The following is a 576,716-nucleotide window of genomic DNA, read 5'->3' on the forward strand; positions in this document are numbered from 1 at the left end:
ATATAGATAAGTCAAAAAGGGCAGACACATTTCTTCAGGTCCACTCTATACCAGTAATAGGGCCCAACATTCATCCTAGTCTCCACAGTTCGGGATACAAGAAGCCTAAGATGTGTGAAACAGCTAGACCAGGTCTGATAATGTGGGAGAGAAACCCTTTAAGGCTAGGGGTAAACATGTATGCTTACCTATCTGTCATCCATTATAGACGTATAGTCCAACAGCGCGTAGTCAAAGATTAAATTATATAGGTTTGATGCCCCAATCTCTCAGATACAAAGAGACATAAGAGATATAAGCTATGTTCCCAAGAAACTCAAAAAAGTGGGAGCCTAATAATCAGAGAGAGAGAGACAACTGAGCGTCACCATTCACAGGATACAGCTAAGAGTACCTACACCCCTGCGTCCCTGAGCCTAACATAATGCGTTGCCAAAGGGTAAACAAGTGGTGCAGGTTGAATGCGCCCAAATCTCAAGTACTAGAGGGCAATAACTGTCCTAAGCAGTACCCCGCATCTATCCCCCAAGGTTTGTAATACAGAATACATAATACAAAATATTGTCACACCTAAGCCTCTGAGCGTCACATTGTACACTACCATAGGGTAGGTCCGTGGTGCTAGTTGAATACGCCTGTATCCAAAATACTGGAGGACAATATATGTTTTAAACAGCACCCCGCATCTATCCCCCAAAAGCGCAATACATAAATGCAAAGGTGTGTGCCCATCCTCTCACCCAGAGCAAAAGCAATTCAACATAAGTTGCATGCGAGACCATCCATAGAAACTGAACCCATAAGAAAAGTAGGTAACCAAGAAATCCCCACCCCACATTGAAACACAAGGTCCCAATTGTGCGTCTTACCGGTATCTGATAAAACTGATCGGCAACTTCAAGTATTCACCCAGTGGTAACCGCGGTGCGTCCTCCGGCAGTAAATGATCTCTAGAGTTACTGACTTCTTTTAAACTACGCCCTGCAGCGAGTAAATGGAAACACCTGTGATCTGCGAGCTAGGGGAAGTCCTAGCAGGTCACATGATAATACGAGTGCAAGTGGCGGCCACATTAACACGTATAAGTGTATATGGCTGGAGTATAATGGAATAGCAAAGTAAGATGTAAAAAACGTACTTAGGCAATTTGCAGCATTGTTATAAATGAAACCTGGTGAGAAACCATTGATAACTGTAATCCATGCTAAATATGCATAATACTTGATGTGTGGTATCCGAAAGTAGAATTCAATTTAATTGTTTAACAAGTTGCCCGGAGGCATAATAGAATAATATCCAGCGCTAAGATTTTGGAAAATAAAAGCGCAGCAGTAATCTGTACATGGTAGAAAAACAGGCAGCTGTGACAATGCTGCAAAGTTCAGATGGTAAATAGTAATGTAGGTCATGTGGTTTTTATAAACGCCAGTAACGGTCATCTTGAAATGGTATATATGAGCAATATAACGGAGAGGGGCAAGGGAAATATGTAAAATGTAAAATGCTAAACTTGTGAGGTATGATTATTGGTACTACTCCATAGACAAATAGCGGTGGCCCACACTAATAGCCGGGAAGATCAATTAGGTTGCCTACAGTGATAAGGAGTTAATTAATTAAATAGTGCGTCTAAAGACTTAACACGTGATATAAACGCACTGAGGTATATGGATACCTTCAAAACAGATAACTTAATATTTCGAAAGAGCAAAAGAATAACAAACAGGGGCTGAAGAGTACAAATAAAAAGAATGCATCTTCCAGTGTAAAAAACACAAGCAAACTGGGAGAGGCTCCAAAACAACCAAGAGGCCACCCCTTCACGGCTGAGCCTAACCAAAGATCCACCACATGGAAATGGTGATACATCCGTGTCATATGGTATAGGACATGCGCCTTAGATAAGCCAACCTAGCCTAATCAAGGTCAATATCATAATAATCCCTAGGAGAATAGAGAGTCTAGAAAAACAAAGACAGATTAATTAGTTAAAGGGAGACTAGAGTACAGATAGAAGATATATATAATACAATACAACCAAATCATGCGGACAGTCACATATGAAATTCAAACAATGACTAGAACAGCATGTCTCTCATGGAGGAACGGAGACAAGATTAAAGCAATAGCAGACATATACAAGAATATGCCCCCATTTGTCCATCTTGTAAGCTAGTGAACATATACAGTTCTAAATCAAACGTGAGAAAAACTCCTTATTCATTTGTTTTTAAATGTTTTTAAATGTTTTTTTTTAAAAGATACAGATGATAAACATGATCCCATATTTGTATTCAGAAAGAAAAGGATATATAAAATTACAGAGCAGGATAGCAAATGGGCGAGTGCATATGAATAGTAACTAACTTGTAATGCTACGAATTGATCACAATTGTTGACCTATCATTAGCTGCACCCTTGTCATTCCCTACATACTTTCAAGCATATCCAGTTAGTCAATCAATCTTATAGAATGCTAAATGATCTCTTGTTCAGTAAGTGACCCAAGCTGGCCAGAAATATGAGGAGAGGCCGTAGTTCCCTGTTGGTCAAATTATTCCAAGAAATAGTGAAGTTCATCCTCAGTGTTATGACCCAGTTCAACACAGCGCAATCTACACATCCAACCCGCCTCCTTTCTTCTCAGGGCCAGTTTCCTGTTGCCACCCCTGGGATGCACAGGTTCATTATCAATGCCGATAAACCAAAACTTCTCTTCTGCTGTGTGGTTTTCCTGCATATGGTATGTTAGTGGGTATCTGTGATCCCCATTGCGCCTTGCCCGGACATGCTCCTGCATATGTATTTTTAGAACCATTTTGGTGCTCCCTCGGTCTTAAGTAGGGGGCTGGGATTCTGTCCTAATCAATCAAGATGTGATGTTGACTTATTTGTTGACCTGATGAAATTCACAAGATTGTTAAAACTAAAGGATCATTTTTTACGCAATCCATCAATTTGTAACAAACCTAAAATTGTAATATCCTCTACTGCACACACTGTAAATGAAATAAACACAATTCAAGCAATGATGTCTGTAGAGTTGGAAACATCTGTTGAAATTGAGCTGATCAGAAAAGAAGTGGACATTGTGGAAAATGTTTTGGTTGAAAGTGGCTTGAAACCTAAATCTAAATTTACCCCTATTGGCACACATCCCAACATAGATACATTTAGAGATGGAGTAACACAGGGATTTTACCAACTCTTAGAACATCCTATTCGGTCAGGCTTGCACAATTACAATCTCACTGCTAATGAAGCTTCAGCACTAAAAAATCTACAATCTGATTCCACCATTGTCATACGTGAGGCTGAAAAAGAAGGGAACGTAGTCCTAATGGACAAGGAAAGCTGCATGGGGGAAAATAGACCATCAATTATCAGATACATCTTGTTACACCAGACTAGCCGGTAATCCAATTGAGGCTCTTAGTGCTCACATCAACATGAGACTTGTTGAATGGCGGGAGGTCGGTCTTTTGAGTGATGAGGAATGTAGATATCTGACAGTGGTGGCCCCATCATTTCCTTGCATTTACGTGCTGCCAAAAATTCACAAGGGCGGCCCCTTTCCACCTGGCCGCCCAATCAACTCTGGGGTTAATTCACCTACGGAAAGACTTTCCGGATATGTTGACCTTTTCATACAGCCCTTGGTACAAAACCTTTCGGCCTACATAAAGGATACAAAGGACATCTTAAGCAAATTTGAAGGCTTCACTAGGTCCGAGACCCTGACCTTTGTAACATTAGACGTCATCAGCCTTTACACCTGCATTAAAAAAGAGTTCAGAGTGAAGGCACTAGAATTCTATTTGGGCAAAAGGACTACAGATCACCTGTCACATAATGAGGTCGTACTCGAAATGACAGAGATTATTCTATCAAAAAACTTCTTCCTCCATGATTCCAACTGGTACCATCAAATACAGGGAACAGCAATGGGCCCCAGGTTTGCTCCCGCTTATGCCGGCTTATTTATGGGCTGGTTTGAGCGGGAGCATACCTGGGGACGACACGCAGCAAGGTGGATGGAACATGTCATATTTTGGGGCAGGTACATCGATGATGTTATTATGTTCTGGGATGGACCTGCCCCAGACCTGATGTCCTACTTTGCTTACTTGAATGACAACCCATTTAATGTCCGTTTTACGATTGATCATAATAAACAGTCAATTGACTTTCTGGACGTCACATTTTTCATTCAGGATAACTGTATACACAGTCGCACCCACCGAAAGATCACTGCATGCAACAGCACTTTACATTATGAAAGCTCTCATCCCCAACATGTCATTGACAACATTCCCTATGGGGAAATGATCCACATGCGACAGAATTGTAGTACAGAGGAGACTTTCCTCTCTAACGTGAGGGAAACTGAGGAGCACTTTCTGGATAGAAGATATCCCAAGGATACCCTAAAGAAAGCACACCGAAAGGTGATGAAAGTACCGAGAAAAACGACCCTAGCTCCTGTATCACGTAAAGGCTCTACAAACATGTCAATTGCCTTTAGTACTCAGTTCAATGACCACAGCAGTAGGGTGTATAATGTCTTGAGAAAGCATTGGCATCTACTCCTGGACATACCTAGCTTACAGGGCACTCTTGCGACAAAACCAAAAGTGTGCTACAGAAGAGGCAAAAACCTACGAAACATAATATGCCCCAGGTACATTAGGACCCCTAAATAATCAAGCTGGCTAACTCAGACAACGAAAGGCTTTTACACATGCAAAGATTGCAATGTGAGTAAACTAAGAAAAAACAGAACCAAAGACTTCTGTTTTAATACCAAAAAGAAGCACACGATAGAACATCTGATTAACTGCAATTCTAAATATGTAACATATATATTGGGCTGCCAGTGTGGCAAGATTTACATAGGGAGCACCAAAAGGGTTCTAAAAATACATATGCAGGAGCATGTCCGGGCAAGGCGCAATGGGGATCACAGATACCCACTAACATACCATATGCAGGAAAACCACACAGCAGAAGAGAACTTTTGGTTTATCGGCATTGATCATGAACCTGTGCACCTCAGGGGTGGCAACAGGAAACTGGCCCTGAGAAGAAAGGAGGTGGGTTGGATAGGTATATTGCGCTGTGTTGAACTGGGTCATAACACTGAGGATGAACTTCACTATTTCTTGGAATAATTTGACCAACAGGGAACTATGGCCTCTCCTCATAATTTTGGCCAGCTTGCGTCACTTACTGAAGAAGAGATCCTTTAGCATTCTACAAGCTTGATTGACTAACTGGATATGCTTGAAAATGTGTAGGGAATGGCAAGGGTGCAGCCAACGATAGGCCAACGATTGTGATCAATTCGTAGCATTACAAGTTAGGTACTATTCATTTGCACGCGCCCATTTGCTATCCTGCACTGTAATTTTATATATCCTTTTCTTTCTGAATACAAATATGGGATCATGTTTGTCATCTGTATCTTTTTAAAAAAAACATTTAAAAACAAATGAACATTTAGTTTTTCTCACGTTTGATTTAGAACTGTATATGTTCACTAGCTTACAAGATGGACAAATGTGGGCATATTCTTGTATATTTCTGCTATTGCTTTAATCTTGTCTCCGTTCCCCCATGAGAGACATGCTGTTCCAGTCATTGTGTGAATTTCGTATGTGACTGTCCGCATGATTTGAAAGTATTGTATCATATCTATCTTCTATTTGTACTATAGTCTCCCTTTAACTAATTAATCTGTCTTTGCTTTTCTAGACTCTCTATTCTCTAAGGGATTATTATGATATTGACCTTGATTAGACTAGGTTGGCTTATCTAAGGCTCATGTCCTATACCATATGACACAGATATATCACCATTTCCATGTGGTGGATCTTTGGTTAGGCTCAGCCGTGAAGGGGTGGCCTCTTGGTTGTTTTGGAGCCTCTCCCAGTTTGCTTGTGTTTTTTACACTGGAAGATGCATTCTTTTCATTTGTACTCTGCGGCCCCTGTTTGTTATTCTTTTGCTCTTTCGAATTATTAAGTTATCTGTTCTGAAGGTATCCATATACCTCAGTGCGTTTATATCACGTGTTAAGTCTTTAGACGCACTATTTAATTAATTAACTCCTTATCACTGGAGGCAACTTAATTGATCTTCCCGGCTATTAGTATGGGCCACCGCTATTTGTCTATGGAGTAGTACCAATATTCATACCTCACAAGTTTATTATTTTACAGTTACAAATTTTCCTTTGACCCTCTCCGTTATATTGCTCATATATATTAAGCCATTTCAAGATGGCCGTCACTGGCGTTTACATAAACCGCATGACCTAAATTACTATTTACCATCTGAACTTTGCAGCATTGCCACAGCTGCCTGTTTCTCTACTATTTACAGATTACTGCTGCGCCTTTATTTTTCAAAATCTTAGCGCTGGATATTATTCTATTATGCCTCCGGGCGACTTGTTAAACAATTACATTGAATTCTACTTTCGGATACCACACATCAAGTATTATGCATATTTAGCATGGATTACGGTTATCGATAGTTTCTCACCCGGTTTCATTTATAACAATGCGGCAAATTGCCTAATCACGTTTTTTACATCTTACTTTGCTATACCATTATACTCCAGCCATATACACTTATACGTGCTAAGATGGCCGCCACTTGCGCTCGTATTATCATGTGACCTGCTAGGACTTCCCCAAGCTTGCATATCACAGGTGTTTCCATTTACTTGCTGCAGGGCATAGTTTAAAAGAAGCCAGTAACTCAAGACTTCATTCGCTGCAGGAGGACGCACAGCGGTTACCACTGGGTGAATACTTGAAGTTGCTGATCGGTTTTATCAGCTACCAGTAAGACGCACAATTGGGACCTTGTTTTTAAATGTGGGGTGGGAATTTCTTGGTTACCTACTTGTATTATGGGTTCAGGTTCTATGGATGGTCTCGCATGCAACTTATGTTGAATTGCTTTTGCGCTGGGTGAGAGGATGGGCACACACCTTTGCATTTTTGTATTGCGCTTTTGGGGGATAGATGCGGGGTGCTGTTTAAAACATATATTGTCCTCCAGTATTTGGGATACGGGCGTATTCAACTAGCACCACGGACCTACCCTATGGTAGTGTAGTATGTGACACTCAGAGGCTTAGGTGTGACAATATTTTGTATTACAAACCTTGGGGGATAGATGCGGGGTACTACTTAGGACAGTTATTGCCCTCTTGTACTTGAGATACGGGTGCATTCAACCTGCACAACTTGTTTACCCTTTGGCAGCGCATTATGTTACGCTCAGAGGCGTAGGGGTGTAGGAACTCTTAGCTATATCCTGTGAATGGCGATGCTCAGTTGTCTCTCTCTCTGATTATTAGGCTCCCACTTTTTTGAGATCCTACGGCACATAGCTTATATCTCTTATGTCTCTTTGTATCTGACAGATTGGGGCATCAAACCTATATAATTTATTTTTTGACTACGCGCTGTTGGATATACGTCTATAATGGATGACAGATAGGTAAGCATGCATGTTTACCCCTAGCCTTAAAGGGTTTCTCTCCCACATTATTAGACCTGGTCTAGCTGTTTCACACATCTTAGGCTTCTTGTATTCCGAACTTTGGAGACTAGGATGAATGTGGGGCCCTATTACTGGTATAGAGTGGACCTGAAGGAATGTGTCTGCCCTTTTTGACTTATCTATATCGGACTAGATGGAGAGATCAGACTCCTTTAGGGGGATATTATTAATGATTCTACTCTTATTCTTACAGACCTTTTACCAGACACAGTTTTATTTGACCCCTGGTCCAACAGATACCATATAAAATTCTTGAACTACAGTGGATACATCGACTAGAAATTTTTGGACCGCTTGTCCTCAGTAAGTGGTATTATGCCCTTTTTCCTTTTGTTTTATTCCTCACAGTTAATTAACCTATCTTACTCTGTGTTGCATATACAGAGGTATACTGATCATTATTTTTATCTAACCTCTAGATCTGATGAGACAAGCCTTTTCGTCCGTTACGGTGCTACTCCTTTTGATCTTCATTTACCATCTCTACTTGAAGTCTCTCTCTATTAGCAGAAGATACATTTTAGACTGGATTGCCCAGACTTCTCTTTTTTCTTACTTTCTTTTTGAATAGATAAAACAATCTTTGCTTTTATTGTTGAGCTAGAATTTTCATCAATATTAGGTCAATGGTGCCCAGGTGTGCCCTGTGGTTACTTGACCTTCGCACAGGGCAGAGGGCAACTTTTGCTGAATGAGGGGGGATTAAGGCTGTGAAGGCTGTGACATCTGTCTCCAATGGTCGCTTGTATTCATGAGCTGCACTAATCTCTTATTTGAAACGATGCCCCTCAATCCTCAAAGTACATCATCTATGGTGTTCACACCTTTCTATATTTCTCTCTTGACTTCTTCCCTCTGGTACTTTCAAATCCTATATTCTCTCTCTCTCTTTGACTTTCTATTATTAATTCTATGCACTCTTAATGCCTTAGAAGACGCCTCTAGAATAATGGGTATGGTGTAACCCAATACAAAGATGTTGGATGGAAATATACCATATTTCTCCATATATTATTGTTGTTCATGCTGTGTGCCTATGCTTGCATATATGTGCAGCAAATTTAACTAGATTTACACAACAGTAATTGGAACAGAAGAAATCATGTTGTTGTGTCTTGTTTTACCCTGTGACGGTTTTTATGTATATATATATTCACAGAAAAAAACATAGGTTTCACACCAGTTATAGTTAGCTGGAAATTTTACTGACATAAAACCATTGAAATTCCCACGTGATAGTTCGTTGGACTCACTATAACTTGCGCGTGTAATGCACTGCTGATGACGTCACATATTACATCACTCATGACATGGTCAGTGACACCACTCATGACATCACTGATGACACCATCCAGTGAATGTGTGTCTTTCTGAAAAATAAATATGTTTTATATATGTATATGTAAAGGTCGATGGAAGAATACATGTTTAAATAAGTCTTTTAATGAATGTTTAAAAAAAAAAGATTGGTTAACTGGCTTAATAAGTGTATCTTAGTGAATACATATATTAGCGAGTAATGTTTAAATATTTAAATATATGTATCAGTGTTTCACTTTGTGTATAATTGGCTGCATGGGTTGGTGAGTAGCTACATGTGTGTGTATATGGGTTATTAGATGTTTTTTTAGTATCAGTATGAGTCTCTATGGTTTAGTGGGGGTATTACTTAGCACATAGATGCATCAATGACTGACTCACTGTTTGTATGTGTTTTGAAGACAGCATATGTGCAGGACTGTATGGGTGGATGAGTGTGTATATGTGTGTGTTAGTGAGTGAATGACTGTCTCACTAGTGTCTTTATCAGTAACAACATATGTTTTAATCTAGTATATGTGAGTATTGATGTTTATAAGTGAGTATATGTGAGATTGTAAGAGTTCCTGTTTAAATAAGTATGTTTTTCTATAAGTGAATGTTTAAGAGAGTAAGTATGTGTAAGTTTTCTTAGAAGTAAGATGGTAGTGTGTGTATAGTTGTATATGCAAATAAATGAATGTTCAATAGTTTTTTGCATGTGTGAGTATGTGTGTGAGTAACTTTTGGATGACTGTCGGTGTGAAACAAGATGTATAGGTGTATCACTACATATGATGAGTGAGTATATGTATGAGTGACTATATAGAACTGTTGGTGAATGAGTGGATGTATATATAGATGGTGGTATTACTGAATTGGTTGTTGTAACTGGTATGGATATCTCCATTTTTTTGAAAATGTTAATTTCTATTTTCGAATATGTGTTTTAAGGGTTACATTACACTGAAAGGAGGTCTGTCACTCTGTCACAAAGATGGTGTCATCCGTGATGTCATGAGTGATGTCACTGACCATGTCATGAGTGATGTAATATGTGACGTCATCAGCAGTGCATTACACGCGCAAGTTATAGTGAGTCCAACTAACTATAACGTGGGAATTTCAATGGTTTTATGTCAGTAAAATGTCCAGCTAACTATAACTGGTGTGAAACCTATGGTTTTTTCTGTGAATTTAATAGGTTTTTTAAATGCTAATTCCTAACTATAACTGGTGTGAAACCTATGGTTTTTTCAGTGAATTTCATAGGTTTTTTAAATGCTAATTCCTAACTATATATAAGGCCCCAAACCTATGTTTTTTCTTTGAATTTCAAAATTTGGTTAATAGCAAATGTCTATAGCTATGAAATGTAATATTTTTGAAAATGATTGAATCCTATATTTTATTTGTATTTTAAACAATTTTTTATTTTTTTATTTTTTTTTATTTTTGACCCTGGAGCGCTCCCGGGGCGCGCCCCGGTGAGCGCCCCGGAGAGCGTAGTCATTTGAAGCGCCCCGGTGCGCGAACCGGGAAGCGTCCCGTTAGCGCCAATGTCGCGAACGAAAACATGATCGTGACGTATCGCGTAGCCGCGTCCGCGTGATACGCACGGCGTAAGCGCACCCGGAAGCACTCGAGCGAATACGCTCGCGCAACGTAAACATCCGACGCGCTTACGCGACGCGACCCGGGGCGCGCCGGGGGGCGCGTCGCGTAAGCGCGTCGGTAATGTGACCTGAAAATAACACTTTTAATTGGTGCAGAACAGTTTTAGTTTCATAATGATAAAATCCCTGGTCTTGGGACCTGAAAATAACACTTCTCATTGGTTCAGGCCTTTTTTTTTCCAAATGATGAAAGACCCCACCTTTTTTCCTTATTCTGACTTTGTCCTTTGACTGAGGAAGACCTGATTGTACCTCTCTGTACCTTTTTGATCTATATAATGGCTTCAGTAGCAGCAGCAGCTGGTGCATCTGCACCACCACCACAACCACCAAGAGGACCACCTCAAGATTACATTAGTGGTCAACAAGAGGAGGAAGAGGAGGAGGAGGAGGAGGAGGGGAGGAGAAGATGGCTTGAAGAACACAATACCCCATACCAGCCAAGACCACACATTATATGGGAGTTTTTTTCGATCCCAGAGGGGAAGAAAAAAGTAAATGCAGCCAAGGTGACTTGCCTAATCTGTGGCATGGAATTTTCTAGGGGGAACCCGAATAAAAAATATTCATTCGGAAACAACACAATGATTAGACACATGCAGCGCAAGCATCCAATAAACTATTCTGCTGCAGAGATGAAGGAACTGGCCAGAAACCCTCCCCAAACTACAAGCACCACCTCGAAAAGAAAGCAACGCACTCCGTCGGGACAAGAGGCAAGAGAGACGATGCCTTGCATTCAGCCACGGTTTGCGGATTTCCGTATAACCTGTAAATATTGTGGGAAGACCATCTCCTACGGAGAACAGAGCGTAAAGCTCATCGTCCTTGCTGGGGACAACCACAAATGCCCCAATAAACCCTAATTATTTCTTTTCTTTTTTTTTTTGCTCCAGTTGAGCCATTTTCAATTCCCTGTTTTTTTGTTTCTCCCCATGAAAAATACAAAAAAAAATAAAACTGTTCAGAAAACCCCCAAAAAGTTAAAAATGTTCAAAAAAACTATAAAAAAAATATAAAACAACAAAAAGAAGAAAAAAACAGTTCTTTTTAGAACTACCTCCAATTTATAAAAAAAGGCTACATTTTTAAAAACTCTGTCATTCTTTTTTCCCCATGGTCCGCTCCCCGGTGCGCGTACCGGGCGCTCCCCCGCGCAAATTATAAAAAAAACATTGTTTTGCCCCTCTGGGCCCTTTTATGGCCCCCACATCAAACCTAGGGGGTCAGGGGGGGTCTATCCCTGCCCCCTTATGGTCATTTTCCCCTTTTTTTCCACCTCTTGTGTCTCGATCCTACCGAGACACAAGATGGCGGCCGCTCCGGACTGTTTTGAATGTTTACAGACACCCGAGAGCCAATCAGCTTTCCGTGCGCACCTCGCGTGGCGCGCCCGGAGCGCTCCCTGTTGCCCGTACCGGGGCGCTGCCATAGATATATATATATTTTTGAACCTAAATCACTCAAAATCCACTGGAGCACATATCTTGAGACATAGCAAAGGCACATCGGGCTACCAGTCCCTACAATTTTGCCAAGTTTGGTGGTAATCCATTCAGCCGTTCGGGCTAAAAGTGAGTTCGACCGCCCTATGGAAATTAACATTGGGAAAACACGTTTTGGGACCCCCCCCTTTTATCTCGGCCTCCACTTGACGAATCCCCCCGAAACTTTCAAGGAAGGACCGGAGCTCCGCGAGGCAAATTTGAGGACGTTTTCAGGCAGATTCGTCAACCGGCGCCAAAGTTATTCCAAATAGAATTTTGAGATTTTGCATTGAAAAAAATCCTAACTATAACTACCTACTGGTGACTGCCAAGAGGTAATATATATATATATATATATATATATATATATATATATATATATATATATATATATATATATATATATATATATATATATATATATATATATATATATATATATATATATATATATATATTATATAAATTGTTCTATACATATATTTTTATATATGTGTTTTTATATGTGTCTTATATATGTTTGTTTATATGTTTGTATTTAACAGCCCTGAAGAAGTCCCTCTTTGGGACGAAATGCGGCGGCTGTACGGTGCTTCACTTTTTTTGAAATAAAGAAATCAAATAGAGGAACTTCATTCTCTGTGATTTATTGAAATTGTATATCAAAAATCAAATGTTGCTTGATGAGGGCCCTCCTCCGCTTACTTTCTTTCTCTATCTTTCTATATTTCGGGTCTCTATTAGGGCGACAGGCACGCTGCTGTGGGGGTAGGCCATGGCCTTCTGCGGGTGTGCAGGGTGGTGGTTGTGGGGTGGGGTCTCGATCGATATTTGTTTCTATGGCCCTTTAGTCTTTTTTTCCTTTTCAGTGTCGTCGTCACTCATGCTCTTTGCGATCTGTTTGGTGTTGAGGGGTGGGGGTTAGACTTGTTGCCCGATGGGGCTGTATTTACCTTTCTCCTGTTTTGTATATCTTACCCCCCCGATGACTCCTTCATATCACTACTGTTTGCAGATATCCTGTTTTGCGCATTATTGGGGACTGAGTACGATTGTGCGACGCTTCTTTAGTTTCCTATTTGAAAAATGAACCTCTCGAATCCTGATTTTCAACTGTTGTGTATGATTGCAAGCTCCGTACTGTTATTTTCTTATCCCGATTTTCGAACTACTATAATTACGTATAGTGCTGGCTCTACTCCAGCTATGTTTAGCGGCCGGCCGGGATTGTTGTAGGCCCACACCTGTAACTACATGTGCTACAAATAAAGGTTAAAAAAAAAAAAAATCGAATGTTGTGGTGCACCTGTGCTGTTGTGATTAATTAGCCTTCTCTGATGCTGTTGTTCTCTCAATCAATTTAGGTAAGGTCTTTGATACATTGCAATGGTGATAAATGTGTGCAGTGATGCGACTCATGAACCCAGGACCAGATTGGTACAAATGTATAGAGCTATTGTACACCGGAGCACAGGCTAGGGTGGCAAACAGGGCAGGATATTTCAGAACCCTTTGTGATATGAACAGGCATTAGAGAAGGATGTCCTCTTCTGTTGGTTGTGGTAGCCATCAAATCCTTTGCTAGTATTATTCGGGAAGGCAGAAGTAAATGCATGCCACAACAAGACAGGGAACATAACATCTCCTTCCACGCAGATGATACGCCTTTATGTTTACAAGATTCAGAGATAAGAATATCCTTGGGTACCTATCTGCTGTGTCTTTTGGGAGAAGCCACAGGCCTACACATGAACTGGGAGAAGAAATGCACTTTTCCGGTATGTGTGTGGAGACAATAGAGATATCCCACAAGAGGTAGAAACCCAGGGTATCCCATGGGAGCCCAAGTGCTCTAATACCTCGGGTCAAAATTTACAACCAGGATGTAGATAGTTGGGAGGTGTTAGACTTGGCATCTTTAGTATGGTTCCCCTGACTTTTTGCCTCTACCTCCTGTATTTTTTATGCTATGCTGGATTATGTTTTTGCTGGCCTAGATGCTTTGGGCACTTTGCACTGCTGATCAGTGTCAAAGTGCAAGTGCTCTCTGTGTAAATTACTATTGTAATTGGTTATCTATGATTGGTATATTTGATTTACTGCTAAGCCCCTAGTAAAGTGCACTGAGTGTGCCAGAACCTGTAAATCAAATGCTACTAGTGGGCCTGCAGCACTGTTTGTGATATCCACATGAGTCGCCCTTAAAAGGTATCTTAGACCTGCCACTCCAGTGTCTGTGAACAGTTTTAAACTGCCATGTCGACCCGGCAAGTGCACCCACTTACCAGGCCCGAACCTTACGTTTTCTTAAATGAGAAACACCCCTCAGGTAGGCCCAAGGTACCCCCAAGGGCAGGGTACAGTGAATGTGAAAGGTAGGACATGTATTGGTGTGTGTGACATGTCCTGATAGTGAAATACTACCAATTTCATTTTTCACTATTGAAAGGCTATCTGTCCCATAGGATAGCATGTGAGGTACTCTGCAACATCTTACAAGTATAACTTCCCATTGGGACAAGATAGAGGAATAAAGTTTAGGCTCTCTGAACTCAGAATTTAATAACACATTTTTTAGTAAAGATGGTTTTTAAATTGCGTGTTTGAAAATGCCACTTTTAGAAAGGAGCCATTTTCTTGTATAACCATTCTGTGGGCCTCTGCCTGGTTGTGGTCTGGCTGTCTGGTTTTGGAGAGACAGGGGCTGGGGATGTGCATTCACTCCAGGCAGCCACTGGGAGGGGAGGGGCTAGAGGTGCTTGTCCCTTCCTGGATGACTCAAAGCAGAGCTGAATAGACTTTGGCTGCAGTTAGAGTAGTGGGAGGAGTTTTCCGTAGTGGGAGGAGTTTTCCTCGCATCTGAATGGGGTCTGTCTCCCTTGCACAATGCTGCCTCCACCCCCTGTGGCCATCCTGCACCAGTGAGGACAGAACTTGTTTGGACAGGGCTCAGAGACCCTTGCACAAAGAAGAACAAAGACAACATGGAATATATGTAGTGGGCCTTTACCACCAGAACTTTAGATCACTTCTGGATGCAAGAGGAACCTTTGTCAAGGAGAAGAGCTAGAGAGCTGTGAGAGGAGTACTGCCCCTTTGCTGTGTGCTGTGTGGGGTTGGCCTGCAGTTGCTGCTTCTGCCAAGGAAAAGGACAAAGACTGGAACTTTGATGGGAGACCTGCAGAAGAAGAAGCTCCAAGGGCCTGTGGGTGCTGGCCTCCTATTCTGAAGTCTCAGGGACACAAAGAATTTCATTCCCAGCTCCCCTGAACTCTTTTCGTGAGTTCTGACCTGCCAGGAGGTGCCTGTTCCAGTTTTGGGCCTCTGGAGGTTGTTCCTGATGTTGGGAGATAGAAGAAACCTAGGAGAAGCAAGAAAAGCTATCTCTGAGAACGTCAATGCCACCGCTGTGATGCCGCGACCTGCACTGAGGCCAGGGGCACCGCTTATGAAGTATATGACCACCGCCCGGCCTACACCACAGCTCCAACACACTTCGATGCCTGCAGTTATAGGCCTTCCCAACACCAGCACTTGCACCGACTCTGTCATCGCCAGCACCTGTATCCTGTTATCGGGACGCCGATAACCGCGACTACCCGAACTCGCTGACTTTGCAAAGCCTCACCAGAACCAACTCCTCACTGCCAATTTCCCCTGCCCAGGATTCAACATGTCATCTACTCATGGAGACGAGGCCTCGCCTCCTTCGTGGCGGCCAGGGAGCCAGCCTTAACTTAGGCACAGACGCCTAACCTCCACAACGCTGTGCATCATCATAGACTTCATTTTCCAAGGTACTGTTTGTTTAGGAGTCTGTGTGACTCCATGCCCAACGCCGTACTTTGGATTTATTGCTGTCACAACATCGTAATAGCCCCAGGTAGAGCTATTTGTTTTCTACAAGTGTTATTTTGGAAATAACTGTTTTTAAGTGCTATTTCACCATATGTATGTTGATATTTGTCGTTTTGTTAAGTTTAGATCACAATACTTTATTTTTTCTAAACTGGTGTTTTGAGGACAAATACTTTACACATTGCTTTTGGGATAACCCTGTCTGCCCATGCCAAGCTACCAAGTGGGTGAGCAGGGGTTATCTAAAGTGTGTATCCCCTTACCATGATTAGAAGCAATTGACCCTATTTGGACATACCTCTGCCAACTAGAGACCCCCTGTTCTAACAGTAGGGTAACCTTGCTGGGGTACTTTGCTTGCTGAGAAGTAGCACTGAATTTGAGCTCACATTGAAACTAACTGTAATGGGGAGAATAGCACTCACAAAATGATCATATTGCAGAGAGTGCTATACTTTTTATAAATCCCCCACTCTGGATATCCAGATCCTGGTTCGGGACTCTAAGATCCTGGTTCTGGACTCTAGACACTATGGTTCACAAATTAATATAGGAAGGGGGCAGATGTAAGACCTCCTTACGCATCTGTGGCGCGGTGGAGAAGCAGACCAGGACAACTACGTGGTTTTCAGGGGTTTTATTGGTATGTTTTAACAAAAATAAAGTTCTGGGGCAGATAGTCCTTAGCGCCAGGAATTCTGGAACTTGTAGTCTGTTCCGCTTTTCTCCTCTTGTGGTGTTGGCTGTTAGTCAGGAGCTTGAACCCTTGTGTGGTGACTGGAAGGATCTAGACCAGGTGCTTGTTGGTGGAGCAAGGGGGGGCGGGATAACAAAGGAAAAAAAAGAACGTAAGGAAGGTGTTTTCAACTCTATCAGTTGTCACAGGGAGCCAGGGGTGAACCTCTACCGCCACCAGTGATGTGTTGTGCCTTTAGCCTAATTGTGGAGGTTGAGCTCTCCCTCTCCCGTTTCACCCCCACCCCTGGGTTTTTCAGTTGCGCGGCCCCACGCAAACCCAAATCGCCCCCGTACCTTGTGAAGCCACAACCCTCCTCCTGGGCCATGGCAGGAAATTCTGCGTTGCCAGGTAGGGTCTGCCTGCCCATCCGGTTCGCCTTCTGAAGCTGTTCCTCTGTCGTACTCTTCTCAGGACAACGCGACATCCAGCTCGTCCCTCGCAGTTCTTCCTCCGTCCGATGGGGGTATGTGAAAGGTTTTCACCAGCGTCTCTTCCTGACCCGTCTCGTGGATCGGTCCTAACGAACGCCGGACTCCTCTCGCGTCTTCCGTCTTGAAGCCGCCGCAGAGACCACGTGACTCCGTCACCTGGTGTGGGAAGTCCGGTGCCTTAAAGGGCCAGTCCTCTTGCTGAACGTTCTGAAAATATAGAAGGGGAGACGGGGATAGAGAATGTGGAAAGTGCCCCGCTGCGCTGTCCTTAGATTGCACATCCTCACAGCATCCTTCAAAGCCCAACGGGAAATAGTCCTATAGGTCCAAAACTTAGAATTATCTCACACTACGGCTCAGACACAGTGGTTTGCCAAGAACAACACACTGGGATGTTACGTTACTCCACAAAAGGAGGGAGAAATTGGTATCCCTCCTACTGCGAGCATGTCTCTCCTTGGGCCCACTCCCTAAACTACTAGGTATGGCCCTGCATAGCTGGAGGAAATTCACAAAGCTCATAGGATGCTCCTCTACTTATATCACAGCTATCCCATTGGTAAGCCACCCCACATTGGAGGCCAGACTCAGACAAATCTGTTCCCGCTCCGACATAAGTGGGAAGCTGTAATACCCTCGAACCTTAATGACAAAGAATGGAGCAGAGTATTAGAACATGTCCATACAGTATCGCGTAACACTAGATTCTGCTATACCCAGTTGAACTATTTTCATATGATATACTTTACTCCACACAAGCTCAACACAATATTTGGGATTAGCCCTAGTTCTCACCAGGTGGACCCTTGCCATGCACCCGAGATCACCAGAGGGACCCACCCCACCCCCTGTCCTCACCCCTTTGTAGGTGGAACAGGAAGGTCGAGCCTTGGGCACTAGCAGAGGAATCCGCCCTGAGGGACGAGAAAAGGAGAGGTCCGTGGCGCCAACCACTCGCAGACAACTGGGGACCGCCCTGACAGCAATTGAGGGGGTGGGATAAGGTTGGAAGAAATGCCTGTAGTTATTTACTCAGTGATATGATGGGTCTGTTGACGGACGCTGTTGGCCATACTCCAGATGCTGGCGGAATGCTAACATGACCGGAGAAAATATACTGGATATACTGGATGACCTTTGAATATACTCCCAAGGTTAAATTACTGTTATGAGTTGAATTGTTTACAAAATGGCACCGCACCAATTGATATCTGTTTTAATAAATATTTTGTTCGATCGCTTCCAGGTACACCTTCCCTGATGCATGCCCCTAATGATGCTTGTAGCCGTGTAGGTGTTCCATGAAAACTGGGAAACGTCATGGAGAACACTGCATGCACAAACTTATCCAGAGAAGAGACAATTTGCAATCTGGTGGGTGTTTTAGTCCGATACTAATACGTATACTGTTCGGATATGCCTGAAATGTTATATATACATCAGGCATCAGCTGCTGAGAAATACAAATTACAATAAACACACACAAAAAACACAAGTGCCCTGAAACGTTTGAGAAAGAAATCAAGAACAAGCTCTTAAACGTAAATACACCAAATACATCACTGATCTGGAGGCCACGGGTCCACTGAGGTGGAACACAGGAGAGGAACTGAGGGTTCACCCAGGTGATGATTAAATCTCATTTTCATACTGTTTGTATTCCTCACCCTTTTTGTTCCTCTTGGATGTGTTTAACCTTTGTGTTATTTTATTTTGTTAAAGTAGGAAAGACAGAGATGTGGTTGAGCCGGTTAGTCTGTGCCCTCTACCCTTTTCTTCTGTAACGCACCTAGGTGAAGAAGTGCTTCCTCAAATAAGATTATTTTCACTTTGTTTTATGATTTTTTTTATTAGTGCACCTGGACTCATGTATTTGTACAATGATTTACTGTTGTATTGTGTATACAATGCCTTTAATTTTGGCACTGTGCCCAGTGTTGTTTCATGTTCTGTCACCCTGTATACCCTCCTGGGCCACGATGCTGTAGTTATTTTCTTTTCTTGCACACTTTATTCAATGCTGGCAATTTGATCTTTTCATCTGCGACCATGACTTGTTTCTAACATCCACCTATGGCATTTGGGGCAACTTCCAGCATGTTATATGTATGCCCTGTTACTTCCTGGATGGTTATGTACTTGGACATACTTTCTGCATTCACCTGGTACAATTCAGTACCTTTCGACCAAGATCAACATTTTCGTTGAAAATTCAGATTCAGACTATATAAACGCTCACCTCATCGTCCCACTGGGGCTCTGTTTTCCTTGACACCTCAGAGTAAGTGTTTATTACCCTAACAGTAGCTTCGCTGCCCTTCTACACAGCAAGCTACTTGTGTTAAATTCACAATGCATGTTAGAGCTTCCAATTGATCCTTGTGATGTGCATTGACATGTCGCCCATTTTTTAATACACTGGGTTTTACAGTTTTTGTTATAGGTGTTTGTTCTTTTTGAGCCAATTGAGATTTGGTCTTGCTTATTTTATTTTGTTTATTTTGATTGGGAACCATGTGAGCAATACTTTGCTCTTCGTCTGTGCTCTTTAAGCTTCTCACTTCAGCCCATTCAAAGATGGTGCTCATTTTCACAGTCTGCTTTCTATGTTGATACGCTATTTGTTAGTGCTAGGGGGAACAGTGGTCTTGAGATCAAGGCAGAAGGGCCGAAACAGATCGGAGTTTGTACCACGATAAACTTACTACTCTGCATCAACCCTCCTGAGTGAGCGTTTCCATTTGGATGAACTTTGGATATATACATATATTATTACAAAGTGCCGGTAGCCACTCTGAAGTTATCGTTAGGATTCCGAGCTATAAGAATTGCTCAGATGTTTGATTGGTAATAACTTTGCCACTGTTTGATGAATCTCCACAAAACGTTGCAGACCTTTTCCTTTTTCTACATAGGCTGATGATGCAAAGTGGCATGGTGATTAGTTAAGGAAGTGCAAAGAAAAGGGGGGGGGGGTCCCAAAACACGTTTTTCCACCAATGCATCTTCCATAGACTTTTTAAACAGACATAGTGGAAAAAATGGCTGAATGTATTTTCATGAAATGTGACAGGAATATGGATTAGGTTCAGGAACAGCTCCTTTTGGCATTTTTTAGGATAATACTTTATTTGATTTAAAAAAATCATAAAAGGGTGGGCTTACCACCATGCAAACAGCGTATACATCATAAAAAAAACACACAAATTCAGCTTTAAATGTTGTTAAAAACTGGTATCATAAAATATGCAAATGTATCGGGGAACACAATGTTTTTAACTCATGATGAAAGGAGAGAAGTAAAGGTGTGGTAAAATATCAGTAGTTCAAATGGGGGGCACGTTATTTTTAACTCATTGTGCAAAAAGACTTCTGTTTGGAAAGGAGGAAAAGGGAGAGAATAGTCCGTAGCCGGCCGAGGCCTGGCCTATTGTCCAGAGACCTCTTTGGTTGCCGTCCTGTTTTCCAACTCTATGGCGGCGAAGTTCAAAAATGTTATGGTTTTGCATGAAAGTTCTATCCAAGATCCACTTAGGCATCTTATCACCGCCGCTCTGCAAGTTCTCACCTGAGCTTCTCTTAGAAGTGGTCGAAGAAGCATTTTTCTAAGATTCTGAAGTGCCGGGCATATGCATATAAGGTGCAGCAAAGATTCCGCACCGTTGCCACAGAGACGGCACTCGGGAGTTGCCCACGACCATAGCCATTTAGGAGTAAGCTCTTTGGAAGAGAAGCAGCCCAGCCTTAAGAGACTAAGTTTCCTTTTGTGATGGTCCCTGAAGCATTCTTTCAAGTATTCCTGAGGTTTTAAGTTGGTATATGATGGCAAAACGATCCAGGCATGGTTTTTGCCGGCCACTGCTGCTTTGTCCATGAGTAATGATGCTTGTTTGACTGCTTTCTTGGTTATCAGCTTGAAAGCGGAGTAAGTCATGGGCAAAAGCCAGGATTCTTCCAGTTTTAGTGCCTCTAGAGCTTGCCTCAAGGTCTTATATGTTGAGTTTGGTAGACCGGCTTGTTTTTCAACTTCTGACCAGCAAAGGTGGGCCAGGGATTCGTCTGCAGCATCCCTCATGCGCCAATAATATTTGGCGAGTGCTCCTTGTCTAGCCGGGAGCTGGTTGGTAAGACCGAACTCCAAGCGAATTTGAGCTTGAGAGATATGGCGCGGAATTAGGAAAAGGTTTTTAAACAGCCTGGATTGGGCGAGGTTTAAAGCTGTGGAGTCCCGGGTTGCCAGTAATTCTGAGCCGTATGTTAGTGATGGCAGAAATTTAGCGGCTACAATCTTGAGAATGTGGCCGGTGGAATGTCCGTTTAGTTGCTTTTGAACAGTTTTGAAAGCAAATTGAAGCTGCTTGGCTTTGGTTTTCCCCTGTTCCAGGTGCTGTTTAAACTTTTGTCGATGGTCCAATAAGATTCCTAGGTATTTATATTTGTCTACCTGGGTTAAAGAAGTAGAATTTATCTTCCAGACAAAATTTTGTTTTTTCTTTCTAGAGCCGCAGAAGCATAGAGTGTTTTTTTTTTTTAAGTTTATAGTCAGCTGTGCTTTCGCGAGATACTGCGACAGTTTGGAGATCAAGCGTTGTAAGCCGATGGGGGTTTTTGACAGGAGCACTATGTCGTCTGCATATTGAAGAGATATTATAGATGAATTAGCCAGTTTTGGAGGATCACCCTGAGTGGTACGTAGGTCGCTTTCTAGATCCGCGGTGTAGATATTAAAGAGGCTGGGGGCCAGTACACAGCCTTGTTTTAAGCCATTGGTTGTGTGGAATTTCCTTGTCAGGCGTCGACCATCTCCTTTTTTAACTTGGACCCAAGTGTCTGAGTAAAGCTCGATAATTGCTCCCAGCAACTTTGGCGGCACGCCCCAAGCTTTCATTTTGGCCCAAAGAATGGATCTGGGCACTTTGTCAAAAGCCGCCTTTAGGTCCAAGAAGCAAGTGTACAGCGGGGTGGAATTTTGAATTGCTCTGTTAACAAGGAGGGTTAAGGCGGATAAGTTGGTCAAGGTGCCCAGTCCTGGCCGAAAGCCTGTTTGTGTCCGGGGAATTATCCCTGTACTGCTCACCCAAGAATACAGTTCTACCAGCAGATTGGAGGCATAGATCTTGGCCTCCACATCTATTAAGGCTATTAGCCTATAATTGTTAGGGTCTGAGCGGGACCCGGATTTGTGGATTGGATGAAGAATACTGCCTCTCCATGATTCGGGAATATTCCCGGTTTTTAAACTGTGACCAAATAAGGGTGTTAGTTGGCTGGCCTTTTGGCATTTGATCCACATTGGTATAGTAGTTTTTAAGAAATAAGAGACAAAAACGTAGCAATATTTTGGGCTGTGATATATCACATTACCATCGCGGCATACTGCATTATCTGGCGATGATTAAACACAATATGATTGGTTAATGAAAGCTCCTGCAAAAAGATAAGACAACCATATTGTTTAGACTTCACTTTGGCTTTGTTTGTTCTGTATTTTTAACATGAAAAAAAAAGTCATTACTCTTGTTTTAATATAGAGGAAGAAATGCAGCAATTTAGGAAAATCTGTATAGGTAATGAAAAGTATTTTCATTGAGTTTTATATTGTTAAAAAGTTAATGACGTACCGCTGTACTTTCGCGAAAGTATCTAGAAAGTGTTGTGTACCCATTGAAAGGAAAAATAAATTATATACAGCAAAAAGCACTGCATGATACGTCACTCCACTCTACAACACGCCACTTCACTCTACGAGATGCCACTCCACTCTACAACATGCCTTTCCACACTTTGACATGCCATGTCATTTTATGCCACTCCAGTCCACAACACGTCACTCCACTCAACTCTACAACATTCTGCTTCACTCTGTGCCTTTCCACTCTATGACACTTTATTCCACTCTATACTAAGCCTCTCCACTGCGCGCCAATCCACACGACACGCCACTCCACAACATGCCACTCCTCTGTATGCCACTCAACTCTAAGACAATCTATGACATGCCAAGCATTTCTATGACACTCCACTCTATGACATGCCATTCCACTCTACAACACACCACACCACTCTACAATATTCTACTACACTTTGTGCCCTTCATTCATCACTATACTCTATGACACTTTACTCCACTCTGTGCTACGTCAATCTACTCTATTGTACACACTTTACTCCGCTCTACAACACTCTACTCTATGATACTCTACAATACTCTACACTGACACACTAATCCACTATAGGCTACTCAACTATAAGACACTGTGCGACAAGCCACTCTATGACACGCCACGTCACTTTACTCCATGATACATCACTCAACAACACTCCTATGCTCCTCCACTCTACGACACGTCATGCCACTCCACTGTTCGACATGCCACAAAACACCAGTCCATTGATATAACACACCACTCCACAAGACACCACTCCACGACATGCCAATCCACAACATTCTACTCCACTCTATGTCCCTCCACTCTACGCCACTGTACGACACCCCACTCTACTCTATGGCACTCCACTCTATGCCGTACCACTCTGACATTCTACTCCACTCTATGCTTTGCTATAACACTCTACTCTACTCTGTGTTACTCTACAAAATGGTACTCAACTCTAAGACACTACTAAACCACCTCTACACCACTCCATGGCACTTTATTCCACTCTGTGACACACTACTCCACTCTATGACACGCAACTCCACAAGATGTTGCTCCAATCCATTCCACTCCACACCCGTCCTTTGTAAGACACACTACGACATGCCTCTCTATGAACCGGCACTCCACTTTGCGAAACGCCACTCCACTCTATGCCACTCCACTCTACAACACTCCATTCTACGACACCCTGCTCTATGGCCCTCCACTCCACAACATTCTCCACTCTATTCTAATAAACTAACAGCATTTGAAACAACTTTGTAAAAAAAATCTAATTCAATACAAAAACAAAGGTTTAAGATTAGATATAACTGGGAAAATGTAATTATTTCTATACAAAACGAACTTGAAGTACACAAACTATGCTGTCCACAGTATGGCCAACTTACTAGCCACAGTAAGTGAAAAATAACTAATGCCTTTCCAATGTACTGCTAATACGTTTTCATAATACATCAAACCTAGCATGTTAAATAATAGCACTCACAACAAGACTCATGCCATCTGAAATTACATAATTTATGAGAAAACTGTGCATGGTAGAGGGGTGAGTTATTGTTCATTTATTAGTTATGCAATGCTTGAGAAGTATTCAACAACTTCTTCCATCTCACTAATAGCCCAGGTCATCTGAAAATGAAAGAAACAATAATTATTGACTGTTCTGAGACCCTGTCCTAGTTAGGTCCTGGTTTGAGAAAGGTCGGTGTTGCTACAATAAAGGATTACTTTGTTTGCATTCTGCTGGAGTGCCGACTATTTCTGCATCTCAAGGAAACAGAATCTGTTGGATGAATGGACAATTGCCTGATCATCATTATGAACTGGGAATGCTAGGGCATAGAGGTTTCTCTTCAGGAAGCACTGTGGTTATTATGAATAGTGTACAGTAATGTGTGCTTAAAGTTAAGACCTAGTTACCGTAGGAATTTAATCTTTTGTTTTCCTAATAATGTTGGCACCGTTTTACGAATCTTTACAAAACGTTCCACAAAATCCACCTCAGCTCCTCTTTGGAAATGGTTCAGTGGATCTTTCAAGCATAGCCAAAGGGGCCGCAAAATGCAATTTCCTTAATGATGTTTGAACTGCCTTATACCATATTTAGCAGAAAGCTAGATCTTTACCCAGAAAGCCTGCTTTTATTGATGAAGTGTAAATCTGTTCAGCAGTTTTTGAGAAATTAAGATAAAAAATGTACAGATATCTGGACAATTGGGCCCGCATGAGTCCCTCAGGTACGCAACTTCAAATGAATGAAATGAAATTAAATGAAATGATCATTTGTATAGCGAGATAGCTACCCTGAGGCGTCCTAGCACTGCAGACAAACGCGTGTGGAGGAGAGGTAGGGGCCTAGTCTGAGTTGGTGAACAACAGGGTTTTTAGCTTTTTGCGGAAGGTCAGTAAATTAGGTTCAGATCGCAGGTGGGGTTGAAGGGAGTTCCAGAGTTTGGCAGAGTTAAAGGAGAATGAGCGGCCCCCACATCTGGCTCTCTTGATCCTGGGTACTGTGACAAGGAAGGAGGAAGCTGATCCGAGCTGTCCGTCGGGGTGGTATGGGGTAATCAGGGGGTAATTGAGGGTGGCACCTGTTTTCCAGAAGGCTCGGTGGGAGATACACAAGCCCTTGAATTTAATTCTTTCCCTAACTGGGAGACAATGAAGATTCTTAAGTTCGGTTTTAACAGGAAGGCAACGGGGGATCTGCAGGAGGGTTCGTGCTGCACAGTTCTGGGTGGCCTGGAGCTTGTTTAGGGTAGCTTGGGGGGCCCCTAGATAAAGGGCAGTCCCAAAGTCTAAGCAAAACAGAATGAGGCCCTGAATCAAAATCTGCCTGGCCTTGAAGGGTAGTAAAGGAAGGATTTTCCGGATAAGCCTAAGTATACCGAAGCAGGTGGCGGAGAGTTTAGTTGCTTGGTAGTTAAAATTAAAAGACTTATCCAGCCAGATGCCCAGGTTCTTAATTGTGTCCTTGGGTATGGGGGTGGGTCCACGACACAAAGGCCACAAGGAGTCAATAGAGGGACCGGGGGGGTTCCCTAAGAGCATGAGCTCGGTCTTGTCTCCGTTTAGTTTGAGACAAGACGATGTCATCCATGAGGTCTTAGATTCTAAGCAGACCCTCAGATTGTTGGGCTCAGTGTGAGGTTGATTTAGTGCCACCACTAGCTGAGTATCGACCGCGTAATTATTTTTATCCTCTAGCTTAGCTAGAGGGCTCTTGAAAATATTAAAGAGCGTAGGGCTCAGAGAGGAGCCCTGTGGCACACCGCAGCCAAGATGTTTGCTGGGGGAGGTGATTTCGCCCTCAAAGACTTCGAAGGAGCGATCCGACAAGAAGGACTCAAACCATGTGATTGCTTTCGTTGAGACTCCTAGATTGGTAAGTCTGTGTAGTAAGATGTTATGATTTACGGTGTTGAAGGCAGCACTTAGGTCAAGGAGGATAATAGCTGCGGTACCTCCTTGATCTATGATCTTCCTTGCCTCCTCTGTCACAGCAACAAGGGAGTCTCAGTCCCATGCATGGGTCGGAACCCTGTCTGGGAGCGGTCGAGCAGGTGGTTGCTCTCTAGGAACTCCATCAGTGTCTTATTGAAGTGTTTCTCAGCGATCTTGCTTAGCCAGGGTAGTAGGGAGATTGGTCGGAAGTTCCCTGGGTAGTTTGGATCAAAGTTGGGTTTTTTAAGGAGGGCTTTGACCATGGCTCGTTTCAAGGCGGGCGGGACGGTCCCAGTGGCAAGAGAGGCATTGACCAGATCGAGAATGGTGGGTAGGATGTGTGTGGTGACTGTCAGCAAAGTGCGCGGGGGTGCTGGGTCGTTAGGGGATCCGAATTTCACCTGAAGCATAATGGATTGTAGCGTGGTATAGCCAAGAGGGGGTAGATTTTCGAGTTTTGCAGGGGGGTTGGGCCCCAGCTCAGGAGGTTTGATGGGTGAGGTGGGAATTTGAGTGTGGAAAAGGAGGAATAGATGGTTTGTATCTTATTGTAAAAGAACTTTGATAGGTCATTCCAGCGGGGTTGGGCGTTAAGGGGATTTTGAGGTTTTTCTGGGAGTTTAAGAAGGGTTTTTGCAATTTGATACATTTCCTTGGGCATGGAAGCAGCTGCATTGACCTTATTTTCGAAAAAGGCTGCTTTGGCGGTTTTAATTTCATTTTTATAGGTTTTTATCGCGGCTCTATATGTGAATTTTCTGAGGGGTGAGTAGCCCAGGCGCCACTTCCTCTCCAGTTTAGCATTGGCATTTCTTTTCTCGTAAGTCCTGGGAGTACCAGGGGGCCGTCTTGGTGCTGCGCTTGGATTCAGTGCGTTTTCTAGGAAGTACAAGGTCTAGTGAGTTTGAGATCCATCTATTACAGTTTTCATTGGCTAGGATGGGGTCAGGGTTACATGGTGGTCTAGACGTTTCAAGAGTCGCTGCCCATTCAACCTGGGAGAGTTTTGACCAGTTGCGTTCCCTCCGAGTGACTATGGTGGAAGAGGGGTGGGTAAGTGGGGTAGCCCAGGAAACAGGGATTAAGAGGTGGTCTGTCGAAGAAAGGGGGGAGGGGTTTCCCACTAGGAGGTCTGCAAAATTGCTGAAAATGGGATCAAGATGATGACCCTTAGACTGGGTTGGTTTCAGCACTAGTTGCTGAAATTGTAGCGCGGCGAGGCTAGTATTATTTCTAGGGCAGTGTGGTCTGTGGTGTCATCAAAATGGATGTTAAAATCCCCTAGAAGTGTGAAATATGATGAGCTGCATGCTAGGTTGGCTATAGTGGAAGGCAGAGAGTTGAGAAATTGTCCTAAGGTCCCGGGTGGGAGATATATAAGCAAACCTGAGAAGGTGCAAGTGGGGGAAAAGTCTATGGAGAATGAGAGGCTTTCACAGTTAGGTATTGGGTTGGGGAGCTGCGGCAACCATAGCAGTCTTTGTAAATGACTGCTAGGCCAACTCCTCTTCCTGTTTGGCGATCTTCGCGTAAGATTTGGTATCTTCCAGGTAGGGCCTGGATAACATCAGGTTCAGAATCAGAATGGAGCCAGGTTTCTGTCAGAAACAGCACATCTGGGTTTAATTCATCTAAAAGCAGGGAGATGGTGTGTTTGGAGAGGGATCTGCAGTTCAGGAGATACATACTGCGCTGTGTGTTTTTGATTGTGAGGTCTGGAATGGGCTGAAATCCGCAGTGTGGGCAGATTGTGCCTTGCTCTGCTGGGCTCCAAGTGGAGATACAAGGGGCTGAGGCCTTTCCTCTTAATTTAAATAGGGAGTTAGGGTTGTAGCTCCTGACTTGGGTGGTAACTCGAGAAGGGGTCGTGGCCCCTGGCCCCGACCGGGCGCAGATGGGCTTGCCTTTGGCGCGCCTAGTGCGCGCGTCCGCTGCGCGCAATTAGAGGCTTTGGTATTTAGGCGGTGCGGTCGATCAGCTGAGAGCTGCTGATTGGAGGAAAGAAGCGGAAGTAGTAATCACTTCCGGTGGCACGTTCTGGTCTCTCCACACAATCCGAAAAATCGGCGGTGGACCGGGGACCTAGTGCGCGAGATGTGGTGAGTGGCAATTATATGACTGAGACAGTTTTAAAATAGGTCAAGCATACAAGATTTTAAAAGCGTAGCGTTTACACAAGTGAAGTAAATTTTAAAAATGGCGAGGTAACAATGGAGGGAGCCCTTTGCCAGGTGCTCCTCCAACAAACTGTCTGCCTCTGTCTCTTGACCGGCGCGTCTGCTGCGCGGAAGGTGAGGCACCGGTATTTAGGCGGTGCTGGCGATCAGCTGGGAGCAGCTGATTGGAGGAAAGTAGCAGAAGTAGTAATCACTTCCCGTGGCATGTTCCGGTCTTTCCACGTATCCGAAAAATCGGCGGTGGACCGGGGACCTAGTGCGCGAGATGTGGTGAGTGGCAATTATGTGACTGTGACAGTTTTAAAATAGGTCAAGCTAATAAGATTTTAAAAGTGTAGCGTTTACACAAGTGAAGTTAATTTTAAAAATGGGGACGTAACAATGGAGGGCGCCCTTTGCCAAGCGCTCCTCCAACAAACTGTCTGCCTCTGTCTCTTGTCCGGCGCGTCAAATAATAGAGCAATGTCATTACCTGTTGATTTGCTCTTGCAGGAGCAAGAAGCTCCTGTGACTCAATAGTCAGTCCAAAATGTATGTTAAAATGTAACATTTTAAACTAAATATACTCTGACATTTACAGTTACAGTCACATGAAGTAATGTGCATGGCAAGTGTGTAAGTTATAGTTATTTCGTTTAACTATAACTGGCTAATTCCAGTGTTTGTTATAGTTTAAAATGTTACATTTTAACTTAACATTGTATTATGCAGATAATTACGTAACAATGTATTGCTTGTGTTTTACCTATTATGTTAATATATTCCTATATTCGTATATAGTATAAGGCTTTAGTTGGGCCTGGTGGTCTGTCATGTATCTCTGTCATGTATCGTCTGTTCTCAGAATGAATGGTTAAGTCACTGAATCTCAGTATTTAGTTGCTGACAGTCTCACTATTTCAGAACTTCCTTCTAACAAATAACTTGCCCACTCATAGATTCTTACAGAAACAATAAAAGCAGACAGGGGCCGAAAGGTGCTTAAACCGAATATCAACTCACCTGATGCAGAGAGTATGGCGAGCCGCATCATCTCACCTGATGCTGAGAGTATGGAGCGATACCAAAGGCGATAATGGACGGAGTGTTTGTGCAAATCAAACTCTCACCCCCTGACAACTGATCTGGGTTTAATCCATCACCATTCTTTAGCTCACTCCACCACCCCAGTTCAGACATGGCCATATGCAAATCAGTCTGATCCTGTGCCTCAAGGGAACAGTCCAGCCCGAACTGCCAAGCCATGTCTTCCCTGGACCGGATAGAAGCATCCTGGGACTGGTTGTGGATTCATAATCCTCATCAGTCAGGCTATCTTGAATCCAGTGGTAGAGTGAGCACGGGACCCACGTCTGGGCATACCCTGCCAACTTAGGGCGAACAAAGCGATACCAAAGGGGATGATGGACGGAGCGTTTGAGCAAATCAAACACTCACTCCCGGGTATGGAGAGCCGCATCAACTCACTAAATGCAAAGAGTATGTAGAACCACATAAACTCACCTGATGCAGAGAGCATGGAGAGCAGCATCAACTCACTTCATGCAAAGAGTATTGAGAGCTGCATCAACTCACTTCATAAAGAGAGCATGGAGAGCCAAATCAACTCACCTCATACAAAGAGCATGGGCGCCGCATCAACTCACTTCATGCAGAGAGCATGGAGAGCCGCATCAACTCACTTCATACAGAGAGCATAGAGAGCTGCGTTCACTCACTTCATGCAGAGAGCATGGAGAGCCACATCAACTCACCTGATGCAGAGAGCATGGCGGGCCGCATCAATTCACATAATGCAAAGAGTATGGAGAGCCGCATTAACTCAATTTATGGTGAGAGCATGGAGAGACGCATCAGCTCACCTCATACAGAGAGTATGGAATGTCACATAAACTTACCTCATGCAGAGAGTATGAAGAGCCACATCGACTCACCTCATGCATAAAGTATGGAGAGCCACAACAACTCACCTTGTGCAGGGGGGATGGAGAGCCACGTTCTTCTCCAAATTATCCAACTATTCTCCACATTCTTCAATCACATCAGCTGATCAGATTACAGATTTTTACTTTACCCAGACAGAAATCTTGTGTCGGCACCAGTGGCGGCTCCTCCACTAAGGCATAGGAGCATCACACGACTGCTCTGAGAAGTAGTTAACGAAAACTAAAATGATAATAACTCCCTATATTATCTTTTACTTTTCCTTTCCCGTGCAGGGAGGGGCTGGACTGCAAGAGCAGGGGAGGAGTGGTTTGCCCACTCCAAGGTGCGCAATGACACTTTGACCAGCCCTCTCGGGCCGGCCAAACCATCATGTGCACTTTGCATGTTCTGCACCCATGGTGCATTACAATCAGGGTGCAGAAAATGCCCCAGGCTCACATTTCCTGCCTGAGTGCTGATCCACGGCTCTTTGACACATCACAGTGCTGCATTGCAGTGTTGTGATTGGCTAGGAGAGTCAGGAGCCTGGGTGCTTCCTGTTCCTGCTTCCAGGAGTGAGAGGCAGCAGCGGCGAGTGGATCAAGAGGCGGCTGTCGGCTTTGTGCCGGCCTGAAGGTAAGTGTTTTTTGTTGTTGTGGTATTTTCTCATTAACACCCCTCCCTGTACACCCACCTGCCCCGCAACACCTGTAAATAGTGGCCCTCACTCGTAGGCACCCCAGGATGTTTTGAGGGACCCCAATCTGAGTCCAAAGGTTTTTTTAGTGAGTCAATGAACATTCACTTTACAATAACCCCTGACCACAGGAAAAAAATCAGTACACTAATTAACTGCACTGGCACACCACACATGCCGAATACCTAAAAAACTAAATAAAGGCATATTTATTACCAGAACACTCGTGAGCCATCAGAATGACAGTATACAAGCATGAGGTATGTAGAAAATGTTCAGTATCTCTGCATCGAAGGGATTATTTCCCATTTGGTGAAGTGTACGTAGATGCTGTATCCATTATTTAGTAAAAGAATAATCAGAATCACATGAAAGGCTAGCGTTTTGTCAAAGTGTGTTGCTCGGCTGCTGACGCAATAACTTTGAGCCCTCGAGACATTGCTATACATGGTCACTGCTTTCTCTGGGCACAAACGTTGGAATAGCAAAATCTTCCCATGCGCATGACTTATTATTATGATAGGCCTGAACTATCCCACTATTTACACTCAGTTTTTATTTGTGGCAAAAAGGGCACTGTTTATTTATCTCCTTAAAATAACAGCAAGGCTCACATTTAAAGACTTCTTGAATAATTACTTAGGTACACCTCCTTCCCAAACATTTATTTAAGTTAATCAGTCTCCAGCTAAGAAGCTTGTAAAAATATTTAATAAGACATTATTACCAGATTCATCACAATGAAGCTGTAAATTACCATCACAAATTGCTGCAAATTGTTTAACAGGTGTGGCATGCCTCTTAGATTTAATCAGTGCAACCGTATTATAATATCCTAATGACAATGGAGAAGAAAGTCACATCGTTTATCCACTTCACGATTTGCTTCAGATCAGCAGCCACTGCCATTCAGTGAAAGAACCCGCCAAAAAAAGCTTTTAATACGTCAAATTGAATCGTTGTAGATAAGGAATGGAAGTGGAGAAAGAAAAGGATAAAAGAGAGGAGAGAAGAGAGAAGAGAGGTGAGGTGAGGTTAGGTGTACGAGAGGGTGAAGGGAAGAGAGAGAAGAGGAAATAAGTCAAGATAGGGTAGTCTAGGACAGAGTAGAGGAAGTGTGAAGAAGGGATATAGAGCGGTGGGAGGGGAGAAAAGAAGAAAGAAGTGTAAAGCCAGGGGAGGAGAAGAGAGGTTGAGAGAGGGAATGAGAGTGCAGAACCTACGAGAGGTTAGGAGAATTACAGTGAAAGTAAGTCAAGGGACACAGGGCCTCTCCCTGACTGTGAGAAAAATCAAGGACACAGTTATTGTTAACAATGACTAAAATTAATAAAATCGTTCAATAGTTCCAAAACATTACTTATACACACACTCTATATACATAATTGTATTTCTTAGACACCACTGCTACTACTAAGGATAAGTGTTACTGTCTAGGTTTCCATTCTTCAGCCTCTACTTGCCAAGCAAACCTTTCACACACCCTGGTGGCAGAGATCTCTCTGTGGTAAATTATATGGAAAAGTAAAAAAGATTATTACACTTGAAAAAAATAGTGAAAATATGTGTTTGCGAAATATTCATATAAATTAATTTCATATATTTATTTCAAATGAAGAATGACATTTTACAGCACTACTAACGTAATTTTAATGAAACATTTACTTATTTTGAATATATTAAATTTAAATGTTTTCTGAAGTTCAAATTAAAAAAATCTAAAGATAAACATGTCTTATTATGCACTAAAATAATCAAAACTGATCTATAGAATTATTTAACAATAATTTACTATATTTCAATAAAAATTCATGCTACATAAATTTTTTACAATCAAAAACGTTCTTGAAGAAGGCTTCCCCACCTCCTCTCTTGGGGGTTTGAGAGAAAAGGGTAGACTTTTGCATAGGCATGGAAATTCCTATTTTTAAGGCCAGGGGGTGTCCACAAAACACCCTAACATCTGGCAGAGATGGGCAAACTATTGCGGCCTACACCTGGAGCCCCCTTACCTAGGGAACAATAGATGTGTAAAATGTGAGATCACGATGGTGAGGATAGAGATACTGTTAGGTGATTTAGCATCATAAGGTTCATGGGGATGCGAGAGGGCTTACACTGGAGAGTGGGGAAAGGATACAGCACACAATGACATAAGTTGGAACAATCTTCTTTTTCTCTTCTTTGGTTTGTTTCGTTATTTCTATTTCCAAAATACGGATGTCGATATTACGGCTGATGAAATTGCTATATCATGCTGCATATACCTGAAATCTCGGCCAGATAGGCCATGCACAGATGTCGACACCAATAAAATTTGTTGTGAAAAAAAAGTTTTTGAAATAATTTAAAATAAATAGAATTCATTTTTTAATACATTTTTTAACAGCAAATAAATTAAATGCACATATGTATGTTTAACTAGTTTAAATAATTTCATACAATGTAGCATTATTTCTTATGAGGTTTTATTTTAAGTCCTTATCTCCATTATTTTCTATGGGAGGGTGTTGCAGTACCAGTCATTGGCCATGTCTGGTGCTGGACATACTCCAGCTTCGAGGTGGCATACCTTTAGTACGGTTTTGGATACTTTTTAGGTGCATTAACTTTAGAAGTGGAGTTTGTGAATAACAATGAGCTTACTCTTTTGTAGTTGGGTGAATACCCCATGTAAACCTCTCCTTAAGTCTCTCCAACCCCCTCATTAGTCCTCTCTAAACTACTCCCATTTATTAGTAAGTAAGCCCTTTTCCAGCCACTCTCCCTGGCCCCTCCTCCATTGATTACTACGTAGTAAACTTACACATGCAAGAATTTTCCCATTGAAAAGACAGGAGAGGAGGTGGTGGAGAGTTAAACTCATAGTTTGAGAATTGCATTTTGTAATAAGTAAATAGTTTTACTGAAGTACTCATTTACATTCTACAAAATTCCTACATGTATTAATTTTAAAGTCAATTTTAAAGAGTTGCAGTGTGATCTAAGGCGCAGGCCATTGGATTACTGTTGCCTTCATAACCCTAGACGCTCAATCAATACTTCCACCTGCCACTGTTATGGTTTGATTGCATGTCTTTATTTTGTCATCTGACAGAAAATAAAAAGTTTACAAAAATATGTTAGCCAAAAGGGCCCATATCTAAGCAGAAGACAAGTAGCCTAAGGCTGCTATAATTACGTCCAAACTAATAACTTGTTGATGATATTGTGGCGACATCTGGTGAGCAGCTGGATCATTAATGTGACACCCAGGATGAGATTCAGCCATTCAGGCTTTGTGGGAGAACAGTGGCTTGTTATATAAGGTGCTGAAGGTTATGTAGACTATTACGGATATTCACATGTGTGAACCTAGAAGGGAGGCATCGTATTGAGTCTGTGATCGTCATGCTACCAACTGATCCAATAGGGCAACTGAAATAAAAAGGCTTTATTTCAGGTTTTTGAAATACAATATTTGTATCCAAGCCAATTCAATACCATTTACATTGTTAATAGATAAAACCTAGAATGGGAATGAAGCTCTATTGCGGACTCAGTTTCTGCATATGATTAAAAGACAGCAGTTGTGCCCAATCTGCTCAGTGTGTAACAGTGTGCAGCACCACAAATTTGATCTATGGGGGAATTCCACAGCCACATCACTTAAACAGCAAATACTCTGCCTTCAGTCTGGGCAAATTTAGGCACTGAAAATGCTCTTTTCGTTTGGTCCTCAAATTACTCTTAGCTTAATATATGTTGTCCATCTTCCCAATGTAGATCATGGTTGAGCTATACATTGCTTAGAATTTCCTTCCTGATTTCATTTTTTACATGACTCATGTTTTTCCTGTGCTTGTTTTTATTTCCCTCTTTTACTGGTCCATTTCTGCTGTTAATTCTACGTTTCTTCAAGCCTGCTTCTAACTCCCTTCGTTGTACCATTTCCTTAAATTTTCTCTTTCATTACTTTTCCGACCTCATGCTCGTTTCATTTACCATCACTCAGACTTCTTTCTAGCAGTCCAGTCCTACCCAGTGTTAAGGAAGTTCCCATGAGGCACAGGGTCAGGCTGATTTGCATATGGCCATGTCTGAACTGGGGTGGTGGAGTGAGCTAAAGAATGATGATGGATTAAACCCAGATCAGTTGACTGGGGGTGAGTGTTTGATTTGCTCAAACGCTTCGTCCACCACCCCCTTTGGTATCTGTTTATATTGTAACTCAAGCACCTGAATTTTACGTTCCAATGTGGGCATGTGGATTCTTAATATTTTTGGGATAGCGTTCTGCTTCGCAATATAAATACCTCTTATAATCACTTTGAAGGTATCCCATATGCTGTCCATGAGATCTACAGAGCCTTCATTATTCCTAAAGTACTCTAGGATTTCTTATTTTATTTCCCTGAGGAATATTACATCAGTTAATAAATTGGGTTCCAGTTTCCATGAAAAAGGGTAGTGGTGTCTACTCAGGAGCTGAAGATGCAGCTTAACAGGCAAGTGATCTTACAGGATTTTAGGTAAATGCTGCATTGTTTGTGTCCATGTGCCAACATCTCTAGTGGATAACGGAAGTCCAGGCGCAATGATGAGGCGTGTGCAGAGGATGTAAAAGTATTCTCTCACCTCTCTGGATATCTGATCTTCCAGATGTTTACTAGATCATGTGCGGCCATCAGATCAGCAATTGTAGCAGGCGTTGCTTTGTTTCTGATAGCTGTGATATATGACATGTCAAAGGTAGTGTTCAATGTAATATTGAAACCACTCCCCACAGTAGTGTCTGAGGGACCAGTGTCACTATCCTGTTTTATACTTCTCTGAAAAGAACTGGGTCATCTACATTCGTACCATATGTGTTTACTAGAGAAATTTTCACCCACCCCCAGTAACCGATACCACAATAAAAAATTGCGCTCATCATCTACCTTTGTGAGTATGAGATGAAAGGGAGTGCCTATTTTGGTGAGTATAGCCACTCCCTAGAGTAAGAGAAGCACTAGGAAGTGAAGCAGTAAGCAGCCCACTTCCTAGCATGTGCTGCCCTAAATGTTGGGGATAGGTGAATTTTCTGCAGCCGAGAAACTTTAACTCCACATCCATCCAGGTATGCGAAGACCTGATGCACCTTGCAAATGTTATTTAGGCCTCTAATGTTGTAGGATATTAACCGTGTAGGCCTAGTTGATATGCTCGTTAGATGGTGCAATGTTACCTCCAGATGCAGGATGTGCGGATCCGCAAGGGGTGCTTATTGTGTTAAGTATGTTGTGATGGAGGATGCATCAGTGTTCGCTGCCCTCCCTTTTTCAAAAATGGTGACGTCATTTGCGGACCAGAAAACATGAGGCATTCGCCTTGTAGTATTAGTCTCAGCCAGGCTGGATACAGCATGGGGTATTTAAAGTCAACTTGCTGTCATTTCCTTTTGAGTGAAAGATATTTACATCCCACCTCTTATACAGTCATTGTGAAGTCCGGGTGTGGAAACTGAGTTACCATCATGTGAAAGATCTTTCTTTTCCCATGCTAAATGAAGTACTTTGTCTCTGTCGCTATAGTTTAGGAGACATGCATTTATAGGACGTCAGGTTCTGGGTCAAGAAGGTGATGTGCCCAACCTGGTGTGAGGAGTAGATCCTGCTATCTCGCTGTGAGTTCTCATGGGGATTATGAGCAGATCTACAGGCAAGCATGCAGTGTGTACAGTTATTTATGCTTGTAATCCCAGGTGTTCTGTTTGCTCCCCAGGAGAAATCGATAGACACTGGCAAGTGTATGGTTCCACTTACAGAAGGTTATCAGATCTCACATGCCCACAGTGCCACATGAGGTTAGGGTATGGTCAAGGAGGGCCCTGAATACATTCAGTTGGCTGCACCCGTAGTCGACATTGTACCCTCACTGCCCTGCCACATAAGGGAGCACACATTATTAGGGTGCGCTTCAGTGTCACTGCCCATCCTGGGCCAATCACATGTCTCAGGTCCACGGATGTAACAAGCGGCAACAGCTTAACCGCTCAATTTCGCTATGCCACAGTGAAAGTGGACAGGCCCAGGTACCTGCTTGTCCTCACCCTGCGGTCTAGGCCCCCACAAATACGTCTTAGGTTCTGATACAATTTTGTCTGCAGGTACAGCAGGTTGTGGCAGTGGTCAGCTTCCTTGCCTCACTTCGTTGTCTCACCGCACTGTGTCAGCCCGTAAGGTTCAAATGAATTGATGCATATGCTGGATTATTTTGCATTAGTCCTTATGACCTCTAGAGCCTGGACATAGCATGACCATATTAAAGGTTTGCTATCTGGTCCGTCTTACCCCCCAACTGCAGTGCTTGCTGCAGATAAAACAAGGAGGTATGTGTAAGTTGATGGCCTCAAACCTGCTTAGTCAGTCGGCCAAATGCACCATCTACCATTCGATCACTGATGTTTTACTGGGGTGAATAAGGTAAGTGTACAAGTGTGTTGGAATACACACCCGAATGCAGCCGATACCTGCAACTTTTGAGTGAGTTTACAACTCAAAGTATGGTTTCCAATGGACACTTAGCCAGAACCTAAGTCACGGCTACTTATGACTGTCACTTGACCAGTATTTGTTGCACTGTCAGTTGCAGCACACACAGATTGTAACGTTGACACTGTGCACTGGTTTATATACAGGTTGTCACTAATTGTGCAGCAGTTGATTGGTCTCCCTGCTGGCTTTCGCATGGTCTGTATACTTTGCCAATAAACTTAAGCGCTGAGTCTACACGGAGTACATTGTGTTTCTTCACTGGCGACAATGATTGGAAAAATCGTACACAGTTTGCTTGAGTTTCAGCGGCTTCTCTGTAGGTGTCTTCTTGCTGCTGTTTTAAGAATGCACATACAGACAACGATCCTGCAGTGCCAACATCTCCACACTCCACAACTTTTGTGACTTGCTACACATAGAACAGTTAGCAGCCCACTAACGTATGAGAGATGGCGTTCGGTTACATATCAATTATGTTACGGTGTGAGCCGGACAACAAGTTGAGGCAGACATCTTATAAGATGAAATTGGGTTAGCTAACAACACTCAGCTATTGAACAATCCACATGCATTCTGCAAAGCGTACACACTACAAAGGTCATCATTAACTGTTACTAGGAAGGATGCATGTGTCAGTTACAGTTTCAACATATTTGGCATGATACACCTTTATTGTTTTAAAAGTACAGTCATCTCCCCCAAAAAGGCTTTCTACTTGTGTTTCTGCTTTTTTCCCACACCTATGTTCAAGTATGTATGCTGTACCATAGGGCTGGCTGCTGCACCATGGGACATATGAAGACAAAATTGGAGCAGAACATCACTTATTGGCATTCAGCTATTTTACTGTATTTTCTAAAGCTTTCTGAATAAAACTAGTAACACATTTTAGATTCTCTAAATCAACATAGAAAACATATAGGGTTTTATACCACCTCCATGCTTTCTTCAAACACCTGGTAAACCTAAAAGAAAGAGGAAGAATTAGCATACATTATTTAGCAGTAATCATACAACAATTAAAGGAGATCACTCACCTGAATGTAAATTTGCAATTGTTTTTCGAATGTGGGCTTGCGATAAAGTTTTGCGTATATGGTGCCAGTGTCGTGCCTGACCAACATGTCAAGAAAACTAACCTCTCTGGTACTATGGATCCTACTGAACTGAAGGTGGGGATTTAGTCCATTGAGCCATTGGTGAAAATTGTTAAGTTCATTTTCAGATCCTGTTTAAATCATAAATACCACCGACAGGGATACCTCTGTTCTAATTACTGACTTGTCATCGGCTGGCCTGAATCTATTGAGCAAAGTTCGCACCCACCAAGCAGGCCATACCCTTGACGGCATATTCTCTAATGATCCGAATATTCTGCCATCACTAGTAGAACCATTAACGTGGACCGATCATGCTGTAGTACTATTTACTATTAAAACTATAAAGGATAAAAATCTACATACTGTACACCGCTCGCAGGTCCACTTCCGAGACTGGAAGAATTTGAACGTGACCAACCTACAAACAATTTTAAGTGCCACCCAATCAGATAACACAACACACCCTTACATGGCTGCTGAAAACTACAACAATGCCTTTACCCAACTAGTTCCCCCAAAAAGGATGATGCCCAATCGAAATAAACCGTCCGCCCCTTGGTTTTCTGAATTGTTAAGACTCGAAAGGCAGCGTTGCAGAAACCTAGAAAGGAGGTGGCGTAAAGACTACGATAACAATTCTAAAGAAATATATAAAGAAGCATTGGCTGCTTACAGAAAATTGCTAGCTGTAGAAAAACAGAGATTCTATCTTGAGCAAATAAAGTCAGCCAAAAATTCAACCAAACAACTCTATCAGGTAGTCTCAAAATTATCCACCCCACCAGTCTGTTCTACTGCTGAACCATCTCAAAATTTGTGCAATAATCTAGCGGCATTTTTTGAGCACAAAGTTAATGATATCTTTTTTAATTTTTCAGCCCAAACCAACCTGGACTCTTTTAGTTCCAATGAGGATGTTACCCCTATTTCTACCACCTTTGAAAATTTCTGTTCAACATCTCTTAATCAAATAACAAACCTCATTACAATAACTAAATCAGGGTCACGTTAGACCCATGTCCTCCTCAGATACTTAAGCCAGTTTCTAATTTAATAGCACCTGTGCTTACAGAAATTTGTAACAATATGTTTTCTTCGGGACACTACCCCTCAATCTGGAAGAAGGCCATAATTAAACCCCTTATAAAAAAACCCAACCTGAACCCGGCCGAGCCGAAAAGTTATCGACCAATTGCAGCGCTCCCCTTCCCTACTAAAATAATTGAAAAGATCATGAATAGCCAATTAACTAATTACATTGAACAGAACAATCTTCTCAATGATACGCAATTTGGCTTTAGAAAGGGCCATGGGACGGAGACAGCATTAATAAAAGCGGCAGATGAAGTCAGAGAGATTATGGACCAGGGAGGTGCAGCAGTGCTCATCCTGCTGGACTTATCTGCTGCCTTCGACACGGTTGATCATAACATCTTGATCAACCGAGTAGGCAAACTGGGAATCATAAACAAAGCCAAATCTCTTCTGGCTTCTTTTCTGTCAGACCGCTCCCAAATTGTTAAATTGGGTGACTTCTATTCTCCTGTCTTCTCGCTACCGCGCGGTGTTCCCCAGGGCTCCTCGCTGAGTCCGACACTATTTAACATCTATGTGTCGGACTTGGCGAGGGTAATCAAGTCTTATGGAATAGAGTTAACATCGTACGCTGATGACACACAGTTGATATTAGCCATCCATAACAATGGAGAAGCAGTAGCAGCAAATTTTCAAGATGGAATGATGGCAATCAGTACTTGGATGGACCACAATTGTTTAAAGTTGAATTCGGAAAAGACTGAGGTCCTGATCTTTGGCCGGTTGACTCCATCTTGGTCTCCCACTTGCAGGCCGTTAGATCTGGGTTCTCCCCCAATCCCAGTAAAAAAGGTCAGAAATTTAGGGGTTCTATTTGATGAGAAGCTGTCGTTCATGAGTCACGCAAACGCAGTGGTCTTGTCATCCTTCTATACCCTCCGAATGATCAGGAAACTTCTGCCGTTTCTCTCGCTTTATGCAGGCAAGACCCTTATGTGCACGTTAGTACTATCTAAAATGGATTACTGCAACGGACTATTGCTAAACGATCAGGAGTGAGTCATGAGTAAGATGCAGTTAATCCAAAACGAAGCTGCTAGAATTCTGACCCGGACACCTAAATTTGCATCAATTTCCCCCATTGTTCGACAACTACACTGGCTTCCATTTCGAAGCCGTACAAAATTTAAGGCTCTGTGCATCACCTATAAGGCTATGAATATTATAGGGCCGCAATACCTGAAAAAAGCCTTATGCACATACATGCCAACTAGAACTCTACGTTCTTCTTCAGCTCATCTACTGCCAGTCCCCCGTATGAAAAAGGCAAACTGGGGAGACAGACGCTTCACTGTCGCCGTCTCTAGACTGTGGAACACACTTCCTTTCCACATAAAAAAGAGACCTTCACTGTTGACATTTCATAAGCATCTAAAGACTTGGCTTTTTGATCAAGCTTAGGCTACCTTTCTCTCAGCACGGATCTCTCCTCAATAGCGCAGAGACACCTTAGGGTAGTTGTGCGCTCAATAAATTGCAAAAAATAAATAAATAAATAAAATAAAATAAATAAACACGTCATCAATGTAACATTGCCATAAAGTCATGGTATAATAGATTCAAACTATTGGACAGGATCTGAACATGGACTTAGCAATTTCCACCAATGGGTCTATGGACTGAATCTCTATAATCAGTTCACCATGACCCCCAGCACCACAGAGGTAGGTTTTCTTGACCTGTTGACCAGACAAGACCCTTGCACCATCTACACAATGCTAAATTCTCCATTATCGTCCTCCAGCTTTCATGCACATAGTTTGTGTGATAACTGGCCCTTTGGTTAGTTTTTACAGATTTGCCATAACTGTACCCATAAAGAGGACTACTTTAAAGAGACTGACTCCTGGAGTGGGGATATCCTAAATGCCTTGTGATTCAAGCACAAAAGGAGCTTGGTTCTGTCATTTTGAAAACTTACTCTCTTCCTGTGAGAGACCAACTACCCAACCAAGACTGATTTTTGTCACCCAATTTACAACATTGAGGAATAATGTCAAGAAAGGTGTGCTAACTGGCAAATTCTTCAATCTCTAGATGATAATCTCGAGCCTCCACTCTTTTCTTTCAAAAGAGGAAAGAATATTCGTGACCACCTAGGGAAGGCTGACAATCGAGGTGATATTATTCCAGCTGCTCATACCCAAATTTCTCAAATATGGGGTCTGGCGTCACTGGTGGGTCACTACAAATGAAGTTCATGTAGTATATGTGGTGATACTTTCAACACCAAGATTTTCCAACATGCAAATGTGCAATTTTCCTTCACCTGTCATACATTTTGTAATTCTTCAACATGATCTATGCCATCTAGTCCCCTGTCGCAAAATGTATGTAGGAATGACCACGCAAGGGATTCGCTGCAGGACTCTTCAACATAAGTGTAGAAAACACTATGGAACTATGACTGCTCCGTTAGTTGAACATTATCTGCAAATGGGCAACACTGCACAAGATATTAAATAGCAAGTAATCAAACAAGTACAGAAGAGCTCCAAGGTCACTAATGTTTCTTGAACTCTTATGACAATGGAATACATACAGACTGAATATCTCATCATTGATATTAAGGCCTGTAGAAGCAGATTGTAGACAATTTAGACACGATCTACCTTTAGGCAGTGCTGTTGGAACTTTTCCATAAGGATTGTGATTTCATCCTTTTTGCTGTTTACCTTTAGGGACCTGGCTAATTTATAATTTGAGTCTCCTTTAATATAAGTGTACCTTATTGAGCGATGTCATGTCACTTTTTCATTACATAATTTTGCTGTCCTCTCCTACATTGATTAATGGTTACCACGATTATGTGATTTCTTTTCCCTTTTATTTGTATTTATTACACACACAAATCTTTTTGTACATTATTTAGTATTAAGCAACAATTATTCTGCTTTTTTCTGTCTTTCTCTTTCCTTCACTATGGTATTACTCAATTTCTTAGTCCTTGTTGTTGTTTCTGTTATTCTTTTTGTGGCTCTTACTTGGTGTTAGGTTGAGGACTTCCTGTTAGAAATCGGGCCTCTAGTTGGCAGTGGTATGCACCCTGTCCAAGTAGGGACCTCAAATCAAGTCAGGGTAAGTCAGACACACACTTAAACCAGCCTGTGTTCACCCTCTAGTAGCTTGGCAAAGAGCAGTGAGCTTAACATAAGAAGCAATGTGTAAAGTAGATGGACATACATGAATACAGTAACACAGTGAAAACACTAGTAAAATGACTCCACAATGAGGTATGAAATAGTATCACTTTTTCTCTTCAAAACAAGATAAAAATGACAAGAATCCAATAAACGCATCTCAAGTTACCAATACTTCAAGAATGTACAATGTCAAAAGAGTCCTTGCACTTTCAGTAGGTTGGGGAAATGACAGCGATCCACTCTGTGGGTCAGAAATAGACTTTCTCCCCAAGTCAGCGCAAAGCAAGGCTTCCAAAGTTAGCAACTGATCTACTTGCTCTGTTCGGAGCTGCACCTGAGAGAGCTGGTGGGTGGCAGGGACCTTGTAAGTCCTGGAGTACACAGTACCTTTTCGGTGCTGGCAGCCTTGGGGTTGGGACTGCTTTCCTGGAGTCTCCCTTTGCTGAATATGATGCAGTAATTGGAGTCACTGAGGGCAGATACTCGTCTTTCCGTGCAGAGTTTGCCAGGTCATGCTGGACTGCCTTCAGGCACTTCGGTGAAGTTGGCAAACACGATAGTCTGCGCTCAAGCAGGCAGACATGGTGGTTCTTGATTGGTGCACCGTGTTGATGCGTGTGGATGCCCTAAAGAGGCGGCCAACACTCTACGAAAGGCCAGGACTGGTTGAGGGCAAGCCAGATAGACTCAGACTTCGGATTGGCAGAGCCTGGCAGCAGATGTTTGTGCGAATGAAATCTCTTATGGCACTGAGATTTCCTGAACAGGGGACCAGCCAACAAGCGCTTGGATTTAAGTAAGTTACAAAGGGCTGTAGGGAACAGACAAAGTCCTTATTGCCCAGGTTAGAGGCAGCACAGGTATCAAAGGGGCAGTCCCTGCTGCAGCCCAGTAATCAGCAGGTCAACCAACAGAGCTGGTAGCAAAGTGGCAATCCCTCCTGTAGACCGACAATCAGCAGGACAACACAGCAAAGCAGTTAGCAAAAGAGGTAGTCCTTTCTGTATCACAGCTTCTCTTCTTGGCAGAGTCTGAATAGGACCCAAAAGTGAATTAGTGAGAGGGGAGGTCATAGACCAAATTCTTATACCCAAATGTGTCCTTGAAGTGGAAGTGACTACAAAGAAAAGCCTTTGTGGTGCACACATTTCCTTTCAGCCCAGGTCTGTTTGCCAGCCTATCTGTGGGGGGTAAATCACTATGGTGTCAGGCCCGGCCACTACCTATTCAGGTTACATATCAGCTCCTCCTCTCCCTCTTGCCCAGGAATACCAATCAGTTTGCAGATATAGCAGAGTGTCCTTTGCTTGTGGCTGCCTAGAAGGAATGCACAAAGTATAGCTATCCCTCCACCCCAGAGGTGTATTGTAAACAGGCTGTAGGCACCCAAGAGACCTAAGTGCACAGAAATGCCCACTTTCTAGAAGTCAATCAATCAGGGAATTGTATAGCACGGCTACTCACCCATGAGAGTTTCAAGGCGGTGCTAAGGGGGGGAGGGCTGCTGACCCATCTGGGTGTGGAGGTTCAGTCAAAGAGCCAGGTCTTGAGGTCCTTCCTGAATTGGGTCAACAGGGCAAATTGCCTGAGGAGGGGCAGGGTGTTCCAGGTCTTGGCGATGAGGTAGAATGATCTTCCCACAGATCTGGTCTGGTTTTGGGACAGTGCAACCAGTATAGAGGAAAACCCTAAACCTCTTGAAGAACCAAGGAAGAGAAACCTTGGCACCAGGAAAACGTATAGCAGTTACTGGGCACACGTATAATACAAAGTTTTGATACTCGAAGAGTTTACAACAAAGTAAGTCGACACCGGTGGTGTGATAAAACACGTTGTTTTATGTTGATCTTTTCTTCAGATTTGTACAACGCCAGCCGACACGTGTTTCGTCAAACAGGGCGATACCTGTGACTCATCAGTGCTGCACTTGGCGTTAATCATTAAAGCAGGGAACCGGTGATACGTGTGCCCAGTAACTGCTATATGATGCAGAGGTTATGTGTGTGTGGTCTGTAGGAGTGGGAGGGGTTCCTAGTGGGGCGGGTCACCAGGAGTCGCCCAAGCTGAGGGGGTGGGTCCCAGGCTGAGTAATTCGGTCTTGTCCAAATTGAGCTTGAGGCAGCTGTCTTTCTTCCAAGTGACAACGGCCTTCATTCCGCTGAGTAAGTTGATTCTGGTGGCTGTGGGTTCGTTGGTGAGGGTGACAATCAGCTGGGTGTCGTCAGCGTAGGAGAGGATGTTGAGTCTGTGGCGTCTGACGATGGCTGTGAGGGGTGCCATGTAGACGTTAAAGAGGGTGGGGCTCAGGGAGAAGCCCTAGGGCTCTCTGTGGATCATCTCTGTAGGTTCAGAGAGGAACGGGTTAGTTTGGCCGGTAAGGTAGGTGTGGATCTAGTCCAGTTCCTTATGGCGGATGCCAGCGTCGGGAGTCTCGTGATTAGGGTGAGGTGGGAGATGGTTTAAAAGGCGGCCGAGAAGTCCAGTAGGATGAGGGCTGCAGTTACACCCCAGTCAAGGAGGGAGCGGATGTCATCAGTGGTGATGAGGAGTGCGGTGTGAGTGCTGTTGCTGCTTTGGAAACCGTATTGGGAGGTGTCCGGGTCATGGTTCTCTTCAATGAACTTAGAGAGTTGGGCATTGATAGCCTTCTCAATGACCTTGGCAGAGGAGGGAGATGGATCTGAAGTTTTTGAGGTCAGTCAGGTTGGTGGATGGCTTCTTCAGCAAGGGGTTGATCTCTGCATGTTTTCTGTCATTGGGGAAGGTGTTGGTTTTGATGGAGTAGCTGATGGTGCGGCGAAGTTGGGGGCGATGGAGGTGGCTGCTCTATGGAAGATGTGGTACAAGCAGGTATCCGATGGGGCTCCTGAGTGAATGCTCTTTGGGGTCTTGAGTGTGTCATCTGTGGGGAGCGGAGTCCAGTTGAGCACGATCTGTTGGGATGTGGAGGGGTTGCGTGCTGTGCTGGTAGATATAGCAGCAGCAAATAGGGTGTTGAAGCGGTCATTGATCTGCCTGATCTTGTGGTGGAAAAAGGTGCTGAGTTTGTTGCAGAGGTCTTGGGCGGGTAGGACATCTGTGGTCTTGCTGTTGGGCCTGGCAAATTCCTTGATGATGGCAAAGAGTTCTTTGCTGTTGTGAGCGTTAGCATTGATTCTGTTTTTGACGGCCATTTTATTTGTGGTTTTGAGGAGAAGGTGGTGTGCCTAGATAGTGGATTTTAAGGTTGTGGGAGTTTACTGGGTTTTGCTGTTCCTCCATCTCTTCCAGAGTTGTCTGTAAATGTGTCTGGACCCATGGGGGGCGGGAGTGAACCAGCTGGCTTTCTTGAAGTGTTGCTTGCCTAGTATCTTCTTGAGGGGTGCCAGAGTGTTAGAGCAGTGGAGATCCATCGGTGAAGGTTGTGCGCTGCGGAAAGTGGCATGTCCCTGCACTTGGTTGTGACACTCACTCACTTGTGGCCAGAACACTCTCTTTGGCGCAGAGCAGGCACACACCCCTATTACTGTGACACTCCTGCACATACAATGCCATGGCCATGAGTAAATGGAAGAAGGATCACTCCATAAAGGAGATGTTTCTCAAGACTGTAGCTCTCACTCAGATGATCCTCATGGGCTTCGGAGGCAGCAACAACGTTGGATGCCGACAACCCAGAGGCCCCTCTGACACACTTATTCATAGAGGCCCTGTTTGCATCTTTGCAGGACGACCTTCAGACTATGAAAAATGAGATCTCCATTGAACTTTAAAGAGAAGCAACGGGATTTGGACGTCCTTGGCGACAGAGTGGATATGCCTGAAGTGCACAAATCGAGCAGAGATGAAGAGATTGAAAAACTCCAACAAGAGCTGCTGCATCTACATGATCAACACTTAAGATTGGCAGGCCCACACCTAAGATTTAGGAAATCGCTTGGGCCGCAATAACATGCACATCAGAGGGGTTCTGACCGGAACAGAGGGTTCGGTTATCACTTTGTCCTTCGTCATGGTCCTTTTTCACACAATCCTAGAAGCATCTCTGGATTTTGAAATTAAACTGGATCGTACTCATCAAGTGGAACCTAGGAAATCTGCACCTGCACCCCAGCGGGCATCCTTATGTGCATCCATGATTTCCCACTGATGAAGCACATCCTTCAACTAGCAAGGGACAAAGGCCCAATCCAGTTTCGTGGACATAAACCAACTTTATACCAGACATGGCCATATCGACTCTTCAAAAGCGAAGAGCATTCCGATCAATTACCGGCCATCTTCGATTCATTGAGGTGTCCTATTAATGGGGTCACCCCTTTTGCCTGATCTTCCGTGTGAATGGGGAACTCCATCAAATCCAGTCGCTCAAGGTGAAATGCCAGCTGCTAGACATAGAAGTGGACTCCACAGAGCCGTCTCCATCAGCCCGACTGGAACGAGCGAACCGCAAAGCTTGAAAATGGAGACCCATCAAGCATTCACCCACAAAGCTATGAGCAGACCCAGAGACAATGGCCTAGGAACGGCAGGCGGTTCTGGCATCTCTCACTGAAGAATTAGTGGATCCAGAGCAAACCTAATGCATGCCACACTCCTTTGCCTTTGCTTCTCTACTCTTCCCTCTCTTACCTTGAGGGGTAGGCGGTGGGCCTGGGGGGATGCAGAGTGCGATGACCACTGTTTCCTCCTATCTCTATTCTCTCTATAGGACATTTTGCTAAGGACATTGACATTGTGAGTCATGGGTTGTTATTTTGGTTTCTATTGGGGCGTTTAACTTCCTCCTACTCCAGGGTCCCTTCTAGCAGTGATGCCTCCACCAAGGGCTCGTTAGATGGCAACCTCTCTCTTGTTGCTGATGGCATCTCATGCAACCAATCCCCAGCTTTCCCAAGCAACCTCAATGATTGGCCTACCCTACTGTTCACATGGTGGCAACCGATCTTAAGATTATAACCCTCAATGCGAAGGGTCTCAGTAACTCAATTGAGACATGCCATTCTCTCATACTTGGAACACTCGGGCCAAAACATGTCATTTGCAGCAGAGACGACCAACAAAAGTCACAGAAAAAAGAGAGAAAGAGAAAAAAATTATTCAGTTCCTCTCCCCATGGGTAGCAGTTCACAGTGCTCCCCTTCCTTCCCGTGATTCCCTTAGGGTAAGCAGCATCAGGCATACCACGCCGTCGCAGCCACACCCTAGTTTATACCCCTACTAGATATCCCTGTGCATAAGCCCACCAAATATCCCACCACAAAGCCCCCTGTGGTACTTGCTTGAGGCCGTGACTCTGTCCTTGAGGCTCAGCAGTCTCATCCACGTTGCCTTTCCCTAGGATTCTCTGTACGTCATTGGCCTCTCGCGTTGCAGGTGGTTGCTTCTGCCAGTGCCGTGTACTATCATCCTACTTTGGGGTCTTCCAGTCGTTTGGCGGCCTGTTTTGGTTTCCCTGGTCAGTCTCTCCTGCTACCAGTTTCTTCACACCACTTTGCAATCTTCCCTTCTCGCTACGACGTTCACCATCCTGTGATTGTAGGCAAATCACTTAATCTCCCAGTGCCTAACAAAAATGAATGTGTCCATCTGCAACAAAACTGGTGCTCATGTAAAGCGCTTTGATACCCGATATCTTCAGGTCTAGTTTGCGATAAATAAAACTCACCCCCCAAAAAAAAATATGTTTAAAGTAGTAATGCATATAGACACATTGTTTGTCTCTTGTACCCTCCTACTTACTCTTCTAGGAAGAACCTTACTCAGCAGACATAGACAGTGGCATTCCAGAGGCACCTGTGTGGGACATTGTTTTATTTCTCTTCCCATCCCTGCTTCCCCTTCGGGCTTGAAAAACTTTGACTATTGTTGAGTTTCCTAGCAGGAGGGTGAAGTTGGTAATTAACTTCATAGCACCGCCGGAAATACAAGGTGAGAACCTGACAGTAGGCAGAGCAGGCAGAAAAGTGGCAGTCCCTCTTGTAGACCAGCAATCAGCATGTCAACACAGCAAAGCAGTTAGCAAAGTGGCAGTCCCTTCTGTAGCACAGTTCCTCTTCTTGGCAGGGTCTCCTTGGAATTGCAACGTGAAATAATGAGAGGGGAGGTCATAGACCCAATACTTATACCCAAATGTGTCCTTGAAGTGGAGACTACTAAGCAAAGCCTTTGTGGTGCACAAGTCTCCTTTCAGCCCAGCTCCATTTGCCAGCCTATCTGTGGGGGGTCAATCAGTGTGTTGTGCAAGGCCAGGCCACTACCTATTCAAGTGTACGCGGCAGCTTACCCCCTCCCTTTTGCCCAGGAAGACCCATTGGTAGGCAGAAGAATGCAGATGCAGCCAAGTGTCCTGTGCTTGTGGCTGTCTAGAGGGAAACAAAGTGTATCATTCAGCGCACCCAAGAAGTGCATTGGAGACAGACTGTCAGGCACACGAGAGAGCTAAGAGCAGAGAAATGTTCACCTTCTAAAAGTGGCATTTCTAGATTGGTAATACCCAATCCAACTTTACCACTAAAGAGGATTTGTCATTACCAATCCAATTATGTAAAACATAAAGCAGCTACTCCCCTGCAATAAGGAATTACACTTAAAAAGGGTATTTAAGGAATTCCCAATGGTGATTTATGAGCGGAGTAGGCCTCACAGTAGTGAAAACAAACTTAGGTGGTTGTCGCTACCAGGCCAGGTACAACAAAAAGGTACACACCCTTTTATTTACACAGCACTTTTCCCTTAGGGCTACCAAAGGCCTTAGGGGTGACTGATATGTTATAAAAAGTGGAGTTTAAGGCTTTGCAAGTAGTTGGAAATGCCAGGTCGAGGTGACAGTGAACTGCACCCACAAGTCCAGCATGTGGAAGGCCTGAGTCAGGTTTAAAAGGCTACTTTTGTGGGTGGCACAATCAGTGCTGCAGGTCCACTAGTACCTCTTGGTTTACAGGTCTGGATAAGTGGTATAACACTTTACTAGGGACTTATAAGTGAACCAAACATACCCATCATAGATAAACCAATTGTCATCACATTTTAGATAAGAGCACATGCACTTTAGCACTGGTCAGCAGTAGTAAAGTGTTCAGAGTCCTAAAGCCAGCAACTATGAAGTCAAATACAGGAGGTCAGAAAGCAAAAAGTTCGGGGAAAACAGGCCAAAAGATGCCTTCCCTCCCCAGTTTTCCCATGTCCCTAGCGGTATGTAACATTTTACATGCACGTATATTTCCTTAGGCTCGTCCCATGCAGTGTTACCCCCTGGGTGGTTGTTATGATCCTGGGTCTAATGCCCCGGCCAACGCTTGCATTCCACTGTTGCAGCGTCCCTGCTCACAATTTGATATTTCACCTAGTTAGTTCCTAACCTCTCATAGCCCCATGAACAGCCTTTTCAGGCAAACTGCTGCTTTAAACGTTTCCGTCTGGGATATTCTGCATTTTCCTATGCGCGGTCGTCTTTTGGAGTTTTCCGAGTTGTGCTGCTGTGTGCATTTTGAGCCGGCACTTTATAGCGATGCTAGGCCTGTCAGTTGCTGCAACCATATTTTGTAAAAATGTTCCCTCTTAGTTTTTAACATTTTGGCTATGATGATTGTGGTTCATGTAATTCATTAGTTTTGTGGTGTTTTCTCAGATATGTGAATCCTTGTGCCCAACGTGTAGCCTTATGCTGGAATTCTTCACTTACTGTTTGAGGCAGTCATATTAACAGGTCTGTCTCTCAGACTCTCAGTTTTTTTTGTATAATCTGTTTATTAAGCATATCAAGAAAACAATGCAGCAGCGATACATTACCCAGTTTCAGTAGGCATAGCAGACTGTTACAATTACTAAGACTTCTTGTGTACTCCAGCATTTTATCCACCTCACATGTCTTCCTCTGAAGTCCCTACTCTATTGCTTGCTCCATCTGTATGTAATCCCCGGGCATGAGGAGGACTGCAAATGTTCCCTCTGAGCGAATTCCATTTTCCCCAAACCCTACACCATTTCCGAGGGCATCCTCTGTTCTTATAGAGCTTGACTTAAGCAATCATGCACCAGTCCATGTCTCGATCCCAATCCAACAGGGTTGGCGGCTTCTCTGCTCCCCACCTCCAGGCAATATTAGGTTTTACAATCATGAGGCCTATAGTAGTTCACAGCTGTTCAGTCAGATTCATATCAGTTACATCCCATATATTCAGTAAGCACAGTTTCGGGGACCCCGCTACAAGCGTCTTTCATAGGCGTAATTATTACTTCCCAGTATGAATGAATCAAGGGACACTCCCAGAAAATATGAAAGAAAGTGCCGGCCCTCCCACATAGCCTTTTGCACCCAGTCTCATCAGTTTTGACCAATGTGGTGCATGTGATGTATGATCTGTGGAGTGTTTTAGCTGAATAAGATGCAATCGGGATGATATTGCCACTTGCTTGGCGATGCAAGTGCCTCCCGCAATTCCTCCTCCTCTAGGAGCCCGATGTCAGTCTGCCAGCGTTCACAGAAAGTAAGGAGCGGGTCGCGTAAGTGGTTGATAATTTTTCTATAGGTCAGGGATATGGCTTTGCATATGCTCGGCTATGAGGCTGTGTTCTAATGGTGAAGCCTCCGGTATGTCCTCCCTGCCTGGGACCACCCCACTGAGAGCATGCCGTACTTGGGACTATCTGAAGAGTTCCTTCTCGGAGAGCTCCTTTTCTTCCTGCAGTTCCGTAAATGGGATTATTTCGCCCCTTGCCCACAGATCATTCACCCTTGAGATGCCAATGATGTCCCATTTATTAAAGCCTTGGTAGCGGCCCAACTTTCCCAGGTGCTCTTCCCACCAGAGGGGTGTGGCTAGTGTCACCCTATTCCCCCAACCAAGATGTTTAGTTACTTTGTGCCAGATGGTGACCACTTGGGCCATGTGCCCAGTTAGCTTCTGCTTTTTCGGATTGGTATATGGTACAAAAGGGGTGGTGATGGACGGAACATCTGAACCAATCAAACACTCACACCCAGTCAACAGATCTGGGTTTAATTCATCACCGTTCTTTAGCCCACCCTGCCACCCCAGTACAGACATAGCCATATGCAAATCAGTCTGACCCTGTGCCTCATGGGAACAGTCCAGCCCGAACTGCCAAGCCATGCCTTCCCTGGACCGGATTCAAGCTTCCTAGGATCGGTTTCTGGCATTACAGCCGTCTTCAGCCAGGTTTGCTTGAATCCAGTGGCAAAGTGAGCAAGGGACTCACATCTGAGCATACCCTGCCAACTTATGGCGAACAAAGCGGTACAAAAGGGGGTGGTGATGGACGGAGCATCTGAACCAATCAAACACTCACACCCAGTCAACAGATCTGGGTTTAATCCATCACCGTTCTTTAGCCCACTCTGCCACCCCAGTTCAGACATGGCCGTATGCAAATCAGTCTGACCCAGTCTCAACCGTCAAGCCTGGACCGTGCCCAGAATTTTGACCGACACCAGTCTCTGATCGCTGGGTAATACACCTGCCTGTCTACTTTCCTTATACATGTTGAGGCTGTGATGTGCTACCTTAGTGGCAGTTCACTTAAGGAGCTTGATTGGGACACCCTTAGGTCCCATGGCTTTACCAGATTTTATGGTATGTATGGCTGCAGTTATTTCCTCCACCGTGAGATCTTTCTCAAGTGATTCCCTATCTTCCTTTGAGAGTGCCCAGAATTGTGATGTCTGCCAACAATCATCTTGATTCCTCAATCGTGTCTGGTGCTTCCGGGGAGTAAAGATGCATATAGTGGGCCGCCAAGGCCTCCGCAATTTCTTGCGGGTTGCGCAGCCACTCCCCCTCTGCTCCCCTGATTGTCATGGCCCATCTATCTGCCTTTTCCCTTTTATCCAGCGAGGCCAGCAACCTACTCGCTTTATCTCAAAGCTTGTAGACTCTGTGCTGTATCGCCCAGAGCCTGCCTCTAGCTGTTTCCATCACTAAGTTTATGTATTCTTGCCGCTTTACCTATAATGTATGCTGTGTCTTCGTCTGAGGTCGGGGACTGGTCAATGGCCATCAGGTCTCGCTCCAGTGCCTCTAGCTTAGCCTTCTTCTATTTCCCGTGTCCAACCAAAAGGGAGAGAGCTTATCCCTTTAAAACCACCTTGTATGCCTCCCAAGCAGTCCAAGAAGACTGGACCGATTCCACATTTTCTTTGAAGTAGTCATCTGTGGCTTTTACGATGTCGGTTTTTATATGACATACAGTGAGGAACCAGGGACTGATCGATATGGACCTAAGCATGGATCTGATACCTAAGCTATATTTTGCCCACAGTAGTGCATGATCTGAAAATCCCCTAGCCAAGTGTTTGATTTCTGTGAAGTATTGTTTGCCTTCTGCAACCCTGAGGTTGTGTGCCCTCGAGTGGAACGTGAACTGTCTAATGCTTCGAGTGGGCTTCTTGCCACACGTCTACCAGGCCGAGGGCGGCCAGGAATTCCCGCATTGTGTTGCGGGAACGTGTTTCGGTTCTTGGCAGGAACCTAGCTATCTGATTATCAATTGTTATGTTGAGGTCACCACCTATCACCAGTGCCCCTTCAGGGAAGTCCAGTAAAATTTTGTTTAGGTCGGGTAGTGCCACATGGTGTAGTGCAGGTGGTACGTATGCCGACAATATATTAATCCTTCTGCCCTCCAAGAAACCAGTCGCTGACGCAAGTCTGCCTTGTTTGTGCATTTGTATATTAGCCACTGTGAAGGGGAATAACTTGTGCACCAGGACCCCGTCCCCTTGGAGCCCAAGGTAAACCCTGAATAGGTGATAGGTTTATAGCCCCATCTGCTAAGTGCTTCACAAGTATTCCTAAACAGGTGGTTCTCCTGGAGCAGCACCACATCTGGAGCTTGTCTTTTGATATATTGAAGCACAAATGCTCTTTTCAGTTTATCCCCTAGGCCATTAATGTTCCAAGAGAGCATTCAAAATGATGTTTCTGCCCTCCCATCCATTACGGGCACGCCAGTCTCTTGTGTTCATTTACGTGGTCATTGCGTATGGAGCGATAGGTTGATCGGCGCAGTATGTGCGGTCGGCTGAAGTGTGTTTTATGTCTTATGCTGCCTAAGTGATTCGTTAGTCTGCTGTAAAAGGCGTCATTTCGGGAGTCCACTCATTGAACTTTAGTGTTGTTGCAAATAAACAGTGTGTAACAAAATGAACAACAACCTTTACGACAAATCCCCCCCTTGAACCAGCCCCCCCCCTCCCTGCATGACTGTTTCAAAAATGCCTTCCTCCCCAACTTTTCAGAGTGCTGGTCGCCCACCCATCCCTGTGTCGGAGGAGCCATCTGCCAGTCCACGCCTCCACCAGCCCCTCAACTCTAACTGGAAGATTTGGTAGAATAAATGCATGAATGCAGCTAATATACTCAGCTGTCTCTTATTCTGTATAGTTTCAGTGGCTGTCTCAGTCCTTGGCGCTGTACCAGACAGCCAGTCACGGGCCCCTACTGTGAATTCGGCAGCTCTGGTATTATCAGAGACTGTGTAACCTTGTCTCTGTGTTTTCCCCTGTTGCCACTCTCGCTGATCTGGATCGACCAATCAGCAACTCTGCGTCATCCCTCCAGCCAGACCCAAACATATCCTGTCTCAGTGAAGAACCAGCTTTTGCCCTCCGCCTCGACCCGTACCTTTGCTGGAAACATGATTGCGTACTTAAGCTCCTTTTTTCTGGGCGCTTTTTTTACTTCTAGAAAATTATGCCTCTGTTTCTGTACCTTCATAATGAGATCAGGAAAGAAAGTTATTGTACTATTTTCGTACTTGAGAGGCGGTGCGTTGCGGGCAGTCTGGAGAATAATGTCTAAGTCCCTGTAACTGAACACTCACGCCAGGATGGACCGGGGGTGCCCCCGGCCTGGGCCTGTCCCCCGGTACCGGATGCGCCCGTTGTATAGAAAAGTAGTTGGAGAGATAGATGAACCACAAATGTTTCGTGACTAGGTCCTCCACAAACAGATCCACAGCTCGGCTCGCTCAGGCACTCCCAGAATTCTAATGTTGTTTCTCCTAGATCTTCCTTCATAATCATCCAGTTGTGTTGCTAATGCTTCGCTGGTGGCTTGCAGGTCCAGGACTTGTTTCTTCAAGGCTGCTGTATTAGAGGCCAGACCGTGGGTCACATCTTCCACTTCTTTGACCCGTGTGTCCATTTTGCTCAAGTCCACCCGTAGCAGGAAGATATCCATGGACACTGAATTCAAGTGCCCCTGGAGGGAGGTGCGCACACTGGTGATGGCTACCATTATATCCCGGAGCTTGGGGGATTCCTTTTCAACCTGTTTCTGTTGAATCTCTTGCTCTGGATCTGGCTGTCCAGTCGCACCATCCTGCACTTTTTGCCATGAGAATTTATCCAACTTAGATTGATGAGAGCGACGTCCGCCTCTATTGCCTGACATTGTTGCATTAATGTGGCACTCTTGCTGAAGTAGCGTGAGTGTTCTCCGGGTACTCGCCGCCACCAGCCAGAGATCCCCCCTTGTTAACTTACACGCCTTTGTAATATGTGTCTGCACTGCTGAAATAATGTGTAATTTCACCTTTGGACTGTGGCTGGGCGGTAATTAGTAGCTGCTGCGTGCCTCGGCAGCGGTCAGGCCGGCCGTCAACTCCTGCTGCTTTGTTTCCTGTGCACGTCTGACCCTCAGTATTCAGGGCCTGCGATGCCTTTAGATGGTAGCGTGGCTCACCGTTGCCTGCCAGGGATCTCTGCATACTATGCTCTGGAGGGTTCTCTGATCAGGAGTGTGCTTTTGCCAAATTGGTGGTGCACTTTTCCCTTAGTAGGGAGCGGCTGCAGGACAAGTTATGGAGCTACTGCACATTAGCGCTTACACTGCGGTCTTACCTGTCACAAATGGTGCAGGCCACTCAGTATATCTGTAGCGCTTCCAATGCGCTCTTAGTTTGTGCTGCTAGCAATCTGCCTGCCCTTAATTGTGAAAGCAGACTTTCATCGCATGCACCGGGAATCCGGCGTGCTCCTCATCATCCCAGATGAGTTGTTCTTGTCGGACTGGGCTCCGGCAGCTTCCCGCTGGATCTCAGCTGGCCCAGAGCGCTGCCCCGACCTCCTCGCCGATTTGCCACCAGGCTCAGAGTTTAGGTGATCCTTCAGTGAGGTGGTCCCCCTCTGACACTGTGCATGCCGCAACTGTACCTTCAGGTCCAATGAAACCATGCCGGGCTCGCGCCCGCATCACACCGCAGCTCTCTGGCTTCCACAAGCCTCAGCTTTCACTGGCTTAAGGCGGCCTCGCCTGCCATCGATCGCCGTCCGGATCGTTGATCTACCGCACCAGATATTTCTGTCCATTAATAGACGTCAAGTAGGATTGGAGATATTTTTAGGTAAACAGCGGAGAAGGCCGGAGCCGCGCTAGTGTGAGGCCATCTTCTCTGGCTGTTGGCCACCACCCCAGTTTGGGTTTTTTAATTGGCTTGCTCAACCGTCCTTCAACATATTTTGGGGGTGAAATTGGTCTTTTTTTTGGGCTGTGAAATACATATTTCTTCTTTTAACAAACTTTGGTGTTTCTTTAGCTGAAGTTTTTTGGTAAGCCTAGCAGTCTTGAGATTTTTCTCTTTTATTATATTATAACTGGCTTCTCAGAGCATGTGTTTCCTTTAAAATATAAGCAACAATTGTAGCACTTATTCGAGTGTGCTGGTCAGTGAATGTGATGTATTTTGTCTCACAACCACAGGTGTATAGGTACACTGTTTTTGTGCAGGAGAGAGTTGGAGAAGGATGGATTCCATTTGCACAACCTGACAGTGCTCTGCAGTACTAAAGGAGTAGGAGAGGGTTAAAGTCTCCTTCCTAGGGGGTCCTGGGAGGAGATATGAGGGGAATGAGGAATATGATCTGGACCAACTCCTTCAGTGAAATTGTCAAAAGAATAACAAGGATAAAGGGCAGCCCCATTTTTTTTATGTTACTAGTGACACCTTATGAAAGTTTTGAAATTACCACAAAATCAGGAGGACCTTTGCTGTAAAGATCAGGGTGTCATAGATTGTGGGAAATTAGAATAAGGTCCTTGCCGAGACTCAGAGCCCAAGCTTGTGAGATCCCATGGGAGAAAAACAGACAGGCCCACATAGGTTTCTGTGGTGCAGAACTTTGAAGTTGACTGAGACTGCTGAACTGTGGCTGGGAGTGTGTGTCACCCTAAGACTTGTGTGTTTTTAGTTTTTATATAAAGGTTGGTATTGGCTGACCCCAAGTTAGCTCTTCCTTGCCATCCAAAAGCACCAGAGGATTCTTCTTGTGACACAGACCCGGACATTGTGTAAATGTGTTTTTTTACTTGAAATGGGAGTGGCAAAGCAAACCTACATTCACTGTGAACTGGTATCCAGAATGAGGACTTGACAGAAGAAGACAAGGACTTTGGAGTCCACACCAAGGACTGTACTGGTAGCTGACTACCTCCATAGGGACCTGGGAGCTTTACTGAGTGATGTGTTGGTCCAAGTGTTGTCCTGGGACTTCTAACCCTTAAGACCCATTCTCTGAATCTGCCTTCCATCTCAGCCATACTGCACTTAAAGGGTAGACAAGGTTGATTTAGAGAAACAGTGTTTGCCCAACGAGGAGCTAAAGAAGGTAGGAGAATTTGCCCCACTAAGCACATTGAGCAACCAAGCTTCCTACAGCTGGGTAGGCAAAATATTATCACCTTTGATGGAGTGCTAAAGGACTAGGTTCTCTTTTAGTGCACATATAGTGGAGCTGTGCTGACTAATTTCTTTGCTTCCATGAGTTGGAGAGCAGCAGAACTCTACTATTCCGTGATTTGAGAAAGAGGCTCTGGCAGTTAGTTGGGCCATTTTTAAGTTTAGGAAGAAGCTTTCTATGGGGTGGAAATATCTGGGTAAGGACTGACCATAAACTGTCGAAGGAGAGGTTGGAGAAAAAAGGCTTTAATGCAATGTCAGCTCAGAAATGTAAGTGGGTTAGTGGACTGCAGGAGTACACTTTTGTTGTATTCCAGGTATACTGAATTGTGCTGCAGACGGTCACAGCGTGTAGCAGATGAACGTGATGGCCTAGTGAGTGAGGATGAACAACAGGTACAGGAGAATATTTGTTTCGTCTCAGGGGGTGACATTTTGGAGGAGGTGTGGAAAAGGGAAACAGCCCAAGATAGCATTCTGCAGTTAGGGATTACTGCCCTGGCTGGGCAGTCATAGAATAAGTCACATATGCCTATGGAGTTTATGGCTTTTTGGATGGTGAGAGATGAACTGGATGCTAAAGATTATTTACTTTAAAGAGCAATGAGGTGAATTCCAGCTCTACAGCTATCTCAAGAAGGGCATTAGGGTGTGGTAAAAATGACAGAAAGATCAATGCCAGACTTTGGTGGGTGGGTCCAGATTTCGAGGTAGAGTGGGTTATGCAAGAATGTAGTAAGTGAGGTCATCAAGACATTCACACAGCCAATGACGAAAGAGTAGCAATGTAAATTTCTTCTGGCTCGATACTAGACCCTATACCATATAAACTCTGGAAAGAAAGGGGGAATTAATTATTCCCGCCTTACGGAAAATATACAACCAATCACTTGTGACAGGCTTTGTCCCAGCAGGGTGGAAGAAAGCCATAGTCAATCCTTTGTTTAAAGAAACACTATGCTGACTTACGAGATCCTAGCATCTTTTGCCCCATCTCGCAGCTTCCCTACACAGTCAAGATTATAAGGAGGAACATCAGTAAAGTATTATCAACATTTCTAGAATCTAATCCCCTACTCGAACCCGAACAGATGGGCTTTAGACCAGCCCATGGCACACAATCCGCCCTAATATTAGCAACAGATGGGTTAAGGAGGCGAGTAGACGAGGGAAAATCAATAGTTGTAATCTTATTCGATCTATTGGCGGTGTTCAACTCAGCCAACTGATGAATTCCATTCGACAAACGAAAAGAGATTTGGGTGGAAGGCACTTTCCTAAAATGGATTGAATCCCATTTATCAAAGAGATGGCAGGCTCCTCCCTTTCAGATCAGTGTTCAAAGAGCTGATGCATGGGAGTGCCATGGGGTCATCATTGAGCCCATTTTTATTTAATGTGTATTTACGTCCTTTACTAACCCCAATTACATTCTTTGAGTTAACTTTTATAAACTATGCAGACGAAACCCAGTTGATCATATCCCTGGATAAGGAGGACCCAAACCACCTGAATAACTTCCATGAGTGGCTTGCTGAAATGGCAAATTGGCCAGTAACAATACATTAAAGTTTAAAGGGGACAAAACAGAGTTCCTGCGCTGCTCCACTACAAAGCAGCCGCATTCCCAGATGATTCCGCCAAAGTGGCTTTCATCACTTTCTACCTTGCGGGAAATGCAGCAGAATGGGCTGTTCCAATGGTACAAAATAATGATCCATTGTGATACGATCTCTCCTTGTTCCAAGAAAAGATGAGAAGCCTCTTCGCTAAAAATACTTATATGCAAGCTAGCGATACAGTGGCTAGATTGGGGGTGGAAAATCAAAGACTTCAGGCAGAGGTTCACCAGTTAAGATCAATTGATAGAGATCCAGGAGCCATCCCTATATCTCGTAAGAGCTACATACAACCCGCCAGATTCACTCTGGGGTCCACAGAACCTGAGAAAGGGGCTAGCGGGGATTCCACCCTATCTCCTGTCCAAGTCACAGTACATACTCCCAGTCCGGTTCCTCTAGCCATGCCCGAAAGATTCACAGGAGATAGCACCAAATATAATGTGTTTATGAACCAATGCCAGCTAGAATTTTTATGCAAAGCAGCCGCATTCCCAGATGATTCCGCCAAAGTGGCTTTCATCATTTCCTACCTTGCGGGGAATGCAGTGGAATGGGCTGTTCCAATGGTACAAAATAATGATCCATTGTTATAAGATCTCTCCTTGTTCCAAGAAAAGATGAGAAGCCTCTTCGCTAAAAATACTTATATGCAAGCTAGCGATACAGCATGTCTATTCTTTTAGACTCCGGAGCTACCGGAAACTTTTTTGACATCAAACTCGCTAAACAACTGGGTCTATCTTTTGTTGCTAAACAACAACCTGAATCCATCTGGGCTGTAGATGGGTCTGAGTTATCCTCGGTGTTAATAAGTTATCAAACAGCGTCTATGGTCATAGTCTTTAACAATGGGCATTCCGAAAGTATGGTCTTTGATTTAATAGACGCCCCAAATTTCGGTGCCATCTTGGGGGTTCCATGGTTACAGGTACACAACCCCTCAATAGACTGGGAAAAGAGGACAGTCACATTGATATCCCCATATTGTAAAGCTCATTGTTATCATTGAACCAGAATTCCCTTTATATTGTGCTGTTCAAACAGGGACTGACTTACAAGTACCTGAACAGTATCTGGAGTATAGGGCGTTTTTTGTGAACAAGAAGCCACTAAGCTGCCTCCGCACAGGAGTTACGATTGTCGCATCAACTTAATACCCGGTGCAGACCTGCCCTGCAGTCGCATTTACGCTTTGACGCCTTCAGAAACTGAGTATCTGAAGGATTATCTGGATGACATGCAAAACAAGGGTTTTATCAGGCCATCTACTTCACCTGTTTCATCCCCTCTGTTTTTTATAGATAAAAAGGAAGGAGGGCTCCGGGCGTGCCTGGATTACAGAGCATTGAATAAAATCACCATAAAAAATAAATACCCTCTTCCTCTTATTCCTGTTCTCCTTGACCAAATTAAAGGAGCCTAGATCTTCACAAATATCGATCTCAGAGGTGCTTACCATTTGATCCGCGTCAAGCAGGGTGATGAATGGAAAACACCCTTTCGCACCAAATTCGGTCTTTATGAATATTGTGTCTTGCCGTTTGGTCTCTGTAACGCGCCTGCGGCCTTTCAATATTTCATAATTGACATTTTACGGGAATATATTGACATCTTTGTCATGGTTTACATCGACGACATTCTTATATTCTCACAAAATGAAACTGATCATGTAGAACATGTCCGGAAAATCTTGAGTAAATTGCAGGAAAATCACTTGTTCGCCAAATTGGATAAAACTGTGTTTCACACTACAGAGGTAGACTTCCTAGGCTTCCTAATCAAACCTGAGGGCATTCAGATGGATCCCAAGAAGGTGGAGGCATTGGTCAAGTGGACAAGTCCTTCCTCCATCAAAGAAATACAGTCTTTTTTAGGCTTCGCCAATTTTTATCGGCGATTTATCGATCGCTTTTCTGAGTCTGTTTCCCCAATGACCAAACTATTGAAAAAAGGGGTGCCTTTTGTATGGTCGGACGAAGCAGAACGAGCTTTCTGTGACTTAAAAGACAAGTTCATCACGGCGCCCATTCTTCACCACGCAGACAACACACAACCATTTTTTGTGGAGGCTGATGCCTCTCAATATGCTGTAGGTGGGATTCTTTCACAGAGAGACTCTGAAACAGGACAAATGCATCCTATAGCATATTTCTCAAAAACATTATTACCTACGAAGAGAAATTATACTAAAGGAGAAATAGAACTGCTGGCCATCAAGCTATCCTTTCAAGATTGGAGACATCATTTGTTAGGATCCCCTCATGTAGTCACCATCAATTCTGACCACAAAAACTTGCAGTTCTTTAAATCCGCAAGAACACTCATGCCCAGGCAAATGAGGTGGCTGTTATTCTTTAGTGAATACGATTTTCTTATCACCTATCGACCGGGGGCACAGCAGGGAAAGGCTGATGCTTTGTCGCGTTTGGGACATGACAAAAACACAGACAAAGAACAACCTCTTCCTATTATTCCTGCGAACAAGATACTTGGGGTGGGTGAAAAAGACTCCACACTCCTTGACGATATCAAGGAACAGCATCTTACCATATCAACAGAAGGCTGGTTGCACAATTCTTTGCATACCGTCAGAGAAGGGTTGTATTATCATGAAGACAAACTGTATGTCCCTACTCCCGCTCTTCAACAAAGGATCATAGAGTGGTGTCATAGTAGCACCTTGGCAGGACATCCTGTGTAGTCATAAAACAAATGAATTGTGTCACCGATGGTTTTGGTTGGAATCCATGTCCAAAGATGTGTTAGCCTATGTACAATCTTGCGCCACCTGTGCACGTCAAAAAGCATCACATTGTGCTCCTACAGGGCTATTAAGACAACTAGCCATTCCTCCATCACCCTGGCACACCATAAGCATGGATTTTATGATGGATCTGCCCTCTTGTCAAGGTTACACCACTATTTATGTGGTAGTGGATTTGTTGTCCAAGATGAGTCATTTTATTCCTCTGAAAAAAAAGTCCCTTTCTCTAAAGAACTAGCATCTGTCTTCTTGGACAATATCGTAAAATTGCATGGATTACCCACAGTCATAATCTCCGATAGAGGTCCCTAGTTTGTCTCTAAATTCTGGCGGGGGTTGTGTTCCATTGTGGGTATTGATCACAGACTTACCACCGCATATCACCCTCAAACCGATGGGCAAACAGAACGAACCAATCAGACCCTAGAGCAGTTCCTACGGTGTCTATTGACATCCATCCCCTCTACTTGGGTTCAAGCTCTTCCGTTGGCAGAGTTTGCTTACAACAATTCTAGTCACTCTGCTACAGACGTGTCCCCTTTTTTCTTCATGCATGCGCAACACCTTAGAATGATTCCTATTGTGTTACAGCAGAAGGAGATATCTGTACCTGCACTAAAAGAGCACCATGCACACATTCAGGAAGTGTAGGAATCAGCCAAAGCAGAACTAGGCAAAGCAAAAGAAGCCATGAAACAACAAGCTGATAAACACAGAAGAACAGAGCCCATGTACACTGTAGGGGAGAAGGTGTGGTTGTCCACTAGAAACCTTAAGATGGAAGGTTCGAAAAAATTCCAACTCAGATTTGTAGGACCCTTTCCTTTTGAAAAAATCATATCCCCTGTCACCTTGAAACTTCAATTACCCCCATGCATCAAAATACACCCTGTCTTTTACTGTTCTATGATCAAAAAATACCTACCCTCCGTTGTTCCTGAGATCCCTCCTCCACCTGTACAAATCAATGGAGAAGCTGAATACGAAGTACATAAAATTTTAGATTCCAGGAAATCTAGAGGCAAACTCCAATACCTCATAGATTGGGTAGGGTACCCCCCGGAAGACAGGTCTTGGGAGCCTGCTGAAAACATCCATGCCGCTAGATTAATCAGACAATTTCACAGACTCCATCCTTCCAAGCCTGGTCCTGGGAATAGGCCTTTGAGGAGGGGTACTGTTAGGTTTTAGCAAACAGTGACATGTGAGATTGCTACGATTCCGGTATTTCGCCCATAACCCTAACCAGAATCGGGTACTTGCAATTTGTTGACACTCCCTAATGCGTTTAAGGAGAGGCATCGGAACGTAGCCGTTGCTTGGCTTACTGTTCCAGTTCCACGCCCCCTTCTCCTCTTCCTGGTTCCTGTCGGCGTCCTCCGTGGCGTGCTGTAATTCCCGCTGGGCGTTTGTGTAGAATTACCTGTCTGCTGCTGTTCTCCTACCTTTTCCCACAGTACCTCACCTTCCTTGAACTCTGTGAGGTATTCTTGCCGGTCTTCGGCATTCCTTCGATATCGCTCGAGAGTGCATGGTTTGTTTCCCTACCTTTCCCACGCATTTTGCGGGCGTCTTGCTCGCCTCCTTCCCCTACCATTCCTCACGCATTTTGCGGGCATTCTGCTCGTAACTTCTATTTCCTTCCTGTCCTATTACGCTAGTATCCTTTGATTGTATTCCGTTGTGTTTGATACCCTTTTGAGAGAGAGCGCTCCGCTCTGGGATCATCTGAGGGCCGGGTGTCTCTCCTCCTGAGAGTGTTACTGCTCCGCTGTTCTGACCCCCATACAGCCGGGGGGTGCACCTCATTCCCTCTATTGTTTTCCTTGGAGTGTTTGGTGTGTGAGTCATTCGTGAGTTCTAACTGTGCTGGCCTGTCCATTGGATCTTCTGAGTCCCACTTCCCTGAACTCATCGATAAGGAGATCTCGACTTTCAATTGGGGTAAGAATACCTGGTGCAACCACACATGTCAATGTTTTTACTATTTACTGCATTAATTAGTCAGAGTGTGTATTACAAAGTGTGACCTGGTTTTGTTTTCCTAGCCTGGACCACCACCTGAGACTCTTCCTACTACAAGCTGACCTCCCTCATATGAGGTGGACACTCCTTGGGTTATTCCCTCATACTTTTAGGGGACAGTAGACAGGAGTGTGTTTTTCATACCGCATTCTTGCTTCTGTGTCCTGGAGGTGGAGGGATCCTTCTTCGTTCCCGTGGAAATTGGTCTCTTTGCTAACAGAAAGCCAAGCCCACGAAATATCTTTCCCCCGAACGAAGATGGATCCTGACCCTTCGTTAGTTGACCTTAACCTCCAGGCCCATACCATGGAGGACGTCACTGCTACTTCAGTGGCCCTACATTCAGAGGTGGCTAGATTGGGGGTGGAAAATCAAAGACTTCAGGCAGAGGTTCACCAGTTAAGATCAATTGATAGAGATCCAGGAGCCATCCCTAAATCTCGTAAGAGCTACATACAACCCGCCAGATTCACTCTGGGGTCCACCGAACCTGAGAAAGGGGCTAGCGGGGATTCCACCCTATCTCCTGTCCAAGTCACAGTACATACTCCCTGTCCGGTTCCTCTAGCCATGCCCGAAAGATTCACAGGAGATAGCACCAAATATAATGTGTTTATGAACCAATGCCAGCTACAATTTTTATGCAAAGCAGCCGCATTCCCAGATGATTCCGCCAAAGTGGCTTTCATCATTTCCTACCTTGCGGGGAATGCAGCGGAATGGGCTGTTCCAATGGTACAAAATAATGATCCATTGTTATAAGATCTCTCCTTGTTCCAAGAAAAGATGAGAAGCCTCTTCGCTAAAAATACTTATATGCAAGCTAGCGATACAGCGTTACTGAACATTAAACAGGGATCCAAAGGCCTCCTTTCCTATATTACTGATTTCAATCAGCTGGTCTCTGAAACTCATTGGCCAGAAGATAAAAGAACCTCCTTGTTTTACCGTGGGTTATGTGATGAGTTAAAAGACTTACTCTCACAAATAGTTAACCCACCAGAAGACTGTGCCTCATTTATTGATTTAGTGGTGAAGCTCGATCATAGATTGCACGAGAGGAAAGGGGAAAAGAATCGTAGTAGTGTCCCGAGATATGTATTACCCAGACTCGAAAAACCTCCATTAAAAGATACTCCAGAACCCATGCAAATAGGAGGAATAAGAGGACCCTTATCCACAGATGAAAAGAAGAAGAGAAGAAAGATGAACTTATGCCTGTATTGCGGAAAAGGGGGTCATTATGCAAAAGATTGCCCTGTACGTCCCAAGACATCCAGACTAGCAGTTAATTGCCTTTCTTGTTCGTAAAACTAGAATGCTTGAGGAACAGAGAGATCAATTCCTCAAGCGACAAACACCAGCAGATCTCTATCAATAAACTACCAACACATCGAGTCATAAAACACTTCTATCTATCAACTGAGAATCTCTCCCTTATTCTTGAACAATCAGTCCCCCCATCTGGATGCGATCCTCTGGTAGCCGATGTTGCATTCCATGACTGGCTCCGCCAAGCATTAGATATGGAACTACCTCTCAAAGCCATCTCAAATAAAAGGAGCGGCCCCAAGTCCTCCTGGTACACCCCTGAACTGGGATGTATGAGAAAGAAATGTAAAAAGCTGGAGCGAGAATGGCGGAAGAACTGGGCGACCACCAAAAAAGACAACTATCGTGAAGCCATGAGAGCATACAAGGTGGCTCGCAATTTGACCAAAGCCGCCCATTTTGAGGAAAAAATCAGAATGGCAGGTAACTCTTCTAGAGAAACTTATCAGATCCTTAAAGAGCTTCTCACTGTCCCCACTCCCCCGGTAACTCATGAAGTAAATTCGGATAAATGCAATCAACTGGCCCAGTTTTTTGATGTCAAAATACGGAACATCTTAGCCAGCCTTCCTCTGAGTACCGGTAGGGTAGACAAAGCAGCTCCGGAGGCCGCATTGGATGAAAAGGTGTTTGATAGCTTCCCCCCCATCTCAAAGGAGGCTTTTTGTGAGGAGCTTTCAGCCCTGAAGAGCGGCTCCCCTTCGGACCCCATGCCCATTCGGATCCTCAAGCAATTTACGAACATCATTGCAGGCCCAGCAATCGACCTGCTGGATGCCTCATTCACCCATGGCATTGTTCCACCTAGTTGGAAGCAAGCCATTGTCAAGGCCCTTCTAAAAAAGCCAGGCCTTGACCCGGCCGATTTGGCGAATTACCGTCCTATCTCGCTTCTGCCCGGGCTGAATAAGATCGCCGAGAAGTTTGCCAATCGCCAGCTTTTGCACTTCCTGGAATCTAATGATCTACTGGGTCGTACTCAGACGGGCTTTCGGCCTGGCCAGGGAACCGACTCGGCCTTGATTTCAATGGTGGAGGAAGGCAGATGCATCTTGGATTCGGGAGGATCCGCTGCGGTGGTCCTCCTGGATCTAAGCGCTGCATTTGATACGGTTGATCATAATATCCTGATCAACCGTTTGGGGAAGATTGGAGTGAGAGGGTCGGCCCTCAAATGGCTCGCGTCGTACTTGAGTGGCCGGACTTATCAGGTCTGCGAAGGCAATCTTCGATCTCTGCCTACCCCCCTTCAGTGTGGAGTACCGCAGGGCTCTTCATTGAGCCCTACGCTTTTTAACATCTACATGGCCCCACTGGAGGCGGTGGTTTCACCCTTCGGGGTGAAAATCGCAACCTACGCAGACGACACTCAATTGATCGTCTCGCTGTCCCTCTCGGAAAGCCAGGGGGAAAAGTTCGCATCATGTTTAGTTAACATCATGTCATGGATGTCGGATTCCCGGCTCAAACTAAATGGGACGAAAACGGAGCTGATGCTTCTTGGCAATCTGTGTACAACACTTCCCAAATCCATGTGGCCGGATAGTCTAGGTGCCCCCCCAGTTCCCAAAGAAGCAATAAAAAGTCTAGGGGTCTGGCTAGAACCTGAACTGTCAATGACCACTCAAGCTAAACGAGTGGCAGGGACTTGCTATGGACTGCTTAGGTCAGTACGGAAGATCCTCCCGCTACTCCCTGAAAACTCCCGGAAATTACTGGTGCAAGGATTAGTCATGTCAAGGCTGGATTATAGCAATGCCTTATTCCTTGGCTCACCAGAATCCACTCTGAATGTGCTCCAAAGAGCTCAGAATGCGGCTGCACGAATGCTCACTGGTACTGCCAAAAGATCTTCAGCTAAGCCTGCTCTCAAGGCCTTGCATTGGCTTCCAATCCGTGCTCGCATAAAATTTAAATCCCTCTGCATCGTGTTTAAAGCTTTGCAAGGATCAGGCCCTCCAATCCTTAGAGACCTGGTGCGCCCTTACAAACCTACGCGAGCCCTTCGCTCGGATGATGGTAATTTTGTGGTGATACCCAGAGCCAAAAAGGTGAAGTCCGGCGGTCGCCGGTTCTCTATTAATGCAGGCCAATTATGGAATGCTCTGCCGATGGCCCTGCGGAAAGAATCCAATCTAGTGCGTTTCCGCAAGGCATTGAAAACTTATCTTTTCCCCCTTTAGGCTCTCTCTTCAGTTGTATTTGGGTGGTGGTCCTGTGTTTTGTTTCAGCGCTGGGACGCTCAAGGGCAGCCATGCGCTTTATAAATCTCTTTTCATTTCATTTCATTTCATTTCACTTCACCTTACCCATCACCCTCACTTACAGGAAGCAAAAACAGTACAGCATGTCTATTCTTTTAGACTCCGGAGCTACCAGAAACCATCTGGGCTGTAGATGGGTCTGAGTTAACCTCGGGGTTAATAAGTTATCAAACAGCGCCTATGGTCATAGTCTTTAACAATGGGCATTCCGAAAGTATGGTCTTTGATTTAATAGACGCCCCAAATTTCGGTGCCATCTTGGGGGTTCCATGGTTACAGGTACACAACCCCTCAATAGACTGGGAAAAGAGGACAGTCACATTGATATCCCCATATTGTAAAGCTCATTGTTATCAAGAAGCCATTAAACCAGAATTCCCTTTATATTGCGCTGTTCAAACAGGGACTGACTTACAAGTACCTGAACAGTATCATGAGTATAGGGGCGTTTTTTGTGAACAAGAAGCCACTAAGCTGCCTCTGCACAGGAGTTACGATTGTCGCATCGACTTAATACCCGGTGCAGACCTGCCCTGCAGTCGCATTTACGCTTTGACGCCTTCAGAAACTGAGTATCTGAAGGATTATCTGGATGACGTGCAAAACAAGGGTTTTATCAGGCCATCTACTTCACCTGTTTCATCCCCTCTGTTTTTTATAGATAAGAAGGAAGGAGGGCTCCGGGCGTGCCTGGATTACAGAGCATTGAATAAAATCACCATAAAAAATAAATACCCTCTTCCTCTTATTCCTGTTCTCCTTGACCAAATTAAAGGAGCCAAGATCTTCATAAATATTGATCTCAGAGGTGCTTACCATTTGATCGGCGTCAAGCAGGGTGATGAATGGAAAACACCCTTTTGCACCAAATTCGGTCTTTATGAATATTGTGTCATGCCGTTTGGTCTCTGTAACGCTCCTGCGGCCTTTCAATATTTCATAAATGACATTTTACGGGAATATATTGACATCTTTGTCATCGTTTACATCGACGACATTCTTATATTCTCACAAAATGAAACTGATCATGTAGAACATGTCCGGAAAATCTTGAGTAAATTGCAGGAAAATCACTTGTTCGCCAAATTGGATACAACTGTGTTTCACACTACAGAGGTAGACTTCCTTGGCTTCCTAATCAAACCTGAGGGCATTCAGATGGATCCCAAGAAGGTGGAGGCATTGGTCAAGTGGACAAGTCCTTCCTCCATCAAAGAAATACAGTCTTTTTTAGGCTTCGCCAATTTTTATCGGAGATTTATCGATCGCTTTTCTGAGTCTGTTTCCCCAATGACCAAACTATTGAAAAAAGGGGTGCCTTTTGTATGGTCGGACGAAGCAGAACGAGCTTTCTGTGACTTAAAAGACAAGTTCATCACGGCGCCCATTCTTCACCACGCAGACAGCACACAACCATTTTTTGTGGAGGCTGATGCCTCTCAATATGCTGTAGGTGGGATTCTTTCACAGAGAGACTCTGAAACAGGACAAATGCATCCTATAGCATATTTCTCAAAAACATTATTACCTACGAAGAGAAATTATACTAAAGGAGAAAGAGAACTGCTGGCCATCAAGCTATCCTTTCAAGATTGGAGACATCATTTGTTAGGATCCCCTCATGTAGTCACCATCTATTCTGACCACAAAAACTTGCAGTTCTTTAAATCCGCAAGAGCACTCACGCCCAGGGAAATGAGGTGGCTGTTATTCTTTAGTGAATACGATTTTCTTATCACCTATCGACCGGGGGCACAGCAGGGAAAGGCTGATGCTTTGTCGCGTTTGGGACATGACAAAAACACAGACAAAGAACAACCTCTTCCTATTATTCCTGCGAACTAGATACTTGGGGTGGGTGAAAAAGACTCCACACTCCTTGACGATATCAAGGAACAGCATCTTACCATATCAACAGAAGACTGGTTGCACAATCCTTTGCATACCGTCAGAGAAGGGTTGCATTATCATGAAGACAAACTGTATGTCCCTACTCCCGCTCTTCAACAAAAGATCATAGAGTGGTGTCATAGTAGCACCTTGGCAGGACATCCTGGTAGTCATAAAACAAATGAATTGTGTCACCGATGGTTTTGGTGGGAATCCATGTCCAAAGATGTGTTAGCCTATGTACAATCTTGCGCCACCTGTGCACATCAAAAAGCATCACATTGTGCTCCTACAGGGCTATTAAGACAACTAGCCATTCCTCCATCACCCTGGCACACCATAAGCATGGATTTTATGACGGATCTGCCCTCCTGTCAAGGTTACACCACTATTTATGTGGTAGTGGATTTGTTGTCCAAGATGAGTCATTTTATTCCTCTGAAAAAAGTGCCTTTCTCTAAAGAACGAGCATCTGTCTTCTTGGACAATATCGTAAAATTGCATGGATTACCCACAGTCATAATCTCCGATAGAGGTCCCCAGTTTGTCTCTAAATTCTGGTGGGGGTTGTGTTCCATTTTGGGTATTGATCACAGACTTTCCACCGCATATCACCCTCAAACCGATGGGCAAACAGAACGAACCAATCAGACCCTAGAGCAGTTCCTACGGTGTCTATTGACATCCATTCCCTCTACTTGGGTTCAAGCTCTTCCGTTGGCAGAGTTTGCTTACAACAATTCTAGTCACTCTGCTACAGACGTATCCCCTTTTTTCTTCATGCATGCGCAACACCCTAGAATGATTCCTATTGTGTTACAGCAGAAGAAGATATCTGTACCGGCACTAAAAGAGCACCATGCACACATTCAGGAAGTGTGGGAATCAGCCAAAGCAGAACTAGGCAAAGCAAAAGAAGCCATAAAAAAACAAGCTGATAAACACAGAAGAACAGAGCCCATGTACACTGTAGGGGAGAAGGTGTGGTTGTCCACTAGAAACCTTAGGATGGAAGGTTCGAAAAAATTCCAACCCAGATTTGTTGGACCCTTTCCTATTGAAAAAATCATATCCCATGTCACCTTGAAACTTCAATTACCCCCATGCATGAAAATACACCCTGTCTTTCACTGTTCTCTGATCAAAAAATACCTACCCTCCGTTGTTCCTGAGATCCCTCCTCCACCTGTACAAATCAATGGAGAAGCTGAATACGAAGTACATAAAATTTTAGATTTCAGGAAATCCAGAGGCAAACTCCAATACCTCATAGATTGGGTAGGGTACCCCCCGGAAGACAGGTCTTGGGAGCCTGCTGAAAACATCCATGCCGCTAGATTAATCAGACAATTTCACAGACTCTATCCTTCCAAGCCTGGTCCTGGGAATAGGCCTTTGAGGAGGGGTACTGTTAGGTTTTAGCAAACAGTGACATGTGAGATTGCTACGATTCCGGTATTTCGCCCATAACCCTAACCAGAATCTGGTTCTTGCAATTTGTTGACACTCCCTAACGCGTTTAAGGAGACGCGTCTGAACGTAGCCGTTGCTTGGCTTACTGTTCCAGTTCCACGCCCCCTTCTCCTCTTCCTGGTTCCTGTCGGCGTCCTCCATGGCGTGCTGTAATTCCCGCTGGGCGTTTGTGGAGAATTACCTGTCTGCTGCTGTTCTCATATCCTTTTCACACAGTACCTCACCTTCCTTGAACTCTGTGAGGTATTCTTGCCGGTCTTCGGCATTCCTTCGATATCGCTCGAGAGTGCATGGTTTGTTTCCCTACCTTTTCCCACGCATTTTGCGGGCGTCTTGCTCGCCTCCTTCCCCTACCATTCCTCATGCATTTTGCGGGCGTTCTGCTCGTAACTATTCTATTTCCTTCCTGTCCTATTACGCTAGTATCCTTGGTTTGTATTCTGTTGTGTTTGATACCCTTTTAAGAGAGAGCGCTCCGCCCTGGGATCATCTGAGGGCCCGATGTCTCTCCTCCTGAGAGTGTTACTGCTCTGCTGTTCTGACCCCCATACAGCCGGGGGGTGCACCTCATTCCCTCTATTGTTTTCCTTGGAGTGTTTGTTGTTTGAGTCCTTCGTGAGTTCTAACTGTGCTGGCCTGTCCATTGGATCTTCTGAGTCCCTCTTCCCTGAACTCATCGATAAGGAGATCTCGACTTTCAATTGGGGTAAGAATACCTGGTGCAACCACACATGTCAATGTTTTAACTAGTTACTGCATTATTTAGTCAGAGTGTGTATTACAAAGTGTGACCTGGTTTTGTTTCCTAGCCTGGACCACCACCTGAGACTCTTCCTACTACAAGCTGACCCCCTCGTATGAGGAGAGTGGTGGACACTCCTTGGGTTCTTCCCTCATACTTTTAGGGGACAGTAGACAGGAGTGTGTTTTTCATACCGCATTCTTGCTTCTGTGTCCTGGAGGTGGAGGGATCCTTCTTCGTTCCCGTGGAAATTGGTCTCTTTGCTAACAGCTCACGCATAGGGCCAATAAAATCCAAACTTCATGCATGCCTGGGTTTGCCAGGATCAAATATTTGACCCAAGTCAAATTTCACTCCTACTTTTAATCTCTTTTCTCCTTCCTTGCACACTTCACAGTTCTCAACCCAGGTATCCACTTGTTCATCCATCCCATACCAACACCAATTTCACTTAACCTCTTCTTGGTACGTACATTTCCAAGCACCTTCCTCCAAGGCGCTGTTACTGCGGTACACAAATGACCAGGTGCTTCCTCCTAGCTCAAACTCCTTTCGCCCAACTGACTCCAGTGCTCAGCTTGCGCAGAGATGGGTTTTGTCCTCCAAAATTGGCCAAAAAGACCAGCCGATCCTTTTATTTTTATTTTATGTATTTAAACTGTTTTATATAGCGCTGGCTAGACCCAAAGGTATCAGAGCGCTTTACGGGGGTTGGAAGTGGAAACAAATTTCAATATAACATTTGTACAACAAGCATTGGCGATGCAATAGGTCTCGCATTTGCGAGAGTTTGAGCTTTTGGCATTGTAAATGATAATGCCTTTTATATATGTGTTTACAAAACCTGCAAGCGGTGCATGAACCCGCACTTTGTACTTATAGTCCTTGCTTACAAGAAGCAAAGCAGTATAAGAGATGCAGTTACTGCCAGCCTTGCTTCTCATAAATACCCACTATAAATACAAAGTACAGGTTTACGCAGCACTTGCAGGTTTTCCAAACACATAAATAAAAGGCATTGTCATTTACAATGCCAATAGCTCAAACTCTCGCAAATCGAGACCTATGCATTGCAAATGCTTGTTATCGCATTCCAACAATTGCGTCGCCTCTCGCCACTCTCACACAATGGCCTGTGTATTTGTTGGGAGCTGTTTCTCACTGATCTTCCAATAGAGCGCTGCAGGATAGTCTGTCGCTCCCATGGCGTACCGGTGCGACTGATATGCCGGCTCAGTGGTGTCCATAAACAACCAGTAGTTCTTTGTGACCCTTCTTGACAGTGTTTAAGAGTAAATATTAATAGCCGACCCTCCAGCATTTCGCCATTGACGGAAAAAAAAATAGCAAAATCAGCTGGCAAGCGCGACGGGCGCGATATTTACCAAACTGCCCGCGAAAAAAAACTGTCCCGGTAGGCATGAAAAAATGATGCCATTTTATTGGCTGTGCGCCCATACATCACCCCATGAAACGGCGCTGTACAGCCGTATTTCCTGCCTGCTCCCTCGATTATTTACAATAGTTATGAAAGTGGAGCGAGAAAAGGAAAGTATCGCTTCTCTTCTCTCCAGCTTGCAGGCTCGACTGGAAAGAATGTCACAAAAGCATTTGCAATGCAATAGGTCTCGCAATCGCGAGATATTGAGCTATTGGCATTGTAAATGACAATGCCTTCTATTTATGTTTAAAAAACCTGCATTAATAAAAAGTCCTTGTCATTTACAATACCAATAGGTTAAAGTTTCGAAAATGCGAGACCTACTGCATTGCAAATGCTTGTTTCATCTCTTCCATCTAAAAAAGTCAGTGTGTGCCAAATGAGCAAACCTTGTCCTTGAAACCCTAAATGCCCTGTGCTTGAACTTTCAAAGTTTACTGGGTGGGAGAACCGAGGCAGGGGTGACTGGGTGGCAATCATTAACTGCCCGCAAAAGGCTGCTGACAGGGGAGACATCCTGTGTTGGAATAAGAGGCTCTTCCCAGTGCGTACTGAGACATGCTGCCTGTGACTGTCCCAGAAGAGACCCCTCAGCAAGAGAGAAGACAGACGGAGGCCACACTGTGACTGTCTGCTTGGAGAGACTCCCGCCACTGGAGAAGGCTGAAAGACATCCAGCCTGTGACTTTCCCAGAAGAGATCCCATAGCGACAGACAGGACAAACAGAGTACACATTGTGACTGTCTACCAGAGACTTCCGCCAGTGGAGAAGGCTGAGAGACATCAGCCTGTGAATGTCCCAGAAGTGACCTCTCAGCAAGGGAGAAGATAGACAGAGTTCACAAGTTGAATGCCAACTGCGAAAGATTCCGGATATTAGAGTATATCTTCTACTCTGTGATGACCAAAAAAAACAAGGTATAATGATAGCAGGAACCCGATTAGCTCCACAAAAAGGTCACAGATCAAAGTAGTATGCATTTCATGAGTCCGCAATCACTGCATGCAATCTGCGGACGGGGAGAGGTAAACTGGGAGTCAGGACCCTTGACTCTATGATTCTTCTCAACTCATGCTCCGCCCTCTGCATCCGCCAAAGGCAGTTGCGGGGTGGGGGGGTTAGAGGGGGCGGCGGTTCGCAGACACTTTTCTCTATGTCTGGTGCACGTGTGCGCGGAATCAGGCACCGCCCACTGGAGCAGGACAGTACATGGAGGGAGGTGTTGCTCAAGTTCTAACTGGAAGATACAAAATGCTCCGGACCGTTGCCCATACAAACGTGAGAGACTAGGCCAAGAAATGTTCACAATCTCACTCGAACCCCCTACACCGCTCTCCATTCACTCCTCGCCATCCTTGCCTTCATCACGACCGCACTCTCTTTCTCTCGATATCCCCTCCACCTTGCCTGTCCACTGCGTCACCCCCACCAAGAGCCCCAACTTGTCCCCGACCCCCCTGGGCTATGACAGCCGAGTCTGGACCTGAGCAGCTTGGCAGGGCCTTCCTCACAGCATCGAACACAGACAGTGGGCGGGCGGGAGGGATGTGGCACGGACAGTGGGCGGGAGGGAGAAGGCAGGACAACAGGAGGGAGGGCTGGGGATCACAGCATCGAACACAGTCAGTGGGCGGGCGGGAGGGAGTAGGCACGGACAGTGGGCGGGAGGGAGAAGGCAGGACAACAGGAGGGAGGGGGATAAAGAAGATGTTAAGAAACCAGGTTGGACAGCATCGAACACGGACAGTGGGCAGGCGGGAGGGAGGAGGCACGGACAGTGGGCGGGCGGGAGAGAGAACTTCGAGAAGGCACGGACAACGGGATGACGAGAGGGAGGGTGTGGGGGGCGGGACTTAAAAAAATAGTCAGAAACGCCCACGATTCGCGTTCTGAACGGGAAAAAGTGATTAACAACTACGTCTTCCAATGGCTAGCCTCCATTTATGGAGCTAGCCAATGGAAGAAGGGGCGGGTTCAAGTCCCCCATACTGTTATAACATTAGATTTCACCTGGGTGAAACGCTGCTTGCGCAGCTTTCGCCAGGCTAAACCTAAAAAGGAAAAGCGTAGGAAAATATTACCGAAATGTAAAGAACAATAAATACATGGACAAGAAAAATAAGAAGTACATTTAGTCCTTAACCAGGATTGGATAGTAGTGAAAGCGTGGGTGGCCAGGGATGGTGGGGGGAAAGTATGGAGGTAGGGTGGAACGGAGGAGGGTGATAGGAGAGGGGATAGTATGTAGGAGTAGGCAGTGATTATATGAGAACTAGTATAAGAAGGGTGGAAGTATATGTGAGAATGAGAGGAAGGGGGTAGTAAGTCAGATATAATGTGGTGAGAAACATAGCACCATCATGGTAAGGTTGTGAGACCCTGTTAGGTGGCAGGATTAAGGACCCCAGAATTTGTTGAGAAGGTGTCGCGGGAGATCTTTTTTGAAGCTGAAGTAGGAGGTGTTGCAACGTAGATCTTTCAGGAGTAAGTTCCAGATAGTAGGGGCATTTCCGGAGAAAGAGCGTGACTGGGTAGATTTCTTGCTTACCAAGGGAGGTACCAGTATGAGAGGATTTGTGCTCTCATTTCTGTAGAGCAGCCCGCTTTGTGAAGTTTTTGTGAGAGATACAGTGGGGTATGAAGTTGCAAGGCTTTATGCGTAATGCACGCATTCTTGTAGGTGGAATTGCCTTCGATGGGAAGCCATTCGAGATCTTTGAAGATGGGAGAGATATGATCAAACCTCTCGCAGTCTGAAATAAGTCTGGCCGCGAGGTTAAGGACTGACCTGATTGGGGCTAGGTGGACTTTCGGTGTTCCGGTGAGAATGGCGTTACCATAGTCCAATCTTGAAAGTACTAATGATTGAACAATAGATGTAAAGTCATCAATAGGAATGAAGGGTTTAATTTTCTTGAGGTCATGTAGGGAGAATAGAGCGCCTTTGGCTGCGTTTTTAATGTGGGGAGAAAGGCTGATGTTTTGGTCAATGCATATTCCGAGAGATTTAACTGAGCTAGTGGTGGAAAAGGAGCAGTTGAGAGTTTTAAGGTCAGAGATCCAATGCTGAATGGGGAGCTGGTTGTTTTCAGGAGCAAACAGAATGACTTCCGTTTTTTTAGGGTTGAGTTTAAGGTGATTGTGATGGAACCATTGTTGAATCTTAGTCAGGGCATCATTGAGGTACAGAATGTCTGCATGGGATTTGATTTTATAGAAAAGCTGGGTATCATCCGCATAGAGGTGATAGTTGATTCCTACTTGCTTTAGAATGAGGGTGAGGGGTTCCATAAAGAGGTTAAATAGAGAAGGAGAGAGAATGGAACCCTGTAGAACACCCAAGGAGACAGGCTGAGGTTTAGAGAGGGAGTTGCTGATTTGTTGGGTTCTGTACTGAAAGAAGGAGGTGAACCATTCGAGAACAGGACCATTAAAGCCGAACCGATCTTTGAGGGTGTTGAGTAAGGCAGAGTGGTTGACAGTAACGAAAGCAGCAGAGAGGTCAAGAAGAATGAGAAGGGTGACCTCCCCCTTGTTGAGGGAGTGATGGATATCATCAACAATGTTGAGAATCGCAGTTTCAGTACTGCAGCCTTTTCGAAAGCCTGACTGTAATGTTTCAAAATGGCTAAATGAGTCAATGTGTTTGTCCAGTTGGAGCAAGGTGCATTTTTCGAGGGCCTTGGATAGAAGAGGAAGATTAGAGATAGGGCGTAAATTGTTACGTCCGTTGGGGTCAGCAGTAGCATTTTTGAGGGTGGGAGAGATTTGGCCAAGCTGGAGGGAAACAGGGACACACCCTGTGGCCAAGGAGGAGTTGATGATGGCAGTCCAATAAGGTGCAATGATATGCTTTAAATCTTGAATGAGGTGGGCGGGGAGAGGGTCAAAAGGTATGAGAGTAGGGTTTAAGCTTAGTGATGATGTTGAGGACTTCTCACTCGGTAACTGGGCTAAATTAAAGCCAAGATGCTTTTTTTGCTGTGGACTGGTGAGGAAATGTTCCAGGTGGGCGACGGTGTGAGGGAGAAGAACCGAGTCAGGAGGGGGCGAAGGTGTAAAAGGAGACTTGGATGGGAGGACATAGAGGGGTGATAAGCACTGTGAAGGGGGGTGTATGGCAAAGGATAGATCAATCTTGGCGATTTTCTCAGAAAAGAAGTTCACAATTTGTTCACATCTATCGGTAGAGGCCATCAATTTAGGGAGGGACAGAAGCTGTTTGATTTTTGATAATGCTGAATAGTTCCCTAGGTCTTTTCTTAGCTCGGTCGAGTTGTGAGCGGAAGAAAGAGGTCTTTTCATTGAGGATGTGTTTTTTTATAATTAGCCCTAGTGATTCTGAGGACGGCAAGATTTGGGGGGAACGGATGTTGTCTCCACGTGTGTTTGGCCATCTTAAGCACGCGTCTCTCATTGTAGAGATCAGCATTAAACCAGGATTTAGCTGGGATTTTTTTGTGGTTTAAATTTGGCTGGGGCAATTTGGTCAAGGGCCTCAATGATGGATTTGTTGTAGTGTTCAGTAAGATCATTAGCATTTTGTGAGGGAGGTGGAAGTTGAAGTTTTGCTTTGATCTTAGTCTCCAGTTCACCAGGAGGAATAAGGTGAAGATTTCTGGTTAATTTCTTATGTTTAATGTTTTTAGGGGAAGGGGAGGTGCAGCGCAGTTGATCGTGAAGAGGATAAGGTGATGGTCCGACCAGTCAATGGGGACAATGTTAGAAAGGGAAGGCAGATCTTTGCTAGTAATGATAGCGTCAAGAGTAGCCTCTTTGGAATGTGTTGGTGAATGGCAAAGTTGATTCAAGTCAGTAACTTCAAGGAGGTCATAGAGGATGTTACCTGAGGAATCAGCCTTACTCTTCCAGTGAATATTGAAGTCTCCGAGGAAGATGGTTTTGGAGTTGGAAATCGAGGCTTGGGAACGTAGGTCAGACAATTCCTCCACAAAAGGCAAAGGGTCACCAGGGGGATGGTAGATATTATGTAGCTGAATAGAAGGGGCCCCCTGAACTTTAAGTACGGCTTCCAAGTATTCGAAGGTGGCTTGATTGGAATTCTTAACAAGGGAGAGCCGGAGTTCATCTTTATAGATTATGGCTAGGCCTCCCCCAACTTTGTCAAGCCTATCTTTTCTGAGGATGGAGTAACCCGGGGGAGAGAGCAAGTCAAGGATAGATGAAGAGGGAGCCTTGAGCAAGGTTTCAGTAAGAAAAGCAATGTCAATGGCTTCACTAAGGATGGTTTCAGAGATTTCTGTTGCATGTAGTGCAGCCGATCAACAGTTGACCAGCATGCAGTTGAGGGGTTTATGGTTGTTTTCGGGAGAGCAGCCAGAATGGATAAAGGTACACTGCGGGGGAGGTTTGGGAGAGCCAGTGGAGGTAGGAATACGGCTTCTCCCCAGGATAACCGGAATGGTGGAGTGAGGCGTAAGAGAGTCAACAGTCATGGAGTTGGAGGGGGGTAGGTATTATTTAAGTCCCAGGGGTCCGGGGAGGAGTGATGGGTTGGGATGGTATAAGGGGACAATTACCAGGAAGTCCGTCGGCTGAATTGCTGTGAGGAGTAGTACATCCTTGTAGAGGGAAAGAAGTGTTAGTATGTACACCGCCCACGGTGAAGGGATGATTCGGAGGTTTAGTATCAGAGAGGGAGTTAAAGTCTTTCCTGAGAGATGAAAGTTCCAACATCAAGATAGAGAGGTGGAGTTCAATTTTAAAAAGCGATTGGCTTAAAAGCGTGGAAGGTAAGGAGTAAAGGAAGTCGGTGGGAAGAGGGGCGTGTTCCAAATTAGCCAGGGAGAGAGGAATGGGAAGTGGAACCAGAAGGAGATAAGTGAGGGGTGTTCCGGATGGTACTCTGAGGATGAATTGTAATGTGAACGCCCACATACCCACGGGGCCTGATGGGTGCTAATTGAAGATGAGGGGGAAAGGGGCAGAGAGGAGAGATGCTATCATGTCTTTGGGGGTGGGAATCATTAAGGTTGGATCGATTGGTGTTCATAGAGGAGCAGTAGGGGGAACAGTGTGAGGGGATGCCATGTGTAGGGAGATCGGAGAAGGGGGATCAGTCTGAGGGGGCTGGGAGAAATGAGAGGTAAGAAGGGAGTGATTGGGGTTGAGTGTGAAAGTGTCCGGAAGAGGGGAGAGGGTTTGGGTGGCCGAGAGGGATGACGTAATATCAGGAGAAAGTGGAGAGGCCCACGAGGCTTGGGGGGAGAGGGTTTGAGTGGCTAAGTAAGATGTGGAAATGTCAAGCGAGGGAGAGGATGCTAGGGGAGCGGTGGGATCAAAGGACTGGGACTGGGAGACTTCATGGATAGTTGCAGGTAGTGGTGGGGTTGTCGTCAGAAGGGGCGAAGCCAGGAGGACTTCGTGTGATTGAGAGTCTGTAGAGATATGAGAAGGAGAGGATAGTAGATCATATAAGGTGTTGAAGTGGTGCTCAAAGATGGTGAAGTGGTTTTCGGAGGCTTGTATGAGGATATTTCCGTATTTAAAAATAGAGAAGTCAATTTCGCCTAAGAAAGTGGAGGAAGGGGTGGTGGACAGCTTTAAGCCATATGGGATTTAGCAAGATTTCTTTATGGGGAGGTAGCGGAGGAAGATACATTTGCATTTAGAGGGGCATCTGGAGTAAAAGATGTAGTTAGTTTTCATAATGGAGGTGAGGCTTAGATAATTGTCAACAAGTAAGGTTTCTTGGTGACGTATTAATAGCTTGTGTTTCAAATTCTTCTTGGCATTTTTAGAGAAGATGGGAGGGTAAAGGATGGTCCAAGAGTTGGGGCCAAACCTAGTGATGTGTGTATCTGGTGCAGTATGGGTATGATTGAGTGGAGGCACGGTAATTCAACTAGTATGATCAAATGTGTAAGTAGTAGATCTTTATTGTTTGATTAATTAAAATCTTTACAAAAAGTCAAATTTATGAATAATCCATTGTATGCATTTTAAATAGCAGTAAATCCTTAACATTTTATACATCTTTAATAAAAAATGTTATAATAAAATTCATATGTTTAAACCTTAACAAATATATATATATTATTATTAGTTTCCAATTTCATGCTGTTCTAATTTTTTCCATACATTTGTCAAGAATTTTGTCAAAGCAGAATTAATGAGTATATTATCTGACAAAGACATCGGATCAATGCCTGTGTACAAGTCCTTATCCCTCTTTCGTTAAATAGTCTTTTTAATATAGTTAATCTTTCATTTTTTAGTTCTGGACAAAGACACAAGAGATGGATCATGTTTTCTTCTCCAGATTTACACAGCCTACACAATATGTTGATTTCTAGTTTTTTCCTAGGTGGTGCATGAGATTCACCCCACCATACTCCAAATCGTGCTTTAATGAAATTCTGTTTACTTTTCAATGACCATGCCGTGTCCAGATATTGCTGTACCATCTTTTTTTAAAACCCTTTTATTATGGACCATGCATGTTTTCTTTTAACTAAGGTGGCCTTGTCGCTTATCAACGATAGATAGTCTGTTGTTTTAATAACAACTTTTTTAAATGATTCCTGGGTTAAGGTGGAGTCCCAAATCTCCCTAACCTCAAATTCGTCCTGAGCAATGTCCAGATATTTCCAGGCAGTTGATTTATTATTTCCTTTCATTTCTTTCCACAGTAACTGCGACATTAAATTCTCCTTATCATTTTTTACTGTATTCCATACTTTGATTGCATGACCCTTTCTGCGTACAGCTGATTGTTCAAACCGAATTCCAGGCTAACCTGAGCTTGCGATGCATTATTAGGAAGGTGGAAAAGAGATCTAAACATTTTTGAGATAGCATTGTTGAGGATAACTGCATCTTTTCCGTTTAAGGCCTTACTGCCGTACGTTAGAGAGGGTAATAATTTGGCAGATATCACCTTAAGGAAAGGTCGATAAGTTAGGTCACTCTTGATTTTTGTATAATCCTAAATGCAGTTGTTAAAGCATTTGCTTTCCTATTGATATCGAGTTTCTGAGGGGTATAATTTCCATTGTCATTAAATATGACACCCAGATATCTATAGGTTTCAACTTGTTCCAAGTGCTGCTTTCCCAAAAACCATTTGGACTTATATTTCCGTCTTAAGTTTATGATCAAATGTGCGGGCAGGAGATTGGCGGGAGGAGCAAGGATGGGGGAGAGTGGAAGGGGGGGGTCGGGGAGGGGGGCCGTGGGGGGGAAAAAGTCTGTGAATAGGAAATTAGTCCCAAAACTGGGGCGAGGGCCTTGTATTAAGGTGGCTTGAGACAGGGAGGTGTTGGAATAAGGAGGGATATCCAGAGGTTGCGGCTGTGGTCTGAGTCAGCACAATAGAGAAGGAGAGGGGGTCATAGTGGTCTATCGGGTGGGGAGACCGCACAATAGAGATAGATGGGTGGAAGAAGTGAAAAGTAAGAGAGAGATTAGAATAATACTAAGGGGCAAAGTGCTATGAGCAATTGTGTGGCTAAATAAGGAGCCGACATGTAAATTGTCGAGCAGCCGAGAGTGAAGCCATTAAACATTAAAATAAAATAGAATGAAAAACTTTTTGGGGGGCAAATTAGTCCAAAGGGTAGTGTATGGGTATGGGTATCATGACCATCAAAATACACTGTACACCGGGAGAAGTGGGATAGCTGGAGCGGCATTTATATCCTCCATATAAATACAGCAGTATGTCTGCTGCGATGTGTGCCTTCAGCAAATCACCATCACGGTCTACTACACCACTGCCAATTACGTTGCACCACACTGCTGAGTCCAAAGCAATATCACAACATTGCAGGGAATGGCTGGCTTCCTCATCACCAATTCTTGCAACCCCAAAATTACAGCAATTCAGATCAGGGTAAGTTAAATGGTTTATTAAGCAAAGTATTTCCCTACAACAGGAGCGCAATTATCCCTCGACCAGCCCAATAGTAACTGACTTCAGTGGACTTGGAAAATTGCAAGCCTGTGCTGCCTACCGCTTAAGTTTCAGTGCTTGCGGTGATTTTAAAATTACTTTTCTGTGTGCACTACTGCGTGTTGAAGGGTGCACAGTGAGGGGTGTGGGACTGCCCTAGTTTTTAACTGCTTTAATAGCATCTGTGTTATTAGCCTGATACCACGCTTTAAGACATTTTACTCATATTTGTATGTTTAAATTACCTCTGCCGTGGCTGACCCGACTGCGGGTGCTCCTTTGGTGAGGACACGCCCTGTTTGGAGCGCCATTTTTCCTTTGCTCATTTAGGACATTCTCCTACGCCATTTTGGGAGGGTTAGCAGTCCAGTCCCCCTCCTGGCTGCTATATCTAGAACATGGCAAAGCAGTCATGGCGTGCCAAAGGCAAGCACGTCTGTGCCTGTCCACGTCCGGATGGCAGCCAGCGTCGGCCAAGCTGCCCAAAAAGACAGCATCAGGATATATAGATGGGGGAGCGATGCGCTAATCGCTTTAGGAAGGGAAACATGTTCAGGTATGCCACTAGCCGACGTTGGTGGGGAGGGAGGCATGGAATTCGGTTGCGTGGCCTATGACTTTACACTTAACATTAGGCCAGAACCCAAGGCAACAGAAGTAGTAAATGGCTCTTTCCAGCCCACCAGACCTATTGAGATAAAGGCATGCCTTATCAATGGCAGATCTCTTCCTCAGCACGATTACAATGCCTGCCAATCCCTAGAGGATAACAATTGGATATAATGTTCGTCACTGAGACTTGGTTAAGGGATGAAACGAACCCCGATGTGGCTCTGGCGATTCCCTCAGGCTATCGGATAGCGTGTGCTAACAGAGTGGGAGATAGATATGGGGGAGGGGTGGCCATTGTCTACAAGGATTCTTGGGAGATTGCCACATCCTATCTGGGCCAGATAGCCAACGTCAAAAGAATCATCTTTTGCATTAAAATATCCCCCTCCTTCTACTTTTCGGGGCTACTATATGCCTCCAGACTGTCCACACAGCCATACGCCAAAACTAGCAGATTGTATTGCCCAGATATCCACACCATATGCAATTTCACATTGTTGGGGGATTTTAACCTCCACGTCGACGACCCCCAGTGCCCACACAGTGCGCATTTTACAGCTGCACTCACCGGTTCAGCCGGAGACTTCCCCTACGCAAAAGGCTATACTAGACCTCATCTGCTCTAATACGCAGGAGCTGAGGGTTGATAAACTGCTGCGCTTGACCTGGACGGACCAATGTTTGGTCCCTTTTCAGTTTTTCCTTAGAACCAAAGAGGCGGCCACCGTAATACCTTGCAAAGTTAAACGGAACTGGAGCAAAGTCACCACTGAGACCCTGGGCCTAATTCTTGAAAGATCAAGGCCGCAATTAACTGACAACCTCGACCAAGACGCTGTCTGTTTTAATGAGTGGCTGACATCTGTGCTTAACAAAACTGTCCCTTTGAGATCTGCCACCTCATCCAGACCGGCCCCATCTGCCCCGTGGTTTGTGGAGGAAGTTAGACTGGAAAAAAGTATGTGTAAAAGGCTGGAATGTGAGTGGAGAAAGGTATACTTGCTCGACACAAAGAGTGCGTACAAAATAGCCTAGAGACCCTCACGGGTGAGTAGTGCACTTTACAAATAATATGATTGATTGATTGAAGAAATACCATAAATTACTTGATTCTAACAGGAGGGAATACCTGGCTGACCATATCGCTAGCTCTGGAAACTCCTCAAAGGAAGTTTTTAGGATTGTGAAATCCTTTACAAAACCCACAGTGTTAGAATGCGGCTACCGCCCCTCTCAGGCCCTATGTGCAAGCCTATCGGATTTTTCGAAGATAAGATAACGCAGCTCTGCTCCTCTTTTACTTCGGTAACAGAATCCAGAGTAGGTGAAGATGCCCTTGTCTCCCTTAACAATCTGCATGTATTTACAGCATTTAGCCCGAGTGCAGAGGTGTCTGCGGCTGAACTTAGGAAATGTAAATCAGGTTCACCAGGGGATCCCTGCCCGGCACGTTGGTTCGGAATGCTGACCCAGTCCTTAACCATATTTGGAATGCTTCACTTCGGACTGGAATCTTCACAGCCACTCGGAAGCAAGCCTATTTTCTACCACTTCTGAAGAAATCTAATGCCATCCCGGAGGTCCTCAGCAATTGTAGATCTATCTCCCTGCTATCGGCATCAGCTAAAGTGCTAGAGAAAATGGCTCATCAACAATTAGCCTACTGTGTGTAAACCAACTATCTAATACAAGATTCTCAATCTGGCTTCCGCGCAGGTTACAGCACTGAGACTGCGCTGATAGAAGTAGCCTACTGAGCCTGAATGTCAGTGGATGGCGGCTCCGCAGTAATGCTAGTGCTATTAGATCTTTCAGCAGTATTTGACGCAGTGTCACATGCAATCCTGCTGGAAAGATTAAAACATATAGGAGTTTAGAGGGTGGCACTTGAGTGGATTTCTTCCTACCTTACAGGATGCGGTCAGCAAGTTTTTTCTCTGCCCTTACACCTCATCAGTTAAAGAACTTAGATGTGGAGTGCCCCAAAGCTATGCCTTAAGCCTGTTGATTTTTAATATCTACCTGGCTCCACTGTCGGCCCTCATTCTGAGGAGGAGGGTCAAGGTGGTCCCTTACGCAGATCACACCAAGCTGGTGTTTTCCCTCAAAGAACATTCTACGGCAGCCTTTGCCTCTTTCAAAGACTGCCTGAAAGACATTGCAGGATGGGTGAATTAAAATTGCTTGAAATTGAATGTCGATAAGACGGAGGTCTCATTTTTTAATCAAGCATCACATCCACCACCATGTCTACGGTGGCCTATGGAGCTGGGTATCCTGTCCCCCCCAAGGTATCGGTAAAAACCTTGGAGTCAGATGGGAAAAGGACTTGGTCCTCGCTGGTCAAGACCCGGCAAATTTCAGCAGCTTGCTTTGGCAAAATCAGATCTATCAGAAAATGTCTAGGCCTCCTGCCAGAAGAGAGGCGCAGGATCACGGTCCATGCCCTTGTGACATCCAATCTTGACAATGTCAACTGTCTTAATCTGGGGAAGCCAGGGTACCTGATCAAAAGGCTTCAAACAGTGCAGAATGCAGCTGTAAGGCTCATTCACAAGGTTTCTATGGGTCTACACATTTCCCCAACCTTAAACAGCTCCACTGGCTCCCGGTAGCCAGTAGGATCGAATTCAAAGCCCTCACCCTCGCTTTCCGTGCCATCTAGGGTAACAGCCCGACTACCTCAGGCAGTGGCTTAGCCTGTACTGCCAGGAGGGGAAACTAAGATCCAACCATCAGCGTTACCTTCATGTCCCTCACTTTTCTAAAAAAAGCATTTGGCTTTGTAAATGACAATGCCTTTTATTTATGTTTTAAACCCTTCGCTGCGGGGGTAATTCCCCCGCAGTGCTGGGGGGGGGAGGGGGGCGCACACAGCGCCCGCATGCTCATGATGAGCTACAGTGCTCCTGTGCTCATGACTAGCTCAGCTCGTCACAGGTGCATTGGCTGCCGTGGAACGCTTAGCACAGCAGGGGAATTCTCCCCGCACCTGAGCGTTCCACGGCCCATGACGAGCTGAGCTCGTCATGAGCACTGGAGCACCGTGCCTCATGACGAGCTCAGCTCGTCATGAGCAGGCAAGGTGCTAAAAACCAATATGTAAATAAAAGGCATTGCCATTTACAATAGCTCAAATTCTCACAACTGCGAGACCTATTGCATGGCAAATGCTTTTTTTCTTTTTTTTTTTTAACTATCTGCTTCTCTGATAGGGGCTACTTTCATTTTGGTGGCCAAAACTATTTTTTGTCCCAATCCGACCCAGGACAGAAGTCACTACCACGAACATCCCCTTTGCTCAGCTGATGCAAGCAAGCGGACGCCTCGTGGACTGGTGATGACGCAATTATGTTTGAATCGGGATAATCACGCGACCTGTACAGAAGGTCTGGTCTTCAAAATATGTGGACCAGGCTCCAAATCGCAGTGCACTTTACATCTCATTGTTTAAAAAAAAAACAGCATACTAGGAAAAGATATAGAGCAAAGTGTGTTTACTGTTATGTTAACTCATGAGACTTGAACCTACATCACTCGTAAATGTGGGCCTTGCTGAAGCACTGTGCTATGAGGCCTACTGGCCATAGGGAGAGTACCAGAAGGTATGAGCTTAGTCTGTGTGTGTGTGTGTGTGTGTATGCCTTGTTTTTGATATGCTAGAGTCATAATCACGTGTCTCATATTTCACTCAACCAGGCCAGTCCACTCAAAAAACACGCCAGCCATGGCTTTTGATCACACTTTTAAATATGTTGCATCTCGTAAAAAATTGATATTTTAGAGGAAGAGAATGGGCCAAAAGCAGAGCAGCCACTTTGTACAAAAAATCCGCTACCTCTTGTGACGTTTGCCGTGCGCTTAGCTTTCAAAATAATGTGGTGGTATGGGAGTGATGGGCAACCCTGCACGGAGCTGGGAAATCAGGGATTTGTGCAGAGAACAAAAACAAAACTAAACTAAACCCCCACAGAAGAGGGCGCCTCTGACGAACAGCGCGAAACACATTTATTTTGAGGACAGATGTTGTTCGTCAGCTAACGATATATTGAAAGGGGTGGGGGGCTGATGACGCAAGCGCCTGCGGGGTGTACGCTGAGGCACTATGGCTCTGAGCTTAGTTGGTAACGGGACAATCGATTCTAAAAAAGCAAGAGTTTGTAGCACCATATCATGCCAGGCCAGCCTCGAGGCTCTCTCCAGAGCAGTGCTTGCAGAAGCAGAAAAACATTTGGACATGCTTGATAGCAGCAGCTACCTTTAACTAGCGTTGCGAAGCCAGAGACTGTCTAAACAAGCTGTTGCCATTGCGCGAATTAAAAACAAGCATTTACAATGCAATGGTTTCGCCTTTGGAAAAGTTAGAGCTATTGGCATTGCTCATGACATTTCTTTTTTTTTTACTTATAAATAAATGGCATTGTTATTTACATTGCCAACCTCAATGAAGGTCAAAGTCTCACAATGCCTGTCTCACAAGGCACACAGATACACAGCAGTCACCACCTTCACAAGGCATAACATACACTCAACTTCCGGCATCACAAGATACAAAATGCACTGCAGTACCTTATGCAAAATGCACAAAGTTAAAGGCACGGACAGCGGGAGGGGGGCGGGCAGGCACACGGACAGCGGGAGGGGGGAGGAAACGGCAAGGAGGGCAGGCAGGCACAGGGACAGCGGGAGGGGGCGGGCAGGCACACGGACAGCAGGAGGGGGGCGGGCAGGCACACGGACAGCGGGGGGCGGGAAGGCAAGGAAAACAAGCATTTACAATGCAATGGTCTCTGCATTATTAAAGGTAGAGCTACTGGCATTGCTTATTATTTTTTTTAATCATAAATAAATGGCATTGTCATTTACATTGCCAATAGCTTAATCGATTGCATATGCAAGACCTATTGCATTAGCACCCACACACAGTCACACACACAAAGCCACCCACACACACAGGCAGAGCCGCGCGCACACACACACACACACACACAGAGCCGCTCACACACACACACACACAGCCGCGCGCACACACACACACACACACAGAGCCGCGCACACACACACACAGAGCCGCGCACACACACACAGACAGAGCCACACACACACACACAGACAGAGCCACGCACAAACACACACACACACACAGACAGAGCCACGCACACACACACAGAGCCACGCACACACACACAGAGCCACGCACACACACACAGAGCCACGCACACACACACAGAGCCACGCACACACACATACAGAGCATCGCACACACACAGACATAGCCACGCACACACACACACAGAGCCACACACACAGACAGAGCCATGCACAAACACACACACAGACAGAGCCACACACACACACACACAGACAGAGCCACGCACACACAGACAGAGCCACGCACACACACAGACAGAGCCACGCACAGAGAGAGCCTCGCGCACACACACACACACACACAGAGCCACGCACACATACACAGAGCCACGCACACACACACAGACAGAGCCACACACACACACAGACAGCCACGCACACACACACACACACACACACAGAGCCACGCACACACACACACACACACACACACAGAGCCACGCACGCACACACACACACACACAGAGCCACGCACACACACACACACACACGGGAAGTCTTTTCCGGGTGGGTTGTTCTTGTAACCAATCGCTGGGCTTGTAAGGTTGTGAGCCTTTCCTCGTACCGCCCCTTAGCCTTTCCATCACTGTAGTTTTCTCGCTGGCTGTTTACGATCTGCTCTCAGGTGGCGTTAGATAAGGCCTCAATGGCGAGGGTTGGTATGTATGCTCACGGCGTGTCGCACCATCCCCTGCCCCGTAGCGTGCTATCACATGCATTTTGCTAAACTGACCGACTGTGGTCGCATTAATCTTTTGACTGACTACAGCCTGCATACTAACAACTGTAAAGTCGTTTCTAGTCTGGGTGAACTCTGCGAAATTTTGTGCCACTGCGTCAAATCCTGTTCCTGTGATTGCTCTGACGCCCCTTGGTGTCCTACCGTCTGCTGTGACTGTTGTGGTGCCTCTTAATTATGTTGTTTGGGACGCTTTGCCTGCACCACTGGCTGTTGTGGAGTCACTGCCTATTTTTACTGTTGTGATGGCCTGCCTCAGGAACAAGTCCGAAGTCCCAGCTATAACATCATTTGCTCAATGTCTGGCGTACAAGAGACTGTAACAGCATTTACACAGTGCATCTGTGGTGTCATATTGATCGCCAGTGTCCAAGTGACATTTGTAACAATACAGCTGACTTCACCACTTTTCACACCCCATAATCTGAAGATTGAAACTATAGTGTGGGGGGGGCAGATATAAGACTGTGGTTCAGCTAGAGCTTGTATATGAATAAAGGGACACAGAGGAATTGAAGCAGTGTCCCGCGGTCTCCGTTTTTCAAATGAAAGAAAAACAATAAACACATACAGTACGAGAAAGTGAAGTAATGTTTTGCTTCTCAGCTGAATTTCTTGAGGAAGCGTAACCTGAATCTGACCATGCTTTTCATCAGTACCTCGTTGTCATATTAACTCAGCGGGAGGGGGGCGCCATCACCGGAAAAAATAGCTCGCAGTTCCGCAAGATTGCAAACTTACTATCACCACTGAATGATTTATTTAGCGGGAGGGGGGCGGGAAGAAAGACGGACAGCGGGAGGGGGGTGGAAAAAAGAATACAACAGCACAGTAATGCTGAAACTGCGCGTTTATCTGGGGCAAATTAGAGTTGCGGGCGCCCAAGTCAGCCGGTGCTCGGTAGCGCAGCATCCTAAGGTAATTGCTGGTGCGCTATTGCAGCGTTACTGTGCCTCGGCTGGTGGCCGATCGGTGTAGCGGAGTAGGTCTGATGTTTGTAGTGGCCGGGTGGCTCACTACAGTGATCACTAGTAAAGTGTCACCCGTCTCACTCGGGTATGCACTAGTGCAGCACGGCTCTACTTTGAGCGGTGGACGCTTCATGTTATCTGGGGCTCACCGTGCAGCTGGGCTCGGTACTTCCGAAATGCTCCAGCGAACGCCGAGGACTCATCCGTGCAGGGATTATCGGGTAGTTTGGGGCTCTGGGTGAGTCAGTGGGTCTAGAACGTGCTTTGGTAACTCAGGTGGTTGAGCAGTGCAGCGAGGCTGTTCTCACTAGTGCAGTCTGGCTCTAATATAACTTAGCGATGGCTCGTTAGTGAACAGAACTCAGCGATGGGTGTAGGATCGGCAGGGCAGAGCTCGGGGTGGGTGTAGGATCGGCAGGGCAGAGCTCGGGGTGGGTGTAGGATCGGCAGGGCAGAGCTCGGGGTGGGTGTAGGATCGGCAGGGCAGAGCTCTAAACAGCAAGCACTCACCTGGACTTCCTCCGGCGCTCCAGCCGACTCCTGCAAAAGCCAATTCCAAATAAAGAAAAACATGGCGCCCAATACAGCTGACTTCACCACTTTTCACACCCCATAATCTGAAGATTCAAACTATAGTGTGGGGGGGGGGGCAGATATATGGCTGTGGTTCAGCTAGAGCTTGTATATGAATAAAGGGACACAAAGGAATTGAAGCAGTGTCCCGTGGTCTCCGTTTTTCAAATGAAAGAAAAACAATAAACACATACAGTACGAGAAAGTGAAGTAATGTTTTGCTTCTCAGCTGAATTTCTTGAGGAAGCGTAACCTGAATCTGACCATGCTTTTCATCAGTACCTCGTTGTCATATTAATTCCTTTAGCTCGCAGTTCCGCAAGATTGCAAACTTACTATCACCACTGAATGATTTATTTAGCGTGAGGGGGGCGGGAAGAAAGACGGACAGCGGGAGGGGGGTGGGAAAAAGAATACAACAGCAAAGCGGCCGACCTAATCAGCGGGAGGAGGGCGGGAACAAACACGGACAGCGGGAGGGGGCGGGAAAAAGACCACAGCAGGGAAAGAATACAACGGCCGACTTAATCAGCGGGAGGAGGGCGGAAACAGAGACGGACAGCGGGAGGGGGGCGCCATTAACTCAGGTGGTTGAGCAGTGCAGCAAGGCTGTTCCTACTAGTGCAGTCTGGCTCTAATATAACTTAGCGATGGCTCGTTAGTGAACAGAACTCAGAGATGGGTGTAGGATCGGCAGGGCAGAGCTCGGGGTGGGTGTAGGATCGGCAGGGCAGAGCTCGGGGTGGGTGTAGGATCGGCAGGGCAGAGCTCGGGGTGGGTGTAGGATCGGCAGGGCAGAGCTCTAAACAGCAAGCACTCACCTGGACTTCCTCCGGCACTCCAGCCGACTCCTGCAAAAGCCAATTACAAATAAAGAAAAAACATGGCGACCCAAAAAAAAGGAAACGCCCACCGCCGCGATGCCGACATCGCAGAGGCGGAGAGGGAAAAAATAGCGGGAAAGCCCACGAATCTGGTCCGGCCATGACGGAAAGATCTCTGTTCCAATGGCTAGCCTCCATTTATGGAGCTAGCCAATGGAACAGAGGGCGTAATCCCAAGCCCACTCTGTTCTAACATAAGATTTCGCCTACGCCGAAAAGCTGCGCAGTGCGCAGCCTTCGGCCAGGCGAAACCTAAAAAAGTGCTTACCCACTTAATGAAGGAGACCGGATAACGCCGCAAGCAAACGATTGAATCCGGGTGGAATGGCCAAGAAGGAGACAGGACGGTAACAAAAAAGCCTTGATTTCAATCGGAGGCCAACGTTCAGAATAAATGATAATGACAGCCAATGGGCGGGGCTTCAAGTCCCCTTCTGAAATCTTGATGATCAGAATAGGCCTCACAGAGGTGCAGCTCTAGCTCTGCGAGACCTAATGAGACAGGGTGGGGTCTTTCATGATAAGGACAGGCAAACTTTGGAATGCCCTACATAACATAACATGTGCATGTTCACCCCAGCAACGGGGCATCTTGGCTCGCGCTGCAGTGGATGCATTAATTCAGTGAGCCACCAGAACCGGCCTGACCCTACCTCACCACTTACGCATGCTGAACTCAGAGCAAAATTTTAGACGGGCACTCAAAACCTGTCTCTGTAAGTAATGGTAATATCTACTCGAGCAGTAAATCTCTGTGGTCTGCTTCGTTAGCGTCCGAAACCTCACAGGGGGTAGCCGTGCGCTTTAAAGTGTCCCTTGGTTGATTGACTTGACTGAACGCTCGCTAGTCACTTGGAACGCAGAATGCAGGCTAATCCCACGCTCCATGTTCTTATAGAAGGTTCTAGCACATAATATTTCTGGGCACAATAGTTTTAGACAATCCTTATCTTTCTGGAAGCACCTGTACTTTCTTCTCCACCGACCTGTCTGTCTAAAAATTGTACTGACCAGCGTTTTATTAGAAGGTACAAAGAAGCATAAAAAAAATCTGCAAAAGGCTAATTAACAACCAACCGCCGTCCTTGACAGCGTTACCCGGGAGTTGGATAGCGCAAGTTCAATCAGCTCCTGCCAAACATGTTTTGCTCCTCCCAGCATATGCGAAGCATTGAAGGCACGCACATCGACGGCACGGCGTTGACGCGGAAGCCATGTTAGTGTCAGGCAGACCGATCGTTCTCTGCTGATTCCTTGTACTGAGAACGGCCTGGCTTTAAGGTGGCAACTCTAGTGACGCTGCTACGCCCATGCTCAGACGCTGGTGCGCGTTGAGATACTTTCGCTATTCCACGTTGTGTGCACTCATCTACCTTCCTGCAGTACGGTCCGCTTCTTCAAACCTTCATTCCACACAGAAATGGCAGACCCGCGCGTCAGACAGATTAAGATCAAGACCGGTGTAGTAAAAAGGTGAGTGCATGGCTAGTGTGCTATTAAAGCTCTTTGCCATCTCCACACCAAGAAGCTGAGTCACTCAGGGCTGAGGGTTCACGGCCTGGACCCTCTTGTTCTGTATGCATGTCGTAGTACAGCATCCCCACAGAGTATCACTGTAGCCAATCGCGGGCAGATGTATTCCTAAAAGGTTCCTACTCCCCCATATACCCCCATCATCCCCAAATCGTGGAAGCTCGTCCATGCTGCCACTTGTCCCAAGGAAGGACTAACATGCCCCATAAGTGCCCCATCAAACAACAGTTGTACCCAGATCAGGTCCTTGCTATGCTTTTTAGGTTCGCTAGCACACCCGACTCTGACAAACTGTAACTAAAAAAAAAACTGTTGTACCTGTGTGATTGCACTGCCACACCCTGGGCGTGTGGCTTTCCTAACCTCAGCTGTACTGAACGTAACTCATCCTTAGCTTAAGTGATGGTACTGTCACGCACTGAACTGTGGCCATATGAGGATACTACCATACATCAAATTGTGTTACAATGCTATATGTTATCTGTATAGCTCACTACTTTGCGTTGTTGCTTTTTAATGAAGCAGGTACAGTTTAGTGTCTAAATAAGTGTTAGGGGAAGTGTTTGGTATGAATTGATCGTGTTTGTGCCGACTGTAGAGTACTCGATACTTTTGAAGCACCCGAAGCGAAGCAGATGTTCTGTGTGGGACAAGCATGTTGTGATCCACATGGACAGAAGATGTGATCTGATTGTGTCGTCTGTGGTAAGTTACTACAGCTAAAGCTGTTTGTGTGGTGAAAGAGATGCTTGAGTGGTAAGGGTGGAAAGAACTGCCCTAGTGCCCAGAAAGGCGTGCAGGTGGAGTTGGCCTCTGCGGGATAAAGTTGAGCGTAATGCTCAAAGGTCAGAGACGTGTACCAGCTGTGTAGCAGCGGGCTCGTTGATGCACTTGAGCATGCCAGTGTTGTGAGAGGTTTAAGTGACCTAGCGCACACCTTCATACATAGCGGAAATATGGGTGCATTCTAAGTGTAATGCTAGTGAGACAACTTTACAGTTCATGCTTCTTTTGTAGCACTGCACCAGAGTTGGGTGCAAGTAGCACACTGGAAAACCGTGACATCTAGTACCCTCATAGGAATTTGCCTTTTTTTGTTTTCCAAAATTAAGTGGAGTTGAACATCCAGGTTTCCAGAGCTCTCTGAGAAGGGTGATGGCACTTCCCCACGTTATGTTAATGAGTATTCTACAGCGCGCATCTACTCAAAGAGTGTCTGGGCGATAAACAGACATAATGGTTCCCACAGGGTTAGGCCTATAAAGATTGTTGAAAGAGCTGTGTCTTTAAGATTTTCTTAAACGTAGGAAGATAGAACGTAGCTCATAAAGAAGTTTGTTCCATGTAACCGGACCAAGATGAGAGAAGAATTTACCAAGAAGGTACTCTGGGACACCTAAGTAGAGGCATTCCCGTAATCAGTTTAGGAGTTATTAATGCCTGGATTACAGTTCTTTTGGAACACACTAACAAAATGGTCAGCATTTGTTTCAGCATCTGTAGCAGCCCGAAGCAGGAAACTGTCAGTCCCATCATTTGTAGTTGGAAGGGGCGGACACTTGAACTTAATGCCTAAGTTCTTTATTGTGTCCTGTTGAGAGCCAGGGCGGGGAACATCCTTTGGCCAGAAAGATCTCTAAAGTTCAGGTGCAGAGGACCCAAAGATCATCATCTCAGTCATATCCGGATGATATTTTAACTGATTAATGGCCAGCCTCTGAAACACCTTAGAGAGGAAGTTTTTGATAGCCTCCCCAGCAAACTTTTCTCCCTTCCCACAGGAGAAGAGAAGCTAGGAGATTACTTTAACACCTAGGGACTCCGCTAATACTGCAAATGGAGTGAGGTAAATGTTGAACAAGGTAGGGCTCAGAGCAGAGACCTGAGGACCCCCTAACCATCAGTTCTTTCGCTTTAAAAGAAAAGGAAGGCATCCAAACCTCTTGACTTATTTCATTCAGAAAAGGGGTGAGCCAGTTCAGAGTTATGTTCTTAATCCTGATTGCCTGGGGGCGATCAAGGAGTCTTCGATAATGGACAGTATTGAAGGCCGCTGACTAGTCCAACATGATCAAGATGACTTTGCCTCCTTTGTCCATGGTTCTTCTTACATATTCTACCACTTCTAGCAAAGCAGTTTTAGTGCTAAGTTGGGGTGCAGAGCCTGACTGACTAGGGTGTAAGAGATTGTTCCACTCCCAAAATTGTGAAAGTTGCGAGTTGGCAAATTTTCCCCAAATTTTTGAGAAAGGAGATAGGTCTATAATTACCCTGAAGTTTGGGATCCGCTGTGGGTTTTTTAACTAATGATAGGATTTTTGCACCTTTCCAATTTGCATTAATCTTGTCCGATTGTAAAGCGGTGTTCAACACTCTAATTATGATGGGATTAATGACCTGGGCTACATTGGGCAATATTATGGGAAGGAAGGAGATCCTAACTTCAAACTCTTGATCACTTCCAAGGAATCCTTCAAGGACATAAGACTAAAATTAACGAGGCTTGGCCTCCCCTTGACAAGTGTGGAGACCTATACCTACAGAGTGCGCATCCACAAGTAGATTTGCTTGGATAGTGGAAATTTTGTCATCAAAAAACAAATCCAGTTGGTCACACCATTCTGCTGAAGGTTGGCAGTCTCTAGAGATGACCTCTAGATTCAAAACGGTTTCACAATTTTAAAGATCTCTTTGTATTTATCACCAGCTTCCGCAATCTTGTTATCAAAGAAAACATTTTTGGCTTGATGCACCTCTGAATAATGGTTCTTCAGTGCTTGTTTGTAAGCAGTTTTGGTGTCTAAACTGTAACTGTAATCTTGTCTCCATTTCCTCTCCAGATATTTATATTGTTTTTTGCCTAATCTAAGGTCCTCATTAAATGTATGCTACGACTTAATCAAGGGGAGCGTGTCATATGGCCGTTGGGGTCATTGTCGACATTGCTAAGTGAACATGACCTCTGCTGCCATGATGCTGCTTTTGCACGCTCTACTACATAACTTTATTTTGCAAGACTCTGTTTGTGCCTTTCACATGAGAACTGTCTGCTTTCTGCATTCTCTGCCTGTTATAGGAGTTTAGTCTGGACACCGAGTGCAAGGTCAATAAACAATGCCCCTTGTTGTTCTGGGCAGTCCCTAGCACTTAGACAAAACATGCTACACAGCTGCAGCTGCTGGAAACTCGTGCTATGACATTACAGGGTTGCATGTAGGTTTAACACACAGTTGGAGAGGGACCTTTCCAGGGAGAAGAGCTGTGCTGTTTCTATGATGTAAAACACCATTTAGGCACTAAGGTATGGGGTCTGCTGACAAAGCCCAGAGATCTTCCTTAATATAATAAATCTTCTTCTTTCCAAGGGGAGGGTGGTTGGGCCTTATAGTCCTTTATCCTCTGTCTGTATACAATGACATTCCCTTTTATAGTCTATGGACTTGCTACAATGCAAACTGTTTTGGGTTTATGCATTTTGCTGCTAAAAGTGGCTCATATACTGCATTATAGAGCACTATAGTTAAAAAATACAATTTTAACTTTAACAGTGACTCTGTCTATTCTTATTGTGTACGAGTGAGCGAGCGAATGGGTACGTCTTGCTACTGCGATTCCTGAAAGAGTCAGGAGTGTTGTATTTTGGGTTGTCTAATCATTTGTGGCTTTGTGATTATGTAGGAGAACTAATGAGACACTATAGCTAGTCGATTTTGGGTACTCAGGCGATAGGAAGGTTTAGCCCCTACACACAGAGGTCTTGTTTTCCTGCGCACAGTTCTGTGTATGTGCAGAATCCCCGCAACAATAGTTAATGATTCTAACGTGTGGGACTCACTGTAAATCATCTGATGCTTGGAATAATTTAATTAGTAAGGCACAAACAGCAATTGCACCCTTCTTTGATCTGATCACACACACACACAAAATCTTAGGGATTCTGCTTTCTTCGTGTGGAAGCTTTGACTGGAGCCCTCAAGGTCTGCAAAATATGGCTGGTCAAGCCGTATTTTGCCGACACTGAGGACACCTGTGTGGTTATCTTTTAGAAGGGTGTAATTGCTGTTTCCACTCTGCTAACTGAATGGAACTAAGCATCAAATGATTTGAGGGTTGGAACGTTTGTGGTGATTTAATGGTCACCCCAAGTGGACCATATCAGATTGCGTGTCAATGTAAAAAAATTCAGTAATACAGCTGTAGTCTATATGATAATAGACCTAGAAATTCCCCTGTGTGTTGTATTGGGTTAATTAAGAAGTTCAAGAGTATTAGGTCCTGAAGAGGGTGGTTGAAAGTACCTGCATTCCACCGAAACCTGCGTTGACCAATCTTTCTAACAAACCCAGGTCAAGACGCATCAGTGAAAGGCTAAAAAAGAATGGCCTCCTTTGTTAAAGATTTGTGTTCTGGGAATAGAAAGGACTTGTGTATATGAAGTGCATGGCAGTGGTATATGAGTGAGAGATAGGAATTGAGTGGGGAGATATAGTATCATATTAATATGTACTTTATTGTCATGGTTTTGTATTTATGGTGGTATTGTCTGTAAATCAATGTATGTGTTTTAAGCATTGTATTTATGAGAAAGTTCATGTAATAATGAAAAGAAGAACATTTTTCGAAAAAAGTAGTCTTGCAAAATGAAATAAAAATGCAAACAAATTATTTTGGGGTCTCACAACATGGGATTAAGTTCATTGATGAATGTAGATCGGTTAAGCGAGAAGTGTTATTAATGGTTGTTGTTTTTCTTCCCCCTTTCCCGAACCTTGATTTGTTTGTCTGGGGTAACCTTTTGTTGATAACTGAGACTTATTGGCTTTGCCAATGCATGTTTATTTTGATGATGGGACTACACGCATCCTGACGCTGTACAGCACCGTCAAAAACAATTGGCAAGCCAAGAAGCCCAAACGCAAAACCTTTTGGCTTTGCCAGTGCATGTTTTTGCATAGGCATTGCACCTGATTTAAAAAAATATATTGCATAACAACATTTTCAAATACTACCCGTTCATGGGAATCCATGCTGCAGTAGTGGATTTCATTATGTATTGGCAGTTTTCGAGGTACAGCTGCAAATAGTGCTCTCTGTTTTAGATCATCTTTTAAGCATTATCATTACTGTTCTTCTCCTTTAAGCTAGGGAAGTGTTTGGCCTCCTAAGTTTTTGTTACATTTATTTGGAGTAGTGGTACATTGTTAGTTTGCTATGTAGACCTTTTTTTTTGGAAAGCAAATTTATATAAAATCGAACACTGTCAAGCATATATTTATACTCCCTATTACAATTACAGATGTTTCTGCAGACCGCCTTCGTACTGTTTGTTTCCATCTTTCTTCATATTGTTAGTTTGCATCTTTCTTGTTCTCATCATTTGACATTTGTGTCAGATGAACCCATAATGTATTCATGGAAGTGTTTGTGGTGTATTTGTACAAAATGTGTAGTTTTAGGTAGGGATTCTCTCTTTGACGGGGCAAATCTTCCCGCATGTTTGCCTTTGTTAGGTTTCACCGGAGACTTCGCATGCGCTATCGCTAGCCAGAATTCATCTATTCCATCCCGAAGCGATGGTAGCCGAGATTTATAGTAAGGAGACCAAAAAAGTCTACCCACTGCGGATCGCGTACAGTTCATGTGAGCCAGGCGCGTGCATAGGACTTGCTCCCCCTACTCCTACCACAAAGCAAGACAAGACGAGAACATCAAAGCGACCGCGGCCGCTTTGATTCCATTTGCCACCAGCCACTTCACGTGCTCCGCAGGTCATAAACAGGACCATCTTCTCGTGAATCGGAATGCTGGCATGGTTGCCCGGCCCCCCTCCCAGCGCTGCCTTTCCTCTGCTCAGCTTCAACCGGTGCCCGACATCGCACCCCAGTTCAAATTGTGTGTGCCCTCTGTTTGTATTGCAGGTCCTAAACATAAAAATAATCCTGTCTTTCACCCAACAAAAATGCAAGCATTTTTCGAAATTGCACCCTCTAACTGCATTCAAACTTGTTTCAATTTATTTTAAATATTTTTCATTTCACCATCGAAGCTCCTCTGTTACCCCCCCCTACTGATCCCATTGCTCATTACATCCATTCCACTGTTGCTCATCTTTCGCTTTCTCATTTTTTGACAACTTTTTTTGGAGCCAGCTGTTTTTTCGTGGGCTGCACCGTTCTAGCAAAAATGCTTTTTTCATGTTTTTTCTTGTTCACAGTTTCAAAATAAGTGTGCCATTTTGGAATGGTAAACAAAAAAGAAAGTGGCTACTTTATCAAGATATATGGTTGATAATGCTGGGCTCGCCCGACCAACATGAGGCATGCATGCGTGGTGACACGTGCGCATATGCACCATTGCACTTTTTCAAATTTGCAAACACTGTTCAGCATCGGCAATAACCATTTTTTGGTATTGCTGATGCTGAATGGCATTGTCAAAAAAAGACATTGGAAAAGCTAATACGTTTGCAAAGCTAAAGGTGAACCCTACAAGCTTTGCCAATGCGTGTTATTTCCTGTTCTTATTGTTTGTTGTCAAAATAAAGGAAAAGAGGCTCCAATGTTCTTTGTACGGGTTTGCAATCTTAGAAACTGTTCTCTCCTCATCGATACATCTGGTGATACATGGGTCGTCCGGTCAGGAAGGCCGATACCGAGATTGCTTCCAACTTGCTTAGCTCCCAAACCCCTGTGCCATTCTCATCTTGAGCAATGTGGAGCTCTGCTGCTTAAATGGCGCCAAGAGTTTAAAAAAGACCCAAAAGTGTGATACATTAGCCTGTCCTCTGCTTGAAAAGTAACTAGGGCCTTGCTGTCCAATCAAAATGGGGTTGTCTGAAGTTCAAAAGAAATTATGAGTCGGCAGTAAAAACTGCAAGATAGAACTTCTACACCTAATATTTAGTATTTCTAATTTTCCACCAAAACGTCTGAGTTCAGTGATTTGCCTTGAGCTCTTAGGTGCTTAAGAATTAAGGGACCTATTTTGTGACTGTGTGAGCCCGAAGAAATAGAAACTAATGAGATGTAAATCAATTTCTGTTGTAAAAGGATGTGCTCAATGGCAGTTCTTGTGAGCCTGAGTATGTTTCCAAATGCACCATGAGTGGGTCTCAGTACTAAAAGAGCATGACCCACACTGCCCCAAACCAGTGTCCTTCACTGCCCCGTGCCTGCTCCTCTCAGTGCTTGTGTCCCTCAATGTCCAATGCCTGTCCCTCACCCTCCCTCACCCCCACGCCCCCTCACCCTCACACACCCTCTCACCCTCACCCTCACCTTCACACACCCTCACCCACCGCTTCACCCTCACACCCCTCACCCTCACACACCCTCTCACCCTCACACCCCCTCACCCACCCTCACTCTCCATCACTCCCTCACCCTCACACCCCGTCACCCTCATACCCTCACACACCCTCACCTTCACACACCCCCTCACCCTCACACATCCCCTCACTCACACATCCCCTCACTCACACATCCCCTCACTCACACACCCCCTCACTCACACACCCCCTCACTCACACACCCCCTCACTCACACACCCCCTCACTCACACACCCCCTCACTCACACACCCCCTCACTCACACACCCCCTCACTCACACACCCCCTCACTCACACACCCCCTCACTCTCAGACCCCCTCACCCTTACACCCCCTCACCCTCCCTCACACCACCTCGCCCTCACACACCCTCACCCGCCCTCTCACCCGCCCTCTCACCCTCACTCACCCTCTCACCCACCCCCTCACACCCCCTCACACACCCCCTCATACACACCCTCACCCTCACACCCCCTCGTCACCCTCACCCCTGTCACCCTCACCCCTGTCACCCTCACCCCTGTCACCCTCACCCCTGTCACCCTCACCCCTGTCACCCTCACCCGTCACCCTCACCCCTGTCACCCTCACCCTAACACCCCCTCGCACTCTCACCCTCACCCTCGCACCCCCTCACCCTCGCACCCCCTCACCCTCACATCCCCTCACACCCCCTCACCCTCACACCCCCTCATCCCCTCACCCTCACACCCCCTCACCCTCACACCCCCTCATCCCCTCACCCTCACACCCCCTCACCCTCACACCCCCTCACCCTCACACCCCCTCTCCCTCACACCCCTCACTCCCCCTCACTCCCCCTCACTCCCCCTCACTCCCCCTCACTCCGCCTCACTCCCCCTCACTCCCCCTCACTCCCCCTCACTCCCCCTCACTCTCCTCTCACTCCCCTCTCACTCCCCTCTCACTCCCCTCTCACTCCCCTCTCACTCCCCTCTCACTCCCCTCTCACTCCCCTCTCACTCCCCTCTCACTCCTCCCTCACCCTCACCTTTACACCCCTCACCTTTACACCCCTCACCTTTACACCCCTCACCTTTACACCCCTCACCTTTACACCCCTCACCTTTACACCCCCTCACCTTTACACCCTCACACCCCCTCACCCTCACACCCCCTCACCCTCACACCCCCTCACCCTCACACCCTCTCACCCTCACACCCCCTCACCCTCACACCCCCTCACCCCCCCTCACCCTCACACCCCCTCACCCTCACACCCCCTCAACCCCCCTCTCCCTCACACCCCCTCTCCCACCCCCTCACCCTCACACCCCCTCAACCCCCCCTCTCCCTCACACCCCCTCTCCCTCACACCCCCTCTCCCTCACAACCCCCACCCCCTCACACCCTCACACCCTCACACACACTCACCCTCGCACACACTCACCCTCGCAACTCTCGCCCTCGCACACTCTCGCCCTCGCACACTCTCGCCCTCGCACACTCTCGCCCTCGCACACTCTCGCCCTCGCACACTCTCGCCCTCGCACACTCTCGCCCTCGCACACTCTCGCCCTCGCACACTCTCGCCCTCGCACACTCTCGCCCTCGCACACTCTCACCCTCGCACACTCTCACCCTCGCACACTCTCACCCTCGCACACTCTCACCCTCGCACCTTCATACCCCCTCACCTTCATACCCCCTCACCTTCACACCCCCTCACCTTCACACCCCCTCACCTTCACACACCCCCTCACCTTCACACACCCCCTCACCTTCACACACCCCCTCACCTTCACACACCCCCTCACCTTCACACTCCCCCTCACCTTCACACTCCCCCTCACCTTCACACTCCCCCTCACCTTCACACTCCCCCTCACCTTCACACTCCCCCTCACCTTCACACACCCCCTCACCTTCACACTCCCCCTCACCTTCACACTCCCCCTCACCTTCACACTCCCCCTCACCTTCACACTCCCCCTCACCTTCACACTCCCCCTCACCTTCACACTCCCCCTCACCTTCACACTCCCCCTCACCTTCACACTCCCCCTCACCTTCACACTCCCCCTCACCTTCACACTCCCCCTCACACTCCCCCTCACCTTCACACTCCCCCTCACCTTCACACTCCCCCTCACCTTCACACTCCCCCTGACCCTCACACTCCCCCTGACCCTCACACACCCCCTGACCCTCACACACCCCCTGACCCTCACACACCCCCTGACCCTCACACACCCCCTGACCCTCACACACCCCCTGACCCTCACACACCCCCTGACCCTCACACACCCCCTGACCCTCACACACCCCCTGACCCTCACACACCCCCTGACCCTCACACACCCCCTGACCCTCACACACACCCTGACCCTCACACACACCCTGACCCTCACACACCCCCTGACCCTCACACACCCTCTGACCCTCACACACCCCCTGACCCTCACTCACCCTCACACACCCTCACACACCCTCACACACCCTCACACACCCTCACACACCCTCACTCACCCTCACACACCCTCACTCACCCTCACACACCCTCACTCACCCTCACACACCCTCACTCACCCTCACACACCCTCACTCACCCTCACACACCCTCACTCACCCTTACTCACCCTCACATCCCCTTACTCACCCTCACACACCCTCACTCACCCTCACACACCCTCACCCTAACACACACCCTCACACCCCTCAACCTTTAACGGTTTGCAAATGAGGCAAAATCTTCAAGATACGATTCCACTTTCACTTTCTTTCGGCACAGCACTAAGTCAGTTCCCTGAATACTGGCACTGTAACTGCAGACACAAAAATGTATACAGTACGACAGTACCGGTATCCCACTAGTACTTGTAGGTACCCTACTTGTGCAATGAACTGAAGCTTTGGTAGTTTGTGTCATTAGTAATTTAAAAAAATGAAAAAAACTGCTCCCCTTCATGTGGAACGCAAAGTTGTAAATCCTTTGTGATGAAAAACTGTTCCCAAAACGGTGACACGTTCCAACGAAAGGATTGAAGTGTTAAACTGATACGCTTTGCTTGATTTTCTTTCTGCTGTACATAGCGAACGTCCCACGTTGATAGCTATGAACACATCTACTATGCCTCAACTCGTGGATCCTTATAACTGCACTCATAATGTCGGCTCGCTGCTTAAAGACATCATGCATGAAGGTCTACTTAGAGGTCACGCTCTTCATCTAGAACTCAGCAGGTTGATTCGTTATGGACCACGTCACTTCCTTCTCCACAAACAACTATCTTGTGCATTCCACCGCAGCCTCTAGCCAGGCAGTACTTAAACATAATACCAGCCAATTTCCATGCACCGTCTTCTTAACATGGCACTTACCACTTGCAGCAGCACTTGAGTTGGCCCCCACTCTCTGCCAAAATAGTAAAACTTGCTTCCGAAAGCAACTACAGTTCCTTGCGAAAGTATGCCGTAAGAGTAGTTTGGCACCTTGTGGTTCCTCCTAAATCGTCACCAAAATTTGTTGAGTTGAAGAGTCAGAAAACTGGAATTTACTTCTGTTTTCAAGTATAAACGAAGTTAGGGCCAACATGTCCAATCTCCTCAGAAGTCAGCAGGTAGCTGCCAATAGTAGAACACAGAAACGTAAACCCAACAATAATCCAACACATTTAGTACAACATCTTAACCTCATCGAGACCATGAGAATCAAGTAAACAAAACCCCTGCCCTGCCAGTCAGGAAAAAAAGTGCTGGGATGCAGCCAACGCTGGCCACGTCAAAGCGCTTTTTTAAAAATATGATAGTAAAATATTTGTTTTGATGGTACATATGAAGGCAGAGGTGTTGACTAAAGGGTATATGTGTAAGATTCCATGCCAGTCTGTTTAGCTCAGAGCTGTAGTTGATGTCAGTCAGCCTGTTAGATATACACAATAAGGCAATACGTTTGACTCTTTTCTGTTGGCCATTCATGAGATACCATTCTTAGTATAGAAATATATGTAATTATATTTTAAGTTGTGAGATTCTGCACTACATGTATCAAAACCTATCTCTGATTTCTTTATAACAGGTGACTTGTGACACATCCAGTCACTTATTCTATAGAAATGATTTAGCCACTGAACTGTAATAACTTATTACAGTTGAGTTCTTATGTCACAGTGCCTGTTGCCAAAGCCAGCAGTCGAGGGGTAAAGTCAGGTCAGGCTACAGAGCCTAATCAAAAGTAGCTGTTGAAAGAACAAAAATTAAATGTTTCTTTTCTTCCTTCTCATTTTTTTTTTAGCTGCCCAATGAGAAGCAGAAAGAAGATATTCATAGCAACATGTGTGTTTTTTGCACTTGTTAGGTAATTACCGAAATGTTAAGAAACGTTTTGCAGGTTTCTATACACGGTGAGCTTACTGTGCCCTTTTTTCCTTTTTTTTTTATAAACAAACTGACTATTATTAAACTGATTCTAATATCTTTTTTCAACAAATATCTAACGGCTTTATTGATGTTTTTATTCGTGCACTAGATATTCTTTTTAGGTCGAGCAGACCTTACTCTCAATGCGTGAGCATTGAGAGTGTCTGCTTCAGACCTTTTGTGGCCCGTCGGCCCGTGTTATTGGGAATGAGGACACCAATCTGTCACGAGCGTTTTTCCTCGCAGTTTTCACCGCGGGAGCGCGCGTCTGACCTGCGCATGCGCAGAGTAACTCACAGCCCTTGCTCACACAGACGCAGGCAGGCAGCCCCCACCCCTCTGCATGCACGCACGCACACACACACACACACACATAGGCGCGCGCATGCACACGCAGGCATACGGCACACATACAGGCACACTATCCCCTACCTCGCATTCTTTCTCAATCACACACAGTCACGCATGCGCAAACACATTCCCTCGCGCACGCACGCACACACTGCCCCCCCCCCCCCCGGCATACACACAGGCAGCACGCACTTCACAACAGCCCTGGGCCCCACTCACCGACTGCGCTCTTCCGGCGGGTCTCCTCACGGCGCGGCGCGTCTCCTCATCTGAATCGGGGCTCCCTCAGGTCAGAGGAGCCCCGCAACAGGCGCCACACTCCTCCTTCTCCCTGGCCCCCTCCTGGGGACCCGGGCTACACCGGACGGCAGGGCGCTCCATGCTTCGGAGCTCGCGGACTTCGGGAGGCGGGACTTCCGGTCGGCCGCGAGCGGATTGGCCGGCCGGGCAGGAGCTTCCGGGTCGCCGTGGGCAGCGCGGCGGCGCCCTTTAACATTTTTGTCTTGTTGCTGGCTTGTTTTATGTGCTGGTGAAAGTGCCTGGGTCACCTATCTTTTCCCAACCCGTGCTGGATTCAGCAGTGTCTTTGTGTACAGTTATCGTTTCGAAGCATGCTGTCGAATTTTGGTGAATGTGCTTATTACAGGATGAGAATCCCAAAGTGCGTTCCCCACTTTATTTATACTCAAATGTCCCAGCTCCCTTCGGACTTAACATTATTTAAATGCAGCTTTTCTCCAAACTCTATTCCCAGTTCGGAAGAAACGTCTGCCACGCTTCTGTTGTGACCCTTTTGATGCCTGGCGTTGGAGGAAAACATGGGCATTTTGTTCTTCTAGGACTGTACGTTTTAACAGACACTCTTCGAGACTGTTCTTGGCATCATGTCTACGTGCCCCTCATTAAACTTCCAAAAGTTAACATTTGGTAGCTTTGCAAGGAAAGTTATATTATCAAAGGAATCTACAAATATACATTGGCACGGGAGTTGGGTGATAGCCACTGTACACATATCCCGGAGAAGATGCGTCAGATTCTGCGACATGAACCATGCAGACCTTTGTAGGTATTACTGTCCGCTTTATTTAGTTTACCAAGTCCGCGTTAAGACGAATGAAACCTTTGTGAAGTTAATTTACATACCGTAGTTACACGAGACCGGGGCATGATATTCCCGACCTTGTACTGCGTTGTTTTGCCATACTGTAATGAAATTTCAATTACATAGCGTTTCCAACCCCTGAAGAGTGACGAGGCGTTGAAGCGCTTTACGACGAATAGCTCCATCCTCGGAGCCCAAAGTTCGTGGTCAATCCTTTGGTTATTAGAATTAGACTTGTGCTCTCAAAGAAACAATTACACGAATCTACTCAGGTTTCTTTGTTGTACATTAAAGACTTCGGTGTGATCACTGGAGGAAGTTATGTAACAATCAAAAGGTTGATGGAATGAATAGAGATATTGTTGGTTTGTAGGGATATGGCTTCAAAGAGAGATTAAGATAGGCAGGCGATTTAGAGTACTCTATTAATAGAGGCGCGCAAAATGTTGAAAGTAAGGAGGGGGCATTCAAAATAAATATGGGAGGCAAATGTAATGTAAGGTAATTGTTTAGTGCAACGTTTTAGGAATATAGTAGTGACATGTTTGCATAGCATGCAGTCTATGGGTATACACCTGTATTGAGGGACACTGGAGTGAGGTACGAATGTGCTGCACACACTGGTGCACACTCCCGCCCTCCTTCGCTGCAGATGAGCCGAGCCTGTCTTCCTCCAGAGGCAAACACCTGCCTGACTTACGAGCCCCGCAGGCGATTTAGAGTACTCTATTAATAGAGGCGCGCAAAATGTTGAAAGTAAGGAGGGGGCATTCAAAATAAATATGGGAGGCAAATGTAATGTAAGGTAATTGTTTAGTGCAACGTTTTAGGAATATAGTAGTGACATGTTTGCATAGCATGCAGTCTATGGGTATACACCTGTATTGAGGGACACTGGAGTGAGGTACGAATGTGCTGCACACACTGGTGCACACTCCCGCCCTCCTTCGCTGCAGATGAGCCGAGCCTGTCTTCCTCCAGAGGCAAACACCTGCCTGACTTACGAGCCCCGCAGGCGATTTAGAGTACTCTATTAATAGAGGCGCGCAAAATGTTGAAAGTAAGGAGGGGGCATTCAAAATAAATATGGGAGGCAAATGTAATGTAAGGTAATTGTTTAGTGCAACGTTTTAGGAATATAGTAGTGACATGTTTGCATAGCATGCAGTCTATGGGTATACACCTGTATTGAGGGACACTGGAGTGAGGTACGAATGTGCTGCACACACTGGTGCACACAGTGAGCCTGCAAACTCCCGCCCTCCTTCGCTGCAGATGAGCCGAGCCTGTCTTCCTCCAGAGGCAAACACCTGCCTGACTTACGAGCCCCGCAGGCTCCGCATTGTGTGATGGCAGAGCGCTCTCTCCCAGATGCTGGGGTCAGATTGTGCTAAAGTCGTACGTGTGTCCTCGCCGATGCTGTGCAGATTGTGATTTAATTGGACTTGGGTAGGCAGGGGACAAAGAGAGAAAGGAAGGCACAGACCAAGGCACAAACACTTACTGAAAGGCAGATGGGAAGATAGATTGCGAATGATCCAAAGGCAATAAAGATACATGGACATACAATCTGGTAATAATGGATAGTTCATAATTAGATGTATTAAAACGTCCTTAGAAGTCCAGTGTGTGCCCATCTCTCCATGTCTTTCCTTTGCTCTACCTGTCTTTGTAGTGTCCATCGCTGCTCCTCACTCTTCTTTCTCAGTCTGTCCTTCTTGCTCTGTGTTTTCTTCCTGTAGCACTCTTGTTGGCTCTTAGTATGTCTCTCCCTGTCTCTTTCTCCGTATTTCTCCCGTCTTGGCTCTGTCTTTCTTAGTATCTGTCTTTCTTTTGCATTCTCTTTCTATGCTTCTCTGCCTCCCTTTCTCTCCTCATCTTTCTCTAGCCATCTGTCATTCTGACGCTCTCTCCTTGTCTCTCCGCCTGTCGTTCTCTGCCACTTCCTGTCTGTCTCTTTTTTCCGTCTCTGTATCTTTGTGTATCCTCGTCTCTGACTTTCTATTTTCTCCCTATCTTTGACTTTCGTCCTGCTCTGCCTGTCTCTTATTACCTCTCTCTCTGTCCTTATCTGGAATTCCTAATTTATGTCCCTGATTTTCTTTCTTTCTACATCTCCCTCCTCCTCCTGTTTATTTCTTTCTTCCAAGCACCGAGCTATGGGTGTTCTTAATGTCCAGGACAAACTACAATGTTTGGTGCTAAGTGTTATTTTTATGGTGCATGTATAATAAACAAGAATTTGCAATGCAATAGGTCTCGCATTTGCGAGAGTTGAAGCTATTAGCATTGTAAATTGCAATGCCTTTTATTAATTTGTTTTGAAAACCTGCAAGCCGTGCATAAGCACGCACTTTGTACCTATAATCCTTGATTACGAGAAGCAAAGCTGTAAGTAAAAGACTGCCAGCTTTGCTTCTCATAAGCAAGGACTATAAGTACAAAGTGCTTGTTTACGCACAGCTTGTTCTATTTTTTCGCAATTTACCACAAAGTCAGACTTCGTGGTAAATAGCGACCAAATATTGAGAATTCGCAATTTCAAATTGGTTGATGAATTGCATTCAAGCAATCTCTATTCGAGATGCCTTAAATCCAATTCCTCGCAAATATGCGATTTCGCTAATAGCGATTTTTGCATTTGGGATGATGAATCCCAAATGCAAAAATTGCACTCGCAAAGGGCCAGAATCTCAGAATCTAGCCCTTTGCGAGCGCAATTACGCTTGATGAATGGGGCTGATAATCTTCACAAAAGTTATTTACAAAAGTTTAAGCTATTGCCATTATAAATTACAATAACTTTTATTTAAGTATTAATTATAAAAAAAATTAAAAGCAATTATTATTTGTAATATCAATACATCTATGTCACGTAAATACAACACATATTGCATTACAAATGCTATAGGTGTCACATTTGCGAAAGTTAAAAGTATTGGCATTGTAAATGACAAAGCTATTAATTTCGCTATTTTCAAAACCAACTCATAAATAAAAAAAAAATCATTTACAATACCAATAGCTCAAACTTTCCTAATGCGAGACCTATTGCATTGCAAATGCTTGTTTTATTATGTTTGCAAACATGCTCCCTTTCCCTTGAAAGAGCTACGTGCCAAAGACTTAAGTGGTTTGTGAGAAAGGTGATGGTGTGACCATGTATTCTAAGAAATAAAGTACCCAGTCGTACATTTTAATGATATTTCAAGTCACATTGGAGTTCCTAACCCATATAAATGAACCTTTGTCCTCGTTCCTCTATATGGTCATGGAACTCATTTACGACTTGCAGTATCCTTATGATGTACCACAAGGTGTACTTTATCCAATATATAAATTAGAGCACTACAGTTGAGTCGACCATGATAGCAAAATGTTGCTGAGAGTCTTCGAGCAGATTCTTTAATGGTATTCTGTAACATCTATTTGTTTAAAAAGTAGAATGAAATTCAAGCCATGCCAGGGACATAAAACAGTGCTCCTTACTTGTATGGTAAATATGAGGGGTGTTAAGTACTCAGGACACACATTTGAAGCTCAGTCCTAGTAGTACTGAGGTTTGACCGATTGCAACCCCACCTCATTCTACTGTCTGTGACTATCTTCAGTGAAAGACTGTTCCACCTAATTCCTGTGATAGTAACCGGGTTTCGTGTAGAAATGAATACACCTATATAGTGCACTAAACTGACCTAACACTCACTAGGTGCAGTTTAAGTCTCACCAGAACCCTAAATGGGATGTTTATAGGTGCCACTTTTCCTCATAAAGTTACAGCAGTAGTCACTTGCTTGTCTACCATACTATGTACCCACACACACACTAGTTCTTGTGATGCAGTTTTTCCTGTATTTCTAATCTCACTTTAAAAGTGAATACTTACTCTGCGTCGGTGGGCCAAATATACAGTGCTGCGCTATTCCTCATACTGCCATGGACAGCCATCTTAATTTTTGCATCCCAGGCAGCTTTTGTTTCCTGTGTGTTTTGGTATAAATCTGCTATACAAATGCCAAGCATGCTCTTTTAAAATTCTCCTGACAAAAATTATGTGGAGATAGTTTTTGCTACCATGCCATTCACTTTCTTTTATGATATCCTAACATCTTAATAGTCCTGTCTTTGCTCCAGGCTCTGATGGCCACTCCCTGCTACCAGAGGCCACGGATATGATTTATTTACAAATCAGTTACAACACCAACCACTGCAGTTGCAGTTGAACCATTGTTTACATTCCTTTCCAAATCACAAAAAAGAATGGGGACACCCCTTTAACGCCTACCCATGTTTGCAATTTGGACAGGGTTGCAGAAGACCTTTCAAAAGGGCTTTTATACTTTAAGAAAATCACTGTTATGGGTACAAACTCTGTGATTAGCCACATTGCATGGCTTACAACAGCAAATGGGCTTTGTACTCTGGCCTCCGTGCCCAGTAATATATTGCACCATGTAGTAATTTGGTGCAAGCAACATATTATTGTTTTCTTCCAACAGATCCTATGCCAAGGAATTTTTACAGCTGCAAATGTTATGTCTCAGGAGTAGACTGTACTGAATCACCCCCGTAAACACACCCTACCAGTGGCGGCTGGTATGGCTTGACGGTGGTGCAATGGTGAGAAAAAAAAAACACCTCTTCACAGCTGACATGTCTCCTCTGCTGTCTCGTCTCCACTTCTCTTCCTGACTCCCGGAAGCAGGAAGCACATGGGCTGCCCTAAGCCAATCATGATGCTACTGTCACCACCATGGCAGCAGCGTCGTAATTAGTCTGAGTGGCCTGGTTTGGCACTCAGACAGGGAGTGGTAGCCTGTCCATATTCTCCACCCTGCCAGGTGGATAACATGCTAAGTGTGCATGATGGTTTGACCTGCCCAAGACCGCTTGGCAAACCATCATGTGCACTTAAGTGCACATATGTCCTCCTCACACTGCTCTGACAGCCCAGTTCACCCCAACCTGGCTCACACTAAAAAATAAAATATCGCCTTAGTGGAGGAGCCACTGCTGTACCTTACCACCCATTGCTACCGGGTAGAGGGGATATATGGCTCAAAGTCAGAGGCACCCAAATCACATTCCTTGATAGGAAAATGCAGAATAACAAGAACCACCCTGCTCTTGCCAGCTGCCAATATCAGGTCAATTAGTATAGAATTGAATTCCTAAAGAAGTGCGTCTAGAACGCTGAAATGTTCACAAAGTAAAACAATATTCTGGGTAAGATCCCCATTTTAGTTAAAGCCTCATTTCCCACCATGGATAGGGGCTGTCCTCTCCAAAAGTAGACCATGCCTCTTGTGGATATCAGGGCCTGGGTAACATTAACTACAGTCAAATCTTCATCACTATTGTAGATTTGTCTTCCAATGTATCAGAAGGTGTTAAGATGACCTTGCCAGATTTTGGGAGGGACACGAAAAGGCATGATTATTCCTTGTGGATGAAGAGCCTTAAGATTTCTCAATGTGTACAGTTTATCATGGAACCTAATCCATTGTCAACTTTATACATGTATAATAAAATGTCATCTGCATAACGTAAAATAATATGTGAATCCGTGACTATTTATCCAGTATTTGATTCCCTACAGCTTTTGCATGTTCCTCTAACAGCTGCCTCACTATTGAGCACAATAAGTGCAAAAGTGGGCATCCCTTTTCGGTAACTTTTTCCACTTCTAGGACCCTGAAATTATTGCTTTTGTCTCAACTTGGCTGTAGGTCTGCTGAATAAAAGTCTGATCCAGGCAACTGTATATTTTTTTCTAGTTCTAGTTATTTCTATCAAGCTCACTGCAGTAGGACTTACATCAGGGCATGTCGAATATCATATATAATATTGCAGAAGACCACATCGCAGAGCATCAATCCGAACTGTAAGTGAGTTTTTACGGCCCATCAGCGAGATCCAAACCCCTCACTACCCCCCCTCCTCCCCCCCAATGAAATCAGGGTCCCTTCCTCACCGAAATGGACCCGGTCAATACCCACTGTAGACCTGCCATGCTCACCATATTTTTTTACTCTTCATTGGCCAGACCCGACTTTGATAGACCTCTCACACACCAGTCAGGTCTATTTTCCAGTCATTTAGCCTGGGAGAATCTTCCGAACCCCATTCTCTCACTATGTTCCGTTTGGCTACCCCCGCTGCCAACGCCAGCCAGATTTTTTGATATTTAGGCCATGTTTCCTTCATCGAGATCATTAGCAAGTGTTGAGGTCTAAATGCCTCCAATTCTATTAGTATGCCACCTGTAGAGTTGGTATTATCTCAAAAATATAAATTGAGTCTTTAATAAGCCCCTTGAATCCCAAAACGTTACAGTGTACGCTAACTATGTATAACAGTCTGCCGTCTTACCCAACTCAGGGATACCTTTAGACTCATGATCTGAAATGTTTCTGCTAAGATGGCGAGTGTGCAATAGTATGCCCTGTAAACTTATGGAGGAAAGAACATGTCCAGCCTTATGGGTAAATCATAAATGTGAAAGTAGTAAGAATATTCTGTTTGATGTTTCTGTCCAAAGCATGACTCATTAGTCAAATTGCCAACCAAAGAGAAATCCTGGTCTGTCCCACATTAGTGCATCTCTAGCTTCGGCCAAATATGTTGTTCAGGTAAGCTGTTCCCTTCCACCTCTTCCTTACGCTCTGCTGATATTCATCTCTTGCAATAAGGTAAAATGGATGCTATGCCTCTTTAAATATGTATAAATCTTGTGTCTCTTAATTATACATCTCTTGTCTCTACCATTCCGGGACAAAAAGTTGCATTCACTTAAAGTGCCATGTCTCAATAGAACTTGCAAAGGGTCTCTAGGAATAGTCCTCATCCCTTGTTTCTCACCCCAGTTCCCACTGTGCTGCTTGTGATTCCGCCTCTGCGTCAAAAGTTGATATTTTCCTACTATGTTAGTCAATTACTTCTATTGGCACTCACCAACAACCCCTTAAAACATAACCTTCCATGGGTTATGTTGGAATATGACTAATCTAATCCCAAATGTGACCACAGAGAAAGTGTGAAAAACAGCAAATGGTCCCTAACATTTTATTCCGGTTACAGTGAGGCAGGGATGAACATAAACCACCCATTTGCCAGCCTTTTCTGACATCCGAAGGCATAACATCTTGTTGTGCTGTATTCCCATGAATAAGTTATTCAATCTGTATACATATCTAATATGTAGATATTTTCGGAAGGAACCTGATACATTTATATGCTTCCTCAAGTAGGAGCATCTCCAGCTGATTACAATGTAATTGGAAGTCCTGTGAGTGAGATGGGACTGCCAGTATCACAATGGCAGGAATTTGTCGTCTCTGTGCCTTATGCCAATGCATAGGTGTACCTTAGTGCAGCAGCTCTTGCATGTATTCTCATTCAATTGAATAAACTATATAAAATGCATTGCTGCCCCAAGGGCCGTCCTGGTACAGTACAGGGCAGAAAAAACTCTTCAGGCTGATTCAAGATATTTCTGGAAGATGAAAATGCAGGATTGTCCATGAAGAAAGTCTAGGATGGGCGGAGCCTCCAGATTTTGTTTCTTGGATCTTATGTAAAAAATAATAAAATGAGCAGAGGAAGAGTGAAGTATACAAGCCGGTGATGAAGCCTGAAATTTTGATTAAAAAAATAGGTGCACTGACTGAAAAAAACTTAGGTAGGAGTGCCTGTCAGAAGCTGGACAACAGAGTTTCGAGTCATATAAAACTGCTGCAGCGAGTATTTGGAAAGACCTGGGTAACGTTACAGTAATCCAGGCTGAGATGAGGGCTGAATAACAGTTTTCCTACAATTAGTAGGAAGAAACAGTCATGTATACTCAATAAAATATTTGGTATGAATGAGCAGCATTCAGATTCTACAGTAGCACAAACTTCACCATTGGCAGCCAGAGTTAAATATAAAGCCATTCATTTGTGCAAAATGAGTCTTTGTGCTTGTATTTAATTAGAAATGAATCCTTACACTATGGTGGTGGAATTTGCAACTTCTTCTCAAACCTTAGCCACAATTTGAATTTGATGGGTTACTAGTCCTATCTCATACACGGGGAACAAAGTAGAATACCATGGACAGGCTCAGATATTTTTGTGGACAGTCTTTTTGGATGTGGAAACTTCACAAGAGCATGCAAAATGGCAGGGATGGTGTAAGCATGATAACAAGATCCAGATCAGTGCTTGGGCAGCCGTGTGTAGTCTCAAGTTGATACAAACAAAGCAAGTGCCAGACAGCTGCAGGTCCATGAGGTAAGTTCAAAATGATAAGGATCAAGTTTGTAATCTGATTGGGCTTCAAGAAATACATTTCAGTCATGGTGGCCCGTGTAGTTGCTGCCATTTTTCAAATGTCACAAGCTATTCCACTGGCAGTGTCAGCAAGACTTGGTTTTGAAAACTGGAGTCCTCTACCGTGGAGGGGGTATGGATAAATACAATTTTCACATTCCAATCACAAGTGCCCACGCAAATATAATTCAAGACCTAGTTCTTCATCAAAAGAAATAGGGACTTTTGGCAGGGCCACCCAAGCATCTGCAAATGGGCACAAACCACCAAGAGAAAAGATTGAGGCTCTCTAGATATTGCTGTAAAAATGGAAAAAAGGTGTTCACACTGTTCAAAGATCACCAGTCTCGAGGAAAGGTGGCACACACTGTGCTGCTGATCTCTGGTGCCCCCCAGCTGGCCCTTTTAAGCAGAACCACACAGAGCCAAATAAGTCTTCTGGCAAGAAAGGCTGGCCAGACCCATTAATGAATCAAGTGGCTTGATAACTTCCTACTACTGAGATATATCGGGGGTAAGGAGAAAGGGATGCATCCTGGTGAGAGCAAGGTTGAGAGAAGTCTGCAGCAGAAGATCCTTCCTGAGTTGATGATGAACAGTGCTTAATTGGAACATGAGTAGTATATGTTTTCGAGGCTTGGCTCGTAGTTGCTGAGGCAACAGTGTGCTTTCAGGCTGGTATTCTTTGGTACTTTACAGCAGTGTTTATGGTGAGCATGGTTTGGAAAGGCCTATGCCCTAAGGGCGGGATGATGGATTTCTGTTCATGGGTTTACAGGTTGACCCAATCCCCTGGTTGCAGATTGTGACAGGCATTGGTCTGACAGATGGGTAATACAGTTCAGACCTGAGAATGGAACATTTAGAGACAGTGAATAATTCCAATACTGGAGTTTGATATTGTTTATAAGCATGTCGAGGGATGCTGGGGGGCCATTACATTTTCGCATGTAATTAGCTGCTAACATAACTATGAATAAGCGCAGTCTGCTGAACAAGTCTGTTACAAATAAGAAAACTACATTCAAAATGGGGCATTAATGGAGAATTGCATATCAGTATGTCTTATATGTCTAACAAGGCTAGTCCATTATCAACGGAGACTCCGCCGTTTCAGCGTATGCCTACACAAAATTCATTGATGCCTTATGTCTTTTAGTCCTATGCGTCTTATAAATGTTGGGTCCTAAACACAAAGATAAAATTGGCAGTACGCTATGATTCACAAATGAGAGCATGGTACCTATATGTCTGTCAGTCATGTATGACTCATTAATGTTGGGTCCTCAATGCAGAGAAGAGACTGGCAGTACGCTATGATTATTATGGGAAATATTTTGCTACAAGAACAACTGAATAATTGATTATAAAAATATGAGATTGGCACACCACTAAATCTTGGACAAGGGAGGTTCCCCCCCACAATGATTCCAAGGTTTACCACTGCCTATATCTTTGTTTCTCACTAAGGTAATTGTGCCTTTACTTCTTTTCACAGAAATGAATGCGACACAGTGAAACTTCAGTGGGTTTTAGGCACAATCCATAAAATAGCTAAACGCTTTAGCGTGCTTATCAGCTAATTTTTTGGTCCTGATGAAAGCCATTTGACCCTGTTGGGCACATAGGAATATGGCTGAAACATGTAGACCCTACACAATATTTCTCGAATTGCCAATGATGAAGCAAGCAACTTCTGTGTGAGCCAGGGCTTTCATCCCACCCTGCATCCCTCCATTCTCCCTTTGAGTAATATGCCCCACCTCCTGTCCCATTGATATTCGTGCTAACCGATCTCCCCTAACAACCTGCAAATCCCCCTCATTACCTCTCTTGGGCTTGTACATATATTCTGGTTACAAAGGCCTGTGACTACAGGCCTATTACCAATCCCATCTCCATTAACTTCGATCATATCACAGAACCACACGCCTGTCTTCTGTGTGAGACCTATCGTGTGAATCTAATGGGAAGAGACCTATTGTGTAAAGTGAACTGTATGAAAGGGTTATTACTGGATGCACAGCTATGCAAACATTTTCATGCACAGATTCGAAGAAGCCCATATCTTCAACAAGACCACATGGATCGATCATCTTAGAATGTTTGTAAGATTCATAGATGACATTTTCTTAATCTGGCAGGGCCCACAAAACATTTTGCAAGAAGAACTGTCTCAACTCAATACCATCGATCAACGAATCCAATTCACTCATGAAATTCAAACAGAGTCTATAACCTTTCTTGATGTCAGGATCACCAACACCACCACAGGATTCAAAACCAGTTTATTCTGGAAAAAAACAGACAGAAATAATACTTTACATTACTCGAGCTTCCATCCACAACCTTTGAAAAACCATTTGCCATACAGTCAATTGATCAGGGCCAAAAGGATAACATCAGATATTGACCACTTCGAGGAAGAGGTTCAAACTATGACATTGAGATTCAAAACCCGAGGGTACCCAGACCAGATCCTCGAGCAGGCCAAACAACGGTGTGCAACCAAATCCAGAAATGACTTACTGTCGAACATAACAACACCTAAAAGAGATTCAATTACTGTCGTCTCCAAATATTCTACAGTCAGTAACAAATTCAAGCAGATCATTAAAAAACACTGGGAGATTCTCAGGATCAAACCCGATTTCAACAAGATTTTTGACAATGATCCAATCTTTGCCTATACTCGAGCTAAAAACCTAGGAGAACTCATCAAAACCTCCAATCGCACTATCACTGAATTCAAAGGAACAATTCCATGCAGGAATTGCAATCACTGCAACAGCGTTATTCAGGGAACGACTATCAATCACCCTATGAAAGGACACAAGATTAAGATCAGAGCCACGGCGACCTGCGATACCTCTAACGCAGTTTATATGTTGAAATGTCCTTGCAGCAAAATCTATGTCGGACAGACGGAGAGAAAACTAAAAATACGACTTAATGAACATAAGTCCAACATTAGAACCAAACAAGCCAAACCATCTGTCGCTCAGCATTTCCTAGAAGCAGGTCACGGCATTAGTCAAATACGATATTGCGCTTTGGAAACAGTTATCAAACAAGAAGGCAAAGATAATCATATTGAACTGCTAAGGAGAGAGAACTATTGGATTTTCACACTGTCCAGCATGAAGCCACATGGTCTTAATGATCGCGTGGAATACTTATGTTATTTGTAAAACGCTGTGTTCAAGTTAACAGCTCCCAGAATGCGAGTAGTGACTAGCTCTCTTACTCTATGGTTATACTTTATCCTGTTGGCTATGATGAGAAATAGCAATGTTGATTTTATGTTATATTATTTGTTATACAATGTGGCAATTCATCAGCAGATCCGAGAATATTCGGTACTGTTCAGTAAACCACCTAACTGTCTAGAGTTTGTTACATTTTGCTTAATCCAACATATCCAGTTATATTTATGACATCACCTGCACTTCCTTTCGTTATTTTTACCTTTTATCTCTTCTCATTACACTCTTCGAGTTTTTTCAGTTATTCACGAGCGTTACACAATAGACACCCTGTACCTTTAACTAGGCGCCAGACGTTGCCCCGCAACCTCTTGGGTTTTAACTACATCCGGGGATCAGTCACGCCCAAACCCGGTCGAGAACAGTAACATCCGCGATTAAACCCGTCCATGCACGCCACGGTAAGCCACACTTGTTTTCGTGTAATTATTACTTTCTCTTGAGATTAATCAGCATGCGCCTGCATTCACCTTTGTTTATACTTTCACCAGAGCACTTTGGGTTCATTGTAAATTATTCTACACTAGGCTTTTCGCTCCAAACAGCCATTTTTTATCGTATATTACACGCCGCCTTTGCAAAGTTCCACGGGGCTGAGCACCGATAAGAGCCACACTTTCTCACCAATCGTCCACCAGCATGATTTTCTTTTCACGGAGTCTCGCATTTAACTAGTTTGTTTTAGCCATTCAGTACCCCTAGTACATCAATGTTTCTCTTTGCTGACAGAATATATATCCCCAGAAGAAGGCATGTGTGAAATGCCGAAATGCATTGGGATGGTTTGAGTGCATTTTTCCAACTTGGATGTTACCATTGAATATACACTTGTGAATACAACAAGATGCATTAAGAATACAACATTAAAAATACGAGCATTACAAAATATGAACTTTTTTGTTTACTTTATGTGAATCATGAATGAAACCTTTTATATAAGGACATTTGAGGAGCCCGGAGGACATTTCTCAATTTTGAGAATGCTACCCTATTGTAAAGTGAACTGTGACATCCGTTTTACCAGTGGTGTCAATTTGTATTGTTTTCCGCACATTGAATTAAAGTTCTAGCTGCCTTCTATGAAACCACTGATTGTACAGAGTATATTAAATGTAAAACTAAGGTACTGAAATCCATCTCTGACATACTTGATCAAGAGTATGTACCATCTGCATAGCAGGTAATGATTAAGGGAAATTCATTGAAGAAACTGTCCCGCATTTCCTAATGTCCATTATGCCCTGAAGGTGAAGCAGCAGTCTGACCAGTTAAAAGCACTCTACACAAATAAGGAGTCCTACTACATACTACAATTGTGAATCATATGCCAATTTCGCCGCTCAAAACATCTGGTAAAGACATGTCAAAAGTTGTGAAAGACCTGCGAGCTATTAATACAGAGGTGATACCTAGATTTACTGTTGTTACTAACCCTAATTCTGCTTCAGTATGGTCTACCATTCCAACCACTGCCAAATGGGATGCAGTAGTAGATCTCTATTTAATTTTCTCAATTCCTACACACTCTGAGAGTTTGTATATTTTTATACATTCATTCCAGGGGGGCAGTTGTTGTGGCATTGACTCCCTCAAGGGTTTACGGAATCTCCATCTATTTTTTTTGAAGAAAGATCTGAACTCCCTGCACCAATAAAATCCAACATTTGTGTAGGTCAAGACTATCACAGTACAAATGTATTTTCTTGTCTGCTTCTCACATTACCCTAGACGGAGGTCCGGCCCTGAACGCCGTCTCCATGCTGCTTACTGATCAGGATGGTGAGCCTCATGACCGTCTCATTGTAACTGCTCATCTGATTAAGCAATTTTTTTTAAACATCTTTTTATTAAACAATAATAAAAACATTACACAACTTGAAACTGACCAGAGCGGATTGAGTGACTGCAAATGTATACAGTGAGAACATAGACCTCCATAGAGATAGATAAATAGAAACAAAGATTATGAAGAACAGACTTAGGTGTCTTCCGGTTCCTCACTATCAGGATCTACCTCAGGTGGCGTGCAGATATCACCCCGGTAGGCGTTCCAGCCACCCCAGACCCTGCCCCACTTGCGGGGTCGCCCCCTCGACACATACACAGACCTCTCCCGAAACATACACCAGTCGAGGTCCTCCATCCACTTCCCAACCCGAGGCGCACGAGAAGCACCTCAGAGCTGTGCAATATTACGTTTGGCTATCGCGCAAGCCAATGTGACCCAGACCCTGCCATGAATCAAGAGGTCAGTGGGCTCCCAAACATTCAACAGACAGCGGCGCGCCTCCAACTCAATCCGCATTCCCCAAACGTCACTCATCTTCAAATGTATTCTGTTCCAAAACTCATGGATCTTCTCGCACTCCCATAGGATATGAAGGAATGAACCTGGCGCTCCACACCCTCGTCGACAATCCCCGGATAGGGCCAACCCCATCTGATTAAGCAATTTATTGCCATTTCTGATACACCAACATCCAGTTGTGACCTGTGTATTACGGTGATGGATCACGTCTCAGAAACGGCTGTAGGTTATTAGTGGACGGTTATGTCATGTACACTGTATGAAGTTGCTACAAGCTGATGCTCACAAATTCTACTGAAGTTACTAACTCGGCTGCTCTTACGTGTACTTGTATACTTGCTGCACAAACAATCGTTACTATATTCACTAACTGAAACTATGCCTTAGGAGTAAATGGCCCTAATTTTGAGCTCCTCTGGATGAAATTGGGTTTCCTCACTTCAGCCGATTAAAAATGGGAGCTATGTTAAAGGATTGCACGATGCACTTAGGCTACCTTCTAAACTTGTATTGTAAAGTGTACCACTCAGTAGTCCTCTCAAGATGAAGTATCGAGTGTAAACACTTTTAATGTTCCAACTGCGAGAACGTCTACTTTGTCTCCAAATTCCGAAGTCACCTTGTATGTTACTCTGACTGTTGAGTCTCGTGTGCCAAATCTCCAAAAATGTCTGAATTGCAGGAATGTGCCTGTGATGCTGTGAAATAGGCTTGGATGAAATGTAATGGCTAAAGGGATTCTGATGGAGTGTGGAGGAACAGCCCAGGAAAGAGTGGTCTCAAACCTTCTCATCCATCGTCTCTCCCAATTATACCATGGTATCACCCATGTCAACTGAGATCGCATTTTCAGTGCTGCCAGTACCCACTAATTTGCTTGATTCTTTTCTGCTGCCCTAAAATATTGTCACTTCTGTGCACTTGCTAATTTGCCCATCGACCTCTCCGTTGGGCCCCTTCGTCCACATCTAGATGGATTTTATCCTAATGCCTGAATGTTGGCATGAAACTCATCTTGCACCCAGGCTAACGTTACAGTTGTGAAAACGATGATTTGAGATTTTATTCCTAGATTTGGGATTTGGGTGATAGAAGTGACAATGGCACTCATTTCGGTCTATTGTAGTACAAGAGTTGTGCAAGACCTTACAAACCAAACAACACTTTTGCTGTGTTTACCCCCCACACTCTTCATGGAAAGTACAGCATTTCAAGTCCATGTCAAAAAACAAAACAGCCTGAGATTAGTGGCAAACAATTCTCAAGTGACCCAGAGCTCATTTCTTTGGCACTGATCCAAGCCATCTCTAACCTAAAGGTTAAGCCAGGGGTCTCCAACCTTTTCTGCAATAAGAGCTACTAATGTTCAATATAAATCATCCTGAGCTACTAATCTTAGTGATGTAACAGTGGCCACCCCATCCAAGATTGTTAGCAGTGATCACATTGGTGCATGAGGCAGGGTCTCCAGCACTAATGTAAAACAAGCATTTTCAATGCAGTAGGTCTCACATTTGCGTTAGTTTAGGCTATTGGCATTGTAAATCACTATGCCTTTTGTTTATTTGTCTAGAAAACGAACACATTAATAAAAGGCATAGTCATTTACAATGCCAATACTTAAAACTTTTAGACCTCGGAGGGGTGGTGGGCAAGTGGGAGGCGTGAGATGGTGTTAGGCAAGGCACGAGAGTTCCTGGAGTATTAGCCAACGGCGGCCGCACGCCTTTATGTGCAAAATGCACATCTCCCCACTCCAGGCGTGTGGCCCCGGTTGGCTAGTGCTCCCATTTAAAAAAAAAAAAAAAAATTAAATAAAAAAAGATGGCAACCGCTATAGTTAATATGATCCATCCGCCAATACAAAAAAAATATAAAAGCAGGCGTCATGCTGCGTTACAGGAAAACATGTTGTTAGTGGAATAGGATAAATCGATCATGAAAATAGTTCTCACAGACTAAATAAAACATACCGAGTAACAACACAAGTAAAAAGGAGGGACTACTAAGCCTATTCATGAATAAAAACAACCATTTAGAAAAGACCGTAACAGCAGCCAATTGAAAAGATGGGCAGAAAATGGGCAGAGCTTCAAGTCCATACCGGAATACAGCATACCTTGCAGAGCAGTGCATGCGCTTCCCAGACTCGACTTAAAAATCCTTTTAAACCATTTTGAAAACACAACTATTTTTTGCCAAATATCAGCTATGAGTTCTGAAAATAGACACATTTTCATCTTGAGGATACACAATTGTAGTATAGTTTAAATAATTAATCCAAGCAAAAGCTTCTATATTAGTAGATTAGGCTGCACACAGGAGAGATACTCCAAGGTAGTTGGAGAGGTAGCTCATAAGCTACTCGTTGGAGGCACCTGCTCGTGACCCATAAACTGGTTTCAAATTATGTCTATAGGCGAATATTTTTTTTCACTGAGCCGCCATTTTCTTATTTATCACATATGAGTGCACCTTCACTTTTAATAAATACATACCTGAAGCATGAAGTGGTAGCACACTCATTTGCAGTCAGCAGATTTTCCATTGACACAAAACGTCCCGCTGACATGCTGCCTACTGAAAACTATACAGTGTACAATGAAATCGAGTTTCTGCAAATATTTGTCACTTTCACATCACCAGGTAAAGTGTTTGGATTTGTTTTGCTCCTATTTACAGTTTTATTTACCTCACACTTCTGAATTACAAAAAAAGATTGCCTTCGGAATTCCTGATATATTTTGAAATTATTCTACTATTCATTTACAAGCGATTTGAATGTTAGAAAAAAACTGACCTCTTACATCCTTTTGTTTCACAATGATGGTCAGAAAGATTACTTGACTAAATACTCTTAACTGTTGTAAGCGAAAGGAAAGTGAACACTATTTTCCAGGATAATATAAACAGCAGTTAGTAAAAAGACAAACTGACATTTGACTTCTGTCCTTGAACAGTCTTCAAATGAGTCAAGATATAAACCAGAATTAAAGGAGTCTACATTGTTCATTCATTTTCTGAATGAACAGAACACGTGTTCCTTTGCAGTTTAAGTTCACTTACCAGAACTGACGAGAAGGTCCTATAAATAGCTCAACCTGATAAAATCTGACTCGCCATAGCGAGAGGACTAGTATAATTTTAGAGGCCTGATTAGACCCTTCCTCACATTGGTAAAGATACTCTAGCAATGGTGGCTGCAACTCTGGTGGATACAGGAGCTCTTGAGGTAGAAATATCAGCCACTGTGGTGGTGTTGGGGGGGAGGGCGGGGGTGGGGCGTGCTGACTCTTCTTGTGTGGGAATAAGCTTAATATGAGATGCACACAGGAAAACACTGTTAAACCGACCTACTGGTGTACTAAAACCTTTAACTAGGGTCTCTTGTGAGTACAATTAAAATGAAGGGGAATTAGTTTACCCTTCTGGTGCAGTTGACCTGTTTCTGCCCATCTAAACGCCCTAAATAGGTGCCAGGGGCTTTCTTCAGCACCGAACCCCTCTGAATGCAACACCGTTAAGTAAAAGAAACAAAGTAATTAAGGTGCTGTTGCAAAGCCTAAGCATCAATCAGTGGAACATTGTTTCCCTTCTTGTATAGGCCTAGTAGAGACAATTTACATAAAGGCAAGAGACAACAAAAATCAAAAATGCTTTTGCAGGTGGTACTGTTTAGGGCCTTCACAAATAAGGGACATTGCACACACACAATGTCTGCTTGCGCACACAATATGCAAGGGGTAACCAAATAAGAATAAAGAAATGTTAAAAAATAAGTTACTATCTGAATTACCCTAATGAGAATTACAGCCCTTCTTCCACTCTTGTGTGTCAGAAGGGAGGGGACCATGCTGGAAATATGATCAACTTTACATATCACCAATCAAAACTGCTTAGTACCAATGACACAATCTAGTGACAAATGTTGGAGCTATCAGCAGTGTTGGCAATAATTTTACCTCTAATGACACACAATGACGTTGCTGCTCTACAGGATCAAGGTGTTTATGGGGCAGCCGGACCCTCTCGGGCTGTCCTAAAAGGCAGGGTAACCCTTCTGAGAGCCTTGATTAATTTTGGGTAGTTTGGGTTGGAGGGGTGCATTAGAAGTTAGATTGGGATACTCCCTTTTTCAGTGACTCATTTCCAACAACTGAAACGTTAAGAAAGATGAGGTAGGCAGCTTCTCCTTAGGCTTTTTCCTGTCTTTGTCATCCTCCCTCATACCCTTGTCTCACGGATCTGTTTTCCTCACATGTTCTAAAGTACCCAGCTTTGTGGATTTCGCCCGTAGGGAATTGAGAAAATATCAGAAATATAGCAACGTTTTGTTTTCATTCTGTTTGCAAAGAAAGTACTTGTTTTTCTTCTACAAATGTTGTGAACAAACAGTTTGCTGTGCTAAAAGTGTATTATTTTTTTAAGTTTTCAAAGAATATTTATTGATAGAAATAAGGGTGTCAATACAAGATACAAAACATTAATACATTTCGTATAAAAATAAGAAAAATCAGTCAGGAAATTACTACAATATTATTAAATGAATTGGGCTTAAAAGTAAAACAAGTAAAGTGATATAGCGCAATCATGAAAAAACAATAGAATACTGAAGAATGAGAGAACGTTTAGAGGGTTCAAGGAGGTTTTGAAACCTCCTGTTGAGTAGGCTGCAGTCGAAAGGAACATCTAGTACAAACATCAAGATCATGTGTAGGATTTATAAAGGAGGTATCTAATCTGTGATTATGGCAAACGTTATACCACCATGCTCTAAAAGAAATTCTTGAAAAGTCTTTCCAATTAGCTGTAATTTGCTGAAACTCAACAGCTAGTAACAGATCTATGATTTTAACATTGAGCCTAACATTTTCCCAACAGGAAGAAAGGCTTCCCAGAAAAACATGAGTGAAAGAGAACGAAATTTTAGTTTGGAAAATCAAGTTGAGTTGGAACCATACCGGTTTCCAAAAGTTAGGCACATTTGGACAAGCAAATAACAGATAATAGCAAATAACATGTGAAACAAGTCTGCATTCGGGGAAGAACATATCCAACAAACATCTGGTGATGTGTCAAATTTCTTGTTGAAATCATGCGGTGTAAAGAGAAATCTGTTATATAAGAAAAACAATGTCTGCGTTATATTAGCTGCTCTGGATGATTTACGAATTTTAACCCATATATTATTCCATAAGGACACTGGTCAGGACGTAGCAAAATCACGTTCCCACAACTCTTCCACTTTGGATTTTGGCCGTACAATGTCAGTGCTATGTAGATACCTGTATATGACGGAAGCCTTTGATGTGATCTTTAAGAAGTTGTGAGGCAGAGTAATAAGAGAGGTATGTGTGGTAGGCAGCGGGGTATAGATAGCCATCACTGCTTCTTTAAGCAAAAGGTATTTGTGAATAAAGGAGGTGTGTAAACTAAATAATTGACTGAGTGATGAAAAAGATATGAAATGCGACTGTGAAAATAGCTGATGTATCCAAATTAAACCCTTCTGATGCCAAGTCCTCCAATTAAATGGTTTGTTCTTAATGAGTACATTTTTGTTGTGCCAAATGGTGGATTTGACAAAGTCGCCAACAGTCCTAGGAGGAGAGATAATAGAAGATAAAAGTAAGTTGGATGATAATTTGAATATAGGAGTAGATAATGCTTGTGGCTTGCGTGAAAAGTAAAGGTATTCAGTGAAGGAAAAAGGGGACAGGAAGAGACGTTCAATTGTCGTCCATAGAGAGCAGTCTTCTGTAGGGTCTCGTAACCAAAATGAGGCTTGACGTAAAAGGAATGCTTTTTGATAAGCTGGAAAATCAGGAGACTTAACTCCACCATCCTATTTAGGACGTATTAGTTGAAGAAGGGACATGCAAGTCTTTTTATTATTCCATAAGAAAGAGGAGAGGGTAGAGTTAATCCTCTTTAAAAATTAGTGGGAATAGGAACTGGGATATTAGAAATGGTGTACATAATTATAGGAGATAGCATCATCTTTATGGTGTCAAAGCGGCCCCACCAAGATAAAGAAAGAGGGTGCCATCTGGCGGACAAGTCCAAAATCTTTTGAATGCATTTATTTATACAAAGTGATACTGTATGTGAGATTGAGGAGGTAACATGCAGACCCAAATACTTAATGTGAGTAGGACTCCAAGTTAAAAAGGAAGGGGGATAGAGGGCATCCTTGTCGTACACCTCTTCCCAAATCAAAAAATGGAGACACTAAACCAATGGCACAACCCGCCGCACGGGGAGTGGAGTAAAGAAGGGAAATTAAAGAAATACATTTAGGGCCAAAACCAAACCATTTGAGGGTATAGAACAAATACGTCCATTCAACTCTTTCAAACGCCTTTTCAGCGTCCAGTGCAATTGCTACAAGGGGTTGTTTTAAGTGTGAGGATTTGGATAGAATGTTAAAAAGGAGTCTTGTATTATCAGTTATAAATCGCCAGACTGTTCTTTGCCCAACAAGTTTGGTAAATAGGAGTCCAATCGTATCGCCAATGCCTTGGCAAAAATGTTATAATCAATGTTGACCAAGGAGATGGGCCTATAATTTTTGCAGTGCTTTGTATCCTTTCCTTCTTTGGGTACAAGGCATATGTGTGCTTCAGAGAAGGAGCCTGAGGAATTGCCTAATGTGGTGAAGAGTCTATAAGGGAATACAACTTGGGAAGTACAAGTTTAGAGAAATGAAGGTAAAATTTGCCTGTGAAACCGTCTGGTCCTGGCACTTTGTCCTTCTGAACAGGTTGGAGGGCTGTAAATAATTCCTGCTGTGTTAAGTCTAATTCTAGAGAAGAGAGATCGGGTGAGAAATGTTTAGGTTTATGGATGCTAGAGAAAAAATGCAAAAGGGATTGAGTAGTAGGTTGAGTTTCAGAGGTGTATAGTGTTTAATAGAAGAGAGAAAATTAGTTCAAAATATCAACATCCTTATGTTTCAAATCAGAATTTGCATCATAAATAGACTCAATATTTAGCTTATTATGTTTGACTTTTAAATAATTGGCCAAAATTTTCCCTGCTTTGTTTTTGCCCCATAAAATTTCGCACTGGATTTTAACAGAAATAAAGAAGCATCATCTGTAGATTTTTTGGTTGAATTGCATCTTGGCATTAATGAGGGCTGTTAGGCAATCATTAGAATGCCCCATTGTCCGGTCAAAGAACAGACAGAACGGATGAATTACCGTTTTAAATATTTTATCGTGCGAATTTCGGCAGAAGTCGTGAGGGTGCCATAGAGGGAACAAAAAAGACACTCAGATCCATCGCAAATTAGGATACACACATCGATAAATCCTTAAGCAGTGTGAAAAAGAGATGAAATAAGGATTCTCATGTACAAGGCAACCACTCAGTGCCGCACAATAAGAGAGACTTAATTTTCAGTCTGGAGAAAGATGGCATATTATTGAAAAAAAGCCATCGAAACGCGTCGACGCCCAAAAAACTGCATAATCGAGCAACCAAGCTCATCCTGTGAACAACACGAATTAAGCGACTCTAGGATTGAGCTTTGAAGAATAGTCTTGATGTGCAAACCTTTATGACAAAGTGTACTGTCTATGTTTGTCTCTCCCCCCTTTTTTCAAATCAATAATTTTTACATGGTATTGTTTTAATCTAGTTGATATTTTGTGTATGAACAATAGGTGTAGCATGAGAACTTGTGAATTGTAGAATAATTTTAGATGAACTATGACTGTGATGATATTGTATAAGATGTCTATGGAATGATAATTTGTTTTTAATGTGTTGTTGGTCTTGTTTTTAATATACAAATACATTTCAAATATTTTTTATATACAAATGTTTTGTTCATGATTGATTAACAGCAGTGTCCAATACTAACATTTGGCCTGTATTTCTTAGCAATCTCGCCAAGGGAATTTTCTAATTTCACTGTCTAAAAGTACCCTATTCCCCTGGTTTAAGGGGTCTCTCTCTAAAACTTTTTGCGGGTTACAAAGGCGCCAGGCATCAAGAAGTTTATGTTGCCTGATCGCCTGAACAAAGGACTCAGGTTTGTTAGGTATAAATGTGACTTTGGATATCCTGTCAATGAAGTGATCAAAAGATTGATTGCAGTCTCCTTCTAGGATAAAATTGTCGTCCATAAAGCTGGTGATATATTTGGCAAACTAGGGCCAAAAAGAAGGTTCACCGCATGTAGGGCGTATACATTCAGAAAAGAGATTGGAACACCCTTGAGAGATAATTTACATTTAACCATCTACCATTCGCGACAGACTCTTGAGAAAGCAAAGAGTATGTGAGGGACTTGCGACACAATAACATCACTCCGTTATGTGTGCCATCACCTGGAGAATAGAAAACATCACATACCCAACCTCTCTTCAATTTTAAAGATTCAAATCAGAAAGGTGAGTTTCTTGTAGGAAACCAAAATCAACATTTAGTTTGGCTAAATGAAAGAGAATTCTTTGCCTCTTAATGGGAGAATTTAAACCCTTAACGTTCCAAGTAATGACTCTTAATAACATGGAATATTAGAAACACGTCGATCCAGAAAAATGAGAGAAAAAGAAAGGAGGAAAGCCCAAATCATCCAGGAGACAGTGATAAATAAAAAGCAAGGAAAGAAGAAAAGTAGTAGCAAGGTGAAAGTCAGACTGAAGATGAGAATGCTGACCAAAGAAGACCGCAACGTGAGAAAAGTCATCGAAAGGCAGGAAAAAAGTGACACCCAAAAATCGAATAAAAAATGAAGATAATAAGGGAAGTAGGAGAATATTTTTAAAAAGGAATAAAGGAGGGGCAATAGGACAACATGTTGGAACACAAACATGTTAAGCAAACAGAAGGAAAACATACCTACAAAAGGGAAAATCAAGGAAACACGATCCGGAAAACACGAGGAGGGAGGTGGAACCACATGGAGAAGGCGTTATGCCCAAGGTCAGCCGAACAGGGAGCTGGGAAGACGCCACGGAAACAAAGATATAAAATCTGTGAAGACAAAAAATAATGATTAGAAGAAATATTGGAAAGGACAGTAACAAAACGAACCAACATGAGCAATAATCATATGTGCAATAAAATATTTGACTTCATAATAACAATAAATTTGGCAGTTGTTTGGAAAACTGGGCGCTTCAGAACTTGGAATAAGAACCATTAGGAAAAGGAACAGAGCTTAGAAAAATCCATTCAGAGGAAAATACAATCTCCAGTAGAGAATGAGGAGGAAGGTCTCGTAGAGTCCATAGTATTTGTTTGACAAGAATTTATGAAGCTTTGAAGACGTGCAGGATCTTTGTATGTCGTTGTTCTGTTGTAAGTAACTTTGAAGAGGCAAGGGTGAAAAAGACTGAATCTGTCCCCAATTAACCGCAAATCAGCTCTCATGTTTAGAAATGCCTTGCGTCGATTTGCAGTGGCCTTGGCATAGTCCTGTGCGAAGAACAGAGAGTAGCCCGACTGAGCGATTCGTGTAGAAGCTTTGACCGCTGACAACACCTTCATTAAATCTGTATATTCTAAAAAGTATAAAATGACTCCTCTTGGAACTTGTGAAGTTGAGGAATGAGAAGGAAGTCTGCCTAATCGATGTGCGCGTTGGATGTTGAGCATCGTGCCTTCTGGTAACTGTAATAATTTAGGAAGCAAAGAGACTTGTGAATGCAGATGAGACACGTTGACACAGGTTTCTTGTAGAGAAGAGACACTTTGTTCCATTGAAGAGACCCTTGTTTCCAGTTGAGACCAGGTGTCTGTTAAAGCCTGCAGTTTTGCGTTGGCTTCTTCCATGAAGGGTCTGAAAGCTGGGATTTCCTCCAGCAAGAGTTCCATAGAAACTGGCGAGGTTGACTTAGGTGGCTAGTGAGGATATTTTTTTAGCCGGTTGGTGTTAGATTTCCCCGAGACAACATAGGAGGAATCCATTGCAGTCTCCAAGCACTGAGAGGAAGATGTCGGAGAGTCTTCTAATCTAGCGAATTCAGAAAAAATCCTTGAATTTTTAATAAGTACGTGTTTTGGTTTACAAGAGGAGGAATGCACTGTTTTTAGTCTGCCCATGAGTCGCACTCATAACATCTCCTGATGACCAGATATATAGAAGTCACAACACCATGAGACATAGGTTACATGTAAATGAACAGCTATGGATAAGAGAGTCAAACCAGCATCAAGCAAATGGGGCACTGTGTGCGAAGATGAAACTGTCAGTATTTATTTGAGTAAAACAAGGAGCGAGGCATTACAGAAACTCCTTCAAATGAAAATGCGGATGAAGATGAGGCTGCACGGTCTGAGAATCTGTCCCAAGACACGCAATGAGTGATGCAGTACATTTGAAGGTATGAGTTCTCCATGCCTGGAACCATTGGGACAGGAAGAAGAAGGAATTAAATTGCTGGGACTAGGAAAAAGGCAATATGAGGAAAAATTGCCAGGACACACAGTAACCACAAAATGGCTGCCATTCGTAATGCAGAGTACTTGCCTCAGTAAACGACATACATTACTAAAGTTCTTCAGGACATGTCATTATCAATAAGAAGACTCATCCTTTGGGTACCTGCAAAAGGAAAACGAATGAAATAGAAGGTCTGATATACCTTTGCTAGAATTAGTGCGACGAGATGAGGAAATGCGCAATCGCGTGAAAAAACAAAATGGAGGCCGCGGTAAAAACAGAGCCGCGGCCGCACTTACTTTGTCAAATAAGGCTCCGTGAACCCTGTATGTAAGGTCGCTGATGTTAGCAAGGCATGCTCACGTCCTCCCCATATATAAATCCGTCTTCTACATAGCAGCAGATGGTCCGGAACCGCGGAGGAATCTACCCAGCACGCCGAGGAGCTCTACCTGTGCGCCGCCATACTCTCCAGGCGCCAAGCCACGTCCCCCCCCCCCTCCTAAAAGTTTATTATTAAACTTGCTTTCAGGAACAAGCAGAGTCAAGAGACAAACAAACTAATTTTCTAACACAGTTGTTACATATTCCTAAGTGGTAATCTATTTTCCTATTGCTGATATCTGCTACTTGAATCAATCAAGGATTTGTAAAGCGCAGCAAATCACCCATGATGGTCTCAAGACACTGGAGTTGCTGCTTGTATTGTGATGATATGTTATTGAAGTTTATGGTTTGAACAGGTGTAAATCCTGTGTGTAAACCCAGAAAGCCATATATTTCTGAAAAGTAGATAACATTACAATTTCAGCAAAGGGATCATTTGGGTAGATGGTTTTCATAAATAAACTAATTGTTTCAATAAAAATATATAATTAAAATAAACAGGAAACAAATAGCATTAGGTGACTGTTTTCCCTGGTGGCCAGTTTACAAAAGTAATATTCAATTTTGTCCGCCCGATTGCTGGAATATACAGTGTTTAGTTGTTCTGAAGCAGACAACGCACAACAACTGAGCTGCAGCTCATAATGTTCTTTCATTGTGTACCAACCATGAATCCATTCATAGTGTAAATTGTAATGAATGAAGAATAGGTATGACGGAAACCGAGGCATTTCTGAAATGTGCTCATGCCACAGATTTTAGAAACGTTGGTTATTTTACCACTCTGAATTTGTGGTTACCCGTAGTATCATGTGATTCAGAGGGCATTGAGCAAAATGTGTTTGTTCTTTACACTGAGTTCCAAGTCAAAAATGGGGAGAAATGCTATTGATCAGAATAAATGTTCTTTTATTATGTGTTCCCACACTTCTGATAAAAATTATAACCTACTTGTGTGATTGGGTCTGCCCTTAATTGCACGATAGATGAAACCGGAGCACATTAGAACTGTGACCATAAGATGTCAGTGTGAACTTCACATGGTCCCAAGATTGGTCTGTTCTTGCCTCGGGTAATCTGCTGAACTACACAAGTGGCTACTGAAATATCTGTCTTAAATAACATGGTACTCTGGTATAGTCTAGTTGATATCCTTAGTTTTGTTTGAATTGTGTATGCCGGAGGCTAAAAAGATAACAATACTAGCGAAGCTTGATGGTAGTCCTCTGAACAGAGGAAATTACTTTTCAAACATCAGATACAAAGGGTGCCAGGTGGATAAAGAACATTTACTTGATGCAGAGTACAATTTTGTAGTCCTAAATATGCTCTTTAAGAGCATTCACTGTTGTCGCAATACAACAAAGTATAAATATATTTATTAGGCTTACACTGAACATAACTATGAATTCATTCCCTTGACTGGTGATAGGGGAATATTGCCCCACCTCACTGAGGAGGGTGAATATAAACTGGACTGTTGGCTTTAGGAGAATACCTGGAAACAATGGTATTTTAGGATGAATAATGATGTGACCCACACCAAGTCATTTTAGACTATTCAATTTTTTTGAGATGGAACATACAAAGTTCTACATTGCATTCTTTAATGCTGTTGGCGAGGTGATGAAAATATAGTTTTGCTGAATTGCAGATGTTTTAGCTGCCAAATTGTTAATCACCATGGGGTCGAATAAACGATGTATGTTTTTAATGCAAAAAGGTTAACAGAATATTTTCAGAGATCAGTTGTTGTGCAGCAAATTGCAGGCGCATGCATGTAGGTTTCACAAACCTTGGCCTGCAGTACTAGATGGTCATCTAATTAAACAGACCATACAGTTGTGTAATAAAAATCGCGGTCTGTCATAGGATCCAAAGGTGGACCGATGACTCGAAGACCAGGAGTACTGCTGGGGTTAATAGTGATCAATCTTACTTTAAAAAAAGGTTGTGTTCTTCAGGGCACATCATGAGGGATTTCTTGTTTCAAGCACAGAGTAATTTTTGAATCTGGAGTGCTATAGCTGTCTTACAGTTAGAGATTACAACATGAGACTTAAGGTTCAATATAAATCTGGATAAATTGTTTTTTTCCGTGTAAACACCAGCAAATGCTAGACATATAAATCATAAACATGAGAACAGAAAATGGATGACATTCTGAAGAAATTTTCGCAAATCGTATTTGATTCCATGGTGTTTGAATATTGATTATTTAGAGTGTTGAGCAAACGGTATTCAAATTCACCATTTGCTGCTGAGTAATTTACAGCTGCCTTGTTCCATGTTTACAAAGTCCATTTTATCGTTTTTAAAGTTCCTTGGCACATAATTTTAAACTTTTGCCACTTCAGACAAAATTATATTCTCCATTAGAACTCTTTCACAACATTATTTTTAAGGGGGCTGAAGAAGAGCAAGGTTTGCGGATCTGCTCTTCCTTCAAGGAACCAGTGTTAAGGGTCCTTTGATAAGTAAATGTCTGGCAACAATCTAATGTTTTTATTTAAGAGTAAAATTCTAGGGTGGGCAAGTCTGGGCTTAAGGTAACATACGTGTTTAAGTACCACCACCAACGGTCTTTACTTTTCTTTGACCAGGAGATTAGTAAGGCACAAATGGATGGTTTAGCTTTCTTTCGGATCCTAGCACTGTATTGTCAGAAGTGCTGTCCTTAGGCCCAATCAGCAAAGCCTTGTTGGTTAAGTCTTATCAGTAATCATTAGAGCTACAAACATTGTTGGTTGTTTTGTACAGAAATGAACATTAAAACCTAGCCCTGGGTTTTCAAGTATGTCACTCTGAGTGAAAAGCAAATAACAAAGCAATGACAGTTACCCCTGTGTAAAACGTCATCATTTGATCAAAACAAGAGCTTGTATTATTCAACCCTGAAATATCTATCATCAAGAAAAGAAGCCTGGGTATGTCTTTCATGCCTCACCATGAGTTCCAGTCATATTAACAGCTGGTTAGCCAATGGTAGGTCACAGTTCCAAGAATATACCAACATGTTCACCACAGCTGATACCTCCTTAAAACTTAATTTGTGATGCCTACTAGTGTTATAATTGGTCTCCAAATTGTTTTGGATTGTGAGTCGACCACAAACTTGATCTCCACTCTGAAAATTAACCCAGTAATGCAATGCTTATAATTGATAAGGGAGAAAAAAAGATGTCTTCCAACTCTTATCAACTTGGAAGAGGACAAACAAAATCATCTGCTTAGGGGTCTGAATGTAGAAGATACTGCATATTGTTAACTAGGGAAGTACGCAGAACTGATGCAGAAAGCGGACCACTGGAGAAATAGAAACAAGAAAGAGCAAGACTTTGGGGCCGATTAGGATGGCGGACGGATCGCCACCGCCATGCAGGCGGTGGCGATCCGTCCGCCATCCTTGCCCGTCCGCCACCTATTTCCCCCCCGCCATATTACAATGGCAGAGGGGGTCCATGGCGGACGGGAAGATCGTCCGCCGCTTTTCTGCCACGGTCGCCTTGCGAAAAAGGAAAAGGTTTAATATGGTGGCGGTGTCTATCAGACACCGCCAGCCATATTCGGATGGGCTGAGGGAAATACTTTACGTGGCGGCGAAAAGGCATACGGTTCTTTTTTTGGGGGCCCGTTGCTGGTCCCCAGGGTGATGGGGTGGGGGTGATAGTGGGGGGGCACATGGGGGGGTACCACGTTTCAGAATACAACAGGTCATGTTGTGCTTTGAAACGCACAACATACATTTTTAACATTGCGGCAAACGGTGCTTTCAGCACCGTCGGCCGCGATGTTAAAAATGCGGGATGCACCCGCCACTGTGGCGGGTGCATCCTAATTCAGGGCACGGTACCTCCGCCCTTGTGGCGGACGGTCCCTGCCTCCCAGTCGGGAGGAAGTTCGTAAGCTTTGTTACTAGTTTAAATTGTTTTAGTTTACACATATTTTGGTACATCAGACTACCAGAACCTTGGGCATAGAGGCTGCTGTCATTGAATATAACTGAATTTCCTTTATGCAACCTCCAGGCAGCGAGCAAAGAACAGACATTTGCTGGTATTGTTTGGTAATCTAATTTTAAGATTTTCAAAGGAAGTCATTCAGTAAAGCAAGGATTTTTGTGGCTGGTACAAGCAGTATCTGTTGCTTAATTTTATTCAGATGGACCAAATTGTGGTCTGATCAAGAAGGTACAAGATGGCACTAGAGAATTTAGACAACCTGAAAAACCTTGTGCACTCACATTCTTTATGTGGATAAAATATTATCTGATTTAGTAGGTGACTTTGTTGAGAAAGCAGAAGGCGTGTGAAAACATTTCTCACGAAGGACCTACTCAATAATAGATTGTAGTGTCAATCAACAAAGTGATGGGAAAGTTAGTGTGTTTGTCATTGTCTCCAGCAGGCTTGCTGAATTCACCCAAACCCAACCCGAAATACATTGATAACTTATGGAAATAGCTTACCTCATCGCCCCATACATCCAAGAATAACATCCTCTTCACAGTCTTGATTATGTGCTGACACGCTAGAAGTAAAAGCTATAAAAATTCATGTAGGCTGAGCATTGAAACTAGGTATTGGCAGCCAGATTGTGTGACCTAGAGTGAGTGTCCTGACCGATAGACTCCTGATGTGGGATAACACGATTGTAAATTCAATGAATTCATGTTGGTTATTGAATTCGGAGTTCACAACAATCTTTACATGAAGACTCAGATTGTTGCAGTTGTGTGCCAAGGCTTCTTTACTGAAGTGGGTGTTTTCACTTTTGCTATTTACTCCATTATGCTCAAGCTACTTTCACAGCGAAATTTAGACCATGAAAAAAGTGTATGTTTGGGACTTCCAAAGTGTTTTATCTACAGACTCTGATAAATACCAGACGGTGTGCATGGCTCATACTGGGCTATGACATTCGAATCATGCAAGACTTTATTATTTGAAACAATCTGGCCCTGAAGCTAAAAGAAGCGAGTGACTTCCAGTGTTTTAAAAGGGATTAAAGCCTATATTTTTACAGGAATTAGAATGCTTCTTCTGAGGAAAGTTGGGCACTACAAGATAAGAACAGAGTATGAAAACTCGGAAATATTTTCACTGTTAGTTACATATATGTTTGTTTTAATTGCAATTATGGAAGCCCCTTGACTAGAATTACGAAAGCTAAAATAGTTCATTGCGACATGTTTTCCTTCTTGTCTTTTCACTAAAGAGGGCAAAAAGGCAGCATAGCTTTTAGCTGGCTTGCACAGTTGGGAAAATCCATGTTTCTGGCTAAGACATTGAGTGTAAATGTACTTGAAGCATTCCGCTACTGCTTTAATCGTTACTCTGAACACGATAGTTGTCCGCTGAATCTTGAAAGGGTGCACTACCTGCCTGAACTAACTTTCAATCGTGATTTAACAATGTCTGATTGCGGGCGAATTAATAATTACTTAAAGCATGCTAAAATATGTCTTTTTAAACCTCTTTTAAATTGGTAATGATTTAAACCCTAAAGTGAGCAGAACGTGTTCAGGGCATGTGAAAATCCTGACACTGGCCCATGGCTTCCCTTAGCTTAAGTGAAAGTGACATCAGTAGATTAGAATGAGACTAAGACAATTCACATTGCAATTGTGTTAGTTTAACTTTAACATTCTTTTAACGCTCTTGTTTAAATGTAGCTGACATACCATAATTACAAATCTGCAAGCCTTGATTATAGAATTTTACATCTTGCACCTATGGGGGAAGCGTATTGATTTTTGGCTGGAAACGTTTTAGAAGCTACCTTTCCCAAGCAGTGATCTTAAATGCGGTCAGTTATGGGTAATCTTAACATAGTAAAGATCTTGTCTCAGGATACACTCGAAATCAGTCTTGCATTTTAGGTTACTTTTTTTAAATAGCGGAGTCAAAAATATTAGCTTCACTTGGTAACATCTGGCAGTTCTTTCCACTATTGTTAACTTCGGTGAAATTGTTATTTTTCTGAGTCTGATGGTTTGCTAGTTTTATGCTGGATATTTTACAGTATTGCATGTAGTGTTCTGTCTCCCTGTCTGTAAGATTGTCCGGCTGGGGTAGAGTCAATGGTTAATTTGTGGATTGGGGGTTGCAAGTCCGACAGGAGTTTAGGGCTGGGAGAGAGAGGCAAAGGTGTAAACTTGTGTGTCAAAAGCCATGTCATTGAAGAAGCCGTCATAGATGTTGCTCCTGAGCTGGCTGTTCATTCTGGAGTGCTATCCTTTTAGGCTGACCCTGAGGTCTCTGGCTTTAACAGCCATTTATGTGTGTTCCAAATCACCTCATATGGCTTTAGAACTACAGATTAAATGGTGGGCCTTGTGTGAACTACTTGGATTGCAACATATGGCAGCATTGATATATAGAGTTAAATCTCCGAGTGGAAATGAAGATGTACTCGTAGGACTCTAAGAAAGTCAAAAGTAAATGTATTGAAAAGGAGTTCTGTTACTTTGAGCACCCTTTAGAATGGTGTGAACAGATGTTCATAAATCCGGACCATCACGCAGAGCAGTGGTAGTTGAACATACCTGTGAGACTCAAACATATCTCGAATCTAACAGCAAAAGACATCCATCTAGGTTAATATTATTCCTTTCTTGTACTACCCGTCAGTGGTTAGCAACAGACACCACCTCCAATAAACCCTCAGCCCCACCCATACAAATTGTATGGGGTTGTTCCTGTGTCTTTGGCAATAGACTTTAAACAAAAGCGGCACCAACAGGTTACTGCAGGTTAAAAAAAAAACGTACTATTGTTCAAGCACATCTTTCAAACAAACTAGTTATCTGCAGGAAATTCACCCTTATTCTGCTTACAGGTTGAAGTGTTAGTGCAGACTGTCTTGGCTAGACATACTTTCCGCATAGCATTTAGTAACTCCTACTGGATTGGTGTCAGTACAACGCGATGTATTACAACGCGTTCCGTTACAACGCGATTTTTACATCGCAAATACCATTACAATGCATGCCATTAAAACGCATGGCATTACATAGCAGATACTTTTACAACGCATGGCATTACATCGTAAGTATAGGTAAGTATATCTTTTTAAAAAAAAATGTAATAAAGTTAATTAAATTAATTTAAAATAATAAAAATAATATAACATTTTTAAAACAGTAATTAATTTAATTATAGTAATTTAATTAATATTAAAATTGATATTAATTTAATATATTTAAAATAATATAATTAATGATATATAAAAAATTTATAAATAGAAAATAATATAATGTAATTAATAACAATAAATATAATTATAATTTAATTAAGTTATAAATAATACATAATATAATTATATTTAATAAAATTAAAAGAATTTAATTAATTAAACATTTTTAAATAATATAATTTAATTATAATCGTTTATAAATACAATTAAATTAATAATTGTAAATATAGTTATTATTTTAATTAAATTAAATAAAATTAATTTAATTAATTTAATTTATATAAAGTCGTAATACCCCTGTACCCCAAAAAACAAACCCAGCCCTAAAACCTAAAAACACCCCTGTACCCCAAAACCCAAACACTGCCCTAAAACCTAAAAACACCCCTGTACCCCAAAACCCAAACACTGCCCTAAAACCTAAAAACACCCCTGTACCCCAAAACCCAAACCCAGCCCTAAAACCTAAAAACACCCCTGTACCCCAAAACCCAAACCCTGCCCTAAAACCTAAAAACACCCCTGTACCCCAAAACCCAAACCCTGCCCTAAAACCTAAAAACACCCCTGTACCCCAAAACCCAAACCCTGCCCTAAAACCTAAAAACACCCCTGTACCCCAAAACCCAAACCCTGCCCTAAAACCTAAAAACACCCCTGTACCCCAAAACCCAAACCCTGCCCTAAAACCTAAAAACACCCCTGTACCCCAAAACCCAAACCCTGCCCTAAAACCTAAAAACACCCCTGTACCCCAAAACCCAAACCCTGCCCTAAAACCTAAAAACACCCCTGTACCCCAAAACCCAAACCCTGCCCTAAAACCTAAAAACACCCCTGTACCCCAAAACAACCCAAACACTGCCCTAAAACCTAAAAACACCCCTGTACCCCAAAACCCAAACACTGCCCTAAAACCTAAAAACACCCCTGTACCCCAAAACCCAAACACTGCCCTAAAACCTAAAAATACGCAAACACCCCAAAACATATACATCAGTACCCCAAAACATATACTCCTATACTCATACTTATTTTAAAAAATACTTAAATTAATATATTTAATTTATAATATTTAAAAACGAAATAAATATTTTTAAATAATTAATAATAATTAAATCAATTATAAAATATTAAATAAAATAAAAAAAAAAATTAAATACTTACGATGTAATGCCATGCGTTGTAATAGCATCTGCTATGTAATGCCATGCGTTGTAATGGCATGCATTGTAATGGTATTTGCGATGTAAAAAACGTGTTGTAACGGAACGCGTTGTAAAAGATGCGTTGTAGCGGTAACACACCCTCCTACTTCATAGCCACTGGGTGCCTATTGAGGCCAACTATTCTTTTTCATTAAACCACTTTTAACTTCATTTGTTATGAAAAAAATCGAACAGTTGGTTTGCATTTGCCCAGTTGGGTTTATAGCCTTCAAAATCGTCCTGTAGCTCCTTTGGAATTTCATGGGATTTCACAAATATTAGGAAATTTGTTCCTAGTGTTAATTAGGTCTAGAGGGAAAGCACAATAGAAACAAAAATAGATGCAGTAACCATTGGCACAAACTTTCTGAGAGAAGCTTATCAGAAAATGAAAGCGAAGCTGATAAAGATTTAAGGAACATTACTGGAAGCCTCGCTGACCTTTGCTAATTTACAAAAGAACGATGGGGAGCAGCAGAAAGAGACCCTATGTCTTCAGGTCAGACTTTAGGATGCAGTAAAGTCGCTCGTGACTCAACAATATTCTCGTCACTGGTCTTCAAGAGGGAACAGATGAGGCTGTGTCTGGAGCTCTTTCTGGAAGACTGGTTGATCACTAACATTTATGATGGCCACCCCTCCAAGATTTTTCCCATGGATCATTCTCAGAGTTCCAGGTCAGGAGCTGTGTCTAGCGACCCTACCAAGGAACATGGTTGCCTGCCTACTCAACCTTAGAGATTGAATATTGCAAACTGCCTGGAAACACGGACATTGGATGATTGAGGGGAACGACGTAGACATTTTTCCTGACTTTATCCGAAGGAATTCATAAGCAAGCTGAGTTATAATCTCAGTTGATATGGGGTGAGGCGAGTGGCTTTAGGAAAGCGTACACAGTCACTTGTGGAAAGATGAAGGGGTACCAGAATTATGCAGTTTATTACTTGACTGCCCAGCTACCGTGGCCTGCAAGATGGTTGTCGACCTTATCTCCTCGTAACATGATCAGCTTGGAGCTTTAGGGAACGTTCCCCTAAGTTGAATAATATTGATGAGTGCTTCTGTAACCAAAGATTACCCAAGGTACCATAAAATGGCAATACAGTGTTGGAAGCCATTACTCAATGCCTTGATTTCCTAATAACCTATGCCCGGGAGACTCCTGAATAGTGTCTACTGGAATATAAGCATTAATGAAGAATCATAATAGTCCGCTATGGACAGAAGCAGGCATACTGACAGTGGGGTATTTATACACTAATGGCACATTATGGCCATATTACTTACTGAGCGACACACCAACACCTATGGGTTGGGAGTGGGTCACTTTCTCACATACAAAGCAATGAATAGAGCTGCCTGGCTTACATGGGGTAGAAAATGAGCCCCCTAGAACTGCTACTTACTTTTGTTTAACTAAGGTCATGCAATACGTACCCCATGTAGTAGTTTATCTAGCAAATTTTTTCCCGATTTAGATAGTATTAAAGTTGGATGTCCATTAAGCGAAAAGGAGTGGTTAGACATTTGGCGATGCACAAAGACGGTCAGAATAAATCCTCGATTTTAAATGTACTCAGTTTAACTACCTGCACCACACTTACTTGACACCTAAAATGATAGAAAAAAGGTCTCCTGGTGCCACCGACAATTGCCCATCAAGGCTCGCCCCACAGGCAGATTTTTACCATACGTTGTGGAATTGCGGGTTAAATGTACAATTTTAGAATGAGTTAGTGTGGCTCCTGATGGAATTAATGGGTAGGAGGATGGAGTGGATATCTTTATCTATTTGCTTGGAAAGATGCACAGACCTAAAGACTCCAGCAATACACGCAGGTTTATTCATTTAGTATAAATACTTGCTAAGAGGAATTCTAGCCATGGCAATGGAACCATTGCAAAGAAGGCCAGACTCTTCCATAGCAGTAAAGCTTTGCTAGCGACAATTAGGAACTGGATGAGTGCAGATATAGCAGCCACTGTGGAGCAGCAAAGGCTATAAGGTAGAGGAATGATTATTAAGGAATGGGACACCATGTTATTAGCAATAGAAGCTAAAACTGATGACAGGCCCTATGAGGAATGTGAAATATTATACATACGCACAATGGAAATTGGATGATACAAACATGCAATAGGTATGTGCTGTAGATGCATATTTTAGGCTTTCACACTCTCATTACATGGCTGCATGGGGCTTATTTGGTATTCCTTTTAAAACACATAAATATATTTTTTGGTTTTATATTATTTATAACGTAACTACTTCGCACATTAGATGGACAATTCAGTTGTAGTTATTCCAATCTATTTGTGGTACATGTACACTCCACAATCGCCCAAGTAGAGCAGATCTCCTCCTGCTTGAGTCTTATTCCATTGAGCCCCATCTCTTTCTGCATTACCCAGGTTGTCTTGTAGCCTTCCCCATTTGTGACTTGATGTGGGTGTTAATAGTGATGCATCCAGCCACCCTAAATCTCACGGAACCTTCTGGGGCACCCTCTCCTCTTGTATGATACCTATTCTGCGGCCATGTATTGGTCCATTCATGTCTTCTCATATAATGTCGGCGCCACCTGTGCTCCCCAGTGTCTTGCTATATCTCTTTTGGCTACCACTAGACCTAGGGCGCTGGACAGCAGTTGTGGTCATGTAACATCAACTTCGCTAATTATCCCTAGAAGGGTAAATTTCTGTCCTAGGGGAAGGGTGACATGCAGCACCTCGTTGAGTTCCTGTATAACCCCCACACCAAAGGTATGTATAATGGGACAGTCCCATATCGTGTGATAAGTCTCCTTTTTCGTAGTGGCATCTCAGGCCGCTTGGGCTGTCCGCTCGACCCATATTGTTGAGCCTGTCCCTATCATAAAGGTGTGATGGAGTATTTTGTGTTAGATAAGTTGTAGGCGCGCCCTGATCGCCACCTCTCTGGTGTGCATCAGGACAGCCTCCCAGTCAATATTTTCCAGCGTTTCAACCTCACCCTCCCATTTGTCTCAAAGGATATCTAAGTTCTCGGGCATATTGTTGTTCAGTGTCTTGTATGTTAGTGAGACTGCTTTCGTTGTAAGTGGTTCCTGTAGTAGCTGGCCTTCCAGTGGTGCACACTCCTGGAGGTCGTCCCCCGTCAGACCTTCCACCAACCATGCGTGTCGCAATTGTGCACATTTTTGGAACTGGGATTTGTGGAGTTGGGAGTCTGCGAAGAAGGTTCTTATATCCCCCTTGTCAGTGGTGTCCCCCACCGTAGTGATTTCCAGAGTGTCCCAGAAGCCAAGTCCTGTTAATTTACTTTATTCCTTCAGCCAATTCCCTTCCCACAGCGGCGCTGCCCTAGTGGTCATACGGTCCCATCCTAGTGCCCTGGTAGCTCTTTCCCAGACCTCGAGGGTGGTTCGGGTAGCAGGGAGTAACCTGTTTTTTCCTTTCCCTCCATATAGATAGTGGGTAAATGTACATGGCGTCAGTATTCCTCTTTCCAGTCTGTATGTGGGATGGTTGCCCTCCACATGTATCCACTCATTCATTTATAGGGGTTAAGTGTTCTTCCCAGTAGTATGCTTCAATGTCCGGTACTGCCATCACCCCATTGTGTTGATTTCATTGGGGTGTACGTAGTGTAATCCGTGGGTGTTTCCCCAACCACAGTAAGGACCGCAACAAGGCGTTGATTGCTCAGAATATTGTACGTGGGAGGAGGTTGTAAGTGTTCTGTAGTGCATATAAGAGCTGGGGTAGAGTAATCATTTTAAACATTGTGGCGCGGCCCATGATCGTGAGGTATATGCCTAGATATTTAAAGCCTTCCTCTACTACCCTCAGGTCTTTGGGGAGGGGAGGGCATTATCTCAGTAATCTGGGGCTGTATGCCATTGACTTATGCCAATTTACTTTATAGCCTGAATGTCGTCCATATTCCTCAATGGTCTGGAAGAGGATGGGAATTGTGTTGTCGGGTTCTGTTATGAACAGTGGAATATTGTCTAAGTAGAGGGATATTTTCTCCTCATTGCTGTATTTCTGTGTGAACCTAAAGCCCTGTATCTCCGGACGCTGAATAACTTGGCAAAGTAGCTCTCTCCACCGTCAACGCAAACAGCAGTGGGGTTAGGGGACAACCTTGTCTTGTACCTCTGCCTATTGGGAAGTCTCAAGATGTTCTGCCATCAACCCGTACAGTCGCCCTAAGGAGAATTGTATAGCAGTGCCACCACTTTCTAAACTTTGGTACGAATCCAAACGAAACTTGGTCAGGGTAGCTTCAAAGAAGGGCCAGTGTACCGCATCATATGCTTTCTCTGCATTAAGGGGCAAGAATATATGTGGGGTGTCTGGATCGCTGGTTGCTATTAGCGACTTGTGGGTTCTGCGGAGGTTCTACCTGGTCGCCCTACCAAGCCTCATGCTTGACTGATTACAGTGTATCAATGTCGTTATGGTACTCCACATTCTTGTGGCCATAATGGGCGCGAGGACCTTCCCCTCCATGTTCAGGAGGGGTATCCTGCGGCATGACTCTCATCTATCCCTTGGCTTGCCCTCTTTGTGTTTGGTTACTATTGTGGTTATACGTAGGTCTGGCAGGAGGAACCCCTTGTCTTACGCACCCTGGAAGAGGCTGTGCAGGTGGGTACTCGGGAGATCTGTACATCTTTTATAGAACTCAGTTGGTAAGCCGTTTGGTCCAGGGGTCTTGCTTTGGTGCAGTATTGATATTGTTGCTTGTACTTTATTTAGTGTCCGGTCGTCATGTAACTCCTGCTTATCAGTCTCCTCCAGGGTCGAGTCTGTATTTCTGCTAGGTAGTCTTCTGTCTCAGGGATGTCACAGAGGAGTTTAACATCGTAGAGTAGAAACCTCTATAATATGTGGCAGATGGTGTCACTATCTGTTCGTCAGTGGTGTATGTCTCTCCCTTGGCGTCCACTATGGACCGAACCCACCTGCTCTCCATTTTTTTTATTACTTAGCCAAGCTAATAGTTTTTCAGCCTTATCGTTTGTATCGTATAATTGGTGTAGGGTGACTATATGTTGGGCTGTAGCTGCATCACGTGCCAGGTCTTTGTATTCCTGCCTTAAAGCGTCCAGCTGTCGTTTGAGCAGTGGGTCTGTCCAAGTGATAGCCTGTTCCTCTGTTGCTAATGAGGTTCCGTGACAATTGTAAGTGGTGTTTTCGACTCGCACGCATATGGTCGAGTCTGGTATCTATGAACCGCAAATGACGAGTTTAGTAAGTGTGCGCAGTTTCGCTGTGCTAACTTAAACCGTTCGTTTGTTATGTGGGTTTTTCATCTGTACCCACGGGTTCCATCTTAGATACGGCATCCATTTTGTCTCTTGCCCTCAAGTAGCCAGCGAACGGACGTTGTACGCTTCGCGACCCTGGGACTCCCAAGATATTTGTGGAAGACACATGTTCTTTGTGAGTGTCTTTATGACGAGGGGGTTGCTACTGTAAGGCAGATGGCGCCGCTCGAGGCTCATCTTGCCGCACGGACTTATTGTCTCAGCCGTACATCTCATTAGGCACGTCCCTTTGATGCCTGTATCTCATGTTTCCTGATACCTCCCCTTTTACACCCTTTCCGATCTCCCCACTGTCTCCGTCTTCCTCTACACCTGTCCTTGTTCCTATTTCGATCTGTTTTACTGCTGATTGGAATTTGCTAATGGTGGGAAGATGGGTTTTTACAGTTGGGAACCGCCAAATGTTTCCGCACTTATGTTCCGGACCTCATGTGTTCCAAAGTGACCAAAGCGACCCCTCTGGGGGATAATGATGGGAACCGGGTTGTAAACTTTTGTGTTCAATGTTATCCTATGGGTAAAAACTGTATAAAAGGAGCGATCCACAGAACCAATTTGAAGCAGTCTCCCCAAGTTGCACGTGGTGTACTTGTCGTGATCTCTGTGTTCCCTGCAGCAAATAAACCTTGAATCTTTGACGTCGAAGGAAGTGTCCCGTGTCTCTGTGATTCGTACGCCGGAGCAGGTTACCCACGAAGGTTTCAGGTGTTGTGCCCTGGCACCGCTGGGTCTTAAAGAACCCAGTCCTTCAGTTGGCGCCCAACGTGGGGCTGCATCAGTGGTACCGGTCCAAGCCCGACGATTGTGAGGAACTTCGTGTGAAATCTCCGAGGGAAGGTGCACTCCGCTTCATCGATCCTGTTGTCGAAATAAGTGGCCCGAAGACTTTTCCCGCGAAGATTCCCGCCTCCGGACGGCTGCGACGGACTGCTGCCCTGACTGTAGACCTGTTTTGGCGCCTGGCGTAGACCTTGGTATAGCGAGACGATTGACGGGCCTTCCTGGTGACGCCATCGATTTTTGAGTTAAGTATTTGTGGGTCGCTCCCATAGTTCTTGGTTGTTGACACTTTAGCGAGTGTTTTTGTTGTTAGCGCTGTGTGAGTGTTTTTGTCGGTGACACTTTGCTAGCGTACTTTGTTGTGTTGTTTGACGACTGCAGCCGCCAAAAACCGAGGGTTTTGTTCTTTGCTGGGACTTGGTAAATCCCGTAACCCTTGAAGTTTGTGAAACTGGGCTAGTGTGCAAGATGCCTGGTCGCAGTACTTTGTTTAGTTGTTTCAGACCTTGTGGTACGGATTCCCGACTGGAGGACTCGTGTCCGATACCTCCGGTTGGAACTCCCACGTATGAGCTCTATAGCAAGCATGGGCTAGGCCCAGTTACCTTTAACGATTACTGGATTAAATACACGAAAAAGGACGGTGACCTTCGTTGGCCACCTCATGGTAGCTTCGAGGCTCCGATCTTAGATAATCTAGAGATTAAATTGTTCGAAAGAAAGTCAAGGCCGGCCATGTTTGATGCCTTTCGGTTGTGGCGCAAAGAAGCCCGACAGAAAGAAATCAGACAGACTAAACGTAATCAGCGAGATAATGTTGCTACCATAGTGAAGAAAGCAGAGCAATTTCAGCATGATAAGGAGGTTAAGGATAAGGAAGTGTTTGACCGATTACAGCGTATGACTGTAGATAAATGTTACCCCGCTTTGCCTACGGAGTCGGAAAAGAAGGAAGAGTCAGTTGAGGATCCCTTAATGTCTTATCTTATGAAGTCGCCACCTCCGTACGTACAGGGTACCGCAGCTCCTGTGGTCCCTGCCGTACCTATTCTTCCACCTATTCCTCCTCCGCCTGTTCCTCAACCTGCACCCGCCCTTCCGACTGTTCCTGCTCCTTTGTCTGTTTCTATCCCTACTGCTCCTCCGCTTCCACATACTACTGCTCCTGCTACTGCTCCTGTTTTGTTAACCCCTGCTGTTGCTACTGTTTCTACCCCTTCTCTTGTTAGTCCTGTATCGTATGCTTCTCCCTCTACTCGTAGTCGCAATTCTCCTCTTGCGGCTAGCTTCTTTCATTCGCTTGGACCTGTTCATGGGTCCGCTGGTTCTGATGGTCCTCAGAGACGTAGTCAGCTTCCTGGAAACAGAGAACGCGTTGCGTTATATAATATGGCGATGGGTTGGATGGTAAATCCTCTTAGGTGTCCACCCCGTGTTGTCCTCGATACATTTTGTCAATTCAATGTACCAACCCAGAGATATGTGTTTAATGAAATGTGCAAGTTCCTTTATGATCAAATAGCGGCCGATGCGCCTGACGAGGTGCTGACCGCCCTGTCTGATCTTCAGCTTCAGTTCGCAAATGGACTGATAGTGGATACTAATGTTCGACGTGCTGTTGAGCGGTTGCTATCTCTTCGTCCCGCTCCGATACCTTATGCATTGTTTGTTGAGGATATTGAAAAACAACCAGATGAGTCTGGCCAATATCCTATGCGTGAAGTTCCACCGGTTTGGATGCCAGGTAACCCCGCAGCTGCCCCTCCGGTCCCGCCGTATTTCCAGAGAGTATGGATACATCTCCCATGGAAAAGATCGGAAGTGTTGCAGGTGAAGCAATCTTTGCCTGACCCCCGCAAAAATCCTGCAGGGTATTACAAAGAATTATCGCAGCTCGTAGATGCTACGGTAATGAATCTTGCCGATATCGACATGTTGTTTGGCAATGTCGTACCGCAACCGGTATGGGCTAAGATTCGTCAGGAAAATCACACAAATGAACTAGGTGGTGATTGGGCGGCCATTGTAGCGGCAGATGGGTTGCAAGTTGGTGGCGCTAAGCCTGAACAGTTGATTGCTGCTCTCCCTCAAAGAATAATAACATTAATGAAAACACTTATGCCAGCTATGAGAGTGAATTGGGACAAATTGTCAGCTTGCAGGCAGAAGAAGGATGAGAGTGTTTCCGACTTCTTTACGAGGTTCGAGGAAGCATTCATTGACCATAGTGGACAGGATATGGGTACCGAGGGTGGTCAGAGATTGTTTATGGATAAATTTGTTTCGAATTTATTGCCCGATTTGAGCAATAAATTAAAGAATTCGGAAAGTGCATGGGCCGTTTCTACTTCGGCTCAGATATTGGCTACGGCACAATACTATGAGAATAGAGAGAAAAAAGAGAACGACTGTGCTGATAAAAAGACGAAAGAGCTCAAAACTAAAGTGTTGTTGCAACAAGCGTATCCTCCGCGGTCAAATCAGAATAATTCGCAACAGAATAGGTCACAGCCACAATCGAACAGATCCCAAACTCATAATGATTCCTCCTCCCAAAGATCTTCGTTAGGGTACAATCAATGTGCTTATTGTAGACAGGAGGGACACATTAAATTCAATTGCCCCGTTTTGAATGAACGTAATAGTGGTAACTCATCTAGAGGAGGTCGTGGTGGTTCGCAGCAAACATCACGTGGTAGAGGTCGTGGTGCTCAGAATGATCGCTCAGACAACTCGTCTAATTCTAATAATTGTTTCGATCAACGTGGATCATCGCAAGGACGATCTGCGCAGTACAATGTAGACGATTATTACGTCGATCAGGGAACTGACGACAGTAATTACTAGGACAGCCATAGACAAGGAGAGGGAGTGGTATCAGTTCCGGTTGATCAGAGAGGGCCTTACGTCGCAGTTGCTACATCGGGCGTCGTTGAGCCTTTTCTGTTGGACACTGGTGCAGCGAAAAGTTCTATCATGCATTCGAAACTCCCTGGCGCACCTTTGTCTGGCTTAACAAATGTTTCCGTTGGATTCTCTGGCGCCCCCGTTAGCAATCCAGTTTCGCGCCCTTTGCCCCTTAAACTTGGGCCCCGTGAGCTAGAAGCTCCGTTGATTTTGACTACGGGTTGTGGTGAAAATCTTTTGGGCCTGGATTTGCTTAAACGTTTGTACGCAACTTTGTATTGTTCTCCTGCGGGTGTAAAGCTTACGTTAGGAGAGAGGGTTGTCTCTCCTATGTATTTGTCCCTCGATAAGCTCCCACCGGAATTGAGTTCTCTTCCTGCGTCCTTGTGGGCAACAGGTCCAAATGACGTGGGCCTACTTGATATCTCCCCTTATGTTGTACAGCTGAAATCTAATGTGCGACTGCCACGTATTCCCCAATATCGTATCTCCCTTGATGGTGAACGAGCACTGTTGGCGATCATCTATGATTTGATCGAGAAAGATGTTATTGAAGAGACTCGGGGAAACGTGTGCAACAGCCCTGTGCTGCCCATCCTTAAACGTACTGATCCTTCAAAACCGCCTGTTTATCGCTTTGTTATCGATTTACGGGAGGTAAATAAAATTGTGGTTCCTCAATTTCCCGTTGTGCCTGACATCACGGCGCTACTGACTCTGATTCCAGCTTCTGCATCATGGTTTTCGGTGATTGACTTGAAAAATGCGTTTTTCAGCATCCCGATTGCCGAGGAGAGCAGGGACCTTTTCGGTTTCTCTCTCGGTGGACGTAGCTTCCGGTTCAAACGCGCTCCTCAGGGCTACTGTGAAAGTCCATCTATTTACAGCCAAGCCTTGAAGGGTCAACTGGATGCGTTTAGGTTGCCGGTCGGTGCGGCTTTGATCCAATACGTCGACGACTTATTGGTGGCTGCCGATACTCAGGACATTTGCAAAATTGCTACGGTGTCGTTGCTGCAACATCTCTGTGAGTTAAATCACAAGGTGTCACCTTCTAAACTCCAATATTGTTGTCAAGAAGTAACCTATCTAGGTCACTTATTGTCAAAGGAGGGAAGGAGATTGACCCCAGAGAGGATTGCAGCGATTGCGCGAATGGCTGTGCCAAAAACCCAAAGAGATGTGCGTGCCTTTCTAGGTATTACGTCGTACTGCAGGCAATGGATTCCTAATTTTTCATTGCTAGCGAAGCCATTGGTGGCTCTTACGTGCAAGGATGTTTCAACTCCTTTACCATGGACGGAAGAATGTCAGAAAAGTTTTTCTGAATTGCGTGATTCATTGTGTTCGGCTCCTGTGTTAGGTACTCCTGACTATAGCAAGCCGTTTACATTATATGTTCACGAGCGAGAAGGTTGTGCTTTGAGTGTTCTAACGCAACCTTTTGGTGGTAAGCAACGTCCATGTGCATATTTTTCCTCGACCTTGGACCCAGTAGCTAGAGCATTGCCGAGTTGTTTACGAGCAACAGCGGCAGCTGCGGTCTCCATCCGACAATCAGCAGGATTGGTCATGGATAATATGCTTACGGTGATGGTTCCGCATGCAGTTGATACTCTTTTGAATCGAACGAAAACTCAGCACTTGACGAGTGCGAGGTTGTCTGGGTACGAATTGACGCTCTTGGCAAGCCACATTCAGATAAAACGTTGTAACGTTCTGAACCCGGCAACTTTGTTACCAATTAGCACAGAGTCCGATGAAGTAGCAGAACATGACTGCTACTTGAGGACTGAAGAGGAAACAAAAGGTAGAGTGGACCTTAAAAACACCCCATTGGAAGATCCGGATGGTACTTTGTATGTGGATGGGTCATGTTTTAAGTTGCCGAATGGCGATGTGACTACTGCTTATGCTGTTGTAACATTGAATACTGTTGTTGAGACTGCAAGGTTGAATCAGAATTCTGCCCAAGCTGCGGAGCTGATTGCTCTTACTAGAGCGTGTGTGTTAGCGAAAGGGAAACGTGTGAATGTGTTTACCGATAGCCAATACGCGTTTGGTGTCGCTCACAGTTTTGGACGATTGTGGAGAGAGAGAGGTTTCTTGACGTCGCACGGTACGAAGATACAGCATGGCCAGCTTGTGAATGATCTTTTGGACGCATTGACTTTGCCTACGCAAGTTGCGATTGTTAAATGTAGTGCGCATCGTAAGGTGACGGATGATGTTGGTCGTGGTAATGCGTTCGCGGATGAGATTGCTAAGGAGACTGCCCGGAACCTTAGCACTCGAATGTATGTGACGAGTTCGGTTAGGTGGCCTACAGAATCGAGTATGTGTGAAGACACTATCGAAAGTGTGAAAGCAATTCAGAATGAGGCTACCGAGACTGAAAAGATGAAGTGGAAAGAAAGTACGGGAAAGTTGGATGCGAATGGTTGTTGGATTGATTTGTCGGATCAGAAAAGATGGTTGTTGCCTGATGCGTATGTGCTGGCTGTTGTGACAATGGCACATGGGTCAGCACATATCAGCGCGAAAGGTATTTGCAAGTTGCTATCTCCTGTGTGGAAGAATGATGGTATTACGAAATGTGCTGAACGTCTGGTGAAGAATTGTATGGTGTGTATAATACAATCCTGGCAAAGGAACCCCAACTCCTCCTGGCAGTTTTGCTCCCCCTTCGTATCCCTTTGAGGTGATTCAACTGGACTTCATCCATATGGAGCGATGCAATAACCTGAAATACGTTTTAGTTGTGGTTTGCGCATTCTCCCGATGGATTGAGGCCTATCCTCTCAAAGACAACACTGCTTTGTCTACTGCGAAAATCCTACTGAAGGAATACTTTCCTCGGTATGGAATGCCTAGAGTCGTGTGGTCAGATAACGGAAGTGAGTTCGTTGGAAGTGTGATGAAGAATGTGTGTAAGGGCCTTGGAATTAATCAGAAATTCCACAGCGCCAATCATCCTCAGTCAGCTGGATTGGTTGAAGGGTACAATGGCACCCTTAAACTAAAGTTAGCGAAGATTCAGGCTACGACTGGTCTTTCGTGGCCTGACGCTTTACCTTTAGCATTACTGTCAACTAGGGCGACTGTACACTCCCGAGTAGGGCTTAGTCCCTATGAAATAGTGTTCGGCCGTCCTGCGAATGTGTGGGGGGTTCCTAGGCCAGGAATGTTTTCTGATCTTGAGTACCCAATGTTGATTGATTATCTACATGACTTGACTGCTAAACTGAGGTTAATTCACCAACAGGTTTACGACGCATTGCCGACGCAGACGGAGGGTCCAGGCCACCAGCTCCAGCCCGGAGACTGGGTGGTGACAAGGAACTTTTCACGCAAAAATAACCTGGACCCGAGGTTCACCGGACCCTACCAAGTGCTCCTGGCCACGAGGACTGCCGTTCGTCTTGAGGGACGTAAGAATTGGGTGCATGCCACGCACACCAAAAGAGTCCCCATCCCTTTGCCGGCAGACCCGTGGGTAAGGAGAGGCATTGCGTCATCTGAAACAGAAACATTGCCGGCGTTTGTGCCTTTTAGCGACGCACAGCTTGTTGAAGAACACTCAGCGCAGCAGAAAGACACTATTGAACAATTAGCATCAAAAGACTCAAGACCAGAACACTCAACTGATCAGCAGGACGCTGTCTCTTCAACGGATCCTTTGTTTGACGAGCAGACACGTCCTGGGAAAACCCAATACTTTTTGCGATCTCGCACTAAGGACAAATAAAAAGATCTTGCTTTTCTGTATTGACAAGTGCATTATCCCGTTTCCGTGATCAGTTTTGAACATTTATATTACTGTAATTATTTTGTATATATATTGAGCTTCATTCTTTGTATTTTTGCTTTTACAGCTGAGAGACTTTTTGTTTTTGCATACATACATATTGTGCATTGAAGGCCGTAGGGCCGCGCGCGTACTTCCTTCTGGACAGTAGGTCTTGACGCTAGGTTAAAGGCCGTCGGTTCCTGGGAACTCCTAGGGATTGACTATTGCTGCACAGAACGAAGTGCGTCAAGAAACGTTGCGGACGGTCGTAGGGAATGGCATTCTCGAAGCTGAATGATTTGGAGGGAGCTCAAGTCCACAGATTCAAGCTGCAGCAACTCAGTCGTACCAAATGTTTCATATTCCAACTGTTTGTATTGTTCTTGACTGCTTCTGCATTATTGGCGGGTGGGGTGTATTACACGATGTTTTACTTCTTACCTGCTACACCTACTCCTACTTCTTACCCTAATCTTACCTCCACTGTTTCTCCTCATTCCTTTCACATGTTACCGGAACACGAGCAGGCTAGACGTGTAGAATTCCGCAACAATTCCTTTATTCAGCTCCTTCATCAGCATCAGTTAGTGGTTAACACTACCAATTGTTGGGTGTGTGGGTTGATGCCACATACTACGGATAAGGGAATTCCATATCTGGTGTTACCGTATAGTTCCCAAGGGTCAGCTCGAGCATTTCAAACAATGTTTCGAGGCGCACTGGGTTTCCACCCCATTCGAGAACCACGTTCCCCCTACTCTGGTCCTACCTCGTATCAAAAACCTTTGTCGATAGCAATAGAGGATTTAGATAGTGAGATCTATGATTCTTCGCTTATTCCCGAAGAAGAGGTACAAGCTTATAGAGTCCTAAGTAGAGGTGAATATAGTGCGTTCACTAGTGAAAAGCAGCTTAAAAGCTCGCCTCCGATATGGGTCGTACCCCACACTGGTAATTTTTGTCTTATGGGTCGTGGTCGAAGATCGCAAGCCCGACTTGGAGCAAGTGCTTGCACTGAAAATTACATTCTGCCGATGTTCTCGTCCCCTGTGTTTCTGGCTGCCGAGGGTACATACTTTATCTGCTATGATCGTGCATACACATGGTTGCCCGCTGACTTCATGGGCTCATGTTTCATTGCAAATCTGTTGCCTCCGACGTTTACTGTAGATGCCGATTATCATAAGACTAGAGTTATACGAGGCGTAATTAGCGAAGAGGATACTGCCGGTCAAGAGGCAGGAGACTTTTTCAAGGGTTTCCTCCCGTTTTGGGGACCTATGGTTAATAGTAGGAACCTGAGACAGTTGACTCGGGTGGTAGAATCGACAGCTAATATTACTGCCAGTGCCCTTGGTAATATCACCACAGAACTTCAGGCGGAGAGACTTATGACGTTACAAAACCGTATGGTTTTAGATGTCATCTTAGCAGATCGAGGTGGGGTATGTAAGGTGATCCATTCGAGCTGCTGCATTTTCATTCCAGATAATGCTCCTACTGTCTATCAAGCCATCTCGAGGTTGCATAAAATCTCCGAATCCATACACGTGGATGTAGGGGATTGGACGCTACTTGGGTGGTTTTGGGGCCTGATGTCGACTTGGGGTTGGAAGATTCTGATGATCATCGGAGTCGTTGTAGTGTTCCTGTTCACGTGTTGCCTTTGTGTGCAGTGTGGTCCTGCCTTATGTGGCCTCTGTGCTACAACGTGTATGAGACAACCACCTGTTACCAGGGGGACTCGGTTGGACAGAGCTATGCTGCAGCAACATCTCGATGGTCTGATGAATATCGAATATGATTCTGACTAGTGCTTGCCTACATGAGGGCAAAAGGAGCGTCTGAGGTTCCGTGACAATTGTAAGTGGTGTTTTCGACTCGCACGCATATGGTCGAGTCTGGTATCTATGAACCGCAAATGACGAGTTTAGTAAGTGTGCGCAGTTTCGCTGTGCTAACTTAAACCGTTCGTTTGTTATGTGGGTTTTTCATCTGTACCCACGGGTTCCATCTTAGATACGGCATCCATTTTGTCTCTTGCCCTCAAGTAGCCAGCGAACGGACGTTGTACGCTTCGCGACCCTGGGACTCCCAAGATATTTGTGGAAGACACATGTTCTTTGTGAGTGTCTTTATGACGAGGGGGTTGCTACTGTAAGGCAGATGGCGCCGCTCGAGGCTCATCTTGCCGCACGGACTTATTGTCTCAGCCGTACATCTCATTAGGCACGTCCCTTTGATGCCTGTATCTCATGTTTCCTGATACCTCCCCTTTTACACCCTTTCCGATCTCCCCACTGTCTCCGTCTTCCTCTACACCTGTCCTTGTTCCTATTTCGATCTGTTTTACTGCTGATTGGAATTTGCTAATGGTGGGAAGATGGGTTTTTACAGTTGGGAACCGCCAAATGTTTCCGCACTTATGTTCCGGACCTCATGTGTTCCAAAGTGACCAAAGCGACCCCTCTGGGGGATAATGATGGGAACCGGGTTGTAAACTTTTGTGTTCAATGTTATCCTATGGGTAAAAACTGTATAAAAGGAGCGATCCACAGAACCAATTTGAAGCAGTCTCCCCAAGTTGCACGTGGTGTACTTGTCGTGATCTCTGTGTTCCCTGCAGCAAATAAACCTTGAATCTTTGACGTCGAAGGAAGTGTCCCGTGTCTCTGTGATTCGTACGCCGGAGCAGGTTACCCACGAAGGTTTCAGGTGTTGTGCCCTGGCACCGCTGGGTCTTAAAGAACCCAGTCCTTCACTAAGATCTGGCGTTCCAATTTCTCTATCTGTTCTGTCTCTTTTTTTCCTTTTCCCACACCATACGGTTTGGTGCCCTGTCTCTCAGCACCGCTCTGTATGCCTACCAAAGTGTAACTCCGGACCTGACCAGTCCCTTGTTTTCCCTAAATAAGATCTCTGTGTCTGTCCTTATTCCCCGGATAATATTTTCCTTTTGTAAGTCCCAGGCTGCGAGCCTCCATTGAGGTTGTGTCTCCCTATCCCTGCCTCCCACCTTTATCCGCACCGATGAGTGACCGGACAGTCCCCTTGCTAGATAGTCTGTTTCTCTGACCCCTCCCAGTTCTCCTGCCAGGATGAAAATGTAGACAAGTCTCGAATAGTCCCTGTATGCCCTGGAGAAGTAGGAGTATTGTTTAGTCTGCTGCTTCTCTGCCTTCCATACATCCACCAGACTCACTGTGTCCGCAAATCGCGCCTGTGGGGTAGTGGCGGATGACCGGCCCTGGCCTCCAGTGTGATCTATGGACGCTCCATTACATCGTTAAAGAACTTGCAGGATAGCATTCCTAAATTCCCCACAACCAACATCCCACATCCTTCTCACAACACTTGACCTCCAAACCATCGGATTACTTTGTATGAAAGAGGATAAGGAGAGGTCTGTAGCCATCTCCCCAACTAATGAACGTTATGCTATAAGTTCAAACTCTCACAGCATGCAAACAGTTCAGTTTTTCAGGAAGCCTGTCGCCTTAGTAGTCCCTTTGTTCTAGGAATTTCAGTGACTGATAGAAGGCGGTCGACGTGCTGTTTATATTGCTGTTTGCCCCGTGGCCGGAGCGTTTGTTGCAGCTCATTCGCCTGAATGGGTTGGTCCTATGATTTGTTTCTTTTTGTGACTGGTGGTCTGGTTCCAGGCTATGCTCCATTGTTATTATTTCTGTGACTAGAGTGTGTGGAGATTTATTTTCCGAGGACAACTCAGGATTGTCGGATTCCGATATAGTCTCTCAAAGTGGAGTCATCGGATGCTCTTGTTTTCGTCCGTGTGGGAGATTTCTCCTTTATTTTGAGTTTTCTTCTACTCCGTCCGTTTCACTGCAGAGCGTATCAGGTGCTCCCCATATTTTGGCCTCTCTGGTGTTCCATTTTGCGTTGTCTGTGCAGTTTCTCATTAGTCCCAGAAATGATTCTGCCTGATGCTCGTATTCCGTATTTCCTCTCTCCGGAAGGATGTAGGGCAGGTCTCTCTTCCACCCGTGTCCAGGCCTCTTGCGGGGATTGGAAGAAGTGGGTTTTACCCATAAAGATGACTTTGAGCTTTGCAGGGAATAAGAGCTTGTACTGTATTTGGTGAGACCTGAGTTTGGCTTTCACAGAGTCGAAGGTTCGCCGTTGAACTTCGTGGCTATAGTCCGGAAAGATAATTATTTTGGAGTTTTCGGGTCTTATTTCTCCCAGGTGTCTGGCTTCTCACAGGATCATGTTTTTGAGAAATATAAGAAATCTTGCTGTTATTGGCCGGGGCGCTGCTCCTGATGAGGGTCATGCGTTCAGTGCCCGATGTGCTCTTTCAATCACATAACATGCAGAGAATTTGTCCGGATGTATGATGTGTTTCAGCCAAGTGGACTGGAAGATTGGCACACCCTCCTCTTTGACTCCTTCTGGGAGGCCCACAAAGCGTAGGTTGTTTCGCCGGGCCCTGATTTCTGTGTCTTCAATTTGCCAGAAAAAATTATGGCTAGTTTCGTGCAGCTCCTCCACCCCAGTACGTAGTTCTTAGTGCCTCCTCTGCTTCCGTGACTCATTTTTCAGTCGTGGTAACCCACTTGTCGTCCGTGTCCCAGCTTAACTGGTTTGTGTTTTACTTGTTCCTTCTGATTTGTTTTAGCCTGTCCCTTTCCATTGGGCGTATATTCCTCTGTGCCTCTGCTATTTAGAGCTTTGCAAGACCCTTCTGCAGAGCCTCCCCCCCCCCCCCCCCGAGTCTGATATCGACCCTGCTTCTGGGGATGCCGGAAGAGCTCCTGGTCTCGTATAATAACTAGGGTGCATGTTCAGTGTGTGTTCGGTTGCCTCTTCTTACGCATGCGAGGTCCCAGACTATTTCACCCTTCTTTCGATGCTGTGGACTGCCGGTCTGGTACTTTTCATGGTTTGTTGCCTTGGAGCTCAGGAGCAAAAGGTCTGAAAAAGTTTGTAAACTTATTTTAGTGGGCTAACAACCATAGGAGTGCATTTTCCAGGACCTCAGTGGGCCAACTCTCTCAGGATGTCAGGCAGTGGGCAACTGCAAAGTTCTGTCCAGGTCCAGTTGCCACTGGTCAACTGTGATTTTTTTCACTAGAAAGTTCATGTCAGCCTTTTTATGTTCAGGAAGCCGCACAGTGAATTGGCTTTGTGATTCTTATAGTTCTTTCTGTCCTTGGATTTGAAGTGAAATTGGATCCAACCTCCTCAGGTCTTTTTCAAAGGTCACAGATGTGCAGTGAAGCATGTTCATTCCATCTGGTATCCATTCACAAGTCCATCAGTGTTTTGATGGTGTGCCTTGCGGTGCCACCTTTATGCCTGGCACTAGCTAGTGGGTGGAGTTGACTCTTGGGCACTCACTAATCACAGGGGTAAACGTTCCCTACTCACTTTGTCAGTAGTTCCTATTTGCCTTACTGCAAATTTTCCCAAAATGCCATGTGCCAATGCATTTTCAATTTTGCAACCGTACTAGTGTGGATTTTAGACTCACTAAACTTTGGCTGTATGTGTGGGAATGTCAACAGGAAATCACCATTGTCCTTCCACATCTAACACTAAAATCTAGTTTGAAGCAAATAAGCTCTGTAACCAGAACAAATCCAGAGAGAGAAGTCTGGTATGACAAAAGCTGGCCCTTTCAAGTGTGCCCCAAGTGTTACATGTTGTTCTACCGATCAGTTCAACCGGAATTGACAGTGTTGTGTCACAGCCCCTCTAGAGTTCAGAGGAGTCATTCCTGCCCATTTAGGTCAGCCTATTCCGGGGCTTGAGCATAGTCTTATGCTAATTAGCCATATGACAATTGAGGGAGGAAAAGGGTAACTCTTTCTAAGTTACTTTTCCTTTACATTTATTTAAAATTCAACTTCACCATGGAATTGGATTTTTAATATCTATTAAAATAGTGGTGTAATTATTTTGTTCGCAGGTCCCACTCCCGAGATATAGTGTTCATTTTTTAATCTGTACTCCGGTTTTCTACATACGAAGGGTAGGCCTGCCACTGTGAAAATAGCTTTTATGGCCTTGTCTCTTTAGGGAAATGGTAAGATTGAATTTCTACATGTCTCCCTTTTAAATACCATGCACCCTTCGTTGTATGCTTCAAGGCCTGCATGGGGTGGATTTTTAGTATTTAAAAAACGGGGGGGTTACCTTTCAAAAGAGTTTTCTTTTTAGGTGTCGCCTACGCAGTGCTTGCGCTGCATAAGAGAGACCTTTTGGAATCGATTTAGCTTTTGCTCTAAAAACGTGCATGAGTTGCATTGCTTTCAATGGCAACGCGTGCACATTTGGCTATTCCCTTGCGGGAGTGAGCTTTAAAACCATCTGGTTCCTGCTTGCTCCCCCAAGGGAAACGGGTGCAGGCCCCCTCCTCTCTCCTCTCCCCCTGCTGCCTCCTCCTCCTCTCCTCTCCAGCGCGAGGCGCGCACTTGTCTTTTTTGGATCCATTTCACAGGGAAGCAACTAAATGAAAGAAGGAAAGCGAGGTTGTAAACAGTTTCTTCAAGTCACGTTTTCAGTACACCTTAGGATAAACTTTGCAATATACTCCGTCCTTTTAATGATGCATTAAGCTTACTTCAATGATAGGAACGAGCTGAACAGTCGTTTGTTTATAATCGCAACACTGACACTGACAAAATTTATAAGCTCAGAACTGTGACGCTCACGCCTTAGAAACCATACCGAAATACTCAATTTCAAATAAACCTACATTTTTGTTTTACATTAAAAAGACTTGCCCTAAGTCACTCGGTCACCTCTACCAAAGTAACGTTGACACCCCCTGCATAGAAATAACAAAAATAAAAAATAACTATTTCTTCCAACAGCAAGAGCTGTTCAGGTTTGCATTAACTCAACACAGGCGATAAAATGCCGAGCCTGACCATCCTGAAAGGGGGCGTGTGGAAAGCCAGGTTGAGGCCAGCTGCAGGAAGACCAGCAGCGTACAAAACAAGGATTGCACCTCGTTAATGGCAGTTTAATAACAATATACAAAAATAAGCTACAAAGATGATCAGTTAAACTTTTTGGGAAGGGCCCTTCTCTGCGTGCAAACGGGTCACCATGTTTGTTGTAAATTTTGATGTTTGAGCTACGTTTTTTTTAAAGTGTGCAGTTTATGTGGCAGGTGATGTAATGTGTGGCAAATTTTTAATTATGCAAAAAAAGCCACAATGCAGAATAGAATAATTCCAGTGGTCCTGAGTAAACTTTAAACTTTCTTGATACACAAGTGAATACGTCTCCATAGGTTAGTCGGTGGGCGTGGTTTCGGGCGTGAAAGTAATCTATTTTTGTTTGGCGCTTGCTTCTGTAGTTTTGGTGCTTCATGGCGCTGTAATGATGGGTATTGCTATTGCTCTGCCTTAATAGGAGTCCTTGTATCCAACTTAAACCCTGCTCACAGGGTTGCACATCACACAAACTTATCTAGACGCATTCTAACTTCACAAGGCCTGTGGCCAGCCTCTGGCTTAAAGTGGTCTTATGTTGAACTCTACCTCGAACAATGTAGAGCTGACGTCACATTGAGCGTTGAGAATGGCTGCCCAATTTAGATTTGAACCTATGTAGCTAGATGTGGAAGGCTGAACTAATAACTGCAACCCACACCACTTACAACTCCGACCTCGGCATGAGGGGAGAAAGCTAACCCTCTGTGGAAGAAGGGCGGATGGTTTCTCTGTCAGACGGACAGTCCCATGAGCCATGCGAGCACCATGTCATCACGAGTCTGCGCGTTGCATGGTGTGAGAGTTGTGCTGTTGAAGTGTATACTTGCCTGCCCTCCCTATGTGTCCGGACCATACCTTGATGCATATGTCAGTCTTGCAGGGATTGTCTGTACTATCCCGCTGACCAGTACATTACTGCTAATTCTGACCATGGCTTTAATTGTAAAATTTGAAAGCAGCGAAATTACACGATATATCAGAGTACCTGCTTCCTCTTGAAAAGTGCTGGTACTCTCCCATTTAATGTATTGCAGCAGGCCTGAGAAGTAAGTGTGGGTACTCCCCCATACAAATGAAAGAAGTACCTACCAGGCAGTAGCTACCCAGATCGTGCACTGGTTCTGACAATGATTTGTGCAGCAGCACCCCTGCTTACTGCAGTACTGTACGCATCAATAACTGGGAAGGTGCTTCTCGTCCTTTCATAGTGATATGTTCACAGCCACTTAAGGCAAGTGTCGGTACCATCCATTACCGTGTATCAATTGTCACTGGATATGGCAGTAATCCCCCACAGAGGGGAGTAAAAGCACTTCTGGAAGGGGTCCATTTTAGTGATGGGTGCGAAAGTGCCCTTTAAACACGTCAGCCTAGATCGTTAGTGGGATGTCTACAGAAAAGTGTGGAAACTACCACTCTGAAACGTGCAGCATTACGGCTTCACCTCTAAAATGCACGAAATACCCGTAGTGCAGCCTGCTAGCGTCTGCTCATGTAAAGCCATTGGTGTCCTGACCTGTGCTTAGCTCGCGCTGTAACTGGAGCGGCTTCTGGTCAGCCAGGCCAACCTGCGGTCATCGTGAGGTCAGTGTGGCTCCTGATCTGAGATCAGCTGCCCCCTCCCTCAGATGGCTCTGCTGCGTGAATCCTGGTCACTCTTATGTCCTTCTTTCATTTATGAATCTTTTTGGTGTCTCCTGGTAGAATCTCCGTCATCTCATAAGAAGGCCTGTTGCATGCACTCTGTTGCGCTGAGAAGCAGTGGCCTGGCCTTCCCTTCTGCACACAGTTGAGGACGGTGTCCTGTGTGCTTGGTTGTGGTCTAATCAATGCTCCCACCGGGTGTTGAGGAGATGACTGATAACGCTGTTGTGGGACTTTGTATAACTTGCTATTGGTCACATTGTCGGTCTTTGGAGATGCCAACAGGCCTCAAAGTCAACCCAAATAGTCAATGGAGGATTGACAAGATAAGTTAACCTTCATTCCAGACGGTGTTTGTTTACCTCCTGAATGGCCATCACTCCGGTATTTGACCTGAAGCCGTTGGAAGAGACCAGCTGGAGATCTCCACTTAGAGCCTTCCGAGAACAACTCGAGAGCAGCCTGTTCAAGACTCAGAGTGGGATCATCCCCGCAGGCTCCTGCCTGCTAAGTGACATTACCCAGCTAGGGCAGCCCCTCTGGATGGGAGGGGACCATCACACCAGACCTTTTGCGTCATGTGAGGATGGTGCTGATGTGCTCCTTGTTCTCCCTGTGCTGTTGCTGATAGTGATGCAGAAGGTGAAGGCCTTTCCAGCACCCATTCCATTTGTGGTTCTGGTTCATAATTTCAAGCCAACAGGGATGACCCAGTAAACATTGGTGCCTGCTTTAAGGCTATCCTACTCTCTAGTCTAGAATGACAGGGCCCTATGGATGCAACAGCATTTCTCTGGAGATTGGTATAGAGGAGGATTGTCCAATGGCTGTTAGGTGGATACAATTGGCTGAACGCAGTGGTATTTGGGGCTGTGATCTCGGTACCTGTGGCAGAACATTTTTGCTAGACGAGCATCTGATGAGTTGTGTGTACATGAAGAGCGATTCTCTGCCTCTCACTTGGGATCATCATTTGGGATAGATATGTGCGAAAATCAAATTCCATCACATTACAGTAGCATACAACTCTCCCCAGAAGGTACCTGAGGCGTGTGTGAGGTGTGGGTCAAGGAACCAGCATCCAGACGTGGGGTTTTAACTTCTGGTACACGACCTGCGAATGGTGAACGACGTTATGTAAGGACGTTATGTAACTTAGATCCTACATTAATTACAGAAATATTGAGGAATGTCTGGTACCTTTATCATGTGTTTTTTTCTTTTTTTTTATAAAGTCTATTCTACTTGGCTCTATGTAGTGGCACGACCCTGAGCAGGCACTGAAGCGCATTAGCAGGCTGCTGGGAACCCTGCACTGTAGGTGTGCTCGGCTGGTAAAATGTTGCACAGCAGTATGGCATGTGTCGGAAGTATGTTTTTGTGTGTAATGCCCACAGAGGTGCATCTTATTCTGACATGCGCCTCTTACCCGAAGCGATTATTGGAGCCAAGAGGAGCGAGGGAGAGAACATAAGCTCTATAGTAGCCCAGCGAATACAGTTTAAGGTTTTATGTATCTCTTTTCAAATTAAAAAACTGTCGACCCCTAAAATGCTAAAACCTTTGCTGAAGATGTATGTGCCTACGCGGGCCCTACGCTCAGCTGGCCAGAATCTGGTTGAGATCCCCCGGGTTAAGCGGAGCAGAGCCGGTGGACGCTCCTTCCGGTTTTTAGCAGCAAAGCTATGGAACACTTTACCAGGCCATATTCGAGACATAAATGAGCTGTACCAATTTAGGAAAGCCATTAAAACTCATCTATTCCCTTAAAATGTGGGTGTCCTCTCCGTTCTCTGTTGTGTTTTGCTCAGGATTAGCGCCGGGACGCCCCTTTGCTGGGTCAGCTGCGCGCTTTATAAATTCTCATAACATAACATAACATACCATGAATGTATTGTAGGTGTGCTGGCTTAGGAAGGGTGATGGAGTGTTCATTGCCATTACTCAGTTTATTTCAGTGGTGGTCTTTCTGTTCAGCAGTGGTGCTCTGCACCAGTTGTGAGGCAGCGAGTACTGTCCTTTCTACAAGGCTGCAGTTCCGGTGCCCTCGACCAAGGTGCTTTCGTTTCTTCTGGAAGCACAAGCCCCGAGAAGCAGCTTGTGGAGTGGATGGATGTTCTCTTAAATCTAGTCTGCCCAGCTGTATATGGGGGTGGAGTTGTGCTTTCTGACCCATGGGAACCACATGTGTGTAAGGGTCCTCTCAGTGCCACAGAGGAACCTGTCTTTGGGAAGTGTTCTAGGAAAGATATTTTTATGGATTTATTCAGTGCCTGGAGGAAATAGTTGAAGGATTGAAATTTGCCACATGTACTTGCGTAATAGTAGTTCCATTGACATTATCGGTAGTACAATGAGTGGAACATTTTCAGTGTCGTAAAGGGAGTTAATATCAAATAATAAAGCCAGGCGCTGTCCTATGCTGACTCATCCTGTCTGTATGCAGGGAGTTGGCAGTGTTCGTCAGTAATGCCACCGTCCGGTGCTTCAAGAAGACTCCTGTAAAGCTGTGCTTTTCTGTGGCACTTTGAAGATGGATGTTTGGTGCTGAAGTAAGATGGACCCTGTTGTATGTGAGACTGGCCAACGTCTTTCACAACACTGTGACAGAAGGGCTACAAGGAAGAGTGCTAACCAAAATCTGTCTTGCTACATTATTAGCACTAAACAAGCATTGGTAAAGTCAATATGCTCCAGCCTTTGGGACCTATTAGCTTGGCCTATGTGTTTAGGTAATGCTGTACAGCATGACTAAAACAGAAAAACAATGCGAAGAAAAAGTATACAGTGGAATAATATGGCTGCTTCCTTTTGTAGGCACCCACATCAGCGATGACCTGCACAGGCATGCGTCAATACTAGTACACCGCCTACATTCCAACAAAATCACGCCATCACCATTTTTTGTGTGCAATTCCGTGAACCAATGTGGATCTGTGTTAAAAAGAAAGTATGAAAGCACTTTTTAGGTGGATGGCAGGTAGCTATTTGCTCCCTTTTTCATACCCCAAAATAAATGAAACAAAATTAAAAAAGATTGTGCTGGGCAAGAGAGGAGTGGATAAGAGGAAGCAACCGGGCGAGTTTAGGAGGAGGGGGGCAAGCAGCACATGAGGGAGAGCAATGGGGAGGGTTGGGGGAGAAGCATAGGAGTGAATAAGCAACACTTGGCAGGAGGAGGGAGTTTTTTTGAGGGTCAACCACATGAGTGAGCTAACAATACCAGGGTGCATTTGGATGGGAAAAGGGAGAAGCACATGAGAGAGAACTGTAAAACCCTTGCTTGAGCAAAAAGAAACAAGCAATGGCAAGGCCAATAGGTCTTGCCAATAGACCTATAGGCTTTACTAATATTTTTTCAGCCCTGCTGTACAGCATTGTGACTGGTATGCATTATGAGTATTAAAAAAAAAAGGAAGACCCCAAGGTTTTTTTTTTTTCGCTTGTACATTTGTTCAACATGCGTGTGTGCTCCTACAAAAGGACTTTAAAAACATGTTAATTTATTGGTCCAAGATGACTGTTTAACAAGTTATCCTGGCTGAAGACGGCTGATAGCCAGAAACCGGTCCTAGGATGCTTGATTCTGGTCCAGGGAAGACATGGGTTGGTAGTTCGGGCTGGACTGTTCCCATTTAACCATGCATACTTATGAAATGGGATTGAATATATGTTTTCAACAAAAACTTTATTGATTATTGGATACAATGTGATTACATTCAACAAGAAGATAATAAACTCTTCAAAACTTCCTAAGTTTGTTTCTTGAATAACAGAGGAGGATTACACCACCTACCAGTGTGCCCTAAGGGGCATATTAGGTACCCCAGGGCTTCCCTAGGTGTCTCAGTGGTGGAGGCTCAGGTATTTATAAGGAGGACCCTTATAAAATAGGTTTAATATGCCTTGGGTTTGGTGAAATTGCACTTTTCACTCCCTCCCCCCATTGCAGTAAAATGCTCCCCAAAATCAACGTTTGTGCTGGGAGCACTGTGGAGTGAGACTCTGCAATATTTTTACATATTCAGAACCCCTAAAGTCCTGGAGATATAGGCAAGGTCCTTATAAAATATGTTTTATAAGTCCTGGTGTTGGAAAATTGCCCAGTTCATTTTCCCCATTGCAGATCCCCAGCCACAAAGATTAACATGGCAATACGTTATTAATTAATAGTTCCCGTCAGGAAACATAAAAAAATATAATTCAAGGACTTTAGTAGAATAGTATTGATAAATCCAAGAATATGCTATTGTTGAATTTATCCTAAAATGCACAGACAAGAAGTTATAAGACGTTCTTGTCTGTAAGCCAACCAGTGATCTGCCCTGATTGGTCAAACTTAAGTGGATTAGTAGCCCCTGAGGTGCAAGAACCATTCTGGGTGGAGAGGGTTCCGCTGCATAAGAATGCTTGTTCAAGAGGGGTGGGGTGGGGTGGGGGGGTTGTAAACAATGATCTTCAAAAGGAGGTCACAGGCAGAAGAAACCTGTTTCAGTTACACCCCTACCCTTTGAACCCAGCCGATTGGCGGGCTTTAAGAAGGAATGTTCAGATGCCAGGGGGAGGGAGTCTATGGAGATGAAGCATCCTGGAGGTTGGTTTAGCTAGCTCTTGCCTCTCTGCTGAGACTTTAGTCATGTTGAATTTTGGAGAAATAGTGCTTTCTGGGAGACCATTGTGCCATGCTTTGGAGTAAATGGTTATGCTTTTAAGTGTTATCCTGTGCCTCCTTGGACAGGAGTGCCCACCTGTGTGACACCAGAGAGCACTGAATAAGTATCTGAGAGGGAGAGTGCCTCTCAGATCTGTTGCTTGAAACTAAAGGAAGAAGAGGGGTCCATGCTGGAAGTTTGATTTGCACCAACCAGGCCCTACATTCGAACTGACTGCACCTGCTGCACAATCTGGAACTGCAGCCCTGTGGATCAAACCTGCTTCAAAAGAACTAAAGAGCTGACTCCTTGCAACAGAGCTCACCTGGACCATCACCACCAAGAATATTATCAGCCTGGAGTACTACCAGTGGATTGTGGGAATTATAGTCCCAAACTTTCAAGGACGATCGTGGAGCTTCCAGACTCTTGGAGTAAGTTTTGGACACTTTGGAACCCTCCGATGAACTTCCGGAAGAAGTTCCAGAAGTTTGGAGAACTTTGGAGCAACTTTGAAAAAAAAAGCTCTATAAGTGGAACGACTCGACCTGGCCTGCCAAGCTGGCAACCCTCATCCGCAAACCAGCCTGTCGTCCAGTTTTGTCCTGCTGACAAGCTTCGGAGTTCCGACTTCCAGAGTTTGACTGGTAGTTGGTCAAAACCCAACCTGGCAAACCCTCACCGAAACCAGACTGGCTAAGAGCTTCGACAGGTCCCCGGTAGGCCTGGGTGGTAAATTGCGTTCCGTTCGCGGAATTTGGGTGATTTCGTGTTCTGCAGAGAACGCAAAATTGCCCAAAATTCTGCGTTACGCGACTTCGCGAAATGTTTTTCTTTTTCACATTCTCAAAGTGCGTGTTTGCGAGATATTTTCTCCCGAGCACGCAAACAATGATTACGAACAGGAAAAAAGCATTGGGAACAAGCAATTTCGCATGTTCGCTGAATTTCTGCTTGTCCGCGGATCTTTTTTGCCATTTTGCGGAGATTTGCGTAACGTAATTACACAAATTCCGCCCACCCCTAGTCCCCGGGAAGAAAAACTCCAGAAAAGATTCCAAGTCAGATGGTAAAAACTTTAATCTAGACCTACCGTGAGGGTAGCCGCACAGGGCTCCATCGCCATCAGCCTGAAACTTTGACTTTGTCCCGGTCTAGCGCGACCAGATGTCCCATTAGGCGCTATAGATTGTATGTGCTATTTAGTGCTGTATCTTAAAAAAAAATGCATATCTCCTGTTCCCTACATTAGATTTTTTTCATTTTGTGTGTCATTTTATAGATAAAAATATTTCATATTTTAAAAATTATTGTTGAATTTTTATTGTATTCTATGTCTTAAATATTTACTGAATTTGTGTTTTGAAATACTCTAAATACCTGTCTTTGAAGTTAAACCTGCCTGCTCGGATCCAAACTACCAAGAATAAGCATGGAAATACATTTTCTGAGACCTATTCTGAGCCCTATTTTGTGTTAGTTCCATAAATGCCAGTAGTAGATTCATATTTACCACTAATAATAATCCACATTCCAACAGCATCTTTTAAAGGCGATAGGCGTTTAAGTGTGGATTGGTATTACACTATATTAGAACATTGAAATGTTGGGAGCTCCATTGAAAACAATGGAGTGCTCTGGGCTTATAATGGCTGGTATAAGCCTGGAGCTCCAACATTCCAATGCTTCTTTGTTCACAGCTCTGGCTGTAAACAAAGGCTTCAGGGAATCTGAGGGGATTCCAATCTCCTCACGCTCCCAAAAGGCTTTGTTTTTTTGTTAGAACATTCTGTCCTCTAGTGACAGAATGTGCTTTCTCCCTTAAATTGTTACGTTCAGTACTTGGGTACATCCCAGATTGGATACTGCGGTACCCTTATCAGTCCCTAGTATATGGTACTAAGGTACTGGGGGCATAGGCACCCCAGAGGTCCCCCATTAGCTGAAGCACACATTATGCCACCCATGGGAGACCATTCAAAATGGAACAACAGGCCTATCATAGCAGCCTGAGTAAGCTGGTGCTAGCACCACTTACTAAAGATATAGATTTCCTATATCTAGGGTCACTGCACTTAAAACCTATAAGTTCATAACAACAGAGCATAGAAGGTCCAAGGATTCCAGAAACTATATCTGTTTTCACAGGGGTTTTTATAAAGACAGAGGAAACATACTCAAAAACTCTGGACCTTTTAGAGTTTTGAAAAATGAACAGTTTTTTTTTTTAAAAAGGAGAGTATGTTTTCCAGGTTTGTATACATAGTATTTTTAGGTTGAATCCTGTGATCATTGATTCCAATTTCCACTCAAAAAATATCCAATTTTAGAAAAAGTATAGAATTTTATTGGTGCAGAATTGAACGTTAACAGCCGACACATGTTTCGCCCTCTATGGCGAATTGCGCCAGGGCTTTCTCAAGGCTGTAAAGATAAAAGACGATGTGTTTAGTTGCGAGGTAATGGTCAAAAAGATGAAGACCCCAGCCAAAGGAGTGTGTTGGAAAAAAAAAAAAAGTGCAGGAGAAAAAAATCTTTTGAAAGGTAGAACCAACAAAGAGGTGTTCTCTTTTGGTCATGATATTAATTATACTAAAAGTTCAAGGACAGGGTGCAAGTAATTAACTCAGGAAGTGAAATATAAATAAGCAAACATATTTACAGAAGATTGGTCATGCAGGGGTAACATGTTTATTGATCTTTAAGGAAATCAGAAAGAAGTTACTGAAAAAAGTAAGTTCAAGCAAACCTATAAGTCACCCCCATAGCAGGCCTTTGCAATCCTGAAGGCAGAGTGCCTGGTTCTAAGTGTGAGGGTGCCCCTGCATGAGCAGGACACCCTTACATCCTACAGACTCCATTCTGCCGAGTTATAAGTGAAGCAGCCATAAACTATATAGAGGAGCACCGCGTAACTATGCGATGACCATCAAGAAAATGGTATCAAACATGTTGGAATCATACCTCCCACACCGTAAATGGTGTGTGATGTATGATTCCAAGCACTGGAAGAGCCCTCCGTTATTCTCTGTGTTCTCGGTTCCAGCCTTCTTGACCCAGACAACACAAAATGGTTGCTGCCAACCATAGACCCGATTCTGCCCTCCTGCTGCTGAGTCGAGCCCGAGAAGGGGGAGGCAGGACAATAGGCATCCTGTCACAGGGAAGTATGACAACCTCCGAGACAGGATTTAGGGTATTGGGGCAGGGTGGGTGTGCTTGCCAGCACCACTCCGTCTGCATGAGAGGCACATTTGGTGTCCCCATGCATAGTCCAGTTCAAACCAGCTCTGGGAGCCGTTGGCTCCCGCTCTAGCGCGAAACTGGACAAAGGACATGATAGTAACCTACCCCCTGTCCAGGCCCTTCCCTGGGAGGGTCCCTTGAATCTTTCCAATCCTTTCCTTAGGGTACTCATGGGCTCACCTGTGGGTGGGTCCCGAGATTCGTCATGGGACAAGATTCAGATTAGAGACCACTTCTTCTCTCGTCTGGGCACTCTGCACTATGCTGGACTTCGTTTGGGCTCAACTTCGTCTCCCTTTCAGTCTGCTGCATCATCTGTGCCTGTGCACCATACAGGAACCTTCCAAGGCGTGTGGGCATCAAAGACACCTGAAGGAATCTCCCTTGGCGTAAAGAAGCCACTCCCCTGCATTCGCAGGCACCGCTACTAAGTCGACCGGTCTGCTGAACCTGAGCTCCTCCGGACTATGTAAGGTTCTGCAACACAGGTGGTGGTTCTCAACAGCTCCTGAGGCCTACCCTACGCTCTCACCAAGTTTGAGGCCAGTATCATTTGTGGGGTTGTAATAACCGAACCTCTGTGCAGCACGTCAACTTGCAGTTGCAGACGCTTATTGAAGAAGATATTCTGGCTCCAAGTAGCCCCAACGTCGAGCATCTCCAGTGACCAGAATCTTTGACCACACTGCATCGTTTGGATTGTAGCCTGCATCTTTGGTGAGCTGCTCGAGGTCCTTTCGTGACCCCAGTGACTCCGGCCAGTGGGTCCATTTGAGGGTCACTTTTGTTTCTTTTGAGCTCCCCTGGTTGCTTGGGTCCTGTCATGACTCCCCTGCTTGTGGTGAGTCCCCTGAACCTTGCTGGTCCCGACATTGCACCTTCTTCGACTTCTGTGTTGATTGCATTTTCCAAGGCTTGTTTGTGCTCCCGCCGGACATTGACCCCTCAGCACTCGACATCCGATGTGGGACAGCTCGTGCACATCGGATGTCGTGCTCCTGGTCGCTCCTGAGTGACAGAGACTCTTCCCCTCTGCTTGCAGGTACCTCTCATCTAGAATCCACCTTTGAATTCCACCTGACATTTTCTCCTTCGTCTGCAGTTTCCTGAAGTCCTCCATTGGTTCGACGGCGGTTTCCGACACCACTTCACACCTATGCATCTGGCTTCCCTGGTGTAGGTAATGTGGCTACGAGGGTATCCACTTGTGGGGTGGCTCTCCTACTTTCTGTCTTCCACAGGGTTTTTTCAGATTCCACTGGGAAGAGTCCTTAATCTTTAAAATTCCAACTGCGACTTACACGTAGAGTTGTACAGAGCACGCGGTCGTGTTCCCACACTGTACACGCTCTCCTTGGGGTTCCTAGTCACTCACCTTGAGCGGTTCCTAGGGTCCCCAGAGCTTCTTCGTCCTCTTGACATTGTCTTGTCCTGAGTCGTGGTTCTTATGCTACTTTCTTAGTATTTGGTTTGGTTGCCCCCTGTGCTATTTACTGTATTTCTCTGCAAAGTATTGTGTGCATTGTGCTTATCTCTGGGTAGGCGATGTCTTAACGCGTTAGAGAGTATTATATAATAAACACATCTTTTTATAAATACGTTGTGTGATTCTTTTTTTCCTAATCTATACTAGAAGATTACATTCTGGTAAAACAAGCTGCTTTACACTCCTTTTGTACTAAGCCTGAAGGCTGCTCTCCACAGCAACCACTAAGCTTTCTAAGGTTGTCTAAGACCTCTTAAATCACTATAAGAGTTGTCTGGACTGGTGCGAGGTGCCCTCTTACATTAGTGGACATCATATGCCAGGCCAACTTCTCACAGATAAGGATTACTCCCAGCAAAAAGGTTTGGTTGTTAAGAGGTGTTTATCTTGCTTGAGCAGGATGGCCTGGGGGTGGCACCTAGCCTCTTGCTGACCTTCAAAGTGTGCCTACCCACTCACTGGCATGATGTAGCTTACACCTATTGACTTGCGTGTCATCTTGGCTGCAAACCTGATTGGGGGAAGGGGGGAGGAGCTGCCCCATAACTGGTTGTAGTGACCGCAAGGGAGGGTTTGGCCCTTATAAAAGCTGTAGCTCTCGATGGGCACATGAAGCGCTGATCGGGGGAAGAAAGGTTCTGCCCTGTTGCGTTTGGTAGAGAAGGGCTCTGTGGAATAGTTTACTGTAAAGCGCACAGGAAATGTTGCAAACATGGGGAGGGTCATGCCTGGGAACTTTTATCCCATTTACTAGTGAGTGGCCTGAAGTTTTTCCCACCCGGCCACAGTGTGAATGGGCCCATAAATGTGTCACAGAAGAATGACTGCCCTACTGTCTTGTCACCTGAGAATAGCCCTGAAGACTGGACCTGCTCTTCCTCTTGTACCTGGGACAAACATGTAGACTCCAAGAACCACAATACTGACCTCCTGTTACAGGGACACAATAATCTTCAAGATACCTTTCCTACAACTGCCCAGCTGATCCGCCCTGGACCCTGCTGTGGCCTCTATCTGCCACCCTGTAAGTGTCTCCCTTGAGGTCCTGAGAGGCTTTAGGTGTGTACTTCTGTATTAAATTGGGGCTTAAATGACTTAAGTCAGAAGGTAAAAAAAAAGGGGGAGGGGACCGGGAGCCGTTATTTAAACCAGGTCCTGCACACAAGGCTCCTAATTAACTGAGCTACAGAGGGGTATGCAGTTCCTAAAGGGGACAAGGGAATGGCACGTCTTTCTAGGTGATGCCCTCACACACTCCGAAGGATGTCATGCTTCATCATTGGCTTGCGCTCGAAGGATGTCATGCTTCATCATTGGCTTGCGCTCCTCGTCGGGCCAGCGCTGTTTAACTTAGTACAGCATTTTGATGAAAGCTCTTTATAAATGAAGTCCAATGTGTTATGGGACACAAGTACAGAGGTTGCAGGAGACTTTAAGGTATTAGATTTCTGATATAATTGTGGTAGCTAGGACCATAGGACATAAACCATTAAATCGCTTGAGTATCCTTTACATTTTTTCCTCTTATAATGTGGTTTTAATTAAAAGAACTACAGACCAACACAATCGAAATGCAATCATCATAGTTTTAATCTATCAGCTACATTACTTCTCGTTCCTTCTTAACCAATAAGGCTCCCTTGCCACAGATAGACACCTCCCTTTACTAAATAAAAACACACCCTCCTCCCCCTCTTTGCCCTGTTCTCCTTTTTTTTTTTTTTTGTCCCTCAGGCGACTTAGTCCGGCGGTCCTCCAGGGGCTGAGCTTCTAGGACAGCACCTCTGCATGGCAGGGCGCTTAATCGGAGGTATCTTTTTACTGGGAAAGGGGAACCGGTGTGAGCCAGTTTTTATTTACTACTTTGGGGGAAATTGTTTATTCTGTGATAGGACCATGGTTTGGCTCTACTGGCATCCAGTCCCTAATGGTTTATGCTGGGGTTTGTTTCCCTTCTTTAAGGAGCCCTGGTGGGTTGTGTGACATTTATGTATAGTCATGGAGAAGAAGAGAGGTAACAAACGAAAGCATGTACTATCAACTATGTCCTCCTCAAAGGAGACTGTTCTGCCCAGATGATGGGAGTGCGCCTCTTGTATCTAGAGAAGAGGTGCAAAATATGAATGAGGTGGCAATGGCAAGAGCCCTGCAGGCTCGACCTGCAAAGACCATCAAGCCAACTAACTGTAAGACTTTGGTGGTGGCTGATGATTTTTCAGCCTCTGAGTTGGATACTTCTTCTTCTTTCTCTGGAGGAAAGTATGTTTCCAGAGAAGAGATGTGGGGCATTCTGGCCCAGGTGAGGGAAAACCTGGGATTTCAGCCCTTTCACACAGCGTACCTGGGAATGCTCAGTTTCCTCAATATGTTTCGCCCTGTAGGTTTGCCATGCCATTTCAAGGTCCTGTTAGGGATATGGTAATGATGGAATGAAAGGATGTGGCTGAGATTTAGGTCCCCCGATTTCTACAAAAGTTAAACTTGTTGGAAGGGGAGGATGCTCTCCCTCATTTAGTTCATCTGTATTCGTTTCTGGCAAGACGGATTTGGAAGATTGGCCAGACGGCCATTAATCCAGTGGACTGTACTCCTACTGTTGCCACGGATAGTAAGATGGCGTTTACGGCTGAGAAATTGGTTTTAATAATAAGTCTTTTCTTTGCATTTTCAGCTCTATCTCTGATGCAGGATTTCAGTAAGCTGGCTGTGGCCGTTCAGAAGGGGGCAGCATGTTCTGATCTGTTGGCAGCTATGGAACAGCAAGCGAGGTTGCTTGCAGACATTTCATTGGATGTTATACGCACATCCGTTATGTTCACTTGGGCTTTCATTGCGGCCAGACGATCTCTATGGCTGATGCAGTGGAAGGCAGACCTGGGGGAAAAGGCCGCCCTGATGAAAATCCCTCTTGAGGGTCAGGCACTCTTTGGAGAGCAGTTACCTGCCATAATCTCCAAGGCAGTTAAAAAGACAAAACATACCTCACCATATTACGGGGATTGCTCTGCTTGAAAGGGGTGAAGGAAAACCTATAAATCCTTTCCAAAGCAGAATTCACGTCAATTTTCTTTTCGGAGCAGATGGTTTCAGCCCTGTTTTTTTCGAAACACATTGTTCCTGCTCAGAAGGGGGCCTCTAGGAAAGGCACCTGAAAATCACTGTCACAGTGCGGCATTGCCAGTAGTGGGCAGGCTCCGGCATTTTCTGTCCCGTTGGCGGCAGGATGTGTAAGACTGATGGGTACTAGACATTGTGGCCAATGGCTATACTATAGTATTTGCTCACGTTCCCCCAGATACTGGCGTCCTGCTGACTCTGGTTCCTGTGCAAAGAGGAAGAGTTTGGCCCTTCTGGATGTGGTCAGTGACTTGGTGGCTAAAGGGGCCATCTGCAGGGTACCAGTGGCAGAGCAAGGTAAAGGGGCCTATTCCATTTTGTTTCTGATTTAAAAGGAGGCAGGGGCATTTTGGCCAGTTCTGGATCTCAAATGGATCAATTCATGGATTGAAAGGATTCAGTTCTGAATATTGACTGTTACGGCGATTATCCCTCTGATGGGTCCAGGAGATTTTTTGGAATCAATGGATCTGGAGGATGCCTACCTGCACATGCCTGTCTCAGTTCCCTCTCAGCAGTTTCTGTGCTTTGCGATGGGGGGGGTGAACATTTCCAGTTGTGCATTCTTCCTTTTGGGCTCAAGTACTCACCCCGGGTGTTTACAAAGATCCTGGCCCCATTGATGGCTATTCTTCATTCAGAGGGAATGTTCATGAATCCCTATTTGGACGGTCTTTTGGTATAGTCCTCAAGTGAGGCACGTTCATGTGGCAAGAGTGCTGCAGGTCATACAAGGGCATGGATATTTGATAAATTGAGAAAAGGCATCTTTGGATCAGTCCCAGGACATGGTATTCATTGGAGCACATTTTCTGATTCTAAGGCGGTTATTGACATTGTCAGAGAGGAGGATGGTCAGCTTGCAGGAACAGGGTCTGTCTATGTTGGCTCGGGAAGCACCAGGGGCAGGGGCGTGGTTGTAGGTGCAGGGTCACTTTGCATACACTGTGATCCTGGTCCATGGGGCCATGTTTGACCTGCACATTCTAGTCCACAGGGTTCTCTCAGTGGGTCCCCAGGGGCTCGCAATCTTCAGGTCACTTTCCAGGTAGCAGCTCTGGTCTGCAGGAAATGGTTGTGGTTGCTGAAACAGGAGCATCTGGTTATGGAGATCTTCCTGTCTCCTCCTCCGTTGCCAGTGGTTGTAACAACAGATGCCAGTCTCTTCGGTTGGAGGGCTTGGCTAGAATTGGAGCAGGTTCAAGGGTTCTGGTTACTTCAGGAATCTTTGAGGTATTTGAATTGGAGGGAGTTGAAGACTATTCTTCTGGCTCTGGTGCATTTTCCGGTGATCCTGAAGTGGAAAGTGGTACTGGTCAAAATAGGCAATCTGGTGGCAAAGAAAGACAGGGGTATCCGGTCCAGGGACCTGAACTTGATTGCACGTGTGTTGGATAACGACGCAGTATCTGTGAGGCCTGCACAAATAACATGTCACATTTGTCCTTCACTGGGAACCAAACACCCTATTGTATCGCTTGACTTTCAGAGGGTAGCGTTGTAGAGCAGTCTAAGTTACTCAAGGGAGGTGGTGTGGGCTAGTAATCGCCTTTACCAGTGCGCAGAAATAACACTCAATAATTGATTGTCCAGTCTGTAATTTGCTTTATAAAAGTCAGATTACATTTATTAAACACACACACCACTTAATACTATGCACCAATTTACAAATATACGTAAGCTGTTGGAATTATTTTGTGACATTGCATAACACCTCCACCCCTCCCACAGTGGGGGTGGGGTCTAGTACCACCACTTCCATGTACGCACATCATCTTGCCCCCTAATACAGTGGGTTGGCACAACCTGGAGCGAGGGCCTTGCCAACTGGCACCATCCCAGTGACGACCCACCCCATCATCTCAACAAGCATTAAAAATAGGTACACCTGCCCTGGGGACTCATAACCCTGACTGAGCATACAGTATGCACCTCTACAACTTGTGGCTAACAGTCTGGGTTGTTCCTCCCCTAACGCAGTAGCAAGAATACATGTTTGGGCATCACTTTAAATGAGTTACTTATCATAGATTATAACAATTCTAATGCAGTGCAATTAAGCCCCTAAAAGGCATCACAGTGAAAATCACAGGATTACGCAAATACAGCCAGACACCCTAGCAGGACTGTCCAGCAACATAACCTCACTTTGTTTATGACATCGCATTACACAGGTACTTCACATTACACATGTGACTTTCAGTCCCTGTAAAAGAAATAACATTGATAAATGCACTTCTCGTACAGTTGCACCTCTTCACCTCCAGGGAATGCCCTTCTTTAGACATCCCCAGCACAGCCTTCCACACATTGATGCAATCGTTAAAGCACCCCCCAGCTATAGAACAAAAGTTTCAGCGCAGGGGAAAGTTGATTGCTGACTGAGCCCTTGAGGGGTTGTTTCTTTTAAGTCCCCATGAGACTTGGGGAGGGATCTCTTCGTGCTGGGGAGGCTGCGTTGCTCCTGCAGCTCCCCCTGCACCTTTGCACACCAACAGCGGTGGCCCCATCTTCCTTGTGCCACCACACACCGAAATCGCTAGATTTCCTTGCAGGCTTCTGTATGCCTGGCAAGGGATTATGGGGCGTGCTTTCCTTTGCCGTGCATATTACAGCAGCGGCTCTCCCGCTGATCCCGGGAGAGCCATGCTGCCCCATGCGGCCTCACGCCTCTTCTCCCGACTTCAGTGGGGGCCTGGTCCAACCCGGACCCCCAGGTGAGTCCTGCAGCTCGGGGAGCCCACGCCCAGCTGCTCTGGCTGTTTTCTGTGGTCCGGTCCCACCCGGGCCCCTCGCACCTCCTCACTCCTCTGCGGGGTCCCGGTCCCACCAGGGAACCCTGTGTGGCTCAATTGTTGGAGGGCAGCCCGGGGGGGGGCAGCCCACCCAGGCTGCCACCGCTGGCTCCCTGACCAGCCAGCACCCTTGCGTGCTGCCGCGGGAGCCGGCACCGCGGTTCTGGTCTGCCCGAAGCCTTCCACCGGACCTCAAGGGGGGTACAACTATACTCCGCCCTCACTTTTCTTTACTTCGGGGCCTCAGGGATGGGGTCCCAGGCCCCTCACCCTCTTCACCGAGAGTGCGCCGGAGCTCCAAGACTTAGATTCGGTGAATCGGGACCTGGAGCTCGGATCCCAGGCCCTAGGGCATCTTCACATGGGAGCGCGATGGTGCCCCCCGACTTGACTTCTTGTGGGGGCAGTCCCCGGGACCTGACCCATCCCGAGGGCACATCCAAGACTAGCGGCGGAGCCCTAGGCGCTTTGTTGTTGGTCTTCCCTGAGTTCAAAGGTCGCCTACCTTCTGGGGGGCATCTCTCAGCCCCCAGGGGACCGATGTTCATGATCTTGGCTTCTTCCTGCTCCTGGTGGCGCACCCCAGCCACTGGGAGCACTTTCCTTCGCCCTCCTGGTCTCACAGAGAGTGGCTTCAGCAGGGAGCTATCTTCACGGGCTCCCTGTGCCAGCCTTTCGCTTGGCTCTTCTCATGGGCCTCTCTTGTCCTTGCACAGAGGCCCAGACTTCTGCTCACTGGTTCTGGACTCCCCTCCTGGCGCAATTCTGCATCCAGGGACAGTGAGGGGGTTCTTCCTTCCAACTGGCCATGGCGCTAGGCTCCAGCACCAGTCTTCCTCAGCAGACCACATCCCAGAGAGAGTTCCTCTTCCTGTGCAAACTCTTTTTAAAGAATGGGGAAAGAGCTGGCAGAGAGTCTCTGTTTGCCCTATCAAACAGTGACACATCACTCCTCTGCCCCTGCTCCCTCCTTCCTGCCCATGCCTCTGGGTTTGTTCAAAATGGTTCATCCAGGGGTCTCGTGCCACATGGTCTCTGAGAGCCCCCTCGCTGCCTTCTCTCCACAGCAGCTTGGTGCCTGGCACCAGGTGTCTGCTGCTGATGGATGAATCTGTAGCTCCACCCATCTTCTCTTCTTGGAGTGGAGGCCTTCGCTTTTGGAATGCTTGTTGGGCTGGGCCTCTGATGCCACAGCTTGGGGAGGAAGGTCATTAATTCAGCCTGGCAGGGTCAGCCCCAGCCAGGCCCTGGCTATGAACTGACTCAGAGAAATATGACATTTCTGGATGACCCAAAAGCAGTACAAATATGACTTAAGACTCTGTAGAATTCTTCTTCTCACATAAGTTACAGTGTACTTTGGTGCGTGTCTGGAATTTCTAGGCCCTAGGAAAGGAAAACTAGCTCATGTGTTCTCCATCGTCATTGGAGAATAATGGAATAAAAACAGTAAAGCACACTGACTTTACCTCAAATGTTTCTTCCCATTGTAGAAAGCCTATTTCATGTCACCACCCAGTTCTGCATAAGTCCTGCTACACCATTCAATTTGTAGCTATTCTTGGGCTGCGCACGCCATGAATTCCCCCTGCGCAGCCCTTACACTTGTGCACATGCCTGTACATGTGTCTGCCTGTAACCAGCCCAGTGCCCCTCACTCTGGCTCCAGCACAGAAGCCTACTCGGGCCAGGGGGACACTGGTAAAATACACATGCAGACCCTTTCATAATGAGTTGACTGTGGGGGAGTCCCAACTTATGAGGCTCTCCCACAGTAAAAGCTCCACAAATAGGTGTTCAAAAAGCGAAAAATCCTGCTGGGTCAGAACTGCCTTCTAACAACGTGACATGGGCACAGGTTTATATTCTGTCACTGAATGCTATGTACTTTCGGTGGGAGAAGAATGTCCAGGCCTATCTGTTGAGCTGAGAAATTCTGTCCACCAAGGATTTCTCCCTACACCTGTGTCTTTGTGAGCCACTTGTGCTGAGGTGAGGTCTTCCAGTTGTAGACCTGTTTGCTTCCACAGAGAATGCAAAAAAGCTGAGATTTTGTTTGAGGGGAAGATGTCCTCTGGCTTGGGCAGTGGACAGGTTGACGTGTTGGTCAGGACGTTTCTGTTAAGGGTCAGGAAGGAGAGGGTGCAGATGATTTTGGTGGCGCCGCAGTGGCCTTGAGCGAATTGGTTCCCTATACTGGAGTTTTTGAGGAGCGGCCAGGAGTGGGATCTTCTGGTTGTTCTGTCTCTGCTTATCTTTCCGGCGCTTCCTCTGGGGTTGTTGAGGAAGTTATTTTTGACGGTAGAAATGTTGAATGGAAAGGCTTAGCTGATCTGGAGGTTCCTGAGCAGCTAGCAGTGGCCTTTCAGGCTCTTCTAGGAGATTATCCACTCTGCATTCTAATGCCAGGCGTTGGAGGGCCTTTTCTAATTGGTGTTTGATAAAGCAAGTAGATCCTACGGTCGCCAGTCTACTTCTAATTAAGCACTTTTTAGGTCTCGCCTCTCAATGCGCTAGGGGCTTAAACAGAGGTTTAACTAAACTGGCGATTTGATGCTGTGCCCGTGCGCTTGCGCATTGACCTAAAATGCGCGTGCACAGCATCAAATCGCCAGCCATCTGTTCCCCAGCAGCTCTTCCCGCTCCGCCCCACAAGCTTTCCCCAGCGTACGCTCTGCCTCAGCCGCACTCCTCCCACACCTTTGAAGTGAAGCTTAGCTTCACTTCAAAGGCCCCTGCTGCTTCACACTATTCACGGCCGCCAGGCCGTGTCTCTCCCTCATCGCCGCTCTCCCCGCTCCGCCCCCTGCTGCGGCCGTGTCGCATTTCTCATCCCCCCTCCCCACAGCAATGCCCTCCGTCTTGTTGTATTAAATGTTGTTTGTATCTTACACTTGCTCTTGCTCTGGATACAAATGTATTCAGTAATTTCAAATCTACTGACTTGGTCTAACGTGTAAATACTCTACAACCCTGCATCAGGATGATATTATGTAGATCTCAATCTGTTAATAATGCCTGTCGTGCGTGTCTATAAAACTTGGATTTAGACGAGTTTAATCCAAAAACTTGCAGACAAAACTTGTTTTTGGGTGGCATATTTTGTGGAAGTGGTGCTTGTGGCGTGTTTTTCAAAACTGTAGAATGTGTTTTGTTTTTATAATTTTCTGGTTGCTGCTTCACTTCGTGTTTAACTTTCGATACCGGTTAAAAGCGTCGCCCTACATACCGCCGCGAGTGTGCAGCATGCCTTGGCCCGACCTTCCAAGCTGGTGCTGCCATTGGTCGCCGCTCATCTGAGGAATGTTTCCTGCCTGCCCAAGAGTTGCAGGCAGTGGGTGTTCTTGATGTGTAAGCGTGAGCGGCTCATTTGTCAGCGATCACTCGCTATGGTAATGCTGCACGGGCCCTCACACAGCCGTGCACGGTAGTCTGTATTTAAGAATGTGTCGACATCTGAAATTTTGCTAATTAATTGACCCGTAGTCGGGTTAATTGAGTTTTCTGCAGTGATGAACATGTTAACACAGCAGCAGGTATATCATTTCATTCGGATCCTAATGTAAACGAAGCAGTTCGGAAGACTTGTATGTACTATTTTAGTACCCCAAGCTAGCCGCACAGATCTATTTCTGTTGCATTGTGCTGTTTGAATCTTTAGATGGTTTTTTGTATTTATTTATTATATAACATTCTTACCAGCATCTCGGTGTTCACGTGTTACTACGCAGAGTTGCGGGCTATGATGCATTGTGTTTTTATTATTACGAGGAGTAATTGTTTTTTTTTTTTTACTTTATCATTTTAACATGTAAGTGCAGTACAAATATAAGGGTTCACTGTCATTACAGGCATCGAAATGAGGAATATAAAATGAGGTAATCCTATCAGCACCACAGTGTCAGGATATAAAGAAAAAGTCAGTGGATTCAGCCTCCCCTTTTTTTAGTCCCTGTTGTGCCGCCCGACTTGTTTCTGTTTGTTTTCTTCCTGTTGTGCAGGATGTGGCCCCTCTCTCAGCCGTTTAGCTTCTGCCTTTGCCAGTGCTTTTTGAATTGTGTTGTAAGCACAGTCCATTGCAACCGCGGAGCCCAGCCATTTGAGGTGTTATTTTTTTTTCATACAGGCATACAGCCAAAGAGACCTAGATGTTGCTTCACACAGTACCAAGGCCATTTCACCCCCTCACCCACTCATCCTCACACACCCTCACTCTCCCTCACACCCTCAACCCCCCTCACAACCCTCTCACCCTCACTCACCCTGACACACCCTGACCCTCACACACCCTCACCCTCACACACCCTTACCCTCACCCCCTCACCCTGACCCACCCTGTCACCCTCATACCCTCACCCTCACACCCCCTCACCCTCACACCCCCTCACCCTCACACCCCTCACCCTCACACCCCTCACCCTCACACCCCTCACTCACCCCCCTCACTCACCCTCACACCCCCTCACTCACCCTCACACTCCTCACCCACCCTCACACTCCTCACCCACCCTCACACACCCACTCACCCTCACACACCCTTACCCTCACCCCCTCACCTTCACACACCCTCAGTCACCCTCACACTTCCTCACCATCACACACCCTCACATCCTCTCACCCTCACAAACCCTCACCCACCCTCACCCACCCTCACACCCCCTCACCCTCACACCCTCACTCATCCTCATCCTCACACACCCTCACCCCCTCACAACCCTCTCACCCTCACAACCCTCTCACCCTCACTCACCCTCACACACATTCACCCTCACCCTCAAACACCCTCACACACCCTCACCCTCACACACCCTCACCCTCACACACCCTTACCCTCACCCCCTCACCCTGACCCACCCTGTCACCCTCATACCCTCACCCTCACACCCCCTCACCCTCACACCCCTCACCCTCACACCCCTCACCCTCACACCCCTCACCCTCACACCCCTCACTCACCCCCCTCACTCACCCTCACACCCCCTCACTCACCCTCACACTCCTCACCCACCCTCACACTCCTCACCCACCCTCACACACCCACTCACCCTCACACACCCTTACCCTCACCCCCTCACCTTCACACACCCTCAGTCACCCTCACACTTCCTCACCATCACACACCCTCACATCCTCTCACCCTCACAAACCCTCACCCACCCTCACCCACCCTCACACCCCCTCACCCTCACACCCTCACTCATCCTCATCCTCACACACCCTCACCCCCTCACAACCCTCTCACCCTCACAACCCTCTCACCCTCACTCACCCTCACACACATTCACCCTCACCCTCAAACACCCTCACACACCCTCACCCTCACACACCCTCACCCTCACACACCCTCACCCTCACACACCCTCACCCTCACACCCCCTCACTCACCCTCTCACACCCACTCACCCTCACCCTCACACCCCCTCACCCTCACACCCCCTCACCCTCACACCCTCACACCACTCAGTGCTACAACACATATTGTGTTACAATAGGTGTCACATTTGCAAAAAATAAAACTATTGGCATTGTAAATAACAACGCTATTAATTTTGCTATTTTCAAAACAAGCACATAAATAAAAAATGTGTCCTTTACAATACCAATAGCTCAAACTTTCCTAATGCGAGACCTATTGCATTGCTGTGCTTCTCTCCCCTGCTGCACGCTCCTGCTCTCTAAAGATGTGGCCTAACGACCAGAGCTGCCATCTAAGTCACGTAAATACAAAACATGTTGCATGCCTAATGCTATAGGTGTCACATTCGCGAAAGTTATAACTATTGGCATTGTAAATGACAAAGCTATCAATTTAGCTATTTTAAAAACCAACAAATAAATAAAATATTTGTCATTTACAAGACCAATATCTCAAACCTTTCTAATGCGAGACCTATTGCATTTCCAATGCTTGTTACAGGATGGTGCTAACTTGGGTCTGTTGGTTTCCGCTTTGAGGGTTCAGTGGGTGGTGATTCAGGCAGTTCATGGCTGCCAAGGAAGCATCCTCTTGTTCCTGTGCTCTGAAGCTGCACCACCTCGCTGCACGTGAGCTCGAGACGGAACGAAGAGCCAATTTTGACCCACCCACCAGCCCCTGAGGACAGCAAGTGGTTTTGAATAAAGTTTGATATGGTAACTCTAATTTTGTTTGCAGGTTCGGATTATTATCGTGATAACTTTGAATATGCAATAAAGAATGGTCAATCTGTGGTATGTTTTGCAAATAAAGTAATCCTGCTCTAGTGTTGATCAGTAAGCATGCTTTTAATAAAGTTGTTTTTTACTGTCTTTTAAGTAAATTAGTCATTTAGTTTAAAATTGTCGTATTTATTTTGGTCGGGCGGTAAGGTCATGATCGGTGAGCACTAATTGGAAGATCCCTATGAGTGGGCGTCACCCATTACGGATGGGAGCGCTCGAGGGAGGTGGCCATTGGCCCCTCAACGGGGAGGCGGTCCCTTCTAAGGATGGGCCGCCGAAAGGAAAGGAAAGGCGGTCAAGGCCCCTTCCTGGGTAGGAGGGGCTACAGCCCCCTCCTGGAGAATTTCCCGGGGCCAGGACATCTGCGACGGCAGATGTGGTAAGTTGTGTGGGGTTTGGGGGGGGGTCTACGCTACCTTCTAGATACCTCACACGAGTCCTCGGACGACCTTTAAGTGGCGTCGAGTTTATTGGGGCCCCCGTCAAGTCAAGGGAAATTGGTAGTTGCACTCGAGGTACACCTCTGTGCGGTCGCCCCTCACAAGTGAGGGGGATATTTCTGGTTTAGGGATCTTGACACCGGTTACGACCTTGCCGTTGGCCCTTAAACGTTAGGATGTACAATTTCAAAATTTCAAGTTAAATGTTTTGTAGGATGTTAGTTCGGCTAGGAGAACATTTGTATTAGAGAATATGTTAAGGTTAGCCAAACATCGCAATGTGGTAATGAAATTGTACATAATATGAAACTGTTATTTTAATGTTTTAATTTTGTTTCATATTTTAATAAATACGGCCGGGAGGGTCACTCCCTCCCGTCTTCCAAAAGTTCAGAACTGTTTCCGGTTTCCCATCCTTGGGGATTGTGTTGAGAGGGGGTGGCGGGTATCTCAGCCATATGGCTCTTGGCAGAATCTAAAGGATGATTGGGCTGATGCCTAGGTTTTTTCTGGGGCAGTTGAACTTGTTTTCTAGAACAGATCGTTCGTTCTTTAAGTTGGATTCTGCAGTTTGTATAGGATGCCTTGACTGGGCCTCTTTTTGAACCCCTTGAAGGGAGTGGATTTGAAAGTTTTAACATTTAAAACTTGTTTTCTAGTGGCCATTACTTCCTCCAGGCGCTTTGGGCAGATGGGGGCCTTACCCTGTAAGTTTCCTTTCTGTAAGGTGTTTCTGGACAGGATTGTTCTGGTTCCTTCATTCCTACCGAAAGTCAATTCTGCTTTTCAGGTGAGAACGAAGGTTATCCTGCCTGTGTTTTTGTCCAGAACCATCAAATTGCACCCTTTGGACTGGAGGCAATCCTTACCGTGGTATTTGTATGTGTTAAAGTTGTTCTGTAAAGGGGACTTCTTCTTAGTGAATTTTGGGCCTGTTGAGAAAGGGGAAAATCCATCTACTTGTACCTTGAGTAGGTGGCTTTGTTCTTTGCTCTTGTTGGCTTACGAGGTGATGGGTGTGGTTTCTCCCCTTGGTGTACAGGGTCAGTCCATGTGCAGTATGTCAGCGACAGTGGCTGAATTAGAGGGAACTTCGATATTGGAAATTTGTAGGGCGGCGATTTCGTCCACTCCCTCCACGTTTCTTCAACACTAAAGGATTGCTGATCTGGAATGTTTGGATACTTTGCTAGATCAAAGTTTTGTCCTCTATGAGGAAGCAGAGGTATTTCCTTATATGTTTTGGGCACTATATGCAAGTTGAGTGTTGATGACTCGGTTGGCTGTGGTTATTTTACTTGCTATGTCTCGTTAGTTAGGAAGGAAGGCGAGGGAGTGACAGGAGGTAATGTGTCCATTACGTACTGATAGTGGCATTACTCCTAGTCCTACTTCCTCACCTTTCTTTGAGGCCCATCCTACCCTCCTGGTACGGAACACCTTAGTCTGGTTTGGTTTGTTTACGTACAGGGCGAAGAGAGGGCATTTTTATTTAATAGGGGCTTAAGAGAGGCAATGGAGCCTCATTAGTTTAGAGGGAAGGCGAGGAAGTAGTACTAGGAGTAATGCCATTACCAGTAAGTAATGGACGCATAAACCATCAACCTCCTCCAGAACCATTTACATAACTGAGCCATTAAATATTTTTAGTGATTCACCATATTTGGACAGTTACTTCAGCAAAATGGTTAGACGGAAGGGAATAGAAAAAAAAGTAGTTAAACACAAAATTACACTTGTGGTAACCAAGGGCTTGATTTAATAAAATAGGTTGTATGTTTTTGTCTTTGTCCGCTGGCCTACGGAATTAGGGTTTTTTCTTTTCAGCACGAGCTACGCTAATTTGTAGAAATGTGTGATCCTGCCGACCAAATACCACAATGAAGAGTAAGTATACGGTCATGTAATCCTCTCTGCCAGGGCTGCTTTGTAAACACTCAAACTTGGCATGCCAAGTAGTAGGACACGGAGCTGGGACTGAGGTTTTTCATTTGTCGGTGAATAAAGTAAAAAAGCTAAAATTAATAGGAATTATATTAATTTGACAGTATGTCATTTACTAAACTGGCGTTAGTATAGACTTTCATGTCCAGTACATGGATGTGAAAAACTTGCCTCCACTACTTTTATTCTGTAACCTTCAGCAGGGAAGTGACCCCCCTGCTCTCCATCACTTTGCCTTGCTTTCTTCTGCTTCCTTCCCCTTATCCATTTCGATTAACAAGAAACCCCCTTGAAGTGAGTCACTGTACGAGCTATTGAATGCTTGTTTTTTTGACTGAGGTTCAAGTATAGTCCTTCTCGGCAGAACAAAGGCTATCCGGCTGGTAAGTGGGATGAGAACAATAAATTAATAAAATATGTAGATTGCAATAGACAAGATGCCATAGCCTTTAGGAGGTGATCAATGCAGAATGCCCAGGCCTGCTGCTTTTCTCCTGCAGTATTCTCATGGGTCTTGCCCTAGATGTTCTGAAGAATTTCGAGAGCGTAAAGCTATTCACACAGAAATGTAGCTGGCTTTAAAGAGTGCATTATTTTAATCCCTCGTATTTCTCAAATCAGAGTTCTGTTTATGATACTCTCTTCGATATATAACCCCTTGACATTAATTGAGTAATACATGTCCTAAAATGTGTTAATTGTAATATTTAACAACACTGGTTGCAAGAACTCGTGCATTAATGCAATGTTAAGAGTTAATTTAATCTTGTCACTTAATGTGTGAATTTTACTGGGACTTTTCCGTTGATTGAAGGAAGCTATTCTCGCTTGTCAAAGGAAAATGTCTGCAATTCCACCATTCATGAGAATCGACATTTGCCGATCCAGTATCACCACACAACAGGGCCACAGTCTCCTACAAAACTCATGAATTATTGGGAATATGCAGCAAATGGGTTGATTGTTTGCCAATTTCATTAGCAATTTTAGAAGTTCGGCTGCTTCAGTCAATGGGGTCACCATTCTCAAGATAGTTCATGGTCCCTTTTACTGAAACAACACTGAGAAATGGATTCTATTCATATAATGATCCTGCATTGTTGTGTCTTGTAGACTATCTGGTTTATGGACTTCAGCCATGAGTGGGTCTCATTACCTGTCTCACTGTAAATTCTTTTGTAATGGAGTGGGAGTTTTAACCGCCAGTGTCTGCCTTTAACTAAAATGTCCACTGCTGCACAGCTAGAGTAAGAGGCTTTGGGCAGGTTGCATGTGAACACTTACTTATTCACATATGCACACTTGTATGGGCTGAGCATGTGAGACTACCGTCCAGCTGCAGCCGCTGCAGGTAAGAGCAGTGGGGCAAGGTGAGGGGGTATTTCGAGAAACGACCACGAGGGAAAATGTAATTATTTATTTAATTTTCCCTCTTGGTCATTTCTCGAAATCCCCCCCTCACCTGGCCCCACCGCTCCTACCTGCAGCGGCTGCGGCTGCTACCGTCTAACTCAGCCCGGTGTCTGAGCACAAGTAGAATGTCACAGAAGGGACCCTTCATAGATTTGCAACAACCTTGCCTGGCCTTATAATGTGAGTAGGCATCAATACAATAGTCTTCGTATGCACATCTAAAGTGATAACTGAAAGGTTTGTGTGCTTCAGTGCGTTATATATGCATTGTGGGCGAAATTTACACCAAACTAAAGTTTCTCCATAGTCGGGGTTATAGACTCAGTTGACACACCAATATTATGGTAAATCTCAATTCCAACTTCAGATTTGACATTAATTTCCAATTATTTTCATTCCTTGTGACCTTGACAGAATTATTATATTTCTCTGGTTCTGCTTCTAGTTACTTTCCAGACTTTTGTTTGGCTGGGGGTGAGCAATAGCGGAGGAAATTCCCAGTTAGAAGAGAGGGACACCTGACCCACTTTGCAATGATGGATCCAAGGACTTCTGACTTCATGTGGTTCTTAGGGACTCGGATTGGTTTCTCCAGGGCCACTGGTGCTAACCTCCTACACCTGCTGGCGGACAGTAGAGGAATGGACCTGCTGGCGAGGAACCCTTGAGAGTTATCTAAATCTTCAGTGGACCGGTCCTTTAGATGTATGACCTCTAAAAGGAGTCGTCCACTGATTTCTGCTAATTTTAATAAAAAAAGAATTGTTTTTATGGTAGGAAAAAGGGATGGCAAAAAGAATGAAAAGAAATAGCACCCGCGAACACAACATTAAAAGAAAGTTGGGATACAGCACTATTTTGTTTCATCAACACAGTTAAAGACTAAACCTAAACAAAATGGCATCTAAAACAAAGCATAATAAAATAGTCGTGGTGCAGGTGGCTAAGAAGCCATAGACCCTGGGAAGCCCAGGCAGGTAGGGGAACCTACCTTGGGGGGGATAGGTGGGTGCTGCTGAAGAGCAACCTGTACCCAAGAGAGGTGGTAGGTGCTCAGACAGGAAATGGGTAATGTGCAAGTAGGGAGCCCAGAAGGAGCAAGCTCCTACAGAAATACAAAAATGTAGGAAGAAAGAAAGAGAAAGCCCTGAAGAAGCCCCTTCTGGTGGCTAACACTGGCATTCTGGACTTAAACGACACAAAGATTGTCAAGCGGTCTAACTGCGCCTGAGGAAACAAAAGAGGGGGGGGAGTGAGTCTCGCGATATTCAAGTAGTGTCTCCTTGCAGCATTTGAAGAACACGCCCAGGGTATTTCTGTGGGTTAAGGCTGCTACTTAAATATTCAGGCTTCCAGGTTTGGAGTGCCCCATGGTTTATGCGAGAGCCTAAAAATGTGCATATTTTCTCTCAGTGGTGTACCAGGAAGGGCAAACCACATGTTATGGGTTTGCCAGGAGTGCAGTTGTCCCCAAAGGAGTCCCTACATTGATGTTGCAATAGTTGCCCACAAGTCTTTCAGGAGGCTATATTCAAGACCCCAGGAGAGGTTTCCTTTGTTTTCCAGTGCAACTGGAGTTTGGGCTTTTGCCTAAAGGCTATGCAGTGTGTGCCCATTATTGGGGGTTCTTAAGGCTCTAAGGCTGTGTTTGTAGCAGATTAAAAGAAGAAAAAAGCTTGCACACAAACTTTCTTGAAATGGAAATGCTTTATTGACCTTGACCGTTACTAGTGACCGGTTTTAATGAAGGTAAATGATGTGCTTTATTGACAATCGCAAACACAAGGAGATGATGGACGGAGCGGTGCAACTTTTTAGACGCTCACCCCCAGTCACACATCTGGGTTGAATCCATCATCGTTCTTTAGCTCACTTTGCCACCCCAGTTTAGACACAGCTGTATGCAAATCAGTCTTGACCCAGTTCCTCATGGAAACAGGCCAACCCGGGCTGCCCAGACATGTCTTCCCTGGACTGGAAACAAGCATCCTGGGACCGGTTTCGGGCTAACATCCCTCATCAGCCAGGCTAGGTTGAATCCAGGGTTTTCTCTGTTCACCCGCTGTTGGCATGGTGTGCCCAGACGTGGATCCCTTGCTCACTGACACTAGATTCAAGCTAGCCTGGCTGATAAGGGCTGTTAGCCCGAAACTCGTCCCAGGGTGCTTGTTTCCGGGCAGGGAAGACATGGCTTGGCAGTTCGGGCTGGACAGATCCCATGAGGCACAGGGTCAAGACTGATTTGCATATAGCTGTATCTGAACTAAGTGAGCTAATGAACGATGATGGGTTCAAGACAGATCCGTGACTAGGGGTGAGTGTCTGAAAAGTTTCAGCTCTCCGTCCATCATCTCCTTGTGTTTGCTTTATTGACAATCACCAGGTCAACAGTGAGTCATTACTTGCTGCAATGAATGTCATTGTAAGGTGGTACCACCCATAGAAGCTTGAGTAGTGATGCATTACTTTTATATGATATATTTCTGCTTTGCTTAATGTAGTGACACCCTGACAGTTAGAGGCCTGCCTTCTGAGGTATGCAGCTCTTTATATGGTGTCTAGTATATCTGTGGCGGTTCTCTAGTTATCGGGTTCAGGGCTCACTAGGGGTCTGAACTGTTAAGAGGGTGTCTTCATAGGAATCTACTTGGCATGATATGTATATTTGTAAATGTATGCATCGTACTGAGTAGTATGTTAGTAATTAAGCTCTTTTTTTTAATAAATAATGACAATGAATGGACAATGATTTATTGGGTGTTTGGTGAGTGCCTGCAGCTGGGGTACTAGTCCATGCCACCTCCCCTGAATAGTCCTTGGGCAGCGCACCTCTGTATCCTGAGAGTTTCAAGTGCTACAAGAGGAAACATGGCGCCCAGTACACAGAAGGTTGCAGGCTTCTTGCTTGTGAAGGACCATAGACTTCCCAACTAATAACCCACTTATTTAATTTTCTTTACACCTGTGCTGACCTTGGGCGGGCCACCTAGCCCCCCCACCACAAATTAAATCATTACATGAAAAGTCCCAGTTGTGAAAGTGTTCAAGTGCTACAGCATGTTCTGAAATCTGTGTCAACGGCAGCAATTGGCACACTTTGAATCATTGCATACCCAAACTACGAATAGATAATGCCAGTGCACGCACTTCTGTTATTTGCTGCGTGTTTAGCTGTTCTGAAGTCCCCTGTAAACCTTATTCAGCTACTATGGAAATTACCAGCCGATTCAGAATCATAAGATTCACTGTAAATCTTTGGATCTATCTTTTCACAGCTAAAAGCAGAGTGTCAAGGTGAAATACTAGGGGAAAATGAACAGGGGACTTGAAACCAGAATTGCCAATCTCCTGGTAATTATTAATTTCTAATTTCCACTTGTGACCCCTAGAAAGTCCATGCTTCTTTAGTAACTGATGCCTTTAGTATTGACAATTCCAAGGGAAGGAGTTAGTGGGGAAACAGTGGTGCTTTGTAAAGAGGCAGCAGTATAGTCCGTATATTTGTCGTGCAGTCAGAGTAAAATTCTATCACATAGATGTTTGTATGATCTACACCAATGATCATTACTAGACCTCCGGAATTTGTCCATTATATAATCGACTTGTCCTAGTGATATAACCTATCTCAAATTTGTAGATTTTTCGATTATTTTTGTTGCTTGCTTTCTTATTTGTTCTCTTTTTTTTTGTCCCGATGTTCTGTAAAGTGCTTGAATACCCTCATGGGTCATGTTTGCGCTATATAAAACTTTATAAATATGGAATACATCCTTTGCAATGTGGTTTGGTAACAGATGTCTTACCACTGCAGTTTGTACTGTGTGCTCGAAGAGGGCTGCAAGTCGGAACCTCTACCCCCACCCGTTGTTCCTCCCATATTGGGCTGTGGGACAATGCTGTTGGTACCTTTCATAAATAGTACATTAATGCCCATTCAATCATAGACTTGCTATGTTATGGAATCCCATTTTCGGTTCCATTTATACATAGATTTATGTAGTGAATTAAACATGCCTTAATTTTTTAAGCATTTTCTGATTCCGTGCTTGTATAATGTGAATAATCCTTATCGCTTTTACATTCTTTCAGATTCTCTTGTAGGAGCTGAGAATTCTCCAAACTTTCTATACATTAAGAACGTATTTCACAGAAAGAGATGTATCCGATTATCATTTTATCTAAAGGAAGAAAGTCCTGCAAGGGCAAAAAAGTTTTAAGCAAGGGCAACTTTTACAGCACTCACTATGGAAATCACTTCTGGCCTAGGATCCCATTGATCGTCACCTTGCCTCGTTTAAGGAGATAAATTGTAGACTTATTAAGACAGTTGATCAACCACTCTAGCAGAGGTGTGGCTGTGATCCACAATTAAAATACTTTGCTTCGATTTTGTTGAAGTGGATGGTTGTACTAGACACTAGGGTCTTAAACTGAAAAGCAGTACGCTTTAATAAGTTGTTAGAACATAAATCTGCGAGCTTAAGTTGTTCAGCCAGAAGGCACACAGCAGTGGTGTGCCAAATATCCTGAAACGAGGATGGTGTACGCCACTTGTTAACTTTCAGTCATAGTCGGTGGCACTAGAATTATGCTGCAGTGAAGTGCCAAATTATGTGGCAAGGTTGATCTACTATGCAGTAAGGAAAGGCAAATTAATATGCGTAATGCAGCACATTTTGTGACCGTATTACTTCATATTTTTTTCATTTTTATTTACACTTTTTAACAATGTTTGTGCGTTGGTTTCGCCTCAGTAGTACCAGGATAACACACAAATATAGCAATAAGTAACAGAAAGGTGGCCAGCCAACCTTCTCAAAGGGCCTTCCGCTGCGCAACAACAAATGTTGCTGCCTCTTTAGTAACTCTTTAATCATTTGAGCCACAAACAATTGTTTTGCTGTTAAAATCTGAAAATTATGCAGAAGATGATGGGATTGTGTGACAACTCTATAATAATGGAAAAAATTCCCCAGCTGCACAATCTCATGATTCTTGTCACCCTGGTTATAGTGTTGGACATTTAGTGCCCTATTACGACTTTTGGTTAGAGCGGTGGTGCAGTGGTGCTAACCGCTGCACTATCACTTTGCCGAAGGTTGCCGCTGCCCGTCTGCCAGATTATAACTTTTTAGTAGTCTGGCAGGCGGGCGGCGTGGGGGTCCTTTGGTAGTGCCCCTTTTAAAGGCTGTGGTACCTTTGAAAAAGGAACCACAATGGGACCACACTACAAGGTTCCTGCATGGCATGGACTCGAAGTTCCATGACGTGCAGGAACCTCTGTGCATGCTCAGAAGTTCGGGGATCATGTTATGCACTCCTACGTGCATCCATATGTATTTGAGGCACAGGTAGACCCTGTAGGGTCCCTTTTGTTTCCTCTCCTCCAAGATTTACATGGAGGAATAACCTCACTGTAAACCCTGTAGGAGAGTAAACTCCTAATATGTTTGGCGGGACTGCGGCGGTCCCGCCAAGCATATTGCGGACGCTGATTGCCGCTTTCAACGCCAGGGAACAGTATTTCTCTTGCAGAGCTGGCGGTCCCAGGGTGGTCTGACCGGCCAACACCTAATGGGGTCGTCGGATTGCCAGTGCGGAGATGGCTGGATCTGCCACCGCTGTGCCATCACAAGTCTGGCGGTCCTCTGCCTGCCAGACTCATAATAGGGCCCTTAAAGTCCAAGCAATGCAAGGATAGAGAGTGGAATGGTAACAGTGAAGTAACTGTTATGTTTTGCTTCTATCGTAATCCGTAACCGCAGCATTTTACTTTATGATCGCACAGTTATTCGCTGGAGTGTATTTGTTAGGCTACATTTTAAGATGCAAGCTATTAGCTGGGTTGATCTAAAGATACTCTGTTTTCTGATCCGTATGTTTAAACACCTTCACTGACCTGCTAAATGCCTAACTAGCAAAATATTCATGCTTGGTTAGCTCCGGTTTAACTTTAATTGATTCAATTCTATATCCTGCTGCAGTATTGTTCCTCCTTGACATTGTGGAGAGAGGGAATATCTGTGTTTACCTCCAGTGATGCAGCTTACCGAGTTTCTTCTGCCCCCTAGTGAATATATAGGTTCTCAAATGTGCCATTTAAAGTTTTTGCATTGCATCAGCATCAAAGCACTTTAGAATGAATATGTCCAGGCGTTCTCTAAAATTGCTTAGACAGCCCAAGGTCTGATTAAACTTCATTACTGGTACTGCTTTTCCAGAATCCCATAGGGACCAAAGTTCAGATCAGTACCTATGCGGCATCCAAGATCATTAGTGCCATTTCAGGATATTGACACCTAGGCAGCATCATAGATCATTAGTACCGTTTCAGGATATTGACATGTAATACTATCTGTTTACACTTTCTTTGGAAGATCAACAATAACAAGCATTTACAATGCAATGGTTTCGCCTTTGGAAAAGTTAGAGCTATTGGCATTGTAAATGACAACATTTGTATTTATGTGTTGGTTTTGAAAACAGATAAATTACATTTTCATTTACATTGCCATTAGCTTAATCTCTCGCAAATGTGAGACCTATTGTACCCTACGGACGAGCTCAGCAGACAGCAATTACTACCACACCCAGAGCCGCATACACACACACCCAGAGCCAGCCACACACACTCCGAGCCAGCCACACACACACACCCAGAGCCACACATACACACACCCAGAGCCACACACCCAGAGCCACACACACACACACACACCCAGAGCCCCCCCCACACACACACACACACTCTGCTCAGTAAATGCGGATCTTTTTATTTACAAAATACGTGCAGCAGATACGGAACAGATCGCACTCTCACAAACGAAATATACATCATAAAATGTCTACTCGTGCCCAGCTTTAATCGATTAACGCAGAAGCCATGGCTACAATGTACAATAAATGTGAGCCAAGCTCGCATTTTTTCATTGAATTGGACCCCATTGTGTAGTCAGATACATTGACATTCGTAGAGTTTAAATGTGTATATATATTTCAAAATCAAATCCCTGTTTTAAGCTTTTGGGGCCCATGTGGCTGCTGCAACTGGTGTCACGTTAACTATAAAACTGCAGGAATAGCATGCTTCCGAACCAGACCCTTCCCCCCACTTTTGCTGGTGTCTGCGGCCTGCTAGCGTATGCAGTTCTGTTAAAATAACCCTCCTGAAATCGCGCAAAAAGGGCCGTTTTATCGGGTAGGTACCATTCAACCTTTCACCGAGGAGTTCCTTCACAAACGCACTCAAAGCCCCGAAATGCTTCCTCGTTCAGTCAGAATGGAACCAGTAGACCTCTGTAGTGCACCTCAGTCATGGCCTGGTGATTTCAGTTTTTTTTTCGCTTCTGTAGGTATCATACAACTTACAAGCCTGACTTTAGCAGTTTACCCTGCACCGTTCTTTACCTGGCAGCTATTTCAGTGCTTCAAAACTATTTGTAAACTGAAATATTCATCAAGAAGTAATGTATGCCAATTGTATTCTCAAAAAACCAATTTACTATTCATTTGATACAACCTTTTTTCGAGGTAATAAGTAATAAAACTAGGAAGATTTGCAAAAAACAAAAGTATACTTTTATATATGTAGGTTGATTATCAGTTAAGCAGAAGGTACCAGGAGGAAGCACGCAAAGAAACTATGGCTGAACATTTAATAAAAGCATTAGACAACAAACATTGGCAAAGCAAATAGTTCTGGCCCTGCCAGTCTGTATTTTAAATTAAAAGTAAAACAAAGTAAAAATGCCACTGTCTAAATGAGGTGGTCATATGCTCGGAAAGGAAAAAAACGAAATGGTTACACTTAAAGTGAAATAAAGGAAAAAGTTAAAGGAAAAGGGGCAGCAGTATCTTTTGTGTTCTGCTCTTGTGAAAGCTGGCAGGTCCTATCAGGGTATATATGACCAATATCCCACCAGAAGCAACAGCAATCATGTGGCTGGGTCTTGCAAGAGTTTGAAAAGTGCTACACAGCTGCCAGTATTGCACTCCACTGTGACAAGAAAAATAAGTGCATGACCAGGTTCTCTTGTGGTGGCGCTGTTCTGTAAATAAGCGGGGTCACAGGTGAAAAAGAATTGTGAGGACATCCCCGTAACACAGCCCTGCACCATACAGTGCCCAAATCTCAAATGGCAGGTTACATATGTTCTGCTGTGTAGTCTGCCCGGATGTTGACCTCGGAGCACTGCCAGTCTAACCATAGTGTCAAAAGGAGTTTGAAAAGCAGTCATTTGTATGCCAGTCTTGATGGTGATGATTTTACCTACGCGGGTGGGCTGTTGGGAAAAATAAAGGGCATTGGGCGTCCTCAGAATGCAGCAAAACATCAGAGTATGCAAGATGACCAGTTGAATGGTTGGAAATGCCATGACATGGGAGCTACAATGATTTCTAATATTTACATCAGAAAAGGCAGATGACACATGGCATCTGAGGGCCTCTAAAATGCCATGCTGGAGCCAAGCACAAGAATTTATTCATTTTCTTAGTATATGTTTTCTTAGGGGTAAGTTACCAGGCAATGGCTGTGTGACATGCTGTGTGTTGGAAGTAGCAGCGTGGAAAGCGAGTGGCCTGGTAGCACTGCGTAAGGGGTCCTCCAAAAACGCATTGTTAATGGCAAAAAAATGTTTTAATAAATAAAAGAAATGAAAGGAGACCATTCGAAAATAAAAGCTTCCCCCAGGCCCTGGCAGTAAAACTTGCCATTTTTGGGGCAGATGTGTACATGTAATGGTGCAAAAGGCCATCACTCGATAAAGCCTATGTCTTAAGAGGGATGACCCACTGCCCCATACTGTATGCTGTTGTGGATGGAAGCAAAATGTGAATAATTGGTGACTACATCAATGGGTTGAGGAGAGCTGACCCAAAGTCCATTCAATGTATGTGGGGCAAGGCTACTTGGCCTTTCTCGTGAGGGGTTACGCTCATTTGCTTCTGATGTGCCAGGATCTATCTTAGTATTGCTTACAAACTTTAAAGATCCACCCCTACAACTCTTGACTGTATGGTAGTGATGCTGAGAGTGATGCTGAGCAGTCCTAAGCTTCTCAGGGAGGTATGGTGGGGATGCTAATCTGACACCCTACTGTGAAGAAGTGCCAAAGATTAAACCACTCAAGTAACGTTGATTAAAATTCTTAGACCGTGTTAGTTGCATGCATGCATATGATATAAGCAGGCTTATATGTTAACACGTGTTAACATATGAGCCTGGCTATCAAAGACTTAGTTTCTGTTGCCAACTGGAACGTCGCAACGATAGACACCAATGATACACATCAACAATACCAGAACCCTAGTTCATATCCCCAAACATGGTTGTACCACCATTCATCCACTCAGATATCTGGCTATACACTCTGGAAGAGCATTATTTCACACAATTTCTATTTCTTCGTTTTTGATAGTGCCAGGTTTCTCAATTTAAGGGTGAGCACTTGAGCAGACAATTATACTCACCACACGGGATGGAGCCCAGCCAGGACTTCCTCAACTCCGTCTTATGGGTCCAGGGTTGACCAGACACAGATGGAATTCATTTTTATTGAAGTGCAGGAACCTTGTCTCCAGAATATGCTGCAGTCTCCATACATTGGAGAATGTTCAGATGATCAGTTCGTCACAGGTGTCTTTTCATGACTCTCCACCAACTTTCCTGGTTCTAGGAGATTGTCCAGGTCAGAACAAGGTGGGCAGTCATGTGGATCCTATTTGCATGATCTTGTCCTGTCTTTTTATCTGAACTACAGCATCTTCGTCAGTGGACAGGCATTTGCCGCAATCTGAGAAAAGACTTCTTAGTGGTGAACGAGTGCAGGATACTCCAACCCTCCTTGCAATCACTCCGCTTCAGTGCCTGATTTCTGAGGAACTGGGGTTCGCACCCCTAAACATTCCTCATGCATAATGTATTTCTTTCTTCAGTTACCAGGAGGAACAGTATGTACAGGTAAAAATCTGTAAAACTTATTGTTGAGGATTTGCACCTTCTGTAACAAGCCTTGGTAAGCCGTTTGCGCCCAAAAATAAAGCCGAAAATGCCACATCCAGCCTTTTTTATTTGTTGCATCACAGTCAAAAGACCTCGATATACAAGAGTTATGTACCTAGTGCGCCAACATCTCATGCTCAAGCAATGTGATCCATTCGTTTCAGGTTACCTCATCCTCCTTTCTTCTAAAACAGTTTTCTTGGACATTAGCTCTGTAAGACAAATGGTGAGTTGCAGGACATTGTGCATTTCAAAACTGTACACAAACTACCATCACACCTATATATTCTATAGCTCAAATATGTCATAATCCCTTAAATGAAGAGATTTTTCTCTGAATTTTCTAATTTAGTTTGCATGTATTTTGTTCTGCATTTTTGTTAAGCGCTTTTCAACCAGAAAAGTCTCCAGGTGCTTTTCACAGAAACCTGGTGAAGCATAGCAGTCTGTTAGCGAGCCATCACATAATATTGTGGAAGAAACAAACAACAGTTTGGGGAAAGCAACCTCTTCAAACCAATTTCGTTTATCACAAGGTTTAGTCATAACACCGAGTTAGATAACGACCCTAGGATAGACCTGCTGTGGCCCTCATGCCTGACTATGCCAAGTCTTTTTTCTGATCTGGGCTTAATGAGGAGAAAATCAAAGACTAAAAAGAGGTAGGTAGGTAGAAGGGAACAAATGGGTAACCGCAGAAAGGGGTGAACATAACAAGGTTGGGGAAACATTATGTTGGAAGGTGAGGCAGAATCGGTGAGATGTGTGGTAAAGAACCTAGCATGGACATTTGTTTAGGTGAGCCACAAGAGCTCCTTGAGAGAGAAAAGCACATTGTCTTAATGGAGAGAAGATCACAATATTGAATAGTCTGAACAAGTCCTGTTTTAATATGTGCATAAAGATCCTCTGAGTGCGTCAGGCCATCTAGGAGAGTTGCGTGGTGAGCAGGGATGCTCCAGAGAGTGATCGTGGAGCGGAAAAGGGAGAATCTCCACACTTATTTTTTTTTCTTTCGTGGTTTCAAGTGATGAGCAGTTGCCGCTCACTGGTTTTAGGAAAGAACAAGTTGCAGTTGATGATGGATGTTTTAGACGTTTGTACTGATTGATTAGAGTATGCGATCAACTCTAGTCCTATAATCTTCAAAGATTTAACTATACTCTGCTGGTCAGAGATGGCATTGATTTATTGGCTGCTTTTTTTTAAAGTTCTTTTTACAAACCATTGTTATTTGTAAAAGGCATGGTGCAAATGAGTGGGTGTGCCTGAAACGTTGGATTGTTTCCCAGGTAATTGAGGCTGTGTGACCAAATCCTTCTTTGCCTTTTTTACATTCAAGAGTACAGGTTTCATATTTCTTTGTTTACAGTGTGTGAAGTAGGTGTTAATACACGGAGGGGGTATAGTCGTGTATGCATTTGCAGACTAAATCTTGCATCCCTGATCTATTTTTTCACGCCGGTGACCAGTCTGTGCATACCGCTGTCAATTTATTTTTTGCTCGCATCCCCAGTGTGAAAAGCCCTTCGAAGGATGTCATGCCAGCCCCGGTCAGCTCATTGCTTTCAGATACTGATGTGCTTGGACCTAAAAAAACGGAAGTAATTTCCTTTTATGTTAATTTCCCATAATTCACCGACAGCTGTGCATTATTTCATTCATATTGGCAGCACATTCCATAGTAAATTGTTGCCGATATAAGTTAGAGGGAACACTTGAGGTATGGAAGGGGCCAAAAGACATTTTTATAGAACAGTGACTCTGACTCCCCTATCCGGATAATGTTTCTTGACTCCGCTTTGCCGCTACCTTTATCAGGGTATGTTAATCTTATACCCACTGCACTTAGCATTTGGATGTTAAGAAGGGAAACATTAGAGGTCCTCTTCCAGCCTTCTCCTGGTGTCCCATATGTGCCTTTGATCCCCTGTCATGCTAGCGCCTCACATTTCTCTTGGAAGTCAACAATGCCTCTGTATTTCACCATTGTGAATTTTGTACTTGTGTTTTTGATGATAATGGTAAATAAATAGCATACTAAATTAGTAACAGATAGTTGAATTTACTGTTAACTCCTTTTGCGCAAATGCTAAGAAGAGATCCCACAAGTGCTTAGAAGAGATCCGGCTAAAACATAGGCGAGGGACATGTCGCAGGTACATATAACCGCCTTCCATTGGTCTGAGATGGGTACATTTACAACAATGTAATTGAGTGGATGTAACATCTGGTATTTACAGCACTTCCAAATGGCAGAAGTGCGGTCAGAAACGCCCAAAGAAAACATGTCGTTGTTTTTGTTATAGCGGTATTAAGGTGTGTTAAACGCATTTGCCTAACACAGGCCTACAGTTGGATGGTTGGGATCACTTCTGAAATCTGACCATCCTTTGTCTCATTGGCCTGATTCAGGGTCGTCTCGTGTCTTCGTCTTTTTTGTAGTAAAATGTGGGCGTTAGCGCTTGTCGAGAACCAGCTGCTTGGTTAAGTATATGAATGGTGGTTAATGAACGCCTAATTTAGGTTTTTTAGCACATCAGATATACTGTCTGAAACAAAATACAAGACCTGTTTTGACAGCGTAGTTCTTACCACGCATACCAAGAGTGTCGTTAGATTCTGTTTTTGCAATTCATGTGAGAGCTTAATATTCTTTATTTTTAAAGGTTTGCATTCCTAAACAGTATGATGAGAAAGGCGTTACTTAGAGCGACACATTGCAGAATGAGCTCCGAGCATTGGCTTTGATTTACTAGTTTAAGTGTCAGTTTGCAGGCTGGAAGCGGCATTTAAAGAAGAAACATGGAGCAGGCCATGCGGTGCCCCATGCACTGGCACAAGAGTATATCATGATTTTCGGTGTCAGCGATGATGCTGGAGAATTAATGAGACTTGCATATGGCGAGTTTCTGTTTTGTTAGGGAGCTAAGTGGGGACGAGTTTGTGTTTCCTGTTGATGAGAAATAATGGCTGTCTCTCCCTCCTAAGTGCTTGGAAAGGGAAACAGCCAGATTTAGTTGCCTGGGTCCTGCATCATTGCCCGCTGCAATAACAACTACTGATTTAGTGCACTGCGAGAAATTCAAGTTAACAGAAGCAGTGCACGGGCCCATGGAGCTACTGTGTGTTTTGATGATGCAAAGGTTAATTAATCTCTTTCTCAGTCTAACCAGGAAAGTTGTATAATTGCAGTTTTCATGTGTTAATGCTGGATTATTCAATTCATGTTAATATTCTGGACAAAGACTCGTTTTGTTGAAGTTGTACCTGGCTGTGTTATAGTGCAATGATGACTCTCAGACTCCGTCCTTTCCAAGTGGTTTTATTTGTAATATACCTCCTCGTTCATATACTCATTTAGTAAGTTGTTTTCAGGTTACATTACTGAAATATTGGGGGCTCTTGAGTCACACCAGTATTGCATTAGAGTTGCCACAGATACTGCAGACTTGTGCCTAACGATCTCTGGGAATGCAGGGTTGTCTGAAGGATTTCCTGGGGAGGCTGAGGATGTGTGTGTTGAATTAGTAGCACAGACCCCTGCTGCACAGAATGTGAAGGAGTTACCGACGCTTGTGCGGTGTGTCTGGTATAAAATTCATCCGCCTCCATTTTAAATAACACTAAATGCAAACAAACCCCAAACTAATGGGCGAATCAAACTATTCGACATGTTTGTGTATGACCGTGGAATTGGATTCATAGGGCAAACAAGTTCTTACCAAGTACTCATGCAGCGCATAATTCATGGTTACTACCTCATAGTTATAATTAACTAATAAACTTTTTATTCATTCATTCCGTCATGATTACTACCTCCTTGAGGCGACAGTTTTGGTGGTGAGTTATGTATGTCGCATGCGTATTTTGTGATGCTTTCATTTGATGTTGACTGATAATTAGTACTGGTGCAGTCCCCCTGAAAGTCCAGCAGTGTTTTTGAGCTTTGTAGTAGTCCTGGTCCCTTGATATACAGTCACAAATTGTTGTCCAGAGATTTTCATTTTTGTTTTTGTATCATTAGAGAAGCAATTTAGCTTGGGTAGACCTTGCTAATCCGGGCCGAATTTTTCTGGACAACATTTTTAAAAATGGCAGATGTGTTGGAGTGATGATGTAATATTCAAGAACCATGAAAACTATATACTTAATTTTGGTGTCAAAACATAGGTTTTGGGGGTTAACTAGTCTTATAGCGACAGAAAATAAATCCACAGAGCAACCCTTCTGCCATTTTTCAAAATGGCGGCTCTATAATAATTTGTTTTAGCTATCATATTGGTAATTAATTTTAATATTGTTTTGTTTCATGTTTTCCATTGATTCAAATTCTCAAACATGAGCAAAGCAGGTGGTAGCAGAGGATCTTATCACCTGACAGAGTGTTGCTAACTACAAAATCTGTGGACTCCAACAAAGAAAATTTTTTCATATGCCAAACTGGTGGTGAGGTGTGGTGCAGCGGCCAGGTCTGCTGCCTCTGGAGTACAAGGCTTATGGTTCGATCGCCGGCAGGAGCTCCGCTCAACACCATGTGACTCTGGGCAGTAGCTCACTTTAATGTACCTGACGGTCCCCAGTGCTGTGAGACCCTTAGGGGTGAGTAGTTTTCGCTTTACAAATACCGGATTTGGATTTAGATTTAAACTAATCCGAAAGAAAAGCCAACATCAACTGCGGCTGGACAGAAGAGAGTTTGAGATGCTGCAAAAATAGGGCAAGATGAAGTTCACAAAAGATTGAAACGGATGGGTGAAGAGGATCAAAAATGTTATCATTCTAACAAATGCTACAATTCGTACACTGTGGAAAAAATTAGTAAAAAAAATAGCAGGAACCAGTGAATCTCAACAAGAATCTGAGTCTTCTGAGACGACAACCAAACCCAATGGCTATCCCCTCAGAATTTTGATGGCGATCCCTCGTCCACCTCCAACAATTGATCAAAAAGCAGAGGATCTTCAATGTGTTATCTGTGGTTTAGCCAAATGAATTGGTGATAGAACAAAGTACAGAGTATGTGAGTCTCAAAGATTAAACGTGTTATCTGCAGCTAGTTTCTTCCAAAATGAAGTTTTCAGCCAATCAGTTGGTCTAAGCAGCGAGGTGAATGTATTTGCAGTTGGTTTGCTTTCCCACCTGAACCGCATGCCTGCATATATTAAAAAATATGAGTTTACAATTGGCTCTCAGCAGCAACGTTACTGCCATTCTTCAGTTAAGTTTGCACTCTTTGAAAAAGCAAATGAAGTTTTAAAGTCACTCTTGAGTGCTGGCTATGGGTTTACACTCCGTGAGATCAGAGAAATAATGGTGAACTTTAAATAAAACTGTATTGATCCATAATAATGAAATTATTTTTCTGGTGAGAATGTACAATGACCCATCTAACAAAAAGAATGGACTACTTGTGGTTTTCTCAGCTGATTCGACTCCTGAAGTTCTTGCTGCCAAAATAACATCACAGGATGTAGTAAATCAGCAGGAACCATTTTAAGAAACACCCTGAAAGATTTAGATTTTGGACATAATGACAAATTTTGTGATGCCCCAGAGCTCTGCAAATCACGGGAATCAACAAGAATGCCTGATGTTGTCTTATCATTTTTTTTCATCATTGTTTAATATCAGGAAAGCAAAACTGTTGCAAGCTAAAGTTCTTTAGTTCGGAACAGAGGCCAAAAACGTTGATGCTTTGAAGCTATAAGTGAAAAAAAAATGGAAGACAATCGCATAAACTGACCGGCTTATGGTTTGCAAATGTACTGTCTTTTCCAAATCCTGTTTTATGAATTACATCACAGCAAAAAACTCTGCTACACATGATAACTGCCTATGCAATCTATGACAAGTGAAAAAGTAGAGAGCTAATTACTTAAGTGAGTTGGATTTGTGAATCAACAAGATATAATGACATAGTATGGAGCAGGAAATTGTTAGCAGCTCATGCTGTAAAATCTTGTGAGTGAGACTTCCAAGTCACTTTACCAGAAAAGGATTCACAATTGCTGCTCTTGAGAATTTTGATTTTGAAGAGAACTCTTCTTTGTCTTGAACATCCAGTACATATGATACTGCCATGGGGCTTTTTCAAGACTCTGCCAATCAAGTAGCTGCTGGAAAACACGCTGCATCAACTCTAGGCATAAGCAAATGAAGATGCAAACTTATAACCCAAATACCTTGCCAATGTGTGCTAAATCACTGCAAGCCAGCAACACATCCCAGTCTTCCGGAAAGTTTCAAAGTGACTGAGGATATAGAACTTCTACCTGATGCTGCCGTCTGCAAAGCTGATTTAACTGAATTTATCATGTCGCTTATTCAGTACGAAATAAAGGATGAAGAAAAGCCTTTTCCTCCGTGGACTGGCATTCATGCTCTGATCTCCCAGAATTCCGTCTCACTGTAGAAGGTTGGGTTTTTACCAGTAATACCATCCCCAGTCACAAACTATGCAACAGTATATACAGCTATAACAAAAAAAAATCCAAAATGTGCGTGCTCATCTTCAAGACCAGCCTATCCTGCCAATTTTCTGTGATGGCGTTTTTGGTATTGTAGCTGATATTTATATGAGCAATCCAGTAGAATCTGATGATCTGTATCCAATGATGGGTGTTTTCCACATGGCCAAAGGTGTTTTGTGGTGTGCAGGAAGTTCTCAGTGGATGTGGCATAGACAAAGCACTTATTGAGGCTCCAGTCTTTAGAAGCAAAATTTTCCAGTCAGTATTGAGCGGAACTCATTATGTTATCCTTACCTCAGAAGTGAAGAAGGCACAGGGTGCACTTTATTCAAAAGACCTAATGCAAAGACAGGCAAATAATGTGAAGAAAATCAGTACTTTGCAAGTACTGGGGAAATGTTTTACTCTGGTGAAAAACTTGGTACATGCTGATAGGAACAGTGATTGGGAGCTGCATGTGAAGACTGTGGAGTCCTTGAATACTGTGTTTTGCGAATTCGATTGCCTAAACTACCTGAGATATGGGTCCTGGTATTTGGAAAGAGTAAAGAAACTAGAGGTGGAAAATCAATACCTCTGCAGAAAATTCATTCAGACATTTTGTGGTGAAAGACAGAGAGGGAAGATTCAATGCTGTGGCTCCAGATATGGATCTGGAACAGATGATCCAAAGATCAGGGAAAAGCTCCAAGGGAATTTTGATGATCAGACACGTAAAAGTGAATTACTCAACGGCAGCTATTATTATAAAGTCCTTTATATTTGTAATGTTTTCAGAGAGAATGAATTCAAAATTAATGGACCATTGTGAAACTTTTCCTCACCACAAACTTGTGAGAAAGAGAGGTGAATGGTTTAATAAACACATCGACAGCCACCTTCATTTCATGTAGCAGCAAGGAAACCCCTTTGGAATGACTGAGCCTGTGCGACTACACAACTTTATGACCAAATAATATGTGGGTAACGATATAAAGACACCTCTACTAGATGTCCTAGAACATAGATCGAAACCATACGCAGGAGAGATTTATTTTGAAAAGAGAAAAAGCTGTTTGGCATAATCACTAAAACTAAATTTCCACACTTTTAATTGCCATAGTAAGAGTTTCGTCCAACCAGCCACTACAATACAGGTTGCAAAAAAATAATAATTTGCAAGCACATAGTGTGATGGATGTAGCAATCATCCGACTTTGGTGCTAAGAGCCTCTCAGCTTTTCGGCAGGACTTGTTGAGGCGTCGGGTCATCCGCTGTTGGTTCTGAGAGGCTTGCAGCCGTGCGGCGGGACATGGCGAGGCTTCGCGTCGTCCTGTGTCGGTTTGAAGAGGCTTTGCAAGGTTTTGCGATGCTTCTCACAGGTTCTTGCAGAGTTCAGCAGTAAAACCCTCTTCTGAGGCCTTGTAACTGGAGGGAGGCACCTCTGGCAAGGATAGGACTCACAGATAGCAGAGTCGAGCAGCACCAGCAGAGTTGCAGGAAGTCGTTTTTGTCCCTGAGACCTCTTAACAGAAGCAAGCCCACACAAGCCCTTGGGGAAACTTCACAACCAAGATACACCCCAAACATCCAGCCCTTTGTCCTCTCCTTGGCAGAAGCAGAAATTGCAGGCCAACCCAGCAAAGCAAACACAGCAAAGGGGCAGTACTCCTCCTCACAGCTCTCCAGCTCTTCTCCTTGGTAGAGGTTCCTCTTGATTCCAGAAGTATTCTAATTCTCTGGGGTTTAACTTCCAATACTTATACCCCATTTTCTCTTTGTGGCATGGGTCTCCTGCCCCAGTCAAACCATTTCTGTCCTCTCTAGCCCAGCTTCACTACAGGAAGTGGAGTCAGCATTGTGCAAAGGAGACATAGCCTATTCGCGTGGTAGTGAAACTCTTCCCAGCACTCTAAATGCAGGGAAGGTCTATTAAGGCTGGCCATGAGTTACCCAGGAAAGGCAGGACACACCTCAACCCCCCTTGTGACTGTGTACAGTGAATGCACATCCCTAGCTCCTGTCACTCCAAACCCAGACAGTCAATACACAAACTAGCAGAGGCACACAGAATGGATAAACAAGAAAATGACACTTTCTAAAAGTGGCATTTTCAAACACAAAATTTAAAAACTATCTTTACCTAAAGATGTTTTATTAAATACTGAGTCCAGAGAGCCTAAACTCCATTTCTCCATATTGCCCCAATCGAAAGTTCTACTTGTAAGGTGTTAAAAAGCAACTCCTTTGTTAGCCTATGGGGCAGATAGCCTTTCAATAGTGAAAAGCAAAATTGGCAGTATTTCACTATCAGGACATGTAGAATGCACCAGCACATGTCCTACCTGTCCTACCTTTCACATACACTGCACCCTGCCCATGGGGGTACCTTGGGTCTACCTGAGGGCTGCCTTACATGTAAGAAAAGGGAAGGTAGGGTCCTGGCAAATGGGTGCACTTGGCAGGTAAACAGGGCAGTTAACAACAGTGCTCACAGACACTACAGTGGTAGGTCTGAGACATTCACAGGGCTTCTCATGTGGGTGACACAACCATTGCTCCAAGCCCACTAGTAGCATTTGATTTACAAGCCCTGGCACACTCAGTGCACTTTACTATGGACTTACCGTTAAATGAAATATGCCAATCAGGGACACCCAATCATAATAATAATTTACAGAGCGAGCAAATGCACTTTAGCACTGATCAGCAGCAGCAAAGCACCCAGAGTCGCAAAGCCAACAAAAACAGGTCAGGAAAATTAGGAGGAAGATGCAAAAAAACCTGGGAATAAACCTGCAAAAAGGCTATTTCCAACAGAGATTGTTCAGACTGCACATGGTCTTTGACATTTATCTTGAACTATCTGTCAAAGATTGTGAGATATTCAAATGAATGTCTGCAAGTGGAACAATTCACCTTGCCTGCATCAAACTTTCACCACTATACCCGTGAAACTTGATACATTTTGGTCATCAACAAGATGCCTGAAAGCTAGAGGGCTGGCCTACAACTTCTTGACCGGAAGTGAGGGTGGAATGAGGTTTTGCCTGTGAAATGAAGTCCTGCCCTCCTTTCAAACGGCACAGCAGCCGCGGCGGACCAAGACAAGGACTGCAGGTAAATGCGCAACAGTTCAGTGCTCACAATCTGTTTCCCCCAACATTAGCCCTGTTTAAAAGATGACTAAACCAAAGCAAGCTTCTACACAAAATGAAAGACAGCATAAATGCAGTTGGAGCGTTGCGAGCGTGAGATTACTAAAAGCATTTTTAAGACCGTTAAAATCAGTACAGTGAGTTTTTTAGGATATTCGTATAAGAATAAAATGACAGCAGCCGACCTCCTGAAGTAGGAGTCTGGTGTTTAGTGGTTTGCTCAGAGATCCCTCCGGTGTCTCTGCTGACTAGTGCGAGGAGAAAGTACAAAACTGCTCCTGGAAGTTGCAGAGCGAAAAGTTGGAAGCTGACCTTTGGTCAGCAGAAGGCAAATATAGTGAGGCCGTGCCCTTAGGCTTCGTAGGGATATAAAGTCCCTTAAGCAATAACTTAACCTTTTAGCCACAGAAAAATCAGAGAAATCTCTCCTGTGTTTGAAACGTATGCATTATGACAGGGCCAATAAAACTGACTCGCTTTTAGCGGGGCGGCTTGGAATGCTAACCCCCACAAAAAGAATACCTAATATAGTGGATTCTAGCGGAACACTTTGTGTAAGGGAGGATACTACAAGAGTAGCATTTGGGAAATATTTTCAAAATCTCTATGCAGAAGAACATGTAGCCTTGAGACGGGTAGAAGTGTTTTTGAATTTGATTATGTAGCCCAAGGTACATGAAAACAATAGACAACGGTAAGACAATGAGACCCGGATGGTCTGACAAGCATTTTCTATGTGCTGAATACCATTTGGCAGAGAGTGATATGAGGATCATTTGTTTACAGATGATATATATGTTGAATCTGGAGAGGTTATTAGTTGTGAGTCTGACCAAAGACACACAAACTCAGATTTCCAAGATCTGTTGCTTCCACAGGGCAAGGGAGAAAATGAAATACTTGGGAATTTAGATCAGTTCCACTTAAAAAAAAAGCTTTATGCTGCAAACTACCAGAGACTCCTTATCGCTGTCAAAGGTGACCTCTGCGGTTGGCAACCTTTGTGGTTGGATAGAGTTCCTACTCTTATTTGTTTCAGGCTCTTTCGGTGTTGACTCCCAAGAAAGACATGAATGACCTTCAAAAGACGCTTTACACTTGTATTTGGACAGATAAGAGACCTTGTATAGCTAGATCAGTTTTAATGTGGTGGAAAGGAAATCTAGATAGCCAAGCATACCTAGTATTAACATTCATTATCTGCATATTGTTTGATGGGTGTCTCTATGAAACATAAAGGATCTGGACATACATGGAGAAGCCCATTTTGGGCCTTCCTCCATGGGATGTGGTCTGACTTCCAAAATGTTCAGTGGGTTATTGCTTGGAGGTTTTGCACCCTACACTTGAAGTCTGGGACTCATTCTAAAAAAATCTTGATTTCACATCCTTCCAATCTGTCTAAGTTTGTACCAGATATTCTCATCGGGCCTAGTAAGGACAATTCGGTCAGTGGTTGTTGGGAGAGGGGGCTGTAAAAGGCTTGGAGATGTTCCAGTGGGAGGAGATCACATCATTTGATGCCTGTAAAAAATTTCTACCTGAAAGAGTATGAACGCATGCATTATTTCCAGTTGCATCACTTGGTCAAGTTTTCTTGGGAATAAGCTTGAAACAAGTGGAATCGCCACTGTGGGCCTGGATCTATGCACCTGCAACAACCAGGCTGTTCTTGCATAGCATTTCCCAGTGATCCGAACTAATAGAGATTCCTCTTTAGATAGAATTTAGCAGTAACGTTCGGTCTACGACAAGTGACGAGCAATTCTCCCATGAAGAAAATTAAACAGTGTTTCAAAACACAAGCATACCCCGCCTATATGCACACATACAAAATCATAATTTATATGTTTATCAGCATTTGTATATGGCATTTCTAAAATTTGTATGTATGACACAGAACCTTTCATAAGTTTCTGGGATTTACATAGTTTGGTTGTATATGGGTGACTTGCTCCTGATGTCCCGGTCATGTTTGGACTGCCCCAGCAACTAGAAATGGAGAGTGAAATATTACACTTCCTACAATCCAATGACTCCTTAATACCGCTTTCTGCTTTTTTTGCTCCAGGCGGGCCTCTAATAAAGACAAGCTACTCCAATAAGGGGGCACGCTCACCTCATTACTACCAGCAAGCAGGCTCATATTTCCTAGGCCCAGTTCCCATGATGTTATACTCTCATGTGGTTAGCGACTACCTGCTGCTTAAGTGAGAATACCATACATAGACACATTTGCCTTGAAAAAGCTTTATGCCTGTGTGCCAAAGAAGGGGCGAAACAATTTGCTTGTTCTCTTTTGGGATTGGGATACAGCTCTGGCCCTTCTCTCCTCCTTTCTAGCCTCAAGGGAGCAGAATATACACTGGGAAAATCTACAATCAGACACATGTCTTCTTCCATGCGGAGTGCAGCTGGGATCAGCCTAGTCACAGACCCTGTTTAATATTTATGTCACTCCACTGGCCAGACACATCAGAGAGCAGGGCTTTACTTTGGTCTCGCATGCGGACGATTTGCAGCTTGTCATATCCTTATCTAAACAGCCAGAGACCACTGCCATTAGCTTTCATGCCTGCCTGACGGAAATCATGAGCTGGATGAGTCAAAGTTTTCTTAAGAGCAACACCGATGAAACAGAAGTAGTGGAGTTTGGCAAGGGCCAATCCCTGTGGAATCAAACTTGGTGGCTTATTGAGGCTGGTGAATGTCCCCGTCCAACAGCTAAGGCCAAGAATCTAAGAGTGATCTTTGATGATCAGCTTAATTTTGCAGCTCAGATTACCCGTGTAACTTCTTCCTGCTTCTTATTACTGAAGATCTTACGGAAGATTTTTCCCTTCATTCCTCAGGAACTCAGGAAAACGGTGGTAGTAGCTCTTATTCTCTCGAAAATAGACTACTGCAATTCACTTTTTATGGGCCTTGACAAGGCGAAAACGATTAAATTACAATCGTTACAAAATGCTGCTGCACGATAGTTATTAAAAATTCCTAAAGGCCATCCCAACTCTGCTGGCATAAGGTCACTACATTGGCTCCCTATCCAGCATCGAGTAGAATTTAAGGCACTCTGTTTGGTTCATAAGGTACTATATGGAGGTAGTTCGGTTGAAATTCATAAATAGTTTTCATGGTACACTCCCACGAGAAATCATAGATCCACAAATGCGGGTCTCATTCATATCTCCATAAATCGCAGAGCAAGATGGGGAGGTAGGAGTCTATCACACTGTGCAGCCAAACTGTGGAATCAGATGCCTATTGCTATGAGACTACAATCCAACAGACAGCATTTTAGGAAATCGCTAAAATCCTGGTTGTTCCCCCCTAACTAAGTCGCCGGATCCAATGGTGTAGTCCCTCTTCACACTTTTCAGCACCAAGACGCCGCGGCATTCGAGCGCTTTACAAACTTATCTTATCTTTTACTTATCCATTCTTTTTGGTTTATCAGTTGTAAATTAAAGCATGTAATAGTGCAATAAATTGCAGCTGTAGCAAACTCTGAAAGACACACCCTTTTCATGTACCTGATTCACCCTTATTCTTCTAAACCGTATTACAGCTATGGCCTAGGTCACTTTGTCTTCATGCCAGGTAAAACTTGTTTATCTTTTGTGACGGTTTCCTTAAGCAAAACTTACTGTAAGTCATGTACATTTTCTGTTTTCTCCTGTTCGTAGAACCTTTTTATTTTATATTCTGACTTTCTCAATCTACAAAGTACGTATGTGTTTCTTTCCGATCGGCAGTTGTCAACTGTTAAACTTTCAGCCGACGCTGATCATAGACACGTTGCCAGGCTACCCTTTGTTTACGGCAACACGTTTTCTGCTGGCAAACTAACTAGGCCTATCAGCTTTCAACAATCCAAAGTCTTATTTGACACACCAAAAATGCATTCCATTTTCTTTAAAAAAAACAAAAGAAACATACATGCTGACCCGATCGTACTCATTTAACCCCTCCCATGCTGGTGACGAACCCCAGCCGTCACGCCCCGCGGTGGTCGTGTGCTGATGAGGGCTGGGGTTCGTCACGGCCCCGCCCTGTTCTTTTGTTTACCGCACAGCTGTAAAATCACGACAGCAGCAAAGGGGTTAATCTGCTTGCGCGGCCATAATCCCCACACAGAGAATAAACAAGCAGTCATGTGTATCGTCATGTCCCGGAATATTAGAAAAACTCCGCTCGTGACCTTCAATAGACGAAGGCCTGTTTACTCTGCTGCTTTATACTTTTTGTCCCTAAATAAAATGTAATCTCCATAACAAACTACCAATACTTTGCTTACTTTAAAAATCCTAAAATATAAAAACAAATTTGCGCAATTTATATTACCCGAAAATTGGGTATATTTCTAAAACAAACAACTTGTACCACACTATAAACACCAAACTGAGTTAAACACATCATAAACATTCATTCATTATATAAAACCGCTCATTTACACATCTATCACATATTCACACAGGTAATCAAAAACCTACTCATCTGCTCAGAAGCAGCAAACAAAAGAGGATGAGATTGGAATGTTGGGGAATTATGTTCATGATGAATGCGTACTGTTTAATGACGATGTTCTATTTGAAGCTTTTAAGTGCTGCTCAGAAGTGGTGAATAAAAGATTATGCATAATTCTAGCCTGTCTTGACATGAAATTACTCTTACTTTTATTGATGGCGCTGGGGAATGGATAGCTCCTTAGAAAGAAATACAAAATGTGGGTGCTGATGACTAAGTCTGCGCTTCGCAAGGAGCCCTGAGTAAGTCTCTAGGTGCATGCACAGCACTTAATAGTATTGAAGTGAAGGGTGGAAATGAACTCAAAATCCCCTAGTCATGGACTTTCTTCTCCAGTTTATCTCTACTTTACTAAGAAAGCTATGAATTCAGAAGCTATTTACGGTAGTAACTTAAAAGACTTGTGCACAAGTGTATTCAGTTTGCAAATATTAAGATTGTGTTTTGAACGCAGTGAAGACGCCATAGATAACTGTAAATCTGTTGCTGTTACATTATAATTCTAGTCTGGTAAATAACAATGCATTTCCAGGCTCATTTTCTGCTGCTGCGGTTGACAGCATCACGGTCACACTAAGTTGGAGGAGTTTTTCATATGGAATGCTGTAATAATATTTAACATGCATATTGACGTAGTACGTTCTAAAATTGATTAATTCTTTTTTTGTGTTAATGCAATAAAGATTTCTTTTCCACTGCTATTGTGTGACAAGTTAATGAGCTTGTAAACCTGTCTTGGGTTAGAAATGTGTAAATGCCGGATAACGGATTAGTCAATTTTGACTGCCTTAATAGACTCTTGATTTTAATTTCCCTGCACCTCACTCAATTGGGTACCCATCAGCCTTTCCCAACTGATTGCTATTTGTTTTAGGCAATTCCTTTGTAACTCAGTGGATGTGTAGACTTCACTGAGCCAAGGGATACTTGCTAACCATTGCACAGTGTTAAGCAGTTTGTTGAAAATGTAACTTAAGTGTAGCTATGATGAACTCTTAATTTTACAGCTACCAACTTTCCAATGTACATTTAGAAAAGGACATTGAAAATATAGATGTCACCCAAATATTACTCCGTGATGTTTCATTTGCTGTGTCTTGAACAGCATGAAACACATGATCAACTGCAACAACGCAGGATTGATTCTTCTTTTTAGCAGGTGCGGTGACACTCACACCTACAAATGGATACATACTCCAATAAATACACAATAACTATATTTTGGCAGTCTTTTTCTTGGAGGGGTGGTCGTGGTGTATGTACACCAACTCAAGAAACTGTTCACACTTCAGGCATCAGCGTGGTGACGCACTCACCTAAGTTTGGACGCTAAGCTATTTTTTTATTATGAATTCTGCGTACTCCACTTTGCATGCCCCAAAATGGTACGCTCAGTGGCAGTAGGTTAAGGAACTTGTGCTCTCAAACTCGTTTTTACTGCAGATTTGTATATCTAAATATTTGTTTCCCTCTTCCAATAGTTATGATCAAGTTTAGTCTACCTTGCTCACTTTACACTATTCAGTAAGTTAATCCACCACTACCATTTTTGGAAACTCCAGATGATTTGCCTATTGCATGGAGGTAGAGGTTTGAAGCCTTCAAAGCATCCCGCAGATCAGGTACATCCAGTGCATTTTCTTAAGTTTCAAGGAAGAGCCACATTCAAATATCTGCCAGATTTAGTTATTAATGTGAGAATAGATGATTAACAAGGAGTTGTTAAAAACTCTAGATTATTTTTGATATTAGGCTAAGTCTAGTTGTATACATGCAACCATTTTTAAAGAGGGTACAATAAATAAGGGAGGACGTTGATACCTATATTGCTTCTCTTCGCAAACGAGTTGATGAATGTCTATTGGACGCCTGCAGGGTTCAATTAGTCCATGGCCGGTTCCTCAGTCATTGTGGTGACAACTGTATTCGCCTAAAACTACTCTGTGGGTAACCCCTCACTAAATGAAACAATCAGGACAGCCAATAGCATTGAAATTAAAAACTATCTGGCAAAAATCCGATGGCAAAATGGTTGAAGTTGTAGGTATGGGCGTTGCCCTCATGAACCACGGACAAAAAAAACTTTCTTTCGACAAAATAATATTTTAGATCTAGGAAACAGACACATGGGAAAAGTGGAAATCCTTGTCCCTTCAACAGTGTTTGCAGGATTTGCAATAGGTTGGGACATTTCATGGTCCTAAACGTATTGGTGGGAAAAATGTAAATGTATCTAAAAACAAGGATAGTTTATCTGAGTAAGAATTTATGCAAGATGATGTGTGACATGGTGCTGGGATGACGAAATGAAGAGGGGAGATCCCTCTGTATGCGTGGACTCATACGTTGATGTTTTTGTGGGGGACAAGTCTCTACATTTATTGTAAGACTGTTGCAAGGATCACTACAATCTCGGAGAAGCTCTTCACAAATACTCGGAGTAACAAACATTTAGGATCATCAGATCGTTCTCCAGTGTCCTAAGAAGGATGCAAGAATGAGTTGTTTATTTCAAAGACACTGAAATTCAAAGCGAGACTCATCCAAAGCAAGTAGTATGTGGTTGTCAAGGGTCTCAACCTATTTGGCTGGTTTATCAAGACTTATTTGGGATAGTTTTGAGACTTGGTGCTAAAGAACATGTATTAGTCATAAGATATAATGGTTTGTTGGAAGAAACTGTAAACAAGTAAGCCAATGCTTTTTATGTAGGTTTGGGCAAGATAAAAGATTTCAGGCATAAAAAACAAAATGGTGTAATTCCTGTGAAACCCACATTGAGAGGGGTAAATTTCAGTGTAAAGGAAGATTTAGAAAACGAACTGATATCAGTCTGTGAAAGAGGGATCATTGAACCAGTAAAATATTCTCTTTCATTATCATCCTTGGTGGTAGGACATAGGCGTAATGGTGAATTAAGTTTGTGTGGACCGTTGCAGCCTTAATAAAGAGATTTGGATTGACTCAAACTCTCTGCCAATAAGTAAAAAAATGTTAGCCATGGTTGCAGGTGCTAAGTGGATCACCAAACTAGACATTGCATCTGCCCCCTGCGATGTTTAACTTGACCCAGAGTCCAGACATGTATCTGCATTTGTTTCCCCAGTAGGACATTCCAATATGGCCAGATGACATTCCCATTAGCCTCAAAATCGTCCATATGTTAGTGTATAATTTGTCACATGCTCAAAGATATCAGAAATGTGGAATTCTTTCAAGTTGTTGTTTTAATTTATGCATCTGACTGGGGTGTGCATAAATGTATATTTGACAAGTCTTAACTTGTCTGGTTTTGAAGTGCCAGAAGGGTTAATTTTTGAAAGACCCAGTAGTGACTGAATTCTGCTGAGGCCTGGTTATGTCTATGGTATTCTTGATGCACCACACGCTGACAAGTTTGGTGTGAAGAATTTTCTTGGGTTAAATACGTATTATTCTCTTTTTATCCCCGATTATGTGTCCAGGTTTAGACCCGTCACTAATCCCTTAAATTAAAGAAAACACATTTGCATGAGAGGTAAAAAGTCAAGAAACCTTTGATTTTTATAAAATTACACCTTGTTGGGGTACAAGCATTGACACCGTACAGTCCTTCATTGAGAGGTTGTTTGACAGTTAATGGCAGTAGCTGGGGGTTCAGATTTGTTCTAACCCAGAGGAAAGGGAATGAGGAACTGATAATTGGTTTTACTTCAAACAAAAAAGAACTGTTACCCTGTGGGTGGCCATTGAAAGGGTGCACAGTTATGTATGGGGCAAACATTTCCTCATTAAAAGGGATCATAAGCCATTGACTTTTATTGTAGTAGGCTATATGCGAAAGGAAGTACACCAAGGATGGCAAGGTTATTTACCAAACTTCTGCAATAACAATTTTATATTGTACACTTACATGGAGGGAAAATGGTAGAGCAGATTACCTATCCAGATTTCCCGCAAAGGATGATAAGCTACTGGATGATGGCAGTGGTGTTGATACTGATGATAGTCTTGAAGGCAATCTTGTAACTGCTGCTGACATTGAATGACTGTGTGCTTTTTGTAAAGGAGATTGGTGAAGTGTTACATTCGAAGATAGAATTTTGAAGCTGGCAACTCTGGTGATGAATGGGTGGCCCAAAGAAAGGAATTTAGAGATGGGGTTACAACTGTTTGCTAAGGTATCTATTCTAGATAAATGTATTAAAGAAAAATCTCTTTGTATTTAGGAGCCAATGACATTCTTCGCTGCTCTCAGACAGGTTTCAGACCCAAGAGTAGAACTGAAACTGCCCTATTAGTAGCCACGGAGGAACTAAAAGCCATTCTAGTTCAGGGAGGAACTCTGACTCTGATCCAGTTGGATCTGAGCACAGCATTTGATACAGTCTCTCACACTTTGCTAGTAAGAAGACTGGAGGAAGTAGGAACAGCTGGATCTGCACTCAATTGACTGACCACGCTTCAAGAAATATATCCCCTAAACTGCAGGGTCCCTCAAGGTTCCTCTCTAAGTCTGACTCGGTTTAATTTGTATGTAACCTCATTAACTGAGATCATAAAAGACTATGTTTTTTCCTTCATATCCTATGCAGATGATTCGTAGATCTTCATCTCGCGCTCCTCCTAATCAGAAGAGTCCTCCATTCAACTCAATCAATGTCTCAAACATGTGAAATAGTGGATTGCAGCTATCAGCCTAAAATTAAGCAGATGGATGGTAGTCAGTTGGCCTAAATGTCTGGGCGATCTTCCAATGCCAAAACGAGAAGTCAAGTGTCTGGGTTTTTGGCTCGACGATAAGCTTTCATTGACTACCAAAGCAAAAACACTAGCAGCAGTCTGCTTTGGGCTACTCAGAACATTGTGAAAGCTTCTGAAATGGCTACCTAAATGCTCATGTAGAATTGGAATGCAAGAGTTATCATCTCACGTCTGGACTACAGAAACTGTCTTTATTTGAGTAGCTCCAAAACTGTCATCAAAAGACAACAAGTAGTCTCAAGTGCCACTGCATGCATACTACTCAAAATCCCTAAATTCCACTCTGCCAAGGTGGCTTTGGCCAGACTACACTGGCTGCCGGACACCAAATATTTTCAGTTCAAGGCCAGGTGCCTTGCGCATAGGGTCATGTGCAAAGGAGGCCCAATGGTAATTCTAAAACTTCATACCCCATATGACACCACAAGGATACAACACTCTACCAGCCAGCAGTTATTTGCTGTGCCCAGAGTAAAACGTACCAGAAGGGGAGTATGCTGTGTTGCATTTTTAGCTCCCAAGCTTTGGAATACACTTCCACTACATCAGGAAAACTGAGTCTGAACTCAAATTCAAGAAACAGCTTATACACAACCTCTTTAAATAATGTCTACCTTCAGTCTCATCTGTTGCTAAATTAGCTATGGGAAGCTCTTCTTGGGTAGCTGCATGGTCTATAAAACCCTATGAATAGAATTGTTAAGTATTGTGCACAAAGGGTATTTGGTATTTAACCTGATAATGTGGAAAGTTTGGTCAGCATTCTGGTGGACACAAATTGATGAGGATATTAAGCAACTGGTGAAGGGGTGTGTGACCTGTTGTAGTAGTGATACAAATTTGAATTCTCATCCCCTTCTTTCCTACCAATTGAATTACCTTCTGGACCATAGAAGAAGATTGGTATCAACCTAATGGGGCATTTCAACTCTTTGCCTCATCACTCCTGTTTTGCTTTGGGCTGTGTCGACTATTATTCAAAGTGGCCTGAAGTCAGGTTTATTGCCAAACTTAATAACCTAATTCTAAAGACTTTAAATTTTTGAAGTTTGTTTTCTTGAGGAAAGAGTTCCCTCAGACAATAGTTGTTGACAGTGGTGTTCGGTTTGTGTGTATGGAAGGTATTTCCTTAAAAGAAGTGGGATAGAACCTCTCAGAAGCTCTCTAAATCATCCCCAAATCAATGGTCTTGAAGAGTGCAGGATAAGGGTGTTTGGGGCAATGTATGCATGCAATGGGTATTACTTCACAAGTGTGTGGTGCCTGTTGCTGTGAGAACTATGCTTTAGTTTTACCCAAATACTGCCAATTCATCTACTAATTTATTGAATTGTTGAGATGCAGGAAGTGGGCAACTGGATTGTGGCTGGTCCTGATGTCCAATGGCTTAAACAAGGTATGTCGGACAAACTCTTGGTAAAGGGTGATTTGGTAGGTGTCAGCAAAGTGTAATACAAAGGAAGTTAAAAGCAGGTTTGATGAGCCAGTTGTCAATAACATTTGTGGGAATGCTGTCTGAGTTGGTGACTGTCACTGGTGGAACATAGTGAAGGTGCTGAAGATTGTCCCTGGAAACTTTCAGCATGAGGATAATATACCTTTCAGGACAAAGCATGGATCAAAACTAAATGCAAGTTACTTCCAAAGGAAGAGAATGTGCTTACCAAAATAAAAGGTTCTCAGCTTCTTTGTGGGAGTATTCACCAAGGAAGCCTGCTACTTGGAATAAGATCATGTTTGTGCTTTTATTTTGACATTAACAGGGTTTTTGTATTGGATAAGCAGTTTTGTTTTTTGGCATGTTTTTTAAAATTTTGTTTTAGGAGAAGAGCTTTGTAGTATCTAGCACTATGTATGCACTGCCGTGTTGGAAGTTTGATGTTGCCTGTATTCCATTTAATGTTATTGTTTGAATTGTGATTTGAGATGGGAAATCAGTTGCAAGTTGACCTCCTGTCTGCTCGCCTATGTCTGGATCTAACTGAATAAACAACCCTTGTTTGCGGTAGATGTCCATACATTACATTTATTTAAAAAAAATATTGTTTTCTGATGAAGTTATCAAGCCACATTCTGCTGTTTGTAAATGTTAAATTCTGATCCCAAGTGTTTTGTTCTGATGCTCCCTCACATGAGGTTCTTTAGTGGCCCAACTACTGGTTACGACATGAACATTACCAGATTTGAGATCCTTATCTAGATCTTCTTGAAGTTTCACTGCAGTTATTTTTATTACACTGTTTCAGTGTCCTTTGGCTGTGACTTTATTTTTACCAATCCACACACACTTCCCTCGCCCAACCTTAGATTGACTTTACTTCTTCATGCTACTTGGATCTTACTTTACTTTTTGTATAGTTTGTAGAGACTCCCTTAATGGTTTGGGTTACTTTCCTGCACAGTTCAGCAGAATAAATTGTCTTTTTCCATAGAGCTGTACTGATATATTGCAACTGACTCAGTATTTCTAAGGTATATTCATAATTTCAGAACTGAGATGCATATGATGGAATGGCGCACAACCTGCGCAGTTGTGACAGGAGTTGGGCTGAGCGTCCTAGAAGTCTATAGGTTTTTGTGCATGGACTTAATATCTCATTGTTATTAGTTAACTCAAACAATACAAGCCACTGAATTCAGATTCCTAGTTGACAGTACACCTCATGGTTCACATTCTAAAATGTTGTTTAGGTATGGGATTTGTGTGGTAGATGTGGGTGCTTTCATCTAGGATTTGCAGGAAGATTGGCAAGTCGGTCGATTTACAGAGCAACAATGTAGGGGTAAAGATTTTGCGTATTGTTTGACATGATCAGTGTCTCTGCATGATGCATGTTCTATAGCATTCGTAGCTCCATATCTGCTGGTGTATACAAACAACTTAACTGCGCCAAATGTTCTGAAGAATCTACTGAGAACTAGGATGTACATAATAGTAACTACACAACACCTAATAAACTGTTGCAGACCTGGCCTCTGTGTTAGGAGTGTGTACAGGGAGGGGTCTTTGGCGGGGTTGTGCTCTCATGTGCATTGCGGTGTGTGCATTACGTGGAGGCCAAGGTCTGGAACTATTCAGCGGGGATCAGTTTATCGTTGTCAGTGGTCATATGGTTTGGTCACGTATGTGTATACCTAAGGTGGCTGGCTGTCGTCCTTGACGCGGTCTTTAAAGAAAAGAAGTATATCAACTTACTGTGTAGCGATTGGGCATCTGCGGAGACCTCTGTCCTCTTTGTGCCTGAGCACCACTGCCTCTAATTTAGCACTGTGGATTACAGTGGTAAGTTAGTGGGTCACAGTTGAAGACCTCTCCTTCCACTAAATTGTGGTGGATCTTTTTGCAAGGGGTAGGGCAAGATCCAAAGTCAGTTCACTAGCCTGCTGGCTTTTGGGAACTTGTACAGTTCCAGGTTGCAACCTTCCAATGTGTCTAGTGCATTGCAGCTTCTAACGGCTGACAGTGTGGCACATATTGCGTCACATCAGTGTTGTGCAGTGGGGCACTCTCAGAGCATGTGTTTGTTACCTGGTTTTGGAGTGGCACATCTGATACAATCTGAGAAGGCTGTTGGTTAAATCCTGTGTAGGAGAGCACTTTGTTTGGTATGATGTTATATATGTTGGAATCATGCATTCCTGCAGATTTTTCGTGGAAGAGAAATGACTTGCTCCCATTCCTTTGGTATTAAAGGAAGCCTGACATATTGATCCCATGTAGTGCAAAGTTCAGCCAGTGAGGCAATGTAATATGCGTGATCGCCTCAAGATACGTTTTTTACCTGCCCCTAATGTGTTCATGGTGCATGTTAATGGATACCAGGTTGGTTCCTTGGTGGTGATGCCCCAGGTGTGTTCTAGTTGAGCAGTGAGATGTCTGTGGGTTAGGAATTGTCCTACTTGGAGGACAGTCTACTCCGTTAGTGTTTTGAAGTGGATCAGAGCCCCATCCTCAAACAGATCACCCAAGCAGGTGATCCTTGTGTTGGCCCATGAAGTCGCCTTGCATCTTCTGAGACAGCCATTCTGTATCTGCTCATTCCTCCTAGCGGGATACCTGGTTTTAAGTTGGGAGTACCTATCAGGGCTCAGCGATAGCTGTTGTAAGCTATCCGCACCAACTTGTTAGAGACTGCGGGGAGGGGCATGTGGTGTAGAGCTCTTGTACTGCGTTGTGGGAGAACCAACCCTGAATTTGTCCCGCTTCCAATAGGCAGCGTTCTGACAGCCAGCGTGCAGGCGATTGAAGCTGTACTTCTAGCTAGTAAAGGTCAAAGTCTGGGGTACACAATCCACCCTTGTTGATGCCAAATTAGGTCTCCTAACATTGTGTTGAGGATGCGAAAGTAACTCTTTGGCACTGCTATCGGTAAATTGGAAAAATTGTGATGCTGCTTTGGCAGCATCACCATTCTGGCAAGCTCCACTCAACCCTGCGCTGACAGTGATTGGGATCATCAGAATGTGATTTGGGCTTGCAGACTGGTCACTGTCCTCATAAGGTTTGTGTCTACTTTTTTGAATTGTTAACATGTATTTACAGTAAAAGAAAGTAGTAGATAACTTCTGCTTTTAGCGTGTGGTTACCTACTTCAGAATATTTTATTTCTTGCTGTGCCAGTTACATATCCTTGCATACAGTGAGATAAATTAAAGCATAGATTATCTTCCACCCGAGTTAAACAAAGACTTCAGCCACTGCAAAGAGGCAGCCTTCCTACAACTTCACTTAAAGATCTGGACATTCAATCCATGCACTCTGAAGATCTACAATAACCAACCTAGTTAAGAGTATTCTCCTGAGGTCAGAGTATTTGATATTATGTGCCCATTGATTGGAAAACGTTGTTACTTACAATTAAAGTATTGACCTCTGCTATATTTTGTCTCTCCCGTATATTGCAGGTCTCAAATCCTCTTAATATTTCAAAGCTTTCACATGAAGCCTAAAGGTACACCGAGGTCTGTGTGGGAAGGCATTGCATAGAATAGTGATGCTGATTTTCTTCATGTAAATTGAACCCCACCAGCTCCAGGATCATCATCTTTGATCCTCACACAAACTGCTGGACTAAGACCTTTTGGCTCACAGCGTGGTAATTTTTAAAGAATTTGGCACCTCCCCTGCAGATTGACTCTTTGGTCAAGCCCTTCTAGATTGATTTTATAATTTTGGGAACTACTTGCACTTTTCCAACTGCTCTTTCTAGTTAAAGGCATGCATTTCCAAGGTTTCTCGTTTTTCTTTAGGGCTAGTCCATGAATGGATAGCGATTTGTATTAAGGGAAAAGGCATAACCAGCAACCACATTAGATCATGATTCAAGAAAAGCGAAATAATGGAATGTATATCACCTGGTTAAGATTATGTTGGGTACGGCTCTGAAAAAATGTTTTGCTAATAACCCTGTTAGTTGAACATGCTTAAAATATTCCAAAAACTTAGTTGAACGTGCTTAAAATATTCTGGAAATGTAACTCATTTTTAGTTGAAACTGGAAAGCTTCATACGGATTAAAGGAAGGACGAGCTGCATGTCGAGCTTCAAAACATATGTTTTAATTTCAGTTCATATAAAGAGATTTAGACACTGCCACAGAAAGTAGTACCTGGCAGATCAGCAGCGTTGACTTGAAAATGGAAGTCACTGCCTCCTGTTTGCTTCACATGATTTGCTGTAATCTGGACAGTGTTTTTTAGGAAAATCGGAAAGGAATTATGTGAGAAATATCTACGGTTAAAGTCTTCTGAAGTTTACAGATGTCCATAGATCTGTGTTGTTCCTAGGGAGGGATGAGGTGATGAGCTATAAATAAATGGCTATGGGCTAAGCAGGTGGCTCAAACTGATAAGGAAATTCTTTCCATCGTTGCCAATCTTGGGGTGAGATAATATTATCTAATCACCCTACAGCCTGCACTGGATCCCTGCTATGTAATGCTCGCACTGCATGTCGGAGGTCCATTTTATGCCCTCAGTACAGTTTGGTGCTTGTACATTGTGCTACTGTAAAAACAGCACTTTTGGATTATGTATAACCCATGTGCAAAAATCTGCATAAAACTTTCCAGGAGTAAAATTAAACAGCCAGAGATTGATCTTGCAGGCAGATTGTCTAAAGAAAAGAAGCTTCTGGGCTGTACAGAAAGTTGCTTTTTCGATTTATAGTCTACTTAGTTTTTGAAAAGTAAAATTAAATAATGCTACTTGAAGGACAATCTCCTAGGAGTGGAGGGCACCTGAAAAGGGCACAGGACAATGCCTTGCTCCAAGTGGACTTGGAAGCCAGGAAAGAGGACGTAGAAGGCTATTCTTGTCTGTTGACTCCTGTGCCTGTTGGCCATCTCCACAGGTCATATCCAGCAGGCATTCCGGCGGAGGTATGGATAGGTCATGGCAGGTGTCTTTTAGTCTATCCAAAGACCTGCAGCCAAGATCATTGAGACAGCAGGCAGAGGGGCAAAGTATATCATTACTAAACACAATACATTCTGACCACTAAGATCACAAACTGCTGTTCATTTTAAACAAATATGTTTAAAGAACTGTGGATTGAGGGTATATTGTAATTATAAAGAAAAAAACTTGAATACAACTGGACGGATATTGCGGCTATTAATAGTGGGTACATATCTTTGCTATGCCCACCCAGTACTTATGAAAGGAGTACTGAATAGTGGCCATGTCCTGTACCCATACTTGCTGGGCTCAGCCATGAGCTGAATCCAGCTGGCACTGGAGTGAGAGGCTGTGGTAAGGGACAAATAATAATATTATTCAAGGTAAAAGCCTGTGCCCATTTGACACTACTGCAGAGTGGGTATTGAGGTGCTAGTCACAGGGCTTGGCCGATGGTTGCATCCTATGCCCAGTGCCAGTTAGTTATGGCTACAAGCTGTTCCCAACATGTAATGGAGGGAGAGTGTCTATCGAGTACTGGGGTATTGGTAGCTGAACCTGTGATGCGCCAGTTATGTACGATAGGGGAATTTCTGTGGTTTTTTTTTGTATTTAAGACTGTATTTTGTTTATTATTAGAAGACCTACGTATAACTCCTCTTTAACCTTTGAGTTTTTTTCCAGTGAATTTCTATTTTTTTTAATGTTATGTTAAAATCTTACTACCTTTCCTACGTATAACTCCACCTCAACCTTTTTTCAGTGAATAAATATGTATGCTACACAGTGGTGGCTGCTACTGAGTAGTTATAGTTAGCATCTAGTTACAATAGGGAGAGTATATTTTGGTTTGCTTATAACTTTGGCCCTGTCAGATGAATCTTCCCAAAACTTTGCCCCGAAATAAGTTCATCCACCTTAGCGCCTTCATGGAAAGTTTCAAGGTAATCCGTCAACTGGGCCGAGAAAAAAAGGGGTCCCCAAAAGCAATTTCTCCATGCAATTGCTATTGGAATTTTGAATTGCGCCACAACTCAAATGGCTTAACTGAATTACACTAAATTTGGCAGAGAGCTCGATCTTTACACAGAAGTTGTGCTTTTTGTGATTTTGTGTAAATCTGTTCAGTAGTTTTTAAGAAACTAAGGTTCAAAATGCATGTCTATCTGGAAAGTGAGGTTCATGGAACTTTCACAAGAGTCCCGCAGGCATGTAACTTCAAATGATAGACCAAGGTTTTTTCCCCCAGTCGGTCCTCTCTCTCTCCTGCGGGAGCTTGTGCTCTGATTGGCTGGCCATAACTTGAGGAGAAATGTTGCGGCTTCTATTTCTGTGCACATCTACTTGGTTCCCGTGTCCTGAAAACAAAGTAAAGTCTATAAGGCAGGGGTACCCTGACCCCCAGGACTTTGGGTGAGGGGGTCCCAGAGTGGCCGCCTGAGGCCAAATTAAAAAAGAATTGGAGTTGCCGCAATCCCACTGGTGTCCGCTGGCAAGCAGGAGCCCTGCTAATTCCTGCAAGAGTCTTGGGAGATCGGAGAAAAAGTGGGGGCATGAGCGTTTGGTGTGTGTGTGTGTGTGGTGGATTGGCAGTGTATGGCGGGTTGGCCCTGTGGTTTACCTATGCTGTGCACTGCCAAAGGCCATGTACAGCGCAAGGAATTGATTGCCCGCTGGTTGTTGGGCCCAGGGCCTGGCCACCAGCCAGGCCATTTGACTAATCCAACACCACGCACAATGATGGACATCTTAGCTTATGTTATAAAAAAACAAAGAAATTCCCTGAACCATCCGAAGGTAAAAGTGACATTATAGTTAGGAATTTTAAGAATCTTACTTTACATAATAAAACAACTTAGATATTCATTGAAAAAAATAAAAACAAGGGTGTAAGGGCCGGTATAGTTAGGTGAACATTACAGCTAAAACATAACATTTTAAACTGACAAAACCACTGAAATTCACCAGTATAGTTCTCAACTCGTGCCATAATGCAACTTTAATTTGCGCTCTTGCCATGCACTGCTTATACCTCCCATATTACATCATTCATGACATGTTTAATGACTGCATTGATAACATCCCTAACAACATTTGAAATGACATCTTTGATGACCACAACACTGTGCATGGTGGGGGTGCTAGTTCTAGTTACTGTAGGGTATGAGATAACTAACTGCCGCATTTCAGTGTTTTTATTAGTTTAAAACAGTATCTGAAACTTTTACCTAAATAGAACGTCCCTTTAACCTTTGTTTTCTGTCAGTGAATATATATATATATATATATATGCATGTATTTATATTCTCTGTATTTTCCAATGTTACACACCATAAAAAAAAGCAACTGCACTTGGGTGTAGATTCCAATTTTGAATTAGTTCTCTTACAACACATTTGAGGGGTTATTTAAAGTCTGAGTTTATCAAACCACTTTTGGCTTTTCGTACATCAAAGCAACTAAAGTTTTATGATAGAGCAGGTAAAAACATTCCTTAGAAGAATAGATACCAATGATTATCAAATAGCGAAAACCATGAATGAATAGGGTTATATTCAAAGACGCTACAGCTACCCCAAGCTAACATGTCTTTGATAAACTCATACTAGAACTTACACTTGCTTACTGGCTTACATAAAGGAAGTGGTTGAGGAAACAGCATTGTTACAATGATAGTCATATAATCTCGCTTTGGTATACTTTCTCCATTTTTGGCTTCCCGCTATGGAAAATGAATTATTCTTTTACTCTTAAAGTCTCTTTGCCAGACAAGGTCCGGCAGGGCTTTAGATTTCTTACATGCAATCATCTTATTCTGTTTGGCCTCCTATGGTTAATGCCTTGTATGTCTGCACCTCTTGTGGGCTTTGATGTGAAAGCAACTTTGTGTTTTGAACCTGTCTTTCTCAATTTTAAATTTTACCAAGTATAGTTTTGTTTTTCCTTTATTATCATTTTGTCACATGGTTTGGCAAGATAAGGTGATGGAAACACTTATGCATTAGCATTATCCCAGGATGGATTTGTAGAAAGGGGTGGAGGGAAATGTAGAATTTATGAAATGCATTGGATATTCAGTTTTCAGGTAGTAAGGGAGTAGCTGAATGGCCAAAGAATCTGAAAAACAAGAAAACTGATGGAATCTCTTGATCTGACTGTTAAGATGCCTACTGTTTGTCATTGTGGCATTTTATCACATGGAGCTGGATTTGTTTTTATTCTCTTTAAAGTGGTTTAGATCTGTCAGCTTTTAACAATGCTCCCTTCTCTGTATGACCTATTGCAATATAATATTCATAGTTCATTATGTTGCATTTTTTTATCTGATACTCCTTGCCTCAATCAGAAAGATGGACAACACACTACAGTAATACTAGTTTCTCCCCAGAAAATACTCAAGCACCATAAAATCATTCTTCAGATAAGGTTATTTCTGCTTCCCTATCCAATCTACTTCTTTTTAAGTCAGTAAGTTAAGTGGCTAAAACCTCCAAAGAAACACATACATTTCTAATAACATGCAAGGTATTCTACTCCTTCTTCCCTGACAAAATAACTGCCCTAGGAAACAAACTTAGATCCGCTACCTACTCCCAACCCCCTCCGGACCTGCCTCATCTCTCCCTGCTGCCCCCCCAGATATCGCCTAAAAACCAAGCGCACTGGTCCAACTTCAAAATTTATGACGACCATTCCGTCTCGGAAATTCTATTCTCCTTAAACCCAAACAAACACTTTAATGACCCACTCCCCTTCAACTGTTTGGCTGCTGCCTTCCAATCTATTATTCCTATTTGGACTGCAATAATCAACACCTCCCTTCTTCAGGGGTCGATACCTGACTTTCTAAAAGCCGGTCAAGTCATCCACATCTTAAAAAAGCCTACGTTGAATCCTGTATCTCTAGACAACTTTAGACCTATATCCAATATCCCACTCCTAGCTAAAGTTCTGGAGAAATGTGTGCAACTACAATTGAGCCAACACATCACCAACTTCAACCTGCAAAACGATTTCCAATCCGGGTTCAGGCCTGGGCACATCACTGAAACCACCATTCTCCACATCATGGATGATGCCCTCCAAGCCCTTGACCAAGGCAAAACCTGTCTCCTAATCCTTTTAGATCTATCCTTGGCTTTTGATACGGTCAACCACGAAAAACTTCTCAAACGCCTCAAACTCTGGATGGGACTGGATGGCTCTGTACTCTAATGGTTTAGGTCCTTCCTCCAGAACCACTCCCAGAGATTCTTAATCAGCGGTAACCTGTCCGCTTCCTCTCAGATCACAGTCGGAGTCCCCCGAGGTTCAACCCTGTCCCCTACACTCCTCAATCGTTACCTCGAACCGCTTGTAGAAGTACTACGCTCCGCCAATATCTCCTACCACATATATGCCGATGACACCCAGATCTACATCAAAATCTCCTCTCCTGATGAGATTTTTCCCCAGAATGAAGCCTTGAAGTTGACTGTCTAATGGATCACCTCTCACCAGCTCAAACTAAACGCACAAAAAACTGAATTTCTGCTAATCTCCCCACCCAAAGCCATCCCTGACATACGAGAATGGATTAAGTCTATCACAGCCCTAAACTTCCCACCGACCAAAGTGGACTCTGCCAAATCCCTTGGAATAACCCTAGACTGCAGCCTGAATATGCGTGACCACATTAACTTGATAGCCAAAACCGCCAGGTTTCACCTGAGTGATCTAAGAAAACTAAAACCTTCCCTTGACACTTCCGACTTAAAAATGGCAGTTCAGGCACTAGTTATCTCCAGACTTGAATATGGATGCTCTACACTCTCTGGCCTACCCAAGATCTCGCTGGCCACCTTAAAAGCCTGTCTCAACGCTGCCGCCAGACTACTAACAGGATAAAAAAAATTCAACCACATCTCACCACATCTGAAAGCTCTGAACTGGCTTCCTCTTGAGGCCAGAATTAACTTAAACTGGCATGAATCACTCACAAGGCTCTATACTCTGAATCCTCTGCATTTCTCGCCCAGAAACTTGTGGTATCTTACAATCGTGCATTCTCTGGGGCCACACCAAGAATATGGAACTCATTCCCGCCCGCCATTAGAAAAATCCCATCTCTGGCACACTTTAAAAAGGAAGCCAAAACCATCCTAATGGGCAAATTCCTCTCCTAATTCTTGCATTGCACTCACCTTCGCGACCTTGTTTCTATTATATTACTACCACACCTTGGAATGTCTTGATGCTATCCACCCGGCACCTCCGGGCACTCCGTCCTTAGACTCTCGGACCTTCGTTCTTGTTAAATGTATGTACCTTTTTTTTGTCCCAAATGTTCCACCCCCCTACCCAAGTTTTTTGTATCCAACCTGTTAACCCTGTAATGCGCCCTGATACCATAACGGGTCAAGTCTGCGCTCTATAAAACACATATAAATAAATATTTAAAAAAATAAAGTAAGACACAGTTAAGGGAATATTGAGGCTTGGGATGTGTTTCCACTTCAAATGTCCAGGCTCAGGTCATTGAGCCTGTTTTAAATTAGTTGTTCCTTTTTTGTTTTAAATAGGCATCATTCTGGTTTGGTGGGGTCAAGCTTCAGGTGCTGGACATCCAGATCTGGATGAGTTGCAGGCAGTGTTTGAGATGTATATCTGGAGCAGAGAAGACTTCCAACTTTAGTGTGTGCCTGCGGCGTATTAGTCCATTCTGATTTTAAGTAAAGCCCCAAGGGGCTGAATGTAGAGGTTTAAGAAAGTGGAGTACTAGATGGAACTTTGGCAACTCTGAAGGTGCTTTGGATCTTCTGTGACCTGGGAGCGCCAATGTGAATGAACTGGGGTTGATTGGATAGATAAGACGAGAAACAAGAGGCTTTTTCAAGTGGATCCCATTTGAAAATGTATGATGTGGCTAAAGGTCAGGTGGCTGAAAGTGTCGATCCCAGCCAAGATGTTCTGTAATATCCACAGACGGGGTTCACCTTCATCTGTGGCCAGGGGGTGATGAATATGATTTGTATTTTTACTTTCTCAGTGCTGCAGTGTGATCTAAATAAGGATTGATAGTCATGTAGGAAATGACTGGAGTTAAACTGATCTTAAAGTTGGACACAAACTTATTTTTCGATGAATTTGCACATGAAGGGTTGATGAGTAACGGGTGAGTATTTGGTCGTCGGGGCATAGTGTGGGTTACTTCATTCAGGGGAGGATCTCACCTGTTTTGAAAGCATCAGTGAAGATTGAAGTTGATGTTGACAGTGATGCGAGAGCGGCTCCAGAGAGAGGTTGTATGACGAATGAGGGTAAGACATCATCTTAATAGGTTGGGGCTGTGAGGGACCTGAGAATATATCATGGTCTTTGTGAGACAGATATTTTCAAGGATGGTTTTGTTTTGTTAATGTGCTTTTGTATCCTCAATCTCTTTTAATTGAAGAATTGGTTGATGAAGTGTGGAATAAGAGGATCAGGCAGATTGTTGATGCAATGCTTGATCATTTTGAAGAGGGTCAATACTAGATTTGTCTGCCCCAGCCACGGATTTGGACTCTTTGTGCCCAAAGATTCACTCTGTGTTGCGCTACACCGTCACTAAAGCATAGCTGTTTAAAAGATGACTCTCCTGCTCTCCGACTTCTTTGATATCAATATTTCAAGAGTACTGAAGCTATTTTCGTCTCCGATTCTGATGCCATTCAAATGCCTGATTCAGTCCAGTACATGGCTATATTGTGGAGGCTGACCCCATTCTCCCTTCACATTTTACTGATGCTGGTCTTTATTTGGATTTACAGAATGGCAGGGGCCTTGATAGTTTGACTGATGTGGTTCCTGATCCGCCCATGGCCTTTTACCTAGTCCCTCTTGGATGAAAATGGCACTCCATGTGTGGTAGTCCTTAGGAGAGCTGTGACCGTGTTAGAGCGATCTCTCCCAACTAAAAGGTTACACTAACCTACTAACAGAATTATTTTATTCAGGACCTTTGACTTCTGAGCCCCTTCTGCCTTTCAATGATACTTTGGTTGGCTCCTGACAGCCTTGTCTAAGCCATTCCTGCTTTGGCTGTTAGTCACCCTATTGCTAGATGTCACATACAGGCACCTGGCCATCCGGAATTCTTGACACACCACCCATCGCCTGAACGCCTTGTGGTGAAGTCTCAACTTCTTAAAATGTAAAAGTTTAAAGTTGAAATTGAAACATTTTCCTTTTAGTTGTAATAATTCTTTCTAGGAACAAATGGCAAACCTTGACAATTTATGTTAATACAGAAATGTGTTGGCAGCATTTCCTCCAGGATCTTTAGGTGGATCACACGGTTAAAATAGAAAAGTTATGATGCATCAAATGGATAGATTGGATAGCAGCAGCTTCTTATGGAGGTCCGCTCAGAGTGGCTATGTCTTGAGGTGAAGGATAGAAAGGTCTGGTGGCAGGTGTCAATGGAACTGCAAGAATGGCAGGATGTCCTAGAGAAGGATGGAATGTTATTGCAGCTAAAGGAATGCTTGAAAGATGATTGGGCCTGACAAGCTGCTCCCGTTGGAGGTAAGAGGTTTTTGGTAAGTTATGCCTGGTGTGTTTTCTTTGGTCAGTAGTAGTTTGTTAGGAGACCAGATTGTTCAATCAGAATTAGGGAAAGGCTGGCAAACGAGGTACTTGACAGAATCTTGCTAAGCTGTGCACTACACAACGGATAAGAGTGGATTATTTGTCAAATAATCCACTCTTATCCGTTGTGTTTGTGGCCATGGTTGGATTAGTATTTAGACTGTTCAGTCAGGGATAGTGTTGAGCGTGCATGAACCAAGAAAGTGATGGGCTTTGAAGTAGCTGTTAAAGAGTTTGGAGACACCAATGGTGCAATTAGAATATAATATGTAGTAGTGTTTAGAGGCTAATAGTATAGTTCTCATAAGGTTTTGGGATATCATTCTGAGACTAATGGAATGATGGTGCGCTTTAAAGAACACTTATGGAAGTCATCTTGGGTTGAACAAAAGTACTTACAAATTGAGATACAAAATGTGGTAAAATCACATTGATTGAGACCTCATGCAGTCATGGGGAGCCTCCTAGGTGTTCTATTATGGAATGGATGAATACCCGAAAATAGGCAAGACTGTCTAAGGGTGGGGTGGAGAAGAGAAAAGAGAAGATGAGACTGAGAAATGTGTCAATATATAACTCGAGAAAAGCAGTGAACAAATTGAAGGTACAAGTGGAGAAATGATGAGGATAACATTTTCAGAAGTGAAGAGAAAGGACACATGAATGTGTTTTAAACCTGACAAAGTGCTAAGCATTTCATATGGGGCAGTAATTGCATGTGATGGCTGATTTGAATTTAGAATCGTGTTTACATATATGGGGAAGAGAAGACTGCTGGAGTAAAAGAGATAGACGTTTTGAATCATTGTAACAAGTTGGGGCAAGTGGGTGTGTGGGGAAATTCTTTTTTTAGGAATGTCTCTGTCCCTTTTAAGGAATGTGTGTAAGCATTTCTACCTGGTGTTTTAATGAGCATGCTGAACTTCTTAGGTGGTTGTGGCTTGTTGAATGCTTGAAAAGGGTCAGTGTACAGTACCCTGAGCATTTGTAGTGTGAAATTGAGTGTATGTTCAATGTTTGGGTGTTGTAATGTTTTTGTGGATGGGTTCGGTTGAAGGACTGAGCTTGTACCTATTCTTTCGTAATGAAACTTGTTTGCTCTATATTTCTTAATAAAGTACTAGTTATTCTTTAAATATGTCCTTCCAACTGCTTTTTATTGCAGCCTTCTTGTGTTTGTCTCTATCATGTCGAGGTCTATGGCTCGATATGTTCTTGCTATTGCATATCGTTTAATTAGTGTGCATTGCTTTAGACACTGCCCTTTATAAATTTAGTAAACAAAGTAAACTCTTAAAGCAATGTAAATGCAAGATGCACATTTTCCTATTATGTGATGGTATTTCATCTTTATTTTGCTTGTGATATACTTGCGTGAATGGTAATAGAGCTGTCTCTCCAGCCTGCTTAACTAGCATGAATGCAAGAGAACACCACAAACTGATAACATCAATTAAGCCATAACTTCAAAAATTCAAGTGTTGAATGTAATCCACTTCATCATCCATTGTGCTTGTAATTCAAAAATGTTTGAAGACGGCGAAAGAATTATTCTTAAAATATGTATCACATGGTATTGATGGCCGCTCCACATGTTGTGGAATACAGGGTTATTAGAAAGGGATTAATGGGATGCTGCACATTTAAAAAATAATCACAATTACGCAATAGCTTGTGTTTGAAATGTCTGGTAGAAACTTTATCCAGGCTAGAACGATCAGTGACTTTGAGGATTTAAAAGCATTTATCAGTGTACAACTTAAGCTAGAAATCAGCATGGATTCATATTGGAAAGACCATGCTTGTCCGTTTCCTGGCATTCTTTGCGTATATTAGCAAATTTATACATTAAAGAAAGATGGTAAACTTGCAGTGAAGCAGCATGTTTCTATCAAGCCAAGGTTGATTCATGTCTGGTTCGCAAACCGATTCGCTCTGAATGGCTTGGAATTTCACATTAAGAAGCTGGGTGTTTTTAAACTAATTTTAACAAATCGAAATAAAATATGCACATGCTTGTTGTCCAATGATGTCCTGCAGGTGATAATTGCCACCAATTTATTATAGGACTGTAACTCATTTACATCACGTAATAGTCTGTAGAACAGCGTTCATACATTTTAAACTAATCTGCATCATTTACAGTGGAACTCTTAATTAGCATCTCAAATCGCTGAACTGGCCACCTGCATAGATTCACCGAACTATACATTTGTGAGTGATCCATTTCCAGACCCCTGATGTGGAGGACCCAGTGATGTACTGATGTGCTCATTGCATTTTCAAGGCTTTGCTTTCAGACTTTTGTATGAGTTGCTATCCCTGCATATGGGAGGCTTTGCAAGTGTCTCAACTTATTTTACTACATGCGGTATGTACATTCATAGAAACGTGAATCAGAAGCCCATTATTAAAACCCAAATAATTGAAACCGCTTAAGTGGATGGCAAATTAATAGAAATACATTTTGGTCAAATACATTAAAACAGTTAAGAGACAATATATATTAATTTACTAAAAACAAAATAAACGATCGACCTTGTTGTGAATCCCAGTTCTAGAACAGCAATTAAAAGTGAGGATTGGCAAATCCACTAGGTCTGGCTTAAATGTTAAGTGTTCACTAAAACGTTTAAAAAATAGTATGCTGTTGTGAATGAACAAAACATGTTTTCTGCATATAGTGCATCTCTGATGATTTAGATGTAAGTGTAGAAGCACTCTGTAGAAGATGTAATGATACACCAATAGATAAAGCCAAAGCCCACTCTAGGTATATTTTAAATAAGTGTTGGCAGTAAGCATGCAGACCGGAGTCTGTCAATCCAAACCTAAAAATGATGAAACGTCACCAAGTGATAGGACATGGAAAGAGGATGAAAGGAAAAGGGGTGTTTGCAAGCCATGCAGTAAAACCAATGCAGAGACTCTATTTTCATGTTAACTGTCTATTGCACCCGAAAAGTCAATTTCAAGAAGACATGGTATAAATTGATCTTTACCAAAGTTGAAAATGCCATTGAAAAATGTGTTAAAAATACCTTGCATACTAGTATTCGCTACATTAAAAAAGGGGTTTCCATTCTTGTTTAGTGTCACTCCGTAAAACTGTAAATCTGTATTGCTTTAATCTCCTCCTTTATACTTCCGTTAAGGTATGTGTCTTTTATGCATTTATTTTAAAAGTATTTCAGTTTTTCTTCCCAAAAACATTCTGATAGTTTGGCGCACAAATTAGGAATGTTGATGCAAGGCGGCGCCTTGCTAGTCTGGTACAGTCAAACTTCCTGTTGATGATTTCAAATTAATAACTTTTGCTTGCCTTTAATATTCACAAACTGTTTGTAATTGCACTTAAATAGTGACCTGCTTTTCTCATCAGCGTCTTGGAGGAACATATTCATCAGCTGAAAAGGTCAAATGAAATTGCTTTCAGAGAATGTACACAAAGACATGTATGCCACCAACTCACGTAGTTTTTCGAACTAATTTATGCATGTTGCTCCCATTATGCTTAGGCGAGCCTTTCTCAAAGTATGTTTTTTGATTGAGCAATATCAGCCCCACGAGTAACAAAGGGCTCCTGTACTGGAATGGATTGTATACTTGCTAACATTTGGAAATACTGTTTTGTACAGAAGTGTAACTTGAATGCCAGCAATGATGGCTTCTTATCATTTATTATTGTTTCCTACTTGCTTCTTAAGATATGCATTCAATGGGGTACAGAATGTTCTCTTATAGCACAAGTGTTTTGTAGACCTCGAAGTATGCATATGGAGTTTGCAAAGCTGTTTGACATGTTGGTAACAGTCACACAATCTTTTATTGAGTCTGCTGGATTTGATGAAGCCCGGCCACCCATTTTGTGTATGGAACATGATTAGCACTCAGTCCTTTACCGCTGGCAAATTCATTTATCAAATTGTTCATAAATAGTTTGTTTACTTTCATCCTGCAAAAGAATAATTTGCTCTGCATAAGAATAATGTTCTTTCTTGAAACTTAATTATGGCTTTATTATTAAGCTCTCACTTGTGTTTTGCTTAAACTAGTGGAGAGATCTCTTATGACACGTCACTTTCTTCAGACGTATTAATATATTGTGACATGTACTAAACCTAATCTCTCATATGAACTGTAACCATCATTTGTTTATCTTTGTGTGTGAGCTTCCTTACTAAATAGTAAGTGAAAATTGAGCTTTGGCATTGCTCTGTTGCCGGGTCTTTGAAAAGCCCTAGGCCATGCACAGACTCTGATACTACTTCTTGGGTTGGCGGTTTGGCGATAGTGAAGAGAAATTTAAAAGAAATTCAATGAAAGTGCAGGTAATCAAAAATTTTTGTTTCTATGTTCCATAATTGTTGCTCATATGTTTATATTTACTTTTAATATTCAGTAAACCATAGTGAGCAGTTATTCTGAACCTGTAGAATGCAAGGAAAAAAAGAGAGTCAAGGCTAAAGAAGATACAGATATGAGTTTCATTCTGAACCTGTATCTTAGTAAGTATAGCTTCATTATAACATCTTTTTGAAAATCCTGAAGTGGAATTAAATTTCTCTTGGACCACCATCGTCCATCCACCAACTGTACAGATGTACCGAACAACCATACTCGCATTAAAAGGACCATTATAATGAAATTCCACTTTAGATTTTTTAGATCCCATATATTTTAGCATGACTTAAGTTCCTACAACAATCTTTCTTACCTAAACATCGAGTCTTATCCTAGTATTTTTTCATTAAGTTAATCTTCTACTTTCAACTTGAGTTTATCTAAATCTACTTACTTTTGTATGCTTGTAGAGGTGCTTTTCCATCCAACCAAGTAGGCCATAAACTTCTTTGAGCAATCTATTAATCCTTTTCACAGCTCAGTTTTAATTAGGACTGTATTGTCCCACTATGTAATGTTTTATAACGTTGTCTCTCTGAAAAGATTACTTTTTTTCAGAAATCAATTGTACCCTGTTATCAGTCACCAACTCTAGAGGATAACCCTCCAAAACAAAAGAGTTTGCTTAAAAATTCAGTAGCTACTTGAGCGCTAATTTCATGTGCAAACTCATATTAGACCCATTTGGTAAAATAATCAACCAGCACTATCATATACTTAAACCCCTCTGATAACTTTGAGATGGGTCCAGAGAAATCCAATGCCAATTTACTCCATGGTCAGTCTGGAAAAGGAGTAGGCACCAATGGAGTTTCTTTAGTCTTCCAATGTTTGTTGGAAAGCTAATATTCTTTACACCTATTAACAAAATCACCCACATGCTTATCCATTTAGGGCAACCAAAAATGACACCTGAAAATCTTTTTTGTGGATCTAGTTCCTAGATGTCCAGAATTTGCTAACTTTATAATTTTCGTTTTCAAGTTATCCAGAAGAACAAATTTGTCAGCTCTTAATAAAATACCTGATTCTATCAAGAGTTGAGAAGCCATTTGACAGTAACAATGTAAATCTCATTGTAAATGCTTGAGTGGTGGCCATCCCTGGCTGACGTAATCGGACACTTTCAACAATATCCTCCGTATATGCATTGTTCCATTCCTCATTATTTATGGTTCCCTGACACACATCTACAACGTCAATTCTAGCTACCACGCATTCAGAATCTAAATTCATAGACCGGTCCATATCTTCCTTTAGGGGTAACCAGGACAAACAATCTGCACAAAAATGTGTTCCCCATGGTATATTCTTATCTCAAAGTTGTATTCTTCTCTTGCGATTTTGACAGAATACGAATCAGTCTGGAAGAGGCTGCAGCCTATTCTTTGTCTCCTAGTAGATACATCAATGGCTTAGGATCTGTATGTAAAATAAATCTAGTTTCTCAAACATATGTCTAATATTTTTCAATCAACCATGTACTTGCTTATGCTTGCCTCTCTATTGTACTGTATTTTTTTTTACCTCCGAGTCTCCTGAAGCAAAAGCTATGATATTTATTTATAAAGTTTTATATAGCGCGAACATGACCCACAAGGGTATCCGAGCCCTTTACAATATGGTTTACAGCATGCGTTTTGCACTTCTGCATGTATATGTAGCATACGAATCTCGTAAAACTATAGGACGGGTTAACCAACAGTTGCAGATCAGAAACTCTTCATTTACAAAAGTCTCAGAAGGTGATGAAATACATATATTGCACATCAAGTTTATGCTCGACATTTCAAAAGAGCGAGCACTGCCTTCTTAATGTTTGCAGCTACCGCTCTTCTGTACTAATAGTTTAACATAGAACACCGAATTCTTATGTGAGGATTTCATATTCTTATGTGAGGATTTCATATTTTTAGGTTATTGCCTAGTACTAAGTTGTTTTGGCATTCGTACACCATTGTTTTTGAGCCTAAAGCTGTTCCTCTGTACTCACCCCCTGGCAAAGAACTGCACCCAGTCCTACAGCAGTAGCATCTGATGAAATGATGCACATAGATCCTCTGATAAAAGTTGCCAAAGCAGGTACACCTTCAAGGTCTCTTTTGATATCATCAAATACTTTTTTTTAATCTTCTTCCCAAATAAATTTTTCTTTTAAAAACAAAACTTTTTAAAATGCTCCATGAGAGTTGCATAACCACTTACAAATCTAGCGTAATAATCCCTAAGTCCTATAAACTCATCCTTATTTTGTGGCACAGGACATTCTTCAAGGCTTTGATGAAATCATCCTTGGGTTTCACACCTTTATGTATACAGTGACCTAAATGTTCAACAAAATTTGTTAAAAACCTACATTTGTCATGTGATAGTGTCATACAGTGGTCACTTAGGATGGACAATACCTTATTTAGAATACAATTATGATGATTAATAGTTTTAGCAAAAATTAAAATGTCATCCTGAAAGGCTTTTACCCCAGGAACACCCTTAAACAAGCACTACATCAACCTTTGAAAGACGCTAGCAACGGATGCTAGGCCCAATGGTAAACGCAAATACTTAAAAGTTCCGAAGACATTAATAAATATAATCTGCAGTTGAAAATCTATCTTCAAAAGCACCTGATGATATGCTGCTTTGAGGTCGATATTACTAAAGTAATTTGCACCACCTAAAGTTGCCAAAACATTGTGTATTTTAGGTAGTTGATGACAGTCCGCAATTATGATTTTATTTAACCGCATGCGCGCTAGCGCAATTCCGCTCCTGTGCTGAGTTTTTTAAAACCGCACTTTACGTGACGAGCTGGGCTCGTCATCAGCGTGCGAGGAGGCTACGCCATGACGAGCCCAGCTGGTCATGAGCGTGGAAGGGGTTAATGAGTGTAAATCAGCACATAAACGAAGATTGCCTTTTTTTCGCTATTACTACAGCACTTACCCATTTAGCTGCATTCATATGCTCTATGATCTTGTCCGAACACGATTGATCCAAATACTTTCTCAACTCCTCCCTAACAGATAAGGGTACATCCCATACTTTGTACACTCCAGGTGTAACATTCTGCTTCAGAATGGTATTTTGCTCAAATCCCTTAACAGCACCTATTTATCCGTAAAAACTTGGGGACATTTGTTCAGTATAACACACATATATCACTTACATCTTCATTTTCTCTTTCCGCAAATATAATGAGAACACTCGTACTGGGTCTTAACACCATACCCAATCTTCTTTGATCAATCCACCCCAAAATATCCTGTTCGAGGCATGTGTGCTGTAGATACATATGCTTTGCATGCTTCTGCCATCTAGTGTTGGGTCCGGATGATTGCATGTTGTTTTTCTTCGAAGAAGTCTTTCCAGTCACAAGGTATGGTGAGCCCTCCTTTCGGTGATAGTGCGCATCAACTCCATTGTTTGATTGTTTGTTTCTGCCATCTGGTTCAGAATTGTATTGCTGCGCTCCGGTTCTAGACTGTTCTTTGTGTTCCCCTCTATTTCCAATTCTCTCTACCCTTTACGGTATTGTTATTGTACGCGTTCCCCTATTCTCCGGATATCGAGTCGCTTGGGAAACACTTTATCTGTGGACGGCAACATCGGGGTGGCACCTCTGTCCTAGCTGCGTCGGTCCACCCTACCGCCAATAGAAGGAACTCTGTTCCAGTTCTGTCCTCGGTGCCACGCCAAGTACCCTCGCATCGACCTACATCAAGTTTGTAACTTGTGGCTGTTACCAGAGCACAAGGAGGAAGACGGCGACGACTGTAGGTCTTTTTGGTGGAAGAAAACTCTGTTATCGTTGGGCTTGATGATGTGAAATGCAACACCAAAGCATTGAACACACTCCGGACATCTTCAGCGAAGAATCTGCTCTTGAAGACATTGAAGCATCGGCGGCAGAAGAAGAGGCCATCTTTGTTCCAGAGTTGGATTCTGAACTTGAGATCACGAGTAGTCTGAAGATATGCCTCCGGGACAGGGAGCCGTGAATACCAAAGACCCTTTGCCCCACTAAATTGAAATATAGCCTCGACGATCCTCCCGAATCCATTTTAGACCTTTTGAAAGCTAAATTTTATTACAAACAAAAGATTTATATTAATCCTGATACGGGACACATTTCTGCTAAAACACCAGCCAAATGCAAACATCCTTCAGAGGACCCTCCGTATAAAATCCCTCTGAAGAAGAAAAAAAATATCGCTACCAGCCCTGCATTTCCTACTCAGCAATCCCCTCCACCTCATTCTCCACGTTCACCAATTTTTGATCCTTTACATATAACACCTCAGAGATCTCTACATACACAGCCGGAAGGGGATGATATGATGAAGAAGACACTAATTTTGCTGTAGACCCATGGAATGATTACCCATTGACCCTCCATTTGATACTCACCCAGACCTTTACCCTGCAAAGCCATCACCACCGGATAATATGGATTATCAGGAACTTTTTGCTAGAGCAGCAGAGCACCACGGGGTGGCCTTACATAAAGAGTCCTTAGAGGAAGACTTTTTATTTGAAACTCTTGGGTCCACACACAGGTCAAGTCAAACACTCCCTATGCTAAAGGGCATGATGAGGCATTAAGATGACATCTTCAAAGACACTGTGCGAGCACTTATTTTAACTCCCAGAGTCGATAAAAAATATAAACATGGTCCATCTGATCCTGTGTTCATCAAAGGACAATTATCTCTTGATTCCCTAGTGCTGCCCAATGCTCGCAAAAGGGCTCATTCACAAACATCTGGTGATGCACCTCCTCCAGACAAGGAAGCTTATAGGTGCCTCTGGGCAATGAGTGGCTGCTCAAGACGCTAACCACTGGCGTATCGCAAACAGACAGGGCTAGGTATGACAGGGCACACTGGGATGAAATGGAGCAACTGCTCCAATATCTCCCAGAAAAACACAAAAGCAAGGCACAAAAGTTCGTTCAGGAGGGTAGACTCATTTCTAACTTCTCTGTCAGATCTGCTCTAAATGCTGCTGACACTGCGGCTAGGGAGATGAATAACAGCATTCTCCTCAGGAGGCATGCATGGCCTAGGATTTCTGGGTTTAAACCTGAGGTTCAGCAATCCATTTTTATAAAAACCCCTTTCGACAAGCAACACCTGTTAGGTCCTGAAGCCGATCAGGCTTTACAGAAACTGAAGGAGGACACAGAGGTAGCAAAATCCAAGGGAGCTCTCCAGTCTCCATGAAATAGAGGCTCCTTTCACTGCTCCTTTTACGGAGGAGGGTCCAAAACCACCTCTACAGACCCAAAAGCTTCCTCCTATAAAGGTAACACTCAATCCTCTCCCTCTAAAGGTTTTTGTAGAGGAGGATATAGAGGAAACAATTCCAAAGGTAGTGGTAGAGGTGCCACGGCACATATCTCCCCTTCTCCCAACAAACAGTGACTTTACAATGCTCTCTCCCCCTCCCACCCCCCCCCCCCCCGATTATTTAACACCTGTCGGGGGAAGACTTCAACAGTTTGCAATCCATAACATCTGACAAATGGTTGATCGATCTTATCTGACAGTTATTGCCTCAAGCTTACCACCAATCCTCAAAATATTCCCCACCGCACTCACAAACTGTCATCAGACCACTTGCAGCCACTCAAACAGGAAGTGAAATCTCTCTTAGAAAAGGGAGCCATAGAACCTGTACATACTACCAGAACACTTGCATATGGTAACGCTCCAACAGGTGCTTCCACTTTTACAACAAGGCGATTTTATGTCCACACTAGACCTAAAAGACGCATACTTTCACGTTGCGGTCCATCCAGCTCATCTCAAATAGTTCAAATTTCAGATAGCAGGCAAACACTATCAGTTCAAAGTACTCCCATTCGGAGTAACTACTGCTCCCAAAGTGTTTACCAATTGTCCAGCAGTAGTGGCAACTTATCTCAGAAGGCAACAAAAATTCATGTCTTCCCCTACTTAGACGACTGGCTCATCAAAGTCAGCACACACCAGAAGTCTCTAAAACACACTCGGACCACTCTAAACTTACTTGGGCTTCACAGTCTATGTGCAAATGTCTTGTCTACAGCCTTTACAAATACAATCCTATCTGGGAGTCACTCAACACTCACACCACTCTAGCCTCTCCCCGTGCAGCCAGAATTTGCGATATTCAAACTCTGTTACAGTTTCAAGCCAATCAAACCTTAACAGCCAAAACTTTTATGCAACTGTTAGACTGATGGCGTCATGCATCGCAATAGTGCATCATGCAAGACTACACAAGCGTCCTCTACAGGAATGCTTAGCACGTCAGTGGAATCAGTCACAGGGTCCATTAACGGTTCTGGTGTTGGTAGACAGCCGCACACCTTGCTCTTTGCAGTGGTGGACCCACAAAATTTATCAAAAGGGCAGCCCTTCATCCACCCTGTTTCACAGATCTAGCTAACAGGTTGGGGTGCCCGTCTCCACAATTACACAATTCAGGGTCTCTGGGACAACAAGCACAAACGTGTCCACATCAACTGTTTACAGCTTCTAGTAGTATTTCTACACTGAAAGCTTTTCAGCCGCATCTTATAGGCAAAGTTGTCCTAGTCCGCACTGACAACATGACAGCCATGTACTATATACAAAAACAAGGGAAGGACACATTCTCTCCAGCTGTCACGCCTCTCCCAGCCCATATTGAACTGGGTAATTCATCACAAAATTCATCTTCTGGCAGAACACCTTCCAGAAGTCAACTATCAAATTGCCGACCTTCTCAGCAGGAGAAGGCAGCAAATACATGAGTGGGAACTTCATCCCCAAGTCCTCCTTCCATACTTTCAACAATGGGGATTCCCACAAATAGATTTGTTTGCCACAGCGGACAACGCAAAATGCCCAAACTTCACCTCCAGGTTTCCACACCCTCGCTCCAAAGGCAATGCCATATGGAAGAATTGTTCAAAGATAGTTGCCTATGCATTTCCTCCTCTCTCACTCCTTCCGTTTCTGGTTCAAAAGCTCAAGCAAACATCGCGCACACAGATTTTGGCAGCTCCGACATGGGCTCGTCAACCATGGTACACCACACTTTTGGAACTCTCAGTAGTTATGCATCAAAAGCTGTACCTCAATTCCATCCTTCTCACTCAGAACTGTGGAGAAATCAGACACCCAAACCCCAAAGAGCTCAATTTAGCGATTTGACACCTGAAGTCATACAGTTTGGATACTTACATTTGCCACCAAAGTGTATGACCATTCTAAAAAAACAAGAAAGTCCAATACCAGAGCTTGTTATGCAGCAAAATGGAAACTATTTGTTATCTATTGTAATAACACCAAAATTCATCCTCGAGATGCTTCTGTCCAAAACATTTTGTTACCTTCCGCACCTACAGCAAGATAATCTAGCTTACACATCTATTCTATTGCAACTTGCAGCAGCAGTTATATACTTGCAAAATAGACCGAATTTATCTGTTTTCAAAGTCGCCGTGATTAAAGCCTTTATGGAAGGCTTAAAAAGAGTAATACCACCCATAAAACCTTTGGCAGTGGTATGGAATCTCAGCATTGTACTTAAAAGGCTTATGGGTCTATCCTTTGAACCATTACACAATTCTCCTTTACAGTTCCTTTCATGGAAGGTTGCCTTCCTCATTGCAGTCACTTCATTTAGGAAAGTTGGTGAGCTACAGGCATTAACCTAAGAAAATCCCTTCTTTTAGCTTCATAAAGATAGAGTAATTCTTTGCACCAACCCAAAATTCATACCTAAAGTACTTTCTGTTTTTCATCTCAACCAATCAGTTGAGCTACCTGTGTTCTTCCCTCAACCTGATTCTGTAGCAGAACAAGCTCTTCACACACAATGTCAGAAGAGCGTTATTATATTATATCGAAAGATCAAAAGATTTTCGTAAAACAAAGCAACTGTTTCTCACATTTGCACCACCTCGCAAGGGCAATCCTATCTCTAAATCTGAAATTTCAAGATGGATTGTTAAATACATTAAATTTGCTATGCAAAAGCTAAAAGAACTTTATACCCCCTAGAGCGCATTCCACTCGCAAAATAGGGGCATCTATGGTCTTTTTAGGTTACATTCCTATGGCTGACATCTGTAAAGCAGCAACATGGTCTACACCACAAACACTATTTTGTGGCTGTACTAGCACACCAACAAGCCAATGTAGGGCAAGCAGTGCTAAAGACACTTTTTCAGACAACTGCAACATCTGGTTAGCCACCGTTTTGCGAGAACAATGCTATATAGTCTATCCAATTACTTACCCAGTAAGCATCTGTTCTTGGCTTTTAGAGCTGTAGATTCACATGCGCCCTCACACCTCTCCAGATAACTGTAGTTGTTGCAGTTCTCATTAATTACATTAAATATGCACGATCATCTCTTTACTACACTCTCTCCATTCTCACCCTCTTACCGGAAAACAATCAAACAAGGGTGTCAATGCCTATGTGCACTATCACCGAAAGGAGGAGCCACCATACCTCGTGCCCGGAAAGACTTCTTTGAAGAAAAACAACTTGCAAATACCCGATCCTACAGTAGATGGCAGGAGTATGCAAAGCATGTGAATCTTCAGCTCTAAATGCCAAGAACAGATGCTTATTGGGTAATGTAATCCTTCCTTTCACAACATAAATTTTTGTGTGAATCCTTCTGTCGCGAAAATGCAATTATTTCTCGAAAAATTGCATTGTCTCAATTTTTGTGTCCCGATAAGCCTCAGCTCTAATGTTCGCTTCCTTGAGTTGCATATTTTTCCCCGAAGATCTAAAAGTTATTTCAGACAACATTGTCACGGGTGAACCAGAATCCACCATAATATACACATCAACATTACCAATTATCACAATACAATACAGCTCTTTCTTACAACCAATTTCACCGGTGTAGATGTTCACATCAATCATCAAAATAGTAGTTGTAGCATTATTACCAAATTCCTGTTGCTCAATATTTCCAACATCTTGTTGTTCGAACTCCGAAATACAACTTACTTTCACATCACTTTGCATACACTTACACACTTTAATAAAGTGACCCACTTTATTACATTTATTGCACCTTTTTCCCTTGTGCTGGACACCTTACTCTAGTACCCAAATGATGATACAAGCCACATCTAAAACATACTCCCCTGCATAACATTAAATTACTGTTTTACCTGTATCATGTGTCTTTTTATCCACACTTACATTAACACTTTCTGATTTTTCAGACTGACCAGCATTTTTTCATCTAGAGTGGCATTAGTACAGCATAATAAATGCTCTTGTACCTTCTTTATATGACAATTCAAAACAATTTGATCCCTAATGTATTGGTCCACTTAATTTTCAAATTTGCAAATGCTAGCAAGAATTCTTAGGGCAGCAACATACTAATCAAAGGATTCGGCAAAGTCTTGTTTACGAGAATTTAAATTGAAATGTTATAGTAGAATACAGGGTTCTTCTGAAATGTTGTGATAGTCTCTTCTCATGCTTTGATGAACACATTCCAATCACCTCAATCCCCTGAATCTTCACTAGGTGATTGAATTTCCGGTAGAGGTTTGAATATTATCTGATATTCTTTCCCTAAACAGTCGAACAGCAGGGGTAATTTCCTAACTGGTGAGTAACTACCCTCATCTGTGGGGGTTAAATAATTTTTTAAGAGCCCGGAACCATCTTTTCCACTCCAACTATGCAGGGTCCACAACGTCCACGCAGCCAATAATGCAGTAATGTACAGACGTACAGTTAGTCTGTACTGGGGAAATAACCGTACAGGAGATTTGATTTATATTACCGCAGAAGCTTTGCTTTCTCTTACTGCTAAAGTATGCACCACTGTAAAAATCAGAGCACGTAATCACTCTCACACACAAGTATGATGTTTGCTCCTAATATTTCAAAAGCGTGTTCACTTGATGTTGATGTTGCTAGTATTAATTCAGCAAACAAGCGTGCACAAGAAGTGAGGCCGTCCAACCTCCCAAAATGTTACGCATGCAGCGCTACAGCGGCCATGTCATGCGAGCACTGGCCCGTTGCTGAAAGTAGGCGGAACTCCTGCACTTAAGATGGCCACTGCGATAAAGACGTTGCATAAAGTTTCCCAGCTGTCGGATGCCTGTCTTGTGGCGGGAGTAGACATGGCCGATACATCATGGCAAGGCCAGAAGCAGCCCAAAACCACTGCAAATCGGGTAAATGCTTCTCCCTAAAGACTGCAGGAACACCGCAGGCACTCCTTGTATATATTCAAACAAGTTATAAGGAGAATTGACTCGTCAACTTCACTGCGCCCTTGACTCCTAATACTGCATGCACACCAATAAGCCAAATGAGCCGCTTTGACCGCTGCCCACAAAAATCACGGATATGTTTTAGTAATGACACGCCATGACAAACAGGTGAGTATATGAAGTGTCATTTATTTGACACATAAGCGACTGAAGCTGGCCCATCAGCTTGTATTCAGGCAGTCCAGCTCCAACTGTCAACTGCTGTTTGGCAGAATGTCGAGTTAGAATGCATTATGCAATCCAATGCAGGAACGCTAACAACACAACATTCTTATGCAACAATAGTTAAAGCCTTAATGCATTTAAGGTAATAGCAGACTCCTTGTCTAAATCTATATGCTTCTAAACATTTCTCTCCCCGTCAGGCTTCTGTTCTTTATACCTTAAAGTGAGGTATGGCAGGAAAAAAAGGATTGTGCCCAGAAATTGCAAGTGAAAAACCACTATTTTTCAATGTACCAAGAAATCAGATTTGTGTACTGCATACAGCTGAAAGAGCACAACATAAGGTACATCTGCTAGCAGTAACGTATTTCTTGTGAAATTTGTCATGGCTTCTGGTTTTTTAAATGAGTTTGTTTCAAGTGATTGTGTCAGTGCTCTGTACCGTGCTCGCCATTGTTAGCTTTGCTGTCATGAAAAGTGCTTTACTGTATAAATATCCACCCTGCATTGTACTCACATCTGTGCAGCTAGGCTGATCCAGGTTGTGCCTCTGCATGACGCGGGTAGTCTAATGTAAGACTGCCTAAACCTTGTTGGCTACAATACATATTCGAGGGCGTTCTTCTCTTAATTTAACAGTACACTTACAACATTTTTTATATACACTCAATCGTAGCCCTCTTCAGGGGAGTCAGTTCAGGATTCTATTTACGCACTAGACGAGCGATATGCTGACTAAAAAAATTAACAACATCCTAGAAAAAGCAAACACTCCTAGGGAATGCAAGATTAAGTAAAGCATGTGAGTGGTTGCACCTGATGCATGCGCCTTCGCGCTATATAAAACTTTATAAATAAAATTTTAAAAATTGCCCCCCAGACAGGAGGCAGACTTTGTTGAGAAATTGATGTATTTTTTTTGTGAGCTCCTTGTTCAAGTATTGGCTGAAATATGCTTACAACAAAATAAATGTAAAATACTTTTTATGAACATGAGAACAGACATGCTCCTCATAGTGGTGATCGGAGTACCTGCCAAGGGTTATGATCTAGAGCAGCGGTTCATCACATGTTGACGTCTATGTACCTCCATTCAAGCACTACTGGAAGCTGTGGACCCCGGCTTAACCACTTTCTACGATTTGAACCTCAAAACAATACACCAAAAAAGATAACGAACATACAAATTATGAACTATTTTATTTAATTCACAAGCAAAAAATATACAAACATCTACATTTTTATTTTAGTGGGAAGGTTGGAGCTTTATGCTATTACTGTTTCTCCAAATGCATGCTGTCTTTTTGTTGCAGCATGTCCTGTCTGTTGAACGGTCTTAAATTGAGGCCATCAATTGGCCATACTGTATTTTTTAGGTCTCGTCTGGTGTTGCAGCGCGCATGCACTGATCGCTCTGCGAGTGCCTTTTGGAAACAATAAGGTTTCAGAATGGGGCTTTAAGCCACGCCCTTCTTTTCAATTGGCTTGCGTCATCGTTTATGTTAAACGACGGCGCGTGATTGGCAATTGGGCTTTTTGGTTCCGACCTTGTCCTATTTTATGACTGTCGATTTCGACTGGACGACACCATCTTGTTCCTGTGACGTAGGAGTATGTGATTCTACATTTTTTACTCGCTTCTAATTGGTAATTACTTTGGTTGCTGTTTACTGGCTTGTTATTTTTGTTTGCTGCTTGTGCCTTTAATAACAGTTTTTTTATAGGGCATTTATGAACTGTGTGCAGCTGCGGCGCTGCAGGGGCTGTGTATGCAGGAGCACTGGTCTTTTAAGGTCTGTGAATTGTGGCAAATTCACTAAATGCACTGCGTGTGGCTGCTGCGCTGTGTATGCGGACTCGCCGGGCTTTTAAAGGGGCACGCCTGCATATGTAATGTTTAACTATGGCTTTGTGCTGTTGCATTCTTGTTCAGCTGTGGCTGCGGCACTGCAGGGGCCATGTATGCAGGTGTTGGATAAATTGGAGTTTTGGTACATTTCATTTGCTTACTTTTAAATATTTGTGGCACATTCACTAACCGTGCCGCATGTAGCTGGCGCGCTATGTATGTGTACTCACTGGGCTTGAAAGGGGCTCACCTACGTATGTAATGTTTAACAAAGGCTTCCTGCTGCTGCATTCCGAGTGGAGTGCTTTGAAGCTGGCACAGCTGCAGTGGAGCACTGACCTTTTAAGGTATGCTCACCCATTGTATAAAGTGTGCGTTGGTATGTTTTGTTCGTTGTCAGACTAGGGGATTGTAGTTCCACCAGGCGGATTATTGGAAGTGGAGGCCAACTGTGCCCATGCTTTCCACAGCTGACAAGGCAGCGAGCTCGGGCTGTTTTCAGGAAGAGAACGAAGCATAACTCTTGTGATTCTCACATACCTCCCTCCCTTCTCACAGACTGCAATAAATTGACTCTCTCTCCTAGAGTCTACTCGCTCGTCACGTCCCTGATCAGAGGTTTATGTGTAGCACCCTGTTCGGTCAAGGGCTGCACATGTGTCCACACCTAACCACTCCTGTTTCAAGCACTTGGCCATGGGTTATGCACGCTTCTTGTTTTTGCTATAACTCTCAGCATAGAAAACGTAAACACCACACTTAATTTTCTCTTTTCTCATTTAAGTCTGTGTTGTAGATATATCCTCAAACCTTTATATGGAGTTGGACCTCCCACTGGCCCAAGCAAATCCTCGCAAGGACCCCTCTTAAGGGTTTTTGTTCATTTATCAAGTGTCAAATCAGATTACTGAGTGCCTTCGCTTTCAAATACTGCATAGAATCACTTATAAAAAAGAACAGGAATCTATATAGACGTCTTTGTTACCCACAGCGGTTAAAAGAGTGTGTAATGAGATCAAAATCAGTTTAGTGACGGTAATACTGCTTGTGAGCAATTACTTTTGCCCAATTATCTTCCATAAATTGAAGTTTAAAATGTACCATTATTGGAATATCTAGAGCAGATATAATTCACGCTGTACATCTACTACAGTTTAAAATTGTAATAAGTTTGTTGAAGTTTGTAATGTAAAATATTAATGCTTTCATGCAAATGTGAATGGTTTATTTTCTTAGCAAGCAAAATGAATGTTCCTCAAAACAAAAAAATATTTGATTAATTCTATTGATTTAACCATTTACTCAATGTAAAAACACACCTCTTAGCTATCCATTAGGTAATTGTGTCCCAGATGAAATTAACATTAAATAAACAGTTACAAATATAATGGCTTAAATCAAATCAATTTATTTAGGGTGATGTGAACGTCAAGTAACATTACAAAATGGATTGTTAAAAGCGAATGACGCGGCTGATCATGGTTAGGCACCTCAATTTCAAAGGAAATCTGTGAGTCCTTAGTTTGTGCAAACACATGCGGAGCTTGCCGCACTTTTGCTCCTCTGAGAAACAGATTCCAAAGTTTGTGAAGAAAAGGACGGTGCACCAAATGATAGTCCAAAAAACTTCCAATTTGTCCAAATGAGTCCTTTATTCTTTTCAATCTTTTAAACCTGCAGCCAATGCGTTTTGTTCCATTGGAACTTCGTCAGGGCTCAATAGTCTTTTGTAGGTCCAAAGAGGATCCTGAACCAAGGAGTCTGAATGTTATTAGGCCTCGTTTTCTAAAACAACCTTGAAGTTTAGGGTTGCTTAAAAAATTCTCAATAGTCCAAGGCGTTTCTAGTGGCCCAAAGTCTCTGCGCACATTCCTCAGTATAAAATTGTCGAACAGAAATGTAATACAGTTAAAATTCAACGAGCCGATACGAAAAAAATTCTCGTTAGGCTTAAAGTAATCCAAGTGTCTAAAATATAAGCCCATAGTCCTCCGTGTTAGCAGGACATGAATAACCCCCGGTAGGAAATGTAGCGACGACCAAACAGTATAGCGGCCGGCGGTCCTTTTTGCGAATCATGCGTCCTTCGTATCCCGGACCCAAAAAAGGTTTTACAAAATGGCTTCTCGCTCCCTCCATTCACTAACTCAAACATGTTCAAGTATAATTTGTGCAGTGTCAGAAAACAACAATATTGCACACTATTAAGGTTTGGCTTGGTTAACCTATCCCCACTCAGTCCCAGTTTCTTTTCCCCTCCCACCAGCCTTCCCGTCCCGCTTTCTTCTTCAAAACCAGCCGCCTGTGCCTCTGTGTCTTTGCATAAGGCTGCTGTCAGAATGAGAGAATGTTTCGGAATTGCTTTGTTTAATTCCACACTCCAATGCTACACCTCAGCATCACTCATCACCACCACAATCTGCCCTCGGAATCTGCTGATTCTCCCCTAGTGTCCAACCGCTGCTTGTGTTGTAATTTAAGTACTATTTCCCAACCTCCATCCTCCTATTGTTTTTGTTCCCCATACCAACAAAAAAAAAGCTATAACAGACCTGCATTAGAACAGACAGGAAGAAGTTGCCAGCATTGCAAGGACAGACAACTAACATACATGTGTTATGTTAATTGTTTTTTTTATTGGGGTGTTCAGGTGTAGATAATGTCTTCTTGGTTACATATAAGGTGACAAAAATGCTTATGAAACTTTTTTTAATCTAACTTTTCAACATGCTCCACATTAGTCGCACTGTTCTAAAACATAGCTTAAAACATTGGCAAAGCCAATAGCTCTGGCTAAACACTTACATGGTCCCAAAGGCGATACCTATTAGCTAAGTCAATGCTTGTTTGAGCTTACACTGCTCTAATGTATCATGCTAAGAACATCAACTTCGTTTTTAACGTCCAATTTCGAATTCTTCAGATTTACAAAATGTTTAAGATTAAGTATACAGTTTGCTCTATTTTTTATATACAGTTTATTAATCTGCTAATATTACATTTTCTAAATCGTCGTAGACCTCTTGAAGGAGATGCTGTGAACCTCAGGTTAAGATCCACTCGCTGCAGCAGAAATAAGCCAATTCTTGTATCTCTTCGAGACCTGGAAGATTGTGCTGCCTCTCTTGACCTTGCGGACGGTGCATGTAGTTTTCAGACTACACTGAAGTTCGCATATCAAGCAGACGCCTGCGCCAGATTTCTGGTGGGAGGGAATGGGAGGATGTGCGGCTCCCGTTCTGTTTTCCCATTAGAAACCTGCCACAGTCTTGCCTTCCTCCAGTGGAGCCTTTTTGAAACATGCCAAGAGAGGAAATTGCCTTTCCTCTATCGCCAGAGTGGTGTGCCTGTGCTAATATGATGTGAACTTGAAATCAGGACCATTTTGTTTTCTGCTGAAACCAGTTTAATGCAGAGTAGATTTTTTTGTAAGAAAAAAGCGTAATGTGAGCCTTGGTTCGCACCCTTCCTCACCGGCCGCCATATTCCTTCGTTTGGCTTTGAAACCAAACGTCATATGCGCTTTATAAAAAGGCCGAGTTTCACTAACCCTTAATGCTTAGGATCATTATTTAATCCGTGATTCAGTGTTTGAAAACTTAATTTATTTTGCTTTAACGAAGGTTCTCATATATAAAACTGTTTTTCTGTCACAAAGACTCTGATTATCGTGCGTCATCATAAATAATCTACCAACACATTGCGCGTCGGAAAGTCTTTGCTGTTCAAGAAGTGACCTTCGCAGTTCGTAGCGCCTCGTGGCGTTTAGCGTCCGCCTCTCCTCTAAGGCTCTTTCCGCAGTCTATCATGCGTTCGTAGTACATTGATCAGGTACAGTTTGTGCCTTTTCCTGAAGGCCAGCTTATATCCTTGAAACCAGCTTTCGCTCCTACAAATCACAATGCTAGCTTTTGGAAGGAATGTTTTCATTCAGGGAATGTGGGGATGAAGTCCTCCATCCCTGCGTTGCAGCCATCAGACGGGGATTGGAAAAGGGCTTGTGCCTCGTGCACATTAAGGAGGCGACAGTTTTTGCACACTTCTGATTTAGCAGTCACGGGTTAGTTCTTCAGGTGCCGAGCGAAATGTCGGTTTACAACGCAGTCAGCGTGCATGAAACGACGACTGGATTAAGATATGACCTTGGTGTCTCAGTCCTAAAGTTTCTCCAGTTTAGAGCTGTGACTTTACTTCGCACACACTGGAGTTGCACGTGTAGAATACAGGACTGAGAACGTTTCCTCAATGGAGTGGGATTGAGAAGAGAGAATGTTTGATTTGTACAAGTTACATTTGTAAGAAACATAAAAAAATGAGTCTGTCTGTTAATAAAGTGCTAAATGACGACTTAATTTATAAATATTTGCCATGTCCTTAATTCAAAGTTGCAATTGTTAGCGTGTGGTAGCGACCATTTGAGCAACAAATAAATTCAGACACTTGCAACTGTTGCAGCACTGTCATTCTTCTCCTTGACCTACTATACATCAATGGTGCACAGCAACTAAAAGAAAACAATGGAGAATCGAGAGGCACAAGCAGTGACCCAAGATAAGCATGCATGTGATATTAAAAGCAGTTAATGGCAGGGGAGTGGAGGAAATCGTGCATTGAATTCTCTAAACTATCCGGTGTTTAGTGCTGTTCAACTAGTGTTAGTCCGTCTCCTTCAATTCAGAAATTGGCAGGCCGCAGCTTTGTGAATAACTAGGACAAAATTACGGGTTAGTCTCTTTTTAGGATAGCAATCCATAATAGATTGTGAAAGTGTTCTGATCACCCGAGTATTTTGCCTGTTATTGGTGTAGTTGATGAAAATACATCTAAAAGAGTAGATTTGGTAGCCCAAATAGTAAAGATAGGACAGAAAGTAACAGAAAGAAACGTAGTTCCTGAAGGGACTCTGCATATCAGTTTGTGAGGTTTAAAATTGAATGATAGGAGGGAAAGTATCTGCTTTCATTGATACCCCTAAGTACAGAGTTCTCACCTTTAGGATGCTTCCCAAGGCACTAGACTCAATCCGATAGTATTTTGAGCAATATTCCCATGCACCACTAGTGGCGCCTTTAAGATGCGCATTTACTCCCTAGAATTCTGGCTAGATCCTTTTGCCTGAGTTGAGAACACTCTGTGTCCAAAGTTTTGCACATTAGCATTTCTGCAAGGACGTTCGCTAGGAGATAAATTCTGGCTAGACTAGAACACAGGACTCCTATAACCTTCCGAAAGAAAGACTATCTTCCACATTGTGATCACTTCATCTCACCCAATAAGTAAACTTCAGGCACTATCAGCAGACCCTCTTTCTGGTCAAATTGTTGTTGAGGACTCAAGCAGCTTTCTTACCAAAAGTCATGTCTCCTTTCCCGGTTGGGCAGTCCGTCACTCTTCCAGGGTTATTTGCCCTTCCTCACCCCTCAAAAGAGGCCTTTTTTCGTTGGGTCCCTAAAAGGACTTTGAGCTTTTAGATTGATTGTACCTAGGGAAATTAAGTGTACGATTATAGTACCAAAATCATATTCTTACCATATAGTGCACGAACATCCTGCTCACCCAGTCTTCTCATCATGAAGATTCACAGTAGTCTACTGTCAACTGTATCCATATGGACCCTGTAGTAGCTGTACTTCTAGTGAAGTGTACTTCCTGTCTCACTCATACTTCTCCTGATTTACCTACTTCTACCAATGAAATTGGCGACTGACCAACTAGCCCCGGAATCCCTCTTCCCCAGATCTTCTCATATTTTTTTTCACAGTCTGTCCCTATATATCACTTTTTCAATGATTTTGCACTGCGCCATGCTCCTCGCCCAGCTTTTGAAGGATGGTGGCGATTCACTTCCCTATTATTCTGTGATATATCTCTTTTTGTTACCTTAAAGCCAATATTGACTAATATCTTCTGGTATTTGGTAAGGTCTGAAGATTCCCACATGCCCAGCAGAGTCCTCCATGGGTGTGGACCAAGGGACTCCCCCACTGCCTCCGTCAGTGATTTGGAAACCCGTTTCCAGAACGGGTGCCTCACTGGACAGTCTCACTAGGTATGAAAAATGGTGCCCTCAGTGCCACATTTTCTATGGCATGGGAGAGGGGTGGTTGTAGCTTTCTAGAATTATGAAGTAATGTCCTGGTGTAGTACGTCCTATGTAGTACTTTGAATGGAATCAATGTAAAGCTGGCCTTGACTGGCCTTGACAGCCCCTTTGGCTACAAAGTTAAGCGCCTTCTACCATTCCTAGTCATCTATTTCTCCCCTAGATCACCTTCCCAGTTAGGTTTGAGGCATGACGATGGGCCCTGGGTATTACACATCAATGTGCCGTATGACAGGGATATCAACCTGTGTTATAGATGCCCACCTAGTAATCTCCGTTCCAATGGGGATTCTTTGTTCTCCTCATCCTGGTGGACACTGTAAGAGAGGGCATGTCTACGTTGTTTGTATTTTAACCATTACTTTGGATTCATCTCTTATTCCTTTGAAGATGCTCAAATGGAACCACCTCATTGGCATTCCATACATCGGCCAGCTTGCTGAGACCTATCCTGTCCCACCCCAAGAAACCCTAAAGAGCTGCCACCTGTTTTAATCTGGTACCTTCCTTTTGTCCCATCTCATCTCTTTTAAGAGGCAATTCCATTTGTCCCTCACAGTGACACACAGATACCTACAGTGGTTTTAGTTTCCTTGTCTGAGGGATGCGCTGTTTGTCATTTGTAGGGCGGTACAGAGCAAGTGCAGAGCCACACGGCACTACATATTACCACCTAACGGCATGCAGGAGTTTTGCAGGGAAAGTTTCCGGATCCGTTCTGGCACCAGGGGGAGTATTTTAAAGGTGCGGGATCTGTGGTTAGATGGAGTAGCCATAAGGAGGAGCATTACTGACAGTAAGTAACTTGTTTGTGTGGCCAGACAGGAAGGAAACAGTTTATTGCAATTTTCTATCTTAAATGCCTATCTTTTGCGGCTTGGACAGTAGCATAGCATGATTGACACATTTATAGAGTGCAGTCAGGTTCAGTAGGGGTGGTGCCTCAAAAAAAGTAGTTTTTGGTCTGTTTGTGCTGGATAACCTAATCAAAGAGATACTCACTTATTATTCTTGCGTGGTTGAAATCCTGCCTGAAAAGGATATAGCAATTCATGAGCCGTGCTAAATAGTTGCTGTATGGCCTCGCTCTAAAAGTAACTAGGATGGAATTGGGCTATTAACATTGACTGTTAGTCTACGGGGGTCTGGACAATCAATGGTTGGCTTCCTCAATATCAGAGTCTCAACAACTGTTAGAATTCTCCATACTAGGTCTGTGGAACTCCTTACTGGGTAGTCAAGTTAGAGCGTGCTGATGTTGTGCACTATCCGCGCAGGTGTCGGTCACTTCTGGATCTGGTGTGTTCCTTGTATATGCAGGGGTCCAGAGGGCTACTTTTGTCACCCTGGTAGCGTCTTTCTTTGAATGCCTTCAGTCTTGCAGGAAGGGTTGCTGCTCCATATTGGTTTGGACCTATGCTTCTCTAACCATCATGGCCACCGTACTCCATTGTTGGATATTTTTCCCCAGTTAAACATGGCGGTTTTCACCTTTTCTGGCCACAGTTTCCCACCCAGGTCAGGGCTATCTATTTAAACTCAATAGTCCGTCTCCTGAATGTGTTTTAATGCTCTCATGTTTAGGTTTGTTCTTCTGTCCAATTTCCACCTTATTCCTTCTTTCTTGTTCCTGTTTGTACACTATTGTCAACTGCATACTCTGGAGTTCATTTTTCTACTGCTGACGTTTTCATCCTAGGTGTTTTCTTGAAACTGCACTGCTACAGCTTGGTGTTACCCTTTCACTGTCTGGCTTCTTGAGGAGTTCTTCCCTGATTCAAGTCCAGAAGATTTCAGCCAGAGAAGCGCTCCACCCTACCAGCACTTGAAAACAACAGCTTTATTATTTCCAAAGAATAGAGCAAGAAAGCTGGTGCACTCCAGCTTACCATGGTTGATTCCTCTGCCGCTTCACTTCTCATTACCCACATCTGGGAATCTTCCAAGCTCACGCCTAGAATCCCACCCATGGAACTGCAAGAGAGTAAAGGAAGCAGCACTGCCTAAAACATTACCCCGAAACTGAAAATTAAAGCCCACCAGGAAATGATTGATCTTAGTAAGGGATTGCAAGCAAAATTAACCACCAGAACTTGACCATTCTTATCGTGTGTCTAAAATGAGCACCACTTTATATGTAGCAATTGTTACAGATAGGACAATACACAATGCCCAAGAGGCAGTAAAAACAATGTTAATGAAGCAAAACGCGGTTATCAAGAGCAACATAGAGAACAAACTCTCCAGTGACAAAGAAAGGGAAGCAATAAATAAAATGTACACCTAACGAATAACAACGCACACAAACAGCTGCAATGTATTTTGAGTTGAAGAAGCATGTGAATTCAACAAGACCGGAAACATGTAAATCACGATATGAAGCGCGATAGATGAAGAATACAAAAATCAAGGATAATTTCAGGGGCTAACTAGAAGCTAACTAGAGCACTATTGCTTCTCACTGCTCAGTTTTCATTCTGTGGTAATACAGGATACCCAGACACTACATTATCAAAAATCTTTAGGATAGATTTAAGTATGGCACCTTAAAAGACACATTCAAATCTTCCTAGCAGACTTGTTCCAAAGTGCTAAAAGGGGCATAACCGTGGCAGACCTTGTATTTTACTTGCCCAGCACATCAGCCTTGAAAAGACTTGCAATTACAAAAACAAATGTAATTTCTTAAGAAATGTATCAGCCTGGACTGCACGTAATATCTGTAGACACCTAAACCCTTAACAGGTGATATGGTAGTATACATAGTTCTCACGCCAGTTGCAATCACCAAGAAATCATCCTGCCAAGGAACCCCGTCAATATTGGGTATCTAAGATGTTAACATCCGCTTATAAGGAGACATGAAATGATCAGTGTATTGTGATGATACTTCAAGTAAAGTACCGTTAGAAAATAGGGTAAGTCTGCCTGGTGGTTAGGAGATACTGTTTTGGATTTTTGGCTGTTCCTTTAAAAAAAAAAAAAAAAGTTAATTGCCCTAATCCCAATACCTATCTATATAACATTATGATTTTTTGTGTGTGCCTATTTTAAAAAAAAAAATATTCTGATATCATGTTTTATGTTTGTTTACTGATGTTACTATCAACATCTCTTTAATTATTATAATTTTTTTATTTGCGGGTTTATATATGCTTGTGTGTGTATACGCACACACACACGCATTGTCAGCCATCACTGTGCAACATAGGCTCAGTTACACTTTACATTGCAAAGCCATTTTTTGACTAACCTATAACTTTTGCCCTATGTGGCTGAATCTACAGGCAGTCTCTTCGCATACTTATCTGAGATCCGAAATGCCAATTGTGTTGCAGTTCCACGTATGGGAAAGAGTTAATAAGGGGAAGGGATCTGAAGAGCCAATCTTCTTGCCATTTATAGCTCCTGTATTAGGATTTTGCTCCTTTTTTTTTTTTTTTTTGAAGACCTTTATTTAGCAGAGCACAACATACAATATTCCCTCCTACAACCCAGCGGGCCGGCCAAACAATCAGAGCATCGTTATTACCAGAACATGAAAGACACAGCCCCTGTGCCGTCAACTCGGGAGTACGGCGGCGTTTTAAAGTGCTTGTGCTTGCAATCATGAGGTATTAGGCAGGATGATGAAGGTCCATTTTTAGTTTAGTGCATAGGATAACGACAACAGTTTCTAAATTTCTTTTTTATAAAAAGGGGGAAACAAACAAAGAACAAGCTCCCCCTTAACTTGGTCGTTAAGTTACTTCACAGTTAGGTACAGTGCAGTTCCGGTGCTTGAGCAATGTCCAATCTCATTTAAGTGCTTAGAGTCAGTGAGTAATAAGATGCATTACATGTCCAGCGAGCTAGTCTGCGTGGTCGGAGGAGGCTCGCAGATGTTACCCCTGTAGTCGTTCCACCTGGACCAGACTTCCACCCATTTACGGGGACAACCTCTAGTTACATACACGGTCTTCTCCTGTAACATACACCAGTCCATGTCGCATTGCCAATCTCTCAGCCTCGGTGGGTTAGGATCACCCCACAATCTAGCAATATTTCTTTTTGCCACCATTTACCCAAGCGTTACCCAGAGTTTCCCTTTAGGCGATAAGCCAGTGGGTTTCCAGATGTTAAGAAGACATCTCTTGGCCTCTAGACGAATTTCCACCTCCCACACCTCTTGCATGCAGTGCACCACCCTCCTTCAGTACTTTTGCACTTTTTGACATCCCCACAGTATATGAAAAAAGGTACCTGTTGCCCCACATCCCCTCCTGCATAGCCCGTCCCCCCCTCTTCCCATAAGTTGCAGCCTCGTACAAGAAATATAAATTCTATGCAGTATTTTCAGTTGAATTAGGCGCATTCGGGCTGATATCGCCACCTCGCAAGGCGAGGCAAGAGCATACATCCATTCTTCCTCGTCAATTTCCAACCCATCCGCCATCCATTTCTCTTTCAAGGGTAGGAGCAGGTCGGGGGGATTATTAATCAATTTTTTGTACGTGAGAGATATGGCGTGTTCTGGCATATGGCCATCTAGTAGTCTATCTTCAAGAGGGGAGATTTGTGGCAGTTTAGTGTGGGGTGGAATGTTCGTCTGAAGGGAGTGCCTCACCTGCAGATATCTGAAGTGTTCGGTGGGTTCCAGCTCGTACGTGTCCTGCAGATGAGCAAATGTGTGAATACCTTCAGGACCCCAGATGTCTTTTATTTGCGAGATCCCAATCAGGTCCCATTCCCGGAACCCTTTTGAACGGCCCAAGTTGCCTAGTTTTTCAGAGGCCCAGAGAGGTGTAGCCATGGTGAGGACCCCGGACCATCCCCGTTTTTTTTGAGCTATGTGCCAAATCTGTACTGAGTGTTGTGTAGGCCCAGTGAGGTGATGTTTGCCCACCTTAGAGTAGAGTGCAGTCTCATAGTTCCCCCCAGGGAGCAGCCATCTGTCCATCCCGTAGGCCGGATCATTCCCATCCCCGTATGTCCCTTGATTAATGGCTGCGAGATGGGCCGCCCAGTAGTACTTACGGATGTCGGGGAGGGCTATGCCACCGTCATACCATCCCAGTGTGAGTTTGGATAATGCAATGCGTGGGGCGCCTGCCCACAGGAGGTCACGTTGAGCCGCCTCGATTGCTGTGAAGTAGGCATTGGGCACCAGGTCAGGGTAGTTTTGGAGAGCGTAAAGGAACCTTGGCAGATTTTGCTCATTCTTACAGCAAAAAACGCTGAACGGATTCACACCAAACATGGTATGCAAGTAGAACTTCTCTCACAAAGAGTGCCTCTTGTTTGTTGGGTGTAAATCTGCTCCATAGTTTTTCGGAAAGTAACATTAAAAAAGTTGCAGAGTAGGCTTGAGAGCGCTGACGCTTTGTTTGGCTTTTCAGTTTTATTCCCGGGAGGGTGAAAGAAGGTCCAAAAAAGGTCTGCGGACTAAAAGTAAAAAAATAAAGGCTTCCCATTAGTACAGGAAGCTTTTTACGGTACAGGCACCCAAACTTTAGGTCAGGTCAGGCTGGGACCCCACAACACAGGTCCGCCATCGTTGGATGGTTTGCTGCATGCAAAAAAACGAAATTACAAAAACTATATTTGAGGGCACTGTAAGCATATAGTCACTACAATGTCACAGGAGGGACCCTCCAGGCTCACCCACAAGTTAAAAAAAAATCAAAGAAATGTTCTGTGCCCAGCAGTCCAGAGACTTTTTTTCGAGGCAGTGGGCTAAATGTACTTAAAATGGTGCCTTGACAACTGGACCATGGACTATTGGCGCCATCTCAAGTGTATTTGATTGTGGGATAGCTGTTGAGGCCATGGGCTAGCGTTGTCATTTTGGGTTTATAGACCCTGTGACTCTGAAAACAAGTCAGTGGACCACCTATACATTTGAGGGATTTTAACAATTTAAATTGTAAGTACATCAAAAGTCCCCTAACGCATGCCTTGACTGCATGTTCCAAAGGTAGGGGATCATTCATTCCCAATGCAACTTTTAATTTTTTCATGTGCTGAATCAGTGGTTCTTTGCATGAGACTGCGAACCCTGCAGGCCTAGCAATGAGGGCTAAACTTCATGTGGACTCTGCAAACTATTTCACATTTTAAAGAGCATTCTGAGCTTCTTATTAGGTGTTAGGGCTGATATACATCAACCGCATCAAAAATGCTTTTTCTTTGGCAATAGGTGGCACATGCACCATTTTGGAAGGAGGTGGGCACCTGAACTGTTGTTTGGTAATGACTGCACTTAGTCAAGCTCAAACCATTGCGTACATCACTAGCAAGGCACTGCAGGGCCATCAGCTGCTGCCCGTGAGGAGTTAATCGACACTAGAGAGACGGTAAAAGTATAAAAGAGTAAAGGTCTCCATAATTTTTCAGCTATCCCTCAGTCAAGACGAAACAAAATGCCTGGATCCTGACCTGCAGGTTATGCAAGCAGAAACTGAGCAGAGGACACAAAGGATTGTGTTCCGCCAGAACACCAAAAGTACAATGATTCCTGAGATCGAACCATGAAATGGAGTGCATGTGAGGCCCATTGAAGAGGCAGAGAGTGGCACTCTGCCCAGCATGCCAGAAGACCTACTATCCTGATTAGAGGAGATGGGTGAACACATACCTGATGGTTTTTGCCCTTTATTTCCTGGAATGCAAAGTCCAACTAGGAGGATATGTAAGAGCATTGCCAATAAATCCATCACTAAAGAAGAAAACTTTTGAAGTCTGCTGTTTGCCAAGTTGGCCAAGTTGTGTGTTTTTGTTTTAGAGTTTTATATAGGGCAAACTAGACCCGGGACATCCGGTAGCGGAGCGCTTTACATGAGCACCAGTTTCGTTACAGATTTTTTAGACTCGGGGAGATTAAGTGATTTGCCCAGAATCACAGGATGTTACGCATCCTTGCCAAGACTCTAACCCGGTTCCCCTGCTTCGAGTTCGACCGCTCTTAACCATAAGGCTACATCCTCTCCTAGTTCTTTTGAGAACAATCTGCAAAATACATTTTGACACAATTAATTATGTTGTTTGGCCAGACTGTTGGGTTGCTAGCAGAGGGCTGAATGCAGTGCTTGTTTGGACTTCCTGCGCAAAGGTCATGGGAATGAAGTACATCAGTAAATAAAATTAGTGATTCAGTGAAGAAAACACAAATCAAACCTAAGTTATGGCTCTGGATGAAGGGCACAATGCCACTGAAATTTGAAAGCTCATGTTATGCAAAGCACACCACAAACGGCATAATTCACGTTGCCCGCCATGTTTAACTTTTGCTAGACTGATTTTTTTTCCGTCTTTGTCATTAACCAATGAGTGTTTACTGCATGACATCAAAACCATGATTCGCACACCAAATACAGTACTCGTTACCTCATTCTTAAACGTATGCCATTGTAAATGTAAATCATTTTACAGATGAGACTGGATATAACATTACCCTTACCGCTTGATTACTATGCAGTTTCATTCATTGGTTTCACTATGCTCTTTAATTAGATTTTGCTTTCAGGTGTTATTTATTGATATAAATTGGAATAAATATTTGTGAAGTCATAAGTATTGCTTTTGGTGTGCACATTTTTATTTGTTTGGCTGTTGTGCGAGTTTTGGTTGGAAGCACGATCCATTATTTGAGAATTTGTTTCTGTTCTCAATTTATAACCATAACCTAACTTTAACTGTGGTCTTTTTACATTAATTTATTAAATTGTGTTAAACGTACATTGAGGTGTTGTTACAAGAAAAGGTCCCCACAGTATCATACACCAAATTCAAGTGTTTCTTGTGCCCAGACCTCTCTGGGCAGGTAACCCAGCTGTTCATGGCCTTTGGCTGTTCGCTATTGGGGATTCCGCTGGGCTTGTTAATGTAATGTAATGTTTTTACTTGTGAAGCGCACTGTTGCATGTCTGCATCCTGGCGCTGTATACCGCTGGGGAACCCATCCTGTCTCCCTGTGGGATGGTCCCTACTGGGAGTCCCCAAGGTGGAGCCAGGCAGCCCCGGCGTTGATGGGGCCGTTGTGGAGATTAGGCAAGCTAATGCCCAGAGTTGCCGAGTGGGACCCCTGGTTAGAGTAGGCACCGAGGCGAGAATTATCGAGTCTGCTGTTCTCAGTGATGTTATCAACAATGGCATTTAATATGTCATTAATTATGTAATATAGCATGTCCTAACCTGTGCAAGTTATAGTTAGTCCAGAAAAGTATAACTTGTGAATTTCAGTGTTTTATTTTTTAAACGTTTGTTTTTACTTCATTGTAACATCTAACTTTTATTTTATTTAGTGAATTTCTGATTTAAAAACCCCTCGGACAACCTACAGCTCATCTCCTACCTGTGCATGGCATTAGGCAGTGGGGGTTAAATACAGAATCTCCCCCAATGTCCATAACCACATTATAACAAATATTAAATATTTTGCCAGATTTGCACATTAAAGAGTATGCAGTACATTTTTCAGCATGCATACCTTATTCCTGAAACATGCCCAGTCTAGGTTCCCTGGGTGAGACACAGAACAGAGGTAGGGTATTTAGATACATGACCAACTAATTGCCTCATTTTTCACATGGAATGCTTGTTGGTTGCTGCATTGCAGTGATTGAGTGGTGTTGAGTGATTAATTGAAATTAACATTGTCTATAGACTGTAGCCTGAGACACCAGTGTTACAGTACCATGATGCCACATCCAAGCTATCAATTCTGAGTGTAATATGCACCTTCTAACATCACACCATTACTAATTCATTATTAGATTACATGTTATGACTATTTACGTCATTCACACGCAATAATATTTTCAAGTCACACCCTAACACCCCACACGTAGTATAGGTATTTAAAATTACGGTACACGTTAAGTAGTAGTATAGATGCATATCTTCATAAAGACATGCATGCACTTCTAAATGTATTTTTTAATTGTCCTACAACCCTAGGGATACTTTCAAATCCACAGAGTTTTCCTCTCTGCAAAGTAGGCAGAAAACTGCATAGTGTAGGCAGTGCTGTCCATACTCTAGTCTCAGTTGGCTATAACATACAGGAACAGAAGGCAGGCCTTTCTTGAGCCATCCAAAGACCACCTAACAATTAATTTCTACCCTGACACCATGATCCATATTCCATGTCAAATATTGTTGAGTTTTTTCAAAATGAAGGAATTCTTTACCATCTCAAGTTCTTCTTTTTTACGACAAACCTGTGTCCAGATGAAATCTAACTTAGAGGTCAGGTTGAGATGTGCTTTTAATTGTGTTATAGACCTAGATGATAACTGAATCAGGTCTATGTTAAACAAGTATAAAGCTTAAGAGAAATTCCTAAAAAAGTATTTTTTTTAATCGCAAAAATCTCTTTACATGCCTAATTTCTAAATAAGTTAGAATCTCTTCTCAATGACTCTAACAAACCGCTCTCGCCAGACCGTGCACAAATGAACTTTTTAATCCAAGTTCAAGGCCGCAACTGTTGCTAGTGTATTAAGCCCGCACAAGTTCCTCAAAATTTGCCCTTCAGTTTTGTCTAGGAAACCCTATTTCACAACATCAATTATTTCCACTTCATGTAATAAAGTAGCCAGAAATTTGGATTTAAATATAGTAAGTAGGTGGGAACAATGCCTCTGCCCCATTGCTCTGTAAAACTCACCCAACCCCTTTGCCCTGGATTTAGCCTTACAGATGCTGTTTGAAATATGATCTGAATCATATAACGTGCTACACACAATTTTCCCTAAAATGTTATAAGAATTCACCATCTAAAATGTATCCCTGCCAAGCTACCAGGAGTAATTTAAGTAGTTACGCTGACTTTTCCCCCGAAAACATAAGACTTTGCCTTTTTCAATGTTATTTTTTAGAAAATTCGACTCTGCGTACTGCTGTAGAGAAGCAAAGGGGTTATTTAAACCTTTAGGCGTAAGAAGAAGAACTATTCTATCATTCATGTATAGCAGAAAGGCCACTGAGCGTCTCTCAATACTCTGAGGATATCACGAACCTAGTGCAACTTGTAAATGGGAAATATAAAGAGAAAATACCAACTTGGCCAACAAGCAACCCTGCTTCAAGCCATTTTTGTTGGGATTACAGCAGAATGGCCCGACCTGCCCCCACACAGCAGTCCACAATAATCTCCCAGAATGTTTTCATACCTAGAGTATACTACCTCTCTTAAATCAATCTTTTTCGAATCTGATTCTTGTTTTTTTTGTCCAACTTTCAGACGTTATCTTCTCCTTTTCAAGTGTCATTCATTTATCTGTACCACGAGAGAAGGAGATGAATTGCGTACTAATCAGCCTATTTATTTCTTTGTTCAAGATAAGGATAGGTAATAGTGAGGGGTTTCAAGATGACCTATTATAAGCCAGGAAGGACCTAGTAAGTGGGTTATGGGATGACCTGGTATAAGCGCAATAGTCCCTACTTGCAATATGTTTCATAAAATGACAAAAGAAACCGATAACCTCAGGTAGCCAGAAACCTACATTACTGGCCGTCCTCTCGAGAAGGCCTTTTATCTTGCGAATAGTGACAGGAAACCAGTGGGATCTGCCAGAGTTCTTATTAAAACTAGTGGTGACCCCCTTTTTTTGTTGACATTTTTTTTATTAAACTTTATGCACAGTACAATAGAGGCATACAATTGGTGTGTTGTAGCACAATGAGGTTAGCAGTATACATTTATGATGGCAGCATAGCACAGTGATGCAGCAACAGGTCCTGCAATAATCTATGTGGACGTGATTGGGGCATATCTGGGGTATATAGTATAGGGCACCAGGGGTAAGGCCGTCTGAATGAGCATCCACTGTGTCTCTATGCGGGGTCTTGATGTGGTGTGCGTTGTGAGTTCTCATTTAGAGACCTTAGGTTTTCGTCTATGCCATCTAATCGGCTGAGGTATCTTACCAGTGGGACAAGATATCGCGTGGGCAGTTTGCAAGAGGAACGAGGTTCCAGTACTCAGTCAGGTGTGTCTGGCAGTGTGCTGTTTTGGCAAGCCATGTCTTAGTAGTGAAGACCCTATTAAGTTTCCACAGCCCCGCTAGTGCCATACTGACCTCTATAGAGAAGACAAGAGCTTTATGGTCAAACTATGGGGCCACCAGTTGATATTTTATAAGTGAAGGGAGCAGGAGAATTGTGATCAAACCTACCATTAGCTATCACACAGTCATTGTTCTTAGTAGATCCAGAAATACCAGTCTTCAAGTTGATGGAAAACTGAGTGGTGGAATTTGTAATCCTCATCCTCTTTCTACATCCGTAAATAGGCAAATCGAATGACTTTCCAATTCAAATTTCCAACTAAAATGACCCGGTTATCCACCCCATGATCTGTGGCTACTTTTATGAAGGAAAATAGTGCCGTAGTCATTTTATCATGAAGAGGATCCTGAGTTGGAATAATGTTTACAGCCTGGAAAAAAATGAACCAGTCAGAAGTACTATAGTTATTCAAGTAGAGACAATTATTTAATAAAATAACTATACCAACTCTAGCGCGTCCTCTTTTTGAGGGAGGAGCATTACAATTAAGGACATAAAAACATAATAACCATCTACAATACAAAATTCGAAATACACTAGGTTTCCTGGATGCAAGTCACATCAGCTTTCAGAGTGTTTAAAAATCTATTTAATCAGAGATATTCAGTGAACTGGCTGCATTCCAGGAAACCGTTTTAAAACTATTATTATCAATAGGGTTTGAACATCTGACCCAAAGCACAAGTACATTTAACGGTACTGGCCAACCAATTTTATTTGAACAAATCATTCTCTGTTGATGAAGAGGGTCTTAACTCTGAAGTATCACGCTTATTAACATGCATCCCTCCATTCACGACCAAGACATGTAGGAGCGTTGGATTACCACCTACTATCTTTTTCGCCGGCGGGAGCAACACTCATTAGGGATGCAATATGGATTATCACCTCGTGCCTTGTATCTCTTGTTTTTCAATAAGGCTGGTTTGACAACAATCCCTCTTCAGTGGCTACTGCCATGGATTGAAAATGAACTCTTGCCTTGTTTGCCTTGGTTGAATTAGATACCTTTACAAGAGACATATCATTACTTTGAGCCATTTTAGGAATCTCATTGTCAGAAAAACATGATAATAATAATGTCCTAATCAAACATTGCCACAAAGCCAAGCATAGAGGTTGCTACAGTGTTGGAAAGTGGAATATTAGTAGTGGTAAATAAACACTTACACTGCCAATAAGACCACCAACCCAGTATATGGTCCAGTAAAGGTCTTAATAAATTAGTCTCTTGCTCAACCCTCGATAGCGGTCACCAAGCAGTCAGGCCTAACTTAGGAGACATGTATGTAAAGCATTTAAACACCCCATCATTAAATAAGAAAGATACAACACCCACTAAAAAATCCCACACCCATTTATATAAATAGGAACATTTTTATCTTTAAAATGACACCAAAATTACAAAAATCCAATATAGGGAGTCGGCGAAATGACGTTTTAAAGAATAAACACTTTCTAATGCTTAGAAATCAATATTGCCAATTTGGGACATCTGGTTGCGCCTGACCGGGACAAAGTCTAACTTTGAGGTCCCCGTGATGGAGCTTAGGCCGGCTACAGAAACCACGCAGATCCCGCTGAGCAAATACCTTAAATTCACTGCAGCGTTGCTTTGCATCGCCTGGCAGAGCTGCGCAGCTGTGCGAGGTCTTGTGTTGCCCGGTGCTGGATCTGAGAAGATGGGAGCTGTGCAGCGAGACATTGCGTGGCTTCGCGTGGCCTTTCGTCGTCCGATCTGAGAAGATGTGCAGTGAGACTTTGCAACTCTTCTGCCAGACAGTTTCCTTGTAGGTTCCCAGAGTCCAAAACACCAATCCAAAGGTCTGCAATCTCCTAGATGGTCTCTAGGATGTCTGGATTACGGTTCCCACAGTGCACCTGACCACAGTCTACTGGACACACTTCAGGATGCAGGTTCTTGGGGGAGATGATGAACTTGGGCTCTGTTAACCATAGCTGCAGGGTGTCCACTCTTTAATCCTTTTTCAAGCAAGGTACAATCCCCAGGGCTGTAGTGCCAGATTGTGCAGCGGGTACAGTGCTTCAGAATGCAGGCCTTTGGGTGCAGATCCAGATTCCAGCAGGGCAGTCATTCTCCTTGTTTCAGGTAGCAGATCTGAGAGGCTGTGCACCTCTAACATATTCTAAGCATCAAGAGGGGGTGCAACCCTGACAAATGGGATGCATGTTTCCACCCAGGAGCATGCCCACTTCCTCTAAAGTGTGGCAACTTCTTTTCCCAGAAAACACTATTCCTCTGCAATCCATCATGGCTGAAATTTCAGCAGAGCAGTAAGAGTTAGCTCAACCAACTCTGTGTCGCACATTTTTATAAGCTCCCCCTCCCCACAACTGAAAATTCCTCTCCTAAGCCTACCATCTGGCAGGAAGAGAGGATGTACCTAGCTATCATTCTACCCTGTCCTGTTCATCTTTGAAGCTCATGCTTTATGGCCCATCTCCACTGCTTGGGCATTCCTTTGCAGCCGCAGATCTCCCTTTATCAGATAACCTCTGCTCAGCCAAGGCACTTATCACCCAATCAAGGCTGCATGGCTAATTTTGTTGGAGCTGACCAATCAGGGAAGACTGTAGAAAGGCTGCATTTTGGCTTCTAGAAAAGAAAGTCTTATAGCTTCTTTTCTGTAGAAGTTATGATGACACAACAAGGGCAATCTGTTGGATTGATCAATACCATTCTTTTAAGTCTTTGAATGATATCTATACCTTTCCTAGCAATAATTATACGTGTATAAAATATTGCATTGTTAGCCTATGGGCTAAGTATCTACAATGGGGCAAAAAATAAAATGGGCAGAGTTCCCTCACAAGGTTTATAAAACATCTTTTATAAGAACCTTGCTTTTAGTTACACAATCCCCCACCCATGGGACACATAGGGGAGACCTGGGGGTACCAAATATGTAAAGATAATGTAGATTGTCACTTCTAAAGTGCTCATGGCACCAAAGTCGAGTTTGCAGTGAATTTACTTTTAAAAGCAGTGTTGCAGAGCAGGGCTGCTTTTAAAATTACCTCAGGCACTCCGCAGTGCATGCATGCAAGTGCAAAAAAGGCTGCTTGCCTCTAAACTTCAATGCCCTATTATATACTTGGGTCTTGTAGGTAGTTTCAATCCCCCTGCCCAAATATCTACTAGGGACTTATTGGGTAGGTCATGCTAATTGTGAGGATTTACTTTTAAAGCCAGTCTGCTAGGCAAAGCTGCATTTAAAATGACAGAGTGTCAGCAGTGCACAGTGAATACAATCTGCTGGGCTTCTAAACCTCCATGCCCTATTATCTACCAGGGGCTTGTAGGTAGATTAATCACCCTTGCCCTATTACCTACTAGGGACTTGTAGGACCTGTCAGGCCAATTGCAAGTGTGCCCTAATACATAGTGTACACTATACATTTAGTGTGTTTTTAAACATAGCACTGGTCTGGGCCTGCCAACAGAGAGTCAGTTACCACCAGGAGCATTCTGCCAAAAATGGGGGTGAACAGGGCAAAAGGAAGACTTACTAACATACAGTCAACGGGTAAGATTGTACACCATTTCCCCTGGCCTTGATAACGTTAGTAATGCTTTTTCGAGTCACAGTAGAAGGGTTTTGCAGAGGGATTGGGTGTGATTGACAATTGTCTAAAAGCAGGATGTTGATTATCAGGATCTAAGATCTCAGCTCCTATTTCTAGAGGGTAAGTGGTAATTGACTTACAAGAATGAGCTTCAGTAGGTTCAAATAATTTTAAATTCCATATTTAATGGTAGAAACCTGCTTCTCCTCTGGAAACACTTCTACTTTTTCCTAAAAAATGAGTTTTCTTGGGCGTTTCTTTTAACTTCTCCCTTTGTTTTTTCTTTTTTTGAATTAAGCAGTTTTTTTTCTTGTCTCCAAGCTGAGGACTATCTGGGCATCTACGATATTTGCTTTATCAGATTTTTTAAACTTAAAAGTAGGAAAGGTGCCCATCCTAGAGCGGGGGTGTATTCCACAGAACTTATCACTTCTGGATTAATTATTTAACAGAACTGTCCTCATTCTGCTGTTTTTTAATAGGACTTCATAACATCTTGAATGGAGATTTGCCAGCTTGGAATCCAATATCCTTAAAAAAGAAATGGTTACACCCTTCCCATTGCCTCACAAAGCAGTCAGGTCGTGCAGGAGTTAAATACTGAGTTAAATACTGATCTAACTCTAACTACAGTTCAGGGTGCTGAGGGTGGGGCATCATTCTGTGGGAAAATGGATAATGCAATGTGAGGGCGGGAGATAACCTTGGCCACATGGAACATCGCGGGCCTCAGGAGTAAAATGGATGACCCCTTCTGGAGGGATCTTATAGGCACCATGGACATAATAGCTATACAGGAGACTTGGGCCACTCAAAACATGCTTACAGTTGATGGCTTTACCACTTTTTTTCTCCCAGCAATCAGCTCAATGCGGGGGCGGGCCAGAGGCGGTCTGGTTACTTTGATATCCGCCAAAATCCCGGGCACTTATAAAGAAATAGCAACTGGTAGCCCCTACTGTCTTGCAGTTCTAATTACCCATAGGGGTTCCCATACCGTATTGGTGGTGAACTTCTACAATTCCTTCGATAGAGACCAGCCAGTTGGCAACCTGATGAGGTTAAACTCTTTCTTGGCCAACTTCAAGGAGTCCATAGAGTCTGAATGCATTATCATCTTAATGGGAGACTTTAATGTCCATGGCTGCCAGGATAAATGTCCCCCCAATTTTCTATTTGGTCCACCGGAAGAGGAGAATATTCACTTTGAGCACTCAGAACAGGGTATTTTTTTGGAATCCCTGTTGGCTGAAAACGGGTTAATGTTACCAACTAGGTGTGATGAGGATATCCCCACCTTCACAGGTCATTGTAGTGGGTCTATAATTGATTACATCTTTTTGAGTAGCAGCTGTGGAAGCCAAATCATTAGTTATTCAGTTGTACGGTCTCATTTTAGTGACCACAATCTGGTTGTATTAAAAGTTAAGAATGTACTTGTTATCAAGGAATGTATCTTGAATCTAGTAGATAAATGTGATATGCGATTGACTGACCAGGCACGTAGAATTAAGTGGTGTAGAATAATTCCTGAGGATTTCTTTTGTAATCTTTGTAATAGTAGCCAGGAGGGTCTAAAGCTCTGTATGGATGATCAGGCGGGGGACAACGAGGTAATAGAGGCGTATAAAAGGGTTTGTGCCGACATTCTGTCCAACCTGACGCGACAGGGCAAAAGTAAAACACAAGGGAAGGAAGGCTGGTTTGACAAGAAATGCTCTGCTGCTAACCATAAACTTAAAGTAGCACTTAAATCTAAACCAGTAGATAGAATGCTCGTGGCTAGCCTCAGGAAAGAATACAAGATTACCATTGAAAAAAGGCAGCGCGAGATCAGAGAGGATGCCTGGGCTGATTTGACCTCAATCGATGTCTTGAAAAGCAGCGCCAAGTTTTGGGCCGTGGTCAACCAACCCTTTTTCTCAGATTCAAGTAATAATGAACTGGATTGTGGAATCCAAGCAGATAAATGGCACTTGCACTATAAATCTGTTTATGAACAGGAAACTTTAGGGGCTGAGGGCACAACCAGCTTTTCCCAACTTCCTTATAGTTTAAAAGTGGACGAGGAAGAGGTGGCCGTGGCCGTGGCCATTGGAAAAATGACCAGCAATAGGGTTCCCGCTGACCTTTTTAAAGTTGACATTTTATGTTGGTCCAAAATTTTAGCTAGAGTTTTTAATAGAATTTTCAAAGCAGGTATTCCAGAATCATGGACCCAATCAGTGATTGTCCCTATTTACAAAAAAGGGGATAGGGGTGACCCTGGAAATTACCGCCCCATATCCCTTATCGATTCCGCAGTTAAGGTCCTAGGGAGAGTGGTCCTATGTAAACTTACTGAATGGTTAGAGGAGACTAACACCCTCTCCCCTCTACAGTATGGCTTCAGAAAGGGGTGCAGTACCATTGATCAAAGTTTAAACCCTACAACTGCTCATAGGGAAATACACACAAGTGAAACAAGGATTTCTGTACATTGCCTTCATGGATCTGTCCTCGGCATTCGACCGAGTTAACAGATCCAAGTTGTGGGGCCAGCTTCTCAGTATTGGAGTAGATCCAAATATTGTGTATTTTTTATCAGACCTCCATAGGGACCTTACTGCCACGGTTCGTTACGATAGAAAAGGGAACTGTACGGGGAAAATTAGTATTACCAATGGTGTAAGGCAGGGATGCATTCTTGCTCCCCTGCTCTTTACACTATATATAAATGATCTGGGCGGAACTTTGGGCACAGCGTGTAAGGACATTCCCAGGGCAGGGAAATATCTACTGCCCGCCCTATTATATGCGGACGACGCTGCTCTTATAGCCAGAACTGCAGTGGGTCTACAAAGCCTGTTGAATTCTTTTTATGTTTTTATGACAAACCTTGATTTAAGTATTAACTTTGGTAAGTCCCACGTTATGGTGGTAGGCCACAAAGTAAAGGCCAAAAAAAATGCGATGATGCTGCACTGTAACGGCCACAAGCTGACAAGAGTTTCCAGATTCCCTTATCTCGGGGTTGTTTTTGATGACCGTTCCACATGGCACCCCCAAATGCTGGAGAAAAGAAAGTTTTGGCACGCTCCATCTCCGCGGTGCTGGGTTTTTCACGCAAATTGGGGGTGAAGCCCATTGAGGCAGTTTTAAAAGTGTATGCTGCTAAATGTATTGCCATCGCTATGTATGGTGCAGACCTGTGGGGCTTTAGGCCAATTAAATCGCTCCAAGTCATAAAGATAATTTTTTTAAATCAATTCTTTCCCTGCCAGATCCACGGCCACCAGGAATGCGGCGTGGATTATTTGGAGGATCGAATCGCCATGGTCCCCCTTTTAAAATGGATATCAGTATGGCTCAATCCAGAGCTTGATGTCAACCATGAAATCTTGAATGACTGCCTAATGTAAGATCACTGGAACAAGATTCCCTGGCTGAAATACGTAGAACAAATGTGTGTAAAGTTGGGACGGCCCGAACTGTTCCACAAACCATCCGCCCTGGTGAAAGCCGATCTGAAGTGGACAAAGAACACTTTTTTGTTGCATAGTGGAATGGACAGAGAAGGCAGGGAGCTGTTAAAGCCCTCTGTCAGGTCTTACCAATTGATTGCCTCTCCTGACCACGATTTGGAACTCTACCTGAAGGTTGTTAACAACACAAACCACAGGTATCTTTTAACCAAGTTCCGATTGAACAAATTCCACCTATTAATCTCAGGCCGCCCCGGCTGGACCAGGGATTTGGATTTGAATCTATGTAACTGTGACGGCTGTTCAATTATGGATACTGTCCACTTCTTGTTTTTTTGTGATCACTTCAAAGACATTAGGAAAAAATTCATCATACCCTTGTTAAAGGGGAAAGGGTTTAGGCAGGTCAAACCAGCTTTATTGTACCTCCAATTGTTAGCAGAAATATGGGAAATTTATAATGTGGCTAAGTTTTTAACCATTGCGGTGAGATTGGGCAAAAAGATCAATTGGTCTTAGAACATCTACCACTAACATTGTCCATTGTAACTTGAATCAAGTTTTTTACTTTGTAAATTCTTATTGATGCATCTTTTAAATATAGAATGTTGTATATAGCGTTGTTTTTTATCCTTGAAACCATGTGCTGCATGTTTTAAATGGGTATTCTCCCCCTTTTTCCATGCTGTATTTTCTTATTGTCATGCTGCCTGGTGATTCGTGGACCACTTTTATGTGTCTTGTACTTTTATGGTTTTTGTAAATTGAACCGAATAAAGTATTTCTTGACTTGACTTGATTTGCCAGCTTGGAATCCAATATCTTTAAAAAAGAAATGGTTATAACCTGGGGGTACTGAGAGGAGGCATCCATCCCTAGACACTCTGGCTTACCAACTGGTAGCCCACCATCCATAGGCTTCGCCAGAAGAACATGGCGAGGGACATCTAAAACCAAATTAGAGGGATTGCCTTTCCCCCTCACTTTTTTTTATCAATGCAGAACCCAGCTCTGGGAGTCTTCTTCCTTTACCACCACCAAAACCTTTAGGATTCCAAAAAGAGTATCTTGGATATGATCAGAACTATTAACAGATTTTTCTAGTAAAGTGAGAAAAGATGACCCAATTCTTTCCAGGCATTTGAGAGATTCTGAATATAGAGCATAATGCTGAGGAAGGTTACTGGAAGGGCTCCCACGTAGTTCAAAGTCATGTGAGTTAGTGCTTCACCGACTTCCAAAGCCAGTGTCTGCTTAGGTGACGGAGGGCTTCACAGAACTTGACATTCTCCTACAGTTGATCTTGCCTGCTCTGGTTATTCCTTAGAATTTCACACTCTGCATATGTTTATCTTGTCTGCTTGGGTGCTACCTTAACAGAGTTCTACACTTATCTGAATAGCTGAGTCTTTCACATTTTGTCTACTTTGGTGAGCCCTTCACATCTGGTCGGCTTCTGTGAGTCCATCTCTTTGACAGTTACCAAGTTGGAACTGTAGTCACTGCCTGACTTGCATGTCAGCCAGTACTTAATTTGAGCCTGGGGTTGCTGGTGGAGCCCACTGACACTCATTTTTGGTGACCCACACTTTTTTCTTCTACTGACTTTGATCTGGAGCAAGCGAGTGAAAAAACACAACAGAGGAAAAGGAGGAGCAATAGATGGGCATAAAACTTTGATAAACAGAAAAGGCAGGGATGAAAAAGAATCTACCTGCAAGAGTGAGATCAAAAGTGAGGAAGAGCGTCTGGTGGTAGATTAAAGAGGTGTGTGAGGAATGAAACATTTCCTAGCTATCGTAAAGGAATTTTTCAATTCTATTAAGGACTCGGAGGCGAGGGTTAGGCTGTAACTTTCTTCATTTATTGTGTCCAGCAGCCATTAAAAGCTTAGAAAAAGTCAACATTACTAGATTTCCCAGGATGCTTCAGGAAATAGATCCAACGGTCCAACAGCCAATCAGTGCAGATCCACTTCTACACCTTGTCCGCTCTATCCTCTCTTTCATCATGCAAACACAGCCGGGGATTGTCTTTTTCAGTCTCGCTTGCCTGGTTCAGTCCTGTAGAAAAAATATAGAGTACTTTAACCCCACGAAAGAAGAACATCACTTCAAAATCATTTGTTCTATTGGATTAAACTCATCAATACTTCTACAGAGAACAAAGCATAGATTTCTTTAACACCATTCAAAGAAAGATGTGTTACTTTCAGTCTTAACATAGACAGTTTGGGAGGGGGTAGTTCCCAAACTAGGGTGGGCTAATCCTTGCCTCTGCTTACTTAATAGAATTGAAACTGTCTTTTACCATAGTTAGGACGTGTATCATTCTATGTCAGGACCGGAGGTGAGGATAAGGCTAGTTTAAAGCTTATCCACCACTAGTGAAGCCAGATTTAGAACTGGCTTAAAGTAAAACCTCATAAAAGTGGAGTCTGATGACCGATCCGCCGTGTTCAAAAGGTCTTCTAAAAAAGCTCTCAACGTAAAGGATTTAGAGGCTATTGCCCCCGTACTGAATGAGCCCCAGATGTGGAAAAAACCCTGCTTCCTGCATAACACAGCGGGAGCCAGCTGGCTATAGTAGGTGAAGACACTGCCCTGTGCGGGTTTGTAAGAGCAATGAAAACTTGTCTTTCGCCTTGTGGCCGTATATCATATGTCATAGCCTCATGAACCTTAAGAGCTCTTACCACACAAAGTTTTGGAACATCTGGAAAAGATGGGTAAGACACTGCCCTTAAATTAGATTTCATTCTTTTAGAAGTCCGATAAGTAACTCCTTTAGGAGTAAATACTATACCTGTCAAATCCAGTTCTCTGATGTCCGATACTCTACGGCAGGAGATCAAGCGCCGAGCACAATCAAGGAGACAGTTTGGCCGACATCTGCTTCCTAGACAGGTACTTATTAGATGGCCAAGATTTAAACAATTGTAAGGCCATATTCATGTCCCACAATACTGAGTATCGTCCTTGGGGGGGACAAGAGAGCCAAATACCTCTAACAAGTTTGCTCACTAGGGGATGGTCACCTATTGGGTGCCTTTCCACGGGCGTATGCCCTGCCAATATCGCGAGCGAAACATATTGATCAATCTGTAAGCTAAACCCTCTGATGCTAAGAACGCCCTAAAATCCAAGATTTGAACAACTCCTGCCCCCAGGGGGATCCATTTGTTGTTGATAACAACTATTCACACATCTGGACCAGGCTGACCAATATGTCTTGTTGGTACTCTCTGCTCAAGCCTTTGGAAGTAAGACAGCATCCTCTGTTGAAAGTCCTGGCACCACCAAACATTGCATGTTACCCGCAATGCCATGAGACCGAGGCAGTTCGTTAGCAGAAGGCGATCGGGATTCCCTTGGGGATTCTGAAGGAGATCCAGAAACCGGGGTAGAGGCATTGGAAAATCCCATTTAAGTTCCATCAGAACCGGTAACCAGACTTGCAATCTCCAGATCTGGGTGATGACTCCCAGATCTGCCTTCTGGCGCTGCAGTTGGGCAGAGACCCTCATGATCAACGCAAATGGAGGGAACGCATAACCTCTTCCCATGCTCCAGTCCTAAAGGAATGCATCCGCTACCAAAGCCCCGGGATCCGGACGCCAACTGCAATATCTCTTCAGTTGATTGTCCAGATGAGAGGCAAAGAGGTCGATTGAGAATGGGCCCTAATGACTCTGGAGTCCTTGAAACACTCTCAGATGAAGTTTCCAGAGACTTTAATCGTACCAGTGACGGGAGTGCTAATCCGCCACCTGATTTGAAACTCCTGGAAGATGTTCTGCTGACAAAGCAATCTAGTTGGTCAGGCAGTATTCCCTAAGATTCTGAGCCAGATGTGACAACTTTTGAGACCATGTCCTGCCGAGGGGATTGACCTAGCGGACCACCAGCACGTTGTTCATTTTGAGAAGTACACAGCTCTGAGCCTTGTCCTTGGTCCAGCATTTTATTGCCAACGACCCTACCAAGAGCTCAAAGTAGCCCTGACCGAATCCTCCATGAAACCAAGAAATTGGATATGCTCATTGATCACAAAGCACAGAGATTGTAGCAAGTTCATTGGCCACTGGAACTGGGCAAGCAGGTGCTGTGGACACTGATTAAGGATCAAGATGTTGTCCAGGTAGCCTATCATCAGTTCCCTCAGTGAGCGTGTTTGCTCCACCACAGGCTTCATCATCTTGGTAAAGCACCAAGGAGCGGAAGAAAGACCGAAAGGGAGGGATGCAAACTAAAAAACCTGAGACCACCACTAGAATTGGAGGAAACCCTGATGTGGCGGGAAAGTGGGGATCGTGAGGTACCGATCGTGAAGGTCCACCTGACCATCCAGTCCTCAATCTGTAAGAGATCCCTAAGGTGATTCATCCCTTCCATTATAAAGTGGAAGTATACCACCCACTCATTGAATTCCTGTAGATTCATGACCAGGCGATACCCCAAGAATAGATTGCTGAGAAAAACATGGAGATTAAAGGAGGAATGCAGGAAAGCCCCTTTCTCTAACAGACTGGAGATTTCCTTGTCCACCAACACAAATTATCTCCCGGGAAGCATTGGAGTTTGGGGACGGGAGGGTTGAAATAGAGAATCGTGGAATTCTATTTGGAATCCACTGATAGTCTGAGGCACCCAAGCATCTGACGTTGGGGTCTCCCAGGCCTACGGGAACAGAGACATTATGCTCTTGTTGGATAGAAGTTTTCGAAATTGGGCTGGTCCTGCCACTGTCCTCAGAAGGATTCCCTACCTTTGTAGGAGGCTTAGTGGTAAGGGCGGCCGGTTGAGCGCCCCCTGCCACTACTGGCTTCGGAAAAAGCACGAGGTGTAAATATCTTTCTGATGGAGGATTGGGCCTTATCTAATGAGTTGAAAGTACTCGCAAACTTTCCTAGTTCTTTGACGAAGGGATTGCCGAAAGATCCCAATCCACAGTGGGATTCGCCTCTGTGGTAGGGAGTTCGCCTAACTTCGGGTCAATTTTTATTAGTAAGGACGTATGCCTCTCCATGTATATAGAGCAGTTCTCATTAACTAGGAAATTGATAGCCCTCTGTGCCCAGTTTGACAAAATGTCAGGGGATATCAAGGATCTAGAAGCCTTGGCGTCCTGACCCATGTCCTCAATTTTGGCTAACAGGCCTGTTATGTCCAGCAATTTATCCTGGCACAATCGCCAGGAGTGATCTATGCCTTTTTTCGGGTCCAAAAATTGTGGCCATCTACACGTCTACTGCCAGCGTGAGTGCCACTTTCCCGTCCAAAGCTGGTCTGGGGCTCTCTGCCTACAGGCTGCTCCTACCCTCCTTATTGAGGGTTTTTCACAACTGGGCCGCTACATAGGACGCCACCATGAGGGCCAGAGCCGTTTCAGCTGATCTAGGGTGCAACCGGTCATCTGGGTTTAATCTTGGGTATCCCCGGGGTCAACTGCAGCATCTGCTGGAGTGGATCCAGTCAGCTGCCAAGGTCTGGTGGGTTCACCTTCTGATGTCTGGGGTGACTCCGCCAAGGTGGCTGGATTCCCTGGGAAGTCAGGCGAGTCAGAGGGGGCCCTTGGAGTAGAAGAGAGTTTAGATTTCATGGAAGTCTTTTTCAGGGAGTCAAAAGTATCCCGATCTACCCTGGACTGCTCCTCTTACTTGCGTTTGGACTCTGAGGAGACTGTGGAATGCTGCCCCGGAGATAACTGGGCCAAAGGCCCTGACAAGCCTTCCCTCTGCCCGAGGGGTCATTGGCATTTGACCTGTAATTGCACTATTTTGCTCACCAGAGGAGACACCACGTGAGACACAGCCTTAAAGATGGACACGTCCATCATCTGGCAGAAATGATCATTTATAGGGAGGTAAGTAATCTCCTTCTCCTAGTAGTCATCATACTCTTCCATATTTGAATTAGATCAGTTACTAGCGTAAGACGTAGGGGTTCTCAAGTCAGGGGACTCACTGTAAGTTGTAGTATACTCCACGAAGGGTTAATGGAAAAGGCTCACAGCTTGGGACTACTCCTTCCCTCTGTTTTATTTAGGAAAACTAAACTGCCTGGGCGTGTCCCTTATTTTATTGTTTAAGTAAGTGCGTCTTACCTGTTAAGATGGGAGTTTTGGGCCAGGCAGCGTCTCTGATAATTACAGGGATTTTCTCGAGCACACGCTTAAACAAGCACCTTCCACCGACCAGAGCTTGAGACCGTACGCGCCTCACCAAGCCTTAGCAACGATGATTGATACGTTGGATGTGTGAGTGCCTTTGCCCTCATCGGGTTTTCAGTTCGCAGCTCCCCATGCCTCTGAAGACCGCACCGCTTAGAGCCTCATGGGGATTAGAAGCGGCCAGGAAGGACATTCCCAGAGCTGTGCTGAAAATTAAAGACAGTTAATTAAACACTGGGCGTTAAAGAATGTAAAGCATACCAGAATACACAGATATCACGTCCGAAAACACTCAAGGGGACAAGAATTGAAAGGCATAAACACTTATCTTGATGCAGCTGGAGCAGCGAAGAAAGAGGAGGATAAAGGGTACTTGGGGGACGGTGTAGGAGTGGAACTGCACTGATTGGCTGTTGGACCTTGTTCTATTTCCTGAAGCATCATGGGAGATGAAGTTTTGTTGACTTTTTCTAAGCTTTTAATGTCTGCTGGATGCAATAAATGAAGAAAGGTAAACGCCTAATCATTGCCTCCGGACATAGAATCAAGACTACACAGTCTTGGGTTTAGGCAACCCCGATATTCTATAGCACCAACCGCAGACTTCTAAGCAAAAGATTCGGCCCAGCACGTATTCTTTTACAAATTAAGGATGGTTGGCAAGACGTGAACTAATGCAGATTATCCCTGTCAGATTTTTTAGTGCATTTTAAAATAAGAGGAACGGTAGTTGAAAGGTTATGGAAGTAATCTGAGGGTCAAAGACCATGTGGAGGTCTTATATTTCAGAGAATGAATTTATCTTGTTGAGTCTTAGCTCTTTGATGATTTTGCAAATTGCATAATATTATTTTTTTTAATTTGTATATTAGTATTGTGATCATAAGTAATTGATCAATGGTGCACAGAAATCGAAGAATTTATTGAGGAGTTCTTTTCACGCAATAGAGGTACAGCCCCATTAAACACGACTTGGGATGCATTTAAGGCCACTTTACGGGGGTTCATCACATCTAAAGATATACCAAAATATAAAGCAAGAAAAGAGGAGAAGAACAGATTACAAACAGATCTTATAGAGGCAACCTAAGTACACTACAGGACCAAAACAACACAATCTCTGAGGCTAAGAGTAGGATGAGGGATTTCTATTATGCCCTGGGCGAAACCCACTCTAATTTCTACGCCCAGAGTATGTATGAAGATAGCGAGTATACAGGGAAGCTCCTGGCTTGGCAAACTAAAGAAAAACAGGCTTGCAACAGAATTGATCAACTAACTGACCCAATCACTAAAATACAAGCTAAGACCACAGCCTCAATTGGTGATTGGTTCCTGAAACATTATGAGGGAATCTATCAATCAACAGAAGAGGCCTCATCTGATTTAATAGGGGAGTTTTTATCTCAACTTACAATCCCCAAATTAAACGATGAAGAGAAGGAATGTCTCATCGAGTCCTTCTCAGAATCTGAGTTAGACGAAGCAACTGGCTCCCTCCCTATTGGAAAGGCCAACGGTGACGATGGTCTTCCAATCGAATTTTTTTAAAATTTGAAGGAACTCTTCGTAAAGAACTTTTAATTTTAGTAAATGATTTACTTCAAGGAGGACCCCCCCCCCCGGATTCTTTCCGCTCAGCTGTGGTAGTCAGTATTTTAAAAAAGGGAAAGAATAGTGAGAACATACACTCGTACCGACCTATAAGTCTATTAAATACAGACTATAAAATGTTTACCAAGCTTTTAGCAAATCGATTGAATAAAATAGTGGGAAGTCTGGTAGCCAACGATCAGTGCGGTTTTATTGCAGGTAGGCAGCTCCATACAAATACAAAGTTTGTATAAAGGCACTAGACTTTTTTAAACTAATAAAGTGAAGGCCCAAATCTGGTTTATAGATGCTGAGAAAGCCTTTGATCTAGTGTCCTGGAACTGCCTATTTTCTATTTTACACAGTTTTAATTTCCCGAATGTGTTTATCTCTCTTTTAAAACGACTATATCTGAACTCCAGGGCACAGATTATCATCAATAATTCCAACATCGGTACATGCAAGGTAACTAGAGGCACCTGTCAAGGAATCCCCTGTCTCCAATATTATTCGCATTATTTATTGAACCTCTAGCGATTGCGATTAGAAATATACGAACTGATACAGTCCCGGTAGCTGCTATGACTAATATAAAATTATACGCCGATGATATTGCATTGTTTTTAGATTCCAACCCCCTAAGTCAAGCGAAAATTTTAAAAATATTTTCCGACTTTCAAAAACTAGGGGGATATAAAATTAATGTTAACAAGACTGAAATTATTTTACTAAACTGCACTGTAGACACTTTAATACCAGAATTTAGGCAAATTTATAACCCTTCGCCGAAGAGATATTTGGGAATATTTATTTCGGATAACTTAGACGAGTTGTTCTCACTTAATTATTCACCGTTGCTAAAAAAGGTTGAGTCTCTTCTAGACGCTGGAATCTATTACCCCTGTCCATAATGGGCCGAGCAGCACTGATACGCATGTCGATCCTACCTCTTTTTAATTTCTTGTTTAATGCAGCACCCTGCGTTATTCAGGTCTCCTTCTTTAAAAAGATAGATTCCCTAATATCTTCATTTCTTTGGGCTAAAAAGTCTCCTGACTCGCACTTAGCACTTTATATTTTTCATTTGCACAAGGAGGGCTATCCCTCCCAAACATAAGGGAATACTATTCTGCGTCTTTTGCACACCATAGTTTTAGCTTTTTCTTTCTAGACCCGAACGAGGCAGACAATTTTTTTATTAAGAAGATGCTGTCAGAAGTAAAGATAATTGATCCGATTAGAGTTACCAAAGATCCAAAGAAAATCCGCTACAAGTCCCTCCAATGGATTTTTAGACAGAAAACCCAGTTTTTGAAATCCCATTCAATTCCTAGGATAAGTAACACAACTGATTTGAACAACTTTAACCAGGCGAAGAGGGTTGTATGGCTATAAAAATAATAAATCTTTGGAAAGAAAATGGTTTTGATGAAATAGAAGACTTCCTGGCCGGTAACAGTTGGAAGACATGGGATCAAATTGCCAGCCAGGTGAGCCATTCTCATTCCGTTTTGAAATGGTCCTTTTTTAAGTTGAATCCAATACTCGTAGAGCTGGATATAGGAAATCTTTATTTGAAGGAAAATATCTCTACAGCACTGAACAACAGAACTCAAAAAAAGATGAGCATTTGGATTAAAATATTAAAAGAGGACAGAAGCAGGAATCCTCGAATAAGATTATCGAGAGGGGAAAAAAAGGAGGATATTGAAATTAATCAACAAATTTGTGACAAAATAAATAAATTTAATAAAACAATTTTCTGCGGCGCTAATTTTAAACGCATGCAATTTTATAATAAATGGTTGATTTACAGAACTCCCTCTTATCTCCACAATATCTTTCCTATAGTAGACGATAAATGCTTCCGATATGAGGAAAAAGGGGCCTGGAAACACATAGTCTGGGAATGTCCTAAAATCCAACCACTATGGAGGGAAATTGAAAAACACCTCTCTTTTGAGCTTAAAACTCCCATAATATTCGATGATCTAGTCACTGTTCTAGGCTGCTCAGCGATTAACACCAAATATGACAATTTTTTTTTCATAGCTTCTCTAATAGCTAAATCACTCATATTACAGCTCTGGAAAACCAATCAAGTACCGTCCTTTCAGAAGGCTAAATTAACACGAACACAGGGCAGGGAAAGAAAATACGCGCTTAGATCAGGGGCGCTCAAAAAATATGAAAAGTTCTGGAGTGTTTTTGAACTGTGAAAGATACCTTCATAATCACTGGTCTGCCTATTTGCACTTTTAAGCACTTATGCACTAGACAATTATTTATTGCACTTCATATTTGTGTCATGGATACTTGAACGTTGATTATTTATGTATAAACATATGCCATGTATTGTACTAAAGCTTTTTACCAACTTATTCTGTAATTTTGATCTTGTTTTTATGAACTCTCAATAAAATTAATAAAAAAAAAACAAAAGTAATTGATCAGCTGTATGAATGTAAATCATGATAAGGGAAATCTGGCATTCCAACATGTTTTTCATATTATATTGCACTGAGTAACCTATTCTCACAAAAGTTGTATTTACCAAACATCAGTACAAACAGCTCAGGATTGTGTATACAATCGTGCTCGGGTCCGGAGCAGGAGATATTGACGCTCTGAGGTGTAAGCAAACAATTATGCCCCAGTTGTAGGCACACTGCTTCTGTTTTTGTAAAAATTGTAGCTATATAAGGAAATCTGTGCACGAAAAGCCTGCCTTCCACCATCCTGTGGCTGCTCGGGTCCTGCCTGCCTGCCTGTGCGCGCGGGCCTGAAAAGGCAGATTATGATTAATTCCTTGCTTCTAATAAAGGAATCCGTTTCGGACGGGGATATGCTGCTTCTGAAATGGGATTCAGTGGACGTTGGCCTGTATTCCAGACCGTTTATAATTCTACAGTGATGCCTGGCGCCATTTACTGGAGCGTGACCTTGGGCCGGACCTGCAGTCACCGCCTGGAGTAAAATGAAGCATCGCCGCTGCCTCCCTTCTCCGGTGCAAGTTAAAAATACCGCGCATGGCTTCTCCGCACTTTTGCACATTTGAGCCGGCTTCTTACCCAGCGGATACCCTTAATAAAATGACAACAGTAATTTGGTTTTGTCATTTGAACTGGCACTGGCTACATGGCTCAAAACTACAGTATTAAGGCAGTTGAATGTGTGTCGGGTCTAATTCTTTTTTCCATTTTCCAGAGAACTGCTTTTCCATTAACTTTGGGAAAACACGCTAGCAGATTCATTTAAAATAGTTTCAACTCCACCCTTCGAATAAGAGACTTGGCCCCTGCAGTAAGAAATTAAGATCAAGGGGCGTTTTTTTCATTAGCCTGTCGTTTTGTTATTTGCATTCCGAAGACTGCATTAGGAAACACACCCGTCGCTGCAAGATAACTCATCTCAAGGAGCCTTAAGACACTTAATGCAGCATATGTTAACTATTACAAGATGCCTTGATGGAAGGGTATTAACATTACCGGTAATTGACATAAATATGACAAAGTGTTTTAGGCTTTCTGAGCAAAGCAACACACATTATGTAGGAGAGGCCCCATAATGTAACTGATTAATGAAGGATTGCAGGGCCATCCGCAGCTGATGTTATGAAAAATGAATTCTTTGTTGTCTGCCGACAACCCAGCAACTGCAGCCGGAAGAAACTATTAGCAGGAATCATTATCAATAGCAATATTTTCAAACTCTATTATAGCAATCAGGCAAGAATTTATTCAATAGATTTAGTTCATTTGGTGGTAATTGATAAATAATCAGAATTTATCAATGTGCTTGCACACATTTCACTAACAATCAAGTGAAAGTGGTCCATTTACCACCTGACTTGGTCCAAATTAGGATTAAATTGATGATCAATTAATCTTAGAAGGGGCAGTGTTGTAGGTTTTGCAGGAGCTGCAGTAAAAGTGGCAAATAAATGGAGTAAAGACAGGAGATTAGTGGAATGAACAGAAATGAGCTGAACCGCTACGGTTCGTGGCTAATGAGCGTGCAGCCGGATTGCAAATGGCTGCACTTATAGTGTTGGGATAAAAATAAGGAACGCCGCGATTTACATTACCGGCTTGGGTAAAGGCAAAAATTGGATTATGGCTGACAACAGTCTCCTACAAATAGAAGCATGAAGGATGGGTGTCTGCTGCCAACTCTGGGCGACAGAGCAGCACGGGCATCAGGTGCAAAGTTCTCTAATCCAGAAGAGTGCAGTTTAAGAGAAAATCTCAACTCCAAGGTATTCTCTGAAATGTCATATCTCTGTTTGGCGCTGTTCTTGTACTGTTTATTTAAAAACTGTTCTAATTTGGCTGTGTGAGTTGTGTTATTCAGCATCCGTTTAATTCTTAAAATTGTGGTTTTTAATCGTTCAACTCTTATCAAGTTCAGTATTCCTCACATAGGTACTACCTGTAGCTAGTCTTTACTTACCACAGAAACCTTTGTTATATGTGTAAGTTTCCTTTAATAAACTCGCTCCGGAACTGATTCTTACAATAGTTCGAACAAATGTGTGCCATTGAGGAGATTTTAGTTTTGTACACATGGTGCTTGTGTTTCACTATTTGTTTTATCAATCCGTTTTGAACGGCAATTAAAATATATTCCTGAAAAACTGTACTTATCAGTTAACGTTTTAGAATTTCCATATTTCAAATATCCATTAGTAGGGGAAAAGCGGTAAATGGGGGAGGGGGATTTGATTATTTGCGGGTTGCGGTACTTTCACTGGTTGGAGTCATGGCAGGTAGAGTCAACCATTGATCGTTTGACAGTCACGTCAGCATGTGCTATTCAGTTTTGCTGTTTATGTTGATTTGTATAGCGCACTTATCACCAAGAGGGTATCCAGGCGCTTGATGAAGGTGTGTAGGTTTGTGGTCCCAGGGCTCTGATATGCAGAGCCGGGTCTTCAGCTTCTTGCGGAACTCAAGAAGTGAGGAAGAGGCTTGAATTGTTGAGGGAGGTCGTTCATGCAGTATCTGTAACGCGCCTTTTACTTGCCCCACTCCGATAGCAAGTACTGCATATCAATTAATGGCTACTTATGTTTACAGCGAGGATGTTGTTGTAGATAAATAGTCCAAGGGTAAGCCGAGTGGTAGTTCCAAGTAGTTCCTTTATTAGTTTCAGTTACAGTTGTAGAAGATGAAGGTAGAATGGTAAATAGGATAGAAGTAAAGATGTACAGCAGCCCCACCAGGAGCAGTCTCCCTCTGCTCAGCCTCTCATCCTCCAACTGACGCTCTCCACTAGTCCACACACCAACATTCCATGACATCATACATTAATCTCCTGTCATGCAGGCTGAACAGAGAGAGCATTGATGTGAAGAAAAAAGAGGGGAATTAACCATTACAACAGATGTGTATTAATCTTTCAGTCTTTTTAAATCGCTATAGAAGATCTGAGTGGCAATAATATCAATGGATTTTTTTCTGATGTGGTTTTAAATGTAATGTACAAGCAGCAGCTTGGGATATAATTTAAAGTCATCATATGCCAGACCTGTGTTAGTGTGATTAGCAGTTCGACTAATATATTGTATACCAGTAACAGAAATGGCTCCTCAGCAGAAGGTAATGCTGGGAAGCACGACTTTGTCTCAGTGACAGTGAATAAAGATTCAAACTTCTTATCTGAATGTGTAGCGGGTAATCCTTAAATCTGTTGCTCCTAAACCTTATAAAGGATAACTGACACGGGAAACCTAAAACATCGGTGAACGGGTGTGTGTAATAAGGCCAGCTACTGATGCCTAGTTTAAGAATTGTACTTTAAAGTGTTTGAAAAACCTTTTTTTCCTAACTAGTCAACCTAATTAATGTGAAGGGCTAAAGTAAAGTTTAATGGCAGAAGTCTGTTTGCCTTTGGCAGGATGGTGGGACCATGAAGAGCCTTGTAAACTGTAAATCCCTAGTACAGCACTTACTGTACCAGCTGTGTATGAAGGATTGTGGTAGGACTCTCAAGATAAGATTTGTTTGGGTGTAGGCTTTAAATACGTTCTTGCAACACATTCATTATTAGAAAACGTGCAGCTAGTACCTCATTTGAGATTGTCTAATAAGCCATAAAAGTGTACTAGTTAACCACGTTTTCTTCATGTGCAGCATACCTCAAAGGGCGTCATCACGAGCTACAGTAGACTGTCCTGAGTCTAGATCAGTAACGTTCAGATCACAATTAAGTCAATTAGACATCTTTTCTAACTTGTCAGTGACTCCTTGTGTAAATATTGACAATGTGCTTAGATAAGAGGATGTGAAGAGGAAATTCTGGCAGTTGTCTAATGTATTAAATTTTACGGTTCTGTCGGAATGGGAACGGAGGTGGTCTAGGAAGGGCAGTCTTAGAGCACAGGGTACATGAGCAGAGACTAGCCAATGAAATGAATGGCATTGCCTAATCTCATTATGTATACAATTGTATACACTTAACAATTGGTTAAACCGTCTTCACTCCTCTCTTACCTGCAGTTATTCCCAATTTATATTTGCAGTGGGTCCAATCATTTTGTGAACCTTGCTCCCATGACTGGATACACTAAAAAGGGGTTTCTGATGAAGTCCTTTGAAAATAATGAATGTGTCTCAAAATGGCGGTATGTGGAGTACACATGCATAGCCTTATGATGTATTTCAGTTTATCTTGGTCAGAGGACCCTCCTAGGTCAATGGGATTCTCCAGATGTTCATCAGTAATGTCTCTAAATCCCACCCATTACAACGTCACTTCAAAATAGACCCTGCTTGTATTATTTTGCTCTTTGAGGTGGCTTTCTAGTAGTGTGGGCCTGAAACAGAAGCACAAAATGTTGCTTAAAGTCTTGATGCGATTTTTAGGTTGAAAATAGACACTCGGATAAAAAAATTTAGTACCGTAGAACATTCCTAACGAAATTTAAAATGTGAACATATAAAAATAACCCTGACTATTTCGAAATACACTCTGAATGTAGGTTATGTTACATCCATTTCCAATGTTTTTTTTTATCATTGGCAGATTGGTGAAAGAAAAGGCAATGTATGAAAAAGAAGCAAAACAACAAGAAGAAAAAGTTGAAAAACTGAAAGCTGATGGCGGGGATGAGTACGTCATAAAAAAACAGGTACTATGTATGTAAAGCTGGGTTCAGTGGAAGTGCCTCAAGCATTTTCATCCAGTTCTTTAGATACCCCACAGGTTTGCATGCTAGTCGCCCAACCTCATTTATTTTCAGCGTTTGGGAGTAAATGGGCAGTTTTTGAGTTTTTTGGGAGTTCTACAATAACATTAGTCAGTTTTTAGTCCGCCACTGCTTTTGCAGATCAATATCCCTCTCTGTTTTCGGCAGAGGCCTTCTTTTTGCATCAGGGTTATAATCTCTTCCTGTCCCCCTGCTTCCATTGTCACAGTCCATCTATTCCAGGAGAGGGAGACAAGGTTCGTAAAAGTAGAGCTTGGGAAGATCTGCAGTCCTCCACAGGTAATAACAACTGTCATACTTCAGGACCCATAGTAGGATGGGCCCCGGGACATCAGGAGTGAAATGCTTCAACCATCATGTTTGGGTCCAGTATTTCCACCTTGCCCCGTGGCCCACTGAAAGGGATTCTGACAGCTACTCAGTACATCTAGCAATAGGGCTTAATCTCAACATACCTGGAACTGGCAAAGCCACTAACCAACAGATTGCATTCGTGCATACTATTGTTTGCATGTTTTAACATATTAAAGCCAGACCTGTAGGCCTGGAGAATACTTATTCTTTTTCTTTTTAGGAAGAGAGATTAAGAATAATGTCCCATGTATCCTTATTAGACAGGCTGTATTGTTTTCTGCTTGTTTAATTAGAATGTGCGCCTTTCGGTAGGAGTGTGTTTGTTTCTCTTGCTAAAGCGCACAGAAAACGCACTTGCAAGGAGGATATATTCAGAAATTATTAATTCAAAGAAGAGACTCTTAGAGTAGACCTATAATTAAAGCAATATTACCTTTGGTTTTCCCATTCTTGCTATATTATATGAATGCGTTATTTTTGTGATAGACAAAGCCACTAAATTGAAGGAGTTAAGACCGTGCCAAAGATGCACATCATATGAACCTTCAGAAATATCTAATTATGTTGGGAATCGACAGTAAACATGCTACATTGGTATTTATAGTATCAAATGAAAATCGGAACCATTTGTATTTTTGGATGCATTTTTTTCTTATTCCATGTGTGAGAAAACGACTCCCATAGTGGTTTTTAGCAGGGTTGGACTATTGGGCTACGTATCCTTCTGAATCTGTGACTTCCACTTACATGTAGGTGGATGCCCGAAAGACCTTTGAAGTTGATAGCTGTATTGATGTCCCGAACGCAACTGGGGCTCCTATGGGTAGTGACAAGTTTTTCTACGCTCGTGCTTAACTTGGGCCGTACAGTGAACACCTCTAAAACTTTTATTATAAAATGTGGGGCAGGTCGTACAAAATATAGAGACATATTTAATGATAATAAGGTCGAATTCACCAAAAGGATGTCTTATCCAGGCATTCTTTTTGACCTAAAGGGGACATGGACCAGGCTGTCCAAGCTAGGAAACTACTATTTATGAAAGATACCGCTGCAATAGCTAATTTCTCTAGAAAACTTGGAAGACGACCCTCTGTAGGATTGCTACATATTTACCAGGCAAAATGCGTCTCCACGGCTATGTATGTTGCAGGCTTCTGGGGCTATGCAGATCTTCAGCCCCTACAGTTAGTTCAGAATGCCTTTTTTTAATTTTTGTTGCCAGTCCCAGGCAGTACATCGAAATACATATGCCACGCCGAGCTAGGGATGCCGCTCATATCCGAGTTTATAAAAATACAACCCATCTTATGTGGCACAGGATATGGGCTACTACAAAAACATTTTTAATACGTACATCTTAAATGTCAGCCGCAAGCTACAGCAGGCCTCTAGTATCCCATGGTTAAAATATGTCAAAGATTTTATGAAAGACCTTGGGCACCCTGAATATAATGATGACCCTACTACCATAATCTCGGTTACGGGAAAAACATCTAAAACGTAATTATTTGATGCTCCTTGGGGCAAACCGACTTTCTGCCGAAATACTGAAGTCAACGGTACAGGCAAATCAAATGATGTTAACTACTCATAGCATCGAGCCGTATCTTAAAAACATTCTAGGTGGATACGATAGGATGGTATTGACCCACTTTAAATTGGGGATCTTCCACAGGGTAATTAGTTTTCCTACCATGAACCATTCGTCTAGAACCATGAGTAAGTGCCCATGTGATGATGTCTTGGCAAACAACAATGCATGTTCTTTTAATTTGTAAATTTCCTTCTGTACAAAGAAGGGGGTTGATTTTACCAATTTTACGTTCACTTGGCCTCAGACAATGCCGTCCTCAGTTTTTAGTACTGAAATCTTTGGAGAATGAACATTTTACAAGGTACTTTTCCTCATTTAAAATTATTTTTTGTTAATTAAATGCAGAATTTTTTTTAATATGAATTTCTTATAATATTTTATCTCCTTTGATCAAGCTTGAAGGAAGTTACAGTAGGGCTTTTATTATATTCTATCTTGGATGGTATTTTTTATGATGATTTTAAAGCCGTTTTGATTATAATGCTGTATGACATCTTGTGCTTTTATGATATTCTTGCAAAAATCGAATAAAGCTTTATTGAATTGAAATTGATATGGGCTTAATCACGTGAAATAGCGTGTTCTGGGTGTGTCCCTTACTCTTCCATAAAATATTTTATTTGTGTTTATTTGTAAATAAAACTTTTGTTTAAAACATGCTGCGTGTGGTGCGCTGTTAGTTTGTTAGTGGTGTAATGGTTCCATAGAGAGAGATGAAGGTAGTTTTTGATAAATGTGACAATTCATTAACAGTACACTAATAGTACACTTCATGGAACAATGAGGCAAAGTTATTTGGCTACAATTACTTAACTGTTCAAGTGCCAAAGATAAGCCTAGATGTCCCATCTGGGTGCCAAGAACAGCAGTTTAGCAACAAAACACATCTCATCACCCTTCAATTTATGCATCAAGCAGCTGTATCACCATATCCTCTAAAATCTGCATGCATCCAGAGCAGAAACAGTGCCACAATGTAGCAAAAGCTTGGATGTAGGAAAAGCTTTAGGATTTCTTACATCTAGCACTGGGGGTTGTTAAAATGAGGTTTAAGGGCTTTGGTCGTAGTGCTTTAGAATCCTTCACATTCAGCACACTGTCCGTCTAAGCGCATACTCTGACAGAAAGTAAATGCTGCTACTTTGGAAGTGGTGAGGTTCATTTGTCATTTTCAGGGGCTCATCAACAGCCCTCCAAAACATGATTGCTATTGCTCCCTTAAATCTTCCTTAGATTCATACTTTTTAATCGGACCACATGGCAATTCTAGGGTCTGGCTGCAAGGTAGACTAGGATAAGAGGAAGAGCAAGATATTCCACTTGGGTAGTATCAGGTCTACTATTTGTGCAACATTTCCTCCAGTCACAGTGACTTGCACCTATCTGCACATGGTTCGAGCATAGCCAATATGTTGGACTTGTAGAGCTGCTGGTGTTTGAAAATTGAGTGGTGAGGCATGCAGGGAGCTCGTTAGCACATAGGATGACTAACCGAGGACAAGGACACAGCAACCTTTGGTCTCTCACTGTTGGTCAAATCCCCCACACATGAGGGGGGCCATATTTTGGATGGCATCTTCACTAATTTACCGGAACTACATGTTGACCAAATCCTCCCCATCACATGGTCAGATCATCATGTCATCCTGGCATCGCCGGCGATTCACGATTCTGCCTCTCCCAAACTATTCTCCAACATTCCACGGCAGTCTTTTCCGGCTTGGAGTGATATTGACGCCGCCAGCTTGAAAACTCTTCTGTCCAACTCCACCCCCTCTTTCTCAGCTGATCCCAACACTGCCACTCTACAATTCAATGAGTGGGTGGGTTCCGCAGCTATTTCTCTGGCCCCTCTGAAACAACGATCCTGTAACAGATCCGTGCCGTCTGCCCCTTGGTATTCAGAGGCGCTAAGAATTCAGAAACAGCAGTGCAGGAACAAAGAGAGGCACTGGCGGAAAGATTACTCCGCTGAGGCCAAAATTAAGTATAAAGAAACGCTGGTCAGATATAAATCTATGATTTACGAGGCTAAGAAAAAGTTCTTTAGCGACAAAATTGAACTAGCAAAAAACTCCAGCAAGGCACTGTACGAAACTACCAAACAGTTAGCCGGTTGCTCTCCAAATCTAATCCCCCCACCCTCTCAGTCGCTATGCGACGCCTTAGCCAAATTCTTTTACAGCAAAGTTAATGACATCTATTCTGCCTTTGCAAATAACACCAACTCCCCCTTCAATTCATCGACTATCCCTCGGACTGGACCTATTCTATCTCAGTTCAAAGATATTTCCAGCTCTCAGGTTGCGGATCTTATATCCACCATAAAATCAGGTTCATCTCTGGATCCATGTCCTCTTAAAGTGTTACTTCCTGTAATTGAAGTGGTGCTGCCTGTCATCACTTCCATTTGTAAAGAACTAGTTACTTACCTGTACACTATGGTTCTCCAGTATTATCTTTCATAGATTCACATGCTTGTATCTTCCCCGTCGTCATGGTGGGAGTCTCCCGGTAAATAATAATCATAGCAGTAGAAGAAAAAACTGCCTGAGACCATAGAGTAGAGAAACCAGAGGGTAACCTCTCCTCCTCATTATGTGGCCCAAACTACAGCCAATCAGCAACCAGCCCCAGCCTACACCATTCCCAGCAGAGCCACCATACCTCAGATTTCCTACCGCCCAAGAGTGAGCTATACAGGAAAACCAGAGATAAAAGGCGGTCTACCTAGAGGAAACGGGGAGGCGGGCGGGCGCATGTGAATCTATGAAAGATAATACTGGAGAACCATAGTGTACAGGTAAGTAACTAGTTCTTTCTCCAGTATTCAATCTTTCATAGATTCACATGCTTGTATCAGATTAGATAGCAGTTCCTGTAGTTAGAGCGTTTCCAGGCTAGACCCCTTTCCTATCTCGGGGTTGTGTGCCATAAATTGCTTCTATTACAAAAGAACTTTCCACAATACCAAGGCATGATCAATTAAACAGTGACATCATAATTATTTGCGTAAAGAGAAAAGCATATTATACAGTAAACAGAAAGTTGCAGAATACAAGTCATAAACATGTACCTTATTTAAAGAGATGTCGCAGGACTGCCTGTCCCACTGCTGCATCTGCTTTCCATTCCGTGTCCAGACAGTAATGCTTGGTGAATGTATGAGCAGTCGACCAGGTTGCTGCTCTACATATGTCTGGAAGGGGTACTCCTGCCAGCAATGCAGAAGACGTCGCCATTTTCCGTGTATCATGGGCACGGACCTTCCTGTCGAGAGGTCTTCCTGCTTTCTCATGACAGAAGCAAATAGCGGAAGCAATCCATCTGGATATGGAGGAACGTGAAAGGGCCAGCCCTTTTCTGACCCCTGAGTAAGCAACGAACAGTTGGTTTGATTTGCGAAAGCTTTTAGTCTTTTCAATGTAAAATTTTAGGCATCTGCCGATGTCCAAAGTATGCAAAGCTTTTTCAGCCGCCGTGGATGGGTTCTTAAAATATGTCGGCAGAATGACAGGTTCATTTAGATGAAAATAAGAGGGTATTTTAGGCACAAATTTAGGGTTGGTTCTTAGCATCACCTTATCCGGCTTGAATTGAATGAAGGGATCCAATATAGAAAAAGCTTGTATCTCGCTCACTCTTCTTGCAGACGTGAGCGCCAACAGCAAAGCCACCTTCCATGACAAAAATTGTAATTCTGATTTGTGTATGGGTTCGAAGGGAGCTTTCATCAACTGCGACAATACTGTGTTAAGCTGCCATGAAGGTGGAGGACGCTTGACAGGAGGAAACTTCCTGAACAGCCCTTTCAAGAATTCCTTGATTAGCCTATTAGACCACAAGGAAGGGCACCCTGGTGATCTTCTATACCTTGAAATTGCAGCTAGATGGACTTTTATAGATGAGTGAGCCAGTCCTGATCTGGCTAAATGTAGTAAATACGGAAGGATTTGCTCAGCCGAGGACGTTAAGGGATGCAGTGCCTTAGTCATGCACCAACTACAGAATCGCTTCCATTTTGCTACATATGTCCTGTTGGTAGACAGGGCCGCAGAACTTTGCAGTATTTCACGACATTCTGGGGTGATATCTAGGGACCGGAATTCGTGCTCAAAAGGTTCCAAGCAGACAATCTTAGCGAGGTCAGTTGCGGATGAAGTACTTGGCCTCTGTTCATGGAAATCAGATCTCTGGTTATCGGGAGCTGTATTCTCGGTTCTACCGACAACTGCAGAAGCTCCGTATACCAGAACTGCCTCGGCCATGCCGGGGCTATCAGTATTATCTGGCAAGGTTCTGCTCTCATTTTCCTTAGTAGTCTGGGAATTAAGGGAAAAGGAGGGAAGGCATATGCGAACATCCCTGTCCATCTGAGGTGAAGAGCGTTCCCCCTCGAATCTTGTTGAGGGAATCTGCTGGCATAATGACTGCATTTTTTGTTGTTCTGAGTCGCAAACAGGTCCAGGCCTGGTTTGCCCCACACCTTGAAAATCCGATTCAGCTGGATCTGGTTGATTTCCCACTCGTGGCAAATGTCGGATGACCTGCTTAACCGATCCGCTTTTGTGTTGTCCACTCCCGGAACATGTTCTACTTGCAGCGATATTTTCTGACACAATAGCCATTTCCAGATTCTTTGTGCCAGAATCGACAAGGGTTTTGATCTCGTTCCACCCTGTTTGCGCAGGTAAAACATTGTTGTTGTGCTGTCTGTCCGCACCAAAACCGCTGAGCCTTGGATCCTGGGAAGGAAAGCCTGGAGGCCCAGAAAGACTGCTTCCAATTCCAATAGGTTGATGTGACGTTTCGCCTCTTGAGGAGACCAAAGGCCCTGAATTTCTAGGTCTTGCAGATGAGCCCCCCAACCTCGCAATGAAGCGTCTGACGTCATGACGTAGCTTGGTGATTGTGGTTCGAAAGTGAGGCCCTTTGTTAGGTTGCTCCTGATACCCCACCATGACATTGCCCGCTTGATCTGCTTTGTTATGACCAGCTTGTCGTCGAAGGAACCCTGGGCTTGGACCCACTGCTTGTCCAGTGCTTCCTGTAACGGTCTCATTTGCAACCGGCAGTTGGGGATCAGCGGAATGCAAGAGGACATCATTCCCAGTAATGATTTGAATATCCTGATGGAAGTGAACTTTTTTGCTGCTAGGGATGCAGTCAGATTTAAGATTTTTATTATCCTTTCCTCTGAAGGGTAAGCTTTCAATTCTTGTGTTTTCAAGATTGCTCCCAAGAACTGTAGAACGCAAGTCGAGACAAAGGATGACTTTTCCTTGTTTATCCGAAGACCTAGACTTTGGAAGAGATCCATGCTCATTTGTAGAGATCTTCGCGTTGCTTGGAACGATGGTCCTTTTATCAACCAGTCGTCCAAGTATGGGAACACCTGTAGACCTTGTTTTCTTAAGTGCGCCGCTATAGGGGCCATGCATTTCGTGAAAACTCTGGGGGCGGATTTCAGTCCGAAAGGTAAAACTCTGAACTGGTAATGGCGCCCCTCCACCATGAATCGAAGATATTTTTTGTGCTTTTCGTGAATCGGAATGTGGAAGTATGCTTCCAGCAGGTCTAGAGAGACCATGTAGTCTCCTTTGCGAAGCAGTAGCAGAATTTCCTGCAAGGATAGCATACGGAAAGAAATCTTTTTTATGTATGTGTTCAGATCTCTGAGGTCCAGCACCTGTCTCCATTTCGATGACTGCTTTTTCCTTATAAGGAAAAAGTGCGAATAAAAACCTGTTCCCCGCTGGTTTGGTGGTACCTCCTCTATTGCTCCTTTCAGAATGAGCGATAAGACCTCTGCTTTGAGAGCCGTTAGGTGTTGATGAACTCTGCAAAGGGGTGGACGATTTGGAGGTTTTTGCGAGAATTCCAGGGTGTGACCCTGTGTAATAATGTCCAATACCCATCTGTCCGATGTTATGGACTGCCAATACGGGAGAAACTGAGAGAGGTAGTGGAACTGGTTGATCTGAAGCGGCAATAGAGGCGCCTGCGGAACATCACTGTCTGCGCCCGGAGTCCTGCTTTCCCCTGGCTGCGGACTTTCTCCTTCCCTGCTGCTGGAAGGAAGTGTTTGAGGACCGATATTGTTGGTTGGAGGGGTACTGACGGTAGCCCTGCTGGTTATACGGTTGGTACCGATTAGATTGGTAAGAGGAACGTTGTTGCTGAAAGTGTCCTCTGGAACCTCGACCTCGAAAGGACTGAAAACGTCCCTGTTGCAATGATCCCAAGGATCTAGCAGTGTCGGTATCTGCTTTTATCCCCTGCAACGCCTCATCAATCTGTTTTCCAAAGAGACTTTCTCCATCGAATGGCATATCCAATATCTTAGACTGGACTTCCGGCCGAAAAGACGTAGCCTTGAGCCATCCCTGCCTCCGTAGGGTTATCGCCCCGGCCATTTGGCGAAAAGCTAAAGATGATATGTCCATTGCCACATCTATGGACTCCGACGCTGCTCTGGCTCCATCTTGAAGAATGGTAGTTGCCTCCTCTTTCTTATCTTCCGGAAGGTGCGACAGGAAAGGCGCGATGTCCGACCACATCTGTCTATTGAACCGACTCAACAGAGCCATTGCGTTGGTAGCTTTGATGGAAGCCGCTGCCATCACCGCAAAGCGTTTTCCTATGCCATCCATCTTCTTGCCCTCCTTATCTGGGGGCGCCACACATGTGGCCATCGGGTTCTTGGAGCGCTTCTGGGCTGCTTGAGTCACCACCGAGTCTGGACGAGGGTGTCCGATAAGGCATGCTGGAGCCTTCTCTACAGCGCGATACTTCTTGTCCAGCCTGGGTATGGACGCTGGGACTGAAGCTGGATTCTTCATCAATTTGAGTCCTTCCTCCCAGATATGCTCAATGATAGGAATAGCTCTTACCGACTTCCTGGAGGACTCCTTAAAGTCGTAAAGGAAACAATCGTTTTCCTTTACTGGCATAGAAAGCTTGAACCTTGTAGCCGCTTTCTCCATCAGGTCATGAAAGCTGGCTATATCCGCTGGAGGAGAACTTGATTGAGGCAAGGGTGACGCCGGAGACGTTGGAGCAATATATTGGTTCCATTCGTCTCCCACTTCCTCGTCCTGAGCAATTTCTCCTTCTTCCTCCTCATGATCCGACTCATTCAGGTCATCACGAATTGTAATTACGTTTTGAACCTCCTTCCGAGGAGGGGGAGGTGGTTGAGTTATAGGCGCCTCTTTAACAGGTTGAGAGCTTTTCTCAGAGGCCGCCGTAGCATTATCTTCTGGAAAACGACGATAATAGTTGTCTATCATACTCCTTAAGTCGGATATTAAAGAGATTGGTACCGACATTGACTCATCTCGTGCAGGCGTATCCACTTCCTCCTCATCATCATCATAGTGATAGGCCTGGTGGAAAGACTCATATCGCATTTGGCCCCTGACCGACCGGTCTGTGAAGGCATAGTCCTCCTGTTGATCTTCCTCATCAGTGTCCTGATGCTTAATATGGAGCTGTGAAGGACTGTACGCCGCTCCAAAAGATCCTTCCTCCTCCGATTCCTGGCCATCTAGAATGGTGGAAGGTAGCAGAGGCGATATCTTTGGCGTTGAAAACTCTCCTTTTCTGCTCGTCAACCCCCCCGTCGACGGAGCAATCCTTTTAACAGAAATGTAAGTTGACGTTATTTTTGTTGGAGAAGACATCTTCAATGATTTATCCGCCGTCGACGGGGTCGTCGACGGGGCCGTCGACGGGGTCGTCGACGGGATGCTCGTCGACGGGGTCGTCGACGGGATGCTCGTCGACGAAGATCTTGCCGTCGACGAAGACTTAACTCTCACCGTCGACGGAGTCGTCGTTGTCATCGTCGTCGACGAAGCTGTCGACATCGAGACTGTCGTCGTCGTCGACGGACTGGTCCTGGTCGTCGACGGAACGGCCGTCGCCGCCATCGTCGACGGAACGGTCTTCGCCGCCGTCGTCGACGATCTCGTCGTCGATCTGACTGGATTTTTGACAGATCTCGTTGACGGAAGCAACGACGGAGCCCTCTTTTCTGAGGAAGGCTTGAGAGGAGTTGGAGGGAGTGAAGTAGAAGGTTCACCTTCTTTAGATTTTCCTGCTTTATGCCTCACATCTCCCTTTTCCTCAGAGGACCCTCTTAACTTCTTAGAGGAGTGTCCCATGGCTTCTCCTTCAGATTCGGAGTCATGAACCTTCCTTTTCTGAAGCCATATAAGGAGGCGCCCTTCCCTATCCCTCAGAGTTTTGGGAGGGAAGTTCTGGCAGTACTTGCAGTCCTTAGGGATATGCTTGGGGTACAGGCAGTACAAGCATTCCTTGTGAGGATCCTCAGAAAAAAGCCTGGCCTTGCCACAGGATCTGCAAGCTCTGAAAAGACTCTTCTTAGAGCTTTCAGACATCGTGACTGAAGTAATTCCAACAAGAAAAAACAGTACCTGAATCCAGCTGACAAAGGTCAAAAGTTCAGTGAAGAGAGAGAAAAAACTGAGCAGAGCTCAGGGAGACTCCTTCTCACACGAAGGCGGTTAGAAATCGGAGGTATGGTGGCTCTGCTGGGAATGGTGTAGGCTGGGGCTGGTTGCTGATTGGCTGTAGTTTGGGCCACATAATGAGGAGGAGAGGTTACCCTCTGGTTTCTCTACTCTATGGTCTCAGGCAGTTTTTTCTTCTACTGCTATGATTATTATTTACCGGGAGACTCCCACCATGACGACGGGGAAGATACAAGCATGTGAATCTATGAAAGATTGAATACTGGAGAACTCTATGTTCACCTCAGGTATTTGCCCAGTCACTTTAAAACAGACCTGTTAAAAAAAAACTCATCTTGACATGGAGGACTTAAAGAGCTACCGACCGATCGCCAATCTTGCAATCTTGGCAAAAATAGCCGAAAAGGCCTTGAACTTACAACTGTCGGCCTTTATAGAGGAACACCATCTTCTCGACGATTCCCAGTTTGGCTTTCGCCAATATCATGGGACGGAGACGGCTCTGATTAAAGCCGCGGATGATATTAGATCCATCCGGGATGCTGGGGGGACTGCAGTCCTAATACTGCTTGACCTGTCGGCGGCTTTCGACACGGTCGATCATGTTACCTTGATCGGCCGTGTCGAAAAAATTGGTGTCCAACATAACGCCAAGAAACTGCTGGCTTCCTTTTTGGCCAATAGAACTCAGATGGTTACAATGGGCTCGTTCCATTCCCCCACTTTGTCGCTGCCATGTGGAGTTCCTCAAGGCTCATCCCTTAGTCCGACACTTTTTAACATTTATGTGTCGGACCTTGCCAACACCATTCGCGCACACGGGATGAGCCTGACCTCCTATGCGGACGACACTCAGTTGGTTCTTGCCATTAAGAAGGATGGCCACAAAAAAGCAGTTGACCTTAATCAAGGCATGTTGGCAATTGGAAATTGGATGGCTTCCAATTGCCTAAAATTAAATTCCGACAAGACGGAAGTAGTCATTTTTGGTCATCTGACACCGGAATGGTCCTCTTGTTGGTGGCCCGCGTCATTGGGCCTCCCCCCTGAGCCTGTTAGCAAGGTGAGGAATCTCGGAGTCATTTTTGACGACCGTCTTACCTTTCTCCCTCATGCTAACCAGATCACTTCTGCCGCTTTTCATAAACTGAGATTAATCAAGAAAATCCTTCCTTTTCTCCCAGATTCTGCTGGCAAAACGTTGGTCACCTCTCTGGTATTGTCGACCCTGGATTATTGCAATGCCCTGTTCTTGAATGCTCAAGAAGGAGTTTTGAACAAAATGCAATTAATCCAGAACTCAGCAGCTAGGCTCCTGGGCAGAATCCTCAAATTTCACTCCGCCTCTGCAACTATCAGAGAACTACATTGGCTACCCATAAGGAACAGAATAAAATTTAAAGTTCTCTGTATAGTGTTTAACGCCATGCATAACATGGGACCTGCTTTTTTTACTCAAAATTTGATCCCTTACTGTCCGTCCAGAACCCTACGCTCCTCCAGCCTGAATGATATGGTGGTCCCACACAGCAAATCTGTCTCATGGGGAGACAGAAGATTTCTTGTCTCAGCCCCCAGACTTTGGAATACTCTGCCTTCCTTCGATTAAATCAAGCCACTCACTGTGGTCATTTCGTAAACAACTTATTACATGGCTTTTTAATCAGTAGACTCACTTCTCCCCTCCTTGGTTGAATTCTGCAGACGTCCTAGCGCCGAGACTCCCACGGGCCATTGTTCGCGCTCTAAAAATGTCATAAATAAATAAATAAACAATGCACTGTCGTCCGCAAGATACCACGTACATCTTTGGCTTCATCCTGCTGTAGATTTGGATTTGTTGGCACTGTGCACTAGTTTCATATGTGTTATTACTGAAGGGAGCAAATAAATAAGCATGCATTAGTTACTAGATAAAAGGTGTAGCAGATAAATAACTGTCGGAGATCAGAAACATCCAACCGAGGCCATTTCCGGTACCAGCTTCTTAATTTCTTCTCCCGCAAGTTACTAGATAAAAGGTGTAGCTTGACCTGTAACCATTGGCTCCTGCCATACAGAGCTGCATCTAAAATAATTTTGATGTCAGAATACGGTCTCCTTTAAATGGAAAGCTTGAAATGACATGACTCGCCACTCATTTGCCGCTAGTTTAGTCAACCTCCCACTGCCTACTTTGTATGGTAAAGACTGTCATCAGGGGCATATTAAAACTAAAGGTTTAGAGTTCTTTGAGGGAAGATGTTCACTGGGTTGTCGATTGTTGTCTGCGTATTTGTCACGGACGTCATTTTGACAAATTATCCTGTACCACTTTTTAAGGTTTTTCGTTCAATGTTTTCATATATTTTCAGCAAGGCCCATTGATAACTCAAAAATCTTGTAGAAGAACACAAGTTTAATAACCTGATTCTCTATCCTAGAATGTTCCAAACCGCCATTAAAGCAAGCTGTTTCAAAAGTGCTAAAAGCTGCTTCTTAAAATGCCTAATGTCCAAACGGATGCATTGCTGCCCAGGAACAACAGATGAATGGAAGAGATTATAGGAGAAGTAGTTATATGAATGTAAACATTGTGGAAAAGTGTAGTTAAACCTATAGAAGTCTGAGGCTGCCATTAATGGACATGCAAAAGAACGGTTGATGGACAGAATTCTGAACAACATCATACATTCACCCCAATACACAGAATTGGGCCTAAATCCATTATTTTTTTGCTTCCCATGCCATTCCAGTTTAGAACCAGCCATATGCAAGTTAGTCTTGACCCTGTTCCCCATGGGAACAGTCCAGTACACAAGCACAAGGAGATCATGTACGAGCCCTGAAACTTTTCAGACACAGCCAGTCACAGATCTGGGTTGAATCCATCATCGTTCTTAAGCTCACTCCACCACCCCAGTTGAGACCCATCTGTATGCAAATCAGTCTTGACCCTGTGCCTCATGGGTACAGTCCAGCCCGACCTGCCAAGCGAGGTCTTCCCTGGACCGGAAGCAAGCATCATGGGACCGGTTTTGGGGTAACACCCCTCATCAGCCACGCTAGCTTGAATCCAGTGCCAAAGTGGGCAAGGGACCCACGTCTGGGCGTACCCTGCCAACTCAGGGTGACAAAGGCAAAAAGAACAGAATGCGCCAAAGATCAGAGATCTGGGCCTAAATCTATTGTTTTTTTGCTCTCCATGCCATTCCAGTTTAGACCCAGCCATATGCCGTTCCATTGCAACAGCTTGATTTGACAGATTAAGTCATAAAAGCATTTTCAAAAATTCAGGTAAAAATTAGTTAAGTAAAACATCTGCGATAGTAAATCGTAAAAACTGGATGGAAGGGCATGCAAAGGTAGCCTTTAGAAAATAAAATATGTACACTCGTCATAATAATTAGTAAAATCTTATTACAAAAGACATAATATAAAACATTTAGGGTATTTACAATTCACATCACATTTTTGGGCAAATTTAACACTTGATTCGAGCTACCTTCTGCAATAATAACTATTGGATATAGTTAATCAATTTCTCACATATTTATCCTGGCCTATTCATAGGTAATCAATCTAGCATCTACTAAGGAAAATCTATTGGCTGTAATTAATCACTTCATCATTTATCCTTTCCTAAGCGTATGGAGTTGGACCTTAATGACCATGACCACCCTAAGAATTTTGCCATGGCGTTGACAATTGTTGCTGAAGTGTCAAACCGCAGGATTCTTTCAGCTTCGCTAGCCCTTCTTGCACCCAAAAGCTTGCAAATTGGGAACAGCCAAACACGACGCAGGACAACATATCCAGCACAAACAAAGAGTAAGTGAGCCAAAGATTAATTGCTAGACTTGCATACCGGGCATACATCAACATTAGGTTTGTTCTATCTAGCAGTGAATGCTCTTTATGGCAGTGTGCCTATCCTAAACTGGAAATACAGGATCTTGATATCTGCGAAAGGAGAAGCTCAAGATGCTGATTGTGGCGCAGGTTTTGCTCACCCTGAAAGTGGAAGACTGGGTGATGCCTGTCAACCTAAAGAACATGAATTTTTTGCATGCCAATTCAGCGGTTTCTACACTTCACAGTAGGGTCAATACATTACCAATTCACATTCCTTCTATTGGGTTTGACTTCAGCTGCGTGTGTCTTCATGAAGGTGATAGCAGTATTTGCTGCCCTTCTCAAACACTCAGGAAACCCAGTGTATCCACTCCTGGAGGACTGGCACCTCAAGGCCAAGTCACCGGAGATTGTGTTGCACCCCCGGAAGTGGCAGCATCTCTGCTGTTCAATCTGGGATTTCTCAACAAGAAGCTCAAATCTCACCTTGTGCTCTTTGTCATCCTGTTTATAGTGGCAGTACTGGACACCACATTGAACTTAGCCCCCTCATCAGATGATAACGATATTCAGGTTATGATTCTCTTGTTGCAGAAAAGAGCTCAGGTTCCAGTCCTGGTGGTCTTATGCCTGCTAGATCTGCTAGCTTCCTCCATTTTCCTCATCACTCAGTGGTTCGACTGTGAGTGCTTTCCAGTGATGCTTTGACAGGCAGTGCCCCAACATGGGAGAGATCTGTTGTATTCTGTAACTATCTCAAAGCACAGTGCGCCAGACCTGATGTGGTGGAAAATGGAGGGCTACCTGGTGCAAGGCGGCATTGCATCTTCCACCAGAATGCTTCCGTTTTAGGGTGGGGAGCACATATGGAGAACGTGGAGATCAGAGGTCCTTGGTCCCCAGAGGAGCTGATATTGCTTATCCATCTGCTGGAGTTGTTGGCATTTTGGCTGATGATCAAGCCCTCCTTGCCATCCATTCACATCCAGTCCATCCAGATCTTGACAAACAACGCAACTGCAATGTGGCACATCATCAAGCAGGGGAGAGTAGGGTTGCACCTTCTCTATTAAGAAGCAATGCGACTCTGGTCCTGGCACAAGAGCACCAAATCTGGTTGATTGTCAGTCATGTGGCTGGATGTCTGAATGTTCAAGCAGATGGCAACTTCGTCGACCACAAGTGGATGATTCACCTAGTAGTGGTTTGCTGTATCTTTGATGTTTCAGGCCCACCTCAGGTGGACCTATTTGCCACTCACTACAATGCAAGTCATTCTGTTCCCTCCAATATCCACTGCAGGGATCTTTTGGGGATGTATCCAGTTGAAGTGGAACTTTCTGCTTTACTGCGCATTTCCCCCAATCTCTCATACCCTTGATTCTTTTGGTGCTGAAGAAGTTTCTCCTTAACAGTCTGTCATCTTAATTGCACCGAACTGGCCAAGAAGGGCATGGCATACATGCCTGATACACCCTTCCCTGCGCCCTCTGCTCCATCTCGTTCACAGGGTAGGCCAACTCTCGTAATCGCAGAAGAGGGTATTGCACCTCCGTCTCCAGAACCTGCACATTCATGGCTGGAAATTGGGCAGGTACACCTGAATACTTTTTCTCTACCTCCTGAAGTGGTGGATATTTTCCTGCGGCCTACAGACATCCCACCAAAACAGTACGTTCGAGGCATGTGGGCTGCTGAATTCATATCTGTGCATAGATCGCCGCCTAGTGTTGGGTCCGGATGATCGCACATTGTTGTCCTGGAAGAGTCTTCGAAGTATCACAAGATAGGTGGCTCCTCCCCTGGACTACATTGCGCATGGGCATCGACTCCATCCCCAGATTGTTTTTTTCCGCCATTGGGTTCGGATGCATATTAGTTCGCTCAAGTTCGGAATCGATATAAAACTTTCTTTTGGCCAAAAGGCCTTTAGTTTATTGTCGGTATTGTCTTGCGATCGGTGCCCAGTTCTGTTCCAGCTCAGTTCCCGAGCCGGACATCCAGAGGAGCCACGTGGCTTTTCGGCACTGAAGGCCCGGTCGACGCCAGAGGCCTTATCGACAAACCATCATGGAACGGAGCCCGTTCAAGAGATGTCCCGTGTGCAACTCGAAATATCCTCACATCGACGTCCACCCGGTGTGCAACAAGTGCCTGTCGCCCGATCACGATGAAGCCAGCTGTATGGCTTGTTCCCGTTTCCGATCCAAGAAGACGATTAGACTTCGACGCGCAGCGCGCAAGGAAGCCCAGCAGACGGCACCTGACCCGGTGAACATCTTCGATGCCGAGGATGATGAGGGAGCAGAGCGGGAGGTTCGAGAGAACCTGTCTGATCCCGCATCGGAGATCGACTCCAGCTACGACGCGGATGTCGAGATACTCGATGCTGAAGACGTCGTCGACGAGGTAGGAGACGACGATGGGGCCTTTGGGGCCATGGAAGATGGCTCAAGCGAGGAGCTAGGCCCACAAACTGATACTGGGGCCGAGACACTTCATAAGGCTCAGGTTGACGGATCGCCACATGGCCTTACCCAAGAACTTCCACTGGGTTCTACAGCCCCGGCTTCGGACATTTCTAAAGAGCCGCAAGTTGCCAAATCGAAACCGAAAGCGAAAGCTTCGGTGTCTACGCAACCCAAAGCACTAGAGGCGAAATCAAAACCGAAAGTGCTTATTGCTTTGGTCGGCTCGAAGTCCTCTGAACTATCGGCACTGACGAAGCATAAAGATGTTATCGACCCGAAGAGGCCGTTAAAGGGCATCGAGCCAAAGACTGGCACACCGAAAGCACCGGTCAAGGGCGTCGACCCGAAAAAATTGGCGCCGAAGACCGTCAACACTGACAAAGGACTCAAAGCTCAGAAGGTTCTCGAGCCTACGCCTCGCCCGGACAAGGCTAAAAGTGGTACAGCCCTCGAGTCCACGCCTGGCGGTGGCTCGAAGGATTCTGTCGGATCAACGCAGCCGTCCGCTTCCTTCTCGAAGCAGGTAGCGGATCGCTGAAGCGCATTAAGGAGAAGGCTTCGGCTGTCGGACCAAAGGATACTCCACCTCCAAAGCCTGCCGGTAAACCTCAAAAGTCGTCGACGCCCATCCACTTTGCGCTGCCGCCGAAAGTGGTACCGAAGGCCTTCGTCCCTAAGATGGCAGTCGAAGCGCCCAAGAAGGTGTCAACGGAGCCAAAGCCCACAACTGTGGTACTGGCCACAAAGCATCGACAACCCTCGCTTGAAGAGCAACAGGAACAATTCATCGATGCCGACACAGGCAGACTTTCTATTTATAAACGAAAGATCGCCCCGGAACAACCTATGGAGTCGTATAGAATCCCATTGAAAAAGAAGAAGGATTCTACTACAACTCCAGTTCTTGTAGAACCTATCTCTCCACGTGGCCAAGATGTCTCTCCCACTTATTCAGATGTGGAAACAGGAGAAGGTGACGATGAGGAGTACAACTACCCTGTGGACACTGATCCAGAAGATCATAATGAACCCTGGGCTGATGCTGCTGACCCAGGGGATCCACACACTGCCCCAGACACTCATGTGTATGCTGTAAAGACATCGCCTACTAAGGATTCAGCGGCGTTTAATGCACTTATTGAAAGGGCAGCCAAAAATCATGATGTCCAGCTTCATGCTGACCCTATTGAAGTGGATTTTTTGTTTGACACCTTTTCCACCTCAGAGAGGACTGTCAAGACTCTGCCTATGCTGAAGGGTGTCTTGAAACATGCTGGGGAGATATTTAAGGAGCCTACAAGGGCCAGGGTGATTAACCCCAGAATTGAAAAAAGTACAAACCGGCGCCTGGGGACCCTACCTACATTAAGGGGCAGTTGCCGTTGGACTCTCTAGTTGTTTCTAATGCCCGGAAGAGAGCTAACTCCCAAACAACGGGTGATGCTCCTCCCCCTGATAAAGAATCTAAGGTGCTAGAGGCATCGGGGAAAAGGGTGGCAGCTCAAGCAGCCAATATCTGGTGCATTTCAAACATTCAGGCACTCTTAGCCAGGTATGACAGGCTCATTATGACACACTGGAGACCCTGTTACAACACCTGCCAGATGAATATAAGGAGGCAGCAGAGATGCCCATACAGGAAGGGAAGCTCATATCAAATGCTTCTATCAAGTGTGCACTCTACGCAGCAGACACCGCGGCCAGAGCCGTTAACACAAGTGTCATGTTGAGGCGACATGCCTGGCTCAGAATCTCCTGGTTCAAGCCAGAGATACAGACAACCATTCTAAATCAGCCAGTAAACCCTGATCATTTATTTGGCCCCGAGGTGGACACCACCTTGGAGAAAATCAAGAAGGACACTGAGACTGCAAAGTCTATGGGGGCTCTCCAGTCGCAGCAGTTCAGGGGTGGTTCTTTTCGTCGCTCTAACAATAGAAGTGTTTCCAGAGGCCCCAGCAAACACAGTACAATACAGGTGGCGCGCAAACCACATACACCAAACAAAGTAGAGGTGGCTATTGTGGAAACAGCGCCAAGGGCAGAGGTCGTGGAAACAACAGCTCCAGATCCTCCGCCACTAATAAACAGTGACGCCTTGTCACTGCCCCCGACCATACAACTCCGGTCGGGGGGAGACTCCAACAGTTCCTGCCGGTCTGGAAGTCCATCACCACAGACAGGTGGGTCACAAAGATTATCCAGTACGGTTATTGTCTGGAGTTAACATCCACTCCACCCAACGTACCCCCAAGACACCGTCCTATGTCCACAGAGCATTTGCACTTATTGCAGCAGGAGGTACTCGTCATGCTGCAAAAAGGTGCAATCGAGCTCGTTCCTGTGGAAGAAAGAGGCACAGGAGTGTACTCACTGTACTTCTTGATCCCAAAAAAGGACGGGTCCCTCAGACCCATACTGGACCTCGGACCCCTCAATCAGTACATTCTATCAGAACACTTTCACATGCTAACATTGCAGCAGGTTCTACCGTTGCTCAGTCAGGGAGATTTCCTCGCAACATTAGATCTGAAGGATGCATACTTTCATATTCCGCTACACCCGTCACACAGAAAATACCTCAGATTCACTATTCAAAATCAGCATTACCAATTCAAGGTCCTCCCTTTCGGAGTAACGACGGCGCCCAGGGTGTTTACAAAGTGCCTGGCGACAGTGGCTGCACACCTACGGAGACGGAACATTCACGTCTACCCTTATCTGGACGACTGGCTTATCCAGGCAAAGTCGGCCCAGCAATGTGCCGCCCACATGTCCCACACCATTCACCTTCTTCACGATCTGGGATTCTCACTGAATTATCCGAAGTCCCACCTTCAACCCGCCCATATACGGCAGTATCTGGGCGCAACAATAGACACTCTGGCAGCCAAAGCACAGCCAAATTCAGTGAGGATCAGCAGCATTCAATCGCTGATACAGAAATTCAGACCTCAACACTCGCTTCAGGCACGAGTGTTCATGCAGTTGATAGGCATAATGGCCTCCTGCATCTTCATAGTCCCGCACGCGAGACTACATATGCGTCCGCTTCAGGAGTGCTTAGCACGTCAGTGGAATCAGGCTCACGGACAGTTGAAAGACCTAGTGTTGGTAACCGGTCGTGCATACAACTCTCTGCATTGGTGGAATCCACAAAACCTTTGCAAGGGACGACCGTTCCAGGAGCCTGTGCCACAGATCATTCTGACGACGAACGCATCTCTCCAGGGTTGGGGAGCTCATGTACTCCACTACACTGTGCAGGGACTATGGACAACGCAGCAAAAGAAGATGCACATCAACCTTCTAGAGCTGATGGCTATCTTCATGGCGATGAAGGCATTCAAGGTACATCTGTGCAACAAGGTCGTGTTGATCCGGACAGACAACATGACAGCCATGTACTACATTCAGAAACAGGGAGGAATACACTCTCCACAGTTGTCTCATCTGGCTCAGACCATGTGGAAGTGGGCCATTCAGAGGAACATCTTCCTCATGGCGGAACAACTCCCAGGCAAGGACAATCAGATGGCGGACCTGCTCAGCAGGTACAGCCACCAAATGCACGAGTGGGAGATAAATCCATCAGTACTCCACCCGTACTTCCAGCGGTGGGGTCATCCAGAGATAGACCTGTTCGCCACAAAGGAAAACACCAAATGCCAAAGCTTTGCCGCCAGGTTCCCACACCCACACCCACAGTCGCAGGGCAATGCGGTATGGATGAACTGGTCAGGCATATTTGCGTACGCTTTTCCCCCAGCACCTCTAATACTGCTGGTGGCTCGCAAGCTGAAGCAACACTCGATGACGCTCATCCTGGTTGCTCCGACGTGGGCACGCCAACCATGGTACACCACGTTTCTAGAACTCTCCGTGGTACCGCATCAAAGGCTGCACCTCACACCCAGGCTTTTGACGCAGAGCCATGGCGACATTCAGCACCCAGATCCGAAACAGCTCAACCTGGCGATCTGGCTCCTGAGGTCTTAGAATTTGGCTACCTCAATTTGCCTCCAGACTGTATGGATATCATAAGGGAGGCAAGAAAGCCCACCACCAGAGCATGCTATGCGGCGAAATGGAAGCGGTTTGCCATTTACTGTGCAGACCACAATATCAACCCGCTGGACGGTTCTACTCACAACATCATTTGTTATCTGTTACATCTCTACAAATGCAATCTGGCATATGCTTCCATTCGCATACATTTGTCCGCAATAGCTGCTTATCTACAAAACAGGCAGCATATCTCACTTTTCAGAGTGCCGGCCATTAAAGCTTTTTTGGAGGGACTCAAACGAGTCATTCCTCCCTGGACCCCGCCAGCTCCTGAATGGAACCTAAATGTGGTCCTCACCAGACTGATGGGTCCACCCTTTGAGCCTCTACATTCCTGCGAGATTCAGTTCTTGACGTGGAAAGAGGCTTTCCTCATAGCAATTACTTCACTGCGACGGGTTAGTGAACTCCAGGCACTAACTATCCAAGAGCCATTTATACAAATTTACGCCAACAGGGTGGTGCTGCGAACTAACCCAAAATTTCTTCCTAAGGTAGTTAAGCAGTTCCACATCAATCAGACTATTGAACTGCCTGTGTTCTTCCAAAATCCTGAGTCAGTGGCGAAGAGGATGCTCCACACACTAGACGTCAAGAGAGCCTTAATGTACTACATTGATAGGACCAAAGATTTTCGAAAAACAAAACAACTGTTTGTTGCCTTTTCGCCACAACACAAAGGCAACCCCATTTCCAAAGCAGGTATAGCCAGGTGGATCGTTAAGTGCATTCAAATTTGCTATGAAAAGGCCAAGCGCACTTTAACGATCCCCCCACGGGCCCACTCCACCCGCAAGTTGGGGGCCTCCATGGCTTTCCTTGGAAATATTCCTTTAGAAGACATATGTAGAGCAGCCACATGGTCTACCACACACACATTTACGAAACACTACTGTGTAGATGTGCACTCCAGACAGCAGGCAGCTGTAGGGCAGGCTGTTCTAAAAACACTTTTCAAGCTGCTGCATCTGGAACAGGCGCCCGCCGCTAATGGAGGGACTGCTATGTATTCTATGCACAGATATGAGTTCAGCAGCCCACATGCCTCGAACCGAATATGATACTTACCAGTATGCATCTGTTCTTGGCATGAAGGGCTGCTGACATTCATATCGCCCGCCCTCCTCCCCGGCGCCTGTTGCGGCTGCAGCTCTCAGAAATACTCTTAGCATGGTCATCACTCACGGTGTTACACTCCATCTTTGCCACAATGGCTAAAAGCAATCTGGGGATGGAGTCGATGCCTATGCGCACTATAGTCCAGGGGAGGAGCCACCTATCTCGTGATACTTCGAAGACTCTTCCAGGACAACACTGTGCGATCATCCGGACCCAACACTAGGCGGCGATCTATGCACAAATATGAATGTCAGCAGCCCTACATGCCAAGAACAGATGCATACTGGTAAGTAGCATATTCGTTTTCATCAAATGTTGTGCAGATAATCCAGTAAACTCTCTTAAGGGGCACTTGACGGGCATATTACGCTTCGGACTGTCAACAGGTTGCGAAGTGGGTATGATAAAGAGCTACATATCCACTTTGTCAGCCTTTCTGTCTTCCAGACCAACCATCAGAAACAGTCATGAGGTTTCTGAAGGGCCTCACAAATTCCCTCCTCCTCCTTTCATAATGCCTCAGTGGGATTTTAATCTCGTTCTCACATTTTTAATGTGTTTTCTTTTGCACCCTTGCAGAGTTGTAACTGCTTACTTTTATGACAGTTTTTTTCTAGTAGCAATTGTGTTAGCGAGACGGGTCAGTGAGTTGCATGTTCGGAGTGACAAACCCTTTCTTCACCTCCTTTTTCCCCAACAGGTTGGTTCTTAGACTCAGCGCTGCTTTCCTGCCCAAAGTGGTCACTCCGATTCATATGAGGCAGTCTATCACCATACCTGCTTTCTTTCCCCCTCCTCATTCCACTAAAAATGGAAGAGCGGCTTCTTGCACTGAATTCCAAGAGATAGGTCCGTTCTTTTATTGATTCTACTAAGAACTTTCAAATTGGCGATCATCTTGTTATGACGAGAGGAAGGGCAAAGCCATCCAGAAAAGGACATTGTCAAGGTAGATCATTGTATGCACCAAGCTATGTTACACCTTTGCTTTCAATGAGTCCCAGAGGGCCTCAGAGATCACTCCATAAAAGCAAAATCTTCTGTTTCAGCTCTGGCAAAAGGAATCCCTAGTGCAAAAAAGTAGTGTCAACTTGGGGTTCCCTCCTGACCTTTGCCAAGAAGTACTGTTTGGAATCAGCTGTGCGGAGGGAAGGTCACTTTGAATGCTCAGTCCTTTATGAACTCTTAGTTCAATCATCCTTTCAAATTCACCTCCTAGTTGTATACTGCTTGGGCAATCTGTTCAAAAGGTGAAGAATTTATAGGTAGAAATATCCATCAAAATAAAGTGACTTGCATTAGATGATCTTTCTGGTAGATACTTTATCTACCTGCAGATTACTCTTCTACACCACCCTCTTACCCATTTCGAAGGCTGGTTTGCTAATGTAGTTATCTCAATGAAGCGCCAATCTGTATGTTGTACTGTAGCCTGTCAGTCAGATGTCATTCTCACTTGAGTCGCCTTAAAAGGCATTTAGAAAATGGATGGGAAACTGATTATTGAGCTTTATAGCTCTTGTTACATCAAAATGGTGGTGTAGATGTAGAATCTAGCCAACATCTCCTACTAGTGTAAAGAGCTATTGAAAAGTTTACGGATTAAGTCTGACGCCTGGAATATTCAAAAGGAGAGGAGTCTATAGATAGAGGTGCCTCCAGAAAGATCATTACTGAATGCAAGTCATTTTTTCTTCTCCTATAATTTTGGAAAATGATGGTGAATGGTGTGAGTATATATTATGCCAAGGTTTTCAATTTTCATTGATAAGTATATGGAGGAATAAGTGTACTCTCTGTTGTAACATTGCAACTTTGAAACCTCTAGTAAACAGCATGTTGCTTATTCAGTTTAAGACTAATGTCTATCATTTCTAAAACAATTTGTTTGCCCCAACTAAAGCACGTTTCACTAGATCACCACATTGAATGATATCTTTTTTGAGTATTAAAAAATAACAATCCTATGTGCAACACAGAAGAGATACATATATACATAAAGGTAAAATCCAGATTCATAAATAAATCATTTGCTTTAAGAGAGTATGGGTTAAATGCAGTGTATATAAATAGAAAAAATATTAATTTAAACATTACATTCCTTTATTTTAAAACTCACTCTATTTTAAAAAGATACACTAAAAGCTCATTGTGTTCCACTAATGCAAGGAAATCTTTTTAAAAAAAACCCTACTGCATAACAGACAACAGGCTCTAACAACATTTGAAGGAAATAAAACGCTTTTCTGAATTGGCAGAAACTAACATGTGTAAGACTAAGCAGCAAGGGCCTTCTTAGTATCTTCAGAAAAGGGTAACATGCTCAAGTGTCTGTAGGGAGGCATTACAAGGGCAAATCAGTATAGAACTTGGGTCAAACTGTCCTGCCAGGAAGCAAAGGTGGGTTCTAATCAGGCCTATTCAAAATATAGTTGAGGCCTTTCTTACAGGTTTTTCTAGATTGCAAGATATGGCTTGGGCCCATCATTTGTTTTTATAATTAGGTAATCTCTCAATGTCGGTTTGCCCAAAGCCAGACTCTCTTTTACATCTGAGGTGTGCCTAATAAATTGTTCCTTTACCTTCGCACGCTCACCCTTACCCATCATATGTGGGAAGCCGTTCAGGCCAGGCCTACCCTGCCACTCTGCGGTTCTCCTTACATAATCTAACCATGGGACTTTTATGGCCATGATCACAGTCCAAGCAGGCTGAGATCACATCACGATTAAAGGTGGTATGCTGGTTTCTCCAAACCGCCATCCATAAGAGGAGCGGGCAAGTTTTATATGATCATCTATGTAGGCTAAATTCAATTTCTCATGGGCAAAAATGTGAACTATGTGATCCTATGCCTAGTGGCCTCCTACTGAGTCACATTTATATATTTCTAGCATGGCCAACACTGCTGGCAAGCCTGAGCAATACTCCACTTGATTGGTTAAAGTGTATGGAATGGTTTGAAAGACATGCTGAGCAATAATTTTGTTAATCAAAGGTAATCCCCAAATAAGGAAACTTGCAAACTTGTGCAGCGTTTTAGCCCTTGATAGGAATTGGCCTAATTTTGTAGGTCTGTCTCTAACACACCATATATAGCGTCTTAGCAATGTTTAGTATCTAGAACTAAATTGTCGATAAATTAGACAAAGGCATCGATAAGGCCCTTAAGACTGTTGTGTGTGCGTGAGAGCAGAACTGCATTGTTGGCATAAAGAAGGGCCGGGATGAATGTGGATTTCCCCTCGAGCATATCCTTACCATTGGAAGCCAAAAAGGAATTTCAACTATTTATATGTAGCAGAAATAAAATAGTGGCCAGGGCTTGTCGAACTCCCCAAAACAAACCAACAGGTTCAGTTCATTCTACCCCAGTGCCATATCTATCAAAGGCACTAACCCTCGTGTGTAAAGCCCATAAATATTTCAGCAAGGTTGAAGGCATACTAGTACCAGATAAAATGCCCCTTAGCTTGGACCGATTAACATGGTCAAATGAACTGCTTAAATCCATAAATGCTGTAAAGAGTGAATCTTTGTTTGCAGATACGTATTTCCCTATGATGAGATTTAGGTTTAAACACTCTGCCAGGGTCCCCAAACCTTCCCTGAAGCCACATGGTAGCCCGCAGAGAATAGAGTAATGCTGGGCCCATTCCCCGATTCGATGCAGGACAACATGTCCCACAACCTTACTACAGAATCCAGCAACGTTATTGGTCTGTAGCAACAGGGGTTCTGCATGTTGCCCCTCTTAAGCACAAGCCCAATAGTTGTAATATTCTACATGGTGGGAATTTTAAGTGTTGCAGCAGTTAAAACGTTGGTAATTGCGGAGGCCCAAAGCTGGGTGTTTGCCTCATTAAGGTCCATAGGGACCATGTGTGTTCCTGGAGCCTTGTTTGACTGGCTTGCCAATATGGCAGCAGTAACTTCTTCAAACTAAAAAAAACTCTTCAGGGGAAACTGTGGAGTCTCTTCTACAGGATCTGCCCTGGCAATATATACATATGAGTACATTTGTTTGAAATGGACCACCTATTTCTCTCGACTAATATTAGAGTCTAACCCATCAGCCGGGGGTATGGGTGCCTGTTTATCATTTACAATCTCCTAAAACCCCCTTGTGTCCCTAGCTTTACATGTACAAACTAAATGTTCCCATGTTTCCTCTTTGATGACTTGTTTCCGGTTCTTGATAGCCTCTGTGTGGTAGGCTTTCTGGGTTGAACAATGACTGTTTAAAGTCTGTGATTTGCAATTCTGCACCCTTTATTGACATACAGATTTACAGACCCCCTGGACTCTGAGAGTTCTAACATAATGTTTCTAGTGGATTGATTTAAGATCTGCAAGGCATCTAAAAGATCAGTAGGCAAAGGATTGGGGATTAGGAGACAATCAACTAGCAGGTTCAGATTCGACCTAATTAATAAAATCATGAAATTAAGAACATGACTAGCTCTTCATTTTAGCATAAAGCCAATATCTTTCTGGGGCAAACCGGTTGTACTAACGGAAGAAACAGTGCAGGAACAGTTAGGTAAATTAAGGGCGGCAAGCTCAATGGGGTTAGGGTCACTTTAACAATTTTCAGTCTCCTGCCACCCCTGCTCAAATAAGCAAGCCATTCCATATTTTTAAAGATAAAAACATAATCTATGGTTGAACCTTGACCCCAGCCAACAAAAATAATAGGCTGGTTATGAGGATCTCCCACATTATCCACCACACTGGATAATTCCGAATTACATAGGGCCTTGTAAAGCCTTGAACCCCTATAATCAGATGGTTTAGTGTATATTGACAGATCACTCAGAAAAAGACACTGTAGAATTGGAGCCCAATTTAGCATTAAAGTCTCCACCTAATATCACATAGCAATTTTTACAAAGACTGAAGGACTTGTAGTTCAAGATTGACAGCGCATGGAAGAGTGTCTCTATCTGACAGCCTAAAACCTAAACAGAAGTAAAAAAAAAAATAATAAGAAAATCAAACTTATTGGCTACAACAATCCGCAAAATCTGGATCCCATTTTGATTAAGGACAATCAGAACAATCTTTAAGAGCTTGGAGATATGGATCATAATAGCGAGACTACCCAGTGCTCTCTGCCCAATGAGGGGATGGCTGGTACAGTAAAGCTCTCATAGTCATGACTTGTGATGTCCCCAAGGGACCAAGTTTCTTGCAGCATAACTATATCAAATTGGTTGTTAAAATTAAACCAGATTGGGTCCCACTGTTTGGTCCGGATACCAGCAATGTCCCAACAAACAAGCCTTAAGACAGAGCATTGTTCAGACACCAGGTGTCTTGTGGGGGTCAACCCATGGGCATCTTATCCCTATCTTTAGGCACCGTAAGATCCTCTAAATGTCTTTCTTTTCACTCTAGGTTTGATAGAGGGAGGAATCTGTTTTATATCGGGACAGATAAACGGACAGACTCACAAACAGTTTGTGAAGGTCTCTGGTGTCCTATGTATGTCACAGTTTGCAAATCTTTGTAGAGAAAAACCTAAAAGGAGGATATTGATGTCAGCATAAAATGGATGCTTTCTAGCATTACTTAAGGTCTAGTGACCGGGCAAGCTCAGGTGCCTACAGTTGATAATTATTTAACACCCCCCCCCCCTCAAGTGCTTGGTGGTAGGGCAACCCACCCCACCCTACCCTGCCCTCCTCACAAATATGATGCCATTATATTCCCTTATGTTAAATTTCGAATTGTTAGCCAGCCAATGGCACACCATGTTCCTGAGTTGGAGGGTAGATGCCAATATGGAGAGGGTTAAGGACGGTCGCACATGATGGTAACATACAGATCGCTTTCTGGAGGGAGATTTAGACATGACTGGTTAAAATTGTCAGGTTGGGTATGAGCACCAATCTCCTGGTTGGGGAGTCATTTAGTCCTTATGCCCTCAATGTCTGCCTCTCCCTCCTCTCATGGGCTCTGATATGCCACCAGATGAGCCTGGATTCGGCACAACCACAAACTCTGCCTCTACTTAAGCTAAAGGTTAACCAAGCCAGAAACACTAGCAATGGGAATCTTTGAACCCATAGCCCTGGCTGACTATATGACCAGCTTCGGGGAGAGCCTTTTCACTTACATGTGCCTTAGTTAAATCCTGAACAGCTACCTAGCCACCAGTAGCATCACGCAAACAGCAGCACTAGAGTTAGACTTATTCAAAATCTGAGCCTAGTCAATGGTTATATCTCCAATTGCAGGAGGTTGAGATGGACCAGGCTGCTGTGCAACAGCCATAAAATTTTTGGCTGGGTTCCTATATACATGACATTTCTAGTTACCAACACACTTAGGCTGTCGCTTCCTCTTAGTAGACAGCCCACAGTCACTGGTATGTGAGATAACTGAGTCGTTGTGGCCTTCACTTGATAGCAAATGGACTCGCTAGATAAAGGGCTGAGTGTAATTAAGGAGTCTCTGATCCCAGAGCATGATTGGAATTCTTGCTGGCCCAATGGCGGACAGTTTATACCCTCCCCTATGGAACTTAACGTGGTGCAGAGAGGGAGGGGGTTAGCATTGTTGTTATTTTTAGCACCAGGCAATATCCGTTTCCCCATGTTCTTCAAGGCTGAACTACAGAAATATTTTTTTGTTTTTTTAATATTGTTCAAGGGGGTCAATTGGAACCTTTTGATCGTTACCACGCATCCCAGAAAACCCTCTACTACTAGGGGTAGGTGCAGACTCACCGTTTTGTGAAGATTGGGGCGAAGATGGATGGCCCAGCCCAGCCTTAAACGTCGATGCCGGTTTTCTTGTGGGCTGCGACCAGCCGTCTGCCTTCCCCCGCTCCAAAGTGCAGAGCTCTCTGGGGATTGTGGTCCTGGCCCTGGCCCCTTGCTCAAAATGTCCCACGCTGTGAGGTATGCAAAGTCCTTTTATAGCACCAGCTGGGTGCGCTCGCAGGTTCCCCTTCTCCAAGATGCAGGGCTTTCTTGGGCTTGTAGTCCTGTCCCCTCATTCACATCATCCCGCCCTGCAGGGTACCCAAAGTCCTTTTGTAGCGCCCAACCTGAGAACTGGCAGGTTCCCCGCTTCCAAAGTGCATGGCTTTCTGGAGCTTGTGGTCCTGGCCCCTCGCTCAAAGTCTACACATTTTGCGGATACTGTATGTCAGACCCCAGATCCTGCCTCTGACGTCTGCTGTTTTCCAGATCCTGCTGTTCTTCCAGGGTCAGGTCACTAGGGGCCTGCTCCTGTTCGGACTAATATCTACAAAGAGGCTTGTAGTGTAGTTCCTATATTCCCAATAGGCTCTGCGTATTTGAATAACATATCCTATAACTGTGACGTAGGACTGAGGTCTACTAGCTCTCTATCGAATATATTAGACTTAATTGTGAGTGCCAGCTAGCTCAGAGGTCACTAGAAACTTTCTTGAATTCACAAGAAGGGATTCGTTTCTGACAACCGCATAAACATGACCACTTTGTTTCCCCAAGGTAAAACTGATCTTCAGAGTCGTGGAAACAATAGATAGATATTTCACTCAGTCAATCGTGCATGCTTCGTTTCACTAGAGGTGCAGAGAAATAGATAGACTGCTGTTTTCAATAAAAAGGTTTTATTGAACAGTCTTCTTTCTCAAGCATAAGAAATGAACTGCTACAATCATAAGACTGGTTACAAAATATAATGCATACAGTAAAAAGAGTAGAATAAAATAATACTGTAAGAGCATTGTATGGTTCCTAAACCATAGATAAATACATACATAAATAACAGAGGCTAAAAGTACTCAACTGGTGCTTCTAAAATACGCCTACCCCGATGTACCTAACCTAAGCTTAGTACGAGGGAAGAAGTAAGTGAGGTGTAGCATAAATATAGTATTCTTTTGCCAAGAATCTGTCCAAGATTTCTCTTGGGGTCTAATCAGCTCCGTACCTTACTTTGGAATGAAGGTCAGTCTCGGGACTCGATTTCCCAACGACCCGCAAGGGTAGCTTGGAAGCACCGGAGCTGGATTTCTCGGCAGGAGAAAAGACAGCGTCTCTCTCAGTGAGTCTACTGGAGGGTCGGCTTCCTTCTGCACTTGCAGTAGCAGGTTGCATCGGGCAAGTAGATAGTCGAACTGCTCCAAACCACCGTGTGTTTGCTAAGGCAAGTGTGGCCATATTTATACCTTGAAGTTGCCGAGTTTGAGTAAAGGTGGACATAACAACGTCATTATAGACTCTCAGCACTTTGAAAACTCCATGAGTTCTTGGACAAGTCAGTTCTCGAGCAAGGGAAAGTCCCTAGCTGCTGAAGCCGAGTTTTCCAGGAAATCATTGTAGATTTTTTCGGAACTAGTGGAAGTAGCCCTGCCGTATTTGGACTGCATGAGCTATGTCTAAATACGGTTATGATTCTTATGCCTATATAAGGACATCGTTATTTATACCTATGTAAGGGCAAGAATCAGGAAATTTACGATAGTGTCCTAAAATGGTTTACTACACCCACTCCACACTATTATGTTAATCTAAGAGTAAATACTAAAACATAGAAGCCAAAGTATGTGTTTTTACAATCCCACCCAAAAAATACATTAAATGTAAATTTTAAAAATGGTCATACACAAAATGAGCATTTGTACATTATGCATCTAAAAGTAATGATTTCATTGTAAGCATATGATATGATGTTAGAAATGCTAACCAAATGAATCACGAAATTTACATTTATGAAATTGCTCTAGATACAGAAGAGAAAGTCGAGACCATCCTATAGCAGAATATACAAGCTAGTTTGATTTGTGCATTAGGTCAATATTGTTTCTAGGACGTAGTCAAAGAATTCTTGTCCTCTAAGAATGGTTCTACTTTAAGCAGATTACTTAGAGCCAAAGTTCAGTCTGTTTTGGAAATTAGTCAAATTAAATTGTAGTGAAATAGAGTTCCAAACTTGGAAGATTTTATTTTGAAAAAAGTGAAGGTCGGATTTCAGAGTTCGAAAGAACGCTGTGTGCTAATTTCAAAAGTTATTCTCGGTGTCGGGAGAAAACATTAAGTCGTCAAGGCTGGCAAAGAAGTAGTCTACCACAGTAGATGAAAGTTCAACAACTTCCTTAAGAAGGTCAATTGTGGAGGAGGAGCTACGCGGGCATCCAAGATGGTCGCGTGAGCAGAGGGCTCCCGAGACCTGCGTCGCCCTCTTGCATCTATTTTTTAATATCCTGATTATTTCGATGGGCTTTTGAAGTTCTACTCCTGCTGATCCCGGCACACTTTCCAGGGCTGAGATCAGACTTCGGGAACCATTTCTACATCTTCATTTATTTTCTGGCCTTACCCCGGACGGGACCGGGGTCTCCCCTGCCCTGGCTGGCCGAGACATAATTCAACAACAGCGGTCACAGGACATCTTCTCCACTGGTGTCATTGTCACTTTCAGTTTCGGTTTCCCTTCTACCTCCTAAGTGACTGTTCTGGAAGAACTCCTCACTTCGGACCACGGTGGCCTGACCCGCTGTGCATTCCGGCCATAACCCTGGTCTCACAGGCTACGATTTTGGACAGGAGTACTGCTTTGGCAACCTAAAGATCACTGCCATTTACACCAGGTCCAGAGAGGCCCTTCGGGGCGCGGCTTCTAATATGGCGACTAAACCTGAAATTGGAAGCGCAAGACGAAGGTGCCGACCCATGGTGGTTCAGTCCAGACTAATGTTATGGACCGCTATACACAACCGAAAGGTTCCCCCAGTGCTGCTGGCCGTAGTCTTGAGGACCTGAAGAAGGACCTGGCGGCGACATAGGAGGTCTCCCTCCAAGATCTCATGCGCGCCATTGCTGGGATCAAGACTGATATGGGGCTACAATATGAGGCCATCGTCTCGAAGATAGACACGGTGGCGGTTGATGTTACCCTCATTAGAGCGGACTTGGCTAAGACCAATGAGAGGGTCAAAGCCTTGGACCTTAAGGCCTCCAGTCTTGTCACTGATATGGCGGACGCGCAGTCGGAGATCGGCAACCTGCGGTCATCGCATGATCTGATGGATAGGCGTCTGGATGAGTACGAAAATAGGGCCCGACGTAACAACATCCGCTTAGTCGGGGTACCTGAGAACAGTGGTGACACTACCGTTGACCTACTAGTGGAGGACTTAATTGTGACTCATCTTGCTCCCGCAGGCCTCAGTAAGTTTTTTGTGGTCGAGCGTGCGTACCGCTTCCCGGGTGGACAGACCAAGCCGGGGGCTCCCCCGAGGCCTATTATCGCTAGGCTTTTCCACTTTCGGGATAGGGACGCTATCCTCCAGGCCTCGCGTAGACATGGCCCACTGAAATACGAGAACAGTTCAATTTCTATATATCCTGATTTCACTCCTCAAGTGCAACGGCAACGGATGGGATTCCAGGGAGTGAAACGTCGATTGCGGGACTTGGGACTTAAGTATGCGATGCTGTTTCCAGCTCGACTTCGCATAGAGTATCAAGAACGCACTTTCTTTTTTGATCGACCGGACAGTGTTGGCGACTGGTTGGACTCGCTGCCGAAGATGGATTCTGGGAGTGGGGGCACCGGCGGTGCGGACGGAGGTGCATCGGCACGGTAATGACATTTTGGTTCTCGGTGTCTGGTTTTGGTTCGCATTTACCGGCTGAGTTTTGCTTTTATTTCCTTATTATTGCTTTAGGCCCGAGGGTGGTGCGGGGTGGGACTGTCTCTCTTTCCTCCTCTGGGGGTGATTTGAAACTGTTGTCTTGGAACGTTAATGGTCTGGGTGACAAGATCAAACGTGGTGTTGTACTCCAATTTATTAGACGTCATTCCCCTGATACAGTCCTGTTGCAGGAGACCCATCTAATAGGGAATGCTTGTAAGGCTCTTGATCGACGAGGTTATCGGTTGGTAGCGCACGCTGGATTCACATCTGGCTCCAGAGGAGTCGGCATAATGGTTAAATCCTCTCTACCCCTTGAAATTGATGAGGTTGCCCTCGACGATAGGGGCCGCTATGCTGCTGTTTCTGGGCGATGGGAGGGGAAGATGCTCACAATTGTTACTGTCTATATTCCCCCGGGGCTTCAGGCTACCACCTACGCTGATCTTGGAAGAACTCTTCTAGGACTTCCGGGTGGTATTCTTCTACTGGGTGGGGCTTTCAATTCGGTGGTATCGGGTGAGTGTGACCGGCTACCCCCCAGGGTCCTGCCGGCGTCTCAGTTGTGGCTACCTGAGTTGCTTGAGACTCTCGGGTTGGTGGATGTCTGGCGGATGATGAACCCCACGCAAACGCAATACACGTTCCACTCTGGAGCTCACGGCAGCCTCTCGAGGATTGACTATTTTCTGATGTTGGCTGCCCATACCCCCTTGGTGCGTGGGGTTCGTCATCTTCCCAGGGGCATCTCTGGCCATTCACCCTTAATGCTTGAGGTTGCGGTGGGATACTTCTGTGGGAGTAGGATTCCCCCTATTCACCCCTGGCATTTTAGAAATCCCAGGCTCCACTCTGACCTTCTCAAAGCTATTGACTGTTATTTTAATGAGAATGAGGGGTCCGTCTCTTCCCCTATTTCCTTGTGGGAGGCCTTCAAGACTGTGCTAAGGGGCTCTGCGCTGTCCCTCATTGCTGCTGATAAGAGGGCCAAAAGGGAAAACTTGTTGCTCCTTGAGGCCGACATTACCTCGCTTGAGAGTGACTTGGGTGGTGATGATACCCCTGCAGTCTTGCACTCCTTGGGGTTGAAGCAGGCTGATTATAGGGCACTGGTGACTGATGCTTCTAAGGTTATGCACAGGAATCAACTGGGCAGACTCTATGATGTGGGAGATAAGGCTAGTAAGCTACTGGCATGGTTGGATAAGTCTGAGAGAATGAGTCGTGTGATGCCAGTGATCACCCGTGTGACTGGGGAATGCGTGTCTGACCCAGGAGAGATTGTGGAATGCTTTGTGGATCATTTTCAGACGGTATACCGATCGGTGAGTGATAGAGACGAGTTTGATTCCCGCCTGCTCTTGCGTGATATTGCGCTGCCCTGTGTTTCGGACGAGGATAGGTCCGCTTTGGATGCGCCTATAACGATAGATGAGGTTGCTATCACTATACGGTCCCTTCGTTCGGGTAAGGCTATGAAGCTGAATGGTTTACCCATCGAGCTCTATAAGCTACGGCCTGATAAGATGGCGACCCATTTGCGCAATATGTTCATTGATGCCTATGAGGCGGGTCTCCTCCCCCTTGATCAGCGTTTGGCCACTATAGTTGTCATCTACAAGGATGGCAAGCCTCGTGACCAATGCACTTCTTATCGCCCTATTTCTTTGCTCAATGCTGAGCCTAAGATCCTGGCTAAAGTACTAGCGAATCGCTTGCTAACGGTGATCTGTGACCTGATCCATCCGGATCAGTCCGGTTTCATTCCTCATCGGAATACCGCGCTTAATCTTCGCAGACTCCACGGTGTTCTCGCGAGAGCTGGGACGCTGACCGAACCCGCCATCTTGGCCTCGCTCGACGCCACTATGGCCTTCGACACCATTGAGTGGCCCTATCTATGGTCGGCTCTTTCGAAGTTTGGTTTTGGCCCTAACTTTATTGCGTGGGTGCAGCTCCTGTATGAACGTCCATTGGCCCAGGTGGTTGTTAATGGCAGAGTCTCTGGATCGTTCCCACTTGGGCGTGGCACCCGACAGGGGTGCCCGCTCTCTCCCCTCCTTTTTGCATAGGCATTGGAGCCGTTGGCGGCGAGGCTCCGGTGGGAGCCCTCGATCAGGGGGATCCGGTGGGCCTCGGATTTTGAGGATCGCGTCTCGTTATACGCTGACGATATTCTCCTTTACTTTACTTCACCTCAGAAGTCCCTTAACGTGCTCTTTGATGTCCTCACCTCCTTTGGGCAGAACTCGGGTCTCGTCATTAACTGGAATAAATCATGTATTTATGTTATAGAGGGGGTGCTGCCTCCGCTGCCCCGTAGATTCCCGATCCAGGTGGCGGAGACTGGGTTCAAGTACCTGGGAATTTTCATCTCCCTGGATCCCTCTGTACGTTACGACCGCAATTTATATGCTCCCCTTCGGCGCCTTAAACTGGACGTCCAGCGGTGGCGCGGCTTGCCCTTGTCCCCATTGGGGCGTGCAGCTCTTTTTAAAATGATGTCCCTCCCTAGATTTTTGTATGCCCTGCAGAATTTTTTTGACCCTGTTCCCTCTAGTTATTTTCGTGAGGTTGAGGGGCTCCAGAGGCAACTGATTTGGGACGGACGGGCTCGTATCTCCTTACCTAAACTTACTTTGCCATGGTTTGACGGCGGTATAGCCCTCCCGGACATCAAACGCTACTACTGGCCCTCTCAGTTGAGCGCGGTCAATCATGTAATGTACTCCCCGGGTCCTGTCCCAGCCTTCGCAATGGACAAGTTTCTATTGCCGAGCGGTAATTTCAACAGGGCTTTGTACTCGAGGGAGCCATTCCGACTTCTGACTGGACCTACAAAATGTGCTGTACGTGCGTGGAGAGACGCGAATGTGGCTACGGGCTGGAGTGATAAGATGACACGACTGACTCCATTATACGACTCTGAGAGGCTGGGCAGCCTGTGGCGGACGAAAGGGTTTGATAAATGGGATACGATCGGTATTAGCAAGGTGGAGGATCTTTGGTCTAAGGGCACAGTTAAGTCCTTTGATGCCCTTAAGGTGGAGTACCAGCTTGACGACAAGGAGTATTTTCGATACCTTCAGGTGCGCCATGCTCTGATCTCGGTGTTCCCTCCCGGGACGGAGATCCCCCAGTCGTCACCACTCGAGGACCGTATTCTGGATGGCCACGTGCCTGACAGTACCATATCCTTGATTTTTAAAAAGCTCAACAACACCGGGGCTGATCTTGTTGTGCGGCTTCGGGCCTCTTGGATCGCGGATGGCCTGGAATTAGACGACGAGGATTGGCAGATAGCGATCGCCTCCCCTAAAGAGGTGGCTATTCCAGCTCGCCTTCGTTTTGTGCAACTGAAGATCCTCCATCGAGTGTACATGACTGGTACGCGGTATGGGGTATTCGACTGATGGGCTGTGTAAGCGTGGTTGTGGCATGAGTGGTACCTTTCTACACATCATCTGGGAATGTCCGGTGGTATCCGCTTTTTGGTCCAGAGTGCATGACATTATGGGGTGGGTCACCGGGGTCTCTCTTTTGCCTGAGGCTTGTCGTTGCCTGCTTAATGTCTGGGAGCCTACGGACTGCACGGCCGCTCAGACCTTCTGGGTAACTCTTGGCAACATGGTTGCCAAGAGGGACATAGCGCAACTCTGGGGTTCTCTTGGCCTCCTGGGATAACAGCCTGGAAGGAAAACATGGACTGGTGCATGTTTCGGGAGAAGACAGTCTATGGGGCTCGGGGCTCGGGCCGTCCCAGGAAGTGGGGCAGGATTTGGTTACAGTGGAATGAGTATCGTGGAGATATCTGCACCCCTCCACTCGATTATACCATTGATGTTCTCTCATCCCCGTAATTGACGTTCCTGAAGACTGGTAAATAAAACCTCTTTGTAATCCTTTTCACCATTCCCCGGCCCCTAGATATGAGTCGCTAAATTCTTTAGAGTCTGACTTCCTCCTCCTCTCCACCCCGAACCCTAGGTATTACTCCTACCATGTGAGTGTGTGTGATGTTTGTTATTCGTTTTCACCAAAATTATAAAAACGAAACCTGGTTTATCCTTTCTTTATTGGGTTTTGATGCCGGTGCACCAATACGTTGCTACTTATGGTTTCACTGTAATGTCTCGCTGTCTGGTATCCAGATGTTTCTTGTCATAGCGGCCGGCCCAATTGGGTTGTAGGCAGACGCTGTGTACTGTGCAATCTGGAAATAAAGGTTTTAAAAAAAAAAGTTAATTGTACACAGATGTGAAGCATCAGCGTCAGCCGCATTAGCAATGTTCATAGCAGATGGTACCTGTGTGCCTGTTGGTCAGCGTATCTCACCCTCAGTTGGATTTGCCGGTGAGATCTCAATGAATGATGTCATCAGGATTGGTAGCCATTGGTGGCAACACAACACATGAGCCGTTACCGGACCCAGTAATGCGTCAACATCCGTTGGCATAGCCGATGGTAGTGTCAGACATATATCTAACACGCATTCTTCTCCACAAAGCAGACATCGTAGAACAGGTAAGATGCAATCTTGCCAGATTGGTCTGAATGACAGGAACCATGTGGTATTCAGATCTCTCAAACGAGCCAAGCCAAGGATCTGTGTTATTCTGTCACGATACCTCATGGCCTGGAGCGCATTCTCCATGCTGACTTGGGCATCGCTGGTGGCCGGATTTGCCATAACGGAGCAGGAGGAATAGAAATAGGATCTCTGCTACGAGTCCCAAAATGAGAGGCAGGCCGCCGAACACAGAGTGTACGAAGTTCGGAAAAATGCCCAGGACTGCTTCAAAGGGTGCTAACAGTCCCTAAAAAATCATCTTAAATACATGTGCAATACCGCTGGTATCAGACATGTTAAAGACACGACCTAACATTTCTGCTAAATGTATTGGGCAGTTTGTTAATAATAATAATGAATGTATCTCTGCAGAAGTCCTTACAACTTGCAGATCATACGTCTCTCTGGACGAAGACAGTGGCACAGTTTTTTTGCAAAAGAATGGCTTTCATTCTGCTTAAAGTATCAATTCTTATAGAAGAGATGTTCAGTGAAGGCCATAGTGGTGACTTCCCGTCTGTCTTGGTTTTAGGAAAAGCCCTCTCTTGCGTGATGGGGCCTACCTCTGAGATGGCCTAGTCCCCCCAACTTCGAGTAAATCTTAATAAACAGTTACCTGCACCGCGGCTTCTTCCACCATATCAAGGATTCTTATTAGGGCCTGGATTTTTCAAGAGGTTTGTCCGGTCAGGCCCGCCAGGATCTATCTAGGCTCTTCATAGGGTCTCTAATATACTTGGCCAGAAAGGTGGCCATGCGGGTATCAATATCAGGGGTTAGTGCTACCTTGTCATCCAGAGAATGACGGGGGCTCTAACGCCATTAGGCAACTAAGAACCTCCTTGTCAAGGGGTTTGCGAAGCCTCCCAGCAACATAAGTGGTTACGTTTTAGGCTGGAGATCACTCTGCGTTGCAGGGGGTGCTGAAGCTCAACGGGGTCAAACATGTCCGAGGGTATCTCATAGGACGTGTTCTCCAAAGGAGCATCGCTGTCAGGTGTTTCAGAGGTGAGCTAAGGTCACCATGGTCTACTACCCAAGTCATGCTGTGCTTCAGAGGGGGTGTCTGCCCCATCCAGGGGGCTGGGGAGGGGGGAAAAGGCCCTGCATTAGCAGGTTGACTGCCTGCGGGTCCTGACATGGGTATGGGTGAGGGGTCAGACCCCAGAGGTTTGGCATGGTCCGTAAAGGCCAGTGTTAGTCTAGCAAAAGCATTCAGGTTGACACTCGACTAATGGTACCATTTGCGCTTCATGTCTGCAGTCAGCTGGTAGGCGGTACCAGAGGTAGAGGAACCTGGGTCCCAAAAAGAACTTCTCTCAGTTGAAGGAGGGGCATTTAAAGCAGCATTCTGCAATCTACAGCAGTTTCTGTCCAGGGGCGCCACCACCCGTGACACTGCCTTAAGGATAGAGGAATTGATCACCTTGCATAGGTTATTATCAATGGGGAGATGGGTAATACTGTCCTGCTCCATATAATTTTCCTCAGTGTCACTCATAATGATGGGTAATTAAAAGTTTGGGGATCTCACAACTTATTGCATGGACAAATCTAAATTTGCAGGTCTCCCAATTTATTTTAGTAGTCCACAGGGCCAATTGGGGAGTCAAAGCCGAGGACACCACCCACCCACCTTGTTTGTTTGGGGTCATATAGTTCACCTGGGTTGGTGTCCCACCATACGAACTTTGAACACAAGCTCTTATTCTTAGAAAAATTACAGACCCCAGCGGGGCATTATACTCCAGGAGTTTGTTGCAAAGTGTATGTTAGGCAATTCCCGGGCTCTGGCCGGCCAGGCTTCTTGTTTGAAGTTCCGAGTGAGCACGCATGTCATGGAACTGACGCCATGAAGGGAGGTAAAACAGTATGCGGCACCCTGTTGACGGATCGCACCATACGTGCCCCTCACACCTCAGCAGGCGCATGAAAGTAAACAGGTGTTATGCACACTACTTGGCATTTAAACATTAAAAACCTTAACAAAGCATTAAAAAAGCACTAAACTCATGAATAAAGGCGACAAGTGACTATGCTGGCACAGAAACTTTTTAATTTAACCAATCCAACCCGTATTTTGCAATAAGGGTATTCAGCTTCACACCAACATCCTCTTTCTGCAATGGATCGTTACCATTATTTTAGAATAGAGCATCAATTGAAAACATATCAATAAACATCATCAATTTAGTCATTTAGTTTAGTCGATTATGAGAGTTTTGGATGACTTTAAAACCATTATTTTTCTGTAACTGTTTAGTACATAATTTTGGTCTTTTTGTTCAAATTAGTAAATCAGACAAATCTGTTTACAGAAATATCAAGAAAATCAAGGTTAGTCAATCAAGTAAATTACAGGGTGTTCCGTAAAGGACATTTAATTCCTACTCTACTCTAAGCGGATTCTACCCTACCAGAGCCCATAGGGAGTCCTTTTGGAAAAGAGCAAGATTTCAAGGAGCATTGAAATAGAATCAGATTGAAGTTGAACTCCTCATGAAGAGTAGTTCCAGAAACTCATCTGAGTCTCTTCTCTCAATATCAGCAAACAGTTGTACTAACAACAGTTCAAAGTTAAACTAATAAATTAGTCACAGCAGTAGCAATAACCGTATAAGAAGCTATACACTCATAAAGTAGTAGGGGACAGAAACTACCTTTTAGCAGTAATTCACTGCGAATAGGCCATAAGTGCTACTAGTAAAAAAGGATGATCGCAGAAGAATTGCCTGAACCAGTCTCGGTAGCACTGACTTAATTCTTACTAGGATCACGTATATTATTAAACACAAAAACATATGTAACAATCTATGCTGCTGTTAGGTCATCTTAAGACAGTGAGGAAGGATCGTCCAATGGTCTGCTGTTTCTGCCTTCATTCCCACAGTAAATGTACGAAAAGTGTCAACTTAGTTGCTAAACATTTGTTAAACAGTGTTGTAACCTATGATATTAAGTCATGAGATTCACGTCTTCATACAAGCATTATTGTTTTTAATGGACTATCCAGCATTGTGAATATGTGGCAGCTAGAAATTAACTAAATGTGATGAGAACATGGAGCTTAGGAAACGAAGAAATACATTTTAAAGTCAGCACATGCTACAGAGATGGCAAGTCAAGTGTGATTCATTTATTAAATAATGCATATTTCGCATTTCCTAAAAGCCTTTATTTATTCGAGAAGAAAATTAACTGGAAGATAGAAAATGTTAGCGCTCTAGTCTGGACTAGTAGTGTAATTACAATAGGAATGGGTGCTTACTGCAAAAATGATGCTACACATTAATTTTGCACATGAAAGAAAAGGCGCATTTTCCCATGTTTCATTTCTATTAAGCATTTTTGTGTTAATGTCTAGTGTACATTATGGCATTTACTTAATCTAAATTATTCTACTCTATCAATCCCCTGTACCTGATGGTTATCTTAACCATCACACAAATTAATTTCAAATATGAGCCAGTTTCAGAGTGCGCACTCATGATCCGTTGAGTCTGGTCTCTTTTTTTTCTGACTTCTTAATTTCAGTGACTTAATATAATCATCATTTATGATTCCTCTCAAACCAAAATCCTTTTCATATAACTTTATTTGCATCCTTTCCTGAAAATATTAGACAAATATCAGACAAAACCCTATAAATTGTTACCATTACAATAGCTTTCAAAATACCCTTTCCAGCTGTTGAGAACCAATTTCCAATTGTATGCACTCCTTTCCCAAAGTTTTCAAAAACAGTTATTTCCTATGTATAAACAGCAGTTAGATAATTTAAGCATTTTGCAGACTCCTCCTCCTCTGTTTCTCTCCTTCGTCTTTAAATTAATGAATGCAGGATGCTGCATGGAATGGCATAAGATAAAGGCATGTGGTAGTATGTTACTTCTTCTGAAACAGACGTTGGTAAGTGTGCGCGGACATAAGTCCTTTGCGTCCATAGCATTAGTGTATTCTTGTACTAACCTAGAGTAAACATTAGTAGAAAAATCATCTTACTTATACCTCATAAAAGAATATTACAATTGATCTTCTCTAAGGTACATATGTGGTTTAGTAGAATTCTTTGTTTTGTATTCTTTCTCTGTAAAGTCCTATTAGTACTATAGAAATCATCATCACTATTATTATGAAAAGAGAACACATGATATTTACTTATTTCCAATGCCACACATTTCTCGCTGAGTTAGTTCTGTGCTTCTTAGATTCAGAAGTTCTATTTTTGTTTCTTTGGTTACTTTGACGATATTAGTCTTTAACTTTCAGTTACTAATTCGACAATCCTTAACCCTACTCTGTGTTCTTCTAAAATGTTATCTCTATTCTTCTACTGCTCATTCAAGCCAAGGTTGATCTTCTGAAAGGAACAAAAAAAAGGCCTAAGCACAATTTGTTTCAATGGGTTCTATATCATTTGTTCTTTTGGTTCTTTCAGATCTTTTCCCCATAAGTTTTCAGATGGCTTTGAAGGGTTCTAGAACTTCAGGATTCACTTAGCACAAGTCTTCCAAAGTGACATTCAATGCTGTGTTCGCTTAGCATGACCACTCAGGTGCTGAGTATCTGCGACAGGCACCCTCTCTCTTTTGGATCTTTTCAGAGTTTGTTGATTTGGTTCTATACCACTTTTATCACTCGACTCCGTTTTTTCAGGTATATAGTCTCTGGTATTCATGCTATTGACAAGCTTTTCCTCAAGTTTCTGTTTTCATAGCTTTGTGACTATTTAGCTTGTCAATTTACTCTCCTTGATACCATACTCGTTTCTTCACCTGGATCTTCTGTTTGTACGGGCATGATTTTTGTAGCACTTCCGTTCTGAAGATCAGTCTCTGCTTCTTTTTCGTTAGGGACATCGATTCCACTCTGTAACTTTAGGTGCTTGAATTTCTTGTTCACCTTGTTGATATTCACCCCTCTTTCTCTCTTGCTGTTTTACAGGCAACGGTGCTTCTGGTCTGGGTGGTATCTCGGGTGGTGCAGTCACCAATGTTTCTTCATTCAGGATCATAGACCACTATTGCTTCCTCTGGATTTCTCACTTTCTAGCTGTGTGATGCATGAATCCAGTTCGGAATGCCAGCACACTTAACAGCAGTATTTGTCATCAAAATGACCCATAAGGGGCATTTCCATCTGGGATGGATCTCTTCAAGTCTTCCAAACATACTTCTTGATCATGGCTCAATCACCACGACTGAGGTCGTAGCACTTTTCTAGGTGTGGATCTTGTGTTGTCGCTGAAACCTGATAAAATAATATCATCGGTGATATTCAAGAGAGCATTTGCTTGGACAGTTGGTAATCTCGAGGCCCTTCCCATGAGAATTTCGTGTGGCGACAAACCAGTCTTCCTGTCTAGAGGACTTTGAAAGGCTCATTAACACCAAGGGTAGTGCATCTGGCCAATACTTTGGCCAATTGAGACTTAATAGTCACGTTCACCTGTTAGACTATTTCGGAAGCCTCAGCTTTGTAACTGCAGTGCATTCTTTGCTCAGTCTACAATGCTGTGCAAATCATTTTCATAGAACCTTGTTATTAAAATGAGTTCCTTTATCTGGCTCAAGAGAAGTCGACATTTCGTGCCTGGGTATCAACTCACGCAATACCAGTTTTGCTACTGTGAGAATATCATTTCTCTGGATTGGGTAGGCTTCCACCCATCTTGAGAAAATACACAAAATGACCAAGCCGTTTCTCAGCCTGTTATAAACCGGACTCCCAAAGTCAATTTCCATCCTGTTGAAGGGACCACCTGATCTCCCTATGTGTGTCAGTGTAACATGTTCTCTTTCCTGCATTCATTTGTTAACATATTACACATCTGTGGCAAATTTCTTCAGTCCGCATTTGAAATCGGGAATTGTACCAGCTTTGCCTACAGAGTCTCACCATGGACTTCATACCTAAATGTGTGTATCTATGACAATAGCATATTCTTGCAAACTGCAAGCTAATAAGCAACGCTGGGCTTCCATCAACAGACACTCAAATGTCGTTTGCATTTTTCTCACAACCTTCTTTTATCCAACCGCTCTATTGTGCATCTGAAATATTTTCCTGAACTCTTTAATTCATCCCATGTATCATTGAATTTCATCAACGTCATGAATGGCCTCTCTATCTCAGACTCACATGTGATATTTCCATTAAATGTGCAGGCCAATAAAGTAAAATACTGTGCCACTGAATACACATCTGTTACCCTCAGCAATGTAACCATTACCACTTAGATGAGCTGCATGTTTTACCACTGCAATATCCCTGTGCAACTGCAAAGCCTCCAACAGTCAAAAAATCTTGTTGTAACCACAATTGCCCAAAGATGTGGACAACACGAAACCCATACTGGCTATTTGTAAGAATGGCGACTCTCATGTGTGCAGTTTAACTGATTGCTCTGGTTAGGGCAATCAATTCTGCAACTTGTGCTGAGAGTAACTTTTTGAAACCAGGAAGCTTCGATAACATCATTTATTGTGCACACAACATATGCTGCTCTTAATGTAGCATTGTTACCTCTTAAAAATGAGCCATCTACAAACAGTACATGATCGGTCTCCATTAGCGGTTCATTCCTAATATCTGGTCTTCGTTTGATGCATAAATCTGTGACATCTAGGCAATCATGTTCAATTTCATCACAATCTACATCATTCACCGGCAACAAAGTTGAAGGGTAAGCACATCACTCTTTTTGAGAACTACATTATCATAGGACAGAATGGTGTCAAGCAATTATGTGTTAGGTACTGTGTTTTCATTCTTATCAACAATAGCTCTACAGACTGTTGAAGAATAACATTAAAGGGGTAACCCATCACTGTGTTCTTGCTCTTTTCCGGACTAGTGCTCACCACTGCAGCTGCTTTTAGGCACCCAGAAAGACCTGCAGCTATGGGATCTAGTGCAGTAAAGATGTATGCCACTGGCTTGTGGGCATCTCCGTGCATTTGTGACAATGCTGAGAGAATGTACCCATCTCTACCGCTGCAAAATAGTGTGAATTATTTTGAATAATCAAACCTTCATAGTGCCGGGGCATGACACAATTTGTTTTCAACTCTAGGAACACTTTTGTGCAGTCGTTGTCCCATGGAAGCAGATCTGGCACGTCCATGACTGCCAACCTTAGTAAAGATAGGCCATTTAAGAAAAGTTTGGTATCCACTGTCTACGGTAGCCAACCATTCACAAAAACATCCTGACTTAATTTTGAGTTTGTGGTGGATTAATCTGCAAGATTGCTTCCACTCATTCTGGTGACACCTATCTAGCTCCTTTCACAATGAGGTGTCTCAGATATTGAGCTTCTTTCTGACAGAACTGCAGCTTTCCTGGAGACACTTTGTGTGCATTCTCAGCCAGATAATTCTGTAAGGCAATGGTGTCTTGTGTACAAGCTTCTCTTGTCTCTGATGCCACAAGCAAGTCATCAATATATTGCACAATAGTTGATTTACTTACCATTGATAAGGTCTCCAGATTTCTTTTCAGAATCTGGAAAAAAAGGAATGGACTCTGTAAACTCTTCTGGGGCACAAAACCATGCTAATACTTTCTGTTGGAATAGGAAGGAAGAAGCATATTGACTTTCTTCATGCAATGACTCGGAGAAAGCTAACGCATTCTGCAGTACATGGGATCTGAAACAATATTAAAGCTGGATTCTGTACCACAGGACAACCGCAAACCATGATTTTCTTCATTTTCTGCAGGTCCTGCACTATTCTGTGCTTTCCATTGGCCTTCTGCTAACCCGTAATTGGAGAGTTACATGGATGTCGAATCAATTCCCTCAAAATTCCTTTCTGTAACATGTCTTCTATGACTTGTGTTATTCCTGCAATAGCCTTTGGCATCAAATAGTATGGGGGGTTCTGGGAAACACTGGGTTTGACCTTACAGTAATTCAGACTGGTTCTACACCTTTCATAAGTCTGATATCGTTCCCTGTGAGATCCCAAACTTCAGCACTCACTGTCTTTCAAATCATCAGGTAACTCTTCGGTGGTAAACAAAGGCAACATTCCTGTCTCGTTTTGCTGTCTAACCATTTTAAAATGCACATTCCCATCATAGGTCTGGAAAGCAACACCATCCGGTGTGCAGTAAATGTTGCACTTTAACTTGCACAAGAAATCTCTCCATAGTAGATTTATAGAGCTAGAGTCACAGACAACAAACTGGTGTATTCCTTCATATGAACCTATCTTTACAGGAACTTTCCTCTAAAATGGGATTAATTTGCAGTTTTTTTGTACCTTCTACAACTTGGATAGTTTTCCTTGAGAGTCGTAGGTTTTGGAACTTCCACTGTTCTAACTGTGGATCTGGAAGCCCCTGTATCAATCAAAAATGATAACGGTGGCCATATACTTCAGCATCCACTTATAGACTACTCTGATCTTCTAAGACTGCACCAAGTACACAACCATCCTCCCCTCTTAGGCATCTTCATTAGGAATGATCAGAACCTGAACCTTCAATTCTGAAAAAGTTATATTGCTGTAAAACGTTTTGGTTTTGAAATTGTGGCATGGAATTTTTGAAAGAGTTTATTTTTGACATTTTTTTTAATCTAACCAAGAATTCTCCATATTTTAGGAGTTCATCTAGACCAGTGGGGTGGATATGATTGAGACCTGACCTTGCATAGGCATTTGCATCTGCTGTGTAGACACATTTTGCATTTGCATTCCTTTTGGCATCTGTACATTTTCACCATTATTCTTTGGATTATATCTACAGTCTCTTTTCCAGTGTCCAATTTTATGACAGATATGACAGGCAGTAATCCTTTTCATAGCAGCAACATCCGTTCCAGAACCTTTACCCACAGGATCACCTCTGACGCTACCTTGAGATGCATTGAATTCTTCATGATTTTCCTGAAAAACAACCTGTGGAACTGCAACTTCTTGCATATTCCCTTAATATCCTGCAAAAGAAGGATTCTGAAAACCTTTCTAAACCTTCCTCGTTCGTGCCAACATAAACCTCTCTTTAATCTTCTGCTTCATATCTAACTCATCACTAGAGTACTTAGCATACCTCAAGATTTAATTGAGCAATTTATTCTGCCAACAAATCATGATTTCAGTTATGGGCATACCGATCACTGGCTTCAGTCCTAAAAACAAACTGCGACACAAAAATTTCCCTTATGATTTTCCTCTGAATACTCTTGTCCACTGTGCTGCTGAAATACCTCTAACAATTGTTCATAATATACTTGCACTGTAGTTCTTTTAATTTTAATCCAGTCCAAATCTCTTGGTGGCACTCTGCCTTTCAAAAAAGTAATCACTGCTTTATATTTCTCCATCACTATAGGAGATGGTGCATTTGTCCTTGTCTCCCTCACAGTTTCCTCTTTTTGCCATTGTACTGCAGTCTTACATTCATTCCATAAATGAGCATGTACTACAAAGTTAGAATATGTATTCAAATCTGTCCACAACACCTTTGAAATCTTTATTAATTGTTCCACTTGTTCATACCATTGCACTGGTTTGTCTCTCAATTTCAGGAAATTGTTCCTGAATGCTGCCACGTCACCTCTACTCAAACGAACTTATGCATACATTCCTCCTGTTATTTCTCTGAGTGGATATACTGTAATTTCCCTTCCCTTCCCTTATCTTGCTTCCTTGCTATAGCTGCTTCTCGTTTTTTCTTTTAATGCTTCTCCATCATTTAATTTCTAGTTGCTCAGTTTCACTCAATTCGTGAATGCATTTGACTAATTCCATAATATGTAAACGCATGTCGGAATCTCATGTTCTCCAATGCTGGATCATCTAATTGGACCCTATAGCTTCTCTGCAAGTGAAACTTTTTTTAGCAACATCAATTTTGTATTTCTAAGCCAATTCTGCCAATTTCTCGTGCACTAAAGCTGCTTTTTGTGTAATCTCCTTACACAGGCAAATGAACTCCTTTTTGGGGCATTGCTCAATATGTCAAATTTTAAACATTCTCTCATTGTTCCTTCTAATTTCACCTTCAATTGAGCAACATTTAAAGGTGTTTCCCTTTCCGTAACTGGCCTCGCTTGCACCTCTGTGCTTTCTGTCTTCCTAATTCCCACTGCTTCTTCTAACCAAGCCGGCATATAACACTTTTCATTAGCATTTATGTAGCTAGGAGTAATGGGGACTGTGAAGACTAATGTCCCACCATCGATTGGTGTTTGCACTGTCTGTGGGGTCTCCACACTACAATCTGAGAATTTTGTGAAAATGAAACCAATCCTGTTGTAGGTTCATCTCCGGCAGCTTGATGAACTTCTGGCCTTAACTTCATATTTGGAGGAGCATTTGCAATGACTCTGAGCAATATTGAGGCATTTACAGGTGTTATTTGGGCTGTGGTACGCACTCCAGTTACATTATTCACAGCTGGAACTGCAACCTGTGGTCAAGCCACAACTGGTGGGATAATTTGGAGTATCTGTACGGGTCTTTCAATCTGTGCTAAATCTGGATCTACATGAACAGTTGCCATTCTGGCAATCAATTCCCCACTTGATTCTCTGTGATCAGCAGGATTTGTATATGGCGGAGGTCTTGAAGCTAGCATGTGCTCTAAAATCTCTTCCCCTGAACCAGAATTCGACTCATCCCCATCTTTCTTTTGGTGATAGTTTCCACTTCCCTTCTTTAGCTGCTTCCATAGTAATAGCTGAATATAATCTCTTTCCCTCCATAATAGCCTTTCTCCACCTACGTTGTTCTTTATCCCATAGAACATCTGCATAGTTCTGCACTGCTCTTTTTGTCCTTCTCTGGTATTTTCCCCTCTCCTCCCTTGCAACCTTTTCCCACACACTCAGAGCTTGATATTGAGGGTGGTCTAGGTGGTGGCTTCATCTCATACAATCTTCCTTTCAAATTATCAAGCATTCTGGTGCTAAATATCCCGTATCTAGGAAAGCTCAGTGTAACTTCTTTTTCATTAATTCTACTCCATTGGCAAAGCCACGAACAAGAATGTAACCCATGCTCAGTTTTCATAAAATGTGCTGGCGTACCTTAGGAAGGTGTCACTTCATCTTTCCATACCGGAATAGTATTAACCCCTCGTACTAAACTCTTACATTCTTTAACACATTTAATTTTTGCAATGCAATGAGAGGCAATGCAAATTTCAATCAAATGTTATTGTTTTGTTTTGTATGTCAAATTTGAATAAACCAATCCAATTAAGACTACTAGCTTACTAGTTTTCTCAATTTTATTAACAAATCCAAATACTATATTAATTTCTTGTAATCCAGTCCCAGCGCGACACCCTGATGTCACCAACCAATTGCAGCGCGAAAGCACATCAACCAACTAATCTCAGTGCAAAATTATACGACGTATGATCTCATTCCTTGAATCAGTTCATCCTCCTTTACAACTTCTTTTGCATTCACATAACTTCAACAATAAGCTATAAACTCCTTCTTTGTATCTACAAAAGTGACAACCGTATTCCAATCACTCAAGGGTATTTTTCACAACCGCAAGTGAAATATCGACCAGCGTGAAATCACCCAAATCAATTCAGCTTCACCCATTTGCACAATTAGGTTAATTTCTCTATGTCAATGATATAGGTGATGATACCTCGTACACTACACAGTACAGGCGTGCGCCTGTACTGTGTAAACACAGAGCAGCTGCCAGCAGCCTCTCCATGTTTTCACACTGGTTTGCGGCTGCCCTGGGGGCAGCACATACATTGTAATAGGACGCATTGTCATTGCTTGTGCCTGGTGCACCCTTTAAAAGGTATCCCCAGCGCAAACAATGACCGTGCATAATGCGGCCCTCAATCTATTATCCTGAATTTGACAGCTGCTTTCAGTGTTAACATATTTTTGAATTTGTAGATTGGAACCAGAGTTGGATTAATCTTTTCTACCAGCCTCATGTAATTAGAAAACATAATAAATTAAAAATGCATACTTCTTATTATTGGTATTGTTATGCATATTGTAAAGCGCATGGCTACCTAAAAGAAGGTTTCCCAGTGCTCAGCTCAATACGGAAAGCTGGTCAAGCCAAAGATCAATCTCAGAAAGCATTAAAACATTTAGGTAGAATCAGAGGATGAGAAGAGCCAAGCTTTTAACAACTTGTGAAACTGAGAGAGTGAATGGCATTTTCTTAGTGGCAGAGGCAGACCATTCCAGAGTGTCTTTTCCAGAAAGGAAAACGCTCAGCCTCCTTTTTGGGATTACCTTATTTCAGGAATTGCAGCCGGACTGAGGTAACTGGAACACAACGAAAAGCCGATACCAAAGATCTAAGGTAATAGGGTCCGGTGTTTGCCAGGTATTTGTGCATGTAGCACAACACCTTGAATTGCACTAACCATTCAATGGACAACCTACGTAAGTTCCTTACATTGATACATAAACAGCATCTGGGTTAGACCACTGTCATCCTTTTCAGTGTTATTCCCATTTGCTCTGGCCGATAACACACCACTGAGAGCAGTGGTTCAGCGTACTTGAGCAGTTGGCCTTTTTGCACTGTGCGTGATGGTATAGTGCTTGATCATATATCCTCTTTACCTAACAAGCATTTGCAATGCAATAGGTCTTGCATTAGTAAAGTTTGAGCTATTGGTATTGTAAATGACAATTTTTTTGTGTTGGTTTTGAAAAGAGTGAAATTAATAGCTTTGGCATTTACAATGCCAATAGTTTTAACTTTCGGAAATGTGACACCTATAGCATTTGTAATGCAATATGTGTTGCATGTACGTGACTTACATGTATTGATATTACAAATAACAATGGCTTTTACTTTTTTAAATAGTTAATACTTTAATAAATGAAATATTAACATCTTTTTGTGACATTTGTAATAAAGCTTGAAACATTGAGGGAAAATATTTGAACCAGTTTTTGAATGGTTGCACAGATTAATTTTGTGGTGGCGACGAGTGATGCTAAGGTGGTAGCGCATAGTGATGTTGTGGTGCTCCTGAGTGATGCTGTAGTAGCGTATAGTAATGTTGTGGTGCCCCCGAGTGATGTTGTGGTGCCCCCGAGTGATGCTGTGCCCCTGAGTGTCAATCAGTCAGTAGTGTCAGTCAGTGTCAATCAGGGTCAGTCAATGTCAGTCAGTCAGTGACATAGCCAATAGGTCTCGTTTTTGGGAACTTGGAAGTGTTTAGCCATGCAACAGTTGATGTTGTTGCACCAAGGATATTATGCTGCATAACTAAATACTTATAAGGTCCAAAAGCGAGACCTATTGGCTATGCCAATGCTTGTTGTGTTTGGCAACCAGTTTGATACTGGTTACCTTCTCACAAAGCTTCATACATCTGGCCTCTAGTCTCTAAAGGCTCCCTAACACCGAGAGGCGGTGCTATACCAAGGTCATTGTACACAGCTGCTTCACAGTGCCACAGCAGGTGGGCTCAAGGAAGGCCCTGATTACAACTAAAGGTTTAAAAATTGCCTTGTTCCTAAGCGAAAGGGAGTGCCAAAATATCAAAATACAATTTATCTGAGTTTCTGAAAACACTTCTACAAGATCTATAAACACCATGGGGCTTATTTGCAAACCCCTTGCGCTACTTCTGTGTCACTTTTAACATGGGAAAAGTGATGGAAAAGTATCTTAAGGGGCTTGTAAATCTGCCCCCATGTTGTTCCGTTTAGCGCACCTTAGATTTGTGATGTTTATGCAGTAAGATTATTCTCTGACAGCCTCTCTGCTGCCTCTTGAGGCAGGTATGTACTAATTCAAATAGCTGAAAGTAAAATGAATTAATTGACCTTATATGCAGGAGTGAGCCCAGAAGTTGCGTGTGTCTAACAGATTGCCTAACTTGTGCCTGAGATACCGATAGGGGAAGTTTGACTGACTGATTATTTGTTTTTTTTCTAATAGAATGTATGATGCGTTCTCCTCAAAAAGGGTTTCACAGCTCCCCTTCCAAACACAGTAGCAGGTCGGAGAGTCATTTTTTTAAAGAACATGAGCAAAGTGTAGCCCACAAGCAGGGATCCCCGAAACTGGCTACCAAGCATGTAGTGGGTGTAAACTTTGTTTTCAGTTGGTAGGGAGAACTGAAAGTGCAGCTTTCTATTGCCTACGGATCCATGACAGAAAATACAAGCCAGGATCCGTTCACAAGTGGAGCGTGTTCTTCTGATAGTGGTGTCAGAAAAACCACTAAAGGGCTTCTGTGCCTGGATCCGAGGAAGTGCAGTTTAAAATAGTGCAGAAAGCTATTTCGGTGCCCGAGGACTCCTGCCGATAATGCTCCATCACCAGCAGGGGGTGCAGTTTCACCCGCAGTTACGTGCCTTGATCTTGGTTTGAATGGTTCTATATGTTTGCTCTTTCAAGTGCTTTCTTGCAAGGCTAACGCCCTTTTAAATAACCACGCAAACAGTATTAATCGCTGGCTGATGCAAAGATCAGCAGACAGTCTGAAGGAAGAAAACCGGTTCCGATTGCGGCAGGGCCTACTTGGGATTTCATCATTCTAAAATAGATGAAATCTGGAACTGTCTTTATCTACACTAGACGTTTCTACATCTTTTGAAAAGTAGGTGACACTGGCTGACCTTAGGGTTTCCATGTTCAGCAGACTGACTGCTCAGGCGAACTTGAGAGGGCGCATTCATTATTGGGAGGATGCTCATGCGGCAGAGAGTGCACAGTCGGTGTGAGGAGGGTGCAAACTCTTCCTGAAGAGTGTACTCACTCTGGGACGATACACGTGCTCTGTGGAGACGGCGCATACATACATTTGCTAGAGCCAGCCAGCTGTCTCGGGAAGGTTGGCAGTGCGCGCAGTCTGGGCCGAGGGCACATGGTTGGTGCCGGTTGGTTATGGGCTGTGGTGAAGATGAATGGATGTTGAAATTCTGAACGTCCCTCCCCCGGTCTCAGAACCCAATAAAATACCACTAGCCGTTTTACCCCTCCGCTTGGACCACAGAGCACGCAAGTTCAGATTAGTGCTGCTTCTGTTATGTGGCTACATGAAAGTCGGGAGCAGTCGGACCCCGCTGAAAAAGTATAGGTGGTGAGACCCGTACTAGGGGATGGCAAATGCGTTTGCGCCCTCTTTAAGCATCATGTGCAACGTGCTGCGATGGTCACGCATTTTGTTATTAATTGTAATATTCATAGAAACAATAACAAAAAAACAAATCAAATAGAATTATATTATTAATAACTGCAGCGAAAATGTATTCCTTTCTTACCGATTAGAAGCATTTCGGGAGCCCGATTAGTGGGTGAAATCCATTCTCCCCCCTCACTCGGCAGAGTAAGGAGAAACTCTCAAATCCAATTAATGAAAAGGAGCATGCAGCAAGTTTCTCTTTTCATAATAGCGCAGAGAAGCACTGTCAGCACTTAGAGGCAGACGAGGCCCTACTCTACCCAGAGCACGCTCAGCCTTCTCATAGCTGCAGCTTATTTACATGCGATTATTGTCAGTGCTGTTAAAGGCAGGTAATCTACTGGAAATACCACTGGGAGAAAGATAATAAGGTGCTGTACTGAGCCCAATGAGAAGGCAAACAATGTCACGGAAATAGAGCGACAGACGTGATGTAGGCAGAGAGTCCAGGCAGGCCCTACCACAGATCACTGGCACTCTATAGCTGATTAAGCGACATGGTTATCTGTCTCCCCTGAGCCACCGCAAGAAAGTGCTATTTGACGGGACCACCGTAAAGCCTGACAGGCCAGTTAAAAGTACCGAATGTGGCCAGCGTAAAACCACAGCCTAGGATTTAAATGACTGAGCTAGGTTGTGAGCAATTGGACGAAAAGGGAGATTGGAGAAAGAAAATAAAGCGGGCACATTCTGGGGGTAGAGAGAGTGGAGAAACAGAGGTGTAGGTAAAAGAGCGTGATAGAGAAAAGAAAATAGCAGAGAGGTGCTTAAAATAAAGAGACATGGCCTGGCGGCCGTGAATAATTAGTGGGGAGGAGAAATTTGAGACACGGCCTGGCAGCCGTGAAAGTACGGGGGGGCGGGGACTTCAGAAGCCTGTGGGAGGGAGGCTGATTGCTTTGATGTGGACTTGAGGAGAAGAAATGCTGAGGCCGAGCAAGCTCATGCTGGGGGAAGCAACAGATGGCTGGCTTTGATGTGGTGATGCGAGGCAGGCAGGCGGATAGAAGCTCGTGCACGGGACACATGCACTTCTGGAAATCCTCATTTTTTGAGAGCCTAGTTTAGCTCTTAGTTTATCCCCAATAGGTTTCGAGTTATAAATAACTCGACCTAAAAAGTGCTCCTAACGCCAGGGCTGGTGTTTTTGCTTTCCATTCTTTTCCCATTATTATTTTTTTACAACATTCTTATCTTATTTTTTACATGAAGGCTTCGAGTTGAAGTAATTCAAAGTTAGAAGTACTTTTTCTTTATGCCAATTATAATAATTTTCCTTTCATGTACATTACAACTAAAAATGGTTCTCTGACTGTACACCTGCATGCTGGTAAGCACCCCTGTTCTTCTATTAAAATTATGTGCTTGGTTCATTTTTTATTTTTTTTATTTTACATATTATGGAAATCATATTGCTGTCTCATTTAGACAGCCTCATGTTATCTTTTACATTTTTATCTGTGTGACATGCTTGTGGAAAAAACTAAAAAAGTAACTGTCATTCGAGAGTGTCAAGAACGTATCTATTGGCTTTTCCAACTCGTGTTATTAGTTAATGCTGACATTAACTGCACAAGAAAAGATTAGTTAGCAACTTGGTCTGAAAATATCAATAATTGTTCTCTCTGATGTCACTGTTCACTGAAAAGATGCTTCTGTTTTTCACAATTTGTCAGATGTTTGTGTTGAGATTTGATAAGTGGTTCTTTCCATGTTCCACCAGACGAGCCGCGCCCAAATTATAGACCTTGTCACAAGTAACTATTAAGACCTGTTGTTATTCATTTCTGAGTGCACACGTGTTTCTGCACTGTAAATGGGGGTGATAACGAGATGAAAAGTTTTGTCCATGTTAAACTGTGAAATCCGAATATTCAGTGATTGTCTATCTTGAAAGATTTGAGAAACTCCTTTAGTATATCTGGAAGTCTGCATTTGTTAAAGTAGATGTGTGGCTATTGTCTCTCTTGATGCTGGCGTATGATCCTATGTAAATAGCACTTGTTTACAAAAATGGCAAATACATTTTTCAGAAGACTGCTGGCAGTCCCACAAACACATACACACACCCCACCGACACACACCCGCACCCCCCAATTATTTGCCATGAAGAAGCTGGGCTTGCAATTTTGGAAGAGTACGTTAAATTAACACCCTTCTCCTCTGGCTAAGTCGGGACAAAACCCATGGCTCGGTTTCACAGGACAATTGTGGCTGACTGTATGGCCTCTGACAACTCATTAGACCTCCCCCGGCTGCGATATATAAAGTGGAGTTTCAATGAGTTTGGTCTTCCAAAGTATTTTACCCATCCGTCTGACTCCGCCAGCTGGTCACCGCAAAAAGTAAAAGAGCTCTTTATTAGATGCACTAAAATCTTACGCACAGCGGGTAGGAATGAATAGATGGCTAGCCAGAAAACAACCCCTCCCTAAACGTAGCCCCTGCGTTTTATCTTCCAGTAACTTAAAAAGAGAACTATAAATACTTATTGACCGGATTTTGCCTTAATTCCATCCATTTTCTGTTGCCTTTTCCCACTCAAGGTTCATTGTTTTCTTCACTTCCACCCAGTCCCTGTGATGGCGCCACTGAGCAAAAAGTGCAGTGCACTTTACCCTTTTCTTTTCTCTTTACACCCTGCAGAGAAGACTGCTCCTTTGTCCATTGCTCAGATAATCTGACGTGAGGTCTTACGAGCTGGCATTTCGATAGCTACAAAATATGGGAAGTTTAGACATTATCCACATTGTTCTAGACTGTATTACAAGTACTGCCTGGGAAGAGTGTGATCAGTTGGGGCCCGCACTTCTGGCCGGCGGATATGGGCCACCCCCCACACCCCCACCCCCGCCCCACCGCTTCCCCTTCGGTCAATAGCTTTAGGGTCATCCTAAATGCTGACTTGTCACTTAAAGGACAGGTGGGAGCTGTTGTCTCCTCTAGTTTCTTCCAACTTCGGAAAATTGCCCACCTGCTAACACACTCCGCACTCATACAGGTAGTGATAGAGCTGGTACTTTCGCGTCTCGATTTTTCAAATGCTGTATATCTCGGCCTGCCATCGGGTCTGCTAAAACGACTTCAGATAGTCCAAAACCAGGCGGCAAGACTCATCTGGAAACAACCCAAATGGCAGTCTGCCAGGCTGGGACTGTCAAAACTACACTGGCTACCGATGGCCCAAAGGGTCGCTGGCCCACAGGGTCGCTTTCAAGACAGGCTGCATAGTTTTTAAAGCACTGCAGGGAAATGGCCCTAAATTTGTCAAAAATATGATTAATAACTATAAACCTCAGTGCAACTTACGCTCTGCTCATCTTCACTTAGTAACTACCCCATTGTTTAAACGGAAACGGCAAGGAGGTAGCTTGTTGTAAATGGGATGGTAAGTGATGACAGGATACTTCTAGTTGATTACATGTAGATTTATTGTTGGACACAGCTGAGCACACAAACTCGCTAGCTGACCAGACCACCAACTGACACTAGTGGAATTCTCCAGGTAGAAGTCAGAACATACATGGGCATTGTAGTAGCCAGAGAACAAGAAAACACAAAGAAAGAACTAAGACAAAATACAACCATATTACATGAAGAATCAATGTACAACATAGCTCTTTCTCCTATTTGGCTGTCACTTTTTGGAACACCCTCCCCTTGTCACTCAGGAGTTTCAACTATCTTTTAGTCTTCAGGAAGGCCTTGAAGACGTGACTGTTTGAGCAAACATATGTCTAGGGATTTTGGTGTAAATTTCTCTGTATTAGCGCCATGAAGCCTACGGGTGTACGTGTGCTCTATAAATAGTTATTAACATAACATAACATAACAAGTACAATGAACATTTGCAGGAAATACAGAGCACCTGACCCGTTTCATCGTTTCTTTTATAATCTGCTGCTACCTTTCAATGTATTTACCTATGATATTAATTCCACTATGCATTTTAAAGTTTTCTTACATAGACCCGGGGCACCTCAAACATTTGTCACAACCCTAGATTCTCCAGATGGCATAACTAACCCTTTTTATAGCCTATTTCTTTAGGACTTTCTTTGAGGTTTTTGGTTTTTGTCTTAGAAGGAAGGTGCTTTATTGCCAAAAGATGTATTATGATGTATATATAGAACAACAATGCCCCTGCACTATACAAGTATGTAGAACATTAGAGTAATGACATCTGTAGCAAGTAACGATCAGTTAGTATACATCCACACTTTCGGAGTGACTTTAAGAGAATCAATTATCCAGGTTCAGGTACAAGAGTTCCAAAAAGAGAGAAATGTTCTGTTCTTGGTGTTAAATAAATGGTTTATTGTTCCTTTGATAATGCCAACACGTGTTTCATCGCAGGGAACCTACTGCGAATCTTCAGGGCTGAACGGAAAACATAAAAAGGTGCATTTGCATTTGGATAATTGATTCTCTTAAAGTCACTCCGAAGGTGTGGATTGTTGTTCTATTGTTACTTGTGTGGATCTTCTTGGTCCAACTTTGAGCGGTTGTGTGAGATTACCGCTCGCCCTTTTGCCTGTACCAACCACTTCACCGTGCTCTCTACCTTGCGGATATACAGGTGTGCGCCCAATTTCCCTGGTAAATGATAAAAATCTCCTTGTCGTATAACTAACATGTATTATGATGTAAACTCATTTTATTCTATTGAATCGCCGTGATTTTTTTTAAGGAGCCTTCTATGCGTGTTTTAATGTATTTTAATACTTGTGCACTTATATGGTTCAACAAACTGAAATAAAGTTATTTGATGATGATATTTAGAAGAGTGCTAGCGGAATGTGTTTTTGCTTCAGTAAATAATTGCGCTTACGCCTTCTGTGGAAGCTGTGACTGTTCTTAAAGCTAAAAGCCTAAATTTGATAATGACTTTGGAAATCACTTTTAGATTACAATTTTCCAGATTTCCAGTGCTGTTCCCGTACATCCCTATGCTGAAGATGAAGAAGTAGTAAATCGTGAAATCGATGATTCCCATAGGTCCATTTGTTCAATATTTTGCGCCTAGAGTAAAAAAAAAAAGTGTTTCCTCCGTTGTAGCCCAGATGCCTCCTTCGCGGAGACCTATTAATGTAGGTAACGGAGCTGGCGTTCCCTGGTTGGACTTGTTTTTCATTTCTCCTTGTTGACATGCTCTGTACTAGGCTCAGTGCATGGAGTATGTGTGAAGCCCAGGGCGAGCCGTACCCCCTGGATCTGTAATTCATATTTGTCCCTGATCGGTTTCAGCTCCTCATTATACCATCTCGTATGGATGAAGGGGAAGCTGCTCCTGTTGCCAAGATCACGCTGTTCCCAGTTAAGGAGGCGGGTGATGTGGAGGAAACACAGGTGCTGCCTTCTCCGAGAGCAGAATTGATCACAATTTCGGTGTACGTGCAGAATTCTTAAAAACATTTGTAGTGACTCCACTCCTGAAGCTGAATAAAACATTCCCTGCTTGTCAACCTTTAGGGGGTTAAAAGTTTCTAATAGTGTGCTAACATATTTAAAATATTAGCACATAATTGCGTCGCCAGCTCTATATGGCAGCATAAGACTTTGATTTTTATGTGGCACTGGGGATGGAGTTTTTATTCTTACGGGCAAATAATCATTTTTTGCTGTGCTCTTAAGAGAATGTGTTCAATTTATCGAGTTCTATTCCCACAGATATGGCCACGCATTATCCATTTATTATCTCTGGAAAATAATAATTTTCTCTTTCCCACCTTTGGAGACCTAAAGTGTTTGTCAAAACAAACGTGTCCCTAATTTCGGGAGGACTCTTTGAACTGCGCCCTTGCTCTCTTTCCGTGGGGAGCCCGTTTAGCAATTCCACTCAAAGTTCCTGGTGAGAATAACCCGTCTCCTAAAACGAAGTGCAAAGATAAGTAATAACTTGTTATGCATGATGGGCATCAGAGATGAACCTGCTGGTCTTCGCTTTTCATCTGGTGTTACCTTTCTCTCTCAGGCAGAGCCTCCTGCAGTGCACACACAGTGGGATCAATAACTCAATAACTTTTTTCATGCAGTAATTATCTTGGTGATGTTTCCAGAGCCCAGCATTGCTTTATTACCCAAAGATGCAGGCGATATTTATATAACCAGCTGATCCCTTTTGGATGAAGCTACTTCATGACAGCAGGAGAAATTGTTTATTTTAAGTAGCCTTTTTAGCATGCTTGGTCGAGAAAGCTGGGTTTACTGACCACTTGCAATTTTAGTGGAAAATGTGTAATATTGAAAACATCCAGCAGTTTCAAAAATATGGTCTACGATATAAGCGTACATTTGTTTTTAAAGTCCACTCGCATGGTGACATTGCATTAGGAGATATTCGTGGTGGCAAATCGTGAGATTGTTATTATTAAGTAGTAAAAAAAAGATAAATGAAAAAGCTTGAATCCAGACTATGCAACATTATTACACTGACCACTTTCGATCTGTAATTTTTAGCTTGTCTGTGACAGTTTGAAAAGAGAGCAATTATAAGCAAATCAATTTGGCTCTGCCACCTACGAAATAGTCAATCCCAAACCGCTAGGCTAGTTACTCTTGTGAAATACCACACACAACCCCAGACCCATTATGGCTATTTTAGACCTCATCAGTGGGGTACCTGTTTGTATTGCACAGTGAATTACCGGACTCGCGTCTGAATAAATCCCTGGCGTTGGTTGCCTTCATAAGTCAAACCTGATGTATGGAAATGCTTGATTTAATCCGAATGACTGGTAGTTTCTATGGATAAGTATTCCCAAAAGGATGGTATTATGGAGAGTTAGTTGTGAAAGGGTGGGGCAAAGATTAAGGAAGCACTGGCAACACAATGAGAAGCACATTAAAATGTAGATGTTGGGTCTCAGGAAAGTAAGAGTAAGACAAAATTAATGATGTAGAGTAGTAAGTGATACTCCCTACCTTGGCTAAAAGGAATGTATGTACTCCTTAGCAAAAAGGACAGAACGTGTTTGAAAGCTTTGGTTGCTTCTCCAGGATGTCTTGGTGGAACAAGTCAGATTTGTAGTGAAAAGATGAAGTCAGAGAAAGTTGATATGGATGAAGGAATTGTGATAAAGTGAAGGTCCATGAAATGATCCAGAATCTAATGAAGATCCCATGATGGCAACCTTGTGTTACAAGACTCCATCATGTGTTCTTCGTTAATATTAATCATCAGCACTGAAATGAATAGCAAGAGGTGGTGGGAGAATCAAAGGGAATGAAAACAGAGGAGATTTAGAGAATAGAGGGAAATGAAAGCAGAGGCTTTTTCTCCAGGTTGATATGAAATACTGGAGATGTGTGTTTAAAAAGCAATCTGAGCTCCCATTTTTAAATGCATGACAATAGCAAGAAACACATGGTTATAATCCACAGTGCTGCACCATTACGTCATTGAGGTCACACACTTTGCTTCAAATATCCCTCCTCAAAAGCACATCAAAAGAGATCCTTCTCCACTGTGAGAAGAAATGTGTTTGCTGCTAAGCAAGTGTGCATCGGAGCAAGTACTGTTGTATCCGAGATTCTTCCCTGCTCTCATAGATGGCAGACAAAGTGCATTCTCCCCCCACCACACTGCATGCTTTACAAGGACCCAATCCCACATCAAACTCTGGAGTCGTACTTGATTTTCTGCAGTGTGCTTGTTTATTAAGATTAAGTTCACAGGTCAATTACCTCATTGACCCACCAATCTCTTTATTTATTCGTACATATTCCAACACAGTATTTAAGAGTAAACTTGCACTTATATACAATATATACATTCACCGCCCATTCCCAATGGGCCTTTTATTTGACTTCAGGGTTGCGCCAGCAGGCCACAATCCAGATCACCTGCTCCCTTAACGTTAACCCCCTTCTGGTCAACAGAGCCGCAGGTGAGGAAAGCGCCCACTTGGGCAACCATAGGCCTCCGGGGTAGGGCTGAAAAGCCAAGGCCACCAGCAGGTCGGCCCCAACTCTCCCGCCAGCCCAGAGTCCCTACTGATTTAGCAAACCTGTTCAGAGTTAACTGTCTCTAGACAAGAAGTTCCCGTGGTATTCTTGTCTGGAACCCCGCCACAGGACGAGGAGCTTACTGGCGGACTCGACCTCCCCCCCCTGCGCTCAAGAGCTTCGGAGACGGCCCCTAGGACTGTTTCTATGAATATCTCCATACCCGCCTCCGACAGGTGGACTCCGTCCTCCGCGTATAGCTCCGGCCTGTCTGCCTGTATTAATTTGTGACGAATCGCTTTAATACTAGATTTCTGCAGGATTTCCGCCACCGACTGGTTCAGCCGTTTAACAGATCTGTTTATTGCTTTCATAGGTGCGCCCCGAGCCCACACGAGTCTCGGGATGACTTCCGACCATAGTACTATAGCTTCTGGGAAAATGTTTTTGATTGCTGCTAGGGTAGAGAACAGGGACTCCTTCACTTCTCTCCTTCTGCCCGGAATCATATCGTTGCCTCCGCAGTGCAACACGAATACATCTGGCAAAGGCATGCCTCTGGCCAAAGCCGCTTTTACATCCCTCGGGACGTCCACCAGGCGCTGCCCGCCTATCCCCACCCAATGATGGTCACAACCTCGCATCATGGTCACCCTGTCCCTGAGTGTCTTTTCGAAGTGCGCCCCGGCCCTGCGAATGAAGGAGTGGCCACACCAACAGATTTGGGTTCTCTTAGGGGAGGTACCTAAAGTAAATATGAAGAGTAAATGTGAAGAGATACAGTCAGCCGATTCTAACAACGGGGATGAAAGCTAAAGACATGTCAGACTAATTGCGGGTGGATATAACGTTCGTAACAAGCTGATTTCCAGCGACCCAACCTCTTGATTACCTGTTCGGGTAGGCCTAAGCCAGCAGCCGTTGTCGCTGCTCCAATTCTAAAAGAATGTGATGTAAAATCGGCCGGATCAACTCCGATCCGTGCCAGGGTCATTTTTACTACTCGAGTGAACTGGAACCTGGTAAGGGGTAACCCACTCTCATGAATCAAGAGTCTATCGTCCGCTCCCTGGGGCCTGGCTTGGAGGAATACCCTCAGCAAGTTGACCGGACAGAAGGGCTCACCCTCTACTCTACCCAATTGTAACCAGGTACCTTTACCCAACGGATCCGTTTTCGATCTCCGCACCCTAAGCCGCAAGACACCTTTGGACTCGATTATATCCGAGCACTTCAGACCCCCTTCCCTATCCGATTTGGACGCCGGAAGTAATTCTGAAATTCGCAGCGCCCCACAAAAGGCTAAGGTATAGGCCACCCGGAACAGTTGCGTCTCATACTGGGAGTAACAAACGAACGGTAGAGCTCCTAAGATTTTAATCAATTTTTCTACGTCTATCAGCCTCCTAGAATCTTTCTCCCCGGGTGCCAGGCGATCCCAACCTCTCATTGCTCTTCTAACTCTCTGATCTTTTGTCGGATCAGACACCCCCGTAGACCCGCATAAAATGCTAACGCCGACAACTGTCTTTTCATGAATGCTACCGACTTCTCTTGCTCTTTCTGTTGTACAATGAAGCCTAGTACACTCTGGGGGGCAAAGATGTCCGCTACACCCACACCCCTCAGGTATGCCATATACGAATCCCATGACCTCTGATACATACTCTTAGTCCTTGGGGCCAAGGATGCAGATATCAACTCGGCGGCTGTGGGGCACCAAACTTCCATAGCTCCGCTGGGAAGGCTGACATTGACGTCTCCGCCTGGGGCCAATGCTCCCGGAATTCTGTTAACTTAAAACGAGACAATGCATCAGCCGCTTTGTTTTCTACACCTGGAACATGTTTAGCAGTGAATTGGACATTATGGCTCAGGCACTGCAAAACCAATTCTTTCAACAACCTGAGTACCCAAGTACAGGTAGCCCTCTGGGTATTAATCACCATGACTACGGACATGTTGTCCGACCAGAATACTATACTCTTGTTTGCCAGCAGATCTCCCCACAAATGCAAAGCAACCACTATGGGGAAAAGTTCAAGGAAGGAAATGTTAGTAGTCAGGCCTCGCTCGATCCAGTCATCTGGCCAGCACTGCATACACCATTTTTGACCGAATATAGCTCCGAAGCCAGTACTACCTGCAGCATCGGTGAAAAGCTCCAGATCCGTATTAGAAGAACAGGCTGCTCGCCACAACACCGTGCCATTGAAATCCCTCAAAAAGCTTCTCCAAATCAGAAGATCCTCTCTAACTTCGGCTGAAAGCCTCACCCTGTGGTGTTTGGCCCGCAGCCCAGACATTGCCCTCGCTATACTCCTGGAGAAGGCCCTGCCCATAGGAATGACCCGCAGAGCAAAGTTCAGTTGACCCAAGAGAACTTGTAGCTGGTGTAAGGTTACCTTCCTTGCCCCCAGGCAGCTATCAATAGCGGCCCTAAAGGCATCGACCTTGACTTTTGGCAGCCTGCACACCCCTGCCGTTGTATCAATCTCTATGCCCAGGAAGGTCAAACACGTGGTCGGGCCTTCGGTTTTTTCCGCCGCCAAAGGTACTCCGAGCGCCTCAGCCAAGCGCTGGAAGCCCAGCAGGGCCTTCCTGCACGACTGGGAACCCTCGGGACCCATGAACAGAAAATCGTCCAGGTAGTGGACTACTGAATGTGTGTTGTCCGAGGCCAGAAACTGCTCGACCGCCCATTCTAGGAACCTTGCGAAAGTCTCAAACTGCACAGGCAATAGAACACCCCATGGGCATGCACAAATCCAAAAAATAGTTACCGTCAAATGTGAAGCCCAAGAACCTGGTATCGTCCGGGTGAACGGGCAGTAACCTAAAGGCTGATTCAATATCAGCTTTAGCCATTAAGGCTCCTTCTCCAAATGCCTGCAATTTCTCAATAGCCGTGTCAAATTTGGTATACTTCACCGAGCACAGATCTGGGTCTAACTTGTCGTTGACTGAAAGCCCTGGGGGACTTGATAGATTATGGATCAGACGGAATTTACCTTCCTCTTTTTTCGGAACTAGCCCCAATGGGGAGCAAACCAGATTATGGGCAGGTGGTTCTTTGAAGGGGCCCCCAACCCGCCCCAATGATACCTCCTTCATGATCTTCTCTCGAGCTGCCTCCATATTTCGCAACACTGAGCTCTGATTACGAGGTGGGACATTGGAAGGGGGGGCTGAAGACGGGATACGGAAGCCACTTGTAAAACCATGCAGTATGAATTGAGCCTCCTCAAGATTATCGTACTTACTGAGGAGGTGTGTCAGGACATGCCGTTTAATTGGAGTTGGTAGCTTTGTCGGGAGTCTTAGTTGGCTTTCCTTTTGGGGCACTGTGGCTGGCCTGTTCTTTGGGGTTACCAGTTTTCTTAAAACACCTAATCTCGGGATGAGAGGTACCCCCGCAGTAGGAACAGCAGTGTTTGAATTTACACGAGACCCCCCTGGTACACTCATTTCTATTAAACTGCCAGCAGGCCTGTTTTTTCTCACCGACCCCTTTGTCAGTCCGAAAGGACTGGCTCTGAGCTGAGGGGACCGGGGTAGGCGTTGAAGGGGTAGAATAAAAGACTGTATGCCATAAATTAATCTCCCGCTGGTCCCATGCAATACCCGGGTGAACTGCCTTCATCTGTCTGAACATTTTATCGTATTTCAGCCACCCCTGGCCTGGAAACTCTGTTGCCGCTCCATGTATCAAGGATATATAGCTCATCATTTGTGGGCCTAAAACCGGATACTTCTCGAGCATAACAGCGGCATATTTTGCAAATCCCGTGATCCAATTCTTCATGGACCATTCTACCCACGATTTCTTCTGATTGTAATCTCCCTCTTTCCCGCCCTTGGGTTTTCCGGCCGCCACCCCTGCATTGATAAGGTCGAACACTTCTACGTATTCGCCTCTGAGTATCCTGTCCTTCATATCTGCTGGCACATGCCAAGTGATCCCCGCGGATGGCGATAAGGTCATTGAGGACGAACCGAACATTAACGGGCTGAATGCTAGTAACGGGGAACCGGCTGGTTGCCCCCCCAACCCCCCATGCATCTGGCCATTAGAGGGACCCGCCACATCAACTACTGCGTTCGCCATTGAGCCCTGACTTGGACCCCCTAGATTAGAGTAAGCAGTCATCGCTAAGGGGGACCCGTGAGCCGTGTAGGCAGGAAACATTGAGCTTACAGGGCTGCTACCTATCGCTTGACCATGCGACCCATATAATTGCATCCCTGGTAACTGGGCGACCCCCCCGGGTTGAACCCAAACTTGCGACACTCCGCTACCCGGCTGTGCCACTACTGGCGGTAACATACCGTGCGGACCGGACCCCCCCACAGAAGTGACGGGGAACCCTCCTATCTGCGTGGGCCTAGTTGTATCATACTGCCCATCGGCGTCATCTGGGTCGTTATCTGCGCCTGAGTTCGAATCAATTGTCTCTGGCACCTCCTCCTCACCTGGTGATACTGGTCGTGAATCCGTCGGCCTAGACCGCTTGCCTCTTGCCGAGCTTCTAAGCTTTTCTGGGGTATGCTTCGCTCTTTTGCCTCTCCCCCTCTCCTCCTGAGAGTTCGCATCTGCTCTAGCCCCGTCTCTCATATTCTTTAGTACCCAATCCATGCCTTTTTCCCTTGTGAATTCCAGCAGTTCCGTAAAGGCAAGGTATTCCTCATTCTTGGCTGTGGGTTGTTTACCCTTCGGCACCTTCTTCGACGGCATCCTGCACTTAAAGAAAACAACGTTAAAAACTTATCGAGAAACCCAAACGACTTTTAGGCCCACCGCGCCGCGGATGGGCCCGGACCCAGGGAATCAGATGATCGAACGCCAGCGCTCGCCCTCCCCCTGGACATGAGGATTTCACCACGGCAATCCCCCCCTGCAATCAATATTTAAATCAAGAGAAATAAACACGAAAGCTGTAAAGAAAACCAGAACACACTGCAAGGCCCGCTAACCTAAACCACGAGTCGGATTAACTCTCGCTGTATACTCCTACGCTATGTTCCCACGATGTCTTCTCTTGGAGACGTCCGACTCCTGGGCGATCAGCGGACAAAGAGGGGGCCTCTAGGCTGGTCGCGGGCTTTTAAGCCTCGCGCCCTACTATCACTTCCGGGGCGTACCTCGACTTTTGTTCCCATTGGTCCTGGCGCCGCGCTCACTTCCGGGTCACGTAACCCGGAAGCGATCCTACTCCGGGTCGGCCCTTTGGCTGCCACTAACGACGCCATTCCCCGAGGGGGTTGGCGCCTTCCATAATACTAATAATGCAGGTGCAAATACGTTCTTGCAGACAATTGGAAAACATAATGGTCGAGAGGTTTCCTGGTGCATGAGTCAATCTACAAGCAGTAATGGAAGACCAGTTATATATAACCAGAAGTTTTTAAAGTTTCCCAAAATGCCTAAAGTTTGACTTAGCTCAGAGGAACTCCAAGTTATGGCCACTTCAACAGAAAGGCTCTTTCTCCAAATCTGACAGGTCTGCTTTTAGGAGTAGTGGGTAGATTTTGAAAATTTGATTGTAGTTTTCAGCAAGGCAGATAACCGAAAACGTTTTTCTGAGCAAGGAATTTGTTGAATCGCTATTGCTAAATGCATTAGAATTAAGTCCTTAAAGTTGAATCTTTGCTTTGTTAGATATCAATGTGGTTGTCGTAGTAATAAAGTGCACTACAGCATTTTACATTTGTTGTAGTATGCTTTCAGGATAGGCTGAATGCACGGCATTCCATGATCTAGTCTGCATTCGGTGAGAGTATTCATCCGAGGGTTGTGGAGTTTATGTTCGCGGTAAGAAAGAAGGGTTCTCATGATTTTTAGCTGCTAAATAACATGTTTTGGCAACTCTTTGAGGGAGAGGCCATCGAGTTATCCTGCCATGGAGAAACTCCTGTGGCTGCCAAGTGCCATAGAGGACTCCAGTTTACTGCATCTAACGATATAGGCATACATATATGACTGAATAGTAATTGCAGAACATGGGCCAGGGTTTGTGAACTTATGAGTGAGACCAGAGGTTTGCATACACTTCTCCTGAGCCCGAAGCCCCCAAACAAAGGCTCTTGGATCTTTGTTAGTTCTTGCAAACAGAATGCAGACTTTAGTACACATCCGTCCAGGGATAAAAATCTAACGGAAGGAGTGAAAAAAGGAGTGCTTTCATTGTAGCTCCCATGGGAATGTTTACTCTATGCAGCAGCAAAACAAAGTTTAATGCAGTTTCAGCAAGTGGTGTTTTAAGGCACTCCGTTAATTGAGTCGCAGCAACTACTTACCATGTGAGCCCATGCAAAGGATCTAATGTGAATGTAATACTGGGCAATCACCTTTCCTCAGGCTTAGCTTTGCATTCTGTAATGTTGAATTGAATACTCAACTTATGTTCTAATTTTGACTCAACTGATTGTCTCGAGCAGCCAATATAAACCGCATCAGTAGCAATAACTAAAAGTATGCTGTATAGCATTCAGCCTTTATGAAACAAAAATGAGTTGTTTGGAATTTCCCCAGCCACACACCTAGATCAAACAGAAGTACCTTACTGAAACATAAAGGCTATACTTAAGAAGTGAAGATCTGGTTACCACCAAATTTGTGACCTCCAAATCATGCAACAAGACATAGGGGCACATGCAGCAAGCATTTTTGTCTTCGCAAAATTGGCCTGTTTGCGAATGCAAAAAAATGCTTTTCAGCTGCAGCAAACCCCATTTTGCGATTCGGTAACCTACTACCGAATCGCAAAATGGGTTTGTGATTCGCTATTAGGAAGGGGCGTGTTTAGGGCGTCCCTTCCTAATACCGAATTGCATCTTTATGTAGGAATGTTTTGTGACCGAAATTCGGTCTCAAAACATTCACATTTTGCCACCTACTTTAAATAGGTGGTAATTCTAGTAAGAAGGTGGTAACCCCTTCGCAAATGGGAAGGGATCCCCAAGGGACACCTTCCCCTTTGTGCAGGTTTGTTACAGCATTGTAAGAGCAGGCAGTGGTTCCACGGACCACTCCCTACTCTTAAAAAATGAAAAGAAAACTTTTCATTTTTGTTTTAGAATTCCTAAGGGGTTGCAAACTGTGACCTACCTCATTAATATTCGAGGTAGGTCATTTGCGATCCACTGGGAATCGCAATAAGTGTTCAAGACACTTTACTGTATGCCGTTGACACAATGGTCACAAATTCCAGGTTGTGCTCGATGGCAAGGAGCACAACCTGGAATTTGTGACCATCGCGTCAACTGCCTAAAAAGACTCATCGGAGCTCCGCTAGGAACCCCACCGTGGGTCGAAGCGCTAATTCGCCAATTCTTGGGTTAATCCTTACCCTGGGCAAGCACACCCCCCCAAACTGAACCTGCATTCATTACTATATGCAGGCACTATTAACAGCACCCGACTCCGAGACCTTAAATACGTGGCTATTGAGACTGCGCCACTTTAAGGCGTTATTATTCATACAACCAGGCAATTATCATTGGTCCTGATGATGATCCCGCTAGTATAGGGGCATGGGATCGAAATGTCAACTTTTCACATACAGTATCGCAATTGTACCATTGTGTTTATATATTGCTGTCACTGACGTCTTGAGCTTGCGATACTATGTATTAAGATACAAGCCACGTTCTGCTCCAAAAAGTTATTGCCTGAAAATCTAATTTGTTTTCTACCTTTCCCTTCAATTTTTTCTTTCCCTCATACTGGGTACAGGACTGTGCCCTCTTTATTTGTGTGTGTTTTAATTTAAAAAATGTCTTCTACATTGATCAAATAAATATTCCATGTCCGGCTGGACATTGGAATTGAACTTATAGCACTTATTTTGGTCTATAATTGAATCTGTTTGAATACCTTTTTCTAAGCTTAGGACCACTGTTCCTTATAAAAATTAATTACCCGCGGTCCGAAGCGATCCTATCGGGTCCCCTTGTTTTGTTTAATTTCACTACAGCGGTAGACACTAATATTTCAGGGTAGAGGTAAGAACTCACCTCTAGTAAATGTCCTCTCCACTGTTCTTCTCTGGATAGACTGTACTATGATATCTGTGACATCATAGAATGCCTGGGTGTCTCTCTGGCTATGCTAATATCAGCTCAGGTTGTACATTTTTACTTTTGGTTCATCTCAATTGTGTACTTCCCTGCTGATGTTGCATTTAAGGTATTTTGCCGATTGTTTCCTTATTCTGTTCCTACTCCGTAAGGGAAGAGGATGTGTAGTAAATGTCCTCTCCACTCTTCTTCTCTGGATAGACAGTACTATGATATCTGTGACATCATAGAATGCCTGGGTGTCTCTCTGGCTCACAGTGTCTCTCTCTAACTTACTGTGGCAGTTGGTCATCTCAGGCTGAGCTGCTAACAGCTGGCTCCTGGTGGGGTTTTACTTATGATCTTAACCTGTCTACCTTACTTGGAAGGAACTTGCAATAAAGGATCTGAACTTAAATAGTGGACTGTGCATCATTCATTTACCACATCACCTTTTGTAATATTCCTGCAACTTGGTCGCAGGTGTGGTCATAGGTATTACGGAGCTAGAGCCTTCATGACCCTAACAAGTTTCTTTCTTTTGCTATTAAAATGCCATTCTGATGCTGTTGGTAAAGGTTTTGAGGAAAGATAGTGCTGCGTCATCACAAAATATCACAAATTACAATTGCGTCTATGAAAGATATTTGAACTCAATACGGTTTATTAAGCAGTGAGTCTACCATTGCAGGGATCATGTCCATCAAACAAATATGGTGCTAATTTCACTAAGGCAGTACCAATGTTTGTAACAGATATGTAATAAATATGCTGACTACATTGGAAAGTCAAAGTATGCATTTTGTATTTCTGTTAGTCATTGTAGAAAGTAGACAAACTGACCTGCCCCTTGTAGCTCTTGCATGCACCGTTGCTTTGAACTGAACAAGGATGTTGAGTTGCGATTTTTGTCGGTCTTGAACAGAACAAACAATTCTTTCCCACAGTAAGTAATATCTTGAAACTGTGTAAAGTTTGGTTTGCCAGCAGTGCTTCTAAACGGAAATAACAACTTTTAAGCAAATTTCGTCCTCAAGGATGGTCAAAACACTGGCTTTATAGCTATAAGCCTAAGTATTCTGTGGTGCCTTGCTTCTTTAATGTCCTTCTCTGTTAATCAATCAATCATATCATTTGTAAAGCGCACTACTCACCGGTGAGGGTCTCAAGGTGCTGGGGTGGGCAATGCTGCTACTGCTCGAAAAGCCAGGTCTTGAGGAGTTTTCTGAAGGTCAGCAGGTCTTGGGTCTGCCGTAGGTAGATGGGGAGGGTGTTCCGGGTCTTGGCGGCGAGGTGGGAGAATGATCTGCCGCCAGAGGTCCCTCTTCGGAAGCGGGGGACTGTTGCGAAGGCGAGGTCGGCGGAGTGGAGCTGGCGAGTGGGGGTGTAGAAGCGGAGTCATTGTTGAGGTACGTTGGTCCGGTGTTGTGGAGTGCCTTGTGTACGTGGGTCAGGAGCTTGAAGGTTATCCTCTTGTTGACCGGGAGCCAGTGCAGGTCTCTCAGGTGGGGTGTGATGTGGCTGCGGCGAGGGATGTCAAGGATCAGGCATGCAGAGGTGTTCTGGATGCTTTGGAGCCGTCTCAGGAGTTTGGCCGAGGCTCCTGCGTAACAGGCATTTCCGTAGTCCAACGTGCTGCTGACGAGGGCCTGTGTGACCGTTCTTCTTGCTTCAGTGGGGATCCACTTATAGATCCTGCGGAGCAGGCGGAGACTATTGAAGTAGGAGGACGAGATGGCGTTGACCTGTTTAGTCATGGAGAGGGTGGATTCGAGGATGACCCCTAGGTTGCGTGCGTGGTCAGTGGTTGTTGGAGCGGTTCCCAGGGCAGTCGGCCACCAGGAGTCGTCCCAGGCCGAAAGGGTGGATCCGAGGATGAGGACCTCCGTCTTGTCCGAGTTCAGCTTCAGTCGGCTGTTCCTCATCCTTCGTGAAGGTTGGTTTTGGTGGTGTGGTGGTCCTTGGTGAGGGAGAGGATCAGCTGGGTGTCATCGGCATAGGAGATGATGTTGAGGTCGTGCCGACGGGCGACGTGGGCGATCAGTGCCATGTAGATGTTAAACAGAGTTGGGATGAGCCCTGGGTTACGCCGCAGATAATCTCTGTGGCCTCGGAGCGGAAGGGGGGAAGGCGGATGCTCTGTGTTCTGCCGGAGAGGAAGGAGGTGGTCCAGTCCAGGTCCTTCTCTTGGATCCCAGCGTTGTAGAGGCGTGTTCGTAGTGTGTGGTGGCAGACCGTGTCAAGGGGGCTGACAGGTCCAGGAGGATGAGGGCCGCCGTTTCTCTGTTGTCCAGCAGGGACTTGATGTCATCTGTGGCGGCGATGAGGGCAGTCTCTGTGCTATGGTTGCTGTGGAACCCGGACTGGGAAGGGTCCAGGATGTTGTTCTCCTCGAGGTAGCGGGTCAGTTGTTCGTTGATGGTCTTCTCGATGACCTTTGCCGGGAACAGGAGCAGGGAGATGGGCCGGATGTTCTTGAGGTCCTTTGGGTCCGCCTTGGGTTTCTTGAGTAAGGCGTTGATCTCGATGTGCTTCCAGCTCTCCGGGAAGATTGCTGTCTCGAAGGAGGTGTTGATGACTTTCCGGAGAGGAGGTGCGATGACTGTGCTGGCTTTGTTGAAGATGTGGTGTGGGCATGGGTCTGACGGAGATCCGGAGTGGATGGTGTTCATACTCTTGATGGTGTCGTTGTCATTGATGTTAGTCCGGGAGAGCAGGCAGTTGGTGCGGTTGGTGGTCGTGGGGTGGGAGGTCTTAGTGGTGTCGGAGTGGTCATGGCATTGAAATTGTCAAGGATGTCTGCGATCTTGCGGTGGAAGAAGGTGCCAGCAAGTCGCACAGGTCTTGCGAGGGTGGGACGGTGTTGGAGCTGGGGTTGCAGAGTTCCTTCACGATGTTGAAGAGCTCTTTGCTGTTGTGCGCGTTGTTGTCTAGGCGTTTTTTGAAGGAGGCCCTTTTGGCGGATCTGATGAGGTGATGTTGTCTGTGGGTGGCGTTGTTGTGGGCTGCGTGGCTGTCCGGTGTTCATTCACGGAGCCAGATCTTCTCTAGCTTTCGGCAGGTTTGCTTGGAGGCCCGGAGGTCTTCAGTGAATCAGCTGGCTTTCTTGTTGGTGTGACTGTTGGAGGGTTTCTTGATCGGGCGAGGGTGTTGGTGCAGTCGTTGATCCACTGTCTGAGGTTGGCGGTGTCTGGGTTGGTGGGGTCGGCGGGTGGGCTCTGGGCGAGAGTAGTGGTTAGCTGGTCTTCTGTGACGTTGCTCTAGCAGCAGCGAGGCATCTGTTGGGTGCGGTGGTGCGTGCTGCTTTTCTTAAGGGTGAAGTTGATGCAGTGATGGGCGGTCCAGTGGAGTTCGGTGGTGTGGTTGAAGGAGACGTGGGGGCTTGCGGAGTATATGGGGTCAAGCGTGTGACCGGCAGAGTGGATGGGTGTTGTGTCGAGTTGTCAATCAGGGTGGTGGAGTTGGTGTCGTCGTTGTTCTCGAGGTGGAAGTTCCGGTCCCCGAGGAGGATGTAGTCCGTTGAGGCGAAGGTGTGTGTGTTGACTAAGTTGGCGACGTAGTCGCTGAACTGTGGTCGGGGTCCAGGGGGTCTGTAGATAAGGGTTCCACTGAGGGTGGTGTTTGGGTCGGTGTAAATTTGGAAGTGCAGGTGTTCGGCGGAGCTGAGGGTGTCGTCGGTGTTGGTCGAGACTCTGAGAGTGTTCATGTGGATGATGGCAATTGCTCCTCCTGCTCTGTTGGTGCGGTGCCTGCGGGTGATCTCGTAACCTTCCGGGGCGGCTATGGCTATATCGGGTGCCAATGCGGGGTTCAGCCAGGTCTCCGTCAGGAAGGCGACGTCTGGTGAGGTTGAGCCGAGTAGGTCCCAGCGTTCAACCGTGTGTTTGTGGGCGGAGCGAGTGTTGAGAAGGATGCATCTGAGGTGGTTGGGTCGGCAACATTGTGGGGCGGATGCTTGTGAAGCTGCAGTTCGGGCGGGTGAAAGCTCTGTGGGTGCGCTTCGGGGCGGCCAGGAAGCAGGTGTGTGATTGTCCGGTGTTGAGTGCGTGGAGGGTTCTGGCATCGTAGCGGTGTCAGGCTTCGTGGCGTTTGCGGGGTACAGGGGTCCTGGCACTGGGCACGGACGGGCGGAGGCGGGCTTGCCTCGGGTGCGCCAGAGGCGTGACCGCTGGCGGTGAGGCGGGAGCGGGCAGTGAATGGGATTGCAGGGGGCAGGGACGTAGCGGCGGGAAAAATGGGCGGGGCCGCGGGAGAACTGGGCACAGGAAGGAAAAACAAGTTTAGGCAAGAAAACAAGTGCAGGCACAGAGGAATAAAACAAGTTTGGGCAAGAAAGCAAGTACAGGCACAGGGGAATAAAAACAAGTCTGGGCAAGAAAGCAAGTACAGGCACAGGGGAATAAAAACAAGTCTGGGCAAGAAAACAAGTACAGGCACAGGGGAAAAATATAAGATTAGGCAAAAACAATGCAAGGAGAGCCGTGCAGCAGCGTGGTGAGCGACCTCCCTGCGAGCAGGGTCAGAGGTAAGCAATACACCAATTTTTGATTAAGGTGTTTACTCAGTCTTTTAACTGTGACAACCCAATAGTTAAAGCTTTCCTGTGCATGGAATAGACAATTTGGATTTCGTCTGACCAACAATCCCTCCTTGTGTGACCTTTGCACAGTTCACCTGGCTAGGTTGGATTTCAACTCAAGAAAGGTGATCCTAGGTAAATGAACAAAACCAAATTCCTCAGCTTGCAGTTATTCAAGTAACTGATGAATGCTGTTTCACCTTCCAGCTTCCCAATCACTGTGAATGTTTCAAGGAACAATAGGCCTAGTTATTCATGGTTAGGGATGTTGGTAGTAGTAGACCATATCAGGAGATACCTTTTTTTATCAGGAGAATGGTGATCACGTTTGGTGATAGGTATTTTGCGAATCCCCACAGATTCTGGAACCTTCCTTCACAGAAATGTGAGGAAAATCTTGATTTCAGCCAATGGTCAATCTTTGCAGGGTTTTCTAGGTAGAAAAATGTAGTGAGGTCCAGGGAAGTCGCATCATTCTGGACTCCATGGGTGAGTCTGCGTTTGGTAGTTTTGACTGGGTGTTCTGGCCCAATGGCTCCAGTCACAATCTATGTGAAGTCACCATTTCCTGCATTTTAGGTGAAGTATAATACCTTTTGTCTCACATAGAGAAGGCACATAAATACCTGCCAGAATAATTGTAGGCTGGAGAATTTGATAACCTGAACAGCAAGTCAAGTCATTTGTCATGTAAGGTATGTGTGTGTGCATAGTCATTTAAAGTGCTACACAAACAAATGATGGACATACTGCTGAATTAACCATACACTCACCCCATGTCAAGAGATCTGGGTTAAATCCATCGTTCTTTTGCTCACTATGCCACCCCAGCTTAGACCCAGCCATATGCAAATCAGTCTTGATCCTGTGCCTCATAGGAACAGCCCAGACCGAACTGCCAATGGCAATGACCACACTGGAATGGCATGTCGTGCAAAACAACGATGGATTTTGGCCCAGATCTCTGTACTGGGCTGAATGTATCTCATTGTTATGCATTCTGTCCATCAATTGTTTTTTTTGCATTTGTCACCCCGGGTGGAATGGGTTTGCCCAGATGTGGGATGTCCCATGCTCTCCATGCCACTGTAGTCAAGCTCTCCTTCTTTGTGCCTTTTGTTTTAGGTTCTACTGAGAGGGAGCTTCTAACACTGTTCAAGCCACAGTCATTGTCTGGGGGGGTGAGGGGACTGGACAAAAAGTTAGGAACTGCTTGAAATCAGTCCCTCAGCTGGAATACACAAACTCCGTTTGCAAATTTGTGATATGTTTCCCAGGGACAAACACCAGTGGAGACCAGGAATAACCTTTGAGGGGTTCGCTGACTGCCAAGTCCTCTTTGCAAGATTTGGGAAAAGGAAACTAGTAGTTCTGTAGTAGGGGATCTCTGTGTATAGTCATAATCTAGTGAATAGTCCCGCCCATGTGCGTGGACCCCGGAGCAATCAAAAATAATCTCTAAAGTGTCGCAAAAAATGCAGAACTGCATAGACACTGAAGAGAGAATTTAAAGACATATAATGCAGCCCATAACAGGCTACACTGTCCAGTACTTCAGCTAGAAATTCCACCAAAAAATCCACAAAACAGCAAAGCCTGTCCAGATTTTCATTGTCTTCAGTACAAACCCCTCTGGGAGATAAAGAGGAAGACCTGGACAGACAAGCCCCATAGGCTGCCATTATGTGTCTCAGAATAGGGTACTGTGCCTTTAAGAGAACTTTCCAGAACTTCACAGTATCCTAGAATGCCTTGCAGGTCTCTCTTACTTTCAGTTCTTTTTTCCGGCTCCTGCTAGCAGGACCCTGGAGCATTGAGCTCTCCCCTTTCAAGGGTTTTGTGGGTGTTTTTTGCACTAAATTCGATTTTGTGTACTTTTTCAGTACTTTAAAGCTTTCTTCTTGGTTTCTTGCACCCCTTGGCAGTCCATGATGCCTGCATTATTCGACAAATGCCCGGAGTGCTCCAGGAAGAAGGCCAAGACAGACCCCCATGAGGTCTGTATCCTCTGCCTTCCCTCTTCCCACATTCCTGAGGAGTGTGAGATCTGCCAAGGTTTCTCTAGCAGGACCCTGAAGGACAGATTGAAAATCAGACTTCAGGGACTTGACGAAAGAAGACAGAAGACGCAAGGTGGGTCTGGAGGGGCTTCATCTGCCCATGCTGAGGCCCCTGGGGGGCTCCCCGGGGGCAGGAAGCCCAGCACACGTCCCCATTCTCCGTCTGGGTCGGTGGCCCCCACCAAGACGTCGAGGGGGAAGTCCAAGGCCGGCTCCCCATCTCCCCAGGGCTCTGGGTCGAGAAAACGTCGCCCGTCGACGTCGAGGGACCTGCATAGGCCGCCGTCGGACACAGAGACGCTGTCTTCGTCGCTGTCATCGGCATCGACGTCGAGCTCTCGGCGTCGACCGCATCGGCGTCGACGCTCGCCTCCCAGGCGACACCGTCGTTCGCCTTCAAGGCGCAAGACTTCATCGTCGTCGAGGGGATCCTCGTCGTCGAGCCCGCCGTCGACGCGAAAGCACTCGCCGGCGAAACGGAGGCGTTCGCCGTCGAGGCGTAGGAGGTCAAGGTCGACGTCGAGATGCTCCAAGGCGCCGTCGAGGCGGTCGCCGTCGAGGCGCAAGAGATCGCCGTCAAGACGCAAGAGATCGCCGTCAAGACACCGAGGGTCGTCGTCAAGATGGTCCGGGTCGACGTCGAGACACGGCAGTCGTTCGACGCCGAAGAGGAAGAGACGGTCGACGCCGAGGGGTCGCTCGACGTCGAGAGGTCGGCGGTTGATGACTGAACACCAGCCAGCGGCGTCGAAGGATAGTATTACGCGGCCTAGGGCTGTGGGGGGCTCCCCTCAGCCCAGGAAGGATGGTGGGTCACCGGAATCGGTGTACTCGGAGGTATACACTCCAAAGAAGTCAGTTCCACCTCCTCCTCCGCTACCTAGAGGCCCGCGTCCGAGGACTCCTACTCCTCCTTCTTTGCCTCCTCTGCCCGTCAAGCCTCCTCCGGTTCCGCCGAGGTCGGCCTCGTTGCCCGATCTCCCGACCCCTCCCAAGAAGACTCCTAAATCCAAGGAACCGCGTAAGCCCAAGTCGGCCACCCCGGAGATGCCGGTGGACCGGCCGAGGCCCAGGAGATCGAAGTCTCGCTCCAGACGGAGGGAACGTTCGAGGAGCAGGCACAGGTCCTCCACCCGTTCCAGACGGCGCCATAGGAGACAAAGGTCCAGGACCGATACATCTTCCAGGACCCGCTCCTATTCCCCTACGTTGTCCGATTCCCCGGAGACTAGGGTGTCTCCTATCGATGACATTGGTACATTCCAGGAGGTTCTCCTGAGGGGGGCCGTGAAGTTGGGTATCACGGTGACGGCTCCTACACCTACGACGTCCGTGATATTCGAGACTTTGCACAAGAAGCACCTGTCTCGCCCTCTGCTGCCCTTGGTTCCGGGACTGGTGGAACCGGCGCAGGAACTATTCCTTACACCTGCGGTGGTGAAGGCCGCCCCGTCTAGACTGTTGAAAAAATACAGGGCACCGGACTCAGATCCTGCCTTCCTGAGGATGGACCCAGTCCCCGACTCAGTGATAGTTACGGCGGCCAGAAAGCAACATTCCACCTCCCCGTCCTCCACCGTGCCTCCGGACAAGGAGAGCCGCTGGATTGATTCGGCTGGAAGGAAGGCGTGTGGGAATTCTTCCACCACGATGAAGGCTTCCAGCGACTCGGCATTGCTAGGGCGATATGACCGTGCGCTTTGGGATTCCATGGAGCAGTTCGCGGACCTTGTGCCGCGGGACAGGCGGGAAGACTTCATGGAGATCGTCAAGGAGGGTATGCTGGTCTGGAACCAGGCCATCAGTGCCGCGGCGGATATCTCCTTGTTAGCTGCTCATGGCTATTGCCACGGTATCAACCAGCGCCGCCATGCATGGCTCAGGCTTACGTCTCTCAAGCCTGAAGCGCAACAGCGAGTGGCCAACCTGCCGCTTTCCGGGGACACGCTCTTCGGAAAACACGCAGATGACGAGATGGCCAGGATGAAGGCCGAGGCAGAAACCCTGACGGCGGTGGGCTTGGAGAAGCCCAAGGACAAGAAACCCTACCGCCAGTTCCAATGGCGGTTCGGCTCGCAAGGGAAAGGAAGAGGACAATCTTCGGGACAACAGCAGCAGCAACAACAGCAGCAGTTCCGGAGACCTTTCCAAAAACGTCAGAGGGGTAGAGGTGGGCAGCAGCCCTCTACCGCGAACAAGGGCCCGGCCGGGTCTCGACCCTGAGCGGTTACTTCCCCGTCATCCGTTACCCGCTCCGGTGGGGGGAAGCGTTCAATTTTTTCTGGCAGAGTGGAGAAAAATTACTCAGGACAAGTGGGTGCTGAATATTGTTTGCAATGGATACAGTCTTCGGTTCATCAGCCCTCCTCCAGCGATCCCTCCGGTCGGCTCGCAGTACCAACTGCGCGAGCTCCAGGCGGAGGCCGATATCCTGTTAAGGAAAAGGGCGATAGAAGACGTACCTCTGTCTCAAAGAGGAAGAGGTCTGTACTCCCGGTTCTTTCTGGTTCGCAAGAAGGACAAGAACGAGTTCAGGCCCATTCTGGACTTGCGACAGGCAAACAAGTGGATTCGCAGAGAAAAGTTTTGCATGCGGTCGTTGCATCAGATCTATCCTCAGTTGCAACAGGGGGATTGGCTTTGCGCCATAGACCTACAGGATGCGTACTTCCACGTGCCCATAGCACACAAGCACAGGAAGTTTCTGCGTTTTCAAGTCGGCACCAATCATTACCAATACACGGTGCTACCTTTCGGACTGAAATCTGCACCCAGGACATTCTCGAAGTGCATGGCAGTGGTGGCGGCACACCTAAGGAAAGACAGGGTGTTTGTCTACCCGTACCTGGACGATTGGTTGATCAAGGCCTCCTCCTTCTCAGAAGCTCAAGCAGACTTCCGGAAGACGTGCGTTCTCTTGAACAAGCTGGGGTTGCACATCAACATGTCCAAGTCTGTCCCGATCCCGGTCCAATGTATTCAATACTTGGGAGCCACCATCAATACGCTGTCAGCAAGCGTGTCTCCTTTGGAGGAGCGACGGAAATCGATCCTTCGGAAGGCTCAGGCTCTTATGACCGCTCCATCTACAACAGTGAGGACGGTGTCTTCTCTACTGGGGTCGATGGCCTCTTGTATCTTCCTCACTCCTCATGCGCGACTACACATGAGGCCTCTGCAGGAGTGCTTGGAGGATCAGTGGGACCAGAGGAGAGGATCTTGGTACGACAAGATACGATTGACTCTGCATGCTCTTCAGTCTCTGAAGTGGTGGTGTTCAGCGGAGAATCTCCTCAGAGGGGTTCCCTTCCACAAGGACATTCCTACTCAGACGATTGTGACGGATGCTTCTCTCCAGGGCTGGGGAGCGTATTCGGGAGACTTACAGATCCAAGGCATGTGGTCTCAGACGGAGTCCACGTATCACATCAATTTCCTGGAACTCAGAGCTGTTCACTTGGCGCTGAAGGCCTTTCATCCGTCCTTCCGGACCAACTCTCTGCTTGTACAGACGGACAATACGACCACAATGTATTACCTCAACAAGCAGGGGGGGTCGAGATCGCGCACTCTGTCTCGGGAGGCGCAGACGATCTGGCGCTGGCTTCTGGCCAGAGGATTGACGATAACGGCGACACATCTGCCAGGTGTGCAGAATGTTCAGGCGGACGCACTGAGCAGACTGATTCAGGAAAACCACGAGTGGGTCATAAACGACGACGTACTAGGAGAAGTCTTCGCAAGGTGGGGGACTCCAGACGTAGATCTGTTCGCCACCGCCGAAAACAGCAAATGCCGAGACTTCGCCTCCAGGTACTACCAGCAAGGGACGCTGGGGAATGCACTCTGGATCAACTGGTCGAACAGCTTTGTTTACGCTTTTCCACCCATCCCTCTGATTCCGGCAGTGCTCATCAAGCTGTCCAGGTCCAGGGCGCGGATGATCCTGATTGCCCCGGAATGGCCCAGACAGTGGTGGTTCACGGATCTCCTACACCGGTCCCTCCTTCCACACATACGGTTGCCGTGCAGGCCGGACCTTCTCACGAAGTTCGGGGGGCAGATGGTGCACCCCAACCTCTCATCCTTGAGTTTGGCGGCATGGCTCCTGAGGTAGTGCAATATGGTCATCTGAATCTACCAGAAGATTGCATGGACATACTGAAGGAGTCTAAGAGGCCCTCCACTCGGACGTCCTACGCTTACAAGTGGAAGAGATTTTGTATCTGGTGTGTGTCCAGGAACTGTGATCCTACGACGTGCAAGGAAGATGTCATCCTTCCCTACCTTCTACATTTGGCGCGATCTGACCTTAATGTTCACTCTATTAGGGTTCATCTCGCTGCATTGACTGCCTACAGGAAAAGCCCTTCACAGACTTCCTTCTTTCAGATCCCTGTGATCAAAGATTTTTTGGAAGGCTTGAAGAAAGTGTTCCCTCCTGTCAGGCTCCCTTCGCCTTCCTGGGAATTGAATGTGGTGCTGTCCAGTTTGATGAAGGAGCCTTTTGAACCCATTCATAAGGCTTCGTTGCAGCACCTGTCCTGGAAGGCGGCGTTCCTCGTGGCCATTACATCGGCCCGCAGGGTGAGTGAAATTCAGGCGTTGTGTTGTAATGAACCTTATACTGTATTTCATGCTGCTAAGGTTGTTATGCGTACTCACCCTAAATTTCTTCCCAAGGTTATTTCTGACTTTCATGTCAATCAGACCATAACTTTACCTACGTTTTTTCAGAATCCTTCATCTCCAGCGGAAAGGTCTTTACATTCCCTGGATGTTAGGAGGGTGTTGAAATTTTACCTGGATAAGACCAAAGGTATTCGTAGGTCAGACCAATTGTTTATCAATTATGGATCGGTCAGGACGGGTCTTGCGACCTCTAAGCAGTCCATCTCTAGGTAGATTGTGTCCTGCATACAACTATGTTACCAGAAAGCTAATAAGACCTTAGGAGGTAAGCCTAAGGCTCATTCCACCAGGGGAAAAGCTGCCACAACAGCCTTGCTCCGTAATGTGCCGATTGCAGAAATTTGCAAGGCTGCCACTTGGAAGTCAGTTCATACCTTTGCTAAGCATTACTGTCTGGACGCTGATGCCAGAGCAGATGCTCAGGTGGGACAGGCTTCGCTGCAGAATTTGTTCGCACGATAGTGGTGTTGGTTCTCTTTTCTCCACCGCCGCTTTGGTGTGGGGATGGGCTTGCCATTCTATTCACTAGATTATGACTATACACAGAGATCCCCTACTACAGAAGGAGTAGTTTCTTTTCTGTAACTCCAGTTCTGTAGTAGGGGTATCTCTGTTATAGTCATAAGCGCCCGCCCTCCTCCCCGGTGGAGAGAGATATTCATGTAAGAAATGCTACAGGTCTGGCGTGTTACGCCTTCAAAAAGAACTGAAAGTAAGAGAGACCTGCAAGGCATTCTGGGATACTGTGAAGTTCTGGAAAGTTCTCTTAAAGGCACAGTACCCTATTCTGAGACACATAATGGCAGCCTATGGGGCTTGTCTGTCCAGGTCTTCCTCTCTATCTCCCAGAGGGGTTTGTACTGAAGACAATGAAAATCTGGACAGGCTTTGCTGTTTTGTGGATTTTTTGGTGGAATTTCTAGCTGAAGTACTGGACAGTGTAGCCTGTTATGGGCTGCATTATATGTCTTTAAATTCTCTCTTCAGTGTCTATGCAGTTCTGCATTTTTTGCGACACTTTAGAGATTATTTTTGATTGCTCCGGGGTCCACGCACATGGGCGGGACTATTCACTAGATAATGACTATAACAGAGATACCCCTACTACAGAACTGGAGTTACAGAAAAGAAACTACTCCTTCTGCATATGCCAGGAAAGCTTCCTTGAACTTGATTGAAGAGAGGGGCCAAATGAATGCTATAGAAGTTTATTGGAGGATAGACAAGTTTGCCAAGAAGAGCAAGGAAACGAGTGGCTCAGCAGGAGCAACTGTCTAGTTGTAGCCCAGGGAAAGATGCGCACCGCCAGACTATGCAGTGAAACCTTGTGATCATAGTCATTTCTGCAAGTGCCAATGAGCAAAGCCGCTAGCTCCAGAACCTGTATTTGCGTGAGGATTGTTACTCAATCATGATTGATCTACAGAGAGTGGTGAAAGGTGGCCAGAGGTAAGGGAAATGACAAAGGGCAGATTACTGGAAGAATGGCATGTCGGCCTAGTGTTAACACTGCAACACTGTGCAACACTGTGCACTTTGTTTTTAGACTAAACTCGCCATTTGGATATTGGATTCCATATGAATGCTATATAACAAGAAACTGAATTTTGAACTACTCATTGTGAGGATTTTGTGGACATAGCGAACAGCATTAAGCAAACTTCTGCGAGGTAGGACTAGTTTTTATACACTTATGTTTCTTTTGTTGTTAAGCAGTATATAATAATAATTATGAAGCCTTGCCTCGCGTGATCTGTAAGCACTAAGAAATTCTCCTATACCCCATCAGGAATCAATACCAGAGAGAAAATAGAGGTACTGTATCAACCCGGATGCACATTTACAGACCACTTTCACATGGGTTGTGTAAACATAAAAACACATTGGTTAACCAAGGGTCCAGTAGTTGAAGGATCACGTTGTCACAATTGAACTAGATGTTAAAGGACCACATGTTCTGCTTTTGCATCTTAAACTATTTACTCATGCTCGGTAGTGTATGTTGTTTGGAAGTCCGAAATAGGACTGCTGCGTAATGGCACTTACACTGAATATTTGATTAGTTCCTTTGCAATTGGTTGCAATATTGTGGGCTCTATTGGCACTGACTCACAGTGCCCTTGTGTGTAACTAAAAGTGTATAATCTGTATTATTTCCAGCCCTGACAAAGCCGTAGGTAAACCCTACCTCGGCGAAACGCGGTGGCACTAAGGCATTGGATTGTGGTGAAAATAAAGAAAAGATCAACAAGAGCCCCGCTGATATGCGGATTTCTTCCTAGATCAATGAACTAAGACTTTGACTGTTTTTTTTTGTGTACTCCAAGGAGAATTGTGCAATTGTTTTCAATCCCTGATTGAATTTTGGGATGAAGGATGTTCTCTTCCCTGTGTTTTTTTGGATGTTTTTCTAGAATTATATTCAGTGATACCGAGTATATGAGCGCCCTTGTATCCCATACACCCAAAAGTTTTGTACTGTTTGCAAGTCGAGCTGGAGTTTAAAGGTTGATGCAAAGCTGATAAGGCATCAGAAGCAGATCATTTATAGCCAATCTACAAACCATTTTCAGTGCTACTTGAATTATCTCATAGGTCACAGGCTTGTCTGATCTTAAGTAGCACAGTGTTGTCATGCAAAGAGTGGCAAACATTGATTTTTACCCTGGTGGTAAAACATTTATTGTGGGACTGTCCCTCATGTGTAAAATTGTATACAGTTCTGGTGAGTGCGGTACTCTCCAGTGTCAAGCCTAGAAGTTGTCAGAAGAGACAGAATTTAGTTTGTGTTCATGTCCATAGTGCCTGAGGCTCTTTGACTATTTTTTAATCAGTTTAAAACATTGTGGTTGCACTGGCGGTGATTAGACATTCCACCTGTCTCTGACACAGGTGTGGGTAACAATTATAGGACCAGTTTTGTGACCTATGTTCCAAAGCACTTATGGGTTTCTTGGAATCCACCTAGTGACACTTAGTAATCAGATTATTGAGATATGGTTCCGTCCTGTGTCTTTCACCAATGTGATAATGTGGTGTAGTGGCTGCCAAGGTACTTATGTCATAATACTAATAAGAATCGTTAGGATACTCCATCAGTGTAGAAACTATATCAATGACCATTGCATCAAGTATTGTTAGTAAGACATTTAAATTAAGGGAATATTAAAATTAATTGCAGCACAAAAATGGCTATAGATCTCATATTTAATTAGAATTAAATACAAAAAGGAAGGGGGTCGGAGAAGGTGTATCTTCTCAAGATAAAGTATTTCCACTTACAAAACAACATTTATGGGATCATTTACTTAGTCACATTCATCTGCAAACTGCACAGAGTTACTGGGGGGAGGTGCCCTTGCAGGCTGGGTCGCTTCTGGCTTTATTTTCTGTTGTCAGCTAATTTGGGTGTTCTTCTCACTGGGAACACGTTGGTCTCATCCTTCTGGTCAGTCTCTCCTCCTGCGGGGACAGGCAATCTCCTTTCCTCTCTTTTAGCAAACAGACCGGCTTCTGCGCTCTAAACAGACCTTCATCTCATCACTGGCTGATGAGGGTTGAAAGCCCCAAACCGGTCCTAGAATGCTTGTTTCCAGTCCAGGGAGGACCTGACTTAGCAGTTCAGGCTGGACTGTTCCCATGGGGCACAGGGTCCAGACTGATTTGCATATGGCTAGGTTCAAACTGGAATGGCATGGTGAGCAAAAAAACAATGGATTTAGGCCCAGATCTCTGTACTGGGGTGAATGTATGACATTGTTCTGCATTCTGTTCATCAACTGTTGTTTTTGCCTTCTCCCTCCAGCAGAAAGTGCAGACTACAGGTGTTTCCTCCTCACCTCTGAAAAACTGACCATCCGGCATAAATCAGCCCTGGTCACACAACAGCTTTGAGTACTCCGTGGAGCTCCTCGTTGCTTGACAAAGAACAACTTGAAATTCAGTCAGAGTGGAAACAATCCCACTTTCAAAGATGGGATGTGGTTGCCCTGTCTAAGACTTGATAACCAATTTGGGTAGGTGTTTCAGTTGTTATTTGCTTCCCGTTTCCCCACACTCAGCTTTTGTGCAGGGTGATGGCTCTGACAGCATGTAGCAATCGTGCTGGCTCAAGTATCCTTAATCAAGGGCACAATGGAGTGTGAGATCTCTGCACCAGACTGTCATCAGACTTTCTGAAGCAACATTGAGAGGCAGACAAAAGACCAGACCCTGCCTAGAAACTACCTCACCTTGAAAAACAGAATCAAGGAAGAAAGCAGAAAAATGAAATGCCTCCGACTTTGATGTATATGGCTGCCAATGAGGGAGAGAGTAAAGTGTATGATCCCAACACTTTCAAAGGAAGGTCCCCAGGACCTGTTTCCCTAGTGCTACGATGCCAGCACCCTCCACGCACTCAACCCCGGACGAGAACACACTGTAGTGTAGTTCCTAGTTTCCCACTAGGCCCTGCGCATTGGAATAACATAAACAGTAGTATCGACGTGGAACTGCTTATATTCCAGGCCTCCACTGACTATGCTAAACTTAATTGGGTTGTGTTACCAACTAGCTCAGAGGTCACTGGAAACTTTCTTCTCTGCATAGGAAGTGATCAGCTTCCTTGGCACAGACAAGAAGGGATTCAGTTTTCCAACAACCGTGCAACATGACAACTTTGCTCCTCGGATCAAGAGTCGATCTCTAGGGTCGTGTGAAACAATAGACACAGATTTCACTCAGTCAGTCTAGTGCAGTTTACTTTCACAGTATGTAGAGAATAGAGAGACGGGCGTGTATCAATAAAGGGTTAACATTTATTGAACAGTCTTTCTTCTCGTACAAGAGAAATGTATTGCCACAATTGCAATAATTGTTATTATAAAAAGTACATACCGTAAGATAAGTATTGCGAAATAGAACTGTAAAAGCATTGATATGGTTTCTTAGCCATACAATGGTTTAAAAGTAATAAAACATATATACAGTCATATATACATTAGGCTAACATACTCAACTGGTGCTTCTAACTAAGCCTACCCCAGTGTGCCTGACCTAAGCCTAACACGTGAGAAGGGGAGTAAGTAAGTAGCTTTAAGTTAAGTTGGTTTTGCCAAGGTTTGTTTCAAGAATTCTCGTCTAAGGGTTTAGTCAACACCATACCTCTGAATAGAATGATGGAGGATTGGTATCTCCTTCAGGGGTCTCTCTCGATATCCCAGTCACCCGCGAGGGTAAACCGGAAGCGCCGGGACTGGATTTCTCTGCACGAGAAATGCAGCGGCTTCTCTCAGCGCGTCGAGGAAGGAGGGGTGACAGCGTCCGCGGGCAGCTGGGCTGGATGTCTTCGCAGAGGATGGCTGTTTCAGCTCCTTAAGCGTACTGCACCATAGTTCGCGCTGTAGCGGCGATAATGGTAATCAGCAGCTTCACCACCACAGGATAGCAGGCTGCAGCGACAGAGTGCTAGTTTTTACCAACACAGGGTCATGCAGGCAGCTGGCATCAGCAACAGGCAACGAACTCGCAGCTCGTATCTCTCATTGCTTAAGGCAACGTTGGTAATATTTATACCTGACAGGTGCCGGGTTTGACGCAAGTTTGCTGGACATAAGACGTCAATTAAAGATGTCACTAGGAAGTGACAGTTATCAGTTGCTCATTAGAGTTCCATTACTAATCAAAACATAGCAAGCGGGGATTTCCAGGTTTGCTAAGTTTTTATCTTGTTGAAGAACTCGGAGTGTTATCTAGGAATATCAGATAGTGACTGCTGCTTTGTCATTGCACTAATTGGTCGCAAAGGAAGTAGCAGAGAGTCATGCTGGAATGTGGCTCTGTTCGTGTGAGGCCAGAGATGACTTTTCAGAAAATCGCACTTGAACGGTTATGCCAATATAGGGAATAAATGGATTTATAGCCGAATAGGGGCATAAGGTCACAGTATCGATCAGGAACCTAGATAAGCACGCAACACCCACTCCACGTTTTCATGTCCATCAAAATTACTAAAACTAAGCAATTAGATGCATGTGTAACATTGCCCACCACAAAATACATAAATGCATTCGAAATAGGCGTACTTGTAATACATGGAATTTAGGTACTGTACGTTTTTTAAAGCATAGTAATCATTCAAAAATTATTGCATATGAAGTCAATGAACGATTATGCAAAAAGAATTACACATGAAGTATCTCTGACAGAAGAAATGCGAGATAAATCATCACATAAAAATGCATTGTAATAACATGTGTGCTAGAGGCTGGTGTTATGTTGTTATGTCTCTAGATGTGCTTAGAAATAGAACTGTGAAGCTTCTGTTCTCTAAGAATAGTTTTTACGTTAAGCAAAGAATTATTCGTGCCAAAAAAGGTGAATTTATTAAAAATGTCCAATTCAAAAAAAAAAAATTTTAATGCTTGAACGGGGAAACATAGAGTTCCAAAGCTTATTGCAGTCTTTGTTGATCAAAACTGAAGGCCGAATTCAGAGTTCATGGGAACACTGTGTGTCGGAAAGCTTCTCAAAAAGTTATTGTTTCTCTGTGGGCGAGAACATCGTATCAGACAGGCTCGCAAAGAATTGGTCTACAAATTCAGGTGATAGTTCAACCAAATTAGATAGCGCTGTAACTTGGCAGGTGTGAGAATGATTGCTGTCATCGAAGGCAGGACCAGCAATGCTCACAGAACGTTGTACCTGGATGATGTTGCTTTTGTCACTCGCTCCACTGTTACCACTTGGCTGTAGTACAGGAGTCTCCACCAATGCCGTTATCAGGATTGGTAGCCGCTGGGGACAACACAATGCGTGAGCCGTTATTGGACTGAGCAAAGTATCGACGTCCATTGGTACTGCTGATGGAAGTGAAAGACAGATGTCCAACACGCATTCATCGCCGCAAAGCATACACCGTAGCACAGGTAAAATGCAATTTTGCCATATCGGTCTGAATGAAAGGAACCAGGTCATGTTTAGATCTCTCAGCCTGGCCAATCCGAGGACGTTAGTTATCCTGTCCCTGTAGCGCATTGCTAGGATTGTCTCTTCCATTCCCATGGGAGCTATGTCTGAGCCGAGGCTTGCCATATCGTAGCAGGAGGGTCAAAAATAGAATCCCTGCGATGAGTCCCAAAAATAGTGGTATGCCGCCAAAGATGGAGTGCACAAAATTAGGAAAGATTCCCAAAATTGCCTCGAAGGGTGTTAGCAGTCCCGTAAAGACTGTCTTAAATATGCCTGGGATGCTTGTTGCACTAGACATGTTAAGGAGTTGGCTGAACATTTCTACGAAATGCATGGGGCAATTTGTTGATAAAAGGTCATGGACTTCAATAGACGTCCTTGCGACTAGAAGATCATACGTCTCCTTAGATGACGTTATAGGCACTGTTGTCTGTAAAAGCACAGATTTCATTTTGCTTAATGTATCAATTCGTATAGAATAGAGATTCAGACGAGGCCAGAGATGAGTCACTATGTCTGGAGGCCCGCTCGGAAACAATGCTTGCATACAGCATTTGACCATGGACGTTACTTGTACTAGATAACTTTTCCCTGGCGCGAGACCACAACACCTGTGATCCGTTCTAAGAATGTAACTCCCGTTTGCGAGTTGCATAAAGAAGGGCTCTATCTGAGTTGCAGGTGTGACTAGCTGGTGGCATGAAAGGTTGTTTGAATTTCCATCACATGCTCCGTGTAAATTAATACCCTGACACAAAAGTATACCGCTTAGTGAGTGTTTACAGTTGTTACCTCTAAGAAATACATTTTTGTCGCTGTCACTATAGCAAGAATGAGTGTATGGTAATTTCCATTCGGATTTAACATATCCCTTACCCAATTGTTCATATTGGCCAGCAGGTATGTACTCAAGGCACTTTTTAAATCGGAAAGTTGTTATCGGAATTGTGATAATTCCGTGTATTATCCATTCAATGACAGGACTCTCTGACATTGTCAATGGTAATCTCTCGAGTTTTTCGATGCTCAGGATTGTATAGTCTGCTCCTTTCTGTGCCAAACTGATCTGTTTATCAGTAAGGTTAAAACTGGAAAATAATGACGTTGTGTTGATTAAACGCCAAGGCACATAGCCTGAACGAAGATTTTGCAGCGTCCAGCCTAATTCTATAATAGAGCGTAATTGAGACTGGCCATGTTGTAACATTAGCAAATCTCTGTCTATCACATCAAAGGCAGAGGATACAATATTGTCCAAAGAATATATTCTGGAAGACAGTCGTTAACCCATTGTCTACCACAGAAAGTGATTTCTCCAAATTAATACGATCAATTTCTCGTATTTTTTCAGCAGTTTCAATTTGCTTTACTTTCCAAGCCTCGTTGTAAGCAGCGTAGATGCTGGTCGCTATGAAACGCTTTTGACGCTGTTTGCGTGGTCCAAGAATGAAATCGCGCAAATCAGCACCATCTTTTAATAAAGACAAGTGTTGCTTAATTTCAGCCAGTGTGGATGTAGTTAGCCATTCTAGGCAGAGTTTCCCTACACTGTATGTTGTTATAATCCCTGGATGTTGTCTCTGGGAATATCTAGGGTCTAATCTGGTCATTTTTAACCCCTGTGTTTTATTCAGGAACCTATCTTGACAGCTATTTGTGTCTGTAGGCCAGATTAGACAAAAACAGCAGGTTCCCTTTTCATGTGGTCTAGGGGGAGAGAACTTACGTCTCTAGTTATAGAAGGGGTTTGGAGTGAGCCAAAAACACGTAGTTAAAGTTGTTCAAAGATCCACAAATTCACAATCAATTACAATCTACATTGCTAAACATCATTCTGCTTCTCTTTTTGCATCACATAGAGTAATAAGGATGTAAACACTATTTTTATAAAAAAGCTTCTTTATTAACTGATTCTGTTCATACCATTTTCTGGCGTAGTACATAGATTTTAAAATTAGTTAAAACAGCTACTGTGGAGTTATACTCACAAACATCAAATATCTAAGTCACAATTTAAAATAATTATTTCAAAGCAACACATTTATCGTATAAAACAAAAAAATTCAATTTTTATTACAAAAAACACAAAATGTCGACGCGGCGTTTCGGTGATTCTATATCTTCACCTTCTTCAGGACAGTGTGTCAGTATTAAAAACTCTATAAATTTAAAACACAGAAAACATTTAATGTATTTGGTCTGTGGTAGAACAGAGTTTTTTTATCATCTGTACATTCTTATTCAGTGTACATCCTATGTTTACATCAAACAGTATTTTAAACATTGCAAGTGGTGTCATTTATGCTCTCTTTGTTGCAGATAAAAAAGAAACAAGCCTATTCGTTATTTGTGGATCCCACAGCTTTAGTTTTGGTCACACCTCCTGACTTGCATCCCTTCATGCCTACATGCATTGAGCATTAATACCTGTCTATCTTAGGTATTACTTATTTGGTCATCACTTTTTTATAAAAGGAATTTTTTAGATTACATTACTTTTCACAGTTTCATGATATGGGGTGTGTTAGGTTTATACGTACCTCCATATTAGGTTGTTATTTGGTCTGTCGCTTTGTAAGGGGAAATTAGCGAATTATGACCTTGTCGGATGTCTCGACTTCTGTAAGGATGAGTAAAACACACCGGGTCGTTAGATCACCTCTGAGTGTTGTTTATATTTTACACTAGCTATATTTTACTTGTAACTAGTTGTACCTTACTCTACAAGGGATTTCCTCTTTAGTAGAATGGTGTTAATCCGCCTTTCCGGTAATGTTTAGAAGGCAGTGCCTGTCAAGACAAGATGGAATACTGACACTTATTTTAGCTTATTACATCCATTTAGTTAGCATTAGTTAGCGGTGTCCTATCATTGCTTTTAACCATTAAGATTGGAAAAGCGAATTATTTATAGTACCTGTGTATTTCCACGGACTGGTCTTTATACTGGGATGGTATCAATTCTCCTTCATCCGATCTATTTGGTGAGGTATTTTATCTTTACAGACAGCTGGGGAACACCAATTAATAGATGTTACCTCAGGGTCACAGTGTAGGATTCTCACATTATTCATAAACCTCATTCTACTCTTTTATTAATTTCTCTAATGTAAAGGGCGGGATTAGAAGTACCTGAGAGTCTTCCCATAAGGTTCTTATGCAGAGGACGGCCTTCCTTGTCTTTGCCCGGTATTGATCAGAGTATTATTTCTGGCCTTTAGAGAAACCGGAGAGAACATATATAACCTTAGTTTAAGGACAACATGGAGCTATCTGTCCGTTGTAATACACTATTTCTATGTCTAAATCCCTTACCTCTGGTTACCTTTTTTACAGCTTGCATTTGCTTTTGTAGCGAAGCTTGTACAAAACGGGGGTAATTCTTACTTTGTCTAGGAAAAACAAACAGGGGGAGCCATTAATTTAAATTTAAATGTGGGGATTAGCTCTGTATAGGGGCTCAAATTGGGTTAGTACTTACTCGAATTTTCTCCCTCCGCGTTTTCCGGGTATACACCTTAGCCGTCATGCAGATAATGGTTGCTGGCCATTGCTGGTTCTCCAGCCTTTATACTTCTCCTAATTGATAAATTATACTCAAACTCTTACACCTGGTATTCACTTTACAGGCGAGCTCGACTTTCCGGTTTCATGTGGCGGCCATTTTAGCGCTATGGCACATTCATTGCGCCTTCATTTGTTTGCGTTATATTAATCTCTTTTATATTTGTTAGCGCTGTCCTTCCTTATTTCAAATTTGTTAATAACACCTGATACTTCCCAGCGTTCCCGGGGTTCGTATTTGTACCCGTTTCGGGGAGTCACACTTGCAGTGCATTCGCGCTAATTAAAACTCTATGCGCATGTATGGCGGCCATCTTAGAACAGGTTCAGGCCCGCCTTTTTACATCGCGCTGATGGAAACTCTATGCGCATGTGCGGCGGCCATCTTAGGACAGGTTCAGGCCTGCCGTTTTGCATCGCGCTGGTTGGGGCTCTATGCGCATGTGCGGCGGCCATCTTAGAGTGGATTCAGACCCGCCGTTTGTTCGGTGTCTGAATCCACTCTGGCGCACTAGACAAAGTAAGAATTACCCCCGTTTTGTACAAGCTTCGCTACAAAAGCAAATGCAAGCTGTAAAAAAGGTAACCAGAGGTAAGGGATTTAGACATAGAAATAGTGTATTACAACGGACAGATAGCTCCATGTTGTCCTTAAACTAAGGTTATATATGTTCTCTCCGGTTTCTCTAAAGGCCAGAAATAATACTCTGATCAATACCGGGCAAAGACAAGGAAGGCCGTCCTCTGCATAAGAACCTTATGGGAAGACTCTCAGGTACTTCTAATCCCGCCCTTTACATTAGAGAAATTAATAAAAGAGTAGAATGAGGTTTATGAATAATGTGAGAATCCTACACTGTGACCCTGAGGTAACATCTATTAATTGGTGTTCCCCAGCTGTCTGTAAAGATAAAATACCTCACCAAATAGATCGGATGAAGGAGAATTGATACCATCCCAGTATAAAGACCAGTCCGTGGAAATACACAGGTACTATAAATAATTCGCTTTTCCAATCTTAATGGTTAAAAGCAATGATAGGACACCGCTAACTAATGCTAACTAAATGGATGTAATAAGCTAAAATAAGTGTCAGTATTCCATCTTGTCTTGACAGGCACTGCCTTCTAAACATTACCGGAAAGGCGGATTAACACCATTCTACTAAAGAGGAAATCCCTTGTAGAGTAAGGTACAACTAGTTACAAGTAAAATATAGCTAGTGTAAAATATAAACAACACTCAGAGGTGATCTAACGACCCGGTGTGTTTTACTCATCCTTACAGAAGTCGAGACATCCGACAAGGTCATAATTCGCTAATTTCCCCTTACAAAGCGACAGACCAAATAACAACCTAATATGGAGGTACGTATAAACCTAACACACCCCATATCATGAAACTGTGAAAAGTAATGTAATCTAAAAAATTCCTTTTATAAAAAAGTGATGACCAAATAAGTAATACCTAAGATAGACAGGTATTAATGCTCAATGCATGTAGGCATGAAGGGATGCAAGTCAGGAGGTGTGACCAAAACTAAAGCTGTGGGATCCACAAATAACGAATAGGCTTGTTTCTTTTTTATCTGCAACAAAGAGAGCATAAATGACACCACTTGCAATGTTTAAAATACTGTTTGATGTAAACATAGGATGTACACTGAATAAGAATGTACAGATGATAAAAAAACTCTGTTCTACCACAGACCAAATACATTAAATGTTTTCTGTGTTTTAAATTTATAGAGTTTTTAATACTGACACACTGTCCTGAAGAAGGTGAAGATATAGAATCACCGAAACGCCGCGTCGACATTTTGTGTTTTTTGTAATAAAAATTGAATTTTTTTGTTTTATACGATAAATGTGTTGCTTTGAAATAATTATTTTAAATTGTGACTTAGATATTTGATGTTTGTGAGTATAACTCCACAGTAGCTGTTTTAACTAATTTTAAAATCTATGTACTACGCCAGAAAATGGTATGAACAGAATCAGTTAATAAAGAAGCTTTTTTATAAAAATAGTGTTTACATCCTTATTACTCTATGTGATGCAAAAAGAGAAGCAGAATGATGTTTAGCAATGTAGATTGTAATTGATTGTGAATTTGTGGATCTTTGAACAACTTTAACTACGTGTTTTTGGCTCACTCCAAACCCCTTCTATAACTAGAGACGTAAGTTCTCTCCCCCTAGACCACATGAAAAGGGAACCTGCTGTTTTTGTCTGTTCTAAAAAAACCCCTCCCTTTTCAATTAAGGGTTTCTCCTTCCAAGTTTTTGTAGGCCAGATTAACCACTTTTTCCAATCAGGATGTGTTCTGTTGAAATTTAAAATGTGTGACCCGTCTAACTCAATATCAGCTGTTGCATTTTCAGGTATTGGCTTCGGTGTAGACGGTGATTTCATTTCTTTGATCTTAGCTAGGTCAAGACAAGATGTTTGGTGTATTGTGTCATTTAAAAACAACATTTGTTCTGGTATCATGCAGGTTCTAAATAGTGCTTCTATGCCTTGCACCTGCCAATCTTTTGTACCCCAAATTGTTTTCGTTTCAATATTATTTTTCCAATAATCAAAACCAAATGTCATCATTTTGTCATAAAATGCTTCTGAATATATCAATTTAGAATTTGTCAGCATTGTTTTCATCCCTGTTTTATCTAACAGTTTATAATAAAACTTTTCTGCATCACTGGTGTTAAAACCTGAAAAGTATTTGAATTTCTCAAAAAATGCTTTCGAACTGCTTTTAGGTGGTGTAGAACAATGTTCCCATTGATTATACATAAAAACATTTCTAGGCTGTGCAGATTTATGCAAGTAATGATCCCCATAGTGGGTGTAACAGAATAACTGCTCATAACTAGATGAACCTTGTAAATAATCATGATCTGTGAATCTAGCTGACATTACTAAATCAGACATCATGTCATTAATACTGTTAAAGTCCCAATCATCAGAGAATGTACTTGGTGTCACAAAGTCACTTAAGGAAACCTTTAGTTGATGAGGATACTTCAGGATTTCGACCGGACCATATATCTCATAGTCTGTTTTCTCCCATACTACCCCACCAGGTATTGGAATTGCTGTGACGTTTACTGTTGACAGTTCTCTTTTCTTTACGTGGGATGATCTGTGTGGTTTCAGGACTAGGTTGATGTTCTGACTTGCTGTGTCCATTCAATTGTAATGAACTTTCCTAAAATTAAAACTAAAATTAGGCATAGTAGGAGTATGAATACCCCTGAGATGATCCAATGCTCAATCAACGGTGAATCCAGATATAGTTCTTTGTATTGTTGAAGGAGTCCTGTTGTATTTTCTTTAGAATACTTTTTTGTTTCTGGCATCACTTCGGGGTCGTTTAAATCTTCAGAGAAGTTGTCGAAGTTGATGAAATAACCAGAGGCAGTTCTGTCAATTGATGGGATTGTTCTTTCAATCTGTCTCTCGGTAGCACTTTCTGATGCCACATTAGTGTAGACTGGTGTTGTTTCTTGACGAACTGTTTCAATCTGTGTTTCAAGAGGCACGAGTTCCATGGCATTATTGCATAGTCCTTCATTTTGCACTGCAGGCTGATCGAATGTGATTAGTCTTTCAGTTTGAACCTCTTGGATTGTTGCAAGTTTGGGTATTCTGTTGTTTCTTGGGAGTCCACTGGGCCTACTGTTGATTATAGGCCACATGCTTGTGGTTTTACCAGATCGATAGACACGACTCTGTTCTCCTTTTTACCAGCAAGGGGCGGTAGCACAACTGATCTTGTTCCGGTGACTGCCAAGACAGGTACTGCTTTTCTGTAAGAAGGCCCAAATTCCTTCTTAACCGCGATCTTTTCTCTGACTAGATCCCCAATCTTTGGAATCCAGACAGGCCTTGCTGGGGCTGTTGCGGGTGGTGCCTCGTCAGTGGTACTTGGCTGTTGCTTTAACTTTATGTTGCTTAATGATTTTCTTGTTTCATTCAGTTCCTGTAAAACAGCCAAACGGTCTTTTACATCAAACTGCGTTGTTTCTTCTTGTACCACTGACATCTGACTATCGAGGTCCTGAACGTTCATTCTAATTCCGAACAATAGTTCGTATGGGCTGAAACCTTTTAGAGAATTTCTTGGCATGTTGTTAAGACTAGTCTGGACACTTATTAAATGTTTGACCCACCCAGCGCCTGAACCTAATACCTTCGCTGTTATAGATTGCTTTATGTCCCGGTTTTTTCTTTCTAGCACACTATTCCCTTCGGGGTGCGACGGACAAGAATACCGCAACCCAATTCCCATGCTGGCCATGGCCTCCTTATAGGCTCGAGAGCTGAAAGCAGGACCCTGGTCAGAATGGAACGTGGTAATTGCGTATGTGCCGATAAAGACTCGCAAATCTTTTATAACCGTTCTAGCGTCAGCCGAGTGCTGGAGGCCTCATTTTTTGAGTGCTTTTCATCTTAACTGTTAATAGGACGCAGGATGGGGTGTAGGCAGCGTTATGCTCTTTCTGACTGGTAGCCGGTAGCAAGGTTCGCTACTGCGATCCCTATTACAGTTTTCACAGTTGTTTGCATATATTTGGTGTTCTACACTCATTCCCGGCCACCAGAATACTGATTGTAATTCAGTCAGTGATTCCTTGATCTCTCTGTGCCGTAGACCCAAACCCATGTGTGCGTCTGCTATTAAAAATATTCTCCTGTTCATGTTTGGAATTACTCTATCCCCCACTCCAGGGATTCGAGCAAAAGGAACGGAGTTTGCATCGATTATGTATGCATAATTGAGTGGATAGTTTACGGGTAGTGCTGCACAGTCGCCTTTTACGGTCGTTTTTACTGCCAGCATGGTTTCCTCGTCTATGTACTTATCTGTACGCTTTTTTGTGGCTACGGAAGCCGGTTTAGTTGCTTCCGCTTTGGCTGTATTAGCCAATGAATTCCCTGCAACGTGAACGCCATCACGTTGAAGACTCTGTGCGTGAATCACGTGAGTCTTTTGTAGTTCTTTACTTAAAAGAGCTACCTCGTTCCAGAGCTTTTTATGCTTTATTGTGGCACCTGTGTCATCTTTGTAGTCGTTTTCGATCCAACTCTGCAGTTTATTGTTGTAAGAATTGACGCAAAAATGAGAATCGCACACTATAAGTGTGGGGAATTCGCGTTCTGCATTTTCGAGCGCCATCTTTAAAGATCTGATTCCAGTTCTTTGACGTGTATCAATACTTTGATATCTATCAGGTTTTTTTATATTATCCCTATTTCTAAGGTTATATCTTTTCTCAGAGGGCTCCCGTTGGGGAGACTGGCGTTCTCGAGTCGGAGTTCTTTCCCTCCGTCGAGGAGACCTTCCTCTGGACTGGAAAACTTTTTCCTTGGGAGTGGATTGTTTATTTCCATCCCAGCTCTTTTTAGGAGTGTTTAAATTATTTTTAATAAATAATTTTTCAGGATTTTCGAGCAGTTGGGGCTTAACTGGTTTTCCACCCAAGCTGTCTCTACCTAATTCTTCATAGCATTTTTCTATGATTTTTGCAAGCTCAACAGGATCTTTTATATCTGTTTCCTTCAACTTCTGGCGAATCGCCACAGATGCTGCTTCTCCCTTTATGTTGGCTAATAATATAGCCGTGACCTGCTTGAAGTCTTTCAGTAATTTCATACCTAGATTTAAAGCGGGCTCTGGACCGAATTCATTTTGAATCTGTTTTAGCACTTCTGGTATTACCGCCATAGACGGAACACCGTGTGTTTTTGTGTAAATGGAAGCAAAGACTGTACCCCAAGTGTCGCAGTCCTCCACGTGTGGTGCGATTCCCATAGGAAGGCAGATGGTCAAGATTCTGTGTTTCTCAATAGGGGTAGTATCAGGAAATACTGCCTCTATTTGAGTGATTTTCTGGGCTAACCAGAAAGGAATTTGTTCCTGTTTTACGGGTGTTTTACCAAGACATGACTGTATGTTCTGTGGTGTAATTTTGTTTGTGTTCCCCTGATGAGGGGTCAGCTGGTGTGAATTAACAGCTGGCTGGACTGTTGCAGTCCGCATTACATATTGGACTAATTGCCTATGTATTTTTATTAATGTGTTGAGCTGTGCTAACAGCTCTTCTTTAGACATTTTTGCAATGTCAGGATGTGGTGTGTAGCTGGCTAGAACCGGCCACGTGGCTCCTGGTCTACCTAGTGGACCGAGCCTAGTTATGTGATCATTGTGTTTTAGGGCGCCATTAAACCAGAGCAGGTGCTCTTGAAATTTAAGTGGAATTTCAATCTCCTCGAAAGGAGCGTACTCTTCCGGAGGTTTCTCTATTTTGTAATAGTGAAACTCTTGTGTTATAGCGTTTACCGCTGGGAAGTTTATCCATGAATAGAATACCTCTGTCTGCCGATACTCGTGAGCCTCTATCACGAAAATTACTGTACCACCTTGAGGTGTCAGTCCGTTTTCTATAAGTTTTAAAGTTATAGATCTTCTTAACTGGACCGGGATGATAATAGCACCCGGGTCTGTGTCTAGGAGACTCGTGTCTTCCTCTATTAGTTGGGCTGCCAGTCTAACTGCTTCCCTTTCTTCTTCACTGTCTGTCATTTTTTTAGAAATGCAGGCTTTGCAGAGTAGGTCTCCAAGGAGACAAAGATTAGATGCACAATATTTTGGAACACTGTATCCTTCAACGTTGAATAAACCAGAGCTTTACATAGGAATCTCTTCCTACTAAGGTCGGGCGGATTTTAACCTTTCACCCACTCCAGACGTCTATTGGAGTATTTACGGGAGAAAGGGGTGTGAAATATGCACGACTGAGTTACTCTACAAGTCTTGCGTTAGTTTATCGGCTTACCAAACGTTGGGCGCCATGTAGTGTAGTTCCTAGTTTCCCACTAGGCCCTGCACATTGGAATAACATAAACAGTAGTATCGACGTGGAACTGCTTATATTCCAGGCCTCCACTGACTATGCTAAACTTAATTGGGTTGTGTTACCAACTAGCTCAGAGGTCACTGGAAACTTTCTTCTCTGCATAGGAAGTGATCAGCTTCCTTGGCACAGACAAGAAGGGATTCAGTTTTCCAACAACCGTGCAACATGACAACTTTGCTCCTCAGATCAAGAGTCGATCTCTAGGGTCGTGTGAAACAATAGACACAGATTTCACTCAGTCAGTCTAGTGCAGTTTACTTTCACAGTATGTAGAGAATAGAGAGACGGGCGTGTATCAATAAAGGGTTAACATTTATTGAACAGTCTTTCTTCTCGTACAAGAGAAATGTATTGCCACAATTGCAATAATTGTTATTATAAAAAGTACATACCGTAAGATAAGTATTGCGAAATAGAACTGTAAAAGCATTGATATGGTTTCTTAGCCATACAATGGTTTAAAAGTAATAAAACATATATACAGTCATATATACATTAGGCTAACATACTCAACTGGTGCTTCTAACTAAGCCTACCCCAGTGTGCCTGACCTAAGCCTAACACGTGAGAAGGGGAGTAAGTAAGTAGCTTTAAGTTAAGTTGGTTTTGCCAAGGTTTGTTTCAAGAATTCTCGTCTAAGGGTTTAGTCAACACCATACCTCTGAATAGAATGATGGAGGATTGGTATCTCCTTCAGGGGTCTCTCTCGATATCCCAGTCACCCGCGAGGGTAAACCGGAAGCGCCGGGACTGGATTTCTCTGCACGAGAAATGCAGCGGCTTCTCTCAGCGCGTCGAGGAAGGAGGGGTGACAGCGTCCGCGGGCAGCTGGGCTGGATGTCTTCGCAGAGGACGGCTGTTTCAGCTCCTTAAGCGTACTGCACCATAGTTCGCGCTGTAGCGGCGATAATGGTAATCAGCAGCTTCACCACCACAGGATAGCAGGCTGCAGCGACAGAGTGCTAGTTTTTACCAACACAGGGTCATGCAGGCAGCTGGCATCAGCAACAGGCAACGAACTCGCAGCTCGTATCTCTCATTGCTTAAGGCAACGTTGGTAATATTTATACCTGACAGGTGCCGGGTTTGACGCAAGTTTGCTGGACATAAGACGTCAATTAAAGATGTCACTAGGAAGTGACAGTTATCAGTTGCTCATTAGAGTTCCATTACTAATCAAAACATAGCAAGCGGGGATTTCCAGGTTTGCTAAGTTTTTATCTTGTTGAAGAACTCGGAGTGTTATCTAGGAATATCAGATAGTGACTGCTGCTTTGTCATTGCACTAATTGGTCGCAAAGGAAGTAGCAGAGAGTCATGCTGGAATGTGGCTCTGTTCGTGTGAGGCCAGAGATGACTTTTCAGAAAATCGCACTTGAACGGTTATGCCAATATAGGGAATAAATGGATTTATAGCCGAATAGGGGCATAAGGTCACAGTATCGATCAGGAACCTAGATAAGCACGCAACAACACCTGTCATTTTCGAGCGCCATCTTTAAAGATCTGATTCCAGTTCTTTGACGTGTATCAATACTTTGATATCTATCAGGTTTTTTTATATTATCCCTATTTCTAAGGTTATATCTTTTCTCAGAGGGCTCCCGTTGGGGAGACTGGCGTTCTCGAGTCGGAGTTCTTTCCCTCCGTCGAGGAGACCTTCCTCTGGACTGGAAAACTTTTTCCTTGGGAGTGGATTGTTTATTTCCATCCCAGCTCTTTTTAGGAGTGTTTAAATTATTTTTAATAAATAATTTTTCAGGATTTTCGAGCAGTTGGGGCTTAACTGGTTTTCCACCCAAGCTGTCTCTACCTAATTCTTCATAGCATTTTTCTATGATTTTTGCAAGCTCAACAGGATCTTTTATATCTGTTTCCTTCAACTTCTGGCGAATCGCCACAGATGCTGCTTCTCCCTTTATGTTGGCTAATAATATAGCCGTGACCTGCTTGAAGTCTTTCAGTAATTTCATACCTAGATTTAAAGCGGGCTCTGGACCGAATTCATTTTGAATCTGTTTTAGCACTTCTGGTATTACCGCCATAGACGGAACACCGTGTGTTTTTGTGTAAATGGAAGCAAAGACTGTACCCCAAGTGTCGCAGTCCTCCACGTGTGGTGCGATTCCCATAGGAAGGCAGATGGTCAAGATTCTGTGTTTCTCAATAGGGGTAGTATCAGGAAATACTGCCTCTATTTGAGTGATTTTCTGGGCTAACCAGAAAGGAATTTGTTCCTGTTTTACGGGTGTTTTACCAAGACATGACTGTATGTTCTGTGGTGTAATTTTGTTTGTGTTCCCCTGATGAGGGGTCAGCTGGTGTGAATTAACAGCTGGCTGGACTGTTGCAGTCCGCATTACATATTGGACTAATTGCCTATGTATTTTTATTAATGTGTTGAGCTGTGCTAACAGCTCTTCTTTAGACATTTTTGCAATGTCAGGATGTGGTGTGTAGCTGGCTAGAACCGGCCACGTGGCTCCTGGTCTACCTAGTGGACCGAGCCTAGTTATGTGATCATTGTGTTTTAGGGCGCCATTAAACCAGAGCAGGTGCTCTTGAAATTTAAGTGGAATTTCAATCTCCTCGAAAGGAGCGTACTCTTCCGGAGGTTTCTCTATTTTGTAATAGTGAAACTCTTGTGTTATAGCGTTTACCGCTGGGAAGTTTATCCATGAATAGAATACCTCTGTCTGCCGATACTCGTGAGCCTCTATCACGAAAATTACTGTACCACCTTGAGGTGTCAGTCCGTTTTCTATAAGTTTTAAAGTTATAGATCTTCTTAACTGGACCGGGATGATAATAGCACCCGGGTCTGTGTCTAGGAGACTCGTGTCTTCCTCTATTAGTTGGGCTGCCAGTCTAACTGCTTCCCTTTCTTCTTCACTGTCTGTCATTTTTTTAGAAATGCAGGCTTTGCAGAGTAGGTCTCCAAGGAGACAAAGATTAGATGCACAATATTTTGGAACACTGTATCCTTCAACGTTGAATAAACCAGAGCTTTACATAGGAATCTCTTCCTACTAAGGTCGGGCGGATTTTAACCTTTCACCCACTCCAGACGTCTATTGGAGTATTTACGGGAGAAAGGGGTGTGAAATATGCACGACTGAGTTACTCTACAAGTCTTGCGTTAGTTTATCGGCTTACCAAACGTTGGGCGCCATGTAGTGTAGTTCCTAGTTTCCCACTAGGCCCTGCACATTGGAATAACATAAACAGTAGTATCGACGTGGAACTGCTTATATTCCAGGCCTCCACTGACTATGCTAAACTTAATTGGGTTGTGTTACCAACTAGCTCAGAGGTCACTGGAAACTTTCTTCTCTGCATAGGAAGTGATCAGCTTCCTTGGCACAGACAAGAAGGGATTCAGTTTTCCAACAACCGTGCAACATGACAACTTTGCTCCTCAGATCAAGAGTCGATCTCTAGGGTCGTGTGAAACAATAGACACAGATTTCACTCAGTCAGTCTAGTGCAGTTTACTTTCACAGTATGTAGAGAATAGAGAGACGGGCGTGTATCAATAAAGGGTTAACATTTATTGAACAGTCTTTCTTCTCGTACAAGAGAAATGTATTGCCACAATTGCAATAATTGTTATTATAAAAAGTACATACCGTAAGATAAGTATTGCGAAATAGAACTGTAAAAGCATTGATATGGTTTCTTAGCCATACAATGGTTTAAAAGTAATAAAACATATATACAGTCATATATACATTAGGCTAACATACTCAACTGGTGCTTCTAACTAAGCCTACCCCAGTGTGCCTGACCTAAGCCTAACACGTGAGAAGGGGAGTAAGTAAGTAGCTTTAAGTTAAGTTGGTTTTGCCAAGGTTTGTTTCAAGAATTCTCGTCTAAGGGTTTAGTCAACACCATACCTCTGAATAGAATGATGGAGGATTGGTATCTCCTTCAGGGGTCTCTCTCGATATCCCAGTCACCCGCGAGGGTAAACCGGAAGCGCCGGGACTGGATTTCTCTGCACGAGAAATGCAGCGGCTTCTCTCAGCGCGTCGAGGAAGGAGGGGTGACAGCGTCCGCGGGCAGCTGGGCTGGATGTCTTCGCAGAGGACGGCTGTTTCAGCTCCTTAAGCGTACTGCACCATAGTTCGCGCTGTAGCGGCGATAATGGTAATCAGCAGCTTCACCACCACAGGATAGCAGGCTGCAGCGACAGAGTGCTAGTTTTTACCAACACAGGGTCATGCAGGCAGCTGGCATCAGCAACAGGCAACGAACTCGCAGCTCGTATCTCTCATTGCTTAAGGCAACGTTGGTAATATTTATACCTGACAGGTGCCGGGTTTGACGCAAGTTTGCTGGACATAAGACGTCAATTAAAGATGTCACTAGGAAGTGACAGTTATCAGTTGCTCATTAGAGTTCCATTACTAATCAAAACATAGCAAGCGGGGATTTCCAGGTTTGCTAAGTTTTTATCTTGTTGAAGAACTCGGAGTGTTATCTAGGAATATCAGATAGTGACTGCTGCTTTGTCATTGCACTAATTGGTCGCAAAGGAAGTAGCAGAGAGTCATGCTGGAATGTGGCTCTGTTCGTGTGAGGCCAGAGATGACTTTTCAGAAAATCGCACTTGAACGGTTATGCCAATATAGGGAATAAATGGATTTATAGCCGAATAGGGGCATAAGGTCACAGTATCGATCAGGAACCTAGATAAGCACGCAACAACACCTGTCACCAGGCCTCCCCGAAGCGCACCCAAGGACACTTCACCTGCCGAAACTGCAGCTTCACAGCCTTCCTGCCTACCAAACCGCCAACCAAAGAACTCAACTACCTCAGATGCATCCTCCTCAACACCAGCACCGCCCGCAAACACGCAGTCAAACTCTGGGACCTTTTCGACTGTACCTCCCCAGACGTCGCCTTCCTGACTGAGACCTGGTTGAACCCCACCTCAGCTCCCAACATCTCCATAGCCATCCCGGAAGTCTACAAGATCACCCGCAGGGACCGTACCAACGGCATTGGAGGAGGAATCGCCGTTGTCCACAGGAACACCCTCGCTGAGTCTCGACTAACACCGACAACAACCTCAGCACTGCCGAACACATGCACTTCCAGATCCACACAAACCCCAACACCACCCTCAGAGGAACCCTCATCTACAGACCCCATGGACCCCGACCACAGTTCAGTGACTCCATCGCAGACTTAATCAGCACACACGCCCTCACCTCCATGGACTACATCCTCCTCGGGAACCTGAACTTCCACCTCGAGAACAACAATGACACCAACTCCAACACCCTGATGACAACCTCGGACTCAGACAGCTCATGACAACACCCACCCACGTCGCCGGCCACACGCTCGACCCCGTTTTGACCGAAAGCCCCCACGTCACCTTCAATCACACCACCGAACCCCACTGGACCGACCACCACTGCATCCACTTCACCTTCAGGAAGACCACCATGCACCACCGTACCCAACAGATACCCCGGCGCGGCTGGAGCAAAGTCATCGAAGATCCGGTAACCACCACTCTCGCGCAGAGCCCACCCGCTGACTCCACCGACCCGGACACCGCCGCCCGCAACTTCAGACAGTGGATCGACAACTGCGCCAACACCCTCGCCCTGCTCAAGACACCCTCCAACAGCCACACCAGCAAGAAAGCCACCTTGGTCCCCGAAGACATCCAGGCCTCCAAACAAACATGCCGAAAACTGGAGAAGAACTGGCTACACGAACGAACACCGGACAGCTACGCATCCCACAAGAACGCCACTCGCAGACAAAATCAACTCATCCGAGCCGCCAAGAGGGCCTAATTCAAAGACCGCCTAGATAACAATGCACACAACAGCAAAGAGCTCTTCAATATCTTGAAGGAACTCTCCAACCCGAGCTCCAACACCAATGACATCCCGCCTTCGCAAGACCTGTGCGACTCGCTGGCCACCTTCTTCGACCGCAAGATCGCCGACATCCACGACCGCTTCAACGCCACGACCTCCCTGACAACCACCGCCCCCACAACCACCACCTGCACCAACCGCCTACTCTCCTGGACCAGCATCAACGACAAGGACACCAGCGAGATCATGAACACCATCCACTACGGATCACCATGCCCTCACCACATCTTCAACAAAGCCCGCACAGCCATCGCACCCCATCTCCGGAAAGTAATCCACATCTCCTTCGAGACAGCAACCTTCCCGGAGAGCTGGAAGCACGCCAATATTGACGCCTTACTCAAGAAACCTAAGGCGGACCCCAAAGACCTCAAGAACGTACGACCCATTTCCCTGCTCCCGGCGAAAGGCACCAAGAAAATGGTCAACAAACAACTGACCCGCTACCTCGGGGAGAACAGCATCCTGGACCTGTCCCAGTCCGGGTTCCGCAGCAACCACAGCACCGAAACCGCCTTCATTGCCACCACCGATGACATCAGGACCCTGCTTGACAACAGGGAAACAGCGGCCCTCATCCTCCTGGACCTGTCAACATTTCTACCACTGCACACTATGAACACGCCTATACGACGCCAGAATCCAAGAGAAGGCCCTGGAGTGCACAACATCCTTCCTCGCCGGCAGAACTCAAAGCGTCCGCCTCTCCCCTTCTGCTCCAGTACCACCGAGATCATCTCTGGCGTACCCCAGGGCACCTCCCTCAGGCCGACGCTGTTCAAGATCTACATGGCACCCCTCGCCCGACAGCACAACCTCAACATCATCTCCTATGATGACGACACCCAGCTGATCCTCTCCCTCACCAAAGACCCTCACACCTCAAAACCAACCTCCACGAAGGCATGAAGGCCGTCGCCGAATGGACGAGGAACTGCCGACTGAAGCTGAACTCAGACAAGACGGAGGTCCTCATCCTCTGCTCCACCCCTTCAACCTGGGACGACTCCTGGTGGCCGACAACACTACGAACAGCCCTGACACCCACCGACCACGCATGCAACCTAGGGGTCATCCTCGACTCCACTCTCTCCATGACTAAACAGGTCAACGCTGTCTCCTCATCCTGCTTCAACACCCTCAGAATGCTCCGCAGGATCTTCAAGTAGATCCCCACTGAAACTAGAAGAACAGTCACCCAGGCCCTCGTCACCAGCAGGCTGGACTACGGAAACGCTCTCTATGCAGGAACGTCTGCCAACCTCCTGAGACGACTGCAACGCATCCAGAACACCTCGGCACATCTGATCCTCGAAATCCCCCGCCGCAGCCACATCACACCCCACCTGAGAGACCTGCATTGGCTCCCTGTCAACAAGAGGATAACCTTCAAGCTCCCCACCACGCACACAAAGCTCTCCACAACATTTTCCAGCATACCTCAACAGACGACTCAGCTTCTACACCCCCATAACCACCCCCCCCCCCCCCAGCGCCTGTAGTGCGCTTTATAAGTGTCTTCATTGGTTGATTCCTTTCTTCTTCCTTTTATTTTCTTCTCTTTTCTGATATTCATTTTTCATCTTCTGATTTTTTTGTTCATTTTAACCTTCTTTCCATCCTACTTTCTTCCTTTCATCTTTATTTGTGTTCTTCCTTTGTGTTGTAACTCAATTTGCCTCTCACATTTCAATATTTCATCTATCCTCCATCTGTCTGTAATATGGTTCTTGCTTTTCTCGCTGCTTCTTTTGTCACGCATTAGCATCCGCTCAAAGCTGTCTTGTGCTGCCTTTATTCTGTTTTTTATTAGTTTCTTCCTTCATCTTGCAACCTTGGAATCGCATTTAAAAAGAGCTAAAAAACATTTTAATCTGGCCAATTACACCCCCATGCAAGCTGGGATAGTGATTCTTCACTACACCCTTGACTGCAGTTTCACCCCTGGGCTTCCAAAATGTAGCCCACAGGTATCCATGGTATATACCATGCACAGGCATACATACTTTCCAACACACAAGCAAAAGTACCATGTTTTCCAGTGCTACACACATTTACCATGTCGGCTTAGGTTGAGTTAAGCCCACAGCAGTGGAACTTTTTGCATGACTGGACCAGTAGGCCCAACTGCCACAAGTAAGAACAACTCTATTTTAGGTGGATTTCCCTTGGATTGCTTGGATTTTGGATATGTATTGTTCTCACTACCGAATTGAAGGTTTTCGGGCAACCCAGAGTGATTCACAGTTGGTATTAGAACTCTGCTTCAATCTAGTTCTGTTGTACGCATAAGCGGAATTATCTTTGGACATAGTATATATCCGTCTCCCAATTGGATCGTTCGATCATTGGATGAACATTGCCTATATAAACATATGAATTTTGAGTTGGACAACCTGGAGTCTATGGATCTCCAGTGGGACCTAACTGCAGCAGGTCTCGGAGGCGTTTGCCACAGTACTTGATCACTTATGGGACTTTAAGATTTATGTGCTTAACTTAGTCAGCTGTAGGATCTATAGCTTTTCATAAGGTGCTTAATTTGTTTCTAAATCAACAGGTTGGTGAATTCATCCCGTTTGTGACCAGGGCTTAATCGGTGTCAATGAGATCAAACTACAGCTACCCTCTGTAAAATTTCACCTCTTTACTTTTTTGTTCTATACAGTGCACTTTCTAGGTGCTCATTTTAATTGTGCTTTCTGTATTTTCTATTTTTTCCTGGTTTGATCGTATTAAGTTTGTGGGTAGTGGCAATTTATCATGGAATTTTTGTACATCTGGATGTGCCGCACTTCTAGTCCGAGCTTCTTGTCATTTGTCAGTGCAAATTAAATCAGCATTTCCTTAATCTGACCCCCGCCCCCGTTCCCCCGTCCCCCCGTCCCCCCGTCCCCCCTTCCCCCCTTCGCTCATAAGGTTTTTAATGGTATGGAAGTTGGAGTGAATACGGATAATGAAAACCAGCACTCCCCATGGATGTTGGCTGGAATGTGAGCATGTTACTGCGCAGAGTAGCATACCACCATGTCATCCCCATGCACTCTGTCAACTTGAAGGCACTGTCTTGGCAAACCTGTACTACAGTACTGATCGGAAAAACATTGTGACTTTTAGAAAGGGTTCCTTGAACGTGAAGATGCAAATTAAATGTCTGTGGTTCCTACAATGTACACTGTTTTGTTGTTGGAGTGGGTACAATTGCAAAACATGTTAGCTGCCATTCACTTGTACGAGGCGTGCACATTAAGTCGTGTGTATCACAAGTACTTCATCTTGTAACATTTCCTTGATACCGCAACTATCACAATTTTTCCCTTGTGCCTAATAAATCTGGGTGTGCAAGAAACCTATTTATGGCACATCAGTGCTTTAATGCCATTATATTGTATGCAGAATTAAGGGTATGTTTGTGGAAACAATTTGTGTGGGGTGCTATCTTCAGGTGATCCATGGGTGATCCATGAGACGTTAAAGGGACAGGATGTGTTTCATAATAAAAGTGCGTGCATTGGTACCAACTGCATATTTAATTGCATTTCTCTTTCTTCAGATTGAAGTGTTGCAAGAATCCCGAATGATGATACCCGATTGCCAGCGCAGATTAGAAGCTGCACATGGAGATCTCACACAGCTTTTAGTAAGTTCCCCTTTGGCATTTCTAGGGCAGATCAGATCACAGCAGTAGTTTTTCGTCAAAGTTGTAAAAATAAAATGAATAAGAACTTTTGTGATAAAACTAAAGCGTCAGGCTGTAAATGTGATGTTTGTAAATTGTACTATAATGCTGTCCTGGGGACCGAAGGTGCTTTACATTAGAAAGAAAAATGTTACAGTGGAGCTAATAAACTAAACTTGAATTGTGTTTATTTAATTGTATGCCTTGGGCAAAATTTAAATTACGCCACTTTGAGTAGTTGCACGGCATTGGCCTTACCTAGAACGCTTAGGAAAACACAAGTGGGGGTTGATGTTCACAGTGCTTTGGGTTTTGTTGCACCTCTTGTCAAAAATTGACGGAAGTGCACATTTTACGTAAAATATAGCGAGAGATGACTGATTCGCATTTTGTGTTATTGTAACGTAATTACACTAACGCTAATAACGCAAATTTTGCACCCTTATTTAATTGGTGGGCATTGAGCCTTTACGTTCTCCATGAAAAACCTGCTTTTTGCATCGCATTGTATGATGGTGAAGAGAGTTAGTTGTTGGTGGTGGAACTTGCCCCTGAACCTTCCTCAGTTTGGCCCTGAATTTCTCGAAAACCAGTGTCATGTACCATAGTAGCAAGAAGCAGGAAAGACATTTTTGTGGCACTAATGTGCGTTACCTCTGTTTGTTGTAAGTTTGCAGAGGGCCTTTAGGCTGTGTGCTCTTCTCTCCCTGAGAAGTACAACACTGCCTGGGTTTTTGTTGGCACGCTGAAGTACTTGAAGTTCTCTTTTTGTTTTCAATACAAGCTCATAACATATCATATCAAGAAGTGAATCAATGAGAAGGTTGACTTTCAGTGGGATTGGTAAGGTTGATTTGTCCAAACCCTCCAATACCCCTTACAATACATCTTCCCTCATTTCTTATTTCCACTTTTCATCTGCACTTGGGAGCACTAACTAGATTTTAAAAAGATAGTGTGGTGGAAATGAATGTTGCCATGGTGATTTCTCAAGTCTAAGCAGAGGTGCATCATGCACTGGCCCAATTTTTAAGAACTGGTATGTGACCCAGTAACTCTATCATCTTCACCTGTTTCCAGGCTCTTGTCAGAATCCAGTAAGTCACCAGAGCTTAAATTAACCCTTCGCCAGGATGGTCTTTGCTTATCTGCACTTCCTGAGGAGCCATCCTCTGGCACCACCAGAGTTCGAAAATACATCAAGAAGGCTGTTCCTGCTTTGATTTCCTTGATTATACGCTTGCAGGGATCTGCATTGGAAATGCTGTCGTGATGGTTTTCTCTTTAAGATGCAGATTTGAGACCACAAATGCAGAATTAACTTGGCAATTAGACAGATGAGAGATTCAGATTATCTTCTTGCAAAGGCTCTTTTGTTCCATCCATTGATAACAGTCTGGTTAATCTCTGTGCACTCTCAAATACAACTAAAGACAAATCTAAAATAACAGCTCGTATTTGCTCTTTCCAGCCAATTGTTGGCAAACTTGCCTTTCTCCTGTATTGGAAGAAATGGTGAATGATCTTGAGGCTAAGATTCACACGGGTACAAGAATTCTTGGTAACTATTTTGAGTACAAACTTCATGGTCCTTTTGCTTCTGCAATTCATCCCAAGCAACTCACTCAGGTTAACCGATCTAATCACCCTGATATAGGGCGATGGTAGGGACAAACCTGATACGACAAAGCATAAGTTAGTTGAGCAATTGCCCCCTGCCCCCTGACACTGACGTACGATTGCACACCTCCACCTTGCCTAGCAATCACAATGTGGTCAAAGTTATCAGTGGATGTACTGCTCCCAGTCCAAAACAGATCACCCTTTTAGTCAATCTGCCCAGCTGAAATCCTACAATTTCACATTGTTTCACATTCAACTGGTTGGAGGACTCTAAGCCTGTCCACTTATATTTGTAATTTTATCAGATGCAGACGTAGCTCCAGATGAAGCAGGAGCAACTAGACCCCGTAACTCCCAAGGCACCTGCTGTTTTAAAAAAATGAGCTCTACATTGTGGGACCCAGGGGTTTTTGATTAGAAATCTAATGTTCAGAAGGTCCGGTCTATCAATGAGGAACCTATTGCTCGTACAGAATGTCTTGACCCTTACCCATTTTAGGAGATGCCCCATCTACTGTTGCCTGCTTCTCCTAGTAACAAGGATAGTTTGAAAGTGGGTCAAGAGGGGGCTGACATTATGTAACCCAGAATATGTTTCTAGAGGTCTGCACAATGTTTTCAATAGGGGTAATACTCTTGTTATTCCAAGAGGTCTCTTCAGTGCCCATTTAACTTCTAAACACATTGAGCGACTCTAGTTTTTCCCCCAGTTCTGTTATTCCACAAGAGAAATACCTAAGCTCTTACTTGCCTCTAAAGATGTGTTTGATTGTATTTGAGGTAAAATAAATGTATATGTGCGTCGTAGTGAATAAAGTCTCTTTTCCCCACAAAACAAACTCTGTTGAAACCTGCCCACAACCCTTCCCCTACATTAATCTCTTCACATCAAAACATACCAATTAGTACAGAATGATTACTAAAGATATGTTTACCCCCCTTGAATGTGCATTGGTCTGCTTATCCAAGCTTGAAAGGTTTGTATTGGTCCAGGTTAACTGTTTTGCTCAATTGTCCTGAAAACTAGCACTTCTTAAATTCCTTTAGCTTCTTTCTGAAAGCCGTTGGTCAGTTTATGCAAGAGTAAATTTAGCATGGAAGTTAGCTGGTTGGAGAAGGATGATTTTGGGCCCTTAACAATGGGATTTTGGCCCAGTCACTACATCACTTGTATCTTGGTTTCTTATTCCACTTCTTTCATCTTGACACCTGACTGCTGAGCTGTTCTGGTTCCTGACTTTCGTAACAAAGCAAATGCGCGCCACAAGGGAGTACTGTTCGCTAGATAGTCAATTACTTGTTTGATCCAGCTACAATGGTTGCCATTCAGAGTGATCACATGTAAACAGTTTAGGTGGAGTAATTCTTCTAATTTTTATCAACCAACAACTCTACTTGTGGATGTTTATTTACATCCAAATTCTAAACCAAAGTACAGGATTATTGATAATTTTATTTTTCTTCATCCAACACAGATTTTTCTTATACATCATACTTACGGGGGATCTAAATTGAATTTTCATCGTTTAGGAATGTGGTCTTGGATTGCACATTAATTTCTGCCTCATCCTATGTGCCGGTAATTTAAGGATTGCACCCAAAATTGAGCGTGATTATGCAACAGAAAGCATGTCATTTGGTGGCTACCTATTTATTTATTTATTTTTAGAATTTATTAAGCGCGAACAATTGCCCGCAGGCGTCTCGGCGCTGTATTGTATTACTCACTTGTTGGATACTGAGGATGTTTTTCAGAGGTTAAACAGCCAGGTTTTCAGTTTCTTCCTGAAGGACATTAGGTTCGGACATAATCTTATGATTTGTGGGAGAGAATTCCACAATCTTGGGGCGGCAACTAGGAAACGTCTGTCTCCCCAGTTGACCAGCCTAGTCCGAGGCACTGCCAGGTCATTCTGTCCTGCTGATCGTAGCATTCGAGTGGGAATGTATGGGACAAGATGGTCGCGCAGGAATTGAGGTGCTTGTTGATGTAAGGCCTTGTAGACGATACAAAGTGTTTTAAATTTAATTCGGTTCCTGACCGGGAGCCAATGAAGACTCCTCAAGGATTCTTGTATTGGCTTAAATTTAGGAATGTTCAGGAGAAGTCTGGCTGCCGCATTCTGGATTGTTTGCAATTTCTTTATTATCCTGACTTGTGCGTTTGCAAACAAGCCATTGCAATAGTCCAGTGCTGACAATACCAGAGCGCTGACCAGTGTCTTTCCCACATTGGTAGGAAGAAAAGGAAGAATCTTCCTAACCAGACGTAGTTTGTAAAACGCCGTAGAGGCCGTCTGATTAGCATGAGCCAGAAAATTTAGCTTGTCATCGAAGATGACACCCAAATTTCTTACTTTCGTAACTGGTTTGGGTACGGCTCCAAAAGATGATGGCCACCAGGTTGGGGACCAGCTAGGACTGAGGTGGCCAAAGGTGACCACCTCAGTTTTATCAGAATTTAATTTCAGACAGTTTGCTGACATCCATTTTCCAATGGCCAGCATACCTGTCTTGAAATTTTCCGCCACTGTTTCCCCATTGTTCCTGACAGCCAGTATTAGCTGTGTATCATCCGCATATGAGGTAAGGTTCATCCCGTGCGCTTTGATGGTATTAGCGAGGTCCGACACATATATATTGAATAGTGTCGGACTAAGGGATGAACCTTGAGGCACCCCACATGGCAGCGCTAACTCAGCGGATTCAAACTGGCCCTATATGCCGGGATGCCCGTCACCCCCTCCCAACACAATCCCCAATGATGGGAGACGGACGTCGTTCTGAACTTTTGGAAGGCGGGAGGGAGTTACCCTCCCGGCCGTATTTATTAAAATATGAAACAAAATTAAAACATTAAATAAAAGTTTCATATCATGTACAATTTTCATTTATCACATTTCGATGAAGACATGTTCATTGGCTAACCTTAACAAATCTCTAATACAAAGGTTTTCCTAGCCGAGTCTAACATCCTGCAAATGCATACTTTCTAAATTAAAATTGTACATCCTAGCATTACGGGCCAACGGCAAGGTCGCAACCGGTGTCAGATCCCTACTACCAAAACTCTCGCCCTCACGGTGTGAGTGGCGCATGCGCAGAGGACTGTACCCTCTGTGCCAACTCCAATTTCCCTTGTCTTGTTGGGGGCCCCCCATCTAAACTCGACGCCATCTTAAAGGTCGTCCGAGGACCCGTGTGAGGTGTCTGTAAGAAGGCAGCGTGGACTCCCCCTCCCACCACACACTGTCTATCACATCCGCCGTCGTGGATATCCGGGCCCCGGGAAATTCGTAGGAGGGGCATATAACCGCCTCCTCCCCTGGAAGGGGTCTATGGCCGTCTTCCCCTAGGCGACCCATACTTAGTGGGTGCCGCCTCCCCGTGGGAGGGGCCAATGGCCGCCTCCCCCCAGGCGCTCCCATCCATAGTGGGTGGCGCCCCCCTCTAGGGACCTTGAAATTACTGCTCACCGATCATGACCTTACCGCCCGACCAAAAAAATATAAATACGACATTTATTACCTACCAAGAGAAAAAAACATCATCTTATCTACTTGCATGTTTGCCTATGCCACAAGAAAACAGTACCTCAGACAGAAATCATATCATTAAACTAGACCTTCATACATCGCAACACCTGAGGGAAGAAGATGTTTATCAAAGACAAAAGACTTTATTGCAGAAAAACATTGCCATAAGGGGCTGGTGGGTGGGTCAAAATTGCTCCTTGTTCCGTCGAGGGCTCACGTGCAACGAGTGGGTGCAGCTTCCAAGGACAGGAACAAGAGGATGCTTCTTCGGATTCCCGCTCTCTTTATTCTTCTCCGGGAGGGCGTGTACCCTCCGCCGGTACGCCTACTGGGCGTGGCCATCGGTGTAGGTGTCTAGGACAACCCCTCTTGGGCGGGAAAAGGCGCGCCCCAGCTACGCCGCTTTGGGCATACCAGCCGTGACACGCCCCCCGCCCAAAATGGTTTCCCGGGAGGATCTGGGCCCCCAACCATACGTTCGGGGGGACCGAGTGGTCGCCCCTTTCCATATGGCCGGGATGCCCGTCACCCCCTCCCAACACAATCCCCAATGATGGGAGACGGACGTCGTTCTGAACTTTTGGAAGGCGGGAGGGAGTTACCCTCCCGGCCGTATTTATTAAAATATGAAACAAAATTAAAACATTAAATAAAAGTTTCATATCATGTACAATTTTCATTTATCACATTTTGATGAAGACATGTTCATTGGCTAAACTTAACAAATATCTAATACAAAGGTTTTCCTAGCCGAGTTTAACATCCTGCAAATGCATACTTTCTAAATTAAAATTGTACATCCTAGCATTACGGGCCAACGGCAAGGTCGCAACCGGTGTCAGATCCCTACTACCAAAACTCTCGCCCTCACGGTGTGAGTGGCGCATGCGCAGAGGACTGTACCCTCTGTGCCAACTCTAATTTCCCTTGTCTTGTTGGGGGCCCCCCATCTAAACTCGACGCCATCTTAAAGGTCGTCCAAGGACCCGTGTGAGGAGTCTGTAAGAAGGCAGCGTGGACTCCCCCTCCCACCCCACACTGTCTATCACATCCGCCGTCGCGGATATCCGGGCCCCGGGAAATTCGTAGGAGGGGCATATAACCGCCTCCTCCCCTGGAAGGGGTCTATGGCCGTCTTCCCCTAGGCGACCCATACTTAGTGGGTGCCGCCTCCCCGTGGGAGGGGCCAATGGCCGCCTCCCCCCCAGGCGCTCCCATCCATAGTGGGTGGCGCCCCCCTATAGGGACCTTGAAATTACTGCTCACCGATCATGACCTTACCGCCACAGGCCGGATAGTTGACCGGCTATCCGGCCCCCCCACAAACTCCTCCTAAAGGTCATGCTTTCTTAAACCCCTTAACCATGCTATGAAGTCTCCTATGAGTAAGACATTCCCCTCCCGGGACAAGTGAACCCCATCCTCGAGATACATGTGATCGCCCCGAATACACCCATGCGGAATACTGTGCAACTGCGCTGAGCGAAACAACCTACCAATTTTGTTGTTGACCTTCTTTACTGAATGGTTCAGTGCTGACACCGAAAGGCCCCCTCGCCATACTTTCCTGGGAATCATGTGGGACCATGTAATCGTGCACCCCGGGATCCTTTTCGCCAGCCAGCTAACGGTAGACAAAACTCCCTCGAGTAATACTCGCCTACCGAGTGTCACCATGTCGTTGCCCCCCAGGTGTACTATGATTACAGATGGCGGTGACCTCTGCCGCCCTAAGAGTCCCTCGATAAAAGATTCAAACTGGTCAATACAGAGCCCGCCCCTTCCATGGAAGGTCACTCTGTACCCGTATTCCCCAGCTGCGTGAGTCGTGTCACCTGCTTTGAATACGTCCCCGGCCCGCCTCACGTATGAGTGGCCCACGACCCATACCACTCTCTCCTCAGCCGGTGATCTCTGACCGCTGGTCCCCAGGAGCCGGGTCGACTGCAAATTCCGCCCCGCATAACATGCTCGCGAAACTGTAAATCAAACAGAAGACAAGAAGCGTGAGTGCATGTAACTTGACTTCACAACATGTGCAACCGCACATACCTTTTAAAACAATTCGAGGACCATCGTCCCAACAGTTTCACCTCTTCGGCACTCTGACCCCTGGCTGTAGCCTCAGTAGCAGCCCCTATCCTGAAGGAGTGGGTCCCAAAATCGCCCGGGTCTAAGCCCGCCGCTGCGACTGCCAATGTTAGCACCCTCTGAAACTGAAACCTCGTCAGTGGGGTGGCATCGATGTGCCTCAGCAGACTCCCACCCCATGTATCCGCCCTCAGCGCCAGATATTCTTCAATGCACTTTACCGGGCACATGGGGGACCCTTGTATGCGCTGGACCACAACACTGTCTCCCATAGCTGTCTGGTCGGTCTTGGACTTAGCTATCGTAACCAGCATTGAATCACCCCTAATCAGGACGTGATTCCTACACAGATCTCCCTCCACATCGTTCTTATTCTTTGCTACCAGTTCACTCACCCGCATAGCCCCATGGAATGCTAATGCAAATGCGGCCCGGAACAGAACTGCCTCGAATTGGGAGGAACATGTCGTGGGTAGTATCGCCATGAGCAGGGACAAACTCTAACCCAATCGGGCGCCTCTCGTCTAGTCTCCGACCCTCAAGGCGCTGCCAGCCACGAAGAGCTTTCTTCGCCAAAAAGGAAGATGTCGGGTCCTTAACGCCATGCACCTGCGCCATGAATGAAATGGCCGCCCGGTGCCTATTGGCCGTTGCCACTGATCGGCCTTCCCTATGTAATGCTACCAGAAACCTCAGGAAGCAATCCTCCTGACCCCATGTCTGATCCCCTGCCGGACCCAAAAATGCACAATAGGAACGAAACGCTCCTTCGTATGCTTTCCTTGTCCTGGGGGCTAAGCTTGCTGCCACGAGGTCTTGTAATCCGGGGCACCGAGTAGCCAAAGTACTTTGGGGAATGGTGCCGCCGCTAGGTCCGCAGTCGGTAGATAACCCCTAAACGCCTGCATATGTGAACGAGAGAGTGCATCAGCAGCATGATTCAGTACCCCCGGAACATGCTTTGCCCTGAATTGTACATTTAGTCTCATGCATATTAGTACAATTTCTTTCAGCAATCTCAATATCCACTTGCAGCGTGCTGCCTGATTATTTATACATTCAACAACAGTCATATTGTCTGACCAAAATACCACTGAGCGATTTCTGAACTCGTCCGGCCATGCCCTCAGAGCCACCAATATAGGGAATAGCTCGAGGAAACCAATGTTACCTGTGAGACCGCTGGTGTGCCACCATGTCGGCCATGTTTGCGCCGACCATCGATTGCCGAAAATGGCGCCAAACCCCACGCTCCCCGCCGAGTCAGTCCACAAACCTAGCTTGTCCGAAGACGCTGGCGGCTTGTTCCACACCACTAGACCGTTGAAGTCTCCCTGTGCCCCCGGGGCACTGTGCAGACTCGTTTTAGTGCTCTTCTGTGCTTATAATTGTTTTTCCGCCGTATTGCCTGTTGACCTTTTTTTTTTTTTTTTGTGATCATTGTTGTTGTTCCGCCGTATCGACTGTCTTTTTTCCCGCCTGTTGACGCCCTCCCCGCTCCCCGCTTCCCGCCTCCACCGCAGACCCCGCCCCTCTTTTCCTTCTGTTCCCTCCCCGCTCCCGCCTCCCAGCTGCTCCGCCCACCCGCGCACTTGGCCTTATATGGCGACCGTGCGACGCAGGTGAGTGTGTCCTAGTTTTGGGACACCCCCGCGCCGCACGGCCACCAGCTGCTGCGTGTGCCCCCTTCCTTGTGCCTCGCTGCCCGACTGCCGGCTCGTGACCACGCCCCCTCCTTCGAGCGGCGTGGTCCGTGTTCAGCGCTCCTCTCCCTGTGCCCCCGGGGCACTGTGCAGACTCGTTTTAGTGCTCTTCTGTGCTTATAATTGTTTGTCCGCCGTATTGCCTGTTGACCTGTTTTTTTGTGTTTTTTGTGATCATTGTTGTTGTTCCGCCGTATCGACTGTCTTTTTTCCCGCCTGTTGACGCCGTCCCCGCTCCCCGCTTCCCGCCTCCACCGCAGACCCCGCCCCTTTTTTCCTTCTGTTCCCTCCCCGCTCCCGCCTCCCAGCTGCTCCGCCCACCCGCGCACTTCGCCTTATATGGCGGCCGTGCGAACGCGCAGCGGTCACGCGCAGCGGGCGCGCCGATTGTGCGCCGAAGGCGCGCCAAAGGTAAGCCCGTCTACGCCCGTCCGTGCCTGGACCGCGCCCAGTGCCAGGACCCCTGGCCCACGAAGACCCCGACCGACCCGCCTGACGTACACCGCCGCCACCCTCATCGCACTCAACACCGGCCGACTCCCAGGATGCCACCAAGCCACACCACGACGCACCCACGGACCCTTCAGCTGCCACGCCTGCAAGTTCACCTGCATCCGGACCTGCCTCGCACCAGCACCCGCCAAGTCGAAAACCAGCAGCACCCACCTCAAGTGCATCCTGCTCAACACCCGCTCCGTCCACAGACACGCCATCGAACTCTGGAACCTCCTAGACGCCACAGCCCCTGACGTTGCCTTCCTCAAGGAGACCTGGATGAACGCCTCTTCAGCTCCCGACATCGCCATCGCCATCCCAGAGGGCTACAAGATCACCCGGAGGGATCGCACCGCCAACCAGATGGGAGGAGGCATCGCCATCGTCCACAAGAACACCATCCGTCTCACGACCAGCACCGACAACACCCTGACCACCGCCGAACACCTGCATTTCCAGATCCACACCGACCCGAACATCACCCTCAGAGGCACCCTGATCTACCGACCCCCGGGACCACGCACACAATTCAGCGAGGACATCGCCGACTTCGTCAGCCCGCATGCCCTCCCCTCCGCTGACTACATCCTCTTGGGGGACCTCAACTTCCACCTGGAGAACAACAACGACCGCAACACCAGCACCCTGCTCGGCAACCTCGCCAATCTTGGACTCAAGCAGCAGGTGTCCACCCCCACCCACCTCGCCGGACACACACTCGACGCAGTCTTCTCATCCAGCACAGACATCGACTTCAGCCACGCCACAGAGCTTCAATGGACGGACCACAGCTGCGTCCACTTCACCTTCAAAAGAACGACGACCCACCACCACCAACAACAGGCTGCCCGCAGAAGCTGGAACAAGATCACAGCAGACCAGCTCGCCACCTCCTTGAGCCAGCACCCTCCTGCCAGCTCAGCGAACCCCAACCAGGCCGCCGACAACCTCACGAAGTGGATCAGCAACTGCGCGGACGAGCTCGCCCCGCTGAGGACCCCGCCCAGCAGACCCGGCAGCAAGAAAGCCCCATGGTTCACCGACGAACTCAAGAGCTCCAAGAAGAACTGCCGAGCCCTCGAGAAAGTCTGGAGAAGGGAACCTACACCGGACAACAGGACCACCTTCAAGCTGGCCACCCGGAAGCACCACCAGCTGATCCGCGCCGCCAAGAAAACTGCATTCAAGGACCGGCTGGACAACAACGCACACAACTGCAAGGAACTCTTCAACATCGTGAAAGAGCTATCCAACCCCAGCGCAGGAAACAACGACATCACCCCATCGCAAGACCTCTGCAACTCCCTCGCCTCATACTTCCACATCAAGATCGCGGACATACACAACAGCTTCAACAACCAACCAACGCACACCACGACCGAACAACCACCCCCCACCACCACCCTCCACGCCTGGACCCCGATCAGCACCGAAGACACCATCCGCACGATGAACTCCATCCACTCCGGATCGCCGACCGACTCCTGCCCTCACCACGTCTTCAACAAGGCCGACGCTGTCATCGCACCCCACCTACGAGACATCATCAACACATCCTTCGACACGTCCACCTTTCCTGAGAGCTGGAAGCACGCCGAACTCAGCGCTCTACTCAAGAAACCCACAGCGGACCCCACCGAACTCAAGAATTACCGCCCCATCTCGCTCCTCCCGTTTCCAGCCAAAGTCATCGAAAAGACCGTCAACAAGCAGATGGCCGCCTTCCTCGAGACGAATGGATCCCTCGACCCCTCACAGTCTGGCTTCCGAGCCAACCACAGCACCGAGACCGCCCTCATCGCCGCCACCGATGACATCCGAGCCCTGATGGACAACGGAGAAAGAGCGGCCCTCATCCTCCTAGACCTCTCCGCGGCATTCGACACTGTCTGCCACCGCACCCTAGTACAGCGCCTCAGCAACATCGGAATCCAGGACAAGGCACTGGAATGGATCATCTCCTTCCTCGACGGAAGAACACAGAGAGTCCGCCTACCACCGTACAAGTCAGAGGCCACCGAAGTCATCTGCTGCGTCCCTCAAGGATCCTCGCTGAGCCCTACTCTCTTCAACGCCTACATGAGCCCCCTCGCGGCCATCGCACGCCAACACAACCTCAGCATAATCTCCTACGCCGACGACACCCAGCTGATCCTCTCCCTGACCAACGACCCCGCCGCCGCCAGAGCCAACCTGCACGAAGGGATGAAAGAGGTAGCCGAGTGGATGACGACCAGCCGCCTGAAACTGAACTCAGACAAGACGGAGGTCCTCATCCTGGGCTCTTCACCCTCCGCCTGGGACGACTCCTGGTGGCCTCCCGCCCTGGGCACCGCACCCAAACCGACAGACCATGCACGCAACCTGGGCTTCATCCTGGACTCCTCCCTCTCCATGACCAGGCAAGTCAACAACGTCTCCTCGGCGTGCTTCAACATCCTACGCATGCTACGGAAGATCTTCCGGTGGATCCCCACCGAGACCAGGAAGACCGTCACCCAGGCCCTCGTCACCAGTCGACTGGACTACGGCAACGCCCTCTACGCCGGTACCACCGCCAAGCTCCAGAAGAGACTCCAGCGGATCCAGAACGCCTCAGCCAGACTCATCCTCGACATCCTACGAACCAGCCACATCTCCGGACATCTGAGAGACCTACACTGGCTCCCCGTCAACAAAAGAATCACCTTCCGCCTCCTCACCCACGCACACAAAGCCTTACACGACCAAGGCCCAAGCTACCTCAACAGCCGAATCAACTTCTACGCTCCCAAACGCCACCTCCGATCAGCCAACCACGCCCTCGCCGCCGTCCCCCGCATCCGAAGAGCGACTACAGGAGGAAGGTCCTTCTCCTACCTGGCCGCCAAGACCTGGAACTCCCTCCCGACCGACCTGCGCCTGACCCAAGACCACCTCTCCTTCAGGAAGAAGCTGAAGACCTGGCTGTTCGAGCAGTAGCGGCACCCCCCCTCCACCCCCAGCGCCTTGAGACCCAACGGGTATGTAGTGCGCTCTATAAATGTCTTTGATTGATTGATTGATTGATTGATTGATTGATTGAAGTCCGCCAGGAATGCTAACCAAATACGCATGTCCTGGCGAACCTCTGCCGACAGTCTCGTGCGGTGGTGCCCTTCTTTTAGACCGACCATAGCCTGTGCAATAGAGCGTGAAAAGGGGCGGGCCATTGGTATCACCCTTAGGGCAAAGTTAAGCTGACCCACTGCCTGTTGTAACTGATGCAGGGTCACTTTCTCCTTACTAAGGCACAGTTCCAGGGAAGCCCTAAATTTTGCTATCTTTTCCACCGGCAAACGGAAACATCCCTCCACAGAATCGAGCTCAATTCCCAGAAACTCGAGTGAAGTAGATGGTCCCACCGTCTTACCTGGTGCCAATGGCACCCCGAATTCCCTCATGAGGATACAAAACTCCTGTAGAGCCTGCGCACATGTTGTGTCGCCGGCTGCCCCCAAGAACAGAAAATCATCTAAGTAATGCATAACATGGCTATGCCCAGTGGCCTCAGTGAATGCCCACTCCAAAAAACAGCTGAATTTCTCAAAATAGGCACAAGATATGGAGCAACCCATTGGCATGCATCTATCCATGTAGTAACGTCCTTGAAACACAAAGCCTAACAGACGCTGGTCCTGTGGGTGTACCGGGAGCAACCGGAACGCCGACTCGATATCTGACTTCGCTATCAGCGCTCCGGGCCCCAGGCGATTCAACATGGTGACGGCATCATCGAAGGATGCGTACCGCACCAAACAAACTCCTGGGTCAATCGCTTCGTTCACCGAGAGACCCTTCGGTGCCGATAAGTTATGGATCATCCTAAACTCCCCTGGGTCTTTTTTGGGGACTACTCCCAACGGGGAACAGACAAAATTTGCCACTGGAGGGTGCTGGTATGGGCCCCCCACCCGGCCTAAAAAAACTTCTTTTTCAATTTTCTTCTCTACCACCGCCGGATTATGCCGGGCCGATAATTGATTTCTACAAAGTGATTCCCCACGAAAATCCCCCGCCGGTATGCGGAAACCATATAAGAATCCGTTCCTCAGCACTCCAGCGGAGACATGATCAGGGTATTCGTTTAGCCAGGGGGTTATTGCCATGATATCAACGGGGGTAGGTAACGGTACACAGTCACCCTCCTCAGTCTTGTTTGGCCCCCCCCTTACCTCCCGACCCGCCATATTTGGATCTGCACAAAATTTCCGGGTGCAAGGAATTCCCACAACCCGCATATGCATGCCTGAACTTACATGCCCCTTGCGGCCTGGAGCAGTTGCCTCTATTAAAGCTCCAACAGACCCCCCGCTTTCCCCCATTCCCCCCGGGCCTTGCTTGGTGATCGCCACCGGAGCCCGCTCGAAAGGGCACCACGGGCTGTTGGCGGGAAAACCCCGACCCATTCCCGCCAGGCGAGGACGCCTTCGTCGCGCCCGGCAGGAGCTGCTTCTGCCAGGAGATCGAGTCGAGACAATCCCACGTCAGAGATGAATCGTACTCCTTGGCCTTACGGAACTTCATGTCGTAACCCATCCATTCATTACCCTCATATGTTTCGTAAAAATCCATTATTCGTGCCTGATAGCAAGACAATTCAGGCAAAACTTCAGGCTTACGTTCCCCAATAATGGCAGTAAATATCGCAAAGGCCTTGGCCCAATTTGTTATTGTCTCATCCACCCTGAAACCCGCCATCTTGGCTCGCCATACACTCGGGTGCCACAAATCCTTCTGCGTTTTAGCATACACCATCTCTTGATGGTCAGTTAACAAAGAGAACATATTAACATACTTGTCAGCCCAAATTAACTCTTTCGTGGCCAACGGGATATGTTGAACCACTTTCTCCCGCCTTGAGGGCAATAAGCCCCCCCCGCCATTGGCAATGCCTGCTTACCCGGCAAGGTTGACGTTCCCGCTGTTTTTTCCACGCCAGCTACCGGTCCTTCCGTGGTTACCTGTGGGGGGAGAAGAGGGAGATTCGCCTTTGCGGCATCTCGCGACTGCTGCATTAGTAACCTGGCCTCTTCGGCCGTGTCTCCAGGTGCCGTAGCACCCCCTGTTTTCTTGCCGAGCCATGCAGCCAACTGGGCGGCCAATTCAGGTGGCATGTCCTCCTCGCTAGCGGGCGTAATCACAACCGGTATCGGCTGACCCGCGTCTGGGAGTATAGGGGCCTCGACCGGAATGGCAGGGCTCGCCGGGGGTACCTCAGGGACGGGGACCTCCCCCCCCCCCCCTGGGGCCCTATTCCTGACCCGCTTCCCCCTACCATCCTGGGCAACACCCGGCAATGCTGGGCCTATTACCTTCTTTGGTTTACCCGGATTGTTCATCGCAGCCATCTGCTTCTTCATGGTCGCCATATCGCGTCCAACGGTTCGTTCCATTTTCGTCATTCTACCAACCAACATCCGGAGCATCTGTTCGGTCTCGGACTTCTTTCCTGCCTTTTTGCCCGGCATTCCTTTCAAGTAGTCACTCTAAGACGATCAGAAACGGTCCCCGGTCGTTTTAGCCTCGAAGTCGCTGAAAGAGAAACACAAGAATTATAAAATTCTCAAAATTGCTCCTTGTTCCGTCGAGGGCTCACGTGCAACGAGTGGGTGCAGCTTCCAAGCACAGGAACAAGAGGATGCTTCTTCGGATTCCCGCTCTCTTTATTCTTCTCCGGGAGGGCGTGTAACCTCCGCCGGTACGCCTACTGGGCGTGGCCATCGGTGTAGGTGTCTAGGACAACCCCTCTTGGGCGGGAAAAGGCGCGGCCCGGCTACGCCGCTTTGGGCATACCAGCCGTGACACGCCCCCCGCCCAAAATGGTTTCCCGGGAGGATCTGGGCCCCCAACCATACGTTCGGGGGGACCGAGTGGTCGCCCCTTTCCACTATTTCCTCAAGTTTACAAGCAGTTTTGTGATGACAGAATCATGGAAGTCCAATAGTGTGTGATTTGTGTATGGCTTATTCGGCTTTTGTTGCCTCATCTTCCTGGTGTATTTATCTATCAAGTGTCCCCCACTGCCCTGCGAATGTTTGCTCTTGGATATAGCTTTCTGTTAACTGGGTGGAGTAGCTAGCTGTCAGCTGAAAATATTAAATTGGAGGACTTTCATGACCGGTCAAACTGGGTTTATGTTTTTTCAGACTTGTGTTGGTCCAGGACCACCTTGAACAGGGGAATTAGGAAATCTTGCCTCTGCGGTGCTTAGCCTTCTGACAAACTGACAATAAAGGCTCTCAAGCCTTGATTTGGGTTCCAGATCCTGATATCAAATGTTAATCATTTAGTTGTGCTCACTGGTGTTTCCACGGTCATGGGAATCCTAATTTTTTAAACATAATTTATTGGCATTTTCGTAACAGTTCTGCACAGTAATAGTGGCATTGGTGATATCATAATGACCCTTCAGGATATACAACAATGGCATACATTGGAGATTTACATCACCCACCGTTACTGCCCCTTTCCCAAGGGAGGCTAACGATTTGGTCATCTTGCCAGAACATCCCCCCCCCCCCCCCCCCCCCCCCCCCAACAACGCATGGCCATGGGAATCCTGTTGAGCAATAAGGCCTACTCCATATACATTTACGCAGAGGACCCCAGTTACAGCATCTGTGTCCATGAAACACACTAAATAACCTGGCAAAAGACCCTAACGTATGTTTAAAGAGGGTTGACAATGGAGATGCTTGTAATCATTGCCACAGAATTTTACAGAAGCAATTTTAAAAAACATCTAAATGATGTCAATACATATTCGTAGCTACGAGGAGAGCCTACGGCTTCAAAGCTATGCAAATAATTTCAAGTCCAGATTTGAAGACCATGATTGGATTAAAAACCCTAAGCTGCACTTCAGATTCTTTGAAGACGTTTTTATGTTCTGGTCTTGAACACAAGAAAGTTCATGTTAAAGAGTCTCTGGTATGAACACAAAAAATCTTACAGTGCAGTTCACAGACACCATCTGTAAAAATAGTAGCCATAATTTGGATTTCACGTAACTAATTAATAAGCGATTCCACACCACAATGCACAGAAAAGCATGGTTGCTTTTGTACTACAGAAACGTTTTGCACTATGAAATATTTCACAGATCCTCATGAAGATCAAAAGTATATTGGAGCCTAATGAGCACAGACAACAAGAAATCAACAGGTGTAAAAGATTTAAAGCAAGAGGGTACATGAATGAAACAGTCAAGCAGGCTAACCAGAAGACATCTTTGATTGATAGAGAACTGCTCTTTGAGCTGAAAACGAAAATGAAAAACAAGAGGCAAGTCTTTGCTTTCAGACAGGACTGCTGGCAAGGATTGTATGATGAGTCTTATTGATAGCCAAAGAAAATATTTACCCTATGGGTTTAAAGCAAAAATGCTTAAAGGTCGACTGATCTTCTAGTCTAACCCCTAAATGAAAAGACTTGAAGGCAATAGCACCCTTCACTGATTGAGCCCTGACATCAGATACTCTGAGGTAGGAAATCAAACAAAGCAACATATTTAATTTAGTGCTGAACTGGTTCCTTGTAAAGGTCACTTTGTCAGGCCAGGATTGCAAAATAAAATCGCATTCACATCCCATCCCAGAGGACAGATGCCTAGGACTTGAAGGTATAGACAGACAGATGCCCTTAATAACCATGCATAGGGGGCGTGTCCAAAATGGCGTCCAGGATGGTCACCTGAATGCGAGCGGACTCACCACATTGTTATCCTGTGGCCATCCCCTCATGAACCTGGCATACGGCGGAACAGGAGTGCGGAGTAAGTCCCCAGACACTGATGCACCCCACCTTCCCTCCCTGTGATCTACAGACTGCTGCAGAGGGCCCCGGTGACAGGCGCGGCCTACCTGCCGAAAGCCGCGGCTGTTGGTGAACATATGGCCTGTGATGCTGCTCCCTCCCTCTGCCTGCCAGGCGGTTTTGAGGAAGCCCACATTGGGTCCCGCAGGGGTGCGCCCCTAGAAGGGGGTGTGAGTGAAGTGCATGCATGCATGCCTGTCCGCCAAGGGAGCTGATGAGAAGAATGGAGATGTTTGTTGGCGGGGGCTGCCGTAGCGGGCTGAACTGAGCTACGAGGTGCGGCACACACTCGAGGTGTGGCAAATCAGAGGTCCGGCTCCTGCCACGATCCCCAAACCGATGTGTGAGGCATGGAACGAGGCATCAATGCTGTGAGAGCGTGTTCGTCCCCGCGGTCATCAAGAGACAGGCCGAAGGAGGGGGGGCCTGCCGGGGACCACTTGACCACAACTCCGTCGGGGTGCCTAGCGGGCTGGGGCCCACATGAGACAAGCGGCCTGCCTCCCGCTGACTGTATAACTGCACTGCGCAGCTACAGATAGAGCTAGGGGCAACACACACCAACCCCAACTGCAGATCAGTGCGGCAGCTGTAAGCTGCTCTCTTGGTCATGGACTGGGGGGCCTGGAGGTGAGACTCCCCCCAGTTTGGACGCAGTGCATGAGGTGTGCTATTCCTGACACCTATTTGGACATGAGTGGCAGGAGATCTAGATCCCCTGCATATCTGGACCAGGTGACTGCTAACGTCAAGAAAGATTTCCATCACTACGGTACGTTCTCCCCTGCTTAACTGTTTTGCAAACCTCATCGTCCTTCCTCCCACTTCTAGCACAGGGAGGTCTTCCCTGCTGCTTCTGTGCTTGGCTTCAGTAGCCTGATAACTAGAGATTCTGTAAGGGACCACCAGTAACATTCCCAGCCTAGTACCAGGCGGGCTCACATACGACTACCGTTGACCACTAAGACGCCATCACGGCCAAAGTGAAGGCTGGCCAGGAGCCACAAATGACATTAAGTCCTGCAGTGGATCACAGATATCCGCCCCAAACGTCGACCATTGAGCGTCTTCTACAGCCCCGCATGGAGACATTTGCAGAACTCCTGACTGCTGTAATTGTCTTAAAACTTTTCTGGAGCCCAATTTGGACACATTGATGATAGAAGTGAGGTTCCTGCAGAAAGACACCAAAAAACTCAAGAACAGGGTGAAGGATATGGAGACAGAGTTAGCAACTGTGCACTCCTTGGTGGCGAACCATCACAAGCAGATAGTTGCTCCAGAAAGAGGTGGCAGGGGTACCTGCCAGGGTAGGTGATTCGGAGGGCTGCTCCAGGATGAACAATATCATGGTGGTGAGGCTGCCTAGGGGGTGGAGGGGCAGAGTATTGATTTGTCCCTGGAGATCTGGTTGACAGAACACGTGCTGAGGGGTAGGACCTCCACTTCTCGTGGAAAGGATTCATAGTTTGCCTGGTCGACCACCTAATCTGGGAGCTCTTCCAGGCCAGTGGTGGTGAGACTGTACAATTGTAGGAAAATAGTCAAAATCCTGCAGAGCTAGGGGTCCATGGACTGTGAACAGCAATACTGTCACGATTTTCACTGACTACACGATGTATGTTCGGAGGCAGCGGGAGTCGTTTCATGATGTGAAGCAGCATCTCTGCATTTTGGGGATCAAGTATGCCCTGTTATATTCAGCGAAACTGAAGGTCATTTCAGACAATGAGACACATTTGTGTGGGCCTGGCTAGAAACAAAGGGTGAATTCCTTTTTCTTCTTTTTTTTTTATTGAAATCGAAGAGGTCATACAGATCTTATCACATTGTAACATACAATTAGCGTTTTCCAGAGTGCTATACTGGCTGGAATAACATAATATAATTTTTGCTGTTTCCATTTACATACATCATTGCTACTAGACAGCCAGATCATATTTCTTCTATAATTATATATATCTACCCCGATCCCTTGTCGCTCCTTTTTCCTTCCATGTTGTAAGGGGTTCCCATATATTCTTGCCTTTCGTGATGGCCTTTGCCCCTTTACATTTATACAGAGCAATTTCTTGACGGCCTACATATAATAGCCTATACAACCTTTGAGAATATGTAGGTGGCTCACTGTCCTTCCATACCGTCGCAATCAATAAACGTGCTATCACCATTGTTAAAAACCCAAAATCCCGCTCCCTCATAATTAAAATTAATCGAGCATCAAAGCCTAAAAGCATTAGTGTTGGAGTAATTTTGATCTCTTTGTTTACTAGCTGGAACCAACATTTTTCAATACCCTGTTTTAACAAGTGCAGCTTTTCACAGGAATAGAACATATGTATACTATCTTCCGGGCCCATCTGCACCTCGGGCATTTATCAGTCTGCCTCTTTCCCAGCTCAAATATTTTGGTGGGTGCATAATAAAGATTATAGACAGTTTTATATTGCTGGGCTTTGAGGTTGGCTGACATAAGAACTTTTGACCAAATCTCTAATACCATGTCTATATAGTTTTCCCCATCCTCCAGCTTACGAGCCCACTTAGATTCTATTTTAGTAATGTCATCACGTGTCTTTGCCAATAAATCTAGATAAATGTCCTTAATTTTGCTTTCTGGGTTTCTCATAATTTTTAATACAGGGAGCGGATCCATAGTGATAACCCCTATAGGGAGCCCTTTAATTCGATTTTTAATTTGTAGATATTTAAAACATGAGTTTTTTTGTATACCAAACCATTGAACTAGTTTAAAAAAAGATTTTCTTTCCGCATTAGAATAGAGATCTGCCACTGCTGTAATATCCGCCTGTTCCCATTTTTTAGCCATTCCATCATACAGTGCTGATGTAAAAAGATCAGCGTGCCAGAGTGATGTATACTTATTGTACCTAATGCTTTGACAGTTCTTTTCCACTTTTTTCCAGATCTTTAGCGCACCCTGCATATGTTTATATTGAGGTTTTTTATATCATGGGTCTTTTTGTCGTGGCATTAATCCCACAGCATCACCCCCCATGGCAAGTTGATATATAGTAGGTATTCGAGATCGCTCTGTCTCGCTCGTTTGAAAATGATAAAGGGTTCCAAATTGTTGCAGGGCCGTAGCCCAGTAGTAAAGCTGTATACTGGGTGCTCCCCAACTTCCCCGTTCTCTGGGTAGTGTCAGATATGTATAGGCTTGACGTACCTTTTGGTATCCCCAGATGAATTTAGAGAGCATTGCCTCAATTCTGTGTATTTTAGTAGTGGTAAGTGCCAATGGTATTGCACGTATCAAATACAGAATATTAGGGAATATCGATTAAAATTAGTTGCTCCGTTTAAATCAGAGCGTGTCCTCCCGTTAACAGCTCTTAAGCCATATTCCAGATTGAGGGCGTTAATTTGGATAGCATGCTGGGACCACTTTTTATTGGGATCCAAACTAAGATGTGGAATGGCCCATTTTGCATCCTCTTCAGCAATTCCTAAGGGGTCACCCACACTCAGCGGTTCGAAGGTGACGTTAAAATCCCCAGCTAATATAATATTAGAATGGGGTGAGATAGTTGCTAACATACTCTCTAATTAATATCTTCTTCTTGATTACATTTATTCTACCAGTTATTGTGAGATGTAGATTATTAATACGTCTAAACTCGCTGGATATTATTTGCAGCACTGAGTTCATGTTAATCGCCCAAAGTTTGTTCGTTTCTGCTGTTATTTTGACCCCTAAATACGTAGCTGTCTTAACTACTCGAGGATCTTGGAGTCGACATTTCGAAGAACAGATCATTTGTGTTTGTTTTATTTAAAAGATAACCAGATTTCTCCCCAAATTTTACTGCCATATTTTTAATTTCTTTGATGGCCGTTAGAGGTTCTGCCATAATTATCACAATATCATCTGCGTATGCTAACATTTTTATCTCATAATCCTGTATTATAAGTGGTTTAATCAACTGATTATGTAAAATACGAATAATAAAGGGATCCAAATAAAATGCAAACAAAATAGGAGAACATTGACAGGCTTGGCGCGTACCTCTGGCAATCTCCACCCTCCTAGAAGTATGCCCCATAATTTGAATCTGAGCATGCGGTCTGAAGTACATAGCCTGGAGTGCCCTTATAATTCCTGAGGGAAATCCTCTTTCTACCAGATTCCTCCATAAATATTGCCAAGCCACTCGATCAAAGACTTTTTCCGCGTCCAGGAGGAACACATCCATTTCTACCTCATCTGCCTCTATGATATCAAAGATTGAGATACCCCGTCTTGTATGGTCTGTGGTCCCCCTGCCGGGAACAAAGCCATGTTGCCATGGTGATATAAGTGCAAAAATGGTCTTCTGTAATCGAGTGGCCATTATTTTCTAACAGACTTTCCCATCTGCATTCATAAGCGATATTGGGCGATATGATGATGGCACTTCTTGATTTTTTTTTTTTTAAGAAAGACAACCACATCCGTATACTGCCATGAGACAAGTGGGATCCCTCTCCATTGTATGCCCACAAATAGATCTTGCATATTAGGAAGTATTTGAGGCAGTAATAATCTGTAAATTTCGAAAGGAATTTTATCAGGGCCTGTAGCTTTTCCCTGTGAAATGGATTCTAACGCTTCTTGTACTTCCTCTATAGTTATTTCTTTTTCTAGTTCTATAGCAGCCTCAGGTTCCAGTCTTGGTAGGAGAGGGTACTCTGCTCTTTCGTTGTATTCAAGCGAGCATTCCTCTGATTGATATAGATTAGTATAAAATTCCTCGAATATCCCAGTGATTTCTTGTGGTCCAGATACTAGATTCCTATTTCTATCCCTAATTTTGGCTATGTTCTTTCAAGCGGCTTTCTGCCTTATTCTTAAGGCAAGGAGTCGCCCCGTAGCCTCCCCATATTCATATAGTTCCCCTTGAAACATCTGGGCCACTTTGGTCTGAAAGTGTGCATTTATTTCTGATTTAGCTATAGCTAATTGAGTCATATGTTCGGCTACTAATCTCTCAGGACCCCCTTTCTGAATATGTTCTGCCTCTAATTTAGACAGTTTGCTAATTAGTAGATCAATTTGTATCTTATGTTGTTTCTGGGTGCGAGTTACAAACCCTATTACCTGACCTCTTAAGGCGGCTTTCACTGACTACACAATTTCTGTTTGGTGGCAGCGGGAGTCATTTCATGATGTGAAGCAGCACCTCTACATTTTGGGCATCAAGTATGCCCTGTTATATTGAGCAAAACTGAAGGTCATTTCAGACAATGAGAGCCTGGCTAGAAACCAAGGGTGAATTCCAACGCACTCCTCCAACAGTCTGGGTACGATTGGAAGACACAAAGGAACAGAAGGCGCTACTCAGGAAACATCCAAGGCAAACGTCGAGGGCGCAGCCTACTTTCGACGTGACAGAGGTGCCAAAACAATCAGTTCTGGTTGGCTCAGACCGCCGAGACTCTGATGGGGACGCGGTGGGGTCCATAGAAGCATTATATGTGGAAGGGATGCCAGAGGAACTGCGAAGTGGACCTCTGATTATGCCAGTGACGCGCGGAAATGGTGATGCGTCCTTAACTTGCTGAGTATCCTTTTCTTTGTAGTTGTGTTTGCAGGATGGTCCGACTGGGAGGGAGATCACATACATTTGAGCTGTTTTTTTGGAGGGGAGGCTTGTGCAGTGATATCAGTGAGGGACCGGAATTACCCTGTGATCCGGGTTTGTTTGGACCAAAGACTCTGGATTCCATGCCGAATCATTGGAGGCAATTCTTGGCTGTGTTTGATTGATGGCGTGGCCAGGGATGAGGGATTGTTGGGGTTGTTTATAATGTTTTCATGATTGGTTACTTACTGCTGTAAATAAATACAACAAAGGGGGGAGAGGAGAGATTAAATTGGGTGGATTCGGTCTCCCCGAACTTAATTTCATAAACAGAAAGAGTCCACACCTTGGTGTTTCTAGAGTAAGCCCCACAGTGGTGGAGAGCACTCAGTGTTCTTTTGATACCCCTCACACACCAAAAGGACCCTTGGTGTCATGCTTCATCATCGGGGTCTTCGCACCCCTCTACGGGGTGCGGCGTGCTACTAACCAACGAACTACGTGGGAGCACTTAATGAGATGACTATGTGTGGTGTGTGAAGGGGTTATGTTATTCAGTGAGTGGTGGGTTTGGGATGAAAATAGTGAGAAAAATTTAAAAGAGCCTGGCGCGTGAAGTCTAATAAATTTGAATATATTTCCGTGCTGGTCCTGTTAAAAGGTTTGTGTCTAGGTGTATGTGTATATTAAAGTACAACACCTCATTGCTGCGTCAACATGTTTCGATGCAAAGCATCTTCTTCAGGACGGGAGTGCACAATCCCCACCTTACTCACAACTAAATGTCGAAAAGACAACAATATTTAAACAAAATCAGTTTAATTCGGATTCCCGAGGCTATTATGTGCCTACTTTTAAATTATAGTAGATACCATCAATGTTTACCTGTAGAAAAAAAGGAAACAAGAAGAACACACAAACAAATGGTATTATATTGATTGAATATCCAAATGCTGGTTCAGTGACCTGAAAAATAGTGGGGGCATCATTAGCTAGACACATTTTGTCATACTAGTTCAGTGAAGTGCCCTGAAAAGGAAAAATACTGACATAAGACAGACACACACATAACATAAAGCACACGCTCGATTGAAATATCCATAGGGTTAGAGGATTGTAACCAGAGTTGTATGTTCCCTAGAAGGAAAATAGAGCATACTTGCTGCCAAACGAATTGTTTGCACCATGAGCCTGTAAAACGGGAGGGGCTTTGTGCTAGATAGCAAACTAAATGGTAAAAAACAAAAAGACACATCGCAAAAAGTCACGAACTTCATGGTCTTTCAATGACTTCCTTGGAAAATTTGTTGTGAAAGAAACCTCTCTCGTGTGGATCGGCTGTGCCGTACTCACAAAGTGCATGAGATACTCTGTCCTTTTCATCCCTGGCCAGCGGCTCCGCCGATAATGGGAAACTAGCTGCCGTAGTGTTTATATACGGAACCCTAATGCCTGTTAAGTGCCGCTTCCGCCGGGCATAGACCATGTATGGTCATACCGGTTTCTGTGTCTGTTATCTGTTTATTTTTAGGGTTATGCCGGGATGCCTCGTCTAACAGGTTAGTGTTCCTGTAACGCACATGCGCAGTACCGCTCTCTCCCTTTGTCTTAGTTTGGTTTGAGAGGCGTCATGCGCTATCTTCGTAGTGGTGCGGAGGTGCGCATGCGTCCAAAGCTGACAACTTATTTGCTGGTTTTAGACAAAAGGCGAGTAATTCTGCTTGTGGCTCCGCTTTCTTAGAAACAGCACATTTTCGCCTGTTCAAAGAGGAGTCAGCACGGGTGGTGTCACAGTGTCCCATAAATGTACAGTGGTGGCCAAAGATGGAAATAAACCAATACAGTGGTGGCCAATGATAAAAATAATGAGCTAAATGAAAATGCCAAAGTTTAGAAATACGGGGGTTGTTCAATGTGACAGTTGTCCCCAGGGGATGTTATCATTAAGCCCATTTGTTTGGGTACCCAGTCTAAAAACCCAACGTTGCTCCTTTTCAAAAAGGTCCTTCTCCGGACTCAATTGTTAGATGATTGTCCATTGTATATCATTGACACAGTGTGATTCTGTCAGAAAGTGAGATGCCATTTTGGTCGTGGATTTTTTGCACCTGACATTGCTTTTGTGTTTGTTTATCCTGATTTTGGCAGGCCTAGTTGTCATTCCTATGTACACGAGTCTGCAAGGACACGTGATCATGTGTTTGCTGTTACAGTTGGTGAACTTTCTTTGTTCCCAAGTGCTTCCATTCGGCAGCAGGTTCAATTTCCACATGGATGGTGGCCTTGCACCCACTGAAGTGACGGTTGCAGTGGTTCCACCTCACAAGGGCGTGTGTGGTCCAGGATATCTTTCAGATTCCGGCTCCGTCTATGGGCAAACAGGGGTTTTTCAAATTTGAGGTTCCCACATACCAGGGTTCGCCAGTGTTTAACAATTTTTGTGATTTCATTAGAATGTGTGTTATATGTTGTGACGCAAATGTGTCTTTTGTTTGGCTCCTTTTGTTCGTTCAATTCTCTTTCTTCAAGCAAAGCTTCCCTATGGCTGTTGCGGGCCCTTTTCATGGCTTTGTCAATAATAGGCTTGGGGTATTGACGGTTCAGAAGTTTGTTACTGAGGTCTGCTGCCTGTGTCTTATAGTCACCCACGTTGGAACAGTTTCGTCTAAGACTGAGGAACTGTCCGTATGGGAGGTTATCCCGAAGGTGTCGCGGATGGAAACTGTCGTACCTCAATAGCCAGTTTCTGGCGGTAGGTTTGAAATGAGTTGTTGTTCTCAAAAAACCTGCCTCAGGATAAATGTTTAGATCCAGAAAGACCATCATTTCGTTATATACTGTAATCGTGAATTTAAAAAAATTGTTTTGTTTGTTGAGCCACTCCATGAATCTCTCAACTGACTGTAAATCCCCTTCCCAGACAACCAGGACATAGTCAATATAACGCTTCCATGTTGTTATATTTCGTCTGAAGGGATTGTTTGGATTAAGAATTGTTTGTGTCTCCATGTGATGGACGTAGAACCCCGCCAGGCTAAGGGCAAAGGTGCTCCCCATGCTGGTCCCGTGGGTTTGCATGTATATGTTCTCTTCATATTAGAAAAAGTTCCTAGTGAGGGCTAGAGAGATACACTCCATCACTACATTTCTAGGTGTTTGGTATTTCCAAGGTGTTGAGAAAAGGACTTCTTCAATAATATTGAGAGTTTCGTCATGGGGTAAGCTGGTGTACAGGCTCTCTACGTCCAGGCTTAACAATAGTTGTGTGTTGGGATTGAAGGGTGGGTCCTGTAAGAGCTGGAGTACTGCTTTGGTATCCTTAAGGTATGTTTCTGTACCCTGTACTAGTGGCCACAAAAATGCATTGGTAATGCAGGGGTTCGAGAATGGAACCAATCCCGGAGACGAAAGGTCTTCCAGGGGGGTTGTTCAGACAGACAGAGAACGGTTCTCAATAAAGATCAAGACTTCGTCCCTACCAACAGACTTGATTCTTTCAAAATTCACAGCGAATTGCAGGGTTTCATACGCAATTTGAAATTAAGAGCAAGGTAGTCATTTCAAACAGATCAGACACGGGGCTGAAACCTAAATCAACTTTTACCTCACCTGATACATGATACCGCCCTACCAGTAGAACTACTGGCTTTTGAAAAAGCAGTGATGACAGATTTAGGCAGCCTGACCAAAAAAGACAAGAACTTGTTTCACAACACTAGCGGAGTAGAACAAGAAGCAATCAAACAACTTGCAGCCAATAAAGGGATTATTATCAAGCCAGCGGACAAAGAAGGGGGAGCCATCGTGATTCAGACGACCGCAGCCTACGACCAGGAATTTCGGAGACTCCTAATCAATAGTAGGAACTACAATGTCCTACATGAGGATCCCACAGAAACATTGAGGATTAAGATACAGGGAATGGTAAAAGAAGCTTTGGTCGATGACTGGCTATCCAAGAAAGAGGCAGAGTTCCTTGTTCAAAAATCGCCCAAAATGCCTTACTTCTATACCATCCCTAAAATACATAAAGATCTAAACAACCCCCCTGGAAGACCTATCGTCTCCAGGATTGGGTCCATTCTCGAACCCCTGTCTAGGTTTGCCGATGCATTTTTGTGTCCACTAATACAGGGTACAGACACATACCCTAAGGATACCAAAGCAGTACTCCAGCTCTTACAGCTCCTACCCTTCAATCCCAACACACAGCTATTGTTAAGCCTGGACGTAGAGAGCCTGTACACAAGCTTACCCCACGACGAAACTCTCAATATTATTGAAGAAGTCCTTTTCTCAACACCTTGGAAATACCAAACCCCTAGAAATGTAGTGATGGAGTGTATCTCTCGAGCCCTCACTAAGAACTGTTTGCAATATGAAGAGAACATATACTTGCGAACCCACGGGACCAGCATGGAGAGCCCCTTTGCCCCTAGCCTGGCGGGGGTCTACGTCCATCACCTGGAGACGCAAAAAATTCTTAATCCCAACAATCCCTTGATTGAATATAACAACATGGAAGCGTTATATTGACGATGTCCTTTTTGTCTGGGAAGGGGATTTACAGTCAGTTGAGATATTCATGGAGTGGCTCAACAAACAAAACAATTTTTTGAAATTCACGAGTACATTATCAAACGAAATGATGGTCTTTCTGAATCTAAACATTTATCCTGAGGCAGGTTTTTTGAGAACAACAACTCATTTCAAACCGACCGCCAGAAACTGCCTATTGAGGTACGACAGTTTCCATCTGCGACATTTTCGGGATAACCTCCCATATGGACTGTTCCTCCGTCTTAGACGAAACTGTTCCAACGTGGGTGACTATAAGACACAGACAGCAGACCTCAGTAATAAATTTCTGAACTATCAATACCCCAAGCCTATTATTGACAAAGCCATGAAAAGGGCTTGCAACAACCATAGGGAAGCTTTGCTTGAAGAAAGAGAATTGAATGAACAAAAGGAGCCAAACAAAAGACCCATTTGCATCACAACATATAACACACATTCTAAAGAAATCACAAAAATTGTTAACAAACACTGGCGAACCCTGTTATGTGGGAACCTCAAATTTGAAAACCCCCTATTTGCCCATAGACGGAGCCGGAATCTAAAAGATATCGTGGTCCACACACGCCCTCGTGAAATGGAACCACTGCAACAGTCACTTCAGTGGGTACAAGGCAACCATCCATGTGGAAATTACAACTGCTGCCACCTGACCAAAAAAAGTAGACCCCTAACCTTCAAGAATGGAAGCACTTGGGAACAAAGAAAGTTCACCAACTGTAACAGCAAACACGTGATCTACATGATCACATGTCCTTGCGGACACTATTACATAGGACTGACAACCAGGCCTGCGAAAATCAGGATAAACGAACACAAAAGCAATGTCAGGTGCAAAAAATCCACGACCAAAATGGCATCTCACTTTCTGACGGAATCACACTGTGTCAATGATATACAATGGACAATCATCGAACAATTGAATCCGGAGAAAGACCTTTTTGAAAAGGAGCCACGTTGGGTTTTTAGACTGGGTACCCAAACAAATTGGCCTAATGATAACATCCACTGGGGAAAACTGTCACATTGAACAACCCCCGATTTTCTAAACTTTGGTATTTTCATTGTAGCTTATTTTCATTGTAGCTTATTATTTTTATCATTGGCCACCACTGTATTGGTTTATTTCTATCTTAGCCACCACTGTACATTCATGGGACACTGTGACACCACCCGTGCTGACTCCTCTTTGAACAGGCGATAATGTGCTGTTCCTAAGAAAGCGAAGCCACAAGCAGAATTATTCGCCTTTTGTCTAAAACCAGCAAATAAGTTGTGTTAGCTTTGGACGCATGTGCACCTCTGCACCCCTACGAAGATAGCGCATGACGCCTCTCAAACCAACACGAAGCGAGAGAGCGGCAATGCGCATTAGCGCTACAGGAACACTAACCTGTTAGACGAGGCATCCCGGCATGCCCCTAAAATTAAACAGGTAACAGACACAGAAACCGGTATGACAATACATGGTCTATGCCCGGTGGAAGCGGTACTTGCGGGGATTTGGGTTCTGTATATAAACACTACAGCGGCTCATTTCCCAATATCGACGGAGCCGTGAGCCAGGGATGACACGGACAGAGTGTTTCATGCACTTTTGAGCACTCCTGGAGCAGTTTGACTCATCACGTGCCAGAGGTGGAGGTGGGGCTAGAGAGTAGCCGGTGGAAAAGGCGAAGGTGAAAGAAAGGCGGAGGCGGACTTGCGTTCCCAGTGTCTTCAGCTTCCAGCGTTTGTTGCCGAGGGGGAGAGGTTGCACCCCCTCGCGGGTCACACATCCAGCGGCTCGGCCAAAAGAGGTGAGGCCCCAAAATTAGCACAAGGCGCAGGAACCAGGACGCGAGTGCGACTGCCGGTAGAGGCAGCCGCTAAGTAAGAGCCCAGGGAGCTGACCGGGAAGGCAATCTGACTAGGTCTGACTTGCCTGCGGTCTCCCTCGTGTGCTCCGCTCGCAGGTCAGGACCCTCGTAAGCTGCTCCGCCTTGCTGCTGCTGCCGTGGCTCCGGCTGCTGCTGTCTCATCTGGCTCATAACTCAGCCTCAGCTCCAGAGAGACAGAGAGACATAGAGACACCTACGTGCATGACTCATCCCGCCCCATCGGATACTTACACTTGCAATTCGCTGAATTTACAGTATGCAGTGAGAATTATAGAATACTCTCAGAAAAAAAAAACTGCAGTCACATAAATTAGTCAAAACAGAGAAAATCTCCTGCCTTAGATTATAGGTTACAGAAGCCAGTAACCAGGGCTCAGGTGTTCCAGGAGCCTTACTGCAGAGCCCAACAAGCCTCCTAGTTATAATCCTACCAGCTACGAGCTTGCTAGTTTCTCACACTCCCTAACTGCCAGCGCAAAATAGCAAATAGCTGGCGGTGCAGTAATGAGAACAAGAAATTCGACGCTCCTACAGCGCCAAGAGGTACCCCGCCCTCATAAGACAGCAAAGCGCCTTAAAGAAAAAATGCTGTACCCCTTTGGTGGAGGGGCCTCTAACTTGGGATTGGATTATAGAGAAGAAGCAGAAGCTGAGGCGGTGGCATCAGTAATCTATAACGGAGACATTTCACCAACAACTCCACAGGGAAACAAGCTCCAACAGTGTCAGCTTGCGCCCTCATGCGGTCAATGCCAGGACTAGACAAGGGCTCACTGCCAAGTAGTCACAGAAAAATAATCGTCAATACTGCTAATAACAACAGAGACATACGGGACTTTTTTCCTCACAAAACTTCTAAATGTACATATCTGTACGTAGACCAAGACAATGACGCAACAAATCCGGACACAGCCGCTAATTCACCAGGAAACAACATTCTTTTGTGCCCAGCAATCCCGCTATCTCCACAAATAACCATAACACCGGGCGGTCTACTAGTACAAATAAAATCTGCATTGACCTTGCCTAATAACGCCGGTTTAGCTAGTCCCCACATAATAGTAGCTCAACAGACCTGGGACAACCAAAAGGTCTGTTCAGCTGACGGCGCAATCAATGTACAGCTGGCAGCAGGTCTGTCCCATAATAAGGGGCCGGGCGAAACTCGCGTCTCAGCACTCAGTGCACTCCGTGCACATGCAGAGCCTTTCCAAAATTCTACAACACTCCTAGTTAGCCCTGGACCTGATCATAATGGCATTAGTCATAGTCAGCAAGCCCAGGGGGACCATATATCGGACGATACATCGGAGAAGCAGCCGGCTAAACTGGACCATCATCTTGTACTGATCAATGACGTTTTGGCCTCGATGGTAAACGCAGCCATAATGCATGCCGACAAGTTAGACGTCCAGATAAGCCTACTGCACACAGTTGCCGGCCTGATATCATTCATAGATTTAAAACTAGAAGCCTTGAACTCTTTAATACAACGCGCCCAGGCAACTACCACAACCACATTTAAACCACAGGACTGTGGATGTAGCCCGGTGCTGCTCTGCTTGGAAAAACTGCCGGCAATAATGAATACACTGGTTGAAGATCTAAAAGCAGAAACGAGCAGGTATAGGAGCTATGAAAAGACGAAGTCGGCAAATACAGACAACAGTCCACCTAGGACACAGACGATTATCAACTTTAACGGCAAAGAACCCCAGCAGGACGTCCCAAAAACGTCGGCAGCTGAACTGAGTAGGGCTGCAAGTAGGTCATTCCAAACCACCTTAGGCGAATACAGCACAGCTGTTAAAGAACAAGCAAACTTAATCAGCTTGAAGGCGACAAGCCCTGAAACCGGCCACCTATCCCGGAAAAATAAGAAAACATTAAAAAAGTTAAACAAACAAAGAAGAAGCAATCAGACTCAAAATGGTTCAATTAGGTTGTGGTTGCAGTCGGAAACTAACGAAAACCCTGTGGTTAGCATAACCAATGCCGCGCCTACCACACAGCAAAATCCCCCCACTCCAGACGGGAAAGATATTTGGCCGGACAACTCAACTAAAATGAGCCTAGCGGGCGGGCATCTCGAACTCCATGAGGAGCAATCTACCCGTGCAGGCAGCCAGGGACCGTCTGCATTCCTGGCACCTCATCGAGACAGCCCAACGCCGATTAACGCAACGGACAATGTTTTACACAGCAAAACCAGAAGTCCAGCAAAGGAAAACAACCAGAGAACACACAGGAAGGTCTTCAATGACTCAAGTAAGATAGCGTCAAACAAAACAAGCGAAGCCTTGCCGCTGATAACAAAAATGGGTCCCACAAACCACACAAACGATGACATAACTGCTGGACCACGGCAAACCCGTCAGGATATAATTTGCCAAGACCCTCCCATAAAAGGGACACATAAGCGACAAATCCCATATACACAGGATGATCTGAAACTATGCCTCCAGCCAGAGTATGCCTCACAGGGCAAGTGGGACATACTCAATCGTAGCAATCTATTAAAACTCTTTGCGAACATCCCAGGCCTGGAAAATATAACGTCAACTGACATTTCCTTTTTCACGCAAGGTTCAGGTGACACCAACGAATCTACATAATTGCTTTTCTCAAACCCAGACATAATCTATACACTAAAAAGAAATCACCAAATACTAGAAGATTGGGGCATAAAGATCACGAGTCGGCCGACAATAAAATACCCTATGCCTTTGAAACACGCCCACCTGCAGAACCAAATTGACCCCAGAACATTGGATAAACAAAGAGAGAACCCGAAGGTAGAGTTGTCACTCCCACCCTTAAAAACACTCTCTATACTCCATGGGAGCGAAATGGAACAAATATAAAATTGACAAGCGACGGGCTGCTTTAGGTCACTACAAACATTAGTAAAGGCACCCGGAGCTGTTCAATTCAGAACATCTCACATGAAGACTGGTCTTGGGTGCCTCGTGCCCTAACTTGTAATTCCTGAACTCTGCACTGTTGTAACTAAGACCACACTACCACACTGGCAGGTAGACTTACCAGTTATAGAACAGAAAAGGGAGATAACTGGGGAACAACATTTATCCATCATGTCCTGGAATGTAGCTGGGATACTAAAACTAACACAAAATCCCGCTACATCCCAACTCTTCACTGACATAGACATAATCTGCATGCAAGAAACGTGGGCTATTAAACCTGTTTCAATCAGGGGATTTGCGGACTATCATAAACCGGCTGTTAAAGAGAATATCTTCGGCAGACCATCTGGAGGTATTTCCACTTATATTAGGCTTTCAAGGAAGTTACAATTTAGGGAAATCCCAACAACGTCAAACTTGTACATGGCCGGCATCTTGAAATGCCTCTCATCAAGTAAGGGCACATTGTCTATATTATTGATTAACGTTTATTATAACCCTAACGGACAGGAAAAAAAAGAAAAACTCTCTGAGTAACTAGAAGACATTGAAAATCTTCTCCTACAATTTGCCCAGATGGACTCAATAATACTCGGGGATTTCAACACACACAATATTGGAGACCAATTAGTAAAAAGCCACACTTCCCCCGCGACGGAAGCATTTAACGCCCTCTTGCACGCCTACCAGTTGGCATCAGCCCATTCCCTATCCTTAAAGGCTTTCCCAGGAAACCTCTGCCCGCCAACGTACAACAATCTTACCACAATTGACTATATACTTTTAAGTTCTCGGTTACAGAGCCTGATGACAGGGTACAAAGTTGTGCAACGGAAGAAAAGTGATCATGCGGCTCGATTAACAACTTTAAATCTGACAGCGGATAACCACTAATATACTATATAATATACTAATATACCTAATCTACTGGGATCAACAACCGGCATTGAACAGCACGCATTGGCAAGAAGGATTAAATGGGACGCAGGCCCTATACATAAGTTTGAGGAATGGAAAAAAGTTTGGGTGGACGGTACTTTAGAGGAATCAAGCAGGGGCACAATTAAAGACTGGGACCAGCTTGCCCACAATCTGGTTACACACCTACAAGAAGGGAAAATAAGAACGACCAAACTATCACCCGAGACAAAACCTCGGTGACATATCTGCAATCCGAAAAAGCGTAAAACTAGTGCGCAACATCCGAAAGACTTATCTGAAAACCGGTTCATTTAAAGATAAACAACTCCTGCAGGAAACAGCGAAACTACATTCAAAGCAAGTTTGGGCGGAAAAACGGAAACAAATTGAAGCAAAATGGCTAAAAATCTTCGGACTGCTGAGTCCCAGCAAAACGCAGGAGTTCTGGCAATACCTCAACACTCTAAATCAAGGGAATACGCAGAGAGAAAACTCAATTGACTCCAACACCTGGATAGCCCACGTGACGTCTTTATATAAGGAGGAAGGCATCCAAAACCAATCAAAAACAGAATTAGACTACGTAACACTACTGTCTAACCCTAAAAATTCATACATAGTGGAAAAAAAGCTAGTTAACACAATACTAAAAAAAATCAGACCCAACGGAGCGCCAGGACTCAACGGTTTGCCGGGCTCCCTCTTTAGACAAGACACAGACTTTTGGTCCGACAAACTGTCCGTGTTATATGCGGAATGTCAATTAGTAGGCAATGTACCAGATTCTTGGCGCGTGTCGCTCCTACATCCCATCTATAAGAAAGGGTCGAAATCAAATCCACAAAATTACCGGATGATTGCACTCCTTGACATCGAGGGAAAAGCCTACGCCAATACCCTATTAATAGAACTTTCAACTTGGGTCAGTGAGGAAGGCCTCCTGCCATTCTATCAAACAGAGTTCAGACCAGGTGCTTCAACAGTGAACAACATCATAGCCCTCTCATACCTAACACATAAGGCAGTGGCACGAAAATCTCTCCCCATCTTTGCATGCTTTATCGACTATACTGCGGCCTTTGATGGTGTTGACCGCTCTATTCTTTGGCAAAAACTTGCTACCTGGAATATCGACCCACAATTTCTTAAAGCAATTATATATTTATATTCAAACACATGGGTCAGAATCAAACTGTCAACCACCTCAACCTCAGAGAAAATTGACACCAATCGTGGCCTGAAGCAAGGATGCGTACTTGCCCCAATGTTATTCAATTTATACACCGCAGACAAGGCTAAAGCCTTGATGGGAGCATCACTAGCAACTCCCCGCCTTGGGCATACCAAGATTCAATTACTGCAGTACGCTGATGATCTGGTATTACTAGACCACACTAAAATTGGGCTTCAAAAAGCATTAATGGCATTGGGCACCTATAATGCAAAAAACAAACTGATCGTGAATGCAACCAAATCAAAAATAATAATATTTGGCCCTTTTCCCAAAAAAAAACCCCTAAAATGGAAGATAGGACAATTGATGTTGGACTGCACACGACAATACCACTACTTGGGAGTTTGGTTTTGTGAAACAGGGCGACCAGGAACACACCTCGAAAAAATACGGGCAAAAGGGAAAAGTATTTCGTACGCCCTGGGGAAGCTGCATGCAACTCTACACAGCCCTACAACAACAGCAATTCAAAGAGTATTAAGGGCGAAACTAATACCATCATTAAATTACGCGCAGCAGGCTTTTCCAGGCAAACTATCAAGCACCCTGGAAAAAATCCACTGCTCGACCTATAAAAAATTATTCCACCTACCATCTAGCACCAGAAACACCCTGATACGGCTCAAATTCGGCTTGACACAACAAAAGCTTGAGGAACTGCCCGCAATTAGTAAATATTTCTGCCTCACAACTGCAGCCCCAGAAAACTCGCTGAAATCCAGCATAAAGAATATTTTTCTGGAAAAAGAGAACCCGTGGTCAAATACACTTGCCTCTGCAAAAGAAACTCTGAACCTTGCTGTGAATAACTGGGACCCTAAGTTACTTAACTATGCCGCCATTAAAAGCGTAACGAAACGACACGTCCGGCTCTGCTCGCGCATCACTGACCTGGAAGCATTGGAGTTAAGAGGCTTACACGAATCGCTAACACTCCCGCAGCGGGCACAGTCCTCGAAACAGCACCTTATCCAAGCTGTGGGCAAGGTGGCAGTCAATAGGATTTTAGCGTTTCGATTACACCCGCTGCCCCTTAAAGAGCTTTACGCCACGAATGGACTTGAGACAACACATTCTGAATGCCGCTTATGCAAGTATAAACAAGAGAGCTTCACTCGCATCCTGTTTTGCTGCCCAGGGCTGTCTGTCAAGCGTAACCGCTATCTAAAGCCAATTCTACTCAGACAAGGAATTAGAACGAAAAAGGAGGCGGTGAACTACCTATTCACAATGGATATAGTGAAAGATATGGCTGTGTTCAGTAAATTTATACAACAGATACGTGGGAAGCTGATGGCCCAAACTAAATTAGGCCCGCGGCCGTTAACTGTTATGAGACATTTCAGCCTACGATGAAATGGACTAATGAATTCAGCTCTTTTAACTATGCTTTTACTCATTTTTAAGTTTTTTGTTTCTTTCCTCTTTTCTTTTTCACTATTTTATTTCTGACATGAAAACAATGCTCACCAAAGTTTGTCTTTTTTAATTGTTTTGAGTAACCAAATAGTTTTTATTCATTCTTTCATTCATTCATTCATTCATTCATTTATTCATTCATGCACTTTGTGAGTACGGTACAGCCGATCCACACGAGAGAGGTTTCTTTTACAACAAATTTTCCAAGTAAGTCATTGAAAGACCATGAAGATCGTGACTTTTTGCGAAGTGTCTTTTTGTTTTTTACCATTTAGTGTGCTATTTAGCACAAAGCCCACCCGTTTTACAGGCTCATGGTGCAAACAATTTGTTTGGCTGCAAGTATGCTCTATTTTCCTTCTAGTGAACATACAACTTTGGTTACAATCCTCTAACCTATGGATATTTCAATAAAGATTGTGCTTTATGTTATGTGTGTGTCTGTCTATTTTTCCTTTTCAGGGCACTTCACTGAACTAGTATGACAAAATTAGTCTAGCTAATGATGCCCCCACTATTTTTCAGGTCACTGAACCAGCATTTGGATATTCAATCAATATAATACCATTTGTTTGTGTGTTAGTCTTTTTTCCTTTTTTTCTACAGGTATCCATTGATGGTATATCCTATAATTAAAAAGTAGGCACATAATAGCCTCGGAAATCCGAATTAAACTGATTTTGTTTAAATATTGTTGTCTTTTCGACATTTAGTTGTGAGTAAGGTGGGGATTGTTCACCCCCATCCTGAAGAAGATGCTTTGCATCGAAACATGTTGACGCACCAATGAGGTGTTGTACTTTAATATACACATACTCCTCGACACAAACCTTTTAACAGGGCCAGCACGGAAGCATATTAAAATGTATTAGACTTCACCCGCAAGGCTCTTTTAAATTCTTCTCACTATTTTCACCCCAAACCCACCACTCACTGAATAACATAACCCCTTCACACACCACACATAGTCATCTCATTATGTTCTGAGATACCACTCGCACTTATAGGAGCGATGCGGTTCTCAGCAGGCCTCATGGTGAACACACAGTTTGGTATTAAAGAGGGGTTTAAGAGCTACTACAAGGCACTTTTTACGGTCTCTGAGAGTATTGGCCTAGAGTCGATATCAGCCTATCTGGGTACCTTTGTGACACCACTCCTTGATCTGTTACAGAGACAAGAACTAGACGCATCTCTGACTCTAAAAAGAAATCAAATAGCTATTAAGTAAATGGCAAGGGGTAGGACTCTAGGCATAGACAGACTGCCCATCGAGTTCTATGACATTTATTGAGTACAGCTAGCTTCTCGGCTCTTTTAGGTTTACCAACAGGCAAAGGAACATGCCAGACTTTCAGAATCTATGAGAGAGGCTCTAATAGCAGTGCTCCCAAAGATGTGGTGAGACCCTTTGGAGATGGCCTCGTATCTCTTCCTCTCTCTCCTTAATCTCCTTAAAAGATCCTAGGAAATGTGCTAGCCAACAGGTTAACCCCCCTTATAAAGGCCATTAATCCTCCAGATCAGAATGGGCTCAACCTCTGTAGTAACACGTTCTGGAATCAATGCCATTTATTCTGCATCATGGACTGGGCATGCCGGATAGACACCCATTGTTGGGTGGTCTCTCTGGACATCCAAAAGACATTTGATACCCTATCTGGGCATCAAAAAGGCATTTGATACCCTATGGTGGGCCTACCTACAGATCGAGTTAATCAAACTGTGGGTGGTACCAGAATTTCGCAGATGGTTTGGGATCCTTTACGAGTATCCCTTGGCCAAGGTTTGGTGCGCATGGGTGAGTTTATATCCGGCAGGTTTGACCTCGCACTGCGCACCAGGAAAGGCAGCCCCCGTCCCACCTACTGTTTGCTCTGCCCATGGAGCCCTTGGCATGTTTGTTACGCGCTCAATCGCCTCAGTGGGGCATCTGTGTTTCAAGACACGATTACTATTGAAGTCATGGGTGAGGTGAGATGAGATGAGTTGAAGATTCTGCTTTGACCCGACAAGTGGTGTTTCCCACCAGTGTTCAATCTCTTCTTAAGCCAGGAACAGCTGCTCTATAAACCTTGTGGTATAATTTTCTTTTCCCCTATGGCTATTCCAAGAGTCTCACATACTTGGTCTGCAATATGTCCGCCTCATCCAAGGATTACTTTGAGGACTGCCAAGATTATCTTCCAGACTTGATACCCTCTGCTATGATTCCAATGTGCTTTCAGATCGTTAATAAAGCTCTTTGCAGACAATGTTACAATTATTGGTTAGGTCATCCATGTTGTCACCTACTGCCTTATCGCACTTGCCTGTCAATATTTGTGTGCCTTTGAGGGAGTGACTGGATGTGTTTGGGTCACCTAGTGCATCAGCAATCATCTTTGGTGGCCTAACAGCTATTAGCAGAAACCATCTTGACTTGGCGACATTGTCTGCTCTTGTCTGTTGAGAGAGTGCACTATCAGCAAATTGCCACCCTCTTAATATGATGCCCTCACGAGGTAAGGATGATAAGTGGAGTCCACTACCACTATGTTACAACTCAAGGTTCCTGGCAAACAGGCAAGAGGACCTCAGGAGTGCAGTTGGTCAAATACACTCCTCCTTAGCATGCCCGCCATCAAGATCAAGATTCCTCTAGTCATTAGGCTAGGTGGCTCATTGTCAGCAGAACAGGTGATGGCAGCAGAGGACCTCTGCCACACTAGCACCTGTGCCCATCTGTGCCCGAATACCTGCTCAGTGCCCACTTTACCAAGAGAACCACCTGGCTCTCACACGGTTTGCATAATCACCTTCCTCGTTATAGTCCGCACCAAACATACCACTGTCTGTGCCCCAAGATTTTTCCTGGGTCCAGTCCTACAGAGCATGGGGTCACAGGTGTTCGAGACACAGTAGGCACTAGCTGTCTGGACACTTTAAGTTCGGCCTCCGTAATGAGAAGGCCAAGAGGGGAAACCAGACAGGGGGAACAGTCTGACAACAGAAGGAGGATGTGCATTTCTGTTGCTGTCACTTCAATCCTCAGAAAGCCCTCTGAAGACCCCTTGACACTCTCTAACTACAGTACAATATCTCTGCTATTGTACCCCATGAAAGTCCTAGAGAAACCTATCCACATATGCCTCATCCAGCCATCTCAAGGACCACCAACTCCTCGACTTCATACAGTCATGTTCCAGACCCAACTACAGCACAGAAACAGTCCTCATCACCTCTACAGACAACATTAGTATGATCAGAGGAGAGACAGCTGCCCTCATTCTCTCTGTCCTCTCCTGTAGCTAATTTCATGATTTCCTACCCCATCCGAACCTTGGATGAGATTGGAAACTAAGGTCCCGCTCTGCTGGATTTGCTCCTTCTACTGAGATTACAGTCAATCAGCCTAGCCCCCTACTCTTTGGACACATTGTAGGCGGGGGAGAGAATGGGTTTGGATAGACAATAGGAAGGAGTGGCGCACAGCGTATTCCTGAAGTGTAGGGTTGTGTTGATGTCTATGGTCCAGTGCAAACGGGTCAGGGGAACAAACCCAATGGAAAAACAGCCCCTGCTGAGGTTGGGAGACGTGTCTCCTAATCTGTGGATTAGAAATTGTGTCCCGTGCACACGATAAGCTTAGTCGTTTTCAAGTGAAAACCTGATATCTACAGAGTCTGTATAAATGAGAAACAGGAGTCCTGTCTGTAAAGATGTGGATGTTTTAATAACGTAGTTTAGATCAGTACATCCAAAAGAAATTTCTTCATTATAAAGTAAATAGCCGACACGTGTTTCGTCACACCATGTAACGGCTGTGACTCTTCAGGGCTGGAAAGGACAAAGGATTGTGCATGTATTAAAAACTTTTTAAATGAGAACAGTGATGACGGTGTGTTGAGGTGCAGTTAAGGTTGAAACCCTAAAAGAAAAATAATCTGTGACCTGCAAGACATATCAAGTGTTAAAGAACCTGAACCTGTATGTGACAATGTGAAGTGATGGGAAAGGCGGTGAAAATCCATAATATATACAGTAATAGTACAAATGCAAAATTATAGAAACTCGAGTACATGGGAGCATTCGTACGGTGTTCGTAGTAACGTTAGAAGGAAGATATGAGCATAAGACAAACAAAAATACATAGGCCCGTAGTGGCCAGGAACACAAATGAACGTTGATAAATTATGTGCGGAATAAGCTCGCATGCCCTTACACTTGTCGTTATAGGCTCGTGCCAGATGTACCTAAAAGAAGACCAAGGTAAATAAAACGTATTGAGCAGCTGTCATGATTGAGTCGTTAGAACTAACATAGAAGGTCGCAAGGCATGGTGAGCTGATCCGATCTAAAAGAAGACACAAAATTCAAGACGATTGTACTTGGCGGTGACAAGTGATGCACAACGGTGGCGCTAAAGATGTGATAAACGGGTAGTGATCACAGAGAACATAGACATTCGTGATGTGTACATGTAAGATAAAAACTAAACGCCCTCTGGGGGACGTGAAATCATTAGAGCTCTAGCTGGTGTGCATGGCAAAAAAAATCAAATAAAAAAAATAACAAAAAAATAAAATAAAAAATGAGAGCACACGGGAGGGAGGACAGCGTCACGGAAAGCTATGGTAGGCAGTGGTGGGGTACAGAAACTAAACAAATTTGCGGTGTGGTCGCCAAGGTGGGAAACAAAAACAAAATACAGAACACAACACCCCTAACGGGCAGAGCGGTAAGAAATACGATTGAGGCAATGGCGATGTAAAATACCTGAGACTCTAAAAAAGCTTGCTGCGGTTAACCAAGTCTCGTGTGGGAGATCATGGCGTGTAGGTAAGGGTAAAGTTGTAGCTGAAAGTACTTCGTGGCAGGATGGATGTGTCCAGATAGCCAGCTGAGGAAAGGTGAAAGTAGATAGAAATTAAGATCAGGTTACCGGATCGGAGAAATTATCTCAATGAATGGACTATCGGAAGAACGGTCGGGCGGGGACGCCTTTTACCTCTATCAGCACGAAGAAATGCACGGTTCTGTGCGGCAAGGTTCCTCCTCATCCGGGTATTGGATGGTGTCAGGGGAGCAAAGGGCGGGTTATAGCCAGCAAAGACACAGGTGATTGGTCCAAGTGACGTTGGATAATCACAGGTAAGAAACTGGGAGAAGGAGCTAGACCGCTAACCCTGCAAGTGAGGGGCTGACACTCACCGGGAAAGGTGCGCATGCTCCTGAAGGCACCCGAGTGTCACTGCAGATAAAGAGCAGCAACGTGGCACCAGGAGTGGGGCCTGTAAAGGTGTTCACTAAAATTACCCGGTTGGAGCACTCTTATCGCGAGTGCTATTTCATCAGCGGTGAGGGCACTATCCATAAATGCTCGGTCAGCGTCCGAGAGTGTAGGAAGGGAGATATCTCTGATAAGGTCTGAGGAATCTGCTTCTGTGTATGGTGCCACCGAGCTATAGACTGTGTGGAAGTGTGTTGCAAATTGATTGACTGTGTCTTGGGAATCTGTTATGGGAACCCGTCAGTGTCTCTAAGAAGTTCTGGAACAAGCCTGCAAGCATGACCTTTTTTATCGAGCAAGGCAATTAACTTCCCGGCCTTGTCCCCCCAGTCATAAATCCGGCCCAGTTTATCCTGCTCCAAAGTTTTAGCACAGTCGGTGACCAGGGCTCGATATTCGTTCTGGCGCAGGCGGAGTGAGTGGAGGGCTTCAGGAGTGGGATTAGCTTTCACGTCTTGTTCAAGTCGGTTAATCACCTGTTCCACATGAGAAATGTCTTTAATTTTGTCCTTTTTGGACCCTGCTATGAGGGAGAGTGCTTGACCCCGGACCACAGTCTTAAAGGCTTCCCGTAACACTTGAAGGGACTCAACAGTGTGTTCGTTTTCCAGGAAATAGTCATCGATAGATTTGTTAAGGACTTTGTGTGTTGGGATTTTTGATCTACCAGTGATTTATAGGGGCAATACGCCCTACTTGTGTATGAACCAGTACCATGCGGACCCACGGTGGGGAGTGGTCGGAAATACCTCTGGCCAGGTGTCGTATCTCATGGATGTCCGAGACCTGTGAAGCCGGGACAATTATATAATCAAGACGGGAGAGACTATTGTGAGCTCCGGAGTGGAAAGTGTGCTGAATCTTATCTGGATTGTAAGTCCTCCAACCGTCCACCAAACCCATTGCTTCTAAAATACTGGAAAAAGAGAAAAGAGTGAGCAGCTTGGGGTAGTGTGCGGGGGGGAGGGTCTAGCTAACGATCCCGACAAAACTGAGTTAAAGTCGCCGCCGAGCACTAATTGCCCATCTGGCACCGTTCAAAGCATAGCGCTGAGGTCAGTAAAGGTAATGGATTGTAACCCTTGGGAGCATAAATTGACATGAAAGTGATAGTTCGGCCCTCCCATGTGCCCGTAATTCCAGCATACCTCCCTCGATCATCCACGTAGGTGGACGTAATAGATAGCAGAAATGACTTTTTTTGCATTATGCCCGCCCCTCTGGAGTTGGACGCAAAACCTGCGTGTGCCACCATAGAGTATTTCCACCTATGCATTGCTTTGCATGCATTGCCTATTAGGTGAGTTTCCTGGAGCAATACAATATCCGGAGAGAGTCTCTTAATATATTGCACCACCACGCTTATCTTAATTTTGTCCCCCGGCCTGTTAAGTTAAAATCTTAAATTGGAATGTTATTTGTTTCGCTGAGTACCCATTGACATGCATGTTAAGGGTGGCAATTTTCTTTGCAAACAGGGACTGTACCATCGAGATAACGCAAAAATAAGAAACCTGAAGAAAAAAAAAACCCTCCCAACAACCCCGCCCTGCTTCCCTGCACTCTAGGCTCAGAACTGCCCATGGTTAAGAAAAATGTAGAGTGCCTGTCGCCCAACAACATGACTAAAAGAAGAACAAGGGGGGAAGCCTAAGTGCTCCACCAACCCCCGTTCCTACCATTATAGATTATAGGTGCATTATAAAATAAAGAGCCAAGTCAAAGGATAATAAATACTTCAGTACTCCAGTGCACAGTCTGGCGTCTACAGTTGCAAGGAGCTGCCAGTAAAGTCCAGCCCACAAGGAAAAAAGGTGATCAGGAACCACCAACAGCCATCCGAATAGAGTACACCTTCCATTTACTGGTCATTGTGGTTTATTTCCGGTGATGGTCTCTAGCTGTCCAGCCAATTAGATGCCACCTCTGGCATTTCAAAGAATTGGGTTTTCCCATCAACCTCAACAGGTAAGCGTGCAGGGAACAGCATGGCGTATTTAAGACCTTTATCCGGCAACCGTTGCTTCACATCCAGCAACGAGCGTAGTCGCATTTGCACTGCTCGAGTGATGTCTGGGAAGAAGGTAAGTTCTGAGTTGTCGAGCTGGACCGGGGGAGCGACCCTGTCGGCTTGGAGAATAGTGTCCGTGTCTCTATAGTTTAGCAACCTGGCCAGGATCGGGCGAGGTGGGGCACCCGGCCTCGGATGGTCTCCGGGTACTCTGTGCGCTCTTTCAACCACACACCGCTTGGACAGTCCCCTCGGTTGTAGTTTTGTCATGATTAGGTTTTCAATAAACAGGTCCACGGCAGGACCCTCCGATTTCTCTGGCACACCAAGGACGTGAATGTTGTTGCATCATAAGCGCCCCTCGTAGCCGTCCAGCTTTTCTTCTGCGAACCTACGGCAGGCTTGGAGCTCTTTAACATCGGTCTGCAGTTGCGAAGTGTCTTCCACAAGACTAGCTGTGGTGAGTTCCAGCTGTTTGACCTTTTCCCTGTTCTTGGTGAGGTCCGCCCTGATCAGTGTCCCCTCAGTAGATAGGGCGTCAATAGATGTGCGTACCCCGGTTATCGCCGCCATTAAGTCTTTCATTATGGGTTCGGGGGGGGTCCTGCTCTGCACCACTGAGTTGTTTGTCGCCTGCTCCCTTATGGTTGGGTAAGTCTACCCTCGGACAAGTGTGGCGATCCAGCCTGCTCTGTTGGAACATCTTCGTACCTTTTGCTTTGGACATGGTGAGGCTTGTGTTCATGCGTCAGGCCCACAACGTGCTGGTTACAGTGTACACTGGGTCAGAATTCCGGGCTCATAGAAGAGTTTGGCACAGGACCATGAACAAATAGTCCCTTGAGGGGAGGCACACAGCCCACAAATTAAGCACTTCAAGCAGGCTCTCGCAGCGATCTGTTCCCCCTCCGTGAATCGTGAAGGACTCCTCTTCGGACATCGGGCACGGCGTTGCAAACCACTGGAGTTGGCCTCACCGATTGCGAATAACACAGTCAGTGCCACTCCCCTCGGTGTATATCGGCTGCTGCAGCACAGATCGAGGAGCCAAAGGAGTAACAGGAGGGGAGCGAAGTGGGGGTAGGTGCAGGGGACCTCCAGCGGCCAACACCAGAGAAGCGCAAAGAGTAGGGGGTGCCTGACCTGGAAGCACGAGTGCAGGCTCCACTAGGAGTTTCTCATGGCATGGACAAGGAGCTGCACGCTTTGCTGGGGGAAGCGCAGGTAACTAGAATCCTCTGGCCAGGGGCTGCGAGCTCAGCAATCTAGGCCCCTCACTTGTAGCACATCGCTGTCCCGAGCCGATGCAAGGGTTGCCCGCCAGTTCCCTGGAGCCCAGTTACAGCTGTTGTGGCTGCTCCGGGTGCCAGTCTGTGCAGTTTGGGGGTCCCAGGCAGTGTACACCCCAACTTCAGGTCCGGGTGTGCTCACTATCGCGGGATTGCTAGGGCCGGTAGCGCACCGCTAATGGACGCCCAGAGCTCCCCGGTCCGATGGCAGGGACCCAGCCCCGCCTCCCTCGATCCGCCCCAAGCTGCAGCCTCCTTACCAGAGCGTGCGGCCACAGCGCCTGGACTCGCGGGGGTGTGCAGAGGTGATTTCCTAGCCTCGTGGTGTGTCTGTGACACCCGAGGATGGGGGAGGGAGGCACGCCGGCACCCTCGATATCTGCCACTCGAGGTACGGCTTTTCCTCCCCGCAGGCCCCGATGTGCCGATGAAGATTACTTTGGCTCCTGGGGTCCGATTTTTATCAGGGCTGCAGCACCGGGCACTGCTCCTCTTCAGGTGTCCAGTTTAGCACCTTGAGGACGGATTAGTGTGGCGGATGGATGTGGTAGGCGAGGAGGGCTCCGGAGAAGCCGTAGTAAGTGGCCATGCAGGTGGGCCGCGTAGCCAAGCCCCCCTGACTGAACTACTTGCACACATCTCACTCGTATGCAAAACAAATATGTCATAAAAAAGGTCTCACCTGTACACATCAAAAAGTCCTCCACAATTTTTGAGTTAAGCAAAAAGCTGAAAATCCTGCTCTTCGTGTACTCTAATTTACCTTCCGGAATACCCCTACTACTTCCATAGTCGAGACTAGAATCACAGCTGCTCAGCGCCAGCATATCGTACTGGGTGATTGTGCTCTTCACAAATGCACATAACAAATCCCCATGGCAACCACCTCTCACCAGGCTAATTTGGTGGAAAGTGGTATTCAGTAGAAAAGATAAATTCAGCTTGAGCCATCCAGAAAGCTGGCAGTGAGCCTTTGCTGCTGAAATAGTCGAGCATCTGCAAAGATGCTCCCTGGCCACAGACCAGCCTGGGAGCCACCTTGTTCTTAGCTAACACTGTCTAGATTACTGAACTACTGTGTCCGCCATATTACCTCTTGGTGGTCTTAAGTTAAACGCAGATAAAGTGCCACCAGTTTCATCAATTGGTCAGGTCTTGCGCATTAGCATCATTGTTGAAGCAATAGTTGAAGCAATCGATTTTCCCAGCCCTCTGTTTTCCAATTATTGAAAATGTCTGACTTTACTATGAATTAATCCGTCTTGTAGCTGGGGGGAAGGGGAGGTGGGAGGGGGGGGTCCGCCCCAGGCGGCACCTTTTTAAAGCGGCTGAGACGGACTCGCGGGCGGGCCGGCCTTCACTCACTCACTCACTGAGGAGGCCCGTTGCGGCCGCGGAGGCTTGTGAGTAACTGTAGTGCGGTGCGGTGGCCCGTGGCCGGTGGCACTTTACATGCACACATATTATCACCGAACACTTTGAGTTTGACCCGTCACCTGCCCAGCCGTCAGTTCATCTGATTTCAATATCTAAAGTAAATAGCACACAGCACTAAGGTTAAGCAGTAAGCACACAATAAATGTTGGTTCCGACTTCCGAATCAATCACGTGATGTCATAGTGTGAACCCGACCGTTGTTGGGGGGCCCCCACCTCCCAGCCTCGCTCACAGAGCCGTCAATCAGTGATAGCGTGCGCGGTGCGCACAGCCGCAACCAATGACGCCCTGTAACATTTTGGGCCAGCCCTCTCGCCGCTGCACCATAGTGTGACGCGTTACGCGCTGCACGCTCACCTAACCGCCCCAGCGCCCCTCCCGTCGTGCCGAGCAGTCGAGGAGTGTGGAGACCACCACCATTCTTTTTGTCTGGCCCTGCTGCTCAGCTTTACAGTACTCAGTACTGTCTCTCTGTGGGCTGTGGGTACGGGCGGGCGGCACGCTGCGTGACAGGCGATAAAATAATTGATTGAGGTGAAAGAGAGTCGGGTCGGACGTCGGAGTCGAGTCCAGTCAAATGGGGGCCCCAGCCCGGGGCAGACATACCAGGGTGGTGGGGCTATGATGCATTATAGCTAAGCTGCCAAGGTTTCAAATCGCTATGTCTGACGACATCTTCATAATTTCAGTGTAATTAGGAGTGACATTTCCACTACTATGAGTAACACTGTCTAGCAAGCAGAGTATCATACAATGAAGACGAGCGAGTCAGCGAGGGAAACTTATAAATATTTGAAATTAGACTCACTGTCTTGAGCATAGAGAAACCCTGAGAAGATCTTAAAACTCCAGAGATGGCCGATTCACATTTACGAACTAAATTATCAAAATCATGTCACCTAGCAGTCTGAAACCTTGGCAGCTATGAAAGAGGGTGGGCATCACTTCACATGACAAAGCTTTTAAGACCATGTCCATACTTACATATTTCATAAAAGTGTCGATAGGAAGTATGCATAGCTTCCAAGGTTTCAGATTGCTTATGTGTGACATTATTATAATTTCAGTGTAATTATGAGTGACATTCAACGACTATAAGTGCCACTTTTTCACGAGTAAAATCTAGCAATGATGACGAGGGAAACATATAAATATCAAAAATTACATCCATTTGAGCAACGAGAAGCTCTAAGAAGATCTTAAAACTGCTGCAGAGGACCAGAAATGGAATGGTGCGGTAGGACCCGACTGTACCAAACGGGATGTGAGAGCCCCGGTGCGGATAATCTCAGCTGCATGCTAATAAATTATGATAGTTACTTAGTCACGATAGCCGACTCACAGACAGTGCTGCCAAGTTTTCAGACTGCATATGTGTTTCAGTGGACTTGTGAGTGACATTAAACAACCAAAAATGTGGTGACACTTACAGTAGCATTGTTTCTCATGTAAACCCAAGCAATGATAAGTTAGATAAATAACAGAAATGATATCCTGTTGAGCAATGAGAAGCTCTAAAAACATTTTGAAACCGCTGCAAAAACGCAGAAATGTAAAGTCACTAACGTACTGCCCCTTTCAAGAATGACAGACCTGTGAAACAATTGGGGCCCCATGATATTAAACAATAAGTCTTTGAAGGCAATACAAATACACAAGTCAGTATTACCCTGTTTCTCTTTGTGACACACACTCGGACATCTGCAGGAGTGATAGCATTAACCTATGAGGCTTCATAATGTATTGACTAATAAGGAAAAAGGCTAAAATAACGCTAATTAGGCAAAAATAAAAGAGAAGGAGCATGTTAAAACAAGGAGAATAAAACGAATCACTTTAACCATGTGGTGGCTGTTGTCCAAGTCAGGAACATGCAAAGAATGAATGTGATGGGAAAAGGTTTATCTCATGGACTGTTGTGAACGTAGTCGGTAAAGATGCACTGCAGGGGCCACCTTATTCATAAGCAAATGTTGTAATATGGAATGTAAGACGTTTCAAGTAACTACAAATATCAGCCTCAGATGCCTCTAAATAAAAAGCGGACATCTCTACAACATGTCACGTGGCTCTTCTAAGAATGAATACCAAGAAGAGCAAGGACTAGCGTTTAGACTGCAGAACCATAGGACCCTAAACCGGATGTGATGGTCCTAGCACAGAGCTAAGCTGCCTCAGGCCTGTACCATAAATTAATCAGAGTCAGCTGACTCACCTACACTAAGAATTAAGGGAGTGGTATGCTTTAAGATTACACATATTAAAATATTTGCACTTATGTAACTCACATCTATAATATAGGAAACCTGTGATGCCCATGCATTTGTGAAAATAGAAGATGCTCACATGTTCTCAGTGATTTTTATGGAGCAGGGTCCAAGCATATATGCAATTCACCCATATCTAAGTCAAAGGCCTGACTCGACATGTTCCTTTTTCAATCTGTATTCAGTTCGCATAGGTGGCACTGCAGGGTTCTTCAGTCTATCCTAACACATTTTGCTTTTGCACACAAACATATTTTCTCAAAGCCGCCATCTGGATTTAAAAGCTCTGCATCAACTACTGTATTAGTAAAATCCTTTAGGGATTATTTTTAAAAATTCACTTGCATACATTCATTAGTGGCTCTACCCAGAATGTATTTGAAGGAGAAATAGTGCATTCTTATGCCCAAATTGTGGATACCTGCAACGGTGTACAGTTCTGGTTGTGCATTTTTGTATTATTACTTGCAAAATGGTCTTGTGTGCATTTCTGTATGCAGTGGTGTGGCCTCAATTGTGCTGTGCCTGTAAGCGTTTGCTGCGGCTTGCACTACCACACTCCCACCAATTGCACCTTTCGAGCAACATAACAGTGTGAGTTTAAGGAGTGCAGCAGTCTGCTCATCCTAGCCAATGTAAGGAAAGAATGATGGAGGGCGGCGGGCCTCTTAGGATTACTGCAAGGCTCCTAACTTGGATTCACGCTAGATGTGCCTGACTTCAGACCTTAAAGAGGCCCTGAAAGACATCAGGAGCTGAAGGAGAGATGCACTATTACAAGCTGGTTTTGTGTCCCAAGAGCACACGTCTTTTCATTCCCAGGGAGTTGGTTGCTTCTGCTTAGAAGTAATGACAGGGCGTGACCCCTGGTTGTTGCCTTTGGGCCACCAGATTTGGCTGTGTATCCAGTCTGTGTTGGCAAGGTGGAGCTGACTGACCCCTTTGTGCTGTGTTTAGTTCTAAGGGCGCACACAGTGAGTCAGTCCCTGTGATAATAATTAATTTGCTGTTTTTTAAAGGTAAAGAAACACAGGCTTCGACACTGTTAAGTTGGTTTTGGGTCCCCACAGCACATCACGTTTGTGCAGGTCTCCACTGCTTTAATGGGGGGACTATGATGTATGGTCATTTAATGGTCATCTGTAGATGATGGAACCCTGAACAGTGTCATGTATGTGCATGTTTGCTTTCTGCTAGGGGTAATTGTTCACACAGCTCTCTGATGGATGTCACATGTGGTTTTTCTGAGTCCCCAAATAGATCATGCAGTCTGTGTGTTCTCTTTTGTACTGCCAGTCACCGGTGTATTCAACTGTCTAGCCTTTGACCGTGTCATGTATGTGCATTTTTGCACACTTTGAACTATTTTTCCATCATCTCAAGAGTATCCCTAGTTTACAGTATTGTGGCTTTTTACCGTTATTGGTTTTGTGTTAAGTCGGCCTTGTCTACATGGAAAAGGTTGTTTATGAAGCCATGCAGATGGGGGGTGGCGGAGCAAATAGCTCCTTTTTCGAGCAGGGAGGTAACCTCTGCATCCACTAAATCCACCTCATGACGTAAGAACTGAAGTGGTCTGGGGTGTGTAGTCTGACGTGAGGACCCGTAGAATTCTATACTGAACCCCTGAGCCGTCTGCAGGACCCACGCATTGCTTTTGATTGTCATCCAAACTTGGAAAAAATTCACCAGACGGCCCCCGACTTTTATGAGGGAAGAAGGGTGAACACTTACCAAATTGGAGGCAGCAGTGAATTTGTTATGTCATCTTCCTCTGAAGTGCCGGCCACGGGTTGGATAGAAGTTTCCAAAACAGACTTGAGCTTGGTATTGGCCATGCCTGGAGCCTTGCCTTCTAGGAGAATACTGGGAAAAGGACTGGCCGGCCCAGTGGCCCCTGCGGAAAACCCTCTTTATATAGGAGTGAGTTTTGTCCATTGATGTGAATGTATTAACAATTTCCGAGCTTCTTTATAAAGGCCTCATCAAATAGTCCCCCTTGTGCCACTGCTCCCCCCTCAGAGTCCGCCAGGTCTCCATGTTTCGGGTCCACTTTTATCAGAAAGGAATGTCCCTGCTCCGTGGAGAGCACACATTTAGCGTTGCATATGAGAGCAATTGCGTGCTGTACCCACCACAAGAGGACCTCCAGGGAGATGAGATCATAAAATTTGGCATCTTCAGCCATATCTAGGATCTTGGTCAATGGACCGCCATTGTCCAGGAGTTTATCCTGGCACGCCCGCCATGACCTATCAATGCCCTTTCTGGTATCTTTACTGAATTTGGCTTAGAAGTTAGCCAATCTGGGATCCAGTGCAGGGGTCAGGACAACCTTCCCATCCAACAGTGGGCGAGGTAATTTGGCCTTGAAGCAATGACTGGCTTCTTTCCCTAATGGGGCTCTGATTCTTCATGCCCCGTAATTGATTGGAGAACTGGGGCCGAAGACTGGGGTAGTGGGAGAGGAGTGCCAAGGCAGGGAAGGACCTGCATCATTTGTGTCCCTGTGGGCATAGTCATGTTATGTTATGTTATGTTAAATTAACTTTTTGAGCGCAACTAACACCATTAGGTTTCTTGGCGCTTTGCTGGGGGAGCCGGAAGTGGATGCAGAAAGAAAACAACTAATTATAAAACTCAGTGAAAAGAAAGGTAGTCATCCCTGGGGTGCTGGGAGGATGCCCGTCTGTAGACCCTTTGGCCGGATCTGGGGGTCCTCAGGCAGAGGAGAGGGCTGGATTTGAGTCTGAAATGCCTGCCTGAGGTGCACAAAGGTGTCACGAACCACCCCGCCTCGCCGGTACATTTAGCCCGGTCAGTATCTGCAGGTCGGGATGGTGGCAGGGGTTTAGGGGCAGTGTGGTCTTACAGTATAGATCTTTTTACACACTCACACAAAATTTGCTGCGACCAGTGCTGCTCCATAGGCGTCGTGACTTCCTCCACAACTCGATATAATAATGCATTTACTGCATCATAATAATCTGTGTCCCACTGGAGGCCAGCCAAGAGGTACCAATCATACTGGACATCACTGTCCTCTTCTATGCCACTGGTCAGGGAAGCAAGCAATCCCAGGTAAAAGGGCAGTTAAAGTGCTTCAGGAATTTGCTTATGTGCAGCACTACTGGAGAGCGCTTAGGACTAGGATCAGCGCGAAGCACTGTAGAATTTTGTGCTGAGGGTCCAGCGAATCAATAATAGGCAAAGCCACAGGTCTACAGGAGTCTAAGCCCTAGGGACACCACTCGCCTGGTATTGAACTTTAGAAGATTGGTGAAATAGCCTTCTGGGAGCGTGTCCCCGCAAGGCTGGGTCTCTACTACTACAGACCGTTTGGGGTGGTGTATAAGAAAATCCAGTCACTACTGACACTTGCAATGAAAGGGCGTCACAATACCAAATTCTTTCAGGCTGTATGCCTGTACAGAATCCCTATACAAGGGGTGTCACTCTCCAGTGGCAGCAGAGTCGCAGACAGTGGGCGCAGGATTCTTGCTCCTGTCTGACAGGAATTTCAAAATCGCGTGACACCAACCATAGAGAAATAGCACTACCAAAGGTCACTTAGCTCAGGGAGGACCTCTCCGCACTCTGTAGACTAGGGATAATAGTATCTGGTTGCGTATGAGTTCAAAAGCACAACCTTGGCAGAAAACACTATCACAGATTAAATAGTTAAACCCTTAAAAGAATAACAGGAGTAAAAAACAATGTGACTAATTTGGGTCCGAGCAGCGAAAAAAGACGCACTCAGGACATAGACAAAGGACTATGAAGTGGATGCTGCCTCAGGATTGGCTCGTTGTGAACTGTTGGACGGATACACAGAGCAAAGTAGCTTGAGTGGGAATACGTTAATTAATATACAAGTTAATACGTTAGGACTCTGCCTTCTCCCTAAAAACAGACTTTAGAGTGTGATTATGTCTAATGTAATGTATTTATTTATTTATTATTAATTTATTTATTAACAACATTTATAGAGTGCGAACGAAGGCCCGTGGGCATCTCGGCGCTAAGATATCTGCAGTATTTAACCAGAGAGGGGAGGACTGAGTTTAATGATTAAAAAGCCAGGTCTTGAGTTGTTTACAAAAGGACCAAAGCGAGGGGCTTGTTTTAATTGAATGCGGCAGAGTATTCCATAGTTTAGGAGCTGACACAAGAAATGTTCTGTCTCCCCATGAAACAGATTTGGTACGGGGTACCACAAGATCATGTAGACTGGAGGAGCGTAGTGATCTGGGGGGGCAGAAGGGGGTCAGATTTTGAAAGAGAAAATCTGGTCCCAGGTTGTGCAAGGCCATGTAAACTATTCAGAGAGTTTTGAATTTTATTCTGTTTCTAATGGGTAACCAGTGTGAGTCTCTGATGGTTTCCGAAGCAGATTGATATTTGGGGATTCTTCCCAGAAGCCTAGCGGCTGAATTTTGAATAATTTGCATTTTGTTTAGGATTCTTTCTTGTGCGTTTAGGAACAATGCGTTGCAATAATCCAAGGTGGACAGTACCAGGGAAGTAACCAAGGTTTTGCCAGCTGTATCAGGAAGGAAGGGAAGGATTTTTTTGATGAGTCTCAGTTTGTGAAAAGCGGAGGAAGTGGTCTGATTGGCATGAGGGAGAAAAGTGAGGCAGTCATCTAAAATAACTCCCAGATTCCTCACCTTGCTAACAGGCTCAGGAGGAGGACCCAGTGACAAAGGCCACCAACGGGAGGACCATTCCGGGGTCAGATGTCCGAAGATAACTACTTCCGACTTGTCGGAATTTAGTTTTAGGCAATTGGGGGACATCCAATTCCCTATTGCCAGCATGCACAATTTGAAGTAGTCTGCTATTTTATGGCCATCATTCCTGATGGCAAGGACCAATTGAGTGTCGTCTGCATAGGAGGTAAGGCTCATCCCATGTGCTCGGATGACATTGGCTAGGTCCGACACATAAATGTTAAAAAGTGTTGGACTAAGGGATGAGCCTTGAGGTACTCCACATGGCAGCGACAGGGTGGATGAGTGGAAGGATCCCATTGTAACCACCCGAGTCCTATCAGCCAGAAAGGAGGCCAGGAGTTTCTTGGCATTTTGTTGGACACCCATGTTTTCGACACTGTCGATCAAAATAGCGCGATCGACCGCGTCGAAAGCCGCCGACAAGTCAAGCAGTATTAAGACTGCTGTCCCTCCGGCGTCATGGATGGATCTAATATCATCCGCGGCTTTAATCAAGGCCGTCTCCGTCCCATGGTATTGGCGAAAGCCAAACTGAGATTCATCAAGTAAGTGATGTTCCTCTATGAAGGCCGAGAGTTCTAAGTTCAGTGCTTTTTCCGCAATTTTCGACAAAGCTGGGAGGCTAGCGATTGGACGGTAGCTCTTTAATTCTTCCATGTCGAGATGTGGTTTCTTTAACAGAGGTTTGATGAGGGTCTTTTTTAAAGTGACTGGGTAAATGCCTGTCTTGAACATGGAATTACAAATTGTAGTGATAGCAGGGAGGACCACTTCAATAACAGGTAGTAGAACTTTAAGAGGACATGGGTCGAGTGCAGATCCCGATTTGATAGAAGATATGATGTCCATGATCTGAGAACTGGAAACGTCTGCAAACTGAGAAAGAATGGGGCCGGTACGGGAGACGGAAGACGAATTAGAGGAGGTTTTAGCATTGTTGGCAAAGGCCGAGTAAATGTCATTGACTTTACTAAAAAAGAAGTTGGCCAGAGCGTATCAGAGCGATTGGGAGGGAGGTGGAGTCAGGTTAGGTGAGTAGCCAGCTAGCTGCTTGGTGGTTTCATACAGTGCCTTGTTAGAATTTTTTGCTAGTTCAATTCTTTCACTGTAAAACTTTTTCTTGGCCTCACTAATTAGAGTTTTCAATTCAATTCAAAAAGTGCTTTATTCGAGTATTACTCATAAAAGCAAGACATACAAACATATAATAAAAAGCAATTAAATTTACGTAGTCAATCAGACAAAGCACATTACACAATTTAAACAATTAAAAACTATTACACAATTTAGGCAATTAAAAACAATGACACATCATATATACAGGTGCAAAAATCATTACTGTTAAAAAATACCAGAGGGATGATATTCATAATAGCAATATAAAAATCCTCAAAAATTCATTCCATTGAAAGTTCAAAGTTCAAGCCGATGACACATTAAATAAGCATAAACAGAGAATAGACAAAAGTCTAGCAGTCTCTGGTCAGCTAAAAGATTTACAGAGAATAAACATTAGTTTAGCAGTCTCTGGCTATTACTAAGCAGTTACAGAGAATAGACAACTGTCTAGCAGTCTCTGATCAAGTTGATGGCGAGTAGTTAACTTACCAACAGTCTCTGCCTTAAAACCCACGCCCACCCCAAGTACTTTGCAGTGGCAATATTGATCCATTCTTCAGTAGTGGATTTTACAATACGCAGTGCCACCATGCTACTTTTTGTACCTAAATTCCTACACATAGGAGCCAACCAGGCTCGCCTTGGGGCAAAATATACTGGGCAACAAAACAAAAAGTGACCTAGAGTTTCTTTTCCTACCACACAGGCTGGACAAAATGCTACCCCCCCAGATTTCCATTTAGTTGTTAAATTACGAAGGGGGAGCGAGCCTACCCTCAATTGGAATAGCAATTTCCTGTCCATGGGGTTCGTTATGTAATCCCAATACTTTTCATAAATGGGGTACATTTTAACTTCTAGGTAGCTAGTGGCCATGGTCCCACTATTAGTATTGAGCATACTCCTATTGGCAACATATTCCCAAAAAATGTCTTTTAAAACAGACTTAGAGAGAAATAAAGCCCCAGCAGGATCGGTCCATAAAGCATATAGTCCTAAGTTGAACAATGCAATCTTTAGTGTTTTAAACCATCTGATTTTATTATAATGGTCAGCTTTAATAACATCAATGAACCCTTCCGCGTAGTGGGAGAGCTCTGGCGAAGTACTGTGATCGTCTGTAGGCCTGTAGAAGATTGGGCAGAGTTCCCGGCCCAACCCAACCTTGGCCGACCTCGGACGGCCTCAGACGGCCCGCCCTTTGCCCGGGCTTTGCCCCGGGCGCTCCCGCGCGCAACTCGCGGGGCGAGAGGCACTCCTCCCTCTTAAGGGGCGCTCCGATGGTGTCAAGTTGGTCGCGCCACACCCGCCGGGGCAGCTGGGAATTGTAGTCCCTGCGGCGGTGGTGGCTTGCTGCGACTTCGGTGGCCGTTCTTCTCACGGCGGCGTTAGCACTCCTGCTGCACACTCCCAGGAAGGATGAAGAGCCGTTCCCCTTACGGCAACGTTAGCACTCCTGCAGCGTGCTCCCAGCAATGATTGAAGAGCCGTTCCCCTCACGGCAGCGGTTATGGCCAATACAGGTATTTCTGGCAAGCGTTCACAGCGCTCGCTCGGCGCTCCTCCCTCTTAAGGGGCGCTCCGATGGTGTCACGTTGGTCGCGCCACACCCGCCGGGGCAGCTGGGAATTGTAGTCCCTGCGGCGGTGGTGGCTTGCTGCGACTTCGGTGGCCGTTCCCCTCACGGCGGCGTTAGCACTCCTGCTGCACACTCCCAGGAAGGATGAAGAGCCGTTCCCCTCACGGCAACGTTAGCACTCCTGCAGCGTGCTCCCAGCAATGATTGAAGAGCCGTTCCCCTCACGGCAGCGGTTATGGCCAATACAGGTATTTCTGGCAAGCGTTCACAGCTAATTAGAGTTTTGTATTTGGCCACTGTTTCTTTATACTTGGTTTTGGCCTCTTCAGAATAGTCTTTTCGCCAGTGCCTCTCTTTGTTCCTGCACTGTTGTTTCTGTGTTCTTAAGGCCTCCGAATAACAGGGGGCCGACGGGGCGGATCTGTTGCGAGATCGTTGTTTAACTGGGGCCAGAGCGGTGGCCGCAGAACCCACCCACTCGTAGAATTGTGTGGTGGCAGTGTTGGGGTCAGCTGATAGGGAAGGATTGGAATTGGTCAAGAGTGTTTTCAGGCTGGAGCAATCAATGTCGTTCCACGCCAGGAACGGCTGACGAGGATTAGAAAGTGACATGGGGGCACCGGAGTCGTGAATGGTCAGTGAAGCCAAGATGGCATGGTGGTCTGACCAGGTGAGGGGAAGGATTTGGGTAACATGTAAATCCACTAAATTAGTGAAGATGCCATCCAGTATATGGCCCCCATCATGTGTGGATGATTTAACCAACAATGGGAGACCAAAGGTTGTCATATCTGCTAGGAAAGCAGCAGTGTCTTTATCTTCAGGTTTATCAAAATGAAAATTGAAGTCGCCAAGGACAGTGAGGGAACTGTCGAGGGCTGACGATTCCAGGATGAACCTAAAGTCAGAAATGAATCCAGTCCTAGACCGTGGTGGTCGATACAGGAGGATCCCTTTAAAGTTGTAGGAGGGGGTCAGCTTAATGGAAAATTGTAAGGCTTCGCAGGAGGGTAGCGAGATCATGTTGGTTCTAACCGTGAATGCGTAGCGTAAAATGACTGCAATCCCGCCGCCGCCTTTTTTACGCTGTCTATCCAATCTATGGATAGAAAAGCCTTTGGGAACTGCAGTCACTAAATTTGGGTCGGACGAGATGTCCATCTAGGTTTCAGTCATGAATAGCATATCTAAATTTTTATCCTCTATCAGATCAAATATGTCCTGTCGGTGTTTGCCGAGCGAGCGGACATTAGTAAGGGCAATTGAATAGGATTTCAGTGATTTATCATTGTTACTGGGAGGGAAATTCAGATAGAGGGGTATCGACGATTTGCAACAAGGACAAAGTTGGGCAGAGTTTCCAGCAAGGAGCAGTGGGTCAAGTATAAGGCATAACTGATGATAGGGGGGACGCCATTGCAGGAGCTGATTCACTGTATAAGTGCCTCGTGGGGCCAGGGGATGAGGACCTGGGGGGGTGGCCCTTGGCCCGGTCCAGGCGCGGACGGGCGCAGACGGGCTTGCCTTTGGAGCGCCGCCGGCGCACCCGCCCGCTGCGCAGACGGGCGGATCTGTTGTTTATATCCATAATTGGGAGGGTGGGAGGAACGATGAGCTAGACCGCCAGCCTTCCCCTGCCCAAGATGGCGGCTGAAGTGGCTAGATGAAGTTACCAGCGCCTAGTAACGGCGGTGCTGTGTCAGGCGGTGGGAATCAGCTTCGGGCGACGCTAATCTCGCACCAAGGTGGGGGCTACTAGTTAAAAGCTAGCAGCTAAAATATATACAAGTTTTAAAAAATTGTTATTATTATCTCAATAACAACCACGATGTCAGCGTGTCTAAACAGAGCACAAGAGAGCGCAGAGTTCCCCCGGCTTCCGCCTCAGGGGTGAAATAGGCAAATACCACGGGGGGGAGATCGCCACACTCTTAAGTATCCTGGGAGGGCGGGAGGAACGATGAGCTAGACCGCCAGCCTTCCCCTGCCCAAGATGGCGGCTGAAGTTACTAGATGAAGTTACCAGCGCCTAGTAACGGCGGCGCTGTGTCAAGCGGTGGGAATCAGCCTCGGGCGACGCTAATCTCGCACCAAGGTGGGGGCTACTAGTTAAAAGCTAACAGCTAAAATATATACATATTAAAAAAATTGTTATTATTATCTCAATAACAACCACGTTGCCAGCGTGTCTAAACAGAGCACAAGAGAGCGCAGAGTTCCCCCGGCTTCCGCCTCAGGGGTGAAATAGGCAAATACCTGGATTTGTGAAAAGCCGTTTAATAAATACAGTAACTTTGTGGTTTCCTTTGCCTCTTTGTTTGCATGCAACTATCAAACAATGTTCAGAGCTTGTAAATGATATTGTGGCAATATTTACGCAATGTTTGTATAGCAAGTTACCCCCAGTAAGATTTTTGGGGAGTTTTAATCAGAATTGTTATCCCAAGATAAAGTTGTCTTTAGTGATATTTTATTGGTATGCGTTCTCATATAACACATGTTAAAATTTCATTTTCTTTTCCTGTTACCTTATGACTACCAACTGTACTTAAATAGTATTCAGTTCAACATACCTCAGTACATATTCCTTGTAAAAATATACTTGCTGTATATAATTAAAAGAAATGCAGCTGCACCGAAATTTTTAAGAATGTCTTGAACTTGACCTTCTCTTGATGATTTTGGTAGCAAATGTGATGACATACGGTGCTAAACTGGAAGCGCAATCTGTTGCAAACTGCTGAAACAGAATCTCTTGCAGAAAGTGCTTTACATAGCTTGAGCACGGGATAAGGAATGCAATGCTGTGCCAATGTTCTGAAAGGGCAGTACTCAAATAAGAACATCAGAAGCCATGTAAATTGCCTCAGAACAGTGTTCAAACAATACTAGCCTAGATCCAAATTATTTGCAGGCCTTGGAAAAGGTTTTGTGTTAAGACTTGCAATGATCCTTGGAAAAGTTGAACGGCTGATCTGTGCACATTAGATTAATCACAAGGCATTGTTTTGTAGTCTCAGCTCGCTTTATGATAGACATCAATGGGTAATTTATGAAAGTATTTCTTTATACTGCTGACCCAGTGTCATAGGGTTGCTTTTGTCCTTGTGAAAAAGTAAGATCTAGCAATGCCCCTATATCCCCTATGTCATAGTATCCTGAGCCAGTTGGGAGTAAGAACGGCCAATCCACCTTAAGGTAGAAGCTCTTGAGCTTCCAGCTCTTTTACATTACAAGACACTAGGGTGTATCACAGGTTAGAATGAAACCTGCCTTCCGTTAAGTTGGGATGGTACCGCCATGTTTGCACCAGTTATCCTAATTTTAAAGACGACTCAAAATAACCCATCCAGTTTGTTTGCAGAATACAAATAGAAAAATATGTCACAGATCAAGTCCAGGTTGGAGTTCCACATATTTACAAAGCCCAACAGCTGGTACTTTGGCGTTCATCTGGGTGACATCAATTGTATCTTCTTTGTATGTATGTAGCTCTCATGAGTATTACTTTATTAAATTCAGAAGTACTTGGTTCCTGTGATAATACTGACGAGATGAGACAGTCTTCTTGCATTTTACCCACTGTGATTTCTCTGCTTCCTCTGACAAGGGGTCAAAGAATATGAGTTTATAATGAGGGCCTTATTTGGCTTACACTCACTATATGAATTATTATAAGTCTTAGCAAAGTGGATCATTTGTTCTTTATGAAATTAATATTGACTTTTTATATTTTCCTCATTTCAGGAGAATGAAAAGGAGTTGGATGAAGCAGAGGAATACAATGATGCACGTGTAGTCTTGGAGTCAATAAAGTTAGAAGCATAATATTTACTAGTATGTGATGTTTTTATACATCAACATAGTGATCATTCCACTTTGTTTTAAGAAATTCTGAGCACTGCTGAAGTATATTGCCTTGCATTTGAATGTGCTTACTCAATGAGATTCCACCTCTGCTGTGCTAAAAAATAGTTGAATTCCAGCCAGTATGATTGTGTAAATCACTATACATTGAAAACGTAATAAATGTTTTGCCTCATACACATGTAAGACTCTGTGTATTACTTTCTCTGCTAAATGTTTAAATGTGACTCTGTTGATGTTTTGCCTCCTGAAACTATTGGTCACTATTATTAAAAATAAACAGCGTGCTAACGTTAACAGGTTTGCTTACAAAATCTAAAAAGTGGCACACATCACCCACCTTTTGAATTTTATGCAAAAGTAAGAGGTTGCCTCTGATATTTAATTATACACCAAATTAAATTGACTGTTCAATTCTTTTTTAAGTTGTGAGTATTGGAAGCCTGCTCAAGATCACTGTGAGAGATAATTTAGCGAGGGTAATTTTGTAGTAAATATTTTTAATATAGCATTCTTATTAAAACTAGAACCCAGCTAGTAATGCATGGAACTGCATGATACTTAAACAACAAAGATGCATTAGCCTAACCACTAACAGTTTCAAAGGCAGTAGTATTTTCTTATGCCGTCCTGCTATAAATAAGGTGAGGTTACTCGAATTAATTAATTTTGAATTGCATTCCTACAAATAAGAATATCGTTCTGTATTTTTGTTTGATTAATTGAAGGTTTTAACAGTAGCATGAAAACATGGGGTGCCAGAAAATATTGAGTACATACAGTTAGAGACTAAATTATCTTAGGTCTGTACAAATAAGAGAATATTATTGAGGGGTTTTGTTCCTTGGTCCCTTTCTGCAACCCTTGTCTGATATAAAAGGGATACTAATGCTTACCTAATTTTGTAACCACTGAAAGAAAAGAACCTGTTGGGATTTAGAAACATTTGAAAGTTATAGCACTTATACAGAAGGATGCTATTCAAGTAGTTCCTTTAGAGGAACGTGGAACAGGAGTTTACTCCCTGTACTTCCTAATTCCCAAGAAGGACGGGACACTAAGACCAATTCTCACCCTCAGGCCCCTCAACCATTACATACAATCAGATCATTTTCACATGATCACTTTACAACAAGTACTCTCACTACTACAACAGGGAGACTTTCTTTCAACACTAGACCTAAAGGACGCCTATTTTCATGATCCTATACATCCTACGCACAGGAAGTATCTAAGGTTTGTCATACAATTTTAAACCATGTCACCTGATTATTCCAGGTCATGGAGAACCGACGGACAGAGCGGTGCTCCACTTACCTGAGCTGCTGCCAGGTGGGGTGATGCATTATCCTTCTACCGAATAGTTCTCTGGAGGATTTTATACATGACCTAGAATAATCAGGTGACATGGTTTTAAATTTGTTAGTTTTCACAATTTTGCAGTAGCAAATACATGGTCCTGAAGAAAGCAGTGGAAAAACTGTATCCACATCTGCTGAAACATGTCAACCGTTAATCTTTAATAAGCAGATATATGGTTAATCTGCTTAATGTTTGCACTGTTTTTAAACTTTGGAAGAACTGAGAGATACTAATATCCTTTTTCTACTCTTCTCTTCAATTTTAAATACCTCACTTTATTCACTTTCACTCACTTTTGCACTGCAAAACAGTTACCCTTTCACACAGTCATCCTGGTACTCCCTATAAGTACATACGATTAGCAATGGACTGGCGGCAGTCACTGTAACAACTTGAGGCTGTCAGCGTATTCTCCTAGGTATGAGGAGAACCCATATGATGACTAGGACGGCACATCCTGAAGACCGACAGTGTGATAGGTGAGGATATTCCAAACTTCCCACTAGTGACCTTTAAAAGGGCAAGATCTATACGTGACTAGCTTGTAAAAAGCCATCTCGAAAAAACACCAACGAGAGGTAACACTCTCAGGGAGATGACGGGTTTTTATCCCTGTAGCCGGTGCAAAGCCTGTTCGAACAGCAAGAGGGTGTTAACGTATACCATACCAGATACAGGGATGACAAAGAAAAGAAACAAATTCATAACATGTAGCACGCCCTATGTAGTGTACTGTCTGGTATGCCCCTGTGGGCTGCGCTATATAGGCAGCACAGTACATCAGTTGAATATAAGAGTGTTAAAACACATGAGGGCAATTGACAAGACCTATCCGTCATATCCGGTGGCACGGCATTTCACGGATAAACATCGGAGTGATCGGAAGCAGCTACAGTGTTTTGGTTTAGACCATGTTCCCTCAAATATCCGAGGGGGAGACAGATTAAAAAAGTTACGGAGACTTGAATCACGCTATATAATAGACCTCCTTACAAAAACTCCGGGGGGGGGGCTAAATAGTGGTGAAGAATTGACTGTACACATAGGATTATGAAATTAGGAAGATTTGTCTGGAATATAATTTTAAATGTGATCATGAAATGAATGTTCCTAAATCAATTTGGAGTCTGTTAATCTAATTAAATCATTCTATTATCTTTCCTGTGATTTTTACTGTAACATGTCGAAGTTGGAAACAATTAATTAATGAAGTATAGGTTGAAGTATAGGCACCTCATGAAACTTTGAAATTTTGAACTTGAATATTGAATTTTGAAACAACAAATGCAAAAGGAAGAAGCAGTTGATTCACTGATGTCAATTAACAATAGAATGTGAATGTTAAATCAAGAAAGGAGGTACAAAAATACCTCTTCTTTAGGTGATGTACAATCACAGTTTAGCAGGGAAGGGACACATGCCGATCCACGGCGAGATTATGAATTTGTTTCAGAACTACTGTCAGAGAACCGATATATGTCTAAATGAACATGTTTATTATGACATATATGAAAAAGATGGTTTATTCCCTGACAATAGGTTATCTGAAAATGAGGAATATTTCACAAGATGAATTGCTGCTAACAGCGTAATTATGGTTTTAAGACCGATGCTACATATGCAATGTAGACGTATTAGACACTTTAAAATGGCGCTGTGTTTAAGAGAAGTGCGATAGTCCTTTCTCTGTTATGATGAATGTAAAATGTTTAAAAACATGTTGTTTCGAAATGCCGATTGACATAGAAGAAGGCACTTTGCCGAAACGCGACCACGTCTATTGCTTGTTGGTGAAATAAACCTTTTGTAAAACACCCCACCCCACGAGTGCGGAAAATTCCTTTTCGAATACAAAGGATTTTGAAGCTACTATATATATTTGCCTGTTTTAATTCCATGAAACTTGCCATTGCTTTTGTTCGTATATTCAGTGCATCGTACTTGTAATTTGGGAACTACAGAAATTTAAAAACTTGTTTATGTCCATTACTCACCTCACAGTCCCGTGCTATAGTTGCAGCCTTCTTAATGGTCCGTGGAAATGTTAGCGTTGTCATGTGATCAAGCCACTCCGGTGGTGAAACGCGTTATGGCCGTCAACAAATAAACGCACACATTTTGCACATAGCCTGGGTTCGTGGCTGCTTGTTTCCTGCTTACGGGAGCTCCACGTGGGAAGCGGTTTTCTCTGAGCAGTTCTCTGGAGATATATATATATATATATATCAAAGCGTTTCTTACTTGAAGAACCGGAGGGACACAGCGGGGCTTTCAAGAAAGTCCTTTAATGCAGCAAATATATGGCATGAAGCGTTTCGACATAGATTGTCTTTTTTAAATGCCTTCTACAAAATGTCTGTGAGACAATACATCGGGTTATGGGCAATAAAGACCCATCCTCACTGAGGAGGAGCCTGACCTATATGTAGTATTTGGTGAGGTGTCAGATAGTGCTAAGCAAGGTGGAAAGATATTAAAAAAGACCAAACATATTGAGGATCTTTCTTCCAATGGCATTATGGGAGGTTCTAGCACCTCAAAACGTTCTGGAGTTATAAGCACCTCAAATTTAAATGGAGGTCGAAGTACCTCAAGAAACAGTGGAGGTCTAAGCACCTAAAATATGTTGGGTTCCCCTACGCGGCACAAACCTAATGAGTGCACAAAATGGCACAGTTACACATAATAGCCTATGAAAAGCACCAGCACTCCTGCCATCTAGTGTTGGCTTTTCCATCGGACACATCGGATGGCCCCCTGGACAGCTGTGTCTGTCTACCCTTCCGCCGATGGAAAGAACTCCATTCTAATTCTGTCCTCCGTGTCGTGCCAAGTTGTGCCTCTCACCAGAGCACAAGATCATCGGGCTCGACAATGAGAAATGCAGCACTAAAGCCTTCCACACACTCCAGATATCTTCTGTGAAGAATCCGAGCATGAAGAAGTCGAAGCTTCGACGACAGAAGAGGAAGCCATCTCTGTTCCAGAGTCTGATTCCAAACTTGACATCGGCTTGGAGTCCGAAGACTTGCCTCCAGGACAGGGTACAGTGAGTACCGAAGGCCGTTTGCCCCCAAAATGTTTTCCCAAACATATAAGGCTACAGCACCCCCTCTGCCTTTGGGCCAAGGTCGACACAGAAACAATTTTTCCGACGCCCCGCCTCCTGATTCGGCACCAGAACAAACAGTCAACCCTTCCAGTTCGAGATTGAGTCGGCTGAAATCATCTTCAAGTCCACAGCCCTCCAGTTCCAAGGACAAATCTGGTTTGGAGCCTATTCCCTTTGTTCCGAAACCAAAACATACTTCGGAGCCGATACCTTATGCTCACAAAAGCAAAACTACTTTGGCGCCAAAATCAAAGGACAGCCTCTCTGAGCCTCTTGAACCAATCTTAGACGCTCTCCAGGCTATATTGGTTCCTAAAAAGAAGCTTTATATCCATCCTGCTACAGGACATATTTCTGTCAAAACACTAGTAAAATACAAACTTCCTTAAGAGGACCCTAAAGGTAAAATTCCTCTGAAAATAGAAAAGGACATGGCCCTGCTTATCCTCCCCTTAATCCCATCTTCTCCTGAGTTACTAATTCAAGATCCCTTACAGATAACCCCTCAGGGACCTCCACATTCACAGCCTCAAGGGGGTGATATTGATGAAGTGGACACTAATTTGCTGGTAGACCCATGGAATGATTACATTGACCCTCCAGGGGATACTGACCCAGACCGTTATGCCGCAAAAGCATCTCCACCAGATGATAACATGTCTTATCTGAAAGAGACTATCAGTTATCGATTCCTTACCTTTTTCTTAAGCAGTACCCCTGCACATCGGTAGGTGGCGTCAGTCGACTCTGCATTCGTTGTTGGTGTTATAATCGCCAGAATGACATTTATTTATTTGTTTATATGCTTATATAGCGCTAGAATCTACTCCCAAAGGAGTACCTCTGTGCTTAAGGGGGATCTGAGGGAAGTTGAAGACACTAGCATACTTAATAGGTGCGAAACAAAAATGTCTTTAACAGTTTCCCAAATTTTGTGTGTTCTGGACAATAGTCTAAGAGAGACAGGAAGTTAATTCCAGAGGCGAGGGCTGAGGTAGGAGAGGGCCTTCCCTCCCAATCTTGCCCTCTTGATGATTGGTACTTCAAGAAAATATTTACTGCTGGAACGGAGAGCACGTAAAGGAGTATAAGGTATAAATTTCTCCGCCAAGTAGGAGAGGCCCATGTTCTGGAGTGCTTTATGGATACCGCAGATAACGCAACAAGTTTTAAATTTGATCCGTTGGCGGATGAGAAGCCAATGGAGCTTCACCAACAGAGGGCGCAATGGCGACCTAGGTGGCGCATTCTGGACCAACCTTGCCGCTGTATTTTGGACTACTTAGAGTCTGCTCAGTAAGGTATCATTAGCTGAAATCAGCAGCCCATTACAGTAGTCCAGGCGGCTGAGCACTAAAGCCTGAACCAAGGTTTTCCGGGTAGAGTCCGGAAGTAGCGGAAAGACTCTGGAGCATTCCAATTACATGGAAGCATGAGCCAGCTGTCTGAGTCACTTTCTCTTTTAGACTAAGGGCTTGATCTAACCGGATACCTAGTTTTTTTTACTGCAAGCTTGGGGACAGGGTTGGGACCCAGATCTGATAGCCACCATTCAGGAGTCCACAGAAGAGGGGCCTCGCCAAACAGCATTACCTTGGTTTTTCCCACATTACATTGTAGAAAGTTGTTTACCATCCACTGGTACAAAAATAACAGGTGCTCTCCACACCACTGGAGTCAAGCTATCCTGGCTGAAGACGGCTGATAGCCAGAAACCGGTCCTAGGATGCTTGATTCTGGTCCAGGGAAGACATGGCTTGGCAGTTTTGGCTGGACTGTTCCCATGAGGCACAGGTTCAAGGCTGATTTGCATATGAATGAATGAATGAATGAAATAAAACTTATAAACGCGCAACTTTGCCCGGAGGCATCAAGGCGCCTACAAAGAAAGTGATAAACAAAAAGGTGAAACCAAAGAGCTAAGGGTAAACTTTGCCAAAGAGCCATGTTTTCAGGGCCTTTCTGAAAGGTTGTATTGAGGGTAGCATCCTAATTTCTAAAGGGACAGTGTTCCACCATCTTGGAGCCAGAGTGGAAAAAGCTCTGCCTCCCCATTTAGCTCTTCGCACTCGGGGACTAGTGAGGAGCAACTTTGAGGAGGAACGAAGGTTCCTAGCAGGAACATAAGGAATCAGGACGTTTTTTACACCTCCGGTCTCATTCCTGTTTAAGGCGCCGAACACCAAGCAAGGCACTTTAAATAAGATCCTGGCATCAATAGGAATCCAGTGCAGAAATTTCCTGGCTGCGGTAGCTGACGACCTTTTAGGAAGGTCCAGTACAAACTTCGCCGCTGAATTTTGCAACGATTGAAGACCTTGCGACAGGCCTTTATTGGCTCCCGCGTATAAGGCATTACAATAATCAAGCCGAGATGTTATCAGAGCTACCACAGTTTGTTTCTGGGCTTGCACGGACAGGTAGTGCTTGATTTTCCGCAGGATTCCAATGATGCCCCAACAGGTGGAAATAGTCCGCTTTACTTGGAGGGCCATGCCGAGGGAAGGATCAATCATAACCCCCAGATTTTGTGCTACGAGAGTTGGAGCCGGATACGCCCCCAAGGATCCGGGCCACCATTCCGCCGACCAGATATCTTCCTTCTCGCCGAACACAAGTATCTCCGTCTTTTCGCCGTTTAGCCGCAATGAATTGTTAATCATCCAATGGGCAACTGCCTCCATACAGAGTCTGAACTTGGAGGCAGAGGAAGTGACAGGCTGGGCGAGGACCTGGCTGAAGACAGCTGATAGCCAGAAACCGGTCCTAGGATGCTTGATTCCAGTCCAGGGAAGATATGGCTTGGCAGTTCGGGCTGGACTGTTCCCATGAGGCACAGGGACAAGGCTGATTTGCATATGGCCATGTCTGAACTGGGGTGGTGTGGAGTGCAAAAAAACGATGGATCTAGGCCTAGATCTCTGTACTGGGGTGAATGTATGACATTGTTCTGCATTCTGTCCATCAACTGTTGGTTTTGCATTTGTCACCTCTAGTGGGAAGGGTATGCTCAGACGTGAGTCCTGTTCTCTCCACACCACTGGAGTCAAGCTATCCTGGCTGAAGTCGGCTAATAGCCAGAAACCGGTCCTAGGATGCTTGATTCCGGTCCAGGGAAGACATGGCTTGGCAGTTCAGGCTGGACTGTTCCAATGAGGCACAGGGTCAAGGCTGATTTGCATATGGCCATGTCTGAACTGGGGTGGTGTGGAGTGCAAAAAAACGATGGATTTAGGCCCAGATCTCTATACTGGGGTGAATGTATGACATTGTTCTGCATTCTGTACATCAACTGTTGGTTTTGCATTTACCATCCACTGGTATACAGCTCGCTTTCCATCAGATAAGGCCCGCTGGACCGCAGTTGTATGTTTGCTGAATGGAAAGAGGTGCTGCGTGTCGTCAGAATATGAAACTGGAATTAACCCGTAGGTCCGCTGGAGACTGGCCAAAGGGGCAACATAAATGTTACGGTATCAACTTAAACACCACCCCTGCTCTCTGACTTCTGTTCTTTCTTTTTCCGCGCCAGCCAACGCAGATTCGGAGAGATCGGTACCCTTAGTCATTTTTTGACTAGTGTTTTTCAACTTTTTATCGACCTCTTTTTTCGAGTCGTTGGACTCATGGTGCACGCAGGGATGTCACATTGCGGACCGGCTTCAAGCCTTGTGACTCTTGTCGCAAGCTGATGTCAGTCACAGACCCGCATCTCGTGTGCCTTTGGTGCCTGGAGCGCGACCATGACCCATAGTAATTTTCTGACTGTCGGGACATGAACCCAAAGACTTTGCGGGACCGGTCCCAAAAGCTTCTGGAGGCCCGGCAGTCAGCTCCGTGCCGCTCGAGGTGCTGGTTGAGAGGGAGGTCGCGAGACCGGTTGTGGAGTCACCACCATCTCTCCTCATCGAAGTCTTTGGGTAAGTCTAAGCTCAAGAAGAAGGCGAAGAAGTACCTTCACTCTTCGCCTTCTCCCTGTCCTTCGGCCGATGCGACATGGGACGTGGAAGGTCATGTTTCTTTGGCTTCGCTCACAGAGTCTCCTGAGATGACTCCAAGCTTTCCTCCCTTCCCTGGAGCCGGAGTGTTCCCTGCCCAGCTTTGTGCCTTTTACGAGGCCCTCCAGTCAATTTTTGAGCAGCCCGACTCCGCAGTCACTCCTTCGGGCCCGCGGACTCAGCTGGGGGCTCTAGGCCTTCGATGCTGGTGGCCCCAGCCCCAACACCGCAGAGCCCCCAGGGATCCAGGCTTGGATTCAGTTCTGCACCTTTTGACCTCACAACACCTACTCCGGCGCCGATTCCACTGATGACACCTCCGGCGCTGGTTGGGTCGACGGCTGGCATCAATCCCCACCCTCCCCCTCGAGCCGAACACTGGGTCAAACCTGTGCCAACCGGTACTTTTTTACCACTGTTCTATCCTGCTGTTTCTTTTCGCCCTGAGCGGCAGCTAGGGGAGAAAGAGGAGGACTGGGAGGGGTCTGTGGACCCTCTGGCAGACCAGCTAGAAGAGTAGGACTGGAGAGAGAAGTTGGGTGATGCCTGTGATCTGGATACCTTCCCAGACCTTGGTATGCTTTCTCCCCCTACCGAGGCCACAGAGGAGGGAGCCTCTTACGCTGTGGTGTTGCGTAGGGCGGCTTAGGCCTTGGGCCTCGAGTTTCCTACGGTGGCAGTCAGGACAACCTCCTGACTGAGGTGCTTCAACTGCCAGCGGCCTTCTCGGAGTCTCTGCTGCCGTTCAATGAGGCCCTCCGACATCCTTCTGGGCACTTGGTCCAAGCCCAGCACAGTGGCTCCTGTGGACAGGATGATTGTCCAATGCCAACCCCCGGCTCCGGGCGACCCAATTTCCCACTCCCAACACCCTCCTCTGAGAGCTTGTTGGTCCAAGACTCAACCTCCAAGGGTGCGTTCCCTACTGCTCCCACAGATAGGAAATCCAAGAAGCTGGATCATCTTGGGAAGAAGAGGTTTTCTTCCGCCAGCTTAGGTCTGCGGTCGGTGAACACTGCTTGTCTCTTGGGCCGCTACATCTACTTTGTGTGGGACACGGTCGCACAAGTGCTGCCACAGTGCCCGGAGGAAACCCGGGTCACACTCTACTATGCGGTTGCAGAGGGTAGGGATGCATTCCATCTGGAGTTGGGCAATTCATCACAAAATTAATCTTCTGGCAGAACACCTTCCAGGAGTCAACAATCAACTTGTCAATCTCCTCAACAGAAAGAGACAGCAAATACATGAGTGGGAAACCAACTTCTCCTTCCATATTTTCAAAAATGGGGATTTTCACAAATAGATTTGTTTGCCGCAATGGACAACGCAAAATGCCCAGACTTCACCTCCAGGTTCCCACTCTCTCGATCCAAAGGTAATGTGCTATGGATCTATTGGTCAAAGATATTTGCCTATGATTTTCCGCCTCTCCCACTCCTTCCGTTTCTGGTTCAAAAGCTCATGCAAACATCACTCACGCTGATTTTAGTAGCGCCCACGTGGGCCCATCATCAATGGTACACCACACTTCTGGAACTCTCAGTAGGTACACATCAAAAGCTACACCTCAACTCCAGCCTTCTCACTCAGAACCACGGAGAAATCTGACAACCGAAACCAAGGAGCTCAACTTAGCAATTTGGCTTCTGAAGTCATAGAGTTTGGATACTTAAATTTGCCACCAAACTGTATGACTATTCTAAAAGAAGCAAGATAGCCCACTGCCAGAGCCTGTTACGCAGCAAAATAGAAACAATTTGTTATATTTTTTAATAAGATTAATCCTTTTGATGCTTCTGTTCAAAACATTGTTATCTTCTGCACCTACAGCAATTAAATTTAGCTTACACTTCTATTCAATGGCACCTTGCAGCAGTGGCTGCATATCTGCAAAACAGGCAGCCTTTATTTTTTTTCAAAGGCCCTGTGATTAAAGCCTTTACGGAAGGCTTAAAAAGAGTAATACCACCCAGAATACCTCCAGCACTAGTATGGAATCTCAACATTGTACTTAAAAGATTTATGAGTCCACCCTTTGATCCGTTACACAATTGTCTCTTATAGTTTGTTTCATGGAAGGTTGCCTTCCTTTGTGCAATCACTTCATTAAGGAGAGTTGGTAAGCTATAGGCATTAACCTTGGAAGAACCCTTATTTCAACTTCATAAAGATAGGGTAGTTCTTCGTATTAGCTCAAAATTAATCTGTAAAGTGGTTTCTATTTTTCATCTAAACCATTCAGTTCAGTTACCCGTGTTCTTCCTTCAACCTGGTTCTGTAGCAGAACAACGAGCTCTTCACACTTTTGATGTCAGAAGAGAGTTACTGTATTATATCGAAAGGAACAAAGATTTTCATAAAACAAAGCAACTGTTTGTTGCATTTGCACCGCCTCACAAGGGCAATCCTGTCTCTAAATCTGGCATTTTAAGGCGTATTATTAAATGGATTCAAACTTGTTATGCAAAAGCTAAAAGAACTTTATCTATACCCCTTCGAGAGAATTCCACTCGCAAGATAGGGGCATCTATGGCCTTTTTAGGTAACATTCTTATAGCTGACACCACACACATTTACCAAACACTATTGTGTGACTGTGTTAGTACGACAAAAAGCCAATTTAGGACAAGCAGTGCTAAAAACATTTTTTCAGACAGCTGCAACATCTTCTTGTTAGCCACCGCTTTGGTAGAATACTGCCACTATTGACCAGCAGCCTTGCAGGGGACTCCAAGCCTCAGGAAACCACGTGCCAGGAGGCGTCTCCAGAAGGAGTAGGATCAGCTCTGCCTAGCGCTACAAAGTGCTGTATCCCGCTGCGCAGGCTGCACCCGGGCGGGCCCATTTTGTGCCCGTCAACGCCAGGAAGAGGCAGGGCAGGGCCACCCGCTTGGCCCCACTTGTTAGTACTGCATGTGTTTTTTATTATTTGAGCGGATCCTAAAATGGATAATTGATTCTAGCAAATCGGCTATTGGGGTTGGTCCCGTCCTAACCAGAATAAGCAATGGTTGAGAGGAAGACATCAGACAAGATCACAGGAGCAGGAAGTGCAACGAAAATCCCAAGACACGCCGCAGACAGTTGTACTCTGGATGAAATCGATGAACTCATTGAGGAATTTGAGGACCTGTTAGCCTCCAAATCAAAGGCAAAACGTCCAAACCAGCAAGGGAAGATGATAAACACAAAGGGGAAAAACTCTAAACCACAGAAAAGTATTGATTTCTACTTCGATCACCCAACTGAGATTATCCTAGCTACAAGTCCGAGCACCCAGGACCTCCGCTATTCACAGTACTCTCTCCCAAGCACCCAGCAGCTCATGCAAATAGGAAGGAAGAGTGCACAACTGTTAATGTAGAATTTTCAAATCAATATTCTGTGTTAGAAAATTTGGAGATCTTAGAAAATAATTCCTCATGCACCACCAGTGGGGAAGACACGGCGAGGGTACATGAGATTAAGAACACTGTATGTCTGGATGAACTAAGGAACAAAATTAAATCCCTAAGGGAGAGTAGGGGAAGGATAGCCAAACTACTAGCAGATAAGCTGGACACTCTTACTGCTTTAGTCAAAGGGCCGCCGAACCCAATGAAAGGTACCGATATTTGGCACACTGTACCTCATGTGACAAACACTGGGACTCACAAACCATATGGAGGACACGGTAATTACGTGAACACTAATCTCCAGCGACACCTTGTGAAGGAAAGGCTGCCGGCCCATACTTTCCCTATGCTTGATCACCGAGACCAGGCGCATGCTAAACCTAGACTGGTAGATAGGATCTTCAGACCTTATGCGGTAAACATTGGGACTCATAAACCATATGTTGGACAATGTAATTATGTGTACTCTAAGGGACATAATAGAAAAGAAAGGTTGCCGGCCCACACTTTCCTACGGTTCGATCATGTCCCCTGGAGAGATCAGATGCATGTAAAACCCAGAATGGTGGATAGGAGCTCGAGACCCAGTGCTACAAATAATGAAAATGCAATATATAAGGTAACCCCTGCAAACTGTTATGGCAAACCCATTGATCTCTTTATGATAAACTCCCCTAAAATTCAAAGGCCCCATCAGAAGACGCACGAGGCATTGGTAAACAAGGTGATCCTTTGGATACGCTATAAAAGAGGTAGATCTATCATAAGGGAGGATATACTGACGGTTAAACGATTCACAGCTGAAAATCAACAGTGGGATTACATAGGAGCGGCTTGTTATGAAAAGACCTTAGCAGAAGGTCTAATTGCACTTGAATTACGCTTCAGACCATGCACCGAAACCCATATAAGATTTAAGTAAAACCTGCTGTCACTATATTAGTCCTGTCGGTCGAAAAGAATCGCAGTTTATCCCCAAGCCATAGGCAACCTAATTCTTGAGAAATCTGTAGTCTCATGAACATCTCAGACATCGAATAACTCAGAAATGGTAGTTTTGATCACCCCTTAAATTCAGAAGGACAGCAACCTCCCATAGTTGCAGGGACACTACCTATTACATCGTCCAGTGCAAGCCCCATGATAAGGGCCAGGGGTATTGATATCTGTAAAACTCACCTGCCACTGTAGGTAGAATCCATCCACTGTATCTCTAGGACCCGAAATTTGATAAAGACAGATAGTCTTAATATGCTATCATGGAATGTTGTTGGAATCAAGTCCAAACTCCAAGACCCTGAGTGGGGCTAGTTGATGAATCGGATCACAATATATTTCTTCAAGAAACGTGGGCAGCTAAACTAAAACCGCAACCAGGTTTATTGACTTTAAGGGAAAAAGCAATCCGCTCTTTGGCTGGGCGCCCTTCAAGAGGGTTATTAATCAGGCTACGTTTGGGCCTGTACCCCGTAGTAAGACCCATTCCAACCAACTCCAGACATCTACTTGCTGTTGAAATTAAAATTATCTCAAACAAGCCCAAGATACATAGCCCTGGTGAAAATTTACATTAGGTCAGTCCCCTCAAATATTCAATCTGTTACATTAGCCAAACTAGACAAACTGATGGGGCAGTTTTACCAGAAGCCCTAAGGATTGTAGTGGAAGAAATCACCAGAATCTGGTCAAATGCTGGGTGTAACCCTTCAACAATTAATGTGATAGCCACAAGAACGCCCTCAACACTCCTGCATGACTATAAGAAAATAATAAAACAACCCAAAAGTAGGCGCCCAAATTGTAGATCTAATCATGGCCTGAAAATCGTAAATGGGAACACGAAATCTGACTGCCCGCCAGGCTCCACCTTCAAAAGAGGCATGAGCACCTCATGAATTGAATATTTTATTAGTGGACAATGATCTATAAGGAGATTTACATGACACAAAGGTTGTTCCTAGACTAGATAGCAATCACCTGGCTCTAAGTGCAATTTTCTCCATGACCCCTTTTATAGATGCAAAATTAGAACCTGCAGTGACCACGTCTTCAATAGTCACAACAAATAACATGAGAAACATCAAATGGGCAGCCCTGGTCACTGACATAAAGATCATGATACTTCTAAATAACCTCTTTGTGCACAAACTCTCCCAAGTAGACCTTACAAACTTTGGCAATATCAATGTTGTCTCTATTCACTGAGAACTCATGGATACATTAAGACCATGTTTTCTGATGAAACAGAGAAGAGGTGCCCCTCAAAAGAAAATCCCCTCCTGGAATACTAAAACCTGCCGACTGGAAAACTCCTCCTGTTGAGAGCTATCAAATAGGGCTCAAGACCTAAAATCATAACGGCTAGAAGTAGGTACAAAACCATATTATAAAGAGTCAAAAGGGAGTGGGAGGAGGACCAATGGTCGTTAATTGCCGAGACCATAAGACCTTTTGGAAATTACAATCCATTAACACCTCCAATGCTAACCATCTAGAATTAGCAATAAAACCTTAAACATGGGTCTCATCCTTTAGTGGCTTGTATAACGTCCGTGAGAAGCAAACAATCTAGCAAGTCCTTTCTCAGGGGAAAATAGTGTCCATGCAGGAATTATAGCCCATGCGGGAATCATAACCCACTTCGAGAGCAGTGAACATGCTACAACAAAAGTTCACATCCAATTTACCCTAGCTAAAACAAATGAAAAAAAAAGAAAAGGCGCCAGGAATGGATAGCATACCGGGTGACTTTTTTTTGTCCCAACCAGACATCTGGACCCCGTATCTGAACACTGTATCTAACCGCATTCTAAATGGTAACTCAATAACTCGAACATGGCAGTGAACAATTATCATACCAATTTACAAAAAGGGAAAAAGAACCAATCCCTTTAACTATAGATCTATAAGCTTGCTAGATAACACACAAGATTTTTTGGAGGCAGGTTCTGTTCAAACTTAACGAATGGATAGATCAAAATAATATCCTAGAAGAGGCGCAAGCAGGGTTCGGATCGAAGATTAGCGCACTGGACCAGGCCCTCCGCTTCAGGGGTATAACCTTGACATATGTCACTATGAATTGTGACCATCTATAAGTTGCTGGCCTGGCTGATGAAGGGTGTTAACCAGAAACCGGTCCCAGGATACTTTTTTCCAGTTCAGGGAAGACCTGGCTTGGCAGTTAGGGTTGGACTGTTCCCATGAGGCACAGGGTCAAGACTGATTTGTATATAGCTGGGTCTAAACTGTGGGGGCGAAGTGAGCTAAAGAATGATGATGGATTCAACCCAGATCTGTGACTGGGGGTGAGTGTCTGAAAAGTTTCAGTGCTCAGTCCATCATCTTATGTTTGCTTTGTTCATGCAAGAGCAGCTTTTGACCTGGCCACAGGGGAAACTCTTTGGGATGTTCTACATGGGTATGGTATCCCTCAGATTTGCTGAGATTATTGAACGTTTTACAAGCATGCACGTATGCAAAGGTCAGGTGTAATAACGCAGGGGACTTGACATATATGATTGAGATCAAGCAAGGGGTAAGACAAGGGTGCATCCTTGCTCGTACGCACTTTAGCCTATAAATTAAAAGAGCAGTAAGTAAATTGATCAAATGTAAACATGATGCCCCTGAAATAGCAGAGGTGTCTACTCCCATTTTGATGTTTGTGGACGACACCCTGCTAATCTCGTGAACACCAATGAGGCTGCAATTAGAACTAGATGTCTTTGTTACCTTCTATGAGGAAAGATGCTTAGAATTAAATTCCACCAAGTCCAAATTTATGACCATAAACTGCCATGGGGCTCCCAGCTGGAAAAAAGTAAAGCCATCCTACAAATGAAAACCTTTGCTATATGGATGAAATATAGGGCTGCTTTGGGAGGTGCTCTCTCCCCGGCCATCACTGTATATAGAGCTTCAGCCGTAACATCTGCGACATGGAGCCGAGATATGGGGTTATTCTACTGCAGAAAATCTGACAAAGATCGAAAACAAGTTTATTAGGGATCTCTTTAAACTTCCCCCAAGTAACCCTATCACCTCATTGAGACTTGGTTAAGCTCTTAACCCAATACACGTTATAATCATAGTCAAACCCTTGTTATATTGAATCAGACTTTGGTCCTCCAAAGAATTAGTAATTACACAGACTGTGTAAAGGGCCTTCTGACTCTTGACCGGGATCAGAGCACCTCCTGGCGGAAGGCTGTTAAAGATATATCTTACGGAATAGGAATGGGTAAACTATGTTCTTCTCCGGAGCGGATTACCAAAAGTGACTCACAGAAAGCAAAAAATAGGTTCTGGGAGGCTACTTTGTTGTAAACATGGAAAGTTTATTAAGACAGGAGCTTAACTGGACAGTTCCTGAACCCATAAGTGTGCTCCCAGCCTCGAGCCATATGTGGACTGAATGCACCCCTTTCACTCTAAATGTTTGTATGTGCAATTTAGGTGTGGTGTACCTTCCATGAGAATTCACACCTCGAAATGGGATAAGGCACCCTCAAAATGTACATTTTGCCCAAATTGCCCCAACATTGCAGAATTGGAAGAGCAATTTATGCTCTTCTGTCCCCTATACAGAAATATACGCAATAAATGATTGGTATTAGCACTTGCATCTATGGGAATGAGACACTGCCGGGAAGCAGTTAGTCTTCTCAAGAGCGATACTAGGGAACTACTAGCTTTTGCGGTATTGTGCTACCTGCTCTGTGCCTGGAATCAAAGAAAGAAGGCCTTAGATAACTGGCAATCCTGATAGCCAACCTGCAGATATAGTCCCAGCAGACCCACCCAGTGTCTTCTCCTTCCTTTCTTTTGATCTTTTTTAATATAGATATTGTGCATTATGTATTCAGTATCGTTTTTACTGTTTGAATGAAACGATCTTGAAGTCTTTTATCCATACATAAACTTTTTATGATGGTTACTTGTACAAGAGGATAATCCAGTTTGTTTTATGGAAAAATCTACTACATATAGTAGTGTCAAGAACCGTATTCAATTTACCGAAATCAATGTTAACCAGTAAGTGTTTTTAATATATTGTCATAAGGAAGTTTGTATGATATTTATTGATATAGAATTTTATGTTTGTAAGCTTTTTATAGCTTGATAGCCGAAATAAAAGATTTACTACTACTGCTAAATAGTCTGTGCAAACCATGTGTATCTACATCACCCATGCTTCGAATGGATGCCTACTGGGTAAGTAACATTATCCGTACTGGACTGATACATATTCGATCTGGACCTAGATGTTGATGGACTCCTTAACAAAGGATGTTCCCTCCACATCTAAGGGCCTCATACTGGACCCTTTAAGTGGAGAAATGTTGTCCCACAATAACATTAAACACCCTAGAAGTGCAGAATGGTGGCCTCAAGATCTTGTAGAGAAATGTATTTAGAAGTGGTTAAGGAACGCTCCTGGAAAGAGAAGACACGTGCAGCCTCCTTTGAACTGAAAGCTCTAGACCTGTAAATCAGGCTAAAGTATGTCTAACCCCTAACCTTGACCCAGAACTGATGTAAAGACCGTCTCCTCGACGTATTAGGCCCCCTAGCCAGGATTATCAACATGGCTGAAAAATGCTGCCTCAACCAAAACTCCATAGATGTCCCCTCGACTTAGGGGTTGGAGGCAAAGCTCCCTGATCGTGCTGGGTAACGCCAACATAAACTCCAAACAGCACAGAGTTATTTTAACGAAGACAAACTGGATGACCTAGCTACCCAAAACCATCTGAAAACCCCCCAAGCGTCCTATTCGGGGGCAGCATGATTAAGGGCCTGGTCAAATTCATGGCTGCCTTTACTATTTTAGACAAGACCCAGACTAACATGCGGAGGGCCTTCAATCAGAGTGTTTTTGGACAGGCCAGAAGAAGGGGCCTCTCTGCCGGCCGAGCTTCAAAAAGGCCCAACTTCAGACCAAAAGGCTTCCAGAAAGGAACACCACCGCCCTTTTATCCACAACGTGGCCAAGCCTCCCGCTCAAGAGGCCTCCGGGGACGTGGACAGAAAGCAAGCACCTTTAATATTGAGTACCAACCTTCAACCTTATAATACTTTCCAGGTAAAAGTAGGCGGAGGCCTCAGACTTTTCCCAAGCCTGGCAATCAATCACTGGGGACCCTTGCGTCCTAGAAACTATCCAAGGGTTCAAAATAGACTTCTTGCAACTATCACACCAGTCTCATTCCCCGAGAGAGCTAAGTCTCTCAAGAGCAACAGAAGGTAGTAGAGGTGGAGGCTTCCTCCATGTTAAAGACGGGTGCCATAGTGGAAATCCCACTGGTTCAGAACGTTTTTGTAGGTAAACGCTTCCTGGTAATAAATAGGACAAAGGTTGGAGGCAATTTATAAATCTCAGAGTCCTGAACAGGTTTCTAATATATAGACAGTTCATAATGGAAGGAATCCATCTCCTACGAGACATCTTTGTGGAAGGAGCCTGGTTAGTAAAACTAGACCTCAAAGACGCCTATTCCACTATTCCAAGTGCCAATGATACCTCAAATGTTTCTTGCAAAAGCACCGTTTCCAATTTTAGGGACTCCCCTTTGGTCTGGCATCTGCCTCCTCTTGCTTTACTAAATTGAGGAAAGCGGCCATGTCTTTCCTGAGAGAGAGAGGAATACACCTTATCTATCTGGAGTACATTTTCCTAAGGTTCCAATTTCAAATTCAAATTCTAAATGACTTGGACATGGTAATAGCCTTCTAGAAGAGCTTGGCCTTCATTATAAACGAGGAAACATGTATTTTAACACGCTTGAAACACCTAGAATTTCTGGGTTTCTCTGTAAGCACAGTAAAATCTTTTCTTCTACCCCCTAAGAAGGTTTCCAAAGAAATAGGCTTTGAACTGAAGCCATATTAGTTAACCCTGAGAGGACTTGCCAGACTTCTAGGTCATCTGTCTTCTTCCATCCAGGCCATATTTCCAGGACCCCTTCACTACCGGGCTCTCCAGAGAAAAGTCCAAGCTTTTCATTCAGGCTTGTGGTATGAGGACAAAATATCCTATAATTCTGAGGCAAAATTAGAGCTAAGTTGGTGGCTAGGCAACCTTGATGCATGGAACAGACGTGCAATCTTTGGTACGTCTCCGTATTACATTCAGTAATGCGATGCGAGACTCCTGGGATGGGGTGCTCGTCTGGAAACGAGAATACCAGGGGACTGTAGTCCAACACATAGAGGTCTCACCTTATAAACTATCTGGAACTAATCCCAGGCTTTTATGCTTTGAAGAGTTTCAAGCATTCATTACAGAGCTTATCAGTACCGTTAAAGAAGGATAATCTTTCAGCAGTAGTTTATATAAACCATCTAGGTGGCACGATATCCATGGCTCTATCGGATCTGGCCAAGAAACTTTGGTTGTTCTGCCTGGAACACAAGATCTCCCTAAAAGTAGAATACCTACCTGGGGAAGCCAATGTGTCAGCCAACTGGAATTACAGGTTTCTAAGGGACTACAGCGACTGAAACCTAAACGTATCAATCTTTAGAAAACGATACCTCCATTAGGGCCCACTGAATTTGGATCTGTTTAGAAGCAGACTTACCTTCCAACTGGAAAAATATTTCAGCTGTATGCCATACCAGGGTGCTCTAGCAGTGAACACCTTCCTACAACCTTGGAAAGAAACTCAGGCGTATACTTTCTCCCTCTTTTAGATGATCCAGAGAGTTCTTCAGAAGGTCAGACAGCAGAGAAGCTCCCTGTTCCTAATAACTCTCTTTTGGCCATCTCAAGCATGGTTTCCAACTATCTTGGAAATGGCCTGCGATCTACCCTTTATTCTTCTTGCAGAAACATGACTCTGAGGAAACCTAGATGGAGAGGAACACCCACTGATCTTGACATGGATGTTGAACCTTCTTGCCTGGAAGGTATCAGGAGATTAAAAAGATATCAGGACTTTTGGGAAGAGCTGGGGAGCTCCTCAATGAGTCCTGGACTCCCGGGACCCACAGTTTGGAAAAAATGGGTTTGTTGGTGCCTGGAATGGGATCTGGATCCCATGGAGGCACCTATAGTCCAGGTATCTAACTTTCTGGTAGAACAATTTGACATGGGCCTTTGCTACAGGACGCTTAACTGTTATAGATCCGCAGTCTCAGATGGCCACAGTTTAGTACATGGAAAAAGCGTTGGGAAAAACGTAATGTTCTGTAGAATCCTTAAAAGTATCAGGTTGAGAAGACCACCAAAACCTAAATTTGAGTCTCTCTGGGATTTTACTTTGGTCCTAAATCGATTCAATTTGTGGCCAAATAGATTTATAAGCAAAAAAATGTTTTCCATGGAGCTCGCCTCCTTGCTATGCCTGATTTCCTTCAGACGTGTGTCGGATGTGAGAGCTTTAGCGGTAAGCAACAGAATTTACAATGCTTTTGGTGTGAAGTTTGAAATTGTTAGAAGAACTAAACAATGTCTGACTCTGTCTTTTTTCCTAAGTGCGACTTGTGCAAAAAAGTACATGTGGTAGACTGTATGAAAGAATACAAATAGAAGGAATGAACATCGCTCAGACGGTGTTAATCAGCTTCTCATTTCCTGTGTTGAACCTTTCAAAGGTGACTTGTGCAACGATGGTTCGCTGGGTTTAAGGAACTGTGCAGTTAGCAGGCGTCGTCCTCAAGAGATTTCAAGCACATTCCATGAGGGGTGCTATGGCTAGTCAATCCTTTTGGAAAGGTGCAGACTAGTGGACATCCTTAGAGTCACCGTTTGGTCTAACTCCACTACATTTGCAAAGCATTATTGTAAACCAATAGAACACATGTCAAATGTAGATCTGCAGAGCTACCAACATGCATAATGGTAGCCTCTGGTCTTGTAATGAAATAGCGATTCTCCAAATTACCATGCCAAGAGAATCTGAATTTCATTAAAGCAACATGCTAACATCATACCACCCATCTGCCCACCACATTATGGCAATAGCAGACATAGAAACACCCCTCCCTTGATCTCACTTATCACCCCGCATTAACTTGTGGGGCAATGATTTTGAGAAACCTTACTGGTTTTATGTTGTATGGAATTGCCCAGTGTTTTACTGATACATAGAGGTGCTTCCACTACGTGATCTGAGAAACATTCAACTTATATCTCCGGCAATCGTGCCCATTCCAAGATGACGCCCACATTATTCCCCGGCTGTGGGTAGCATTCCCACATGGTAACGTTCTTGATGATTACCGGAAGCAACAAGACCACAATATTGTCCTTCTGGCCAATAAATGTTTCCTTAAATACAGAGAACTACGAGATGTGATACAGACTCTGGAATTGACAGAGGGTAGGTTACCAGCCAAAAGCAGAACCAGACAACTGTGAGTATTCTCGATATGTTCTTATTTCCTGGAGCCCCTAGCGATCCCTTGAAACCAGAAGCTGCGAAGCACTCTGAATACGCTTATGTGGCTCTCTGAACTTACAAACTCCTAATCTGAAATAAATAAGGACAGATACGTTTAAGATCTATGACAAATACTGCGGACACAGACACAGGGAGGTTTGTGGGTGCATGCCATGTTCAGCTGTAAACTCACCTTCATAATATACATAATTTATGATTCACACACTGTATGCCAGGTGAGGAACCAGATCACTATTCCAAAAACAGCAGACGCTGACTGTTCTCATGTTCATAACTTAACAAACTTTTGTTGTTGACCCTTTACCCACTCCTTCCCCTTCCCTACTTTGATTTTCTTAAGGGCCCGAACTTGGAGGACCCCTGAAGCTGTTGCTGAAGCTCCTCACCCACGCACACAAAGCCCTACACAACCAAGGCCCAGGATACCTCAACAACCGCCTCAACTTCTACGCTCCCAAACGCCAGCTTCGATCGACCGGCCACGCCCTCGCCGCCGTCCCCCGCATCCGAAGAGCCACCACAGGGGGACGGTCCTGCTCGTACCTCGCCGCCAAGACATGGAACTCCCTCCCGACCCACCTACGCCTGACCCAGGACCACCTCGCCTTCAGGAAGCAACTCAAGACCTGGCTGTTCGAGCAGTAGCGGACCCCCCTCCCCAGCGCCTTGAGACCCTTTGGATGAGTAGTGCGCTATATAAATGCTTTGATTGATTGATTGATTGGTGTGTCTGGAGAGGGTATGGTTTTCTATTTGTACACCTAGATGGGAACCAACCTCGTATGAGTAGTTATTCGTTTCTCGAGGTCCTGATGTACGTGTCACAATTGTCAAGACAACGTAGGGTATAAAAACATGCCAACCACCATTTTCACTTCATGCTTGATGATATTATAATCACCACACACAAGCAGCAAATGTTTTTAATCATGACTTGGAACCAGCTAATTAAAGTTAGTTCAGCTGGTTTCCCATAGTTATTTCTAACTCGCACTTATCTCACATACTACTCTCATTTTTTACATACACCACACTCCCCACACACACACACACACACGATCTACGGCCAGACCTTTAAAAATAAAAACTCCGGCAAAGCGCCCCCCGTTGACATTGCAGTGCCGGCACAACGAGGAGCTGCCCTATGATGAAGCATGACTCTCTTTGGGGTGTGAGAGGGCCCTTGCTCCTTATAGGAGCTATTCCACCCCTTCGCCCCTTTCCTCTCTTGCCTTAGGAAACAGCACAACCTATTACTCCCAGTACATTCCATTTCAAGCCAGGGGTAACACGCAAGTTAAACCTCCAAAAGACAACGTTGGTCTCAAATCATTTCTCGCAATGTGCGAGTTTTACTCCTGGTTTATGCAAAATATGCCACAAGCCTACAACCTCTGTCTCACATGTTGATAAGGAGTGAGTCATTTGAATGGCAGTTTAAATGCCAGTGTGTGTTCTAATGGATAAAGGAATAGTTGGTCTCCTCAAAAGTTTTGAAATACTTTGACCCTAACCCACAGTGTTTGGTGACAGTGGATTCTAGCAGTGTGGGTTTAGGTGCTGTACTCACACAAAGGAAGAACAACCAAGTTCAGACTGTGGGCTATTGCTTCCATTTATTGAATGGTGCTGGGAAGCAATATTCAGTAATAGAAAAGGAACTTTTGGCTGGTCGGTGGGCAGTTGAAAAGTTCTGTAATTCTTTGTGGGGTAAGCTTTTTATGATTCGAACAGACCATAATCCTTTAGTATACATATTGAGTGGAAGAAATGTCCAAAGATTTACACCATGCATTGTGAGATTCTCAACAAAGTTATTACAGCTTGACTTTAGTCCTGAATACATTCCAGGTGGCAAAAATATTTGTGTGAATTATCTCTCATATCATTCGGAATGTGTGAAAGAGTTTGCAAAATCAAAAAGTAGTGAGGAAGACAATGAATATTGTATTCAAGGCATCACTGAAAAAGACTGGCTTAATGCAGAAAAGGAGGATCCCATGCTTAGCTTAGTACAGTGATGAAGTATCTTGACTTTGACCTGAAAACTTGTGAAAGTGGAGGTTGAATTGTCAGTTGAAGATGGTTTAATTTTATTGAGAGCTGATAAATTGGTCCCATCAGTCTCAGTGAGAAACTCTATCATAGTACAAGCGCATGAGGGTCATTTAAGTTCTACAATAATCAAGAAATGGATGAGATTGACTTTTTGGTGGCCTTCCATGGATAGGGAGATTGAACAGGTGGTGAAAGGGTATCTCAAATGTTCCAGTTACAATATCTCCTTGAAGTTACCTATAGAGCTGTGGGAGAAAATCACTGTAGACATTATATGTACTTTTAATTCCTTGGCTAGTAGCTTACGTTTTGCCTTGGTCATGATGGACTACTACAGCAAATGGCCTGAGGTTAAATTTGTAAGTGAAGTTTCTTCAAAGCAGTTTTAGATTTCATGATAGAAGTATTCTTCAAAGAGGGTTTTCCTGCCACCGTGGTGTCCGACAATGGCACTCAGTTTGTGTCCAGGGAGGTAGAGTCTTTTCTCCAAGCTAGGGACATGAAGCACCTCATAAGGTCTTTATAGCACCCTCAAACAAACATTCTAGTTGAGAGGATGAACAAGGTGCTGGGAGATTGCATGCAGTGGGTCATTACCAACAAGTTTGTAGTAGGTAATACCATCAAGTCTATGCTGTGGTTCGACCGCACTACTCCACATTCAGCAATGGGGGTTTCACCTTTTTAGGTGTTGCTTGGGAGGAGAGCGGCTACTTGTTTTCGTCCTGCATGGATGAAGAAATGATATCAAATGAGTCCAAATGACTGCTCCGCAGAGAGGGTCAGTCAGAGAATGGAGAAAGCTCAAAAGAAACAGAAACCGTACTATGATGAGAGGCAAAGAGTGAAAGAAACAGTTCACAGAGTTGGGGAGATGGTTTGGGTTTGTAATCCTGTTCATATAAAGAAGGTAGGAAGTAAGTTTGGTGCACCTGGCAAAGTGCTGGAAGTGAACGGAAATAGTGTCAAAGTGGTGAATGGACAGTAGTGGAATAGTGGTTGTGGGGATGCAAATGGGAGAAAATAAAAATCCTGAAATTGAGAATTTTAGGGGAGCATGTGGTATGGATCTGTGGTCAAATGTAAAGTTAGATGTGTCTGGTAGATGTGTGGAAGCAGATATGAAATTCAAGGGACCCCATTCCAGGACAAATGTGAGACGCAGTGGGCAGTTAAGGGCACTGCCCCATTAATATAGAATGTGATTGTTATCTCATTGTCATTACATGTTTAAGTAATATTGGTCTTGAATCTAGGTTCTGTATTATTTTAGGTATTTTTAAGTACTTTATTTTTCAGATATTGTTAAATGTTTTTATTAGATCTCATTTAGCCCTGAAGAATAAAAGAAAAAACTCAATTTTCACAAACAAAAAAGCATACAGTAAAGTGGCCAGTGCAATCAGATAGTAAAAGATTGAATTATACATATATGTAAAGAGTGATAGCTTAGTCTGTGGGCTATCCCACAATTAGCCTTGGTTGGTTAGCCAATAAGAAAGTTGACCCCAGATTACTAGTCCCCCTTTTTTAGCTCTTAGTCCCTTTTTCGCAAAGATTGCCTTCTCTAATGTGTGACTTGAGTAAAAGCGAGCTAACCAGTGTGCAAAGACTGGAGGGTCAGGATCCAGCCAGGAAGTAGCTATGCAAAGCCTAAGAACAGCCATAGCGATGAAGATTAATGCTCTTCCCTTTCTTCGATCAACCGAGTCCGCTATACCCAACATTATCGTTGGGAGGGCCCGCACCAGATTATAAGATAGCACCTGTCTCAAAAAGTGTTGATTTTGATTTAATAAAAGTTCTAATTTAATACATGTGGATTGAATCAGCTTTGAACTCGGAGCACCAAGGACAGTGTGTTCCTTTGCCTGAGCCCCATTTTGCGATCTTACTAGGGGTGTAGTATAAGAAAAAACAAGTCTTATAGAACTGTGCCTGAAGGTTGGAGGATAACAAATCCCTTTGTGTGGATTCGAATGCAAGTAAGAAAGTATTATCAGTTATGTCCAATTTCTGTTGCCACTTACAGGATGTTAAAAGCAGATCATTAGGCATCAAGATGTTAAATGTGTTATAAAGAACTCCGATATGTGGTCTCGAGTCCCCACAAAGCTTCTCTATCAGATTACATTTAGTAAAACCCATTGGACCCCCAATCTTTCGTGTGAAAAAAGAATTCACAGCAAAGTATTTCAGAGAATCCCTCTTGTCTAGATTATCTAATAACTGAAGATCTTCAAACACCAAGATCTTACTGGCTGAACAGAGGTCTCCTAGTTTGGATACACCTTTTTCTATTAAATTTTCAAAATAAAATGAGCTAAAAATATCCAGGAGGTTAATTTTGTTTCTAATAGGTGTGTAAAAATGTAGTCTACTTATACCGAGAAATTTACGTCCGGCTAAGAAGACTTTAAATGGCCCCATAAGAGACTTAAATTTCACCCTTTTGTAGTAACCCAGTTCCAGATGCCGCCACAGGCAACCCCAAGCATCGGGTCCTAGCAAAAGTTCAAAAGGTGAGGGCAAGCCTACAGCAGGCGAGGGGGGGGGAGATCTTGTAATAATATAGGGCATGATTGCAACGCTGTGGCCCAATAATGGAGTTTTAAATTGGGAAGGGCCCAGCCCCCTCTATCCCGAGGAAGGGACAGAAATTTAAATGCCCTTCTGGGCTGAGAATATGTCCATACAAATTGAGAAAACAGCCTTTCAACCTTTGCGAGAGTCAGTTTGTTAAATTCTAAGGATATAGCCTTAAAATGATATAATATTTTTGGGAAGAAGATCATCTTTAGCAAATTACAGCACCCAACTATGGAAAGGTATAAGAGGTTAAGATGATTAAGGGCTTTCCTTGAGTCAGCAATGAAAGGGTCGATGTTGTGATATACTATGAGGTCGGTATAGGCTAAGATGTTGATGCCCAGATATTTGGCTTTAGCCACTACCCTTTCGTCGACCCAGCTGACCTTACTATTGATTATTATTTGAGTTTTTCCCTTATTTCGTTTATACCCTGATAAGGAGCCAAATAGATGAGCCTCAGATTCAATTACAGGGATTGCATTCTTTGGGCCCGGTGTAACTAAGGCCAGATCATCGGCATAGGCCATGATTTTAGTTTCTATGCCGAATCTACTCACAGATGGTATAGACTGGTTGATTTATAGTTTTTTAATAAAAGGATCAATATAGATGGCGAAGAGCAGTGGGGATCAGGGACAACCTTGTCGGGTCCCCCCGCTTGATGTTAATCAGCTCCGTCAATATCCCATTGATGGATACCCTAGCTATGGGGTATAATGCCTTAATCGCTTGGATGGCTTTGGACCCAAAGTTCATTCTCTACATGACGCCCCACAGATAGTTCCAGGAGACCCGATCGAATACTTTTTCAGCATCTAAAAATATTGCTGCCATTGGGTCCCCCGAAACGTGTGAGGCGTCAAGCAGTGTAATGAGCCTGCGAGTATGTTCGGTGGTACCCTTTGCAGGGATGGACCCATGTTGCCAGATGGATGCTAGCCCTTCAATTCTAGCCGAAAGTCGTGAGGCAAGAATTTTAGAGTATGCTTTAGAATCACCATTAATTAGGGTGATTGGCCAGTATGAGCCCATCTCTATTGGTGGTTTATCTTTTTCGGGGAACACTGTGATCTTGGCTTTCGACCAGGACTGAGGAGGAGAGACACCCTGAAAGATTTGAATAACAATTTCATTTAGGATAATTTGGATTTGTTGGAGGAAAACCCTATAAAATTCCACTGGGATACAGTCTGGCCCAGCAGCTTTCCCATCTGGCAGGCTGTTCAAAGCTTTAATTATCTCATCCCAGGAAGGAGCGAGTTCAAATAGCTCACACTCTTCTCTGCTCAGTGTCGCTAGTGAAATTGAGTCTAGGTAGGTATCTTGGTGGCAGCTTAGGTCTAATTGATCGTCCACATTTTCAGAATGCAGGTCTTGAAAGAATTTAGAGAACGCTGCGCGAATTTCTACAGGGTCGTTGGTGATAGTTCCTGCAGGTGTTTTAATTCTTTGAATTTCGCTAGCGGAAACCTGTAACCTAGTTCTCATAGCTGGAGAAGTGTGGCTCACTGGTTAGAGCAGGCAGACCCTGAAGCAGAGGTCAGACCCGGGACCAGGGTTCAATTCCCGACGCGGCAGGGTCTTGAACTCAAATGTCCATGGACTCGATAATTCTCGCTTCGGTGCCTGACCTAATCATGGGTTCACACTCTGCAACTCTGGGCATTAGGCTTGCTTAATCTCCACAACGTTCCCCCCCGCGGCGGGATGCCTGGCTTTCACCTTGGGGATGCCCTGTAGGGGCTATCTCACAGGGAAAAACCAGGACGGGTTCCCAAGGCAAGCGCGGAGATACCCCTTCGGGGGTCGATTCTGGCGCTATATAAGAATATAATAATAGCTAGTTGGTGGCCAATTCTTTCGCTGCATTCGTATGTTTTCTCGCGAGCTGACGCCCATTTGGAAGTGGCTTTATCGGCCAGTAATGAACAAATCTCAGCCCTCACAGACGCGACCCACAATTGTGCCGGATCGATCTCACCATTAGACTGAATGGCTGAGATAAGGTTTTCCTCTGTTTTAGCTAGTTTTGTTTGTAAATCCATCAGTTTGGCTTTCTCCAGTTTATTTTTCTTAAGTGAGTATTGTAGAGTTTATCCACGGACACAGGCTTTTAAGGTGTCCCAAACTATCATAGTAGGGGCTTTACCAAGGTTGGTGTCAAGAAAGGATTTTATCCATTGTTTCATATGGGACTGATAGCCTTCGTCCTGTAGGAATGCCCTTTCAAAGCTCCAGGAAGAGGTTTCCTTGCGTGTGATCAGCCCCCAGATGTTAAGACTTAGGGGATTATGATCAGATAGAATGCGGGGAAGAAGTTCCATTTCACTGCAATGAATTAGGGATGAAGAGACCAGAAAACAATCCAACCTTGCAAAAGATTTATGAGGAGCAGAAAAAAATGTGTACCCCGGTATGTTAGGATACAAATAGGACCAAATATCAACCAGCCTTTGGGTAAACAGAATTTTCTTGAGAGCCAAAAGCACTTTAGGTTTGGGAGAGCTCTGAGGGAATTGCGGGTTAATTCCCCAGTTCGCCGGTACGTTAATATTGAGATCCCCACACAGGATGATGGGCAAGGGCCAATGAGCCAATTCAGCGGAGATTTGATTAAGCACCGTAGGGTCATCTAAAACACTCCCATAGATGGAGCGTAAGGTAAACAGGAAAGTGGGCGAAATACGGCATTCAGTGAGCATCAATCTCCCTTGAGATTCTGCTTCAGTTCTAATAATTTGAGGAAGATAGTTATACCGGGCAAGAATAGCTACACCCCTGGTGTGGGTCCATTGTGTAGTTCCCCCAATAACCTTATATCCTAAGCTGTTTAAAAGGTATAGTTGTGACCCTTCTATGTGTGTCTCTTGGAGACATACTAGATTAGCCCCTGACAGTCGTAAGCTTTGGGCTACTTTTTGCCTTTTTCAGGTATCGTTAAGCCCACAAATGTTCATGGATAGAATTTTAAGGTGTGTGGTGTTCATCGAAATGTGAAAACATTAAGCCATAGATCGGAGATTCCTATGTATAGGAAAAATAAAAAGCATATTGACAACCCCCAGAGAGTGAATCTTTGGGAAGCACAGGTCACAATGTTGAAGTATAGGTCAGTTAATGAAAATATACCAGTTACTCTGGAATTGGCCTTCCATTCGTCAGAAACCAGCCCCCCCATCCTACCCCTGACACCCCCCACCCAATATGAGCAATCAGGAGCTGCCTGAAGGATGAGCCCTGACATAACAACCTGCCACCACAGCGCCACCATAGGGACCTGCTAAGAAAGAGAGAAAAGGAGGAAGCATGCAGCTTATGTAGCATCAGCCATAAAAACAAAACATCAAAAAGTGAGAAGAGACAAAAAAAAAAAGAAAAAGGGAACAAAAGACATAGACGCCTATACTGGGCTGAGTGTGCTATAGAGGCTCAGCTGATCCAGTCACAATATCAATTGTAATTATTTTGGCATTTTTTTGGATGTAAGTTCCGACAAATATTCTTGTGCTTTTATCTTGGACATGAAAAATCGTGAAGCCCCATTAAAGATAACCTTCAATTTAGCAAGGTTCATAAGGAAAACCTGAGCCCCCAACTGCTGGAAGGGGGTAATTCACTGAGAGAGTTGTCTCCTTCGCTCCACGGTGGAGACAAAAATCTGGTTTGGTGAATGAGACCCCATCAAAAGATTTCTGCGAATATTGCCTGGCTTGGTCAAAAATTAGTTTTCTTAAAAGAAAATTCCCCCAAAAAAACAGGAACGCCCGTGGCCTTCCTGAGTCAGTAGAGATGTCTGATTGCTTTTTCATTGTAAGGGGGAAGCAATGAGCTCGTTGAATATTGTGCTCCCAGCACCACTCAGTCTGATCAGGGAATGCCCCCTTTAGGAGATTGATGATATGGCGCTGGGGATCTTCCCCCTCAACCCCTTCAGGGAACCCGAGGAGGCGAAGATTGTTTCTACGTTGCTTATTTTCCTGACCTTCCAGTTTCCATAACACGTCCAAAAGTCGATCATTTTGATAAGTGCATTGACTTGAGCAGCACAGTGTCTGTTTAGAGACTTTCGGTTCGAGCTTCTACTATCGTCATTCTCTCACAGACATCCGTGCAGGTCTTATTAAGCATTCGGATGCTCCCTGCAGCTTTTTGGCTGCACTCTTTGCCTGATGATTATCAGCTCGATCTTCCGCCTGGAATTGTTTAATGGATACCAGGAAAGCAGCTAAGGATGGTTCTTCATGATGCTCGAGTGAAGCTTGTGAAGCACAGTTCGATTTCGTGGAATCATCCGTCTGGGAGAATGAAAGCTGGGTCCCAGAGTAATCACACTTAAGGTGATCCTTTTTCGCAGGTCTCTTTCCTTTACCCTTTGACACCTGGCATTTCTGTTTGCGGACTGTATTTTCTCCCCTTTTTGAAGCAGTACTGTAGGTAGTTTCAGAGATGTCACTATCGCTGGTAGACAAAAAAATTTGGAGGGAGTTACCCTTTTACACAGAAAAGGAATGGGTTACGGTATCTAAAACAAAAGGTTTCCTTTTCCACAATTTTATCAAGGATAATTATCCACCACAGGCCATTCAAGCCCTACCAAATGTTAATCAATAAACTCTTTGAGGAGTTACCAAATGTACAGATTTGTATCTACTTGTTATTCAACATGAGCAGATACTAACACATGAACTTAAAATTTCATTAATTTATTGTAAAAGCAATCCAAATATCAAAACATTGCAGAAGTCAAATTGTATATCATTTCAAAATTAAAAACTTTTCATTAAAAACATACACAAGTATAAATCACCACAGAAAATAATTCTTTTCCTTTTTGGGCACAATGTGATAGGTTAAAAATAAACAAATTGTCGACGTGGCGTTTCGGTGGCAAACACAATCTTGCACCTTCTTCTGGACTTTGTTCATTACATACACATCTAAAAAATATAGAATGACATTCCATTAGACCCTGCTCATGTTGATTCTCTTCATAGATTGCATTTATACATTCTCCTACATTTCCCTATTATTTGGTAACACCCCATGACCATTTGGCATCTATATTCTAAGAATGCCCCTTGTATTTAACAAAAAGACCAGGGTTGATTGGTTAGTTAAAACAAGCCGCCCTCTATAGTCCTTATGTTTAAACTACATACCTATTGGGTCTAGAGGGCACCTCCAATAGTCTTGTGCAATTAAAAAAACTCGGAAGATCACAAATGAAGCGAGCTGTGATTAAGGAAAGGAGAGTTAATCATTACTCTATCCTTGTATTTTCTTTCCTCTACTTGCTTTAATGTATGTCTAATGTCTCTTACCTAGGGATTATTTCCTTCCTGGCAAGTTCTTTGGTTATCCAAGTCTATTTATATCATTTCTTCAATTGCTGTAAGAGAGAAAGTAACGATATTCCACTAGTATTTATGGTTTGATTTTGCCTTACTTTCCTACCCCCCTTTTTAAGGACAAACACGAAGTGCCATTTCTCAACAATTTACCTTACGGGTAGTTTACTTTATTCTTCTCCGTAAGTGTCGGGTTGGTTGTCTTTTTTTCTCTTCTAATAGAGAAAAAAACTATTTTTTACTCTTATGTCCGCCGTGTGATCTAATTGGTTGCTTATTAAGGTCTTACATTTAGAGCTTACCAGAAAGTATTTATTCTGCTTCTCTGAGTTAAGGGGGACGTCATTTTAATTAAAAGTCCAAGGTTCCCTCAATCTGAACCTGAATGCAATCGGTAATTCGAATTATATTTACTATGGTTTAATTTATCTGATTGTCCTATATTTCCTATTTCAAGGCAGTTCTTACCTTAGCTCTGTCTTGTAAGGATTATTGGTATTTCCTTATTGGTTCCTCTTGTTCATTTAATTGCTGACTCCAGAACCAATCAACTGGAATTTTTTTTTAAATTATTCCAAGCTGTAGGCAAGTATAAAATTAAATTTTAGTGTTTGGACAGTATTCCCCCCTAGTTTAAGTAGTCTTTTAACATTTTAATTGCCTAATGAAAGAGTCCTATTTGGTCCCTATATTACTTACTGGTCAGTGGAGTGATCATGCGTGACTTCCTCCCTTCTCCGCTTCTTCTCTGCATGTGAAGCTAGGGGAGTTTGAATCCTTTTTATATAGCGGACTCAATTGATAATTGAGTTCAGCAGGTTTCACTTCACTAGGAATTTCGAAGGTGCTCGATCTTTAGCGGTTAACCAGGTCGCCATTTTGTAGTGGGTTTATTTCCAATCCTTACAATTATTTTTCAATGGTTACATCCTATTCAGGCTTGTATAATGAATATATTTTCTCGTGGTATTATCTTATTATTCTGTTCTTTCGCATACCTCATGTTTTAAGACAAAGGGTTATTACCCGGGTACTTCATCTTTCGCAGTAAAACCGGCTGCCATTTTGTAATGGGTTTACTATGAATTATCGAAGGTGCTCGATCTTTAGCGGTTAACCTATCCGCCATTTTGTAGTGGGTTTATTTCCAATCCTTACCATTATTTTTCAATGGTTACATCCTTTTCAGGCTTGTATAATTAATATATTTTCTGGTGGTATTATCATCTTATTATTCAGTTCTTTCGCATACCTCATGTATTAAGACAAAGGGTTATTACGGGGGTACTCGATCTTTCGCGGTAAAACCGGCCGCCATTTTGTAATGGGTTTACTATGAATCATTTCACCAAAGTTACACCCCTTTCAGGTTTTTTTTCCTTTTTTCCCCTTTTCCTTTTTGTTTGCTGTCTTTTTTTTAATGACTATCTTATTTTCTCGTGTCATTATCCTATTTTTATTTGAAAATTATTGCTAATTTAATGTGTTTAGCCGATCCTACATTCAAAATCCTACTTCAGAATCTAGCGTGCGTGAGACTGCCTATTCTAGTTCTTGTTGCCTCCATTTGTAAATGGTTTACCTTCAATGTGACATCTCTTTTCTTCTGGGTGATTTTAAGTCCTCAACTCAGGCTCAAATTATTGTGGACCTTGTTATCATTTTAATTCCTTAATCTAAAATGGTAGTTTTTTATCCTATTATTTCATTTAGGTAACTAGAGCTATTTTGGCCGCAGTTTCGGCATTCTTGCGTTTCACCATGTTGGTTTTGTTTCCTTTAACTGTATACGTTTGATATGTTCGAACTTCTTATATTTTCAATCATAAATTGATGTTGCTCCTATCCCAATAAGCATGGGTTTTAATTGTTATGCCGCGGTGTCTGCCCTTATTTTACAGATTTAGACCTAACCGATCCTCCTATTATCTTTACTAGTGACCTTTTTAGATGTTACATAGGTTCAATGCTTGTTGTTGTTTCCTTTTCTACAGGCATGTTATCATCTCTGTCGCAATTGTCGATAGTTTTCATAGGTTCAAACTGAGTGGGCAGATCTCAAAAGATTTATCAATATTCAATGGACTTTATTTCATGCTAGAGTATTTCCCTATTATCTATCCTCATTTTCTTACAGTATCCTTTCCCATTCCTCTCTATTGTTCAAACCTGACTTGTATGTATTAAATCTCGACATATGATATTGTTCTCTCTTCTTTCTGTGTTCAGGTCTCCTCCCCTTCTATTCAAACTCACTACTTCCAGTACACACCATTTCATATCCTCCACCCGGTGTTCTTTTTCTACCCAGTGGGTTACCAAAGGGGCATTGGGTTTTTTGGTGTGGATAGCAGATCTATGTTCATTTAACCTTAATCTTATTTCTCTTTGGGTTTCTCCTATGTAGGCTTTTTCACAAGTGCATTTTATCATATAGATAACATTCTGTGTCCTGCAGTTGAACAATGCTCTGTGCGTATGGGTTGTACCACCGTACTTGACAGTTGGTCCTTTCATTATGGAACTGCAGCTCTTGCAGTTTCCACAGGGAAAATTACCCACAGGTGATGTACCATATATGGTGCTGATTTGATTTCTTTGGCCTCTGTCTGGGTGCGTGTGCACTAGGCAATTTCTCAGTGTCTTATTATGTCTAAATGCAAAAATGGGTTTGGGTAGAGGAACCTCTCCTGGATTATTAATCAGTTTCCAATTACTAATAAAAAGGTTTTTAACCTTGTTTGATATGTTGGAAAAATTGGTCACAAACACAATGGGTTTCTCCTGTTTCTCATGTGCCACTTTGGGTTCAAACAAACTCTCTCGGTTATAATATTTAGCGCGTTTGTACGCCTTTCTCACCCTTTGTTTTGGGTATCCTCTATCTATAAACTTTCTTGTCAAGGTTTTCACATGAGTCTCATATTCATTTCTATTTGTGCAATTTCGTCGAACCCGCAAAAATTGCCCAAATGGGATGTTGTTTTTTTGGGATGCTGGGTGGTGACTTGTGAAATGTAGCATTGTGTTGCGGTCTGATTGCTTTGTGAATAGTTCTAATTCTAACTTGCCATCTACATGTCTGATTTTAATATCAAGAAAATCACATGTCTCATTACTATAGGCAGAGGTGAATTTGAGATTTTCATCTCCTAAATTTAACCATGCAATGAACGCCAGCAGGTCTTCTTCATTGCCTTGCCAAATAATAAACACATTGTCTATAAAACGAGCCCATTTGGAAATGTTTTCATAAAATGGCGCTAATTGATTAAAAATGTGCCTATTTTCCAAATCTGCTACATATAAGCATGCTCAGCTGGGAGCACAAGTGGCTCCCATGCTTGTTCCCTTCATTTGTTTATACATCTCTTCCTTAAACAATAAAATATTATTCTTAATTCTTGATTCAACACACTCCACTATGAAAGTCGAGTGGTCAGACAGATCCTCATTTTCATCTTCTCGAAGTCTTTTTATCATATTGATGGTGTTATTTTGCGGGATGTTCGTATAAAGCGCTTCAATATCAAGCGTCACAAGCCATTGATTCTGTGGATTAAACTCAGTGTTCTCAACTTTACTGATCATATCAGTTGTATCCTTTATGTATGCCCGTTGTTCTGTTACCAAGGGTTGTATGAATGTGTCCACATACTTACTTAATGGTTCGGTTAAAGAGTTCAGACTTGAGACGATGGGCCGCATCGGGGGATCACTGATGTTTTTGTGCATTTTAGGTAATCCATAAATAGCTGGTATGGTGGGTGTCTCATTGTTTAGGAAGTTATACTCCACATGATTAATTATGCCGTCTTCCTTAGCTAATATGAGAAGACTCGTTATACGCCTACCAAGGTCTAGCCATTCCTGTCTTGTTGATTTACTATAGTGGGTAGGGTTCGAGAGTAAAAGGTTAATCCTTCTTTCATAGTCCATAGTGTCTAATGTGACTATACTCCCCCCTTTATCCCCAGGTTTAATAGTAATCTCCTTACAATCTTCAAGATTCTTTAATGCTGTTTTTTCTTTAGAAGTGAGATTGTTTTTGATGCATGTTTTTTGGTTAAATATCTCTTACATACCCTTTTATATAACCTTTTCAAAGATTTCCACATTTGTATTGACCATTGAACTAAGAGGTGTCCATACTGATTTTGGTCGCAATCCTGACTTATTGTCGGTGGGGGTCTTCTCTTTCCCTTCAAAACATTTTTGTAACCTAATTTTCCTAAAAAAGTTATGTAAATCTTTTTCTAAAAGAAATTTATCTAGGGGTCCTGCAATGGCAAATCCTAATCCCTTTTTTAATACGCTAATTTCATGAGGAGTCATGTCTCTTTTCAATAGGTTTGTTATAGGGGCTTTAGTTTCTGGCTCTATTCCCAAGCTTTTTGACTTCGGGTCTACATATAAGGACATTGTTGGCCTTGATTTGTTGGAAAGAAACCTCTCCCTCTCCCCCGTTCCCATGGGTTTGGGTTCTGGTTCTGGTTGCTTTTTCGACGATCTAAAAAAGACAGACTTTCTCTGCTTTGTTTTTGGGGAATGTCCCTCTCTTTCTCAATTTGATTAGCCAATGTTGTTTTACTCTCTGAGTCAGTGCTTGTATATGAGGTATCAGAGAATGTGACTCCCTTTCTTGGGGCATTAAGTTTATTTGATTGCCAGTTGTTTCTCAGTGTCCATTCCTCCCTTTGTCTATCAAAATAATCTTTTTGTAGATATGGGTACACCGTTTCTTGTTTATACTGACTCAGGTCTTTTCTAAATGTATTGCTTTTTTTATTGACCAAATAGTTCCTTATACCCATTTAAATCTGCCTGAATTTCTTCCAATTTAATTTTGGCATTGTCTAATGAGGTCTTGTCTTTTAACCTTTGTTCCATTTCGTCTAACTCCCGTTTTTCAATAATTAGAGTCACTTGTGCTGTCTCGATGATAAGCAGTAGCCAGTCTCTACTGCACCTATTTGCGATAAATGTCCACGTTTCTATACATTTTTCATTCTTAACAAATAAACTAGATTCATTCTTAACCTGATGTCCCTTTGGTATCATCCCCTTCTTGCAATACTCGATCAAAAAGTCGGAATGCAATTTGGTTCTGATAATTTTTTTCTATAAGTTCCAAAGTTCTTCCATTGTTCTTCGTTATCTGTTAAAGTTATAGTATTTACGGTTTTGGGAGGGCCATTGATTAATTTGTTAAATTGATCTTCTGAGAAAGTGTAAACTTTAAATGTGTCCATTCTTACTTTGGACAGCTGCGTCTGACCCACGCCTCACTCGTAAGGTGAGAGAGAGAGAATGAAAACTCCCCAGTTGAAAAAACTGTACTTGAATACAACATTTTTTGGAGGGAGTTACCCTTTTACACGGAAAAGGAATGGGTTATGGTATCTAAAACAAAAGGTTTCCTTTTCCACAATTTTATCAAGGATAATTATCCACCACAGGCCATTCAAGCCCTACCAAATGTTAACCAATAAAGTCAGTGGCAAACACATTCTTGCACCTTTTTCAGGACTTTGTTCATTACATACACATCTAAAAAATATTCAATAACATTCCATTAGACCCTGCTCATGTTGACTCTCTTCATAGATTGCATTAATACATTCTCCTACATTTCCCTATTATTTGGTAACACCCCATGACCATTTGGCATCTGTATTCTAAGAATGCCCCTTGTATTTAGCAAAAAGACCAGGGTTGATTGGTTAGTTAAAACAAGCCGCCCTCTATAGTCCTTATGTTTAAACTACATACCTATTGGGTCTAGAGGGCACCTCCAATAGTCTTGTGCAATTAAAAAAACTCGGAAGATCACAAATGAAGCGAGCTGTGATTAAGGAAAGGAGAGTTAATCATTACTCTATCCTTGTATTTTCTTTCCTCTACTTGCTTTAATGTATGTCTAATGTCTCTTACCTAGGGATTATTTCCTTCCTGGCAAGTTCTTTGGTTATCTAAGTCTATTTATATCATTTCTTCAATTGCTGTAAGAGAGAAAGTAACAATATTCCACTAGTATTTATGGTTTGATTTTGCCTGACTTTCCTACCCCCCTTTTTAAGGACAAACACTAAGTGCCATTTCTCAACAATTTACCTTACGGGTAGTTTACTTTATTCTTCTCCGTAAGTGTCGGGTTGGTTGTCTTTTTTTTCTCTACTAATGGAGAAAAAACTATTTTTTACTCTTATGTCCGCCGTGTGATCTAATTGGTTGCTTATTAAGGTCTTACATTTAGAGCTTACCAGAAAGTATTTATTCTGCTTCTCTGAGTTAAGGGGGACGTCATTTTAATTAAAAGTCCAAGGTTCCCTCAATCTGAACCTGCAATGCAATCGGTAATTCGAATTATATTTACTATGGTTTAATTTATCTGATTGTCCTATATTTCCTATTTCAAGGCAGTTCTTACCTTAGCTCTGTCTTGTAAGGATTCTTGGTATTTCCTTATTGGTTCCTCTTGTTCATTTAATTGCTGACTCCAGAACCAATCAACTGGAATTTTTTTTAAATTATTCCAAGCTGTAGACCAGTATAAAATTAAAATGTTAGTGTTTAGACAGTATTCCCCCCTAGTTTAAGTAGTCTTTTAACATTTTAATTGCCTAATGAAAGAGTCCTATTTGGTCCCTATATTACTTACTGGTCAGTGGAGTGATCATGCGTGACTTCCTCCCTTCTCCGCTTCTTCTCTGCATGTGAAGCTAGGGGAGTTTGAGTCCTTTTTATGTAGCGGACTCAATTGATAATTGAGTTCACCTGGTTTCACTTCACTGGGAATTTCGAAGGTGCTCGATCTTTAGCGGTTAGCCAAGTCGCCATTTTGTAGTGGGTTTATTTCCAATCCTTACCATTATTTTTCAATGGTTACATCCTATTCAGGCTTGTATAATGAATATATTTTCTCGTGGTATTATCATCTTATTATTCTGTTCTTTCGCATACCTCATGTTTTAAGACAAAGGGTTATTACCCGGGTACTTCATCTTTCGCAGTAAAACCGGCTGCCATTTTGTAATGGGTTTACTATGAATTATCGAAGGTGCTCGATCTTTAGCGGTTAACCTAGCCGCCATTTTGTAGTGGGTTTATTTCCAATCCTTACCATTATTTTTCAATGGTTACATCCTATTCAGGCTTGTATAATTAATATATTTTCTCGTGGTATTATCATCTTATTATTCAGTTCTTTCGCATACCTCATGTATTAAGACAAAGGGTTATTACGGGGGTACTCGATCTTTCGCGGTAAAACCGGCCGCCATTTTGTAATGGGTTTACTATGAATCATTTCACCAAAGTTACACCCCTTTCAGGTTTTTTTCCTTTTTTCCCCTTTTCCTTTTTGTTTGCTGTCTTTTTTTGAATGACTATCTTATTTTCTTGTGTCATTATCCTATTTTTATTTTAAAATTATTGCTAATTTAATGTGTTTAGCCGATCCTACATTCAAAATCCTACTTCAGAATCTAGCGTGCGTGAGACTGCCTATTCTAGTTCTTGTTGCCGCCATTTGTAAATGGTTCACCTTCAATGTGACATCCCTTTTCTTCTGGGTGATTTTAAGTCCTCAACCCAGGCTCAAATTATTGTGGACCTTGTTATCATTTTAATTCCTTAATCTAAAACGGTAGTTTTTTATCCTATTATTTCATTTAGGTAACTAGAGCTATTTCGGCCGCAGTTTCGGCATTCTTGCATTTCGCCATGTTGGTTTTGTTTCCTTTAACTGTATACGTTTGATATCTTCGAACTTCTTATATTTTTAATCATAAATTGATGTTGCTCCTATCCCAATAAGCATGGGTTTTAATTGTTGTGCTGCGGTGTCTGCCCTTATTTTACAGATTTAGACCTAACCGATCCTCCTATTATCTTGACTAGTGACCTTTTCAGATGTTACACAGGTTCAATGCTTGTTGTTGTTTCCTTTTCTACGGACATGTTATCATCTCTGTCGCAATTGTCGATAGTTTTCATAGGTTCAAACTGAGTGGGCAGATCTCAAAAGATTTATCAATATTCAATGGACTTTATTTCATGCTAGAGTATTTCCCTATTATCTATCCTCATTTTCTTACAGTATCCTTTCCCATTCCTCTCTATTGTTCAAACCTGACTTGTATGTATTAAATCTCGACATATGATGTTGTTCTCTCTTCTTTCTTTTTGTGTTCAGGTCTCCTCCCCTTCTATTCAAACTCACTACTTCCAGTACACACCATTTCATATCCTCCACCCGGTGTTCTTTTTCTACCCAGTTGGTTACCAAAGGGGCATTGGGTTTTTTGGTGTGGATAGCAGATCTATGTTCACTTAACCTTAATCTTATTTCTTTTTGGGTTTCTCCTATGTAGGCTTTTTCACAAGGGCATTTTATCATATAGATAACATTCTGTGTCCTGCAGTTGAACAATGCTCTGTGCGTATGGGTTGTACCACCGTACTTGACAGTTGGTCCTTTCATTATGGAATTGCAGCTCTTGCAGTTTCCACAGGGAAAATTACCCACAGGTGATGTACCATCTATGGTGCTGATTTGATTTCTTTGGCCTCAGTCTGGGTACGTGTGCACTAGGCAATTTCTCAGTGTCTTATTACTTCTAAATGCAAAAATGGGTTTGGGTAGAGGAACCTCTCCTGGATTATTGATCAGTTTCCAATTACTAATAACAAGGTTTTTAACCTTGTTTGATATGTTGGAAAAATTGGTTACAAACACAATGGGTTTCTCCTGTTTCTCATGTGCCACTTTGGGTTCAAACAAACTCTCTCGGTTATAATATTTAGCGCGTTTGTACGCCTTTCTCACCATTTGTTTTGGGTATCCTCTAGCTATAAACTTTCTTGTCAAGGTTTTCACATGAGTCTCATATTCATTTCTATTTGTGCAATTTCGTCGAACCCGCAAAAATTGCCCATATGGGATGTTGTTTTTTTGGGATGCTGGGTGGTGACTTGTGAAATGTAGCATTGTGTTGCGGTCTGATTGCTTTGTGAATAGTTCTAATTCTAACTTGCCATCTACATGTCTGATTTTAATATCAAGAAAATCACATGTCTCATTACTATAGGCAGAGGTGAATTTGAGATTTTCATCTCCTAAATTTAACCATGCAATGAACGCCAGCAGGTCTTCTTCATTGCCTTGCCAAATAAAAAACACATTGTCTATAAAACGAGACCATTTGGAAATGTTTTCATAAAATGGCGCTAATTGATTAAAAATTTGCCTATTTTCAAAATCTGCTACATATAAGCATGCTAAGCTGGGAGCACAAGTGGCTCCCATGCTCGTTCCCTTCGTTTGTTTATACATCTCTTCCTTAAACAATAAAATATTAATCTTAAGAATTAATTCAACACACTCCACTATGAAAGTCGAGTGGTCAGACAGATCCTCATTTTCATCTTCTAGAAGTCTATTTAATCATATTGATGGTGTTATTTTGCGGGATGTTCGTATAAAGCGCTTCAATATCAAGCGTCACGAGCCATTGATTCTGTGGATTAAACTCAGCGTTCTCAACTTTACTGATCATATCAGTTGTATCCTTTATGTATGCCCGTTGTTCTGTTACCAAGGGTTGTATGAATGTGTCCGCATACTTACTTAATGGTTCGGTTAAAGAGTTCAGACTTGAGACGATGGGCCGCATCGGGGGATCACTGATGTTTTTGTGCATTTTAGGTAATCCATAAATAGCTGGTATGGTGGGTGTCTCATTGTTTAGGAAGTTATACTCCACATGATTAATTATGCCGTCTTCCTTAGCTAATATGAGAAGACTCGTTATACGCTTACCAAGGTCTAGCCATTCCTGTCTTGTTGATTTACTATAGTGGGTAGGGTTCGAGAGTAAAAGGTTAATCCTTCTTTCATAGTCCATAGTGTCTAATATGACTATACTCCCCCCTTTTTCCCCAGGTTTAATAGTAATCTCCTTACAATCTTCAAGATTCTTTAATGCTGTTTTTTCTTTAAGAGTGAGATTGTTTTTGATCCATGTTTTTTGGCTAAATATCTCTTCCATACCCTTTTCTATAACCTTTTCAAAAATGTCCACATTTTTATTGACCATTGAACTAAGAGGCGTCCATACTGATTTTGGTCGCAATCCTGACTTATTGTCGGTGGGGGTCGTCTCTTTCCCTTCAAAACATTTTTGTAACCTAATTTTCCTAAAAAAGTTATGTAAATCTTTTTCTAAAATAAATTTATCTGGGGGTCCTGCAATGGCAAATCCTAATCCCTTTTTTAATACGCTAATTTCATCAGGGGTCATGTCTCTTTTCAATAGGTTTGTTATAGGGGCTTTAGTTTCTGGCTCTATTCCCAAGCTTTTTGACTTCGGGTCTTCATATAAGGACATTGTTGGCCTTGATTTGTCGGAAAGAAACCTCTCCCTCTCCCCCATTCCCGCGGGTTTGGGTTCTGGTTGCTTTTTCGACGATCTAAAAAAGACAGACTTTCTCTGCTTTGTTTTTGGGGAATGTCCCTCTCTTTCTCAATTTGATTAGCCAATGTTGTTTTACTCTCTGAGTCAGTGCTTGTATATGAGGTATCAGAGAATGTGACTCCCTTTCTTGGGGCATTACGTTTATTTGATTGCCAGTTTTTTCTCGGTGTCCATTCCTCCCTTTGTCTATCAAAATAATCTTTTTGTAGATATGGGTACACCGTTTCTTGTTTATACTGACTCAGGTCTTTTCTAAATGTATTGCTTTTTTTATTGACCAAATAGTTCCTTATACCCATTTAAATCTGCCTGAATTTCTTCCAATTTAATTTTGGCATCGTCTAATGAGGTGTTGTCTTTTAACCTTTGTTCCATTTCGTCTAACTCCCGTTTTTCAATAATTAGAGTCACTTGTGCTGTCTCGATGATAAGCAGTAGCCAGTCTCTACTGTACCTATTTACGATAAATGTCCACGTTTCTATACATTTTTCATTCTTAACAAATAAACTAGAATTATTCTTAACCTGAAGTCCCTTTGGTATCATCCCCTTCTTGCAATACTCGATCAAAAAGTCGGAATGCAATTTGGTTCTGATAATGTTTTTCTTTAAGTTCCAAAGTTCTTCCATTGTTCTTCGTTGTTATCTGTTAAAGTTATAGTATTAACAGTTTTGGGAGGGCCATTGATTAATTTGTTAAATTGATCTTCTGAGAAAGTGTAAACTTTAAATGTGTCCATTCTTACTTTGGACAGCTGCTTCTGACTGACGCCTCACTCGTAAGGTGAGAGAGAGAACGAAAACTCCCCAGTTGAAAAAACTGTACTTGAATACAAATTTTTTTGGAGGGAGTTACCCTTTTACACGGAAAAGGAATGGGTTATGGTATCTAAAACAAAAGTTTTCCTTTTCCAAAATTTTATCAAGGATAATTATCCACCACAGGCCATTCAAGCCCTACCAAATGTTAACCAATAAAGTCAGTGGCAAACACAATCTTGCACCTTCTTCAGGACTTTGTTCATTACATACACATCTAAAAAATATAGAATGACATTCCATTAGACCCTGCTCATGTTGATTCTCTTCATAGATTGCATTAATACATTGTCCTACATTTCCCTATTATTTGGTAACACCCCATGACCATTTGGCATCTGTATTCTAAGAATGCCCCTTGTATTTAACAAAAAGACCAGGGTTGATTGGTTAGTTAAAACAAGCCGCCCTCTATAGTCCTTATGTTTAAACTACATACCTATTGGGTCTAGAGGGCACCTCCAATAGTCTTGTGCAATTAAAAAAACTCGGAAGATCACAAATGAAGCGAGCTGTGATTAAGGAAAGGAGAGTTAATCATTACTCTATCCTTATATTTTCTTTCCTCTACTTGCTTTAATGTATGTCTAATGTCTCTTACCTACGGATTATTTCCTTCCTGGCAAGTTCTTTGATTATCCAAGTCTATTTATATCATTTCTTCAATTGCTGTAAGAGAGAAAGTAACGATATTCCACTAGTATTTATGGTTTGATTTTGCCTGACTTTCCTACCCCCCGTTTTAAGGACAAAGTTCAAGTTCAAGTCCAGGAATTTATATAGCGCACTACTCACCCAGAGGGTCTCCAGGTGCTTGGGGAGGGGTTCATTATTTATTGAATAACCAGGTTTTAAGTTATTTTCTGAAAGAGATGTGGTTCTGTGTAAGGCGGAGGTGAGTGGGGAGTGAGTTCCAGGTCTTGGCCGCCAAGTAGGAGAAGGATCTACCTCCCATGGTGGATGTTTGGATACGCAGAACTGCGGCGAGGCCTTGATTGGAGGATCTTAGTTCGCGGGTGGGTGTGTAGAATGATAGTCGAGTGTTGAGGCATTCGGGCCCTAGTTTGTAGAGGGCCTTGTGTGCGTTGGTGAGGAGACGGAATGTTATTCTCTTGTTGATGGGAAGCCAGTGGAGGTCTTTCAGGTGGCCGGTAATGTGATCTTGGCGAGGGATGTCCAAAATGAGTCTTGCTGATGCGTTTTGGATGCGTTGGAGTTTTTTCTGTAATTTGGCTGTAATTCTGGCATAGAGGGTGTTTCCGTAGTCTAGTCGACTTGTAACCAGTGCGTGGGTGACAGTCTTTCTTGTCTCGGCGGGGATCCAGTGGAAGATTTTTTTGAGCATACGAAGTACATTGAAGCAGGAGGATGAGACGGCGTTGACTTGTTTGGTCATCGAGAGTGAAGAGTCTAGGATGAAGCCAAGGTTACGTGCGTGGTCTGTGGGTATGGGTGCTGAGCCCAGATCCGAAGGCCACCATGAGTCGTCCCAGGCAGAGGGGGATGATCCTAGGATGAGCACTTCCATTTTGTCTGAGTTAAGTTTTAGGCGGCTGTTTTTCATCCATACGTCAACTTCTTTCATGCCTTCGTGAAGATTGGTTTTGGCGGTGTTGGGGTCTTTGGTGAGGGAAAGGATCAGCTGGGTGTCGTCAGCGTAGGAGATGATGTTAAGGTTGTGTTGACGTGCGATGGGGGCGAGTGGACTCATGAAAACATTGAAGAGGGTGGGGCTGAGTGATGATCCTTGTGGTACACCGCAGATCACTTCAGTGGCCTCTGATTTGAATGGGGGAAGTTGGACTCTCTGAGTTCTCCCAGCTAGGAATGAGATGATCCAGTCCAAGGCTTTTCCTCTTATGCCGATGTTGCTGAGGCGTTGTTTGAGGGTGTTGTGACAGACAGTGTCGAAGGCGGCGGAGAGGTCGAGTAGAATGAGGGCCACTGTTTCTCCGTTGTCCAGTAGTGTTCGGATATCGTCTGTTGCTGCGATGAGGGCGGTTTCGGTGCTGTGTTTGGCTCGAAAGCCGGATTGTGAGGGATCGAGGGAGTTGTTGGATTCGAGGAAGGCGGCGAGTTGGCTATTGACGGCTTTCTCGATGACTTTGGCCGGGAATGGGAGGAGGGATATGGGGCGGTAGTTTTTAAGTTCAGAGGGGTCTGCTGTGGGTTTCTTCAGGAGGGCGCTGACTTCGGCATGTTTCCAGCTTTCGGGGAAGGTAGCAGAGTTGAAGGAGCAGTTGATGACATCACGGAGATGAGGTGCGATGTGGAGTCTGCTTTGTTGAAAATGTGGTGGGGACAGGGGTCGGTTGGTGAGCCGGAGTGGATGGAATTCATTAGGCGGATAGTGTCTTCAGTGGTGATTGGGTTCCAGGCGCTGAGGTTGTTAGAGGGCGGTTTAGGTTCTGAGGGAGGTGGAGAGGATTGTTTGTTGGAACTGTTTTCGAAGCTGTTATGTATGTCGGCAATTTTGTTGTAGAAGAAGGAGGATAACGAATCGCAGAGGTCTTGGGAGGGAGTGATGTCGTTTGAGGCTGCAGTGGGGTTGGTGAATTCTTTGACGATGTTGAATAGTTCCTTGCTGTTATGGGCATTGTTGTCGAGTCGGTTCTTGAATGCTGATTTCTTGGTGGATCGAATCAGCTGGTGGTGTGTGCGGGTGGCTGCCTTGAAGGTGGTCATGTTGTCGGTGGTTGGGTTTTTTCTCCATGTTTTCTCGTGAGTACGGCATAGCTTCTTGGATTTTTTAAGGTCATCGTTGAACCAGGGGGCCTTTTTGCTGTCTTGTTTGGTGTGATGGTTTTTCAAGGGTGCTAATTCGTCAGCGTTGTGAGTGATCCATTGTTTGAATTTGATGGCAGCTTGGTTTGGGTCCGATGAGAGGGCGGGTGGGTTTTGGTTGAGCGATGTGAGGAGTTGGTCGGTGGTGATTTTCTTCAGGGAATAGGTTGTGGGTCGAGGTGGTTTTGTAGCTGAAGTGAACACAACTGTGGTCCATCCAATGGAGAGCTGTGGTGCGATCGAAGGAGATGTGTTTGCTCGAGGTGAAGATTGGGTCGAGCGTATGTCCGGCTACATGGGTGGGGGTGTCAACAAGTTGTTTGAGGCCAAGATTGGCCAGGTTGTCAAGAAGGGTGGTGGTGTTGCTGTTGTTTTTCTTTTCCAGGTGGAAGTTGAGGTCTCCTAGTAGAATGTAGTTCTCAGAGGCGAGGGCATGTGGACTGATGAAGTAAGTGATGTCTTCGCTGAACTGTTTATGGGTTCCTGGAGGCCTGTAGATGAGGGTGCCTCTGAGTGTGGTCCTAGGGTCGGTGTGGATCTGGAAGTGGAGGTGTTCGGCGGTTGTAAGGTTATCGTCGGAGCTGGTCGTGATTTTGATGGTGTTCTTATGGACGATGGTGATTCCTCCTCCTGTTTGGATGGTGCGGTCTTTTCAGATGATCTTGTAATTGTCCGGGATGGCTATGGCGATGTCCGGTGTTGATGATGCGTTCATCCATGTTTCAGTAAGGAAGGCGACGTCCGGTGATGTAGTGTCAAGTAGATCCCAGAGTTCGGTGGCGTGTCTGGAGACCGAGCGGGTGTTCAGCAGGATGCATTTCAGTTGGTTAGAGTCGGAGCTGTGTTTGGGGTTAGCAGATGTAGTATGGGTCTTGATGCTGGTAAATTTGCAGGACCGGCAGGCGAAGGGACCGTGGGTACGTCCTGAGGCAGCTTCGTAGCATTGCGGTGTGCGTCCGGGGTTAAGGGCGAGGAGAGTGGCGGCGCCAAACGAAAAGCGAGTGGGGTGGGTATGGCGGGGACCAGGGGGTCTGGCGCTGGGCGCGGTCCAGGCGCGGATGGGCGTAGACTGGCTTTCCTTTGGTGCACCTTTGGCGCGCATAGGGCGCGACCGCAGCGCGTGAACGCTGCGCGTAGATTGTTCTGGCATAAGTGGAAAGTGGGGGGCGGAGCGAGGGGGGGTCAGCTGGGAGGCGGGGGCGGGGCGGAGAGGCCGGCTACGAGGCACACCAACAAATGGCAGATAAAGCCAAAACCGAACCAGGACACCAGGACGAGATTGGTGCACAAAATACAGATACGCTATGGGCAGTGTTACAGTCACAAACAGGCAATACTTTCAATTTAAAATACGAGCGCTAAATAAGCACAGAGCGCTATTACAATGCGAGGCAATAATTACTAATTAAACTAGATGCGAGCGCTAGATATGCACAGATCGCAATTACAATGAGAGCAGTAGCAGGCGCCAATATTATTAAAGCAATTCAGGCACAGCGCTACGATACCCAGGCTTGGAGCGTGGGGGAGCGACCTCCTCTCAGAGAGTCTGGATGGTCACAGCGACGAACTCGACGAGGTGAGCCTAAGGAGTCAGTGGGAGGGGGGGTCAGCTGGGAGGCGGGGGCGGGGCGGAGAGGCCGGCTACGACGAGGCACACCAACAAATGGCAGATAAAGCCAAAACCGAAACAGGACACCAGGACGAGATTGGTGCACAAAATACAGATACGCTATGGGCAGTGTTACAGTCACAAACAGGCAATACTTTCAATTTAAAATACGAGCGCTAAATAAGCACAGAGCGCTATTACAATGCGAGGCAATAATTACTAATTAAACTAGATGCGAGCGCTAGATATGCACAGAGCGCAATTACAATGAGCGCAGTAGCAGGCGCCAATATTATTAACAATCACCTGTTCCTGGATGAGATAATGTCCCGGTTTCCTAACCGTACGATTGCTACTTCAATCGTTTTTAAACGAGTCAAAGCGTGATTCGGTCAGCCGGTATGAGTTGCCCATGCTGGCCAGGGTGTCCAGAAAGGATGTTCAAAAAATTGGTGCAGTGACCGAGTGTTCAATACCCTGATGAATCTGCCGAAACTAACAGGGCAGTGAAACATGTCGGTATCAGGTACTGGTAGGCGATATTAAGCTACCAACCTCTGTTTTAATTCTTCAGCTCACACTGAAACGAAGAATAAAGTGATAGAGTGGGTGTGGCTGTTGATTTTATGTCACTCTGTCCGTTATGAGTTAATGTTGTTATACTCTTTATGTTGCACCTTTACACGCATTTCAGTTTATGTGTTGTATCTATTCTGTTTTCTTTCTGGATTGGAAGGCAACCGATGATGAGAAAGGGGCATTGAGTTGGTAACATCTGCCAACATCCCCGAGGGTGTTCGCCCGTGAGGTGCCTTCCTTTCCACCACACATTTTTCCCTCTTAAGGTGTGTACACATGTGGTGAAGTGTGGATAGATGTACTGTCAGTATAGAAGGCAGACATTTATTGGACATTACGCTGGACACTTTTTGAATTGAGACCGCAGTATTTAATTTTTTGGAACAATAGAATGAGTGGGGACAACCAGACATTAGAGGAGTGATAGCGCACTGCGATAGATAGCAGGGGTCTACCTCGGTATGTACACAAAGAATACAACCTGAGTGATGTGTACTCATGTCTTTTAAATGTAATAATCGCCCCAGGTATAGGGATCTTGTTGTTGATTGTCAATATTATTAAAGCAATTCAGGCACAGCGCTACGATACCCAGGCTTGGAGCGTGGGGGAGCGACCTCCTCTCAGAGAGTCTGGATGATCAAACACTAAGTGCCATTTCTCAACAAATTACCTTACGGGTAGTTTACTTTATTCTTCTCCGTAAGTGTCGAGTTGGTTGTCTTTTTTTCTCTACTAATGGAGAAAAAAACTATTTTTTACTCTTATGTCCGCCGTGTGATCTAATTAGTTGCTTATTAAGGTCTTACATTTAGAGCTTACCAGAAAGTATTTATTCTGCTTCTCTGAGTCAAGGGGGTCGTCATTTTAATTAAAAGTCCAAGGTTCCCTCAATCTGAACCTGCAATGCAATCAGTAATTCGAATTATATTTACTATGGTTTAATTTATCTGATTGTCCTATATTTCCTATTTCAAGGCAGTTCTTACCTTAGCTCTGTCTTGTAAGGATTATTGGTATTTCCTTATTGGTTCCTCTTGTTCATTTAATTGCTGACTCCAGAACCAATCAACTGGAATTTTTTTTTTAATTATTCCAAGCTGTAGGCAAGTATAAAATTAAATTTTAGTGTTTGGACAGTATTCCCCCCTAGTTTAAGTAGTCTTTTAACATTTTAATTGCCTAATGAAAGAGTCCTATTTGGTCCCTATATTACTTACTGGTCAGTGGAGTGATCATGCGTGACTTCCTCCCTTCTCTGCTTCTTCTCTGCATGTGAAGCTAGGGGAGTTTAAATCCTTTTCCACCGAAACGTCGCGTCGACAATTAGTTTATTTTTAACCTATCACAGTGTGCCCAAAAAGGAAAAGGAATAATTTCCTGTAATGAATTGTACTTGTGTATGTTTTTAATGAAAAGTTTTTAATTTTGAAATGATATACAATTTGACTTCAGCAATGTTTTAAAATTTGGATTGCTTTTTCAATAAATTAATGAAATTTTAAGTTCATGTGTTCGTATGTGCTGATGTTGAATAACAAGTAGATACAAATCTGTACATTAGGTAACTCCACAAAGACTTTATTGATTAACATTTGGTAGGGCTTGAATGGCCTGTGGTGGATAATTATCCTTGATAACATTGTGGAAAAGGAAACCTTTTGTTTTAGATAACTATCGCTGGTAGATACAGAGCTTGCTTCTACGGGAGAGTTTCAGCCATCGGAAACCGAGAAAAAATGCGCTCCCAAAGGATCAGGAGAGCCAGGATTTGTGTGCCATTGTGCATTTAAGTTTTTAAGATCGGCTAGATCAGTGGGCACGGGACCCCAGATATTTTGATCCTGGATCGTACTTGCAGTGGGGGTCAGCTCGGTGTTGGGATGAGAGGAAGATATTAAGGCTTCACTGTTCATTTTAGAGGTAGTATTTTCCATTAGGACAACCTTCTGTCTTGGATCCGGCTGCATGTTTTCTATTTTGCCAGTTTTAGTTGTGTATGAAGATAAAGTAAAAAGTGGGCCTTGGGCCCACTATGGACAGTTAAAGCAGGGGTTGTCAGGCTACTTTCTGTGTTCTGTGTGGCGATTAGGTGCATACCCCCCCCCCCGTTTCCCGAACCCGTCCCAGCAGAAAGAAAGATTTTGGCAACTGAAGGCTGTGAGCTAGTCCCATCTTTTGGGTCCCCACCAAGGTTAGGTTTTCTTAAAGACTTTTTAGAACCCACAGTCTTTTTTGCTTTTGGGGGTGGGCTCTATGGTGACCAGAGTGGAACTGGCAGTGGTAGCAGCATTAGGAATTGCTACAGTCTTGCCTTTAGCCCCCCTGACCCCACGGGAGGCCATGCCCCACTCACCGGTAAACAAATTGAAGTCCGGGTCAACGCTGCAGTATGTTCAAGGTCACACCGGTGATCTTTAAGTCTTGATACCCTTGAAATGTCGGTCTTTGTCCATTTGTTGTTTGTGTTGTTGGGGTCTCTGCCTCTCTACAGCATTAAACGTGCACAGTGCCATGCTGAAACAAAAAGCGGTCTGATCAAAATCTACGAATGAATTGTAGGAAGCATCCTCTCACAAGGACAGCTTACAGTTACGCAACAACAACAACTAATTCAGGCAAGGACTTGACGATCGATCTACTGCTTCACACGCAGATCAAAGAAGCCATGTAAACATGGGCGAATTTTGCGAATCTGGCGTTCGTGAATTTGCGTATTCGCGAATTCGCAATCCGCTAAATCCACGAACTCTTTTTGGTGTTCGCAAGGGTTTCTGCCAGTTCGCGAGGGTTTTGTACCAGTTCGCAATTGCCAACTTACTTGTCAGCTCGCAACGGTCGGGACTATGTTGTTTCTACGTCTGGTTCATCATCACAGGTTCACAGCACCCTCTGTTTCACCACTGCCACCCTCTGGTTCACCCATACCACCCTCTGGTACATCACTGTAGATTAGGGGGGGGAAGCAAGCACACCTGCCCTGCTTCAACTGACATGAATTAATTTGGGGTTGATTTATTAATGTGTCACTGAATTTAAACTTCCAGTCTGGCACCTGCTTTCTTATCTGTAATTTGCTTTCTGTTGCAGTGCAATTTTTTTACCCAGGACCTTTGTGGCCTCCTTGTAGCTATTCTATGAGCCTGCTGTGAGGGAGCAGGGTCATAGAATAGTTGCAAGTAGGCAACTGAACTCTGGAGGGGCCCCTCAGGAAGCACTACAGGGAATGGTTACTAATGATGAGTTTGAACTTTTGCACCTGCTGAGTGCTTTCAGTTTTGCAACACTCGTTTTTCTGTAATTTCGCGGGATTCGCGAGGTGCGAATTCGCACGAGATCGAATTCGGAAGCCTCGAATTCATGCGAATATGCGATTTGTTTTTTTGCGGCGTGTTAGTTCGCAAGGTTTTGTGCGTTTTAGCGAGCCGCTTGTATCGCAACGGCGCAAAGTTACCCTCACGGTCGTTCACGGGCGTGGCCATCTTGTTTGCATGACGTATTTCAGTTTCCGGGCGCGATGTGTAATCTCGCAAAGTGTGCGGCTCAGTAGTACAATTTCGCTTGTGATCGCGAGGAAAATCTTGCGCGAACGTACCCACGCGGTCGTGAACGGGCGCGACCATCTTGTTTCTCATTCATTGCTATGGTTCTGGGCATGCTTTCTGTATCCTCTCTGAATCTCTGCCATCCTTTGCTTGTTTGAAGTTTTTTTGGATCTATTTTACTTATTATCTATCCCTCTATTTTTCTAGCTCTATATTTTTGTGTTTTCTGCTACTTTTGGTTAATTTTAAACTACTTTTTTAAACTCTTTTCTTTTTTTCTTCCCTATTCTATTTCTTCTTGATTATTTAGCTTCCTTTCTGCCCAGACCATGGTAAAGGGAGCCGGGAAGCATCCTGAGAAGGGGAAGGGTCCCGCACCCCGTGCCCGGCTCCCGTGCGGGCGTTTGAGGGGGGAGACAATCACAGCCCGGGAGATCTTCAGTGCGGAGGAGGTGGCTGCACTAGTTTTTTATGTTCAGCGCTGCCTCCCCAGGACCATCATGGCAGGCGGCAAAATCGCTAGCGGGTACGGGATCCAGGAGCACCAGAAGCGGTGGGAGAAGGTGTGCCGGGCCATGTACCGACACTCTCGGGTCCGGCGCACCTACAACCAGGCCACCCACCATTGGATGGATCTCCTGGACCGGGAACGCGATCTGCTCGACCTGCTCGGCTTGGTGAGTAGTAGTAGCTATTTCTTTACTGCTCTGTTTTCTCCTGCTCTGTGTGTTATTATCTTGCAAAGTTGTGTTTTTACCAAGAGCAATAATGCTGCTGATTACATTGTAGGTAAATTATATTTCAAAATCTTATGTGCATTTCAGGTGCACTGCTCTCCTTCCCAGTAGCGCTGCTACTATGCTTATTTGTTTTCGATTTTGTGTTCCTTTCATTGGCCTGTGAAATTATGCATGAGTGTAGTTTAAAGAACTGCGTAATGCTAGACACTAAGGGTCAGATTTTTAATTACCGGCGCCTCCCTGCAAAGTAGCAGGGATGCGCCAGTAATTGTGCGCCACGCCACCACCATCCACGGTGCACCGTATTTACAATGCGGCGCACCATGGGCCCAAAACGTCACCGAAGCGTTACGCTTCTGTGCCGTAAAGGCGGCGCATTGCTGGAGTTGCATCGCAACGATGGTGCAGCTCCATCAATGCTCTGGGATGCCCTATCTCCCCAATGCTGTGTCAAGCCGCACGTCTGCTTCAAGCAGGCGCAGGGTTTGAGTCACGCATCATTGTCCTCAAAGTGACTGATTGAAATCTTGTACATTTCCCTCAGCCACTTTTAGGATGCGTTCCTGCGCAGGAACGCCCTCCCTTGCGCCGGAACGCCCCCTGATGGCGCAGGGCTTTACAACGTGGTGCATCTCCGATATGCGTCACGTTGTTATTCATATATGCCGCACCATGGCGCCTCTTTTGTTCTGCCGCTGTGTCACAAAAGTCACGCAACAGTGGAGCAAAAGAGCCGCAAGGGGCTTCTAAATCAGCCCCTACAGACTCAAGTCTAGTCCTTCCTTTGTACACCTGGCAATAAGAAGAAATAGTGGTGCTGTATTGATAGTTTGAGTATTTTAATGACTGGTTAACATAGTAGGAAACTTTTTAGTGTTGTCGCTGATCTGCAATCACGATGGACTTTGTCTGTCACTTGGCGTGCTGCGGACTGCTGCCTGCCAGTCCTAGGTGAACCTTTTTAGTAGTTTGTTTAATGAGTTACATAACTTTCCAAGTCGACGGTCCGCAAATCAAGCAATACTAATATCATAGTAGACCACATGAGATAGGTCAATATATCCAGTGGAATACTTGTCCATTTGCTATTTTGCCAAAATATTTTGTTACTGTTCTTTTGAAATGTTTGATTTGGTTTTATCATCCATGTTTTATGGTCTTTCTTTCTTTCATGTTGTACATCAGCTCCCCCCAGGGGCAAGTGTCAGGTTCCTGCAGCACCGCGCCTACCCAATCTTTAGGAAACTACATCTACCATGATCCTTGTAGGGAGGAAGTATAAGGGAGGTGTTTCCAGGAAGAGAGTTGCTCGTAATTTTGTGTCCTTTCTTTGTGTTTTAGAGTTCCTGGGAGAAGACGGCGTCTATCGAGCTGCTTCAGCATTTTGTGAAGTGAGAGCGCTGATCACGATTTCCCGGCATTGAGGTATTGCAACATTGTATCCGCTGGGAGCCCTGTTCACGGGCGCTTGCCGGCATTGCAACATTGTATCAGCTGGGAGCCCTGTTCACGGGCGCTTGCCGGCATTGTAACATTGAATCAGCTGGGAGCCCTGTTCACGGGCGCTTGCCGGCATTGCAACATTGTATCAGCTGGGAGCCCTGTTCACGGGCGCTTGCCGGCATTGTAACATTGTATCAGCTGGGAGCCCTGTTCACGGGCGCTTGCCGGCATTGTGAGAATTGCAACTTTGTTTCCTTGGCTAAGGAAAGCACCGTCTTGTGTGTGCCATTTCCAAACCCGGCTCTACTGGGTTTTCTGTTCCCGGAGCTTGGCGGCGGCTGCTGCAAGTTACCGTGGAAGGATCATTTCTTGTCCTGCAATGTCCGGAGTAGAGTGGTATTCCACTACCTACTGCCGGCTAGTTGTTTTTGTTTGATCTGAATCAGATTCTAATAGCGGAGCGTGGTGGTGGTCGCAACCACACGCTGCCGTTATATGGTTTAAAAGACTCTTGTTACTACATAAGTGTACACCAACGTATCGCATCTTTTGGGCTTAAAGATATCATATGCGAATTTAAGGGACAGTACTGTGCTTAATGGAGTGACAACGTGGGGGATAATACCACAAACTCTTGTAGAATAAATCCGGATGATAGACTTGTGCATTATCTCAAAGACTAATTTAGAGGAACAAGTCATTTTACCCGGGGGGGGTCTATTACAAAGGTTCTTTCTCCGCATAACACGGTGTGTATTACAAAGGGTACACTGCTGCTAGATCTTACACCTGTGTGTTATATGTTATGATAACCATTGTGTTTCCTTTCAGGAAGTTGAACTGATATCTCAATTAAACTTGTTGGAGGAAAGTGCACAGCCCTGCAAGGTATTCAGAGTTTGAGAGAGTATTACTGAGAGTAGCCTTGATATTTGATTGGTGTTATAAAACGTATGCTCTGTCGTTTCAGATCCCTTGTCCCTGCTGACCCCTTCCCGTCCCCGGTCTCTTTTCATTATTTATCCCTCGCCTGATGGTTCGAACCCCCTGTGTACACATTCAGGGTGTTGGTAACATCAGGAGGTGGACCCCTTTGTTCATCACTCGGATTCTGCGGAGCAGGCCCTGACAGAATTACGAGCCCACGATATATGCTCCGCCTGATACGATTGGTGAACAAACATGGCTACCCTAGAGGAAGTGTTGCAAGCGCTTGTTATAGTCCAACAAGAGTTAGTGGCCTCTAGAGCTGAGGCTACGGCTTCTAGAGCAGAGGCTACCGCCTTGAGAGAAAGGGTGGATAGGTTAGTTGGTAACCCTTTTGATGCTGCTACGCTCAATCCCCGTATCCAAGTAACGGTACCCCCCCCTATACCGTTGGCAAGTCCTGAGAGGTATTCGGGGGATTCATCCAAGACGCAGATATTTCTTACACAAATCATGATGCACTTTTCTTGCAAACCCGCGTCCTTTCCCAACCACCATTCTAGAGTAGCGTTCGCCATCTCCTACATGATAGGGGATGCAGCAAGTTGGGCTGTCCCACTGGTAAGGAGAGATGATGCTATTCTTTCAGATTGGGGGGCCTTTAGGACAGAGTTTGAGAGGGTGTTCGATAGACGGGCCACCACATTCAGGGCTGACAGGGAATTGATGGAGTTAAGACAGGGACGTAATGAATTGATTACATACTTAACGTCATTTAACAGATTGGTGGCAGAGTCTTCCTGGCCTGAAGAGAAACAGATGTCAATTTATTATCAAGGGCTACGGGATGGGATGAAAGATGTCATAGCGCAAATAGATCCCCAACCGACTACCTGTGCCGGTATGATCAATCTTTCCTTACGACTCGATGGTAGAATGTCAGAAAGATCAGGGGACAGGAGAAAATGGGACAGAGGTTCCCCTAGGCCAGAGTATTTCAGCAAGAAGGGGCCATCATCAATAGGGGAGAGCCATGAACCCATGGAGATAGGAGCAGTGAGAGCTCCCTTAACTAGAGAAGAAAAGGAAACCCGTAGAACTCAGGGGCTGTGCATGTATTGCGGAAGAAAGGGACATTATGTGAGAGAATGTCCCTCCAAGCCAAAGACTACAGGGAGTTGGGTTAAGAAAAGGTTAGCCATATCTAGCACCGAGTCATATGACAAAGATAATGAAGGAAGGGGTGATCAGACTCCCTTAAAGCTACCTTCTTTGGTTTGTGAGGTTCTTCAGGATTCGGTATCCCACATCGTGTTGTCCATGTGTCTGGTGAGTCAGTTAGGGGGTCATCAAGTTCTGGTGATGATTGACTCTGGGGCCACGGGCAACTTTATAGACAGCGGACTAGTAACATCTTTGAACTTGAGACGCATACCCCAGATGCACCCAGAAGAAGTGTGGGCGGTGGATGGGAAACCCTTGAAGTCTGGGAAGATCACTGAACAAACAGAAGAAGTGTTGTTGGTGATAGACTTACCCGAAGGGGAACACCAGGACAGGTTAACCCTCAACATAATCGAGGCTCCACAATATGAGGTGATTCTGGGCATGCCCTGGCTATCCTACCATAACCCAGATATTGATTGGAAAGAGAAGAAATTGAGGTTTCTTTCACCTGTATGTCAGGAACATATGTCAGCACATCCGGTTACTCAGGCTAGAGAGCTGTCTATTCCTTTTCAGGTGGCTACTGCAGCCGAAAAGGAGGTTTCATTACCTAGTGCATATCAGTCGTTTGCGGATGTATTTAGCGAACAGTTGGCTAATGAACTACCACCCCATCGTTCATACGACTGTTGCATTGATATGGTGGAAGGAGCCCTGATGCCCTCCTGTCGTGTGTATGCTTTATCTGTGCCCGAAACTACTCACCTCAAAGAGTATCTAACTCATTATCAAGCTATAGGTTTCATCCGCCCTTCCAAGTCCCCTGCAGCCTCTCCTTTATTTTTCATAGCGAAAGCTAATGGTGAATTGAGGGCTTGTGTTGATTACAGAATGCTGAACAAAAACACTGTCCGTAACCGGTACCCTCTTCCCCTTATTCCGGTGCTGTTAGATCAAGTAAGGAAGGCCTGCATTTACACAAAGTTAGATCTTCGGGGGGCGTATCACCTTGTGAGAATGAGGGAGGGCGATGAATGGAAGACGGCCTTTAAAACATGCTATGGGTTGTTCGAATATACTGTTATGCCATTTGGATTGTGTAACGCCCCGGCCGCTTTCCAATACTTCCTGAATGATGTTTTGAGGGATCTGGTAGACATCAGTGTGGTTGTTTACATTGATGATATCTTGATATATTCTTGTAATGTAGGGATTCATCACGACCATGTGTCACAGGTCCTACAGAGATTGAGAGAGAACAATCTGTTCTGCAAGCTTAGTAAATGTGAGTTTGGAGTAACCACTGTGGAGTTCCTGGGGGTCATGCTATGTCCAGAGGGGTTGCAAATGGCAGAGAGAAAGGTGCAAGCAGTACAATCCTGGCCCACACCGAAAACAGTGAAAGAAGTCCAATGTTTCCTGGGTTTTGCGAACTATTATAGGAGGTTTATTGATGGCTTTTCGCGCATTGCTGCGCCTCTTTCTCGATTACTAAGAAAAGGGGTGGTGTACGGTTGGTTGCAAGAAGCAGAGCATGCTTTCACTCATCTCAAGAGGGCGTTTGTCACCGCGCCCATTTTGGCTCATCCACAACCTGAACTGCCGTATATTGTGGAGGCTGATGCCTCGGATGAGGCAGTTGGGGCTATTTTGTCTCAGAGACATGTGCAAACAGGTCAACTTCATCCAGTAGCGTACCTCTCCAAAAAACTGAGCCAAGCCGAGAAAAACTACACCATAGCAGAAAAAGAACTACTTGCTATTAAAAAGGCCTTCCAGGAATGGCGACAGTATTTATGGGGGGCCATACATCCAGTGACTGTGTTCTCGGACCACCGTAATCTGCAATACATGCGAACAGCTAGACATCTGTCGCAGAGACAGATGCGGTGGATGCTGTTTTTTGCGGAGTACAATTTTTTGATAACCTTCCACCCAGGTGCCGAAAACAGGAAGGCGGATACTCTGTCACGCTTGGGTGATACATTGGAGGTAAAGGCCGTTCCTCCAATGGATGCCATCATTGAACCTAGTAAAGTGATCTGTGTTCTTAATGCGGATGTCTTCCTAGAGACAATCAAGGGACAAAAGACCGAGGCTGCCTGGAGGTCATGGAGTAGCAAAGACACCAGACGATCCCTCGTCCGTGGTCTGCCCTTCGTAGAAAACAAACTATTTTTGCCTACCATGGAAAGCAGGAAAAAGGCTTTTGAGTGGTGTCACTCTTCGCCAATGTCAGGTCATCAAGGCATAAAGAAGTCAGTGCTCTTGGTTCAAAGACAGTTCTGGTGGGATACCTTGTCCAGAGACGTAACACTTTGGGTGGGTCAGTGTGAGGAGTGTGCACGGGCCAAGACATTGCAGAGTCAGAGCAAGGGAAAACTTATGCCATTGCCCACCCCAAAGAAACCATGGCAGAGTATCAGTATGGACTTTATCACAGGGTTGCCTTCTGATCATGGACATACAGCTGTGTTAGTGGTGGTAGACAGCCTCACGAAAATGGGACATTTTATACCATGTAGGAACCTCCCCACGGCTGGTCAAACAGCACAGCTGCTTTTGTCTAATGTCTTCCATTTCCATGGGATTCCTGAAGTCATCATTTCAGACAGGGGACCTCAGTTCATTGCGAGTTTTTGGAAGTCGTGGTGTTTGGCGTTGAAGATCAAAGCCTCTTTGTCAACCAGTTTCCATCCCCAGACAGATGGTCAGACTGAAAGGCTCAATCAGACATTGAAGAAATATCTACGATGCTATGCTGCTGAGGCTCATGATTCCTGGGTGTCCCTGTTGTGGCTAGCTGAATTTGCCTATAATAATGCCTGGCATAGTTCGTTGGGGGTGTCCCCTTTCTATGCTAATTACGGATTCGATGCCCGGGCCTTGCCTATCACCATTCCTGAAGAAGTGGGTAATCAACCTTCGGTGTTGGGTTCGGTCCAACGTTTGCATGCGGTCCAAAAGAAAGTGTCCAAACATTTGGTTCGAGCCAAACAAGAGTACAAGAAATGGGCTGATAAGCATCGAGGTGTGGGTCCTGTTTACCAGGTGGGGGACAGGGTGTGGCTGTCCACCAAAAACATCAGGTTCAAACTCCGTTCGGTGTTCCATCCTAAATATATTGGTCCGTACGTTGTTGTGAAACAGGTGAACCCTGTGGCGTATAAACTGAAACTTCCAGCCTCGCTTCGAATCCACCCGGTTTTTCACTGTAGTTTGTTGAAACCGGCCTTGTCTGCTCGACGGAGGGCTCCTCCTCCAGTGCTGTGCAAGGATGGACTGGAGTATGTGGTACGCTGCATAAAAGACTCTAAACGTCGCAGAGGCACATTGTGGTACTTGGTGGCCTGGAAGGGTTACTCGGCTGAGGACGACTCCTGGGAGCCATCTACGAATGTGCATGCTCCTGTTGCTGTTAGGTCATTTCACCGAAGGCATCCCGCCAAGCCGGGGCCTAGGAGGCGCTAGGAGGGAGGGCATACTGTCAGGTTCCTGCAGCACCGCGCCTACCCAATCTTTAGGAAACTACATCTACCATGATCCTTGTAGGGAGGAAGTATAAGGGAGGTGTTTCCAGGAAGAGAGTTGCTCGTAATTTTGTGTCCTTTCTTTGTGTTTTCGAGTTCCTGGGAGAAGACGGCGTCTATCGAGCTGCTTCAGCATTTTGTGAAGTGAGAGCGCTGATCACGATTTCCCGGCATTGAGGTATTGCAACATTGTATCCGCTGGGAGCCCTGTTCACGGGCGCTTGCCGGCATTGCAACATTGTATCAGCTGGGAGCCCTGTTCACGGGCGCTTGCCGGCATTGTAACATTGTATCAGCTGGGAGCCCTGTTCACGGGCGCTTGCCGGCATTGCAACATTGTATCAGCTGGGAGCCCTGTTCACGGGCGCTTGCCGGCATTGTAACATTGTATCAGCTGGGAGCCCTGTTCACGGGCGCTTGCCGGCATTGTGAGAATTGCAACTTTGTTTCCTTGGCTAAGGAAAGCACCGTCTTGTGTGTGCCATTTCCAAACCCGGCTCTACTGGGTTTTCTGTTCCCGGAGCTTGGCGGCGGCTGCTGCAAGTTACCGTGGAAGGATCATTTCTTGTCCTGCAATGTCCGGAGTAGAGTGGTATTCCACTACCTACTGCCGGCTAGTTGTTTTTGTTTGATCTGAATCAGATTCTAATAGCGGAGCGTGGTGGTGGTCGCAACCACACGCTGCCGTTATATGGTTTAAAAGACTCTTGTTACTACATAAGTGTACACCAACGTATCGCATCTTTTGGGCTTAAAGATATCATATGCGAATTTAAGGGACAGTACTGTGCTTAATGGAGTGACAACGTGGGGGATAATACCACAAACTCTTGTAGAATAAATCCGGATGATAGACTTGTGCATTATCTCAAAGACTAATTTAGAGGAACAAGTCATTTTACCCGGGGGGGTCTATTACAAAGGTTCTTTCTCCGCATAACACGGTGTGTATTACAAAGGGTACACTGCTGCTAGATCTTACACCTGTGTGTTATATGTTATGATAACCATTGTGTTTCCTTTCAGGAAGTTGAACTGATATCTCAATTAAACTTGTTGGAGGAAAGTGCACAGCCCTGCAAGGTATTCAGAGTTTGAGAGAGTATTACTGAGAGTAGCCTTGATATTTGATTGGTGTTATAAAACGTATGCTCTGTCGTTTCAGATCCCTTGTCCCTGCTGACCCCTTCCCGTCCCCGGTCTCTTTTCATTATTTATCCCTCGCCTGATGGTTCGAACCCCCTGTGTACACATTCAGGGTGTTGGTAACATCAGGAGGTGGACCCCTTTGTTCATCACTCGGATTCTGCGGAGCAGGCCCTGACAGCAAGAGGGCATTGGAGGAGGCTGCTGCTGCTGCTGAACAAGGCCAGGATCTGTCAGGCGAGGGCTCCTTTGCTGGCCCCGGTAAATTTTAATTTTAATATAGAGTACCTATTTTTTCCTAGTCTTACTCATTCGAATTTTTCTAAATCGTCTTTGATCTTCTTGTAGACTGTATCTAAATTCTTATCCTGCCTCGACTATGACTCCCTGTGGTATTACTTGATTATTCTTATTAGTCTGTCTGTGTAGCTAAGTAAGATTGCGCATTTGGCAATTCCATTGGACTCCCATTCTAGTCAGCAATAGCTCTATGCACTGAGTGCAGTCCTCTGGGATTGTCCATAATGTCTTTTCAAGTCTTCTAAATGTTTATGCTTTGACAATTGCCAACAATAAAAAGGTGAATGACCACCAAGAAATAATAAGATACTACTTTACTTTTGGTTTGGATAGGAGGACAATCCATTCTACTACTGTTGCAGGGACAAATCTGCACAAACAGAACTATGGACACTAAATAGTGCATTGTTTATCAATTATAATAGGCGCATGTAGACTTTCCACATACCTCAGTGATATCAGACTTTGAAGAACCCCCAATCTCCTTACTGACTAGATAGTGTGGCAGAGTCATTTAGCTCCCGAATTCATCGATGATTGATCCCCAATGATGATTATCCAACGCAGGGCAAGAGTACGGAGTCAGAGTCCAGAAGTGTCAGAGGCACGGACTCATGCTTGCAAATTGTAAAACCATTTGCTCATTCACTCATGACCAAAAACCACAGAGTCTATTTAAGTTTTAGAGCTTTATTAAAAGTTAAAATATTTATTAAAATCAAGCTTGTCATAAAGCATAAACGGTTGATTAAAAATGGAAAAGTGCTTATACTAATTTTGTATTTCACACATTTATTGTGGCCGAGCCCTCACCTGGTTTGAACTTTCATTTTTCTTTTTGGTGCGGAATCATTGGTCCCTTCGTCCTAATGATTTGTTCTTAGAAGTGAAGCTTCTGTCTGTTATGAGGAAAATGGTGCGTGATAAAAAGCAAGCATTCATCAATTGTGCCAAATAATGCTGCAAGACAACACCCTTCCCTGGAAAAAGGGACATTTTAACTTTAGAGTAGACAGTCACAAATTAGTAGATTGGTTTCTGTGTTCACATTTCTTCATTCCTAGACAAAATACTAGTGAGTGGTGTATGTCTATGACATCTAACATTTTTAAATGTACTTTGTAGGTGGAACATCTGGTGCTGGGCCCAGCGCGGAGGTGGAGGGAAGCTCTGGGGAGGAGGCGGAGCAAGTGCCGTACCAAACTGCTGTGCGGGTTGCCACGGTAGGTGCGGGCAGTGGTAAGCTCTTATATTCCTTACTTATTGAGATTGCAGACTGCATAGTGTGCTCGCCGTGAGAAAACGTAAGGTTTGTCCAGATGAGAGACATGAAGAAGAATGATTGACATTTAGGGGCCTATTATGATGGCGGACGGACCTGAGTCCGTCCGCCACCATAGAGTAGGAGGGACCGTCCGCAGGGGCAGTGGCGGTCCCTCCGTGGTAATTAGGATGTGACCGCCAACCTGGCGGTCACATCCTGTATTTTTATAATTGCGGCGGGTGCTGCTTGAAGCAGCACCCGCCGCAATGCTAAAAATGTAAGTTGTGCATTTGCATGCACAAAGCGGCAGGCACCGCGCGGTGCCTGCCGCTTTGTGCAGGCAAATGCAGGGGGGTATCATAGGTACCCCCCTTGTGCACCCCCCACCCCTCCTTCACCTCTGGGGGCCCGCAACGGGCCCACAAACAAAAATCCGTATGCCTTTGCACGTCGGAAATGCTGCCGTGTAAAGGCATGTGTTCCTCCAGACATCCTAATATGGCTGACGGTGTCTGATAAACACCGCCAGCCATATTAGTGCTTTTCCGCCCCGGACGGGAGGCGACCGCGGCGGAAAAGCTGCGGACTGAAAAGCGATCCCCCAGCCATCCTAATCTGGCGGGGGGTCTTTTTCAGTCCGCTGCGGATTCCGCCGGCCCGGAGGATGCGGGAAATCCTCAATCCTAATCTGCCCCATAGTTTGAATGGATGGATGCCTGGATCATGGTACTATCTGACTCTTAGATAGCATATGTGTATCTAGAGAGAGTAGACAGTCACTGGATGAACTAAGTGTTACTTTGAAGAGCATGTAACACCGCACCCGCACGTCCGTCCCAGTGTAGGAAAGGCAAGGAAAAGAAGTTGTAATTTTGTCCGAATACTACCATGAATAGTAGCAGTAGTTTGTATTACAAGCACAGCATATATCCGGCTATTACGATGGCCACTCACTACCTCTGTTAATAAGTTTAGTAGAACTCGGTCATTCGTGTGTGGATGTATCAGTGTTCACTGAATAAAAAGCAAAGCACCTAAAGTCATCCCATATGTAAGTAAATACATACTATGTGCAGTGATAGATAATCAGATTATTTATCTTCTTCATTTTCCTTATCTAGTATTCATTGGCACTGTAGGGTGAAAGTTAAATTAATTAAGCAGTAGCCCTTGTAACAGAGTATTCTCAGTGCCACCCGTAATAGAAAAGTAAGAGCATCACCACCTGCATGTACTGGACTGGTACAGTAACGCAAGTCTGTCTCACTCATCATGGCGGGCGTCTGTTTTCCTCGGGTGCAAGTTGACTGCGCTGGCATTATGCAGGCTTGCAGAAGTTAACGTCCCAATTTTGCTAAAAAAGAGAGAAGAAGAATAAGACTGGTGTACTGTCATAGTCGACTCTAATGGAGTGAGTCCATAGTGCTCGTAGAATTGATTCCTTAAACTCCCACTAATGTTAGAGCAAGGGTGAAGAAGTGGGAGGTTAGATAGATACTGGCCACAATAGTTATGTACTGCACTTGCAAGTTGCTAGTTCTACTGTGACACAACTTTCTGCTGAATCATTTTTTGTTAATCTTAAAGAGCATTGGTTACAGACTATGTCTTTCTTTCTTCATATAGATGCTCCTTCCAAACCAACCCGGAAGGAGCTGGCTAGACGGGCCCGGCAACGGAGGCTGGAGGCCACTGTCGCTGAATATCGCCGGCTGGTGGCCGAGTAGGAAGGGGACACGCAGTCTACCACAACATCTACCGGGACAGCTGCATCCTCCTCCGCGCTCCCTGGGTCACCCAGACGGCGCAGGTCTCCAGCGGTACGGAGACGGGGTACCGCAGCCACCCGCCACCGCCGAGCAAAGAAATCAGCTGCCCCCCACAGCAGTTGGAAGAAACGCATGCACCGCCTTTCCCTGAGGGTTTCCTACCTCGAGCAGGAGCTGCTTAACACGAAAACCCTGCTCGAGACCCTTCGCAAGGAGCATTCCGACCTGGCCCGGAAATTCAACAGCAGCAGCCAGCAGTAGGATGAGACTGTCCCTTGCCCCTTTTTTAAAGACTTCTGGGGGTTGGGAATTGGGAGTTGGGTTTTTTCACTTTTTTGGACTTTTCACTGACATTCGTTGGGGTCAGGGAGTGGGGGTGGGTTGGGTCTTGTGGGAGATTATTTTTGTCAGGGATATATATATACTTTAAACTTTATCTTAGCATCCGTGTTTTTTTACTGCTTTTGAGGCTGGTGGGTGGGGGTTTAACAGTAACTTTGTTTTGGTGACACTTAAGTGGCATCTTGATTCAAGTTGTATAATTAATTGCCCAAATGTTTTCAAAACTAAGTGCCTCTCACAGAGAAAGTGAATTCAATAGTCCTAGGACTTTACTAGTACTAGCGTCAGTCTCTCGTCTCTCCTAATACTCCATTATACTTCCTCCCCCCAAACGCTTATCTTACCTGTAATTTGTGTTTGGGAATAGGGCTAGGCACAGGGCTGGCTGCACGGCAAATGGCGATTAAGGTTGGCAATCCTGGGCGGATGAAATGTCATCATTGCGTTGGTACTAGTGGTGTTACACAGTAGCAGTTGCAGCATCTGAAAAAAAAGAAAATGAAACCTTGTTTGTCCTTACCGTAGCATTAGAACGGTACGATAGAGGATATAGCAGGTGACAGTACACTAGAACAGTGCCACAATGTAGCCTAACAAATGGTAAAGTATTGAAAGTATAACTAGTACTTGCGTTGAATTTCTTTGACATTGGCTACTACTACAAGAAATAGTACTGAAGGTGAAGGACACAGCAGCGTAATAATTTGCCACTTCTAGGAGGAGGATGTTCTTGATGACCTATCAAGTTGATGGCGGCATGGCGCACATGAAAATCTGCTTTCATTTGCCAATAGTGACTGGCAAATAGTAAGTATAGAATATATCCTCGGATTCCTTCACCAGCCTGTTGCTATGACCTTATCCTCCCCAGCAAGTTTGTGGAATTATTGCTGTCATTTAGTCACCCATCAATCAAAACCACACAGCCCGGAGGAAGAGGGTTAGGGTTTGTAAAATGGATGGGAATGGGGGATTTTGGGAAAGTTGTTTTGAGAGAAGAAAAAAAAAGCACAGCATGGACAAACAGTAATTGAAGATAAAGAAATTTTTGGGTACAAAGCTAACCATAAATCTTTTAAGTGACATAAAGGAAGTGCATGCACTACTGCATGCATGGTTACTGAAAAGTAAGTAGTACTTTTGACAACCGTGAATGACAGAATGCGACAGTACAGGGCTGCAGCGTTTTCACTTGCCTCTCTCTGCACTCAGAGAAACACTTCTTACATTAAATTAGGTTTAAAAAATAGCCGAAGTAAAACCTATAGGATGGCTGTAGGGATCAATTTAGAAGCAGAGAGAGATCCAAGAAATGCAGAGTCGCACTCATAGAAGTTCACAGCAATAACATTACTTAAAAAAGAATTAGAAAAGAACGGATACTGTATCTGAATGTTGTTGTAGTTGTCCTGTTGAATTTGGTAAGTAAGTTGCATGCATCAAACCATTCCTCTTATTAGCGGCACTCCTCCATTCCAGCTGATGCTCCGTCCATCAATGTTGCTGACCAGAAGACACCCTGTCCACTGCCTGCCTGGCGGATGCTGAATTGCGGCTCGCTAATGTGAAGCCTGACTTCATCCTTTTTTTCCCATTGCACAGACTGAAACCCGGCCTGTAATTATTGATGGAAAAACAAGAAGTGATATTAGAACACCACTGACAAATAAATATAAGGTATGTACGCTGTGTAGTGCAAAAAGTCACACTTTGAGTTTCCTAATAGACAGTACAATATTTTTGAAAGTGCGTACTCTGTCTGAGTCTCCTTTTGAAGGATAAATAAGTATGGGCAAATTAATTTAGCGGATCTTTTCCCTCAAGCTAGGTGTACTGTAAGCTGTGTTTTAGAACAAAATTAGACCTTCCCAGCAGTGCTCCCACCCAGACCCTTACTGAAGCCAGTCGCAAAAATGTAGAAGACCCCCAATCAGATCTCAAAAAACGAGGCCTAGTAGAAAACTGGTGACAAAACGCACTTTGAAAGTAAAAGTAGGCCCAAATCCCCCCTTACCCACCGTGGATTGTATTCAAACCACTTGCAAGCAAGCAAAAGTATCCATACCCAGCATCGCTCCAAGACTCCCAAACCCCCCACAAACAGCCCCCCACCCAAACACATGCAATACAAATACTGCTAATCCTAACGAGCCCTAAGTTAAGAATAGTGGCAAACGCTTTCTTTAACTATGCCAAATCCCCCCTTTCCCACCATGGATTTTCTTCAAATCACTTGCAACCAAAATTACACATTCCCACGAGTGCTCTAAGACCCCAGAACTCAGTTGCAAAAATCTAGAACACCCCGAAACACATGCAATCCTGCTGCTAGGGCTAACCCTAACAAACCCGAAGTTACAAAAAGTGCCAAAAGGCTTTTCCGCATGGATTTTCTCCAAACCAGTTTTATCCGGTATTAGACCTTCCCAGCAATGCCGCAAGACCCGCAAACCCACCCGCAAAAAAGCACAACACCCCCAAACAGCCAAAAAGCCAAAATGGAAAATCTCATACTTACAATATTTTTCGGCCTTCTGTCCAAACGCGCTGTGCAGCTAGGTCATAACTCCCGTTGTCCACCATGGATTTCCTGAAAAGCAAATGCAATCAAAATTAGACTGTGCCAGCAGTGATCCCAGACCCCAAAACCCACCCACAAACACCCGGAACCCCCCCAAAGACCACCTCAAAGACATGCAAGTCAGCAAAAACGCAAAAAGAATTTCGCCTCCGATTTGGACCAAACCACTTTTATCCGGTATTAGAGCTTCCCAGCAATGGCCCCGGAGCCGTCAACCCAGGCGAAAACAAGTAGAAGACCCCCAAACAGCCAAAAAGCAAAAGTACAAAAATGGGGACTTAGTCATTTTCATGGCAATTTCCAAAATCACTCCGCGCGTTAGTCATTTTCATGGCAATTTCCAAAATCACTCCGCGCGTGCTTTGCAGCTAGGCCCTAACACCCCTCTGCCACCATGGATTTGCTTCAAACCTCTTTTAATCAAAAGTATCCATACCCAGCAGTGCTCTCAGACCCCGAAACCCAACCACAAACACCAGGAAGCCCCCCAAACAGGCCCCTGAAAACATGATAGTGAGCAAAAAGTCAAAAACGTTTTCAAGTCTGATTTGGTCAAAACCAGTTTTATCCTGTATTAGACCTTCCCAGCAATGCCCCAAGACCCGCCAACTCACCCGCAAAGAAGTAGAACACCCCCCCACAAGTGCAGAGTCTTTCTTCATTGGGCGTAATCCAGCCCTCTGCTTTGAGGGAAATAGGAGTCTGGAGGAGGAGGATAGAGAAGCATGTTCTTGTGAACTTGTGAACCTGAGGAATGCAGACTGCGGCACCTTCAAATCAATAAGCAAATAAGTGAAGACAGTTCTGCTGATGGGCTTGTTTTTGTGATTAGGTGATTAAAGTTTTATTTATATTAACTGTGCAAAACAAAGAAAGACAGACAAACAGGAATAAAAGTGAATAAGGACGAAAAAGAAAGTTATTGATTCATTGGCTCATTTTCAGGGGTCGGTGTCAGGGAATAAGAGTTCGTCCTCATACTCTGCGAATTCAGGCAGGAGTAGGTCAGTGTCACCTAACAGAGAAGAAATTCCCTCATCTAAGTTGCTGTCCTCCTCGTCTTCTTCTGCCGTGTATTCTCGTACTTTGTAATCTGGTGGTATGAGGTGCTGATTCATCTTGATCATTGTTAACCTCTCCACATTTTTGGGCGAGAGGCGGGTCCGTTTGTAAGTTACAATGCCACCAGCAGCACTGAAAACACGTTCAGAAGACATGCTTACGAGTGGGCAAGACAAGTAGTTTATAGCCAGGTTGGAGATCTGTGCCCACAATTCTTTTTTCCCATGCCAATACGCCAATGGGTCAGCATTAACATAGACCTCTGTTGAGTCATTCAGATAGTCCTGCACCATCGACTGAAGGTTCTCCACGGTTCTTCCACTTTGCTTACTTTTTGCTGGGACCTTTTGAGAACCAAACCCAAGCAGAGTTAGCCAATCCTCTTCTTCACCCAATGTTACTGTTGTGTCTGGTGCAGATGATCCAGTTGCCTGTGTCTTTAATGGCTGAGAGGTCACTTCAGCCACAGCCACAAGTGCAGAAGTTGATTCTTTTGACTGGGAATGGCCTGCTGATGCTGATGTACTGCCTTTTCCTTCAATTTTCTGCCGTTCTCTTTCAAACCTCATGGCTGACAAGGCTAGCCAACGTTTGTACTTTGTAACATCTTCATCACCAAAAGGAAAGAATTCTCTGCCTGCCAGCGCCTTTTTGTAGCGTGGATCCAGAATAGTAGCACAAATGTAATGCTGTTCTGAGTGGATCATTTGAAGACGTTCATCGCCAAGTAGGGGCTCTAATAATTTCTCCGCCAAAACAAAAGCTTCTTGCTTTTCTTCATCTTTTTGAAACATAGAAGACACCGCCTTCAGTTGGTGCTTCAGCATGCGCAACAATGGGATAGCTTTTCCCAAATTACAGTCCTCCCTGCTGACTGCACGCGTGAAGACCTCAAAAGGACTAAGCATGTCTGTCAGGCTTTTAACTAGCTTCCATTGCGCCGCATCTAGCCTCAGGTCCTTCTGAGCTGTACCCAGTGTTAAGAAATACTGATCGAGTACCGTAAACTGCTCATACAGACGCTCAAGCATGTAGAAGGTTGAGTTCCAACGTGTTGGCACCTCCTGGATGAGTGCTTTCACTGGCATTCGACGTTCATGTAGCAGGCCCCTCAGATGCTTCCGGCCCTTAAAAGAATGGCTGAAATGGTTGCACATTCTTCGGCAGGTGGCCACTAACTCGCACACTGGACTGTCTTCCCTCAAGAATTTTTTAACAACCAGGTTTATACAGTGCGCCAAACACGGCACTCTGAAATAGTTACCCAGATCCATGGCCTTAACTACATTGGCGCCATTATCCTGGGAAACATAACCAATCTTGCGTTTTTTTGGGGACAGCCATTGAAAGACCTTTGTGTTAAACTCATTCAAAATGTTTTCTGCTGTATGACGTTTCTCCAAGCCAAACATGGCTAGTGTTGCATGTTTCCGAGCAGCTTTAAAAACTTGGTCCGGGTCAACACCTGCGTTTAGCTTTGCTTTAACCCCTGAAAAAGAGACCCAGTGTGCAGTGATGCACATGTAATCAGTGCCTGCACCACTGGTCCACATGTCTGTTGTCAGATGTATAGTGTGAACAGCGCTCTTCTGCAAAGCTGCCCCAATCACCTCCAGCACATCTTCATGTAGTGCTAGAACTGAAACTCTGGCAAAATAGAACCGGCTAGGAACCTTCCATTTAGGGCTGAGCGCTGCCACTAATTCTAGAAAACCAACCCCTTCTACAAAAGAAAAAGGGAGAAGGTCTAGAGCTAGCATTTTAGCCAGCTTAGTGTTATACAGACGCGTCAGTGGGTGGTTGCGTTGATAGAGCGTGCAGGTCACACGACTCTTATTTTACCAAAATATTCACTTCTGGGCCCATAACGCGTTTATCACTATATTTTGTTGGTCAGGTAATTTACACACCACTATCAGTAAATCTTGTTTCCTTACTTTTATTTATATGTACCTGACTTACCACTCCTTGTCACAGGTACCTAAGATCTCAACGGATCACGAGCTAGCAGTGGGTAGGAAGATAACGCAAACCAAAAATACCATATACCATTGAAATTGTTTGCACTTTTATAATAACCACAAACGCAAGAAGTTTTAAACACCTTTATCTAATTAATCTTCATCTTCCAATGCCATGAGAATTAAATTTACACAGATCAAAACATCAATAACTAAGATCAGAAATATAATATAGCTATGAATCAAAGTAAGAATCATCTATAACTCGAAAAATAAAGTGAGGGAAAAATAAGGAACACGCTAAAATTTGTCTACCAGACTTTCACGACGTTGCTAAAGGTGGGTAAGGAAAAGGAACATACTAAGCAATGCTAATTTTTTTTTAATATACTAATCGATTTAGAATAAACGATACTTTCCAAGATGTACTTATTTTCTATAGGGAGGGTAAGAGTGGAACATACTAGATATGCAAAACAAATTCAGTGTTTGACTAAAGGTAGGGAAAAATAGGGAACATGCTAGGAAAAATATTTTACGTGAGAGTCAAATGACAGAGAAATTTGACATAGGCAAGATTGCTTTATTTAAGACGGGAGAGAAAAGATTTAGATAGACAAACACCCACACAGGATATATTTACCTACAACAGGACAGAGACTAACCCTGGCCACGGGTCAGTTTGGGAAAGGCGGGAAAGGACCCTCAAGGACTTAGGATGCCAGTAGGCGAGCAGGTACAGCTCATGGACAGTCAGGACAGGATCACCCCAGGATTTAGATCAGGACTGGGCTCACCAAAGGGTACGACCAACACCTGCAGCTTCGGATGCAACACCTGCGCTACTCCCTTTCTGCAAGGAATCTGCCAATAACCCCGATTGGGTTCTCGAATCTCCCAGCAAAGTGCTTCACCAGCACTTAAGGTTTCTCCACCTCAGACTGAGTTTGTGGAAATTACGGACAGAGTGCTCCGCAGCTCTCTGTATCAATCACCTATAGAGTTCGTAGGGTCAGTGACAGGTCAGCTATTTGGACAAGTCTGACAATTTATCTAGCTAAACCTAGACTAGTTATACTGTTTTCGGGTCAGTGTACCACCCACCAAAGTTGCAAGTGAAAGGATCCCCAACTTCGGATTGGACAAGAGAGGTGGTTAGGTCATGACACCACCTATAATTTTAACTTTCCCATACTAAATATTCAAGTTTTGAACCCACCCCTTACATTCCAGTTCCCATGGCATAGAAATTCAGAAAACAATAGCACACACATTACAACACTACAATGTAACAAATCAGGTATGAGTTTTGAGTCTTCTTGCTGGGTCTCGGGTCATTTTCCCAGGAGCATCTTAGCTTCGGCAGCTAGCTGGCGGATTTCCACTGCTGCATGACTCTCTTTTCCCTCATCACGTGATTAGTACCGCACAGGCTTCAAAGATGGAAGGGCGCACCTCTCCCAGGCCCACAAAGATCGATACATGAAAAGTAAGCGAAAACAATTTAGAAACACATCAAAAATGAATACACTGTATACCATGTTTGGCTATACTACATCCCTTACTTTATAATAACTATAGCATTAGGAGTTAAGCAGAACAAAACGGCTGAGCTAAAGCAGCAGTGCAAGCGAAGAGCATGTGAGAAACAAAGCAGCCATCTTTAGCAGTACTGCGCATGAGCGACAAGTTCCCTCCAGAACTGCGAGTGCGTCACATCACATGGGTATGATCGACACATGCGAAGACTAGAATCCCGCATAGCAGCGACCATTTTAGATGCAAGCGTAGTTAGGATTAGTAAACACATAGGCAAGCGTCACTGGGACACCCCCGTGTAGTGTAAAAGTGCAATATTAATAAGACAAGCGTGTTGGTTATGATATTAACGTTATTCGTGAATACAAGCAAGTCGTGTAACGTGCGAATCCTTGCTCCATCAATCCCCTCTTTGGTGATATTTACTATCATCACTATTAATGGAACCAGATGCCAACTTTCTCTTTCACATTTCACCCATTTCAATTTCTACAAACTTTTTATTGAGCCTTTATTCTGCATCCTTATTAGGATAGTAATTCTTCATTCTTTTATAGATCTGATTATTCAGCTCTTCCAATTCAAGCTCATCAACATTCCGTTTCACTCCTCTCTTATTCACAGCATACTTCTTTTTGCATTTTTGACATTTATAGCAAATTATTATTATTATTACAATTAAACTTATTCCTGCTACTGGCATCAGTATTTTACTCACAAGACTTTTACCTATGTTAGAAAACCAACTACCTACTGAGGAGAGACCATCAGTCAGTCTCTTCCAGGCACTGTCAACCTCCAGTGGTTTGAGCTCCTTTTCCAAATTAGCTATGTTTCTCACATATTTCTTAATTTCAACACTTTTATCAGGAATGTAAGTGCAACAATGTTGCGCTTTCAACATTCTACAGACTCCGCCCTCTTTTGCCAATAAGGTATCAAGAGCAAGTCTATTTTGTAAAACCATTGATCTGATCGCAACCATTTCAGTATTGACCAGTAGGAAACCAGCAGCAGTGTCAGTTGATAACCGATCCACCACTGTAGACAATTTGCAAATTCGGTGTGTATTCAGAACCACTCCCACTCCAGGTATCAATGCACTAAATATATCACCTACAATTTCTCCTACACTTTCTCTTCTACTACGCACTAAACCATTAGTATTTTCATTGCTTCCAGCGGCGTCATTCACATGGTATATTTTCGGGAAGACAATTCCAAAATAGCAGCTTCCATACCAGTGACCCGGCAATTTGAAATAAGCCTTGTTTCCACATATATAATAAATTCCGGGAAACACATGTTCTGACCCATTTTTGAAACCCCAACCTCCAATTACCTTGTAATTGTGTTCGCATTCACTGGAACCAATCAATATATTATTATAATAACTAGTCTTTTCTCTATGAAGACAAAGTTTCCCTTTTCTTTTGAAATCCAGTAACAGTGCAGGGTTTGCCTCACCATTTGAGGTGCTTTCCATGTTTTCTGTCCATTTAGGAGTTTTCTGTCGTTTATCATTGGCCTTTCTTTGGAAACTTTCCCTTCTTTTCTCTGCCATATTTAGAAACATTTTCTCTTGTTCAGGTAATGAACAGGTCAAGTTATCTCTGTGTGCTTCACCTAAATCTATAGTACCTATTGTCGGAAAGTATTCTCCCATATAACGTGTCACATCACTCTTAGTATGTACAATATTCAGGTTTCCGCGAATAGGAAGTTCCGAAAAGATTACGTCAGAGTTAGAATATTAATACTGTCAAGTTCCTCTATAAAATAAGCTTGCTAAAATACTACAGGAAATTCCATAGGTTAGGGGTAAATGGTGATCGGTCACACCTTCAGCTACAGAAGTGGGTAGCTTCATACAGACATAGCAGTCTTCTATTTCCATGGCTTCTACATAGTGTACTAAAAGGTTTGCAAATACATTAAATGTGTTCTGTTTTTGATTCTGTGATAATGTAGTCCTCCCTCATCTGATGCATCTACGTCCATTTTTGTCTGTCTATGACTAAATGTTTTCTCGCGTCTTTCTACATTTCGTGGTGTCCCTTCTGTCGGCAGAACTTCTGAGGCCTTTGTTACTAGTTTAGTAGGATACAGGTTAGAGTCTTTACTTATCATGAACGGTATTGAAATTGTTAGTCCTATCCATAATATCAGTACTATTGCTATACTACACAAACATATTTTACAGCATGTTTTACAACAATTTCGTCTAGGTCTTCCATTCACATTAGAATCAGACATTGTGGCTCAAAAGAAGTTTTCCAACCCCTCTTTGTAACTTTACACAGGTGGCTTATGCAGGGTAACTTTCATGTTGGGTCTTCTTCTTCGGAAACTTGGTCAGTAATCAGTTCTTCATCACTCTCGTCACTTATCTCGAGGTCTTCAAATTCCTCTAGCACTAGGTAAGTCCATTCGGGACTCCGATATTTTTCGTTTTGTCTTTTTAGTCTGCTACTTCTTCTTTTAGGTTTGGCTCCAGCTCTCTCTTTTTCCCTGGAGGCCCTTTTCCTGTCTTCTAGCTTTTCCTCTACAGCTTTCTTCTAATGGTCGTTTATTTTCGTTTAGTTGTGGCACACTTGTTTCAACACTGTCTTCTTCCCTTCCTGTCTGACTAGTTCCAGGTATTATTTCAGTCTCTTCTGCCTGGTTACTAAGCTGGCCTTGTTCAGGTGTAAGCTGATTTTGACTTTCGTTTGCTTTAAATTCTGTTTCCTGAACACATTCATCTATTTCTATCTGATCCTGTTCATGCACTTCGAACCCTTGATTTTCTTCTGCATGAACTTCAGCCCTAATTTCTAACTGTCCCTTTTCAGTCTCTGGAGTTCTTGGAGGTGTGGCGATAACCTGCCCTGTCCCTATCTGACCTTCCTCCTCATCAGATTTGACATGGATTTCGATTATCTGATTATCTCCTTCTAGTCCTGTCTCGTCCTCACTATCCCACTCTCTATCTAAGTAGGTGTATCTTCGAGTTCTTATTGGATCGAGAGTCAGATCGTCTGCTGGGACCCACTCATCTTGACTGGTGCTCGGTTGTTCGTCGTCAGCTATTTCAGGACCAACGTCTGGAGACCCTTCAGCTGCACAACCTTCAGCCTCAGTTGCTTCTTCTTCTGTCACCCTCTTGGTATGACTGGCATGGATCCACTTTAGCACACCTGCACACTTCACCGCAGTTGTGGTGACAAGAATCACTTGTCTCGGTTTCCCCCACTTGGGTGCTAGGCAACTCGACCGGGTGTGTTTCATTAGAACAACCCAATCACCTGGGTTCAGATTATGGACTGGAGTTGTTGGACTGGCGACGGCGTCTTCCCCAATCTGGTGAGAGATAGAACGCACTTGGTCACCTAGTTGCTTGCAGTACTCTAGTACCAAATCATCAGAAATACTTAGCAGTTTGTGTCCTGGTACCCATGCCTGCCGCATCACTCTTCCCATCAGTATCTCATGGGGACTCAGGCCTGTTTTTCGGTCTGGAATACTTCTCAGTCCCAAGAGGACAAGGGGTAAAGCGTCTATCCAATTCAATCCAGTAGAGTTACAAATTTTTCCCAGTCTTGACTTTATAGTGCCATTCAGCTGTTCTACTACTCCAGAAGCCTCTGGATGATATGCACAGTGCAGTTTTTGGGTAATTTTGAATGCTTCACAGAGCTGAGTTATTACGTCATTGGCAAAATGCCCACCTCTGTCTGATTCAATTGTGACCGGAAAACCGAACCTAGGTATCAGTTCCCTTAGTAACAACTTGGCTACAGTAATTGCATCATTTTTCTTAGCTGGGTAAGCTTCCACCCATTTTGAGAACAGGCAGACTATGACAAGGACGTACTTCATTCCTTTGTAACGGGGTAACTGTATAAAGTCAACTTGTAGTCTGATAAAAGGACCCTCTGCCTTTCCAATTGTACTTGGTAACACTACTGTTTTCTTCCCAGGATTAAACTGCTGACAAGTTAAGCACCTCTGGCAAAGTGCCACTGCAATGTTCCTGAACTTCGAATTGTACCATATCTGTTTGAAAACACGGGCCATCGCATCTCTCCCTATGTGTGTGTCTCCATGTATCAGTCTGGCCATAGGAGCAATCATGCTGTCTGGTAACACAGGCGTACCATCACTACAGACAATGACACCATCTTCACTCTTTGGTCGACAACCAGATTTTTCCCATCTTTCCTTTTCCTCTGGTTCTGCTGCCTGTTGCAACCGTTTCAGTTCCTCCCAAGTTGATACATCCTCAAACACCATAAGTTGGCAGCTGTTTCCAACTCCCCCCAAATTGATATTCAATGACATTTTATGTCGTGCACAATGTTGGGCTACTTGGTCAGCATATCTGTTTCCAGCTGTCACATTGTCATTGCCAGATTTGTGAGCAGCACACTTGACCACTGCCAATTCTTTTGGTAACTGGATTGCTTCCAGTAGGTTCGGTACCACTTTTACATTTCTGATAGGGGTACCCGAGGAAGTCATGAATTCTCTTTGTAGCCATAATTGGCCGAAGTCATGCACAACCCCGTAACCATACTGGCTATCAGTGTATATGGTTACTCTTTTGTTTTTCCCATTTTTACAGGCTCTTGCCAATGCAACCAATTTGGCTACTTGTGCAGACTTTACTCCAAATAGGTAGGATGCTTCTATTGTCTTTTCTAGAGTGACCATAGCATAAGCAGCACTTAGACCTCCATCCCTATGTCTTAAACATGAGCCATCTACAAACAATTCAATATCTTCTACCGCAAGGCTGTTTCTTTAATATCTGGGCGTGGTTTTGTGCTAAATTCAGTCAGGTCAATGCAGTTATGCTCGACCTCTTCTTTGACTTCTGCAGCCAGTGTATCTGGTACCAGAGTTGCTGGATTCAGTATATTACATCTAGTGATGGTTACATTTGCTGCACCCACCAGGATTCTTTCATACTTAGTCAGCCGACTAGGTGTGAGGTACTGAGTCTTGGTTCGGGTCAGTAAGATTACAACTGCATGTGGGACATACACAGTGACCGGATGTCCCATGACAATGGATTCACTTTTTTCAAGACTCATGCAAGTTGCAGCTACTGCTTTCAGACATCCAGGCAATCCAGCAGCCACTGGATCTAAGGTAGCAGAAAAATATGCCACTGGACGTCTAATCAGACCATGAATTTGTGTTAGGACTGAGAGTGCACAATTGTCTCGTGTATCACTAAACAGGGCAAAGTCTTTTGAATAGTCAGGCATTCCCAATGCAGGAGCTGTGCATAGACAGTCTCGCAATTTCACAAAAGATGTCATGCTTTCATCATCCCACTCAACTGGATCCTTTGCTCCTTTCTTTGTCATTTTTATTAATGGCTTTGCTAGGACTGCAAATCCCACAATCAACTGTCTACAGTATCCTACCACTCCCAGGAACATACTGATTTCTTTCTGAGTATTTGGTAATTCCATGTCTCGAATTATCCTAATTCGTTCTGAAGTAACTTTCCGGATACCATTTTCTATCTGGTGCCCCAGATATTTTACTGAGTTTGTACAGAACTGTAATTTGTCTGGTGATACTTTATGTCCTCCTTTACCTAAATGATTCAACAATGCAATGGTATCAGTAACACAGTTGTTCCGACTTTTAGACGCCACCAAGAGGTCGTCTATGTACTGGACCAAACTGATTCTCCAGGTAAGACTAATGATTCAAGGCATCTTTTCAAAATCTGATTGAAAATCGAAGGACTCTCTGTGTACCCTTGAGGAACACGATTCCAGACATAGACATGACTGTCAAATTCAAATGAGAAAAGAAATTTGCTGTCTGGATGCAATGGGATGGAAAACAATGCGTGACATAAGTCAATGACGGTAAACCATCCAGCATTCCATGGAATTTGGTACAAAATCACTGCAGGGTTTGGCACAATAGGACAACAAGGGACAACAATTTTGTTCACCTTGCGCAGGTCTTGAACTACCCTGTACTTCCCACTAGGCTTTTTGATTCCAATTATGGGCGAATTACAAGGACTGCTCATTACTTCTTGTATGATGTTTGCTTCTAGCAATCTTTTTATTTCAATGGCAACTCCTGCTTTCACTTCTGCACTCATTTTATACTGCTTGGTATTTGGGTAAACTGCATTTGCTTTTATGGCTATTTGAATCGGGTCTACATTTGCCATCAATCCTACATCTTTTCCAGTGAAATCTCACACTTCTGGATTGACTGTCTGTTGGAGCTCTTCATGTAAGTCTTGTATTGTCAATTTCTTAATTTCTGAGTCAGGCCTTAGTAACATTAATTTGTACAGTCCGTCTTCATCTGGGGTCTGAATTTCAACGCCTTTTGGTGTGCAAAAGATGGTACAGTTCATTTTGCACAGCAAATCACGTCCCAATAAGTTCACAGGACTGGAATCACAGACGACAAATCTGTGCATCTCTTTAAAATTCCCTATTGAAATTTCCATTGGTTCAGTTACTGGGGTACTAATTATCTGATTTGACACACCCACTACTTGGATTGCTTCTCCCGAGAGGGGTAGGTTTGGAACGTCTGCTGTTCTCAAAGTAGAACGGGTAGCACCAGTGTCCAACAGAAAGGTGACGTAATTTCCTTCAACCTTTCCTTCAATGTATGGCCCTGTCTGGTCTACCGGTAAGGAGGCGCCAAGTACGCACTCCTCGTCCTCCCCCCTCAGGCCCCGTCAGTAAGGTTCATTACAGAGAAATGTATCATTCAACAGGAATTGCGAAGTTGCTGCATTTCTGTGCTCCCTTCCTTCCCATACCTCGACCTCCTCATTCTGCTGAGCTTTGCTCCTATAATTAGGTCTAGGTGCACGAGGCAACTGATTCTGTTTTACCTGTTGCTGGGTCTTTCGTGGCCCCTCTTTCTGCACCTGTGGATTTAAATCATTAATTTGCACATTACCATTCTGTAGCATGGGACACTCATCTCTCCAGTGCCCTATCTGACCGCACTCGTGACAGGGGAATTACTTCCTGGCTTCCTCTCGACTCATTTTTACTCGGGGTTACCCTCCACCCTCAGGGCCTGTGTTCGGGGTATTATTATTCATTTTACCTAACTGCTTTTCTTGTTGTTCTGCCAATCTCACTTGTGCCAACGTGACTTTTTCTTTTAGTGCTTTCCGTTTATTTTCCATCTCATCTTCACAATACTTAGCGTATTTCAGGACCTCATCTATAGGTTTTCCTTGCCAACAGATTTTATTATCTCTAATCCACTGTGAAATCTCGGGTCTTAGCCTTAACACGAATCGATAGATAAAATGGGTCATATCCTTCATTTCAATGTTATCTATTCCACTGTAGGTTTTGAACACTTGTAAGAGACGTTCATAATATGAGTGAACAGTTTCATCACGATTTTGGGTAGTTCTATCTATGCGGGTCCAATCAGTTTCTTTGGCGGGCACTTTTCCTTTTAAATACAGTATTACTTGGTCATATTTTCTCATCACCTCTGGGGAGGGAGCTCCGGTTCTTGAGTCTCTTTCATCCTCCTCACTGGGCCAATCAACTGCAATTTTACATTCTGTCCATAAATCTACAGGAACTACAATGTCGAAGAATCCATCTAGGTCCTTCAAAAGACATTTTTGAACTTTTACAAATCTTTCAACCTGTCTATACCACTCTACAGGCTTCTCTCGTAATTTCGGAAAATCATTCGTAAATGACACAATAGCTTGTCGGGACCATGGTACATGTACATATTTCCCACCTGGCACTTCTCTCATGGGATACAAAGTCTCTGCCTTATCGACTTCTTTTAGAACATATTCAGAAGTCTTTGCCCATCTGGCTTTCCATTTTTCTAAATCTCCCCATTTCTGTAATAGATTCAACAATTCTCTTATCTGTACCTTTTTCCCTGACACGTTCATGTTTTCTAAATCCTTGTCAGAAAATTCTACTCTGTAGGGCTTTTGTAATACTTTGGATCTGCGAACATCTATTCCCATATTAGCTGCTGTGTCCATTAATTTCTCATGGAACACTCTGGTATTTCTGCTAATACTTTTGCAGATGAATAATAATTCTTCCTCACTAAGGGTGTTCAATCTGTCTAGTCCCACGTTTCCAGCCATTAGTTCTTCCAACTCTATTCTTAGCTTGTAAATATCTAATGGTTTGGGCTGAGGAGTTTCTTTTTCCAATTCTCGAGTCCATCGATCTAGTTCTTCCGGAGGCACTACTGTGGCGCTTCGAGTACCTGAAGCTGTTTCTATCAGGATTTCCTTTGCACTAGTCTGAGTTCTCGTCCGTGGTACACTGCTTTCCGGTTCCCTTATGGGCAGATCCATCAGGGAGATCACAGATTCGCATTCACTTGTCTGATCATCAACTATGAGAGGCTCTTTTCTGGGCTGCGCTGCAGCTGGTGAAATAACTGGAGTTTTTGTACTAGCCTGTCTATCCCCATAAAGAGGAACAACTGGACCAATAGTTATGGAATTGTCAGAGCTTCAGGACTGGGATTTATCTAAGGCTATTGTCTGAATGAATTCATTTCGCTGTTTAACTAAGGCTTCTTTTTCTCGTTCGTGTAAAACTTTTTCAATTGATGTGTCATGTATTACTTGTGGAACTAAAGGAGGGTACAGACTCGGGGAAATTGGGACTGTCATACCTGATCTCTCATCACCGAATGGTCTATAATTTGGGACATTTCTATCAGGCCTACAAAATCCATCTTTACTATTATGCCTATTACCTATACCTTCTGTATCTGTTTCACTGGCCCTTCTACTTCTAGGATGTCTGAAGAATGGGTTTTTCGAGCTCAGGGACCTAGAATCCTCCTCATATGGTAGTGGATTTTTCATTAATAAATCCTCCAGGTATTCATCTTCCGAATCACCCATAGTCATTAAGCGTTGGGTTTTCTCTGTCCTTTTTCCTCCTACAGGTTCGTCTATAGGAAGTACTGGAAATAGTCCCTCGACCATCATAATCTGTCTCCACTGTTTCATCTTTTTCTCTTTGGTCTCTCTCTGCATTTTCGGGTACCATTTACTTATTCCCTTATCCATTCTGGGTCTGCCTCGCTCCAAGGCCTCAATCTCCCATTCCTCTAAAGCCTCATATTGCGTCAATCTTGGTCTGGGATGTAAGTCATTCATTCGGGTCCTCAAATTAAACAGAATTCTACTATTAAAGGTACCATCTAGGGGAAATGCTAAGATTCCATCGTCTTTGGTATACTTTACCCAATTTTCCAACCATACGCAGGTATGATACCCTTTGTCAAACATCATAAATGATGCGGGAGTATTAGGTGGTGGAATAGTTAAACCTTCTCTAGTTTTGATGGGCTTATCTTTCTTGAAATAATTCTTGACTTTGTCTGCGAAAGTCATTTTCCTCTTGCTTCCGTGCATATTGTAAGGTCTGCCTCCTAGCGTCTGATCCTTACGGAAACCTAAATGTTGTGGATCCGGTAAAAATTCGGGATACCACATATACTTCGTAGCTAGGATTTTCGTATTATACTACGTATTTTGTTTACAAATCCTTTTCCAATGCTAGCGCGTCTTTCAGTTTTTCAACCACCAATCAACACTATAATTACAATTGTTTCTGAACAATGGGTGCGCGGCCTCTTTCGCGAGACGTGGTCTCGCGCTCCGGCACTCACCCCTCCTTTACAATACTAGCTTCGTTACACACCCGCTGTTTCGACCAATACCAGCGCGGCACAGAGTGACGTCAGCACTGCTCCGTGACCGACTCCCTCCTTCACAAGGTAACGGAAACTTTGAATTTTTCCTAAAGTGCAAGTGCTCAGTTTAGTTTACAACGTATAACATTCGCCACTGTACTCGAGTGTCTAAAAGGAAAGATTTGTTTTACTGCAAGTAAACCTCTTCTGTCTACTTTTAATACACTACGGATAGACCCTTCTGACTACCCTTCACACAAGCATTAGAGAACCTGTTACTTCTTTGACTCATCCACTCTTTCCGTGATATATACTAAGTCTAAAGTTTCACCAGTGAACTCCTTTGCTATCACTCAAGCTCCGATGATCCCTACTACTCCTTTCTTGTGTGACCCTTACTAGGTAATATCACAACTGAAGTTTCATCAGCAAACCCGTTACTGTCATTCATTCAACTATTCATTCGGAAAACCCTAATTAGCGCTTTCAGTTCTGCTTAACCATGCACTAATCTTCCTCACAGCCAGTGACCTCTCTGCGGAGTGGATTCTACTCACCACTAAGCATGAGCGAATTTTGCGGATCTCGCGTTCGCGAATTTTGCGGATTTGCGGATTCGCAATCCGCAAAATCCGCGAATTCCCGCGAATTTGCGGATTTTTTTTTTTTTGTGTTCGCCCGTGTTTCTGCCAGTTCGCGAGGGTTTTGTACACTTTCGCAAATTGCGAACTTACCTGTCGGGTCGCAAGTTTCGCGAACTTGTTGTTTCTACGTGTCCAGCCTGTTTGGGACACTCTTCTTCATCACTGCCACTCTCTGTCACCACTGCCACTCTCTGACTACTCATGCCACCCTCTGGCCCACCCATGCCACCCTCTGTTTCATCACCACACCCTCTGGTTGTCCAGTGTACATTATTTTCGGCAAAGCAAAGCACACCTTCCCTGCCTCAAGTGACCTGAATTAATTTGGGGCTGATTCATGTGTCACAGAATATTTTTTTAGCTGGCACCTGCTTCCTTAGTGCGCCCTGATTAGTGATCTTTTGCACTTGCTAAGTGCTTTCATTGTTGCAAAATTAGTTACAACACCTGCCCTGCCCCAACTGACAATAATGAATTAGGGGCTGATTAATGGATTTTAACTTCCAGCCTGGCTCCTGCTTGTCTCCCTTAGCTGTAATTCAGGACCTTTGTGGCATATGTGTAACTATTCTGAGGTTCAGAGCAGGGTCACATAGTAGTTTCAACTGGCAACTGAACTCTGGAGGGGCCCCTCAGGAAGCACTCCAGGAAATGGCTACTAATGATGAGCCTGAACTTTTGAACCTGGTAAGTAGTTACTTTCAGTTTTGCTAAGATCGTATTTCTGCAATTTTGCACTTATTCGCGGGGCGCAAACTCACGCGAACAGTGCGAGCAAAATCCGCTGCTCGCGGATTTGCGGATTTTGCGGGAAATTCGCAAATCTCGCGGATTGCGGATTTCCCGAAAATCCGCAAAATCCGCGAGCGGAACGGATTTTCCGCCCACGCCTACTCACCACCCGCTGTTCTATCCCCGGGGAATTTCCAGACAACATATAACAATCACTAACAATTTGTTAATAAACACTTAATATAGCAGAATTTCATAAAATATAATTTCAAAACAATTTCAAAACATTTTAAAGTAATACTTTTTTCAGCAGATCGATCTTAAGGAGAAAAAGAATTGTTAACAGTACATTTAAATTTTCACGTTTTACCAGCAAGTTAATTTTATCTACCTATCTTAACTAGTCCTAACCATAGCTCTGCTACCAGAAAATTACTGACAGAGCGTGCAGGTCACCCGACTCTTATTTTACCAAAATATACACTTCTGGGCCCATAACGCGTTTATCACTATATTTTATTGGTCAGGTAACTTACACACCACTATCAGTAATTCTTGTTTCCTTACTTTTATTTCAGTGTACCTGACTTACCACTCCTTGTCACAGGTACCTAAGATCTCAATGGATCAGGAGCTAGCAGTGGGTAGGAAGATAACACAAACCAAAAATACCATATACCATTCAAATTGTTTGCACTTTTATAATAACCACAAACGCAAGAAGTTTTAAACACCTTTATCTAATTAATCTTCATTTTCCAATGCCATGAGAATGAAATTTACACAGATCAAAACATCAATAACTAAGATCAGAAATATAATATAGCTATGAATCAAAGTAAGAATCATCTATAGCTCGAAAAATAAAGGGAGGGAAAAGTAAGGAACACGCTAAAATTTGTCTACCAGACTTTCACGACGTTGCTAAAGGTGGGTAAGGAAAAGGAACATACTAAGCAATGCTGATTTTTTTTTAATATACTAATCGATTTAGAATAAACAATACTTTCCAAGATGTACTTATTTTCTAAAGGGAGGGTAAGAGTGGAACATACTAGATATGCAAAACAAATTCAGTGTTTGACTAAAGTTGCGACAGAGTCAAGCCCGTCTGCGCCCGTCCGCGGCCGGCAGGGGCTAGGGGCACCCCGCTATACCCCTTTACTTACATACTCATCCTCTCAGCTTTGCTCATACTGGAACCCCGGTGCCATTGGACCCTCTGTCTCCGATCATCTGACCCATCTTGGCTTGCGCTCCCTTCCCTCCTGTACACCACCCGCGATTATATCTCAGTTGATCGCTTCACCTGCTACCCCCCGCTTATTCCCTCCCTTCCCTTTACCCCCCATACTCCAGTATTTAATACCGCGGCCACGCTTCTGAACACTAGGTCGGCGGTCAACCATCAGTACGAGCTATTTGATTACATCGACACACATGAACCAGATCTCCTGTTTTTAACAGAGACCTGGTTCAAGGCTGACTCCCTGCCCAATGTTCTAGCTGCATTGCTCCCCTCATACTCTGCCATTCGAGCGGACCGTCCGGAGGGCAGGAGGGGCGGAGGAGTGGCCTTGATAGCTCGCACTGACCTCCACTTTCAGATCCTCCCCTTCCCTCCCATTCCTGAAGTAGATTATCTGGTAACACGCTCGACTTCCTATCAGACCCCCCTGACCTCTGTTCTTATCTACCGCCCCCCCCATTCCACTCCTTCTTTTGTCTCCAGCCTCCAAGATCTCCTGGCCACACTGGCGATAAATAATTTGTCAGTGTTAGTCCTAGGGGATCTAACTTCTGGCCAAATGATCCTGCCGAAAGCTCCCTCTCTAAGGAGTTTACTGATCTCATGATCAGCCTTGATTTTACACCTCACATTCATAGTTCCACTCATATACAGGGTCACACGCTGGACCAGATCTGGACTCTGAACATCCCCACAACACCCCCCATCATTTCCCCCTGTCCCTGGTCAGATCATTCTTTCATTTCATTTTCCCTTGCCCTAGCCCCTGAGGCTAAACCCCTGCTCCCTAAGAACATCTGGGTCAGGAAATGGGGCAAAGCCGATATGCCGTCCCTCTGCTCGTCTTTGGCTAAAACCAGCCCTGACCTCTCAGGCCTTGCAGCCCCAGCTCAGCTGGTTACCATCAACAACTGGCTGACTCAAGCGGGTGACAAATTCGCTCCCCTGAGACGAATTACGGTCAAGCGGGCTCACGCAGCCAACCGATGGTTCACCTCAGATCTTAAGGTGAAGAAATTGGACGCACGGAGAGCCGAGCGAGCATGGAGAAGAGCGTACTGTCCTGTGCTAAAAACCACCTACTTATCTGTTCTTCAGGTTTACAAAAAAGGCATCCTTGCACCAAAACTGAGTTTTATTCTAACAGGATATTGGCAGCGGAGTCCCAGTCAAAAGAAATCTTTGCCACTGTGCATGAACTGGCCTCATCTGACAGAGCTACGGCTATGATTCCTCCCTCTCAATCTCTCTGCAACTCGCTCAATGAGTTCTTCATTGAGAAGGTCGCAAAGATTAAAATCAACATCCCTCCCCCATCATCTACATTCACTAATCCCTCCCCCCCTTCCACTGTCTCCAAACTAACCAATATTCCCCTCTTGACCAAGGATACACTCCTCCCACTGCTCCAACGGGTGAAGTCGGGCTCCCCCTTGGATTTTGGCCCCGCTCACATCCTTAGAGAAATCTTTCTAGCTTGTCCTACCCCACCCCTCACACTCCTTAATGATTCACTTAGTAATGGTGTTGTTCTTAGTCTCCATAAATCCGTGGTTGTCATCCCACTCCTAAAAAAGGCTGGCGCCGATCCCTCATCCCCTTCTAACTATTGCCCCATTTCTCTTCTGCCTTATTTGGGAAAGGTTTTAGAAACCCATGTCACCAGCACCCTGAGCACCCACGTGGAGACTAACCATTGCCTCTCCACTTGTCAGGCGGGCTTTCGGCCCCTCCACTCCACGGAGAAGGTGGTGATCTCAGTGATGGATGGGCTACGTGAAGGCATCGACACCAACCTCCCGCAAGCCCTCATTCTCTTAGATCTGTCCGCTGCTTTTGACACGGTGGACCACTCCATCCTCCTCACCCGTGTCAGGGGGGCGGGCATAGAGGGCCTAGCCTTCTCATGGCTCGAGTCCTTCCTGAGCGAGAGGGCTCAGGCGGTCCACCTCGCCGGCTTCACTGCTGCCTCCCGTAAGGTGGAATGTGGTGTTCCCCAGGGCTCTTCACTTTCCCCTCTTTTGTTTAATGTATACATCTACCCCCTCACTCGAGGTCACGGTGTTCAATTACGCCGATGACCTCCAGCTAATTTTCAACCTCTCCCATTCCCCTTCATCCGCCCAGAATGTCCAAACAGTTATGCTGTTCATTCAGGATTGGATGAACTGCAACTACCTCAAACTCAATCCGGACAAGACAGAGTTGGTCTTGACCGGAGGTGGTTGCAGTCCCTGGTCTCCCTCCCATTGACCCCCATCACTTGGTGTTCCCCCACTCCCGGTCCCCAAAGGTAAAACTCTCGGGATTCTTCTTAATCCACGACTTTCTGTTCATTCCCAAGTCAGTTCAGTGGTGTCCTCCTGCTTCTTTTCCCTTAGGACAATCAGGAAGATCTCCCACTTCTTCTCCCTCCCGGCATTAAAAGTCATTGTGATGGCAATGGTGCTCTCGCGCCTTGATTATGGTAACATAATCTACAATGGCGCACCGGCCTACGCCATCCACCGCCTGCAACTAGTGCAGAATCAGGCTGCTCGCCTGATCTATGGCCTGCCTAAATTTCACTGCGCTACCCCTTTGCTACAGGCATTACACTGGTTGCCTGTGAGAGAGCGAGCTTTATTCAAACTTGGCTGCCTCACCTATCAGGCCAGGATGGGCACCGCTCCTGAGTTTATATGCTCAGCCATCAAGCCTTATCTGCCGGGTAGAGAACTCCCATATGGCACTCCTGGTCACCCCCCGTTTCAAAAAGAAGAAAGCTGGTGGTGCAAAATTTGCGGTCCTTGCCCCAGCTTTCTGGAACTCTCTCCCTGTGCGACTCCGCATTTCACCTTCCTATATAGAGTTCCGTAAAAACCTCAAAACCTTTCTTTTTTCCCGAGCCTTCGCTGCCTAGTCTCCTCTTGCTGCTGTTGCTGGTCGTAACCTGAAAAGCGCCATGAAACCGCTCGGTAAAAGTGCGCTCAATAAATGTTTTTAAATTCAAATTAAATTCAAATACTAAAGGTAGGGAAAAATAGGGAACATGCTAGGAAAAATATTTTACGTGAGAGTCAGATGACACAGAAATTTGACATAGGCAAGATTGCTTTATTTAAGACGGGAGAGAAAAGATTTAGATAGACAAACACCCACACAGGATATATTTACCTAGAACAGGACGGAGACTAACCCTGGCCACGGGTCAGTTTGGGAAAGGCGGGAAAGGACCCTCAAGGACTTAGGATGCCAGTAGGCGAGCAGGTACAGCTCAAGGACAGTCAGGACAGGATCACCCCAGGATTTGGATCAGGACTGGGCTCACCAAAGGGTACGACCAACACCTGCAGCTTCGGATGCAACGCCTGCGCTACTCCTTCTCTGCAAGGAATCTGCCAATAACCCTGATTGGGTTCTCGAATATCCCAGCAAAGTGCTTCGCCAGCACTTAAGGTTTCTCCACCCCAGACTGAGTTTGTGGAAATTACGGACAGAGTGCTCCGCAGCTCTCTGTATCAATCACCTATAGAGTTTGCAGGGTCAGTGACAGGTCAGCTATTCGGACAAGTTGGACAATTTCTCTAGCTAAACCTAGGTTAGTTATACTGTTTTCGGGTCAGCGTACCACCCACCAATGTTGCAAGTGAAAGGATCCCCAACTTCGGATTGGACAAGAGAGGTGGTTAGGTCATGACACCACCTATAATTTTAACTTTCCCATACTAAATATTCAAGTTTTGAACCCACCCCTTACATTCCAGTTCCCATGGCATAGAAATTCAGAAAACAATAGCACACACATTACAACACTACAATGTAACAAATGCAGGTATGAGTTTTGAGTCTTCTCGCTGGGTCTCGGGTCATTTTCCCAGGAGCATCTTAGCTTCGGCAGCCAGCTGGCGGATTTCCACTGCTGCATGACTCTCTTTTCCCTCTTCACGTGATTAGTACCGCACGGGCTTCAAAGATGGAAGGGCGCACCTCTCTCAGGCCCGCAAAGATCGATACATGAAAAGTAAGCGAAAACAATTTAGAAACACAGAAAACATTAATACACTGTATACCATGATTGGCTATACTACATCCCTTACTTTATAATAACTATATCATTAGGAGTTAAGCAGAACAAAACGGCTGAGCTAAAGCAGCAGTGCAAGCGAAGAGCATGTGAGAAACAAAGCAGCCATCTTTAGCAGTACTGCGCATGAGCGACACGTTCCCTCCAGAACTGCGAGTGCGTCACATCACATGGGTATGACCGACGCATGCGCAGACTAGAATCCCGCATTGCAGCGACCATTTTAGATGCAAGCGTAGTTAGGATTAGTAAACACATAGGCAAGTGTCACTGGGACACCTCCGTGTAGTGTAAAAGTGCAATATTAATAAGACAAACGTGTTGGTTATGACGTTAACGTTATTCGAGGTTCATGAATACAAGCAAGTCGCGTAACTTGCGAATCCTTGCTCCATCAGCGTTCATATGGCGCTTCTGAAAACAACATGGTTCTAATGTTAGCCTGGAACATTTTACGGGATGATGATGACTTCTTGGACCCAGTTACGCTCGCTGATGAACTTTTTCGCATTGGTGTCTCACTCTCTCCCACACTCTTAGTGTGGCTCACAGGGGGTGTGCTGACAGGGGTAAGGGGTGTAAGAGAAGTGTTTGACACTTCTTCCTCCTCGTCATCATCAGATGAAACATCAACGTTTTGTTGACTTGCAATTCGGGCTTCCTTGATCTCCTTTAGGTGCGCAAACCATTGGACAGGTTGCTGTCTCTTAAGATGACCTCTCTGGCCTCCGGTCCCATAGTTGGTACCAAGCTTACCACGACTAACTGCAAGCTTACAAATGCTACAAAAGGCTATGTTTTCCTTTTTTGGGCAAACACTAAAGAAGTCCCAAACTGCGGACTTAAAATGTCTGTGGGGGCCGGAGGAGGCGAAACTGGTGGTGGTCATGCTGCTAATGCCAGATGAAGTGGAGGATGTGTATTGCCAAACTTTACTACGTTGTGCACTTTCACCACCACTAATTGAGGTCGAGGTGGATGGAGGTCCCTTCTGGCGAGGAAGAAATATGGAAGCGGTAGGTGGTGGTGTGCTAGTTAACTCCAATGATGGTGTTCCCATTGCCTCCTCGTCGACAACATCATCACGCTCAGCAGCTTTTCGGGCTATGGTCAAAATGTCTGTTTGCTGCATGCCCGCTGAGGCTGGAGTGAAGCCTATGATGACTGTGTCGTCGTCGTGAGTCTTCATCAGGAGGAGTATACGCCACTTCTTGTTGAGCGTCATCACACTCCATAACTATGAGAGTTTCGGCGACCTTCCTTTTACGCTTAGCTACCTTTGTCAGATCATGGTGTGCCTCACTCTCAGACGGCAGTGGTGGTTCCCAAGTTAGATCCGTATCATCAGAAGGAGGTGGGCTTGAAGAAGATGTAGACACCACCCTTGATCTTTTCCTTGCTAGGGATGTGGAAGACAATGAATGATCATCAGGAGGAGAGGCATTCCTCAAATGATACCTCGGCTTGATTGCCGATTTCCTGATGTGCCGCTACTTCAGGAGGAACAACTATTGTGGGCACTTGTGCCCCTCCATGCACCTCTGCTTGCGTATCTCCTTGCGCTGCCTCTCCTTCCACATGTACTTGGGCTTGTACTTGCACATGTGGTTGTTGTTGCGGCTGTGGTTGTTCAACACTCGTCAGATGAGTTACAACAACCTGTGTTGATTGAGGGACATTGCTGCTACTTTCTTGCGATGAGCCAACATCACTGGTTGATGGTAATTGAACAAGTAGACTGGCTGCCTCTGCAGCACTCAAGGGCTTGGACTTAAGTTGGTGTGGTGGTGGTGGCACTGAGCCCAATGGAGCGGGGGTGCTGCTCCCAGCTTGGTCCCCAGCAGATCCCGCTGCTGCTGCAGGCGTCCTTTTTTTTTTTATTCCCAAATAATGTGGCGGGCGGCACACCAGTCTCCTTGGTTACTTGCTTCTTCTGCTCCTTACTGGCAACTTTCTTGCTAGAGGAGCTACGGGGATCTTTTTTTGGGGCTATCTTCTTCAGAGGTCAGAACAGCAGGCCGCAGTTGCACGAGTTGCAGAGTTGTCTGTGGCCAGACGTGACGTCGCGTGACGTTATGCTGCACACACACACCGCTGCAGGACTTCTTCCTGGCACTGGTGGTTCTCTTGAGTCTTGTGCACCTAAAAGCAATGGAAGACAGAGAAACATCAGTTCAGTTATACACCCTAAAAACTCGAAAACCACATAAAAATCAGCACAATCCCATGCCATCCAAGCCCTCAATGATGTTTAAATTCAAGACACCCCACAGAAAGACTAGGCCCATGCACCACTCACTACCCCTGGGCATAATGGATGAAAGCTAGGCAAAATGGGTGCAGGCCTGAGAACACTGCCTGCATTCAAAATGGCCCCTTGCCTCCCAGCACATGGGCAGGGCCTGCCTGTACTAGCACTCAAAATGGCCCCCACCCACATGGCCTGTCCCCATGAACTCCCCAAAAAATCGAAAAACACACAAAAATCAGCACAATCCCATGCCATCCATGCCCTCCTTGATGTTTAAATTCAAGACACCCCACAGAAAGATTAGGCCCATGCACCACTCACTACCCCTGGGCATAATGGATGAAAGCTAGGCAAAATGGGTGCAGGCCTGAAAACACTGCCTGCATTCAAAATGGCCCCTTGCCCCCCCCCCCCCAGCACATGGCCAGGGCCTGCCTGTACCAGCACTCAAAATGGCCCCCACCCACATGGCCAGTCCCCATGAACACCCCAGAAAATCGAAAAACACAGAAAAATCAGCACAATCCCATGCCATCCGTGCCCTCCATGATGTTTAAATTCAAGACACCCCACTGAAAGACTAGGCCCATGCACCACACACTAGCCATGGTCAAAAGGCCCCAACAACAGCCCAAAAATCGAAAAACACACAAAAATCACCACAATGCCATGCCATCCATGCCCTCAATCATGTTCAAATTCAAGACACCCCACAGAAAGACTGGGCCCATGCACCCCTGAGTACCCCTGGGCCTAATGGATAAAAGCATGGCAGACTGGGTGCAGGCCTATGGCACAACAAAGCACACTGCCTGGCTTCAAAATGGCCCCTAGACCCCCACCACATGGACAGGCCCGGCCTGCACCACTCCTCAAAATGGCCCCCACCCACATGGACAGGCCCATGAACACCCCAAAAAATCGAAAAAACACATAAAAATCACCACAATCCCATGCCATCCATGCCCTCAATGATGTTTAAATTCAAGACACCCCACAGAAAGACTAGGCCCATGCACCACTCATTAGCCCTGGTCAAAAGGCCCCAACAACAGCCCAAAAATCGAAAAACACAGAAAGATCAGCACAATCCCATGCCATCCATGCCCTCCATGATGTTTAAATTCAAGACACCCCACAGAAAGACTAGGCCCATGCACCACTCACTAGCCCTGGTCAAAAGGCCCCAACAACAGCCCAAAAATCGAAAAACACACAAACATCACCACAATCCCATGCCATCCATGCCCTCCATCATGTTCAAATTCAAGACACCCCACAGAAAGACTAGGCCCATGCACCCCTGAGTACCCCTGGGCATAATGGATGAAAGCATGGCAGACTGAGTGCAGGCCTATGGCACAACAAAGCACATTGCCTGGCTTCAAAATGGCCCCTAGACCCCCACCACATGGACAGGCCCAGCCTGCACCAGTCCTCAAAATGGCCCCCACCCACATGGACAGGCCCATGAACACCCCCAAAAATCGAAAAAACACACAAACATCACCACAATCCCATGCCATCCATGCCCTCAATGATGTTTAAATTCAAGACACCCCACAGAAAGACTAGGCCCATGCACCACTCACTAGCCCTGGTCAAAAGGCCCCAACAACAGGTCAAAAATCAAAAAACACACAAAAATCACCACAATGCCATGCCATCCGTGCCCTCAATCATGTTCAAATTCAAGACACCCCACAGAAAGACTGGGCCCATGCACCCCTGAGTACCCCTGGGCCTAATGGATAAAAGCATGGCAGACTGGGTGCAGGCCTATGGCACAACAAAGCACACTGCCTGGCTTCAAAATGGCCCCTAGACCCCCACCACATGGACAGGCCCGGCCTGCACCACTCCTCAAAATGGCCCCCACCCACATGGACAGGCCCATGAACACCCCAAAAAATCGAAAAAACACATAAAAATCACCACAATCCCATGCCATCCATGCCCTCAATGATGTTTAAATTCAAGACACCCCACAGAAAGACTAGGCCCATGCACCACTCATTAGCCCTGGTCAAAAGGCCCCAACAACAGCCCAAAAATCGAAAAACACAGAAAGATCAGCACAATCCCATGCCATCCATGCCCTCCATGATGTTTAAATTCAAGACACCCCACAGAAAGACTAGGCCCATGCACCACTCACTAGCCCTGGTCAAAAGGCCCCAACAACAGCCCAAAAATCGAAAAACACACAAACATCACCACAATCCCATGCCATCCATGCCCTCCATCATGTTCAAATTCAAGACACCCCACAGAAAGACTAGGCCCATGCACCCCTGAGTACCCCTGGGCATAATGGATGAAAGCATGGCAGACTGAGTGCAGGCCTATGGCACAACAAAGCACATTGCCTGGCTTCAAAATGGCCCCTAGACCCCCACCACATGGACAGGCCCAGCCTGCACCAGTCCTCAAAATGGCCCCCACCCACATGGACAGGCCCATGAACACCCCCAAAAATCGAAAAAACACACAAACATCACCACTCCGCCCCCCGCCCTCCCTTCCCGCCACCGCCGTTTGTCCCCGCCCCTTTTTCTTCTGTAACCCTCCCCGCTCCCGCCTCCCAGCTGCCCCGCCCACCCGCGCACTTGGCCTTAAATGGCGACCGTGCGACGCGGGTGAGTGTGACCCACTTGTGGGACACCCCCGCGCCGCACGGCCACCAGCTGCTGCGTGTGCCCCTTGCCTCGCTGCTGCCTCGTTTTTGCCTCGTTCGCCGGCTGCCGCCGCTGCGAGCGCTTTTTCCCCTTGTTTTGGTTGTTTTGTCAGGTATTTGTGCTTGTCTCACTGATCTGTTGTTTTCTCTGCTTTTTCCCCGTTTTTGTCGCTATTTTGTGCCTGTTCAGTATTGTAACGTGTGTACCCTCCTTCCTGGTTGTCCGCCTACCGCTCCGCCCCCCGCCCTCCCTTCCCGCCACCGCCGCTTGTCCCCGCCCCTTTTTCTTCTGTAACCCTCCCCGCTCCCGCCTCCCAGCTGCCCCGCCCACCCGCGCACTTCGCCTTAAATGGCGACCGTGCGAACGCGCAGCGGTCACGCGCAGCGGGCGCGCCGATTGTGTGCCAAAGGCGCGCCAAAGGTAAGCCCGTCTACGCCCGTCCGCGCCTGGACCGCGCCCAGTGCCAGGACCCCTGGCCCCCGAAGAGCCCGACCGACCCGCCTGACGTACTCAGCCGCCACCCTCACCGCTCTCAACACCGGCCGACACCCAGAATGCCACCAAGCCACTCCAAGACGCACCCACGGACCATTCAGCTGCCACGCCTGCAAGTTCTCCTGCAGCCGGACCAGCCCCGCACCAGCACCCGCCAAGTCGAACTCCAGCAGCACCCACCTCAAGTGCATCCTCCTCAACACCCGCTCCGTCCACAGACACGCCATCGAACTCTGGAACCTCCTCGACACCACAGCCCCAGACGTTGCCTTCCTCACGGAGACCTGGATGAACGCCTCTTCAGCTCCCGACATCGCCATCGCTATCCCAGAGGGCTACAAGATCGTCCGGAGGGACCGAAACGCCAACCAGATGGGAGGAGGCATCGCCATCATCCACAGGAACACCATCCGCCTCACGACCAGCACCGACAACACCCTGACCAGCGCCGAACACCTGCATTTCCAGATCCACACCAACCCGAACACCACCCTCAGAGGCACCCTGATCTACCGACCCCCTGGACCACGCACGCAATTCAGCGACGACATCGCCGACTTCGTCAGCCCGCATGCCCTCACCTCCGCTGACTACATCCTCCTGGGAGACCTCAACTTCCATCTGGAGAACAACAACGACCACAACACCAGCACCCTGCTCGACAACCTCGCCAACCTGGGACTCAAGCAACTGGTGTCCACCCCCACCCACCTCGCCGGACACACACTCGACGCCGTCTTCTCATCCAGCACAGACATCGACTTCAGCCACGCCACAGAGCTTCAATGGACGGACCACAGCTGCGTCCACTTCACCTTCAAGAGAACAACGACCCACCAACACCAGCAACACACCGCCCGCAGAAGCTGGAACAAGATCACAGCAGACCAGCTCGCCACCTCCCTGAGCCAACACCCTCCTGCCAGCTCAGCGAACCCCAGCCAGGCCGCCGATAACATCACGAAGTGGATCAACAACTGCGCGGACAAACTCGCCCCGCTGAGGACCCCGCCTAGCAGACCCGGCAGCAAGAAGGCCCCATGGTTCACCGACGAACTCAAGAGCTCCAAGAAGAACTGCCGAGCCCTCGAGAAAGTCTGGAAAAGGGATCCGACACCGGACAACAGGACCTCCTACAAACTTGCCACCCGGAAACACCACCAGCTGATCCGCGCCGCCAAGAGAACAGCATTCAAGGACCGGTTGGACAACAACGCACACAACAGCAAGGAACTCTTCAACATCGTGAAAGAGCTTTCCAACCCCAACGCGGGAAACAACGACATCACCCCATCGCAAGACCTCTGCAACTCCCTGGCTTCATACTTCCACAACAAGATCGCGGACATACACAGCAGTTTCAACAACCAACCAACGCACACCACGACCGACCAGCCAGCCCCCCCCACCACCACCCTCCACGCCTGGACCCCGATCAGCACAGAAGACACCATCCGCACGATGAACTCAATCCACTCCGGATCACCAACCGACCCCTGCCCCCACCACATCTTCAACAAGGCCGACGCTGTCATCGCACCCCACCTGCGAGACATCATCAACACATCCTTCGACACCGCCATCTTCCCCGAGAGCTGGAAACACGCCGAACTCAGCGCTCTACTCAAGAAACCAACAGCGGACCCCACCGACCTCAAGAATTACCGCCCCATCTCGCTTCTCCCGTTTCCAGCCAAAGTCATCGAGAAGACCGTCAACAAGCAGATGGCCGCCTTCCTCGAGACGAACGGATCCCTCGACCCCTCACAGTCCGGCTTCCGAGCCAAACACAGCACCGAGACCGCCCTCATCGCCGCCACCGATGACATCCGAGCCCTGATGGACAATGGAGAAACAGCGGCCCTCATCCTCCTAGACCTCTCCGCGGCATTCGACACGGTCTGCCACCGCACCCTAATACGGCGCCTCAGCAACATCGGAATCCAGGACAAGGCGCTGGAATGGATCATCTCCTTCCTCGACGGAAGAACACAGCGAGTCCGCCTACCACCATACAAGTCAGAGGCCTCCGAAGTCATCTGCGGCGTCCCCCAAGGATCATCCCTGAGCCCCACCCTCTTCAACGTCTACATGAGCCCCCTCGCGGCCATCGTACGCAAACACCACCTCAGCATCATCTCCTACGCCGACGACACCCAGCTGATCCTCTCCCTGACCAACAACCCCGCCGCCGCCAGAGCCAACCTACACGAAGGGATGAAAGAGGTAGCCGAGTGGATGACGACCAGCCGCCTGAAACTGAACTCGGACAAGACGGAGGTCCTCATCCTGGGCTCCTCTCCCTCCGCCTGGGACGACTCCTGGTGGCCTCCCGCCCTGGGCACCGCACCCAAACCGACAGACCATGCACGTAACCTGGGCTTCATCCTGGACTCCTCCCTCTCCATGACCAGGCAAGTCAACAGCGTCTCCTCGGCGTGCTTCAACATCCTACGCATGCTACGGAAGATCTTCTGGTGGATCCCCACAGAGACCAGGAAGACCGTCACCCAGGCCCTCGTCACCAGCCGACTGGACTACGGCAACGCCCTCTACGCCGGGACCACCGCCAAGCTCCAGAAGAGACTCCAGCGGATCCAAAACGCCTCAGCCAGACTCATCCTCGACATCCCACGATCCAGCCACATCTCCGGACATCTGAGAGACCTTCACTGGCTCCCCATCAACAAGAGAATCACCTTCCGCCTCCTCACCCACGCACACAAAGCCCTACACGACCAAGGCCCGAGCTACCTCAACAGCCGAGTCAACTTCTACGCTCCCAAACGCCACCTCCGATCAGCCAACCACGCCCTCGCCGCCGTCCCCCGCATCCGAAGAGCAACTACAGGAGGAAGGTCCTTCTCCTACCTGGCCGCCAAGACCTGGAACTCCCTCCCGTCCGACCTGCGCCTGACCCAAGACCACCTCTCCTTCAGGAAGAAGCTGAAGACCTGGCTGTTCGAGCAGTAGCGGCACCCCCCCCCCCCCCCCCCCAGCGCCTTGAGACCCTACGGGTATGTAGCGCGCTTTACAAGTGTCACTGATTGATTGATTGATTGAATCCCATGCCATCCATGCCCTCAATGATGTTTAAATTCAAGACACCCCACAGAAAGACTAGGCCCATGCACCACTCACTAGCCCTGGTCAAAAGGCCCCAACAACAGGTCAAAAATCAAAAAACACACAAAAATCACCACAATCCCATGCCATCCGTGCCCTCAATCATGTTCAAATTCAAGACACCCCACTGAAAGACTAGGCCCATGCACCCCTGAGTACCCCTGGGCATAATGGATGAAAGCATGGCAGACTGGGTGCAGGCCTATGGCACAACAAAGCACACTGCCTGGCTTCAAAATGGCCTCTAGACCCCCACCACATGGGACAGGCCCGGCCTGCACCAGTCCTCAAAATGGCCCCCACCCACATGGACAGGCCCATGAACACCCCAAAAAATCGAAAAAACACACAAAAATCACCACAATCCCATGCCATCCATGTCCTCAATGATGTTTAAATTCAAGACACCCCACAGAAAGACTAGGCCCATGCACCACTCAGTAGCCCTGGTCAAAAGGCCCCAACAACAGCCCAAAAATCGAAAAACACACAACAATCACCACAATCCCATGCCATACATGCCCTCAATCATGTTTAAATTCAAGACACCCCACAGAAAGACTAGGCCCATGCACCCCTGAGTACCCCTGGGCATAATGGATGAAAGCATGGCAGACTGGGTGCAGGCCTATGGCACAACAAAGCACACTGCCTGGCTTCAAAATGGCTCCTAGACCCCCACCACATGGACAGGCCCGGCCTGCACCATTCCTCAAAATGACCCCCACCCACATGGACAGGCCCATGAACGCCCCCAAAAAACAAAAAAAACCACACAAAAATCACCACAATCCCATGCCATCCATGCCCTCAATGATGTTTAAATTCAAGACACCCCACAGAAAGACTAGGCCCATGCACCACTCACTAGCCCTGGTCAAAAGGCCCCAACAACAGCCCAAAAATCGAAAAACACACAAAAATCACCACAATCCCATGCCATACATGCCCTCAATCATGTTTAAATTCAAGACACCCCACAGAAAGACTAGGCCCATGCACCCCTGAGTACCCCTGGGCATAATGGATGAAAGCATGGCAGACTGGGTGCAGGCCTATGGCACAACAAAGCACACTGCCTGGCTTCAAAATGGCCCCTAGACCCCCACCACATGGACAGGCCCGGCCTGCACCATTCCTCAAAATGACCGCCCACCCACATGGACAGGCCCATGAACACCCCAAAAAATCTAAAAAAAACACACAAAAATCACCACAATCCCATGCCATCCATGCCCTCAATGATGTTTAAATTCAAGACACCCCACAAAAAGACTAGGCCCATGCACCACTCACTAGCCCTGGTCAAAAGGCCCCAACAACAGCCCAAAAATCGAAAAACACACAAAATCACCACAATCCCATGCCATCCATGCCCTCAATGATGTTTAAATTCAAGACACCCCACAGAAAGACTAGGCCCATGCACCACTCACTAGCCCTGGGCAAAAGGCCCCAACAGCAGCCAAAAGAATTGAAAAACACACAAAAATCAGCACAATCCCATGCCATCCATGCCCTCCATGATGTTTACATTAATGAGACCACACAGAAAGACTCAGTCCATGCACCACTCACTACCCCTGGGCAAAAGGCCCCAACAACAGCCCAAAAATCGAAAATTCCAAAATTGTAGTTGCAGCAACTGTAATGCCCCAAACAAACTTACTTGTGAAATTTCTAATCCAAAAGTGATCCACAGAAAGTCAAAAATGCCTCAAATCCAAATATCCAACAGCATCCACAAAATGTAATCCTTCCAGGTCAAGATCCGAATGAAAGAAGCACTGGGAGGAGCCTGCTGGACAGGAACAGGAAGTTGGAGACTGTGGGGCACTTCCTTCCTCCCACCCCCCCCAAAATGGACTCCTTGCAAAAAATAAGTGCAGGCAAATGTCAACCTGAGGAGTTATTCTGATAAACATCATCATTTTCAGAAGGTTTATGCTGCTTGCTGGTGGATTTCTTGTGCAGAATGGCAAATTCTGTATTTCGCGAGTGCGAGATTGTTGCTGCCCGCCGCACCTACGTGTTCGCAATTGTGAACTCTCGCGATGCGTGCTGTGCAAGGTGGCAAGCCGCGATTACGTAATCGCAGTCGCCAAACTCCCGAGGGATCCCGCAGCAAGATCCAAAATGGCGCAGCACTCGCAAAATATCGAGAAAAACAACCCGGCAAATGCTGAATGACGGTAAGTGAACGCCGCGCGCCGCAATATTGTATCACCAAGCAAAAAAATCCGCCGCATGCGAATTTGCGGATTTTCGGCAAATTCGTGAGAGTTCGCGGATTGCAAATTTATCAAAAATCCGCGAGCGGAACGAATTTTACGCTCATGCTTAAAGCTATGACAGCCTGGAAAATGCAAGTGGTGCGGGTACTGGTAGGGTAGCAGTTCAATACTGCCTGCGCCACACCTCTTGCACAATACCAAGCTCTCCAGCCTCTGCTGCTCTTCACTGGTACATGTTCCAAAGATTGAAAGCACGGTACCAGGCTGCGAAAGGCAGGTGGCGCAGATATGACTCTGATGACGATCAAAGTCGTCCTCTTTAGCCCGCCCCACCAGCCACAGCTAAGCTTAATTGAGCTTATCAGACCAGCAGGTTTGAGTGAGGGTGGGCAACGGCTACGGAAAAAAGGCCAAAAAACAATAAGGACAATTAAGGGCTACAAAATGAAAATGCTGGCGTGAGCTACTCACAGGGCTTCAGCGAGCTACCGGTAGCTTGCGATCGACCGATTGGAGAACCCTGATCCAGACCAAATGTAAACAGATAATTCAAAAGAAAACAAGTAAAAAAGAAGCTTATTTTCAATTCCGGCAGTGACGGGGTTGATTTGGTTCGTGGTCAAGCAGCAGCAACAGCAAAGGAAGGACTTGAACTATTGGGTCCATGATGGAAACCGAAGAAAAAAAGGTACGTATCTACCTTATATGCCTTCAAAACCGCCAACTCCGGTGTGGAGATTTGCCCGCCACAGTTACATTGACTGGAAGGCACATCGTAATTGGCCCGGCAGAAATAACTCACTTACCATGTCATGAGTGATGTAATATGTAAGGTCATAAACAGTGCATTGCAGTGGGGCGAGTTGTAGTTAGCTCAGCTATTTACAACTGCTGACTTTCTCTGGCTCTGTATGAGTGAAATGCTAGCTTAACTATAACATCCCTATAACCTTTGTTGTTTTCAGTGAATTTCTAAGGTTTTTTAATTCTATTTTCTTAACTATAACAACCCTGTAACCTTTGGTTATTTCAGTGAATTTCTAATGTTTTTAATTCTATTTCATACCTATAACACCTTTATATTATTTTTCTATAATTACATAATGATTCTATGATTACATAATTAATTTAACTTTCCCCTAGACTGCATGCATCACTGTATCAGTAAGTCTCTCATTCACTGTTTAAGTATTTCAGTGGATCAGTGCATCAGTCTATCAATGGTTCCGTAACAAACTATGCAGCTATGATTGGGTGCATCAGTGTCTCAATGGATCTGTGATTTAGTTGCATGAGTCTCTCAGTCGATCTGTGAGTAGATGCATGAGTCCTTTGTGCATTTGAAAGTAAGTATATGACTGACTGGATCAGTGAATATATACATAAGTGTCTCCGTGGAGATATGTGTCTAAGTTCATGTCTCAGTGGTTGAGTCAGTGGTTGGATGAGTGTCTGAGTGGGTCTGTCACTGAGTGCATATATATTTATTTTAATGTTTTCACCAATATTCGCGATGTCACTACAATATTCACAATATAGCCAACATGAACAAATTATGAAAATGACAACTGCATTCTATTTAAAATTGACATCACTGCCCCCACATGTATCATGGTCAGGAGGAACTGTAGTCCCTGTCACTCCTGTAAAAAATAGAGTAAGTGTGCCAAGACATTGGCTATGTTGTAGTGGCACATAGAGCATGTGGCACAGTAAACCATATACACACAGCAAAAGAACATCATTCAGTAAGGACACTGGCAAAACAGACAACAAGAGTAACTGTCTTTATTCACATATTGCACAGATAGGCACCAAGAGTAGAGAAGAGGAAGGCACAACATGCAGAGTTTGTCCATGAGAAGATTCACAGGCAAGGGTAAAACAGCAAGGCCAGTGGCCAGTTCAGGGTGCAGAGTGAGTACATGCAAAGCTTCACAGGCAAGGGCAAAACAGCAAGGCCAGTGTCCAGTACCTTTTTTACCTTTTTATCTATTTCTTCTGTAATACAGGAATTGCTTGCGCTCACGTCACTTTACATTCAGCTGATATGATCTATGAATTATTATGTACATATTATGTAAATATCCCCCTGTGTTATTTAACTTTTCTGTACGTGTAACCTTTGAAATGTATCCTGTGTCTTTTTATGATTTTTTAAAAATCGAATAAAAGAGATTGACTGACTGACTGACTGACAGTGTCCAGTCCAAGGTGCAGAATATGTCCATGAAAAGCTGCACAGGGAATAGTTGAACACAGCAAAGAGCAACAAGGCCAGTGGCCAAACGAAGTGCAGAGTATGTCCATGAGAAGCTGCACAGGCAAGGGGCACACAGCAGTGAATGACAAGGCGAGTAGCCAATACCTAGTGCAGAGTATGTCCATGAGAAGCTGCACTGGCACAGGGCACACAGCAGTGAATAACAAGGCCAGTGGGCAGGGCAAAGTGCAGAGTATGTCCATGGGAAGCTGCACAGGCAAGGGGCACACAGCAGTGAATGACAAGACCAGTGGTGAGGGCAAAGTGCAGAGTATGTCCATAGGAAGCTGCACAGGCAAGGGGCACACAGCAGTGAATGACAAGACCAGTAGCCAAAACGAAGTGCAGAGTATGTCCATGAGAAGCTGCACAGGCAAGGGGCACACAGCAGTGAATGACAAGGCCAGTGGGCAGGGCAAAGTGCAGAGTATGTCCATGAGTAGCTGCACAGGGAATGTGTGCGACTGTAGCCTTCCATGGTCAGCAACACAGTCAAGGGGATAACAATGGCCAATACAGGACCCCCTGTGTGAGAGACAGGTGTGCGAGAGTGACTACCACTCTTGGCTGTCAGGCGGACTGGGAGCTGGCTGTGTGTCGGGACAGTTGGAGCACTTGACTGGGGAGAGAGCGGCCCAGCTAAGGTAGAGCTATCAGTGGCTTGGCAAGCTGGAGGGCTGCTTAGACAAGGTGGTGTAGTGGCACGTGAAGGCGGAGTCATGCTGAAGTGAGACAATATGTGGCTGGGAGATTGTGGAGGGGTGCCTTTCCACTTCTTGGGGATTCTAAATGGCTTCCCTGACTTGGGATCAATGGGAAGTGGTGTAGGAACATCAGGCACACTCACCATCAAAGCTGCATCAGGTGTAGAGGCTGGCAATCCCTCTGAGGACCTGCTGGATCCAGTGGAACGCTTTTCCTGGCTTTGGCTGGGGATGCCTCTGAGGCATGTGAGCCTGAGGTCTGCTCCTTTGCTTTTTGGCCCCTGGTGTCGCCTGACGGGCTTTTGTCTTGGCCCTCTGGGGTGGCTTTAGTTTTCTGTGGGGATGGTGTCTGCCCAGGGACCGCCTGGGTTGCTGCTCACTATTATCAGACGTGGCCACTGCCATGGGGGTGGACAAAGGGACTGGAGCTGGACTGTGAGTATGTGCCTGTTGAAGGGCTGCCATCACTGTGGAGGACAGATACTGGACATTTCAGTGCAGCACACCGACGTCTGAATGTATGCCCTCCATGAAAGCAACCACATGTGCCAATTATTTTTTGTTATGGTCAATGAAGGCATTGAGGAAAGCTGTCTGGCTTACACACAGCTGGCGCAAAAGGTCCACAGACTCAGCACTGATGGCAGCAGGGGGGACAGGGGCAGAGGTGCCCGGGGTGAAGGACACTCTTCCCCTCTTACTGGTGCGAACACAGGCAGCACCAGAGCAAGTGGCTGGAAGTGTGGTCGGTGCCTGCTGTGTGATGGCAGATGATGCAGAGTCCCCGTTCCCTGTGGCCGTCAACATGGATGTATCAACGCTGGCATCGGATGACATGCAACTTTACGTCTCAGGCTGGGATTCCGCCAGCATACTCCTGTCCCTCTCTGAGGCGCTGGTCCCATCTGTTCCACTGGGCTCATGTGCAGCTGTTGTTTTTGTTTCACCCCCCACTGGTGTCCGCCTCCTGTCCCTCTGTGACCACTGGAGATGCCCATGAGAGAGAGAGAGAGATGTAGGATCAGTTCAGTGGCAGCAGCATAACAAACATATGCAAGCAAAGCATCACAGAAGATGACTAGATCTAATTGTTGGACACCACCCTGTACAATCACATTGTGCTAACTCTCTATATTGACTGAAACAGTGCGTGGAAACTGGAAATTCTGGCATAAGTGAGCCAAGTGATGACCACACAGCACAACACCCTGCTAGGGCCTCTGTTCAACCAGACACAAATAGCTCGGAGAACACCTAGGGCCATGATGGGGGCACACTACTTGTTGCCACTGACAGATCTGGATGGAGCAGTAGGGGACAACACCGACACCGACTACAACATGACATTCCACAATGGCCATGAGCCCATGCAACCCACCATGTTGTACTTTGGGGCCCAACTACTGGTGTACATTTGTGTCCGATGTCTAAGCCTCCCAAATCTGAGTTCAGGCAATGGACGCATTGATGAAGGCACACTCAGATTGGGCATAATGCCGTTCCCTCCTTTGGGATTCCCCAGACTACCCCAATGCAGACGATACCTGAAGGCCATGACTCAGAATGCAATGTGAATGGGCAGTACTCAAATTACTATAGTAAGTACAGGTAGGGCAAATGCATTATACCTGCACCCAGCCCAGAAGCCACTTATAAGCCACTGTATCACACTACCAATATCACACAGGCCAGCACTGGCACAGGCTCTGTACACAAGCAGCCACTCCGAGCCAAAGGCACCCTTCCCAGAATACTCACCCCTGGCTTGCTGCTGATGCTCCATCAAACGTGCATCAAGCTCAGGATGTGTCAAGGCCAAGATGCGACCCATGAACGGTGTCATGCTGCAGCGTGCCAACCATCCAGTGCGAGGAAGCAGTCCCCAGGTCTTCTCCACCACGTTCTTTGCCAGCCGGCTGATGTTGTTACACCTCTTGTGGCAGTGGGTGCGCCATCGGTTTGAGACGGCCAGAGCCTGCACCTTGGCCGCAATGGCCCTCCATGCAACCTTACGCTGGTGTACTTTGAGCTGCAGGCATGGGAGACAAGAGGGGCAAATGATCATGATCAATGACACAGTGTTATGCACCTACATCTCTCAGTACAGTAGCATGATACAAACTCATCCAAATCCACAGATATGTCTAACAGAGCCAAGGATACATCTCACATGGTACATCTGCATGGGTAAAGCTGATGTAAATGCATGCAGGTGTGAGGGGGAACACAGTCCCTGCACATCTCACACACATGCAAGATGCCAGCACTGAAACCCCTGCGTAGCCAGCCCACATCTCCAGTCCATTTTTAGGTTGAGCAAGACATAACATCACATATCACCATGTGTTTGGGGTTAGACTCACTGTGTCCAGGACTGTGCAGACCTCAATGTCCCTGCCCTGTGAATAGCTAACTGTGTCATGGATGTCACATTGAGGGACATGGTCTCAAAAACACCAAAACCTTTTCACAAGACCAGTCGTGTGCACTCTACAGTGCAGAGATGGCTCATAGCTGGAGTGCAATGAGAAAATACAGATGTAATACTCTGTAAGTGAAGTGATGTGCCCTTGTATTTTTGGGCGGGGACTGTGCAGGCCAGGTGGGCTCACACTGAGATGGACAACAGGGGCACACACAGCCATTCAGCCAAGCAATCACTGTTCTGACTCCTGCATGTACAACTTGCTGCGTCACTGTATGGCTGACAACACAACACAGGTCACTCACACACATGTGCAGGCAGGGAAACATGTGGCATAGGGTATACACACCTTCCCCCTGGAGACAGCATGTTAGGCAGCGCATGACACAACCCCACACTCTCAGGCAAGGCATATACTGCATCAGTACAACTACGTGTGTGCCCCCCTGCACTCCCCTCCCCCACTTTTAAGACCTTACCACATTTGGGGCACCATATAGCCATGGGTACTGTGTGAGCACCTTGTCCACCAGGACCTCCAGCTTCTCGCTTGTGAAGGGACTGGCACAGATCTTCCCAGTCCTTGCCATCAATGTGGACATGAGACAGCAGCGGTGGAATTGGGTGGTGAGGGGTCACTGGCAGCAGTCCCTGGAGGTAGCAGCAGTTGAGGGGTCTCTGGCAGCAGTCCCTGGAGGCAGCAGCATATGAGGGGTCTCTGGCAACAGTCCCTGGAGGCAGCAGCAAATGAGGGGTCTCTGGCAGCAGTCCCTTGAGGCAGCAGCAGATGAGGGGTTTTTTGGCAGTAGTCCCTGGAGGCAGCAGCAGGTGAGGGGTCTCTTGCAGCTGGCTCTGGGAGCAGTGGAAATGTGAGGCTCCTTTCCACACATATATAGCCCACTGGGGTTGTTTCAAAGGTGCCAAGCTGCAGCAATTGGTGTTTCAGGTCGGCCTTTTTCAAATGCATCCAATGACAGCGTCCACGGTGGCGGAGAACGCCTACCCCGATGTTCAAAATTGCATCATGCTACCGCGATTAAGGTTCTCATTGGCTGTAAGGGCATGCTCCATGGCGGTGACACGCCTGAGGGGCCAGGCGGGTGCTTTTTCGATGGTGCATCTTTCAATTGCATCCAATGACTGGTTCCGCGGTGGCCAGGCATGCCTACCGCGATTTTCAAAATAGCGTCATGCCACCGGGATTGAGGTTTCCATTGGCTGTAAGGGCATGCTCCATGGAGGTGACACAATGCAGGGGCCAGGCGGCTGCTATCGCGATTTGGGTGCCATCCATCCACATGGAGCACCGCGATTTGGGTGGCGGAGCATGCCAACTGCCATTTGGGAGTACATAGATGCGTATCACTACCACACTTGTGTGATGGGGATTGATGGTGACACACCGTTGGGGGCAGGCAGTAGCTACCACGATTTGTGTGCCATACATTCTCATGAGGCACCACCATTTGGGTGGCGGAGCATGCAACCAAGATTTGGCATCACATAGATGTGTATCACTACCGCAGTTGTGTGATGGGATTGATGGTGACACACCGCCGGGGCCAGGCAGTAGCTAACGCAATTTGGGTGCCATACATTCACATGTCCAATGCCAGTACTGATTTGTTTTGTCAAATCAACTGTTGTTTGTGTAGATTGTCCACTAGGTACACTGAAAATATTGATTTAAGGCGTGCACCGGAGTGAGATTGAGTTGATTTGGTTTATTTAACTTCCCCACCCCAGGTCTGTGACCAACAAAATATCTTGCAGTTGGCTTGACCTAGTGTGGTGTGTGTATGGTGTGTTTGTATGCTTGAACTGTTTAATGAGCTTGTGTGTTGGTATGATTACAGAGTTGCATTGAGTGCTTGTTTTGTATCTCCGCGAGTTGTTGAGTAGTATTAAGTATATTGTTTGTATGTATGGTTGTATATAGTTTTGATGTACATATATAAAATGCAAAGGAGAAATAAATAAAAAAAAGTGTTTTTGTCCAATAAAAAGACTGTTGGCACTTGAAATAGTGTGGACCTATATGTTTAATTCCTTGGGTTCAATTACAAAATAAGTTTAGGAATTGTGCTCAGTACAGGCATTGGTTCTGTTTTGTTGTTATAGTGCCTCAGCCTTACTGAGTATAGTCAAGGCCCTTTGGTATTTCTTGATACATTCACATGTGGCACTGTGTTTTGGGTGGTGGAGCATGCCAACCACCATTTGGCAATACATAGATGTGTATCACTACCGCAATTGTGTGATGGGGATTGATGGTGACACACCGCTGGGGCCAGGTGGTAGCTAACGAGATTTGAGTGCCATACAGTCACAATGGCCATCTGGCAAACAGCAACAGTGCACAGTGGCCACATGGTTAATGACATGTCATTGTGTACACAATGCCAATGTTCCATTTACTACACTGGTGACTACACATGCCATGTTTGTGCATGTGATTACGTAGATTGGCATGTACTCACTCGCATGCCACTCGTGGTATTGACGGTCCTGTACACAGGGCAGTGTTGTTATGGACTCTACATTGTGAACTCATGTCAATGTGTTGAGGTGCAGTGACAATCCCAGCAATGTTTGTCTCAATGAATGGTGTACTTTTTTGCATGTCCTCTTATGTTTGATAATACACACAATCGTCATTTATGCTCAGATGTTGATGTGTGCCAAGCTCAATTGATGCCTAAAGGTGTGTCAGGTACAGCAGCTACGTATGAGACAGTGGGTTTGCTTTGTTACACATATGCTGGATCCAATTCTCCCAGGTGTGCTCATGTCAAATGTGGCCATATCCCTATGTGCATTCACATTGACCAAGGTGGTGTTTGAGGTACTTGATTGCGTAAGTTGACAAGTGTACCATTTGTGTAGCTGAAGGTGTCCCTACATGTAAGCTGGTTTGTAACTCAATTTTGATGACAGTCATTGTAGGCGTTTTCATCCAGAACGTGAGATGCAGTGCCCCTCTAATGATGTATTGCATTGATATGTGTCCCCTTTCAACACAACTTGGAGGAGACCAAATCTGCTTCGTCATTTGACAGTGCTGGCAGACATGGAGGATGAGGCAATCATCCGGAAATGCCCCTGGATAGAGCCACCCTACATACCCTTTGTGAGATGTTGGAGCCCCACCTACAGCCTCACAGAACATATCCAACAGCTTTCGCTGAGGCCGAATAAAGAGATTTGGTGCACCACACATGGCGTCGTCATTCCTGGTTTGCAAGGAGTAATTTACGGATTATACAGACCTACTTCCTGGGGGTCCGACGGGCTGACGCAACTCATGGTTTGGCGGCGGCGATTGTAGCAGAGGGAGGAATCAAAGGAATATATATATATATATATATATAATTCCAACAACGTATTCCACAGAAGACAAAGTATTCCGCAGAAGACAATAAAGCCGCCACTCGAGTTTGTTGAGACACACTTAATTTATTCTTTAATCCATTGACAGCAGATTCACAGCCCAAACCAACGCGTTTCGGTAGCTCCCCACTACCTTGATCACGGTTGCTCAAACACTGTTTGCTGATTGTGATTTAAAACCGGGAGTTCCCGCCCACACTCGACACATGATCAGATCGAAGTGCCACTACTCTTTTGGGATTCTGGGATATGTAGTTTCATTTCAATTCATGCAACTGTTCCCCGTTTTTTGTGGTTTGCCCATCATTCCCCTTTACCATCACAAAATACATTTTTTTATCCTTGCTACCAGTCATTAGTGGTTCCCCTTGGGTATTTCAAATAACGTAATTTCGTAACGCCATAAACCACATTTTGCCAATTTGTGACATTGTAGCAAAATTAAACAATAATATTATAATTCAATGTACATTTCATTCATGAGAATATTGATTACTTCGAACAGTTTCAATGATTTACTGTTCGGGTTATTTGGAATGCGTCCTGTTTTGGAGGGAGGGGCTATTGTGCAAATTTTATTATGGTACCTTTTCCAGCCCTCTAGTGGGCTTACATTGTCATTTATCCCTTCCTCGGATTGCTTATGGGATAGTGCATGACCACATTGTTCAAAGTTGTATTTTTATTCCTTTTCAAGCGCTCTAGTGGGCTTACATTGTCATATATCCCGTAATTGGTCCATGTTTGTTCCAAGATAGACCTAGTTATTATGTGAGTATTTGGGAAAAGGAGTTTTTGGAGTTTTTTAGAGAAGTTCATATTTAGGTATTTTATATATGTACATATAGTTCTTCCAACTGATTAAGTCCGAAAGGAGTCATCGTTCGAAAGTTCAAAATATGACGAGACTCTTTTTGACGCAGTAGCTTTTCACGATGGCCCACTCTTTCCGAAAGAGACATAGTTTCCAATCCAAGAAATTTTAACAGTTTCCAGTTCCCGTTGTGGTTAGTCTCCATGTGTTTGGCCACAGCGTTTCCTCTGTCCTTGTTTACGGTAGCCCGCACATGTTCCAGTATGCGTTTTTTTAGCTCACAGATTGTACTTCCTATGTAACGAAGTTGGCAGGGACATTCAATCATATAGATGGTATACTGACTTTTGCAGGTTATGAGTTCCGTTATTTTCCAGTTCTTTTTGTTTGCCATTGCTATTTCTTTGGTTGGTTTGGCAATTTCGCACACTTTACAGTTATAACATTTTGTGAATCCGGTGGTTTTTAACCATGTTGTTTTCTTCTTTTTGTTAATGAAGTGGCTGTGTATCAATTGATCCTTTAAGTTTTTGGCTCTCCTATATGTTACCACTGGGTGATTACCCATTTTCTGACCAAGTGCCGGATCAAGTTGTAAAATTCGCCAATTCTTTTTCAGGATTTGTATTATTTGTTTTGATTCCTTACTGTAATCCAAGATTAGTCTGATTGGTTAATCTGATGTTTTCTCCTTGATTTTTGGTTTCAGGCATTCTGATCTTGTTTTTTGTCTGTATTTTCTTTTTTGAAATCGGTTGATAGTACCTGCATTGTGTTTCTCCCATTTAGTGTTCTCACTGCAAATACGTTTTATCCGGAGAAACTCTCCGTATGGTATGCTTGAGATTAGGGCAGGTTGGTGGAAGCTTGAGGCTTCGAGGGTGGCATTGGTTGCCGTGACTTTTCTGTGTAGCGTTGTTTCCACCTGATTGTTTCTCATATAGTAATCAATATTCTCATGAATGAAATATATACTGAATTATAATATTATTGTTTAATTTTGCTACAATGTCACAAATTGGCAAAATGTGGTTTATTGCGTTACGAAATTACGTTATTTGAAATACCCAAGGGGAACCACTAATGACTGGTAGCAAGGATAAAAAAAAATATTTTGTGATGGTAAAGGGGAATGATGGGGAAACCATAAAAAACGGGGAACAGTTAGATGAATTGAAATTAAACTACATATCCCAGAATCCCAAAAGTGTAGTGGCACTTCGAGGTGATCATGTGTCGAGTGTGGGCGGGAACTCCCGGTTTTAAATCACAATCAGCAAACAGTGTTTGAGCAACCGTGATCAAGGTAGTGGGGAGCTACCGAAACGCGTTGGTTTGGGCTGTGAATCTGCTGTCAATGGATTAAAGAATAAATTAAGTGTGTCTCAACAAACTCGAGTGGCTGGAGTGGCGGCTTTATTGTCTTCTGTGGAATACTTTGTCTTCTGTGGAATACTTGTTGGAATAAAAGAGCGGTGAGGTTCAACCGCAAACAGCTACGCACCTACAAGCAGCGCCATACGGAAGTGCAGTGGGAACCAAATCGTTGAATATATATATATGTATATATATATATATATATATATATATATATATATATATATCTGATTGCCACACACTCGTGATCTCCAAGCGAAATTAGACGGCACTCCAAGTCAATGTTCACAACAAAAGATTTATTGGCAGACCCCCCCGCCCCCTCGACAGACGCGTTTCACCGTTTAGGCTTTGTCAGTGTCAACCACAATTACGTGTAAGCCACCATTATATCCCCACCCCTCCCTAAACATAGAGAGAGGACTAACCTCTCCGAAAGTCTCTTGGCGTCCATCTTATAATGTACAATATTATACTCCATATAAAGACATTAGAAACACTCAGTAAGCAGGGGAAATGGTGACAATAAAGTGCTCGTGCAAATTTAAAAACAACATGGTATTATCCAACATTATCTCATTCACATTTCATTGTAGTGCATGTGTGCAATTCATTCATGGGTAAAAAAGAGGCAGGAGGTAAGCAATTAAATAAAGTTATTCACATTTTTCCTCTTGCTATTTCCATGTGCATATTGCAAAACCCTGTTTATATATATATATCAATAGTTCCTTGAAGCTCCGCCGTGTCCACTTGTCTTTTTCGACGGAGGAAGATTTTGTTTGCACAATTAGCGTGTAGCCAGTGACCCGCAAAGGGGACCCTTCCAGAAGTGTTCAGGGTTCAGTGGCTCTACCCTGGACCGCCCCACGTCCTAAGGAGGCAGAGACTCTGCAACCAGCTGACAGTTCTTGACCTACACGGAGAGACGTCGTCACTGAATGAGCGTCTCCAAGCTCTGCCAACAGTGGGACTGTGAGGTTGGAAGTGAAGGGCTTAGGAACTTTTTATTGCCCAGCACAGTGCTACAATTTCAAGCCAACCATTCTCCAAGTCAGCCACTCATCTTGAGCTCTGTGAAGGTATATTTATACAGAGGCAGTGCCCAAATATTCCTATATCTGGCAAGTGACACTTAAAGTGTGCACAGGCATTCGCTCAGATCTCCCTATCCAGGGCAAACCACATTTGCCTAAATCTCTCTTACCATGACATATCACAAGTGAAGTGAACAAAGGCATCACCCCTTCGCTGACAGATAATCCAAATGATGCGGACACTTTTCTCCTCCCCCACAGATCACCACTGGCCTGGTCAAATAAACTTTCCCTGATTGTGGCAGATGCAAGTGAAGTGGGCAGAGTCTCTTTCCCTAATTGTGGCAGATCACAACTAATATGGCCACAGACACACCTGCACTATCCCTCTACCCAGACCCTTCAGGATTTCAGCAGCAGCACTATTTTACTTTCTAAAAAGAAAGAATTTGGGCCCACAGCTCATGGGCATGCAACTGGACACACAGTGATGCTATTAAGAAAGTAAAGAATTCGGTCTAGTCATCCATGGGCATGCGACAGGACCCACTGGGGTCAATTTTTGTTTTACTTTTTAAAAATAAACTTTAATTTGCTGCTAAATTGCTGTAAAAATTATGTTTGTGTGCTGCTAAATTTAGTAATTTATGCCGGTATATCCTGGAGGGTCTGAAGTAACGTACTCAAATACCGTGAATAGAACAAGTAATAAACTTACTTTAAAGTGTAAATTATAAAATAAAGTGTGAGTACCTTTGTGAGTTAGGCCCCAAAGTCAATTATTTGGGGTGCAGCAGATTATTGCTCTGGCAAACACCAGTTCTATATAAATTGACATGAACATGCTCAAATATTTTTAATAGTATTGTTTAAAGGTAACTTTTGGTAGTTTGCTCCAGATTCAAAGTATCTTTTAAAATGTCTCAAAACACATCTTACACAAATTGTGGAGCAGATATGCATTCAAATATAAGCATATATGACAGTAGACATTTTATCTTTTTAATGCTCCGAAAATACAAAAGAGACTCCACAGAAAAGAAAAGAAATAAGACTTCATATATGTGCAAATCATTTGAGGGGAGCAATATAGCACAGTAGTCATCATCTTTAGGGCATTATACCGAGCATCTAAAGAGCTCTTCAGGTTGGACTGGCTGTACCCACACGTCTAATGTTCAGACGCAAATTGCTTACAATTGTAATAAGCTCATTCCTTGTGAAACACTCCAGCTTATCAAAAATAGACATACATCAGTTAAAAGATCAGACTTTACTAATAGCGTTCGACAGGGTCTCGAGGAGCTTTTTGTGGCAGGTCTTGGTGAAGAAGGGGTTTCCAGGTGTTTTAATTAAAGCAATAAAGGCATTATATAAAGAACCAGCTGCATTTATAAGGATAGCTGGGAAATTATCAGGGAAGGTATCGATAGAAAGAGGGACGAGGCAGGGTTGTCCCTGCTCCCCCCTTCTTTTTACTTTATATATAGATCCTTTTATTTTGTCATTAGAGAGAAACTATGCTATTAAATCCGTCCAGTTTCAAAATTCCGAGTTAAAAATGTGCGCTTATGCAGATGACATTGCGGTTGTTTCAAACAATATTGCAAGTTCCCTTCCTATTATTATAGAAGCTGCAGTGACGTTTGGTCGGATTTCTGGTTATGAGTTAAATGTAGCCAAGACCCAAATTATACACTCTGTAGCTGGTCGACCAGAAAAAATCAATTGTGATCAAGAGGCCACGTACCTGGGTGTAAAACTTATGGCTAACGTTGATAACATTATTGCAGCTAATCTGGATCCAATAATTGTTTCCTCGAATAAAACATTAGAGAGATTAAACCATTTAAAATTTTCGTTCGTAGGACATACTAATATATTGAAAATGCTTATTTTTCCAAAATTTATATATATATTTCGAGCTATTCCTTTCTTAATACCCTCTCATTATTTTGCCTGAATAGATAGAATGTGCTCAAGATTTTTATGGGGATATCACTGAGCAAGGGGATCTTTTAAAAAATGTACTTTATCAAGGGAGAGAGGTGGTTGGGGCATTCCCAATTTTCAATGTTATCATTGGATAGCATTATTCCAACATATGGGGGTGCTGGTCTTACCAGACGACCCTATTGAAGAATTTTCTGCCCCTTCCATCTACGAGATGCTTTTGGGTGAAGAGGCTAAACAATGTCTGAATAGAATTGTGGAACCAAGCTATTATAAAAAGACTAAATTTAAAATATTCTACACTGCTTACTTAGTTTGGAGGATAATTAAGAAAAAATGTGGAATCTCTAGCAAGTTAACATTGTATACATCATTTCAGAAGTGCCCTCTCTTCCCTGAAATATTTAAAGATCAGGTGATGCTAAGATGGGAAGAGCGGGGAGTGCGGGACCTGGGAGTTCTGTTTCAGGGGAAGAGCTTTGCCTCCTTTGACTTTTTAATGGGCAAGTATAAACTGCAGCGTGCTGACTTCTTCAAATATCTCCAGCTTCAGAGTTTCTGCGAAGAAAAACTGTCTAGAAATATGTTTTTTTTTTAGATAAAATAGAGATTATCGAAGCAATTAAAGGAAGGCTTAAAATGGGTCCTCTGTATAAACTCCTCTTGGCAACGGAGGAAGATGATCTTTTGGCTATAGAAAAGAAATGGCAAGAGAAGCTGGGTGCGGAGGGAATTATGCTGGAAAGAAGTTTGGAGATAGCCACCAGTGTATTATTAAACGGCTCTCTTCAATCCCAACATTATATGTCAGTGTTCGATTTGTACTACACGCCAGCTAAATTAACAAAATGGAAGTCTGGTCGGGGGACCTATTGTAGCCGTTGTAATCTAAATGCTGCAGATACTATTCATGTCTTTTTCCTATGTCCAAAACTTTCTAAATTTATAGGAGATATTTAGAGATATATTAAGGAAAGTCTGGGCATTGGGATAAAATTAACTGCACAATTGGTTATATTTGGAGTGGAAGAAAATATATTGCACAAATGGTCGACAGCAGAAGAAGCTCTTGTTTTTTTATGTATGTCTGTATATAGATTCTGTATTACTTCGCAATGGAAAGACCCGGAACCACCACATTTTGTAAAATGGCAAGCTAAACTACTGTCAATATACCATCTTGAATCTTCTTTGTACAAACTTAAGGGTATTAGACGGAAAATGTTTGGGTATAAATTATGGTTACCAATTGTGAATTGGATGGGGCAGTAACGATTTTGTTGGATATATTTGTGCATTTATCTTTGAGCCTTTTGCTGTTTTTGTTTCATAACTTATGGAGCAATAGTGTAATCATTTGGGTATTTATTGCCTTGTCTGTCTGCTGGCATAAAAACTCAATAAATAAATAATTTAATAAAAAATAAAAAAATATTAAAAAAAAAAATACTAATTGCAAGTGAACTGTAAACATATGTTATTCAGCCCCTGAGTATAACAACTAATAACCATGGAAGGAGAAATTTAGCTAGCTAGTTTTAGTACCAGTGTATTGTACCATTGGTGCTCTTTAACATTCTAAAGTCATTTCATTACTCATAGTGATTTTTAAAAATGTAATGGAAACCTTTAACGTATAAGTAAATTGCCATGGATTTTTTAACACATGGTTCCAAAATAGAAAGTTGATTACTCCAAATAGGCCTAACATAGTGAGGTGAATTGAGTCAATAATTTTGGTTGCAATGCACTGATTGATGCCTAAAGAAACAAAATGTGGGATTAAATAAAAGATCCATTTCTTTAAGTAAAGGGTATGCTTAAACATGTTTTAAAAAGTGTATATTGGAAAGCTTCAATTAAAAAATGTGTAGTGGTAGTTTCTATTTCTCCCATATTTAGAATGCTTGCGCCATGATCTGGCTGCGAGCATTCCTCTTTAGAATATGGAATACTGTGCTTTGAATATGTTGGGGCAGTTGCTGTTTGGTTGTGGATGGAGCCAGCTGCTGCTCAGCACCTGTGATTACAATAAAGCTTTTCTTCAAGCTTCCCAGCATCGTTTGGTGTCTACTTACTACAATATTATTGGCGACGATCTCCTGGTGACTGCTGAAACCACAGAAGAAGTTCGGACCACATTCAGTCCTCACCATCCTTTGAGGGTTTCACGATCATAAGGAGAAACCTCCAGCTGTGATCGATATTCTTACCCCAACGAGAAGAAAAGGATCATCTCCTATGAAGAACTCAACAGACTGTGTGGAAAAATTAGGTCTGGCTCCCCAGCCGACCCTTTAAAGTCCGTCCATTTTAGGGAATCGTCCTCCTTTTTTCTGACCCCCCTCTGTCAGATTATAAATTCCTCTTTCTCGTCTGCCGTGGTCCTGGCTCAGTGGAAACAGGCGAGGGTATCCCCCATTATTAAAAAGTCTACTCTGGATCCCACTAAACCTGAGAATTTCAGGCCTATCGCCTTCTTCCCTGGGTGGCAAAGGTAGCAGAGGCACACGGTAATACTGCTCTTACTAAATTCTTGTGCTCCAACAATTCTCTGGATGCCACACAACATGGCTTCCGCTCCGGTCACAGCACGGAGACAGCGCTCCTAGCCATGACCGAAAACCTGTGGACCATTCTTGACTCTGGTCAAACGGCGGCACTAATCCTGTTGGACTTGAGTGCCGCCTTTGACACGGTCGCGCATGATGTTCTGCTTCATCGCTTGGAAGAAGCGTGTGTTTCAGCCTGGCCTTGGAGTGGCTCAGATCTTTTCTCACCGAAAGATCCTTTCGTGTCTCCACTCCTCCTTTTCTATCCCAGGAATGTCCGATTGAACAGGGGGTACCTCAGAGTTCGGCACTCAGCCCCACGCTGTTCAATCTTTATGTTCAACCACTGGCTGCGGTCGCCAGGCAATGGGAACTCTCAATGGTCTCATATGCGGACGATACTCAGCTGGTGGTTGCCCTGGTGGATGATACTACTCCGAATGCCTCCAGGTTTAAGAAGGGTCTGACGGCCGTGGCAGACTGGTTGTCTGTGAACTACCTACAGCTAAACGCGAGCAAGACTGAAGTTCTACTAGTTGGCAAGAAGGCCAATCTCTGGGGTGAGCATTGGTGGCCGAACACATTGGGCAAAATCTAGGGGTGTGGATAGATTCCTCCCTTAGCTTTTGTACCCACACAAAAAAAGTGACAGGGACATGTTTCGGTCTCTTACGAGGTCTTAGACCCATTTTGAAATTCTTCGACTCCCCAACGCGCCAGTTGATAGTTCAATCAACTATCCTCTTCCGCCTGGATTATGCCAGCTCCTTGCTTCTGGGGGCTAATCAAGCGGAGATCAGGAGGATGCAGCGAATACAAAACACGGCGGCTAGAGCTCTGATAGGACTTCCACATTTCCATCCTACCGCCGACACCATCCGTAAGCTTCACTGGCTCCCTGTGGCTGAGCGGATTCAATTTAAAACTCTTTGTCTCTCTTTTAAGATCTTAAAGCTCACCACCCCATAGATGCTCTGCACTCTGCTGACCCCGTATGTTCCTCTGCAAGGACTGCGTTCTTTGGCACAGCACTTGGTAACCGTTCCACGGGTGATGCACTCCCGGGCCAGCGGCCACTCGTTCCGTTATCTTGCAGCTAAAATGTGTAATTCTTTGCCTCTCCAAATACGTGGATTAGAGGATCTGCTTACTTTCAGAAAGGCCATCAAAACCTACCTCTTTCCTTTAAATTAATTGTCAGATAAGTGCTAGGTTGAGTTATGTTGAGCTTCCTGCCAAGGCAGTCAGCTCTCTTTGCTAATGAGAGCGCCGGGACGCCCCTTGGCTGGGGCAGCTGAGCGATATATAAAACCCCTTTAACATAACATACTGTCTTTTACGTCTTGTTTAAGTTGCAGCACCGACACATCGAGGGAAGTTGTTTCAACCTCAATACATAGTGCACAACGTTATGTCTGCGGTTTAACCTTTCAATGTAGACTAAATCAACCTCACCTTGGTAGTGACTACGCAACGTGGAGGACATTTTATGTTTGTGAACTGCTTTGCGTTTCAAGCAGCATTTTAGGCCATTTTAGAGGTGGTAGCACTGCGTGGCATTACACACGACGCAACCGCCATCTTACGCTTGGCGACATCTGTTCATCAATTTAATATTGGCCTTTCCACGATAAACTCCCACTTGCACAAGAGCTATTATCATTAAAAAAAAACCTTGTTATGTTAATTATCGACCATCAGTGATTAGCACATCCCTCTAATCGACGGTGAAGGCTTTGAGTGCTTGTTGTCGGTGACACGCACACCAAACAGGAGTATTGCTTTCAGTAGTTTACAACGAACATCACGTATCGGTGGTACGCACATCAGACACTTCGTTTTGAACAGCTGTTTTACATCGAACATTAAGCAGGCATTCTTACAATCTGCTACTTGTGCATCATGCATCCGTGATGCCCACATCAAATGTTACAATAACAGTCGTTTGACATTTGTGGAATAAGCCCATTCTACAATTCATGCAATGCTATAAAAGAATATAATATAATAGTATGTGGTTGTTACTGTGACATACACCGCATGCATAATATGGTTTGATAAAGTGTTTATTGTCTTGCTAGGTGGTGATACACACACCAGGTCTGTCAATTGAGTTAGTTCATTTCATCATCATTTTTGTTTGTATTTACTATTTTCTAGTACATATTTTAACAAGATAAATTGTTTGTTATATTACCACACCATTCAACCTATGCAGCATTTTACATATTATATTTTTTTTAGGCATACAGATTAATTTTCTTGTTTAGCAAAAATATGCAGTCTATTTCTCCACCTCCATCTTTCCTTGAATTGCCTGGAGATCCTCCCACCTTGGTGCTATAGGTGCTTCCCGCTACAGGGCTGAAAGAAAAAAATGTTTGCTTTTGAATGTGTTAGGGTTTGAAGGGAGATCTGTGTTTAAAGATTTGCATCCTTTAGTACGTGCTGCAGAAGAGGAAGATATAGATGAATTTGTGGAGACAGTCAAAAAGTTAGAGTTACGTTTTGATATTCAACCCAGTCTTGTCATTGTTAGACACTAGTTTTTCAAATTAGAATTGAGACATGGTGAAAATGTTGAAGATTTCATATCTGCTTTACGCATGTTGAGCGCAGATGTCAATTTGAGGCATTCAGAGATCAACTAATAAGAGATCAGTACATTTGTAAATGTTCTGACAAGAGTATTCAGCAGAAACTGCTGTCTTTGGGTACTCCCTCCTTTGAGGAGACAATCCGTATTGTGAAAAGCATCAAACTTTCAAAGTCTTCTGTAAAGGAATTAGATGAGAAGGCTACAACCCTGAAAGAAGTATCGGTAACTGTTGTAAGGTCAAAAGAAGTTAAAAACAGCGTGTCAGTACGTTAAGGAAAACATGTTTTTCAAACAGTCAAATATTTGTTTTAAATGTGGTGATTTTCCTCATTTTGAATCAGGACTACCTTGTCCTGCTAAAAATGTGGTTTGCAGAACATGCGGGAGGTGGGACATTTTGCAAAAGTATGCCAGACCAGGAAGCGTAGTTTTTCTTCTTCATTTGATGTGGCCCCTGTGCTATCCAACACTTATCCTACTGTTGCATTCACTGGAGTGGGAATAATCATTTTTACCCCTCTGCTATCCAATATTTTCCCTACTGTTGCATTTAGTTGAGTGAGAATAGTAAATTGTACCCCTCTGCTCTCTAACACTTTCACTACTGTTGCACTCATTGGAGTGGGAATAGTAATTTTTACCTTTTTGCTATCCAACACTTTCCCTACTGTTGCACTCACTGGAGTGGAAATTGGAATTTGTACCCCTAAGCTATCCAACGCTTTCCCTAATGTTGCAGTAATTGGAATGGGAATAGTAATTCTTTACCCCTCTGTTATCCAACACTTTCCCTACTGTTGCACTCACTGGAGTGGGAATGGGAAATATTTCCCATCTGCTATCCAACATTTTCCCTACTGTTGCACACTGGAGTGGGAATAGTAATTTTTTCCCCTCTGTTATCCAACACTCTACCTACTGTGGCACTCACTGGAGTGGGAAAGTTATCAGATTTTATGTTACAGGTGTATATGTATATGTATATTACCTACTGGCTGTCGCCAGTAGGTATATATAGTTAGGATTATTTGTCTATGGAACTTTTGAAAATTCTATGTCTAATAACTTTGGCGTTTGTGGACGGAATCGGCTGAAATTTTCAGGAAAATGGCACATTTTGTTTCTGAGCAGCCCCCGAAAATTTGGGGGGGGTTTCATCAAGGGGGGGCCGAGAAAAAAGGGGGGTCCCAAAACGCGTTTTCCCATGTTAATTTCCATAGGGCCTTTGGCCTCACTTTTAGCTCGAACGGCTGAATGGATTTGCACAAAACTTGGCAAAATTGTAGGGACTGTTAGCCCGATGTGCCTTTGCTAGGTCTCAATATATGTGCTCCAGTGGATTTTGAGAAATTAACGTTCAAAACAAGATATATATCTGTAACAGCGCTCCGGGCTGCGCTCCGGTCCGCTTACTTTTCGCGAAACGGAACTTTGCGATGCGAAGCTGATTGGCTCCCCGGTGTCTGTCAACATTCTAAACAGTCCGGAGCGGCCGCCATCTTATCTCTCGGTAGGATCGAGAGAGAAGAAGAGGTGAAAAACGAAGGGGGAATTTAATGAAAGGGGGCAAGGTATACCCCTCTTGACCCCCTAGGAATGTTGTTGGGGTTTTTAAAGGGTCCCGTGGGGAAAATAAAAAAATATATATTTTTCACGGTAGAAGCGCTTCCCGGGCCGCGAACTGGGCCGCAAACTGGTAGCGAAACGGGAATTCGCCATTTTGTGCTTCGTTTTAATTAAATTACTAGGTATAAGGGGGTGCGGGAGACCATTTTGTGCTTCATTTTAATTAAATTACTAGGTATAAGGGGGTGCGGGAGACGTATCCTAATCCCTTATGTTTTCTGAGGGTGGCTGAGGAGGCTCATATATGTTGATACATGTCTTCCAGCGGCTGTGCGTGAGCTTTTTTTTTTTTTTTTGCTGCGTGACGTCTGTTAACGTTCGATTCGAAGAAAATCAGGAAGTGTTGACCACCAATTTGTGAGTGCGATAAAATATTTTGTTATAAATGAATCCTTATTGATAAACATTGTCTGCGCCATCTTGCCTTTTTTCCAATGCCACAATTTTGTCGTGCACGGCAGCCATTTTAGATGCCAGGCCGGTCCCAGGCTATCACCTAGCCCTGCGGATGTAGTTTATGGCCCTAGCTGTAGAGAATCCAGACATGCCAACCCTCCCGATTCAGGCGTGAGACTACTGATTTCAGTGCTAGTCTCCCGCCTCCCGATTCCTGCAAGCAAAAACCCGGGGGCATATTACCAACAACTAGCGATAATTTATGTCTCTAACTTGTTTAGAGACAAAAATTATCGCCGCACATCGGCGATTTTTATCGCAGATAAACCTTGCTATTTGCAAGGTTTATGAAAAGTCAGCGATATTCATGCATTATCCAGCAAATGCTCTTAGCCATGTTATCCACCTCCCATTGGATAACATGGCTAAGAACTGCTCGCAAATGCGATAAAAAACGGCCGCAATGCATGAATATCGCTGAAAAGTCAGCGATATTCATGCATTATCCAGCAAATGCTCTTAGCTATGTTATCTACCTCCCATTGGATAACATGGCTAAGAACTGCTCGCAAATGCGATAAAAAACGGCCGCAATGCATGAATATCGCTGAAAAGTCAGCGATATTCATGCATTATCCAGCAAATGCTCTTAGCCATGTTATCCACCTCCAATTGGATAACATGGCTAAGAACTGCTCAGGGCAGGTGTTAGCTTGTGGAGATATTCGCGCTTAGCGCGAATATCTCCAAAATTTGGTAATAGTAGATAGCGATGTAAGGGACTGTTTCCAGTCGCTAACATCTTGGCACGCCCACTTTGCATGTCATTAGTGATAGATATCACTGACATGCAAAGCGGGGCCCAAGATGGTCGCTATCTCCTTTTAGCTGTCACTAACTGGTGTTAGCGACAGCTTGGTAATAGGGAGATAATTTTATCTCCGCTTTCTTGGCTTTTAAAGCCAAAAAAGCGGAATTAAACCCCCTTGATAATATGCCCCACGATTCCTCGGGGGTTTCAGCTGACAGGGCTTGGTATTGTGTTACGTGCTAATTCTTCCAGGAAACGTCAGAGGGTCGATGCAGGGGTTCTAGAAGGGGTGATAAACCATTTAAGCCTCATGAACAAGCGCATGGTCTTTTAAAGATCTGTGAAGTACTCGGGGCGGCGGTGTGTGTGTGCCCTCTTTCAGGAGCGGGCGGGGGGGGGGGGGGCACTGCCAGCAACTTGCCAGGCCAGGCAGTGTTCAACACTTGCATCACCCTTTCTCTGCCTGCTATTGCGCTCCATGCTTCGGAAAGGTAAGAAAAAGAACGTGCATTTGATTTTGAAATGTCCGATCCTGTAGCAGTACACTTGCAAAGCCCACACATGACAATAACCCGATTCAAGTCCCCATTCACCCGATTTTTTAATAATATATAGTACTCCAAAAAAGTAGGATTATAAAACTTTATTAACTTTTAAATATAACGAACGTAACAAAAACTGTAAATATATTTAAACATTTTTTGACAAAAAAAAACAACAATGGTCCGAAGCTGTCTTTTGTGCGAATAGTCCCAAGGCAGCACAACGTGCTGAGTTGTGGACGGCACCCAGGTGAAGAACCATCCCTTCTTTAAACCCCATGGTGACCAACTAAGTGCAGGTTTTACATAAAGTAGTGTTTACCTAGAGTGGTGCTGTGTAGGACACTCTGAATGGAAATTAACCAGAACTATAACGATAACAACAACAACAACAATAATATAACTTTTATGCTTAAATTACGCAAACATTTAGCTAATCTGCTAAAGGGGGGAGTCGCCATTTCTTTTGATAATTTATTCACCCATCCGTAGCCTCTCTATTCTCCATTACAATGTGTTTCTTGCTGAAATTAACCAGAACTATAACCATAACAACAACAACAACAATAATATAACTTTAATGTCCAAATTACGCAAAGATTTAGCTAATCTGCTAAAGGGGGGAGTAGCTATTTCTGTCAGGGCCTGCTCCGCAGAATCCGATTGATGAACAAAGGGGTCCACCTCCTGATGTTACCAACACCCTGAATGTGTACACAGGGGGTTCGAACCATCAGGCGAGGGATAAATAATGAAAAGAGACCGGGGACGGGAAGGGGTCAGCAGGGACAAGGGATCTGAAACGACAGAGCATACGTTTATAACACCAATCAAATATCAAGGCTACTCTCAGTAATACTCTCTCAAACTCTGAATACCTTGCAGGGCTGTGCACTTTCCTCCAACAAGTTTAAATGAGATATCAGTTCAACTTCCTGAAAGGAAACACAATGGTTATCATAACATATAACACACAGGTGTAAGATCTAGCAGCAGTGTACCCTTTGTAATACACACTGTGTTATGCGGAGAAAGAACCTTTGTAATAGACCCCCCCGGGTAAAAATGACTTGTTCCTCTAAATTAGTCTTTGAGATAATGCACAAGTCTATCATCCGGATTTATTCTAAAAGAGTTTGTGGTATAATCCCCCACGTTGTCACTCCATTAAGCACAGTACTGTCCCTTGAATTCGCATATGATATCTTTAAGCCCAAAAGATGCGATACGTTGGTGTACACTTATGTAGTAACAAGAGTCTTTTAAACCATATAACGGCAGTGTGTGGTTGCGACCACCACCACGCTCCGCTATTAGAATCTGATTCAGATCAAACAAAAACAACTAGCCGGCAGTAGGTAGTGGAATACCACTCTACTCCGGACATTGCAGGACAAGAAATGATCCTTCCACGGTAACTTGCAGCAGCCGCCGCCAAGCTCCGGGAACAGAAAACCCAGTAGAGCCGGGTTTGGAAATGGCACACACAAGACGGTGCTTTCCTTAGCCAAGGAAACAAAGTAGCAATTCTCACAATGCTGGCAAGCGCCCGTGAACAGGGCTCCCAGCTGATACAATGTTACAATGCCGGCAAGCGCCCGGACAGGGCTCCCAGCTGATACAATGTTACAAAGCCAGCAAGCGCCGGACAGGGCTCCCAGCTGATACAATGTTGCAAAGCCGGCAAGCGCCAGGACAGGGCTCCCAGCTGATACAATGTTGCAATACCTCAATGCCGGGAAATCTTGATCAGCGCTCTCACTTCACAAAACTCTGAAGCAGCTCGATAGACGCTGTCTTCTCCCAGGAACTCGAAAACACAAAGAAAGGACACAAAATTACGAGCAACTCTCTTCCTGGAAACACCTCCCTTATACTTCCTCCCTACAAGGATCATGGTAGATGTAGTTCCCTAAAGATTGGGTAGGCGCGGTGCTGCAGGAACCTGACAGTATGCCCTCCCTCCTAGCGCCTCCTAGGCCCCGGCTTGGCAGGATGTCTTCGGTGAAATGACCTAACAGCAACAGGAGCATGCACATTCGTAGATGGCTCCCAGGAGTCGTCCTCAGCCGAGTAACCCTTCCAGGCCACCAAGTACCACAATGTGCCTCTGCGATGTTTAGAGTCTTTTATGCAGCGTACCACATACTCCAGTCCATCGTTGCACAGCACTGGAGGAGGAGCCCTCCGTCGAGCAGACAAGGCCGGTTTCAACAAACTACAGTGAAAAACCGGGTGGATTCGAAGCGAGGCAGGAAGTTTCAGTTTATACGCCACAGGGTTCACCTGTTTCACAACAACGTACGGACCAATATATTTAGGATGGAACACCGAACGGAGTTTGAACCTGATGTTTTTGGTGGAAAACCACACCCTGTCCCCCACCTGGTAAACAGGACCCACACCTCGATGCTTATCAGCCCATGTCTTGTACTCTTGTTTGGCTCGAACCAAATGTTTGGACACTTTCTTTTGGACCGCATGCAAACGTTGGACCGAACCCAATACCGAAGGTTGATTACCCACTTCTTCAGGAATGGTGATAGGCAAGGCCCGGGCATCGAATCCGTAATTAGCATAGAAAGGGGACACCCCCAACGAACTATGCCAGGCATTATTATAGGCAAATTCAGCTAGCCACAACAGGGACACCCAGGAATCATGAGCCTCAGTAGCATAGCATCGTAGATATTTCTTCAATGTCTGATTGAGCCTTTCAGTCTGACCATCTGTCTGGGGATGGAAACTGGTTGACAAAGAGGCTTTGATCTTCAACGCCAAACACCACGACTTCCAAAAGCTCGCAATGAACTGAGGTCCCCTGTCTGAAATGATGACTTCAGGAATCCCATGGAAACGGAAGACATTAGACAAAAGCAGCTGTGCTGTTTGACCAGCCGTGGGGAGGTTCCTACATGGTATAAAATGTCCCATTTTCGTGAGGCTGTCTACCACCACTAGCACAGCTGTATGTCCATGATCAGAAGGCAACCCTGTGATAAAGTCCATACTGATACTCTGCCATGGTTTCTTTGGGGTGGGCAATGGCATAAGTTTTCCCTTGCTCTGACTCTGCAATGTCTTGGCCCGTGCACACTCCTCACACTGACCCACCCAAAGTGTTACGTCTCTGGACAAGGTATCCCACCAGAACTGTCTTTGAACCAAGAGCACTGATTTCTTTATGCCTTGATGACCTGACATTGGTGAAGAGTGACACCACTCAAAAGCCTTTTTCCTGCTTTCCATGGTAGGCAAAAATAGTTTGTTTTCTACGAAGGGCAGACCACGGACGAGGGATCGTCTGGTGTCTTTGCTACTCCATGACCTCCAGGCAGCCTCGGTCTTTTGTCCCTTGATTGTCTCTAGGAAGACATCAGCATTAAGAACACAGATCACTTTACTAGGTTCAATGATGGCATCCATTGGAGGATCGGCCTTTACCTCCAATGTATCACCCAAGCGTGACAGAGTATCCGCCTTCCTGTTTTCGGCACCTGGGCGGAAGGTTATCAAAAAATTGTACTCCGCAAAAAACAGCATCCACCGCATCTGTCTCTGCGACAGATGTCTAGCTGTTCGCATGTATTGCAGATTACGGTGGTCCGAGAACACAGTCACTGGATGTATGGCCCCCCATAAATACTGTCGCCACTCCTGGAAGGCCTTTTTAATAGCAAGTAGTTCTTTTTCTGCTATGGTGTAGTTTTTCTCGGCTTGGCTCAGTTTTTTGGAGAGGTACGCTACTGGATGGAGTTGACCTGTTTGCACATGTCTCTGAGACAAAATAGCCCCAACTGCCTCATCCGAGGCATCAGCCTCCACAATATACGGCAATTCAGGTTGTGGATGAGCCAAAATGGGCGCGGTGACAAACGCCCTCTTGAGATGAGTGAAAGCATGCTCTGCTTCTTGCGACCAACCGTACACCACCCCTTTTCTTAGTAATCGAGAAAGAGGCGCAGCAATGCGCGAAAAGCCATCAATAAACCTCCTGTAATAGTTTGCAAAACCCAGGAAACATTGGACTTCTTTCACTGTTTTCGGTGTGGGCCAGGATTGTACTGCTTGCACCTTTCTCTCTGCCATTTGCAACCCCTCTGGACATAGCATGACCCCCAGGAACTCCACAGTGGTTACTCCAAACTCACATTTACTAAGCTTGCAGAACAGATTGTTCTCTCTCAATCTCTGTAGGACCTGTGACACATGGTCGTGATGAATCCCTACATTACAAGAATATATCAAGATATCATCAATGTAAACAACCACACTGATGTCTACCAGATCCCTCAAAACATCATTCAGGAAGTATTGGAAAGCGGCCGGGGCGTTACACAATCCAAATGGCATAACAGTATATTCGAACAACCCATAGCATGTTTTAAAGGCCGTCTTCCATTCATCGCCCTCCCTCATTCTCACAAGGTGATACGCCCCCCGAAGATCTAACTTTGTGTAAATGCAGGCCTTCCTTACTTGATCTAACAGCACCGGAATAAGGGGAAGAGGGTACCGGTTACGGACAGTGTTTTTGTTCAGCATTCTGTAATCAACACAAGCCCTCAATTCACCATTAGCTTTCGCTATGAAAAATAAAGGAGAGGCTGCAGGGGACTTGGAAGGGCGGATGAAACCTATAGCTTGATAATGAGTTAGATACTCTTTGAGGTGAGTAGTTTCGGGCACAGATAAAGCATACACACGACAGGAGGGCATCAGGGCTCCTTCCACCATATCAATGCAACAGTCGTATGAACGATGGGGTGGTAGTTCATTAGCCAACTGTTCGCTAAATACATCCGCAAACGACTGATATGCACTAGGTAATGAAACCTCCTTTTCGGCCGCAGTAGCCACCTGAAAAGGAATAGACAGCTCTCTAGCCTGAGTAACCGGATGTGCTGACATATGTTCCTGACATACAGGTGAAAGAAACCTCAATTTCTTCTCTTTCCAATCAATATCTGGGTTATGGTAGGATAGCCAGGGCATGCCCAAAATCACCTCATATTGTGGAGCCTCGATTATGTTGAGGGTTAACCTGTCCTGGTGTTCCCCTTCGGGTAAGTCTATCACCAACAACACTTCTTCTGTTTGTTCAGTGATCTTCCCAGACTTTAAGGGTTTCCCATCCACCGCCCACACTTCTTCTGGGTGCATCCGGGGTATGCGTCTCAAGTTCAAAGATGTTACTAGTCCGCTGTCTATGAAGTTGCCCGTGGCCCCAGAGTCAATCATCACCAGAACTTGATGACCCCCTAACTGACTCACCAGACACATGGACAACACGATGTGGGATACCGAATCCTGAAGAACCTCACAAACCAAAGAAGGTAGCTTTAAGGGAGTCTGATCACCCCTTCCTTCATTATCTTTGTCATATGACTCGGTGCTAGATATGGCTAACCTTTTCTTAACCCAACTCCCTGTAGTCTTTGGCTTGGAGGGACATTCTCTCACATAATGTCCCTTTCTTCCGCAATACATGCACAGCCCCTGAGTTCTACGGGTTTCCTTTTCTTCTCTAGTTAAGGGAGCTCTCACTGCTCCTATCTCCATGGGTTCATGGCTCTCCCCTATTGATGATGGCCCCTTCTTGCTGAAATACTCTGGCCTAGGGGAACCTCTGTCCCATTTTCTCCTGTCCCCTGATCTTTCTGACATTCTACCATCGAGTCGTAAGGAAAGATTGATCATACCGGCACAGGTAGTCGGTTGGGGATCTATTTGCGCTATGACATCTTTCATCCCATCCCGTAGCCCTTGATAATAAATGGACATCTGTTTCTCTTCAGGCCAGGAAGACTCTGCCACCAATCTGTTAAATGACGTTAAGTATGTAATCAATTCATTACGTCCCTGTCTTAACTCCATCAATTCTCTGTCAGCCCTGAATGTGGTGGCCCGACTATCGAACACCCTCTCAAACTCGGTCCTAAAG

General features: G+C 44.4%; 1 protein-coding gene and 1 pseudogene across 1 annotated transcript; both read left to right on the forward strand.

Moving 5' to 3' along the window:
- Positions 1-3,944: 3,944 nt before the first annotated feature.
- Positions 3,945-5,171, forward strand: LOC147726690 (uncharacterized; annotated as a pseudogene).
- An 86,937-nt stretch (positions 5,172-92,108) lies between these two features.
- On the forward strand, positions 92,109-450,424 carry TBCA (tubulin folding cofactor A). Its single transcript, XM_086960748.1, has 4 exons — positions 92,109-92,379; positions 283,991-284,096; positions 390,713-390,799; positions 450,124-450,424. The coding sequence occupies exons 1-4, from the start codon at positions 92,327-92,329 to the stop codon at positions 450,202-450,204; spliced, it is 327 nt and encodes a 108-aa protein (XP_086816874.1). The 5' UTR covers positions 92,109-92,326; the 3' UTR covers positions 450,205-450,424.
- Positions 450,425-576,716: the final 126,292 nt, after the last annotated feature.

The sequence above is a fragment of the Lissotriton vulgaris genome, chromosome 3_1 (assembly GCF_964263255.1).
Source record: "Lissotriton vulgaris chromosome 3_1, aLisVul1.2, whole genome shotgun sequence".
In the NCBI taxonomy this organism is placed as follows: Eukaryota; Metazoa; Chordata; class Amphibia; order Caudata; family Salamandridae; genus Lissotriton; species Lissotriton vulgaris.

Excerpts from the sequence above, each read along its gene's own strand:
- TBCA (XM_086960748.1), top strand. The coding sequence starts at position 92,327 with ATGGCAGACCCGCGCGTCAGACAGATTAAGATCAAGACCGGTGTAGTA. Across the intron at positions 284,097-390,712 it reads AGTACGTCATAAAAAAACAG|ATTGAAGTGTTGCAAGAATC; the intron begins GTACTATGTATG and ends CTCTTTCTTCAG. Across the intron at positions 390,800-450,123 it reads GAGATCTCACACAGCTTTTA|GAGAATGAAAAGGAGTTGGA; the intron begins GTAAGTTCCCCT and ends TCCTCATTTCAG.